Source organism: Globicephala melas, chromosome 15, assembly GCF_963455315.2.
Source record: "Globicephala melas chromosome 15, mGloMel1.2, whole genome shotgun sequence".
Taxonomy (NCBI): Eukaryota; Metazoa; Chordata; class Mammalia; order Artiodactyla; family Delphinidae; genus Globicephala; species Globicephala melas.
In genome coordinates this window covers 14,619,285-15,116,354 of record NC_083328.1, presented here as the reverse complement: position 1 = coordinate 15,116,354, position 497,070 = coordinate 14,619,285, and the positions used below count along the sequence as shown (strand labels likewise).

At 42.3% G+C, this 497,070-nt stretch overlaps 15 protein-coding genes, 2 non-coding genes and 4 pseudogenes across 51 annotated transcripts in view; 11 read left to right on the top strand and 10 right to left on the bottom strand.

The window, feature by feature from the left end:
- Window positions 1-8,737: 8,737 nt before the first annotated feature.
- LOC115861252 (olfactory receptor 7A5-like) lies at window positions 8,738-9,626 on the bottom strand (annotated as a pseudogene).
- A 5,552-nt stretch (window positions 9,627-15,178) lies between these two features.
- On the bottom strand, window positions 15,179-95,906 carry SEPTIN14 (septin 14). Of its 4 annotated transcripts, none has more exons than XM_060284055.1 (14): window positions 95,731-95,906; window positions 93,668-93,867; window positions 93,194-93,332; window positions 53,956-54,090; window positions 51,705-51,849; window positions 50,741-50,809; window positions 41,709-41,829; window positions 41,138-41,333; window positions 36,146-36,332; window positions 32,500-32,661; window positions 26,316-26,412; window positions 24,864-25,032; window positions 22,124-22,256; window positions 15,179-16,283 (listed from the first exon to the last, which is right to left on the bottom strand). In XM_060284055.1, the coding sequence occupies exons 6-14, from the start codon at window positions 50,792-50,794 to the stop codon at window positions 16,104-16,106; spliced, it is 1,299 nt and encodes a 432-aa protein (XP_060140038.1). In that variant the 5' UTR covers window positions 50,795-50,809; window positions 51,705-51,849; window positions 53,956-54,090; window positions 93,194-93,332; window positions 93,668-93,867; window positions 95,731-95,906; the 3' UTR covers window positions 15,179-16,103. The 4 variants fall into 4 exon arrangements, with proteins under 4 accessions (XP_060140038.1, XP_030727731.1, XP_060140039.1 ...); XM_030871871.2 differs by having other exon boundaries at window positions 51,705-51,799; XM_060284056.1 differs by lacking the exon at window positions 95,731-95,906 and having other exon boundaries at window positions 93,668-93,942.
- Window positions 55,842-91,205, top strand: ZNF713 (zinc finger protein 713). 3 transcript variants are annotated; one of them, XM_060284054.2, is made up of 7 exons: window positions 55,843-56,566; window positions 66,200-66,627; window positions 67,212-67,297; window positions 74,989-75,284; window positions 78,899-79,025; window positions 79,353-79,445; window positions 83,218-91,205. In XM_060284054.2, the coding sequence occupies exons 5-7, from the start codon at window positions 78,992-78,994 to the stop codon at window positions 84,258-84,260; spliced, it is 1,170 nt and encodes a 389-aa protein (XP_060140037.1). In that variant the 5' UTR covers window positions 55,843-56,566; window positions 66,200-66,627; window positions 67,212-67,297; window positions 74,989-75,284; window positions 78,899-78,991; the 3' UTR covers window positions 84,261-91,205. The 3 variants fall into 3 exon arrangements, with proteins under 3 accessions (XP_060140036.1, XP_060140037.1, XP_060140035.1); XM_060284053.2 differs by lacking the exon at window positions 74,989-75,284 and having other exon boundaries at window positions 55,842-56,566; window positions 83,335-91,205; XM_060284052.2 differs by lacking the exon at window positions 74,989-75,284 and having other exon boundaries at window positions 55,848-56,566.
- Window positions 95,826-99,557, top strand: MRPS17 (mitochondrial ribosomal protein S17). Of its 3 annotated transcripts, none has more exons than XM_030871875.3 (3): window positions 95,826-96,184; window positions 96,748-96,887; window positions 98,917-99,557. In XM_030871875.3, the coding sequence occupies exons 2-3, from the start codon at window positions 96,765-96,767 to the stop codon at window positions 99,184-99,186; spliced, it is 393 nt and encodes a 130-aa protein (XP_030727735.1). In that variant the 5' UTR covers window positions 95,826-96,184; window positions 96,748-96,764; the 3' UTR covers window positions 99,187-99,557. The 3 variants fall into 3 exon arrangements, with proteins under 3 accessions (XP_030727735.1, XP_030727734.1, XP_060140041.1); XM_030871874.3 differs by lacking the exon at window positions 95,826-96,184 and adding an exon at window positions 96,195-96,491; XM_060284058.2 differs by lacking the exon at window positions 95,826-96,184 and adding an exon at window positions 96,199-96,375.
- Window positions 99,558-102,851: 3,294 nt separating this feature from the next.
- On the top strand, window positions 102,852-129,879 carry NIPSNAP2 (nipsnap homolog 2). Of its 2 annotated transcripts, XM_030871872.3 has the most exons (10): window positions 102,860-103,016; window positions 112,860-112,999; window positions 113,082-113,127; window positions 115,961-116,055; window positions 116,391-116,461; window positions 117,386-117,526; window positions 118,386-118,417; window positions 123,251-123,345; window positions 127,492-127,575; window positions 128,726-129,879. In XM_030871872.3, exons 1-10 carry the CDS (start codon window positions 102,925-102,927, stop codon window positions 128,788-128,790), a joined length of 861 nt encoding a protein of 286 aa, XP_030727732.1. In that variant the 5' UTR covers window positions 102,860-102,924; the 3' UTR covers window positions 128,791-129,879. The 2 variants fall into 2 exon arrangements, with proteins under 2 accessions (XP_030727733.1, XP_030727732.1); XM_030871873.3 differs by lacking the exons at window positions 113,082-113,127; window positions 116,391-116,461 and having other exon boundaries at window positions 102,852-103,016.
- Window positions 129,880-137,124: 7,245 nt separating this feature from the next.
- PSPH (phosphoserine phosphatase) lies at window positions 137,125-186,984 on the bottom strand. 3 transcript variants are annotated; one of them, XM_060285468.2, is made up of 10 exons: window positions 186,350-186,984; window positions 178,495-178,609; window positions 164,406-164,431; window positions 161,973-162,099; window positions 157,037-157,091; window positions 142,549-142,707; window positions 141,534-141,668; window positions 140,926-141,071; window positions 139,768-139,916; window positions 137,125-137,640 (listed from the first exon to the last, which is right to left on the bottom strand). In XM_060285468.2, the coding sequence occupies exons 6-10, from the start codon at window positions 142,686-142,688 to the stop codon at window positions 137,533-137,535; spliced, it is 678 nt and encodes a 225-aa protein (XP_060141451.1). In that variant the 5' UTR covers window positions 142,689-142,707; window positions 157,037-157,091; window positions 161,973-162,099; window positions 164,406-164,431; window positions 178,495-178,609; window positions 186,350-186,984; the 3' UTR covers window positions 137,125-137,532. The 3 variants fall into 3 exon arrangements, with proteins under 3 accessions (XP_060141451.1, XP_030727748.1, XP_030727746.1); XM_030871888.3 differs by lacking the exon at window positions 164,406-164,431 and having other exon boundaries at window positions 178,477-178,609; XM_030871886.3 differs by lacking the exon at window positions 164,406-164,431.
- Window positions 186,985-187,115: 131 nt separating this feature from the next.
- CCT6A (chaperonin containing TCP1 subunit 6A) lies at window positions 187,116-196,930 on the top strand. Its single transcript, XM_030871876.3, has 14 exons — window positions 187,116-187,355; window positions 187,803-187,866; window positions 189,286-189,420; window positions 190,281-190,454; window positions 191,227-191,330; window positions 191,941-192,051; window positions 192,283-192,442; window positions 192,527-192,609; window positions 193,271-193,367; window positions 193,680-193,827; window positions 194,251-194,384; window positions 194,991-195,093; window positions 196,275-196,347; window positions 196,607-196,930. The coding sequence occupies exons 1-14, from the start codon at window positions 187,219-187,221 to the stop codon at window positions 196,677-196,679; spliced, it is 1,596 nt and encodes a 531-aa protein (XP_030727736.1). The 5' UTR covers window positions 187,116-187,218; the 3' UTR covers window positions 196,680-196,930.
- On the top strand, window positions 190,015-190,148 carry LOC115861392 (small nucleolar RNA SNORA22). The gene has a single exon (XR_004042776.1). It is a non-coding gene; the product is annotated as a small nucleolar RNA SNORA22 (small nucleolar RNA).
- Window positions 193,876-194,015, top strand: LOC115861390 (small nucleolar RNA SNORA15). Its single transcript, XR_004042774.1, has one exon. It is a non-coding gene; the product is annotated as a small nucleolar RNA SNORA15 (small nucleolar RNA).
- Window positions 196,931-197,133: 203 nt separating the features above from the next.
- Window positions 197,134-210,757, top strand: SUMF2 (sulfatase modifying factor 2). 3 transcript variants are annotated; one of them, XM_030871881.3, is made up of 9 exons: window positions 197,134-198,207; window positions 201,028-201,184; window positions 204,354-204,468; window positions 204,902-204,946; window positions 205,312-205,462; window positions 206,679-206,734; window positions 208,891-208,975; window positions 209,143-209,287; window positions 210,535-210,757. In XM_030871881.3, exons 1-9 carry the CDS (start codon window positions 198,063-198,065, stop codon window positions 210,617-210,619), a joined length of 984 nt encoding a protein of 327 aa, XP_030727741.2. In that variant the 5' UTR covers window positions 197,134-198,062; the 3' UTR covers window positions 210,620-210,757. The 3 variants fall into 3 exon arrangements, with proteins under 3 accessions (XP_030727741.2, XP_060141195.1, XP_060141196.1); XM_060285212.2 differs by having other exon boundaries at window positions 205,189-205,462; XM_060285213.2 differs by lacking the exon at window positions 209,143-209,287 and having other exon boundaries at window positions 205,189-205,462; window positions 210,535-210,710.
- A 485-nt stretch (window positions 210,758-211,242) lies between these two features.
- Window positions 211,243-222,141, bottom strand: PHKG1 (phosphorylase kinase catalytic subunit gamma 1). Of its 3 annotated transcripts, none has more exons than XM_060285211.1 (10): window positions 219,597-222,141; window positions 217,512-217,603; window positions 216,813-216,991; window positions 216,324-216,378; window positions 213,836-213,901; window positions 213,394-213,557; window positions 212,921-213,011; window positions 212,631-212,784; window positions 212,357-212,482; window positions 211,243-211,974 (listed from the first exon to the last, which is right to left on the bottom strand). In XM_060285211.1, the coding sequence occupies exons 1-10, from the start codon at window positions 219,660-219,662 to the stop codon at window positions 211,729-211,731; spliced, it is 1,239 nt and encodes a 412-aa protein (XP_060141194.1). In that variant the 5' UTR covers window positions 219,663-222,141; the 3' UTR covers window positions 211,243-211,728. The 3 variants fall into 3 exon arrangements, with proteins under 3 accessions (XP_060141194.1, XP_030727739.1, XP_030727738.1); XM_030871879.2 differs by having other exon boundaries at window positions 219,807-222,141; XM_030871878.2 differs by lacking the exons at window positions 216,324-216,378; window positions 216,813-216,991; window positions 217,512-217,603; window positions 219,597-222,141 and having other exon boundaries at window positions 213,836-216,297.
- A 149-nt stretch (window positions 222,142-222,290) lies between these two features.
- Window positions 222,291-227,747, bottom strand: CHCHD2 (coiled-coil-helix-coiled-coil-helix domain containing 2). The gene is made up of 4 exons (XM_030871892.2): window positions 227,588-227,747; window positions 225,251-225,500; window positions 223,800-223,950; window positions 222,291-222,587 (listed from the first exon to the last, which is right to left on the bottom strand). Exons 1-4 carry the CDS (start codon window positions 227,635-227,637, stop codon window positions 222,577-222,579), a joined length of 462 nt encoding a protein of 153 aa, XP_030727752.1. The 5' UTR covers window positions 227,638-227,747; the 3' UTR covers window positions 222,291-222,576.
- A 4,710-nt stretch (window positions 227,748-232,457) lies between these two features.
- Window positions 232,458-233,767, bottom strand: NUPR2 (nuclear protein 2, transcriptional regulator). Of its 2 annotated transcripts, none has more exons than XM_030871894.2 (2): window positions 233,393-233,767; window positions 232,458-233,118 (listed from the first exon to the last, which is right to left on the bottom strand). In XM_030871894.2, the coding sequence occupies exon 1, from the start codon at window positions 233,721-233,723 to the stop codon at window positions 233,427-233,429; it is 297 nt and encodes a 98-aa protein (XP_030727754.1). In that variant the 5' UTR covers window positions 233,724-233,767; the 3' UTR covers window positions 232,458-233,118; window positions 233,393-233,426. The 2 variants fall into 2 exon arrangements, with proteins under 2 accessions (XP_030727754.1, XP_030727753.1); XM_030871893.2 differs by having other exon boundaries at window positions 233,421-233,767.
- Window positions 233,768-251,712: 17,945 nt separating this feature from the next.
- Window positions 251,713-251,786, bottom strand: LOC115861395 (small nucleolar RNA U3; annotated as a pseudogene).
- A 38,751-nt stretch (window positions 251,787-290,537) lies between these two features.
- On the top strand, window positions 290,538-351,761 carry VKORC1L1 (vitamin K epoxide reductase complex subunit 1 like 1). 2 transcript variants are annotated; one of them, XM_070043784.1, is made up of 4 exons: window positions 290,538-290,796; window positions 343,808-343,917; window positions 345,593-345,623; window positions 347,695-351,761. In XM_070043784.1, exons 1-4 carry the CDS (start codon window positions 290,603-290,605, stop codon window positions 347,882-347,884), a joined length of 525 nt encoding a protein of 174 aa, XP_069899885.1. In that variant the 5' UTR covers window positions 290,538-290,602; the 3' UTR covers window positions 347,885-351,761. The 2 variants fall into 2 exon arrangements, with proteins under 2 accessions (XP_069899885.1, XP_030727769.1); XM_030871909.2 differs by lacking the exon at window positions 345,593-345,623.
- On the bottom strand, window positions 350,515-368,081 carry GUSB (glucuronidase beta). Of its 4 annotated transcripts, none has more exons than XM_070043780.1 (12): window positions 367,830-368,081; window positions 366,192-366,377; window positions 365,716-365,897; window positions 365,414-365,556; window positions 364,806-364,993; window positions 363,956-364,108; window positions 363,531-363,709; window positions 363,302-363,448; window positions 361,024-361,108; window positions 358,836-359,012; window positions 355,579-355,762; window positions 350,515-353,798 (listed from the first exon to the last, which is right to left on the bottom strand). In XM_070043780.1, the coding sequence occupies exons 1-12, from the start codon at window positions 368,040-368,042 to the stop codon at window positions 353,629-353,631; spliced, it is 2,007 nt and encodes a 668-aa protein (XP_069899881.1). In that variant the 5' UTR covers window positions 368,043-368,081; the 3' UTR covers window positions 350,515-353,628. The 4 variants fall into 4 exon arrangements, with proteins under 4 accessions (XP_069899881.1, XP_030727756.1, XP_060141736.1 ...); XM_030871896.3 differs by having other exon boundaries at window positions 350,522-353,798; window positions 355,627-355,762; XM_060285753.1 differs by lacking the exons at window positions 350,515-353,798; window positions 355,579-355,762 and adding an exon at window positions 362,116-362,269 and having other exon boundaries at window positions 358,875-359,012.
- A 266-nt stretch (window positions 368,082-368,347) lies between these two features.
- Window positions 368,348-451,439, top strand: CRCP (CGRP receptor component). 9 transcript variants are annotated; one of them, XM_030871915.3, is made up of 7 exons: window positions 389,829-389,965; window positions 394,959-395,193; window positions 416,836-416,872; window positions 422,005-422,103; window positions 424,646-424,740; window positions 440,095-440,152; window positions 445,188-451,439. In XM_030871915.3, the coding sequence occupies exons 4-7, from the start codon at window positions 422,026-422,028 to the stop codon at window positions 445,335-445,337; spliced, it is 381 nt and encodes a 126-aa protein (XP_030727775.1). In that variant the 5' UTR covers window positions 389,829-389,965; window positions 394,959-395,193; window positions 416,836-416,872; window positions 422,005-422,025; the 3' UTR covers window positions 445,338-451,439. The 9 variants fall into 9 exon arrangements, with proteins under 9 accessions (XP_060141741.1, XP_069899884.1, XP_030727775.1 ...); XM_060285758.1 differs by lacking the exons at window positions 389,829-389,965; window positions 394,959-395,193 and adding an exon at window positions 368,348-368,501; XM_030871910.2 differs by lacking the exons at window positions 389,829-389,965; window positions 394,959-395,193 and adding an exon at window positions 408,354-408,478.
- Window positions 374,657-375,190, bottom strand: LOC115861269 (large ribosomal subunit protein uL6 pseudogene; annotated as a pseudogene).
- Window positions 386,966-398,053, bottom strand: ASL (argininosuccinate lyase). Of its 2 annotated transcripts, none has more exons than XM_070043781.1 (17): window positions 397,953-398,012; window positions 397,688-397,840; window positions 394,355-394,549; window positions 393,956-394,039; window positions 393,691-393,747; window positions 393,447-393,544; window positions 391,933-392,010; window positions 391,768-391,845; window positions 391,318-391,370; window positions 390,888-390,950; window positions 390,583-390,697; window positions 390,357-390,441; window positions 390,185-390,244; window positions 389,861-389,944; window positions 388,986-389,066; window positions 388,717-388,823; window positions 386,966-388,644 (listed from the first exon to the last, which is right to left on the bottom strand). In XM_070043781.1, the coding sequence occupies exons 2-17, from the start codon at window positions 397,697-397,699 to the stop codon at window positions 388,500-388,502; spliced, it is 1,395 nt and encodes a 464-aa protein (XP_069899882.1). In that variant the 5' UTR covers window positions 397,700-397,840; window positions 397,953-398,012; the 3' UTR covers window positions 386,966-388,499. The 2 variants fall into 2 exon arrangements, with proteins under 2 accessions (XP_069899882.1, XP_030727759.1); XM_030871899.3 differs by having other exon boundaries at window positions 386,967-388,644; window positions 397,688-397,742; window positions 397,953-398,053.
- Window positions 434,591-436,067, top strand: LOC115861042 (DAZ-associated protein 2-like; annotated as a pseudogene).
- A 38,518-nt stretch (window positions 451,440-489,957) lies between the features above and the next one.
- TPST1 (tyrosylprotein sulfotransferase 1) overlaps window positions 489,958-497,070 on the top strand; it is a 121,386-nt gene continuing 114,273 nt past the window's right edge. For 5 of the 7 annotated variants that reach the window (XR_009559092.1, XR_009559093.1, XR_009559097.1 and 2 more), the window contains exon 1: window positions 495,050-495,280. The gene's annotated coding sequence lies outside the window, so the exon portion shown is untranslated. Of the gene's footprint in view, window positions 490,108-495,049; window positions 495,281-497,070 lie in introns of those variants that run through there. The other 2 variants (XR_009559095.1, XR_009559094.1) reach the window with 1 other exon arrangement.

Below are 497,070 nucleotides of genomic sequence, written 5' to 3'. Positions count from 1 at the left end.
GGGAAAACCCTGGGCTCTATCACCCCTCAGCCCCAGATCCCAGGCTTGGGAAACGAAGATTCCTGCCAGCCGTCCCTGCCGCCCCAACTTTCTCCTGTCACTCCCCGGACTAGACCCCCTTTCACTACGACCTCCAGACCCTAGGCCTCCTTATTTTAGGGCTTTAGGGTGGAACAGGGCCGGTCCAGGCTCTCGAGCTTTTAAAAAGTGAAGTGAAAGTGTTAGGGGGAATGAGGAAGGGTCCGCTGTCTAGAAGACCCTTACCTAAAACCTCGGGGCGCGGAGGGAGGGGCGCGGGGCAGGAGGGGCGGGGCTCGGGGACAGGGCACACCAATCAGATGCTGTGCTCGGCGTGCGCCGGGGGAGGGAATGGGGAGTTCTCCTGGTGACTCTGTCTACCGCGTTGGAGAGAGGATAGAGAAGGGGTGTTTTCTCATTCCAACCTACAGCGAGGCTTCATTTCGGATCTGTGCACTCCCACCTCCAACTTCTGGGTTTTGGGGCCTCTGTAGTCCAGTTCAAGGTCCAAAGGGAATGAGCTAGGTAACCCCAGCCATCCTTTCAAACTTGGGGTATGTGGAGGCCCCAGACCTTGCAAGAGAGTAGCGGCCTCCAGGTAACTAGGTAGCGAGCACCTCTACGGTGTGACTGGTGGCCCAGGCTGAGGCCAAGGCTTTCCCACTGCGCCCATCAGAAAGTCTCAGCCCTCAGTTAACGGGGACCCAGGGCCTGCTCAGGGGGGGATAGTAGTCAACAGCGTCACCTGTGCAAAAAGACCCGTACTGCTGCGCGTGGGTAGAGAGAGAGACAGAGGTACCACATGAAAAAAATATTAGATTAACCCCATTGCTGTTGGAAGCATAGCTGAAAAGTATGGTCAGAAGCCACTTCTTTCCGGTCTTTTTTTTTTCAATGATTTTTTGTGTGTGTGTGTGTGTGTGTGTTAGTTTCTGCTTTATAACAAAGTGAATCAGTTATACATATACATATGTTCCCATATCTCTTCCCTCTTGCGTCTCCCTCTCCTGTCTTTTTTATCCCCTGCTGCCCCCAAAAGCAAAGATTAATTTAAAGGCAAAGATGGAGTCCCTGTAAACTCACTTGTCCTCATTTACACCTTCCTTTTCTTTTGCAATGCAGCAATTAAAAGTAAGTATAAAGCATGGTGATTTGGAGTTGCTTTGTGTGTGTCGGAATCACTGGTAAATTGTTGGCTGAGAGCAGTTCCTCCCCTTGCACTGTGAAAACACACTGAGTGCTTAAAGAGATTAGACCGAGAAATAATTTAGTATCTTTTCTCTTAAAAAAAAAAAAAAAAGAAGAGAAGAAGAAGAAGCCATTTTGGCTCTATTAATGAAGGTAAACTTTCTATAAATTTGGAACTATCTAGCCTTGAAGCTGTAAGCCAACCGTTTCTCAACGTCTAAATTCCATTCCGACTATTTCATTAACTGTGTGAAATTGAGAAGTTGCAAAACATTTTTTAGGCCAGAAATCTGTTAAATTGCACTGCATGTTCTTGAATTCCTACCATCCAAGCATCTGGCAGTAAATCTACAAAGAAGTAAAATGTGGAATATTTTGATTTTTCAGAGTTAGTGGCATGAATTATCTGGATCTGATGGTCCATAATAATACAATTAAAATTACTGGGCCAGTGAGTACCCCAAATCCATTACTGTTCCCACAGAAAAATTAACCAGAATCAGCAGGAAGAATAATGCTCCTTTTACTTTGACAGCAGTACTTGAATTAATACTAGAAATAAGATTGTAAACAAAAGGTGAAATATTACAGCCATAACCCTGCCCTTATCCTCACCCTGACATTGACTCTGCCCCTAGAGTTGTGAACTTGAACCTCACCTTTAATCTCACCCTGACTCTGACGCTTATCCGCTCTCACTTGACCTTGATTCTGACCATGACAAACACCCTTACCCTCCCACTGTCCCTGACCTTCACACTGACATTATCTCTCATTCTCTCACACTGATCCTGATGCTGAACTAGACCCTGAACTTTATCTGACCCTACTTTTCACCCTGACCCCGATTCTGACTTCTACTCTGACCCTGACTGACAGACATATCCTGTCCTAGACACTGACTCTGAAGTTGACTTTGACCCTGATACACATAAGTACCCTGCTCCTAAACCTGACTCTGACCCTCATGTCTGACTTATATTCTGACCCTTAACCTCACATAGTACATAACTCTGAGCCTCACCCTGACCCTGAAAGTTATAAGGACTCTCACCCTGACCCTCACCCTGAGTCTGCCCTTGATGCGCTAATCCTGACTGATTCTTAACCTCGCCCTGACCCTGAACTGCTTATTCACACAGATCCTGACTATTACACTGGCATGACCCTCAACCTGACACTGACCCCAATTGTGACTTCATTATGGCCCTGCCCTACTCTGACGTTGATCCTACCCTGACCCTCACCACATCCCCAATTTTCACATTGCCATTGAATCTCTGTCACCCTGACCCTTACTTGACATTCACACTGAACTTGACTGTCACACTCATCCTCACCTGACCCTGACCTTGACCCTCAGTTTGACCTAAACACTGATTATAACCATCACTCTGACCCTGAAGTGTATACTCACTCTCACCTTGACTCTGACTCTCTCATTCTGACACCACCTTTATTCAATACCTGAATCTCACCTTTGTTACTCACTCTTACCTTGTGTCTGACTGTGACACTCACCCTGACTTTGATCCTGATACTCATTTAAACACTCTGTCTCATTCTCACCCTGACTCTGATTCTGTACCTGACCCTGACTCTCACTCTCACCTTTACCTTCAATTTCATCTTTACCCTGCCCCTGCCCCTAACATTGATGCTAATCCTACACCAGCACTGAACTTGACCCTCACCCTGGCCCTGAATCTCAGCCTCACCACGACTCTCATCATGACCATAAACTTGACCCTTAACTGACCCTGACCCTGACTCTGACTCTTGTACTCACTCTACATTTACCCTGACTTGACCATTACCTTCTCCCTGAGCCTGACCTCACTCTGACTCTTCAATGGCCCTTACACATACCTTCACTATGCCCTTGACACTGCCTTGAATCTGAAACTTATGCTTAACCTGAACCAGACTATCACCCTGACACTACCCTTCCCTCACCCTGGCCCGGGTTGGCACCGCACCCTCACCCTGACCCTGATCCCGGTGCTGAAACTGACCTTGACCTCTTCCTGATCATGACTCTGAACATTTGCCTCACACCCCTGACTGTTCTTCCTGACTCTGACACTAACCCCCCTTCTGACCCTCACAATGATGCTCAATCTGACCTTGAGCGTGGCCCTTACCTTCATCGAGACCCAGAAATTAGCATTGGCCTCACCCTGAACCTGACACTGATCTTTACCTTTAAATTTACCTGATTCTGACCTCTCTCCCTTTGCCTCCTGACCAACTGTGGTGCTTCTCCATGTGGCCTGTGTGGCATGACATGCCCCTCCTCTTGGGAGCTGTCACAAACTATCTTTTCAATGATAACTGTCTACTGATCTGTTGGCCTCCCCATATTTAAATAATAAGAAAACCTACATTTAAAAACATGCTCATCCTCACCCTCTACATGACCATCTCCCCAAATAGATTCTGATGTCCTTGTTCCCCTGAGCCTTACCTGAAATTGACCCTTAAGCTGACTTTGACCTTACCCTGAGCCTGACCCTGGTGATCTTCCCACACCTTAATCCTGATTCTGAAGCTGACCCTGCCCCAGACACTATTGTCGTATTAACTCTGAACTTTTACTGACCCTCACTCTGACCCTGACCCTGAACCTAGCCTTTACTTTTACCATAAGCCTGATGCTCACTCCATACTTATCCGGACCCTGGTCCTCACCCTGCCCTCAGCCTTGTCTATTCCTTGATATGACCCTCACTCTGAGGCTGACCCTGAACTTAACACTTATCTTGCCGTTGACCCTGACATTGACCCTTGCCATAACCCTCATCTTGACCCTCACCCTGACCATAAATTTGATTTACTTACCCTCATGCTGAATCTGAACCTAGGGTGACTTTTGACTTAGATTCTCACCCTGACACCAAACGTGATACAGAGCTAATTCTGTCCCTGACACCGAGCATGACCTTCACCCTGAAGCTTACCCTAACTCTGACACTGATGCAATGTGGTCACCAATTTTGCTTATCATCATCACCCTAACCTGGAACCTGTCCCTCATGCTGACCTTGATCATCACTCAACCTGACTCTGATATCAACCTCACCTTGACCTAAAACCTATCCTAATGCTAATCCCTCACTCTGACCCTTGCCCTCACTTCATTGCTAACCTTCACACTGACATTTAACCTGACTCTGACCTCATCCCAAAGTTCTCCTGAACCATGACCCTGACCCTGAACCTCATTCTCACACCCATCTTGACCCTAATTCTCACCTTGACTCTCACCCTGACACTATAACTGATGCTGAACCTCATCCTCATTCTGACCTTTACTTGATCCTCACACTCAGCTTACCATGATCCTGATCATGACTCTCAACCTTAATCTAACTCTGACCATCACCCTGACTTTGACCTTACCTCACCCTGTCCCTGTGACTCTCACTTTAACTCCCATCCTGACTCTGACCTTCAAGCTGACCCTGACCCTTGCACAGACTATGACTCTGAACCTAACATTGACGATGACTGGGATCCTGGTGCTCAGTCTGACTCTGGCCCTGGTGCTCACACAAATACGGATTCTGATTTTCACCCTCAAAATGACTCTGAACTGGTCCCACACACTGTCTCTGACCCTGATCATGACCATCACACTGACCCAGGCCCTTATGATGTTGACAATCAACCTGACCCTGACTGTGACCCTGACCCTGATCCTGAACCAAACCCTCACTCTACAATGAATCTCATCGTTATCTTGACCTTCACTTAATGCTTACCCTGACCCTGAGACTCACAGCCACCCTAATCTTGACCATGACCCTTACCCTTAGCTCTGTTCTAACACTACCCAGACCCTGATAATCATCAAGACCAAGATATCCCTCAGCAGGTGAATGGATAAATAAACTATTATATCCATACAACGGAATATTGTTTGGTGGTTTAAAGAAAATGAGCTGTCAAACCATGAAAATACATGGCAGAACCGTAAATATGTATTGCTAAGTGAAAGAAGCCAATCTGAAAAGGCTACATACTGCAAGAGTCTAATTATGTGACATTCTGGGAAAGGTAAAACTATAGAGACAGTAGAAAGGTCCGTGGAAGGAAATGAGAGTCGAAGAGGGTTAACTAGATGAAGCACAGGGGATATTTTTTTAGGGTGATAAACCTATTCTGTATGCTACTGTTATGATGAAGACATTATACATATTTTGAAAATTCATAGAACTTTACAGCATGAAGAGTGAAACTTAAGTATGCAAATTTAAAGAAAAATAATTTGGCTATGTTTGAAGGATCCCAGGAGGGAATGCAGAATGTGACATGAGAGTCAAACTATTACAAATGTACGAGACAACCTCACTGTAGGGATGGGGGAATGAATTGTACTAACCTAAGTGACTTTGGAAATGATGGAATTGATAAGGCTGAGCCAGAAGTAACTGCACACAAACACTGTGCTCTAGCTGATAAAGTTATTTCTCACAGATGTACTAGTTAATAATTCTGATACTGCTGTACATACACGTTAGAATTGAACAATGAAGTAAATAGACTGTGGATGATGGGAGCTGGGTTTCTCAATGTTGGAGTGGGAATTTAGGGATAAGCAAGGGGGAAAGTTAGAATAATCTATGTAGTTGCTTAGAGTTAGAAATATCAGCAGGGATAGACTTGTAGGAGTGATATCAGCATATGGCCAGTGGGGTAAGTTGCTCCTCTTTTCCCTCCCACTTTTTAAACAACTAATTAGACATCCATAACTGAACAAAAGCGCCTCTGCACATTACATCAAGGAAGCCAGGAGGTTTCTAGCCCACCTGCGTACCTGAAAATAAACAAACAGGACCTCAGTAAGGGCTGTAGGTCCAAGGGAGTCAGCAAACCTGCTCCACCCCCACTAGTCACAGCGGGGCAGGGGATGGAGAGGAGGAGAGCCTGGAGATTGCCAAACTGGGAAGAGACCAAGAGACCCTCTAGAGAGAGAGAATTTGTGGAAGTCCAGCCTGCCTGAGGGGGATTTTAGCATGCCATTGGAACAAGGTGAGGATGAGTTTGGAGGGGAGAGGGAGAAACTCGCCAAGGTGGCCCATCTCCCCAGGGTGACACTAACAAGGGACTGAGCTTTTGGCAGCAGTGGTGGTGACTCCTCCAACAGAGGAGGTGGAAAGCCATGACCCCTCCCATGGAGCTGGTGGAAAGCGGAAGTGATGAGTGACTGGCCTACTATCCCAGTTATGCGAATTGCAACTGGAGAAACCCATTTCTCTCCAGCAGCAACCGGATTCCTGAGGAGGGACCTCCGTGACTGAGGGGAGAGAGGAAGAAGGGAAGGAAAGAGATAAGAATATCAAGGGGCATTAAAGGTTCGTTTCCTGCTATCTGCTTCAGGACTTCAGCAGGAAGTCTGCCCACAAACCTGCTGGAGAACCTTACTCGAGGAGACACCCACCAACTGTGGGTACTCCAAGAACCCCAAGTGCTAAACCCATACCTCCTTCTACTCTGCTATCGCCTCCCAAGTGCATCTGCCAGAGTGAGCCCTAGTTGACACAGAGGGTGCTCAGATAACAGGTCAAGGTTTGGGGGGAGGGGGGGAGTGCAAGGGAGAAAATACAAACTTGAGCTATAGCACCACCTTCTGGAGTACAAAAGAAAGGATTCTAATAGCCGGCCTGGTGAATTGTAAGAGCCAAAGAAGACATAAAAGCTTACTTAGTTAAGGTTTCTGCTACTTCTAATGTGAAAGCAGAAGTGTGTACCTATAAACACTATTTTAAAATCAAAAAAGGGCTCCTCTGGTGGCGCAGTGGTTGAGAGTCCGCCTGCCGATGCAGGGGACACGGGTTCGTGCCCTGGTCTGGGAAGATACCACATGCCAAGGAGCGGCTGGGCCCATGAGCCATGGCCGCTGAGCCTGCGCGTCCGGAGCCTGTGCTCCGCAGTGGGAGAGGCCACAACAGTGAGAGGCCCGCGTCCCGAAAAAAAAAAAAAAAAAAATCAAAGAAATATGATGGACCTAGAGATTATCATACTAAGTGAAGTAAGTCAGACAGAGAAAGACAAGTATTATGATATCACTTATATGTGGAATCTAAAAAATAGTACAAGTGAACTTATTTACAAAACAGAAACAGACTCACAGACATAGAAAACAAACTTACGGTTACCCAAGGGGATGCAGGGGGAGGGATAAATTGGGAGTATGGGATTAACAGATGCACACTACCATATATAAAATAGATAAACAACAGGGCTTCCCTGGTGGCGCAGTGGTTGAGAGTCCGCCTGCCAGTGCGGGGGACACGGGTTCGTGCCCCGGCCCGGGAAGATCCCACATGCCGCGGAGCGGCTGGGCCCGTGAGCCATGGCCGCTGAGCCTGAGCGTCCGGAGCCTGTGCCCTGCAAGGGGTGAGGCCACAGCAGTGAGAGGCCCGTGTACCGCAAAAAAAAAAAAAGATAAACAACGAAGTTTTACTGCATAGCACATACAGTATATTGAACTATATTCAATATCTTGTAACAACCTATAATGGAAAAGAATTTTAAAAGAATATAGATATCTACATATGTATAACCAAATCAATTTGCTATATACCTGAAACTAACAAAAATCAAGGAAATAGGCCATCATAAAAAGAAAGTGATAATTTTCCAGCAGCTGAACACAAAGGCATGGAATATTGCAATCTAACGGATCAAGAATCCAAAATCTCTGTTACGAAGACATTCAATGAGCGACAAGAAAACTCAGAAGGACAATTCAATGAACACAGGAATAAAATTAATGAACAGAAAGAGTTCTTTACAAAAGAAATTGAAATTATTAAAAACTTGGATAAATGTATTTGATAATCATTATGCCAGTGAATCTGGTAGACAGTGTGGACATGGGCTTGAATACGAGAATAGAATCTTAACCAGGAAAATCAAACCCTATGACCATGAGACACTAGCATTTCAAAGTCTATGTTTTCAGGGAGAACAAATAAGTCAGTGATATACAATGAATACTGGGCATAAAAGTGAAAAAGTGTAGTCTCAGATTTTTCTGTGTTATAAAATTATATAAATTGTCTTGGTTGCCAAGTTTAGTTTCTCCATAGGAGTTGTGTAACTCATGGCTATTCTTTTAGTAAAATCAAACAAAAATTAGTGTGATCTACATCACTTGAGAATAAATTATTTTTAAGAAATCTAAGTAGTCCCATGAAATAAATGAGAATTGCCAAATATTTTAAGTCCAAGGTTGGGAATAAATTTGAGAGAATATGAGAATGACAAAGAGGAAATAACCCTGTTCATTGTCAGGGCAGGAAGCTTAATAAAGTGAGCTGTATAAATTGTAGAGAGAAGTTGAAATCAAAGAAATAGAAACTCTAGCAATAAAAAAGTAGCAAGTCCCACTTCCACACTCTGATAAAATAATTGGAAATTCTGGCTCACAGGCTTTGATCCTTGCAATCATGCGTACTTCTTCAGCCCTAGGACAACTGGTCTTTTATAGTTTCCTTCCCAAAGAGTCTTTTCAAAGCTGTTTTTATATGTCTTTGTTCTTCAAACTGTAGATGAAGGGGTTCAGCATGGACATGACCACAGTTTACATCACCAAGGCTGTTGCACTTGAATGTGAGCTGTGTGGAGAAGCAGAGCTTAAGTACATTCATAGACACATACAGTAAAAAAAGGAGACAACTGAGAGGTAAGATGGACAGATGGACAAGGCTTTATGCTTTCCCTGAAATGATGAGATTCCGTGTATGGAGGAAACTCTTTTAGAATATAAGTAAAGAACCTCAGCCACGGGAACACCGCCCAGCAGTGCAGCTGCAAAATGTATCATCACGTTATTAAGAAAGCTGACAGAACAAGCAAGTTGACCACTTGACTGAGCTACAGAAAAAGTGGGGATATCCAAGTCTGCATAGAAGGACAGCCCTAACATTACCAAGCTCTGTAGCAAGGAATTCATGGCACTCATGACCCAGGACACAAGAACCATCAGTCCCCAGAGCTGGAGGTTCATGGTGATGGTGTAGCGTAGCGGGTGAGAGATGGTTACAAAGTGCTCATAGGCCACCACAACCAGGAGAAAGTTGTCCAATCCTGCAAACAGTGGGAAACAATATATCTTCCTGCTGCAGATTTCAAGGGTTATAACTTTGCTGTGTGTCTGGATGTTCTGCATCATCTTTGGGATCCTGGTGGAGGTGAAACAGAAATGTGCAAAGGACACGTTGAAGAAGGACAGGTTGGTTGGGTGTATGGAGGTGGAAGTCTAAGCTGATGGCCAGGATGATGAGCAGGTTTTCAGACACAGTGATCATGTACATGGAGAGGAAAAGCCAAAATGTGAGGGGCTGGAATTCTGGTTACTCTAAAAATCATAGAAGAAATTCTACAATTCCTGTAAGGTTCCCTGGTTCCATGTAGTGTAAGTGACTACGAGAAGTGAGAAAAACATCAGTAACATGTTTAATTTTCACCTACATTTACATTTTGCAGTCAAGAAATTGATTAATTTCAACAAATTGTCTACGGATCTTGTCCCCTCTCTAGGATTCCTTGTACCATCTCTGTTTATGAATTTTTGTCCTACTTTCAGCTTTTTCCCAAGATGTTAGGTGTCTTACAATTTTTATGTGAAATTCTTTCATGCATTTCATGCATTTGAGGAATATTAATTGAGTGATAACTCAATTTTCCAATAACTATCTAAGCCATGGATATAGGGCACTGAAAAACAAAACTCTCTACAATCCAATGATAGAGAAAGAATATACGAAAATAAAAAATCATGTAACATGTCAAATGGTGAGCAGTGCTGTGATGAAAAATAATCAGTCATAAAGGAGACAGTAGGCAGGGAGTGTGATTTTTTTTACTGAGTGTTTAGGTAACACCGGCAAACAAGGTGACATTTGAACACAGATTGCAAGGAAGACAGGGTTGGACCCAGGAAGTTATCTGAAGTGTGTGCCTAAGTGCAGGAATGGCCAGTGCAATTGCTCCAAGAAACGTGCTTGTTTCAGAAAAATCAAGGCTCCAAAGGAACCAGGTATGTCAGAGAGGTATGAGCAAGAAGGAGCATGATAGAAACAGTGTCAGAAAAATTTGAGGAACCAGGTGGTTTCCCTGCTGCTGCTGAAGCTAAGCTAGACAAGGTCCCTCATCCACTCCATGTTCCTCTTCCACATTATTAATTTTGTTGCAAGGACATCCTCTAAATTGATTGCCTCCTTAGTACCATCTGTTAGTTTATTTCTGGTCTCTGTAATGTAAAAGTCACCTTGAAATTATGAGGCCACGTACCCTGCCTTTAGGAATGTTCTCACTTCACAAGGTACACAAACATCCAAACACACACATACACACTCGCACACAGAGATTGGACCATGGTCTCCTAGGCTGTTGCTACCATACCTTTCCCATTCCCAGCCTCACTGATTAGGCTAGGAGTAAATACAACTCACATCAGCCACAGATATTATCTTGCCTCTAAAGAATGTAGAAATGGTACCCAGAATTCCCAATTTAAAAGCATCTTATGACAAATAAATCTGGGCCTCCATATTAGTATGGCCATTTTCTGTCATGTACTAAAATTACATAACTAAATATATATATAACAGCTTATAGTTATAATGATGGGTATCATTATCATAATTATATCATTATCAATTTGATGTTTCTCGGTGGGGACAGGTGGTAGAAATTCTTTTTTTTTTTTTTTTTTTGCGGTACGCGGGCCTCTCACTGCTGTGGCCTCTCCGGTTGTGGAGCACAGGCTCCGGACGCGCAGGCTCAGCGGCCATGGCTCACGGGCCCAGCCGCTCCGCGGCACGCGGCATCCTCCCAGACCGGGGCATGAACCCGCGTCCCCTGCATCGGCAGGCGGACTCTCAACCACTGCGCCACCAGGGAAGCCCACCATTAATTATTTATGTATTCAAATATTCCACTCTTGCCACATCTATTCAACATAGTATTGGAAGTCCTAGCCAGAGCAGTCAGGCAACAAAAAGTAATAAAAGGCATCCAAATTGCAAAGGAAGAAGTAAAACTGTCACTATTTGCATATGAAATGGTATTATATATAAAAAAACCCTAAAGACTCCACCAAAACCTGTTAAAACTAATAAATGAATTCAGTAAAGTTGTGGGATACAAAATCAATATACAGAAATCTGTTGCTTTTCTATACTCTAATAACATGTGAGAAAGAGAAATTCAGAAAACAATTCTATTTACATTTCATCAAAAAGGTAACATACCTAGAAATAAATTTATTCAAGGAGGTAAAAGGCCTTTACACTAAAAACTTTAAGACATTGATATAGAAATTGAAAAAGATACAAATAAATGGAAAGAAATTCCGTCCTCATGGATTGGAAGACTTAGCATTGTTTAAATGTCCATACTAGCAAAAGCAATCTACAGATTTAATGCAATCTCTATCAAAATTCCAATGGTATTTTTCACAGAAATTGAGCTAAGAATCCTAAAATTTGTATGGAAACACAAAAGATCCCAAATAGTCAAAGCGATCTGAAGTAAGATAAAGAAAGCTGGAGACATCACACTCCCTGATTTCACACTATATTACAAACTATATTACAAAACAGTATGGTACGGGCATAAAAACAGGCACATAGATCAATGAAATGGAATAGAAATCCCTGAAATAAACCCATGCATATATGTCAATTAACTTATGACAAAGGAGCCAAGAATATACAATGGGGAAAGGGCAGTTTCTTCAATAAATCATGTTGGGAAAACTGGACAGCCAGGGACTTCCCCCGTAGTACAGTGGTTAAGAATCTGCCTGCCAATGCAGGGGACACGGGTTCTATCCCTGGTCCGGGAAGATCCCACATGCTGGGGAACAACTAAGCCCGTGTGCCACAACTACTGAGCCTGTGCTCTAGAGCCTGTGAGCCACAACTACTGAGCCCATGTGCCACAACTACTGAAGCACATGCCTAGAGCCTGTGCTCCACAACAAGAGAAGCCACCGCAATGAGAAGCCCACACACCGCAACAAAGAGCAGCCCCCGCTAGCCACAACTAGAGAAAGACCACGCACAGCAACGAAGACCCAACGCAGCCCGAAATATATTAATTAATTAATTAATTTAAAAAATTGGACAGCCATATGCAAAAGAATGAACCTGGACACCTACCTTACACAATACACCAATCCCACTCAAAATGGATAAAGACTTGAATGTAAGACCTGAAACCAAAGAACTCCTAGGAGGAAACAAAGGCAGTAAGCTCTTTGACATCAGTCGTGGTGGTGATTTTTTGGATTTGACACCAAAAGAAACGTAACAAAAGCAAAAATAAACAAGTGGGCCAACATCAAACTAAAAGGCTTCTGCACAGCAAAGGAAACCATCAACAAAATGAAAGACATCCTACTGAATGGATGAAAATATTTGCAAATTGTGTATCTGATAAAGGGCTAATATCCAAAATACATAAAGAACTCATACAACTCCATATTAAAAACAAAAGAAAACAAAAAACCAATCCTATTAAGAAATGGACAGAGAAACTGAATTGACAGTTTTCCAAAGAAAACATACAAATGGCCAACAAGCACATGAAAAAGTGCTCAATATCACTAATCATAAGGGAAATGCAAATCAAAATCACAATGAGATATCACTTCATGCCTGTGAAAATGTCTGTCATCCCAAAGAGAAGAGATAACAAGTGTTAGTGAAGATGGAACTCTTGTGTATTGTTGCTGGGAATGGAGGTTTGTATAGCTACTATGGAGAAAAAAATATGGATGTTTCTCAAAAAATTAAAATTAGAATGACCATGTGACCCAGCAACCATACTTCTGGGTATATATTCCCATGTTAGTTGCAGCATTATTCATGATAGCAAGATATAAATACAACTTCAGGGTATGTCAATTGATGAATGAATAAAGAAGTGTGGAATACTATTCAACCACAAGAAAGAAGGAAATCCTGCCATTTGCAACAATTTGGATGAAACTTGAGGACATTATGCTAAGTGAAATAAGTCAGACAGAAAGGTAAATACTTTACGACATCACTTATATGTGGAATCTAAAAATGCCAAATTCAAGAAACAGAGAATGGTGGTTACCAGAAGCCAGGGTTGGGGAAAATGGGGAATTATCAGTCAAAGGGTACAAACTTTTAACTATAAAGTTAACAAGTTTTGTACAGTAATCTAATGTACAGCATGGTGATTATAGTTGATAATACCATATTATATACTTGAATGTTGCTAAGAAAATAGGTCTTAAATGTTCTCATCACAAAGAAATGGTAACTACCTGACAGTAAGAAGGTGTGTTAGCTAATGCTATGTTGGTAATAATTTTGCAATATATAAATGTATCAAATCAACATATTGTACATCTTAAACTTATACAATGTTCTATGTCAATTATATCTCAATAAAACTGGAAACAAATGACAGATTGAACTGTATCTATTTCTAACATTGAGAATGAGATAATGAAGCCCCCTGTCACCACTTCTACTCAACATTGTACTAAAAGTCATAGTCAATTAAGTAAGGCAAGAAAATAAAAGACATAAAATTTGGAAAAGTAAATGGCTTTCACTCAGATACCAAATAATCATGTAGCTAGGAAATTCAAATAAATCTGCAAAAAAAGATATTACAACTTATTAGTGAATTTAACAAGTTTTAGAAGGGTTACAGAATACAAGATAAATGTATAAAAATCATTGGAATGTGTATTACTAGCCATGATCAAGTAGAAACTGAAATTTAAAAAATACAATTTAGGGCTTCCCTGGTGGCGCAGTGGTTGAGAATCCGCCTGCCGATGCAGGGGACACGGGTTCGTGCTCCGGTCCGGGAAGATCCCACATGCCTTGTTGCGGCTGGGCCCATGAGCCATGGCTGCTGAGCCTGTGCGTCCAGAGCCTGTGCTCTGCAACGGGAGAGGCCACAACAGTGAGAGGCCCGCGTACCGCAAAAAAAAAAAAAAAAAAAATAGAATTTACATTAATATCAAATAAATAATCTAGCAAATAAAAACTCTAAGGAAAAGTAAAGTATACTTATAAGTTTTTAGTAATGCTGACTTATTAAAACTTTCTGTGCTACATAAATCTGGAACCTCTGTTTAACATGAAAGTGGATCTGAAAGAGAAAAATAATTTTATTCATATAGTTAAAAGCTATATAGGAAACAAATACTATTTTATAAAACCATTCTTTAATGAGCAAATGTATGCTTTATAAACTACTAAATCATAACTTGTTTTATACCTTTGGAAAAGAAGTGGAAAGAAAAACCATACCGTTTATTTAGGGTGAATCTTTCCTTTCTCTAAAAGAAACTATGGACTATCACATTATTACCTAAAGGGTCCATTCTCAAATGCAACCAAGTGCATTTTATAAATGCACTTTTACAAGGCTAACATTACAGTTTTTTATATGTGTAACAACATTGGTGACTCAAATTTTAATAACACTGGATTATGTTGAGAGAATGAGAAGATGAAAATCCCTTAGCTGTATAATTCACCAGCATGTGGAAAAGCAATAATGTTATACTAATTGTTTATCTTCTAAAAGTCAATGATCTAAATTAAACTATCCATGCATATAATATAGCTAATGTACTATTATTGTTTTCATTTATTCAATGAACAATTACCGCCAGGCACTGTTCTAGGCCTAGGGATGAATTCATAAGTGAACAAAACAAAGATCCTGGTTCTTGTAGAGGTTCCATTAAAAGTTCACATAGTAGACTTCATTCTTCCCCCAAATGATAAAATCATAAGGTGACTTAATAACATATATAAAAATCATTGTGGATATACCTCCCTTTCCCTGTATTTTTCAAAAAAAAAAAAATTTCAAGAAGTAAAGGTATTATAAATCAGATTATATTTTCTCAAATATTTTGAGGCAAAAATCACAATACCCTGATACCCTGAAAAAAATGCTGCCTTTGAAATGAATGCAGTAATAAAATTACAACAGAAGAAAAATTTATTCTTTTAGGGACATAAGAAAAATTCCATGAACTATGCCAGATGTAGCTGGAGTAAATATATACAGACCCTCAACGGTAGTACTTTCATAGAATGAGTCATGGTGAGTCAGCCACACACACAGGTGAACTGACATTGTAAATGTGGAAAATCAGGATATATAGTCAGAAGGAAAATTTTGAAATGGCAAAAAAAAAAGTCCACTTTATTTGATAACTTTAGTTTTAACATATACCCCAAATATGTAAGGTGTAATATTATCATCCAAATGTTACTCATGGTTTCCCACTGTTTTCTGGCTCTCCCTAACTTTTCAAGATTTATTCCAATATTAGTTTTACAAGGTCTAACATAAAAGCCTAAGAGTTCCAATCAGAAACAATATTTTATTTAATAAAAACTATCAAGAAATTATCAGTAGAATTTGTTAAGGAATATCAGCATAAGAATTAGCCTTTTATAACATAATATTTTATGCCAACAAATCCCCTACTTCTATTTAGATATGAAATAGTATATATACACTTGGTCCCTGGAGCCACAAGTAGGGCTATGGTAAAAGAATTTCAACAGCTAATCACTTTTCACACTGTGCTATATAATTCTTTGATTTTCTTTCATTTTAGCAAATATTTATTGACTGCTAATTCTGTGCTACTCTTGCTCTAAACACTGAGGACAGAACATTTAACAAGATGGTCAAGGTACCTACTCCCAAGGAGTTCACATTCTAGTTGGAGAAAACATACAATAAGCAAACAGATTTTAAAACTTAGTATAATTTCAATCAGAATTAGTGCTATGAGAAAAATCTCACAGGAAGATGGGATTGAGAGTGATAGGGCTCCATGACACACAGATGGTAAGAGAGGATTATTTCTTACGATCTTTGTCCTTCCTTATACTGGTACACTCCTGAGTCTGCAATGTTCCAGAGGCAGCCTTCATTTTATAAAAATCTATTATTTCTTCTTCCAATTGTCTTCTCTCCTCCTCAAGTTTCATTGTCTCCTCTTGTTGGACCCTCTTAAGATGCTCAAACTTGTCCTGTAGCTGTGAAACAAACCTGCAGTTGTGACTCAAAGCACGCTATGGTGGCACATCCCCAAGTACATGTTTCTCTTTTTCTGGTTATCAAACACACCCTAATCATTAGAGTAGCACTTGTTCTTAATAACAGTTTCAAAAATTATCTCTGCTGGAGTCATATTGCTCGTAATTACATTTTCAGACCTGAGAAGTAAATGAGCTTCTAGATACAATGGCAAGAAGAATGATTGCAAAGGCTGGGGATGTGGGAGTGTGGTATTTATAAATGATGGCAAAATCATTGAGAAAACTTTTTACTTAAAGATGGGAGGTTGAAGGTAGAAATCAGAGAAAGCTAAACTTTATCTTAATACATAAACATTTCAAATGTTAACTACTCTGGTGAGAAACTCGAACTTTTCCTGCAAATCAGGTTCAAGGTCAGGATGTCCCCCCTCACTACTCCTTTTCAACATTGTACTGGAAGTCCTTGCTAATGCAATAAAGTAAGAGAAGAAAAATAAAATGTATACAGATTGGGAAGAAAGACATAAAACTGTCATTGTTTGCAGATAACATAATCATCTATGTAGCAAATCCCAAAGAACTGACCAAAAAACTCCTGGAACTAATTAGCGATTATAGCAAGGTTGCAAGATATAAGGTTATTATATAAAGGTTAATTGCTTTCCTATATACCAGCAGTGAGCAAGTGGAATTTGAAGTAAGAAATGCAATAACAATTGCATTAACCCCCCCCCCAATGAAATACTTAGGTATAAATCTAACAAAATACATATAAGATCCATATGAAGAAAACAACAAAACCCTGATGAAAAAAATTAGAGAAGAACAAAATAAATAACTATTTCATGTTTGTGGATAGGAAGACTCAATATTGTCAAGTTGTCAGGTCTTCCCAACTTGACCTACAGATTCATTGCAATCCTAATCAAAATCCCAGCAAATTATTTTATAGATATTGACAAACTGATTCTAAAGGTTTTATAGCAAAACAAAAGACCCAGAATAACCAAAACAATATTGAAGGAGAAGAATAAACTTGAAGAACTGATGCTACCTGACTTCACTGACTATAGTAATCTGACTAAAACTACAGTAATCACGATAGTGTGATATTGGTGAAAAAAATAGATCAATGCAACAAAATAGAGAACCTAGAAATGGATGCAAATATATTTAGCAAATTGGTCTTTGACAAAGGAGCATATGTAGTACGAGGAAAGATACTCTCTTCAACAACTTGTGCTGAAACAACTGAACATTCACATGAAAAAAAAACCCCAAAGAATCTAGATACAAACCTTCACAAAAATTAAACTCAAATGGATCATAAATCTAAATGAGGGGACAGAAAAAATATTCTATGGAAATGAAAAGACAGCTGGTGTAGCAATACTTATATCAGCCAAAATAGGCTTTAAAGCAAAGACGGTAACAAAAGACAAAGAGGGACATTACATAATGATAAAGGGATCAGTTCATCAAGAAGATATAACAATTGTAAATATAGATGCACCCAACATAGGAGCACCCAAATACATAAAGCAACTATTAACAAACTTAAAGGAAGAAATTGACAGTAGCATAATCATACTAAAGGACTTTAACAATGCACTCACATCAATGGACAGATTATCCAGACAGAAAACCAATAAGGAAACGTTGGTCTCAAATCACACACACACACACACACACACACACACACACACACACACACACATATAGAATACTCTGTCCAAGAGCAGCAGAAATATATATTCTTTTCAAGTACACATGGAACTTTCTCTAGGAACTTTCACAGACCACAAAAGAAGTCTCAATAAATTTAGAAGAGTGAAATCATATCAAGCCTCTTTTCTAACCACAGTACTATGAACTAGAAATCGACTATAAGAAAAATACTGCAAAAAACACAAACATGTGGAGGCCAAACAATATGCTGCTAAACAACCAATGGGTCATGGAAGAAACAAAGGGGAAATTTAAAAATACCTGGAGATAAATGAAAGCAGAAACACATTTTTCCAAATTCTATGGGATACAGCGAAAGCAGTGCTGTGAGGGAAGTTTATAGCAATACAAGCCTACCTCAGGAAACAAGAAAAATATCTAGTATAAACAACTTAACATTACACAGAAACAAATTAGGAAAGAAGAACTAACAAAACCCAAAGTTAGCAGAAGAAAATAAATCATAAAGGTTTAAGCAGAAATAAATGAAATAGAGGCTTAAAAAATAGAAAAGATCAATGAAACTAAGAGCTGGTTCTTTCAAAAGATAAACAAAATTGATAAACCTTTAGCTAGACTCATAAGAAAAAAAGAGGGCCCAAGTAAAATCAGAAATGAAAAAAAAGAAGTTACAAATGATACCACAGAAATACAAAGGATCATAAGAGATTAATATGAAAAATTATATGCCAATAAAATGGGCAACCTAGAGGAAATGAATAAATTTCTAGAAATGTACAGTTTCCCAAGACTGAATCAGGAAGAAATTCAAAATATGAACAAATTACCAGTAGTAAAATTGAATCAGTAATTTTAAAACTCCCAACAAACAAAAGTCCAGGACCAGATAATTTGACAGGTGAATTCTACTAAACATTTAAAGAAGAGATAATGCCTATCCTTCTCAAACTATTCCAAAAAGCTGAAGAGGAAGGAATACTTCTGAACTCATTCTACAAGGCCAGCATTACACTGATAACAAAACCAGACAAAGAAACCACACACAAAAAAAATTACAGGCCAATATCACTGATGAACATAGATGCAAAAATCCTCAACAACATATTGGCAAATCAAATTCAACAATACATCAAAAGGATCATATACCATGATCAAGCAGGATTTACCCCAGGGATGCAAGGATAATACAATACTCACAAATCAAACAATGTGATATATACTATATTAACAAAATTGAAGAATAAAATCATATGATCATATCAATAGATGCAGGAAAAGCTTTTGACAAAATTCCACATCAATTTATGATAAAAACTCTCAACAAAGTGGGTATAGATGGAACATAATAACCTCAACATAATAAAGGCCATATATGACAAACCTACAACCAACATGGTACTCAGTTGTGAAAAGCTGAAAGTATTTCCCCTAAGATCAAGAACAAAACAAGGATGTCCACTCTCACCACATCTATTCAACATAGTATTGGAAGTCCTAGCCAGAACAATCAGACAAGAAAAAGAAATAAAAGGCATCTAAATTAGCAAGGAAGAAGTAAAACTGTCACTGTTTGCAGAGGACATGACACTATATATAGAAAATCCTAAAGATGTCACCAAAAAACTGTTAGAACTAGCAAACGAATTCAGTAAAGTTGCAGAATACAAAATTAATATACAGAAATATGCTGCAATTCTATACACTAACAAGGAACTATCAGAAAGAGAAATTAAGAAAACAAACCCATTACAATTGCAAAAAAACAATAAAATACCTAGAAATAAATCTAACCAAGGACATAAAAGACTTGTACTTGGAAAACGATGAAAGAAATTGAAATGACACAAATAAATGGAAAGATATACTGTCATCGTGGATTGAAAAAATTATTGGTATAATAACTACAATACAAAAGACAATCTACAGATCCAATGTTATCCCTATCAAAGTACCAATGGCATTTTTCACTGAACTAGAACAAATAATTCTAAAGTTTGTATGGAAACACAAAAGACCACAAATAGCCAAAACAATCTTGAGAAAGAAGAACAAAGCTGGAGGTCTCTCCATCCCTGATTTCAAAGTATATACTACGTAGCTGCAGCAATCACAACATATGGTACTGGCATCAAAACAGACACACAAACTCATGGAACAGAAAAGAGAGACCAGAAATAAACCCACACTTAATACGGTCAACTAATCTACAACAAAGGAGGCAAGAATGTACATGAGGGAAAGACAGCCTCTTCAATAAATGATGTTGGGAAAACTGGACAGCTACATGCAAAGGAATCAAACTGGACTACTTTCTGATGCCATATACAAAAATAAACTCAAATTGGATTAAAGATATAACTGTAAGATCTGAAACCACAAAACTCTAGAAAAAACATAGGCAGTAAGCTCTTTGACATCGGTCTTAATTTTTTTGGATATGTCTCCTCAGGGACGGGAAACAAATGCAAAAATAAACAAATAGGACTCCATCAAACTGAAAAGCTTTTGCACAGTGAAGGAAGTTATTAACAAAATGAAAAGGCAGCCTATTGAACGGGAGAAGACATTTTTAAACAATATATCTAATAAGGGGTTAATAATCAAAATATATAAAGAATGCATACAACTCAACATAAAAAAACCCCCAAACAACCCAATTACAAAATGAGCAGAGGAACTACACAGACATTTTTCCAAAGAAGATATGGAGATGACCAACAGGTACATGAGAAAATGCTCAACATAACTGATCATCAGGGAAATGCAATTCAAGTTCACAATTAGATATCTCTTCACACCCTTCAAAATGGCTATTATCCAAAAGATAACACTTTGGCAAGGATGTGGAGAAAAGGCAACACTTGTGCAGAATTAGTGGGAATGTAAATTGATACGGTCACTATGGAAAATAGGACGGAGCTTCCTCAAAAAATTAAAAATAGAACAACAGTACGATCCAGTAATTCCATTTCTGGGTATTTTTCTGAAGAAAACAAAAACACTAAGTTGAAAAAATATATGCACCTCTATGTTCATTGCAGCATTATTTACAATAGCCAAGATATGGAAGCAACATAAGTGTCCATCAATAGATGAATGGATAAATAAGATGTGGTATATATATACAATGGAACATTAGCCATAAAAAAGAATGAAATTTTGCCTTTTGTGACAACATGGATGGACCTGGAGGGTATTATGCTAAGTGAAATAAGTCAGATAGAGAAAGATAAATGCCATATGATTTCACTTATACACGGAATCTAAAAAACAATTCAAATGAACAAACATAATAAAACAGAAACAGACTCAGAGATACAGAGAACAAACAGGTGGTTGCCAGAGAAGAGTGGCATTAGAGGATGAGTGAAATAGGTGAAGGAGATTAAGGGATACAAACTTCTAGTTATAAAATAATGTAATGGGCATGTAATGTACAGCATAAGGAATATAGTGAATAATATTGTAAAACCTTGTATGGTGACAGATGGTAACTGGGACATCATGGTGATCATTTTGTAATGTATAAAAATATTCAGGGGCTTCCCTGGTGGCGCAGTGGTTAAGAATCCGCCTGCCAATGCAGGGGACACGGGTTTGAGCCCTGGTCCAGGAAGATCCCACATGCCGCGGAGCAGCTAAGCCCGTACACCACAACTACTGAGCCTGCGTGCCGCAACTACTGAAGCTCATACACCTAGAGCCCGTGCTCCGCAACGAGAAGCCACCACAATGGGAACCCCACGCACCGCAACGAAGAGTAGCCCCCGCTCGCCGCAACTAGAGAAAGCCTGTGTGCAGCAACGAAGACCCAACACAGCCAAAAATAAAAATAATAAAATAAAATAAATAAATTTTAAAAAATCAATCACTGTTGTATACCCAAAACTGATACAATATTGTAAGTCAAATTATACTTCAGTTTAAAAAATAAAAAAAGTAAATTCTCCAAATGCTCTAGAAAAAAATAAGATTACAGATGGCAAAATTTTAAAGGCTGTATCCAAAACCTATATGGTAAATAGCTACTTTTTGAAGAATAGCAAAGTATCCTCCAACAAAATCATCTAAACTCTCGAGATGAAAACCTCCAACTTAATAGGACACCTAAACTTGAATACAAATTATATCAAACTAGCAGGACTTGCCTCTTTTTCAGCTTCTTTAAATGCTGTTTCTTTCTGCTTTACTCTCTGCACAAACTTCTGTTTCAACTTTTCTTCTTCCCTCTGACATTGATCCAAGAAATCCTGCCTTTTGGCTTCATAGATCTCTTGAAAACTGAAAAGAAATTTGTGTTACTTTTATATTAAAATGTTAATATAAATAAACATGTAAACATATATATTGTTTATTAATATAAGTAGCTCATACAACTCAACAACAAAAAAACCAAACAACCCAATCGAAAAATAGGCAGAAGACCTAAATAGTCATTTCTCCAAAAGAAGACCTACAGATGGCCAACAGGCACATGAAAAGATGCTCAGCATCCCTAATTATTAGAGAAATGCAAATCAAAACTGCAATGAGGTACCACCTCACACTGGTCAGAATAGCTATCATTAAAAAAATCTACAAATAACAAAGGCTGGGGAGGGTATGGGGAAAAAGGAACCCTCCTACACTGTTGGTGGGAAAGTAAATTGGTACTATGGAAAACAGTATGGACATGCCTCAAAAAACTGAAAATAGCATTGCTATATGATCCAGCAATCCCACTTCTGAGCATATATCCAGACAAAACTATAATTCAAAAAGATACATGCACCCGTGCATTCATAGCAGCACTATTCACAAGAGCCAAGACATGGAAACAACCTAAATGTTCATCAACAGAAGAATGGATAAAGAAGAGGTAGTACATATATACAATGGAATACTACTCAGCCATAAAAAAGAATGAAATAATGGTATTTGCAGCAACATGGATGGACCTAGAAATTATCATACTAAGTGAAGTAAGTCAAAAAGAGAAAGACAAATACCATATGGTATCACTTATATGTGGAATCTAAAATATGACACAAATGAACTTATCTATGAAATAGAAAGAGACTCCCAGACATAGAGAACAGACTTGTGGTTGTCAAGGGGGAGGGGGGAGGGGAGGGATGGACTGGGAGTTTGGGATTAACAGATGCAAACTATTATATATAGAATGGATAAACAACAAGGTCCTACTCTATAGTACAGGGAACTATATTCAATAACCTGTGATAAACCATAATGGAAAAGAATATATCTATATCTCTATATATATCTGAATCACTTTGCTATACAGCAGAAACTAACACAATATTGTAAATCAACTATACTTCAATAAAATACATATATATATATTGTTATGTCACATATAAGGACATTTACCAATATTCTCTCATGTATAGAAATGAAAATTTCTATATCACGAGATGTAAAAAAGTGAGGGGCCATATTGAATATAAGTATAGAGAGTGTATATATAGTAAGTACTCACATTTTGAAACACTTAAAATATGTTTTGATTCTCCTACCACTTTTTATTATCACACTTCTTCACATCTTTTGACAACAAAATTTGGGGGAACATCTAATTTATGAGGTTCTCAAAATAATTAAAATAAGGCCAGGCGTCTTTCAAAATATGATGCATTTAAGATAGCCAGTTCAATTCTGGTTGCCTTCAAAGTACTGTAACTAATATAACTGGATTGTTCTACACTGTCATCCTTCTGCAGCACAAATCCTATTCCTCCTCAATATAGCTAAGTACACCTGCTCTCAAACTATTTTCACTTGACTTCCGTTGAAACTGAGACCCCCGAAAACCTAGATTCTCTGCCAAGTTTATGATTGAGCTCTCCAATCCAAAATGTTATGCCCTTTCTTGTCCAACACCTGTTCCCCTCAAGATGGAGGAATATCAAAGAAAAGGGAAGATTGAAACCGAGCGGGATGTTGTGGGACCCTCCCAGGCATAAAAGCCTTTCCGTGTACCACCTTTCTTGTTCGTGGGAAAAAGGCTTTCCGCCTCCTAGACCTTCCCTGAGTTCCAAAGGGCAGATTCAAACAGTTACTGGGAGGAAAGTGAGGGAATGCAGAAAGAAACAATAGTGCAGCATGGGGTCCTGGACCTGGTTCCTCCTGGGGCAGGGGTGGGAGTGTGTGTATGACAATCTGATACAGATCTCTTGAGTTCTTCTACAGGAACTAACGTGCCTACCCAGGTGGAGGATGATAATTTCACGCTGAGCACAAGCATGTAGACCCAGACTGGTAGGAACCAGAAGGCTGATGACTGAACATCACCCTGTTACCTCACCATCAACCAATCAGAGGAGGGTTACACACCCTACAGCCCTCCCCCACAGATTTTGCCTATAAAAACTTCTTCCCTGAAACCCATCAGAGAGTTCAGGTCTTTTGAGCATGAGCCACCCATTCTCCTTGCAAGGTCCTTGCGATAAACCTTTCTCTGCTCCAAACTCCAATGTTTCAGTTTGTTTGGCCTCACTGTGTGTCGTGCACGTGAACTTGGATTCGACAACACCATGCCATTACACTGCTGCTTTTCCTCTTTCCTCCATCCAATCCTCAATATCCTTTGCCATCTTCTACCAATTTTTACTAATATTTGCAAATCTCTTTCCTGAGCTTCTGTTCCATATAAAATCTACTTTTCTTTTGGATACACATTTCAGCACATACACATATTGGATGCATATAAACGAGCCCTTGCATTATGTTGCTCCTACTAACTCTCCATCTAAGTCTGAAGATGATGAAAAACCACACAATTTAGGATGTGAGAAGTACAGCTATTCTCATTCCGAAATAATCATATCTCATCGTTGTAGGGGATTTCTAAGTCACCCGTCATCTTGTTTGAGCAAGATCTCCACTCACCTTACTGGCTGGTTGTCTGGATCCACATCAGTAAATCCCATTTTCTGAAGTTTGCTGCACCTATAACGTTCATAGTGCCAAGTGTGGGTTTGTTCTTTCAAGTCTTCCATGTTTGTACAAAAAAGCACATCCCGGAGCTTAACAAAGTCACAGTGATTTTCATTTTCCACTAGGCAGAAAAATAATAAAGCCACAAAGCTTATTATCAATCCCTATCACTTTCTAAGTATTCTTGAGTGAGGCAAGAGATCGTTCAGATTAATAGCTATAATTCTTTTAACCATGTAACTATGGTTATATGGTACATACAAATTATAGGTAGAGTTTATTTATAGACCAGGAAATTTGCTTGAAATTTATTAGCCAAAGAATAAATAGGAAACACTGAAATAACATGTAATATTAGTAGATGGCATAAACTTTCATTAATAATTATGTTAGTATTTTTCAAATGAATATGCTCAAGGTATTTTACAGAGCACTAAAAAAGAATATAATATAATTTCACTAAAGTAAATAATTTTATTAAAGTAAATCCTGCTAACATAAAGGTCTTAACAACTATGCATGATTTAGTTATTAAACTATATTTATACACCATATTTATGAGAATGAATTAGTCAGTTTTCAAAATCACTCAATAAATTCACATGGCTCTCTACTGTGTTTGTCATATCCAAAAGACTGAGCACAATACTTTGTGCATTGTGTATGATATTATAACCAAATGTAATATTCATTAAAATATGTTGTGTTTAAGTACATTTCATAAATTTAAAAATTTGTAATATATTAACTGAAAATAACATTTGGAAACTAGTCCCCAATAATTAGTATCACAAGTATACGAATCAGACAATAAATGACTGCTATTACACTATTCTAACTCATCATGATGCTAGATAACTAATATAAATGTCTAGGTATAATTTAGCCAAAAATGAATTGTATTACTTTATTTTTAAAATGGTTTTCCATCCCTTTTTATAGGGACCACTTTAAAATGCTTTATAAATTAGGTAGCAATTAACTTATATAACATGTTTCAAGTACCAATATTTATGCTTCTGTGTTGTTCAGAGTTCTTTTGTTCAAAGAACTTTCCAACATTCTGAATGTGATGGTTTATGCATAGAGAGATAATCTGCATATAGCAGATGGGGGAAATGAGGAGGTTCTGCCCAGTTTCTGAATTTTTGCCTAAAGCACCATCCAGAAAACTCCCGTGAGAATAGGTTACAATCAAAATAAACATTATCTTAAATGAAACAGAATCTGTGCTCCTTATCAGTAACTATTAATTTGCTGTTTAGCAAGAGTTACCAATATTGACTCAAGTTAAAATATTTTGTTTTACATATTTATAGTTATATGTTATATAATTTTTATAATTATATATATATTTAAGCATAATCATTCCAGAGCAAGCCTGTGCATCTTTGTTACATTTACCTTGTAAAACTCCCCAAGGGTACTGACGGCCTCTGACCATTCTTTTTCCAACTTTCACTTCATCTGTACTTCCTACTACAGCAAAAGGTAAGTGTTCCTAGAAAGTAAGTACAATTTTAATCATGTTTCCTTATACCAATATAACTTACTCTGTTAATCTTATTTCTGTTATGGAAACAACAGAGACAATAATATCATCATAAGTTTATTCGAACAAGTGATTGATCTTGCCTCAGATTTTATGACTTCACATTAAATATGTGCAAATTAATTGCTGCAAGCATTTGTGCGAGATCATGCACACAACTGAAAACTACCTACTGAGTACAGCCTAAAGCAAGGCATTCGGCTGTGGGGAATACAAAGAAAACAGTTTTTGGTAGACATATAATTTTTCTCACATTATCTTTACCCTGAAACACAATAAGCAAATCACTTTTAACTCCAGTATAAAAGCTAAAAGACAAAATTAAGAAAACTCTAATAATTAGTTAATTGAAATATAACATAAAGCATATTAATAAATAATACTATATAGAAAATGGAGAAGAAAATTTTAAAAGGAATGCAAATCAGAAAGGAATTAGTAAAACTATCTGTTCTCAGATGATATTTTTAAAAGTATTTTTTAATTGGGATATAACTGACGTATTATATTAGTTTCTGATGTACAACATAATGATTTGGTATTTGTATATATCATAAAATGACCACCACAGTAAGTCTAGTTAACATCCATCACCACACAGTTACAATTTTTTTTCTTGTGATGAGATCTTTTTGAATCTACTCTCTTAGCAACTTTCAAATATACAATACAGTACTATTAACTACAGTCACTATGTTGTACACCACATCCCCAGGACTTATTTATTTTATAACTGAAAGCTATACGACACAAATGTACATATCTATGAGACAGAAACAGACTCACAGACATAGAGAACAGACTTGTGGTTGCTGGGAGGTGGGGATTGGGGGAGAGAAGGAATGGGAGTTCGGGATTAGCAGATACAAACTAGTATATATAGGATGGATAAACAACAAGATCTTACTGTATAGCACAGGGAACTATATTCAATATCCTGTGATAAACCATAATGGAAAAGAACATGAAAAAGAATATATATATATATATATATACACAACTTAATCACTTTGCTGTGCAGCAGAAATTAACACAACATTGTAGATCAACTATGCTTCAATAAAGTATAAAACAAAGTAAAATAAACTATTTGGGGTTAAAAAAAAAAGAAAGGCAACTGATTTCTGTATGTTAATCTTGTATCCTTCTACCTTGCTGAATTCATTTATCAGTTCTAGTAGTTTTTGTGTGGAGTCTTTAGGGTTTTCTATATATAGTATCATGTCACCTGCATATATGACAATTTTACCTATTCCTTACTGATTTGAATACCTTTTATTTCTTTTTCCTGTCTGATTGCTGTGGCTAGGACATCCAATAATACTATGTTGAATAGAAGTGGTAAGAGTGCGCATCCTTGTCTCGTTCCAGATTTTAGCAGGAAGGCTTTAGCTTCTCACTGTTGAGTAGTATATTGGCTGTGGGTCTGTCATAAATAGCTTTTTTTTTTTGTGGTACATGGGCCTCTCACTGTTGTGGCCTCTCCCTTTGCGGAGCACAGGCTCCGGACGCGCAGGCTCAGCGGCCATGGCTCACAGGCCCAGCCGCTCTGCGGCGTGTGGGATCTTCCCGGACCGGGGCACGAACCCGTGTTCCCTGCATTGGCAGGCGGACTCTCAACCACTGCGCCACCAGGGAAGCCCAAATAGTTTTTATTATGTTGAGATATGTTCCCTCTATACCCACTTTCGTAAGGGTTTTTATCATGAATGGATGTTGAATTTTATCAAATGCTTTTTTCTGCATCTATTGAGATGATCATATGGTTTTGCATGGTGTACATGGTGTATCACATTGATTGATATGCTTATGTTGAACCATCTTTGTGACCCTGGTCATGGAAAGCTTGTTTTTTAAAAAGGTAAACAAAATTGACAAGCCTTTAGCCAGGCTGATTATAAAAAAGAGAGAGAGGGCTTCCCTGGTGGCGCAGTGGTTGAGAGTCCGCCTGCCGATGCAGGGGAAACGGGTTCGTGCCCCGGTCCGGGAAGATCCCACATGCCACGGAGTGGCTGGGCCCGTGAGCCATGGCCGCTGAGCCTGTGCATCCGGAGCCTGTGCTCTGCAACGGGAGAGGCCACAACAGTGAGAGGCCCGCGTACCACAAAAAAAGAAAAAAAAAAAAAAGAGAGAGAGAGAGAGGGCCCAAATAAACAAAATAATAAGTGAAAGAGGAGAAATTACAATGAATATTACAGAAATTAAAAAATCATAAGAGAATACTATGAATAATTATAAGCCAATAAATTGGACAACCTAGAAAAAATGGATAAATTCCTAGAAAAATATAATCTCCCAAAACTGAACCAGGAAGAAATATATAATCTGAACAGACCAATATTTAGTAGTGAAATTGAATCAGTAATCAGAAAACTCCTAGCAAACAAAAATCCAGGACCAGACAGCCTCATATGGGAATTCTACTAAACATATAAAGAAGAGCTAATACCTATCTTTCTCAAGCTACTCCAAAAAATTGAAGAAGAGGGAACACTCCCAAATTCATTTACGACTCTACCATTACCCTGATACTAAAACCAAAGACACAGCAAAAAAAAAAAAAAAGAAAGAAAATGACAGGCCAACATCTTAGGTGTATATAGGTACAAAAATCCTCAACAAAATATTAGGTAACCAAATTCAACAATATATAAGAAGAATCATAAACCATGATCAAGTCTGATTTATTCCAGGGATGCAAGGGTGGCTCAATATCTGCAAATCAATCAGTGTGACACACCATATTAACAAATCAAGGGATAAAATCTCATGATCATCTCAATAACTGTAGAAAAAGCATTTGACAAAATTGAACATTCATTCATGATAAAAGCTCTCATCGATGTTGGTGTAGAGGGAACATATCTCAACATAATAGATGCCATTTATGACAAACCCACAGGTAAAATCATACTTAATGTTGAAAACTGAAAGCTTTTCCTCTAAAATCAATAACAAGACAAGGATGCCCACTATCACCACTTTTATTTAACATAATATTGGAAGTCCTAGCCACAGCAGTCAGAGAAAAAAATGTCATGAAGAACCTAGGGGTAAGACAGAAATAAAGACACAGACCTACTAGAGAATGGACTTGAGGATACGGGGAGGGGGAAGGGTAAGCTGCGACAAAGCGAGAGAGAGGCATGGAGATATATACGCTACCAAACGTAAGGTAGATAGCTAGTGGGAAGCAGCCGCATAGCACAGGGATATCAGCTCGGTGCTTTGTGACCGCCTGGAGGGGTGGGATAGGGAGGGTGGGAGGGAGGGAGACGCAAGAGGGAAGAGATATGGGAACATATGTATATGTATAACTGATTCACTTTGTTATAAAGCAGAAACTAACACACCATTGTAAAGCAATTATACTCCAATAAAGATGTAAATAAATAAATAAATGGCATCCAAATTGGAAGGGAAGAAGTAAAACTGTCAGTATTTGCAGATGACATGATACTATATACAGAAAACTTTTAAGCCTCTACCAAAAAACTACTGGAACTAATAAATGAATTCAATAAAGTTGCATAAAAGTGTTAATATACAGATTTCTGTTCCTTTTCTATACACTAATAATGAACTATCAAAAAGAGAAAGCAAGAAAACAATCCTGTTTAAAATCACATCAAAATGAATAAAATACCTAGAATTGGCTTAAAAGAGGAGGTGAAAGATCTATACTCTGAAAAATATAAGACGTTGGTGAAGGAATATGAAGATGACACCAATTAGTGAAAAAAATATACCACAATCATGGGTTGGAAGAATTAATAATGTTAAAATGTCCATACTACACAAAATAACCTGTAGATTTAATTCAACTCCTATCAAAATACACATGACATTTTCCACAGAACCAGAATAAATAATAATAAAATTGTATGGTTCCACAAAAGTCCTTGAATAGCCAAAGCGATCTTGAGAAAAAAGAACAAAACTGGAGGTATCACACTCCCTGACTTCAGACTATACTATAAAACTACAGTGTCAAAATAGTATGGTACTGACACAAAGACAGACATGTAGATCAATGGAACAAAACAAAGAGCCCAGTTATAAAACTACACAAATATGGCCAATTAATCTATGACAAAGGAGAGAAAAATATACAATGCGGAAAAGACAGTCTCTTCAATAAATGGTGCTGGGATAACTACATGATAACTACACAGCTACATGCAAAGGAATGAAATTAGAACCTTTTGTCATAAGATATACAAAAATAAACAGAAAATTGATTAAAGACCTAAATGTAAGACCAGAAACCATAAAACTCCTAAAAGAGAACATAGAACACTCTTTGACATAAGTGGTCACAATATTTTTTTGGATCTTTCCCCTCAGGCAGAGGATACAAAAGCAAAAAAAATAAACAAATGGGATCTAATTTAATTTAAAACCTTTTGCACATCAGAGGAAACCATCAACAAAATGAAAAGACAACCTACTGAATTAAAAAAATTTGCAAATGATATATCTAATAAGGGGTTAATACCTAAAATATATAAACAGCTCATACAATTCAACATCAAAAAAAAGCAAACAACCCAATTTTTAAAAAGGGCAGAAGACCTCAATAGACATTTTTTCAAAGAAGACATGCAGATGGCCAACAGGCACATGAAAAGATGCTTAACATTACTAATCATCAGGGAAATGCAAATCAAAACCACAATGAGATACCACCTCACATCCATTAATATAAACTATTACTTAAAAAAAAAAACCCAGAAAGTAACAAGTGTTGGTATGAATGTGGATAAATTGGAATCCTTGTACACTTTTGGTGGGAATGTAAAATAGTGCAGCCACTATGGAAAACAGTATGGCGGTTCCTCAAGAAATTAAACGTAGAATTACCATACAATCCAGCAATTCCACTTCTTGGCACTACCCAAGGGAATTGAAAGCAGGGACTCAAATAAATATTTGTACAGGTATAAAAGGGCAAATATTATATATTTCCATCTACTAGAAGTACCTTGAGTAGCCAAATTCATAGGGCTGAGGGAAAGAGTAATGGGGAATTATTGTTTATTACAGAGCTTCAGTTTTTGAAGATGAAAAGAGTTCTATGGATATAGATGGTGGCAATGATAGTAGCACAACACTGTAAAAGTATAATGCCACTCAGCTGTAAGCTTTAAAAAAGTTTAAGGTGGTAAATTTCAGGTTATGTGTATTTTACCACAATTTTAAAACCTCTTAGAAGAAAACTTATAAGTAAATCTTTATTACCTTGGATTTGACAAAACATTCTTAGATATGACATCAAAAGCACAACTAACAATAAAAATAAATAAACTGGACTTCATCAATATTAAAAAGTTTGTGTTTCAAAGCACACCAAAAATAAAATGGAAAGACCAACAGATTGGGAGAAATATTTGCAAATCATGTATCTCATAAGCAACTTGTATCCAGAATATATAAAGAACTCTTACAACCCAATAATAAAAAGACAAAAGCTCAATTAAAAATAGACAAAGGGTCTGAGTAAATTTTTCTCTTGGGAAGACATATTAATAGCCGATAAAATCATGAAAAGACCAAATATTATATAATTCCATTCATATGACATGTCCAGAACAGAGAAATCTGAAGAGAAAGAAGTTGATTAGTGGTTTCCTAGGGTTGGTGGAGAGGAGGGCTGACAGGTAGTAGGTGAGAAAGCTGAAGAGTATGGGATTTCTTTTTGAGAAATAAAAATGTCCTAAATTTCGTTGTGGTGATGGTTGCACACACTGTGAATAAACTAAAACTCACTAAATTGTATATTCTAACAGGTGAGTCACATGGTATGTGAACTATATCTCAATAAAACGCTTTTTAAAAGAATTGATTATCAGCAAACATTTTTCAAAATCAAGAAAGTGAAACATTTTCCCACACTGGCTTTTGGGAAAAAAATATCTTATTTATAGTATCTTTGTCAGATACAAGTGACACTATATTACTAATATTGTTACTTATAAATTATACTTTCATTCCCACCTGTCAAATAGAACTGATATTCAGTAGTTAGAAGCTTACATTCATTGAGGTGTCCACGTCCATGGTAGCTTCATCATCTGTTGGGAACTGGTATATCTGGATGCCATTACTAATCAATTCACTCATTATCTTACACTTAAATTTCTGTAAATCATTTTTAGAAATTGTATCTGCTTTGGCAATCAGTGGTATAATGTTCACCTATTAAGAAAGAAGCAAACAAAATCTCACCATTGAGGATTTGTTATTAATTTGTTATATTTACAGTCAAAGCCTCAATTTCTGACAATAAATTTTCATAACTAGATTATCACTGGCTATCATGACTTCCTCACAGAATTACTTTCCAAAATCATCAGTACTTTTGAAGATTAATCTTTAATCAGAATTCAGGTTTAGAAACCTCAATTTTCTTTCTCAAACTTTCTTACACATCTGGAGTTAGTAAAATGTAAGTAGCAAAATGAAGTATGATCAATTTGATTTCATTATCAATTTGATTTCTTATTAAACTGAGTATTAAACAGTCAGAAGAGACCTTTCATCAAAATTATAGAACAGATCAACTTTGTCCTTCTACCTGTCATTCATTTGCATCATCTTCTCCATAAATCCACCTTAATCACTGTCCCATTTTCTAGGTAGAATCTTGTTCTACCTAGATGACCTTGCAGGTAGATCTGCTTGTGTTTTTCAAAGACCACCTAAAAAGAGTAGACTTTTTTTTACTATACTTTAAAAGCTGAGTGTGTATATATGTGTGTATAGCACCGTGCTAACAAAAAAGTCCATTTGTAATTTGTAAAAAGAAATGATTTCACATTGCATATTTGAACTTGAAATTTTATACATAAAATTTTCTTCCTAGCTCTACAATATGATCATTGCTTCTCAATGAATTTACATCTTAATAATTAAACTTTGTAGAAAATAACAATATAAAATTCCAAAATATGTTTTATTACTGTTAAAATAAATTGTTACTGTTAAATCATAGCTACACAACGTTAAGTTCTGTGATCTAGTAGAAATGCATAAAAGTCAGTTTTAGGTCTATTGCTTTTGTTTTAGGTTCCTCAAAGTACATTTTAAAAAAATCCTTATGAAAATCTAGGGCTTCAATATTATAACGTAGATGTTCAAAATTTTGTCTAATTTTTTTTTTTTTTTTTTTTTTTCTTTGCGGTACGCGGGCCTCTCAATGTCGTGGCCTCTCCCGCTGCGGAGCACAGGCTCCGGACGCGCAGGCTCAGCGGCCATGGCTCATGGGCCCAGCCGCTCCGCGGCATGTGGGATCTTCCTGGACTGGGGCACGAACCCGTGTCCCCTGCATCGGCAGGCGGACTCCCAACCACTGCGCCACCAGGGAAGCCCCAAAACTTTGTCTAATTTTAAAATCTTGAATAATACCTTGCATAGTAAAAAGCAGACAACTGCTATGGTAGATTCAAGACTAACATAAATGTCTTGGGTTGTATTAGTGAGAAAGCTGGGAAAAGATATCCTCCAGTGATAGTAAATCATTAACACATGAGAAATGAAAACGCTTCATGTCAATAATTCCTCAGGTGTTCATATTTAAGGAACAAAAGTCACTTATTGCAAGGAGAGCTGAGAAACCTGTAAGAGAAGACAACAGACAGACACAGCCTTGCCCAACCCTTTATGCAATGGTCTTTGCAAAAATTAGTAACTTCTTGTATCTGGAAATGGCTTGATGATTACAGCTGCCCATAAAATTAAAAATAAAACTGTGTGTCCTTGAGTATTGAATATAGTACTAACCGAGAAATTGAGACAGCTCTTAATTTTAGCTAGAAATCTAACTTCTTTCAACTACTTGGTGACTTAGATTAAGTACAACGTTTCTTTCCAGTTTGAACAATACATAGCAAAGGTCAGGCCTTCTTTGATAAAGGGAACGCAATTTTAGAACTCTTCCTCCCTTCAACTGAATAAAGTTGAAGACAGCATGTTTTACCAGGGCTGAGTGCAGAAAAGAATCTCATGACATAACAAGTTCTTTCATATGTACATTTGCTCTCTGTTGGAAAAAAAAATTATATATATTCTGAATTTTCTCTGACAGAACCAGTAGCCAGGATCATGAAATCTTCATGTGTCACACCATCAGTGGTACCGGGTAAACGTTAATGGCATTATTTTATAGTACTATAGAGTAAATTCTATTTCAAAACTACAGGTAAATGACCATGATCTGAATTATGATTTAATCACAAACCCCTAAATTTAAAAAAAAATTTTTTTAAGTTTTTAAAATTTTTATTTTAGATTGGAGCATAGTTGATTAACAATGTTGTGTTCATTTCTGGTGTACAGAAAAGTGATTCAGTTATACACATACATGTATCTATTCTTTTCCAAATTCTTTTCCCATTTAGGTAATTACAGAATATTGAGCAGAGTTCCCTGTGCTATACAGTTGGTCCTTGTTGGTTGTCTATTTTAAATATAGCAGTGTGTACATGTCAATCCCAGACTCCCAATCTATCCCACACCCCCACCCTTCCCCTCTGGCAACCATAAATTCTGTTCTCTAAGTCTGTTTGTTTCTATTTTGTAAGTTCATTTGTATGAATTTTTTTTTAGATTCTGCATAGAAGTGATATCATATGATATTTGCCTTTCTCTGTCTGACTTACTTCACTTAGCATGATAAATTTTAAATTTTATTAAATTTTTTAAAACCTGTGTCTCATTTTCCTAACTGATACACATTGTAATTAAATTTCTCTGGAAAGGAAGAAAGGTTGAAATGTATCAAATGCTATTATGGGCTGAATATGTCTCCCCCTTCTCTCTCACACATATCTTAAAGCCCTAAACCCCAGTATCTCACAAAGTATTTGGAGATAGAGCCTTTAAAGAGGTGATTAAGTCAAAATAAGGCCATGAAGATAGGCCCTAATCCAATCCCACTGGTGTCCTCATAAAAAGGGGAAACTTGGACAGAGACATCAGCTGTGTGTACAAAGGAAATATCATGTGAGGACGCAGTGAGAAAGTGGCAATCTGCCACCTAAAAAGAGGTTTCAGAAAAAATGAAACTTGGCGACACCTTGGTCTTGAACTTATAGCCTCCAGAATTGTGAGAAAATTAATTTCTGTTGTTTAAACCACTAAGTCTGTGGTATTTTGCAATGGCATCCCTAGGAAACAAACATAAATGCTTTAAAGATTAACAAAAAAGGACTTCCCTCGTGGCGCAGTGGTTAAGAATCCGCCTGCCAATGCAGGGGACACGGGTTCAAGCCCTGGTCCGGGAAGATCCCATATGCTGTGGAGCAACTAAGCCCGCGTGCCACAACTACGGAGCCTGCGCTCTAGAGCCCATGAGACACAACTACTGAGCCTGCGTGCTGCAACTACTGAAGCCCATGTGCCTAGAGCCTGTGTTCTGCAACAAGAGAAGCCACCACAACGAGGAGCCTGCGCACCACAATGAAGAAAGCCCGTGCACAGCAACGAAGACCCAACACAGCCAAAAATTAATTAATTAATTAATTTTTTTAAAAAAAAGATTAACAACAACAAAAAAAGATATATATATATATATATACATATTACAAAATAACAAGTTCTCTGTGTGCAAATGCCTTCAAGATTTGTATTATTTCACAATAAGTATCAAATCTTGATAGGTTGATAGATTTACCGAACGCACCTTACTGTCAATGTTCTTCATGGTTAATAGATCAAGGGGTTTCAGAGAATGTCCTGTAGGTGAAATGAAGTAAAGGCACACGTGGATACGGGAATCATGGTAGTCAACAAAGGAACGCTTAATTTTCAATTCTTCTTGAAGATAGGACTCAAACTGAGCATCTATGTAGTCACCTATTAGCTGGTAGCTGAAAAAATGATTATTTAAACATTTAGCATAACAGATTAATATCATCTGATGTCTGCATTTTTACCATTTAATATCTAGTTAATATGTGTACTCACTAGTTTGCCACAGTGATAAAATGTGCATAATATGTCCTTACAAAGATAACAGCTACAAGCTGTTACAAAGCAACAAAAAGTCCTCTTGTTTATAGAAAAGGAAAAATGATCTATCAGTTCAATGAAGTTCAAATCAGAAAACAAATTTTTTATATGTATACATATGTATAAGTGCAAAGAACCAAGAATGCTCAAGACATACTGAAAAAAAAATGAAGAAGATATATTCTTCATATATCACGTCTTACTATGTATGAAGTAAAATAATTAATACAGGATGGTATCAGCACAAGAATAAAGAGATTAAAGCACAAGAGAATTTTTGGATGTGACAGGACTGTTCTATGTCACAACTAAGATGGTGGGTATAAACTCTATGCATTTTTTAAAACCTACAGAAGTATACACCACAAAAATTGAGTCTTACTGTATGTAAATTTTAAGAGTGCCACCAGTATCATGACAGTGAATACATCTCTCCTTTTGCCCCCCTTTTTAACAGCTAATAATTGGATCCACCCACAAACAAAAGTACCTCTGTGGGAGATGGGACACAGCACCACATGCCAGGGAACCAGGAGGAATCTTGCCCAACTGTATGGCAATAGGGCGACAGATGTCCATACAGGCTGTGGAACCAGCAGGAGCCAGTGAACCTGCCACACCCTCTTGCATACAGTCGTGGAAAAATTGAAGTGTGCTGACTTGGACACATACCCACAGATGGGAGAGACCTGTAGAAGTTCAGCAATCCATATGGCAGATTCCAGCACTTCGTGGAGAATAAAAAAGAATTTGGATGCGCTGGAGAGGGTAAGAGGAATTTCGCCAGTGTCAATGCTCCCCCAAAACAACACAGCACAGGGCTGAAATAGTCATCAGTAACCTCTCCCACAAGAGAATGGGAGGCTGTGAGTGAGTGCCCAGCACCCAGTGCCTGGCTGTGCAGGACATTGTTGGAGAAAACCATTTCTCTCCAGCAGCACCTAGAATACTGAAGCCGGAACTCCATGACTAGGGACAAAAGGACACCAGGAAAGAGGTAGATAAGAATATCAAAGGGCATTAAAGGGACATGCTGACCAAGCTCAGGACTTCAGCAGGAAACTCAGCCATTAGCCTCTGGGAGAACCTCACTTGATGATCTCCCCCATTGGACGCATGCATACTCCCAGTGCCCCATATAAACCCACACCTCCCCACACTCTGCAGCAGGCTGTGTGCACACTCCTGCATGTGATGGCAAGAGTGAGATCTGGTAAATGGAGTGTGCTCAGAAAAATCAGACCAGAATCTGTGAGCAAGAGAAACCACTTTCTGGAAATTTTGAGCTATAGCACCACTTTCTGAAAGGAAAAAAAGAAGTTCCTAGAAGCCAGCCAGGAGAGTTAGTTGTAAGAATCAGAGAAGGCATAAAAGCTTAAGAATTTTGCCACAAGAGGGAGTAAGAACTGTGGAGCTGGGCTGTCCATACAAGATCAGAGAAAGCTCCCAGATATAACAGGACTAATAAACAGTATATCCACCTAAATGCAACTAGTAAAGGATTTGAGGAGCTGTCTGCTACTTCAAGTGCAAAAGCAGCAATGCAAAACTCCAAGGAATGTGAAGAATCAAGAAAACATGTCACCTGCAAAAGATAATAATAATCCTCTAATAACTGAATCACAGGCACAGAATTTTGCAATCTATCTGAAAAAGATTTCAAAATAATTGTTTTAATGAAACTCAATGAGATACAAGAAAACACATAAAGACAATTCAACAAAATCAGAAAAACAATGTATGAGCAAAATTAGAAACTTAAGAAAGGGATAGAAATCTTAAAAAAAAAAAAATCCAAACAGAAATTCTGGGACTGAAAAATTCAATGAATGAAATAGAAAATGCAATAGAGAGCATCTACAGCAGAAGAGACCAAATGGAAAACAGAATCAGTGTGCTAGAGAATAGGAACTTTGAAATAACTCAAGCAGAGGAAAATAAAGACGCAAAGAATGAAAATGAATGAAGAAAGCTTATATGATCTAAGGGACTTCAAAAATATATAAATATTAGAATAGTTGGATTTCCATACTGAGAGGAAAGGAAGAAAAGGGCAGAAAGTTTATTTAAAGAAAGAATAGGGACATCCCTGGTGGCGCAGTGGTTAAGAACCCGCCTGCCAATGCAGGGGACACGGGTTTGAGCCTTGGTTCGGGAAGATCCCACATGCCACAGAGCAACTAAGTCCGTGTGCCACAACTACTGAGCCTGCACCCTAGAGCCTGTGAGCCACAACTACTGAGCCCGCGAGCCACAACTACTGAAGCCCACGCGCCTAGAGCCCATGCTGCGCAACAAGAGAAGCCACAACGATGAGAAGAAGCTCGAGAACTGCAATGAAGAGCAGCCCCCTCTCGCCGCAACTAGAGAAAGCCCGCACACAGCAACAAAGACCCAAAGACAGCCATAAACAAACAAACAAAAAAACAAACAAATAAATAAATAGAAAGAATAGCTGAGTGGTGACCTAAACGGGAAGGAAATCTAAAAAAGAGGGGATATATGTATACATATGACTGATTCATTTTGCTGTACAGCAAGAAAATAACACAACATTATAAAGCAACTATACTCCAGGAAAAATTAACTTAAAAAAAAGAAAGAATAGCTGAGAACTTCACAAATTTTGGGAGACACTTAGCCATCTAAGTTTACAAACCTAATAGATCACCATATATCTCAATGCATAAAGACCTTCTCAAGGCACCATATAATGAGGCTATCAAAAATCAAAGACAGGGGCTTCCCTGGTGGCGCAGTGGTTGAGAGTCTGCCTGCCAATGCAGGGGACACGGGTTCGTGCCCCGGTCTGGGAAGATCCCACATGCCGCGGAGCGGCTGGGCTCGTGAGCCATGGCCGCTGAGCCTGTGCGTCCGGAGCCTGTGCTGAGCAACGGGAGAGGCCACAACAGTGAGAGGCCCGCGTACCGCAAAAAAAAAAAAAAAAAAAAAAAAAAAAATCAAAGACAAATACAGAATCCTAACAGCAGCAAGAGAAAAAAGAAGTGTAACCTATAAAGAAACCCCCATTAGGCTATCAGCAGATTTCTCAGCAAAGACCTACAGGCCAGGAGAGAGAAAAATAACAAAATATAAAAATTGCCAGCCAAGAATACTCTGTTTGGCAAAGTTATTCTTCAGAAATGAAGGAGAAATAAGACTTTCCCAAACAACAACAAAAAAGCTGAGAAAGTTCATTGGTACTAGATCTGCCTTGCAAGAAAATCTTTAAGAAATTCTTCAGACAGAAGCAAAAAGACACTAATTAGAACATGAAGATGTACAAAAGTATATAACACACTGGTAAAGGCAAATATACAGATTTAGAAAAATCTAATCTGTGATAAGATAGCATGTTAACAACTTAACTAGAGTATAATGGTTAAGGACAAAAGTATTAAAAATAACTATAGTACTGTAATTTGTTAAAGAATATATAATATAAAAAGAGGTAAATTTGTGACCTCAAAATATAAAATGGGGAGCAAAAGGGTGAAATTTTCTTATGCGATCAAAGTAAACCACGTATCAGTTTTATCTGTAAGATGTTTTATGTAAGTTTCATGACAACCACAAAGCAAAAACCTAGAGTAGATTCACAAAAGATAAAGAAAGGGAAATCAGAACATACCAGCACAAAAAATCACCAATTTACAAAGACAGAAAGAAACAGAGAAAAAAACTAAATAATGGAACTACGAAACAACCAGAACACAATTAATAAGATGGCAGTAGTAAGTCCTTACATCTCAGTAATTATTCTAAATATAAATGAGTTGAACTCAGTAATCAAAAGGCACAGTTGGCTAGATGGATTAAAAAAATAAAACCCGGGGCTTCCCTGGTGGCGCAGTGGTTGAGAGTCCTCCTGCCGATGTAGGGGACGCGGGTTCGTGCCCCGGTCTGGGAAGATCCCACATGTCGTGGAGCGGCTGGGCCCGTGATCCATGGCCGCTGAGCCTGCGCGTCCGGAGCCTGTGCTCCGCAATGGAAGAGGCCATAACAGTGAGAGGCCCACATACCGCAAAACAAACAAACAAACAAAATAAATAAATAAATAAAACCCAACCATCTGCTGCTGACAAGAGACTCATTCAGCATTAAGGACACACATAGGCCCAAAGTAAAGAAATAGAAAAAGATATACCACGAAAGTGGAAATGAAAATAAAGCAGGGGTGGCTGTAAAAAAGATCCAACTGCATGCCATCTATTACAATAGAGCCATTTTATTATTTTTTAATTGAAATATAGTTGATTTACAATGTTGTGTTAATTTCTGCTGTACAGCAAAGTGACTCAGTTATATATATATGTACATGTATATATACATATATATATATATATTCTAGAAGACTATTACTTTTTTTTTTTTTTTTTTGCGGTACGCGGGCCTCTAGCTGTTGTGGCCTCTCCCGTTGCGGAGCACAGGCTCCGGTCGCGTAGGCTCAGCGGCCATGGCTCACGGGCCCAGCTGCTCTGCGGCATGTGGGATCTTCCCGGACCGGGTCACGAACCCGTGTCCCCTGCATCGGCAGGCAGACTCTCAACCACCGCGCCACCAGGGAAGCCCGTAGAAGACTATTACTTTTTAATACATGGAGAAAGAAAGTAAGTTCCTTGAAATAAGAATAATTTTTAAATTAAAATAAAAAACCACTCACCTGCCTTCCTTGTTTATTTGATCACCATACCCCACTGTTTCCACAACAGTTAAGTTCAACTGAATATTGCTTTCCTGAAGTTCATATGTCTGAATTTTAAGTCCAACATTTGGGCAAAAATGTGAGGATTTTTTGTCTTTCAAGTTAGTATTGAACAGTGTGTCGATCAATGTTGATTTTCCAATCCCAGTTTCCCCTGTATAAACATAGATACATCATAGGGGAATAAGATGTCTGAGAAGAAGTAACACCCTGACCCTCTAGGATGGTTTAAAGGGTCCCAAACACTTTAAAGACTGGAATATCCTTGAAAGTATACATGCTACTCTTGACTCCCTCCATCATTACATAATATAGAAAGATAATATACACAAAGCTATATCAGATTTTGAAAGGCACTGAAACACTTAAAGAAAAAAATGTCTAAGTAACATGACTAAAGATACAAACCAATACAAACATGAAGACATAGTCTTAAATTAACAGCACCAGTGTTATGCTGCTTAAGGTAAGTTGAAATGAGCATTTAGGAAAATCAGGAAATAATTCATGTGAGGGGTTTGGCACTTACCCACACAGAGAATATTAAAAAAGAACCCTTGTTGAACAGATTTGTTCACCAGTTGTTGAGGCAAACAATCAAAACCAAAATGACCAAGCGTAGTTAAACAACGGATATTATCTTCTTTTTGCTTAGAGAAAAAAACAAATAAAAATATATTAATTAGAATAGAAAATGTCATTTGAAAATATGACTATAATAATATGTCAAAGAAATGGAATTGATTATCATTTGATCATCATACCTCAGATAAGATGCAAATGAAGTAAATTTGTGAGAAGAGAAATCTTTATCCAGACACACAGATTTTTGTCATCGTTTTTATAAATAGTGACTCTATCTCTGATCACACTCAGACTATGTTTTTAAATTTAAAAATAGGAAATTACAGAAGTACCACAAGAAAGCCTAGTATGTTACTATACAATAATAAATTATTTTTATAGAAAAAAAGGAAACAACATTCTTTCACTCCGTTTCAGTGTGGTAATATATTCAGGAAATCCAATATATGTTAATATATGTAAGGAAATCAAAGTTAATTTGAATTTTTTAAGAAGCAACTAAAAACTTTGACTTCAGATTTCTTATATGCCCTCTGAGAACTTGTGTTATATCAAATTGTTAAAGGAATCCACTGCTAATAATACCAACCTAGAAAACTAGAAATCCAACAATATTATACATAAATTTACCAACTGATTATTTTTAAAAGGTGGAAAAATAATTCAAAGAATGCTTAACAATCTACACTAATCTCATCCCTAGAAATCTCTCCCAAACAACTAGAAAATTTCACAAATGCTTTATGTATAAAAGTGTTCACTGTAGCTATCTAACATCCAAATGTATGACTCCCTGAAATAGAATATGCAAGTAAATGATAATATATTTTTTCACGCACACACTGGGGCATTCTTAAGTCATTTTTAAAGATGTTTATGAAGAATGCTTTAATAAATTGAAAAATACATGAAAATATTAAGTTAAAAAAGGTGTGAAATTGTGTGTACACTCCTAGCTTTTGGTGATAGAGTAACTTATAGCATTTTACCTTTCCTTACATCAACAATTAGAAACAACTGTTTGGGGAGTTCCCTGGTGGCCTAGTGGTTAGGATTCTGGGCTTTCATGGCCGTGGCCTGGGTTCAATCCCTGGTCGGGAAACTAAGGTCCCTCAAGCCGCATGGTGCGGCCAAAAAAAAAAAAAAAAGGACTGTTTGAAGGCACTGGGAGGGAAAGAAAAGGAGGCAGAAACAAGAATAAATCACGCTGGAAATAAGGTTAGCATAAGAGGTGAAACTAGGTTTATCCATATATTCCCTTGAAGTGACTCCCCAGTAAATGAGAAACTTGGGAAGCAGAGCTCAAGCAGAATGACAATCTTGAGCTGGGAAGTCTAAGGTCAGAAGTTGGGCTGCCAAAATACTGGGATATTGAGAAAGAAATGCTGGAAGAGCAAGCCACAGAGTGGGGAGATCCAAATCTGCAAACTTTAGAACACTTGGCTGAGTCTAACTCTGCACGTGCAGGCATGGCTACAAAGAGCTCAGTGGCAATGGAGAGAAGAGTTGGCATTCCAAAAGTGCTAAGCTGGTATTTCAGCAGTGGTCCTGGGAAGGCCCGAGGAGACAGAGTTTGGAGTTTACATTTCTTCCAAGTTAGACAAGATTGGTCAACACTTTAGATAAACACTTTGGACTTTTTATTTAAATTTGTAAAAGGACTTGCTATAGGATTTAGGATTATGTTCTAAGTCAAAGGGTTACTCCCAAGTCAAAGGGTATAACTAAGATAAACCCATCTTTACAAAGAGTATCATGACTCAACAGTGTCCAAATGACTTGCCAGTAATCTAACTGCCTGCTAAAACAAAATTCAATACTCTTTAGAGAAATATAATAATAGAATTCAGACTTTCTACAATACCATCCACAATGCTCAATGCATAATCAAAATTACTAGGTTTGAAGAAGCAGAAAAAAATCTGTCTCATAGCCAAGGAAAAACACAATCAATAGAAATAACCACATAATGAGGATACTGGAATTGGCAGACAAATACTATAACTGTTATGAACATGTATAAGAATCTACAGAAAAAATGAGTTTAATGGATGAAGTGATAGGTAATTTTAGATACATGAAAGATGATGATATAGGAGTCAAAGCATACCACCAAAAAAAGTCATCAAATCACAAAGGAAGACAGCAAGATAACAAGTAAAGAACAAAGCAATTACAGAACAATCAGAAATAATTAACAAAATGGCAATAGTAAGTCCTTACCTATTGATAATTGTTTTAAAGGTAAGTGAATTAATTCTCCAATAAAAGGTCATAGAAGGTTGAATGGATTTTAAAAAACCAAATGATATGCTGCCTACATGAGAATAACTTTAAGAACACAACAGACTGAGAGTAAGGGGATGGAGAAAGATATTTCAAGCAAATGGTTACCAAAATAAAGCAAAGGCAGCTATACCTATTTCAGACAAGATAGACTAAGTTATAATTATAAAGAGGACAACCTATCAAGAAGATGTATTTATTATAAATATGCACTCAGTACCTAAATATGTAAAGCAAATACTAGCAGAACTGAAAGGAGAAAGAAATAGCAATGCAATAGTAGCTGGGGATTTGAATACCCCACTCTCAACAATGGATACATCATCCAGATGGAGAACCAATAAGGAAACAGCAGATTTGAGCAATGCAATAGACTGAATGGACCTAATAGGCATATACAGAAAGTTCCATCTAACAGCTGCCTACTACACATTCTTCTCAGGTGCACACAAAATATTTTCTAAGGTAGATCATATATTAAGCCACAAGACAAGTCTTGATTAATTCAAAATGATAGAAATAATATCAAGTATCATAATGATATGTAAGACATTTACACTGAAAACTACAAAAGAATGATAAGAGCGATTAAGATTGAACTAAATAAATGGAAATATATATCGTGTTTACACATTGGAAAAACCATTAATATTAAGATGCTCTTTCACCCCATATATATTCAAATGCAATTTTAAAAGCACAGGAGAATCTGTTTAAATGGCACCTACTGGCCAAATGTTGCATAATTGAGCATCAAAATTATTAACTATGAGACTGCTGTTCTTCATATTTCAATTTCATGTTCCTTTCTACATGCCTACCCCTTCCTGAATCACCCTGCTATGGGACTCTTAATTGAGTTCAGTAGTAAGAGTAAAATAGGTTTACTATATCATGTTTTTAGCATAACTATTTTGAATAGTGTGGTCAAAAATATGAAATTATTTAAAAAAAATTTTTAACAAAGAAAACATACAGTTGGTAGTCCTAAATAAGAATATGCTTCAAAGATTTTTTTTAAAAACACTCTTTGCATAGAAATTAAATTATGCTATTTCTTTTTCCATAAGCATTATAATATTATAGACACAATGATATAAGGAAACATTTGTATTAATAGTTTCACTATGATTAGTATTAGAATTCATTTAATCCTCTTATGTTAAAATAAGGGATTAAGATCCAAACAGTTTACATGATTTACCCAAAGACAGAGTTCAATACACTTTGAGCTCTTTGAGATAGAATTTTATTCACTTTATATCATTAACTCCCAGCTCACAGTAGGCTTTCAATAGCTTTTGGTTGAATTAGTGCATGCTAAATGAAGAGTGAATGGTAGAGATAGGAGCCTACCCGGGTCCTATCTGGTCTCAACCAAGAATCCAGGAATCAACCAAGAATTAATTAGTAAAAATTCCATGGGGATTTTATATTTAAAGAGAGTGTATTTACCAATCCTAAACTGAAAATACAATCAAATAAGAAATAATAAAAATTTTCAATTTGTAACTACTTGTGCTCTTAGAAGACAGCGTTTATATATGGTGGTAAATTTTGACTTCTCTACTCAAAAGAGAACATTCTGACCCATATAATCTGAAGATTATATGTAACAATAAAAGATTTGGACACTCTACTGTCCTCTCTGTCCTACACTCCCTTGTGGCAGGCTTCTCTCATTTTAAAAACTGTAGCTTAGGGAGGTACCAGATCAAAGTGCTTTGTGTGTCCATAGAACAAAATATAGCCCATTTTCTTATCAGGAACAGACCAGAAACCTTGGCCTCATGAACACTGAGTTTTCACCCACAGAGCAAATATCGATAGAACAAGCAGGGGTTTCCATAGAATCATCACTATTACTTAACAAATGTCTTCTGATGGGCCAAAAGTTCTTTCTTATAATATTTACTTTTATAAAATTCCAAAATAATCTATGGAGAGAACTTAAATATTTCAGATTCTACTAATTTGGAATTTGTGATCTTTCAAGTCTCGTTCTTGAATTCAACTTTGCATCATCCACAAACAAAGCACAAATAAAGCAAATTAAGAAATAAACAAGGTAGATATATAAAAATATATGAACCTACTATTAAAAGGATTATTTCACATGCATTCACATGAAACTGAAATGCAAATCATACATTATTTTAATCCCTCATGATAGCAAGGACACACAGACTACATCTAGCAAATGGGATACTGTACATAAAGTTATAGTCTGTAAATTTATAAAAGGACTCTACAAGCTCTGGCAAGCCCTGATGTTTACCCTGTATTCACTGAACTTTTTTTCCCAGTGGTATGGGGAAAGGTAGCTGAATAAGAAAAGTCACTAGTCATTGTGAGCCTTTGGGACAGTCACTGGTGCCTGTTTTCTCTTCTGTAAAATGAGAACATTTGATCAGGAGAGCTTAAAATTCTTTCACACTCTGATGTTCTATAAGTCAAAGAGTCTTATTTATGAAGAGCCTACAATTTCAATAGAATAAAAGCCATGAAGAAAAAGTTAAAATATCTATTAATATCATACTAAGTACCAAAATTACAGAAAAGTCAAAAAATAATATAGGAATTTGGAAGAAGGATAGATGACTGTGGCATAGAGTAGTTAAAAATAATTTTAAAAGATGGCAGATTGTCTCTTGAAGACAGGATAAGACTTGTATGAAGGAGGGAGGTATTATGAACAAGAGGTAAAAAAAGGACCCAACAATAGAGAGTTTTAAATATGAGGCTAAGGAATATGGATTTTATCTAAATGGTAATGGGCAGTGGCTAGAGGTTTGAGCCAGAGAATAGTAGAAGGAAGAAGCATTTCAAAAATATGAATAAGGCACTAGCATGACAGTGGCCTGGAGAGGAAACTAGAGCCAGAAGATGAGTTGTGAAGCCCCTTCCCTTATAAAAGTGAGTGTTCTGTTGGTGGGAATGTAAATTGATACAGCCACTATGGAGAACAGTATGGAGGTTCCTTAAAAAAACTAAAAATAGAATGACCATATGATCCAGCAATCCCACTACTGGGCATATACCCAGAGAAAACCATAATTCAAAAAGACACATGCATAATTCAAAAAGACACATGCCCATCGACAGACGAATGGATAAAGAAGATGTGGTACATATATACAATGGAATATTACTCAGCCATAAAAAGGAACGAAATTGGGTCATTTGTAGAGATGTGGATGGATCTAGAGACTGTCATACAGAGTGAAGTAAGCCAGAAAGAGAAAAACAAATATCGTATATTAACGCATATATGTGGAACCTAGAAAAATGGTACAGATGAACTGGTTTGCAGGGCAGAAATTGAGAAACAGATATAGAGAATAAACGTATGGATACTAAGGAGGGAAAGTGGCGGGGTGGGGGTGGTGGTGTGATCAATTGGGAGATTGGGATTGACATGTATACACTAAGATGTATAAAATAGACAACTAATAAGAACCTGCTGTATAAAAGAATTAATAAAATAAAATTCAAAAATAAAAACTAAAAATAGAACTACCATATGACCCAGCAATCCCACTACTGGGCATATACCCTGAGAAAACCATAATTCAAAAAGAGTCATGTACCACAATGTTCATTGCAGCTCTATTTACAATAGCCAGGACATGGAAGCAACCTAAGTGTCCATCAACAGATGAATGGATAAAGAAGATGTGACACATGTATACAATGGAATATTACTCAGCCATAAAAAGAAATGAAATTGAGTTATTTGCAGTGAGGTGGATGGACCTAGAGTATGTCATACAGAGTGAAGTAAGTCAGAAAGAGAAAAATAAATACCGTATGCTAACACATATATATGGAATCTAAAAAAAAAAGGGTTCTGATGAACCTAGGACAGGACAGGAATAAAGACGCAGACGTAGAGAATGGACTTGAGGACAGGGGGAGGGGGAAGGGTAAACTGGGATGAAGTGAGAGAGTGGCATGGACATATATACACTACCAAACGTAAAATAGATAGCTAGTGGGAAGCAGCCACATAGCACAGGGAGATCAGCTTGGTGCTTTGTGACCACCTAGAGGGGTGTGAGAGGGAGGTGCAAGCAGGAGGGGATATGGGGATATATGTATATGTATAACTGATTCACTTTGTCATACAGCAGAAACTAACACAACATTGTAAAGCAATTATACTCCAATAAAGATGTAAAAAAAAAAAGAACAGAGCTATTAAAAAGAATTAGGTTGATCAGTATGGGCTGATATGAAAAGTTGTTCAAAGATTAGATTAGTTATTTCCTGTAAAGAGCTAGGTTGAAAGGCCTGTTATCTCTTTCTTATTGTTTGAAATTTTCTTTTAATAATGTTATTTTTAATTTCAAAAAGGAGAATAAATTAAGTTGCCAGTTGTAAAGGGTTCAAAAAAAGTTTGGAAGACTACTTGCTAAATGGTTTGTAGCAAGCATTTATATATCAGATTAAAGTTCGACTAATTGGCCTTTGGGATCCACCTATTCTAAAATTTTATGATTTTAATGTCATGTAAACAGAGGAGCATTCACCGTGATTTAATGCATCAGAGGGCCCAAAGGTAATATGGGATGGGCATAAGTCAGTGGTTTAGTCACTGAGATAGGACTCTGACAGTAGTTTTGTCACCAGCAAAGCCCACTGGGGTCCCTGGGAAAAATATGATGGAATCTAGGTGATCGGATAAGGTCTAACCTCTTCTTTTGTGCTTAGTCTAATCTCACTTGCCTTAAGGGGGCCAAGCGCAGAGCCCCTACACCTAACGTGTGGGATTAGAGTTCCCAGCTCAGAACCACTGCACTCAGGACTTCCCTGGTGGCACAGTGGTTAAGAATCCACTTACCAATTCAGGGGACATGGGTTCAAGCCCTGGTCTGGGAAGATCCCACATGCCATGGAGCAACTAAGGCCATGTGCCATAACTACTGAGCCTGCGCTCTAGAGCCCACAAGCCACAACTACTGGGCCGACGTGCCAAGAGTAGCCCCCGCTCGATGCAACTTAGAGAAAGCCTGTGCGCAGCAATCAAGACCCAACGCAGCCAAAAATAAATTAATTAATTAACAACAACAAAAAGAACCGCTGCACTCAACACCCCCACTTGGCGCTCCATATGGAGAAGCGCTGTTGCATGACACCTCAATTCAAGATGATGACAGTGAACCGTGTGCAGAGATGCTGCTGCACCCGGCACTGCAGTCGCCCTCCAAGAACGCCGCCCCACTCCGCTGACAAGAACCCTATAAAGCGAGCCCGTAAACAGCTTGTTCAGGAGAGCGAGGACTCTAGAGCGAGAGCTCACACCTCTCCATTCTTTGATCAAAGAATAAACCTTTCCTTTGCTTCTGAACCAAACTGGCTCTCATTCTATTGGCTCCAATAACACCAGGCAGGAGGACTCTTGTTGGACCCCGACTCAAAAGGGTCGGTAACAATAAGATAAGTTGTCAACTTTTCTTTCGCGCTAAGTCTAGTTTCACTTGCCTACAGGGGGCCGTGTGCAGAGGCCTGCACCTAACACCTCGGATTAAAGTTCCCAGCACAGAACCGATGGGCCCAACACCCCAACTTGGCATATCGTGTGGAGAAGCCCTGCGAGCAACACTTCAACTCAAGATAGAGGTGGGGTGCCGTGAGCACCCACGAGAACTCCGCCCCTCCCTCCGCAGACTGGAACCCTACGAAGCAGCCTGCCCACAGCCTGTCCGCAGAGTGTGTACTTTAGAGCTTGAGCTCACACCTCTCCATTCTTTAATCAAAGACTAAACTTTCCTTTGCTTCTGAGCCGCACCCAGTCTCACTCCACTGGCACGAGTGACCCCAGGCAGGAGGACCCCTGTGGGGACCCGACTTGAAAGGGTCAGTAATAGTTTCAGAAAAGCAACGAAGATGAAAGTTGGATCAAATGTGATTTTTAAAGTGTGGCTGATAGAAAAATAAAGGTGGAATAAACCATTCACTTCAGAAAAGTAACTGAGAAAGAGAAGAGAAAAAATATGATCGTTTGATGGTTCAAACAAAGATACAGAAAACCATGCATGATTGGAGGAAAACACCAAAAAGAGAGCCATTAGTTATTAAGTCATAAACAAACACTACTTAACATAGCTCAATATTCATGTATCTGTTCATGTATCTATTTTGGTCAAAAATAGTTCTAAAACTCAGTTTTCACCCATTCAGATATGCTACTCTCTCTTTTAGGGTAAAATTTTATGTGAATTACTATGTTTTCCCTAGTACAGAGACGCGTCTTAACATGGAACTTGGTTCAATCTCCCACTCAGTAAAGTAATAAAAAAGCAGCCACCCAGCCACTTCCTAAAATAACTTCATTTCAAAGTTTTTTATTATCAGTATCTAAAGGTCCACAAACATATACATCAAAGTAGCATTATTCTCCTCACCTACTGGGAGGTTCTGGAATTTTCATTTGTTATTCTTTGGTGTTAAATAGGAATAGTCTTTTGTACTACTAAAAATGTCTGCAGATGCAAGAAACATGCATCAGCTATTTAAACGATCATTGATATTTAACTCCAATCAGTGTAAAAGTTAATTCATGTCCAAACATAACAAACATAAGCCTTTACCATCTAGGTCTATATCAGTTTACTGAGTCAATATTTTGAAGCTACACAATTTTGTTAAGGACAAAAAGGAGAATTCTCTTTGAAAGATATACTCAACTATATCTTCATCATCGGGTATTTGTGTGGACATACGCATTGGTTTTTCTGCCATGTCAGACTGAAGGAGCTGAAAATAAAGAAACAAAAACCTTTAAAAGATTACTTTAAAAGGCTACATTCCTACAATATAATTTAGATCAATAAGGGAGCCTAGTATAGACATTATCCCTGGTTTTGGCTTTCAGTCCACACTGTTAACCTGTTTTCAATTGTGGCTGCTTTGCTAGACAGGCTTCTATATAATAAATAATACTCAACTTATAATGTACAGTAATACATTTAATCATAAACATATAAAAAGCATCTAAAGAAAGGTAAACTCCCTTTTGAAATCAAAAGGACAAAGAGTATTGTTCTTCTTTAAAGAACTCTCTGGGCTTGAGAAACGGAAACAGGGAATTTTGCTTTTCTTTTTAACTTTTTCTTTAGTGAAGTATAGTTGATTTACAATAGTATATTAATTTTAGGTGTACAGCTAATAGTATATTGCTTTCAGTGATTCAATATTTTTATAAATTATACTCCATTTAAAGTTATTACAAAATAATGTCTATATTTCCCTGTGCTGTACAATATATCTCTGCTGCTTATTTATTTTATAGGTAGTTGTTTGTGGCTCTTAATCTTGTACTCCTATATCACCCCCCTTCCTTCTTAAAAAGTGCTAAAAGAACCAGGAAGACACTTATAATTACTTAACTTTCCAGAGTAGCTTATCAGGGGAGGCTGAGGTGTTAGAGTGTACTTATTGAAGGAGAATTGAGAAAGCAGAGCTTCTAAAACTCTAAATGACTCCCTTAGACAAGAAACTAAATTAATGATAGTTGTCATTTATGAAGCATTGTGCTGAGTGCTGATGTGCTCTATCTCCTTTAGTTCTCATAATAGATATGAGATACATATATTTTCATTGCCATATGCTAAAAGAGAAAATTCAGAATCGAAAAAATTAAGTAACTTACTTGCTCGAGATTTCAGCTATGTGGCAGACACAGGTCTGAACTGATTCCAACGCTGGTGTTCTTTCTACTGTCCCCAGTTCTGGACCAAATATTCACTGTGTTTGCAACAGTTTGGAACAAGGGAGGAGAGGTACAAGAGAGCAAGCTGTGCTGATTTCTAAGCAACACTGCCTGAGAAGGACATGCTATCCTACTTTTGAGTATAACACAAAGATACTGAGACTATGAGGCATGTTTTAAAGGGAAATATTATATATAAGCATAGCAAAGAGAAAAGCAAACAGAATTAAAGAACGGCTCTGTACCATGGTCTTTTCACTTGATATATCCTGAGGATTACTCCACTTTAGTATATAGATTTACCTCATTTTTTCCCTAATGGTAAATAGTGTTTTCTACTACAGGTAGTGTTTTGTTCTATGGTATGGTTTACTCTAGTCTAGTATATATGAAGGTTCTATACTATTTAGTAGAACAATAATGGTGGGTATTGCAGTGATTTCCGAGCTTTAATTGCAATCCAACAGTAAACACTGAAACCACTGAAAAAGGGTTATTTCTTAACTTCTTATACTTATCCTACTTCAGAATTTGAAGTAAATTACTATAAATTTAAGAGTCTTGTGTTTCAGTTATGCAGATGAAAAAATTCTAGAGATCTAATGTACAACATGGTGACTATAAGTAACAATACTGTATTTTATACTTGAAATTTGCTAAGAGTAGATCTTAAGCATTCTCCTCCCCCCAACACACAAACACACATGCACACACACGCACACAGTGGTAACTATGCGGGGTGATGGATATGTTAGCTTGATTGTGGTAATCATTTCACAGTGTATATGTATATCAAAACATCACATTATGCACCTTAAATATATACAACTTCTATTTGTCAATTATATCTCAGTAACTCTTGAAAAAAAGAGAGGAATTAAAAAAAATAAGTATCTGCGTAACTGTTGACTTTTTGGCAAGTCTGCAGAAGATGGTTTGAAAACTAAAGATACAAGTTATCTTATTTTTTAAAACCTAATTAATGGTGCCTTAAACAAATAGGGGTTTACTTCTTTCACATAAATCTAGAGAAGAAGTTTACAAAGTATGGTCCCTGGGCCCCTGGGGATCCCTGACTCTCTTTCAGGGGGCCCGTACGGTCAACTTTTTTTTCTAATAATACTAAGGTAATTTGCTTTTTCCACTGTGTTGACATTTGCACTGATGGGTCAAAAGCAATGGTGGTAAAACTGCTGCTACTTTAATCAAGGTAGTGAGTACCATAAAGCATTTATACCGTATACAAGTGCGAAAATAAGTTATGTGATTGTGAGAGATAGTAACTCATTTTATGGAACACCAATTTCAACTGCAAAAACAACTGACAAATACTAGTTTTTTAGACTTGGTTATTTCTAAGACAGTTTCTTGAAAATGAATGAAGTGTGCTTTACAGCATGAAGGAAAATAACTGAAAATATATGTTGTAAATGATAAAATTTGAACTTTAAAGTTTTTGGAGAACTTGTATCCACTATCTTGACAACTTCCTAATACTTACAAACTTTCCCAAAAAGATTAGTGATGATATTAACAAACACAAATTTTTATATTGCATAATGAAATACGTCAGCATTAAATAAACTAGGGTTTTCCAACCTCAGCACTATTGACATTTGGAGCTATATAATCCTTTGTTATGCATTGTTAAAATGTTTAGCAGTATCTCCGGCTTCTACCCAGTAGATGTCAGTAGCAACCCCAGCGTGTGACAACCATTGCCACATATTGCCAAATATTTCTAGACATTGCCAAATATTTCCTAGAGGGTAAAATCATACCCATTTAGGACCCACTGAGTTAGGTAACTCAGTAAACAGATATTTTCCAAATGGCCAGTGTGTGACATTACAAAGTCATACATGAGTTCAAGATCCATTTGGAGAGTGAGACAGACTAACAAGATTGTGGTGTAAAAACCAAAAGTATATGAATATGGTTTCAGATTCTACATTGCAACTAATCTCATCAAGTTTTGGTGGGGTATCAAAGAAGAATATTCACAATTACAAGAGAAGACTTATTAAAGGATTCTTTTTTCCAACTATGTATCTATATGAAGTCAGATTTTCTTCAGAAACATCAACCAAAACAACATATTTCAAAAGATTAAATGTAGAAACAGATATAAGGATCCAGCTGTCTTTTTTCTCTTTTTATGGTATTAAAAAATACATAACATAAAACTTACCATTTGAAGTTCAGTGGCATTCAGTATATTCACTTTGTTGTGCAGCCATCATCTCCAGAAGTCTTTTCATCTTCTCAAATTGACATTTTGTACTCATTAAACAGTAACTAGACATCTCCATTCCACCTTCAGCCCCTGGCAACAATTGTAATGTCTGTCAATGTCCAAATTTAACTACTCTAGGTACCTCATATAAGTGGAATCATACAGTATTTGACCTTTATTTTTTAACTTTTTATTTTATATTGGAGTATAGCTGGTTAACAATGTTGTAATAGTTTCAGGTGCACAGCAAAGGGACTCAACCATACATATGCATGTATCCATTCTCCCCCCAACCCCCCTCCCATCCAGGCTGCCACATAACATTGAGCAGTGTTCCCTGTGCTGTACAGTAGGTCCTCGTTGGTTATCCATCTTAAATATAGCAGTGTGTACATGTTGATCCCAAACTCCCTGACTATCCCTTCCCCCCATCCATCCCCTCTGGTAACCATAAGTTTGTTCTCTAAGTCTGTGAGTCTGTTTCTGTTTTGTAAATATGTTCATTTGTGTCATTTCTTTTTAGATTCCACATATAAGGGATATCATACGATATTTCTCTTTCTCTGTATGATTTACTTCACTCAGTATGACAATCTCTAGGTCCATCCATGTTGCTGTAAATGGCATTATTTCATTCTTTTTAATGGCTGAGTAGCATTTGACCTTTTGTGACTGAATTATATTACACTTCGCATAATGTCTTCAACGTTCATTCATGTTGTAGCATGTTTCAGAATTTCCTTCCTTTTTAAGGCTGAATGATACTCTATAGTATGTATACATATACTACATTTTGCTTATTCATTCATCTGTCAACAAACACTGGGTTTCTTCCACTTTTTGGCTATTGTGAATAATGCTGTAACACACATGGGGATGCAAATATCTCTTTGAGATCCTGCTTTCAAGTCTTTTGGTGTTATCTACCCAGAAATGGAATTGCTGGATCATATTGTAATTCTATGTTTAATTTTTTGAAAAATTGCCAAACTCTTTTCCACAGCAGCTGTACCATTTTACATTCCCACCAGTAACGCACAAGAGTTCCAATTACTCCACATCATTGCCAACACTTGTACTTAACTGTTTTTTGTAGTAGCTGTCCTAGTGGGTGTGACTTGGTATCTCGTGGTTTTGACTTGTATTTCCCTAATGAATAGTGATGCTGAACATCTTTTCATGTGCTTTTTGGTCATTTGCATGCCTTGTTTGAAGAATTGCCTATTCAAGTCCTTTGCTCATTTTAAAATCTGGTTACCTGTTTATTTGTTGTTGACTTAGAGTAGTTTTTTATACATTCTGGATATTAATCCCTTATCAGATATATGATTTGCAAATATTTTCTCCCATTTTGTGGATTGTCATTTCAGTCAATTACTACTGTTCTTTGATGTACAAAAGTGTTAAATATTGAAGTCCAATTTATCCATTTTTTTCTTTTGTTGTCTGTGCTTTTGATGTCATATACAAGAAATAATTGCCAAGAACAACATCATGAAGCTTCTCTCCTATGTTTTCTTCTAAGAGTTTTATAATTTTACTTCTCACGTTTAGGTTTTTTGATCCATTTTGAATTACTTTTTTTTTTTTTTTTTTTTTTGCCGTACGCGGGCCTCTCACTGTTGTGGCCTCTCCCGTTGCGGAGCACAGGCTCCGGTCGTGCAGGCTCAGCGGCCATGGCTCACGGGCCCAGCCGCTCCGCAGCATGTGGGATCTTCCCGGACCGGGCACGAACCCGTGTCCCCTGCATCGGCAGGCGGACTCTCAACCACTGCGCCACCAGGGAAGCCCCTGAATTACTTTTTGTATGTGGTGTGTAAGGCTAGGGTCCAATTTTATTCTTTTGCACGTGCATATCCAGTTGTTCCAACACTATTTGTTGAAGTCTCTCCTTTCCCATTGAATGCTAGCATTAACAGATGAACATTTGCAGCCGATTTTGGTGAAGCCCAATTAAGCAAAATGTTACCCCCTTAAAAGAATTCCATTAGTCTCATCAGTAGACCTGATATATTCAATCATTATTATTGTATTTTTAGTTTCGTCAATATAAAATTCGGGAGGGGGCCGGTATTTCAGGACTGAGGAGAGCGACGGCTTGTGTGGTCACCTAGGGGACCGAGCAGCGACTCACGCGGGAGCTTCTGATTGGCAGGGGCTATGAGGGGTCCTCGGCTCTCTCGGAAGGCGCAGTTCTGCGAGTGCCGGGAGCGGGAGGTCCGGCCCCCCGGGGTCAGCGCGGCCCTGGTGAGAAGCAGGCCCGGGAAAGCGGGTGGGAGTTCCGAGCCCTGCATATGGGAAGCAGTCGGCCCTGGGCGCCGCCGGCGCATGCGTATCGCAGAGCCGAAGCCAGCGCGGCGCGCCCGCCATTGCTTGGAGGCTTTCGTCAGAGCCCGGCTGGCGCCGGCGGCTGGTCCAACCCCAGGGCCTCGTCACTGGGCGTCATTGGCTCAGGCATCAGGGCCCTCATCACCCTCTCCCGCCTGGGTCCGGACGGGCAGCGGCGGCGGCGGTGTCGTCGTCAGGGGGCGGAGCCGGCCTGGGCGCCCTTTGTCTGTGGAGGCGGGTGAGTGCGGCCCCGCGGGCGGCAGGCGAGGGGGCAGGGCGGGCGGCAGCCCCGGGGTCACGGGTCGCGGACGCCGCCCCTCCGGTCGACTCGGAGCCCCCCAGCGGCGCCCTTAGACTTCTTGGATACCCTGTGCCCCTTTGATAGGAAGGCCTCCGCGTTCCAAGATTACAAACCTATTTTCCTCTAATATCTTATGCAATTTATTTTGGAATAGGCGTGGGTGGGTATCATTTTTGGAAAGTTTTCCCCATCTCAAGAGTATTAAAACATTCACCTTTATTTTCTTGTAATACTTTTAAAGGATTTTTTACATAGCTTTTTTTTTTTTTTTTTTACATTTTAACCTACTGGGTATTAATTTTGTGATAACGTGTTAGATAGGAATATGCCTTTTTCCCCGGTGGTCTTGCCATCATCTGTTTTCCCACTGAATCGAAATGACGCTTTTATTCTATTCTACAGGCGTGTGTATACTCGGATCTGTTTCTAGACTGTTTCACGGCCCTCACAGTTTCTGCACTGATACCATTTTGTTTTAATATGTGGCAGAGCAGATTCCCCTAATTGTGTCTTTTAACATAATGAGCTTTCTGTGTCTTTTAGTTATTTTGAATTGTGGGAAATGTAAAAGGTACAAAAGTTACCATTTTCTAAGAGACAGAGTTGACCATGGCACTTAGTAGGTGCTCTTATTAAATGGAGAATTTGTTGAAAGTCACTCTATTGCTGAAAACTTTTATATGCTTCCCTGCTGCCATCAGGATAATGTTTTAGTTTCTTAGCAGTGCCCTCAAAGCCTTTTATGACCTTAATATTGCATACTGCTTGGCCTTCCACCCTTGCACTTTATGCTGTAGCCCTACCAAACCACCCAAACAGGAAACAAAACCCTCTGGGGAAAATTCATTAATTTAATGATATCAAAATTTAAAGTTTTTGTATTTGAAAAGAACAAAGGGCTAAAAATTAGAGATTTGAAGAAAATATTTGCAACGTGTTAGAGAAAGTGTCTATAATATGTAAAGAGACTTGTTGAAAAAAGAAAAGTGGGCAAAGGATATGCACAGGCAATTTATAGAAGATACAGGAAACCAATGAAAAAAGTGCTTAACTTCATAAGTAACCGTAGAATGCAAATGAAGACAGATATTTTTCACCCACTGGACTGGCAAAATATAAAAATATTGGTGATACAAAGTGTTGAGGAAAGTGCAGGGGGGAAGGGCACCGGTTGTACAGTTGAGGAAGTATTTTGGGTGGCAATTTGACTGCATTTACAAAAATGTTAAATGAGCTCACTCTGTGGTTCAGAAATTCTATTCTAAGATCTGTCCTGCAGAAATACTTGCACAGGTGCACAGGGAAGTATGTACAAAGATGTTTATTACAATATTGTTTATAATTTGAGAAATAGGTACAGCTTAAATGTTCACTCTGGATATGGTTAAACATATTGTGATAGACCCATACAGTGGAATATTGTGCTGCTATAAAATAGAATAAGATAGTTTATTATGTAGTTTATTGTGAAGTTAACACACAAAGAAAGATCTCTAAGACATTAGTGAATAAAGGATGTTGCAGAACAATGAATATAGTATGGTGTGCATTATGTTAAGTATGTATGTGGTTATATTATGTATGTTCATAAATACACAGAAAAGGATGCAAACCAAGTGACTGACAATGAGTTACCTCCAGGGAGGGAAGTAGAGTAGAAGAGAAGTTGAAAGGCACACATATTTTACTCTGTGTACACCCATGTTTTGCATACTCATGTTTTTATGTAGAATGTGTAAAAAAAAAAAAAAAACCTTGTTAAAGTGTATAATCTATGTAAGGAAAACAAAACAAAACCCCTCACACGCACTTAGAACCTATACAGAGAGAAAAAAAACCCCAGGTTTTATAAGGTAAAATTTTTAAATATTAGCTCTTTTCAGAAAGCAGCAAAAATTAGAGACAAATGATAAAGTGAAGACTATATTTGTTATCTATGTTATGACAGGGGAGTTGCTGGTTACTATCTGTGTTCAGAGGTCCCCAAACCATACTCAGGTTCAGTGATGTTCTAGAAGTACTTACAGAACTCAGCAAAACTGTTATACTCCCAGTAAGATGAGTATTACAGTGAAAGGATGCAGATTAAAATCAGCAATGAAAAAAAAGCATGTAAGGCAGGGTCCAGGAGAGACCAGGTGCAAGCTTCCAGTTGTCCTCTCTCAATGGACTTGTGCAAGTAGTCCTTAATTCTCTGAGCAATGATGTGTGGCCATATGTATGCAGTACTGCCAACCAGGAAAGCTCATTCAAACCTTGGTGTCCAGAGTATTTACTGGAAGTTGGTCATATAAGCATGGCTGCCCATCCATTTTGCTGACCTCCAGTCTCCAGCTCCTCCAGTGGGCAAGCTGATACCACATGGTCCAAGATTCCCACCATAAATCCCATTGTTAGCATAAACTCTTTGACCTGTCCCAAGGCCTCAGGTAAACAGAGACACTCTTAACAGATGGGATGTTTCAGGGGCTTATAGGTTATCTACCAGGAGCAAGGCCAGAGTCAAACCTTTCCTTGGAATATGCAGAGTTTGGACCATTCAGACCTGCTAATTTAGTCCTTTATTGCAGACTATGTAATAAAGGACTCTTACAAATCAATAAGAAAAAGACAATATGGTAGAAAAGTGGACAATTGACACAAAAGGGTAATTTATAAAAGAAAAAATATAAAAGTTAAAAATCCTACCTTATGGGCTTCCCTGGTGGCACAGTGGTTGAGAGTCCGCCTGCTGATGCAGAGGACATGAGTTTGTGCCCTGGCCCGGGAAGATCCCACATGCCGCAGAGCGGCTAGGCCTGTGAGCCATGGCCGCTGAGCCTGCGCGTCCAGAGCCTGTGCTCCGCAACAGGAGACACCACAACAGTGAGAGGCCGCGTACCGCAAAAAAAAAAAAAAAAAAAAAAAAAATCCTACCTTACATATTATCTAAGAATTGCATATTAAAGCAGCAGTTAAATGCTATTTGTGTATTACATTTAAAAAGAATAATACCTAACATTGGCTCATGGTCACTATCATATATTGCTGAATATGTAAAATGATACACCTTTTGCCTTCCTTTTTACCCAGCAGTTCCTCTGCTAGGAATTTATCCTAAGGAAATAGTCAGGCAAAATTATGCCAAAACTGTATAATGTTTGCTGTTGTCTGTAACCGGAGAGAAAGAAGGAGAGAGAGAGGCCTAAATGTCTATTAATAATAAACTTGTTAAATAAACTTTAGGTATCTCATGCAGTGGAATATACTATGAGCCTATTTTTTTAATGAATATTTAGATTTTTGTTTTCTACCATGAAGTGATGTATACAATATTATCAATTAAAATCCAGGTTTCAAAAAAGAAATAACATGCCATATTATAATGTGCATGAGTGTGTGTGTGTGTTTGTGAAGGAAAAGCCTGCAAGACTATACCCCGAAAAAGTAATTGGTTATCTCTAGGTGATGACATTATAGGTGATTTTTTTTCTGCTTTTCTGTATTTACTAAAATTTTCATTTTAATATTTGTCAGAAAATAAAGTGAAGGCGTTTCCACAGTAGAGAAGGGGTGTGGAGAAAGATCTCTCTGGCTGCAGTGTGAAGAAAATGTTGGACTAAAGTCAAGGACCAGTTAGATGGGTGTGGCAGTAATCAAAGTGAGAGATGATACCTGAATAAAGGTAGTGGAAGTGAAGATGGAACACTCACTACGTGTTTAAGGAGGGAAATTTACCAGGATTTGACGTTTGATTGGGGAATGAGACTAAGGGAAAGAAAGAGAGGTCAGGAATGGCACTCAGGTTTCAGGTTTGGTAGCACTATTCCTTGAGACAGGGAATATGATAGAGTAAGAGTAATATGTAAAATATATAAATACCGCTAACTAAGTGGTAATATGATCTAAATATTTACAAATATTTAAGCCTCACAACAAACCCACGAGGTAGGTGGGGATGTCCAGTAAGAGTGTATGTGGTTATATAGCTCAAAAAAGATGATCAATGAAACCGTAGCAATGGGTGAAGCCACCTGAGAGTAAATAGACTACATTCAGCCCTTTGTATTTTCGGCTTCCACATTTATATATTCAACCAACTGCAGATGGAAAATATTTGGGGAAAAAATTCCAGAAAGTTCCAAATAGCAAAACTTGAATTTGCCGTTTGCAGGCAACTGTTTATGTAGCATTTATACTGTATTAGGTATTATAAGTAATGTCATCTAGAGGTGATTTAAAGTATACAGGAGGATATGTATAGTTTATATATAAATACTACACAGCATATTATATAAAGCATTTGAGCTTCCTCAGATCTTGGTATCTGCAGTGGATTCTGGAACCAGTCCCCCAGGGATACCAGGGGACGGCTGTAAAAATAGAAGAGAATGAATACAAACACTAACAAATAAACGTAACTGTAGTACAAATGAATGACATAACCTCACTGAAGGAAGTGGCAAAGAAAAGAACTGACCTAAGTAACTTTAGGAACCACTATCTTGACTGGATACTCTAAGGTTAAAGACAAAGAGAACTCTACATAAATGCTGTAATCAAGCTAGTAAATGTGTTTCTCACAAGGGTATGAGTTAGTAATTCTGAAACTACTTTGTGTGTATACCAGAATTGAACAAATAAGTAAATATATTGTAGATAATGAGAGCCAACAACTTTTCACTGTTGAAGAAAGAAGTTACCAATGAGAAAAGGAAGAAGACCAAAATGAGCCCTGTGGTATCGGATTGGAACCAGAGGTGTCAGTGTGAACTCATGGTATTTAATATATAGACAAACACAATAGAAGTATGTATATGTGTGGTTGATATGCATACATATATACTTCGTAGCTCAGTCTCCTGGAGGGCCTAGAAGCAATAATACACCAGTAGCAAGCAGCACACCTGGTACCCAGATTTTTGTGTCTAAACACTTTTCCAATAAATGGAACCAGGGCTCTTTGGAGAAGTGGCTGATTCCAGGGATGGTCAGGGAAAATACAAGAGCCTAGAACATCTTATGGTGCCAGGAAGTGTTCAAAATAGCTGAGCTGGTTAGAGTAACACAGGAGCCTCCTAATGGCCAAAGCTGGAACAGTTTGTATAATAAAATAATAATGTTTTGTATTTTAACTCATAGAATAAAACAAATATCCATAAATCCATACAGATATAAATAAATTAGAGCCCAGGAACAGCTTTTCCTTATGGAGAAATTCCAATTAATAATTAGTAGGAAAGAGGGAAGTAGAGAAATCACCATTAAGCAAACACCATATTAATAATTGTTGCAGTGGAGAAACCTGGTAAACACCACCTTAACCAGGTGATAATGGTCAATGTTACCATTCATAAGACATATCTACATCATAAGCCCATTCATATTATGCACTAAGAAAGACACAACATCACTTCTGTGTCATTCTTGCTAAAAATCTTAACTTTATTCCAACCCTGAGAAAACATCAGACAAACCCAAATTGAGGGACATTGTACAAAATAATTCATTAGTACTCTTCAAAAGTATCAAGCTCATGAAAGACAGAAAACCTGGGGAGCTGTTACAGATTGGAGGAGACTCAGGAAAAATAAAAACTAAATGCGACGTGGGATCCTGGATCAGAGAATATTAGTGGAAAAACTGGTGAAATTTGAATAATTTGAATTAATAATATTGTTAAATTCCTGGTATTGATCATTGTACCATGGTTACGTAAAATATTAATATTAGGACAAGTAGGGTAAATGGTATTTAAGAACTGAGTACTACTTTTGCAGCTTAACTGTAAGTCTAAAATTGGTTCAAAATAGAAAGTTAAAAAATAGGGCTTCCCTGATGGCGCAGTGGTTGAGAGTCCGCCTGCCGATGCAGGGGACACGGGTCCGTGCCGCGGAGTGGCTAGGCCTGTGAGCCATGGCCGCTGAGCCTGCGCGTCCTGAGCCTGTGCTCCACAACGGGAGAGGCCACAACAGTGGGAGGCCCGCGTACCGCAAAAAAATAAAAATAAAAATAACTTAAAAAAAATAAAAAATAGAAGAGCAAACACCAGAACCCTTTCATTTACTCAATGAGCAAATATTTGATACATATCTACTATGAATCACATACAGGACCTTGAAATTAGAATAGTTAAGCAAGACAGAACAGATTCATGCCTTCATGGAGGTTAACATCACACAGTAGTGAGGTATAAATAAAGATGGATAACTGTACAATAATTACAACAATAAAAAGTGCTACCTAAAGAAGGAAGGTGTGAACAAGGGGGCCTCACTTCGTCCGTGATGTCAAAATCTTACTTGATTTAAGCTGAGACCTGAAGGAAGCGTAGGTATTGCTAGGGGAGGAGGTGGGGGTGGATCCCACACATGGCACATTTAAACACCTAAAAGCAAGATGCTGTGTATGAACCCTCCAAAGCAAACAGCAGAGTGGCTTGAGAGGGAACAGGAAGCAGGTCGTAGGTTTCTTCATGGCTTTGTACTCCAGCCTAAGGAAGCTGCTGAAGAATTTCAAGTGAGGGACTGATAGAGTCAGGTTCAAATCTTTTAAAGGTCCCTTCACTTCAAGTGTGGAGAGGGCGAGAGTAGATTTTGGAAAATCCTAAGGAACAACAATATGTGAATGGTAGGCAGAGGAAAAGGGATTAGAACATAGCCCACTGAAGTAAAGCAAGACGCAGCTGTCAGCAGTACCAGATACCATCAGAGCTCAAGAAAGCAAGAAGTAATGAGGTCCATTGCATGAACTACAAAAGAGAGTTTGGTATTCTTGACCAGAGCAATTTCAGGGGAGTGCTGATGGCAGAACAGAAGCAAGATTACAGAGAATTGAAAAATAAATGGGTAATGAGGAAGTAGAGACAAGTATCGACAATCCTTTGAAGAGTTGTAGCCTTGAATAAATAAAGAATGGTAGTTGCAAAGGGGTGTAAAAGCCAGTGAAAAATTTTAATGTTGGGAGAGACTTTAAATGATTTTAAATGATGATAGGAAGGAGTCAATAAAAGTGAAAGATAAAGTTGAAGATCTAGGAATGAGAAGATAGGTGCTAGGTTCGTGCCTGTAGGGAGGCTGGAGGGAACGGACTGATTCCAGGGAAGAAATAACTTTGTAATGCAAATTCTTGGGCCAATAATATCTCCAGAGGTGCTATTTCATGAGATCTAGGATAGGACCAGTGAGTCTGCTTTTCAACAAATACCATGATTCAAGTGATCTTCAGACCACACTTTGATAAACACTGCTCTTTTGTCTATTTTCCCTGCATCTATTAAACCACTACTCCTGCCTTCATTTTCTTCCCCATCTAGCCTAGAACCTAGGTCTCCCGATTCACAGTCTAGTGTTGTGTAAGGTAAGAAAGATTTCAGAAGTGGTTCAGCCCTGGAAGTGGGTGACTGAAGTAGAATGATGATGAAAATCATTGGGATTGAGGGTGTGAAGGAAACAAAAGGCTCTGATAGTTGTTCTGAGTTCTTGCTTGCATCAGAATCACTTGTGGAGCATTTAAAAAATATGTGGATGCCAGAATTCTTCTCGACAGATTCTGATTTAGTAGCTCTTGGGTAGAGCCTTGCCATGTGTGTGTGTGTGTATATATATATATATATATATATATATGCATCTGGCCCTATATATATGCATCTGTAGTGTCATTTTAAATCTGGGCTGAGTCCAATGCACAGCCCAGATTGAGAACCATGGCATAGATTTTCTATGGGCAGTGAAGTTACTCAGATTTTTGGAAGAGCTTGGGGTGAAAATGAAAACTGTTAAGCCAGAATCATCCTTCCTCTGAATTGACTATAATTCTAGTATTCTTTAAGCAGTCAAGGGAATTTGTTACTTTCCCAGCCATCATGGTTACTTGTTTGAAAAAGACTGGCAATTCTGCAGTCTCTCTCTCTGGAAAGCTCCACCCGTTTGTTGTATGAGAAATTGCACAGTTTGTGGGTCGGGAGTTGTTCTCTTTTTCTGTTCTTTCCAATATAGGAATTAAAAGGGAAATTATTAAAAGAAAGGGATCAGATTTTTTTTTAAGGAAAAGGGAGAAAACAAGTAGCAAAAAGGACTTTAGCGTATACTAGAAAGAGCCCAGGGCTGAATCAGAAGACCTAAGTGTTCTAGAACCAGCTCTTTCACTTAGCTCGGTGATTAGAGCTTCATTAAGCCAAGAATTCATTAAACTCAGAATCCTTCATTAAACCAAGGAACTGAGAACTAAATCAGCATTTCCAAAGGTGTATTTTAAGGAACCCTAGTCCCATCAGATGCCATAAAAAGTATTCTCAGGGGACTTCCCTGGTGGCACAGTGGTTGAGACTCTGCGCTCCCAATGCAGGGGGCAGGGGTTCAACCCCTGGTCAGGGAACTAGATCACATATGCATGCCGCAACTTAGAGTTCGCATGCCACAACTAAGGAGCCCACGAACTGCAACTAAGGAGCCCACCTGCCACAACTAAGACAGCGCAACCAAATAAATAAGTAAATAAATATTTTTTTAAAAAGTATTCTCGGGCTTCCCTGGTGGCGCAGTGGTTGAGAGTCCGCCTGCCGATGCAGGGGACGCGGGTTCGTGCCCCGGTCCGGGAGGATCCCACATGCCGCGGAGCGGCTGGGCTCAGGAGCCATGGCCGCTGAGCCTGCTCATCCGGAGCCTGTGCTGAGCAACAGGAGAGGCCACAACAGTGAGAGGCCCGCGTACCACAAAAAAAAAAAAAAAAAAAGTATTCTCAAACTAGCTATATTTGTATACAATGTATAATATATTTGAAATGTTCTTCATTGCCTTGGGTTCACACATATAAAGGAGAAACCCTGTCCACTAACATGGTTAGTGCTGTTTTCGTTGTTGTGAATAAATGGTTTTCAGGTGATTGGGTTTGAAACCTCAGGACATCCTTGTAGATTCTATCTGACTCTTCAGACCATAGGACCTTTTTAGAGCTTTTGCTTGGTAAAATAAGGACCTGGTTCTTAAAGTGCTTTAAAATTACTCTTGAAAGGTCTGCGTCTTAGTCAACTGGTTGTAAAATGTTAGAATTGTGCCATGTCTTGGCTTGAATGGCTTCCTTATCTAACAGGGCCACTCCATTGGAACTGCAGTTTTCTCTTTTTCTTCTCAGAAATGACTTCATTCTTCATTTCTATCAATAGTTTTTGAGAAAAGTTTTTCAGGTCAACTTTTGTGAGCAGAGAACAAGTGTATTCTCTCCTGATTATTAGCAGATCAGTACACTTCACTCTGTTGTTGGTATTGGTGAAACACCTGTTTTTTCTTCTTTCTGAGGAGAAAACTCTATCTGAAAGTCTGCCTCTGGGCAAGGACCACATGTTTTCTGTTCTGAGAAGAAGGTGGGAGAGGACTGAGGCTAAGTTTGTTGTAGTTGATGCATCTGTACATCTCTGCTCTTTGTAATCTGAGAAATTTTAAAAATGCTTTTTGCTTGTTTTAAAGAATTCCACATCCTACGGGGCTCTATCTTCATGAATGAATAGTTTGTATGTCTTTATAGACTCCCTAGGTCCCTAGGTGACTGACACTGCTGGATTTCTTCTGCTGACTCTGGTGCATCTCATTACAGTTGCTCAACCTGAAACTGCTCAACCAGGAGGCAGATCTGAATATCATAGTGAAGTCTGTACATGAAGGATTGATGCCTTTAGGGAGAAAAACGAATGTAATAGCCACTTTCAGGAACCTCTGCATCTCAACTCTGCATGAACAAGGCAAGATTCTGAGAGTGGCTGCTCCTGGGAAGCAGAAGTCATTATCATGGATATCCACTGGCTCCTGACCCTCTCATGAGTTGAGGCACCTTTAATGCCTGGGAGTGGCTGTTTCCTATAAGGCACTGGGACAAATCAGCCTTCAGGGACTGACAAGGATACTGAAGCTGCTAGTACTGGTGTATCTCCTGACTGTCATACTAGAAGAGAACAAGGCTTTGGGGACATTACAACTTAAGAACTGCAAAGAGGTGTAGTCATCCTGGTGGAGGACTGAATCCAGGTACTCAAAAAGGAAAGCGAACATTCTGAAAAATGAAAAGAGTGAAATCTCATTTCTGTATTAGAAGGGTCATCCTAAAGAGTCTGGAGTTTGAGGTTAGGGATGAGTTTATCCCCTTAAAGGGTAAGAATAGGCCCTTAACATATGTTCTCTGCATCACCTCATCTCAGTGGTTCTCATTTCCCACTTAGAATCACTTGGAGACTTCAGAATTTAAAATGCTGTTGCCCAGGATCACCCTAGACCATTAAATCCAAATCTCTGGGAATAGGGGCTAAGTGCTGGCATCTTTTAAAAATTCCCCAAGTGTGTAGCTAGGGCTGAAAACCAGTAAGCACCTTTGAGCTTCCCATATGTCACAACAAGTGGAGTTATACTACAGAGGAGAGAAAGTCCTGCATTATGTTCCTCAATGTGATAGAGGAACAAGAATGTCACAGTTAAGTCACCCAGCCTTTAGGCTTATGTCTTAGAGGGCTTCTCTCTAAGCCATTTGCCATCCTAATCCAAAACAAAAGGCCCAAGATTTAGGTTCAGCCTTAATGTCATACGTTGACAAGATTCTTCTTCTCTCTTTTTCCCAGTAATGCCTTCTCAGAATGCTGTACTTTCCCAGGAGGGAAACATGGAGAAGGAAATGAATGTTGGATCACAGATACAGTGGTCTCAGGTAAGTTCAGTTTTACTCTCCTCTGAAATGCTATTATAGTTCTCAGAATGCGGGCACTTTTATTTTTCAATTTTCAGAAGTACTAAGCCCCCAAAATCCAGAGCACTTGAGACTTTTGTGACAGATGCTGATCTCTACGGGATGTTTCCCACTCTCCTTATGTGCCCCTTTATAGCTCTTCTCTCCTTCAGCATTTTTACCAGATCATGGACTCATGTCTGAGCTAGATGTTGTAAAGGTAACACAAGAAGCCATAGACTGTGTTTTAATCACCCTTCCCTTAAATAGCTCACTAGAATTCAAACAACATTTGCCACTCTGTCTGCAAACAATGAATGATGCCCAAGTCACTGTGACTGCTTGAAGGTAACAGGACTGTTAATGTACCTGAGAACATCTGCTGCCACAAGTTAATATTTATCAAGAATCTGTTGTATCTCTTCCAAAACCTGTTTAAACCAGTTGTTACAATTTGATTAAGTATGATGTAAACCTCTATGAGGTATAAGTATGATAAGTTGTTTCTATGAAAACTAGTTGAATGCTTTGGAAAGACTCAGTAAATGCCAGTCACCTTTTAAAATATTGCTGTCAAATTAGGTGTGAGCAAAACTGTAAAACAGTGAAGGAAAATCCTAAAACTCTCAGGGTTCTATACCAGTATTATTTCCTAAGAGTCATTTGCTTGTTTTGATTTAATGAAACAGAAAGTGATACATTTTGGATATGGGCACTCAATCATTAAAATCATTCTCATATCAAAAGATAAGGGAATAAATGTACACTTATGTATTTTAAATTTAAATGTTTAAATCTTTGAGATATTGTTTATGGAACCCCACTTTAACTAGCTGGTACATACCAGATACCAGTCTCGATTGCTTCAGAAAGGAGGATTTCTGTTGTTCCATGTTGTTATGAGATAATCATTATCCACAGGTAGCAAACTGATTGGAGGAGATTTTTTAAAGCCTACATCACACAATTAATATTCAGAAAAGTGTAATGTTAGGTTCTTCTCTGAATGTCAAAGACAACAAATACAGCAGGTGCTCAGAGAGGAGAGAAGTCCAATTAAGACTGGAGTGGCGGGGCCTTCCCTGGTAATCTGAGAGATCCGCCTGCCAGTGCAGGGGACATGGGTTCGAGCCCTGGTCCGGGAAGATCTCACATGCTGCGGAGCAGCTAAGCCCATGCGCCACAACGACTGAGCCTGTGCTCTAGAGCCCACGAGCCACAACTACTGAGCCCACGTGCCACAACTACTGAAGCCCACACGCCTAGAGCCTGTGCTCCCCAACAAGAGAAGCCACTGCAATGAGAAGCCCACACACCGCAACAAAGAGTAGCCCCCGCTCGCCACAACTAGAGAAAGCCCGCGCGCAGCAATGAAGACCCAACGCAGCCATAAATAAATAAATAAGACTGGAGGGGGCCAGGACTTCCCTGGTGGTCCAGTGGTAAAGAATCCGCCTTCCAATGCAGGGGGTCGCAGCTTCAATCCCTGGCCAGGGAACTAAGATACTACATGCCGCAGGGCAGCTAAGCCCACACACCACAATTACTGAGCCCCCGGGTGCCTCAACTAGAGAGCCCGCATACCACAAACTACAGAGCCCCCGCGCCCTGGAGCCCACGTGCCACAACTAGAGGAAGAAAACCTGCACGCCACAACTAGAGAGGAGCCTGCACACTGCAACTAGAGAGAAGCCCGCATGCCGCAATGAAGAGCCTACGCACCACAACTGAGACCTGATGCAGCCAAAAAAATAAAAATAAATTTAAAAAAAAAGAAAGGGCAAAAAAAGAATGGAGGCGCGAGGAAAGACTTCATGAGGAAAGGAGAGTTTGAATTTGTGCTGATATCAGGTAGTATTTGGACGTTAGAGAAGACAGGAAATAGAACTTGAGCAAGAGCAGGGACCATAAGGAGACTGTCTGCCGAGCTTTAGCATTTATTTGGTACATCAGTGCTTTGGGTTGCAAGGAATAGATTCATTCAGTTTACTCTTAATTGTAAGGCTCCCCACAGACAGGGATAGAAAGACATTGAGAACTAAGGTAGCATATCTGTTTCTTGGCATTCTAGCCAGAGGAGTTTGCTTTAATTTTCCAGAACCATTTACTTTGTTCAGAAGAAAGATGATTCATTCATTCAATAAATATTTTTTGAGCAGTTGCTATGTGCCAGAAATTGTGCTTGGCATCAGAACTACATCAGTGAGCAAAACAGACATGGTCCTAAACCCAAGTTGTTTAGCAGAGACAGACATTCAGCAGATATACTAAGGAATTGCAAATTGAGATGTTTATTATACATAATAAGAATAAGGCATTGTGAATATGCATTAGGGAATCAGGGAAGAACTTTCTGGGGAAGCGAAATTTAAGGTGGGATGTGAAGGAGAATATAGGAGTTATAAAAAGTAAGTAGACCATCTCTACAACCTCATAGCAACATCTGTTCACAGGTTGCAAGCCAGTTGAACTGCTGTATATCTGGACACCAGGACACTGGAAAGAATAAGAAATTTGTATCTGCTTATATTTACACGAAGAAACTCTAGAAGAATACATAAAATACTGATAATAGCGATTATCTGTGGGAATGGAGGTGGGGACCAGGTCAATTGTACCAGGAATGTGAGACCTTTTTTGAACCGTATAAATACACCTGTTCAAAAATATTTTAGGGCTTCCCAGGCAGTGCAAGGGTTAAGAATCCGCCTGCCGATGCAGGGGACAGGGCTTTGAGCCCTGGTCCGGGAAGATCCCACATGCCGCAGAGCAGCTAAGCCCTGCGCCACAACTACTGAGCCTGCGCTCTAGAGCCCGCGAGCCACAACTACTGAAGTCCACGCACCTAGAGCCCATGCTCCGCAACGAGAGAAGCCACCACAGTGAGAAGCCCGTGCACCGCAACAAAGAGTAGCCTCTGCTCGTTGCAACTAGAGAAAGACTGCGTGCAGCAACGAAGACCCAACACAGCCATAAATAAATAAATAAATAAAATGAATTTATTTAAAAAAATTTTAAAATTATGAACAGTGTACCAGAGAAAACTGAATTGGATATAATGAAGCTTGATGACAGCTTCTGAGGTCAATAAAAAAGCAGATTTGGAAAAAAAAAAAAAGTAAATGGAAAAGAGCATTTTAGGCATGTGCTAAACATCATGTACAAAAACTATGGGTATATTTGAGAAATCAAAAGAAGGCCACTGTTGTTGGATGGACGGAGAGGGGGACTTGGAATAAGCTTGGAGAAGTATGCAGGGGCTACGTATACAGGGCTTTATGACCATGATAAGAAGTTCAGTTTTTATTCTAAGTGCAGTGGAAAGCCTTTGAGAGAATTTAAGCAAGGTAATAACATAATAAGTAACTGAATTCTACTTTAAACATCACCCTGGTGCATGCTAGATAGTAAGTGCATTTGTGAAAGGCAAGAAAGGAAAGGGGAGAGATCCCTTAGGAAGCTACTGCAGTATTCTAGATGATAGAAAGTAATACCTTAAAATTAGAAGATGGAGAAAAATAGGTGGACTTGAGTGCTTTGCTCTGGGAAACAGCTGAGATTAGTGAGAGGGATAAAGACAAAGGAAGAAAAAAGATGACTTCAAAAAATGTAGCCCACATAGAGAATGGACTTGAGGACACGGGGAGGGGGAAGGGGAAGCTGGGACGAAGTGAGAGAGTGGCATGGACATATACACACTACCAAATGTAAAATAGATAGCTAGTGGGAAGCAGCTGCATAGCATAGGGAGATCAGCTCGGTGCTTTGTGACCACCTAGAGGGGTGGGATAGGGAGGGTGGGAGGGAGATGCAAGAGGGAGGAGACACAGGGATATATGTATGTGTATAGCTGATTCACTTTGTTATAAAGCAGAAACTAACACACCATTGTAAAGCAATTATACTCCAATAAAGATGTTAAAAAAAAAAAAAAGATGTAGCCCAGGAAATAGCAGGATAATGGTAGATCAGACCATGTCACTCCTGTGCTCAAAACGCATGGCTCCCATTTCACTCATAGTAAAAGCCAAAGTCCTTATGATGGCCTAAATAGTCCTACAGAATCCGGACCTGTTACCTCTCTGACTTCATCGTTTACTTCTCCTCCTTGCTCATTCCACTCTATCTACCCTGGCCTCATTCATCTTCCTTGATCATGCCACAAACACTCTTGCCTTTGTACTGTTAACTTTTCAAGTCTTTTCTCCATTGTCACCTCTTCAATTATATCTTTCCTGACCACCTTTATAAAATTGCAACTGCCTCACCTCAACATTCTCAAACACTCTTCCTCTACTCTTCTTTTATCTTCTAACACACTATGTAATTTACCTAGTTATCATGTTTATCTTCTACTTCCTCTGCTAGAGTTTCATAAAGGAAGAGAATTTTAGTCTCTTGTTCACTAGTATATCTCAAGCCCTATAGTTGGCATGTAGGAAGCACTGAATAAATATCTGTTGAACAAATAGGAATTTAGCATATAATATAGGTCACATCTCAAACCAGTGGTGAAAAGATGGTTTATTCAATAATTGATGGTATTTCTGTGGAGCCACCTGGAAAAAGGTAAAGTTGAATCCATACCCCATACTTTACATCAGAATAGTCTTCAAATTGATCAAATATTTAAATGTGAAAAATTAAGCCATAGAAGTTACACAAGAATAAAATGGGAGAATTCCTTTATAGTGTTCACTGAGTAAAGACTTTCTAATTACAACTGAGAATCCAGAAGCCATAAAAGAAAAAATTGATGGGTTCAACTCTTTAAAAATACCCAAAAATCTGTATGAGAAAAGAAAACTGTAAGCAAAGTAAAAAGACATGTCAAATTCGGAAAAATATTTTTGCTACTCAAATTGTAGTGGGGTAATCTTTCTAATAATAATAGTAGTCTTTATAATAATAATAAAACACTCCTCTAAATCAGGTAAGAGATTAGGAGTCCGATTGAAAAACAACATAAAAAGACAATTCACAGGAAAGAAAATTCAAATGCATCTTAAACACAGGAAAAATGTTTATCTGTACTCATAAGAAGAGGAAATTTAAATTAAAACTAGAGAAAGCTTGACATTTTATCACCAAGCTTTGTATTTCCTACGGGGTTGATATTTTCCACAAGCTTGATAACATACTCTCTTGGCAAAGCTTTGGGAAAACAGACACTCTCTTACATTGCTAATGTGAGTGTGCGGCAGATTGCATTTCCAGAAAAATGACCAAATATATCTGCCATCCAAAATGCTTTCTATACAATGACTTTGACATTCATCCCATCAAGAGACATCGATGTCAGTGTTCCCTCCATTGAATCTGTGCAAGCTTGTGACCAGTAGAAGTGAAACTATGTGGCTTTCAAGGCAGGTCATAAGAGGCAGTAAGACTTCCGCTTCATTCTCTCATGATGCTTGGTCTAAATCCAGCCACCTTGCCACACACACACACACAAATCCAAACAGCTCATGGAGAAACCTACATGGAGAGGAACCAAGGCCCACAGACCTGGCGGAGCTCTCAGCTGAGAGCCAGTACCAACTTGCCAGCCATGTGAGTGAGCCATCTTGAAAGTAGACTCTCCAAACTACAGTCACGCCCTCCCAGCTGATGCCATGTAGATCAGAGGCAAGCTGTCCTCACTAAGTTATGCCCAGATTACAGATTTGTGAGCAAAATCAATGACAGTTGCTGTTTTAATCCCCCAAGTTTTGAGATGGTTTATTATGCAGCGATAGATAAATAACTGGTACAGATTTTGTTACCTGGAAGTGGTGTGCTACCAAAACCAACACAGAACATGTGGCATCAGCTTTGCAGCAGAGCCAGTTGAACAAAGGGCAGAAGATGGAAAGGAAAAGATTATTAGTAGAATCATAACAGCCTCAAGGAGAGTTAGTGGAGGCCTATGGGACCTTTCACAAGGCCTAAAGGATAATAAGGAAAATCTTACTATGAGCTGGAGGAAAGGGGAAGCTTGAAGAGGAATTTTGGTCAACACTGTCACCTTCAGTAACAAGGAAAATAGGAAATATACTTAATGGACTCAACGATCTACTTGAGATTTACAGGTAGAAGATTGAAAGTGCCAACTGGCAGCTTCTGGCTGCCTAAAGTAAAATGCTAGAGGAAAAAGAAGATAAAAAAAGAAATATACAGGAACCAGACATGAAAATATGCTCAACATTGCTAATCACCAGTGAAATGCAAATCAAAACCACAATGAGATATCACCTCACACTTGTCAGAATGGCTGCCATCAAAAAGAACACAAATAACAAATTTTGGCAAGGATGTGGAGAAAAGGGAACCCTCATACAGTGTTGGTGGGAATGTAAATTGGTGCAGCCACTGTGGAAAACAGTATGGAGGTCTCTCAAAAAAACTAAAAATAGAACTACCACATGACCCGGCAATCTAAAACACTAATTTGAAAAGATACATGCACCCCAGTGATCAGAGTGGCATTTACAATTGCCAAGATGTGGAAGCAACCTCAGTGTCCATCAACAGATGAATGGATAAAGATGTGGTATATATATACACAACAAAATACTACTCGGTCATAAAAAGGAATGAAATTTTGCCATTTGCAGCAACAGGGATGAACTTGGAGGGCATTATGCTAAATGACATAAGTCAGAGAAAGACAAATACTGTATGATATCACTTACACGTGAAATCTAAAAAACACAACAAACTAGTGAATAAAACAAAAAAAGCTGACTTGCAGATATAGAGAACAAACTATTGGGGAGAGGGAAGCAGAGAGGGGCAATACAATTGGTAGGGGATTAAGAGGTATAAGCTATTATGTATAAAATAAGCTACAAGGATATACAACACAGGGAATATAGCCAGTATTTTATAATAACTATAAATGGAGTATAACCTTTAAATTTGTGAATCACTATACTCTATACCTGTAGCATATAATATTGTACATAAACAATATTTAAATTTTTAAAAAATAAATATAAAGGAACCAGGAATTACTGAGCTTGAAAATAAAACTATTTGTCATTCACATCTCTCAACACGTGCCCAGCTCAGCTACATTTTAGAATTGCTATGAATTGCTGTGTACTTGAATGGGAGTGTCTCTAGTGGTTATTTCTATGCCTTTCCCACCACTTCGAGTTTGTGAAGGGTAGAGGGTGGGGGCCAGATAACTACTTCTTTAGCTCACAGAAGGAAAAATAGGGAGAAAGCTTTCAAGGAACTGTACCTGAGGAACTGTGCTCAAAGATCCTCATCTGCATGTGGACCTGATACAGGTGACAAGATCCTGGACTTCACACTGACGCTCTAACGGGGTGAAACATGGGAGTCTTGAGGAAGATGAGTGTATTTTGCATGTAGGAGGGATGTGAATGTTTACATTCAGAGGGTAGACAGTAGCAGATTGTATTTTCTGAAAATGGCACAATTTCTCCCATTCCATAGGCTCCTCATATACTATGATTTAAATCCTCTTCTATCAAGAGATGTGGGAGTGTGTTACTTCCCCTTGGATCTGGGCAGGCCTGTGACTGTGGTGGAACTGAAGCTATGTGACTCTCTTTTTTTTTTAATTTTTATTGGAGTCTAGTTGATTTACAATGTTGTGTTAGTTTCTGCTGTGCAGCAAAGTGAATCAGTTATACATATACATATATCACCTCTTTTTTTAGTGAAGCTATGTGACTCTTGAGGCTGGATGATGAAAGCTGGTTCTCTTGGGAGTTTTGCATTTGGGGTCCAGCTACCATGCCGTGAGGAAGCCCAAGCAGCCTGTGGAGAGGCCCGTATGGAGAGAACCTGAGGCCCCTGGTTGAGCTCACAGCTGACAGCCAGCACCAACTTGCCAGCCACATGAATGAGCCTCTTAAAAGTGAATCCTACAGCCCAAAGTTGAGCCGCCCCAGCTGAAACAAAATGGAACAAAGATGAGCTAGTCTCACTGAGTCCTGCGCATGTTACAGATTCTGTGAGCAAAATAAATGATTGTTGTTGTTTTGAGCCACTAAATTTGGGGGTGGATTGTTATATAGCAATAGATAATTACAGAACTGATACAACCCCTGTGGAGGTCAGTTTGACAATATATATCAAAATTGCAGATTCATATGCTCTTTTGGATTCTAGAGGTAGACTTACATGCAATTGCAGAATAATATACATAAAAGATAATTCATTACAGCATGATTTGTAGTAGCAAGAGAGTAGAAAGCAGCTAAAATGTCTGTTAATAGACTAGTTAAATAAATTGTGGAACATTCACACTGTCCCATCCCGCTATAAAAAAGAATGAGGAAGATATCTATGAATTGATGTGGAGGGATTTCCAGGATAAGCTGTTCAGTGAAAAAATATCAAAGTGCAAAAGAGTATTTGTAAAATGCTACTTTTGTGTAAGAAAGAAGAGGAAATAAAAATATGCATATAGGGCTTCCCTGGTGGCGCAGTCGTTGAGAGTCTGCCTGCCGATGCAGGGGACACGGGTTCATGCCCCGGTCCGGGAAGATCCCACATGACGTGGAGCGGCTGGGCCTGTGAGCCATGGCCGCTGAGCCTGCGCGTGCGGAGCCTACGCTCCGCAATGGGAGAGGCCACAACAGTGAGAGGCTCGCGTACCGAAAAAAAAAAAATGCATATAGGGACTTCCCTGGTTGTGCACTGGATAAACTCTGCACTCCCAATGCAGGGCGCCCAGGTTTGATCCCTGGTCAGGCAACTCGATCCCACATGTATGCTGCAACTAAGAGTTCACGTGCCACAACTAAGGAGCCCGTGAGCCACAACTAAGGAGCCCACCTGCTGCAACTAAGACCCGGCAAAAACAAATTAATATTTTAAAAATATGCATATAGATCTATTTGCTTGTTTGAGCAAAAAGAGACATTGGAAGGGTAAACTTGAGTCTAATGAGTTTGGTTACTTGTAGGGCTTATATGGGACTGGGGTGAAAAAGGGGGAATGGAGTGGGGTGGTATGGGAGGAGGGCTTAAAATTGAATACAAACAGAAACAATTGAACCAAACTGTACTTCAAGTTACTGATATATCCACACTGAAAAGGAGTTAACTTTTGAACCTAAATAGTTATGTATACTCTATGTCCTCAGGCTAAAAGCAAAACAGTTCTAAACAGTGAACTCTCATTTGTAAGCTTGTTTTGCACTGAGGCACGTGTTAGCAATACTGAAACCACTTTCTTTACATTCTAGGATTGAGCAAATAAGCAAATTCACTGTGCATAATAGGAGCCAGGTTTCTCATGGTCAGAGAAGGGAATTACAGATATGAAAAGAGAGGCGGATGGAATGAACCTTGCCATGTTGGATTAGAATTAGAGGTGTCAGTGTGGACTCATGGGTTTTAATACATATAACTAAATACAGAATTGGGTATGGAGTTGTGTGTGTATACATACATCATTATGTATATTCCTCTCTTTCCCAGGTGCGACCCCTGAGAGGGCCTAGAAGCAGTAATACTCCAGCAGCATTGGACACATCTAGTGCCCAGATATTGGTGTCCAAGTGCCATTCTCCATTAAAAGGAACCAGACATAGCCACTCAATATTTGACCAACAGAGCAGAACATGACAGACTGTGACCCTGTAGATCTTCTAATGGGAAGCAGAGCTGCTCAGTATTTGACCATTAGAAGGAATCAGGGATCCTTTGAGAAATGGCTGATTCCAGGTTTGGAGCAGGAAAAGCACAACATGAGCCTTGAAAGAACATCTTTCTATCCCAAAAAGTAAAGTACTCAAAGAATGATAGGTACATTTCAAAAGAACAAAGAAGCGAGTTTGAAGGGGCTGCTTCTGGCTAAATCTAGGACCATCTGAGCATTTTTAAAATAGTGATAGTAAATGATTATAACTTACAGAATAAAATAAGTAAGTAAATCCACCTCATATAAATTAATGAATAAATAGGAAGGGAAACTTCTTCAGCACAGTAGAAAGCCAACTAATAATGTACAAAGAGTGTTGGCATTAGAAAAGCACCATGAAAATTACAGTTGGTTCAGGCAAGAATTATCAGTGAAAGCCAAAATGAGTGGGTGAAAGTTTGAGGAGGAACAAAGTATCTCCCCCACAAGAAACTTAGTAATTACAGAATTCAATAGTAATCTTCCAAGGGAAATTACTGGTAGGTAACCACCTTAACCAAATTATCAAATTTAACATTGCCAGTAATGGAACTAGTCAACAATGCGTACAATTCACTGAGAAGAACCCAGCATCGCTCCTGAACTATTCCTGCCATAAATGCATAGTGTGAATCTGCTCATGATGAGACATTAGACAAGCCCCAATTGAGGTTTATTCTACAAAATAACTAGCCTGTGTTTTCAAAATGTCAGTGTTAGGAAATACAAAGAAGGGCTGGGGAACTGCTGCAGATTCAAGGAGACAAAAGATACAAGACAATCAAAAATCTTGATTTTTGTTATAAAGGACATTATTAGGACATTTAGTGAAATCGGAATAAGTATATAGCTTAGACAACAGCACTGTATCGATGTTAATTTACTGATTTTGATCATCCTGTTGTTACGTAAGATAATTCCTTGTATTTAGGAAATAAACAAATTTTTTAGGGGTAAAGGGGCATCACCTCTGCAACTTACTCTTTTTTTTAATAAATTTATTTATTTTTATTTATTTATTTTTGGCCGCGTTGGGTCTTTGTTTCTGCTCGCAGGCTTTCTCTAGTTGCCGCGAGCGGGGGCTACTCTTCGTTGCGGTGCGCCAGCTTCTCATTGGGTGGCTTCTCTTGTTGCGGAGCACGGGCTCTAGGAGCACGGGCTTTAGTAGTTGTGGCACGCAGGCTCAGTAGTTGTGGCTCACGGGCTCTAGAGCACAGGCTCAGTTAGTTGTGGCGCACGGGCTTAGTTGCTCCGCAGCATGTGGGATCTTCCCAGACCAGGGCTCAAACCTGTGTCCCCTGCATTGGCAGGCGGATTCTTAACCACTGCGCCACCAGGGAAGTCCCTCTGCAACTTACTCTTAAACAGTCCAGGAAAATTATAGAAAGAGAAAGGGAGAGGATGGGCTTTTTCTTTTACTGATCCCAACATGCATCACGTGCCTTCTACTCTCAACCTATTTGCCCTTGTTGCCTTTTTTTTTTTTTTTTTTAAACACACTGGAATATTCTCTCTCCTCTTCTGTCTAAAGCTTAAAAATCTGTTAAGGTTGTACACATGATCCACCAACTTGATACCTACTTTCACTATTTCAACATATCCTGAATTCTTTCAATTCTGAAATCTTAATAGCATGAATTTTCCATGTAGCTTTTTAATTGTTTAGATGATACGAGAGAGTTTCCTCTGCAGCAGGTTGTAAAAAGCCTAAAAGCAAGCATTATTTCATGCATGTTTTTAAACCTGTCTTGAAAGATGATAGAAGATAGAATTGTTGCTTCCAAAATTTTGACCTGGATTACTCAGAGCCCTGAAGACTTTCAGCACAACTCTTTAGACATCCTAACCTTTGTCTACTGCAGCACCTTTGCCTCTTCCCCTAAGGGCCCCTGTAAAAAAAAGTTTTCTGGCTGAGCAAGGATGTACTTGGTGTTTCAGGAATCACTGACATTCCAGGATGTGGCTGTGGAATTCACCAGAGAGGAGTGGGACCAGCTATACCCTGCTCAGAAGAACCTCTACCGAGACGTGATGCTGGAGAACTATAGCAACCTGGTTGCACTGGGTAAGGATGGCATCCCTGTAAGACTGGAACTCATTCTACATGGGTTTCTTTCCTTTAGTAGTGAAAACCTTCGAAGCTTTTGTGTATATAGTTCAGGCCAGGATGGAAGAATGCTAATCAGTTTTGGAGACAGAGACCTCTGTTTTTTGCTTTCTTCTCAGGTAAAAGGTCCTGATTTTGAGATGGGTAGCTTTAGTTTGCTGCCTCTGAAGCCTCCCCTTTCCAAATCCGGAGGCCCTATAGATTAAACAGGTTGGAAATGAGTTCTGAGAGAGATTTTTGTTCCCAGTATAAAATTCTAAGATACACATTTTTTCCCATGAATAGGGCATGAACTTTATAAGCCAGAGGTGATCACTCAGTTGGAGCAGGAGGAGCAGTGGATGATGGAGAGAGACAGCCCACCAGACACTCATCCAGGTGAGAAGCAAGCATTTGGGTGTTTGCACCTCAGTGAAGGAAAATAGTCGCTTTTGAAATACTTAACTGAGTGTGTTACAAACATCTGCCTCTGGGATTTAAAGAGGCATGCTTCTTAAAAATTCAGTTCATATTTGACATTTTTCCAAAGTGGAAATGACTCTCTTACTTTTTTTCTGATTAAACAGATAATATATACTTATTATTTTAAAAACTTACACAACACAAATTTATTTTGAAGGTGTTAGTTTGGATGTCCATAAATACCTTGATGTTGCAAATCTCCATGACGCATTTTCTTTCTCTCTTTATTCATACATCCTCTCGGTATTCTTTAAATCTTTTTCTTCTCCATATCAAAAATCCTCTGCCATTTTTACCCATTTTTCGTTCTTTTGTTTTTCTTTTTATTATCAAACACGTTAAACTTGTCTAAAACCCATAGCCTCAGTTCTAATTCTCTAGCTCACCTTTGTGATGTGACAAAGGTGTACTACCAGTGTTACTAAAATTGTTTTCTTGGAGATTACCCCTGACTTCCTTCCAGTCAAAGCCAGTGACTAAAAAACCACAGTTATTGTCTCCTATGATTGTGTTGCATTTAACTGTGCTGACTTGACTTTCTTGAAAGTACACTCTGGCTTGTGATACACACCATTCTTGCCTCTTCTGGCCTCTCCCCTGTCTCTCTACCTGCTCCTTTAAATACCCTCTCTCCCTCCTTATTCTTCTAAAGGCATATGTTCTTATGGACTTGGTGTTCACTCTGTAGTATCATGCTTTTAAGTGGCCTTTCTATGTTCATTTTCCCATTTCTACATTTCTAGCCTCAGTATTTCACCCACATTCTCTTCCCAGATTTTAGATTATATTTGTGTTTATGAATGTCATGCTATCATTTTTTTTTTTTTTTGGCTTCATTGGATCTTCGTTGCTGCGCACGGGCTTTCTCTAGTTGCAGCGAGTGGGGGCTACTCTTCGTTGCAGTGCGCGGGCTTCTCATTGCGGTGGCTTCTCTTGTTGTGGAGCACGGGCTCTAGGCACGTGGGCTTCAGTAGTTGAGGTGCACGGGCTCAGTAGTTGTGGCTCGCAGGCTCTAGAGCACAGGCTTCAGTAGTTGTGGTGCATGGGTTTAGTTGCTCCGTGACATGTGGGATCTTCCCGGACCAGGGCTCGAACCTGTGTCCCCTGCATTGGCAGGCGGATTCTTAACCACTGCGCCACCAGGGAAGCCCCTGTATAATGCTTGATGAGGGTGTTCATCCTTAGCATTGCCCACCCTCCTCTTAAGGGCAGTTGCAGTCATGTCTACTAACATAGGGGCTCGGGTTAGGTGAGGAGCTGGAGCAAAGAGACTAGAGTTTGTTTTTCAAAACTGCTTTAAAGCCCAAGATAATCATTGTCTCCATCTGGAGTCTAGACCCTGTCCCCTGGCGTCTTGCTGGGTGGCAACCCTTTGGTTGAATATCTGATGTGCCTTGAGGGTGTCTACCATGGGGGAGCAGTGCCTGTACATTTCATGCACTATCACTCCTCCTGGTATGTTGATCAGGCTGCCCTGTTTCCAGGGATAAATGAAAGTTCTGGAAGATAGGCCTTAGGCAGTGAATGCCCTGAAATCTACTCCTAGGCTGTAGGAGCCTAGAGCACCACACTTACCTGTGGTGCCAGGAGCCAGGTCAGCAGCCTGTGGATTTTGATGCTAAGAGAATAGAAAAGACAGTGTTCTGAGCTCCAGCCAATTATTCCAACCGTTTTAGAGCCAAAGTTCCTGAGCAGACAAAAGCATTTTATCTGAAAATAAAGTGGTCCAGTTGATAATTCGGTTGAAATGATAAACTGGTTTAAAATAAATCCTTTAAATCACATTTTTTCCACCTATAATTTAATTCTTGACCAGAGTAAGTTTATTTTCTGACTTGGACTTTTTTTTCTTTTTAAAATTTCTGTTGCATGTTCAGCCAACTAACTCATCATTTGTGATAAGAATAAGCCCGAAGTAACCTAAATGTGAATTGACTTTGGCACATCCATAAAATTGGATATTTTACAGTCCTTTAAAAATTATGTAGAAATGTATTTGATGACATGGAAGTGTGTTCATGCTATGCAATAATGTAAGAAAGCAAAATAAAAAACAGTATTATGGTATAATTCTATTTTATTTTCCCAGGACAGTTGCTGGCATAATTATTTATTAATGTTGCCTCTTTTGCTGTCAAGTGTCCTTGACCATAAGCATATGTGCCAGCTTCAAGGGGACCACTCGTACAGCTTTGTATATACCTCCCCTGCGGGTAGAAGACCAGGACTAGTGCATGATTCACATCTGAGAAAGCTAAAGCAGTACAAGGCCTGAGAACAGCTGACTCTGACTAAGGAAATGGCTTTGATGGGTGAGCCAGGAGAAGCTGCTGAGTTAGGATCAGTCTGTGCTACCCAAGTTTTGTTGGGACAAGGTATTATGAGTGTTTTCATGAGTCAGCCAACATGATCTCGTCCAATAGGGTTCATTCATGCCCTAAGGCTGGTCCCAAGGGATTACCCAAAATTGAAATATATCTATCCTAGATCACGGAAATGACTGGAGAGAGAGGGGTCTAGCTAGAACCTTCCAAGAGTCATAAAAGTTCCCAAAAGTGAGTCTGTTTTAAACATCCACCAAGCTGAGAATGTGAAGCTACTGTACAAAAACTGGCCTATCTCTTGATCTCTCTTCCCTCCACACAGCTGCTACCCTCCAACTCTTGTTAGAAGGGAATTAAACAAGAGTTAGTGAGTGAAGGAAGAGGTGTATAGGGAAATAGTTAAGGGGAGAAATAAGCAGAGTAGAAGCAGGGAAAAGACTAGCAGGGAAGGAGTAGAGGGGGGGAGGGCCAGGGAGAGAGAAGGAGGAATATTGACTCTGTAACAGCCCAAGGAAGGGGAGAGGGATTAATTTTGAAGTTTTGAATACTATACATGACTGAACACTTTAATTACTGAATAGAGACTGTTTGCAACGTTATGTAAGAGTAGGAGTATCTGTTACCTAATAATTAAAGGAAGAGCATGGGTCCTGCCCAAATCTTCATACAGAAGCAGAGGAAAAATACCCCCACTAAATAAAGTTTAAAGAAGCAGTGGGAGACTGAAATGAAATTTTGTTTTTACCACAATCCATGTGTCATGCTTGTTCAAAATATGGTTACATTTATATTTATGTGAATATAGGAGAAATCTGGCAAGAGAGGCTCCAAACTTAACAATGATTACATTTAGGGGGTGGAATTCTTACTTTGTACATTGGATATGTTACTATAAGCAAGTATTAGTTTTATCATTTTAAACAAAAGATTAAAAATCAGAAGACATACTTTTAAAATAAACCAGTAGTTGGTATTATAATAGAATAATCCACAGGTGAGATTTAGAAGGTCTTGGACTTGGACCTGTCTTCTCTAAGTAGTCGTCTCTGTCTCCCACCTCTGAACACAGACCTTACCCTGATATTTCTTATTCTCCTTTCCATTTCCTTTCGACTATGTATGCTCCTGATTGATCTCTTCTTTTTATGATTACCACACATATTTTAAAATTTCCACCTGCTCACTGCTTCTCGTCATCCTTCTGTAGTCTTTCCCCTGTTACATGGCCATATTTCAAAACTTTTAATGCCACATTTGCCTTGTCTGCATTACTGTCAGTTTCATTTGGTAATTCACTATGCAATAATTTCTTTTACAAAACAGAGAATACTGAAAAGTGTTTATATGTTCTGAATTTCTTTTAGATGGGGAGAATAGTCCAGAAATAAAAAAATCAAACCAGAATATTTCTGATGAAAATAAAACCTGTGACATGCTAATGGAGAGATTAACAGGAGACAGTTTCTGGTATTCCATCTTAGGTGGACTCTGGGATTTTGATTACCGGTTAGAATCTAACCAAGAAAACCAGCAGAGACATTTAGGACAAGTATCTTTCACCCACAAAAAGATCACACAGGAGAGAAGCCTTGAATGTAATAGATTTGGGGAAAACTATAATCTGAACTCAAACCTTGTTATGCATCAGAGAATTCCTTCAATTAAAATACCCGTTAATTCTGACACACAAGGAAATAGCATCAAGCATATTTCAGACTTCACTTACTATCAGGGAAACTATGTAAGAGAGAATCCTTATGAATATAATGAGTGTGGAAAAATCTTCAATCAACATATTCTTCTTACTACTCATATTCATACTGAGGGGAAACCCAGTGAGTGTGGGAAGGCCTTCAGCCAAAACTCATCTCTTACTCAACCTCAGATAGTACTCACAGGAGAGAAGCCTTATAAGTGTGATGAATGTGGGAAAAGATTCAGCCAGAGGATACATCTTATTCAACATCAGAGAATTCACACAGGAGAAAAACCTTTTATATGCAATGAATGTGGGAAAGCCTTCCGTCAACATTCATCCTTTACTCAACATCTGAGAATTCATACTGGAGAGAAGCCCTATAAATGTAATCAGTGTGGTAAAGCCTTTAGCCGTATCACATCCCTTACGGAACATCATAGACTTCATACTGGAGAGAAACCTTATGAATGTAGTTTTTGTGGGAAAGCCTTCAGCCAAAGGACACATCTTAATCAGCATGAGAGAACTCATACAGGAGAGAAACCCTATAAATGTAATGAATGTGAAAAAGCCTTCAGCCAGAGTGCACACCTTAATCAACATAGGAAAATCCATACTCGGAAGAAATTATGTGAATATAATAAATGTGAGAAAACCTTAAGCCACAGTCCTTCACTTACTCCTCAGCACATAACTCAGAATTTTTAGCTTTGTTCTGGCGGGGGTGGGGGTGGGGTAAGGGACTCATATGAATATATAAATGTAGGAAAATTTTGGTCAGACCTTTTCATCCCATGCAATATCATATTATTCATAGTGGGGAGAAAGGTTATAGATAAACTTTTAATGTGTAGAAGCCAAATAAATTTAGACCTTAAACTAGTAGCATATTATGTTCCCAGGACAGGTTATAAGTAGTGAAAGTAATTTATTTTATAAACAAGATTATATGAGGAGTCATGTTTTAAAACTTTTCTTAATGACCAGAAATCCTGTAGGCAATAACCTATGATTATTCCCCTCTGATTTTTATAGCATAAAGTTTTTAAATTATATAAACACTGATTAATCAAGGCAATGATATAGTATAACCAGTCACATACACTTGAAATCAATAGAAAAGAGCAATATTTCTTAAACTTCAGTCATTTGTATGCATCCTTTACAGATTTTACCATATTCAGTGTTTACTTAATATTTTCCTTTAAAGGGACTCAGAATTTTTAGCCTTGTCCTAGGAAATATTATTTATGGAAATTGTGAGTTCTGTATGCTAATTATATTCTAATTTCCATCAAAATAAATATATAACTTTGAAATTGAAAATATCCATTGGTGTACCACCTAAGTCTTCTGACCATTTTTTGAGAAGCCATGTGAGAGGATATGGCAGTATTATGTTATTTTTTAGGAATCCTTGCATTATTTTCATCAAATGGGTCCTAGGATCTTCAAGAAGAGTCTTGGAGGAGACTGAGGGTCATATTGATGAACTTTGAAAAGTGATTCAGAGAAGTCTACTTTTCTATCCTATTATTCTAGTTTTAAAGTTCCCTGTAGCAAACATAGATTTTTGAACTAAAATTGTCATTTCTGTTATTACTGCAGATTTGAATAGAGAGGAGGTTTTATTTTATAATGACAGGGGCTTTATAAGAATTCCTACACCTCCCTGCACCACTGTGGAAGACAGAAGTAGAGTACCATAAAAGAGGATGACTGGTGGTGCCACACTGATGCTAAGAACCAGGGAAGAGCCTTACTGGCTTATATAAACAACTAAGGAAGTGTTACTAATTGGCTTATTAATTCATTTTATTTATTGAAATATATTTATGTACCACCTTTTTCCAAAAAGAATTTAAGGTGTTTTAATTTGATTTTTATGATTACTGCCTTGTTTGACAGAAATCACTTTTTGACATTACAAAGCATAATAAATATAAACTGTCACAAGCCATGAATAGCTGCAACTAGGAGGCTGCTTCTGTTTCTTGGCTTTCTGTTTTTCTCTTGGTCTTCTCAGGCACGGCTGAAGAAGCCATGAGGCTAAGTAAGAATGCAGTCCCCTTGCTTTCTCACCTTCCTTCTAACATATCTCCCAGCTCAAGACTTGCCATTTTTTTTTTCCCTGTGAAGGACTAGATATCATAGGCCTTAAGTGAAAGCTGGAATGATTTAAAATTTTTTTAAACTTAAAACACTAAAAACCAAGAAAGTAATGAAATGAATTCATTTCACCATGGAAGTTAAACTTTTCAAAGTACATTTATGTCCCATGCATCAGTGGATGAAATAGTTAATAAAACCCCAAGTTACTGTAGTCATGGAGGATTTCTAATAATATTTTGTGTTCAAATATCTGTGAAATGGAGATCCATTGTCAAGACAGATAAGTTCTGGAAGTGTCTTTTCACCAAAAGGATCTACACTGAACATTTATTTACCCTAAGGAGGCAGAGTATAAAGCACTCAGGTTTCAGGAAGAGAGAGTGAGCCAAGGCAAAGTCTCAGATAGCAGAGGTATGTATGAAAAGAATTAATGGTTAATTACAATTGGTGAAGCCTTTGATCAAAGTTTAATTTTGCAACCAGAGGGGGGAAAAAAGCTGAATAATCCACAAAGAGTGCTAAGGGCTTCAATACAAGGCAGTGTATCTCAGCACAGGGGAAGAAGGAGAGCAGTGTGGGATTTTTCAGGAGAGGATCAGCAGAATTTGGACAATTTCAGAAAAGAGGAGTCGGGACTGAAGAAGACCAGTTGGCCATGGATTTTCAGCAATTCTTCATAAATAGGAATTATAAAATTAGAAGCCTATTATATATCCTTAGGGTCATAAATGATTATGCTTATGTTAACTGTACAGTAAACTGTGTCATTCTGGTGCGAATTCGTTCTCATGTCCTTTGTTGTCTTCAACATGTTCCAAGTTACGTGAATCCTAAGTATATTTATTACATCAAAATTCAAGGAAGCCATAGGAGTAGTACTCATTCAGAAACCTGTTGGTATGATTTATTTCTGTCTAGGAGGGCAAGATATTACCCTTTTACATATATTAATTCATTTGGTCCATCCAACCAGGTGTTGTTGCCTTTTTTTTTATGAAAAGAGATACTTCAGCTTAGACATAATAATAAGTGATTTATTATTCAGGGTTTCTTGGACTGAAATGTCACTAGAACATGGATCATGTTACTCTAATCCAGTGGATACAAACAGTGCCTGGAACAGTGTTTTATAGCACTCTGAAAACATTTGATAACTATATTAAAATTAATAAAATGAGAGATTGCTGCTCAACACAAAAATTCATATGACTCTTTCTCTGAACCTCAGAGTATAAAAGGATTACCATGTTGATAGATTCTCTTATGTCCAAAGGGCTTATGGGTTGGAGAAAAATACTCATCTGGATTTTGATTAATGTTCAATTTATTAATTTAAGGAAACAACTGACATTCTTTAAGCAGCCAACATTCCTCTAATTATTCATAGATGTGCAAATAATAAAAACTTAAGAATTTCTAAAATTAGATATCCCTACTCTTTTAAACACTGATCAGATTTAAACACATGTAAACATTTCATTAAAATCACAAACCTAGGGCTTCCCTGGTGACACAGTGGTTAAGAATCTGCCTGCCAATGCAGGGGACACGGGTTCGAGCCCTGGTCCGGGAAGATCCCACATGCTGCAGAGCAACTAAGCCTGTGCACCACAACTACTGAGCATGCACTCTAGAGCCCGTGAGCCACAACTACTGAACCTGCGTGCCACAACTACTGAGGCCCACGTGCCTAGAGCCTGTGCTTCATGACAAGAGAAGCCACTGCAATGAGAAGCCTGTGCACCGCAACGAAGAGTAGCCCCTGCTCGCCACAACTAGAGAAAGCCCACGCGCAGCAATGAAGACCCAACATAGCCAAAAATAAATAAATAAAATAAATAAATTTTTTTTTTAATTTCAAATTTTATTAAGTGCCTTAAACACATTAAGAAACAGGTAAGAGGTATCCAGATTATAAAAATAATTATACTGAAACTAGTTATAAAAATGTTAACTCTGGGCTTCCCTGGTGGTGCAGTGGTTAAGAATCCGCCTGCCAGTGCAAGGGACACAGGTTCGAGCCCTGGTCCGGGAAGATCCCACATGCCGCAGAGCAACTAAGCCTGTGCTCCACAACTACTGAGCCTGCACTCTAGAGCCCATGAGCCACAACTACTGAAGCCCGCATGCCACAACTACTGAAGCCCGCGTGCCACAACTACTGAAGCCCACGTGCCTAGAGCCCATGCTCCGCAACAAGAGATGCCACCACAATGAGAAGCCCACGCACCGCAACAAAGAGTAGCCCCCACTCGCCACAACTAGAGAAAGCCCGCGTGCAGCAGTGAAGACCCAACACAGCCAAAAATAATAAATAAGATAAATAAATTTATAAAAAAATAAAGTTAAATCCATGGACTTGATGTTTTTATCCTTATTTGAATATTTTCCCAGGGTTCCAATTTTCATATGTTCCTAGGTTTACGTTTTTCTACCAGGTATTATTTGTCTACCTTCCTCAGATTTTAGTAATCTTATTCAACCCAAAATAAGAATAATACTGTAACAGACAAATTAAGTTGAAATTTATGGGTTAGCAACTGTCTGATCTTTAGTTAGGTCATCCATAAAACCTAGTTGCACAGACCAAATATTCTTTGGTCTCGTTTTATAACAAAATATCACTTGTTATGTCATGGGACATTTTAAGACCCTACTTTTATATAGATTGTAAATTTTTGACACTTGAACTTTCCCATAACCATCTGGCCCATTGGCCTGTCATTATGGTATGGTGATCTCGCTGGCTAGCATTATTTAAAGCTTTTATGTGCATCATTAGGATAATTAATGAGGCTATCCAGCTCCTTCCGGAAGAATGCAAGTTTTGTTGTCAGTTTTCCTCTATAGAACATTTGGCTACTTCATCATTTTGCAACATACTGCAACCAACTTTCTGCTTGTTTACTGTATGTAACTGTTAGAGGTGATTAACTGTTGAACCATCTCTCTACTTGGTCTGAGTGACTGTCTGGTTCTTCCTATTTCTTGATATGGTTCAACATTTTCCAGGATTATCTGGCTTGCCCAACACCCCTTTGTTTCTTCTTAACTGATTAAACAGGAACAAATACATATATACACATACATGCATGTATATATATGTATATATGTACATATGCACATACTTAGCAAGAAATATATATATTACTTTTTAAGATCAGTATTGAATTATACATACCATTTACAATCATCCTTTTATGACTGTTATAACACACTTGACTTGAGCATCATTATGAACACTTGGCCTCTTACATAACAAGCAATTCCAATTAACCATTTTTTTAAATGCTCAAATTGTGAGAACTTGGCCAGTGGAAGCTGCATTAAGCTAGCTTCTTTTAACTCTTAGCACTTTATCTGTTATCTGTAAACACGTTCTCATTTTTGGAGGTAAGGTGGTCCAAACCCATTCCAAAATTTTCACTGCTCCAAGATGTGAGTATACTGTCTTTTTTTTTGGCCGCGCTCAGCATGTGGGATAAAGTTCCCCAATCAAGGATCGAACCTGCACCCCATGCAGTGGAAGTGTGGACTCTTAACCACTAGACTGCTGGGCAACTCCCAAGATGTGAGAATAGATTCCTCCTCCACCTCCTGCCCAAAGAGTTTTAGATTCTTTTAGTACAGAGTAGTAGAAAAGACCAAAATCTGGGCACTAGGGATGTCCGTGACCATTGAGAGTGAGCAAAAGTCCTGCTGCTATACAGCCACTGCTATCAGGACACTTTTTAGACTTTATAGAAAACCTTCAAAACTCCACCAAAAGCTATTAGAACTAATAAATGAATTCAGTAAAGTTGCAGGATACAAGATTAATATACAGAAATCATTGCATTTCTATACACTAATGATCTATCAGAAAGAGAAATCAAGAAAAGAATCCCACTTAAAATCACATCAAAAAGAATAAAATACATAGGGAATAAATTTAACCAAGGATGTTAAATACCTATACTCTGAAAACTATAAGATACTCATGAAGGAAAGTGAAGATGTTACAGATAAATGGAAAGACGCCCTGTGTTCATGAATTGGAAGAATTCATATTGTTAAAACGTCCATACTACCTGCAGAAAACTATAAGAAGACACTGATGAAAGAAATTAAAGTTGATACAAATAGATGGAGAGATATACCATGTTCTTGGATTGGAAGAACCAACATTGTGAAAATGACTATACTACCAAAAGCAATCTACAGATTCAGTGCAATTCCTGTCAAACTACCACTGGCATTTTTCACAGAACTAGAACAAAAAATTTCACAATTTGTATGGAAACACAAAAGACCCTGAATAGCCAAAGCAATCTTGACAAAGAAAAATGGAGCTGGAGTAATCAGGCTCCCTGACTTCAGACAATGCTACAAAGCTACAGTAATCAAGACAGTATGGTACTGGCAGAAACAAAAACAGAAATATAGATCAATGGAACAGGATAGAAAGCCCAGAGATAAACCCATGCACATACGGTTACCTTATTTTTGATAAAGGAGGAAAGAATATACAGTGGAGAAAAGACAGCCTCTTCAATAAGTGGTGCTGGGAAACTGGACAGCTACATGTAAAAGAATGAAATTAGCAGACTCCCTAACACGATACACAAAAATATACTCAAAATGGATTAAAGACCTAAATGTAAGGCCAAACACAATCAAACTCTTAGAGGAAAACATAGGCAGAACACTCTTTGACGTAAATCACAGCAAGATCCTTTTTGACCCACCTCCTAGAGAAATGGAAATAAAAACAAAAATAAACAAATGGGACCTAATGAAACTTAAAAGCTTTTGCACAGCAAAGGAAACCATAAGACGAAAAGACAACCCTCAGAATGGGAGAAAATATTTGCAAATGAAGTAACTGACAAAGGATTAATCTCCAACATATGCAAGCAGCTCATGCAGCTCAATATCAAAAACACAACCAATCCAGAAATGGGCAGAAACAGACATTTCTCCAAAGAAGATATACAGATTGCCAACAAACACATGAAAGAATGCTCAACATCATTAATCATTAGAGAAATGCAAATCAAAACTACAATGAGATATCATCTCACACCAGTCAGAATGGCCATCATCAAAAAATCTACAAACAATAAATGCTGGAGAGGGTGTGGAGAAAAGGGAACTCTCTTGCACTGTTGGTGGGAATGTAAATTGATACAGCTACTATGGAGAACAGTATGGAGGTTCCTTAAAAAACTAAAAATAGAACTACCATACGACCCAGCAATCCCACTACTGGGCATATACCCTGAGAAAACCATATGTACCACAATGTTCATTGCAGCTCTATTTACAATAGCCAGGACATGGAAGCAACCTAAGTGTCCATTGACAGATGAATGGATAAAGAAGATGTGGCACATATATACAATGGAATATTAGCCATAAAAAGAAACAAAATTGAGTTATTTGTAGTGAGGTGGATGGACCTAGAGTCATACAGAGTGAAGTAAGTCAGAAAGAGAAAAACAGATACTGTATGCTAACACATATATATGGAATCTAAAAAAAAAAAAAAATCATGAAGAACCTAGGGGCAGGACAGGAATAAAGATGCAGACCTACTAGATTATGGACTTGAGGACACCGGGAGGGGGAAGGGTAAGCTGGGAGAAAGTGAGAGAGTGGCATGTACATATATACACTACCAAATGTAAAATAGATAGCTAGTGGGAAGCAGCCACATGGCACAGGGAGATCGGCTCAGTGCTTTGTGTCCACCTAGAGGGGTGGGATAGGGAGGGTGGGTGGGAGGGAGTCGCAAGAGGGAAGAGATATGGGGATATATGTATATGTATAGCTGATTCACTTTGTTATAAAGCAGAAACTAGTACACCATTGTAAAGCAATTATACTCCAATAAAGATGTTAATAAATAAATAAATAAAATGTCCATACTACCCAAAGCAATCTACAGATTTAATGCAATTCTTGTCAAAATACCCATGACATTTTTCACAGAACTACAACAAATAATTCTAAAATTTGTAGGGAACCCAAAAGACCCTGAATAGCCAAAGCAATCTTGAGAAAAAAGAACAAACCCAGAGATATCAGTCTCTCTGACTCTAGGCTACAAAGCTACAGTATGAAACAGTATGGTCCTGGCACATAAACAGACATACTGACAAATTGAACAGAATAGAGAGCCCAGAAATAAACCCGCACGGTTATGGTCAATTAATCTATGACAAATGTGGCAAGAATATACAATGGAGAAAAGATGGTTTATTCAAGAAGTGGTGCTGGGAAAACTGGACAGCCACATATAAAAGAATAAAAGTAGATCATTTTCTCACACCATGAAAACAAATAAACTGGAAATTATTAAAGACCTAAATGTAAGACCTGAAACCATAAAACACCTAGAAGGAAATATAGGCAGAACACTCTTTGACATAGGTCTTAGAGATATTTTTTTGGATCTGTCTCTTCAGGTAAGCGAAATGAAAGCAAAAATAAACTATGGGACAGAATCAAACTTAAAAGCTTTTGCACAGCATAGGAAACCATCAGCAAAATGAAAAGGCAAGTGTCCATGGACAGATGAATGGGTAAAGAAGATGTGATATATATATATATATATATACACAATAGAATACTACTCAGCCATAAAAAGAATGAAATATTGCCATTGCAGCAACATGGATGGACCCAGAGATTAACATACTAAGTGAAGTAAGTTAGACAGAGAAAGACAAATGCCATATGATATCACTTATATGTGGAACCTAAAAAAATGATACAAATGAACTTATTTACAAAACAGAAACAGACTCACAGACATAGAAAACAAACCTACAGTTGCTAAAGGGGAAAGAGGGAGAGGAGGGATAAATTAGCACTTTGGGATTAACATATACCCACTAGTATATATAAAATAGGTAATCAACAAGGACCTACTGTATAGCACAGGGAACTCTACTCAATATCTTGTAATAACCTATAATTTAAAAGAATGTGAAAAAGAATCTGAATCACGTTGCTGTACACCAGAAACTAACAGACATTGTAAATCAACTATACTTCAATTTAAAAAATTCGACAACACATTAAAAGGATCAAAAAACATGATCAAGTGAAATTTATCCCTGGGATGCAAGAATGGCTCAACATACACAAATCAATCAATGTTATATACCACATTAATAGAATGAAAGATAAAAATCATATGATCCTCTCAATGGATGCAGAAAAAAACATTTGACAATCCTGTCATGATTTAAAAAAAAAATCAACAAATTGGGTATAAAAGGATATACTAAAGATATCTGCATTCCTATGTTTATTGTAGCATTATTCACAAAAGCCAAGATATGGAAATAACCTTAGTAGTGTCTGATGAATGAATAAGGAAATGTCATATATATATATATATAGAGACACAAAATACTATATATATTTTTACATTATATATATGTGTATATATTATATAAATACAAAATGCCATCTCTATATATGTATATACAAAATACCATAGACTGTGTGACTTATAAAAACAGAAATTAATTGCTTACAGTTCTGGAGGCTGGGAAATCCAAGATCAAGGTGCCAAAACATCTGTGTTTAGTAAGGGCCCACTTCCTGGTTCATAGACAGTGCCTTTTTGCTGTGGCCTCACATGGTGGAAGGGAGCAAGGGAGTTTTCTTGGAGTCCTTTTGTAAAAGAGATTGAATCCCATTAATGAGGGCAAAGCCTAATCACTTCCTCAAAGCCCCATCTCCTAATACCTTCACAGTGGAGGTTAGGATTCAAGATAAGAATTTTGGAAGGACACAACATTCATACCATAGCAGTGACCGTGAGGAGAAATGGATGAGAAGGATGGGTTGGGGGGCAGGGGGTGGAGGGAGAGAGAGAGGGAGATTGAATATGAGAATGAATAATGTGTATATGGGTTATGGGTTAGGGGACTGGATGGCTGACCAAGAAGCTTATCAAATGTGGGGATGTTTTACTCCTTTCCAAAAGCATCTGATTCATGTCTTACACCATGGATGATTGCATGTTGTTTTCCATTTTCTAAGTGCCAACTTCTTTATAGGTTAAATTTTTGTGGGTGCAAGCAGCCGACATTGACTCTGGTTGTATAGTCTCTTCAGGACACCTCCCTCAGGATGCAGTAGCTCCAGGATGCAGTAGCTCCAGTCACCTCCCATCTTCCGATCAGAGCACTCAAGATTCATATTCCTGGAAGGTAATTTGATTGGTTCAGCTTGGGCCTCGTGCTAAACAAAGATGGAGGACCTTGATTGGCAGACCCATTGAAGCTACAGACACAGGAATTCACAAAGGCAAATCAAGGTGTTTTTACCACAGCAGACAGGACACTAAGGGGTGATAGGACTCAATCGGATCCCCCAAAATGGTATAAAGATTCCCTTAAACTGAGGACATTGAAGATACAGCAGATGCAGAAAAAAAGCCTTTTCAGAGTGTCCCTTACCTGACTAAAGGCAGAGCTTTCTTTTTTTTTAAGACAATAGCTATTCTTTTAATATATATTTTTTTAATATTTATTTATTTTGGCTGGGCCGGGTCTTAGTTGAGGCATGTGGACTCCTTAGTTGAAGAAAGTGGGATCTAGTTCCCTGACCAGGGATCGAACCCGGGCCCTCTGCACTGGGAGCAAGGAGTCTTACCCACCGGACCACCAGGGAAGTCCCTAAAGGCAGAGCTTTCTAAGAGTGAAGCTGCCGTAAATCCCCTCTCAGGGGAGATTCCAGCTAGGAAGGAGACCAACAAACCACTGGCACCAGGATGAGAAATTGTACAAACAAACATTATCACAAACTGTTATACTTTCCATTGTTCTCATAAAAGCCCATTTGCCTTTCCTAAAAGTCCACTTGTTTTCCCAGAGGCCCTTTCTCCCTCCTTCCTTCCCCCTATTAAGTTGGTATATAATCTCCTATTTCTAGTTGTCCAGGAGTCTCTTCATCTGCTCCTGCATGCATGTGTAAATAAACCTTGTCTTTTCCCCTGGTAATCTATTATCACTTCATTCACAGCCCCACCATCGACACTCAAACCTGTTAGTAGAGGGAAAGTTTTCCTCCCAGTGAGGGTTGGAAAAAATCAGCAGATGTTTTTTCTACCTTCGATGGTGTGAAATGATTTGATTTGCATTTAAAAAAATCATTCTGGGGGGACTTCCCTTGTGGTCCAGTGGTAAAGAGTCCACCTTACAATGCAGGGGACACAAGTTCAATACCTGGTCAGGGAATTAAGATCCCACATGCCATGGGGCAACTAAGCCCACACACCACAACTACTGAGCTCGCGCACCTCAACTACAGCCCACCTACCTGAAACTACAGAGCCTGTGTGCACTGGAGCCTGCGTGCCACAACTAGAGAGGAGAAAACCCACACACCACAACTAGAGAGATGCCCGCGCTGCAATGGAAGATCCCGCATGCCTCAGTGAAGATCCAGCGTGCCGCAACTAAGCCCCGACACAGCCAAAAATAAATAAATAAATAATAAATCTTAAAAAAAAATCACTCTGGGTATGTCATTGGTTTTATTAACAAGAGAAGTTGTAAGTTTGCTTGTAAAAGAAAGGAATTTAAGTTCATAGCTAGAGGGAAATATGATATCCCAGAAAAGTTTTTGTTCATATGAAATAATGCATATAAAGTTATTACCACTTTCATTGAAAATTAGCTCCCATTTCTGAAATTTCAAACATCTCACACTCTCCCCACCACCATCTCTCCTTTTAAATTCACTTACTAAGCGTGCCCTTGGCCTTAATTCTTTATCTGAATGCACACTTCAATCTAATGACACCACTTTTTTTTTTTAACCCTCCATTAGCTCCCTCCTAGTCTAGCAATTCCCTAACAAGAGCCTAATACGTTCCCAGCCTTCCTTCTAACTGAGAAGGCGTCAGCAGCAGCCCACATGTATATGTACCCACACCAGACTTCTCTCCATCTCACAGATATTGAAAATTAACACCTAAAGTCATACTAGACATAAAAATCTCCCGAACTTTATCTTAAATACAACTGCTGGGGGTGGAAACGCTTAAACATTTCAGTCTCACCATTTGGCAGCGTCCAATGTTTCAACGTTTGATGAATGAATTAAGTTCCTTTGATTTGGAAGGCCTTGTCCAATGCCTGGGAGCTCAACAGAAAAAGAGGGAAACTAAGTGGAACGGATAAAGGAAAGGCCGAATCCCAGCGCTCCAGCCGCCGTGCAGGTATGGAAAGCAGAGGTCAAAATCTCCAGTTAAGCCGCAGCCCGCGGCTCCTTTTAAGGGGGAGTGGGCGGAGCCCTGACTTTAACCCCGCCCAGGACTGAGGGGACTCGCGGCCAATGAGAGGGCGGTCCGGGGTGGAGCGACCTGCGAGCGACGTGACGCCATCACGCTCCGGTCGGCGCTCCGCAGGGCGTGCGCCGGAACAGTGGACTCTGTAGGTGACCGACGCCGCGCTTCGCAATAGAAGTGGGGTGGATTTTGGAGACCGAAGCACCGCGTCGTGGGAGCCCTCCAGGCGAGTCGAGTCGAGTCACCCGACCTCGGGGTTTTAGGGGCGAAGGGATCAATCATCCCCAACCTTCCTCAGGCTGGGCGGCATGGACTCACTATTAATTGATCTCGAAAGCAATGCCAAGTCAAGGTCTCCGGTGGAGAGGACACCACGGCCTCGCCGCGTCGGCCTTTCGTGCCCCAAGTAGCCAGGCTGTGAGCGTCTGGGGAGAGGCAGCCCAGCGGGATGGAAAGCAGTAGGGACGCCAGTAAAGGCCAGTGTTTATTAGCGCTGTCGGGCACCTTACAGGTTAAATCTTCAAACCACTCCTGTGAGTGAGCCCTGTTGTTATTCCCATTTTGCAGAGGGGGAAACTGAGGCTTAGAGAGGTTAAAATTACAGCTTTGTAAACAGTATAAAGATGGGAAGTTGAGTAGTTAAGGAAATAATGAAATGTTTAAGCAACTCTAAAGCGGTGATTCCAGAGGGCCAACAAAAGCTGTTTCTGAACTGGGGCAGTTCTAGTGACAAAATTCATTTGGTGAGTCACAACCATCAGAATATTTAACTTTGGAATTTGTTTACAGGTGACCAAAGCCACACAATGTCAATAGCTCGTTCATCTGTCCATGCCAAATGGGTCGTGGGGAAGGTGATTGGGACAGCAATGCAAAAAACTGCTAAAGTGAGAGTGACCAGACTTGTTCTGGATCCCTATTTATTAAAGGTAAGGAACATCTCTATTTTCAGGTGGCATTGATAAATCACCAACATGTTCTGGGTTCTGAGCAGAAAAACACTCCTCTGTCAGTAAAGGTGCATTGAGCATCTGCTGCACACCAGACATTGTGCTGGTCTGTGGGTGTAACAAATGGTTCACACTCACACTTTAGAGACACATAGAGTTGATTTCAATTCAGTCTGTTAACTGCTGTAGTCATTCTATGTGCAACGTACTGTGGGAGCAGAAGACTCCTCATTCTTCCTTCCCAGGTTGCTGAGGAGAGCATTCTTGATTATATAAGACATATGAGCTGAAGCTTCAAAAGGATTTTATCCAGAGGACCAGTTGGGGGGCAGGAGGAGTTGGGGGAGTCATTCCATGATGAATAGTTTGTGGAAGTTCTTTTAGCCATGTATTTACCTAAAACAAATAGACTGCTAGTTATTTCGGCAGCAAAAATGGGTTTATTCGGGATCAGCAGAGAATTGCAATTCAGGGTCTGCAACATGGTGAGCCACATGCGAGTCTCCCACAAAAGTGGTGCGGTGACCGGGGAGGAGAGTGCTTTTACAGAGGGGAAAGGAAGTTGGGAGGGGATGGTAAACAAAGAGTCCATGACTCTTGACTGGCTGAGTTGTTGCCGGGAAAGAAGAGCATGTCTTTCTTCCTGTTGAGCTCTGCTATCATCACAGGGTGTGAGAGCTTCCCCTTCTGGTCTCCTGACTCTGTTTAATTGAGGTTTCTGTTTATTAATTCCTTACACATGAAAGGGCATGACATTCTAACTGGAGCAGCAAGTGGTTCGGCAATGTTGAGCCCAGAGCTTGGCATTAAGTAGATGCTGTTGTTGAATGAACGTGAGAAGGATTGGAGCTGGAGTATGAAGGGTCTTTTATGTTGTGTTTTGGATTTCATCCTATAAGCAGAGGAGACAGAGATAGTGATGAGGAGTGGAGGTAAGGAAATGGGTAAGGAGGTTATTGCAGATGTCTAGGATGGAAATAGTAAAGAACTGAACAGTCCTGGGAGCAGTGAGGATGGAGTGGAAAAAGATTTCAGGAAAGAAGGGACAGCGTCCTTGATTTGGTAGATGTGCAAGGGAGGGAGGGGGAAGTGCCAAGGCTGTTTCTGCATTCAAGGTTGCGCACACTGGTGGGCACAAATGCTGTTTGTTATCTAGGATCAAAAACACAGGAGCCTTTTCAGGGTCTTGTGATGCTGGGGAGATCCCAGCCGGAAGAAGGACGTTGGATCTCATTGTCCTCCTAGCCCTTCGACTCTCCCTCAAAGCCTCTCAATGAAATGGCTTGATCCCAAAGCAAAAACAAAAACAAGACCACAGGAGCAAGTTGAAGAGTGATGGCATGATCATTGGCCTTAGAATCAGAGGGCCTTAGTTTGAGTACTGGCTGTTGGTTACTAGCCGTGCACATTACTTCACCTCCTTGAGCTTGTTTTTCTCATCTGTTAAATGGGACTACATGCTGTGGCAGGGTTGTCTTGAGGAATAGGTGATGCTAGTTCTCATCTGTGGCTTGTTTGTAATACTTTGAGTGAGGCATGAAGCTAAGTGCTTTATGAACATTATAATGTTTCATTCTCTTGATAACTTTAGAGGCGCAGGCATTGGAGCCTCATTTTATGGTGGGGGAAAAAAACCTGAGCTTGGAGTAGTTAAGTGACTTGTCCCAAATCACACAGCTAGTGGTGAGATAGTGTGTTTTTAGGCTGGAGAGAAGGCTCTACTGGGAAGGAAGAGTTTAAATATTGTAGAAGAGGATGATAATTGATAGAGCAAGGGTACTGCAGGAAATAAGCAGGAGAGCTCCAGACAAGATCAGTTCTAGAAAAGTCATTGCCGTTTTCCAGAAATTAAGCAGCTAATTTTTGTATTGGAAGTCTCCATAAGTATGTTATCTATTTTTTCCCCCAAGTTCCAGCTTGTTTTCTGCGCATTCCTTTTTCAGATTTTGTACTGCATTGCCAGGTCATGGATGGGAACTACTGATTTGTTTCCTCCTTCTCTCAACAGTATTTTAATAAGCGAAAAACCTACTTTGCCCATGATGCTCTCCAGCAGTGCACCGTTGGAGACATTGTGCTTCTCAAAGCTCTACCTGTCCCGAAAACAAAGCACGTGAAGCATGAACTGGCTGAGATAATTTTCAAAGTTGGACAAGTCATAGATCCAGTGACCGGAAAGCGCTGTGCGGGAACCACCTACCTGGAGAGTCCAGTCAGTCTGGAAACCACCCACCTAAGCAAAAACCTGGAAAAACTCGATCTCTCTTCAACACAGTGAAGGAGGATTGGAAAACGGAGCCAAAAGGGAAGGATTTCTAAGTTTGCTTTATGGAAAAATTTTTATAAGTTTCCTCACAAACCGTCCAGTTTCTCTTCTGGTATTTATGAACTAGCTAAAAGTAAATGAAGTAAAGGCCTTGTTATAATTTTTCATAAAGTTTTACAGTCATGTTTCAAATTTCCTTCTCAGCGAACATACTTTCCTGTTACACTAAGTGTGCCTAGCAGTGCGCTATATTGTTTGTAAGCTCACTGTTTTAGAAGGTGTTTTTTTGTTTTTGTTTTCATTCAAAGGAATCTGGAATTTATCTTAGAACTTTTATTTTGGGAGAAGAAAACCTTTTGGTATCATAAACAGATAAGACCACATCAAGTGCATATTTATTTTTGATACTATATATTTGAAACTAAGTTTTTCTCTGATTTAGCCAATTCCAAATGGAAACAATTAACATGCTGGGGTCAGATTTTATCAGATTAAAGTCTGTATTAATAAGCATGTTGACACGCAGAAAATAAAACTAAAATTCTGTCACTTTTCTCCTGTATCCTAGGCTAGATTAAATAGGAATGAGTTCTTAAAATCTGATACATTGATGAAGTGGTAGAATTTCTCACATGCATTTGAGTTGGAGAGTTTCAGAGTTTTATTGCTGTTCATTGATAAACTGTGATAACTTAGGTTTTGACCTGATGAAACACTGAGCTATATATTTCAGTTTTCTGGCTCCCAGAAGGGACTTGGAGTATATTTCAACCTCAACAAATATGTCAGTAGTTGAGTAATAACCACAGGCACTGCCCCCTCCTCAGGGCTTATAATCTCCTGGGCAGGTATGCACAAGTATCTTCATGACAAACACAGAAACACATGGGTGGGGGAGAAATTGGGGTAACTTTCCAGAAAAAAATTAGAGAATGCTAGAACTGAATCTTAAAGGAAGAGTCTCCAGGTTAGTGCATGAGGCATTTGGAAAGGGCATTCCAGGCAGAGGAAGGGGGTGTAAAGTCCTCGAAGGATGAGAGAAAGGACTGTAACCAAGGGGTTTTGGAAGCGGTGAGCACTGCTGGGACATTGAACAAGCGTGGAACTCAAGTAGAGCAATAGGCAGGAATTGTAAGTGGTGGTGGGTTGTTTAATGTTTTAAAGAGTGATATAACTAGATTCACATTTCTGTAAAGTAATAGCATCTGTGTCAGGAATAGACTGGAATGGGAAGGATTGGAGGTAGGGAGACAGTGACCTGTTCAAAGATTGGTCCTAAGACATAAACTGAGTTGGGCAGGGAAGATGAAAAGAAGATAGATGATGTTCCGAAGTAGAACTCTCAGAGAGGATGAACCGAAGGGAGGCATCTTAGACTGTCTGCCAAGGGGGTGGCTATGCGGTACTGGTTATCCTGGAGGGGAGAGGACACCTGTCCAAGCTATCTCTAAAAGCTCAAATATTTTAAAGGCTTACCTATACTCTAATGTATCATTTTTATCTTAACATAGATACTTTTCCTGAAAATCTTGGTGTAAAAATTATCCTCCAGGAAGATGCCCCATGTTTATCCTATGACACTGTAACCTAAGCCACACACCTGTGAAATAAGAGTATCTCCTTCCCCCCAGTAAAAAGCACTGGGTTAATGGAACTTCAGAGCAAAATGATAGTGGAGAAAAAAGTGCAGAATGAGTGGCCTAATACTAAACACAAAAGCCAGGTCAGCAAAGAAATGCCTTCCAAGTTAACATTTCAGGAAAATAGACTTGAAAGCATTTGTCTCCTGAAATAGAGCTGAGAAATTGGGGAATATGTAAGAAAGTCACACCGACACCCCTGGCTTGAAGAGGCCCTGCCTCCCACAGTGCAGGATGGCAGACATGTCCTTTCCGCCCTGGTGAGAACTCCAGCCTCCCTTTTGCGTCTCTGCAGCCTCTATGGCCTCACGAAGCGTAAGCCAGTTGAGATCAGGAGCTGGCCTGATCAACAGCCTCTGGCCTCCTGTCCCTGTGTGCCTGGCCTCCTTTCCACCAGATGCCTCTCCCTGGTCTGGGGCAGATCCTTGTTTCCCTTCCTCCATCCACAGGATCCACTTCTGTTCTCCCTGGTGGCTCCTTGCCATATTAACATGTTCAAACATTGCCCCAGTCAGAGAAAATCCTGCACCCCTGGAGCCCCCTCCCCCTTCCTTCGCCTCCAAAGATTACCAGCTTCAGAGAACCCCTCAGTCCGCAAGCCCAGTTCCTGCCCCCAGCCCTCCTAGCAGAGACCTCCCAGCTCCCCAGTCCAGAGTGTCGTGGTCTGAACGCGGGTTGGAAAAGAATTTCCAGACACGAGGCAGAATGTAAAGAAGACAATTTATTAGAGGGAAGGGTTGCTGCCAGAACAGCGGGCCGACTTCCTAGTATGGGAGAGCCGAGCAGGAACATGTGCTATTGATCAGTTTTTATAGCAGAAAAACAAAGGACTGGTCCGAGGTGAAAATTTCGTTTACCAATTGGTCGGGGCACATATACCTTCCTTCTCTAGGGTGGGAGTGGGACAGGCCAGATGCCTTTCCTTATTTGGGACAGGTCCTGTTGCCCAGATGGGCGTCGCCCAGGTGGGCTCAGGAATTTTGTAACCATCGCAACATGGTGGGGAGGGCGAGTAAGAGTCCGGTAAGGGGTGCTAAGGGGTGTAACGCTGACACTTTTTCAGGCAGGGTCGTACTTTGCCCTTGAAGCACCTTTGTCCTTGGAGCACCACACAGGATTCGCACTGGCCTTGAAAAGCTCCCTTTGGTGGCTGGGGAGCTCCTCCCTGTTTCTCTCCCTTTTCTAACTGTCCAGCTCACTTTCTGCGGGCCTTGTCTTGGTTGCGGTTTCATGAGAACATTTGTGGCTCTTTTATCTTGCCACAGGATACATTTCCCCCCAACAGTGCCATCCTGACCCACGCCCTTCTTTAGGCTGTTTCCTTGGCCAGGCGGAGTTGTCCTCCCTCCTTCCACGAGTCAACTCTTTCCCTTGGGACTGCGCTATTGTGCCAGCTCCCCAGGGTCTATCCTCCACTTCCCAGGCACCACCGGTTACATGCTCTCCCGTCCGTGTTCCCTCCCTTCTCTCCATTTCAACACTTGACACTCCAGTCATTTCACATCCAGCCCCACCAGACTGGGACGGCTCGAGGGCGAGGATGGGGCCCAGCCCACCGGTGCTGAAATCAACGGGAACAATGGAGTCTGGAGACCACGAGAGAACCTGAGTGTGCGTCCATCCAGAATGCTTCTATTACAGCGTAATAGGCAATATATTTACACGGAGCAAAATCCAAAAGGGTATTCGGGGAGAAGCCCGCCCCCCCCCCCAGCTTCGCACCCCAGCTCCTTGATTCCCCTAGGAACCGTGTTACTCTCCCCTTGTGGATCTCTCCACGTGGGTTCAAGCCTTGCCCTTGTTCCTTTGGCGCACCCCGTGTTACGCACCGAGCTCCTTTCGCTGGAGCTTAAAGTCTCAAAATAGGTTTTTCTCCGGGTTCCCTTTCTCGCGGCTCGCAGCTGCGGGGCCTCAGCGCCGGCACGCACTGCGGACGCGACCGCCGCGGGCCCCGCTCCCCCTGGCGGCCGCGCCCCGCACTGCAGCGGTATCGCGCCCGCCCCGCCCTGCCCCGCCCCCGCCTCGGCTGGCCCGGCCGGGGGAGGGGTCGCGGCGGCGGCGGCGGCGTCAGCGGCGGCCCGGGCGGTGGGAGCCGAGGCGCCGGAGCAAGATGGCGGCGCGAGTACTGCGCGCCGGCGGAGCGGCCTCGGCCGGCAGCTTTCTGCGGCGGGCCGGCCCCTGCAACCTCCAGCCCGGGCTCTGGTGAGCAGCGCCGCCCTTTCCGGGAGCGGCCGGGGAGGGGCCGCCGCGGGGCGGAGGGCACGGGTCCCCGGCACGAGTCTACGACCCGGCCCGGCCGCGCTCCCACTGGGCAGGGCCTCCCGGACTGCGGGGCGGCGGGACCGAGGCTTCGGTCGGCGCGGCTGGGCGAGTCGGAGCCTCGGCGAGGTCGGAGTGCCTGCCTGCCGGGCCGGCCGGGCTCAAGGTCACGGTGGGAACGACGCTCGGCGCCGAAGCCACGTCCGCGCGCCGAGCCTGCCCGGCCTGCGGGACCCTGACCCGGCGCGACCCGGAGCGGTGGCAGGGCGGCGGGCGCATGCCTGAGGCCGCAGGCCCTGAAGTTGCGGCCGCCTGAGAACACTGCTCGCCCGCGCAAAGCCTCAGTGCTTGATTCCGCAAATGGCAGTAGAGATAACCCTCACCTCCTGGGTTGTTGTGAGGAAGAAATAAAATACCGTATCGTCCCCGGTGAGCCCTCAAGTGGAGGTCGGGGAAGTAGTGAAGAGGTGTCAGCCCTAAGAACAGTCGTTGACTTGCATTTAAAAGTAGATAGCGAATCAAAAAGTATGTACAGTTATCAGCACTAAGGGGACGTTGGCTTCGTGTTTAAACTCTTTTTCTAACCTCATTGGATTAAATATTTGGTCAGAATCCATCCCTGAGATAGCCATGTCCCATTTTCCAAATCGAAAAACCAAATCCCATACTAACTTACACATCGATTTGCTTCTTCGGTTTCTTTACGTTGGGTAACTTAAATTTTCTCTTTTTGTTTGTGTTTAATTAAATAGTGAGCCTATAGAAAATACAGTTGGCACTTAAAAATGGAAGCGGGAGGGAGCTACCTGTTAAACTCCTAATACGGGCCAGCTTTATACTGATACGGCTTATTTAATGTAATCCTAGTAGCACTCTTAAGAAGTAATAGGATGTGCATTTTAGAGATGAGAAGGAACCTAAAGGGCTTGAGACACGTGGCTGGAAAAGGCATTTGAACCCAAGTTTGTGAGGCTTGAGGCCCAGTGCCCTTCCTAGGACTCATGCTCAACTTGTGTTTCAAAATTTGATATTTATGTTTCCAAGATGGTTAACAAATCACCCTCCTTTTATTTTTATTCTGTTATTAAGTATCTACTGTTGCTTTATTTTTTCACACAGATGATAAAAGCCCATGAAATTGATATTTTCTTTTTTTCACAAAAGACAGCTGAGACTGAAGGTGTTCCCCTAAAGTGCCCAAGGTCACTTGAAGCTAATAAACTGGAGATTTGGACCCGGGTGTGCCCGGTACCCCCACTTCCTGCTGGGGCCAAGCGCTCTTGACACTGGCGTCCTTGTCTCTATACAAGGTGCCCTGTACCTTCTGACTACTCAACTCCTTCCCGGGCTCTAGTCTGCTTTAACTGTAGGTGTTCTTTAGGACTCAGTCTGGACCCAGCTAACTCATTGATTGTATCAGATATTGAATGTATATGATGTCGATGAAGCCCCATGAACCTGAGCATAATAGCCATGGTCACTCTCCCCAGGAAGCCATGGCAGAGGTGGAATCCCACGTAGACTTACAGATTGAGGTAGGTGGCATGGGAGAATCAGGGAACCTCCCTGCATGAGGTCATGGAAGGCCTCTCCGAGAAGGTGGCATTAAGCTGAGACCTGAAGGGTCAGTGGGCATGAAAGCCGTGAACGAGAGGAGTCAGGCATACTGGGAAACCCGAGAAAAATCTAAGAGCAGGAGTAAAGGGAAGATGGAGAACAGGTGGCGAGCAGCAGGGGCCCGATAATTCCAGGCCGCACAAGCCATTGAGAGAGCTTGGATTTTACTCTGGAAGACGTTTAAAGGTATACACTTTAGTGTGACATGATCTGATCTACGTTTTTAAAAGATCAGGCTGACTTTGAAAAGGGGACAGTCAGGATGATGGCCAACTAGGCAGATGCTGGTGCCATTTACGGAGACTCGTTTGTTCCAAAGGTGAGAGTGCCCACCACGTGCCAGGTGCTGTTGGGAAGCATCAGTGAATAAGGCACGCAGGGTGCTTGCTAGTCATTCAGAGAAGGAGGAACAGGTGCAGGGTGGGGAGGGGGCGGATCCAGGGCAGTTTTGAACCCGGTGAAATTGGAGATGTCTGTGGGCTACTCGAATAGAAAGACCCAGTAGGCAGTTGGCTTATTGTACCTATATGACTCCTCCAAGGAGATGTCTGGACAGCATTTGAGAATTGTCAGCATATAGGAATGCAAAATGTTAATAGATCCATGGGTTTCAGTATACTATATTGTATTTGATTGAAATTTTTCATAATAAAATGCTTTTTTAAACTATAGGAATGGATGAGATTTGCTTGAGGAGTGTGGATAGAGAAAGAGCTGAGAAGCAGGCCCTGGGCTGTATGGATATTTACAGGCTGGATATAGGAAGGAGAGGCAGCAAGGGAGCTGGAAGGGGCAGCTGTGAGGTCATTATTGGTCAGTGCCCGGGGGCGGTATTTCAAAGAGGGAGTGGTTCAGCTGTGCCAGATGCTGCCAGAAGGTTAAGATGGCGGAAGAAAACCACTTACCGACAGGGGTGGTTGTGAGTGACTTTGCGAGAGTGGTTCCGGAGGGATGGAGGACGCGTTCCCAGGAGGCCGATTTGCCAAGTACATCTTCGCTCTGCTCAGTGCCAGGCCCTCTGCTCAGCTGTTTACTGAGCACTGCATCAGTGTCCCCCAGGTGCTGGAAACGACCATGTACCCAGAATTTAACTCATCTTCCTCCTGCAAAGCCTGCTTGCTCCTCCTGGGTTCTCTCTCCCCAGCCGTGGAACATCTTGCATTTAGTGGTGCAGGCCAGAAACCAGGTCTTCCCCAAGCCCTTCCCTGCCTGCTCCCGCCCGTCTAGTCAGTTGCCAGATCTGTTAGTTCTGCCTCCAGCATGTCTTGACTGTGCCTCTGCATCACCACTCGGCTGGATTCCTATCAAGAGTGTAGACTTGAAGCCATTGGTGAGGGGGACAGCTAGAGAATTCCCCAGAACAAATGAGCAGGACATTTTCCTACTAGAAAGATCTCTGACATGAACCCTGACTAGATCCTAATCCCTCTTCCTTTCCACCCCACCTCCACCAAGAAAAAATCTATAAAAAACATTTTAGGGACAATTGGGGACATTTTAAGATGGAGTGGATATTAGATATTATAGAATTATTATTTTCCTTAGATGTGATATTTATTATTAGTGACATGGTTTGTCCTTGATCTTAGGAGATGTGTGCTGAAGTATTTAGGGATGGTGTATCATGATGTCTGCACTCTGGTTTCATATGGTTTGGTAAAAATGAAAAAGCAAAATATATATAAACAGTAAAAATTATAAAATGTTCATTTTTCATCTAGATACAGGGCATAGCGGTCTTCGTTATACTGTTCTTTCATCTCTGTGTCTGAAGTTTTTCAAAATTAAAGGTTGGGGAACGGCTGTCTCTAGCAGCAGTGGCGAAGACAAATTTACTGGGCTTGGCGGTGGGGCGGGGGAGGGGAGTCCCGTGGCTCCTGCTTTAAGGCAAGACTCTTCTTCGGGTGGGCCCTTCGGCCTCCGCCCCTCCCTCTCCCCTCTGCTGTATTCACATTCCCCTGGCTTTGGCAGCTAGAGTTCTCCTTCGGAGAAAGTCCTTCCTCCCGTGGGCAGCAACCTGACAAACTGTTCCTCATCTTCCAGGCCCTCAGCTCAACAGGTGCCTCTTCAGAGGGCTGGTCCACGTCTCCCTCAGGCTGACCTAGACCCCACTCCCTCTGCCCCAGCCCGCCACGCCCACCACCTGTGTCTCCACGGAGGGGCCCTTCTTCCCCTGGACTGTGATCACGTTTGTCCGTCTGCTTCCACCAGCAAACCAAGCTCTGTGAAGTCAGGGCCAGGCTTATTCCTCTTCGTAGCCTCAGCCTGGCCCAGTGCCTGGCACATGCAGGGCACAGTCCGTGCATATTTGGTGATCAGACGACCAAAGCCCCTTGCCTCATCCTGTGGTCTCTGTGTTAAATGTATTTCCCTTCTGTAATTTGCCCCGACTAAACCAAAACACCATCTTCCACACCTAATCAGTATCCGTGTCTTCTCCTCTTCACCTCAGGAGTATCTTTTGATTGTAATACATCCCCTTCATCCCTCCTGCCATCATCTTAACCCAGGACCATCCTTTGGTCCATCCAGTGAGTATCAGATGCCTTCGGTGTGCCGGTACTGCTGGACTGGGCAGCCCGCCAGGAGCCATGCTCCCTGCCTTTCTTGCTTAGTCCACCACCACACCACCGCCGGGCTGCTTTTTACGCCTGGATCTTTTCTGAAAACTTGCTAGCGTTGCCCCGTCTACAGGATAAGGTCCAGCTGATAGGCTTGGTGCACGGGAGCCCAGCCCCCCTGGCCTGCTTACCCTCCCGTGGTTCCTCTCACTGTCCTCCCACACCCTGTTCTCTTGCCTTCCTGAATGCTTTGCTGTTCCAGAAACATGCCACACAGCTTCACGACTCCATGCCCCAGGACACGTTGTTCCCTTTGACTGGGATTATCACTAGCTTTGTCCCTGTCTTGCTTGTCCTCCAAGACAGAGCTGCAATGTCTCCACTGGAGTCCCTCTCGCTCCTTGCTGGCCAAGGCCAAGGCGGTTCATTCCCTCCAGTTCCCACAGTGCATGTGAGTCCACAGTGTCTGTGACCACTGTGGCTGTTTACTGATAGGTTTTTCCCATGACAGTGGGCAGGCTAGGCATCTGTTCATTGTATCCATTGAGCCAGGCACATAATGCTTTTTCTATTTAGAATCTAGTGTTTTGTAGGATGTGCTGCCCCCTACCTCACCCGCTGTAAAGTGCCACCCAACACATATATGATGTTATAAAGACAGCTGATTGCAGTGTTTGTCACTCCTGGTAAAGCACCCTGGCCCAGCCCAGGTCTTATCACCCTGACAGCTGTTAGCATGGCTGCTTCTATCCCTTTCCGTGATTCAGCTTGGACTGGGCACATGAAGCAGTTTTGGTCACCTGCCAGCTGAAAGATTTCAGAGTTCAACAGTCAGTTGGGGCTATGCTGCGCCACACTGTTCTTCATTTGTCAAGACAGTTGCTACCCAACTTTGACAAGTAAGCAGCACTCAGGCTCTTGTGTGTGTCCTGTGATGTTGACTACTTCTTAGGTCAATCTTTAGCTTACAAAGTGGTGTCATATCCCTTACCTCATCTTACCCATCCTAAAGTAAATCCCTTTGGTATTAAAATCTGGAACGAATGCTCACTTGGGGAGGTTTGTGTGGAGGAGGCATCCCTTATTAGTGAAAATATTTTGAACTTTACAGTTAGATCTGGGTTCATATTTTTATCTTGCTGCTTCTTAGCTCAGGTTGTGTAATAACATCTGTGAGCTAGTCCTTAAAATGCAATAATACCTACCTTGCTAGATTGTTGCGGGGATTAAATGAGAAGACAGGAAACAAACTGCCTAGTCCAGTGCCTAGCAGGAAGTGTGTGCTTATTAGCTTGTAATCCCCTTAAATTCTAAGGAGGAAGGGAAGAATTACTTTGGAATTTTTTTTCCCTTCCAGATTTAGTCCATCAATAATTCTTTATTATAAAGTATTAAATGCCATAGGAATTAAATATCAATATGAGTGCACATGGTATACGCTTGTCTGTGCACTTCTGGAAGGATTCATTAAGAACTATTAGTAGTGGTTGCTTTGGTGAGTATTTCTTAATGAAATTCCTTAGTGCTGATATTCTTAGAAACTTCCATTGTACCCCTTTCATAAGGGGTACAATGTTCATAATTGTTATTACTAAAAAAAAAAAAAAAAAAAAGAGCTATGCAAAGTCCCGTTAAAAAAATCTTAAAACTGGGCTTCCCTGGTGGCGCAGTGGTTGAGAGTTCGCTTGCTGATGCAGGGGACGCGGGTTCGTGCCCCAGTCCGGGAAGATCCCACATGCCGCGGAGCGGCTGGGCCTGTGAGCCATGGCCGCTGAGCCTGCACGTCCGGAGCCTGTGCTCCGCAACGGGAGAGGCCACACAACAGTGAGAGGCCCGCGTACCGCAAAAAAAAAAATCTTAAAACTTTCTACTTTGCATATCACTAATTTTATATGCTTGCCCTTTTGCTTCATGATATTATTTAAGCAAATATCCCAAAACATGGTGTGTTTAAGATACTTTAAACACGGGAATTCCCTGGTGGTCCAATGGTTAGGACTTGGTACTTTCACTGGCGAGGGCCTGGGGTTCAATCCCTGGTCAGGGAACTAAGATCCCACAAGCCACGTGGCACAGCCAAAAAAAAATAAAATGAAATACTTTAAACGAATTGACAAAAATGTTTTTATTTTTATTGAAGTAAATTTTACCATGATTCATTTGGAGAATTGCCTTCTCTTCAGAATTAGTTTATTTATATAATCAAAGAGTGGGGACTTCCCTGGTGGCGCAGTGGTTAAGAATCTACCTGCCAATGCAGGGGACACAGGTTCGAGGCCTGGTCTGGGAAGATCCCACATGCCGCGGAGCAAATAAGCCCGTGCGCCGCAACTACTGAGCCTGTGCTCTGAAGCCCGCGTGCCTAGAGCCCGTGCTCTGCAACAAGAGAAGCCGCTGCAATGAGAAGCCTGCGCACCACAACGAAGAGTAGCCTCCGCTCACCACAACTAGAGAAGGCCTGCGTGCAGAAACAAAGACCGAATGCAGCCAAAAATAAATTTGGAAAGAAAAAAAAAAAAAGTGAATTGAAACCAGACAAATACCATATGATTTTGGTTTCTGCTAAAGAGCTAATAGTTTTTATATATAATTTCTTTTAATTTTAAAAGTTTTTTTAAAGTAGTTTTAAAAACAGTTATAAAATCTCACCATTAATCAGGTGCTGTCCTAAGTGCTTTAAGTGTATTTACTAGGGGTTAAACATGTACTTAAAAAAATAAAAGAGTAAAATAAAAAACATAGTCAATACAGATATTATATGGGGAACGATGTGTGTCTCCTCTATTTTAACTCTCCAGCCTCCCTTCAGGGATACCACCATTAACACTTTTCTTAATTCTAAGGCATTTTAACATATAATAAAAGCAAAATGGAAGAATTTCCAACTTCTTTTTACAAATGCCGCTTAGGACTATATATTTCTGTCCTATGCACTAATAAGAAAAATTGCATGTACTGGAATTGTTATTTTGCTTATTTAATATGAGCTTGCTGCTTTTTAATCTTAAAAGATTTGAAAAAATGCTTTTCTGTTTCTTGATCATTACTGTATTTATAGAAAACATTTTATTGTTAATTTTATATTTGTATATTTTGTTTATATATTTGTAAGCTCCATCGGTCCAAAAAAAATCTTTTTATCTGGTTTCTAGCTATTTGTGATAATATCCTATGAATTGGTTTTTAAATTCAAAACAGTCATATGGAGTGAAAAGTGTTCTGTAATGTTTGTTCATTAAAGCAGCAAGTCAATTTTTTTTAAGCAAAAAAAGAAAAAGGCTGCCAATGTAACCCGTGAAATTTAGAGTTCTGTTTTTTCTAAAGCACCATAGTTGAATAAGAATAGGAATTTGTATTAATGTGGAATCCACTTGTTCATCTCATGAGGCATTGGGGAATTTGCACGTCATGCAAGTTTTTCTTGCCTCTTGTTTAAACTCCCCTTAACACCTGGGGTTACTCTCTCTTTACCTCTCTCTTTACCTCTTATATTTGGTATCTGTGCCCTTAAACAGGTCTGCTAAACAGATTGAAAATGGTCTGTAGGAAGTCATCTAGTGTTTCCAAGAGATCCCCCCAGAAAAGGCTCACACTGGCCTGTGAGTAGCCAGACCTTGTTTTGAAGCACTGGTTAAGATCTGAGTGTTTGTATTGGTCATTTGGAATCCCAGCACGTTACTGCCCTTGGCATGATCTAGCAAAGGGCAGAAAAGATCATTTATGTGTACGTGAATTAGAGATCAAAACAATAAAGAGTACGCCGTGATAGCCCTGGCCAGAGAGGATGGTCATCCGCATAAAGGCGATCGTGCAGAAAGAATGGGCACAGACTCAAACGACTACATTCTGTATGATTCCATATATGAGACATTCTGCAAAAGGCAAACTGTAGAGACATAGAACAGATCAGTGGTTGCTAGGAGTTGGGAGAAGGGTTGATTACAAAAGGAGGAATTTTAGGGAGTGAAGGAACTGTTCCCTATCTTACTGTGGTGGTGGTTACATGGCTTTATGCATTTATCAAAACTCACAGAACTGTAAGTCCCAAAAAGAGTAATTTTACTGTGCATGAATTAAAGTGGAGAAGATGAAGGGACGCGATTTGTCATTTGATTATGGTTGTGTGAAGTTAGGAAGAGGGTGAGTCTCAGCCAGGCTTTCATTTTTAAAATCTTGTTCTCAGGTTATGTATACCTATATACCTTACCCATAAAGGAGTTTCTAAACATGCACTTTAGATATTTTAGCTAATTTTAGGTATAAAAATAATATATGTATATGGAAAATTCTCAAAGAGTCCAGAAGGTTATACAGCGAAAAGGAAAACTCGCCCCTCCCATCCCAAGCCCACTCACAGTCCCCAGATGTCCTCACTATTAGCAGTTCACTTTGTGTGTGTATTTGTGGTACTGTTCTGGGCCTGCTTTTCCATGTAACTCATCTCAGCGATACCAACATATCAGTGCGTGTAGATCTGCCTCATTCCTTGTATTGATTGCATTCTATTCTGATTTTGGCTCTACCTTGATTTATTTGACCAGTCCCCATTAATGGGTTCCAAATTGCCTGTACCAGGAACAAACTGGAAACAAGGTAGTAAGGAATGCTTGCACGCATTCAGCTGTGTGCACTTGTCTAAATATAGCTGCCTGTGGGACATACCACAAGTGCAACTCTTAGGCCGACAGGCCTACGCAGTTTTAATTTTGCTATAGATAATGTCACACTGCCCTCTAGGGAGGTCACACAAATTTGTGATCCCACCAGCAAGCATATGGGAATTAAACATGCACTTAAAATTTCACAGGTAAAGTGTAATTTGTTACTTAAGTCAAATCTATCCTCACTTTCTGACAGCATGGATAGTAGGAGTTCAGTTATAAGATGAAAATAAGCAAATTATTTATATGTTAATGAAGTCTGTATTCTTAGGTTTTTGTGAGTTAAAAATCTTGATTCTAAGGTTAATTTAGTTTAGGGGTAAAATAGTTTTTTTAACGAAAGAATTCACTTTCTCTGTATATTCCTTTTCACATTCTTTTGTTGTGGTAAAGTACATATAACATAAAATTTGCCATTTTTAAGTACAGTTCAGTGGCGTTAAGTATGTTCACATTGTTGTACAACTGTCACCACCATCCCTCTCCAGAACCTTTTCATCTTCCCCAACTGAAGCTCTGTACCCATTAAGTAGTAACTCCCCATTCTCCCCTCCCCTCTGCCCCCGGCAACCACCATTCTACTTTCTTTCTCTGTGAATTTGACTATTCTAGGTTTCCTTGTATGGTTTTTCTATGTTGAAAATTTCCTTGGAGGAAGGAAGGACACACGGTGGAACTCACAGAGATACACGTGAGAACTCTCCTAGGAGTGCCGAAGTTACTTCTCTCACACTCCGCTCCTGCGTTCAGAGTGCACGCTGGTGGCATGAAAAGTGGACATACGGTATCCCAGGTTCTAGAATAGTGCCTAGACGGCGTGCTCAAGGCGTATTTGCTGAATGGATTGATGAATTTATGAAAACAATGTACTACACGACACAACCTAAAGACCCTGGGATCTTTGTACCTCTGATTAAACTCAAATTTTTGCATTTGTTATTCCATAGGAAATTGGCGTCTTCCATTATCAGACCTCGAGAGGACAGCTGGTTAAAATCCTTATTTGTCCGGAAAGTTGATCCAAGGAAAGATGCTCACTCTAATCTCCTAGCCAAAAGGGAAACAAGCAGTCTGTACAAATTACAGTGTGAGTCATAGGTTTGCTATCTTCATAGTTGACTTTTTTCCCTTTGTTCATAAGTTTATCGTTGAATTTTCTTTTGTTTCAGTTCACAATGTTAAACCGGAATGCCTAGAAGCATACAACAAAATTTGGTGTGTATACCAAACTATCCTTTACTTGGGGAAAAATAATGATTTTAATATTTGTCAGTTGCACTAACCCTTGATAGCAGAGTGAGATCTTTCACGCCTCTTCTTAAAGCTGAACGTGGAGAGGCTCTTAAGTTGAGCTCTGTTGGGCATTACCAAGGATGTTTTGATTTTAAGCGCTTGTTCAGCTAACTCCTCACATAGGCTATCAGACTTTGGAATGTTACTAGACTCTTTCAGGTTGGAAGGGACCTTGCAAGGTGGTCTAGCCCAGCTACTCATCCAGTGCTTGAGTCCTTTCTGCAGCCCTTCCTGACGCTATGCTTAAATACATTTCATATGCTCCATTTCTGGACAGCTCTGAGTGTTAGGAGTTAGAATTCACATCCCTGGGACCTCCACTGTGTCCAGTTTTACTCCTAAGTAATATTGCCACGTGAGAGCCCTGTATGGATTTCAGCAGAGCTGCCATTTCTTCCCGGGTCTTCCATCCGCCAGGATTCAAGTCCCTTCAGCAGATTCTCATATGACATGAAACCCATATATTCTTATCGAATTTGTAAACTTGAAGACCAAAGAGAATTAAGTGCGTTAGTTATTAACAGAAATAGCATTTTAATGATCAGTTGTCCACAAATATAATTTAAAAGCTTTTTTTTAACCTTTCATATCTGCTGCTTTCATGAGAAAGCAAATGATTTTGTTACCAGAATCAGCGTAACTTTCAGAAGCAAAACATCTTTTGTTGTTTTATTTTTGGAGGTGGTTCGTGAAATATAACATTAGCGTTGAGTTTCTTGCTCACCTCAGCACAGTTCTCTTTATTTTAGAAGTGCCCTAAAAATAAAACAAATGCTTTTTTCTAATTCTCTTCTCATAAAGTGGAATTTTTCTGTATGCTGATGTTTCCCTGGATTATCTTTCCTGTCCTTTTTTTCACTTCATCTCCTGTCTCAGATTCCTGGCTGTCTATTCATGTTCTCACTTCAAACTCAATGTGCAGAATTACGCTGCTCTTCCAGTTTCTCCATGTGTGACACTCACCATGGTTTTATTTGACTCTTGCCTTAGTTTTATGTGATTAGCTGGTCACTAAGGGCTGTGTATTCTTCATTTGACGTGTATTTTGCTTCTCTTTGCTTGTTTCCCTCTGCAGGCCTGTTGAGGCCCATTTCCAAGTAGCCCTTTCTGACTGCCTTCCTGGGTTTGAAGCTGCACCTGTACCTTCGCCCCACCCTGCAGTCCATTACCCAGAAGTTTGTCAAATTGATCTGCTTGAGTTCTGTTTTCTCCTTCATCATGTTTGTTTATCTTTTCTCTGAAACTTTCAGCAGCTGCCTGTTTCCAGCCTGGTTTTTAGGGGCCCAGATAATGAGGTTCTTCCCAACTCATCAAGTTCTGAGTACAAGTACTACCTACCTTACAGCCTCCATTCACCTGGGTCATCTGTGCAGGCTTCCGTCTTCCACACTAGCTCCAGTGCTGAGTTGTTTACTTCCTGATCATGTCATGTGGCAAAAAGAAAACCCAATTCCATTTCCCTGACATAATCTGTCTTTCTCCACCCCTAATTTCCATCAATCCCATGTGATTTCTGAACTTTCACAGGTCATACATCAGATACATTTAATATCTGATCTTAATTTTAAAAGTAAATGCTACCCTTCAAAAAATTACGTGGTTTGGTCATTGTACTGGGTCTTAAAGTCATTTGAGTTTTCAGTTAGACATAAGACCATTCAGAGCTTTTCTCTGTTAACTAGTCATATCCACCCAGTCCTAGTGCTTCAACATCGGGTGGTGATCACTAGCTTAATATCACTTGACATCAGCAAATAATGAGAACAGGTTCCATTTCTGGCCCTTGATATCTTTTGCATCCATTGTTGGATCTATATGGCACTTTTTCGTCGTAATTTTTCTATTCAAAAAGTGTGCAAATTTTAGCTTTTCTCTTGGTATGATGCAGTTATGGGTCTTCCCTTTACCTTTCCCTGTCCATTAGAATCTGTAATGCGGGAAGGTCTCCGTGGAACCAGGCTCTGACACCTCTGTTAAATTAATACACTGCCAGGACCATGCGCAATCAATAGCGACAAACAGGGCGGTGTGTCCGGCGTGGGATTAGGTGCGATACCTTTCAAATCCCCTCAGCTGGTTGAATTGAGTAGAAACTAATTTATGCCTCATGTCGTCTCTTTCATTTGGATTCTCCTGCCCCTTTGATGCCCTTCGGGATTGTTGGGGTCGGGGTTGCTTCCAGACTGTGTTGTGTCCTGGCTCCGTCGTCTTCCTTAAAGCCCAGTCGTTCTCTGCTGCTGCTTCCTGTGCCTCCTGGGCCGCTCCTGTCATCTGCCCCATCCTCCACATGACTTTCTTCCCTTTCTTTTCCCGCGTTCTTTTTCTACTATTCACATTTCTCTCATCCTTCCCATCTTTGGAACCAGCAAAAGTTAGCTTTCATACACATCACCATTCCTAAGTATATACTTCTTTTTTTTTTTTTTTCTGAAACAGCAAATAATAGACTCATAGTTCCTGGAATTTTTGGACCTTTGGCTCTTCTTTATCATTTTTATCAATATACTTGAGTTACTTACCACTGTTCTAGATAGCTGGGGTATCAGTCACCTAAGCTTCTGATAATTGGGACATGAGAGCACAGCAGAGTTCAGCCAAAAGGCTAATTCTGCACGTCTTTTTTATCATAAACGTATTCTGAGGTCAGTTGTCAGAACACAGAGTAGATGACCTTTTCCTGTTACTGATCATGTGTTGTCCACCTGGTGTAATTTCGGTGGTTGTTTAATTAGTGTTGCTCTTTCTTCTCTTTAAGTCAAGAGGTGTTGCCAAAGATTCACGAAGATAAACATTACCCTTGTACTTTGGTGGGGACTTGGAACACGTGGTATGGCGAGCAGGATCAAGCTGGTAGGAAGCAGAAGTCTTTGGAATAAACCCTTGTTCCTTAAGCCTTTACTGTCATTACTTAAATGATTTTTAACATAATGCTTGTTTTTATAAGCAAAGCTTTCCAAGTCTCAGTCCAGTTTTATGGTTAAAGTAGTTTCTCCAGTAAATCACTGCAGAAACTCCTTTTTGATTGTTTTTCATGTTTGAATCTATTATTGAAACTTTATGGTGTAACTTGAGCCAACACACATTACAGTTTTGTACTGTATTAGCACCATGCGTATCTAGAATATTTTCAAGGTAAGAGTATCATGAAACTCTAAATGTATGTTATCGTTTAAAATATATTTCAGTTCACCTCTGGAGGTATGAAGGAGGTTATCCAGTCCTCACGGAGGTCATGAATAAACTCAAAGAAAATCAGGTAATGATTTTTGAAAAAGACTAATGATATAGTAGATGTTAGTACAGAATTAAGTGATTCTTTTCTGCCATCGTTTTTGTTAGTAAACTGTTAGTTTTCTGTAGTAAAAATTTTATTATTTGGACTCTTGAGGTTGTATTTAAACATAGAGTAACCAGTTGTAATACTATTAAAATGATAGTTCTTATTGTAAAAGTCAATTGTACTTTGATAAGCTGGAACTTTGAAACCGGTAAGTCAGTCTGGGTTACCTAACACATATCTGCTTCAGGAACTGACAACCACATATTCTTCATCTTGGGCCGACTTGCTATCCTCCCCCTCCCTTCACGAAGAGGCGTGTGTTAATGGAGAATATTCTACCAGCCATACATTATTAGGAAAGAAAACCTTTTGTGTAGACTCCCCGTCCATATATAAATGACTTTTTTTTTTTTTTTGCCTTGCTGTGAGGCTTGTGGGATCTTATTTCCCGATCAGGGATTGAACCCGTGCCCTCAGCAGTGAAAGCACGGAGTCCTAACCACTGGACTGCCAGGGAATTCCCAATATAAATGGCTGTTTGATTTTCTGATGTTTTGAGGTGTCCATGTCACCTGTCTCAATATGCTGTCAAACAGTTAGAAGAACCTAAAATCATAGGAAATTAAATTAGTTTACTTTGTCATTTAAATAATTAGGATGACTATGTAGTTTGATATCTAAACTTGGACACTTTTGAGAGTGAAAGGGAATACTAGTAGTCATTATGCTGGTTCAACAAGATGTAAACTGGGACTGTCTCAGGCCAGCTGGACCCTGTTTATAATAGTATTCTATTGTGGGAGGAACATAAATGTTGCTAAAGTGGGTTTATATATAAATCTTCTAATATTTATGATATAAATATTAGAAGATTTCATGAGCACCTTTGTTCACTCAAAGGAATTTGCGGAATTCCGTAAGGCAAGAAGCAACATGCTTCTCTCGAGGAAGAATCAGCTGCTATTGGAGTTCAGTTTCTGGAATGAACCTGTCCCACGGTCAGGACCGAATATATATGAACTCAGATCTTACCAGCTCCGAGTAAGTACTGAAATAGGAGTTAATTGTCCCCTTGTTCTTCTGTGCAGAAGGACACGCACCCCTGATGCTGAGTGAACAGCAGACACTGAGCGAATGTTCTGTGATGTGTGTTTGGCTCCTTTTCTCCCCTGTCCAGTTCTTCTCCTCTTATTTCCTTTCTTTAAACCTTCCTTCTTTCTCCTCCTTTCTCTTTGCTAAGCTCATTTGTTTTTTATAGTCTTACGCATAAGGGAAAAGATGTAACATACAGGATCAGCTACATTATTTAGCATCTATTGCCATTGAACTAGAGCAGCTAATAAGCATGTGACTATTGACATTATACAGCACTGTAAGACAAAAGGGGAATAATATTTGTATGACTTTCTAGATATTTCCCTACTTAGGTGACCACTAAAAAGAAAGGCCCAGGTGGCAACATAGTTAAAGTGAAAAAGTATCAGTAGATCTTGGTGGTCTAATGCTCAGTATTATACTGGAAAAAAAACAAGTGATGTCCTTGTTAGGTTTACTTAAATTGAATTATTTAAAAATTTCACAATAAAGTCTGAATAGGTACCAACAATTTAATCATCGTGGGCCTAACTATGGTTTTTATGACTATAATTGGATGACTTAATTAACTCTCACTTTGTGTGTATGTTGTCTTCTTAGATGAAGCCACAGAATATTACTTCCACTGTGGGATAGGTATGAACACAGTGAATAATACTATTTTGTTACATTTTTTTTATCTGTTAGATTTCACATTATTAAAAGTTAATTTTTAAGTTAGTCTTGTCATTTGATGTTTTTTATACTGTTAGTTCCATATTTCTTCACAGAAGAACTAACAAACCGAATCCAAATCTCTTTTCAGCCAGGAACTATGATTGAATGGGGCAACTACTGGTGAGTATTTTACCAAGTGATGAGGTTGTTAAGTCTTATAAAGAGATTCTTTTAGGCCATAGTGTTACTTCTAGAAATAAAATCTGGGGTTAGTGCCATGATTTGATACTAGACTGTTGTTTTGTTTGATATATTTGTATTATGAAATTTTTCAAACATATACAAAGCTAGAGAGAAAAATACCACAGGTCTCCCTTCCATACCCATTACTTAGCTTCAGTAATTATCAACACGTGGCCAGTCTTGCTTAGGTCTAAATCCCCCAACCCAGAGTATTTGGAAGTAAATCTCAGACAACATAAAATTTCATCTATAAATATTTTAGTATATATCTCCAAGAGATAAGCACTTTTTATTAAAAAAAAACAAAACCCCCCAAGTGTCACATGAAGTTATTTCATATTCTTCTTGGATGTTATCTTTTCTGAAATGTTGCTTTTGTCACATAAACAGAGCACCACAATGATACAGTTGCTTCTTTTTTTTTCTTCTTAGTTTAGCAAAATATGAATTTTTCTCCAAACTGATCTATAGATTCAACAGAATCCCAGTCAAAATCCCAGCAGGCTTTAGAAATGCAAGGGACCCAAAATAGCTAAAACAACCTTGAAAAAGAGGAACAACGTTGTAGGACTCACAGTCCTCAATTTCAAAACTGACTGCAAAGCTAGAATAATCAAGACAGTATGGTACTGGCATACGGACAGGCATATAGATCAGATCAATGGGATAGAATTGAAAGACAAGAAATAAATTCTCACGCATGTGAGCAAATTGGTTTTTGACAAATGTACCAAAGCAATTCAGTGGGGACAGATAATCTTTTCATCACAGGGTCCTCAGACAACTAGGTATCCTTGCAAAAAGATGAATTTAGACCCCTGCCTCACACTGTATACAAAAACTAACCGAAAATGAATTGTAGACCTAGACGTAAGAGCTAAATTACAACACTTTCAGAAGAAGACATAAGAGAAAATCTTCGTGACCTAGGGTTAGGCAAAGAGTTCTTACATAAGCACCAAAATCACAATCCACAAAAGAAAAGAAATGGTAAATTATAATTCATCAAAATTAAAAGCTTTTGTAATTCAAAGGATACAGTTTTAAAAATTAAAAGACGGGTCACAGACTGGGAGAAAATTTTGCAAATCACATATCTGATAAAGGACTTGTATCCTGAATATATGAAGAAATCATACAACTCAATCACGAGAAGATAAATAACTCAATTAAAAAATGGGCAAAGGACTTGAATAGACAGTTCTCCAAAGATACACAAATAGCCAAAAAACATATGAAAAGATGGTCAGCATCACTAATCATAAGATAAATGCAAATCAAAACCACAATTATTTTCCATTCATCTCACTCCCTTTAAGAAGGCCATTATCAAAAGAACAGAAAATAACAAGTGTTGGCAAGATACAGAGAAATTGGAACCCTTGTGTACTGTAGGTAGGAATATAAAATGGGGCAGTCATCGTGGAAAACAGTAGAGTTCTTCAAAACATTGAAAATAGCATTACTCTCTGACCCAGCAACCCTACTTCTGGGTATATATTCAAAAGAATTCAAAGCAGCATCTCAAAGAGATGTTTGCACACCCATGTTCATCACAGCATTATTCACAGTAGGTAAGAGGTGGAAGCAACCCAAATACCCATCAACAGATGAATGGATAAAAATGTGGCATATATATATAATGGAATATTAATGCAGCCTTTAAAAAGAAGGAAGTCCTGCCACATGCAGGGTGAACCTTGAGAACATTATGCTAAGCAAAATAAGCCAGTCAGAAAGGGACAGATACTGTATGATTCCACTAATAGAAAGTTTCTAAAGTAGTAAAAACCATAGACACAGAAAATGAAAAAGTGGTTGCCAGGGGCTGGGTGCAGGGGAGTTGGTGTTTAGTGGGTATAATTTCAATTTTGCAAGATGAAAATGTTCTGGCGATCTGTTGCACAACAGTGTGAATAGACTTGGCCCTACTGGCCTGCACAGTTGAAAATGGTTGAGATAAATTTAATGTTAGGTGCTTTTTACCACAATAAAAAATAAAATCATAAGATAAATTTGGGGAAAAAAATTTAATGGGCAAAGAATTTGAGTAGACATTTCTTCAGAGGAGCTCTATGAATGCCTAAAAAGGACGTGAAAAGCTGCTTAACATCCTTAGTCAGTATGGAAATGCAAAGTAAAACCACAGCGAGATAGTACTTCATACCCACTAGGATGGCTATAATTAAAAAGACAGAATAACGTGTTGATGAGGTTGTCAATGAATTGGTACCTTTACACATTTCTGGTGAGTGTAAAATGGTTCAACCACTTTGGAAAAGGAAAACCATGACTTTTTACTTACTTTCAATTTATATATTCTCTTTTTTTCAGTTATAAAATTTCTTGCTTTGGGCTAGATAATTTCTAAGATCTACCTCCAAAAAACAGTTCTGGGATCTTTTTTTCTAATGAATCTTCTCTTCTTAGGTCATCAAAGGCTAAATAATGCAAGGTAGAATTCCTTTTCATTTGAAAACTAAGAAATACATATTTGATTGTATACTATTATTGTAGACATCATTTTATTAAGGAATTCGGGGGTAGGGTTGATGCTATAAGTGTAGTAATTTAGTTGCCCACAGAATAGGATCACCCAGTTCTATGTTTCTGTATTACTCATTGAGACTTGCCCACCGTGGAATCCACAGGAAGGAACTGAGGTTATTCTTCAGTTATTTTAAAAATTATTTATAAAGCCAGTTCAGCATTCAGTTTGTATTTTGGCACATAGGTAACTAAGGTGGTGATCTCCTCTTCACTTCATGCTTCTGATTATTTCCAGGCTAAGGCAAGGTATGTTTTCTTTGCCTACTGAGAAAGTGAATGAGAAAAATTCAAAATGAAATGAACTGTCCTGAATATTTATCACTATCAATGAAACTAAGGGTTTTCCCCCTTAGGGTTACAATGCACATTAAAGTGATTTGCTTAATTTCAATAATTTACAAATCAGATTTGTAATTTTTGTGAAGATTATGATCACTTAACAGTACATGTAAGGTTAAAGAAATTAACATTGCTTGGAGGTAGCCCATGGGGGCAATAGCAAGAGATCCCTCCTTTTCCCCTAAAGAACCTGAAAGCATGGGTCACCTTTGTGGAGTTGAGCACGTGGTGAATGAGAGCCAAGATGTACAAAGTGACCTTGAGGAGACTGGCTTCCTCACTCCCACCACAGGCTGCCCTTGCTCTGATTCCACACCCCACTTTGAGATGTTCTAATTCAGTTACTATGAAGTTTGCCTCTAAGAAGAGAATGCGCTGGTCAAGCCGACTCACTTATCTCGTCTCTCACTGTGGATATTAGTGGATTGAATCCTTGTTCATAGTCTCCAGCTCTTTTTTTTTTTTTTTTTTTTTTTGCGGTATGCGGGCCTCTCACTGTTGTGGCCTCTCCCGTTGCGGAGCACAGGCTCTGGACACGCAGGCCCAGCGGCCATGGCTCACGGGCCCAGCCGCTCCGCGGCACATGGGATCCTCCCGGACCGGGGCACGAACCCGTGTCCCCTGCATCGGCAGGTGGACTCTCAACCAGTGCGCCACCAGGGAAGCCCTCCAGCTCTTTTAAATGAATTAGAATGAATCCATCTTCCCAAGTCCTGTCCACTCTGGGACCCTAATATGACTGAGACATCAGGCCAAGCCTGGGCAGTGTTGATATAAATTGACTGGGTAACTGGGGTGTGGAGTCTCTTGAGAGACTACCTGTGACCTTCCTACATCACTTGAAACTGCTTCCTTCATTTTCAACTTTGGTTCTAGAAAACTGCTTTAAGAAAACATATACATTTTAAAAACTTGTTTAGGATTTCAAGTGCATCACTAAATATAAAAATAAAGTACTGGTGCAGACACAAAAGAAGGTGTTTAAAAATCTGATACCTTTTGCAGCAGGGAATCTTAAAAAGCAAAGTTCAGGGCTTCCCTGGTGGCACAGTGGTTGGGAGTCCACCTGCCAATGTGGAGGACGCGGGTTCGTGCCCCGGTTTGTGCCCCGGTTGCCAGTTGACAGTTTGAACCGCCAGGAAGCTCATGTCCATGGTTCTTCCATATGCTGTCCGAGGAGTCGCAGAATTCGACACCCGCCCTCAGCTGTAGATGACAGAGCTTGCGGGTTTCTCAGAGTTCATGGTGTGCAGCTGCTTTGTAGGTGCGGTGCACTTTCTTCCTCTCTGTTTTAAGCCCTGTTCTCGAGGCAGGGTCCCTGTCTCCCTTGGAGTACAGTGCCTGTGGCACCGTGGGGTTCTCAGATCGAGAATTCCCTCACTTTCTCACAGTGTGTTCTTGGAAAGCAGCTTTTTTTAAGTTGACAGGTCCTAGCCTACCCTCTGCCAGTTTTCTAGACTTTACGTTAAGAATCAGCAGTGCAACCACATATCCTCACGTTGTTGTTATTTTTTATTTATTTATTTATTTTGGCTGTGCCGGGTCTTCGTTGCGGCATGTGGACTCTTAGTTGCAGCATGCATGCGGGATCTAGTTCCCCAACCAGGGATCGAACCTGGGCCCCCTGCATTGGGAACGCAGAGTCTTACCTACTGGACCACCAGGGAAGTCCCATGTTGTTTTTATTTTAATAGTTATGAATTACTGTCCATTTTTCACAAAAATGACTGCTGTAGCTATAGAAAGGTACATTTACATCTTATGTACATTAAAACAACTTTCGAATGCATTCTGAACAACTTGCGCTGAGGATGGAGGGAACTTACTGATACTTTTTAACATACCTGATTCAATATCTGAACGTTGTTTTTTTTCTTACAGGGCTCGTGCAATTCGCTTCAGACAGGACAGTAATGAAGCAGTTGGAGGATTCTTCTCCCAGATTGGGCAGCTATATATGGTGCATCATCTTTGGGGTATGTTTTTTTCCCTTCATTTTTGTATTCCTGGGATTTCAGAGTTCATTACTAATGAACTTGTCCTAGGCAGTAAATCGTATCTGAGGTCAGGAACCTTAAACACTGCAGCTGAGCCAAATGTCCCAGATGGAACGTAGGTGCTGGGCTACCCAGAACAAGAGGTCAATAGTGCAGGGTCCACAGATGTGCGGCACGTCAGTGCGCTGGTGAAAGTGAGAGTGGGGCGAGAGAGGTGAGGCAGCAGCCCCGGGTGAGGGGAGATGATAGAGCTGCCCCCGGCTCCCTCAGGGACGGTCCTGCATTCCATGCAGAGGAGGTGCCCACACGCGTGCCCACCCCTTGCCTTGGGTCTGACTCTACTGTCCCAGAAGCCCTTCTCTCGCCTTTTCCATCCCTGCCCACTTTGGTTTGGCACCATCTTTGGTGTCTTTCAGGGCCTGACTCAAATGTTCCCCTTTGTCCCCAAGGGAATGTCGCTGTCCCCTGAGCCCCCAGAGCCCAATACTGTGTGTGTGTGGTCACAGTCATGGCTGTTTATGTCTGTCTACCTGCTGAACAGGAACCGGGTCTCAGCAGTAGCTTGGTTCATTCTGGGCACATTTGTAAATGGTTATTAAAGAGATGAAAAGCATGACTTTTTCCAAACCTTATTAATTTGCTGAGGTGTTGGTTTGCCCTGTTTGGTCCACCGAGTGCTGTGGAGTCACGTGCCTCCTGGGTTAGCAGGAGGCTCAGAGACGGGTGACAGGTCTGCTGAGCGGGAAAGCAAACCTGAGGGACAGGCCACCAGGCCATGCGCGGTGAGTGACGCAGGGAGTTCCAGTTGGGGCCCTCCGCGTTAGGAGTGTATATCGGGATATAAAGGGATACAAAGCTATGAATTGGGGGAAAACCAGTGAAAGGTGGAATACGAGCTAGACTTCAGCATCTAGATGGGACTGACAGTAGAGGTGGGAAGGAGGGGCTGGAACAGCCATGGAGATACAGGAAATTATAAAAAGTGCTCAGGAAACTACAGATAGTGCCGACGGGCTAAACGGTAAGATACCTGCCGGGGACCCGGGTCTAAATGGGTGAGTTGAGGCAAGAAAAGTCATTTTCACATTGTGCCCCTGGAACCTTTCCCTGAAACCCTCCGTGTCTGGGGAGGAGACCCCACTCCAAGCCCCCGCCAGCCACTGCTCACCTCAGCCACACACACTGGGCTTCCCCGGCATTTAAGAGATTGAAACCTGCACCAAATGATTAGAGGCCACCAGTAACCCTCAGCTCCCAGAATGTCAGGGGCAGTGGTGTTCCTGGGAGCTGTTTTCTAGCCAGCTGAGATTTGACCTCCTAAGGATCAGAGTTTTCAAATGGAGTGGATTTGCGAACAGATCTTTAAAAGATGTGTTCTGTGTCCCTGCCTTTTGATTATACTAACTGTAATTTAACCTTTATGGGTTCAAGGTGGGAGTGAAGTCATTTTTATCATTATTTTTTAGTGCATGATCTGTCCAGAGGATATAAACTGAAAAGACAGACCCCTCCCCTTCCCCAGCCTGGAGGGGCCTCTGAGGGCGGCCTCTGTAGTGAGCGAGTGCGGAGACGGATGGGTCAGGACCCATGTGCTTTGGCGCACAGGCAGAGGTCAGGCACATGTCTACTCTGAGGCCCTGCCCTTCTCCACCTTCCTTTTTGTCTCGAGTCTGTGTCCCCAATGTCCACTGCCCACTTCCTACTTTATAGGAAAAAGTCTTGAGATGTGCAGAGATGAATTCTCAGTTGTCTGCCCCCAAAACTTAGCCTCACTTTTCCATTTTTTTTGGAGAAAGAGAACCAACATTTATCAAGCACCACCAGTGTGTTGGTTATTTATGCACCACTCCCTTTAATCCTTACAGCCACACCACAAATGAGATACCTGTGGCTCACAGGTGGTAAATAAATCACCCAGGACCCACAGCTGTTCAGGAGCTGAGCCAGGCTCAGACGTCGGCAAGTCTGGCTTCAAAGCAGGTCTTCCCCCCAGCACAGCCCCCCTTCCTGTTACCCTTGCACGTGATGCCATCCCGCCCCCACCTCCTCAAGGCCTCGCTGCAGCCACGGCTCCTCCACCACCCCATCTGTGGCCTCCTTCCCTTAGTGTATGAATGGGCTCAGTGCCTCCCATCTTTAAAAGCCTCCCAAACCCAGAGGTGCATTGACAGATGAACAAAATGTGGTCTGTTCAAATTTATAGAAGCAGAATGTAGAGTGAAGTGTATCGGGTTGGGAGAAGAGGGGAGTGGGAAGGTACTGCTCAATGGATAATGGTGGCACAACGCGAGTGTACTTAATGCCACTGAACTACACGTTTAAAAATAGTTAAAGTAGTAAATTTTGTTATGTATATTTTACCCCCTCCCAATTTTTTTTTTTAATTAAGAAAATTTGTAAAAGAACACAGGCCTCCAAACTGTGTTCCCTGTGGGGGGTGGGGCAGGGGGTGGCGAGGGGTCACCACATGGTACCCTAGGTGTGCATCCGACCCCGGTGAGGACACTGCCGCTTGTCACATGAATGTTAACTGTTTTCCTCCGGGTGGTGAGAGGTAAAAGATTTTGTTTTCCTTCTATTTTTCAGCATCTTCAATATTTTATGTAATAAATTTATACTCCATTACTAGTGGAGGGAGCTTTTGTCTTTAGATGGTCAGAGGCCATCTAAGACCAGGCCTGCAAGGTTAGGTCTTCTCATAGGGAGAAGGAAGCCCCAAAACAGAAATTAGAACTGAGGAGGGAGCCCTGGGTGATCTCTTAGTCACGACTGACACCGTGTCCAGATGCCTAGGAGGCATTTCCCTGGTCACTGGTTGGAAGGATCTTGCCCGGGTTGGGAATCAGAGACCAAGGCACCTGGGTGAGATATCCGAATTGTACCCCAAGGACTCTGACCCTTGGCCCGTGCTCTTCCCTCCACCTGGAGTGCCTTTCCCTCCCGTTCCTGCGTGTCGATGATAAAATGGCCTTTTCAACCTGAAGACCCACTTGGTCAGATCACAGCTTCCAGGCAGCTCTCCCTGGTCAGCTGTGTTCTCCCTGTTGGGTCTCTTTGTTCTCCACTGACTTGAATACAGTCTCACCCAGATCACTGTAGTGCTTTATAAATGCTAAGAAAAATGGAGTCTAATATTGCTTATCCGTAGTCTGACAGTCTGTGGTTACAGATTTAACGTGTATTGAGGAAGTTCACTTGGTTTGTAAAGGCACGTCTTGAATCTGCAAGACTGTGAGTCTTGAGGGCGGGTGGTTTTGCGTCTCCCACGAGGGCTAACAGTTGCTCAAAATAGCCAGCTCACCGTCATTCCAGCTTAGTACTGAGTTCCCAAAGTATAGGCGGTCCCTGACTTACGACGGCTCAACTGAGAATTTTCCAACTTTACGATGGTGCAAAAGTGATCCACATTTAGTAGAAACTCTACTTCACATTTTGAATTTTGCTCTTTTCCTGGGCTTTCAATACATTCTCTCGTGATGCTGGGAAGTGGCAGCCGCAGCTCCCAGTCAGCTACACAGTCACGAGGGTGAACAACCAATACACTTAAAACTATTCTGTTTCTTACTTTTAGTGCAGTATTCAGTAAGTTACATGAGACATTCAACACTTTATTATGAAATAGGCCCTGCGTCAGATGATTTTGCCCAACTGTAGGCTAATGTGAGTGTTCTGAGCACGTTTAAGCTAAGCTAGGCTAAGCTCGTCTCTTCCAGTAGGTTAGGTGTATTGAATGCATTTTCGACTTAACAATATTTTTGGCTTACAGTGGGTTTATTGGGATGTAACCCCATCATAAGTTGAGGAAGGTCTGTAGGCTCTTTGAGAAAATGAGGAGTGCAGCAGAATCAACACTTAATGGATACACAGTTGACCCTTGAACAACACAGGTTTGAACTGCTGGGGTCCACTTATATGCAGATCTTTTTCAGTAAGTACACACAGTACTATATGACCTATAGTTGGTCAAATCCAAGGGTACAGAACCATGGATACAGAAGGCCGGCTATGGGATTTGAGCACCTGCGGATTTTGGTATTCACAGCGGATCCTGGAACCAGTCTCCCACTGTACTAGTGGAATTATGTTTGGTTTAAGTCTTAATTCTTCTGTGTGGCTATTTTTAAGCTTACAAAGATCTTCAGACCAGGGAAGATATACGGAATGCAGCATGGCATAAACACGGCTGGGAAGAACTGGTATATTATACAGGTAATATCTTAATAGGCATAAAACATTTCATTCTTCTCATCTCATTGTTTTAATGTTCTTTCACCCTGAAGCTAATATGTATTTAAAAAAAAAAATAGTACGTTGCTCTAGGATCGTGAATTGTAAGGTTGAGGGAATGGAGAAATAGTCATATTTTTCTTCGACAGTTATAGGACATTTTTTCAATAGAGAATATTCACTCTTTCAAGTATATATGTCGTCTGGTACAGTTCTCAGATCTTCATGTGTTGTAAATTTTACATCATTACCCTTTTTGTGCATTTCTGTATTCTCTGAAAATTTATTATACAAATAAATTTTTTTCTAAGCTTTTCCTTTCTCATCAAAATTGTCCATTCCCCAAAGCATTACAATTTAATACAGCAATTAAAAAGTAATTTTGAAAATTAATTTGGTATTTAGACTTTCCATATGTACATGTGTATGCATGTGTACATATGTGTACACCTATACATGTATGTATACCTACACACACACACACACACACACACACACACACACACACACACACACACTATGAAATCCTAGTTGCTTGATTTTTAGAAGAAAACAACCAGGCTGAATGGTACCACCTATGTTGCACGTCAGGTACATTTAAGCCCATATTCTACCAGGAAGATCAAAGAGTAATTTGTTCTGGAAAATAACTATTATCTTGTCTTTTAATTCAAAAAAATCATATAACTATATATGGCTTTGCTGTTTATTCTTACATTTCCATAAGTTCCCAAAGATGTGTTTTACTTAGCACTGACAGTTCTACAAGTACAGTGTATTTGTTCCTTTATACAGGATACAGTCAAATTATTTGATGTTATATAAATTTTAATTCAGTTGAAAGAACCTTCTGAGAAAGCACCATTTTTCTCACAATATGGACTTTCCTAATTTCCTACAAATGAAACACATTTCCGACAGAATGTTTTAATATCATCTTATAGGGTGTCAGCTGATGTGTCATTAGCTTGTGTATTTCTTCCCCTGAGATCAATCCTAAATATTCCAGTACTCTATTCTGATTTCAAGCAGCATGTCTTCTGAATATGCTTAGCAACCTATTTGTTAATGTATATTTACTGCAGTCTGTTTAGAAAAGAACGAGCCTAGTAATCTTGATCTTTGTTTTCAGTCCCACTTATTCAGGAAATGGAATCCAGAATCATGATCCCACAGAAGACTTCACCCCTCCAGTAAAGCTACAGAATTTTGATGTGCCTACATAAATTTATGTGACAAGTACTTGTCATAAATTAATTTGAACTGTATATCAAGTGAAAAAGAAACACTGAAGTGTAAACTGCTGTATATAGCTTGTAAGAGACCTCTTTTCTTTAAAATTTACAAAATCACAAGAAAGTGAACTATTACAGTTTGGCTGATTGTAGCAGTGCTCTGTAGTCCTCTGAAACATCCCTGTATTTGTCGAATATACCTTACAATACCGGGCCACCTCTCCCCACCCTCCAGGAAAAGAGGGCCCAAATTAAAATTGGAATCGTCTCCAAATAAGAATCCAACCATGGAAAAAAGTTAGCCATTTCTTTATAAAAAGCAAATCTGTTTTATAATTACAGATTTTTAGACAAATTTCTTGTATCAGGAAGAAATATAAATTTTGTCATGTTTCTGTAGCATTTTTCTGAGTCTCAGACTAGGAACAAATTATAAGTGTACCCAATACCTGCAAATGTTTTACTTCACTCTTATTTTTAATGTCAGCATAATAAACAGTGTATCATTACTGAGTTGGAAGTGGTTGATCGGTAATTCAGTCTCCACATTGTGTGTCATGATATCTTTATATGAGAGGAAAAAATGGCTTGAACCTCTGTATCATATGTGACTTTGAAATGAACACCTTGAATAGCACTAATTTTTATTTGTAATATTTTTCTATAACAAAACGAGTAGCACTAGGAAAAGAGGTTTTATTTTGTAAACAATCATCTGTGACCTCAGACATTCTCTGGTTAATATTTTAGTAAGCTCACAGACGATTTTTCCAAGATCATGTATGAGGGGTGGTGCATGTTGAGATTTAAATTGGCATAAAGCTGCATACTTTGTCTAGCTCTGATTTAGTTTTTTAATATAGTGTGCCAATTTTGTGACTGTAATCATGTGAAAGTCCTGTTGAAATGAAAAATTATGTCTGACCCCCAGATCAAAGAATTTATGTTAAAGTGTGAATAAAAATCTCATACCAAATGTCAAGCTTTTACATGCGAATGGTTTTCTCCAAGAACATATAAAATTCAATAAAATCCTCTTAATTTTCACATATTACATGTTTGCAATCTTTTTTTAATGACTGGTGCTGAGAATGACTCTGTCACTCTTGAAAGGTAGCTTGTCCCAGTTCAATGGGTATATGTGCATCTACAGAGTAAAATATTAAATAGGCTCATCGGCCGCTCCTTATGGCCACTTGGTAGGTGTTATGAGGAATGGGTGTTTGGGTACCAGCGCATGATGGCCTGATGTTTGGGGGCTGGGGCTGCCAGTGGAAGAACAGGCTGTGCTCCTTGAGGGGGTACTTACCCTCCTGGGTGTTGAGTTCCTTAACCTATAAAATGGGGAGGTTGAATCCAATAGCCTTTAAGGTCCCTTCAGCTCTGAATTTCTGTAACTGGCTCTTCATGGTGGCACAGGAAGCAGTGGGAGAGAGAGGGTATAGCAAGCTCTGGCACAGAAAACCTGCAGTTTAGCACCAGCTACTCTACTGATTAGATGCTCTGAGCATGTCTGTAGCATGTGAATGAAAACTATATGAAACTGCTTTCTAAACTACTTAAAGAAAAATGGTAGAATTACTATTACTAGTAAAGGTAATCTAGCTATTCAGAACTGAAAAAAATTGCTGGGGACAGGGAATTTTCACTTACAAAATTGCGTGGACTTGTAAATGAAACAAGCCCTGCAGAGGTCAGGAATCTTCTATCATACACTGGTGTATTCGGGTCCAGAGAAACAGAACCAATAGGATATCTAGATATAGATATATTTGGGGGGGTGAGGAAGGAAGGACTGGGAGTTTGGGATTAGCAGAGGCAAACTATTATATATAGGATGGATAAACAACCAGGACCTATTGTGTAGCACAGGGAACTATATTCAACATCCTGTGACAAAACATAATGAAAAGAATATGAAAATATATATATGTATAACTGAGTCACTCTGCTGTACAGAAGAAATTACAACATTGTAAATCAACTACACTTCAATAAATTTTTTTTAAAGATATATTTAAGAGGAGATTTATTATAGGAATTGGCTCATGCCATTCTGGAAGCCAAGAAGTCCCATAGTCTGTTGTCTGCCAGCTGGAGAACCAAGAAACCCAATGGTAAGATTCTGTCCAAGTCCAAAGGCCTGAGAATCAGGGGGAACTGATGGTGTAACTCCCAGCCCGAGGTCAAAGGCCCAAGAACCAGAAGCTCCAGTATCAGAGCAAAAGGTGGGCATCCTACCTCAAAAAGAGAGTGAATTTGCCCTTCCTTCACCTTTTTGTTCCATTCATGTCCCTGACGGATGGGGTGATGTCCACCCACATTGGGGAGGGTAATGCGCTTTACCCAGTCTATTGAATCACATGCTAATCTCTTCCAGGAAAACCCTCACAGACACACCCAGAAATAAGGTTTTACCATCTGAGCATCCCTTAGGCCAGTCAAGTTGACACATAAAATTAACCATCACACTGGGCTCAAGAGCTTCCCCAAACTGCCTCATCCACCTGACTCCCTGTCCATGGGCCATTCAATATCTGGTGAGGACCAGAGCGTCCAGGTGCCAAACAGAATATGAAAGGATGATCTTTTCTTTTAGAAATAGTTCACTCCTCTCTTTCTGTCTTGCTTTCTGTTCAGAAAAGCATAGAGGGGACTTCCCTGGTGGTCCAGTGGTAGAGAATCCACCTTCCGATGCAGGGGATGGGGGTTCGATCCCTGGTCAGGGAACTAAGATCCCACATGCTGCAGGGCAACTAAGGTCACGTGCCTCAACTAGAGAGCCCGCGTGCCACAACTAAGACCCGACGCAGCCAAAAATAAAAATAAATAAATTAAATAAATATTTTTTTAAAAAAAGAAAAGCGTAGAGCAATAAACCGACTCTAAAACAGAGTTCGGCACTCCCCTGGTGGCGCAGCGGGTGAGAATCTGCCTGGCAATGAGGGGGACACGGGTTCGATCCCTGGTCTGGGAGGATCCCACATGCCTCGGAGCAGCTAAGTCGGTGCGCCACAACTACTGAGGCTGCGCTCTAGAGTCCGCGAACCACAACTATTGAGCCCATGCGCCACAACTACTGAAGCCCGCGTGCCTAGAGCCTGTGCTCTGCAACAGAAGCCACCGCAATGAGAAGCCCGTGCACTGCAACGAAGAGTAGCCCCCACTCGCCACAACTAGAGAAAGCCTGCACGCAGCAACAAAGACCCAATGCAGCCAAAAATAAATACATAAAATAAATAAATTTTAAAAAATAAAATATAAAATCAGCTCATATAGTGAAAAAATAAAATAGTTCTTTCAGAATACACCCTCCTCTAGAGTCCTGAGGAATTTCTGTCCTAATTAAGTCACTGGGTTTCACAAGGCAGCAAAAAAGCCCCACACTGGGCTTTAGTCTTCATTCAACTCAACAAACGTTGAGCTTCTGTTATGTGCCAAGCACCAGGCACTTGGAATAATATGAACAAAACATGACTCCTGCCCTTGAGAAGCTTACAGTCCAGTGAGAGGAGACTGGCAATTAAAATAAAAAACCCTGTAACTTACATGGTATGGTAGAAGTTGATAATTGCTGTAGTGGAAGAAGGTAGAATGGGTAATGGAGATCAGGAATCTGAGGGGGGGTTGGGAGGGGCAGTACGTAATATTATATACATTTGATTAGAGTTGGCCTTGCTGAAAAGCTGAGATTTAAAATTGAAGGAGCTGGGCCTCCCTAGTGGCGCAGTGGTTGGGAGTCCACCTGCCAATGCAGGAGACACAGGTTCGTGCTCTGGTCCGGGAGGATCCCACATGCCGCGGAGCAACTAAGCCCGTGTGCCACAACTACTGAACCTGCGCTCTAGAGCCTGCGAGCCACAACCACTGAAGCCCACAGGCCTAGAGCCCGTGCTCTGCAACAAGAGAAGCCACTGCAATGGGAAGCCCACGCACCGCAACGAAGAGTAGCCCCCGCTCTCTGCAACTAGAGAAAAGCCCGCGTGCAGCAACAAAGACCCAACGCAGCCAAAAATAAAAATAAACAAATTTTTAAAAAATAAAAATAAAGTCAGTGGGAAGTGAATGTAGACAGAGAAGAGGAGACCAAGGTGAGGATGAACCAGGAAGGGAGAGTGAGACACCACCAGGGAAACAGGAAGAAACTCAAGGAAGTGGGATATTATGAAAGCCAAGTGAAGAAAGTCCATCAAGGATGAGATCACTTGTGTCGAATGCTACTGCGAGGCTGGGTTGGATGAAGGCTGACAACGGATCATTAATTTAGCAACACAGTGGTCACTTGGTGACTTTTGACAGGAACATTCTATTAATAAGCTAATTTATCAAATTAACACTTTATTTTAGCAATTCCTGCCCAATTTGTCAAATTCTTTTATTAAACCCCCAGAATAGAACAAATTATATTAATTTGTCCAACTATTAATTTTCCCTGGCAATATTCAAAACTTCCAAACTCACTTTCCATTCATTGGGTATAAGTCTGGTGATTATTACTTATATAAGCCAACTAATTTTTAATTATAGTTCATGCGATATCATCCCTACTACTTTTTTAAAAAATTTATTTATTTTATATTTGGCTGTGTTGGGTCTTCATTGCTGTGCACGGGCTTTCTCTAGTTGTGGTAAGCAGGCTTCTCATTGCGGTGGCTTCTCTTGTTGTGGAGCACAGGCTCTAGGTGCACAGGCTTCAGTAGTTGTGGCTCACGGGTTCTAGAGCGCAGGCTCACTAGTTGTGGCGCACGGGCTTAGATGCTCCACGACATGTGGGATCTTCCAGGACCAGGGCTGGAACCCGTGTCCCCTGCATTGGCAGGTGGATTCTCAACCACTGCACCACTAGAGAAACCGATCCCTACTACTTTTTAAAAGCCCTCTTGGAACCACACTTTGCTCTCCTCCCAACTAGCACTTGACAGAATCTGCTTCTTTTCCCTTATTCTCACAGCTGCCTGTGAAATATCCTTTTCTTCAGTTCTACATTAAACTTTTAAATTTCTTATTAAATTTATACTCTCAGTTTCTGGCTGAGACATGGTAGATGTTCAGTAATATGCTTGATGAGTCGACAGAAGGAAGAGAGGGAGAAAGGGAAGGAAGGGAAAAGGAAAGTATAGAGACTGTCAGTTCTGGGAATTCCCTGGTGGTCCAGTGGTTAAGACTCCAAGCTTCCACTGCAGGGGGCGCGGGTTCGATACCTGGTCGGGGAAACTAAGATCCCAGATGCTGTTTGGCAAAAAAGAAAAAAAAAAAATCTTTATAGAGACTGTCAGTTCTAATTGGAAGATACATGGGACTCTCAGAAAGCAGATACTGCCGTGCCTTTATTCCTACTATTTTCATATTCTAGAAATCCTTAGAAATACACTCTGCCTAGATAAGCTCCATAAAAACAATTTAAAAGGAAGACAATAAACATATACAGAAATATGCTCAGAGTTGGAAACTGTGATAAGCAAAGTACTGAAGAGTCCTCTGTTAACTAGTACTAAAACTAGTACTTTTTCCAGAGTTCAGTTAACCGTTAAAAATGAAACCACTGGGGCTTCCCTGGTGGCGCAGTGGTTGAGAATCTGCCTGCCAGTGCAGGGAACACAGGTTCGAGCCTTCGTCAGGGAAGATCCCACATGCCATGGAGCAACTAAGCCTGTGCGCCACAACTACTGAGCCTGTGCTCTAGAGCCCGTGAGCCACAACTACTGAGCCCACGTGCCACAACTACTGAAGCCTGCATGCCTAGAGCCTGTGCTCCGCAACAAGAAAAGCCACCACAATGAGAAGCCCATGCACCGCAACAAAGAGTAGCCCCTACTCACCGCAACTAGAGAAAGCCCATGCACAGCAACCAAGACCCAATGCAGCCGAAAATAAATAGATAAATAAATTTTTTAAAAAATGAAACCACTTGTATTTTTTGCAAAACAGGTCTTCCATCGCAGGAAGTAAAATTTTATCTACTGTATTAATATATGTTAACACTTGTGATCACAGTTCAGGGTGGATTCTCTCAGCCCCAGTAAATTGTTAACACTCTAGTAATGCATAAGATCAGGAATGCTGTGGAAATCACTGGCCTGGGTTCCAGCTCTGAATGTGACCTTGTAGCAGTCATTAACTTCTCTGAGCTTGCTTCCTGTCTGTTAAAAATAGGGCAGTGATATCTGACCTCAGGGCTATGAGAATCACATGAGGACCATGTGAAAACACCTTGGAAAATGTGAAAATAAGCAGTGTGACTTATGGTCAGATCACTCCCCAAGTTTTCTGAACCTGATCATAAAGATTCTGAGGGTCATAGAGGCAAAAGCCACCATGCCGTGCCATCACTTACTGAGGCCGACTACTTCAATCTCTGGAATCTCTTGCTACACTCCTGCCCCAGGTCTAGAATGCTGTCCCCTGCTCTGGGGAATGGCAGCCAGGTGGGCCTCCCTAGATGTCATGGAGAAACACTTGTCTCCACTGGAAGAGAGAGCGAGAACCCAATTCTCAATTTTTTTCTTTTTACATAACCCAATGCTCATAATCAGAATGAAAAATGGTGGGTGTCACAAGGGTAGGAAGCCACATAACACTGCCACTGGTTTCTGAATCCTGTCCTGGTGTCACCATATACATAACTCCTGGGAGAGCCTTTCGGTCGCTGTTTCCAGTGAGCCCAGAATTAGAAAAGCATGCAAGAGGTTAGCACAGTTCTTGGGACATTTCAAACTCGCCCTCTGACACAACAAAGAACGGACTGTGCCTGCTGCTTCTGTGCAGCTTGTGAAGCTGGGCAGCCTGGGGGCCAGAGGAGGGGCTGTATAATCGGTATAAAAGGTTCTCTGTGGGTATCATGATTCCTCAGCAGATCAGACTCCTCTGAGCCAAATTCAGCACGCACCCGCCCTGTTCAGGCTGCTGCCCAGTGGAGGGCAGGCTCTGAAGGCCTGGCAGTTAGAACGGACGGCACAGCATGGTGGCTTTTGCCTCTATGACCCTCAGAATCTTTATGATCAGGTTCAGAAAACTTGGGGAGTGATCTGACCACAAGTCACACTGCCTATTTTCACATTTTCCAAGATGTTTTCACACGTTCCTCATGTGATTCTCATAGCCCTGAGGTCAGATATCACTGCCCTATTTTTAACAGACAGGAAACAAGCTCAGAGAAGTTAACCTGCCCACCCGGCTTGCTCCAGCTTATGCACAGGGTGGTAGCAGAGGCTGAAGCACCCTTCACAGGCCTGGCAGGCCTGGCCCTGCCCCTGCCCCCTTGCACCTCTGAGAGTGCCAACACCGCAAACAGCTTCGAAGAGAGCTGCCAGCGAGCACTCACAATTATGAAACAACTGCCTTGCTGTCTGGGGCCTCGGTTAAAGGTTGCCAAACTCATTTCACGGCTCTCCTACAGAAACTGGTCTGGAAGGAAGCTTGATTCATCTGATTTGATTATCTGGCTAAATAATTATCTGACAATTTGGCCAAATTTGATTATTTGGTTAAATTATAAATTTTTCAAATAACTCCCAATGTTAAACCCTTCCGGCCTTTTCTACTTAATTATCCAATAGTATCCACTCATGGCCTGCCTCTTCCTAAACCTGTGTCTCTGTCTTCCGCCCTGCTTTCCCACCAGGGAGAGAATATAATCTCCTACTTTCAAAGCATGTTCTGAAATGTCCCTTTCAAGGCGCTACTCAGAATAAACATGAACCTGGGCTTTCAGGTCCTCCCAAGACCTCTGTAAGAAAGAAATGGTTCATATATGTTCTGAGGAGTTATTTCTTAATCCATTTAAGGGCAAACACTGATCTTCATTTGGGATGAGTAAAACTTGTTTTCAGTTCTCCTAGTTCATGTGATTATCAAATATCCATTTTTTAAGGTCCGTACTTTTGTTTAAGGCGCCATGGTTATCTTTCTAAAAAAATCTTTGCAACGTTCCCTATATGACAAATACCAAGAGGTAGTAAAAGCACTTCCATCCCTCTGGCCCAGCGTTTCCCTCAGTGGCGGGGGCTGAGTGGTGGATTCACTGTGACAAGCACTCTGCCCTGTGCTCAGGAGGGTCTCGACTCCTTGGTTCCTTGCCCGGAGGTCGTTTCTACTCAAACACTTAAATACTTGAATTACTGGATACTGAAATACATGATAGGCAGAATTAAAAATTCTACAAATCGGGAATTTTCTGGCAGTCCAGTGGGTTAGGACTCAGTGCTTTCACTGCTGAGTACCTGAGTTCAATCCCTGGTCGGGGAACTAAGATCCCACAAGCTGCGTGGTGTGGCTCAAAAGAAAAAAAAAAAAAATTCTACAAATCTGTTCTGATATGCGGATAAACTTTTATTTATATATAAAGGGAAAACCAATTTCACTTAAAGCTGCCTAATCCATATTTCCAATAATGAAGGTGTTTAATTTACTATCCACCTTCAAAAGCCTTCAAATAAAATATAGCTAGGAAAATACATAAAGAATTCAAATTATAAAACTCTCCAGGTAATTAAATGGTCATAATAATACCGGAACTACAGTTAAAAAAAAAAAAAAAAGAACCACAATGTTCTATGAGCCCTAACTATAGTTTACTTGGAAGTACAGATAATCAGTACTAAATTTATATATTAAGTCCTAATATTCAATTGGAAGCAAACAGTATCAAACTGTATAACTTTTAAAAATTAACCTGAAGTTGTTATGAACTGTATAAAAACTGATCTTATTCTTCCAGTTCTCCCAAAAGCTCTACAAAATCAGTGATGTACCATTCCGAGTTGTCCTTTACTTGTTGCCTGATCACATTTCCTCCAAATCCAATGAAAACATCCTAAGAAGAGAACAAAAGAGAAATAGTTTAAAAGAGAGAGACAAAGATACAGCAGCAGCCTAGGGCAGTAAGTGTTGTTTAAAAGAATAAACTCTGTGCAAAGAGAGGTGAGCCCAGCCTCACCTGGGGCACCTCCCTCCCCAGCTCCCCGGGAGCCTCCCCTCCTCCTGCCCTGAGAATGAATGAGTCTGACCACCACTGCTGCAGATGCATTCAGCTGGACATTGTGGGCTTCAGGAGAACTGAAGCCCTCTTAAAACCAAGACAATTGCTTACAAAACTAAAACCACACCAGGTGGTAAACATCTGAGTTCTAAACTAGGTGGCAATCACGTCCAGGCCAGACAATTTCAGAGAAAGAAGATCAAAGAGAAGCCTGTGGTGCCGTGGAAATGCCCGAGGCCTGGAATCAGGACCAGAGCAGGTATCTCCCGGCTGGCATCCTGGGTGAAACTGAGGGACCTCCCTCCCAGGAGGGCATGTTATTCTGGGCTGAAGGAGATGACAACCCCAGAGTGTGTTAGCAGCATTCCACTTTTCACTGGTAGAATTATTTAAAGTTACATTGTTTCATTAATTTCTGCTCAGTGATACCTTCTTTTAGTCAATGATCTTTTTAAATGGTATTTTCTCTTTTTCTGCCAGGCTACAGACACAATATACACTAATTTAGAAGTACAAAATTCTTACTTGACCTTTGTCTTCATTTTTATTTTCATACCATACAAGGGCGGGCGGGGGGGCAGGGAATAACTAGATACTTCCCTTCTAGTTAAATTTAGCCTCCTCCTAACTGAGCTCCCTGCCTCTGCTGCAGCCCTTTCTGCATGCCAGCACCAGCTCAGCTGTCCTAACACACTGACTTGTTCCTTCTCGGTCCAGAAGCCTTCCAGGGCTTCCCAGGACCCAAAGGTAACACCAGAGTGCCTGGTATGTGGGGTCTTCTTCTCTTGCTGAAGAGAAAGCTCACTTGTGCCTAGGACCATGCTAGTACATCCTTACTGTGCTCTGCTGCTTCCCCTCCCTCTAGAAATTCCACACACACACACACCCCGCCAAGTCCTGCCAGGCCTCCACATGGAGGCTGCTAACCGTCCTTTAGGGCACAGATTCCTCTGACCACCTTCCAGGGCTACACACCTGCATGCACACCACTTTCTCTTGGTTCAGTCAGGCTATATCATTTTCTGACTGGTAGGTCATCTGGAATTTGTAATTTTGCTCTTTCTGGACACCGGGATCGGGGGCCCCCTGAGAGAACCCTGCATTTTATGCCTTGCTATTCAACTAGCCCGGCGTTCACTACTTAGTCGACCCCAACATCGGCTATAAATCATCTAAGAACGTGTTATCTCGAACTGACTCAAGTAGTGTTAGAAGGATCCCAAAAGATTCTTTAACCACGAATGCTTAATCATTGACAGAGAAAGATGCTATTTTTAGATCTCAGGAAACTAGGTAGTAAAACGTTCACCACTATATTTTTGGTTCAGTTTTTCTTAAGTTAGAACAAGACAATATAGTCAAAGTCCTACATGAAAGGGACATGTGATAAATTAAGATATTGGCTTAACTTAAGATATGGGCTATATAGCATTTGTTTCCTGCTAGTCTCAGAAAACAATGTTAATTCAGAGGAATAAAATGCCTTAATATGGGTGTGGTCTCAAACCTCCCTGAGCCTCAGTTCTCTGATCAGTAAAAAGGAGAAGATAATACTCTTACCTCACAGGGCTGTTATGAGGATTAAATGAGATAACGTATGAGGAAATAGTTTATCAAATATAAAACATTACAATTTCGGTTATAGTAATAAGAGCTGCATTATTTGTGGAAATGAAGCCAAACCTTGTTGAGCACATACTCGGGCTAAGAGGTGGCAGCCATCCTGCAGGGACAGGGGTCTTTGAAAGTTTTAAAAGGTTTTTAAGTTCCTTATTTGCAACCCTCCTTGGGTTTGCAAAAAGTCAATTAATATATTGAGATTGAATTTGTTTTATTTATCTTGGTTTTTTATTTCAGGCTGATACAGGTTTTTGTTTAACTCTCACAAATTGTACTGAGTTCTAAGTCAGCTGTCAACAGTAAAAATACAAACGCAAAACAATTAGTACACTTAATACATACAGCAGGAGGACAGGCTTCCATGTCTGTGGCTCCATCTCCAATCATGACTACTTTCTTAAAATGAAATTTTTCCTTTAAAAGTTTAATAACTTTTCCTTTCCCACCAGATTCGGCTGTTGGCTGCATCTCATCAAAACCTGCATATTCACCTTAAAAGAGCCATTAAAACAGTGTTAAAGATCCACAGGATTGTATCAGTAGGGCCAGCCTTTTGCACAGATGATAGCCTCACCTTCCTATCACTCACAAAGCTAAAAACAGCCTTCAGTAAAGTGACACAGCCTGGACTTTCACACTTATTCCTCAGAATGAACAAGTTTTGCTTTTAAATTACAAACACCTCTTGTCAAGGTTACTCCTTTAGATGATAAACATCTTGGGGTAAATTAACTTTATCCTCTAAGCTTTCAGTGTCATAATTGTCAAAACTTGTTGAGGTGGCAGAACACCATGAAATAGTAATATATTAATTTAAAACATGTTGATATACAATTTCATCTAAGAGGAGATTCCTATTTATATTTGATGGATTATTTCTATTCTTACAGTAATTACCACACTTATTCTCTACTTCTTTTTTTTAATGATTTCTATCTATAGACCCTTAAAAAGTATTCTATTAACACATGTAATTTATTTTTAATTAATATTATTTGGTGTTAAGAATGTCAGCCACCCCTTGACATAACTGGAGACATCTTGAGAGGACAGAAAACTACAGCTGTGGTTCTGTGATGGTCCAGAGAGGGGCCAGGAGGTGCCTCCAAAGGCAGCTAAAGTGCAGCGACTTGCTCACAAATTAACTCTCCTTCCTGAGTCTAAATTGATTCAGATACATGAGAGCTTTCATAGAACTGAACTATGATGCATAACAAAATAAGTCACGAGGGTTACATAAGAACTAACATTTTACTCAGTACAGACATTTATATACAGATAGATGATTATATCGATACTGAAGGTAGGAGAGATGATGACCTAAGTCTATTTTGCAGGGCAAACGATACCAAGGTGCAAAAGACATCAGTAAAGAGAATCCTTTACCTCAACATTTAACTCTGATTCCACCTTGCTTGAGTTGCATTCCAACAGACATTACCTAGGATGTTGAATACTAAAACTGATAAGAAGGAGAAAATGTTACTATTAAAGACTTACCATTAAAGTAGAATTTCAGCCTGTTGGCAAATACATTGGTTGATGGGATGTTGAGCTTTGAAGCAACATGCTCCACAATGCTCCTAAAGCCTCCAGATATTAGAAAAACCTGAACATTTCGCTCTTGTAGGCGACTTACTAGCTCCCTGAAAGAATAAAAACAAAAAAACATATAAAATACCAAATGCTGATTAATATAAAAGAGAAAACATGAAAAGGAAACTCAAATATATTTTTTCTCCAAATGCATTTGCCCAAGGTACACCAGACAAGGTATACCGCCTAATGAATTAATGTTTTATATATGTTTTTCTAAAAGCACTTAGAAATTAGTGGGTGGGGCTTAACTGCTTTAGGAAACCATTCCACAACTCTATTCTGCCCATGGACCCAGAAACACAAGAAGAAGAGGAGGCTTAGGCTCTCCGTGGGGAGAGAGGGAGGGCAGACGTGGGCAGGAACAACTAGCAGACAAGACCATATACAAGTACCGAAGGAACCACAAAGAAGGGAGCTCTAAAGTAATGGTGAGATACCCTCAGGAGGACATGCCCCCAAATGCAGGTGCTGATAGGGAGACAGTGTACCCAGACTGGGGAGCCCCTTACCTTATGCCGGGGGTCAGGTGTGGTGGGTGCTCTGCTATAAGCCTTTGCACCTGTTCCCTAGAGGGCTGGATCAGAGCTAAGCGCTCTGTGAGGGCAGCCTTGAAAGGCACTGCCCCGCCCATGGCTCGCCGTGTCCTAGGAGGAAGACCCAAAAATCAGGCCAGCTAAGTGCTGTCTTCGAAGTTTACACGCCTACCCTCCCCCACTCCTCACAAGGTCCACGCATGAGGAAGGTGCCCCACCATACAACAGACGTGGTGCATGGCCATGGGAGTGAGTGAGGCCTGGGATAAACCACTGAAGGTTTGCTTGAGAATCACATTAATATTTTGAAGCCAAAATAGCCTAAGTCTATTTTGCAGAGCAAATTAGACCAAGGCACAAAAGACATCAGTAAAGAGAATCCTTTATCCTTTGGATCCACAAATACACCATCCAGTGAGCTAAGAAAACCACATATACTATCCACAGGTACCTGCCTTGGAAGCTGTGAGTGTTTGTAAACCAAGAAAGAAACCAAAGGCCCTGTACTCGTGCATCAAAGGAAGCTGAACGTGAAATGGTCCATGAGCTAGTGACTGCAGGTGACACAGGGAGGGCAGGAGGGAGGGAGGGACTCTCACCCAGGCATCCATGGAGAAACTCTGAACTGTAACTAGCTTTCTAACAAACCACTAAGGCCACACAGCACTGGACCCCTGGAGACCCCCCAGGTCATCTTCTTTGGTTACTTATCGTCATCAGTCCCCTGACCAAGCTAAGAGTATGTCATCCATATTTGTTTGTCAGAGGCAACCATATATTTTTTTTGCCATAAATATTTGTATAAAGGGATGGTTGGATGATGTACACTACCAAATTCAGCTCTCAGTGATGGAGCAAAAAGCCTAGTGCCCATGTTTCATAGGCAGGGACTGAGATCAGGCTCTGGGCTCTGGTCCTGCATGTCATCCAAAAGTCACTCTTCCTTTGCAATTCTTTATCATTTCGTAAGGTGAATAAATACTGTTCCTACATTTCTGACACAGCATCCTCAACTCCACAGAATTTGGCCAGCTCATCAATTCCTTCTTCTCTGATGACTGTGCTGTCAACATCAAAGCACACTGCATCAGCTGAACAGAAAAGTTTCCTCAACTCTGAATGGGAGACCATCCTGGGAAGAATTTTCCTTCTACAACAGAAAAAGATAAATATAGTTAAAGACATAAAATATAGTCATAAAAAGGTCTAATTTTGCCTACGACTGTCAATATATTTTAATTTGTATCAAAGTCAGTGTAGCCCATATAAGCATGTCCTCATGGAATCATTCTTTTTTTTTTTTTTTTTTTAAACACAAATTAAGTATCTTCTAAATGGCAGGCTCTGGGGTTACAAAGATTAGCGGGACCCAAACTCTGCTCCCAAGCATTGTCTAGTGAATGTACCAACTTATAAATGTATTTGATGTTCAACCAATATTCAAGGACTTTTGACCTAACAGAGCAATAAAGGCAAGGGCTACAATGGAAATGTGCTTAAGATACCGTGAGAACACAGAGGAAACGTTGAACCTTGTCTATGAAACAGGGCTTCCAAGAAGTACAGGCATTAAGCTGAATGTTGCAGAGTAAGTGGCCCTCTGAGTGGGTTCTCAAAGGGCAGGGTATCAATTTGGGGTGTGCTGGGAATTAGCAGGGAGGGAGACGGCAGCAAGGAGAGAGGGTAATGTTGGCAGAGGGAAGAGCAAGGGCAAAGACGATGCAGCAGAAGGATGGATGACGTGCTGGAAGCTGCCCAACAGCCCAGTCCAGTTGCCAGGCAGTGCACGGAGAGTTAGTGTGGGCTGGGCTCAGGAGTTTGGATTTTAACTTCTAGCTAATGGGAAACCTTGCTTTCCACCTCAGAAGTCAGAGCTACATACACACGTGTTAGTCTCTGGTGCAGAGGTGGTAACTAAAGTCACACAGCCTGATGGAAGTCACCACGGAGAGTGGAAAAAGGGAGAAAGAAGAGGCCTGAGGACAGAGCGCAGGAACGGGACATTCAAGTCAGGAGCCTGAGAAGGAAAATGAGAGGGAAAGGTCAAGGGAAGAAACTCTGGGAGACCACAGTGCTGCAGAAGCTATGGAGGATAGTTTCAAAAGAATTTTGAGTATTTCTTTCTTTCTCTTTTTTTTTTTTAAGAAAATCACTGGACTAGAATCATGGACGTGAACTAGATCCTAGAGGTCACCCAGACCACTCACCCATCAAAGAGACTAATATGTCATGTACAACGCCACACGGACAATGCAAATCAGCATAAACAGTGGCTGAAAATAGACTCAAAAGAGTCTGGCTAACCCACTTTGTAACTGATTTCAAACCAGTGCATTTGGGGCTTCCCTGGTGGCACAGTGGTTAAGAATCTGCCTGTCAATGCAAGGGACATGGGTTCGAGCCCTGGCCTGGGAAGATCCCACATGCCGCAGAGCAACTAAGCCCATGTGCCACAACTACTGAGCCTGAGCTCTAGAGCCCGCAAGCCACAACTACTGAGCCCACGTGCCACAACTACTGAAGCCCGCACTCCTAGAGCCCATGCTCTGCAACAAGAGAAGCCACGACAATGAGAAGCCCACGCACTGCAACAAAGAGTAGCCCCTGCTCACCACAACTAGAGAAAGCCCACGCACAGCAACGAAGACCCAACACAGCCACAAATAAATAAATAAATCAAAAAAAAAAAATTGCATTTGGCAGAATGATCTGGTTCAAAGTGGACCTGGAAAAAAAAAAATCTTTTAAGCCAGAGGTCAGCAAACTACAGCCAGTAGGCCAAATCCAGCCTGCCACTTATCTTTGTACAGCCTACAAAGAATGACTTTTTTACCTTTTAAGTAGCGGGAAAAAATAGAAGAATATTTTGTGAAACATGAAAATTACATAAAATTCAAAATTCAGTGTCCGAAATCAAGCGTTATTGGAACACAGCCATGTTCATCGTTTATGTGCCTGTAGCAGCTTCCCCACTACAACAGACAAGTTGAGTAGCTGCATCAGAGACTGTACAGCCTGCAAAGCCTGAGATATTTACTATCTGGCCCTTTACCAAAAAAAATTGTTGATCCTTGTTTGACCCCTTACAAGAGAGTACTCCAAACAGGAAATGTGAGTTTCATTAGAGACCCAATAAAAATAGGCAAGGGAGGGTAAATTAATGAATCCAGTTAGATAATGGAATCTTAAACTCTGCACTAACATTATCAACCTAAATGTGAATAAGCCTCCATTCAACAGAAAACTATTCTTAAAAAACATGAATACTAAACACATCTGCTCCTGGTTATCAACAATCTGTTTTTTCCCCCAGCATCACGCTCTTGTTCAAGCTCACCCCTCAACTTAGAGGACTGACTTCCCAGGTTCACAGATCATCGGCTCTTTGAGGCTAAAAGCTCCTTTGCTGGTTGGTTCTCTTCCGTTCTCTTAATGTTGAAATGGCCCATGGTCCGTCCCTGGTCTTCTCTACCTATACTCACTCCCTAGATGAATTAATTCATCCAGGCTCATGGCTTTAAATGCTGTCTCTATGACAGTAACTCCCAAATGTACACCTGCAGCTCAGTTTTCTCTCCCAAACTCTAAACTCCAACTACCTACCTGACTTCCACTCAGATGTTTGGTAAACATCCCAAACTTAACATGTCCAAAACTGAACTGCCGCTCTTCCCTCCCCCCAGAAAACTGTCATTCTTGCAGCCTTCCTTCTCTCCCTTGAGGGCAACTCCATTCTTTAGTCACCCTTGACATTTCTCTTTCTCTCAAATCCCACATCCAATCTTTCAGGTAATGCTGTTGGTTCTGCCTTTAAGCTCTAACTAAAATATGACCACTTCTCATCACATCCACTGCTATCGTTCTAGCTTGAGTCACCAATGTTTCTTGGCAAGATTATACCAAAAGCCTCCTAAAAGGTCCCCACCCCAGTATTTGCTCTCGACATAACAGCCAGAGAATCACTGTAAGCTATAAGCAAATCATGCTACACTTCTGGCTCAAAATCCTTCACTGGCTCCTCATTTTACTAAAAGTAAAAACCAAAGTTCTTATGATTACCTAGAAGGTCTGCCCCCCAACTCTGGTACCACCACCACCATGCCCTCCCCGTTACTTCTCTGACCTCATTTTCAACTCGTCTCCCCCTCCTTCACTCTGCTCCAGCCTCGCTGGTCCTCTTGCTGCTCTGCAAATACACCAGGCAGACTCCCCACTTAGGGCCTTTGCTCCAGCTGTGCCCTCGGAGGGAAGGCTCTTCACGCGAATATCCACTTGGCCAATTCCCTTGGCAAGAGTTTGCCCAAATGTCAACCTGACCACCCTGTTTACCATTGTAACCCCCCTCCCAACCTTACCCCCAACATTACTAACCTCCCTCACGATGCCCTACTTCTTTTTTCTGTAACATCTCTCATCTTCTAACACACGATAAAACTTATGTTTGTTACGTGTTGTCTATCTGTTCCCATTAGGATGTAAATTTCACAAGAGTAGGATCTTTGTCAGCTTTGTTCACTGCTGGATCCTTAAGACTGAGAACAGTATTCGGCATACAGTAGGACTCAATAATATCTGTTGAATTAAGTGGATGAATAAAGCTCAAATGCCATCTTCAGTATCAAGTCTTCCCTGATTCCCCTGAGCTGCAAAAAAATCTCTCCCCAGAACTTCCACAGTACTTTATGTAGATCTGTTTTTTTAAGATATGGAATTAATAATATTCCAACTTACCTTAAATTGAGTTATGTGCATAACACCTCCACTCTTGGATTGCAAGCTCTTTATACTAAGATCCAAAATTTTCCAAAACACCTATTGTTTTGAACCTCTTTTGAGTAGATGCTCAATTAATTCTGAAGGTTGAATGAATGAATAAATGATAACATTTTGAATTACATACCCACAACTAACCATTTTTTTAACTTTTTATTGTGGCAAATTTCAAATGCATACAAAAATAGAAAGTACAAATACATGAACTCCATGTATTTATCATCCTGCTTCAACAATCATAGCAAATCTTGCTTCATCCACCCCACTATAAAAGGTTCTGCACCCCAATTCCAACATTGAGGGGATAGGGCTCCCACACTACCAAGCAATTCTCAGACACCAGCAGGGTATCCTACATTTCAACTCAATTCCGACACTATCTACCCATAGGAAAAGCATCAGATTCCACAGGTTAAGGGTTCAGTCCCACAAGACTGACCCCACTCCACCCCCAACACACATACACACACACGCGCACACACACACACACACACACACAATTTCAGATGTCAGTCACAAGTCCAGATTATCACCTGTGCTTCTGACTGACCGGCTATAGACTGGAGGTTCCAACAACCCCCTCCTTGGGTTTGATTAATTTGTTAGAGTGACTCACAGAACTTTACTAGATTTATTCTAAAAGGATATAACTCAGGAACAGCAGATGAAAGAAATGTACAGGGCAAGGTATGTGGAAAGGGGCATGGAGCTTCCACGCCCTCTCCAGGCATGCTGTTCTCCCCAAAGTTCCATGTGTTCACCAACCTAGAAGTTCTTCGAACCCCGTCCTTTTTGGTTTTTATGGAGGACTCATTACAAGGGCATAATTGATTAAATCATTGGTCATTGGTGACTAAGCTCAGCCTCCAGCCTCTCTTCCCTCCCTAGAGGTCAGGGCAGTGGGACCAAAAGTTCCAACCCTCTAATCACATGGTTGGCTCTCATGGCAAACAGCCCCCATCCTTAGGTGGGTCCAAAAGTCACCTCATTAACATAAGAGACATCTTTATCCCTCTCATCACAGGAAATTCCAAGGGTTTTAGGAGCTCTGTGCCAGAAATGGGACAGGACCAAATATATGTTTATTACAAATCGCAATCTCACACCCACACACTTCCACTTCTGAGATAAATCTGATTTATCTCAAAGCAAATCACATCGTTTCATACAAAAATATTTCAGTATGTATTTTTTAAAGGTAAAGACTTCTTTTTTAACATAGTCATTTGCACTTAAATTTTAACTATACTGCTATGTCTGCCTGTGTTCAGGTTTGGCTGCTGAGGATTGAAGAATCAAATCAGGTTAATCACATCAGACCTCCTGATGCCCTTGCTCATCCATTCCTCATCATTAGCATATAAATTAACAAAATGTCTCTGTTATTCATTTATGCCCTTCATGATTTGAATCCTATTTCACCAATCTATTCCCCATTGCTCTTCTCCCCCCACATACACTCACATACACACACCCACACCTTATGCTCAAGGAATACAGAGGACTTCTTGTTCCTTAAACATGTCATGATTTTTTAGTTCTCTGTACCTTTGCAGATGCTGTTCCCTCCGCCTGAAATCACCTAATTACTCATGTCTAATGGGAAAATCCCTATTTATTCTTTAAGGTTCAGATTAAATTATTTTCCCTGTACTAGCTCCTTCATAACCCCCTCAGAGAATTAATTAATCACTCCCATTCCCTTCCTAGAATGTGAGTTCCTTCAGGGTACAGACCTTGACTGAATTATTTTTCTGTTTCCAGCACAGTGGGTGCTAAAATTAAATGTTTCATGAATTAGAGTTGAATCTAAGCAGTTCCTGAGAACAGAGAATCGAGTAGATTACTATTCTCAATAAAACAATTCCAATTTAGTGTGCTATTACCCTAAAATTAAAATCGTTAACAAGCAATGATGACTATAACAGAGAAACAGAATCAATATCATATATTCTGAAGTTGGAAGGAAACTCAAAGCCATTATCTGGGGCTAGTCCCATGCCTTTCTGCAGGAACAATATTAATACATCCATTTCACAGATTAACTAATAGAGGTATAAGGAAGTTAAATGCTTTACCCAAGGTCATACAGCTCCTAAATGATGGCCAAAGAACTGAAACTTGGGTCTCAAATGCACAGAGACAATATAAAAGAGGTGGATAAATTAAGCAGAATTAAATAAGGTTAGACATTGTTAAGAACGTAACGTGGGGACTCCCCTGGTGGCGCAGTGGTTAAGAATCTGGCTGCCAATGCAGGGGACACGGGTTTGACCCCCGGTCCGGGAAGATGCCACATGCCACGGAAGCAACTAAGCCTGTGTGCCACAACTACTGAGCCCACATGCCTAGAACTCATGCTCCACAACAAGAGAAGCCACCACAATGAGAAGCCCACACACTGCAATTATGCAACTAGAGAAACCCCGTGCGCATCAATGAAAACCCAACACAGTGAAAGAAAGAAAGAAAGGGAGGGAGGGAGGGAGGGAGGGAGGAAGGAAGGAAGGAAGGAAGGAAGGAAGGAAGGAAGGAAGGAAGGAAGGAAGGAAGAAAGTAAGTAACATGGACCCAGGAAATGTCAAAGACTTTCAGCAAGAATTCAGACTGTCCCCTAAGAAGACATACATATGGCCAACAGGCACGTGAAAAGATTCTCAACATCACTAATTATTAGAGAAATAGTGAAAGAAGAAAGTCTGCCCATTCTTTGGAAGACCAGCAGATAGAAACAGGTTTCATAAATTGTCAAATTCCCACCAAGCCAGTGAACCCCAAGGAGCTCCATATCCCACTCTCTGTGCCTCAGAAACACCCATCTGGCTCTGGTCCAGAGGGAATTAACCTAATATTACATGGCTAAGCAGGCTCACTATAAAAGCCTAGAAGACAGAAGTCTATCAGCAGAGAAGCAGTGCTTAATGCAGCACAGTTCCACTGAGCATGCAGAATGAGCCATTTGTAAATGGAGAGAAAGCCAGCAACAGACAAACAAATGATGTTAGAAGACCTAAAATGAGACAAATGGAATAGGCTAAAGAACCTTATAAGAATGTACAGGAGGCGACATTCACAGAGAGACAAGATGAAAAGGCAGAGGGCTATGTACCAGATGAAGGATCAAGATAAAACCCCAGAAAAACAACTAAATGAAGTGGAGATAGAAAACCTTCCAGAAAAAGAATTCAGAATAATGATAGTGAAGATGATCCAGGACCTTGGAAAAAGAATGGAGGCAAAGATCGAGAAGATGCAAGAAATGTTTAACAAAGACCTAGAAGAATTAAAGAACAGACAAACAGAGATGAACAATAAGTAAAACGAAAACTACACTAGAAGGAATCAATAGCAGAATAACTGAGGCAGAAGAACGGATAAGTGACCTGGAAGACAGAATGGTGGAATTCACTGCTGTGGAACAGAATAAAGAAAAAAGAATGAAAAGAAAGGAAGACAGCCTAAGAGACCTCTGGGACAACATTAAACACAACAACATTCACATTATAGGGGTCCCAGAAGGAGAAGAGAAAGGACCCAAGAAAATACTTGAAGAGATTATAGTCAAAAACTTCCCTAACATGGGAAAGGAAATAGCCACCCAAGTCCAGGAAGTGCAGCAAGTTCCATACAGTATAAACTGAAGGAGAAACACGCCAAGACACATAGTAATCAAATTGGCAAAAATTAAAGACAAAGGAAAATTATTGAAAGCAGCAAGGGAAAAACAACAAATAACATACAAGGGAACTCCCATAAGGTTAACAGCTGATTTCTCCCCAGAAACTCTACAAGCCAGAAGGGAGTGGCATGATACACTTAAAGTGATGAAAGGGAAGAAACTACAACCAAGATCACTCTACCCGGCAAGGATCTCATTCAGATTCGATGGAGAAATCAAAAGCTTTACAGACAAGCAAAAGCTAAGAGAATTCAGCACCACCAAAACAGCTCTACAACAAATGCTAAAGGAACTTCTCTAAGTGGGAAACACAAAAGAAGAAAAGGACCTACAAAAACAAAACAATTAAGAAAATGGTCATAGGAACATACATATCAATAATTACCTTAGACGTGAATGGATTAAATGCTCCAACCAAAAGACACAGGCTTGCTGAATGGATACAAAAACAAGACCCATATATATGCGGTATACAAGAGACCCACTTCAGACCTAGGGACACATACAGACTGAAACTGAGGAGATGGAAAAAGATATTCCATGCAAATGGAAATCAAAAGAAAGCTGCAGTAGCAATACTCATATCAGATAAAACAGACTTTAAAATAAAGAATGTTAAAAGAGACAAGGAAGGATACTACATAATGATCAAGGGATCAATCCAAGAAGAAGATATAACAATTATAAATACATATGCACCCAACATAGGAGCACCTCAATCCATAAGGCAACTGCTAACAGCTATAAAAGAGGAAATCAACAGTAACACAATAATAGTGGGGAAATTTAACACCTCACTTACACCAATGGACAGATCATCCAAAATGAAAATAAATAAGGAAACAGAAGCTTTAAATGACACAATAGACCAGATAGATTTCATTGATATTTATAGGACACTCCATCCAAAAACAGCAGATTACACTTTCTTCTCAAGTGTACATGGAACATTCTCCAGGATAGATCACATCTTGGGTCACAAATTAAGCCTCAGAAAATTTAAGAAAATTGAAATCATATCAAGCATCTTTTCTGACCACAACGCTATGAGATTAGAAATGAATTACAGGGAAAAAAACGTAAAAAACACAAACACATGGAGGCTAAACAATACGTTACTAAATAACCAAGAGATCACTGAAGAAATCAAAGAGGAAATCAAAAAATACCTAGAGACAAATGACAATGAAAAAACGATGATCCAAAACATATGGGATGTGGCAAAAGCAGTTCTAAGAGGGAAGTTTATAGCTATACAAGCCTACCTCAAGAAACAAGAAAAATCTCAAATAAACAATCTAACCTTACACCTAAAGGAACTAGAGAAAGAAGAACAAACAAAATGCAAAGTGAGCAGAATGAAAGAAATCATAAAGATCAGAGCAGAAATAAATGAAATAGAAACAAAGAAAACAATAGCAAAGATCAATAAAACTAAAAGCTGGTTCTTTGAGAAGATAAACAAGATTGATAAATCATTAGCCAGACTCATCAAGAAAAATAGGGAGAGGACTCAAATCAATAAAATTACAAATGAAAAAGGAGAAGTTACAACAGACACTGCAGAAATACAAAGCATCCTAAGAGACTACTACAAGCAACTCTATGCCACTAAAATGGACAACCTGGAAGAAATGGATGAATTCTTAGAAAGGTATAACCTTCCAAGACTGAACCAGGAAGAAATAGAAAATATGAACAGACCAATCACAAGTAATACAACTAAACTGTGATTAAAAATCTTTCAACAAACAAAAGTGCAGGACCAGATGGCTTCACAGGTGAATTCTATCAAACATTTAGAGAAGAGCTAACACCCATCCTTCTCAAACTCTTCCAAAAAATTGCAGAGGAAGGAACACTCCCAAACTCATTCTATGAGGCCACCATCACCCTGATACCAAAACCAGACAAAGATACTACAAAAAAAGAAAATTAGGGCTTCCCTGGTGGCACAGTGGTTGAGAGTTCACCTGCTGATGCAGGGGACGTGGGTTCGTGCCCCAGTCCGGGAGGATCCCACATGCCGCAGAGCGGCTGAGCCCGTGAGCCATGGCCATTGAGCCTGCGCGTCCGGAGCCTGTGCTCCGGAACGGGAGAGGCCACAACAGTGAGAGGCCCGCATACCGCAAAAAGAAAAAAAAAAAAAAGAAAGAAAATTACAGACCAGTATCACTGATGAATATAGATGCAAAAATCCTCAACAAAATACTAGCAAACTGAATCCAACAACACGTTAAACAGATCATACACCATGATCAAGTGGGATTTATCCCAGGAATGCAAGGATTCTTCAATATACGCAAATCAATCAATGTGATACACAATATTAACAAATTGAAGAATAAAAATCATATGATCAACTCAATAGATGCAGAAAAAACCTTTGACAAAATTCAACATCCATTTATGATAAAAACTCTCCAGAAAGTGGGCACAGAGGGAACCTACCTCAACATAATAAAGGTCATATACGACAAACCGACAGGAAACATCATTCTCAATGGTGAAAAACTGAAAGAATTTCCTCTAAGATCAGGAACAAGTCAAGGATGTCCACTCTCGCCACTATCATTCAACATAGTTTTGGAAGTCCTAGTCACGGCAATCAGAGAAGAAAAAGAAATAAAAGGAATACAAATTGGAAAAGAAGAAGTAAAACTGTCACTGTTTGCAGATGACATGATACTATACATAGAGAATCCTAAAAATGCCACCAGAAAACTACTAGAGCTAATCAATGAATTTGGTAAAGTTGCAGGATACAAAATTAATGCAAGAAATCTCTTGCATTCCTATACACTAATGATGAAAAATCTGAAAGAGAAATTAAGGAAATACTCCCATTTACCATTGCAACAAAAAGAATAAAATACCTAGGAATAAACCTACCTAGGAAGACAAAAGACCTGTATGCAGAAAACTATAAGACACTGATGAAAGAAATTAAAGATGATACCAACAGATGGAGAGATATACCATGTTCTTGGATTGGAAGAATCAATATTGTGAAAATGACTATACTACCCAAAGCAATCTACAGATTCAATGCAATCCCTATCAAATTACCAATGACATTTTTTACGGAACTAGAACAAAAAATCTTAAAATTTGTATGGAAACACAAAAGACCCCAAATAGCCAAAGCAGTCTTGAGGGAAAAAAACGGAGCTGGAGGAATCAGACTCCCTGACTTCAGACTATACTACAAAGCTACAGTAATCAAGACATTTTGGTACTGGCACAAAAACAGAAACATAGATCAATGGAACAAGATAGAAAGCCCAGAGATAAATCCACACACCTATGGTCAACTAATCTATGACAAAGGAGGCAAGGATATACAATGGAGAAAAGACAGTCTCTTCAATAAGTGGTGCTGGGAAAACTGGAGAGCTACATGTAAAAGAAGGAAATTAGAACACTCCCTAACACCATACACAAAAATAAACTCAAAATGGATTAGAGACCTAAATGTAAGACCGGACACTAAAACTCTGAGAGGAAAACATAGGAAAGACACTCTTTGACATAAATCACAGCAAGATCTTTTGTGATCCACCTCTTAGAGTAATGGAAATAAAAACAAAAATAAACAAATGGGACCTAATGAAACTTAAAAGCTTTTGCATAGCAAAGGAAACCATAAACAAGACGAAAAGATAACCCTCAGAATGGGAGAAAATATTTGCAAACAAATCAATGGACAAAGGATTAATCTCCAAAATATATAAACACCTCATGCAGCTCAATATTAAAGAAACAAACAACCCAATCCAAATATGGGCAGAAGACCTAAATAGACATGTCTCCAAAGAGAACATACAGATGGCCAAAAAGCACATGAAAAGCTGCTCAACATCACTAATTATTAGAGAAATGTAAATCAAAACTACAGTGTGGTATCACCTCACACTAGTTAGAATGGGCATCATCAGAAAATCTACAAAAAACAAATGCTGGAGACTGTGTGGAGAAAAGGGAACCCTCTTGCACTGTTGGTGGGAATGTAAATTGATACAGCCACTATGGAGAACAGTATGGAGGTTCCTTAAAAAACTAAAAATAGAACTACCATATGATCCAGCAATCCTACTACTGGGCATATACCCAGAGAAAACCAGAATTCAAAAAGACACATGCACCCCAATATTCACCACAGCACTATTTACAATAGCCAGGTCATGGAAGTAACCTAAATGCCCATCGACAGATGAATGGATAAAAAGATGTGGTACGTATATACAATGGAATATTACTCAGCCATAAAAAGGAATGAAATTGGGTCATTTGTTGAGATGTGACAGTCTAGAGACTGTCATACAGAGTGAAGTAAGTCAGAAAGAGAAAAACAAATATCGTATATTAATGCATGTATGTGGAACCTAGAAAAATGGTACAGATGAACCAGTTTGCAGGGCAGAAACTGAGACACAGATGTAGAGAACAAACGTATGGACACCAAGAGGGGAAAGCGTGGGGGGATGGGGATGGTGGTGTGATGAACTGGGTGATTGGGATTGACATGTATACAGTGATGTGTATAAAATTGATGACTGGGGCTTCCCTGGTGGTGCAGTGGTTGAGAGTCCGCCTGCCGATGCAGGGGACACGGGTTCGTGTCCCAGTCTGGGAGGATCCCACATGCCACGGAGTGGCTGGGCCCTTGAGCCATGGCCGCTGGGCCTGCGCGTCCGGAGCCTGTGCTCCGCAACGGGAGAGGCCACAGCAGTGAGATGCCTGCGTACCGCAAAAAAAAAAAAAAAAAAATTGATGACTAATAAGAACCTGCTGTATAAAAAATTAAATTAAATTTAAAAATTTTAAAAAAAGAATGTACAGGAGGCAACACAAATAACAGAGAACGGGCAAGACTCCTGAGAATGACTGACAGGCTCCCGAAGCCTCAAAGATGTAAGAAGATGAAGCCAATCTACAGTGCCTCTCTGTGCCTAGCACAAGTCCTGGGCAATGCAGAATGCGCACCATCTTCAAGAGGTTCCCAGTCTTGTTGGGATGATCAGACAAATCATTATTGCTCACATTTGAAAAGTCAGCACCTTTAGCCTCTTTCCAACCACTGATATCAGCAATAGCTTCAACCAGACCATGAGCCTCAAATATGAAAGGAAATGTACATTTCCTCAAATAAAGTGAGGACTGATTTTCACAGACCCAGATGAACATTAGTCCTGATTTACGACTCAGAATTGCTGACACCTGCATCCTGGGTTGCACTGTGGTTCCAAAGAAAGATTTTGGTTCCAAAGACAGGATTTTTGAGACAAACTATTGGAGGACAGAGGGAATGAAAAGTGCCCACCAAACTGAGAAGGCATCTTGAGACCGAAAAATGAGGCAGGCAGCTCTGTATAATCAATGGATCAGTTTATCATAGGTAACTTACTCAGAGGGTGGGATCTGGATTGGGTGGATAACAATCCAGAAGCATTCGCAGCTGCACTTCCCACCACCAAGGGGCCATTGGGACAATTTTATAGTGCTTGGGAGTAGGTGCTTGGAAAGAGGGCGTGCACTCCCAAGCCAAGATTTATGAATGGGTAAGTAGTCTCGTGGGTGCCGGGAATACAGCAGGGGAGGGTTTTCATCATTGTTTGGGGACTAACAGAGCATAGAGGCTACCTGGTCCTAATGATTATTAAACAATGTCTATTAACTACAAAGCCCTTGATGACAGAGAAGTGACAGTACAAAAGGGACAGTACAGTCCTGGGTAGGGTCAGCGGAAGGACAGGAGAAACTGTGAGGGTCCATGATGGTGCCAGTTATGCTAACAGCCATACACAAACATTACATTGCAGTTACATGGAAGACTGATTCTTTCTTCATGCCCTCCCTAGCAGATGGAGCTGGATTATATGACCTTAACTTTGCCCACTAAATGCTCGTGCCAGGGGATATGCCCTCCACCCCTCAGCTTACATGGGTTTCAATCCCCTGCTTAGACTGCAGAACAAATTCAGCTTCCTTTAGCGCTTCCCAACCCGCACTGTAAAATGCTCTGCCTCCTTATTCACTTTTGGTTCCCTCTTTTTTTCATTGTCTCCACCAGGAGTGACTCATGATTCATACAAAGTCAAAATTCTCATAGCTCCGGGGGACAGAGGGGAAATCTGCTGAGTAAGTTCAGTTGCTTCAAAGTGAATTGTGTACATTAGAAAAATCGTTGCTGGAGAATGGACTCTGGATCCCTCACATCTGGCCCTTGCAAGGAAGGGGGACAGGACGGGGGTGGAAGAAATCCTGGTGGAAAGGTCTGTGCTTAGACATGGCAGCTCCCAGGGCTGGTCCCGACCACTGGACCACTGCCTTCTGTGTCTCAGGACAGGACTCCTGCCCACCCGACCTCAAGCAGGTCCATCTTGGGGAAGCAGAGGGCCAATTGGTAAAGAAGCCACAGCTGACAACCCCTTCTCACCCCCAGCTCCAAAAGTATAAAAACAAGTTTTCCTTCATGGCCAAACTTAGGAGGTCTGGTTTTAGATAAAAGGAGAAAAACTTGCTCATCCAAACTCTCTTCCAACTTCTCCATCTAAGTATCTTGCAAGAGGCATCTAAGATCACCTTCACCAACTTCTCCTTTTGCTGGGATTGACCTCTTACCTTCACCTGTGTAAGAACAAATATAAGCTGGTACAGAGGTTGAGGAAGCCGACAGAGCAAAGCTTCCTGGGCTTAGATGGGCGTCACCTGGGGTGGCTTTGGTCTTAGGGGTGAGTCTGTTTGGGGCCCTCCAAGCAGTGAAACAATGCCCAATGGAGTCTGAGAGTTTCTGAATCAGAGGAGAGTCAAAGAGCATTCCTGTAACTAGGACTATGGTTTCTGGTCAATGCATTATAGTATATTTTATGATAAAAAAGAACAGCTATTCCTCGGGGAACCTGAGATTTTTAAGCATGCCACATAGGTTACAGCAGAAAATTTTTTTTTTATTCAGTGAATATTAAACTGTTAACTGATAAATATACAACAATGACAATGAAAACAGAAGATAAATTGGACTCACGTTTCTCCAGGGCTGGATTCCTAGGAGACAATACTCTTCTCTTTCTGCTTCTTTCCTGAATAAAAACACAGCATAAAGTTCTGACTACAAATTTCTTTAAGAGAGATTTTGTGAGTTCTGCAAGAGCAAGAGCCTAGAAAAAAATGGGGACATGAACATCAAGGTCCAGACACAGGAGAAGAAAGAGGAGACTGTCTAGCTTCACTGTCCCTCCTAGCAGGACCGGTACAAAGGAGGGTCAGCTGCAAAGTCTCCTAAGACTGCTTCCCCTGGGAAGCCCTTCACTTCTGTCTCCTTGAAGCACGCAGAGGAGGAAACACTCTTCTGTGGCTTTAATTCTGCAAAAGCTTCGAGTCTGATAGGAAATCACCTACACCTGATTAGCAAGGCTCAAAGGCAAGGGAAGGAGAGAGAAAGGGAAAGAGGATCTACTGGGAAAACATAATACAAATACAGAGAAGCCAACACAGGTCCATTACAGGCTCTACAAAACGGTCCCTGCTGTCTTCAAAATGAGGAAAGTCAACAACATTCCAAGAATAGTCAGAGGGGAATCCTGCTGCCCAGTAACGAGGGAACGAAGCCAACAACTTCAAATTATAATCCTCATCATTTAAACTGTAAATAGAAGTGGATAGGGACTTCCCTGGTGGCGCAGTGGTTAAGAATCCACCTGCCAATGCAGGGGACATGGGTTCGAGCCCTGGTCCGGGAAGACCTCACATGCCGCAGAGCAACTAAGGCCATGCGCCACTACTACTGAGCCTGCACTCTAGAGCCCAGGTGCCGCAACTACTGAAGCATACATGCCTAGAGCCCATGCTCCACAACAAGCCACTGCAATGAGAAGCCCGAGCACCGCAACGAAGAGCAGCCCCCATTTGCCACAACTAGAGAAAGCCTGCACGCAGCAACGAAAACCCAAAGCAGCAAAAAAAAAAAAAAAAGTGGATAAAGGTGCTAAATCTCAGAAGAAAAAAAGAGATAAAAAGAAATAGTTAAGAACAAGCGGCAAGAAAAAGCAAAGTAGAGGTTGACAAAGGAAGGAAGCCAGAATGGAAATAAATCATTTGGAAGGTTCGAATACGGTCCTCACTGAACTCAGAAAGGGTTCGGTGTACCCTTCTCTCAGCGGAGTCACACAGGATAATACTCCTGTGAAGGAGGAAGATTACAAAGTGTACTCAAAGCCTCGTACCTGAGCATGCAAGTCTAGCGTTTCTTTCCCACTCTGCTGAGCACGACTGGCTTCTGCAGGTGTTCTGAATCCCACTCCCCTGCAGGCCAGCGAGAGCTGCACCCTAGCAAACCTCCCCAGAAGCTGCTCTCTTAAGGAGAACCCACTGCCCGGAATGGCATGACAAGAAAAGGAATATTTCCAATTTGCTTCTTTAATAGAGTTTATTCTTGATCCATTGGTTTAATTATAAAGGCCCGCTCTATTTCTCTAATTTAGAATTCATACTTTGTTACTGGCCTTTTTTTTTTTTTTAAATTGGGCATGTATTAGATCATGTGAAAATTTAAGACATCCCTTGTTTCACCAGCATGAAAATGACAAGACTCTGATCGTTATTATATTGGAATCTTACCTGGTAGTTTTAATAAAATATAGAAATCTAATGTATATTCTTCCCCAACTTGTAGTCCAATGCCAAAAATTAACTCCAAATGAATCAAGACCTAAACACAAAAGCCAAAACTATAAGACTTCTAAAACACAGGAGGAAAATTGCACACCTGTGGTAGGCAGCCTCTAAAATGGCCCCTAGTGGGAATTCCCTGGTGGTCCAGTGTTTAGGACTCTGTGCTTCCACTGCAGGGGGGCCTGGGTTCCATTTCTGGTCAGGGAACTAAGATCCCACAAGCCACACAGTGAGGCCAAAAAACAAAAATTCCAAAAAACCTAGTGAACCGACTTCCTGCTATCCCAACCCATCTGTAACCCCCTACCCTTGAGAGTGAGCTGGGTATAGTGACTCTCTTCCAGTGAATAGAGTGAGGCAGAGGTGATAGGATATCACTTGCAAAATTAGACTGACACAAATGAGTGTGTGTATAACTGTGAGGTCTGAACGAGCTCTATGGATTGTGCCAATGTCAGTTCCTTGAGATGTTGTCTTCGGGGGAAGGGACATGGAGGAAGGAGGAATGCATGAGATTTCCCTGTATATTTCTTTGCAGCCTTCTGTGAATCCATAATTATTTCTAATTTAAAAATATTATAAAAGTGGTTTTTTTTATAGTGAGTTAATCTCAGGGAATTCCCTGGCAGTCCAGTGGTTAGGACTCGGCACTTTCACTGCTGGGGCCTGGGTTCAATCCCTGGTCGGGGAACTAAGATCCTACATGCCACACAGTGAGGCCAAAAAATAAAATAAAATAATAAAAAAGTGAGTTAATCTCAAAAAAGGAAAAAAAAAGGAATGTGGCTTCCATCTTGCCCCAGCACCCCCACTCCTTGCTCTGGGGTAAGGCAGCTACCATGTTGGTAGCTGCCCAATGAGAGGCCCATGTGGCAGAACTGAGGGGACGTCCAGCAAACAGCCAGTGAGGAACTAAGGACCTCAGTCTAACAGCCCTCAGGGAATTGAATCCTGCCAATAACCAGGTGAGTGCTCTAGGAAGCAGATCCTCCCCCAATAAAGTGTTCAGATAAGTTGACCTTGGCCAACTGCAACCTCTTAAGAGACCCTAAACCAGAACCACCCAGCTAAGCTGCTCCCAGATTTCTGACCCACAGAAAGTGAGAAAATAAACGTTTGTCATTTTAAGCTGCTGAGTTTTGGGATAATTTATTATGCAGCAATAGATACTAATAGAACAACCTTAAGGTAGGCAAAATTTTCTCAAATAAAACCCAAATAGCATGAATAATAAAAGGAAAAAAGTGATAAATTGGCCTTCATCAAAATTAAAAACTTCTGCTTTTCAAAAGACACCATTATGGCGGCGGGGGGGGGGGAGAAAGAAAGAGAAAAAAAGGCAAGTCGCAGAATGGGAGAAAGTATTCACAATACATATATTTGATAGAGGAGTTGTATCTAGAATAAAGAACACTTACAACTCAATAAAACAAACAACCCATTAAAATATAAACAATAGATATTTCAAAAAAGATGTGCAAATAAACTCAAAAGAATAACAAAAATAAAAAAGACTGACAATACCATGTATTGGTGAGGATATGGAACAACTGGAACTCTTATACGTTGCTGGTGGGGATGTAAAATGGTACAACCACTATGGAAAACAGTTTGGCAGTTCCTTACGAAATTAAACATTTACCTACCGTAAGAGTCAGCAATCCCACTCCTGGAGATTTATTCAAGTGAAATGAAAACATATTCAGGGACTTCCCTGGTGGCGCAGTGGTTAAGAATCCGCCTGCCAATGCAGGGGACATGGATTCGAGCCCTGGTCTGGGAAGATCCCACATGCCGGGGAGCAACTAAGCCCGTGAACCACAACTACCGAAGCCCGAGTGCCTAGAGCCCTGTGCTCCTCAACAAGAGAAGCCACCTCAATGAGAAGCCTGCACACTGCAACAAAGAGTAGCCCCCACTCGCTGCAACTAGAGAAAGTCCGCGAGCAGCAAGGAAGACCCAACATAGGCAAAAATTAATTAATTAATTAAAAATATATATTTAAAAAAAAGAAGCAGCTAAGGGATGGGACTTCCTTGGTGGTCCAGTGGTGAAGATTCCACACTTCCAATGCAGGGGGAATGGGTGTGATCCATGTTTGGGGAACTAAGATACCATGTGCCATGTGGTGTGGCCAATAAATAAATAAATAGATGTATGTAAAAAAACAAAAAACATATTCAAAGCAGCTTTATTCATGATAGTCCAAAACTAGAATGACCACCAACAGATAAATGGATAAACACAGTGTGTTACATCCCTAGAATAGAACACTACTCAGCAATAAAAAGATACGAATTACTAATGATGCTGTAACATGAATAAATATAGAAAACATTATATTGACCAGAAGAAGCCAGACACAAAAGAGTACGTACAATATGATTCTGTTTATATGAAACCCTAGAAAATACAAACAAATGCTATTATGACAAAAATCAGGCCAGTAGGGCTAGGAGTGGGGGTGTCTGACTGCAAAGAGGCCCTAGGAAACTTAAGGGTGATGGAAGTGTTTTATTGTGATGGTGATTATAAGTGTGTACAACACTGTCAAAATTCATCAAAATGTACACCTAAAATGGGTACATATTATTGCATTAAATTATACATCAATAAAACGTTAGCTTAAAAAGTTATTAGGCATGTATCAAATAAACTGAAAACTTAAAACGTCCTGACTACTTTGTTTCCCAACATGAAAGTGACAGGACTATCTATAATCATTATATTGAAAACACACCAGGCAGTTGTAATAACATATAGAAATCCTGGATTTAATTTTTCTTCCCTGATCCTCATTCAAATACCGGTCAGTCAAATATTTAAAGAGTAAACACAACGTGCAAGTCACATATAAAGAAAACATAGTACATAAGTTTAATGAATAGAAGAATTAGTTATTTAATTCCCAGCTTGAAGCTCTACCTTTACAACAATGTATCTGGTAAGTACATATTTAAAATTCTAATTCTAATGGTAAAGAAGTTGATGAAGTCAGACACTGCAACTCTAAATTCTGGAGATTTTCCTACTCTTGTACTGATGACTCCCCCTATGTAGGATTGCATCATTCATTCATGCTGTTTGGTAACAGGCAGCACTGGGATAAAACAAGTGAAAACCATTCAAAAGTAAACGGATAAAAAAAAGCCTTGGAATCCCATGAAATATTTTATCTATCCCGATTAAGGAAAATAAATGTAGAATCACAGAGGCCCTGGGTGTAGGACAGGCAGACCGGTAATCAGAAAGTTGGGCACACGGAGAGATAAACACATGCCCAGACTTACCCGGGCGCTGCTGCTAGTTCCTGGGCCGCTGCCACCGCCTCCAGGTCTCCCGCGGCTGTAACCGTCCGACTGCGGGGGGCCGAGGGCTGGCTCCGACGTGGAGTCGCGGAGTTCCGAGGGAGGTGACCTGTGTAGACCCGCAGAGCCTTTACCAAACAATCATGAGATCTGCTGATAAGTGCGGTGGCTTCTGGCCGGGTTTGCATGCGCTTTACTAAACTGGAGCCCGTAGACCTCCGCTCTGCAGGGCCGGGCAGCCCTTGGCCCCGCCCCCGAAGGAGGGACTCCCTGAGCCCGCCCCCTCCTCCCTCCGGGGGCTCAGCGCTGGCGGATCTAGACTTGAACTCCGCGGGGGACGCTATCCCGCAAAGCCTCGGGCCACACCACCTCTACTTTGCGGAGGAGGAACAAAAGAGCTTGCGTGCTACTCAAGCGCTCCCCACCGCCACCACCACTTGGGATAAGAGTACGTGAGAGGAGCGAGGGACCTCTGCACTGATTTTGCACTTAACGAAAGCCCCTTAGGGACCTTTTTTGAAATCCACGTTTGGCTTTATGCTGTTGTAGGAATGTAAGTCCCAAGAGAACTTCAAAAACTACTTACATTCGCAAATGCAAAAAACCGTGAGTAACGAAATGAGTCTTTGCACATTTTTTTTTGTCATCTTATTTTCTTCTAGGTGTCACCTGCCCAGCTACTTTTATGTTCACTACAATAAATAAGTGATTGCCCCCAAACATTTACTTTTGGGTACAGCTGGCTGGAGCTGGGCAGTGAGGTCCTACCCTAAAACACAACCTGAAACCTCAGATACTGACAGTCATGTCTGCAGGCTCCTTCCAAAACTGGTCATTCAGGCAGAGAGGATGCAATTGCTGGAGCAAGACTCACTCGGTCACAGCATCCCTGCCCTTTGCTACAGGACCCCTCAAAAAACACAATTCTATCCAGAAACAAAAGTCCTGATGCTCCGTGGTCACATGTGCCTTTGAAGTTCAATGTTCTCAGATTTCATTAGTAAGAAAATGTTTGCAGGTTTGGGGCACACCCGGTTTAATTTCTCCCCAGATCTGCCAGAGATGGTTTTGATGAAGGATGGAAAGGAGGAATTTTGATGTTTTGAAATATGAGGTAAAAGATTATACAACTAGTAGGGAAGGGCAAAATAAAGGGGTCTAAAATAACAGTCTAGTCAAGAACTTGTTTATATTTTATGATAAGTAATTTAAAAATAAGTATAATAAAAGAAACAAGATGTTAAACACCAAATATTTACTTGTATATAAGTATAAAATGGTAACTGAGAATTTATTTCAAGAGGAAAAGAAACCCAAGTACAATAAATGTGAAGCAGTAAAAGTTCATTTTTGCTATTATTCATATTTCATAGATGTTTAATATTAAATAGATTTCAGATAAAATATACCAAATAAAATCTGTCAGCTATTTACGGTCCCTGTACCCACCTCACATTTACACCTGTATTAACACTTGTGGGTGTGAGGTGGCAGTGTTGTAGGCACTGTTTAGATAGAACACATACCATTAAAAAAAAAAACAATGTTATCCAGAGGAAGCTAATGGGTGGTCACAGATACATATAACAATCAGGAAGTAATACATGTAACAATCAGACAAGGCATAACTATATAAACAGATTTTAATATGCTTATTGTTGTTCCTCTGGAATATGTTAAATAGCACACCTAAACCAAATACAATGTAGTATAATGAAGCCATAATCAAAACATTAGCAAGTTATTTTGCGAAGTTTTAATCATAACTGGCTATTAAAAAGTAATACAAGTAATACTAGTGTTCCTGAAAGGTTTTCTATAGATCACATTTTTATAAGCTAACAAATTTTCTAATGATTAACTATGTTAGAATCAAGTACTATTTTTTTAAAAAAGTAATTCAGTGCTAATAAAATAGCCTTCTAAAATAGAGAATGTTGGAACAGTCACTCTAGAAAACAATATAGTATTATTGAGCAATATTGAACCTGCACATTTTCTATGACCCAGCAATTCCACCTCAAGAATGCACTCAGGGGGCTTCCCTGGTGGCACAGTGGTTGAGAGTCCACCTGCCGATGCAGGGGGCGCAGGCTCGTGACCCCGTCTGGGAAGATCCCACATGCCGCGGAGCGGCTGGGCCTGTGAGCCATGGCCGCTGAGCCTGCGCGTCCGGAGCCTGTGCTCCGCAACGGGAGAGGCCACAAGAGGCCCGCGTACCGCAAAAAAAAAAAAAAAAAAAAAAGAATGCACTCAGAAGAAACTCTCATACATGAGTACTGAGAGTCACATGGGAGAATATTCACAGCAGTACTGTATATATATAAATAGTCATTGACTGGAAACTTTAAAAAGATAATATCACTTAATATCGTAAATGATAACTCATAACATAAAATTCAGAATGGTACTTACCTCTAGGGACAGAAAAGGAAATAAGACTGGAAAGAGAGTATAAATAGACTTAGTTCTTTAATGGTATTGACAGTGTTCCTTTATTTTAAGGGCAGTGCATATACAGGACTTTTTTTGTATCTGTGTATATATAAAAGATTTTATAATACATGTAATATTTTATATCAGTACATTAAATACCAATATATTAAAACATCATAAACATTTTAAAAGAATATACTTAAAGAAAAAATACAATTTAATGTAAACATTGACATTCAAAATGTCACACCCTGAAAATATGTCCATGATATGTCATGTAAATAAAGCAGGTTGTAGAACATTATATATAGCTTAATTCCTTTTTTTTTTTTTTTTTTGTTGCAGTATGCGGGCGTCTCACTGTTGTGGCCTCTCCCGTTGCGGAGCACAGGCTCCGGACGCGCAGGCTCAGCGGCCATGGCTCACGGGCCCAGCCGCTTTGCGGCATGTGGGATCTTCCCGGACCGGGGCATGAACCCGTATCCCCTGCAACGGCAGGCGGACTCTCAACCACTGCGCCACCAGGGAAGCCCTTAATTCCCATTTTTGAACAAAGAAAACTCTGTGTATGTGTATAAACATGTGCGGTATATGATTATATGTCTATGTCTGCATATAGTTGTTAATTCTGGGGAGTAGTTAATCCTGGGGAGTAAAAGGAATGAAGAATTTACCTTTCTACTTTATTTGGTTTCGCAGATATAGAGAACAGACTTGTAGTTGCCAAGGGGGGGGGAGGAAAGGATTGGGAGTTTGGGATTAGCAGATGCAAACTATTATATATAGGATGGATAAACAACAAGGTTCTACTGTGTAGCACAGAGAACTATATTCAATAACCTGTGATAAATCATAATGGAAAAGAATATGAAAAAGAATATATATACGTATAACTGAATCGTGTTGCTGTACAGCAGAAATTAACACAACATTGTATATCAACTATACTTCAATAAAATTTTTAAATATATTTAAAGTAACTTCTCTTAGGTCATAATAGTTGCTTGGAAGAATAAATTCTGATCATTTAAAAAATGGTGTAAATCTATATCTATTGACAAAGAAGAATTTTGGGACATATTATTGAATAAACATGCAGAATACAAAACAGCATATATAGTATGAGCTTATTCTTATAAATCTGTGTATAACTGAGAGATGTTTGGAATGTTTACCAAAATGTTTAGTTGCCTCTCAATGATTTTCATTCTTCCTTGTACTCTTTTGTATGACTTGAACTTTCTACATGATTATGCATTATGTATTATCTTTGGCATTAGGGAAAATATACAGCTATCTTTATAATGTAGAAAAATGGGGAAATTTTACATTACAAAGTGAAATGATTATGATATAGGTACTGCAGTTATGTATGACTGAATGTCATATGACTGAGACTCTTGGAGTGTTTAAGGGAAACAGCCAGCAGCAGATCCCAGAAAACACCAGCAAAAACAGACTCCCAGAGGATGAGAAAATAGATTCACTGAGGATGAGAAGTTCATGTGAAAGTGAAAATGTTTGTTGTTCTAAACAATCAGAGCAGAAGTAGAGATAAAAAGAACTGAGGTTGGGTTAAAGCTATAGGGAACATAGTAGAAAGAGGAGGTACAGAATGTCCAAAAGAATGTCTGGGAAACTCAGATATGAAAATCTCAGAAAGTAGATAAAGAGCTCACCTAAAATCCAGGGGCTATGTTTCCTGTGTGCAATGACTAGTGATGATGCCAGAGAGCACAGGTCTGGGGCAAAAGCCCTGTTTAGAATAGAGAAGCAAAGAAAGCAGGGCTACACAAAAACTACAAAAAGGGCCACATAGAATGAGACAGTCTGATCGTGGCACCTGAAAACCTTTGCACTGTGAAATCTGGAAAACTACCTTGGTCTCTCTTGCTCTTCCTTCACAGAAGACACTTGAAAATGGTTGGAAAACACAATTCATTTAATAATGGATTAAAAAACGAAAGAAGAAAGGTAAGCTGGGACGAAGTGAGAGAGTGGCATGGACATATATACACTACCAAATGTAAAATAGATAGCTAGTGGGAAGCAGCCGCGTAGCACAGGGAGATCAGCTCGGTGCTTTGTGACCACCTAGAGGGGTGGGATAGGGAGAGTGGGAGGGAGACGCAAGAGGGAGGGGATATGGGGATATATGATTACGTATAGCTGATTCACTTTGTGATACAGCAGAAAATAACACACCATTGTAAAGCGATTATACTCCAACAAAGATGTTAAAAAAAAAAAGAAAGAAGAAAGTGACAAACACCTTTGTTATGAGATGAACTGTGTACCCCAGAAGTTTGTATGCTGAAGTTCTAACGCCTAGTACCTCAGAATGTGACTCTATTTGGAGATAAGGTCTTTAAAGAAATGATTAATTTAAAATGAGTTCTTTAGATTGAGCCCTAAACTAATTTGACTGGGGTCCTAATAAAAAGAGAAAATTTGGATGCCAGAAATGCAAGTGTGCACAGAACAAAAACTATGTGAGGCCACAGTGAGAAGGCAGCCATCTGCAAGCCAAGGAGAGTGGCCTCAGAAGAAACCAAACCTGCCGACACCTTGATCTTGGACTTCTAGGCTGCAGAGCTTTGAGGGAAAAAAATTTTATTTTTTAAGCCACCCAGTCTGTGGTATTTTGTTATGCAGTCTAATGCAATCTTTCATACAAAATTACTATTAAAATGGTAGAAAAGAGCAGATAATCTTACCCATAGACAAAAAATACACACTAGAAAACTAGAAAACTGTTGGCCACAGAAGAAATGAAAGCTGTGACTGAGTATACATTCTGCCTTGATATTTAAAAACACAATGGGACTTCCCTGGTGGCACAGCAACGAAGACCTATGCAGCCAAAAATTTATTTATTTATTTATTTTTTAAAAAAGACAAATCATGAAGTGAGAAAAAAATATTTGCAGAACTAATTTCCCTAATATAAAAAGAAGTTCTAGAAAAAAGAACAAGACCAATAATCCATAGAAAAATGAGAGAAGATGTACAGTCAGTGCTCAGATAAAGAAAAACAAATGGCTTTAAAACATAGGAAAGAAGCTCAATTTCACTTACATGAAATGCAAATTAAAACTATACTGAATGGGGCTTCCCTGGTGGTGCAGTGGTTGAGAGTCCGCCTGCCGATGCAGGGGACACGGGTTCGTGCCCCGGTCCGGGAAGATCCCACATGCCGCAGAGTGGCTGGGACCGTGAGCCATGGCCACTGAGCCTGCGCGTCCGGAGCCTGTGCTCCGCAACGGGAGAGGCCACAACAGTGAGAGGCCCATGTACCGCAAAAAACAAAACAAAACAAAACAAAAACTATACTGAATGATTTCTCACTGTTGTATAAAGAAGTTACAAATAAGGAAAGCAGAAGCACTAGAATGAACCTTGTGGTATTGGATTAGAATTGAAAGTATGAGTATAAATGGATGGTTTTTGTATATATGCAGACAGATATAGACGTGTATGTGTTCATACAAATATTCTGCTGAGAGGGTCTAGTGGCAATGACACCCTAGTAGCAGTAAGCATACCTAGCATCCAGATATTACTTTCCAAATACGATTAACCAATAAGAAGTCCAGAGCTCTTTGGAGAAATGGCTGGTTTCATGGCTGGGGCTAAGAAAATACAAGATGCGTTTGGAACATTTTATACTGTGCTTCCAGAAAGTAAAGTGCTCAGAAAATGATGGGGACAAGTCAAAAAACAAAAGAGCCAACTTGAAGAGCTCCTAATTTGAGGATCAAAATAAAGACTATAACTGACTACAATCTAAGAATAAAACAAGAATCCTTGAGAGAAGGGGAGAAGGGAAAGATCTTCCTTACAGTAGAATTCCAATTAACATAAATATATAAAGAATGATCAAAATATGATAAAGGAGGCAAGAATATACAATGGAGAAAAGACAGCCTCTTCAATAAGTGGTGCTGGGAAAACTGGACAGCTACATGTAAAAGAGTGAAATTAGAACACTCCCTAACACCATACACAAAAATAAACTCAAAATGGATTAAACACCTAAATGTAAGGCCAGACACCATCAAACTCTTAGAGGAAAACATAGGCAGAACACTCTATGACATAAATCACAGCAAGATCCGTTTTGACCCACCTCCTAGAGAAATGGAAATAAAAACAAAAATAAACAAATGGGACCTAATGAAACTTAAAAGCTTTTGCACAGCAAAGGAAACCATAAACAAGACCAAAAGACAACCCTCAGAATGGGAGAAAATATTTGCAAACGAAGCAACTGACAAAGGATTAATCTCCAAAATATACAAGCAGCTCATGCAGCTCCATATCAAAAAAACAAACAACCCAATCCAAAAATGGGCAGAAGACCTAAATAGACATTGCTCCAAAGAAGATATACAGATTGCCAACAAACACATGAAAGGATGCTCAACATCATTAATCATTAGAGAAATGCAAATCAAAACCACAATAAGGCCCAGGACCAGACGGCTTCACAGGCGAATTCTATCAAACATTTTTTTTTTTTTTTTTTTGCGGTACGCGGGCCTCTCACTGTTGTGGCCTCTCCCATTGCAGAGCACAGGCTCCGGACGCGCAGGCTCAGCGGCCATGGCTCACGGGACCAGCCGCTCCGCAGCACGTGGGATCTTCCCCGACCGGGGCACGAACCCGTGTCCCCTGCATTAGCAGGCAGACTCTCAACCACTGCGCCACCAGGGAAGCCCTATCAAACATTTAGAGAAGAGCTAACACCTATCCTCCTCAAACTCTTCCAAAATATAGCAGAGGGAGGAACACTCCCAAACTCATTCTACGAGGCCAACATCACCTTGATACCAAAACCAGACAAGGATGTCACAAAGAAAGAAAACTACAGGCCAATATCACTGATGAACATATATGCAAAACTCCTCAACAAAATACTAGCAAACAGAATCCAACAGCACATTAAAAGGATCATACACCATGATCAAGTGGGGTTTATTCCAGGAATGCAAGGATTCTTCAATATATGCAAATCAATCAACGTGATACACCATATTAACAAATTGAAGGAGAAAAACCATATGATCATCTCAATAGATGCAGAGGAAGCTTTCGACATAATTCAACACCCATTTATGATAAAAACCCTGCAGAAAGTAGACATAGAGGGAACTTTCCTCAACATAATAAAGGCCATATATGACAAACCCACAGCCAACATCGTCCTGAATGGTGAAAAACTGAAAGCATTTCCACTAAGATCAGGAACAAGACAAGGTTGCCCACTCTCACCACTCTTATTCAACATAGTTTTGGAAGTTTTAGCCACAGCAATCAGAGAAGGAAAGGAAATAAAAGGAATCCAAATCGGAAAAGAAGAAGGAAAGCTGTCACTGTTTGCAGATGACATGATACTATACATAGAGAATCCTAAAAATGCCACCAGAAAACTACTAGAGCTAATCAATGAATTTGGTAAAGTAGCAGGATTAATGCACAGAAATCTCTGGCATTCCTATACACTAATGATGAAAAATCTGAAAGTGAAATCAAGAAAACACTCCCATTTAGCATTGCAACAAAAAGAATAAAATATCTAGGAACAAACCTACCTAAGGAGACAAAAGACCTGTATGCAGAAAATTATAAGACACTGATGAAAGAAATTAAAGATGATACAAATAGATGGAGAGATATACCATGTTCTTGGATTGGAAGAATCAACACTGTGAAAATGACTCTACTACCCAAAGCAATCTACAGATTCAATGCAATCCCTATCAAACTACCACTGGCATTTTTCACAGAACTAGAACAAAAAATTTCACAATTTGTATGGAAACACAAAAGACCCTGAATAGCCAAAGCAATCTTGAGAACGAAAAATGGAGCTGGAGGAATCAGGCTCCCTGACTTCAGACTATACTACAAAGCTACAGTAATCAAGACAGTATGGTAGTGGCACCAAAACAGAAATATAGATCAATGGAACAGGATAGAAAGCCCAGAGATAAACCCACACACAAATGGTCACCTTATCTTTGATAAAGGAGGCAGGAATGTACAGTGGAGAAAGGACAGCCTCTTCAATAAGTGGTGCTGGGAAAACTGGACAGCTACATGTAAAAGTATGAGATTAGATCACTCCCTAACACCATACACAAAAATAAGCTCAAAATGGATTAAAGACCTAAATGTAAGGCCAGAAACTGTAAAACTCTTAGAGGAAAACATAGGCAGAACACTCTATGACATAAATCACAGCAAGATCCTTTTTGACCCACCTCCTAGAGAAATGGAAATAAAAACAAAAATAAACAAATGGGACCTAATGAAACTTCCAAGCTTTTGCACAGCAAAGGAAACCATAAACAAGACCAAAAGACAACCCTCAGAATGGGAGAAAATATTTGCAAATGAAGCAACTGACAAAGGATTAATCTCCAAAATTTATTAGCAGCTCATGCAGCTCAATAATAAAAAACAAAACAACCCAATCCAAAAATGGGCAGAAGACCTATGTAGACATTTCTCCAAAGAAGATATACAGACTGCCAACAAACACATGAAAGAATGCTCAACATCATTAATCATTAGAGAAATGCAAATCAAAACTACAATGAGATATCATCTCACACGTCAGAATGGCCATCATCAAAAAATCTACAAACAATAAATGCTGGAGAGGGTGTGGAGAAAAGGGAACCCTCTTGCACTATTGGTGGGAATGTAAATTGATACAGCCACTATGGAGACCAGTATGGAGGTTCCTTAAAAAACTAAAAATAGAACTACCATACGACCCAGCAATCCCACTACTGGGCATATACCCTGAGAAAACCATAATTCAAAAAGAGTCATGTACCAAAATGTTCATTGCAGTTCTATTTACAATAGCCCGGAGATGGAAACAACCTAAGTGTCCATCATCGGATGAATGGATAAAGAAGATGTGGCACATATATACAATGGAATATTACTCAGCCATAAAAAGAAACAAAATTGAACTATTTGTAATGAGGTGGATAAACCTGGAGTCTGCCATACAGAGTGAAGTAAGTCAGAAAGAGAAAGACAAATACCGTATGCTAACACATATATATGGAATTTAAGAAAAATAAATGTCATGAAGAACCTAGGGGTAAGACAGGAATAAAGACAGAGACCTACTAGAGAATGGACTTGAGGATATGGGGAGGGGGAAGGGTAAGCTGTGACAAAGCGAGAGAGTGGCATGGACATATATACATTATCAAATGTAAAATAGATAGCTAGTGGGAAGCAGCCGCATAGCACAGGGAGATCGGCTTGGTGCTTTGTGACCACCTAGAGGGGTGGGATAGGGAGAGTGGGAGGGAGGGAGACCCAAGAGGGAAGAGATAGGGGGACATACGTATATGTATAACTGATTCACTTTGTAATAAAGCAGAAACTAACACACCATTGTAAAGCAATTGTACTCCAATAAAGATGTAAAAAAAAAAAAAAAAAACCACAATAAGGCATCACCTCACACCAGTCAGAATGGCCATCATCAAAAAATCTACAAACAACAAATGCTGGAGAGGGTGTGGAGAAAAGGGAACCCTCTTGCACTGTCAGTGGGAATGTAAATTGATACAGCCACTATGGAGAACAGTATGGAGGTTTCTTAAAAACTAAAAATAGAACTACCATATGACCCAGCAATCCCACTACTGGGCATATACCCTTAGAAAAGCATAATTCAAAAAGAGTCATGTACCACAATGTTCACTGCAGCTCTGTTTACAATAGCCAGGACATGGAAGCAACCTAAGTATCCATCAACAGATGAATGGATAAAGAAGATGTGGCACAAATATACAATGGAATATTACTCAGCCATAAAAAGAAACGAAATTGAGTTATTTGTAGTGAGGTGGATGGACCTAGAGACTGTCATACAGAGTGAAGTAAGTCAGAAAGAGAAAAACAAATACCATATGCTAACACATATATATGGAATCTAAAAAAAAAAAAATGGTTCTGAAGAACCTAGGGACAGGACAGGAATAAAGATGCAGATGTAGAGAATGGACTTGAGGACACGGAGAGGGGGAAGGTAAGCTGGAACGAAGTGAGAGAGTGGCATGGACATATATACACTACCAAATGTAAAACAGATAGCTAGTGGGAAGCAGCCACGTAGCACAGGGAGATCAGCTCAGTGCTTTGTGTCCACCTAGAGGGGTGGGATAGGGAGGGTGGGAGGGAGATGCAAGAGGGAGGAGATATGGGGATATATGTACATGTATACCTGATTCATTTTGTTATACAACAGAAACTAACACACCACTGTAAAGTAATTATACTCCAATAAAGATGTTAAAAAAAAAAGAATGATCAAAATAGAAAATTACCATTTGGCAAACTGTCAGGTCTGAGAGTTAATTTTATCCTACTTACAAACTAATAAGTTAGCCTGATACCACTTCATAGATGGTGGCCAAAAACAGACTCCTGGATCAAAGACAAAGGACTTTATCACTTACAGCATAGCAAACAGCATAAGCACTATTTTATTTCCGTCAGTTCTCCTTGTTCTCGAGTTCCATGGGGGCAACATAATACAGCAACATAATACAGCCCTCATGAAAAGGATTAGTGCTCTTATAAAAGAGATACCACAGAGACCCCCAGCCCCTTCCACTATATGAAGACACAGAAAAAAGGCACTGGCTGTGAACCAGGAAGAAGACCCTCACCTGACCAGGCCTGCACCTTGATCTTGCACTTTCCTGCCTCCAGAACAGGAGTATGGCAAGGATGCCCACTTTCACCACTTCTGTTCAACATAGTACTGAAAGTTCTAGCCAGAACAATTAGGCAGGAAAAGAAATAAAAGGCATCCAGATTGGCAAGGAAGAAGTAAAATTATCTCTGTTTGCAGATGATATGATCTCATATGTAGAAAACCCTAAAGACTCCATAAAAAAGCTTTAGAACTAATAAATGAATTTGGCAAAGTAGCAGATTAAAAAGTTAACACGAGGGCTTCTCTGGTGGCGCAGTGGTTGAGAGTCTGCCTGCCAATGCAGGGGATATGGGTTCGTGCCCCGGTCCGGGAAGATCCCACATGCCGCGGAGCGGCTGGGCCTGAGAGCCATGGCCGCTGAGCCTGCGCGTCCGGAGCCTGTGCTCCGCAACAGGAGAGGCCACAACAGTGAGAGGCCCACATACCGCAAAAAAAAAAAGTTAACACGAAAAAATCAGTTGCATTTCTATACACCAATAATAAACAATCTGACAAGAAATTTAAAATAATTCCATTTACAATAGCACCAAAAAACTTAGGAATTAATTTAACCAAGGAGGTGAGAGACTCATACAATGAAAAGTACAAAATATTGCTAAAGGAAATTAAAAAGGATATAAATAAATGGAACACATCCCATATTCATGGATTAGAAGACTTAATATTGTTAAAATGGCAATACTACCCAAAGCAATCTGTAGATTCAATGCAATCTCTAACAAAATTCCAATGATATTTTTTGCAGAAATAGAAAAACCTATCCTAAAATTCATATGTAGTCTCAAGGGACCCTGTATATGTCCTAAAACAACCTTGAAGAAGAACAAAACTGGAAGACTCACACTTCCTAATTTCAAAACTTACTACAAATCTATGGTAATCAAAACAGTATGAAAAACAAACAAAAAAACAGTATGGTATTGGCATAAAGACAGACATATTGACCAATGGAATAGAATAGGGAGCTCAGAAATAAACATGTATGGTTAAATGATTTTTGACAAGGGTGCCAAGACCATTCAATGGGGGGAACAATCTTTCCAACATATAGTGCTGGGAAAACTGGATATTCACATGAAAAAGAATGAAGCTGGACCCTGACCTAACATCTTATACAAATATTAATTCAAAATAGGTCAAGGACCTATATGTAAGACCTAAAACAATAAAACTCTTAGAATAAAAAGGACAAAAGCTGCAAAACATTTGATTTGGCAATGATTTCTTGGATATGACACCAACGGCACACATAACAAAATAAAAAACAGACAAATTGGATTTCGTGAAAATTTTAAAATGTTGTTCATCAAGAAACAGTATCCACAGAGTAAAAAGGTAACCCACAGAATGAGAGAAAATATTTTCAAATCATATATCTGATAAGGGATTAATATTCAGAATATACAGAGAACTCCTAAAATTCAACAACAAAAAAACCCAATTCAAAAACGGTCAAAGGACTTGAATAGATATTTCTCCAAAGAAGATATACAAATAGCAAATAAGCACATGAAAGGAGTTCAACATCACTAATCCTAAGGGAAATGCAAATCAAAATTACAATGAGATACCCACCTCATACCCATTAGGATGGCTACTAGCAGAAAACAACAACTGTTGATGAGGATGTTGAGAAATTAGAACACTTGTGCACTGTTGGTGGGGATGTAAAATGGTACAGCTACTGTGGAAAACAGTATGATGGGTCCTCAAAAAATTAAAATTGGAATTACTATATGACCCAGAAATTCCACTTCTGGGTATATACCCAAAAGAATTGAAAGTAGGGTCTCGAAGAGATATTTGTACACCCGTTTCACGGCAGCATTATTCACAATAGCTAAAACATGGATACAGCCCAAGTATTCATCAATGGATGCATGGATAAGCATAATGTGGTATATACCATCAATGGAATGTTGTCCAGCGTTAAAAAGGAAGGAAATTCTGCAATATGCTATAACACGAATGAAACTTGAGGACGTCTGCTAAGTGGAATAATTCAGTCACAAAAAGACAAATACTGTATGATTTTTGTTATGTATATATATATATATCTTTACATATATAGGGATGTGTGTGTGTGTGTGTGTGTACAGGCATACCTTGGAGATACTGCAGACCACTCCAATAAAGTGACTATCACAACAAAGCAAGTCACACAAATGTTCTGGCTTCCCAGTGCATATAAAAGTTATGTTTACACTGTAATGTAGTCTACTAAGTGTGTGATAGCATTATTTGTTAAAAAAAAAATACACACCTTAATCTAAAAATACTGCTAAAAACTGCTATCATTTGAGTCTTCAGTGAGTTGTAATCTTTTTGCTGGTGGAGCGTATTGCTGATATCTGATGACTGATCAGGTTGCTGAAGGCTGGGGTGGCTGTCACAATTTTTTAAAAATAAGGCAGTGATGAAGTTTGCTGCATCAATTGAGTATTCCCATCGTGAACGATTTCTCTGTAGCGGCAATGCTGTTTTATAGCATGTTACCCACAGTAGAACTTCTTTCAAAACTGGAAACAGTCCTCTTAAATCCTGCTGCTGCTTTATCAACTGAGTTTATGTAATATTCTAAATCCTTTGTTATTTTAACAATCTTCACAGCATCTTCACCATGCATAGGTTCCATTTCAAGAAACCACTTTCTTGGGAGTTCCCTGGTGGTCCAGTGGTTAAGACTCCCTGCTCTCAATGCAGGGGGCCCAAGTTTGATCCCTGGTCAGGAAACTAGATGCCGCATGCCACAACTAAGAGCCCACATGCCACAACTAAGTGCCCACATGCCGTAACTAAAAAAAGAGCCCACATGACCCAGTGCAGCCAAAATAAATGAATAAATATTTTTTAAAAAGTAAAGAAGAAAAAAGAAACCATCTTCTTTCCTCAACCATAAGAAGCAACTCCTCATCCATTAAAGTTGTATCTGGACGTTACAGCAATGCAGTCACATCTTCAGACTCCCACTTCTAATTCTAGCTCTCTTGTTTCCACCACGTCTGCAGTTACATCCTCCACTGAAGTCTTGAACCCCTCAAAGTCATCCATGAGGGTTGAAATCAACTTCTTCCAAACTCCTATTAGTGTTGATGTTTTGACCTCTTCCCATAAAGTACAAATATTTTCTTAACGTTCTTAATAGCATCTAGAATGGTGAATCCTTTCCAGAAGGTTTTCTTCTCTTTTTTTTAAAAAAATATATATTTATTTATTTTTAGCTGTGTTGGGTCTTTGCTGCTGTGCATGGGCTTTCTCTAGTTGTGGCGAGAGGGGGCTACTCTTCGTTGCAGTGCGTGGGCTTCTTATTGCGGTGGCTTCTCTTGTTGCAGAGCACAGGCTCTAGGCACACGGGCTTCAGTAGTTTTGGCACGTGGGCTCAGTAGTTGTGGCTCACAGGCTTTAAAGCACAGGCTCAGCACTTGTGGCACACAGGCTTAGTTGCTCCGCAGCATGTGGGATCTTCTTGCACCAGGGCTTGAACCCATGTCCCCTGCAATGGCAGGTGGATTCTTAACCACTGCACCACCAGGGAAGTCCCCAGAAGATTTTCAATTGACTTTGCCCAAATCCATCAGAGGAATCACTGTCTATGGCAGCTATAGCCTTATGAAATGTATTTCTTAAGTCATAAGACTTGAAAGTCAAAATTTCTCCTTGTGCAGAATGGATGTTGTGTTAGCAGACATGAAAATGTTAATCTCATTGTACATTCCATCAGAGCTCTTGGGTGACCAGGTATATTGTCAGTGAGTAGTAATATTTGGAAAGGAATCTTTTTCTGAGCAGTAGGTCTCAGTGGGCTTTAATTACTCAATAAACTATATTATAAACAGATGTTCTATCATCCAGGCTTTGCTGTTCCATTTATAAACCGTAGGCAGAATAGATTTAGCATAATTCTTAAGGGTCCTAGGATTTTCAGAATGGTAAATGAGCACTAGTTTCAAATTAAAGTCACCAGCTGCATCAGCCCCTAACAAAAGAGTCTGCCTGTCCTTTGAAGCTTTGAAGCCAGGCATTGACTTCTCCTCTCTAGGTATAAGAGTCCTAGACAGCATCTTCTTCCAATATAAGGCTGTTTAATCTACATTGAAAATCTGTTATTTAGTGTAGCCAGCTTCATTAATTATCTTCACTAGATCTTCTGGATAATTTGCTGCAGCTTCTGCATCAGCACTTGTGGCTTCACCTTGCACTTTTACATTAGAGATGGCTTCTTTCCTTAGACCTGGTGAACCAACCTCAGCTAGCTTCAAACTTTTACTCTGCAGTTTCCTTACCTCTCTCAGCCTTCATAGAATTGAAGAGAGTTAGGGCCTTCCTGTGGACTAGGCTTTGATTTAAGGGAACGTTGTGGCTGGTTTAATCTTCTAACCAGGCCACTAAAACTTTCTCCATATCAGCAATAAGGCCATTTTGCTTTTTTATTTGTGTGTTCACTGGAGTAGCACTTGTAATTTCCTTCAAAAACTTTTCCTTTGCATTCACAACTTGGCTAACTGGCACAGGAGGCCTAGCTTTCAGCCTGTCTCAAACTTCGACATGCCTTCCTCACAAAGCTTAATTATTTCTAGCTTTTAACATGAGAGACATGCGACCCTTTCTTTCACTTGAACACTCAGAGGCCACTGTAGAATTATTAATCGGCCCTGTTTCAAAATTTTTGTGTCTCAGACACCAAGGGGGGAAAGTGGGGGGGGGGGCGTTATGAATTGGGAGATTGGGAATGACATGTATACACTAATATGTATAAAATGGATAACTAATAAGAACCTGCTGTATAAAAAATAAATAAAATAAAATTCAAAAAAAATAAAATATGAAATATAAAAAAAAAAATTTGTGTGTCTCAGAAAATAAGGAGGCCCAAGGAGAGGGAGAGAGATGGGGAAATGGCTGGTAGACGGAGCAGTCAGAATGCCCACATTTACTAAGCTCACCATCTCATGCGGGCAGGTTTCATGGTGCCCCCAAATAATTACAACAGTAACATCAAAGATCACTGATCGCAGGTCACCATAACAAAGATAATAATAATGAAAAAATTTGAAATATTGCAAGAATTAGTAAAATGTGACACAGAGACATGAAATAAGCAAATGGTGCTAGAAAAATGGTGCCAGTAGACTTTCCTCAATGCAGGGTTGTCACAAACCTTCTATTTGTAAAAAGCGGAATATTTGTGAAATGCAATAAAATGAAGTGCAATAAAACAAGGTATACCTGTACTATACACACACATACACACACACCACAGAGAGACAGAGAAAGAGAGAGAGAGAGAGGTACTTTAAGGGATTGGCTCACGTGACCGTGGAAGCTTGGTGAGTTCAAAATCTGCAGGATAGGGCAGCAGACTGGAGACCCAGGGAAGAGCTGCAGTTCAAGTCCAAAGGCAGTCAGCTGGCAGAACTCTGTCTTGCTAGGGGGAGGTAAGGTTTTTGTTCTATTAAGGTCTTCAACTGATTGAATGAGGCCCACACATGTTATATAGCATAATCTGCTTTACTCAAAGTCCACTGAGTTAAATGTTAATCGTATCCAAAACACACCTTCACAGAAACATCCAGAATAATGTTTGTCCATATATCTGTGTACTGTGGCCCAGTCAGGTTAACACATAACCATCACAAGTCCACCCCTTGTCTAGTTGGCACTCGTATGTATCTCCTCAAATTTAATAATTGAATAAAGACAGTAACGAGGTCATAAGTTTGCCTAACATGATACAACTCTCCTGCATAGACAACTGAAAACACCCTAACCCTTTCCCCAGAAGAGAATGCAAAGTCCTTGGGTGATGTTTATTCTTCTTCCTGATACCCCATAACTTAAAAACTATGCTATAAAGTTAACAATAAATACTATGACATAAAGTCAATAATGTTACATGACTATGTTACATGATAAAGGAATAAGAGAGAGAAGAAAACAAAGATATTTGCTCAAGACACACGCACACGTATTAATAATAACATAAGGAAAAAATACTCGACAAATACAGTCCTCGTTTCTGTAACTGGTCGTGTGGTTGCTGATGGTATTTAGAACTACCTTCTTCTACTCCCATACAGTGTTCCTGTTGCCCTCAGCAAGCACTTCAGCAAGTCACAGTTCTTTATTTGTTGGAGTGGCCCAAATCTTCATGCCTGAAGGGTCCTGGGCCATTAATAATCCTGCCTGAATTGAGTTGTTATAGTTTTCCACTGACTTTAATCACAGGCATGGTAATACTAAGAGACACCTTGTGGGATCTCTTGTATCCCAGACTATCTGTATTGTGGAGGAGTAGTCCAGTTTCCCTTTGTTTTTTTTGGTTTGTTTTGTTGTTGTTGTTGCTGTTTTTGTCTGCACCGTGCAGTTTGCAGCATCCCAGTTCCCTGACCAGGGATCGAACATGGGGCCCTGCAGTGAAAACGCTGAGTCTTAACCACTGGGTGCCAGGCAATTCCTCAATTTCCCTTTGGTAGTCAGGATCAATCACCCCAGTCAACCCAGTAAAACTCTTCTTTCCCTGTTGACCCAGAGGCATGAGGAGCTCAAAGTGGCTGAGTGGCAGTATTAATTTCCAGTTCCATGGAATTATTATTGTGTCTCCTAGTAGAAGCATTTCTCCCTTTGGAACTAAGACCTGTAGGCTAGTAGAACATAAGGTCATGAGGACAGGTAGCGAAAATTTTACTAGTGGGTCACTAGGGGTGCCACTCTCATTTCTACTCCTAGATACCTGTGAATCCTGGCTGTGAGAGAAACAGCACTGTATATTGGACATTGATTCAGAGCATATAAGCCTCCTGGAGAACTTTTTCCCAGCCCTGCAAGGGACTGCCACCTAGCTAGCCCAATAACTGAGTCTTTGAAAAGCCATTCTGCCATTCTATCAAGCTGCTTCAGGAGGGTGGGGAACATGGTAACATCAGTGAATTCCATGAGCATGGGCCCATTGCTGCACTTCCTTTGCTATCAAATGAGTTCTTTGAATAGAAGCAATGCTGTGTGGAATACCATGATGGTGGATAAGGCATTCTCTAAGTCCACGGATGGTAGTTTTGGCAGAAGCATTGTATGCAGGGAAAGCAAATCCATATCCAGAGTGTCTATTCCAATAACAAAACGTTGCCCCTTCCATGACAGACGTATGGTGCAGTGTAATCAACCTACCACCACGTAGCTGGCTGATCACCCCAGAGAATGGTGTCATATCAGGGATTGAGTGTCATATCACTCAATCTCAGTGCTCAGATTGAGCACTCAGCAGTGGGGGTAGTCAAGTTAGCCTTGGTGAATGGAAGCCCATGTTGCTGATCCCATGCATAATCTCCATCCCTGCCCCCAGGGCCACTTTTTTCATAACTTCACTGGGCAATGACAGGGATGGCTAGGAAAGGAGGCCAACTGGTATCCACAGAATAAATTATTCTAGCCACTTACGAAAATCTTCCTCTGCTGAGGTCACCCTTTGGTGAGCATTCACATGGGACACAAATATCTTCATGTTGTTCACCCATTCAGAGAGGTCAATCCATGTATCTCTTTCCAAGACTTCCTTGTCACCAATTTTCTAATCATGTTTCTTCCAAGTCCATGACCATCCAGCCGAAGTACTGGCCATAGCCCATGAACTGGCATATAATCACTCATCAGGCCTTTTCTCTTTCTAAGCAAAATGAAAAACCAGTTGCATTGCTTGAAGTTCTGCCCACTGGGAGGATTTCCTTTTACCATTATCCTTCAGGAATGTCCCAGAAAGGAGCTATAGTACTACAGCTGTCCACTTTTAGGTGGAGCCTGCATGTCCTGAAGAACCATCAGTAAACCAGGCCCAAGTTTTCTCATCCTCTGTCAACTGATCACAGGGAACTTCCTATGAGGCCATAGGTGCAGGCTGAGAGAGAGAAGGTAAGATAGCATGAGTTGGGATCATGGATATTTAGGCCACTTCTTCATGTAACTTACTTGTGCCTCCAGGGCCTACTGAGACTTTAGTCTAGTTACAGCTTCAGAAGCAAAAAGGGGTGAGTCCTGAAGAGAATCACCAGTATTTTGCAAGGCAACTGCCTCAGGGGAGGCCATTACAGTTTCACAGAGCAACGTAGCGTAAATCTCCACAGACAGGGTTAGAGAGGCTGCTTCTACTGGCAAAGAAGATTCAACAGTATGTAGGCACTCAATGTCCCCAGCTTCATCAGGGTATTCTCACACGTCCCACTCCAAATTTCAGATCCCATTCCTTCCTCATAATGCCCTCACTTTTCAATTTGCATTGTAATTCAGCCACTCACATGATAAGATTTCAGCAATCTCAGCCCTGTGGCTATAGGAGCTAAAAGACTCTTTCAGGATAGACATAGAAGATTTCAGGTGATTTATATATTGCTTAAGCTGGGAATTTGAATCCCTGATCTCATCCTTTTCTTCCCCGACTTTGTCCAGTGACATTAGAAGCAACCAGCCAACCTCATTATATGCATTAGTTTGTCAAAAATGTTCGAAGGTATCATATATATGGTTACCCAGGTCCTTGCCCCTTGTGTTTGATTAGGAGCATCCAATTGGGATATTTTGCATATTTCTATTTTCATAACATGCCATGAACTATACCACTACTACTACTCTCTTTATTATTAGAAACAGAATCATTAGTCTTTAAATCTAATATTAGAGAGCCAATTCCAAAAACCCCAGAACCAATTCAGAAAATTCATCCTTAAGATTCTGCTCCTTTAGAAGCCTTATCAGCACCATAATCTGTATTAGTCAAGATTCTCCTGAGAAACAGAACCAACGGAATGTGTATCTAGATATCTATCTATACATATCAATCTAGATATATAGATATACAGCCTCACAGCGTATCTACTGTTAAAGTGAAGACATGTAGGGCATCATCCACGTTAAAATGAGAGATTGATTGATTTACTTTAAGGAACTGCCTCACATGATCATAGAGGGTTGGTAACCCAAAGGCTGTCTGCTAGCAGAATTTATTCTTGCTAGGGGGAGATATGTCTTTGCTCTATTAAGGCCTTCGGCTGATTGGAGGAGGCCCACCCGTTATTGTAGGATACTCTGCTTTACAATAGAGTAAATTTAATGTTTAAATTTTAAATCCACCAATTTAAATGTTAATCTTATCCAAAAAAAAAACACCTTCACAGAAATGTCCAGAGTAATGTTTGACCTAATATCTGGGCACCATGGCCCAGCCACATTGACACATAAAATTAACCATCACAAATGGTCACCTCTGAGCAATGAGATTATGAATTTATTTTAAATTTATTTGCTTCTGCTACTTTTTCTATAATGATTATGTATTATTTTTGTAATAAGAAAATCAAATATATTTTTTCAATAGTTAAGAAAAAGATTTGCTTTAGGAAGTCTTCTCTAAATAGCATGCACTGAGATTATACATACCACAACAGGTCTTTAGTATATTGTATATATTATGTATGTTATTGTGTGTTTGTCTCTCTACACTGGGAAGTCTTTGAAGGGGCCTTCTCTTTTCATGTGTATATTTACTCCAAGCACAGTACTCGGCAACACAGTAGACACTCAGAGAATGAATGGCCAACAACAGAAGAAACATTACCTAAAATCAATATTGTTACCCCACCTCCCCATACAAAACCTGCCCCTTCTCTGGAATTTCCTTGACCTCTTCAGACTCCTAGACTAGAAATGGTAACTATGTAGCACATGTTTCGAAATTCAGTCAATTTTATATCAGAAATGCCTCTAGCCCCTGGTCTTTTGCTATCTCCACTTCCATTGCATGAATTTGAATATTCCACCTGTTAAAACATGTATTTTACTTAAAAAGTAATAAAAAAAGATTTTAAAAAACTAGATTAATTCTATTATTTATTTAAAAAGAAAAACAAACATGCAAAATAGCCAGAAATTTTCTGAAAAAAGACTGATGAAGAGGATCTGGCCCTACCAAATTTTGAAACATACTGTAAAACTATAGTAAATAAAACAATATGGTGTTGAAACTTACAACAGTATGGAACTGAATATAGTCCAAAGTAGATCCAGATACATCTGGGGATGTAGCATATGCTAATAATTATATTACACATTAATGGTAGAAAACATTAATTATTCTGGAAGAAAAATTAAATTGGATTCTGTGTTTTTCCCAAGCACCAATTCTCAGAAACCAACTATCTGATTCTCCACCACCAACTGGGCATCCAGCAACTCAATCCTGACACTATCTGGAGTTAGGGCAACCCCCACAGTTAAGGGTTCAGACCCACAGGACTGCCTCCACTCAGACACTAGTTGCAAGTCCCAGGTCCCTAAGCTACCCACACTTCTGTCCAACTTGGCTACAGATTCGGGGGTTCCCACAAAATCCCCTCCTTAGGGGAAACTGAAAATTTTTGAGACTGACCCACAACTCAGGAAATCACTTGACTTAGGTTTAGTAGCTTATTAGAAAGGATACAACTCAGGCACACCCAGATGGAAGAGGTGCACAGGACAAGGTACTGGGGGAGTGATGCAGAGCTAGCATGCCCTCTGGGTGTACCACCCTGCCAGGACATCAATGGGTTCACTCACACTGATTGTTCAAGCATTTTTATAACCCATCTCCAGCCCCACTCCACTCTCCAGAGGTTGGAGGCACGGGGCTGAGACTTCCCATCCTCTAATCACATGTTTGGTCTTCCTAGTGACCAGCCCCCACCCTGAGGCTATCTAGGGTCCCTACCTTGACTCACCTCAATAGCACAGACTCAGGTATATTCTAAAGGGGACTGTAATGGATAACAAAAGACACTCCTATCTCTCAGAAAACAAATGGTTTAGTTCTGTTCCAGGAACCACAGACAAAGACCAAATATATATTTTTATTATATCACAGATTATCTCATTCCTTACCAAAATAAAATAAATTCCAAATGACTCAAAGATTAAAATGAAACACAAAACCTTAAAAATACAAAAGAAAACATGGGAGAAATTTAAAAATATTTTTTGGGTGTAAAGCTTGTTTTACACAGTATAGCACAAAATTCAAACACACATAAAAGAAAAAAGATACAACTGACTACCTGAAAAAAATACAACTGACTACCTGAAAAAAATTTTAACGTTTAATTGGAAAAAAAGGCATAAATACTAAATATAAATAACACTGGGACAAATTAATTGCAACACAGAAAACACAGAGAGCTCCTGCAAATGCATAAGAAACCAAATAGGAAAACAGAAGATGTAAATAGACAGTTCACAGAAAAAAACCTACAAACAAATCTTACATATAAGATGTATGCTCAGCCTCACCCTCAACAAACAAAACTATAAGGGAGTTCCCTGGTGGACCAGTTGTTAGGAATCCACGCTTTCACTGGTGGGGGAACTAAGATCCTGCAAGCTGCACGGTGCAGCCAAAAAAAACCCCCAAAACTTTCAGATACCATTTTTCACCTATAAAATTGGCAAAGGTAGAAACAAAATGTTCAACATTTTGAGGATATCCTTCCTGTCCTTTATATATATAAATATTTAATATACATATGTATTTTTTTGGCAGTGTCACATGGGATCTTAGTTCCCCGATCAGGGATCGAACCCGTGCCCCCTGCAATGGAAGCGCAGTCTTCACCACTGGACCACAAGGGAAGTACCCTAAATATTTAATATTTTTATGAAATCATATGTGTATATACATGATTTCATAAAAATAAGACACTGGGTATACTTTGTATATTTCATATGTTCATGTATATAATTCTGCATCCCGCTTTTATAGATACATAAATTGGGGGGGCTGCAAAAATGAAAACATTATAAATTTTTTTAATATAGTCAATGTTAGTATCTTTTTAAATTTTTATTTGGCTGCGCCGGGTCTTAGTTGAACACACAGGATCTTTTAGCTGCAGCACGTTGGATCTAGTTTCCTGACCAGGAATGGAACTCGGGCCCCCTGAACTGGGAGTGCGGAGCCTTAGCCACCGGACCACCAGGGAAGTCCCCAATGTTAATATTTTGATGCATATCCTCTGTCCTTTTTTGTATAGATGCATGGGGAATGGTTTAAAAACTGAGAACATATTATACATGCTATTTAAAACATGATTTTCCCCCTTATTTATGTTATTAAAAATGTTTCATCACCTTCTGCATGGACTTTTCAACCCCTTTCTTTCTGATTGCCCTATCCTCAGTCTTCTCCCTTAGTTCATCCTCCATTCCACCTCCAGTGTTACCTTCATCACTAGTTCTTTGGGTGGATTCTCACCAAAGAATCCAGCTGGCAGGCTTAGGCCCAGACTTCTTAACTAGCAAACCAGGCCCTAACAGTCAGGACAAGCTACTTCACCAGATTTGTCTCTTGCAAATCTTATCCACCCACCTTCCGCTGGGCATGCCAGGCCCTTCCACTGTCGCTCTCTGTCTGATATCACTCTCCTAAGCCCTCTTCTCCTGCAAAGTATCTATGTATCATTCAAAACTTACCTCCTCCAAGAAGCCTTCCCTGACTCTGAGTTAATACGTTTGTGCTCAGAGCACTGCATTCATCCCTTAAATAAAACATCCTATACTTTACTGTCATTTTTTTACAAGTTTATCTCCCTAACTAGGCTACCTGCTTCTTGAGGATTAAGGATCTCCAGAACTAATCATGCATCTCCTTCTACTATGTAACTCAAACTTAGATGCTTTCGCGATTCTCAAATACACAAAACCACTTAAAAGCATTATATACCAAGGCAGTCGCTAGGAGAAGACTGGGAACAATCTAAATGTTAACCAGTAGGTGACTGGCTAATCAGGTCATTCTTACAAAGAATATCATGCAGCTGTTAATAAGAATGAGGAAGACGTATTTGTATTGATATGTAACAATCTCCAAGATACTTTAAGTGTAACACACCCAATAGTGCATATTATAAATTGCCATTTTGTGTGGGGGAAATTTCTTATATTTATATACGTATTTATTTAGAAATTCAGAGAGCATCTGGGGAATTCACACTATCTAAAGGAAACTTATGTAGCTAAAGGTACCTGCCAGGAGGAAGTTGAACTAGAGGAGGTAGGAAGACCTTTCACCATATACCCTTTGGCACCTTCTGAATTCTGAACAGTTTTAGTCATTACCTATAAAAATAAAATACAAAACATCAGTGAATACCTGGTATCTAGGCAGGGGGCGAGAACTGGATACGAGAAAACAGTTGTGGACATCTTTCAGAATAAAGGAGTCCTCTCAAAGGCCGGACACCACTGCTCAACAAAGTTTGAGTTTTCAAAATTGCCTTGAGGGCCTGCAGCCTCAGCACTGTGTCGTGTGCCCGAAGGGTGGACTGACTCTTGCTTTTCCTCAATTGCCATCGCACCAATCACGTAGCTTTCTAAAGGCTTCTAGCACTTTCCACCTCACATTATATCTCTTCGTCTTCCCTACGCCTAAAACACCTACGATACTGGTCGAGGGTCCTTATCAGATCCACTCTGTTACCCCCCCGCCCACAGCACCTAAAACACCGTCCAGCACACATTACACAGTCAAGAAAACTATTGACCGGGATGAAAGCAGCAAGGCGATAAAAAGGGCAAACGGCGCGAGTGGGGGAGGGAGGAGGCCCACCCTACACCCTGCGGCCGGAGACCTCCGGGAAAGAGCAGCCGCCTCTCCCCTCACGCCCTGACGCACGCGGCCAACAAGCCCGCTCCGCCTACGCCCTCTGGTCCGGGGTCAGCAAAACCCGGCGCTAGGGAGCGCACGGGGCACCCTGCGAGCCCTGGTTGCCAGGGGGAAACGCTCCTCCCGAGCTCAATGGCGCCGCGGCCAACGAGAGGGGCGGGGCTACGTGCGGCCGCGACCCAATGAGTGGCACCGGCCGACCCAAGGCCCAATGGCGGCGGCGCGCGGGCACGCTGGAGGCGGGCCCGGCGCGCCCGACTTTTCCAGAAGACCCGGATAGCGCTTCACAGCCACGCTGAACCGGCTCTGAGCTCTCCGGATACCGGGTTCCCTCATTTTCTTCTGCTGGGTCAGCTATGGCGGCCGTGAAGACCCTGAATCCCAAGGCTGAGGTGGCCCGAGCCCAGGCGGCGTTGGCGGTCAACATCAGCGCGGCCCGGGGGCTGCAGGACGTGCTGAGGACCAACTTGGGGCCTAAGGGCACCATGAAGATGTAAGGCGGGGCTGGCGGGGAGGGCTGGGCTGGCATCGCGCACCTCGCGCTGTCGCGGGCCTGCGCCGGGGACTGAGGCCTAGAGCCCGCCGCCTCCGGGCCTCTGCGCTCGCCGCGGCGGCCTTTCTTCCCCGCATTGTCCCGGGTCGGTCCTATTTCTTGCCCTGGCCGTTTCCTTTGGTGGTCGATGCCGCCTCCGCCGAGAACAAAGCTGCCCGCGTGCGCTGCGCGGCCCTCGCCGCCCCGCGCGCTTGGGACCTAAGAGACCCTGAGGACTGTTTCCCAGACGGGAGGGGTGGGCATTGCACCATTCCTGTTACCGGAATTAGAGAACCAACCCTTGGCCTCAGCTCCTGAGGATCTGGGTAAAGCCCGATTTTTATGGGCCTCTTAATTTAGTCTCTATTGAAAAAGTCACACTGTGATTCATTTCTGCCCATTGAACAGGCTTGTTTCTGGTGCTGGAGACATCAAGCTCACTAAAGATGGAAATGTGCTGCTTCATGAAATGGTGAGAGGCTGCTAGACTAGGTCCAAAATGTCTTGGTTTTCCGTAGTACATTTGATTTGTAGGAAGACTTTTACTGTTTTACAAAGTAGGAGAAAATCATATTCATTCTTCTCAACAGGTAGTTTTCCAGACAACAGAAGAAGTAGAAAAAATGTAATCAGTACTGTTGTTGACAGTAGGATACAGTGAGAGCCCTGGAATCTAATAAACTTCCTTTTGAATCCCCTGCCCTTGCCATTTAAAGCCTTCGTTAAAGGGTTTTAATTACTAAAATTCTAATAAAAACTGAGAGCAATTGACATAATCAGGGAAGCAAAATGTGACAGGATGGTTATACTTTTTCAAACAGCATTTCTTTTGTTATATCACACTTCTCCACCACCAACTGGAGGAGAAATAAAACTACCATTTTTAAAGTCCCAGTGATTAAGAATCTGAGGTTAACTGAGAAGAGCAGTCATTTTACTCATCCCTAAGTTTCCAAAACCTAACAGTTCAAATCCTAGAAAAGGAAATGACTTGCCTATGTTTTGAGTTTAGAGTAAAATTTAGAGTTTTGATAATAGCATATCATGCCTTCAACATTCCAGGTGTTTGTAAATATCTTCAGTAAGGAATAGCTAACCTAGAAGGTGTAGTTTTTGTTCCGTGGCTTAAGTGGTGGCCTGTGCTAGCAGAGAACAGTAGGAGCCATAGTTAGTTTAAACTTGATGTCAGAAAAGCCGTCTCTACATGACTTTTAAATTTTCCCTAATTGAATGATAGTCTGCTTAGATTCTTAAAACTGTGAGTGTCCCCAAAGACATAAAAGACTGGACAACTGTACAGGATTAAAGGAGTATAAGAAGACAAAAGCAGTGCAGGAGCCATGTTGGAGCCTTTGTAATTAAGAATCTGTGGGTGACAAACAATGAATATTCTGTTTTTCCAAAACCTTTCCAGAGTTACTTAGCATCCACTGATGATCTTTGCTAAAGAGGCTAAGTTTTTCTTTTCTTTTCTTTTTAAATTTTAATTATTTGTTCAGTGCCAAGTAAACTGGGCAGCCAGGCTTTCATTTGAAAGGCACTTGGTTTATTCTCACAAGAATCTTAAAATTGTCATAAAGAGGCATGCATGGAACATGGATTTGAAAGTATTGTTCTTGTTAGTTCTATCCCCTTGAGTTAACCTTAACTGGGTCTCACATTTCCTCATTAGTAAAGTGGAGATAATCTAAGAAGGAAACAAATTTATATAGGAAGGTGTTTCTGTCATCATAAACTGATAGCTAATGATGAGTTTTTAATCAGAGTAATATGTAGCTGTACACTTGGGCATTTTGTGCAGATAGATTAGCCTTTCACACATTTTAAGGTATATTTGGGCTGTTTTCATTTTTAAGTTGTTCCACGAATTTTTTTCTTTCTCTACCTGCAGCAAATTCAACACCCAACAGCCTCCTTAATAGCCAAAGTAGCAACAGCCCAGGATGACATAACTGGTGATGGTACCACTTCCAATGTCCTAATTATTGGAGAGCTCCTGAAGCAGGCGGATCTCTACATTTCTGAAGTATACATGATTCTCGTGTTTCTGTGATATTTTATTGTGTATAGGAAATAATCTTACTTTTACTTATAAAAACTGATGTGCTAGTGGTAACTGAGGCCATATAATAGAATGTAAAGAGCATGGGGTTAAATATGGGAACAAGGGTCTGTATCCTACTCTGACACAAACTTACTATGATCCTGGATGAGTTGAAGAATCTTCCTTGGCCTGAAATGTGTTTTTTATCAAGTTGCATTGCATATACAGTTTTTATATGCCTATAACAGATTAATAATTGTGATGTAGAAATGGAATATTCAGGATTAGGCATATTTTTAAGGAAAAAGCTAACAAAAACCTTGAATTTAAATAAGAATACTACAACTTTTTTAGCCCTCAGTAGTTCCAAGGTTAAAGCAAACCTCAGTGAGTACTAATCTGATGTTAGGAAGAATTCCTGGGAAGAGAGAGAAAGCAGACTCTTAGTCTCCCTGTTTATTTTATTAGTAAATGGTGTGAATTAATTTCATATCACCTATAGGAAAGATATAATGGTCCTATTGACTGCCAGTTGTTATGACACAGTATTGAGTTTTGGGTGTTATCCCTTGTGGTTTGCACAGTGAACACCCAAGTGTGCTTTATAGTTCCCTTGGGTTTGACTCTGTGCTAGAGCAATGTCTGTTCTTTTCCTCTGCATTGAAAGGACTATTTATCCTTTTAAATGTATTCAGAAAGTCAGCACATTATATTAATTGTGTTTAAGGGTATGAATGATCCAGAATATCCCTTCATAAATTTGCTTTATCGTGAGCTATAGTTGCATCTAACTGAAGGTCTCTGTTGTTAGTGGCGGTTTTGTAATTGTGTGTTTATTATAGGGTCTTCATCCCAGAATAATTACGGAAGGATTTGAAGCTGCAAAGGAAAAGGCACTTCAGTTTTTGGAACAAGTCAAAGTAAGCAAAGAGATGGACAGAGAAACACTTATAGATGTGGCCAGAACATCTCTACGTACTAAAGTTCATGCTGAACTTGCTGATGTCTTAACAGAGGTATGTGTTAAATTTGATATGTGTCTGGTACATTACATCTATACTGAAAACCCCTGGCAACTGGAAACATCAGTATTCTTACTAATTCCAGTTATAGAGTGCCATCTGAAGTCTTCACAGTACCATCCTGTGTGGAGTAAGTAGGTTCATTTTTGTGGCAGTGATAACCTGATCTGTGGCCCTAAAAATAGAAAAAATAAGTAAAGTGAGAAAATCGTAATAACATACCTGGCCAGGTTATGAAGGTATAATCAGAGCTTTCAGTAAAAGAGGTTTCTAAAATGGAGATTTCCTTATTAAAAAGCCACTAGTAGTAGAGATGTCAGTGATTCTTTAGGTAATTACACATTGAGGTTTCAGAAATGTAGATGACTTCAGCCCTTTACAAATAATGCATTCTATTAGTGTGTAAAAAAAAGACTTGGGGGGCTTCCCTGGTGGCGCAGTGGTTGAGAGTCCGCCTGCCGATGCAGGGGACACAGGTTCGTGCCCCAGTCCGGGAAGATCCCACATGCCGCGGAGCGGCTGGGCCCGTGAGCCATGGCCGCTGAGCCTGCCCGTCCGGAGCCTGGGCTTCGCAACGGGAGAGGCCACAACAGTGAGAGGCCCACGTACCGCAAAAAAAAAAAAAAAAAAAAAAGACTTAGATCAGTACAGACATTTTTAAAGACGAGAAGCTGTCTGCTTTAAACTTTTCTGAAGATTAAACAAACAACATAAGTGTCTCAACTTCTGCTAGTCAAATTCATTGAATGGTTATACTCTGTTGCAGGCTGTAGTGGACTCCATTTTAGCCATTAAAAAACAAGATGAACCTATTGACCTCTTCATGGTTGAGATCATGGAGATGAAACATAAATCTGAAACCGATACAAGGTAGGTGGTAGAATGCTATGAAATAAAGAGTGTTTACAAACTCGAAGGAGTTTATACAATACATATATTTTGCCTGTTTTTTTTTTTTGTCTTTGAATTAACGTATATTGCCTAGATGAGTATTTCATTTACTCAGTAGTATCTGTTTCCTCTTGAAATGAAGTTAATGGTATGTATTTTTACATAGAATGATTCTGGATAGTCAACTACATCAGTCATTTGGCATTTATTGAACAAAGCATATGGGAGACTTCAGGGAATTTTAAAGAAAATTATTTAAAAGACCTAGTTTGGAAGCGTTTTTTAAATGAGGTGATCACAGTTTAATAGCCTACCAAACTTGTGACTATTTCTCTGCAGAATCTTCTGCACAAGACGGGGTTGTTACTTTCATTTGAATGGCTTGTTTTTGTCATGTTCTGGAATTCTGCTTTTTCACAATTGAACCTTGCTACGTATTACCCAAAAGTCCTGTTCAAATAGCTCAAGAAATAAAGCTGATTGTGTGAAAATTATCAATACAGTCTCAATTCATTGTTTTAGTTTTGTTAGCATATGTTACACCCCATCTGGAAATCAATAAGAATATAATTTTTATGTGTTGTAACAGCTTGATCAGAGGTCTTGTTTTGGACCATGGGGCACGGCATCCTGATATGAAAAAGAGAGTAGAAGATGTGTACATCCTCACATGCAACGTGTCATTAGAATATGAAAAAACGTGAGTTTATATATATCTCCTTAAAAATGGAAGAGAGGTGGAAGAGGTTGATATTTGGGGTAAGTCACTTTTTTGTGAGAATCAGTTTCCCGGCTGTACGGACAATAATGCCTCGATGGGGTTTCGGAAAATTACAGGAAATAGTCTCTGAAAACGTACCAGGGGTAGAATTGGAGCTCGGTGACTATTTGCTAAATATTTCCTCCCCTTTCTGTAACTTCCTTTTTTTAGAGAAGTGAATTCTGGCTTTTTTTACAAGAGTGCAGAGGAGAGAGAGAAACTAGTGAAAGCTGAAAGAAAATTCATTGAAGACAGAGTTAAAAAAATAATAGACCTGAAAAAGAAAGTCTGTGGTGATTCAGATAAAGGATTTGTTGTTATTAATCAAAAGGTGAGAAATTTTGTTTCATAAACTAGTGTGTATCTTTTTATTTTAAAGGTAAAATATTGAAACATTTTTTGTTGTTGTTAACAGGGAATTGACCCCTTTTCCTTAGATGCTCTTGCAAAAGAAGGCATAGTAGCTCTGCGCAGAGCTAAAAGGAGAAATATGGAAAGGTACGGATACAGATTATCTGTGATGTGAATTTAACTTATTTTGCAAGTTAACTTAAATTATTCCTTTTTTTCCTCTTATTTTTGTGATTTTTCTTATTTTTTATTGCGATAAATATACATAATATAAAATTTATCACATTACCTGTGTTTTCCAGGATCACATTTCTTTTTAAAGATAATATTCCACTGTATGGGTATATACCACATTTAGTTTCGTTTATTCCTTTATCTGTCAGTGGACATTTATTTGGGTTTCTGCCTTGGCTGTTGTGAATAGTGCTGCTATGATTGTTGATATACTTGTTTTATTTTTAAATGATGACCTATACCGTACATATTTTTCCATGTCAAGAGACAGCATCAAGGGTTTCAGAGGAATACTTTCTTCCAAAGAGCTCACCATGATGAAGAGCTCTGTGCACCTTTAGATTTCATATCAGAGGAGTATTTGCTGACTTAAGAGTGGCTTAAATGGAGAGTTAGGAGAAAAGACCAGTTTTCAGCTAGTTGGTGGTGAATGGAAAGGATTAAGCTAAAATATATTTTAGAATATAATTTTCGCATGTAATTCTGATAAAGATTGCTTTCTAAAAATATTAATCTCTAAACATAACTAATAAAATCCCTTCTGCATCTCCCTTAAAACACTTGAATATTTCAGGCTGACTCTTGCTTGTGGTGGGGTAGCCCTAAATTCTCTTGAAGACCTAAATCCTGATTGTTTGGGACATGCAGGACTTGTCTATGAATATACATTGGTAAGTGTATTTTCTTTACAAAATAATACTACTTTTTGACTCATGAATTCTTCAGTAGTTAAAAATTCATTCAAACTTCGGATGATATTTTTGCTTTGTTAATATACATTTTGATGATTTATATGTAGTAATAAGCCATTGATGGGAAAATCACATTTCTTTTATGTGACTTTTTAAAAGAAGTTATTTGCTTTAATGTGATCAGTGCTGTGCCCTATTAATATGCTACTTATTCCTTCATAAGGCCCTCTCATTTGGTCATTCTTTGCACAACCGTATCCTGGTTTTTGAAAATACTGTCTCTTCACACAGGGAGAAGAGAAGTTCACCTTTATTGAGAACTGTAACAATCCTCGATCCGTCACATTATTGATCAAAGGACCAAATAAGCACACACTTACTCAAATCAAAGATGCAATAAGAGATGGCTTGAGGGCTGTTAAAAATGCTATTGATGATGGTAAGATCGTCACTGTATTTAAATTATATTCTTTTGCTAGTCTAAAAGGCATGGCTGAATACTGTGTTCTTTTTATCAGTAGTTTACACAGCCAGACACCATGCAAAAGTAAAGTTTTACCTTTAAAATGGCTATGATGGTATGCTAAGTTTTTTCATGGCATGCTGTTGTTAAAAGAAGGTACAAATAAATGAACTAATACTAAGAGCTTTCAGGATTTTCCATGTGCTAGTTAAATCATTCTGCTGTTTGATAATGTTGCCTGTATTGCTTTCAAATGTAATACTAAAATTGCTGTGGTTATACTGAATTCTCAAATTAATGGATTTCCTGTGTGTTTTAATTTATATATTTTCTTACAATTGCCCATACAGTTTTATTTTCTTTGTAGCTTAGCATTTCTCTCTTCCTCCCACCCAACAGGCTGTGTAGTTCCAGGTGCTGGTGCAGTGGAAGTGGCAATGGCAGAAGCCCTGATTAAATACAAGCCCAGTGTAAAGGGCAGGGCCCAACTTGGAGTTCAAGCATTTGCTGATGCATTGCTCATTATTCCCAAGGTGTGACTGCTTTAACTGTTTTCTAAACTACACCAAAATGATTCATCTGATGAAAACTTTTTGCTAATGTGGGTTTTTTCATAATGTGGATTTTGAATAAAAAGGGTTCATCAGTTTTCACCCTAACACTAGAACAGGTATTTCTTATTATCTGAACGTATTGGTTCCTCTGGAGGGGAGGCTTGAATATCTCATGTTTCAGATGGCAAGAGATAGCTGTTTTAAGAGGGTTTGCAGTGTGCGGGTACAAACTTGAGATGGCAAGAGATAGCTGTTTTAAGAGGGTTTGCAGTGCGGGGGTACAAACTTGCTTTTTGTTTTTGTTTTAAACTAAGGTTAATACTGTGATTTTTCTATTGTATGCTTACTTGAGGGTACAGTTTATGACCAGTGTATTGCCGGGCTTGGGGTGGATTAGTGAGTTGGTTGGTAATGTATATCTAGTCATTCTCTAAAGTGAACATAAATACCGGTCTGTTTTCACTTATTAAAGGTTTGGTTTTTTGTTTTGTTTTGTTAACTATTAATTGGAAATACTGTTCATTTGTTACAGACTTGACTATCTGTTATTAGGTCCTGTCTTTTAAATAAATTTGTTTCCTTTAGGTTCTTGCTCAGAACTCTGGTTTTGACCTTCAGGAAACACTAGTTAAAGTTAAAGCAGAGCATTCAGAATCAGGTCAACTTGTGGGTGTAGACTTGAACACAGGTAAGGAGGATGTGACTATTTGTAGGGGGTGAACTAGATACTATAGGTGAGGTAAGACCAGGAAGGACAAAAAAAAATGGGAGAGAGAAGAATCTTGGAGTTGCTTTTGCTCTTTGACACCAGTGCTATCCGGGATCTCTGGGTTCTAAAGTATGACACAAAAATGTAATGACTAGATACAGAAATAAAGGGAATTGAGGAGACATTTGAATAATTTAGAAGAGTACAGATTTGTTGATATTGCTGAGTTGTGGTAGGTGGTTTGGGTTAATGTTGAAGGGTTTCATGTTGAGCTTGCTTTACTGTTTTTTATCAGGGACTTTGATTAAAATGATACATTTCATGATCATACTCATGGGTGAAAAAAGGCTGAGGATAGCAAAAAATGCAGGAAGAGGGAACCAAATCTAATAAAATGAGTGAAACCCTGATCTTAGGCCAGTGTAATCCAAATTATACAAGTACAAAGTGGAAGAGAGATAACTGAGATACATCTGTGCAGTATGTGTAAGACCTATTGTGAACAGCATCATTCACATTCAAGTTAATATAAAAGGTTTCTTTTTTTTAAATTAACTTTTATTGTAGTATAGTTGATTTACAATGTTGTGTTAGTTTCGGCTGTATGGCAAAGTGAATCAGTTATACATATACATATATCCACTCTTAGATTCTGTTCCCATGTAGGTCATTACAGAGTATTGCGTAGAGTTCCCTGTGCTATACAGTAGGTTACTATCTATTTTATATATATATATAGTAGTGTGTATATGTCAGTCCCAGTCTCCCAATTAATTTAAAAGATTTCTGGAATGAGGGTAATGATAAGCCTGTTTTGCCAGATTATAGTTCAGGTGCTGTACTTTAATATGGATAAATAGGAACGTCTCCAGAAAAACAGATGTTCAAAAATTTGATAACCAAATAGAGCATTCCTATCACTGGAAGCATTCTAAGTAGAGGTCAGTTGCTCATCAAAGCTGCTGTGCACAGGAGTCATGGTCTGGAGTACAACATTGGGCTAAATTGAGGAACTTTGGGTTCTCATAGATAATACTGGAGGAAATGAGTGACCATTGATGAGTGAAGCAGCACAAAATACTCTTATTAGTTCTTTCAGACAGTATTCTGATCATATGACCTGCTCTATATGATTTTAAGAATACTGGGTTACTTTTCAGGTGAGCCAATGGTAGCAGCAGAAGTAGGCGTATGGGATAACTATTGTGTAAAGAAACAGCTTCTTCATTCCTGGTAAGTTTGGGAAAGCCAAAATTATAACATTTGGGGAATATTCATACTCTTTAAAATTGGTATGTTTAATTTTCTTTCCATAAGAAAAGGTAATCAGTCAAAGGCAGCAACTAAGTGAGCCTTCTGTGTATGGAAAGCAAAGGGGAAACCTGACTGGATATAATTTGTGCAATTTAGTTGGAGATTGAGTTGAATTGTGAGTTGAATTAGAGTTCATACCTCAAACCTGAGTAGTCTGATTTTTTTCCCCCCTTTTCAGCACTGTGATTGCCACCAACATTCTCCTGGTTGATGAGATCATGAGAGCTGGAATGTCTTCTCTAAAAGGTTGAATTGAAGCTTCCCTTGTATCATCTGAATCATGAAGATTCTACAGAGTGATCCTAAGAATATAGCTATGGAAGTTTGGTCCAAGCTTCAAATGATTTTCAAAGGATTTTCTTTTCCCATATAAAAAAAGGAGAGAACACTGGCATCTGTTCAGATTCTGAAGTTCTGAAATTATAATTACAATATTTTTTAAATTGCACTGTAGTGTACACATACAGGCCATACTTACCAATAAACAGGATGTTTTGCTTTAGCTTCAGTGATATAAAAATACATGTTACATAAGCATATATTATCTATCGTATTAAATATTCCTTGAAAAACATTTTAATGGTTTAATCTTCTAATGAATGTATTTTAATTTATCTCCAATAGTTCCCCGTCATTAAGCATTTAAGTTTTCAATTTTTATGCTAGTTATAAGTAAGACTTAAGTAACTTAAGGTTTTGAAAGCATTCCTGCTTCCTTAGTATAAATCCTTTTGAGCAGGGGTACCCCCAGCCCCTGGGCAGAGGACCAGTACTGTTCAGCGGCCTGTTAGGAACCAGGCCGCACAACAGGTGAGCAGGGAGCAAGCAAGCAAAGCTTCATTTGCTGCTCCCCATCGCTTGCATGACTTCCTGAACCATCCCCGCCCCCCTCGAAAAACTCTTCTGCGAAACCAGTCCTGGTGCCAAAAACGTTGGGGACAGCTGCTTTTGAGTAATAAACACTATTGGATAAATTGGACTTTTCATGCTTTTGAAGTAGCTTTGCTAAACTGCTTCCCAGAAATGTTACGTTGTAGTGAGTAGAAAGATGGAAATAGAGTCAAGGGAGTTGAAAGAGCTGCAAGTCTAAAGTGGCAAAATAGGAAAGGCAGAGGTTAAATACATGGCTGAAGGCGTAGTGACTGAGGACCAGGTGAGGTAAGAGATTTTCAGGCAAGACGGTATTTTTGCACATCGGAACCTTGCTTAGGCTGATATCCCTCCCAAACCCTCTAGTGTCCTATTTTTCTCACCCAAATTACTGTTCTACATGTTGCTACAAAATACAGTAGGTATATTTGAAGACCTTGAAAGGGATGTTGTGTTGCTAAGCTTTGCGTTAGGACTTCGCAGTTGCCTACAGTGAGCGTACAATAAATTGGAAGTTGAAGCCTTTTCTGTGATCTTGCGGTGGTACTCCAGGGCACAAAAGGGAAGGAAATCAGTCCGTCCAAATGTTCACAAGCTAAAGAAGGGGCTTCTGGAATGGCAGGGTCTCTCGACCCCAACGCCGAGAAAATTGACTTAATTACCTGGCCCGGCAACACTGGAGCTTCGGCCCCAGGACTAATTTCTAGGTGGGGCCGCGTAGAGGAGTAGTGCGCACGCGCGCGCAGGGCACGGCCGCCGACGTGATGCGCGCGGAGCGCGTGCGCGGAGGACCCGCACGGTGGCGCGTCTCCTCGTGGGGCTCCAGGGGTCGTGCTCTCGGCATGGGCACCTCGCTGTCGCCGCTGCTGACTCTGCTGTCCCTCCTCTCCGGCCCGTGGCTCGAACTAGGTCAGTGTGCTGGCCTGCCCAACTGCCCCTGGCGCCTTTCGTCCGTGGAGGCAGGAGAAAAAGGGTGGGGCGCTCGGCCCCTGCGGGGAAAGAGACGATGGCCGGTCTGCCAGCGTCCTGCGCTATCTTGCAGCGGCCGGAGGTGCCTCCCAGAGGCGGCCAACTTGGCGAGGTGTATCTCACTTCTTCTATAGTTTTAACTTACTCTGGAATCTTTTGAGCATAAAAAAAGAATAAAACGATCCTCTCCCGTCCACCACGTACCCGTTGCCTAGTTTAAACGGTTGCCAATTTATGGCTTTAACCTTGCTTCTTTGGGACCCTTCCCACTTTCTCCTTCCCCTGGGAAATTCATTTTGGAGTGAATCGAGGCACGATACAATTTTATTCCTCAATATTTAACTTGAATAGCCAAAAAGACAAGAAGTCACGGGAAAAAAAAGTATCACTCACTTTCCCACCTAAAACATTAACCGTACTCCTTAACACCATTAAACATCCAGTTAGTGTTCAAGTTCACCTACTGTAAATGGTTTAAAATTATAGTTTACTAGTTGAATTAGTGTCTGAATAAAATTAATATATTGTTAGTGTGTGTGTGTGTGTTTTGTTTTGTTTTGGCTGTGTTGGGTCTTCATTGCTGCGCGTGGGCTTTAGTTGCCGCGAGCGTGTGTCCCGGCTTTTCATTGCGGTGGCTTCTCTTGTTGTGGAGCACGGGCTCTAGGCTCATGGCCTTCAGTAGTTGTGGCACGCAGGCTTACTGGCTGTGGCTCAAGGACTGTAGAGCACAGGTTTAGTAGTTGTGGCGCACATGCTTAGTTACTATGCGGCATGTGAGATCTTCCTAGATCAGGGATCGAACCTGTCGCGCTGCATTGGCAGGCAGATTCTTAACCATTGCGCCACTAGGGAAGTCTCTGTGTGTTGTTTCTTAACTCCCTTTTAATCTGAGAATTTCCTGCTTTCTTTATTCCAACGCTCATCCCCCTTAAAGTGGACGAAATCATGTGTGAGTGTGTCAGAATGAGAATGAGAAAAGGGGCAAAGATGGGATACTGGGGAACATGAAAAGATGAGGACTCTGCCTTTAGAGAAATTATAGTACTTAGACACTGTTAGGTAGAAACATAACAAAATAGTATGTCAAGCCAGAGAAGTGTGACCTTTTGAAAATAGCACTGACCTGGAAGTAAGGAGACCCGGGTTTCTCCTGTAAAATAGCTCTTTAAGTCATTTCCCTTTTGGGTTTTGGTTTTCCCCTGTCATATGAGGGGGTTGAAATAAAGATCCTTTTAATTCTATGATTTTTGGAGGTATCCAAACAGGAAGTGTAAAGCAGTTCATTCAGTCATTTGATGATAATTATTGTGCACTTGTGCTAGGTGCCAGGGATACACTGGCAACAGATGTAGTTCTTTTCTTTCTGGAGCATATGATATAATGGTGAAAATCATTACGAATTGATAAGAGTTCAAACGAGTGAAAAGGAAGAGTCAGAGAAACATGCGCAGTAGTATGGGTAGAAAGTTGATAGATGTGTTTCAGAGTATAGTGTCTAGATTTATCTCGCTGGGACAAAAGGTTGTCGTGCAGAAGAATAGAGAGGTAAGGAAAGGAACTAAACATTTGTTGAAAACCTACTGGGACTTACCTGGTGGTCCAGTGGTTAAGACTCTGGGCTCCTGATGACTTCCCTGGTGGCGCAGTGGTTAAGAATCCGCCTGCCAATGCAGGAAACACAGGTTCGAGCCCTGGTCTGGGAAGATCCCACATGCCACGGAGCAACTAAGCCCATGTGCCATAACTACTGAGCCTGCGCTCTGGAGCCTGTGAGCCACAACTACTGAGCCTGTGTGCTGCAACTACTGAAGCCCATGCACCTAGGGCCCGTGCTCTGCAACAAGAGAAGCCACCGCAATAAGAAGCCTGCGCACCACAACAAAGAGTAACCCCCGCTGACCGCAACTAGAGAAAACCCGTGCACAGCAACGAAGACCCAACGCAGCCAAAAATAATAAATAAATAAAATTTAAAAAAAAAAAAAAGACTGTGCTCCCAATTCAGGGGGCCTGGGTTTGATCCTTGGTAAGGGAACTAGATCCCACATGTATGCCACAACTAAGAGTTTGCATGCCGCAACTAAGACCCGGGGCAAACAAAATTAATTTTTTAAAAAAAGAAAGAAAACCTACCATGTGCTAAACATTTCACACATTATTTTAATACAGCCATGCATTTGAGTTAGATATTATCCCCATTTTGTAGATGAAGAAATTGAAATCCAGACTAAGTAATTTGCCCAAGGTCACCCAGCAAATTAAGTGACAGAACAAGAATTTAAAGCCAAAATTTTTTTAAAAAATAAATTTATTTATTTAATTTTGGCTGCGTTGGGTCTTCGTTGCTGCACGCGGTCTTTCTGTAGTTGCAGCAAGCGCGGGCTACTCTTCATTGTGGTGTGTGGGCTTCTCATTGCGGTGGCTTCTCTTGTTGGGGAGCACGGGCTCTAGGCGTGTGGGCTTCAGTAGTTGTGGCACAAGGGTTCAGTAGTTGTGGCTTGCGGGCTCTAGAGCGCAGGCTCAGTAGTTGTGGCACACAGGCTTAGTTGCTCTGCGGCATGTGGGATCTTCCCAGACCAGGGCTCGAACCCATGTTCCCTGCAATGGCAGGCAGATTCTTAACCACTTTGCCACCAGGGAAGTCCTAAAGCCAAATTTTTTAAGCTTCCATTGTTTTTTTCATTATAGCATTATGAGTTTTACATATGATCCAAATATTGCCACTTCTTTTATATATATTAAACTCTTTTTTTCTCTGCAGGGAATGGGCAGATGACCAACATGGTCCAGCTACCAGGTGGGAGATTCCAGATGGGAACGAATTCACCAGATGGCAGAGATGGTGAAGGACCTGTCCGGGAGGTGATGGTAAAACCCTTTGCCATCGACATATTTCCTGTCACCAACAAAGACTTCAGGTACATCCAGTGTTCTTCCAGGAGAAGTAAAGGCTATTCTAATCTTCATAATATTTAAAAGGAGATTAGCTTGTTCACTACCACATATCATCTTTGCAATGGTACAGTGAGATAAGTGTTATCTACGTTTTTAAGATGAAGAATCTGAAGTCCAGGGACTTCCCTAGTGGCACAGTGGTTAAGAATCTGCCTGCCAATGCAGGGGACACGGGTTCGATCCCTGGTCTGGGAAGATCCCACATGCCGCAGAGCAACTAAGCCCGTGCGTCACAACTTCTGAGCCTGTGCTCTAGAGCCCACGAGCCACAACTACTTAAGCCCTCACACCGAGAGCCCATGCTCCGCAACAAAGAGAAGCCACTGCAATGAGAAGCCCGTGCACCACAACGAAGAGTAGCCCCTGCTCATCGCAACTAGAGAAAGCCCGCGTGCAGCAACGAAGACCCAACGCAGCCAAAATTAAAAAAAAAATATATATATATATATATATATATATCTGAAGTCCAGATATTAGTGGCAGAGCTGGGCCTGGAACTGAGATCCTCAGACTCTTGAGCCAGTGGATTGTCCAGCGCACTGGGCATAGCACTGAGAAATATGAGCAGAAGTCAGACACTCAACAGAAACCTCTGCAACAGGGGAGAAGGAATTGGGAGAAGGGTCATAGTAGCTGAGAGTCCCTTAAATTCCCTTTACATTTACTTAGGGAAATGGCATTTTTTCCAGAATCAAACATTTTGGTTCCAGCTTAATCTAAGAAGCCATGTTGAGCTGCGTCAGTGTCCCCAAGGTGATGTTTTGGGCAGGTTAAAGTAGAAAATGATCCAGGACATACCTATAACTACCTTCAAATGGTAGAGGAGGGAGTATATAGGGAGGAGAGGGAAAGGAAGAGGAGGGGATGGGAAGACAATAAAGCAAATGTGAGAAATGACTTTAATGTTACATTTGTGGACTTAAAACTTTTCAGGATAAAAAGTTTTGGGGAAAATTTGATTCAGGAGACACAGGCTGAAATAAGCATAAGGATTGTCAGTATACTCCTCAGGCCTTTTGACTCATTGCTTCCACCTCTAGGGATTTGTCTTGAAGAATTAAAAGTTGCCCAAAAACATTTAGCTAAAAAACGTTTAGCTATTGATACAACGCTAATACATTTACAATGTCATCTTGTAAACAAATGTTAACAACTTATCACTTACTTAAACCTATTGTATCAATATAACAGACTACTTAGCAGCCCTTAAAAATCCTGTTGTCAAAAAGAGATAGTTCTGAAGTGTTAAGTGAAGAAAGTAGGTTACAAAATACTAAATAGGGTATGATCCCATTTTTTAAAACTATATGTATAGAATGTATATGCATTAAGAAAGACCTGGAAGATGCAACGTGGCATTAGGTGACGGATTCTGCTCATGTTTTTGTAACTTCCAAAGGAAAATGATTACAGGAAGCACCTTCTGAAAGCTATTTAAAAATCCTTGGCTGTGGGGTGAAGGGGGAGAGAATATGGACAGGTATATCTTAGTTGGTATGATAATGGATGATTTTAGTTTTTTTCTTTTTACCTACCTCTGTTTCCTTGTTTTTCTATAATATGATGTTACATATGCTTTAAAAAAATATTTTTAAACAGGAAAGTTATTAAAATCAAAGGAGAAATCACTTCTGATGAGGCTTGCACCGCATCATGACAACCAGAAATAGCTAGCTAGGTAGATGCATTCTTTTTTTTTTAATTTAATTTTATTTATTTATTTTTGACTGTGTTGGGTCTTCGTTGCTGCGTGTAGACTTTCTCTAGTTGTGGCCAGCGGGAGCTACTCTTCATTGCGTAGGCTTCTCATTGCGGTGGCTTTTCTTGTTGCGGAGCACAGGCTCTAGGCACGCGGGCTTCAGTAGTTGTGGCTTGCGGGCTTTAGAGCGCAGGCTCAGTAGTTGTGGCACACGGCCTTAGTTGCTCCGCAGCATGTGGGATCTTCCCGGAGCAGGGCTCGAACCCGTGTTCCCTGCATTGGCAGGCGGATTCTTAACCACTGTGCCACCAGGGAAGCCCTAGATGCATTCTTTCATATTTTAAATTGACCTTTTATATTATGGAAATATAATGTCACCTCCAGGAAGCCCGTAAACTTTGCTTAGAACCCATAATCTGTCTTCGCCTCTCTGGTAAAAGAGTCTCAAACCGTTCAGGTGGCAGAGGTTGGTAAATAGCTGTTGCTACCAAATCTCATCTCCTCCTCCATTCTCAATGTCCCTTTGATGGGTGAACGATGTCTTCTCATATCAGAGGTCTAGCACAGATGGAGTACACTTAGCCCAGTGAAAACAATCCATCTTACCCTGGAAATCTGCTTGCTGAAATTTGCTCAGCCATACCCAACTATATGAAAATCCATTCTAAAATCTCGGCAAGTCATTTTTGTTTGACTCAATCTCCCTCATCTGTTAGAGGGAGATAATAACCCCTGTTCTGCCTCCCTCCTGTGATTGTTGTGACATTAGGTATGTGACGAAGACCTTTCCGAAGAGAGACCCATTCCCACCCTTGAATCTTCTCAGCAGCTTTATTATCTCCAAAAACTGGAGGTAACCCAGATGACCTGCAACTGGTGAATGGATAAACAAAATATGGCCTATACATCCAATGAAATACTACTCAGCAATGAAAGGCAACAAACTGCAAAAAAAAAAAAAAAAAAAGGAACAGGGATGAATCTTGGAAGCAGTATGCTAAGTGAAAGAAGCCAGACCGCCCCCCACTACATACTACTGTATTATTCAATTTATGTGAATGTATATTCTGGGAAAGGCCAAACTATAGAGACAAACAACAGATCCGTGGTTGCAGAGGCACAGGGGAATTTTGGGGGGTGGTTGATGGAACTGCTGCTCTGTATCTTGATTGTGATAGTGACTACGTGCTTTGTCACAACTCACAAAACTATACACCAAAAAGAGTGAATTCTCCTGTTTGTGAACTGCACACACAGCAACAGATTTTAAAAGAAAATCTGCTCAGGCTCTCAGGTGAATTCCTTGTAGTTCATGAAAATTCTGTGATGTGTGACTAATAGGATAAGGGTGTATGAGGTTTTCTGGAACAGGAGAGGGTGAGGGTGGAGCACAGAACCCTATTAACTAAACCGTATGAAACATCTCTTTTCAGGGAGTTTGTCAGGGAGAAAAAGTACCAGACAGAGGCTGAGGTGTTTGGGTGGAGCTTTGTCTTCGAGGACCTTGTCTCTGATGAGCTTAGAAACAAAGCAACCCAGAAAATGCAGGTAAGAGAACCTAGGTTTGCAGCTGAGGGGATGGGAGTGGGACCTAGACAGAGAATCCTGTGGGATCTGGGGTCCCCTGGGCCACAGTAGAGAATCAAACCTGAGAACCAGAGGCAGGGAGGAAGCAAGAGAGACCCACGCTGGAAGAGTCAGATGAACACACACTCCCAGGAAGTTCACCCTGTGCTGGTTTCTGTATAGAGAGACTCTGTAAAGATGCAGACATACACAGCGTTCAGTATACTCCCTGGACCAGCAAGAGAACCTCTTGAGAAGCCTCCCTCCAATACGGGTGGTGAGATTTTGGACACAGCCTCACTTGGACCACCTGAGTCTCAGCCTGAAGTCTCTGCTTTGCCTACTGGGTGTCAGTCAGGAAGGTGCCCTCGCTGGGTCAGAGCATCTTTTTAGTCATGTTCCTTCCTTTTTGCAGTCTCTCCTCTGGTGGCTTCCAGTGGAAAGGGCATTCTGGAGGCAGGTAAGGGTTGGTTCCTCTACTTTGTTTTCTCCCCCTGTTGACTCTTGGGAGGCCTGGCTTCCCTAGACCCTTGCCCATCTAGAAATACTGAGTTTAAAAGGATGACAGAGAAATTTTAGGGAAGCAGCCAAGCCACCCTGTTTTCTCTGCCCTAATCCTTTTACCCCTGGCCCATCCCATTTCTCCCTTTCGTCTCATGTTTAGTCCTTCTTTCTGACTCTGGACCTCTCCTCACTCACCAGGCTCTCTCTTCCCACTTCCTTGCTCCATCTGTGGTAAAAGTTGAACTCAGGCACCCTAAGCCTAGCCTTCCTCAGACTTCCACGAGCTCCCAGAAGCTTGTCTCACTTCATCCTGGCTATCAGCCTGCAGGTCCTGGCTCTGGCATCCGAGAGAAACTGGAGCTCCCAGTGGTACACGTGAGCTGGAATGATGCCCGTGCCTACTGTGCTTGGCGGGGGAAACGGCTGCCCATTGAAGAAGAGTGGGAGTTTGCTGCCCGAGGGGGCTTGAAGGGTATAGAGATGCCAAGCGATTTCCCTTTATTCTTTCTCCCCATCCTACCTTGCATGGGGGGCTTTAAAGGGTGGGATAGGTTTGTGCTCCCTAGAGCAGTGCTTCTTTTTTAAATTTTATTTTATTTATTTATTTTTGGCTGCATTGGGTCTTTGTTGCTGTGCACAGGTTTTCTCTAGTTGCAGTGAGTGGGGGCTACTCTTCGTTGCGGTGCGTGGGTTTCTCATTACGGTGGCTTCTCTTGTTGCGGAGCATGGGCTCCAGGCGCACGGGCTTTGGTAGTTGCAGCACACGGGCTCAGTAGTTCTGGCTCACAGGCTCTAGAGTAAAGGCTCAGTCTTTGTGGCGCACGGGCTTAGTTGCTCCGTGGCATGTGGGATCTTCCCGGACCAGGGCTCGAACCCATGTCCCCTGCATTGGCAGGCGGATTCTTAACCACTGCACCACCAGGGAAGCCCCGAGCAGTGCTTCTTACACTGTGTAGTGATGGACCAGTTGTTGGTGTTATTTCTAATCCATCTCAGACCAATACTTCCATAAAATAGCGTAAAAATTAGTAACTGGAAAATGAAATGAAAAAAACAGACATATTTTTTTAATTATTGGAGAGTCTACAGACAAGTTCCATTTCAATAAGTATAATCAGAACAACATAGCATAGGGAAAAAGAAAAGGATTACCTATACTGTATACCTTTTCCATAGCTGTATAGGGATTAATATAACATTGCTATTTGTTTATAACTTTGTTAGTTTGCAATCCTAGCTAAACAGAAAGTTAGAGTGAAATAGCAATTTCCCATATTCAACACCTCTACACAGTCTTTGAATGAACACTGGCTATTCCAATAGTCAAAGTTATTAATGTGATAAATGAGGTTGCTTGTTCATTTATCCAGTCTTAGTCTAAAGAACAAGTTTCTCCATGCTTACTCTCAATTTCTGTACTTATCCCAGCGTGAGCTGGTAACAAATAGTTTGCAGAATGACATTGGTCAGAACCACACCTAGAATTGTCCTGTCGTGGAGCAAATCAGAAGCCAGGGCCTCCGAGTGCAATACTGTGAGTGGAAGGGAGGGGCGTGGGAAGTAAAAGTAAGTAATCTTATTCTTCTGTTCTCATCACTTCCTTTCGGTTGCCTCGCTCTTTCTACCTTTCCCTTCTTCCCCAACTCCTCACCTCTCCCTCCTCCGCTGTCTCCTTGCCCTCCTGGCAGGTCAGGTTTACCCCTGGGGAAACGAGTTCCAGCCAAACCGCACCAACCTGTGGCAGGTAAGACACACGTTCCTCACTCCTGTCCCTTCTCAGAGTGTTGATTGAGACCTGCTGTGGGCTAGACACTGTGTTAGGCTGTGGGACTCAGAGGCCTTCGTGTTGTAATGGAACTGAAAGCTGGTAAAGGGGTAAAGCAGAAGACAACGTGGTGGGGCTATATAGTGAAGATGTGCAGCGTGTGCTGGGGGGTGTGCTGGGAGTGTGCTCTCTTGTGCTGCAAGAGCAGGGCGTGACTTCACAGTGAACATGCCATTTGAGCTGACTGAACCGGAGTTTGCCATGAGAAAAGTGGAGGAAACAACATGCATGTCAGCAGTGGATAAGGAAAGGGTGCTGTGTGTTCAGAGACATGCCAGACTCGGAGAGGCTAGCACACAGGGAAACAGGAGGTATAGGAGATGAAGTAGGCAGTGGATTGGAGGCAGATTATGAAGGACCAGGGGTGCCAAGATGTGGTTTTAGATTTTACCCTCCAGGCAGTGGGGAGCCGACAGAGGTCTTGAAACAGGGGAGCGACAACATCATTTTGATTTGAGGGATGCTGATTGTTGAAAATTTGTGTGGGATCAAATGAAGTAGAGCTGCAGGAGGTCTCTGAATCCGAGGCTGCAGCCATGGCCCAGGGATGTGAACACTTGCATGAAGTGGAAGTGAAATCGAGAGGAAGCCAGGTGGGAGACGCCTGCCTGAGAGGAGAGACAGGGTTTGGTACTTCGCCAAACATGGAGGAGTGGAAGAGAGAAGGACTCAAGCATGAATCCAAGCTTGGGCAAGAGGGTGCTGGTGTGACCATTATCCAGAATAGATAATATGCGTGTTGGGGGTCAGAGGGATAGAACTTGGTCAGTTTAGGATCAGCCTAGCTTAAGCTGCCTTTGGGTCATGGATATGCTCAGTAAGAGGTTGAAAGTATGAGTTTGGAGCTTAGGACAGAGGTCTGGGTCAGAGCAACTGGTTTGGAGTCAACAGCGTACACTGTAGGCAGGAATGACATCCCCCAAGGGGACTCTGCAGCATGAGGGGAGCCCAGCACCAGCATTTTAGGGTGAAGCCTTGAAAAGGGCCTCAGGGGTAGACTGACCTTTTAGATGATCTTGGGATCAGAGCTTTGCAAAAAGTCTTATCTGACTTATTCACCATGGGATCTTTGTTAAATTAACTGTTTTGAGTCTCAGTTGCTAGCTTTTTTTTGGCTGCATTGGGTCATCGTTGCGGTGCGCGGGCTCCTCATTGCAGTGGCTTCTCTTGTTGTGGTGCATGGGCTCTAGGAGTGCAGGCTTCAGTAGTTGTGGCACATGGGCTCAGTAGTTGTGGCTTGTGGGCTCTAGAGTGCAGACTCAGTAGTTGTGGCACACAGGCTTAGCTGCACCGTAGCATGTGAGATCTTCCCGGATCAGGGCTCAAACCCGTGTCCCCTGCATTGGCAGGTGGATTCTTAACCACTACACCGCCAGGGAAGTCCCAGTGGCTAGCTTTTTAAAGGGAGAAAATACTTGCCTCACAACCTGGTCAGGATTAAAAACATAGATGTAGCAGCCCTAGCACATAGTTGGCGATGAGTAAATTGTAGCCCCTTCATCTTCCCTTTCATAAGATCAGCCCCCATAGAGCAGGGGCAGCTGAACTCCAATTTCAATGAGAAACAGAAAGAACAAGTTGAACAAAATGCGTCAGCAAATACAGGTTACTTTTCCAGAATGTTGGCGGTAAAAAGCAGGAGGTGAGGAAGGCAGGGTCAGAGCAGATGAGGGAGAGTTAAGCCTGCTGGTGATAGAAGGGAAAGTGATGGTACAGGGGAGCACAGGATGAGCGTCTCGTTCCTGAGGAGACGGGTGCCGGTCATGGAGGAGGGGAGGCAGAGCCTTTCTTCTCAAGGCACATGGGGAGGAAGTCGAGAAAGTGGGAGTGGGGCAGGCTGGTGTGGACACAGGGGAAACGACACATTTCCTAATCCAGCCAGGAGATCATAGTAGAGGACACGAGGCAGCTAGTTAGGGAGCTCAGGGTGGGAACCTAGGGTCACTGCCCGTGCCCTTTCCCTACCGCAGAGGATACCGCAAGATGGCCTTGGTTTAAGCTCCTCTGGGCAGGTGGGAGCAGCTGCCTTGGGACGGGATGGTAAATCTTTGAGGCTAAATTTCTCCCTCCCTCAGGGAAAGTTCCCCAAGGGCGACAAGGCTGAGGATGGCTTCCACGGAGTCTCCCCGGTGAACGCTTTCCCCCCACAGAACAACTACGGTAAGATTGCTCGTCGGGTTGCTGTCATGTCAGCGTTCACAGCTCGGCTGGTGGGATGGTCCTGCCTGAAAAGTGAGGTGGAGAGAAGCAGCACAGGGAAGCATTAGCTCCCCAGGGCCATCGGGTGGCGCTCCCCAGCCTGGGCCAGACCCGCCGCTGTGCTTCAGGGCTCTTTGACCTCGTGGGCAACGTGTGGGAGTGGACAGCGTCACCATACCAGCCTGCCGACCAGGACATGCGTGTCCTCCGGGGGGCGTCCTGGATCGACACGGCCGATGGCTCTGCCAATCACCGGGCCCGGGTCACCACCAGGTGAGGGGCTCGGTAGCTGGGGGCTGAGGGTCTGGGTCCTGGTCTCCCAGAGCACAGGTGGCACCAGATCTGGCATGGCCGCCGCTGCCGTGCCTCCCCCTCCACTGGGGGCTGTGGGTACAGAAGAGAAAGCAAGCCACACTTGCCATAGAAAGCCAAGAGCCCGGGACTGCTGGTGCCTTTTCCTGCCAGCTGTCAGCCCCAAGGCAGACTCTGTGTCCAGCATCTTAATTATGTGGTTTCCCCTCTTGTCCTCCGAGCTAGGCTTGCAGAGAGAGGGAAGTGGAATGGCCACATCGATAGGTCATGGCCAGGGGTCATGGAAACATTGACTCTTCCAACGAGTGTGCACATGAAAAGTCATTTTCTACAACCGTTTTGTCTTACAATCAAGAAAAACTAGGCTCAGGGAGGTCCTGGAGCCTGCTCATTTCACACAGATGGCTAGTGGTGGCACCTGAATGGTGGAGTCCCCGGCTCCCGAGTCCCCTTCTAGGACCCTCCACCTTGTTCATCTGTGGATTTATTTTGGTTAATCTCCCTGCAACTCCTCCTGCTCCTGGGTTCCGGAAGGACTGTCGAGAAGCCACTGTTCCTGTGGCCTCAGGGTGTCAGGTTTGCAGGCGTTTCTTTGATACACTGAGCCCCTGGATTTTCCTCACCTTTTTCTTTAGGACAAAGTAGTGGAGAAAGTATTGGCCTGGGGACCAGGAAACTGGGTTTGCCACTGATTCTGTTGTGCCACTAAAGCAGTGGTTGGCCTTGGGCAAGACATTTAAATCTTTCTAGTGTCTGACTCTGGGTCTGTGAGATGGTGAACAAAACACACCTTCCAAAGCAGTAAGGGAAATGGCAAATGAAGGAATACGTGTGAAACTTCTCTGGAAAGTGTGAGGTACCGATTGGTGCTATGATAGTCTCACTTCTTGCCGACAGGCTTTTTTTGGCTGAGTTATTCTAAACTACTGACAGTCGAAGTTATTACTTGTGGCCTTTCCTTCCTTCCAGTTCAGTCTCTCAGGACCACCCTCACTTCCTCCACCCAAGGTCCCTTCTTACCCCCTTCCCCCAGGAATGGCACACCCTCAGGCCCTACCCTCACACACCAGACTGTGTATGCCCCCCCCACCAGTCCCCAGGCGCCCCAGACCACAGCAGGCCCTGGGAGCTGGAGCAGGAGAGTTGGGTAAGGCCCTGGGTCCCTTTCTCAACAAATGTCCATTCTCTCTCCCCTTCTCTGGTGGCAGAATGGGCAATACTCCAGATTCAGCCTCAGACAACCTAGGCTTCCGCTGTGCTTCCAGTGCAGGCCGACCACCTGGGGAGCTGTGAGCAGCCACACAGAGATGAGGAGAGTCCCCCGTGGCACCCGTGGCACTCCCTGGCCACATGCCAAACACAGCCAAACTCGGGACTGCGTCCATCCCCTCCCCCCTCCCTGTGGCAGACACCTCTCCCCCGGGCAGGAAAGGACCCTGACCTCCACGGAGGGGCACCACTGTCTCCTGGAGAAGGGGCCCAACTTACTGATTGTGTCCAGGAGCCGGACGTTTCTCTTAGAGGTCAAATACTGACCGTATGGGGGCCACATACTCAAAACATTTGGGGCGCAGTGCTCTGAAAGGCGGTTTGTGAAAATATTTTAAATCTGCTCCCTCCAACTTTCTCACTGTCTGACCCGGGGACCTGACATTGTTTGCTCAAGGCAGAATTTCCCCAGGTCTCCTTGTTTTCCCAGCAAGTTGCTGTAGAAGGAAAATGATTCCTTCATTTGCCTTATTTGTGGGGTTTCATGCACCTCCGAGGGAACCTAGTTTCCACCGTATGTGAAATGCAGTTCTGTGGGCTCTTTAAAGCACACTGTCAGTCTTAAAAGGGTCTAGGAGAACGACGGATTTACCAGGCGCAACTGTGTATCACGGGAGGCACAGAGTGAATAATACTCCACAAAGACGAACAGCAGAAGCTTTCCTTTCTATTATTAATTATGTAAGGGCTGCCCTGTGCCTCTAAAAACATGGCCCCAGAGAAGAACCTGCTCCCGTGCTGTCACTGGACTTTGTGAGGTCAGTAAAATCTCCTGTGATTGCGATTCTCAGACTGTTCTCTTTCATCCTCACCCTGGGACCCTAAAGGCGGTGCACCGAGGGTCAGTAACTGTGGGCCTCCCGTGAGGACAAGCGGACATGGTGGTATAGCTGGGCTGTGGAGAGGCAGGGTGCTTCTGGTTCTGGACCACAGTGGGTTCTGGACCACCCACTCCGTGGGCCTGGCTCCAACTGCACTGACCACCGCGTGACGCCTCCAAGAGGGGAGAGTGGCTGGGGCCAAGTGCCCCCTCTGGACAGAGGCCTGCACCCGCTCTCACTCCTGTGCCCTCCATATCGGTGGCTTCTCCTCCCGGCCTGACCCCCGTCCCACCTGGCCTGCCGGCCTGCCCGTCAGTAGACCTCCTCAGCCAGGGAGAGGAGCACAGCCTTGGGTGTGTTCTCGAAGAGCGCTGCCCGGTTCTGCTGCTGCCCCTTCTTTACCCAGTGGCCATAGAGCCGGAAAGCGTAGGCGTCGATGAGTCGCCGCAGGGGCCGGAGGGCATAGGGGTCTCGGATCACGATCTCCCGGGTCACGGGCTTCACCCGGCGGTACTGGTAGTAGATCCGCACGGAAGCCAGCACCGTCAGGGCGATCACCTGCGGAGGGCCTGGCCTGAGAGCTGGACCCGCCCCGCGGCCTGTTTCCTTGCCGGTCCGGTCCGTGACGGCAGGCCCTGAGCTTGTTTGCCACGAAGGCTTGTGTGGTTTCCGCTGGGCCTGTCCTAGCGTTCCCGCCTGCCCTCCCCCCGCCCCCGTTACCCCCATTCCCACCCGAACAGCAGGCGCAGGGCTTAAGGCTGTCGGAGCCAGAAGCCAGAAGTTGAGCTGCAACCATCACAGGGCTGGGCGGGAGGAGAAGGGCGGGTGCTCTGGAAACCCCGTGGGCGTAAGGAGTCCCCAAGAAGAGCACCTGGAGCTTCGACTTCAGGGGCCTGTGGCACCTACCCCGGGGCCCTGAGTGGCAGGCGAGCTTAAGTACCTTGAACTTCCCCCGGGGGCTGAAGTGACGCACTTCCTCCACCTTGTACTGCTGGAAGAAGGGATGCGCTAAGGCCTCTTCTGCCGAACAGCGGCCTTTGGGACTCACCACCAAGAAGCGGGAGACCTGAGAGAACGAGACAGAACGGAAGATGTCTATGGGGGGGGTCCCTCCTGGCAGGGCCTCCAACCCCGTGGCATGCACGGTACACTCCCCTCTCCCCACTGTACGTGCCCCTCGCCTGAACCCCGAGCCAGGAGGCCTTTCCTCTCACCAAGTCCTTCACAGTGTCTGAGTAATCATCCCATTCTGGTGAGCCAAACTGGTAGCTGCCACTCATGATCATCCTCAACATCAGCATCTGCTTGCGGTGCCAGAAGGGTGGGGAGCCGGCCAGCAGCGTGTACATGATGACCCCCGTGCTCCACCTGGCAGCGGGCAGCGGGGAGGAAGGCAGGCGGGCCAGCTGTAGCTCCCACCGTGCCCTCCTCCCCAGCCAGGGGCTCCCAGCCATGGGGGCATCCCTGTCCCTACAGGTCACCTCCCTCCCCCCAACACACTCACATGTCCACCTCCTTCCCATAGCCAGGGTGGGCATCATCCATGGAGCACTCGATGATCTCAGGGGCCAGGTAACTGGGGGTCCCGCAGACCTCTGCAGGGACAGTTTCCATCGGAAGAGGTCAGCAGAGGCACTTGGAAGAGGAAAGCCCAAAGAGACAATGGAGAAGGAACTGAAGTGGTGGCTGGGCTGGGACTCTCTGAACACGGGCCTGGCCCAGGGCCAAGGGCAGGGCCAGGGTGCTGGGTCCTGTGGCCACCCGATGGGGCACCGTCAGTGGCCTGGTCACTTCTAGCTATCCTGGCCTGGAATGCAGGCAGTGGGAACCTGGCTCAGCCCAGTCCGGGGAAGAAACACCCAGCCCTGAAATGGTAGGATTTTTACTTTGTGGGGGAAACCCAGGCAACCTCTGTTCCTAGGAGAGCTGAGGAGAGAGCCTGAGCCCCTGACATGGGCCAAGGCCATGTTACCGGACCTCGCAGCTTCTCTCCTGGCTTCAGCTGGCAGGAAAAGCCAAAGTCTGTGAGCTTGATATTCATGTCATCATCCAGGAGGATGTTCTCAGGTTTCAGATCCCGATGCACGATGTTGAGTTTGTGCAAGGTGAAGATCACCTCCAGCAGGGTTCTCATGATCTTTCTGGGGTGGGACAGGAACAGGTTACTTTCATCTGCTACTCTGCAGGGTCAGGTAACAGGCAGGGACACCAAAGCCCGTAAGCCAGCTGGACTGCGAGTGAGGGAGGACTCAAGACAGGCCAGGCCTACCCTGGCTGAGTCAAGGAGGAAAGGAGGCCACCAAAGCCAGCGGAGCACACTGCCGACCCAGACGGGTGCATGCCACGCCTCCTCCAAGACCTCAGTGCCTAAGCCAGGGACTCAGGCCAGAAGTAGGGAGAGGGGCAAGTGGACCCTCACCTGGTTTCCTTCTCACTCAGGGTGACCTTCTCAGTGAGGTAATCAAAGAGCTCCCCTCTCTTCATCCTGTGGGGACAGAGGGTTTGTAGCTGGATGTGCCCCAAGGCTACCCCCTCCTTACCCTGCTCCCAGAAAACTGTTACCCACCCTAACACCTCCAGGGGCAAAGTGGGCTGCTCCCCACAAAGGACCAAGGTCTGTGGGGAGGAGCTAGGGAAGTGAGTGGAGAGGCTGTCTCGGAAGGTTGAAAGAAGAACAAGGGAGACTGGGGGCTGGGGGATGGCACCCGTGCGAAGGTCCCCCCATGTGTGGGAGTGACAGCATGGACTGGGATCCAACAGGGTCAAAATCAGGGTTGGGAGGGGGGAGGGAACTTGAGCCACTGGCACAAGGCCCCAGACCCAGATCAGAAGGACAGGAGTATCCTGATTTTTCCCAGGAACAAAGAGAAGCAACAGTAGTGATGGAAGAGCAGTTTTACCTATTTTAGGATTTCTCAGGATTAAGAATTGCGGTTCCATTTTCTCACTTGGGATGATCTAGAAAGAGGTTTCTGCTAGAATCATCTAGTTATACCCTGAAGGGCAATTTGGGGCAGCATTAAAAATAGCTTCCCCAAGCAACTTCTTCAAAGGTTAGAGACATTTGAGCTGCCCCCAAGGGCTCTACGGGACAGTGCCACCGAACCGAGTTGAGACAGCTAGAGCTGGGCGAGTCTGGAGGGGTCCTAGGAAAGTCTCCTTTGGTTAAATAGGAAAGGTGCATCCTGCCTGCCCCTCCAGGAAAAGCAGGGCCCAAGGGAAGAATTCTGGCCAGTATCTGAGGGAGGCAAGAAAATCCTTGAACTTAACTGGTGGGGCGGGGAGTTGAGTTCTGTTTGAGGAGCAACCCAGAAATTACAGAAGTGAGCCTTGTTTCATACACGATTGGTACTGTGTCCCCAAAAGGCAGTGTGTGCCTCCAGTTTTGATCACTTTAATTCCATTTTAAACACGCTAGGAGAACTAACTAATAGCAGCAGCAGCAAAAAGATTTACCAGTCAACACTGGGACCCCGGCAAGGTCCATCAGCAGGCTCCTGCCTTCCTGGAGCTGGTGGTTGAACTGTACACACAGGCCAAGTTAAATTGTGTCTCCAAGAAAAACTTAACACTGCACGTGTTCGGTATGGCTACAAAATGAAGTGTTCCAGCAACACAAAATCTCCTTGAATAATTTTCTCAAAGCTAGTCCCTAAATTAGCAGTTATGTATGGAGAGGTCAAGACAGCTCTCCAACAATGATTCGTGCAACAGAGGTGTGTGTTCTTTAGTGAGGACTCCAATGGAGCGGGGGCATGGGAGCTGGAGAGTTCCCTTCCTTGGGAACCTTTTCCAGTAACAATGGTAAGAAGTCTGAGTGCACGGTTCACAGAGCACTTTGTGTTGTTCGAATTTGATGCTTGGAGCCTGGTGAGATGGACAGTATCGTTTTTCCTTTCCTGGGAAAACAGAAGCTCTCCCAGCTAAAAGGCCCACTGGTCCCTGGGGGCAGAGGGCCCTGTGACAAGGAGCTCATCTCAATAGCCCTGTTGGTGCACAAGCAGGGGAATAGTGACACGTTGCCGCTGATGCTCCTGCTGATGACAACGACGATGATGTCAATCTTTGAACCACATCCCAAATACAATCTCTACCACCTGTCTCCCTGGTGGGCCTCTTGCCCCCATATCGCTGGCTTCCTCCTTTCCACCCTTGCCCCTTACAGTCAGTGGGATCCTTTATAAAAGTCAGTCAGATCACATCACCCTCCTGCTCTCAGCCCTCCAAAATTCTTACCTCCCAAATGCCTGCATAATCTGCTTTTTGGTACTGACCGAGCTTGCATCCTGCCATCGCCACAGGCTTGCTCCCCCCCATCCTGACTTGCTTGCCAAGCCTCAAACATGCCAAGCCCACCCAGCACGGCCCCTGCTCTGGCTGTTCCCTCTGCTAGAGGTCTCCTTCATCCAGGTCTCTGCTCAGGTCACCTCCTGGAGAGCATTCCCTGCCCACTCCCTCTGACCCCCGCTCAGCTTTACATATATGTGTATATGTATAACTCTGTGTGTGTTTTATGACTTGATTGCTTTCTGTTCACGCCCTGTGAAAATTAGTGCATGAAGTAGGATTGCGTATCCTCAAGGTCTAGAATAAGTATTGGATGACCACCATGGTCATCATCATGGTAGTTCATATTTATTAACATTTACATTGTGCCAGTCACTGTGCCATTATTACTCCTGCAATACCGATGGGAAAGCTGATACTGACAGAAATCATCCAGCCCATAAGTGACGGACCCAGGATTTAAAACCTGGCAGCCTGACTCCAGGGGCTGGTCTGCCTAAAGCGTCTCTGACCTTATTTGGCATCCACAGTGTAAGGGGCTGGCTGCTCGTCTCCAGGAAGCCCTGGGTGGGGGACTACAATAGAAGCCTCTCCAATAGGCCCCAGGCCTGGGTACTTACAGATCAAACACCAAGAAGAAGAAAGTGTTGGTCTCATAAGTGTCCTTCAGCTGTACTGAAATGGAAATGGCTCGCTCGTCTCAGGCAACAGAGGAACCCAGGCGGGGGCAGTGGAGGGCGGGGGCAAGGGAACTAAGGCCGCTGTGGCCGGACTCAGAAGCTGGAAGGGGTATCGCGATGGTGTTCAAAGGAGGCGCACCAGGGGAGGGGGCACCCAGGGACTTCACACTCCCATTCCCGCACCTGCACCCGGCCCTGCCTGTCACCCCTTCTGTGGGGCTGGAAGAGGGGGCTTAGAGCTGACTCCCGAGAGCAGTGAGGGTGGAGCCGGGAGCCTCAAGCCTCTGGGCACTAGGCTTTCAGGGCCTCGGGGTGCAGGAGACACTCTGGTGCTTCTGGCTCCCTGCACTGGGGCCACACTCCCCGGCTTGGGTTATCAGAGCACACCCATGGCAGGGCATCGCGCCGCGGCTCGGGGCCATCACTCACTGATGTTGGGGTGTCCTGAGACCTTGCGCAGGATGTCCACCTCCTTCTGCGTGGCCTCTCGCAGCTCCTGCACCTCCTCGGGGCTAAAGCTACCCCCACCCGTGACGTCGATGATCTTCACAGCGTACTCCTGGCATGTGGGCTTGTGGATGCAGCGCCTGACAACGCTGCTCACTCCCCTGGGGGTGCAGAGGACAGATCATCCCCGGGGCCCCTCACCCCAGGGGGAGGCCCAGATCCAGGCTGCAGCAGATATGTCCTGCCTTGTCCCCCAACTCCCTGTGAGCTTTGGGGGATGGTAAGATGAAGAAGGCACAGAGAGGGCGATTTGCCTGGAGCCCAAGAGGAAGAAGCCTGCTCTGGGGCCTCCTAGCTCCTAGTTCAGTGCTCTTTCTCGGCACGGAGGAAGAAGCTGTACCCTCTCAGGGCCATACGCTTCTCTCTGACACCTGATTCCTGACCCTGGCCCCAAGCTGGGGGAGCTCTTGGCTGGGAGAGGTCTCTAATCTGGGTGCTCTTATACCCGCTTCCTCCATCCTGCTGCAGGAGGGCAGGACCCCGAACTGAGAGTTTCTCCAAGTGGACAGTGCTTTCAGGATGGAAATGGGGTCAGTGCTCAGGGTCAAGCAGAGATTGATCCCGCCCGCAGTGCCGGCCGGAGCCCAGGACAGAACTTCATGGGGAAGGTCTGGGCTTTACCTGCCCAGGATCTCCTTGGTCTCGTAGTTCTCATAGAAGCTCTGTGCGGAACGGGAGTCTGGCAGTGTCTTGTACTGGGTCATGTTCAGCTCCTTAAAGAGGGGAACAGAAAGAAGCAGTCAGCCTTCCTGACCTGGGGGGTGTGCTCTTTGAGGGCTGAAACCATTTCTCCCTTTTTTTTTTTTTTGGCTGCACTGCACAGCATGTGGGATCTTAGTTCCTTCCTCTGGTAACCAGGCACCCAGCAGAACCAGGGATCGAACCCGTGCCCCCTGCACTGGAAGTGCGGAGTCTTAACCGCTGGACTGCCAGGGAAGTCCCTCTCCCTCGTCTGTGTATTTCCTGGCATCGGTCTGGCCTCTTGTGAATATTCAAAATAAATATTTATGAATTTTTAAAAAAGCTTTGCAAAGAGCCCAACTTGCTTCTCCCCACTGGCTGTAAGCTCCCGTGACCCCAGGTGACCATGTGGCTCCCCGCATGTTCTCGTTGTTAGTTGTTGCTCCCCGGTAGGAGCAACAGATGGGCAGCCAGGCCCAAGCCCAGGCTCGAGGCAGGAATCGGGCCACCAGGCTGCAAGGTTAGTTCTGACAGGGCCAGCACACGCTTGAGTTTAGAAAGCACCACCGAGAAACTCTGCAAAGGACAAATTAAAGTGCTCTTTCCTTTCCTCTTTGAGGCGACGTGGCTGGTCCTGCTTTTCCTCGGCCTGCTCTCTGCACTTCTGGAAAAGGTGAGAAGCTTCATGGTTTCATTTTCAAATATGCTGCTCCCATAACCTCTCCTTATCTCTCCCACTTGTAACTGTCCTACCCAGAAAACACCCCTCCTTCTGCGACAGCCTTGCTGTGCTTCCCATTGCTGCTTCTTCACCCATTCTGCCCTTAGTTTTTGTGATCACTGTCCCTCCTTCACCCTTCCTTCCTTCCGTCCTCCCTCCCTCCCTCCCTCCTTCCTTCCTCCTTCCTTTCTTCCTTTCATACTCTGAGAAGTACTGTGCCAGGTGCTCTGAGGGAGGCAGAGTTTGATGAGTGAGTCCTGGTCCCAGCCTCTGGTATCACTTGTTCTCTCATCTCTTTCCCACCGTGATCATCTCTAGATCATCCCAACCATCCCTCCCCACTGTGCCCAGTGCAGGTGTGTCACAGGTGCTGCTCCGTAGATATAAGTCAATGGCTGGAGGTGTCCCTTTGGTCCAGGTTCCTGCCAGCAGGATGGCCATGTCCTCAGAATGCCCTGTGTCCTACCTAACGATGGCCAATGAGCCCTGGGTGGTCCTGCTGCAGTGTGGGGCAGAACGGAGCCAGGACACTCAGGCCTAGACCCAGAGGAGCTGGCCGGCTTTACTTCAGGAACACAGAGGCCACTGGGTACGAACTCCTACCTCACACGGAGGATTTGAGGAATGGAGAAAATGCTGTACCAACAGGAAGAGGGACAGATAGAAAATGGGCACGAGCTGCCTCTCAGCAGGGCCAAAGATGCCTCTGGTCCCACTTCCACCGCCCTTTCTGGGTCCAAGAAGGTCTGGCCTGTCAAAGAGGCCCATTTGCTGACCAGCCAAGCAGCAGCCCTGGCTGCCTCAGGACAGGCTGGCTGTTCCAGGAAGGCTGGTGTCCCCACTGCTGGGTGCCTGGTTACCAGAGGAAGGATTAGAATAACAAGTCTCCTCTGCCAGCAGCAGGCTCTGGAGCTGTCTCTGCTCCACCCCCATCAGCAACCCCAGCTGAGCACTGGAGTGTCTGTTCCCCATAAAAACGAGCCCAATTCCTGGTAAGCTGCTTAAAGTTCCCACGAGGGGCATCTGTTCTCCCTCCTCCCCCCACCTCCCAAAGCTGGGTAAGGAAAGGTCTCTCCCTTCCTGCAGCCCTCCCCGCGCAGATGGTGTATGTGGACCCAGCCCGGGATGCCGTCCCGTCGGGGCCCGTTCCCTGGCACAACCGGCCCCACTGAGCCCCAGCAACACTCCCTCTCCTGGGGTGGGTGGCGGAGGTCTATCTTGCCTCATCCCCTTACTCTAGGCCTAACCTGGGGCCAACTTCACGCCTCTGTCCACTGCCCCTGCCTGCATTCCCCATGCCTTACCAAGATGCCTTTGGAAAGGGTCCCCAAACAGCAGTAGGTAGCCTGGTCCTTTTTGGAACATGACATCCCTCCCTGAAACTTAGAGAATCAGTGCTGCCATGCTTCTGGGGCCACGTACCTTCAGAAGCAGGGAGAGGTGGGTCTAAGGGATGTGGGGGGTTCTGTCTTCCCTATGCCACAGCCTCTCCCGCTCCCCACACAGCTACTCACCTCTATGTCCTCGCAGGCCCTGGAATAAACGTGACAGGAATCCCAAAGGTCCAGGAGCCCCCTGGGGACAGGGGACAACAGAGGGCTGAAGCGTGTCCCTAGCCGACGCTTGTGGCCAGAACAGGATATCTTGCTGCTCTTCCTTCAGGCTTTGCTACTTGAGGACGGAAGGCTGATGTGCCAAAAATAAACCCCAGCTGCAAAGCTCGGGTGCAGGCCAAGGCCCAGCGTGACAGTGCACGCGTCGGGGCCGAGGCTCCGCAGGGGTGACCTCTGGTGGAGGGTGAGGGAAGCTCCGGTGGCCTGGGAGCGGGCAGGACAGCACAAGGTGACCCATCTTCCCTGTGGAGCTCACTCAGCCTCCAGGCTTAGAGGAGATAAAGCCAGCTTGCTGGGAACACGCTGGCTTCTCTGGGAGCCATTCCTGTGTGTGCTGAGAGCAGAGCCCTGGAGACACCCCAGCACACTGGTGTGCCCACCCTGCAGCCCTGGCTGCTACAGGGACCCGCTCAGCTACAGTTTGCGTGGCTGCCTGACCCAATGCAGACCTCAAAGGCTAGGGAGACTCCATCTCTGATCTGCCTCCATTTCATCCTTAACTTCAGCCTGCAGTCTCTAATGAATGAGAGGAGTTCCATGTGCCCGGAAAAGCACATGGGCTCTAACCGTGTGTGGCTTTAGGCTGTTTGGGTGAGGGTCCTCATCAGTGTGAGTCTAGCTTAAGAGGCTGACAGAGCTGGAAATAATGTATGCAACATGCTGGCACACAAGCAGACACTTTTTAAATGCTCACCCTCATTCTAAAGCTACCTGTTCTTCAAACCCCTGGTTCTTCTAATATACCAAACGAAGAAAGGGGTAATACACTGCTTCATACAGGTGCTGAGCCCACAAAAACCCATTTAACGAGCATTTTACAATGCACTTCATATGCACTTTCATTGGGCCCCCAAAACTCTGGTATTAAGCCAACTTTAGAGAGAATGTGACTTGCTCGATGAGGTGAGTAGGAGGGCCTAGGTGAACCTCAGATGTAGGCTCACGTACTCTTTCCATTGTATCACACTCGCCATCTCTTCCGCTCTGGGGAAATACTTTGCTGAACTGTTATATAGGAGTTGGTAAATGACTTTGTCCCTATACTTACAGGCCTCCAGCTTATCGAGATGCAACATCTGGTTCCAAAGATGAAAACACTGAATTCTCCTTTTACTTACTGTCAATAAGCCTTTTTCCCCGATTCTAAGCTGCAGACGCCTGCTGGCTTACACTTTCAATACATGACAAAAATCCCTTCTGACTTTAGGGCAAAAGGCCAATACACCTGGTGGATTATTCCCTGTGACCTTCTCTGTGTAGCCATGGCTCCCACCAGAGGCAGGCCAGGTCAGCCAGACTCTTGCATTTTATTGTCAGTGGTTCATTTTCCTTTGATTCAGTGATTCAACCGTATTTCGGTACCCACCATAGAGCATCACGCCTTGTACATAAGGGGCGTTAACACTATGAACTCAGCCTTTAGGAAAATGGGCAAGAGCCCAATGATGAACCCAGGAGGGAATATGCTGGGGGACTGGCCAGTAGTGAATTGTCTGTGGTCATTTAGGTCCTTGAGCAAGGTAGTCTTGGCCTCTTTCAGGAAGTGAATGATTAGGTACAGAATGGAGCACTCTAAGAACACCGCTGAGGACGAGGTAACAACTGAATAATTCACTTACTCAACAGCACTTCACTTACCTTGCAGTAACAGAGAGGAAAAAAAAAATCAGATAATGGAAACTCTGAAAGGTATATTTGAAAGTAGGAAAACTGCAGAGCATAATGGAGACTGGAGGTCAACTTCCAGAAGTAAATGAAATTTTGAGCTCTTTGTGAGGGATGGAGCTGGGTTCATTTAAAAAAAAAAAATGATGCCCCCCAAATTGAGTCCAACATGGACTTAAGACAGCTTGGAGAGGGCAACTTGAGTCTTTCAGGAAGAGAAAGCTACAATGCCTTAAGTAGAATAAAAACATCTGCAGGGAAACTGCCTATATTAAGAGAATGAATTTTCATCTCCAACCAATAAATTGGATAATCTAGGTTAACAATGACGTGTAGTGCTGACCTGGCCACAGGGAGCCCACACATGTAATGGGTCTGCTCCCACATTTCCTGTATCATTCACCTGATTACAACAGTTAGTATTTTAGTTTCATTACTGCTCAGTTTACTGCACATTGGCTCCAAAGGCCTGTAGCACCTGGAATCTTTTTAATGAGCAGCACGCTTGCTAGGGAGCTACTCCTTACATAACTATTTCTCTACCAAAGCTCCTCAGGAAGCTCTGCCAGATCCTCCAGGCGGCCATTACTTTAATATCCAGAGACTACAGACTAGATACACATAAAGACATGTAGAGACAACTGTGTTCTTCTGCAAAATGCATTCTATTCACCATGTGTATACCATGTGTGATTTATAACCTTATACTTAAGAGACACATTTGGAAATAAAATCACTTTATTCTAATTAATTCACAAACAAAAGCATGTTTAAGAGGCCACACAAACATTCGCCTAGCCCCAAACTCAATATCATCTCAGGGAGCTTCTATATGGTGAGAATACCCTCTTCCACTGCAATCCTGAAGCACAAAAGCTACTAATGATTGAGGAGCGGTTAACTGGTGGCTTCACACTTTATATCTTCACTATCAATTATATTTTTAATGCTAAATCAACCTGGTCATGAGAGATGATTTTTCATGCCTTCAACTGGAACTTCTTGATTAAGCTAACCCTGCAAACAGAAAAGGTTTGTTAGAAGAGCACTAGCTACATATTCTCAACAAAACCAAAGTCCTCCAAATTATGAAAGCAGGGGTGAAGCCCAAGGTTATTAGTTTCTTTCATAAGCTGTTTAAGGCTGCAACCAATAAAACTTCAACTCTACACTTTGAAGCAGAAATATAGTTACTTTGGTATTAGACATAGTTTCATCAAAGACTTCTGATAAACTTGGCCATGCAATGTCTTAATTCCACAGTTCGACCACCTATAAGGATTAACTTCTCCCCGTCCCTATTTCCTACATAAATGAAGGTGGGGAATTTTGAGAACCACTAGCCCAGACCAGGGTTTTAAAACGTTTTTCTGTAAACAATCAGGTAAATACTTTTCGCTTTGTGGGCCATATAGTCTCTGTCACAACTGCTCAACTCTTCCTTTGCCATGGAAAGCAACCATACACAACACCTAAATGAATAGGAGACGGCTGTGTTTCAATAAAATTACTTACAGAAACAGGTGTCAGGATGGCTTTGGTAAAGGGACCATAGGTGGTCAACCTCTGGCCTAAACCAATTCAGTATAAGCAGCCTGAAAAATGACTCTGTGACTCCATGAGAATCAACTATAGATTTATCCACAAAAACCCTTTCTAAGTTTCTAAATAAAATCTGCAGAACTATAAATAAATAAATAAATAAAAATGCAGGCGGGAAAATGAAAATAATCATTTTTAATAGGTGGTGAACTCTTAGATTGATAGGAGGAAATCACACAAAAACAAGTTGACTGCCAACATTCCAGAGAACCTATATCTCTAAGTCCCACCGAGGGATTTAATAAACTTGTCTCTCTCAAACGAGGTGTGCAGAATGACAATGCTCTATCAGATCTTGTGCTCATTCCTGGCCTTTGGTGAAATCAGCACTAAGGCTATGCAATAACCACAATAAGATCTTGGCACACTAATCTATACCCGCCTAAGAAAGAATCAGATTCAGAACGTAACTGAATCTGATTCTTCCTTAAGCAGGTAAAAGCCTAAGATAATGACTAGAAAACTTTGGACCAGCTCCTTGTTAGATTATTTTAGAGTAATTTAAACAAAATCTCCTCTAATTTGTCAGTTTAATTTATTAAACACAGTTTTATAAGGTCCAGGGGTACCATTCAGTGAATTAAGCAGATGCAAGTTCAACCATGGATTGATGTATCTATCACCTACCGTTCGCCAGTCTGCACTGTTTCAGCACCTCACTGAAACCTTCACAAAGCTTAAGGTCACCCTGGTTCTGGGCACACTCCAAAAACTGTTTCACCTCAAAAAGGCATGGGCCATTCTGCTGCTGCTGTGCCAGCTGGGTTCCCTGAGGCTCCTGCAAAGGCATAACATTCAGGACTGTTAAGAAAGGAAATCAGGGACTTCCCTGGTGGCGCAGCGGTTAAGAATCTGCCTGCCAATGCAGGGTACATGGGTTTGAGCCCTGGTCTGGGAAGATCCCACATGCCGCGGAGCAACTAAGCCTGTGAGCCACAACTACTGAGCCTGCACTCTAGGGCCCGTGAGCCACAACTACTGAGCCCGCGTGCCTAGAGCCCGTGCTCTGCAACAAGAAGCCACTGTAATGAGCAGCAGAGCAGCCCCCTCCCAAAGCCTGCGCACAATGAAGAGGAGCCCCCACTCGCCGCAACTAGAGAAAGCCCACGCGCAGCAACGAAGACCCAACGCAGCCAAAAATAAATGAATGAATGAATGAATGGAAATCAGACTTATACCCGAACAAAGAGCAATAACCACTCTTTGAGGTTAATTGGGGGAACAGAACTAGAACCAGATGCAAATTAAAGTTTCTATCTAATAACGTGGACAGTGAAAAAAATTAAAGGCAGAAAGAAATGAGCTTTAACAAAAATCCCAGTTGTCATCAGAAAGATTCATGAACAAAGATGCAAATTAAGTGGTTATCTAGGCATCTAAACACCAGTGGTTCAATGATGTTTCATGGAGGGAAAAATGGGCCTACTACAGAAAAATAGATGGATGAGAGTTTTAAGTACATTAGAAATACAGTAGAGTATACACCCATGCTCCTTAGAGGAGAAAATTCACACATCTCAGAAAGAAGGGCAGTGGCAAATATCAGGTAAGAGACGAGAGAGCACAGAGTCATCAAAAAGATTTCTGAACACTTAACAAAGATTGAGGCTGAATTAGTTAAGTGTGACCATGACAAACACAACATATATATGTGTATATATATATGTATATATTTATATTCATTCATTCACTCACTCATTCATTTATTTATGCCAGGCCACACGGCTTCTGGGGTCTTAGTTCCCCAACCAGCGATTGAATCCCGGGCCCACGACAGTGAAAGCGGCAAGTCTTAACCACTGGACCACCCGGGAATCCCCCAAAATATTTAAAATGAGGGGTAGGTGGCTGTTTGACAGTCCATCAGGTTGAACTGCCACAATTCTACTCCTTGAGAAGAAATATCATTTGTCCAGGACTATCTGACGCTGGCCTAAGTAAGGTACTAACTCAACTGCTGCCAAATATGGATAAACCATTCTCCACAGGTGCAGACAGTCCCAATACATAAGGCACTTACAACTAACTAGGTTTTCTCATAAATACACCACCGAAGACAATGCTGCCCCAAATCTTACCTGGTAAGTGATGTCAGGCCTTGAGGGCTCAGCATTACTTCCTCCACTGAAGCCACCAGTGATGGCATGACCCAGAGTGTGGCCGACGGCAGAACCCACAGCCACGCCGGCTGCAGTGGTTGCCATCTGGGCCATCAGACCTGGTTGCCGAGGAGCAGCAGCAGGTGAGCCAACAGCAGATGGTGGAGCCACTGCTGGTGGCTGAGCTGCGGGCGCTGGCCTGGGTGCAGTTCTCATCTGAGGCGCCCGGCTGTGAAAGAAAGGAACAGAAAGTATAAAGTTCCCACTCCCAACCAAGTTTGGAAATTGTCAACTTTTTTTTTTTTAATAAATCCAACAGGATATTAAGTCGATGCTATATTCTTTTTTTTTTAAATAATATTTATTTATTTGGCTGTACGGGTCTTAGTTGCTGCACGCGGGATCTTCGTTGCAGCATGTGGAATCTTCAGTTACGGCATGAGGGATCTAGTTCCCTGACCAGGGACTGAACCCAGGCCCCCTGCATTGGGAGCGAGGAATCTTAACCACTGGACCATCAGGAAAGTCCCAGGAAATTGTCAACTTAAATAAACAAACAAACAAACGAAACCCCCTTGTATATTAAAATAACCTCAGGATTTCATTTTAAATTATTAAATGCAAATACTACATACATACAAGAAAACCTTACAGAACACAATTCCCTGAACTATTTACATCATTTTCTCTTTAACCTTTTACGGTTGTAATCACCAAGTATAAATGTTTTTTTCCCTGCTTTTTTTCAACCATTTCCATGTATTCACAAAGTCTATAGTATCTTTAGAGAACAGTTATTCCAACGTCATAAAAATCAATATAACTGTTAATGAGACAAAAGCCTCTACCTTCGTGGAGCTGACATCCTATTGAGGGATCAAATAAATGTTAAGAAAAAAATATTGAGAGCGAGGGCAGCATGTTGTGGCATACTGCAATTTTAAGACAGTCAAGGGAGGTCTCGCTAAGCTGGTAACAATTGAATGAACACGGAAAGATAGCTATCTGGGGAAATAAACTAATCCAATTCCTTCATTTTACGGATTAGAAAACTGAAGCCCAGTAAGTGGAAGTGACTTGCCTGAACTGTTATACCTAAACTGATTTCAACTATTTCCCATCTGTAGAACATTTGGATGCCTTCAAAATTTCACTAATATGTCCAATGTTGTTCCAAAAATCTTTCACACAGAAGATTTCTGCATTTTTAGATTGTGGTTTCCCTTCCTTTGGATAGCAGCGTCTTTCCATTACGTGAACTCCTTCCCTACGCTCCTAGCACGCAGTTTGAACACAATTCACCTTAGTCTAGAGAAGCAACGTGGTCCTCTGCTAAATGTCCTGAATTTGTCACCGGATAACTCAGGTCTAAGACCTGGCTTCTCTACTTATTGGTGGCATGACCTTGGACAAGTCACTTATTCTGAGTCTCCAGTTTCCTTATTCCTGTAAAACATGAAAATATCTACCTCTGAGGCTATCAGGAGGTGCAACTGGCAGTACATTTTACAAGTATTTTATCAACTAGAAAACGTCATGTACATGTGAGGCCTTAGTGACTGTGTCCCCTACTGGGCCGAGCCCTTAGAATGCTCACTGCTCCTGGAAGATGCTCAAAGATTATTTACTTAATTGAAATACTATCGTTTCTCCTGATTATACTACCTTGCACTTTTTTTCTTGCTATTTTTTAAAAAATTTATTTATTTAATTTACTTATTTTTGGCTGTATTGGGTCTCCGTTGCTGCGCGTGGGCTTTCTCTAGTTGCCGCGAGGGGGGGCTACTCTGCATTGTGGTGCGCGGGCTTCTCATTGCGATGGCTTCTCTTGTTGTTGAGCATGGGCTCTAGGCACAAGGGCTTCAGTGGTTGTGGTGTGCGGGCTTCAGAAGTTGTGGCGCACAGGCCCAGCACCTCCGCGGCACATGGGATCCTCCCGGACCAGGGCTCGAACCCACGTCCCCAGCACTAGCAAGCGGATTCTTAACCACTGCGCCACCAGGGAAGCTCTTCTTGCTATTTTAGACGTTTCAGCCAGATTACACTTACGAATGTCCATTTCCTTCTAGAAGTGGCCTGTTTTAACTTAAAATGGACTCTAAGTATTTTAAGTAATAATTCATGGACATTCCAAATTAACAAGTTTGCCACTAACGGGAAAACTAGCCAAACCAGCTTACGGCGACCGGATGCGGGCCCACGCCGCCCCAACCTTCGGACGCCCCAGTCCCCCGCCGCCCAGCCGCCCCGAGGCCCAGCGCAACCTCCCTCTGCGTCACGGCGCCGGCAGGGCCCCAAACCTCGCGGTAGCCTCACCTGGCCGGAGGGGCGACGCGGGAAGTGCGGCTTCGGCTTCCACGAGGCATCTTAAACGCGGGACGAAGCAGGGTCTACAAACGCAACACTCGCAGGAAACCCTGGCTGCTTCTGCGACGCGCGAGAGCGGAAGTTGGAAGGCGGGGCTGGACTCAGCGCGCGGCCAATCAGAGCACAGGCAGAGGCCTTCCTTTCGCCGACGTCTCCGCGGGTCTGAAGGTCACAGGAAGAGCAGGACGTCATGGCGACGCCTTGTCGTGCACGGTTTACGTCAGGAGCTCGGCGCCAGGACTGTTTAGAAAACCGGAAGTGGCCGTGGTTGTCGTGCAGACCTTGTCCTCCGAGCCTAGCGCGAGTCACAACCGCTAGCTGTTTGCTTCCTAGGGCACAAGGACCGTCGCTACTACCTTCAAACGTTTGCCTTATTAACATGGTAGGTCAGCTCCAATCTTGAGTGAGTGAGTCAGAGCTCTGGCGTGATTGTCGCTGGACCTTGGGCCAGTTACTTAACCGTTCTCACCATTAAGTTACTCATTTGGGTAAATATTTTTTGAGGCACAATGTGGGCACATAATAAGACGGAAAACTTTAGGGATCGACAGAGCTGAGTTGGTTCTACTTGTATTTTGTCCGTGGATCCAGTCAACAAAAGTTAAATTCAGACAGTAATAATGCCTTACATTTATGTATTTCATACATTTTCAAACCCCTTTCATATATTATAGAATTTGTGCCCGTAATTGATATGGTATTCGTTCACTGATAATTAAGTGAGATGTTCTGAATGATCTCCAAGTGCTAGCTAGGTTCTGGAAATAGAGCAGGAAATAAGACTACCTCCAAGGGGTTTAAATTCGGGGAGGCAAGAGACAAACACCTACATAAATTAGATGGTGGTGATATGAAGCGAAAGCAGGGTAAGGGTGGTAGGGAGTTAGGGGTTGGAGAGGGCATGAGTCTTTGAAGAGGAAGTATTTGAATGGAGTCCTTGAGGAAGTGCGGAAGCAAGCCTCGTGTTTATCAAGGGTACGAGCATTCCTGGCAAAGGGAATGGCAACTGCAAAGGCCCCAAGGATCTGTGCTTCAGTGATACTTGGTGTGAAATGCTTTTAACAGTACATTTTAGCGCCTCTGCAGTAGGGGACAAGTTAACTAGTGGCATTTCATGGGGGGCTTCATGGGGCCGTCCTTGGGGGTGGGGTGGGATTTATGGAGGAGAGAAAGCAGAGGTAGAACCTCCATTTATGCTTGGATGCCAATCAGAAATTTCCCCCTTCCACCAGAGGTAGCAGAGTTTAACACAGCCTTTCCAGCAACAGCAGAATGTTTGTGGAACTGAGGGGTAAATAATGCAAAAAACTTTTGTGAAAAACAAAGTTTTATTTTCACAGAACTTTTTAAAGAAATGAAAGGTTTACAAATGATAAGCCTTTGTATTCGCCTTTGGATAATTCATAAAAAGAGATGGGAGAAAGGAACTTTATTTATAAAGAACATTCTGGCACCAGAAGAGCTTAGAGTGAGCAGAGCTTTGGACAGACAGGCATGCAGACCAGAACAGAGACAATTTTAATCATACTTAGCTAAGTCACTAATTCCTAAATTGAAGAGAGAAAATTAGATGTTTGTACAAGGTTATTTTGTGATAGTAAAAGATTAAACAATCTAAATTCCTGTCAGCAGAATATAGGTAAAAAAAAATTATGGCACATTCACACAATATGCAGCTATAAAAAAGAAAGAAGTTTTTCTGTGTATTGATATGAAATGATTTCCAAGGTAAATTGTCAAGAGAAAAAAAGCAAGGGGCAGAATTGAGTATAGGGTGCTGTTTGTGAAATGGAGAGAAAAGCCCATAGTGTCCATGCATAAAATATCTTTAGCTGATAACACTGGTTGCCTTCAGGCAGTGGCACAGGGGTGAGACTTTTACTGATAACATTTTCTGTCTCTTGGATTTTGAAACAGTTAATGTATTACCTCTATTCAAAAAAAAAGAACATGTAAAAAGTTAAAATGAATAGCAAAAAAGTGGGAATTGAAAATAAATAGAATTCTGCTACCTATCATTTGCAGTTTGGTGGGTTAGGTGTGCCGAAGTTCACACTTTAGTAAAATTTATATACCAACTTATTCTGTAGTGATCACAGTCATCCTCAACAAATGCAATTACAGTGATGAAAATTTGTACAACGAACTCTTGCAGGCATTGTTACAGATATTTGATACAGATATTTGGCTGAGTGGACTTTTGATGATTGCAATAAAAATTCTACTGAAATTAGGTGGTAAATATCAGAAGTTTTAAAACTGTGCAAACTCTGTTCCAGAAATTCCATGTCTAAGAATTTGAGAAAGTCATGAATGTGAAAGAAATTAGCCATAAGGATGTTGATTTAACAAAATGTATAAAATAGGGAAAACGTGAAATAACCTAAGTGTCCTGCAATATACAATTAGTTAAATAAGTTGTAATACATACATACAATGAAATGCTATGCAGCCATTTAAAATGTGAAAGAATATGTGAAGTGAGAATTATCTTCACAAAACACCAAGTGAAAGAGCAGGTTACAAAGTAGTACACATAGTATGTTTGTATTTTGAGAAAGTTCTATTATATTTTAAAGGCTGTAATTATATACATCCCAGTAGTGATGTTATTCATTGGATAGTGATTTCTTTCTTCCTTCCTTTTTTTTTTTTTTTGGCTTGTCTGTATTTTCCAATTTGTCTACAGTGAACACACAATAATTAAACCTACATTGGTGGTTTAAAATATGTCCTCAAATTCCTTGACACTCCCTTCAAAAGGTGGAGCCTAATTCCTCTCCAGCCTCCTGAAAGACCCTGAGTTAGAATCATCCAGCTAAGCCACTCCCAAATTGTTGACCCACAGAAACTGAGATAGTAATTTGTTACACAGCAATAGGTAACTAATACACATAACTTCTACAGTGAGCATATTTAAATTTTAAAAGCTCTAGTATCTAAAATGAGCAAAATCTAGTTAGAACATCTTACAGTGTTGCTTTAACATAGCTCATGTCTGGGTATGCTGTACTTCACAGCAGGAATTGTGTAGGAACTGAGATGTTTAAGACATTAAGGTCCATACACTGTAAATGCAGTTTTTTCTTTGGATAACTAAGACATCGTTATATGAATATAGTGCCTTGCACATATCAGACAAAAAAGAATGAATGAATGAATTAAACTGTTGATCTGAAAGTACAGAATACTATAAAACAAATGGTTAAGTGGTGTTTATATGAAGTTCTAAAGGATTTTAAAGGAATGGACATTCAGTGTGGATGAATGCTTCTGGGAGAAAGTGGCACTTGGTGCCACTTTCAGTTAGGTGAAATTAGTTTTAGAAAAATTAAAATTGTAAAGCACAGCACAGATTCAAAGGAAGAAGCAGAATTGAATATGGTGAAGTTAGAGGACAGAAGACATGTGTCACGAACCAGTGTGTTTTTGGAAGTTATGAGAAACAAACCTAAGAAAATCCAATAGATGGGGACTTGCCTGGTGGTCCAGTGCCTTTCAGTGCAGGGGACGCGAGTTCCATCCCTGTTCGGGGAACTAAGATCCCACATGCTGCGAGGCAACTAAGCCTGCGTGGCACAACTAGAGAGAGAAAACCCACATGCCACAACTAGAGAGAAGCCTACGCGCTGCAAGGAAAGATCCCATGTGCCGCAATGAAGATCCCATGTACCACAGCTAAGACGCGATGCAGCCAAAAAAAAAAACAGAAATGCAATAGATGATTTGCAGCACAATATAAGGCATCTAAGCTTTTTGGCCTGCAAGGTTAGAGCAGCACTGAGGATCTTTATATTATTAAAATGGTCTTCTGAAGATTAATCTGGACATGTCTGAGATATAGCAGAGGGAGACTAGGGGTAAGGAAAAAAATCCTGAAGGCTAAGACAGTGGTGATGTGGACATTATTACTAATTATTTGAGTGCCTATTGTATACCAGGCACTGAGAGCTTTACGTGCGTTATTTCATTTATGCCTCACAAGAACTCTTGAAATAGGTACTGTATCATCCCTATTTTATAGGTAAGGAAACAGATGCTTAGAGTTTAAGCAACTTTCCCAAGTCCATACAGGTGTTTGACTCCAAAGTGAAGACTCCTACCATACCACACTGCCTGAATGTTGGAGACATTTTAAAATAATGAAGTGAGTGAAAGAATTTAAGACTTCCTTGGCAGTCCAGTGGTTAAGACTCCGCACTCCCAATGCAGGGGGCAAGGGTTCCATCCCTGGTTGGGATACTAAGATCTTGCATGCCGCATGGTGCGGCCAAAAAAAAAAAAAAAAAGGACTTCGTGACTAGAGAGGAAGGAGAAGAGGGATCACGTTCTGTAAACTTAAAAATAATTACCATTGGGGCTTCCCTGGTGGCGCAGTGGTTGAGAGTCCGCCTGCCAATGCAGGGGACGCGGGTTCGTGCCCCGGTCCGGGAAGATCCCACATGCCACGGAGCGGCTGGGCCCGTGAGCCATGGCCGCTGAGCCTGCGTGTCCGGAGCCTGTGCTCCGCAACGGGAGAGGCCACAACAGTGAGAGGCCCGCGTACCGCAAAAAAAAAAAAATAATAATTACTATTTATTGAGCACCGGTTATGTGCCAAGCCCTTAAGGGTGTCACATTTTATTTATTTTATCTATAATCCTGTTTGGCGAGGTAACCCAATATTATTCCCATTTTACAAATGCAAAACCTGAAGCATGGTGGAACTTGAAAGTAGCTTCCACTCAGAAGTTTGCTGAATGCCAGATTGATGAACACCCATAGCTAGGATTAAAATTCAAGTTGCTCCTTCCAGAACACCACCCTTCTCCCCCAACAAAGGACTCACCGCTGGGCGCAGAGACCTGACTGAATGCAGAGTGAAGAGAAAGAAGAGGGACCCTGCCATACTCTGCATAATTTTTAAACTATAACCCTAGTTCTTGGACATGGAGTTTGTGGGTGGTTCTGAACCACAGAAGGATGTCTACAGTTGAGGAAAACTGTGATGCTGGGAAGAGTGAATGTTTTTGAGTATCTGTTATGCCAGGTTTTCTAATTAGCTGTATGACCTCTGGAAAGTTACTTGAGTTCTGTGCCTCAGAATCCCGTCCGTAAAATGGAGCTAGCATTCGCTTCAAAGGATTGCTGTGGGGTCAAAGCGCAGAGAATTCCTATCTTTGTTCTGCCCACATTCGTCTTTGTGACGTCTTCTTTGCAGATAAGAACTCAAATATTTGTGTACTTGAAACAAGTTACCACAGCAACTTAAAAAAAACACCAGCAGAGTTAAAATGCCATTCTTGCTGCTCTTTTAATTAAAAACCCTAAACAGGCATACCCACTTGGATGTTACTTAACAATTAGTGAGGAAAAGATACTGAACTTAAGCGATGTCGAAAAGAAGTTCTGTTGACCAACATGGACTGTTCCCCTTAGGACCGGAGTTATAGCTGGAGTCAGAGAAAATACTTTTATCAGGTCCTTTGGGTATGGGTATCCTGTTGAAAACCAGACAAAAACAAAAATCAATTCTCTTTAGTCCGTGCATAAACACTGGAAGTAAATCCCTTACTTGTATTTTTAGAAAGATGTTTTCTGCGTTTCCTAGCCCCTTCTACCCAACTAAAAAATTCCAAAAGGTAGAATTTTAACTGCCGCCGGGAGACAGTCTGGGAATTTAGGGAGCCCAGCTAATGACTCGCTACGCGGGGCAGCCTCAGGAGGGGGCGACTGTGCCCCGTTCGAGTCGCAGGGGGCGGACCGGAGCGTTACCAGGGCGCTCGCGCGGGCCCGCACGCACCAGCACTCAGGCGAGACGGGTGCGCGGCCGGGGCTGCAGCTGGCGCTGGCGACGCTTGCGCTGGCCGTTGAGGAGCTTCTGCGCGATCTTGCGCTCGTGGCCGCCGGGCACCCGCCAGTTGGTGCGCAGTTCCCGCTCGCGCCGCGTCCGGCCCTTGCTGCGCCCGGCCCCGCAGGCCGGGAAGTCGCGCAGGTAGTAGTAATCCAGACAGTCATAGAGCTCCTCCTTGGAGCCAACCAGCGGCCACGCTTCGGGTGGCGGCAGCTGGGCCTGACCCTGGACACCAGGAAACGCCAAGTCCATCGCGCCTAGCCTCAGGGTCTGCCGCTCGCGCGCCCGTGCGCGCAAGTTTGTGGAGGCCCCCCCCCCAGCGCTTCGATTGGCTCCGCCGAAGGGGGCGGGGCCTAGGGCTGACGTCACAGGACCGGGAAGGTACTCAGCGCTAGGCCTCTGCGATCTGGCACCTGGAACCATGATCCTTTCCTCCATCCCGGCCTGTGCGCCGCCTGAGCGAGAAGGGTATTTGGCAAAATTAGACCAAACACTTGTTTATGTCGGTCAAAAATGGGAAATTATCCAAGTATCAAGTGTCAGGGAGCTGTGCATTACTCCGGCGGACTTTTATCAGCATTGAACATTTTGTTAGGCTATTTGATGACAGGAGTAAGTGCTCAATAAATGATGCAAAGTGAAAAATGAGCTTCTGAAGTAATATCTCTGGTATCCCAGTAATATATATTTAAAACATGTCCGGAGTGAAAGGAAATGCGGTGGAATGCTAAAAGTATTTCTGGCTGGTAGGGACATACACACATTAGTTCTTTTTTCCTTTCCACAGTCCACGTGTTTGATAAGGGGTACGAATTAACTGTATTAAGCGAGCGAGCGATTAAGAAGGGAAAGTCACCCTGCCTGGTGCAAGGCCGGGAACCGCGTGCAATTTCGGATTATCAGCAGGTGCCCAAGCCCTGCGGCCAGGGGACGCTAAAATTGTGGTAGCTTGATGCGCCGGCAGTTTTGGGGTGAGGGCCGAGAGTTGGGAGCGGCCGCGCGGGGGAACCAGCGCGAGCCCAGCGTCCCACCCGCCAGCCCCGGGTGCGCCCAGCCCCGCGGGCGTTGGGGGAAGGATGCTCCCCGAGAGCTGCAAAGGCGAGAGGAATCAGGCCGAGTGGCCTACGCTCAGAAAAGTCCAGACCTACCTCCTCGCCGAGGGCAGCTGCACAGCTGAGCAGGAGTCATTAACACCCTGCGGCACCCGAGGCTCTGCGGTGACTACCCGGTCTAATTACCTAATTACTGTCTCCGTAAACGCTGCTCTCAGGGAGTTATTGCGAAGAATGCCTTTGTTTTGGTTTGGTTTAACTAGCGCAGATAATTCTCTTCCCAGGAAAATTGCATCTATCCCCTCGGGGATTTTCTTTTTAATAGATCGAAAATAATTCAATACTTTAAAAAAAAGTCCTTTTCAGGTATTTGATCTTGCTGAGTTTCTGTCTGTGACCAAGTTGCCAATTTGAGTTTTTTTTCTGCTCTCTGAAGTATCCCTGGTGGGGCGTGGCCTACATACCACGCTCTGAGGGCAATTTTGTTAGTTCCTTAAATGAGCAAATCCCAAGAGAGAGTTTTTAATAAAACGCAGAGAGGATTTTCTCTTCCACCCACGTGTCTTACACCTGCTACTGGGAAAGAGAAGCTAATATTTATCCCTCTACCACCCTCCCACACATCATCTCTTTTAAAAACTCTCTTTAGAATTTGTTATGAAAATATTCAGACCTTCTCAGAAGTGAAAATAGAACAAAGAACTCCCGTATCCCATCACATGGATTCAACAATTATCAAGATCCTGTCAGGTTTGCTTTACCCCTTTCTGTTTTGCTCTGCTGCAGACCTTATGTCATTTTACTCCTGTATATCTCAATATACAGCTCTAAAAAACTAGACTTTTTTCCATAACCTCAATGCCATTTGCATACTTGACAAAGTCAACTTGGCCCTGTTATCATCTAAAACCCAGTCCAGAATCAAATTTCTCTGATTGTCTGAAAGACAATAGAAAACATACAACTCAGAATACATACAGAATCTACACATGAAATTTTCTTGTATGGTGTTTAAGTCTCTTATAATCTAGGGTGGGCCCCTGCCCTTTTCATTTTTTCCTGTCATGACTTGCTGCAAAAACTGGGTCAGTTGTCCTGTAAAATGCCCCACTTTGTGGATTTTTCTGTTTCCTTGTCGTGTCATTTAACTTCTTCCTCTCTCTCCCATATTGTGTAAATGGAGGTTGGCTCTAGAGGCTAGGAGGTGATGTGTGTTGGTATCACACCAGGAGACCCGCAATAGCTCATGGTCCCAGTTTCAGTGGTCAGTAGGCTCAGGTGGTGACAGCCTGCCCCTGCAATTGTATAGTTCCACATTAAGCTTTTATCTAATAGTTTCAACCATAGTTCATTGCTTTATTTGCTGTTTTGTTCATCTGCTATTATCTCATTAGGGGCTGTGAAATGGTAATTTTCTAATTCAATCCTTTCTTCCACACTTATTAGCTAGAATTCTTTCCCTCATGAATTTAGACTCTTTGGTTACCCTGATATATCTTTTTTCTTCCAGTTTTATTGGTATATAGTTGATGTACAGCACTGTATAAGGTGTACAGTGAAATGATTTGACTTAATACTTCATGAAATGAGGACCACAGTAAATTTAGTGAACATCCATCATCTCATATAGATACAAAATTGAATAGAAAAACATTTTTTTCCTTGTGATGAGAACTCAGGATTTCCTCTGTTAACTTTTGTATATCATATACAGCAGTGTTAATTATATTTATCATGTTGTATGTTACATCTCTAGTACTTATTTGTCTTATAGCTGGATGTTTGTATCTTTTGACTACCTTCATCCGATTCCCCCTCCCCCCCATACCACTCTCCCACACATTACCACTAGACCTGTCCTACAAGAAATGCTACAGGGATTCCTTCAGGTTGAAATGAAAGGACACGAGACAGTAACTTGTAGCCAGATATAGACATAAAGATCCCTGTTAAAGGTAAATACATGGGCACATATAAAAACCTATTGTTGGGGCTTCCCTGGTGGCGCAGTTGTTGAGAATCCACCTGACAATACAGGACACACGGGTTCGATCCCTGGTCCGGGAAGATCCCACATGCTGCGGAGCAACTAAGCTCATGCACCACAACTACTGAGCCTGTGCTCTCGAGCCCGTGAGCCACAACTACTGAGCCCACGTGCTGCAACTAGTGAAGCCCGCGCGCCTAGAGCCCGTGCTCCACAACGAGAGAAGCCACCACAATGAGAAATCTGCGCACTGCAACGAAGAGCAGCCCCCACTCGCCGCAACTGGAGAAAGCCCGCACGCAGCAAGGAAGACCCAACACAGCCCAAAATAAATAAATAAATAAAACCTATTGTTATAAATTTTTTTGTAACCCCACTTTTAATTTTTCACAGGATTTAAGAGACAAATGCTACAGTAATCAAAACATGTAGTACTGGAATAAGGCAGACATATACACCAATGAATCAGAATAGAGAACCCAGAAGTAAGCTCTTGCATATATGATCAAATGCTTTTCAACATTTGGTTCTGGGTAAACTGGATATCCATATGCAAAAGAATGAAATTGGACCTTTACCTTACATCCAATACAAAAATTAACTCAAAATGAATCAAAGACCTAAACATAAGCTCTAAATCTATAAAACTCTTAGAAGCAAACATAGTGGAAAAGCCTTATGACATTGGATTTGGCAATGATTTCTTGGATATGACACCAAAAGCACAGACAACAAAAGAAAAAATAGATAAATTAGACCTCATCAAACTTGAAAACTTTTGTGCATCAAAGAACACTATGAAGAGAGTGAGAAAGCAACTTATGGAATGAAAGAAAGTATTTGTAAATCATTTATCTGATAAGGGTTTAATATCCAGAATATATGAAGAACTCCTACAACTCAACAACAACCAAAAAACAACCCAGTTTAAAAGTAGGCAACAGACTTGAATATACATTTCTCCTTTCCTAACCTTCGTTGCCATATTGATTTCTAGCCCCCTGTGGTACTCCAGCAGCTGTGATAAACAATATGGGGTCTGTGCCAGTTACCAATTTATTGCCTTTTGGCTCCAAATTCACCCTTCATTGCTTGCTGTGCAAAAATTGGTGCTGGACCATTTAAGTATTTTTTTCTTTACCAGTTGGCACAATGTTAGTCTTTGTGAGGTGAGGGCTCCGGAGAGTAATTGCAGGAGGAAGGGGTTTCCTTTCTCATTCTAATGTCCTCTTTCAGCAGGCTCCTGCAGCATGCATGGGTTCCTTAATGCTCAGCTCCTGCAGTGCAGATGGCTTCCCCAGCACCAGGGTTCTGCAGCTCATGTAGCTCTTCCAGAGCCCCGCTCCTGCAGTGACAGTGGCCAGCACCACCCAGCCAGTAGTTTTCCCCTGAATCCTCCCATCCTTGGTTGCCTTTGTGTCAGGGTGCCTCCATTGAGACACCTGTCCAAGAATGACTTTCCTTGACACCCTAGAAGGTAGGTTTCTGGCAAGTTCTGGAGGGCAAATTTCCAGCAACTACCATTGCTGTGTAAAGCTCAGCTTCTCTGTACACCGGTCCCAAATCTCAGACACAGAGTTTTGGGTAAAGTAGAAAAGGATAGCTTTATTACTTTGCCAGGCAAAGGGGGACTCCTGCCTGGAAAAACTATGTGTCCCAACCTGGGAGGATTTGATGAGGGGTTTTACAACGATGGTTCAAAGGTGGGGTCTCTGACAAGATTAGGGTGAGTGCGCCCGCTTGCACTCCCTTAATCTCGTCTCAGATGGTGGGTCTCCTAATCTGGATGAACTTCTCTGGTTCCTTTCATCTGACCTCAGCTGGTTTCTTGCCTGCTCCTCCCTTGATGAGCAACTGTTCGAATCTGCCCTTTGGAATTCCAGGAGGGTCATGGAGACTGGAGTCTTGCCTATAAGAAACAGGGGACAAAAGGGCCTCTATACCTGGGAGCCTCACAGGGCCTCTCTCGGTTTCACCACTGGCCCAGCATTGAGCGACTTCTGTGCCATCCAGTTACCCGCAGCTGTGTAACTCTCCACAAGGTCTGGATCTCAGCCCCGGTCCTCTACCTTAGCTTAGGGGGTGATGGGTGCACCTTACATATGCCAATCCTGTATCCTTTAGAGTTCTCTTTACTTTTTGGCTAGCAGCCAATCCCACTTTACTCAAATGCCCTATTATAGTTAACACTTACATGTATTAAAATTTCGCTGTTCAAATTGCTGTGTGGCTTCCATCTCCCAATTTGACCCTGAGTGATACAGGGTCTCTGCCCAACACAACAAGGAAGAAGGACACCCAGTCTCTCACCATTATACAATATGGTGTGCTACTCCAGTAGTGGGACAGAGTATTGGAGGTAGTGGGTAAGAAGATGCCTAGAGGGTCCATGAAGACTGAGAGAATTAAGCTGAAAGGATGAGGAGGGGATCAGGGCACTCCAAGTTCATCATTAACACCTCCTCTTGTCTTTCTTCCCACCATCACTAAATCTCTGAGTTATATCAATTCTATCTCCCAAGTCTGGTCCATGCTTTCCACCCCACTGCCGCATCTCATGCCAGGCCATCATCGTCTCTGCCTGGTTTATCGTGAGGGCCCTCTAATTATCGTCTTTGCTTCCACCCCTTGTTCAACCTGTTCTCCACAATGAAGCCAGAGAGATTTTTCTAAAAGACAAATGTGAGTCCTTGATTAAAAACTGTTGGTCTCGCCCATTCCCCCAAGGACAAAATCTGACTCATTTGGTCACAAGGTTTGGAAAGATCTGGCCTCTGCTCACCTTTTCAGTTTCATCTTGTGCCACCCCTCCCTGTATTCTTACTCTCCAGCCACATGGAATGTTCGTTTCCTTAGGAACCTTTATTAGTACTGTTCGCTCTTCCAGGAAACCCTCTCCCTACCACCACCTTCACCCTTTCACTCTCATCTTTGCTTCCTTAGCTCATCCTTAGCCACGGCTAAGATATCTACTCGGAGGAGGAGACTTCCCAAACCTATCTTTCTCTGATCTGGCTAGGCGCCCCTTGTGTATATTTCAGTCAAACCCGGTACTTTTCTCATAATGCTTATCACAGTCTGGTAACTGTTAACATGTATGTCCCCTCACTACTATGACATGAAATTCATACTTCGTGGCAAGAAAAGAAAAATTTAAACGTAAAAACTTTTCTCTGCCTTTTGGCCTCCTCTCTCCCCTCTAGTGTGCATTGTGTATCTGCATTATGCATCGACCAAACCTCCCCACAGGCAGAAATACCTGCTCAGCCATAAAGAGCAACATTCTCCTAGCACCAACAAGACAACTCCTTAAAAGATAACATTCCTTCCTGATTTTGTAAGGGGTCACCCACTACTGTGCACTCACAGATCTGGATTGTGTAAACTGTCAATAATACATCACTTAATGTACAGCCCCTTCTCTCAAAAAACTTACATAACTGCTTTGACTTCTAATGGGTGGAACAGTTCTTGGAGCTTTCTGAGAGGCTGTTCTCAGGTTATAATCCTCAATTTGGCTTGAATAAAATTTTCCACTTCTTAGATGGACTGATTAATTTTTTGTCGACACTACACTACAAGCTCCATGAGGACTGAAATTCTCGTTCACCCTTGTTTCCTAAGCATCTATTAATATTATAGTGCATGGTACATATTAGGTGCTCAATAAAAGTTGGGGGGAAAAGAATGAACCAGCAAAGATAACAGGGAGAATGTGTGAAAGTATGTCATATAAACAGAGTGTAGGGACGTGGGTAAGAGTGGCTGGACCTGAAGGGCCCTGTAATTTATACTGAGCAATTTGTACTATAAAATATGAATCAAACACCCCACATTGGCTGCTGGTGATTGAACTGGGCTTCCTGTTCATACATTTGGTTTGACCAGCACAGTTTTAAGAACCTTTGAATGTGTATGCCTTTCAGTTTGCCACAATTCCCACTGGTCCCCACATTACATGGGCCTCCTTTCCTCATTGAAGCTGGCTGCCTGCCTCACTGAGATCTGTGTTTGCTATCCCTGCAGATGGATGGGTAATTTAAAGAGGGAGAGGATTTAAAGAGGGGGATTTAAGATATGAGTTCTAGAAAGATAAATCCACCCTCAGTGGCGGTGTGCTTTGAGGATTCCTCGGGAGAAGTGAATTTGTTTCATTCAAAGAGCCCTGGGAATAAAGGTAGACTCAGAAAATCAGAGGCATCAACCACATTTTGAACAGCTCACGTCTTCAGACTGCTAAATTGGCTGTTGCCGGGCTGGGTCCATCCTCTCCTGTTTGCTTTCAGAAACACAAACTGCCCTGATGAAATCTGAAGTCAGAGCTGCAACATTGACTCAGCAGCCTGCCATATTGCAAGGCCTCGTGCCAGGAGCTGTGGGGGGATATAAAATGTAAGGGGAGGCTGGAATATAGCATCTCCTAGGGTATATGGCAGCCGTGGCCACACAGTGCCCCACAGAGATGGGGGTTGGTGCTGTTAGGGAAAACTGGACTTGCCTCTTGGCAGGTGTGGAGCCAAAAGTCACAATCAAGCCACAGAGCGGGAGGAGGACTTATTACTTGCAGCAAGTAAAGAGAACACTGGAGATCTTTCCCAAAGCAGTGTGTCTCCCCAAAGAGCAAAATTGGGGAGGTTTTAAGCTAAGGGTGTATACATATTCATGAAGGGGCTTGGGCTGTCCACAGAGTCCAAGCTTTAGTTGATTGAAGTATCAAGGGTCAGAAAAGGTCAACATCATCATCCCTTAGGTTTCAGCTGATCTGGTAGTTGAGTCCCTAGGGGGGTTTAAATTCTACAAAACACCTCAAGAAAGTGCTTCAGGCTAGCCTTTACCATTGAAACAGAACTTAGAGTCTTTACAACTGATTTGTTAACTTTGCTATTGTTTCTTCTCCTGGTTGATAACAGTTTATCCTTTTGTTCCCCTTCTCCTACAGTTTCCCTACATTTACATCTTGAAATATTGTGTTACGCTTGTTATAACTGATGAACCATATTGATACATTATTATTAACTAAAGTCCAATATTTTATATTAGGGGTCACTTTTTGTGTAGTACATTGTATGTGTTTTGAAAATTTGTCCCATCATTACTGTATCATAGAGAATAGTTTCGTTGCCTTAAAAATCCTCTGTATTCCACTCTTTGTCCTTCGCTCCCTTTCCCCAACCTCTGACAAAACTAAAACTCCCGGAAAATAACATAGGTGAAAAATCTTGGTAACTTTGGGCTTGGTGATGACTTTTCAGTTACAACACCAAAAGCATGATTCATGAAAGAAAAAATTGATAAGTTGGACTTTATTAAAATTAAAAACTTAGGGACTTCTATAGTGATCCAGTGGTTAAGATTCCATGCTCCTGGGACTTCCCTGCTGGTCCAGTGGTAAAGAATTTGTCCTGCAATGCAGGGGATGTGGGTTCGATCCCTGGTCAGGGAATAAGATCCCACATGCCGCAGGGCAACTAAACTTGCGCGCCACAACTACTGAGCCTGCGTGCCTCAACTAGAGAGCCCGTGTGCTGCAAACTACAGAGCCCACGTGCTCTGAAGCCTGCATGCCATAACTAGAGAAGAGAAACCCCGCACGCCACAACTAGAGAGAAGCCTACGTGCCACAGCGAAGAGCCTGTGTGCGGCAACAAAGATCCCGTGTGCCACAACTAAGACCCGACACAGCCAAAAAGAAAAATAAATAAGTAAATAAAAGATAAATTTAAAAAAAAAGGCTCTGTGCTCCCAATGCGGGGGCCTGTGTTCGATCCCTGGTCAGGGAACTAGATCCTGCATGCATGCCGCCACTAAAAGATCCCGTGTACAGGGAACTCTACTCAGTGCTCTGTGGTGACCTAAATAAGAAGGAAACCCAAAAAAGAGGGGATATATATATACACATAGCTGATTCACTTTGCTGTACAGTATAAAATAACACAATATTGTAAAGCAGCTATAGTCCACTAACAATTTTTTTTTTTTTTTTTTTTGCGGTACGAGGGCCTCTCACTGTTGTGGCCTCTCCCGTTGCGGAGTACAGGCTCCGGACACGCAGGCTCAGCGGCCATGGCTCATGGGCCCAGCTGCTCCACGGCATGTAGGATCTTTCCAGACTGGGGCACGAACCCGCGTCCCCTGCATCGGCAGGTGGACTCTCAACCACTGCGCCACCAGGGAAGCCCCAATAACAATTTAAAAAACAAAAATAAAAGATCCTGCGTGCTGCAACTAAGACCCAGTGCAGCCAGACGAACAAACAAATAAATAAAACATTTAAAAAAATGAAATGAAATGAAATGAAAAACTTGGACTTCCCTGGTGGTCCAGTGGTAAGACTCCGTGCTCCCAATGCAGAGGGCCTAGGTTCAATCCCTGGTCGGGGAACTAGACACCGCATGCACGCTGCAACTAAGAGTTTGTGTGCCGCAGCTAAGACCCGGTGCAGCCAAAATAAATAAATAAATAAGTAAATAAAATAAAATAACTTTAAAAAACCATGCATTAAAAAAATAATATAAATTAAAAACTTAAGCTCTGTGAAAGACACAATTAACAGAATGAAAAAACAAGTCACAGACTGGGAGAAAATCTTTGCAAAACACATATTTGATAAAGGAGTGGTATCAAAAATATATTTTAAAAAATCTCTTTTAAACTCAACAATAAGAAAACTAACTTCCTGACTAAAAGTAGGCAAAAGATCTGAACAAACGCCTCACCGAAGAAGATATACAGATGGCAAATATGCATATGAAAATATGCTCAACATCATATGTCATTAGGGGATTGCAAATTAAAACAGTGAGTTACCACTACACACCTATTAGAATGGCTGAATTTCAAAGCACTGACAACACCAAACATTGGTGAGGATGTGGAGCAACAGGAACTGTCATTCGTTGCTGCTGGGAATGTAAAAGTGTACAGTCATTTTGAAAGAGAGTATGGCAGTTTCCTACAAAACTAATTGTAATTTTTAAGTTGGAAATCAAATATATAACTTGTTTGAGGTAAATAGTACCACAAGCAGATTTTCTTTAAGAGCCAAACAAATCTTTAAAAGCAAGTATCAATATAAGACAAAGCTTCTGGTATAGGATCAGTAGTAAAAAATAATGATGTATGAGTACTTGGATAATGAACCCACTTTGCAATAGCACAACTTTAGGTATATACTGTGGATTCTCTATAGTTCAGAATTCTGAAATGTACAACAGGCTGATTGTCCCTAAAGAAAACTATTTTTAAAAAGGTGTAACTTAGGTGTTCTTGTATTTGACCAACTCCATCTAAGTTTAGATGTGTTGAAGGATGTAGGTTAGTGGTTTTCAAAGTGTGAGCAAAGGGGACCCATGAGGTAAAAACCATTTTAACAACAATATTAAAGACATTATCTGCCTCTCACTCTTGTTCTCTCATTAGTGTAGAGTGGAATTTTCCAGAGGCTACATGAAGTGTGATATCACAACAGATTGAATGTTGATATGAGAATCCAGCTGTCTTTTATTAGTCCAGACGTTAAGGAGATATGCAAAAATGTAAAATGAGTCCACTTTTCTCACTAGTGTGTTTTTTTTGTTTTGGAAAGTATAATTATTTTAAAAATACTTATGTCAACCTGTAATGGTTTTGTTATTATTTTGTAATGAACAAATATTTTAAAATTCTGTCTTGGGCTTCCCTGGTGGCGCAGTGGTTGAGAGTCCGCCTGCCGATGCAGGGGACACGGGTTCATGCCCTGTTCCGGGAAGATCCCACATGCCGCGGAGCGGCTGGGCCAGTGAGCCATGGCCGCTGAGCCTGCGCGTCCGGAGCCCGTGCTCCGCAACGGGAGAGGCCACAGCAGTGAGAGGCCGGCGTACCGCAACAACAACAAAAAAATTCTGTCTTAATTTCTAATATGGAAACTTTTAATATATATAACTCATACAAACAAAAAGTCTTAGAGATCTTCATAAAATTTTAAAATGTAAAGGGATGCTGAACGTCCAAAATTTGAGAACCAGTAATTTAGCAAGCCATGTGCAACTTGCTACTTGATGTATTTAAAAAAAATAAGGTATAGGATAGTGATAGTGAGATAAAGAAGAAAAACATAGGGCTCCCCTGGTGGCGCAGTGGTTAAGAATCCGCCTGCTAATGCAGGGGACACAGGTTCGAGCCCTGGTCCGGGAAGATCCCACATGCCGTGGAGCAACTAAGCCCACAGTACCACGATTACTGAGTCTGCGCTCTAGGGCCCGCGAGCTACAACTACTGAGCCCGCATGCCACAACTACTGAACCCTGCGCTCCTAGAGCCCGTGCTCTGCAACAAGAGAAGCCACCAAAATAAGAAGTCCACGCACCACAATGAAGAGTAGCCCCTGCTCGCCACAACTAGAGAAAGCCCGCGCACAGCAACGAAGACCAAATGCAGCCAAAAATTAAAATTAAAAGAAAAAAAAAAAAAAAAGAAAAACACAGAGAAGTAAGTCCTAATGACTACTCATGTATATTCTTTTGACAACAAGAAAAAAAAAGGCAAATAATTTTGCACAGGAACTTTAACACATTCTGTACAGTGGTCTCACTTTGCTGACATCATTTATACAAATTCTTCAGTTTTTTCTTGACTATTATTATCAATATCTGCTTCCATGATCATTTAATCAATCTTCTCATGTGTTAACTTTTCTTGAAGGTGTTTTATCATGTGATGTACTTATGTCGCACCAACACGGACAGTGTCATCCTTATAAAACACAAGGAATGTTTCTCTAATTTCTTTTTTATGTTTTTCATTTTTCTTGTCATCATTGTCAGAAAGTCCAGAAAGTCAATTGTACTATTTCCATCACCATTTGTTTCATTAATTTATCCTGAAATTTTGCTTCTAGGGAATTTTGCCCAAGAGGCCTCATTACAGTCTCCAATTTTTTGATGTTTGTCACCATCCTTGTCAAATAGTGGAAAGCTTCTCTCAATTCTGCACTCTGCTTTCCCTTCAGCTGGTCAACCATGCTGCCAGTGCCATTTGTCTTCAAGTGACAGTCACACAAACGTTCAGTTCGTTATCTCCACTCAGACTCTCTGAAATACTATTACTTCTTAATGTTTATATGTTTATATTTATACATATTTTGAGTAAAACTTACATGGAAAAAGCTTCATTCGCTATTTTTTAAAATTTATTTATTTATTTTAATTGACGTATAGTTGATTTACAATGTTGTGTTAGTTTCTGGTGTACCTCAAAGCGATTCCCTCCCCCACCTCATCCTCTTTCTTGGCAACCACAAGTCCATTTTCTATGTCTATGAATCTGTTTCTGTTTCATAAATAAGTTCATTTGTATCATTTTTTTAGATTCCACATATAAGTGGTATCATATGGTATTTATCTTTCTCTTTTTGTTGTTTTTTAAAAAAATATTTTATTTTATTTATTTTCTTTTACTTTTTTGGCTGCATCGGGTCTTCGTTGAGGCGTGCGGGCTTCTTTCTAGGTGGTGCATGGGCTCCAGGGCGCGTGGGCTCTGTAGTTTTTGGCACGCGAGCTCTCTTGTTGAGGTGCGGAAGCTCAGTAGTTGTGGCTCACGGGCTTAGCTGCCCTGTGGCACGTGGGATCTTAATTCCCCCATCAGGGATTGAACCTGGGTACCCTGCATTGGAAGGCGATTCTTTACCACTGGACCACCAGGGAAGTCCCTTTCTCTCTTTTTTTTTTTTTATTTTATTTTGCGGTACGCGGGCCTCTCACTGTTGTGGCCTCTCCCGTTGCGGAGCACAGGCTCCAGATGCGCAGGCTCAGTGGCCATGGCTCACGGGCCTAGCCGCTCCGCGGCACGTGGGATCTTCCCGGACCGGGGCACAAACCCGTGTCCCCTGCATCGGCAGGTGGACTCTCAACCACTGCGCCACCAGGGAAGCCCCCCTTTCTCTTTTTGACTTACTTCACTTAGTATGATAATCTCTGGGTCCATCCATGTTGCTGCAAATGTCAATATTTCATTCTTTTTTATGGCTGAGTTCTATTCCAATGTGTGTGTGTGTGTATGTGTGTGTGTGTGTATCACATCTTCTTTATCCATTCATCTGTCAATGGACATTTAGATTGCTTCCACGTCTTGGGACTTCCCTGGTGGTCCAGTGCGTAAGACCCCGGGCTTCTAATGCAGGGGGCCCAGATTCGATCCCTGGTTGGGGAACTAGATCCCGCATGCATGCCGCTACTAAGACCCGGGGCAGCCAAAATTAAAAAAATAAATAAGTAAATAGATTGCTTCCATGTCTTGGCTATCATAAATAGTGCTGCTATGAACATAAGGGTGCATGTATCTTTTTGAATTATAGTTTTGTTGGAATATATTCCCAGGAGTGGGATTGCTGGATCATATAGCAACTCTATTTTTAGTTTTTTGAGGAACCTCCGTACTGTTTTCCATAGTGGTTGCACCAATTTACATTCCCGCCAATAGTGTAAGAGGGTTCACATTCACTGGGTTTTGCAAATTCATTGGTTTATTTGATAAATGCATGTGTCCATTGGTAACCAACCAATGAGAAAGAAAATGTCATTTGTTACAGTCAGGAGCTGGTTTTGCACTATCAGGCTTTGGCATTCTCTTGTTTTTTATTGCTGAGTACAAGTCTGCTGTATGAATATACCATACTTGGCTTTTCCATTCACCTGTTTGTAGTCATTGGGTTGTTTCCAATCTTTAGCTGTTAAGAATAAAAATGGTATGAATAAAAAGACTTTGTACATGTATATTTTGTGAACATATATTTTCATTACTCTTCTAGAAAATATCTAGGTGTGAAATTGCTGGGTCATATGGTAGGTGACATTTAGCTTTATGACTAGCTGTCAGATTTTCTAAAGTGTTTTACCATCTTACATTTTCCAACAATGTGTGAACGTTTCAGTTGCTCTTCTTCCTTGCCAACCAGGGTAGGCGTTGTCATTGTTTTCAATGTTAGCCATTCTAGTGGGTAGAAAATAGTACCTTGTGGGTTTAATTTGAATTTCCTTTTCAGAAAACATCATCCATCATATTAACTGAATGTTGTTCATTTGAATTTTACTGTTTCTTTAATATACTTTATATTACTGTACAATTACATTTAATTTTCTAACTTGCTTTGGTTTTATCCTTGTACAAGGAGCTATAAGAATAAGGCATTTATTTTATTTTTTAGAATAAGGCATTTATATCTACTTTTCTGTTTGTACATATTTAAGTAACATCATAATAAAAATAATATAGGTCAACATTTGAGGCTCATAATTTTTCCTTTACAAGATATAAGTGCATTGCTCAAGTCTGAACCGCTAACCCAGCCCACACATTTCTGCCATTCAAGTCTTTGTCCACTTTTCTTTCTTTAAAAATGTATTTTATTTTATTATTATTTTTTTAGAAGTCAGTTTTTTTTTAATTTAAATTTTTATTTTTTAAATTTATTTTTGGCTGTGTTGGGTCTTCGTTGCTGTGTGCGGGCTTTCTCTACTTGCGGCGATTGGGGGCTACTCTTCCTTGCAGTGCGCGGGATTCTCTTTGCAGTGGCTTCTCTTGTTGCGGATCAGGGGCTCTAGGTGTAAGGGCTTCAGTAGTTGCAGCACGTGGGCTCAGTAGTTGTGGCTCGTGGCCCCTAAAGCGCAGGCTCAGCAATTGTGGCGCACGGGCTTAGGTGCTCCGCGGCATGTGGGATCTTCCTGGACCAGGGCTCGAACCTGTGTCCCCTGCATTGGCAGGCGGATTCTTAACCACTGTGCCACCAGGGAAGTCCCAATACTTATTTTTATTTTTATTTTTTTGCGGTACGCGGGCCTCTCACTGTTGTGGCCTCTCCCGTTGTGGAGCACAGGCTCCGGATGCGCAGGCTCAGTGGCCATGGCTCACTGGCCCAGCCGCTCCACGGCATGTGAGATCTTCCCGGACCGGGGCATGAACCTGTGTCCCCTGCATCGGCAGGCGGGCTCTCAACCACTGTGCCACCAGGGAAGCCCCCAATACTTATTTTTAAATAAAGATGTGAGAATTGTCCTCTACTCCTTAGCTGCATGCTCTTATTTTAAAAGATTATTACTGTTAACAATTTGGGGGCTTCCCTGGTGGCGCAGTGGTTAAGAATCCGCCTGCCAACGCAGGGGACATGGGTTTAAGCCCTGGTCCAGGAAGATCCCACATGCTGCAGAGCAACTAAACCCGTGTGCCACAACTACTGAAGCCCACGCGCCTAGAGCCAGTGCTCTGCCGCAAGAGAAGACACTGCAATGGGAAGCCTGCGACCTCAACGAAGAGTAGCCCCCGCTCACCGCAACTAGAGAAAGCCCACCTGCAGCAATGAAAACCCAACGCAGCCAAAAGTAAATAAATAAAATTTTTTAAAAAAGAGGCACATTAAAAAAAAGTTTTGGGGGGTGGTGGGAGGGAGGTCACTTCATACTTTCCACTTTAATATATCATGGACACCTATACTTATATCTACTGATCTACCTTAATCTTTCTCGTGGTCACGTCGTGTTTCATTATATGGGTGGATTACAGTTTTCTAACCAGTTCCTGTAGGCTTTTAGATTCCTTCTCACATTTGCTATGAGCTCTTTACATCATTAAAAAAATGAAAATATCTCACATTTCCTGGTAACATTTTCCTCTCTAAATTTTCCCCATAAACCTTTGAATGTTGTTAACTTTTCACACACCATTTAAAACTTTTAAGAACTTATAGTGTCTGTGTGTTCCTTCTTTTTCTTCATGGTGTCTTCTGCTCTACTCTGGGCTTCACCATCTAGGAAGAAAGACTGAGGAGGCAACATGGCTCCTGTGTGCTGGGCGTGGGAGGGACACCCCCTCAGCTCTAACATCTCCTCCAGTGCCCACCCTAGGAAGGTGATATTCAGTGTTCTGGAATCAGTTCCCCCACCCCTTTATTTATTTTTTGCTTTATTATCCCCTGACATAACTTCAACTGCTCCCTCCCTATCTGCTTCAAAATCTGTCTCTTTAGCACCAAACTCTTCCCCAGATGCCTTCTACTCCTATCCAGATAGATGCCTTGTATTTCCAAGACAACAGCTCTCCAGCCAGACTCATTATACGCACCCACAAAAACTGATTCCCTTTTTCTCAAGACCTCCTAGTCTTTCACCATCCATATCAAACCAGTCATCACAAACCTTATTGATTCTACCTTCTAAGAATCTCTGGATGCTTTCTCTTCAAGCCCGCTGTTACCGTCTGGGTTATGGCAACTGAAATTGTCAAGTCCTGTGTATGACAATTATTTAAATCTTAGTACAACAACAACAAAACCCCCAAAACAAAACATAACAGAAAAATCTTAGTACAGTTGACCCTTGAACAACATGGGTTTGAACTGCACAAGTCCACTTATATGTGGATTTTTTTCCCACTGCATAAATATATACAGTAGTACAGGATGAGCAATTGGTTGAATCCAGATGCAGAACCACAGAGGGCCAAGGGCTGACTATAAAGTTATTGGAGGATTTTTCACTGGGCAGTTGGGTGCCCCTAACCCCAGTGTTGTTCAAGGGTCAACTGTAAATAGAAATGATCTAATTTCCTCCCTTCCTCTCTGTTCCTGTCCCTCCCTCCTTTCTTCTTCTTTGTCTCCCCATCCAATCCATCATCCATGCTGCCCCCCAAAGTTCTCTCTCCAAAAGGCAGATTTGGTTGTTACTCCAAAACTGTAAGATAATAAACTTGTGTTGTTTCAAGTCACTAAGTTTATGGTAATTTGTTACAGCAGCAACTGGAAATTAATAGTGGGGGTGGGCATAGACAGCAGTATTAAGTAGAGTGGTCAGGGTTGGCCTCATTAAAGTAAAAATTGAGCAAAATCTTGAAGGAAGTGAAGGAGCTGGCTAATGGTCTGCCTGGGGGAAGAGCATTTCAGGTAAAAGGAACAGAATGAAGGCCCTAAGAGGGAACTGTCTGGTGTGTCTGAGGCTTAGGAAGGAGGCCAGTGGAGCAGAGAGAGTGAGGGAGGGAGAAGTGGGGGAAGAGGCCAGAGAGTTGACAAGCTGGGGTCCATGCAGATCATGTGAGCCCTTGGAGGTCATTGCCAGGATTTGGCTTTTACTCTGACTGATATGGAAATCAGGAAAGAGTTCTGAGCAGAGAGGTGAGACAATCTGTCTCCTGATTTAAAAGGACCCTCTGGCTGCTCTGAGTTGAGAAGACTCCAGGAAGATTTGGGTAGAAGCAGGGAGACCAAGCTATAGCAACATGTGGGTGGGAGATGACAGTGGCTCTGACCAGGGTCATAGCAGTGGTGACAAGTGGTCAGATCCTGAATACGTTTTGATCATCAACGGGATTTCCTGACAGACTGGATATGGGGTGTCAAGGTTGAGTTTTATTTTTGTGGAATCCTTTTTTTTAAAATAACTTCAATATTCTCCTTTTATTAAAATGAGAATATTTTATTTTTATTATCAGAATACCTTAGATAGCTATAATTAATGTACTACACTGTAGTTCATTCTAACTTCTTTATATACATAGAACAGTGAGACTCTTACCCAAGGTTGTAGCTCACCTCTACTTCCTCACAGACTTTTTTTTTTTTAAACATCTTTATTGGAGTATAATTGCTTTACAATGGTGTGTTAGTTTCTGCTTTATAACAATCTGAATAAGTTATACATATACATATATCCCCATATCTCTTCCCTCTTGCATCTCCCTCCCTCCCACCCTCCCTATCCCACCCCTCTAGGTGGTCACAAAACACCAAGCTGATCTCCCTGTGCTATGCGGCTGCTTCCCACTAGCTATCTATTTTACATTTGGTAGTGTATATATGTCCCTGCCACTCTCTCACTTTGTCCCAGCTTACCCTTCCCCCTCCCCATGTCCTCAAGTCCACTCTCTAGTGGACAGGTCTTTATTCCTGTCTTGCCCCTAGGTTCTTCATGACCATTTTTTTTTTTTTTTTAGATTCCATATATATGTGTTAGCATACGGTATTTGTTTTTCTCTCTCTGACTTACTTCACTCTGTAGGACAGACTCTAGGTCCATCCACCTCACTACAAATAATTCTATTTCATTTCTTTTCATGGCTGAGTAATATTCCATTGTATATATGTGCCACATCTTCTTTATCCATTCATCTGTCAATGGACACTTAGGTTGCTTCCATGTCCTGGCTATTGTAAACAGAGCTGCAATGAACATTGTGGTACATGACTCTTTTTGAGTTATGGTTTCTGAAACTTCTCTAGTAACAAACTATAGAAATGATCCCTGAAAGTATAGTCTTTATTTTTGTGGAATTCTTAAATGATTTTTAAAAATAATGCTGCCTTTCCCAATCCTACCAAGAATGGGAAGCTAGATTAAAGAAATCTCAAGTCAGACCAGTCCCTCTTTGACTATACAGCCCTTATAACACCCCAACCATACAATCAGGTTTTTGTTACTAAGAATTAGGAGGGACCCCTGCAGTTGGTGCCTGTTGTTGTTGTTTTTCATCTATTAATCAAACTTACTTTATCATTCTTTAAAAAATTTTTATTTTATTGAAGTATAGTTGATATACAACATTGTTAATTTCTGCTGTACAACAAAGTGATTTGGTTATACATATATATATACATTCTTTTTCATATTCTTTTCCATTATGCTTTATCACAGGATAATGAGTATAGTTCCCTGTGCTATACAGTAGGACCTTGTTGTTTATCCATTCTCTATGTAATAGTTTGCTTCTGCTTATCCCAAACTCCTACTCCATCCTTCCCCCACTCCCACACCCCCTTGGCAACTACAGTCTGTTTTCTATTTCTGGGAGTCTGTTTCTGTTTCGCAGATAAGTTCATGTGTGTCATATTTTAGATTCCACATCTTTATCATTCTTGATAGTCTTGTATACATGCAGTTTTGGGAATTCTTTGAACAGCTTGTAACATCTTATTGGTTCCCTCATTAATTAATTTTTCCCTAATCAGTTTTGATAAATGAGGAAATAAAATTATGTTGTTTGCATACTTTATCCAAGATTGGAGTCATATTGGCGACATCAAATCAATGCTTGAGCAAATGTGAAATTAGAGCTTTTTTAGCCTGCAACATTCTGGGTGTTGTTATTAAAGAAGATTCCGTTTTATTTATTTATTTGTTTATTTATTTTTTCAAACAGTGAAGAGAGTTAACCGAATTTTGGCTGCATTTATTGATACATAGTGTTTATTTTTATTTATTTTTAAAATATTTATTTATTTATTTTTGCCTGCGTTGGACTTCGTTGCTGTGCGCAGGCTTTCTCTAGTTGCGGTGAACAGGGCTACTCTTCCTTGCGGTGTGCGGGCTTCTCATTGCGGTGGCTTCTCTTGTTGAGAACACAGGCTCTAGGCACGCAGGCTTCAGTAGTTGTGGCACGTGGGCTCAGCAGTTGTGGCACATGGGCTTAGTTGCTCTGCGGCATGTGGAATCTTCCCTGACCAGGGCTGGAACCTGTGTCCACTGCATTGGCAGGCGGATTCATAAGCACTGCGCCACTAGGGAAGTCCCTTACCGTACTTCTATCAAAGAACTTTATTTAAGTCTCTCCTCTTCTGAACATCCATAGATTTTACTCTCACAGACCATATCTATTGTGACATCAGGCAGAGAGGTCACAAAATCCCTGTAACATCAATTTCATTGTCCAAAACCCAGAAAAATACATACTATTTGAGCATCATGGGAATATCACAGTACAGTCCCAAGATGATTTCAGCACACATTTATATATATATATATATATATATATATATATATATATGTATATATATTTATTTATTTATTTTGGCTGCACCAGGTGTTAGTTGCGGCACGTGAGATCTTCGTTGCCACGTGCAGGATCTTCGTTGTGGCATGCGAACTCTTAGCTGCGGCATGTGAGATCTAGTTCCTTGACCAGCGATCGAACCCAGGCCCCCTGTATTGGGAGCACGGAGTCTTAGCCGCTGGACCACGAGGGAAGTCCCTCAGCCCACTTTTTTAAAGCATGTTTAGTACAATATTTTAGTAGAACTGAGATGTTTGGAGGGTCCCTTGGAGGTTTGTAATAAGAGAATGTGACCCATATCTCTCAGGTTATTCAACCTAATTACTAAATGATTAATGATTCAAGTTCTTTCTCTACCTCTGGGTATATAGGTGATTTTGAACATGGCAGATCCTTAGGGTAGAGGGTGAAGAGTGGAGACTGAAACTTTTGTCTTTGCCGTAAACGAGCCTGCCAGACAGATGACCTGGGGAAGGCCATTTAGTCTCTTTGAGCTACAGTTTCTCATTTGGGATCAGAGTTAAATATCACTAAGGGGCTTCCCTGGTGGCGTAGTGTTTAAGAATCTTCCTGCCAACGCAGGGGACACAGGTTCGAGCCCTGGTCTGGGAAGATCCCACATGCTGCGGAGCAACTAGGCCCGTGCGCCACAGCTACTGAGCCTGCGCTCTAGAGCCCGCGAGCCACAACTACTGAAGCCCGCATGCCATAACTACCGAAGCCTAGGTTTGTAGAGCCTGTGCTCCACAACAAGAGAAGCCATCGAACTGAGAAGCCCTCGCACTGCAACGAAGAGCAGTCCCCGCTCGCCGTGACTAGAGAAAGCCTGTGCACAGCAAGGAAGACCCAACGCAGCCAATAAATAAATATAAATAAATAAATATCACTAAGGTTCTTTCCAACGTAGAGAGAGTAGTATTTTCTACCCAAAGACCTGGATTTTAGTTTTTAGGCTTTGCCATTTATTAGCTGTGTGATCTTGGGCAAATTACAAAACATCTTTGAACCTCTGACTTCTCACCTGAAAAATGGGGATAATCATAATTTGCAAGTTGTTCCAAGCACCAAATAAACTGATATATGGGGTAATACTGTCTAATAAACCATAAAGGAACACTAATGCAGAGGTATCAATTTTTATTTTTAAGAGTAGCTGGTCATAAAGGAAAACAAAATAAAACACAGTTTTGAGTTGTGTTCTTGGTTTCTTCAGAATTTGCAAAAACAGAAAAATTGTAAATGTGCTTACTGGGCCTTTATAGCAACAAGCTCTTAGTTTGAAATACAGTATTAATGGCTTATAATATATAGACCGGTGCCCTCTGGGTGCCCTCTGGGAATGCTTGGTCGTGGTGAAGAGAGCCTATCAGCTCTGATATGGAGGTGCATGGAGCCCAGCATCAGGGAGCGGCTGGATTATAGATCTCCAGCAGAACACAAAACACAGCACATCAGGTGGCCATGAAACACTTTGATTCTTGGGACCTTTTTTTTTTTAAAATTTATTTATTTAATTTGTTTTTGGCTGCATTGGGTCTTCGTTGCTGCACGGGCTTTCTCTATTGGCGACGAGCGGGGGCTACTCTTCGTTGCGGTGCGTGGGCTTCTAATTGCGGTGGCTTGTTGCGGAGCACGGGCTCTAGGCACGCGGGCTTCATTAGTTGTGGCACGTGGGCTCAGTAGTTGTGGTGTGCGGGCTCTAGAGCACAGGGTCAGTAGTTGTGGCACACGGGCTTAGTTGCTTCCACAGCATGTGGGATCTTCCCGGACCAGGGCTCGAACCCATGTCCCCTGCATTGGCAGGCGGATCCTTAACCAGAGTGCCACCAGGGTAGTCCATGTGGCCTATCTTTAAAGCCAGCAATGGTGGTCGAGTTTTTCTCCTGATGCCATCCCTCTGGTTCTGCCTCTCTCTTCTGCATTTAAAGGATCCTTGTAATCACACCTGGCCCACCTAGATAAGATTTTCCACCAAAGTAATCTTCTTTTAAGGTCAGCTGATTAGCAACCTTAATTCCATCTGCACCCTTAATTCGCCCTTCCTGTGTAACATAACATAGTTACATGGGGACTAGGACATGGATGTCTTGGGTGGGGGGCATTATTTTGCCTCCCACAGTGATGATTTTGTCATTGTGCTAACAAGACCAAGTGCTGAGCTCAGCACTGGGAAATTAAGCATGAATAACTCGTGCTCCCTAATCTCCATTCATTCATGGGGAGAACACCTCACCTAGGTTTGGCAAATCAGAGTGGGCTTCCAGGAGGAGGTGATGTCAAAGCTGACAAGCGTCAGATGAGCAGGAGCAGAAGCAAGGCCAGTTGAGAGTAGGGGTTTAAGCAGAATGTTCCGAGCAGAGGGGAATAACACACTCCAGAAGCTCCCTGAAGAGAGAGCATGGGGGATTTGGGGGGCAGAAGAGATTCAGGAGGGCTAGACAGCAGGTAAAATGGAGAGGGGAAAACAGTGATGTTGCGAGGTAGGACAGAGCAAGGACCGTTAAGGAGTCTGGACTTTATCCCAAAGGCAAGGTATTTAAATGGGGGAGCAACACGATCAGATTCATGGGGTAGAGGCATCACTCGGGCTGCTGTGTAGAGAAGGCACTGACAGGAGCGGACAGCTCAGTGGGAGAACTGGAGAGGCCCAGGGGAAAGGCCGCAGAAATGGAGAGGAAGGATGGATGGATGTAGGAGACGCTGAGGGGACAGAATCATCAGGGGTGGTGAATGGAGTTAAAGGGAATGCCTGGGTTTCTGTTTGGGCAACAGGTGCTTCTGTTTGTGCTTTTCACAGAGACAGAAATGCAGAAATAGGGTCACATTGCGGCGGCGGGGGTGGGGGTGGGGGTGGGGCGGTGGTTGTAATAAGATGCTTTTAGGAAGCGTTAAATTTGGGATGCTTGTGGCCATCCTAATGTGGATTCTAGTAGGCACATCAGTATGGAAGTCAGAGACCCAGAAGAGTCTAGGATGAAGATGCCTATTTTGGTGTGATCATCAACTAGATGAAAGCCATGGGAGGGGATGGTTTCACCCAGGAAGAGGGTGCAGAGTGAAAGTCAAGAAGTCACAGGATAAGGAGCACAAACATTGGAGGGGCTGGAAGGGCAGACTCAGCCTCCTATAACTGGAGGGGCCAGCTTCCTTTCCCTTCCTTCCTTCTCCTTTTCTTCCCTTGTTTGCTTTCTTCCTCACTCCCTTCTTTGCTTCCTTCCCCTTCCTCCTTTTCATTATTCCATTCTAATTCAGTCCAAAATTAGGCTTGACGAGCCCAAATGAGGTGGTCATGGTGGCCTGTGTGAGGACAGCAAAGAAATGGGGTGGCAGGGACAGCCCACCGGGGTCAACTAATTGGCGACATAGAGAGGATCGAGCACATGGAGACGGATTCTGAATATATATTGAGATACTGGGAGCCAAGTTGCTCACTGTTGGAGAAGAGAGGAAGAAATATGGTGGAAAGGGGAAACGAGAATGGGCCCTGTGTTGCTGGCTTGGGATTGCAACTGTTGGTATAAATTCATGCTTTATAATGTAGAAAGATATACCTATAAAGAGAGATATAAAAGTGTATGTGGGGGGGTATACATATATTTATTTCCTGTTCCATCCACTGAAAGAACCTGGGAGCTGTGACTCCTGATAGCACATGAAACCAAGGCTCCTTGAAAAATGACTAATTTCAGTCAAGGCTTGGGAATGTATAAGATGGACCTGGAAAATTTTGCTGTGGAAGAAGTGTTCAAATAATGATGGGAACGTGTCAAAAGACACAGAAGGTGATTTGAAGGCTCTCACTTGCCAAATCTGAGATAATTGGACCACAAAAGTAAATAAGGGTAATAATTGATTAAAACCAATTGAAAAAATACAGAAATTCATGAGTCTACACGGATCTAAAAAAATGAACAAATAAATGGGGAAGGGAAACTCTTCTTCATATAGTAGAATGTAAATCAACAAATGCAGAAAGAAACCAAGAGGGCCTAGAGATAGGAGAGAATTGAAGAAACATAATGGAAACCAGAAGAATGACATGTATGGAGGAGGGTGTGGTCAACAGTGGTGATTATTACTGAGGGGAAGAGCAAGGTAAATTCTAGAAAAGGTCTTATGGCTTTGGGCCCATGGAGGTTGTTGGTGAGAATCTATTGAGTGGGTTGAGGAGGGAATGGGGAGGGAGAAAGTGGACACACTGAGCACAGACAATTCCCTGAAGAAATTTCGCTATGAAGTGGAAGAAATAGAGGGGTAGCCGCAGGGAAACACACTGAGTTTAGGGAGGGCTTTTCGAAATGGAAGAAACTTGAGTAGTTTAAATGCTAATGAGAAGGAGCTAAAAAAAAAGGGACAGGTTAAAGATACAGGAAAGTGGGAAGAAAATTGGTGTGAGGTTCCAGAGAAGGCAGGAAGAGAGGAAACCCCCCAGATGGGGGATTAGCACTTTCTTTATAACATGAGGGAAGGAGGAAAGGCAGAATACAGGATAATATGTAGGTTTAGGGGCAAAAAGTTGAGAGAGTTTCTGTCTGATGGCTTCCAAGTTTTTGTGAAATAGGAGATGGGGTCACTGACGGCAAGTGAGGGGCAGATGAAGAGCATAGAGAAGCATCTGGAAAACATGGGAGATAAAAAGCTGGCACACATGCAAACAACTCCTTGGAAGTATCAGGGGTCCAGTGGAGGGTGGCAGTCATCAAGTTACAGTGGCCCCAACCTATGTGGTTATGGGGTCTTTGTCCTGTCCTTCTCAGACTGGCTCTGCAAACCTGAAAGGGCCGGCTTTCTTTTCCTTCCTTCCACCCTCCCTTTCTTCTTTCCTCCCTTCTTTCTTTGGCAGGTGGAAATGATGTATCATGTACCAGTTACCAATTGATGCCTCTTAGCTCCAAATCCACCCTTCATGGTCTGCTTTGCAAACGTGGAGATGCGTCCTTTTAAGCGTTTCCTTGTGAGCTGATGCAATATTAAGTATTGTCAGTAGAGGGCAATAGAGATCCATTGCAGGGACACAGGGCTTTTCTCTCTAGTTCAGGTGTACTATTCCCAGGCACCTGCGGTGCGCGTTGGTTAGCAGCACCTAACGGCCAGCAGCTTTCCGCAGCACACACCTTGGGTGATTTTATAATGGACTGCCTCCAGTGAGACATGTCTTCATTAACCGCTTAATCTAGCACCCCGAAAAGTAGATTTCCAGCAAGTTCCAGGAGGCGGATTTCTAGCACACCCCACCCACAACTCTACCATCCAATTACTCAGGACTGTGCCCGTCCCGCCTCCCCACCAATGTGGTCTGGATCTCAGCCCTGAGGGGCGGGGGGATCCTTCCTTAGGGATCATAGCTACTCTTTACATCTGCTATTCTTATATTCTTTAGAGTTCTCTTTACTTCTTGTTAGCCAGTCCTTAGTTCTTCTGATCCTGTGTTACAATAATTCTTTATTTGCTTAATTTTTGTGTGGTTTATGTCTCCTGATTGGATCCTGACAGATACAGGATTGGTACAAGCAGTGGTACCAGGTTTGGTCATGGCTTTGGCTTTGAGTACAGTGCTGAGCTCCTTGTCATTGGAAAATGGGATGCTGGTAATTTATCACATGAAGTGAGGTTGCAATTAATCAAACTATTGTTTATTGTGATGAAATGCCAACTGAAGCACATACCTTGGAGACTAAGTGGCTGCTGCACTTGACAGTTACAACAGTAATGATGACTTTGAAGACTGTGGTATGAGACGGATTCTTGTGAGTGTACTTAAGCACTTACAGAGAGAAGAACCACAAGCTCAAGTCTTTAACTCTCAGCTTAAGTCATGGTTTAAGAACCTGAGATTGCCATGATAGCCCTCTTATTCTTATACAAGCATCTCTTATTTCTTGTATCAACAGGGCTAATATTGTTGAAAATCAAACACAAATTTAAGTATGTGGGTTGTTGAATTACAGCAAGAGTTGAGCTCACAGTCTCACCACGTTTCTCATGTGAAAGTTAGGGCATAAATTGGTAAAGAATGGGATTCTAAAACTTGGAATGGGAACGTATGTTTGGATCCAGATGAAAGTGACGATTTCTCACGGAAGCTGAGAAGCCAAAGGGGTGGATTATCCAGTTATTAATTTATTGCTTCTCAGATCCAAGTCCATCCTTCATTGCCTGCTCTGCAAAAATAAAGATGGGTCCTTTAAATATGTTTTCTATGCCAGCTAGTATGATGTCCAGCTTTGTCAGCAGAGGTACTGAGGAGACATTGCAAGAGGAAGAAGTTTTCCTTCCTGCTTCTGATGTGCTCCTGTTGGCAGACTCCTGTGATGTGAGCAGCTTCTCCAGTACCCAGCTCTTGCTTCACAGGTAGCTTCCTTATCCTGGATGCTGTTTCCACTCAGTGATTCAGTTGACCCGAGAGTCAGTTGACATTTCAGTTTCCCCTGCTGTCCCATATGTTGACTACCAGGTCAAGTGGATTCTGTCTGCTAAATATTTCTCATCCCTCCTTCCCTCTGCCCCCCACCCCTACCCCCTCTCCATGCCCACTCCCACTGCTTCTGTTCAAGCCTTGCTTGCAGGGTTTGAGTAGCTCCTAGCCTACAGCCTCTGCCTGTATTTTCACCTCTATTAATTCACTCTCCACACTTCAGACAGAGTGATTTTACTAAAATAAGATCGGATCCTGTTGTTCCCTAGCTTAAGTTCTTCAGATGGGTTCCTGGTGCTTATAACAGTTGTCTCCAAACTTTGTTCCTACATCGCATCAGTGAAACGTTTTTGAGCATGCAACCACAGTCTGTGTACATTAAGTTATATATATATGTTCTGCTCTACTTAAAATTATGAATATGGGGGGAAGGATAAATTGGGAATTTGGGATTAACAGATAGACACTACTATATATGAAATAGATAAACAACAAGGACCTATTGTAGAGCACAGGGAACTGTATTCAATATCTTGGAATAACCTGTAATGGAAAGGAATCCAAAAGAGAGTATATATATATATATATATATATATATATATACACACACACACGGTTTTATATATATGTATATATATGACTAAATCGCTTTGCTATACACCTGAAACATTGTAAATCAACTATAATTCAATAAAAAATTTAAAAATACATTCCAGTGGGTAAAAATTATGAATATAATAAAATATATACAAAAAAGGAATGAAAATGTACAAAGTAAAAATAAATATGAATAGAAGTTCTGGTATTTTCTTTCCACACTCAATAGTTATTTTTGGAATCTCCTGGGGGAGTATTTGCCCATTTTGAATACCACTTATTAATTGGACAAATGAACTGCTTAGCTTGGCATACGAAGCCTACATGATATCTTTTATTTGACAATAAAACTTGGCTTAGGGACTTTCCTGGTGGTCCAGTGGTTAAGACTTCGCCTTCCAATTCAGCGGGTGTGGGTTCAATCCCTGGTCGGGGAGCTAAGAGCCCACATGCCTCAGGGCCAAAAAAACAAAACATAAAACAGAGGCAATATTGTAACAAATTCAGTAAAGACTTTAAAAATGGTCCACATCAAAACAAACAAAAACTTGGCTTAAAAACTGCCTCTCTAGGGGATATATGTATACGTATAGCTGATTCCCTTTGCTGTACAGTATGAACCAACACAATATTGTGAAGCAACTATATTCCAATAAAATTTTTTTAAAAAACCACCTCTCACCTGTGCTACCTTCTCTTACTTTTCCAGCTGAAGTTGGAGACTTCTGCCCAAGATCCTGTGGCCCCTTTTTTCATATTTTTACCATAGCATTTTCATTAGTGGCAACTCCAGAATCTCCACCTCAGAAGACATAGAGGCAGAAATCTGGTTGGGGTAGTTGGGTTTGGAGGGAGCTTCAGCTACCTGATTTGTCTTACTACTAAACACACACTTTTTGCTTAGACTGTAGGGACTTTTTGGCTGTGCCACCCAGGCCCACGGCAGTGAGAGTGCCAAGTCCTAACCACTGGACCACCAGGGAGCTCCCATTTAGGGACTTCTTTAGCGTGACTTTAGTGGAGGTGTTGAAGGTGATGAGGCTACTGAAGGACCCTGGCACCCAGCCCTTGGCACACCTGAGTTTGGTGCGAGGCTGTCAGGGTCTGTTTATAGGGGACTCAACAGGAGAAAAGAGCACCAAGGCACACATGTCTGGTTCAAGAGTGATGGGCCAGGATCAAGGGAAAGTGGTTCTGAGTTGCCTTCTCAGTCTGTTCCTCTCATCATCTTCCAGCCCACAGCCCAGAGAGAAATGCTGTTAGAGAGGCAGATGGGGCCAGAAGCTGCAGGGTCTCCCAGGCCATGGTGAGCCATTCAGGGTGTGTGGTGGGACCCCACTGTAGGATTTGGAGCCAGGGAATTATATGGCTTGATTCATGTTTTACATCCACTACTCTCTGTCTTGTGGAAACAAGATTGTAGAGGGACACGTGGAAGTAGGGTCAGATTTGTGTGGGTCCTGTGGCAGCGATGTGACCTCAAGTGGACCATGGCCCTGGTAGTCATTGCTACATGGGGCTCTCACGATGCTGGGAGACATGATTACGAGCATGCCACATCAGAGGAAGATCCAGTGGGGTAGCCTAGAACACGTGTCATACACACCCTGGGCAACTCAAGATTTTATGAGTAGGAGTTTCCAGAGAGCAAGCTGGGTAGGACCAAAACCATGACATTCTCTTACAACTATGATGGTGGACTCATTTTTCACCTCCAGGCTCGTGTTAGCATGGCCTGGGAAACGTGGGTGACACTTTTATTGCCATTTGCTTTTCATCTATCATTAAGAATTTTTGATCCATATAGTGTGACTATATATAAATGTTCATTACGAAAGAGATATTTGAATACCCAGAAATTGATAAGTTTCCTCAGCTTTTGAAACAACCCTTGTAACAAACACTAAAGAAGTACAAAGTATCATTGCTGATGAAAGTGGACAGAGGTGACGAGTCAATAGTACTTTGTACTTCAACCACCTTCCAGCAGAGCATCTCAAAGGGCTGGATATATATCTGAACATCACACCCTTTCACAGAGGTCAGGAGGCTCTGTGACGATGACTTCTCTTAAGACCTAAGTATGACCCTTGTCAGGGTGAAGTCACCAGTATTTCCCCAATCATAGAGTTATTGAATAACAGCTTTGTTCAGGATATGAGTATTGCATTTGGCTTGTCATAACAGTTTCCTGGCTTGGGCAGGTGGAGTATTGCAGAAGTGTGTGTGTGCGAACACTCACGTGCACACGGTGGGGGTGGAGGTGGTGGTTGAACTTGATAAAACCAGGAGGAGGCAACCTGCTAAGCGGAACATCGGCTTTGGCTTTGGGAAAAGTTCTGACTCTGCCCTTCCTAGCTGTGTGACTCAAGAAAATTAACAAATACCTGTGGGCCTCAGTTTCCTCTTTCGGAAAATGAAGATGATAATTCCTCCCTTGATGAGTTAGTTATATGTGGATTAGATGATACAATATGTGCAAAATATCTAATACATAACAGGGGTTGACTAAATATTTCCTGTAGCACATTCTTAATGACTGCTTAATTTAAGAATTTTTAGAACAACTATTGTTTTTGTAAAAATAATTTGAGATTATGTAAAATTCAAGTCATATACAAAAGCACGAAGAAGAAAGTAACAAATCATAAAATTTCCTACCACCAGGAAATATCTTTTTAACACTAGGTGATAATCATTTCATACCTCTTTCTGTGGTATGAAATAGGTAGTTTAATAGGTAGTTGGATACATGAATGGATGAAAAATAACTTTACATATTATGTATGTATTTTAGTTGAAATACAAATGTGAACTTTAATTTTCCTTGGGAGCTAATGAAAATAAGATGAAAGATTTTCTGAACTTCAGAGAAATGCTTATGTACAAGTGATATTTGTTTCTTTGAGATTCATTAAGGTTGTGAAAAAAGGATCATAAAAAATATATATATATTTTAAAGGGACACAGCACATTTATTTTATTTTTTTATTTATTTATTTTTGTTGCGATACGCGGGCTTCTCACTGTTGTGGCCTCTCCCGTTGCGGAGCACAGGCTCCGGACGCTCAGGCTCAGTGGCCATGGCTCACGGGCCCAGCCGCTCCGCGGCATATGGGATCTTCCCGGACCGGGACACGAACCCGCGTCCCCTGCGTTGGCAGGCGGACTCTCAACCACTGTGCCACCAGGGAAGCCCATGATGATTCTTTTTAAACTGCAGTGTCCGTTTTAGCTCATATTTATTTCCCAAATTGGTACATGTTTGAGAGTTTCTGCTTAAAGCTTTTATACTTGGGATGACATCATTTTGGATGGAATATTGTTGATTCATTTTTTTTTTCCAGCCCTTCCTTTGAGCTGGTAGAGGCTATGGAAAGTTCTGAGGTTAGCTGAAGTTTCTTCTCAGATGTAGGTCATGCTTTCCTGCCCGAAGTCCTGTGGAATCCTTTCTCTTTCCTTGAAGTTCAATAGCTTAGCCAGGATTTTCTCTGGGCCAGTCACTCTATTAATTTTTCAAGGTATTTGATGAGCCCTTCGACTGCTGATTACCTCCTTCTATATCTCTGCATACTTTTCCTGTTTCCTTTTTTAGATTCTCTGCCTCTGAGTCATCAATTACAACCAAGTGTTGGATTGTCTCTTTCTAATTTCCACAATTATGATTTTTTCCAGGTGCTTTTATCTATTTCTTTTCTCCTGTGAATTCACTATGATTATCTCAACCACATCCTTCGTTAATCTGATTTTTGATCATTTTGGTTCTCTTCCTTGTGTCTAATTGATTAGATTTTCATGGTGGTGTTTTGGTCCTCTCTTTGCTTCCTTTTTTTTTTTTTTTTTTTTTTTTGCCACTTGTGGGATCTTAGTTCCCCGACCAGGGGTCGAACCTGAGCCCTTGGCAGTGAGAGTGCAGAGTCCCAGCCACTGGACCACCAGGGAATTCCCTCTCTTTGCTTCCGTAGTTCTATAATTTCCCTTTTCATTTCATACTGGGGTGCTATTTTCTTGTCCTTGTGCTCTTATTTCCTGATTCATCTATAGTGCAAAGCACTTGTAGGGGCATTTTCTTCCAAACAGCGTTCTAAATCCTGCAGCATCTCTAGGACTGGTCCTTTTCCCTTCTCTGCCTACATCCTCTGGCTAGGTGATCTCTTCTATCCTATGATTGAATGCCATGTAGATGCTTATGACTGACAAAGTTATACCTTTAGCCCACACCTATCTCTTGAACTCAAATTAAAATTCAGCTGATTTCTTGACATCTCCACTTGCAAAGCTAACATGCATCTCAAAATCCAAATGTCCTATACGAATGTCTTGGTTTTCTTCTCCCACCTCCCAGTCACTCTTCCTCCCTCAATCATCTCCATTAGAGTAAATGGCACCAATATTCACCCTGTTCCTCAAGCAAAAGGCCTCACAGACATCCTTCTCCTCACACCCTATGTCCAGTCCCCGACCAAGCCCTATTATGTCTACCTCCCAAGTGTGCCCTAGCATTCTGCACCTCTTTCATCTCCACCCCATCGTTATTTCCTGCTTGGATATTCCACTGACTCCTAACTGGTCTCCCTTCTTCCACCGTTGCACCCCTATAATTTATTCTCCACTTAGGAACCAGGATGTGGTGGTTTAAAACGTGTTTGCAAATTCTTTGACGCATCTGTCATCAAGATGTGGAATCCAGTTCTCCTTCCCTTGAATATAGACTTAGTCACATGCTTCTAAGAGTAGAATACCCATGCCTTCAAGGCTAGATCGTAAAAGACGATATGGTTTCCACCTGCCGCTCTCTCCTGTGATGGTTGCTCTTGGGACCTGTTCCCCATTCCTTAATGGGGAAGAGGCCTAGGCCACGTGGAGAGGTTGCCTGTGGATGTTGCACTGGACAGCCCCAGCAGAGGTCCCAGCCAACAGCCCACTTTAACCACCAGATATCTGAGCAAGGAAACCCTGAGATGACTCCAGCCCAGCTGTTGTTTAAAGGCAACCACATAAGAGACCTTGATCAAGAACCACCTAGTTGAGTTTAGTCAGGCCCCAGAACTGTGAGAATGATAGTGAGTGTTGTGATTGTGATTTTACATCACTAAGCTTGGGGTGGTTTGTTACACAGCAATAGATAACTGATACACTGAGTGGCTTTCAAATATAAATGATATTATGTGACTCCCCTACTTGACAGCATTGAATGTTTTAGAATTGAGTTTATTTTTTTATTTTTTTGGCCACACCACACAGCTTGCAGGATCTTAGTTCCCGACCAGGGATTGAACCCAAGCCCTCAGCAGTGAAAGCGCAGAGTCCTAACCATTGGACTGCCAGGGAATTCCCTCGAATTGAGTTTAAAGTAAAATCAAAACAAAATCCTAGCATGATCTGGCCCCACCTTCCATCTATCTCTTCCCTCTTGCTCATTGTGCTCCAGCCCGGTAAGCACCAAGTGTTTCCTCATCTCAGGACCTTTGCACATGCTCTTCCCTGCATGAAATGGACTTCCCATACCTCTCACCATGGCTGGATCTTTCTCATCTTTCAGGCCTCAGCTCAAGCATCACCTCTGCAGAGGATTTCTCTCTCATTCTGTCTAAAGGAGGAACTCATCCTCCTTCTGGTCACACCACCCTGCTTAGTTCCCTCAGCGCAGATACCACACTCAAAAATTAGCTCATTATTTGTTTATTTAAAAAAATTGTATGTCCTTCCCCCCAAATTAGAACATAAGCTCCACATGGCAGGAGTCTCATCTTGTTCATTCTCAGAACCTAGTAATTGACACATAGGAGGCACACAATAAATGTCTTTAGAATGAACGCGTATCAAGGGAGGGAGATTTTGTGATTTACCTCCTTTATATGGAAATCCTAGCAAGCGTTGAAATTTTCCATTTGATGACATTTCCTAGTATTGAATCTGGACTAATTAAAAGAGAATAACCTTTTGTTGGTTGTCCTCACTTTTTTCTTTTACTCATTCATTCGTTCATTCACCAAGCACAAGATTCCTTCTCCCAGAAGGTGGAGGTAAACAAACAATAAGTATTAAAGGTACAATGTAATATCAGGATGTGATACATATATGAAGAAGAATGAAGCAGGGCAAGGGGATAGAGTGTGAGTATTTTAGGGGGACTGTTTTAGATGGAAAGACCTGTCTGAGGAGGTGACTGGAGCAAAGACCCAAATGAAGTGAGAAATGGAGCCGCAGGAAGATCTGAGAGTCCTCCTGCAAAGAGATGGATCAGCAGGTGCCACGACCCTGAGAAGGGTGTGTGCCTGGTGTGTTTGAGGAATAGCTGGGATGCCAGTATGGCCAAAGCAGGACAGAAGGGCAGGAGATGAGGTCACAGGGGTCACAGGGGCCAGTCAGGAAGGGTTTCTGAGACCCTAGTAAGATCTTTGGGCATTACTCTAAGAACTATGGGAGGCTGTTTGAAGGTTGTGAGCTTCAAAGTAACTGATCTTTGTTTAAAAGAACATTCCAGAAACTGGACAAGGAGGGGAGAGGGAGGAGGATAACTGGTGAGGAGCTCCTTTTCACTCCAGGCCAAGTTTTCAGCAGGGCCTCGGAGAAAACATGGCCCAGCCCCAGGTCCCCTCACCTTCAACCTCAGTGTCCGGGGAGGCCCAGTGGGTCCAGACTGTGGAGGCTTCTCGGGAAACTGCAGGCTCCTTGAAATCAACATGTTAATTCATTCCTTCGATACTGGTGACAATGGTCTGTCTCTCCTCAGACACCTGCTCCATCCAATTGCAAACAGAGTGGAGTGTCTCTTAGCTCAAGAGCATGTGTTGCTCAAACAGAAATCATTGTTACAGGCTGCCTCCCAGTTGGTGTGGCTTAGTTATGAGTCAAAACAGCCTTTCGGCAGCAGTGGGCTTCTAAAGAACAAAAGTTCCCCAATAGCTCTTTTCCCAAGTTTGAAAATGACACCCACACTTTGAGAGGGACAAAGACATAGGGAAGAGATTGGCCAAGAAACCAACCAGGCTTGCCTGGATCAACACAGTGTCCTTTAAAATTGGTTTTACTTCCACTATTGTCTCTGAACTTTTTTTTCAGTTTCTCTGAATTTAAAATTTCCCAAATGGTTTTTGAGTTGTTTTCCTTCTCAGTGAATTCGAACCTTGAGTATCCATTTTGTCATTGAACAAAGGTGATACTTTACACTTGGGAAACTGTTTTTAAATGAGTGGATTATAGAAAGGAATGGACAAACTGGCAGCCAGGTGGAGGAGGTGTCACCGTGGCTTGTGTCCCTCTGCCCCTTGCACACCTCCTCCATCCCCTGTTCTCCCAGCATGCTTGTTAAGTGGCACAGGGTGCAGAAGGAGGGATTACCAAATGGAACACCACCCAAAAGGCATAATTCTTGGCTTCATGGAGTTCATTTACTTTTATCTAATTTTTTTACTTATAAGATTCATTAAATGTGCACTGTCTGAGGACTTCTGAATATCTACACCAAATGTTAAACGCAATGATGTTATTGGGTTCTTAAAACAAGCTTCATTTTGTAACCGTGAAGACAGGCAGTCAGGGCGGGTGAGATGTCTGTCATGGGGCTGGAGACACGCGGCCCTCTGCAGGCTCTTGGTCAGAGTGTATTGATGGCTGAGTGATGGTATGTATTCTCCCAGCTTTATCTGCCAGCTCAGTGACTGTCACTGCCATGTGTCATAACAGGCCATCTCACCCGGGCACCTGGGAGCCTTCTTGAGTTCTCCCTTCACCCATGCCACCAGATCCACTTGCTCTCCAGGTCCCATTTGGTTGTATCTCTGGACCATCTCTCTTGTCTGCCTCTTCCTCTCCGTCATCCCCACCATCATACTTTCAATCTAGCGATAATCATTTCTGGCCCAGAGCAGTGCAATAGTTCCTAGTTGGAGTCTTTTAAACTCCCTCTTTTAATCAGTGATAGAACTCTCTACAAAACAGCTAAATGTAGACACTTCCTAGTATAACGACACATTGCCTTTTAAATGATCCAGGTACCATGTCTGTGTGTCTAAAATGTTTAAGCATTCTAATTACCATATGATCCAAAAGAGGGTACAGTTGTACCCCCCAAACACATCAAGTTGTATGCGTTAAATATGTACAGCTTTCTATATGTCAGTCGTACCTCAATAAAGTGGTGGGGGGAATACAACTTTAAAGAAATGAAATATGTAGGCACTTTTCTCAAACTTTAATCGTTAACTTACTTCGACTGTGATCTCACTAGGCCAGAATGAAAATGATCCTTTGTAACTCATTGGATTTTCTTAGACCCAAAATCTCTTGCTAATGTGTTTTACTCTCTCTCCAAGTGGAAAGTCATTTTCCATTTCCACTTTAAGTTGCTCCATGGCATATTTAGTTAAGCTTCATTCTGGTTCACCAGAACAAAGGCATCCCTGGCTGCCCTGGAGTGAATGCTTCCATTGTCTGAGTTTATTGTGTCCAATTTCCACGGGGAAAATTCCAGAGGTGGTAGGGGAGCAGATTGTACTAGCTCACAGCTTTCCTCCCTAACTAAATACTTGAGGAACAAGCATGGATTGAGAAATAGGAGAGAGAAGTCAAAATCGGGCTTGGAATCCTTTCTGGAGGTAAATACAGAATTGGAGGGGAGAGTAGTGAAGCAAGGGCTTAGACCTGCCTCGAATTTTCTGGGGATTTCCCCACTTCTCCTTCAAACTCTCCTTCTCTTTCTAACTTCCTCCCCTGTCTTTCTCTCCCCTTTTTTTTTGGTATTCTGGGAACCTTAGGGAATAAATATTAATCTTATTTCCATGGGCTATATATATATATATATTTTTCTTTGCGGTATGCGGGCATCTCACTGTTGTGGCCTCTCCCATTGTGGATCACAGGCTCCGGATGCGCAGGCTCAGCGACCATGGCTCACGGGCCCAGCAGCTCCACGGCATGTGGGATCTTCCCGGACCAGGGCACGAACCCGTGTCCCCTGCATCGGCAGGTGGACTCTCAACCAGTGTGCCACCAGGGAAGCCCTCCATGGGCAATATTTTAATGGAGGAGAGTCCAGTAAACACTATGTCTGATAAAAAATAAACCACTCAACTCTTGAAATGTCCCCCTCTTCACCCTCCATTTTCTCCTTTCCTGATCTCTTAGCATCAGATTTCACTGAACACCTCTGGATACAACCGTCTTCCTTCCACTCTTTGGTCTTTTCAACGTGTTGTCTTGCATTCCGTGTTTTTTCAATCTTGTATCTAGAGCTAAAAGTTAGGTTTCATTTGGGCTGAGGGAAAACATATAGAAAAGCAGACAAATTATTTCAACCTTCAGTAACATTAGCTTCAAAATTCTTTGAGGGTTTACCCCCTTTCCCTTCTGTTCCCTGTGTGGTGGCCACTGAAGTCTTCTAGAATAGTAACAGTTAATGCTCTCCTCTGGTTGACTATGTTTCTTTTACTTCAAGAGGAAAGTAACTTTAACCCCTCTTTTTTTTTTTTTTTTTTAAGGGAATGAGCTCGTTTCAGAGAGAAGTGCAAGGAAAAGCACAGGGTGACACAATACCCGAAGGAGAGGCCTACAACAGGGTGCATGGGATCTAGCACACGTGAGGAATCACACTCCAAGCAGAGAAAGGACAGGAGGAGAAAAGACCCTGTACTAGGGAGGCGTCTGGCCAGAACCTTGCCTGCTCTTGGCCTTGGCTTCTCCCTGGGGGTTCTTCCAGGCCCACAACTGTCCCCACTGACCCTCAGCCAGATCTGGACCAGCACTGTCCTATTTCACTGCTGTGCACCAGTACCGTGTGTGCCTGGGGCTGACCTTGACTTCACCCTGGAGTTGGGGGGCACCCTGGAGGCCCCCTAGGGATGTCACTTGGCATGGCCACCCAGCTCAGAGCACTCAGTTAGGACTGGCAGGTGCCTCCTGGGTTGGACCCCCAGGGACCTGCTGGCTGTGGTGCTGGGCAGTCATTCTGGATGGCCCAGTCCTCACTGCCCTCTCCAGCCATCAGAGGGATCAGGACAGGACCTCACAATCCCTGAGGCTTGTCTGGCCACTTCTACCCCTCCTCGATGGGCCTAGTCTCTACTCACCTAACTAAGAACAACAAATGTGTTTTCAGGCCTCTGTGGAGAGAGTTGGGAGCGGGCCGGACCGTCGCAGCCTTTGCCCTCCATTGCAGAGTGGAGAGCCTCTTGGTGCAGCAGCTGGCGCTGCTCAAGGGTTTGCACAAACACAAGGTTGAGAAATCCTGCTTGCTGGAGGGTGTGTGAGAGGCAAAGGGAACTGGTTGTCCCTGTAGGAGGAGACACTACTGTGTTGGCTTCAGCTGTTCCTCGTTGGACCCCTTGTGGGAATGGTTGACCTAAGTGTCCCTCTTCTCTGTCTACTTGGTGAGTAATTTAGCCTCTGTGGAACCTGATTTCCTCATCTTTGAAATTAAGGATAAGACCACATGTTCCTCAAGATCCTTTTCATCTTGGCCATTCTATGAGTTAATTAGTTGATTGGTTTTCCAATAAGCACACCCCCCAAAACAGTGCTGTGGTCGTGAAGGTAGGTATTAATGTATTCCTATAATCTTGGATTCATCCAAAATGAGGGGGAAGTACTTGAAGGAAGGGACCTTCCACCCCTCCTTCCTCCTTTCCTTCCTTTTTTCCTTCCTTCTTGGCTTCGTTGCTTTTTGATAACCTTAATTACCTTCTACAATCTTATGTCTTTTGACACTAAAGTTGACGTTTATGAACAGCCGTTTGAGCTAGGTCTTGTGGATAAGTGAGGGTCAAACATGATGCCATAACTTTGGCTACGACAGTTTCCCAGAGAGCGTGCTGTAAACTCTGAAATGCTGTCTGCCAGTCACTGAGTCACAGTTCAGACATCTTTGCCAAATTCAGAATTACACATGAAAAATATCCTGCGTGTGAAAGGGGTAAAGCACAAGGGCCTTCCCTTTCTTTTGATCCATTTATTTTCTTGGTTCTGGAATTTTTAACTGCTGATTTTGATGACTGGTTTGGTTGTACTAGACACTCCCACTGCTGCTTTCTTTAACACTTGCTGATTTGTCCAGCTCCTTTGAGAGATCTTTGGTGTTTTATATGTCAAAATACGTGGTCTAATAATTGCAGAAACATTCTACATATTCCAGGTTACTTTAAAAATTAGACCAAATCTTTATTTGTAATTTACCTTTCAGCTTTTGCGAAAGCAGCTAGCCATCATTTAAAGAGAATAGAATCTTCTGACCTTTCCACCATTTTCGCAGGTTGTAAGGTGCCTGCACGGGCATGGGTGAACATCATAGGCAGATGGTTTCTCGTCCAGTATGACCAGGAGACCATTTCTAACCATGTCATTGTGCAGATGTAGAACGAGAAGCCGCTTGTCAGGGAGCTATATTGGGAATTCAGGCATCACGTGGGTGGCGGGATTTACAGGGCCTTTTCTTCTCAACCAGAAAATTCTGCATTTCCATGATTCTAGCCCCTTCCCTACCTTCTATACACCATCTGTAGGCAGCTTCTGACATGACTCCCAATAATCCTGCCTCTTGGTATTCATTCCCTTGTGTAATAGCTTCCTCTTAAGTGTGGGTTGGACCTGATTCCTGGATTCTAAGGAATAGAATACACAAAGGTGATCGGATGTCACTTCCATGATTAGGTTACTTGCAAAAGACTGGGACTTCCATCTCACTACCACTTTCTTTTAGCTGGCACTCCCTCTTGCTCTCTCTGCTTGCTTGCCCTGATGAAGCAAGTTGCTACCTGGGGAGGCTCAGATAGTAAGGAACTGAGATTGATCTCTGGGCAACAGTCATCAAGGAACTAAGGCTCCCAGTCCAACAACCAGTGAGGAACTGAATCTTGCCAAAACCATGTGAGGAAGCTTTGAGGCAGCCCCTTCTCCAGTCAAACCTTCAGATAAGACTGCAGCCTTGGCTGAAAGCTTGACACAGCCTTGTGAGAAACCCTGAGACAGAGGACACAGCTAAGCTGTGGACTCCTGGGAACCTAGATTCCTGACTGAGAGAAACTGTGAGATAATGACTATTGTTGTTTTATTTTTATTTATTTATTTGGCTGCACCACGAGGCATGTGGGATCTTAGTTCTCCAACAAAGGATCGAACCCATGCCCTCTGCAGTGGAAGCACAGAGTCTTAACCACTGGACTGCCAGGGAAGTTCCAATAACTATTGTTGTTTTAAGCCACTAAAGGTTTAAGGTTTGGGGGTAATTTGTTATGCAGCAGTAAATAACCAATACATCATTCAAGACTGTCAAAAACCATCACTCTCTTAACATTGTTTTATTGACCAGAACTTTTAGTGTATCAAGTGTTTTGCTTTTAGATTGAATTTGACTGAAATTTGCTATCAAAGGGGTTGGACTCAGTCATCTAGAAAGTTCCTTTCGGCTGTAATTTTCAGAGACACATTCTTTGCTCCAAAAAACAAGCATTCATTTTTTCATCCTCATGAAATAAGAAGGCTTAAGTGGCCACAGTTGCTGGTACAGGATTAACTGGCCAGCTGTGCAGAGGGCTGCTCGTGTGAGCGGATTCAGGGGCAGGGAGTGCAGTTGTGACCCCTACAAGCTCCTTTGCAGTAGCTCCTTTACAGAACAAACTGTACTTTAGCAGTTCTGTTCCTGAACTGAACTGTCACGTAGCATTTTTTTTAATTAATTAATTAATTAATTAATTTTTGGCTGCGTTGGGTCTTTGTTGCTGCGTGCAGGCTGTCTCTAGTTGCGGCGAGCGGGGGCTACTCTTCATTGCAGTGTGTGGGCTTCTCACTGTGGTGGGTTCTCTTTGTTGTGGAGCACGGGCTCTAGGCACACAGGCTTCAGTAATTGTAGCTCATGGGCTCAGTAGTTGTGGTGCACGGACTTAGTTGCTCCAGGCACGTGGGATCTTCTCGGACCAGGGCTTGAACCCATGTCCTCTGCATTGGCAGGCGGATTCTTATCCACTGCACCACGAGGGAAGTCCCGTAGCCTTGTTAAAGATACTCCTGTGACTCCTTTTTTCTTTCTTCTTCGAGAACAGGTGCCTGAGTCCTCACTTGTCTTGTTCCTTTGAGGACATTGAGGCAAAGAGAGGTTAAGTGACCCACTCCTGGACAGATCCTGGACTCCTCCCTCCCTATGGCTGGGCATCCCAACCTTGAAGTATCTTCATTGAGAAATGAACTCTAGGCTTCCCTGAGGATGGTGATGATGCTACCAGCACACCCTGAATCATCTGACTTGGACATTTCATGCTGCTACCTAAATTCTCTAGAGTTGTATGAAAGTGATATCGTCAGCTTTAACCTATTTTCCCTCTCTCTTTTTCTATTTTCCCTATTTTCTGCCCCTTTCTCCCTCTCTTTATACCACCTTCCTGTGTCATCTGCTACGGGTAAAGACAAACAAACATTGTTTGTTTTAAAAAAACCTAAGTTGATACATATATATATATATATATAAGTTAAAAATTTAGGGACTTCCCTGGTGGCGCAGTGGTTAAGAATCCGCCTACTAATGCAGAGGACACAAGTTCGAGCCCTGGTCTGGGAAGATCCCACATACCATGGAGCAACTAAGCCCTTGAGCCACAACTACTGAGCCCATGTGTCACAACTACTGAAGTCCACACGCCTAGAGCCCGTGCTCTGCAACAAGAGAAGTCACCGCAATGAGAAGCCTGCACACTGCAATGAAGAGTAGCCCCAGCTCGACTCAACTAGAGAATGCCCGCATGCAGCAACAAAGACCCAACGCAGCCAAAAATAAATAAATAATTTTTAAAAAATGTAAACAAACAACGAATTTCAGAATTCTTTCCTTCTCAACCCCAGACATTCTAACAAGCCTTGATGGCCCCTATTTTGAGGTTACGTACTGTGGCCAGGACCTGGGCAACAGGCCTCCTGGTGGCTCGTGGAGGTTGTTGTGGACTAACAGGTTTCCTAGGGCCTGTCTCAGCCTGTGGGTAAATAGAAGGTCACGTCAATAGTTGTGAACATCCCAAATGCCTCTGGGTCTTAGCCTCACCTGCTGTCACAGGATCTTCCTCCTGCCTCCTCCTGCCCTTGGAGGGAGTCTTCTAGTGTGTCTTATTGGTACTCCTGAGAACTGGCAGGTTTGTTACCCCAGGGCATCACCATGTCCATTCCCCCTGCTCTGGCCTCCTTGGTTAATGCCCACAGCCCCTTGGCAGGCCTTACGTCTTCTGAGCCAGGGCATTCTCATAGCGCTGGTGTCCCTGCTGAGGGCACTGTGCTCTGAAGCTTCTGAAGTTAAAAAATGCTAAAAGTTCCAGTACTGGTCGAGGCACTATGGGCAAGCATCACAATCAACTCTGACTAATTTAAAAAGAACAGAAATTTATTAAAAAGATATTGGACAGTTTGCAAAATTGCTGGATGGTCAGGGAAAACATGATGGGAAGCTCTATAGGCAGCAAGAAGGGCCCAGGTCCTGTCTGAGGGCTGCTCTGGTGAAGACACCCCTCCCTGATGCCCTAGCTGGACACCTGGCCTGCCCCACCACTGGCACCAGAGCCCTGTCACTGTCACCTCCAGAAACTAATGCTGCCGTTGCATCTACCGTCCCTGACACAAGGCCTGTGGGTCTCCCCACACCCTCCTCTGTGGAAGTATTGGGCTACCTGCCAGAGTTTGGGATTGTGGCAATAATTACACTGAGGCAGTGACAGCAGTGGATTGCAGCCAGTCCTGTGCGGTCCACTCATTGGCATCTCTGAGAAGTTATGGGAACCAGTGGCTGCAGGGTCTTGGCCCAGCCAGCAGGGACACTAGCCATGGTGGAAGATTTACAGAGAGTGACAGTGATTAGGGAAATAGAGGCCAGAGGCAGTGGTGTACTTGAACGCAGGCACTTCTGAGGACCTAGGAGGGCCATGACTGCATAGTCCTGGTTCAGTGAGCAATGGAAATATTGATGATAGTACCGGTGATAATAATAGCTAGTGTTTATGCAGCATGCCAGATACTATTCTAAGTGCTTTCCATGTATTTATTCACTTAGTCCTCACTACAACACTATAAGGTAGATACTACTATTATCCTTCTTTCACAGATGAGAAAGTTAGGCTTGGATAGAGGTTGTTATGTTGCAGATTGAGATTTCCAAAGATTTCCAAAGCTGCCACAGTATTGCCTAACCCACATGTTATTCTGCAATGTGCCCTTGATCCTCCTACCTGGGCGATGATCCACCATCCTGAGCTATGGTGTTTATTCCCCTCTGCTTGAATCTGGGAAGGCTTCTGACTCTCCTGTAACCTACAGAATGCAGCAGAAATGGGGTAGTGTGACTTCCAAGGCTAGGTCAGAAAAGGAGATGCCCTTTTCAACTTGTTTACTGGAACACTTATCCTGAAGCCCTGAGCTGCCATGGAAGGAGTGGCCTGAGGAAGCCATGCTGTGAGGAAGCTCAAACTAACCCACTTGGTATGACCACATAGAGAGGTCCTGAAACTACATGAAGAGGGAGAGTGAGAGATACCCAGCCAGCCCTTGCTTCTCCTTCCCCCTACTGCCCCAGTTCTAACCCCTGTCTGATTTCAACCATATGGGGAGATGCTGCACCAACCAAGCCCTTCTTAAACTCCCAACCCACAGAAACCTTGAGAAATAACAAAACGGTTGTTGCTGTTTTAAGCCACTAAGTTTTGGGATAATTCGTGAGGCAGCAATAGATAAACAACAGTAACTTGCCCCCCTTGTTAAGTAATGGAGCTGAGATTTGAACCGTCAGTGTGGCAAATAAAAAGACAACACACGCATACCCGAAGACACTTCTTTTGAGATCTCCAGATAAACCTGGGAGGAGAACTGATTATTGCACAATCATCTGGTGTTCAAAATTCACAAACCTCAGTTACAATTTTTATGTAATCTTGTTTATTTGCACACAGTGATGAGGTCTGGGAAATTCAAATTACACAGCAACGTCAGACTTTTTCTTTTAAAAAATATGTCTGGCTTCTCTCTAGCGTGTGAATGACCAGTGTTGAAAGTGCTTCTCAAAGACTCGCCGTGGAGGGGAGGGGCTGGTTGAAAAATGTAGATTGTTGAGTGCCCCCCAGATCTCTGAATCAGAATCTCTTGGTGGTAGGACCAGGAATCTGAATTTTTAACAACTCTTTTGGTGATTTTTGAGCACATTAGAATTTGAGAACAGCCGCTCTAGGGCCAACATCATGTAACCTGGAGAATATTCAAGGTAGGGGTACTAATTAGCCTCCCCAGGAAAGCCATGCGCTCATTAACCCTCCAATCAATATTACTGCCAGAATTTGTCTGATTGTAAGGATCACTTAGAGGATTTGACAAAAGTACACATTCCCAGGTCTCTCCTCTGCTGGGAATCAGGGAAGAAGCAAAGCCCAGGAATGTGCACTTTAAATTAGTTGTTAAGGGAATTCCCTGGCTGTCCAGTGTTTAGAACTCTGTGATTTCGCTCCTGAGGGTGCGGGTTCAATCCCTGGTGGGGGAACTAAGATCCCATAAGCCGTGCAGTGTGGCCAAAAAAAAAAAAAAAAAAAAAAAGTTAAATGTTCTTCTAAGTAACTACACAAATTTATGTGTTTCATGGAGTTATTGAAATACAGATCAGTTAAATTTTGGATAGCATTTACCCAATATGATAATTTTAGTTTTCAAATAGCAGTTTAGCCCATCACCTAGTCTATTATTTTTATTTTACCTTTCTTGTACTTCTCTTTCTTTTTCATGGAGTCAATAATTGTCTTTTTTAAGCCATCACTTCTGGAAGAATTAAATTTCACTGAATGCTTCATTTTTCTTTTACCCATAGAGACAAGGATTAAGATTACGATAATTAGCATTTATTGGGCACTTACTGTGTGCCAGCCACCATGCATTTAATCCTCCTCAGACACTTTGAGACAGGTACTATTGCTATCTCCTTGGCCAAAAGATTGCTAGAAGAAGCCTTGTTCCTAACACACAAGCCTTCTAAAAAATATTTTCTATACCAGCAAGAAAGGATTGCCAACTAAATTATGAGAGAAGGTAAAGCCTTTTGTTAACGATTTTTGAATAATTTATTCTTGGGCTTCCTCTGAATTGTTGTGGAGTTCACAGAGTATCTTGGAAAGCTTCTAATTAGGAAGTTTTAAAATAAACAAAGGATAAACATTCATAGGAGTTATATTTGAAGGCTTTTTGTGGTTTTTTTTTTTTTTTGGTGTGTTAGTTTCTGCTTTATAACAAAGTGAATCAATTATACATATACATGTTTTTAACACCTGATCCTGAAACCGAGCAAAGGGCTTATGTGCCTGCGGTGCAGAAAGCCAAACTGCCAGCAGAAGTTAGCAGCAAAGTACGGAATTACTGCAATTACAGGGCACCAAGCAAGGGAGTGGGAGACAAGCCTCAGATCCACTCCATCCTGGGCTTTGATTTGGGGATTTTTTAAAGGGGAAGAACAAAAAGGCTGAGATTAATCATCATCTTGTGACATTTCTGTGACATTTTAAAAATTGAAGTACGTATATTTGATTGACAATATTGTGTTAGTTTTAGGTGTACAGCAAAGCGATTCAGTTATATATATATATTTTTCATATTATTTTCTGTTATAGGTTATTACAAGATATTGAATATAGTTCCCTGTGCTATACAGTAAATCCTTGTTACTTATCTATTTTATATATAGTAGTTTATATCTCTTAATCCCATACTCCTAATTTATCCCTCCCTCCCTCCCTTTCCCCTTTGGAAACCATACGTTTGTTTTCTATTTCTGTGAGTCTGTTTCTTTTTGTATATAGATTCATTTGTATTATTTTTTAGATTCCACATAGAAGTGATATCATGTAATATTTGTCTTTGTCTGACTTACTTCACTTAGTATGACATTCTCTGTCTATCACATTGCTGCAAATGGCAGTGTTTCATTATTTTTATGCCTGAATAATATTCCTGTGTGTGTGTGTGTGTGTGTATCACATCTTAAACCAATCATCTGTTGATGGGCACTTGGGTTGTTTCCATGTCTTGGCTGTAGTAAATAGTGCTGCTATGAACATTGGTGTGCATGTATCTTTTCGAATTAGAGTTTTCATTGTTTCTGGATATATGCCCGGGAGTGGGATTGCTGGATCATATGGTAACTCTATTTTTAGTTTTTTAAGGAAACTCCATGCTGTTTTCCTTAGTGGCTACTCCAATTTTCTGTGACATTTCTCCCTTTTTCTTTCTTTCTTTCTTTCTTTCTCTCTCTCTCTCTCTCTCTCTCTTTCTTTCTCTTTTAAGAGAAGTAAGCCTTTATTTCCTTGTTTCACAAATAAACCTAGCTGAGTTGGTTGCTTTCTGTGACATTTCTTAATCATAGTTTTGGGAGTCAGGATGTATCTTGTGTATGATTCGCTGGCCAGGTGGTCCATGGTTTGGGGCCTGTTAGCTCATCTTGCTGTGGAGAAACAACCTGGGTTTGTACATTAAGATGATATCTATAATAACAATTTTAGCACATTAACGATGTTACTGACAATAGCCATTCTTGTCATCTGACTCTGATGAGTGTTCAGTTAGCAGAGGATTGAGGTCAGAGGGGACAAGAAAGGGAATAAAGTTTTGGAGAGAGATTAATCATAGACTCCATAAGGGAACTCACTTTTAGGGGGGTTGGGTTTCACTCCCACTAGGAATTCAGCAACTTGGCAGGGGTTATTTATTGTCTTCCTTTAAACAGAAAGCACGCACATCGGTTAGCTCAAAAGTGTTCTCATCCTCATATAGTGTAAAAATATATGCAAGAAGAGATAGTGTGCTGTGCAGGGAGGGCCAGGTGCAGCTTGTATGTGGCTTCACTGCTGGCTGGAGTGTGGACCATGGACAAATTAACTCATCTCTTTATGGGTGGCATATGACCCTCTTCGGAGAATCTCAGAAATTCTTAGGGAGGGAACCCTGCAAAGTCAGGGCTTGCTACCGTCACGTAGATTGAGTATTTAAGGTGATAGACTGCGGGAGAAAAGAGAGAGAGACATTTAGGTTAACCAAGCAGGATGAAAAATGGTCTTGAAATAGCCATAAAGATCAGGGAGATGTCCCAACCTGTCTCCTGCTGGGACAATGGAGAAAACGTTGATTAGGACACAGCAGGTCTCTAGGGAGAGAGTAGAAGGAAAGAAGGGTATTTCAATTACTCTTACTTCATAATGTATAAACCCAAAACTTTAGAGGCTTAAAACAATAATCTTTTTTTTTCACGGTTCTGGGAGTTGACTGGGTTCCTCTAGGTGGTCTGCACTTGGGTCTCTGATACTGTTGCTGTGGCTGAGTCTGGAGTTATCTTAAAGGCTTCTTTAGTCCCATGTCTGGCGATTGATGTTGGCTGTCAGTTAAGACCTGCAGCTGTTGGCTCAGAGACCTAAGTGCAGCCTCTCCATGTGTCCTGGGGCTCCTCACAGCATGGTGGCTGGCTTCAACAAGCAAGCACCCCAAGAAGACCATGGAGGAATGGTTTATGATCTGACCTCAAAAGGCACAGAGCATCATTTCTGCCACAGTCAGACTCTCAGATTTAAGGGGAAGGAACATAGCCCCAAACTCTGGACGGGAGCAGGGCCAATATCACAGTGAAGAAGAGCACATAGGATGGGAGATCTTATTGCTGCCATCTTGGAAAACGCAATCTGCTATAATACGGAAGAAAAAAGAGCAGAGTATAGGTGTTTAAGATTTCAGAAATCTGGCCATTCAAAAGGATCACAAGGACAACTCCTGTGGGCAGCTGAAGTAGAATGGAAGCAAAGGTCATCAGAGTTGAGGAAGATATGGGACAATGAGTCAGGAGAGTGGCATGGCCATTCACAAGGACACGGACATCCTCAGGAAAGCAGAGGACTTGAGAGAGGTGTGCTGAAGGCGGAGAGGTCAAATTCTATTATAAAGGCTTTCTTGAGTTTTTGCCTTTTGTTACTGGGTGGTGAAAAAAGTAGTCTCTGGGGGGAGAATTTCTCTTTTATTTGGAAAAAGATATTTGCTGTGGGCTTATTATTTGTGCAAAGATACTGATAGCTAACATTTTTTCAGTGCTCATTCATTCATTCATTTAAAATGTACTTACTGGGTACCTACTCTGTGGTCAGGTCCTATTCTAGATGCTGATACAGTAGCTAACAAAGCAGACAAAGATCTCTGCCTTTGGGGGGCTTACGTTCTAGTGGGAGAGACAGACATAAAAGAGATTTTTAAAAAATTAATATATATTATGTTATATGGTGGTAAATGCTAAGGAAAAAGAAATCTAAATTCTCTGTGTGTATTAGCTCATAGCACAGAAGCTAAGAGCATAGATCAGGAAGCCAGCCTGCTGGAGCTTGAATCCCAGTTCTACAACTTATTAGCTGTGTGATTTTTGGCAGTTTACTTAGCCTCTCTGAGCCTCAGTTTCCTTATCTGTAAAACACAGAAGACAATAATTCCTACATCAAAGGTTGTTGTCGGAATTAAATACAGGTAAAGATCTTGAGAACAGGATGGCAGGGGTGAGGGCCTGGTGGGGAACGTCACCAGCTTCAGGGTTCCTACTGGAGCTCTGGGACCAAGTTTAGGCTGGGTGGTCAGGGTGGCCATGCTGAGATTCATGGATCTTGGGAGGAAATGATCTCAGTGGAGCCTCAGGCTGCCCCAGCGTGGTATCTGGGATGGCAGTGAGCAGATGGAATTTCAGCAGACGTCAGCATTTAACCCTGGGTCCAGCCTACCACAGACCACAGGGATATATTGGTTTTTACATTGAGACAGGAACAGGGAAAGACCTTGGAACTTGGTTACATGCATAGAGTAGAATGGAAGGGGAGGGTTGGTGAAGAATCCATTCATACATCTGGGAACAAACAGAGCATCCATGTCAAATTGAGAGATGCCTTCTCAGAGAGAAGCCACACAGGCTGGTGGAAAGATGGGGAACACAAACCAGATTGGCCTGGGTACTAATTGAAGCTCTACCTCTTACAGTAATTGGTCCAGGTACTTAGCCCTCTGAGACTTACTTTTCTCCCATGGAAACTGGAGATAATGACACCTACCTTGTACAGAGCTTATGAAATTTAAATATGACATATCAGAAGCCAACACAGTGCCTGGTATGTAGATGTGTGCTCAGTGGACGGCCTCTTCATCTGGTGGGTCGGGAGGTCATCTATGTACATAGGATGTTTACTAGTCCACTCCTCCTCCAGTATTATAAAAAGAGCATTTCATCTGTGCTGACAATAATGAAATGATATCAGAATCCATTATCGCTTGAAAGCAAAAATGACACATCCATCCCCTTTCAATAGGATATTCACTTTGAGTGGGATTTTCCCGAAGGACACTGGGAGGCTTGGGATGTCACAGACTCTGTTATAAAAAGATTTTTAGGGAATTCCCTGGCGGTCCAGTGGTTAGGACTCTGGGCTTTCACTGCTGAGGGTGCGGATTGGATCCCAGGTCGAGGAACTAAGATCCCACAAGTTGCGTAGTGTGGCCAAAAAAAAGAGATTTCTAGCCAGCAACTGCCACACCTACAGCGTCCTGCTGTATCCTTGCTGTGACCTTTCTTAAAACTTGGACAGAAAATATACAGTGTTCTAACCCAGCAAAGCAAGTTTGGGGTCATGAACAAGCTTATAGAAGCCTCTTGGGATTTCTGGTTCTGGTATGATGGATTGAGTCAACACAGAAACTACAGAAATACAAATACAGAAATACGAGATAAAACCTTCTAAGAAAAAAAGCTTAGGGGATTCCCTGATGGTCCACTGGTTAGGACTCTGCCGAGGGCCTGGGTTGGATTCCTGGTTGGGGAACTAAAATCCCATAAGCCGTGTGGCAAGGCCAAAAATTAAAAATAAATAAATAAATAGGAGATCTTAAAAAAAAAGAAAGAAGAAAAGCTTAAACACACAGCTGAGCTCAGTAGGAAGAAAGGCACATCTCCAGGTGTTGATGAAAGGGACCCTAAAACCAGCCCCAGGAATGAAGTGCTGCAGCTGCAGTGGCCCGAGGGGATGTGGCCAGGGAGCTGGCCCCAGAAGTTAGGGTGATAAACGGGAGTGGAGACTCCTCCCAGCCTGAGTCTGTCCTTCCAGTGAGAGAATGGTGGTGGGGGGGTGCTCTTCGGGAGCACAGGGGGAGGAGTTTCCTGAATGAGGTGGCATTTAAGCTGGTATCATTCATTCAGTCATCCATTCACCAAATAATTCTCAAGCGCATGTTAATGTGCCAGGCACTACCCCAACTGCTGAGAATACAAAAGACCCAGCCACCGGCCTCACGGAATTTGCAATTGGCAGAGACAGACATTAAGTGAGCAATTACAACACGGAAGCTCTATGTACACATTTTAAAAAATAACAGTTTTTTTTTTGTTTTTGTTTTTTTGTTTTTTTGGCTGCGAGGCATGTGGGATCTAAGCTCTCTGACCAGGGACTGAACCCGCACCCCCTGCATTGGAAGGCGAAGTCTTAACCAGTGGATTGCCAGGGAAGTCCCTAAAAAATAAGTTTTATTGAGGTGTAATTCACATACCATAAAATTCACCCTTTTAGAGTGGTTTTAGCATATTCATAGAGTTGTGCTTCCACCACCACTGTCTAGATCCAGAATGTTAGATTACCCCAAAAGGAAACCCCATACCCGTTAGCAATCACTCCACATTTTCCATCACCCCAGCTCCTGGCTACCAGTAATCTAGTTTCTCTCTCTAGGGACTTGCCTACTCTAGACATTTCATTTAAAAGGTGTGTTACATACATAAGCTTCAAGGATAGATTGCACAACAGGGGGAATATAGCCAATATTTTATAATAACTATAAATGGAGTATAACCTTTAAAAATTGTGAATCACTATGTTGCACACCTGTAACTTATTTAATATTGTACAGCAACTATACTTCAATTAAAAAATAAATTAAAGTAATGACATAATACGTAGCCTTTTATGTTTGGGTCTGTCTTCTTTCATTTAGCATAATGTTTTCAAGATTCATCCATGTTATAGCATATATCAGTATTTCCTTGCTTTTTTTTTTTGCCACGCTGTGTGGCTTGTGGTATCTCAGTTCCCCAACCAGGGATTGAACCGGGGCCATGGCAGTGAAAGCCCAGAATCCTAATCACTAGGCCACCAGGGAACTCCCCACTTCATTCCTTTTTATGGCTGAATAATAATACTCCATTGTATGCATATACTACACTTTGTTTATCCATTTATCAGTTGATGGGCATTTTTGACTATTATGAATAATGCTATGATGAACACTCATGTACAAGTTTTTGTGTGTACGCATGTTTTCAGTGCTCTTGGGAATATAGCCAGGAGTGGAATTGCTGGGCCATAGAGTAACTATGTTTAACATTTTGAGAAATTGCCAACCTGTTTTCTGAGGGGCTGCACCATTTTACATTACTACCAGCAATGTATGAAGTTTCCATCTATGTACAAGTTTTTTTGTTTGGTTTGGCCGCCCTGCGCGGCTTGCGGGATTTCAGTTCCCCGACCAGGGATGGAATCAGGGCCCTTGGCAGTGAAAGCTCAGAGTCCTAACCACTGGACTTCCAGGGAATTCCCTATGTACAAGTTTTGAAGTTCACATTCTTGGATTGGCACAAAGTGACCTCCCAGAGTTGTGCCCACCAAGCACAGAAGGCCTCAGCTGCCTCTTGGCACTACAGAAAGGTTGATAAACCGCTTTACGGAGCAGAAGAGCTTCTTCTGGCCAGAGACAAGGGCTGTTCCCTGTGAGCCCCCAACAGTGACAACCTCCCCCAGCATCCTCCCACAGCAGCTTCCTCCTGCTGGGTCTGCCCACCTACCCCTTCCTGCTTCTGGGAACAGCACTTTCTTGTTTTTAGGAGAACTGGTTTTGCATAGACTCTCTTGTAGGTCTGGGGGGCGGCTGCCGTCTCCAGCACTCTTTCTTTTCTAGCTACAGGGCTCATGAGTGACCTGAGTCTGGTCGAGCTGTCTGAATTCTTCATCAGGATTTTAAAAATTGGATTTAAGGGAGGAGAGGCAGTCCCTTACAGGCAGGAGAAAACAAAGATGCAAATGGAGGAACTATGGGAACCACTTTTCCTTCTATAGGCAAAAAACTGGCCTGAGAGAACAAAATTGACACAGAGGTAGGAAGTGGACAGAGACAGTCTTGAGGGGGTTTGAATCCCTGGCCTAGTGAGCCCGATTAGTACAATAGAAGTGGGAAAGCCTTCAAGGAGAAAGAGGTATCTGAAATGTGGGTAGGTAGGAGTTTGAAAGCTCCAAGGTGAAGGTAGTAGAATGTGTATGAGGAATTCAAAGAAGTCTCTTCAGTTGTTCAGCAAAAAACACCATTAAGAAGGAGAAAGGGCACTTTTTCCGGTAAGCGGCCTGAGGTGACCTCTAAAAATGGTGTGCTATTCACTTGACCCAGAAAACCCCACAGAATCATGCAAACTAAGAAGTTCAGATCTTTGTGTTCACTTTAAGAACATTCATGAAACTGCCCAGGCCATTAAGGGTATGCATATCCAAAAAGCCACCAAGTATCTGAAGGATGTCATTTTAAAGAAGCAACGTGTGCCATTCCATCGTTACAGTGGTGGAGTTGGTTGGTGTGCCCGGGCCAAACAGTGGGGCTGGATGCAGGGTCGGTGACCCAAAAAGAGTGCCGAATTTTTACTGCACATGCTCTAAAATGCAGAGACTAATGCTGAACTCAAGGGCTTAGATGTAGATTCTCTGGTCATTGAGAACATCCAGCTGAACAAAACCCCCAAGATGGGACATAGAACTTACAGAGTTCACGGTCGGATCAAACCATATATGAGCTCTCCCTGCCACATTGAGATGATCTTTACTAAAAAAAACCAGATTGTTCCTAAACCAGAAGAGGACGTTGCACAGAAGAAAAAGATATCCCAGAAGAAACAGAAGATACAGAAACTTATGGCCCAGGAATAAATGTCGCAAAAAAATAAAAGCAAATAAAAGTTAAAAAAAAAAAGGGGGGAAACAGCAAGCCAAAGTATAGGAGAAGGTGGGACTTCCCTGGTGGACCAGTGGGAAGACTGCGCTCCCAATGCAGGGGGCCCAGGTTTGATCCCTGGTTAGGGAACTAGATCCTGTATGCTCCCTGGTTGGGGGACTAGATCCTGCATGCATGCCACAACTAAGAGTTTGCATACTGCAACTAAAGAGTCCACATGCTTCAACTAAGTCTGCATGCCGCAACGAAGATCCTGCCTGCCACAGCTAGGACCCGGCGCAGCCTAAATAAATATTTTTTTAAAAAAAGCATAGAAGATATCTGCAATACACATACTGACAAAGATTTGTATGCAGACTATATAAAGACTTTGTTTCTACAAACCAATAAGAAAAAGACGACCCATTTTTTAAAGTGCGAAAAAGGCTTAAGTAGGCACTTCACAAAAGAGAACATCTAAGTAGTCAAAAAGCATATGAAAGGAGTTTCGTTGGTCTTCAGGGAAAGGCAATTTTAAAACCACCACGATCCCTCTAGAGAGCCACCAAATTTTCTAAAACGGAAAGCACTGACCTTGCCAAGGATTGGTGAGGATGTGGGGTACCCAGAACTCTCATACTTTGCTAATGGGAGCTTAAATTGGTACAACCCCTTTGGAAGACTGTTTGGTAGTGTGGTGGCCCTGGTAGTACACCAGTCAGTCTCCCTTCAAGAGAGTCTGCTGCAAAGAAGCTAGCTGGCCAGCAGCCTCCAGTGGCCGGCTACACCTCTGGATGGATCACAACATTCATGCTGAGGCCATGCTCTCCCCAGGCTGCTCCCAGCCCATGACTGTGCCTGGCAGGGCTACTAGATAGGGGGTTACTCCTGCCTTGCTCCCTGTCAGCCTGGCTGAGACTGCAGCGCTTTCACAGTGGTCAGACCTGCTTTGTGATCTGGAGGCTTTCTATGCCTGTTCTTGCTCCCTGTCTCCTTTATCCTTCACAGGAATTGCCCCCTGTCAATCTCTTACACATCTGATTTCACTTTGGCATCTTCTCCTTGGAGGACCTAAATTGACTGAGGCAGTATAACTAATACTGTCTGACTCTAGTTCCGCCCCTGGATTGTTCCCAGTAGACATGACTGCATACAGCCACCAAAAGATGTTTACAGAATGTTCACAGCAGCTTTATTCAAAATAGCTAACAACTGGCCAAATGTCCATAAACGCTGGACAGACTGGATAAATAAAATTGTGGTTAGTTATATAGTGGACTATTACACAGCTGTGTACAATAACATAGATAAACCCTCACAGACATAATGATGAGTAAAAGAAGTCAGATAATCAATAGATCTTATCAAGTCAGTAAAGGAATCCAGAAGGAGGGGGCTCCAGGAGAATGAGTCCACTCAGAAGTATGAAAACCACCAGAGCGTTAGAGAGTCGATCTTTTTGAGGACAGTGGTAGACAGGCTTTAATATGATCCCAATGAGGGCTTCCCTGGTGGTGCAGTGGTTAAGAATCCACCTGCCAATGCAGGGGACACGCAATCCCTGGTCCAGGAATATCCTACATGCTGCGGAGCAACTAAGCCCGTGCGCCACAACTACTGAGCCTGTGCTCTAGAGCCCACAAGCCACAACTACTGAAGCCCATGCCCTCTAGGGCCCGCGTGCCGCAATTACTGAGCCCGCATGCTGCAACTATTGAAGCCCACGTGCCTAGAACCTGTGCTCCACAGCAAGAGAAGCCACTGCAATAAGCCCGAGCCCTGCAACGAAGAGTAGCCCCTGCTGTCACATCTAGGAATGAAGACCCAACGCAACCATAAAAAAAAAAAAAATTCTTAAAAAAAAAAAGATGATCCCAGTGATTCCCCTTCTGGTATCCATGCCTTTGTGTAATCCCCTCCCTTTCAGTGTAGACTGGACCTAAGGACTAGCTTTTTTTTCTCCTCCAGTTTTATTGAGATATAATTGACATATAACATTGTGAAAGTTTAAGATGTACAACATGATTTGGTATACATATGTAGTGAAATGATTACCACAATAAGATCAGTTAACACACCCATCACCTCACATAATTACCGTTTTTTATTTTTCGCCTGGAGGGAGGGAATGAGAACATGTAAGATTTAGCAACTCTCTTAGCAACTTTCACATATACAATATTATTAACTACAGATACCATAGGGTACATTAGATTTCCAGAATTTATTTATCTTATAATTGGAAGTTTGTGCCCTTTGACCAACATCTCTCCGTTTCCCCCACCTGCCAGCCCCTGCCAACCACCAAACAATTCTGTTTCTATGATTTCAGCGTTTTTAGATTCCACATGTGAGATTGTATAGTACACTTGACCCTTGAACAACACAGGCTTGAACTGCACAGGTCCACTTATATGTGGATTTTTTTCAATACACACATAGGACAGTAATACACGATCCTTGGTTGAATCTGTGGCTGTGAAACCTCGGATATGGAGGGCTGACTGTAAAGTTATATTTGGATTTTCGACTCCACAGGGGGCTGGTGCCCCTAACCCCTGCCTTGTTCAACGGTCAACAGTATTTGTCTTTCTCTGTCTGATTTATTTCATTTATCATAATGCCCTCAAGGTTTGTCCTTGTTGTCTCAAATGATAGGATTTCCTTCTTTTTTTGTGGCTGAATAATATTCCATTGTGGGTACATACCACATTTTCTTTATCCATTCATCCATGGACACATCCATGGACTAGCTCTAAGTAACAGAATATGTAATATGGGCTGTTTCTTCTGAGATTAGGTTACTAAAAAGACTGTGACTTCCATTTCCCTCACTCTCTCTTATCCCTTGCTTTAAGGGAAGGTAGCAGCTTCTTATGGAGAGGTACAAGTGGCCAGGAACTGATGGATCCAGCCAACAGCCAGAGAGGACGTGAGGCCTGCCAACTGCCCTGTGAGTGAGCTTGAAAGAGGATTCTCTAGCCTTGAGATGCCTGCAGCCCCAGCCAACATCTTGACTGCATCCTGTGAGAGACCCTGATCCAGGGGACACAGCTAAATAACACCCAGATTCCTGACCCACAGAAACTATGAGAAAATAAGAGATTTTTGTTGTTGTTGTTTTAAGCTGCAAGTTTGGGGTAATTTGTTACCCAACAATACATAAATAATAGGACATCAATTACTCAAAATCACTATATAAAACTGAAATCTCTTGGCCAGCGGCAACCAGGAAAAATCTAGCAATCTCCAAGAACAGTGTGTTTCTTCTTAGAGACAGTGAGAATAACATACATGTATTTTTCTTTTAGTTTTGGCCACCAGGAAGCTCAGAGCCAAATTTATGGCTCGGTTTTAATAATTATGTGATACTCTATGGGCTGCTTGTCTGTGTTCTTTTTTTTAAAATTAATTAATTATTTTTCACTGCTGTCGGGTCTTAGTTGCAGCACGCGGGATCTTTTGCAGTGGAGGGTGGGCTCTTCGCTTCATTGCAGTGCGTGCGCAGGCTTCTCTCTAGTTGTGGCATGCGGGCTTCTCTGGTTGTGGTGTGTGGGCTCCAGAGCGCTTGGGCTCTGTAGTTGAGGAGCGCGGGCTCAGTAGTTGTGGTGTGTGGGCTTAGTTGCCCCACTGCATGTGGGATCTTAGTTCCCCCACTGGGATGAACCAAAGTCCCCTGCATTGCAAGAAGGATTCTTTATTTGCAAGACGGATTCTTTTTCTTTTTTTAATTGGTCTGAGCCATTAATGCATTTTATTTATTTATTTATTCATTCATTCATTCATTTTTGGCTGCGTTGGGTCTTCGTTGCTGCACGTGGGCTTTCTCTAGTTGCAGTGAGTGGAGGCTACTCTTCGTTGCGGTGTGCAGGCTTCTCACTGCTGTGGCTTCCCTTGTTGTGGAGCACCGGCTCTAGGCACGCAGACTTCAATAGTTGTGGCTCGCCTGCTCTAGAGCACAGGCTCAATAGTTGTGGAGCATGGGCTTAGTTGCTCTGCTGCATGTGGGATCTTCCCAGACTAGGGATCGAACCCGTGTCCCCTGCAGTGGCAGGCAGATTCTTAACCACTGTGCCACCAGCAAAGTCCCTTGTCTGTGTTCTTACTCCTGGTCTTTTATTTATTTATTATAAATTTATTCATTTATACTTTTTGCTGTGTTGGGTCTTCTTTGCGGCGCGCGGGCTTTCTCTAGTTGCGGCGGGCTACTCTGTTGCGGTGTGCGGGCTTCTGATTGGGGTGGCTTCTCGTTGCGGAGCATGGGCTCTAGGCATGCGGGCTTCAGTAGTTGTGGCACGTGGGCTCAGTAGTTGTGGCTCGCGGGTTCTAGAGCGCAGGGTCAGTAGTTGTGGCGCACGGGCTTAGTTGCTCCGCAACATGTGGAATCTTCGCAGACTAGGACTCGAACCCATGTCCCCTGCGTTAGCAGGCGGATTTCCAACCACTGCGCCACCTGGGAAGCCCCTGGTCTTTTATTTTGATTTGTCTTTTTCTTAGTCCTGATTTTTTAGTTCATTTTTATACTTTACTATATTACACGAATTATGTTAAGCCATCTCAAATTCAGCTTACAGGGAAGCAAGGCATTCAGAAATAATGTTTTAAAAATAGTTAAGTTTGCACTTGTTGAACACGAAGTGAGTGGAGGTGATGCTGGGGAATATCAGGTAATGTAAACGTGGCTCTGGAGCTTGGCTCTGGAGCTCTGGGAAATGGCCAAGGCTAATTTGGATTGGGTCAGAAAATATCAAGTGATAATGACAAAAAAAGAGGCAGAAAGTATGGCAATTGATTACCACCCGCAGGAGGTGGGGCCAAGGGCTTATCCAGTCACACACGGTGGTATCTTTGAAATTTATTCCTTTCACCGGGTACCCTAGGGCCCGCCCGCGCCACCGCTCCGCTCCCCTCCCCTCCCCTCCCCTCCCCTCCCAGAGCCCCGCCCTTCCCTTCCCATGGCCCCGCCCCTCCTTCGGCCCCGCCCGCTGCGCGCGCCGCACTGCCTCCGGCTCCGCCCCCCGGCCGGCCTCCCGGCCGGTTGCGCACTCCGTTCCCCACTCCGCGCCCGCGCGCGCCTTCCCCGCCCCGCCAGGATCTCTCCTTTTGGGGCGGTTGGGCCGCGCGCCTGTGGGGGCGGGGCCCGGAGGAGGCGGTCGAGCCAATGGGGCGCGGCGGCGGCGGCGGCGGCGGTGGCGGCGGCGGCGGAGGCGGTAACGGTAGCGGCGGCGGCTGGGTCGGGCCCCGACGGGCGGCGGCGGCTGAGGTGGAGGCGGAGGGAGGCGGCGGCGGCGGCGGCGAAGGAGGCGGCGGCGGCGGCGGAGGGGGGAAGATGGCGGCGCCCGTCCTGCTGAGAGTGTCGGTGCCGCGTTGGGAGCGGGTGGCCCGGTATGCAGTGTGCGCCGCCGGGATCCTGCTCTCCATCTACGCCTACCACGTGGAGCGGGAGAAGGAGCGGGACCCCGAGCACCGGGCCCTCTGCGACCTGGGGCCCTGGGTGAAGTGCTCTGCCGCCCTTGCCTCCAGGTAGCCCGGCTAGGGGGAGCGGGCCGGGAGCGGCCGAGCGGGGCGAGGGCGGAGGCTGGGGGTGGGGAGCGCGCGGCGGGAGCTCGGGCCTGGGGGGCGGCGGGGATCGGGCCGCGAAGGGACCGACGGCGCCGTGAGCCTGGCCGGGAGCCTTGGCCGGGGCCGGGGGGCGGCGGCCGGGGTGGGGCGGCCCGAGTGCAGGCCGCCGAGGCTGAGGTGGCGGGGCCGCGAGACCGGCAAGGAGGGATGAGGTGGCAGAGTGCAGCCGCGAGGCCGGAGCGGACCGGGGGCAGTTGGGCAGGCTGGGGCCGGGCTCGGAGGGAGCAAGCGGGGTTCGCGGAGGGTGGGTCCCGGCCGGCTTGACAGATTTAGTGGTTCTCGCCCGGGAAGGCGAGTCGGGGGTGTGGGAGCCTGCCCGAGGGAGCCATGAGGTCAGTGTCCACCCCTCGTCTGGGGTCGCTGCTGCTGCCCAAGGCTGTACGGCCGGCGTGGGCTCGGGGTTTGCATTTCCCACTGTCTTCCCGGTGTTAGGACAGGTGTTTCCGTGGTCAGGCCTCTTTGTACTCTGTAGCGCTAATGAGAATTTGCAGACTTCTTGAGACAGTGACATTTGCGGGCAAACAAGAATTTGACCCTACTCTGGAAGGAGATACCTGCACTTAACATATCTGATTTCTTGGATTCCCCCTCGTATATTTCAGTGTGCCCGCGAGGGGGGAATGGCCTGAGTTTGGATCTGGTCTAAGCATAATTTGAGTAAAATACGAGTATGTCATGTGTAATGATGATGTTTGGGGCGTTAGGGTGCCATTTAAACGTTGTTGGTTATTATAATGGTATACCCACCGAAGCTTAAAAATACACGCATTGCTAAACTGGAGGGATTGGTTTGTTTTACTGATACTTTTAGGTTTTTAAAAATGTTGTAGTCGATTTATCTGTTACACTTTATTTTCTGCATTAGATTTTTCTGGGTAAGTTACTTTGAAAAAAAGAGGAATTTACATCTTAAAAGTGGCTGCTCTTTTTTTTTTAATTGAGGAGCGTTCATTTTTTAAAAGTAGAAATAGTGAAAGAAATTATTTCACAATTGATAAGTTATAATTTTAATAGAGACATTACTATGCCTAATATTTTGAGTTTGTTAACAGTAGTCACATTTGAGCAGTTTCTTCCTCTCACATTGTTCTGTAAATTACTACGTAGACAGTAATGTATAGCTCACTAGTTTATTTTGACCTACATATTGGTGATTACATGAACGACCTAGCAGTGGAGTTTGTCTTGTTACTATTTACAAATTTCAGACTGCTGATCTTTTCCACTTTGACAGCCTTCTTGGTGAGCCACGTACTCTTCCTCATTTGCTCTTAAACCAAAATCCTGTAGCTTTTTAGTGGAAAAATAGGCATCATTATTGCTACATTAGACATAATGTGTTTAAAATGTAGATACCAGTTAACAGTTAAAATATGTCAATGTGACAAAACCTCACATTTGTTGTTGGGTATTTTGAACCAAGTTAATAGACCTAATAGACTCTCAGATATCCTTTGAGAATCACTGAGTGTATTTTATACAAACATTTTTATATTATTTTCACTATCCATTGGAAAGGACTTTTATTTTTAAAGTACCTTGCACCCAAAGTTAGCTAACTAAATATATAATGAAAAGACTAAGCAGCAGTGTATTTCAGGTATTTGAAAAAAGGAATAAAAATAACTTTTGATATTAGATTAATATGGAATTTAAGCAGAATTATTACCAATTTTAGCTTTTGGAAACACTATAGTCTATCATAACTTTAACTAGACCTTTTAACATTTGGACTTGGAAAGAGTGCTTTATGTTATCCAGACTGTATGTTTAAGTTCTTAATATTGGCTTTCCTTTAAAAAAGCGTGTTTTTGAACCATGTAATAAGTATAGATTATAAATATTTTCAGTTATGTATCCTGCAAGGTCCAGGTTTTTGTGTTCTGATGTCTGTTTAATAAAGCACCATAAGATAATATAAATAACATCAAGTGAGATTATATATAAAGTATATGTGTAAGACTAAAAATATCTGGATCTCTTTATAGTTTTAAGTGTGAATTTAATATGTTGTGACTGACACTAATGTTTAATTGTGTAGCTGTGTACATAGAATATTTTAAATTTGATGCTCACTAAAGGAAGATAGGTAAGAAATAAGACATGCTAATAAGAGGAATAAATAGCTTATTTGCTGTGTACACAATAAAATTCAAGAAATTTAGACAGTTTGACCAACCTGTTTATAAACTGCTTGCAAAACCATATATATCAATACATATATACATTATATATATATAAACTATATATATTATATATATATGATGGAGATACAGAAATTTGGAAATTAAAGTGGCTTGAGTCTAATTTATAGATCAATTTTCTTTTGGAAGTAGGTAGACTAAACATAATTAAAAGTTTTTATTTTGTCAAAGTGAAAAAGGCTTTAAATAAAAGCAGATTATTGGAGACCTCAAGTTGTAGTTCTTTTTATTTGACTTAAGTATTGATTGCCAGTTAGCAGTAGTAGTAAAAAATGTGACTATTTTATTTATTTAAAAAATTTTATTATTATTATTTTTGGCCATGCCACAGGGGCATGTGAGATCTTAGTTTCCTGACCAGGGATCGAACCCACGCCCCCTGCATTGGAAGCGTGGAGTCTCTTTTTTTTTTTTTTGCGGTAAGCGGGCCTCTCACTGTTGTGGCCTCTCCCGTTGCGGAGCACAGGCTCCGGACGCGCAGGCTCAGCGGCCATGGCTCACGGGCTCAGCGGCCATGGCTCACGGGCTCAGCCGCTCCGTGGCATGTGGGATCTTCCAGGACCAGGGCACGAACCCATGTCCCCTGCATTGGCAAGCGGACTGTCAACCACTGCGCCACCAGGGAAGCCCGAAGCGTGGAGTGTTAACCACTGGACCGCCAGGAAAGTCCCAAAGTGTGACTATTTTAGGAACAGAAAGTTTGAGCCCAGGTTTGAGTAGAATTAAAGATAAAGCATGAGAAAAATTAACCAATGAAATCCTGAGGAAGGTTCTCTGCCAGAATCCAGCGTTAACTCATGTGATTTTGGATTGCTGAAACTCACTTTATTCTCATTTCTTAATCCTTAAGAGTTCTAATCCAAATAAAGTAGAGATTAATGAGAGAATCTTGAGCGCTATATGTGTGTGTGTGTGTAAGTCCTCTATTATTTTGGGAGGCATCATTGTCTAAGGAAGTAGTTCTCAGATTTTTGGATTTCAAAAGAAGTATTCCCCCCCCAAATTGGGAGGCTGCAATAGAGGTGCCAGTTTGTTCTGCTGGCTGGCTATAGTCAGTAAAAACAGCAACAGTAACCCATACCACTATCTGCTGTCACTGTCATTTCATTGTAAGTAAGGATATTTTAACTCAAATAATTAGAAAGAACTGAATCTCAGTATGAAAGATCTTTAAATTGAATCACTTAGGTTTATTAAAAAGTTTACTTTCTTCTCATTTTTCCTCATTTTTATTTAAATTACTAAAAGCTTGTTGCAAGTCTGCACCAGCCTGCCTGCTAATCCCTGTCCAGTGCACTAAGTTCAGATCCAAAGGTTCTGGGTGGACTCCTAGCTCGTCCACTTGTTAGACTGTGGCCTCAAGCTAGTCACTCATCTTCATGGAGCTACAGTTGCTTCTTGGTTAAATGGGGATATTAAAACCTACTTTGCCAGATTAATGGGTAGGATTAAGGAGGATACATGGAATAAATAAATGGATGATACTTGAAATAAAGTATGTACTCGATTAGTTACAGCTGTTATTGACTGGAGGTGGTATGATTATTTTTTTGCAATGTCTGATCATAAACGCCTTTAAATAGTACAAGTTACTTGTCTTAGGTGTAGTCATTTATGTATTTTAAATGTAAATTGTTTTAGAGTACTTTATTGCTCACTCCATGGCATAGTATAAAGACTTAAAATCCATTTAAAACAACTCCAAAAGTGTGGGAAGAGACACAAAATAATGTGTAGAATATTCTTTATAGGTATTTCCTATACGTTGCATTAGACCCCTTCTAAGAAGAGCTTTTATGTAAGAAAAAAATGATTTTGAAAGATGAAGAGGCTTGACAATTCAGGTCCTCAAAAAGTTGCCTTATTTCGCAAAATGTTGGACTAGTACCCCTCTCATGTCTTAAAAATAGTACCATCTGTTTACTACCCCCCTCTTTGAGACACATTTTTAGAATTAGAATAGAACCTAGGAATCTGTGCTGCCCTTTGCTTAGTTCAGCTAGACTCAGAGGTTAAATGACTTGTGCAAGGTAACACAGTTAGTGGCAGATTGGGACTAGAAGCCTGGCTTCCAGAGTACTTGTTTAGAGGGACCACCACCCCACCCTCCTCCATTTTTAAAATTAAATTCTTATATAGGTAATATATTCACTGCTTCAAGTTTGAAAGATACTAAAGCATATATAGTGAACCGTCCCCTTCAGAACCCTGCCCCCAGACTTGTAGTTCTCCCTTTCCTTAAGCAGACATGAAACTTTACAGAGCCATTTTATGCATATACAAGCATAAATATGACCATATTAGTCTCCCCATTTTTTACACATAAAACTACCATATTCTATGTTCTGATCTGTACTTTACTCTTTGCTAGCATTCTTTCCATCACCACCATACTTTTAAGTGCTTACATTCATATTTGGTGAATGTTAATAACTGCTACCACTATGTTAAAAACAATTTGTTCTACTGGTTAGTTTTGACCAAGATGAATTTAATAAATAAAATACAGGTTCTTACGTGACCATTGTTTCTTGGTATGGAAATTTCAGAAGCAGTATGGACTTCAAAGAATGTAAGGGGAATAGAGGGATATCACAAAGAGGTGAACTTGGATTGCCATGCATTAGAGATAGTTGTTAATACTTGGATAATGTTTACTATGTACTAGGCAGTGTTCTAAATGCAGTTTATTTAATTCTCACAGCTGTCCTGTGAGGCACTTTTATCACCATTTTACAGATGAGAAAATTGAAGCACACAGAATGTAAATGAAACTTGATTTAGATAGTACAGTGGCAGAGGCCACATTTTAACCCAGGCATTCTGGCTCTTTACCACTACTTTAAATTCCATTTGATCTGATTTTGAAATAGTGATACCCATATCAGCCAAATTTTTAAAAATATGCAAACATCTATGCTTTTTTTTTTGCATCTGTATGTTTGTGTTTTAGCTTTTACTTATTGGGAGCAATCTTTTTGGAAAAGCAAGAACATTACTCTGAAGGCACGGTATTCAAGAAGTAAATCCCTGGAGTGTTTGCCTTCTAAGCCTAAACTTGTGAAGATAAGGCATTTGTCACACCTAGTGAGTGAACAGGTATACAGTGGGGTGAGCTATCAGGAAGACCTAACAGAATAGCCGAGAGAAGAAAGATAAAGTGGATCTACGTACCTGGAGGTGTAGAGGGGAGGGGAAAATGTTAGTATGAATTTGTACTGGGGTGGGGTAGTCCTTCCTGAGAGAGGTGTTGAGTCATAAGGACCTACTGCATAGAGAAACAGAAGAATTGGGCCTGGGGTGTGGTGGGGTTAAGTCACCAGAACCAGGAATTTAAGAGGAATTCATTTCCTTGATGATTTGGAAGGATTCTAGGAAACAACATGAGGAAAGGCAGAAAACGGTGACCATTTTGAGGGGAATAGCAAATGGTCATATTTGAATGTAATGTAGATTTACCTGGGTTGGAAGAGGACTGGAATCTAGATCTTGGCCAGAAGAATGCAAAACCAGGCATTCTTGTAAGCCACGTGTTCTTGTAAACATAGATAAAACTTAACAAGCACTGTGCCTTGGGTTTCTCTTCTGTACAGTGTTTGTACTAGATTGCACTAGACTTGTATTAGATTATCAATTTTTAAAATTCATCCCCCAGAATCCTAGTTCTGTGGTGGTACAACAGGGATTTCATAAGCATTTGAGTCACATTTTTAACATTGTAAACTTTAAAACATTATAAACATTTATATACACTCAGATGTATCTCATGCTAAATTTTACATTAGAGACCGCTGATTTGTACTGCCGGGTTATCTAGGTAAAAAAAATATTCAATCATAAAAGGTTGCAGTCTATATGATTGCATTATATAACATTATTGAAATAACAAAATTATAGAGATGGAGAATAGCTTAGCTGTTGCTGGGAGTTAGGAATGGGGGAAGGGGTGGTTAAGGAGGCAGCACGAGAGAGCTTTGTGGGGAGGGAACAGTTCTGTATCTCAGCTGTGGTTACTCAAAGCTACAAATGTGATAAAATTGCATAGAACACACACACAACACACACACACACACACACACACACACACACACACGAATGTAGAAGTGGTGAAATATGAGTAAACTCTGTACCAAGGTCAGTTTCCTGGTTATGATCTTACACTAGAGCTATGTAGGATATTACCATTGAAGGAAGTTAGGTGAAGGGTCCTCAGGACCTTCCTGTACATTTTTTTGAAAATTCCTGTGATTTATAACTATTTTAAAAATAAAAGTAAAAAAGAAAAAAAAAGTAGCGTATTTAGGGTGTTTGAGGGGAAATAAGCAAAAAGAAAAAATGAAAATTATCCATAACGCCAACAGCCAGATAACAATCCTTATAATAGTGTTTCTTGCTTTCTTTGTGCCTATACTTGAATTTTTAAAATTTTTATTGATTGGAAAGATTGTAGCTTTACACTGGTCTTTTAAAAATTCAGATCAGTCCTTATTTGCTTTTGTAAAATTATATGAGCAAGTTTGCTCCTATAGACAACTCTCATTGCATTGTGCAATAACATGTGACTGCCTTATGTATAATGCCTTGATGTCATGATTAGTATATATTTTAAGATTTTTATTTTTTACCAAAATATTTGTGGTTACCAAGTATTCTCATTCCTAATATTATTAGAGGTTTAACTTAGAAATGTTCTACTTGGACTTCCGGACAGGTGTAATAAAATCCTCAGATAGCATTTATGTGCTGTTTTTTAAAGAATCACAAAAACTCTTATTTGCAATTGCTACTCTCTGTGAATCAGGTTTTTCTTGATACTGGGCAATCAAACAAAACAAATTCGACTGCCCTAATCATCCATAATTTGAAGTTTGTATTCACCAGAAGAGCTTCATTGTAAATGTTATAAATTTGAGCTTTTCAGATACACTAATACAATGCAATACTGCTTTAATCTGTTTCTCATATCATAGATCCATTTAAATTTTCATTTACAAAAAAGTTCTTTTGCTAAACAACATTTTTAAATACCCTGGATTATGATCTATAAAGTTTCTTTTGTTGTTAGCACCTGTAACTTAGGGGCATTTCAAGGATGCTGTTGTCACTGTTGTGTGATTATTGACCTCTTAAAGACCATCATTGTGTTTGAGAAGTAAAATGGAAAATCCATGACAAAATAGGAATTAAGTGGAGTATATTCAACATCACTTTGTCTTAGGAGTTTGATTTATTTCCTCCTCTGCTTTGTGCTAATAGTTACTATCACAGACTCTAGAGCAAGTGTAACTGGGTTGAAACCTTGGTTCCATAACTTGATCTCGTCGCAGTTTCCTCCTCCGTAAAATGAGGATAATAATAGCGTCTAACTCAGGATTATTGTATGAAGTGCACCAATGCACCAATACCTGTAAATGGTCTTAGCACAGTGCCAGGCACAGAAGTAAGTGCTCATAAAACTTAGCTCTTATTTTAAAATACGGTTGAGATCATACTGTACGTACTTTATATCTTTTCTCCTCATCTAACATGTCACAACTATTTTCTTATGTCATTAAAAATTCCACCAGTAATGTAAGAGAATGTCAAGTGCGCTGTACCCCTGCCATATTGGGCATTCTCATTTTTTAGACCTTTATCAGTTTCATGTATGAAAAATGAAACTCTCATTGTTTTGACTTGCATTTCCCCCCAAGGTATAAGTAAGGTTTAATGTTTTTCACATTTTATTAACTGTTTGCCTTTCTTCTCCAGTCTTGCCTGTATAGATCTTAGAATTTTTATATTGATTTAGACAAATGCTTTATATACTTAAAGGATATGAATATTTTACTATATTTGTTAATATTTTTGCCAGTTTAGTTCAATTTCATTAATTTTTGCAGTACTATGGGTTTTTTTTAAAATTTATTTATTTTTATATTTTTTTTTTTTGGCTGTGTTGGGTCTTCATTTCTGCGTGAGGGCTTTCTCTAGTTGCGGCAAGCAGGGGCCACTCTTCATCGCGGTGTGCAGGCCTCTCACTATCGCGGCCTCTCTTGTTGCGGAGCACAGGCTCCAGACGCGTAGGCTCAGTAGTTGTGGCTCACGGGCCTAGTTGCTCCGCGGCATGTAGGATCTTCCCAGACCAGGGCTCGAACCCGTGTGCCCTGCATTGGCAGGCAGATTCTCAACCACTGCGCCACCAAGGAAGCCGGGTTTTTTTTTAAGTATATAAAATTTAATTATTTTTCTTTTTAATTTTTTCTTATAGGTTTTAAGTTTAGAAGGGCATTTCTCATTCTGATATCTGATGAATTTATAATTTGTCTTAGTTTTGAAAAAATTAATTTCTTAATCATCTAGTATGTAGCTTATCAGGTGTTAGATGAGTCTGTAACCTAATTTTTGTACAGACATATGTTTAACGGGCATTCATATTCCTTCTGGATATTGCCTGTTCATGCCTTTGCCCAGTTTTTCCCTGCAGTGTTGTCGTTTTTTCTTATTGGTTTGCAGGAATTCTTTAGATATCAAAGTAGTTAATCCTTTGTTATATGTATTACAGATATTTTCTCCTAGTTTCTCACTTGTCTTTTAATTTCATTTATGGTATTATTATTTTTTTTTCTTTTGCGGTACACGGGCCTGTCACTGCTGTGGCCTCTCCCGTTGTGGAGCACAGGCTCCGGGCGTGCAGACTCAGCGGCCATGGCTCACGGGCCTAGCTGCTCCGCGGCATGTGGGATCTTCCCGGACCGGGGCACGAACCCATGTACCCTGCATTGGCAGGCGGACTCCCAACCACTGCACCACCAGGGAAACCCATTTATGGTATTTTTATTCATACAGAAGTTTAAACTTTTTATGTGGTCCCATCTTCGACTTCTTTGTAGCTTTTGAGTTTTTTTGCTTTTTCTTTAATCTTGTTTATCAAAATCTCTACGATCCCAAGTTTTTTTTTTTTTTAAGATTTTTTTTTTGTGATGTGGACCATTTTTAAAGTCTTATTGAATTTGTTACTATATTTCTTCTGTTTTATGTTTTGGGTTTTTTGGCTGCAAGGCATGCAGGATCCCAGCTCCCTGACCAGGGATCAAACCCTCCTGCATTGTTTTTTGTTTGTTTGTTTGTTTGTTTTTTTTGCAGTACGCGGGCCTCTCACTGTTGTGGCCTCTCCCGTTGCGGAGCACAAGCTCCAGATGCGCAGGCTCAGCAGCCATGGCTCACAGGCCCAGCCGCTCCGCGGCACATGGGATCTTCCCGGACCGGGGCACAAACCCGTGTCCCCTGCATTGGCAGGCGGACTCTCAACCACTGCGCCACCAGGGAAGCCCCTGCATTGTTTTTGTTTTTTTTGTTTTTTTTTGTTTTTTTTTTGTTTTTTTTTTTGCGGTACGCAGGCCTCTCACTGTTGTGGCCTCTCCCGTTGTGGCCTCTCCCGTTGCAGAGCGCAGGCTCTGGACGCGCAGGCTCAGCAGCCATGGCTCACGGGCCAAGCCGCTCCGCGGCATGTGGGATCTTCCCGGACTGGGGCACGAACCCGTGTGCCCTGCATCGGCAGGCGGACTCTCAACCACTGCGCCACTAGGGAAGCCCAAACCCTCCTGCAGTGGAAGGCGAAGTCCCAACCACTGGACTGCCAGGGAAGTCCCAAGATTTTCTTTCTTATAAATTTATTTATTTATTTATGGCTGTGTTGGGTCTTCTTTGCTGCACGCGGGCTTTCTCTAGTTGTGGCGAGCGGGGGCTGCTCTTCGTTGCGGTGTGCGGGCTTCTCATTGTGGTGGCTTCTCTTGTTGCGGAGCACGGGCTCTAGGCACGTGGGCTTCAGTAGTTGTGGCTCGCGGGCTCTAGAGCACAGGCTCAGTAGTTGTGGTGCACGGGCTTAGTTGCTCTGCAGCATGTGGGAACTTCCCGGACCAGGGCTTGAACCCTGTGTCCCCTGCACTGGCAGGCAGATTCTTAACCACTGTGCCACCAGGGAAGTCCCCCAAAGATTTTTTTTAAACTCTTGTATGTTATATTTGAAATTTGTTTTTTCATATTTAACTCTTCTAGTTTGTGTGGAATTTACTTTTTTGTCGGATGTGAGGTAGGGATCTAACGTACTTTTTTTTTAATTGATAAGCTTTTGCCTAATTCCACTTATTGACTTGTCCACATTTGAAATGGTGCAAGAATTTCCTTATATACATAGGGCCTCTTTCTGGACTCTCAGTTCAGTTCCAGTGATTTGTTTGTGTATGTTTCTGCAGAATTCCATTACCACAGCCCCCCTTTCCCCTGTAGCTTTATATAATACAGTTTGATACCTGATAGAGCAAATATGCTCATTTTCAAATTTTTCTTGGCTGTTCTCATGCATGTATTGTTTCAGGTGAATTTTAGAATTTACTTTGATAAGCTCTAAAAAAAATCCCATTGACATTTTGATTAGAATTGTACTGAATTTATAGGTGATTTGGGAAGGAGACAACCTTCACTAAAATCTTTGTATCAAGGAACAAACATATTGCGACTTTCTACTTGTTCTGGAGTTGCTAATCTGATGCCATTTTAACCAAATGCCCATTGTGGTTTTGTTTTGTTTTGTATGTGATTTATGTGGTGCTAGAAATTGAGAAATTTTATGATGGCATTCCGGTGGGATCCAGGAATACTAGAATTCCCTCCAGTCCACAGCCATTATTTTCAGGTCTATAGGGTCCCCAAGAGAGAGGTTTATATTTGTACCGGCAATGAAAAACCAAAATAGTTTGCATCTTGAGTAGGACTTGGGCATCAAACTCTAAGACAGAAGACTGGAATGAATCCAGCTGCTTCATGTGGAGATGCTGTTTTTCTCAATTTAGTTAAGCTTCATTTGTTTCAAACTGAAACAGGCCATGGGATGGACACCCTCCATCTCCCCAGTTTTCAAACGTGGCTAGATCTTTCCCTTACGATGTGGGCAAAGCTGCTCTAACTCATTCCTATCAGTGCTCAGGGCCTTGTAACCAGAGAGAGCCCATTTGCCCTGGCTGACTGCTGATCTGGTCTTGGCCACCTGCCTCTGGCCTTTTCTGCCCAAGTAGTAGGTTTGGCCCTGGCTGTCACTTGGAATAGAGGAAGTCCTCTCTTGAAGGCGTCTCATACCACTTCAGTCACATGGAAGAAGCAGAAAAATGAGCCCGCATGTGTGTACTGACCTTTTCATGGTGATTCTACCCAGTAGCACACAGACCTATCAGTGCTCCCAAATCTGTCTTCTTCCTTCCTGAGAGTCAGGGAGAAGAGTGAGAGGGGCCTTAATTCCTCACTTCTAAAGATAACACAAAAACTTGCAACCATTCTCAGAAGCATTGGTTTTCTCTCTGGGTGTTGCTTCTCTCAAATCAGCCAGAGAGAGGTGGAGTAAAAACTGGCTTACTGAGTATTGCACATAACCCATATGTTTTCTTAACTATGCATCAACCTGCAGTGAATGACTAATTACTCATGAGATGTTCTCTTCCTTTGCTTAATGGTTCATGACACGTTCTTGATTGTCCTCCCGCCGCTCGATTCCTTCTCAGTTTTCTTTACCGGTTTATCATCCTCTACCTGCCCATTAAATGCTGACATACCAGGAATCAGCCGTACACCCTCTCGTCAGTCTTCTTTCCCTAAACAATCACATCCCTGCCCATGATTTCACTTACAGATGAATCCAAAATTTATATTTCTAGCCTGGACCTCTCCTTTGAGCTCAAGTTCTGCATATGTAATTGCCTGTTGGACATCTCTGCTTGGATGTCTCAAAGGAACTATTAAATTCACCATGTCCAAAGTTTAATTCATATTCTTCCCCTGAAATGCTGTTTCCTGTCTCAGTGAAAGGCATCCCACCCAAACAGTTGTGCAAGTCAGCAACCCGGGCGTTTTCCTTGGTTGCCTTTACTAACCCCCACCCCAACCCAATCAGTCACCAGGTCCAGTTGACTTTTTTAAACCTTTTTTCTGATTTGTAACCTTTTTGGTTTTGTTCTGTTACATACAGAAAAGTCATTGATCTGTGCATCTTGTTTTGATGTGGTGGTTATAAAGCATAAGCCTTGTAACCAACATTCAGGTCATTAAACAGACAATTTTCAGCACTGCAGAAAGCCCTCCTTATGAAGTATACTTCTCCTTCACTAGAATAAGCTCTGCCCTGACTTTTATGATAATCACTTTCTTTTCTACCTAAGGTTGCACCTGAACTTGGTAGCTTAGTTTTGCCTGCTTTTTCAACCTTATATAAATGAACCATTCATTTTGTATTCTTTACTCTGGCTGCTTTCATTCAACATTATTTTGTGAGATTCATCTGTGTGTGATGGAGCTGTAGTTTGTCACTGCGGTACGCGGTATTTTTTTTTGCGGTACGCGGGCCTCTCACTGCTGTGGCCTCTCCTGCTGCGGAGCACAGGCTCCGGACGCGCAGGCTCAGTGGCCATGGCTCACGGACCCAGCCGCTCCGCGGCATGTGGGATCCTCCGGGACCGGGGCACGAACCCGCGTCCCCTGCATCGGCAGGCGGACTCTCAACCACTGCGCCACCAGGGAAGCCCAGCGGAATGTTCTTTTATACAAATATATCACGGTTGATTGTTTTGCTCTTTTTTTGGATGGGTATTTAAATTGTTCTTACTTTGCAGCAATTATGAATAATACTGCTGTGAACACTTCTGTGATTCTTCAGTTTTAGTTGGTAATGCCAGACTATTTTTCAAAGTCATTGCACTAGTTTAGATTCCTACCAGCAGTGTATGAGAATTCCTGTTATTCCACCTCTTTGCCAAGCCTTGGAATTGTCAATCTGTTAAAGTAACCATTCTGGTTTATATGTAATGGATTTTTTTGTGTAATTTGAGGTATATGTCATATCCAATAAGTTGCAAAAATCTTAAATGTACAGCTTGAAGAATATTTTACATATGCATGTACCATATCCATATGAAGATATAGAACATTTCCATCACTCCAGAAAGTTCTCTCATACTCCTTTCCAGTCAGAAGCTATTATTCTGACAAAACTGTTTTGCCTTCTACCACTATAAATTTGTTTTGCCTGTTCTTGAACTTCATGTAAATGGGTTTGTAACAGTATGAACTCTTTTGTGTCAGGCTTCTTCTGCCCAGCATAATAATGTTTTTTGCAATTCATCCAAGTTGTTGGTTTTATTAGTTATTCTTTTTTTACTGCTTAGTCCCATTTTATGATTATCATTTTCTTATTGATTATTGTTTCTAAGTTTGGCTATTGTGAATTAAGCTGCTATGAATATTCTCATGCACATCTTTCTATATATACATACTCATTTCTCTTGACTATATATCGAGGAGTGGATTTTGGGGCATCAGGTAGGCGTTTAATTTTATTAGAAACTACAGAACAGTTTCCCAAAGTGGTTGTACTACTTAACACTCCTCTTTGGTTTTAATTTGCATTCCCCTGATTACCAGTAGGGTTGAACAGCCTTTCGTGTGTTTATTGACCATCGTCTTTTCGAAAGGCTGATTAAAGGCTTATTAAAGTCATTTGCCCATTTTTCTATCTGGTGTTCTATCTTTGTCTTATTTGTGTGTGTGTGTGTGTGTGTGTGTGTGTGTATTCAGATACTCATATTGCAGATATCTATCCTCTTCCACTCTTTGGCTTGCCTTACCTTTTCATTTTCTTAAAGGTATATTTGGATTAACAGAAATTCTTAATTTTAATGTAGTTAAGTATGTCAGTCTTTTCCTTTATAATTAGAACTTTTTGTATCCTGGTGATGAAGATATATTCTATATTATTTTCTGTTAGGTTTTGCCTTTCACATTTAGATCAACAATCTATGTGGAATTTTTTTAATGGTGTGAGATAGGGGTCAGTTTAATTCTTTTCCTGTATGACTGTCCAGTTACTGTTATTGTGGCACCACTTTTTAAAATGTCCATTCTCCCCTGCTCTGTAGAGTCACTTTTGTCATAAATCAGCTGATTGTATGTACGAGGATTTGTCTGGGCTCTCTTCTTCCATTTTTCTATTTTGTCTGTCCTTATGCCAAAGTGCCATTGTCTTAAATAGTCTATTTCAGTAGTTCTCCTGGGACCATTTAGGGTCCCTGAGACCCTTTAAGGGGGTCTCTGAGGTCAAAACTATTTTCGTAGTAATAGTAAGATGTTATTTGCCTTATTCACTCTCATTCTCTCATGAGTCTACAATAGGTTTTCCAGAGGATGCATGACATGTGATATTGAAATAGATTGAATAAAGGAGCAGATTTGAGAATCCAGCTGTCTCCTATTAAGCCAGATATTAAAGAGATTTACAGAAATGTAAAGCAGTGCCACTCTTCCTGCTAAATATTTTTGTTTTGGAAAACAGTTATTTTTCATAAAGTTATTTCTGTTAGCATGTAATGGGTTTCTTACTATTTTTAAATGAATAAATAAATATTTCAGAATTTTCTGCTTCAGTTTCAAATGTGAAAAAAAATAAACTCACATAAACTAAAGCTCTTTAGAGTTTCAATAACTTGTAGGAGTATAAGACCAAAAAGTATGAGAATTACTAGTTTTATAAATCTTGATATGCAGTAGATAATTCTTGGTTATTTTGAGCCCCTTGCATTTGCATATACATTTTAGAATCAGCTTGTGAGGTTCCACAATGATGAGTTTAGTGGTAATCGAAATCTTTATACCGATGAGTCTTCCAATTCATGAGTATTTTCTCTCCATGTGTTTTGGTCTTCTTTAATTTTTTTCTCAATAATGTTTTATAGATTTCTAAAAAGAGGTTTTGCATATCTTCCTAACAGAATTTTTGAAGAGAAAAAGGTAATTTAACAATAGGCATAAAATAAAAATCCTCAGCATTATGTCATAGCTGGGCAATGTCTTATTTTTTAGTGCTACATAAAAATAATTGTAAATCTTACATCGAAGGTATCTTTTTTTAAAAGTTTTTATTGGAGTATAGTTGATTTACAGTGTTATGTTAGTTTCACATCGAAGGTATCTTGAAGTTTATAAAATATAATCTGTAAACTCAGTGTAATAACAATATCTCAAACAGGGTTTTCAAAACTTGATTCTAAAGTTCATATGAAAGGACATATGTGGAATTTTAAGAATTATGAAAACCAGTGTTCATGAAGGAGGTATTAATGCTATTAAAGTCTGTGTTAAAGCTAAAGTAATTAAGAATATCAGAGTAGACAAGTTATCACTGGACAGAGTTGAGAGTACTTAAGTGGCCTCATTTATAGAAATGTTATATATGATAAGGATGAAAACAATTCTTCAGTAAATAGTATGGGGTCAACTGAGTAGCTATTTGGGAAAAAAAGCTAGCTTGCTATCTCACTTTAAAAAAGAAAACCTTTGGGCTTCCCTGGTGGCGCAGTGGTTGAGAGTCCGCCTGCTGATGCAGGGGACACGGGTTCGTACCCCGGTCCGGGAAGATCCCACATGCCGCGGAGCGGCTGGGCCCGTGAGCCATGGCCGCTGAGCCTGCGCGTCCGGAGCCTGTGCTCTGCAACGGCAGAGGCCACAACGGTGAGAGGCCTGCGTACAGCAAAAAAAGAAAAACTTTTATTGAGATACAATTCACAGGAAAGTATGCATACTTTAAGGGACCAACTCAACAAATTTTTATGTATGTATACACAAAGTACTCACCGCCTCAATCAAGATATAGACTATCTCCAGCATCTCAGAATTCTCCGTTATGCTCTTCCCAGTCAATACCGCCTCCACCAGTGATAAGCACTATTCAGACCTCTATCCATAGATTAGTTTTGCCTGGTTTTGATGTTCAAATAAAGCGAATCATATAGTATGTCTTCTTTTGTGTCTAGCTTCTTTTGCTTAACATTATGTCTGTGAGATTTATTTATGTTGCATGTAGCAGTTCTTTTTTTACTCGTGTCGTATTATGTTGTGTTAATATGCCACCCTTTATTCTGTTGATAGAAATTTTGGTTGTTCATATTTTTGTGGGTAAAATGAATAAAACTGCTGAGAACATTCTTGTACATGTTTGTGGGGGGAGCACAAGTGCTCATTTTCTGTTGGAATTGAGTGGAAATGCTGGGTCATAGGATATGTGTATGTTTAATTTTAGTATATATTGCCAAACAGTTTTCCAGAGTGATTGTACCAGCTTATACCCATCAGCAACGTATGACAGTTCCAGTTGCCCTAAGTGTTGCAGAACCCCAGAAACCATAAGGAAGAAAAAGTTGATGAATTCACATAAAGACAGATAAAACCTATGTGTGGCAAAGACTAGCATAAAACAAAGTTGGAACTCCAAAGATAAACTGGGAAAAAAATTTGCCATGCATCATATATAAGGAGCTAATTTTCTTGAAAAAGAAAAATCAGAAAATTCGGGAGTCCTTTTAAATCAATTCAGAAAAGACCAACAACTCAGTAGACAAGTGGGACAGGACATTCAAAGACAGTTGAAAGTAAAAACAAATAATTTTAAACAGGAAATGATCCCCAGTTTCAATCATAATAAGAGAAAAGCAAATTGAAAGTATATTGAAAGCATTTTTAATATATATGATTGGCAAAGAAAAAAGTTTGATTAATGTAGCTAAGACGTAGAGAAATAGCTACTTCCATTTAGTAATGATAGGATTCTAAACTATGTAGAGCAGACGATATCCATTAAAATTAACAATGCATGTACCTCAAGAGTAATATGGATAAATTGTGATGTATTACACAATGGAATATTACAGAGAGAAAGAATGAATGAATTACAGGACTTCCCTGGCTGTCCAGTGGTTAAGATTCCGTGCTTCCAGTGCAGGGGGCGCGGGTTTGATCCCTGGTCGGGGAACTAAAATCCCACATGTCCTGTGACGCAGCAGGAAAAAAAAAGAATGAATGACAGTTCATACACCATATGGATGATTCTCACAAACGTAATATTGAGTGGAAGAGCCAAACACCTAAGTTCAAAACCAGATAAGGGGCTTCCCTGGTGGCACAGTGGTTGAGAGTCCGCCTGCCGATGCAGGGGACACGGGTTCGTGCCCCGGTCTGGGAAGATCCCATATGCCGCGGAGCGGCTGGGCCCATGAACCATGGCCGCTGAGCCTGCGCATCCGGAGCCTTTGCTCCGCAACGGGAGAGGCCGCAACAGAGAGAGGCCTGCGTACCGCAAAAAAAAAAAAAAAAAAAAAAAAAACAGACAAAATTAATCTATGGTGTTAGAAGTCAGGGTAGTGTTACCCTTGATGGAGCTCACTGAAAGGGAACACAAGAAGGGCTTTGAGGGGCTTGTAATGTCCTGTATCTTGATGTGGGTGCTGGTTACACGGTTGTGTTTACATTGGGAAAATTCATGAAGTTATAAACCTAGGATTTGTGAATGTATGCCATACTTCAATATTAAAATAAAAAGTGTATATACATAGTCATAAAGCACATACCTTTGTTTTAGCAATTCCCTTCTATGCTTGTAAGCACACACATACATAAACATACACATTTGTATATATGGAGGTTAAATAATATGAGCATATTAACTGCTGTGTTTGTAATAGTAAAATTTTGGACAAAACCTATTTATCCATCCGTGGGGAACTGGTAAAATAACTAATGGTATAGTCATACAGTGAATTAGTAGTAGCTCTTAAAAGGAGTAAGGCAGTTCTTTATGAACTCCTTTAGAAATATCTCTAAGATATACTAAATGAAAAGACCAATGTGCATGAACACTATATGTAGTATGCTACCATTTCCATTTGGGTATTTTCTTTTAAGGCATGTACATACAAGCATATATAAATAGAATATCTCTAGAAGGATAGAAAGACATACTAATGCTGGCTTTCTCTGAGGAGAAGTGGATGGCTGGGGGCAAAGTGGTATCTCTAGAAGGATAGAAAGACATACTAATGCTGGCTTTCTCTGAGGAGAAGTGGATGGCTGGGGGCAAAGTGGGAGACACTTGCTCTGCATACTGTTTTGTGACTTTTAAATTAAAAAAAATTTTAATTGTGGCAAAATCCACATAACATAAAATTTACCATCTTAGCCATTTTAAGTGTGCAGTTAAGTATATTCACATCTTTGTGCAAGCAGTCTCCAGAACCTTTTCATACCCATTAAATAACTCATTTCCTCCTCACCTTGACCCCTAGCAATCACCATTCTACTTTTGTTGATTATATGACTTGGACTACTCTAGATACCTCATCAATGGAGAGTCACACAGTACTTGTCTTTTTGTGACTGGCTTATTTCACTTAGCATAATGTCCTCAAAGTTCATTTAACCAATTTGTGACCTTTGAGTTCTGTACCTTGTCCATTTATTACTTATTTTTAAAAGATCATTAAAATAAAAAGTTATGACCTTATTATTCAGAGCTGGCTAATTATGTGGTAAAAAGTTGATAATGTGTATTATTCACCTTAACCAAAAATGCCAGTTTGGGCAGCAAAACAACTTTATGCCAACGTGCCATTTGAAGCTTTATTTCATCTGTAGGTGCCAACCAAAATGCAAGCTTATCCAGTCCTCAGTGTCTTGAACCTCAGTCTGCTCCTTTTTCTCCTTTTTCTTCTTTTTTCATCTGTTTCTCCTTTTTTCATCTGTAGGTGCCAACCAAAATGCAGGCTTATCCAGTCCCCAGTCTCTTGACCCTCAGTCTGCTCAGTAGTTTTTACCCTGGGTTTATTGTCCAACTTTGATCTCAAAATCTAGTTCTTTACCCCAGGCACAGCCTGGTTCTCTGCCAAGGGCATTGCTTCCTCTTTGCAGGTTTCTCCTCTATCTCTGATCTGTTTAAGAGGGTTTCTCGTTCTGCTAGCTGTTCAGTACTGCTTGCGATCATTAGTCTAGAGCCTTCTGCAGTAATCTTGTTTCCTGTGAATTGAAACTCATTGTTTCATTGGAATTGTTGACTGTGGGGATTGATGTGGAGACAAAGGAACAAGTTGAAATGGCTTTGGAGTTTATGGGAGGACTTTGTACCATTAAATAGAACAGAAAGAGACAGGCAGGCTCTAGGTGGAAGGTATGTGACTGGTTTTTGAAAATTTTGGTTTGAGATGCTGGCCTGTGAAATAGCAGGAGCTGTGAGCTAGACATGGGGATTTAGAAAATAAACTTCTCATTATAAATTTGTTGTTTATGTGTGTATGTGGGTATAGAAAATACAGAAAAGTATATAGAATAAAAAGTATTCATAAAACAGATAATCATTCTTAACATTTAATTGAATTAACTCGTGGGTTTTTTTATGGTTACATACATATAAATGTATATAAATAAACTCACATTTTAAGATGTAGTTGAGATTTTGCATTTTGTATTCTGCCTTTTTTTTCTTTGTGTTCTATTCATGAATGAAGAAGTCCAAGGCCAGTTACATATGGTGCTTCTGTTGTGTTAAGAGTCAGCAGCAAAAGAGGTCATAAAGGAAACTGTGGGGCTTGTTGAAATTACACATGGTGAGATCCTGCACAGATGGAGAACAAAATATGGCAAGGACAGAACTTTGGAAACTTGCCTGTATTTGAGGATTCAAGAATAAGTCATAATCAGAGAAGTAGAATTAAAAGAGTTTAGTGTCAAACTGAGAGTGGAGCAGATTCTAAGAAAAAAAAGGAGTAGTTAGCATTGTTAGATATATTTTTTAAAAGAAGTAGAGCTGAATGAACTAAGAAAAAGGCTTTAGATAGGAAATTGTAAAATAGTTAGTTGATTTACAAAACTTATTCTGTCCAGCAATGAGGGAATAACAATGACTGAATTTACCTTGCTACCTTAAGCAACTAGAAAACTAGGCAATGTAAGAAATAACAGTTAAGAGACATTGGACAACAGGCAGCACAGGAACTGTGATCACTGAAAGAAGAGAAGCAAACCTTCTGAGCTCTATGGTTGCCTCAGTTTATTATCTGCAGGTGGTTTTCAGGCTGCAGAGCAGGAATGGGGAGCCCAGTGGTCTCACTGAGTTGAGAAGACAGAGACAGGAGTTTGAAGGCAGCTATAATTTGTGGGGCAGACAAGAGAGGAGAGAGTTGCACAGAGAACTCCAGAGATATGCAGAGGTGTCCCCTTGAGTCTGGCTGAGTACTGATCTGCACATGCATGAGAGGAAACCCCCTGAGGCCAGAGAAAGAACTTCACTGGAAAATGGTAGGTGGGAGCTCACACAGGTTGGGAAGAGTCTAAGTTCTCACTTGCCAGAGCATGCACAGGGCATCAGAAAGGTATTGTCTCGGTAATAGGGCTAAATTAGCCCTAAATTAAAGACTGCTCTGGACTCAGTCTCAAAAAGCACAAAAGCAAGCCTTGGAGGATCCAACTGATTCCAAGAAACTTAACTGTACACCAGAACAAAGTCAGGCACTATTTAAAGGAATATAGCAAAATCCAGCACCCAAAGAATAAAATTCACAAGCCAATCAAAAATTACCAGGCATGCAAAGAACCAGGAAAATATGACCTATAATCAGAAAAATCAATCAGTAGAAATAGACCCAGAGATGATGGAATTAACAAACAAGGATGTTAAAGCAGCTGTTATAAATATGTTCGACACATCACTGTAAAGCAATTATACTCCAATAAAGTTGTTAAAATATATATATATATATATATATGTTCTGTATGTTCAGATAGGTAGAGAAAATGATTAATATAATGGGGAGAGAAATGGAAGATATAAAAAAGACCTAAATATAGCTTTTAGAGATGGAAATTGAATGAAAAAATAACACTGATGGGACTGACAACAATGAGGCACAGCAGATCAGTGAACTTATGTAACAATAGAGAAAGTGTCTGAAACGAGAAAAAGAGAAAAATGTTGGGAAAATTAATAGATCACCAATGACTATAACAGACAGAAGTCAGGAACAAAAAACAGTCTAATGTACATATATTTGAGCCCTTTTTGGAGAGGGAAAGGGGAGGACAAAAAATACTTTTAAAAATAATGACTGGAAATTTCCAAATTTAATGAAAACTGCAAACCCACAGACCGAAGAAACTCAATAAATTTACAAGGAAAATAAATATAAAGGAAACCACACCAAGGAACATCATAGTCAAATTGCTGACAACCAGTGATAACGAGAAAAATCCTGAAAGCAGGTAGCAAAAAAAACCCCACACACATTATGTACAGAGTAACAAACATAAGAATGTCAGCAGATTTTTCATCAGAAATTTAGCAGATCAGAAGATGGTGAAGAGGGACTTCGCCGGTGGCACAGTGGTTAAGAATCCGCCTGCCAATGCAGGGGACATGGGTTCGATCCCTGGTCCAGGAAGATCCTGCATGCTGCAGAGCAGCTAAGCCGGTGCTCCACAACTACTGAGCCTGCGCTCTAGAGCCCGAGAGCCACAACTACTGAGCTGGCGTGCCACAACTACTGAAGCGCGCACACCTAGAGCCTGTGCTCCACAACAAGAGAAGCCACTGCAATGAGAAGCCTGCGCACCGCAACCAAGAGTAGCCCCCGCTGGCCACAACTAGAGAAAGCCCATGCACAGCAATGAAGACCCAATGCAGCCAAAAATAAAATTTAAAAAAAATAAAAAAAGAAGAAGATGGTGAAGAGACATCTTTAAAGTGCTTAAAAAAACAACAACCCACAAAACTGACAGCCTAGTATTCCTTACCTAGGAAAATGCCTTTCAAAAATGGGAGCAAAATACTTTTTGAATAATCTAATAATGCCAAAATCATTTGTTGCCAGCAGACCCACACAAGAAATGTTAAAGGAAGTTTTCCAGGCAGAAGGAAAATTATTTAAGATGGACATCTGAATCTTTGCAAAGGATTAAAAAGTACCGGAAGTGGTAAATGTGGGGGCAGATATACAGAAATTTATTCTTATTTTTTAATCCTTTTAAAAGATGATTGAACTGAGAGTGACTGCCAACAGGTATAGGGTTTCTTCTGGGGTGATGGAAATGTTTTGGAATTAGTAACTAAAAAAAGATGCTCTGTTTTTAAAGCAAAAATAATGACATAGGTTTTACAACATGTAGAACATTTGACAACAGCACAAAAGTTGGGAGGAAGGTAAATGGAAGCATACAGTTGTAAAGTTCTTACATTATACATGAAGAGGTATACCATAGGAGAGTAGAATGAGAAGTTAAATATGTATAATGTAAAGCTTAGAGCAACCACTAGAAAAATTAAACAAGTGATAGCTAGTTAACTAATTGGGGAGATATAACAGAATCCTAAAAAATACTCGGTTAATCCGAAAGAAGGCAGGAATTGAGGAGAAAAGGAACAAAGCACAAATGGGACAAATAGAAAACAGCAAGATGGTAGACTTAAACCCAGCCATATTGGTCTGTCATTACATTGAGTGTAAATGGTCTTGAAAATTTTATTCTGGTTTTTTAAAAATTTGCAAAGTAAAGGAGATAAATATTATCTCCAGTGTCACCACGATTAACATTTTTAGTGCACTTCCTTCCAGTTGATTTTTGTCTATGCATATGTATGTGTATACATATATACATGTATATATGTATATTCATACAAATGTTTATGTATACACATAAATATGTGCTTTTTTTAAGAAACAAAGTTGAGACTGTGCTCTTTGTTTTCATTTAATTTTGCATTGTAAGCATTTTGACATGTAATAAAATATTTGAAAATAGCTTTTGATATCTGCATAGTATTCCACTGAATGGCCAAAATGTGATTTGTTTCATCCTAGATTGTTTGCCATGTAGTTTTTTTTTGGCTGTGGTGCACGGCATGTGGGATCTTAGTTCCCCAACCAGAGAGCGAACCTGCGCCCACTGCATTGGAAGTGCAAATCTTAACTACTTGGACTGCCAGGGAAGTCCTAGGTTGTTTTTTAATTGGCCATTTTAAATAATGCTGTGATGAGCACTCTCGTACATGTTTATCTAAATGTTTACCTCCTTGGTTATTTTCTAGGCTATATTCCTGGAAGTGGAATTGTCAAATTTATCTCTAGAAAATTTTACCAATTTATGTTCCCTCTATAGCATATAGGAGTGCCAATTTAACCTCATCCTTGTCCACATGTAATATTAGTTAAACATTGCCGATCAGATTTTTTTTAATTGTAGGTAACTTGACTTCCACTCTGAATGGTTATAGGATACTTTATCTTTGAAGTTTGAAATTCTCCCAGAATGTCTTTGTATTAAATTTAGCTAGAAGACAAAATGTGGACATTTTTCCTTCTCCTTCCCTCCTTCCTTCTTTTCTTCCTTTCTCTCTTCTTCAGCAGTAGAGTTTTCATTTCTTTTGTTATTGCTTCAGCCTCATTTGTTCTAGAATGTGAACTTTTCCATGTCTATCTTGTTCACTGTTGTCTCCTCAGTGCCTGGCTATAGTATACTAAATGCTCAATAAATTTGTAGAAGAATATACTGTTTTTCTTTCTAAAACTCTTATTATTGGAAGATTGATCTGTATAATTCTGACTTTTTTTCTTTCATTTTATTGATCTATTTTGTCTTTTTGATTAGAGTTGTGGGACAATTTATCCATTTATTTTATTATGTCACTGATTTTCATTTGGTAATATTTCACCTGCCATTCACTGCTTCTATTGTTATTTCAAATTTGGCAAATCGTGTTTTTCATCTTGGAAGATCTTTACATCTCTGTTAAATCTTTCCTCATCTTAGATTATTCCCACTTTGTGATGATTTACATAGGCAGAATTCTCTCATTCTTTTAATTAATTAATTTATTTATTTTTGGCTGCGTTGGGTCTTGTTGCTGCGCACGGGCTTTCTCTAGTTGCGTTGAGTGGGGGCTACTCTTCATTGTGTGCGGGCTTTTCATTGCGGTGGCTTCTCTTGTTGTGGGGCACGGGCTGTAGGCACGCAGGCTCAGTAGTTGTGGCTCACGGGCTCTAGAGCGCAGGCTCAGTAGTAGTGGCATGTGGGCTTAGGTGCTCCGTGGCATGTGGGATTTTCCCCGACCAGGGCTCAAACCCGTGTCCCCTGCATTGGCAGGTGGATTCTTAACCACTACGCCACCAGGGAAGCCCCTCAAATTCTTTTAAAACATTAAGTACTCTGCATTTTATTATTTTCTCCTCAATTTATACCAGCTTTTTGAGACTCAGTTTTTTATATCTTTTTGTCAGCTCTAGGGAATTTAAACTTCAGTGGGAAATAAAAGAAAATGGAGTGTCCATTTGTTGATTAGTTTTGTCATTTTCCTTTACTTCAACCACCTCAGCACAATTTAAATGTGGTATCACAAGATTTTTAGTAGTAGAAATTTAGGCTCAAGAGTTCTTATTTGCAAATATTCCCATGTGGGAGTGTTCTAGAAAACACCTACTTTTTGAGCTATTTTTTGAGACCTCCAAAGGTAGAGAACTGGATCAAAGAAGCAAGTAATCAAAGAAAGTTTGAATACAAACTATCTATTTTTGAGAAGACCACATATTCAGAACTTGAAAGAGTTGGAGTTATTCCTTTTTTTAATTACATACACTTTGGAATTTGACCCTGGGGACCCCGAGGTGAATAAGAGTTCTTTTCAATTCTGTTCTCAAGGAGTCCATCACCTTTGTCTGGCATTAGACAGAAGGGTGGTGGTGGTGGTGGTGATGGTGGTGTACCAGATGGTGAGGCAAATCCGTAATTCTTGGTTTCCATTTTCTACTGAGAGAGGCCAGGAGAGGTTTATGCAGAGTGAAGGAGCTTTGAGATTGCATTTTGGAGTAATAGACTTGGACCTGGGATGAGTAAAAAAATGACAAATTAATGCTTAAGGGTTTTTTTCTAGTAGTGTGAGTCTTCATGTAGGGGTAGAAACTGACAGTAATGTGTTGATTCGATAAGGTGATTTGAAGGAAAATGGGACTGAGCAACAAAGTGCTTGACAATCAAACTCAGTTTTGTGCATATAACTGCTAGAATCCTCATTACTTTTCATATTTAATGTGAAATTAATTACCAAAACCTCAAGTTAAAATGGAAGTTTAAAATGTTTTTCCTCATACCTGAAAACTATTCATGGTAGCAGTATTTCTGATGGCCTCTGGCATCCTCTTTCCCAACACTGATTACTGTCTTGAAAGAATGGCTTAGATTTGCTTGTACATTACAGAATGACCCACAGAAGACCTCCTAGTGTTCAGTTTTGGTGACTGGCAGATATGCCCCTGTGAATACTACTGGTTTTGTTTTGTATTTTAATTGTGGTGGAAAGGTCTAATATTCTCATCAATACTAGCTGGCTAATGATCTGCAGATCTCCGAACCAGGTGTTTAATTGGTTTTCAAGTTGAAATATACTTAAACTTCAGGGAGTCTGACATTAAAATCAGAACACTTTGATATTTCCAAAGACAATTTTCTTCAGTTTGTTGAACTCTAAACTAGATAAGTTTTGTTCTTAAGGGAATATTCCTTGCTTTTTTGTTTTTTCCTATCAGAGACAACAGTTTCAATGGATAGGACACTGGATTAAATATGAAAATGTGCTCTAGTCTGAGCTTTCATTATTTACTGTGAAAACAAGCAAGCAATATGTGAAGCCTGCTAACTCCTCCGCTACCTGGGGGCCATGAGTACTCTGCATATAAATACCAACAACTGGTTAAGATGTTTTCCTAGACCCGTCAAATTTCTAGATACTTAAAAATTTAGGTTTACTTCACAAAATCTCAATAAAGATGTGTTCAGGATTTACATGAATTTACTCTGTTGACACAAACTCAGGATACAAGTTTGGATTCACTGTTTGAGGCTAGCCCAGTGTTTCTCAAACTGTGATGAAGGAAGAGTGAAATTTCCAGTCCATTATGGACGGGTATATTTACAAAATGAATTATTAACAAATAGGTGAAAACAACAGACATGCTAAATACGAGCTCAAGTAGTTTAGACATCTCACAAAATTACATTTTACTGATTAATATAATCAGTAAAATAACAGTAGAACACAAAGAGTTACAAAAACTGTAAAAAAAAAAACCCAAAACACTATGTATGTATAGTCAATTACTAGGGTGAATTTCTCTGCTATATTTTTTTTTTTTTTTTTTTTGCGGTACGCGGGCCTCTCACCGCTGTGGCCTCTCCCGTTATGGAGCACAGGCTCCGGACGCCCAGGCTCAGCGGCCATGGCTCACAGGCCCAGCCGCTCCACGGCATGTGGGATCCTCCCAGACCGGGGCACGAACCCGCGTCCCCTGCATCGGCAGGCGGACTCTCAACCACTGCGCCACCAGGGAAGCCCTCTGCTATATTCTTAATGTAATTTTGTGATTGTAACTAAATAAAGTTATGCAATAGCAATTAGGTGTTCTAAACACCTAACATACACTTGAATAAACACTGTTTTATCACTATTTAAAGTTTTGATGTGACAGGCTCACTTCTTGCTTGTTAACTTCTCTAGGTTGGATGGAAGACAGCACTACTTTCAGGTAATAACATAGCTAAACTGTTGCTGTGCTTTGATTTAGTAATACTCAAGTAGAGAAACTATCTTTACTGAGTTATGCTGATGGGATTGGAAGAAGAGATACTAAAGGCAGTTTCCTCAAGCTCAGTATATTCATTTAGAATTTTATTCAAAAAAAGTGGTGCTGTAGTCTCAAATGTATCCTTTACCATTGAACAGTAGCCAATTACAACAGTTTATGTGGTGAATAGTTATATTATCTTTAAATGAAAGAAATGGGTTTAGTTCTATTACATTTACTGTCTGTGAATCTCATTTGGTTGGAAAATTAAATTTCAAAATGTTCTATGACATTAATGAGGTGTATGGTGGTAATCTGTAGAAACTGTTCTTTCAAGTTTCCAATTTTTGTTTTTCCCTTTAATCTTACCCGTCACTGAAAAGCATCCGTCATTTCTTCCTTGTGAGAAAGTCTTAAGATTGTTAAAAGTACTGAAGATATTAGACAAATTGGTTATCCAATTTACATCTTTTAAAGTTGGAAGCAACCTGTTTTTTGTCTTGTAGAAACACTGAGAGTGTGTTCTGTAATTCCAGTTTACCCCCTTAAAACCATTGTTTTAACATTGACATTGTTTTAACGTTTAGTTCGTTAGCAGTCGTTTATAAGATACTTCTTTATTATTATATAATAATGAGAATGATCTCTAACTTAATGCTTTAGCATTAACATTTTGATGATTTTTATTGTGACACTAAACATGCTGTTTAGTTCAGCTGACTTTTTTTGTACCAAGACTTTGTCAACAAAAGAAGCACTGTGTTGATTTATTTTCTGGTGCTTCTTCTTAATCTGGGGAATTTCTCCAGAATGTTTTCTTGTCTTTGCAGCTGTGCCATCAGAACATTCTTCTCTACAAAACTCCAGACAACCTTTGTTGATGATGTAATTCTTTAGTTTTCCAGAGCGGATTGTGTTTGTTGGCTATAAAACTGAGAACAAGAGTTCTTCCTCCGTATCACCATTATGTTCAAAGAGCAATATCTGTGCACTTGTCAAGGGGCAATGAAAAATACTTTGCAAGTTGGTCTTCCATGTCATTAGTTTCTAAATGTGGTGAGCTGTGCTATCATTGGAAAGTGCAGATTGACCCAGTATTTCCAAGCAAATATCTTTGATGTACTTGTTCACTTGTCTCTTAACAATTGTATTTAGCACTTTAGTCTTGCAACCCGAAGTGCAAGGATAGGAAGCCTGTAAAACGAACATTTATCCATGAAATACTGAATATCTGCTTCCGTTAGCCTTCTTAATTCAGTGCTTTTTCTTTCAAAAAATTCTTTTGTCTGTGAGCTTATTTTTGTGTATATTTTGTAAGTGAATGCTCCTTAAATTTTGATGTTTTTGTTGCTCCATTAACTAGTATATCTCTGCAGTTAACACACTGATGTTAGCACTTCACCATCAATTATGGCTACAAAACTGAACTCAGTATGTAAGGGGTCATACTCCTGAATGAAAGAAGGCCTCTTTGGTCTTCATCTGTTTGGAATCACTTCCTTTACCCTTATTTGGTTTACTACTGCTGGTGCATTCAGAAAAGGTGTGTCTTTTCCACTAAAAGAACGCTGAAAAATCTACTGAAGCTTGTTTGTCCCCATGTAAATTTGGTTAAAAATAATATAAATTTCACTTCTCTCATTTAGCTAATGATATTAAATTATAAATTAAAAAGCAGGCATGATTAAGATTAAAATGTTTGTAAAATTAACTAGTTATTAAAAATGAGTAAACCTGTGGCTTTTTTTGTTTTTTATAGATGTGTGTGTGTTTTTTTAAAAATAAATTTATTTATTTATTTATTTATGGCTGTGTTGGGTGTTTGTTGCTGCGTGTGGTTTTCTCCAGTTGTGGCGAGCAGGGGCTACTCTTCGTTCCGGTGCAGGGGCTTCTCATTGCGGTGGCTTCTCTTGTTGCGGAACACGGGCTCTAGGCGTGCGGGCTTCAGTAGTTGTGTCACATGGGCTCAGTAGTTGTGGCTCGCGGGCTCTAGAGTGCAGGCTCAGTAGTTGTGGCGCACGGGCTTAGTTGCTTCGCGGCATGTGGGATCTTCCCAGCCCAGGGCTCGAACCCGTGTCCCCTGCATTGGCAGGTGGATTCTTAACCGCAGCGCCACCGGGGAAGCTCCAAACCTGTGTTTTTTCTCAGATTTTTATACACCTTTAGGTAGTTGACAAAATAACCTTAAAATAATACATGTAACTTTGTTCTACTGTGCCTCATTAGCACATCATGCCAGGTGCAATTCACTATTGAATTGATAAGTTTGATAACACTTGGATCTATCTGTATGCTGTTCAAGAAGACAAATCCACTAATCATGTGCTTTGATGTCATGGCAATGTCAAATGTCTGTAAAAGCTTCCAAGTGTTTAGTTTCAGTTTCTGAACTGATCTCATCACGGATCTATAACAAATAGTTCATAGACCATCACTAGTGTGTGAGCCATGCTTTCAATGGCAGTGGACTACCAATAGAGTAGTGCTTTATGTGCACTGGTACTTAAATCTATAGGAAATAATCAGTTTCACTGCATCTTTTTTTTTTTTTTTTTTTTTTTTTTTGTGGTATGCGGGCCTCTCACGTTGCAGAGCACAGGCTCCGGACGCGCAGGCTCAGCAGCCATGGCTCACGGGCCTAGCCGCTCCACGGCATGTGGGATCCTCCCGGACCGGGGCACGAACCCGTGTCCCCTGCATCGGCAGGCGGACTCTCAACCACTGCGCCACCAGGGAAGCCTCACTGCATCTTTCAAAAGGATTTATTTGATACCTATTACATGACACAACAGAACAAATTACACACTATTAAGATGTAATTCCATAATAAGATAATATTAAGGTAAAAGAATATCTTATTAGAAACAATAAGAAATACCATAATTGTATTTAGTCATTATTATACTTTAATTTTCAAATATTTGACAGTGCTTTTGTGAAAAAATGTGCAGGCATCTACTGTTTTAACTGGAATTTCAGAACATTTAAAGTAGATGTGAGCTGTTCTTAAATGTTTGTGAGATGTGAATTTGCAAATGTAACTTATTAGTGATGGTGCAGCTGTACAGTATTGTTTCTTTCCCAAGAAGCCATCAAGAAAAGAACCACTGTGTGGTGTTACTTGTGGCTCTTTCCAAGATCACAGTGCTTACAGCTGACAGTTTTTTTTTTTTTTTTTTCGTGGTACACGGGCCTCTCACTGTTGTGGCGGAGCACAGGCTCCGGACGCGCAGGCCCAGCGGCCATGGCTCACGGGCCCAGCCGCTCTGCGACATGTGGGATCTTCCCGGACCGGGGGACGAACCCGTGTCCCCTGCATCGGAAGGCGGGACTCTCAACCACTGCGCCACCAGGGAAGCCCACAGCTGTTACTTTTCAGTGCATACTTACCCCCACGTTTGTGAACTAGCACCACTGGGTATCTTCTGATTTATTTAATGGATGAGAATGTGTGATGAAATGTGTAAGAGTGACCCAACATTTTGTCATGAAAATTTTCAAGCATAGAGAAAAGTTTAAAGAATTTTATAGAGTGCCTGTATACCCACCACGTAGATTCTGCCTTTAACATTTTACTATACTTGCATTATTACATGCCTATACAAGTATCTATACCTCTATCCAGCTATCACTAAAAACTTTCTCCTAAAAATGTCAACATACATGTCATTAACTAGAGTTTATTGTTTGTTTACAGTCTGTTTTCTTTTGAGCTAAAATACACATACAATGCAATACACAGATTACAAGTGTATGTTCTCTGAGTTTTACCAAATCATGCACCTGTGTAAGCCAAAACTCTGTCAAGATATAGGGCGATTGTATTCATTTAGGGGCAGTTTTGCCTCCAAGGGGACATTTGACAATGTCTGGAGCTATTTTTCGTTGTCCAAGCTGGGCAGGGCAAGGATGGGGTAGTGCTGACATCTAGTGGGTAGAGTCTAGTTACAGTTCTTTGTCTGTAGTGCCACTTTTGAGAAATCTTGATGTAGAGCATTACCATAACCCTGGGTAGTTTCATCATTTCTCTGGCCAGTCAATTCCCCCCTTACCCCTTAACATTCCAGAGATAACCATTGGTGTGGGGTTTTTTTCCTACTATAGTTTTGCTTGTTCTAGAATATCATATAAATGGGATCATTATATACATTATATACACATTACATACTTTATATACACATTATATACTTCATGGCAGTCTTGTCTAAAAAAACCAAAACAAAACATTGCCTATAACTCATCAGGGGAGGCAGTTTTTTCCCTATTAACTATAAAAGAAATGTCTTGCAGGTTTCACATAAAGGACACAGACATGTAGACAATGTTTTCAGCAGCATTCCTATAGGAAACAAAGTACAGGTATTCCCTTGGTATCCACAGGGGATTGGCTCCAGGACCTGCTGTGGATACTAAAATCCACAGATGCTCAAGGCCCACAGTTGGCTCTCTCTGTATTCATGGTTCCACATCCTCGGATTCAACCAATCTCAGATCATGTAGTACTATATGTATTTATTGAAAAAAATCCGCATATAAGTGGACCTATGTAGTTCAAACCTGTGTTATTCAAGGGTCAATTGTAAAGGAGTTCATTCATATGACTGTTTCCTTTAGGAATCACCAAGACATAATGCCAACATGAAACTCAGTGCAAGCAACTTTACATAGAGACAGTATTGTCCAAAAGCATAGATTTCTGATGGTCCAAGTTGATTACAAATTAAAATCCATAGATGAATGTTTGGGATGATCTTCAGACATTCCCCACAAAGGGTACTTTTTGCAGCCAGGATTTGATAAGACATGTACAGCATCCATTTCAAGGTATATACAGAGTGCAGATAACATGGTGCCAGTTAAGGGGAAATCTACTAACTTTGGAGAACAAATAAGAAGAAACTTGCCTTGCCTTAATGTTGGCTATGCAGTTTTTTCCTTGAAGGTGGTATTTGAGACTATCTGAAGGCAAAGAAAGATTCTTTAAAAACCAAAACAAATAGCATAGTTTTTTTCACTCCAGCAGAAGCTCAGGTTCCCAAGTTAACCACCACTTTTCACCCTTGACAGCTCTGATGACTAATAGTCATGTTTATTAGTCATTGATTGATGAATTGATTCACTTATATCAAAAGTTACTTGGTGATATCATTTCAGTCTCATGACTTTGAATACCACTTATATGCTGACAACTCCCAAATTTCTTAAACTATAAACTCATAAATCCAATTGCCTACCTGACCTCTCTACTTGGATATATGAAAAGCAATTCAAACTTGATGTTTCTAGAACTGGATTCTCTCTCTTGTCATTTCCCTAAAGTCTTCTTTCACATCTCAAAAGAGCCAGATTTCTAGCGGCTCAAATCAAAATCCTCGTATCATCTTAGACCATTTTCATTGTCTCACACTGCACAACCAGTCTGTGAGCAAGTCCTGGTGGCTATATCTTCAAAATTTATCCTGGGAATAACCGTTTTTCGCCGTCATCTCCACTGCCGTCATCTGCCTCCATAATCTCTTTCTGGGATTATTGCAGTAATCTCATAAGTGGACTTCTTATTTCCAGCTTTCTCCCTCATAGACTGTTTTAAATACAGCAGTCAGAGTGATCCTTTAAAAATATAAACAGTGGCTAAACCCGCAAATTAGCTTCCTGTTTCATTCAGAGTAAGAGTCAAAGTCATAATAATGGCCTAAACACCCTACAGGATCTTCTGTGACCCTTGCCCTGGTTTTTTCTTTTTTTTTCCTTTATCTCCTATTACCTTCTTTCATTTGCTCACTCTGTTCCATCCATACTTCCTGACTGTTCTTCAAACCTGCCAGGTGGGCATGGTTTGCTTTTTCACCTCAGGGAGGCTTTCCCTGACCGCCCCCCCCGCCCCCCCCGACTTCACAATTTAAAGGTAAAGTTTAAATTGCAGTTCTTTCAGCCCTAAACTCATCTCGACTTTGTTTCTGTTTATCCCCATCCGGCATAGTATATATTTTACTTGTTTGCTTGTCTCTCCTCCCATGAGAATGTAAACTCCATGAGGACATAGAATTTTGTCTATTTTGCTTATTGTATTCTGGGCAGCTAAAACAGTACCAAGCACATGGTGGGCATTCAGTATTTGTGGAAATGAGTGTTGAGTGCCTACTCTATGGCATGCTGTACACTGTGCTAGACATTGGGTAGTCAGTAGTGAGTGGTTCCTCTCCTCATGGAGTATGGAGCATAGACTAGTACAGCAACACAGTAATTAGCACATAAATGTATGTACAGAATCTGAGATAAAAGCTCTCCCGGAAAGGAGCTTGGTTGTATGAGAGTATAAAACCTAGGAAGCTGACAAGAGGGGTGGGGAGGCGCTTCCCTGGTCAAGTGTCAAAAGCTGGGATCTGAAAGATGAAAGTTAAGTAGTTTCTATAAGTGGCTTACCCTTTCTCATTCCTGAAACTGTTTTCCTCTTTTTTTAATTAAAGATGGGCCTTTATAGGCATTGATCCCTTTTATTAATCTTTGGTTTGTGCCATTATACTTGCTTCCTATTTCACTGACTACTTATCTTACATTTATTAGTTTCCTCCACTTTGGGGAGGTTTAATTTGCTGTTATTTTTCTAACTTTCTGAGATTAATAATTATATCACTAATGCATGCAGTTATGGTTGTAAATTCCCTTTAAACAGTGTTAGCTAAAACCCACAACTGTTGGTAGTGATATTCTTAGTAGGTATTTTAACAGACTTTTTACGTGGTCAGTTTAATTACTGATATATTTGGATTTAAAAATAACATCTAACAATTTCTGTTTCTCCCACCAGTTGTGTTTATTTTTCTTTCTTGTCTTCTCTTGGATTAATCAAACATTTTTATTATTCCATTTCCCCACTGTGTTATCTTATTCATATACATTCATTAATATCCTTTTAGTCACTACCCTACAGATTATACCATGCATCCTTGGATTATTGAGGTCTAGTATGAATTAATAGTTTTATCACTTCTCTGTCAGTGCATGGACCTTGGAATATTTATGCTTCATCTACCACAATCCTACCTTTTATGTTGTTATTGTCATTTAATTCTACGTATCTGTGACCCCACAAGATATTAACATTGTTCTGTATAGTCCGTATTCATTTAGCTCTTCCCTCATATTTCTCCTTTTTGTCTTCATTCTTCCAGTTTGCAGTGCTTCTTTCTGGGGTCATATTTCTTTTGCCTGAAGAACTGTTTTTAGTGTGGATCTTCTAGTGAACACATTCAGTTTTTACTCGTATGAGAAAGTATTTTCCCTTCATTTTCAAATGATATTTAGACTTGATATAGAATTGTAGGTTGGCAGTTCATTGTCTTTTGGCTTCCCTTTCTGTTGGTGTTAGCTGTCAGCCTTATTGTTGCTGATTTAAGAGCAATGTGTCCTTTTATGCCCCCCAGCCCCACCCGGGCTGCTTTTTTTTTTTTTTTTTTTTTTTTGCGGTACGCGGGCCTCTCACTGTTGTGGCCTCTCCCGTTGCGGAGCACAGGCTCCGGACGCGCAGGCTCAGCGGCCATGGCTCACAGGCCCAGCCGCTCCGCGGCATGTGGGATCTTCCCAGACCGGGGCACAAACCCGCGTCCCCTGCATCGGCAGGCGGACTCTCAACCACTGCGCCACCAGGGAATCCCCTGGCTGCTTTTTAAGATGTCTGATTTTCTTTTGTTTTCTGGAGTTTTACTATGATATTTCTGTGTGTGTTTTTCTTTAGATGTGCTGCTTGGGATTCAGCACCTCTTGAATCTATGGCTTGGTATTTGTCTTCAGTTTTGGAAAATTCTTAACCATTATCTATTTCTTCAAATATTGTTTCTGTCCTGTTTTCTCCTCTGTTTCTGGTGATAACAAAGTGGAAGGTTTGATCATGGGAATGGATGACTGACTTGGAGTTACTAAGTGGGTAATTGATGTGGTTGGCTGGTTCATCTGTGTGATGTTGAAATCTCTCAAAAAGATTATGGGAGCTGGGGAGGAGAGAAAGCCTATGAACCAGGAGCCAAAGGCTTCCTTGAATATAAGAATGTTGACAGTATGACTGTCAATGGGATTACAAGGTTGGTAGGTGGCAACAGTGAGAGTGGTGGCTGAGCTTGTATATTGAAACACAACTGCAAGGAGCAGGGAGTTTTGCAAGAGGGAAAGAGAGGTAAAGACTTGAAAGCAAAAATTAGAAGGAAGGAGCATATTTTCCTTCCTGGCTCTGACAAATGCGTATGAGACAAAAACATGTCAGCATGTGAATGGGCTGTAAAGGAATTCATGTTGTCAGAGAGCTAAAGAAGGCAGAAGAGGGTTTTTTTAAAGTGAAGAGCTGACGGGTCAGTGAACAGGATTTCAGAAGATATAACTGAGAGGTTTGGGGGGTAGGGGAGAAGAATGAGATACTAGATTTTAATGGGAAGTACAGAGCAGTGTGAGATTCATGTGATGATGCCTGATTTAGGAAGTCTGACCTTCTGACAGTGACAGGTAAAAGGGATGATGTGAGGCATAATGAGAAGGGTCCTGATAGTTTCTGAGATAAAGATGGCCTACCAGATTTCCTCTCATGATTATGAAGTCTTCCCCTTCAGGTATGGGGAAATGAGGTGGTGCCTTCCTAGAGCTTTAATGTATTGGTTCTTATGAGCTTATTGGATAGGGTGACTTAGCGAGGGCAGGCTTCGCAGTGGAGACTCAATGGTCTAATATCTTCATTCATGGCTTACTGAGTCTGGAAATAGCTTCTCAAGGCTTTTCAGGGTTTTGAGATTTGAAACCCAAAGTGAGGCCCTTGACCATGACCAATGCACCAAGCTAAATAGCAGTTTGTGAGACCTCTGATGGCCTCACAATTGGTAGTTTTCTTTTCTTTTTTTTTGGTTAGTTTTTACCCTCTGTTAGTCTGGACAGTCTATCTTTACATTCTGTAACTGCATAGTCTTTATCAATAGTGACATTATTCTGGTCAAATACAAAGATTGGCTGACTTTTTCTTTTTTTTTTTAACAGTAGGTCCTTGTTGGTTATCTGTTTTAAATATAGCAGTGTGAACATGTCAGTCCCAAGCTCTCAATCTATCCCTTCCCCCCAACCTTCCCCACTGGTAACCATACGTTCATTCTCTAAGTCTGTGAGTCTATTTCTGTTTTGTAAATAAGTTCATTTGTATTATTTTTTTTTTAGATTATGATATTTGTATTTCTCTGTGGCTGACTTTTTCTTTAGAGGGCCAGATAGCAATTATTTGAGGTTTTGTGGGCCACATGATCTGTCCCAATTAACTTGACTCCCTGAGCCATCTTAATTGTGGCTGTAGTTTTTAGAACCGCACTTCTAAATCCACATTTTAGACCGATTTATAATCCTTCAGATTTTTCTTTTTGGCTGCTTATTAAACACAATTATGTGTGTGGCTCAGAGACATGAAAGCTCAAAATGTCAAAACTCAACTCCATCCTCCATCGTTCTTCCTCCTTTGTTTGTCTCATGATTGTCCTCACCGTCTACCCAGTCATCCTGGAAACTTGGGAGTCAGTCATCCTTCCTCCATAATTCAGTACATTATCAAATCCTCAATTTTACTTCCTAATGATCTTTTGGATCCATCTTTAGTACTCTTACTTCTAGTTCAGACCTTCATATTTCCCCTAAATTATTACAGTAGTTTACAAATTGGTCTCACTGTTTCGAATTCTGACCCCTTGGATCAATCTGTGCTATATACCAGTGCCACAATCCCTTGTTAACCCTCTCAGGCAGAATTAAACCTTCTTCACTTAGGAACATAGGTACTTTACAGTGTTTATTAGTTTGCATTATGTTTCTGGATGTCATTTTTCTCTCTGTTCTTTAAGACAAAGCTTCTTGAGGGTATGGACTGTGCTTCATGCATTTATATGTCCAACTTCACAGCCTTACTGCTTCAAACATCTACTGCTTTGATAAATTTGATAAAATTTGAATAAGTGAATTTTAGATTTCTGGATAAACATAATGGATTTTATGCATGTGTTTATCTCTACACCCTCAGGAAATTCCGAGGAAATGAGAGTAAAGGAATAAAAGAAATTGTATAAAACCACAAAGACAAAAAGAATGGGAAAGTAGACACAGCTCTAAGAAGACTAGCAGCCAGGCATCTTCAGCCATATCCCTATCCCTAACAGTAGGAGACTGGTGGGGTTTTTTTTCCCTAGAGAAACATTTATTTTCCAAAAAAAGAAGAAGTACAGATACTGACATTCAGGGACCTTTAATGATATGATTAGCTCTCTACCTAATAACCCACCTATAGTAACATCTAATGTTGACAAGACCATAAAAATTCCATTCTGCTTTTAAAATCTAAATTACTTTAAAAATTAATTTAAATTTACATAAAGGAAATTGGCTATTTGGCTTCCAGTTTGTTGAATTTAGACAGATGCAGTCAGGTAGCCACCAGTACCATCAACATCAGAACAGTTCCCCTTTTTAGTCAGCCCCTCTTCCATCCCTAACCCCTGGGAAACATTGATCTATTCTCTGTCCTTATAAGTTTTGCCTTTTCCAAAATATCATTTGAATGGAATTTTACAGTATCTAGCTTTGAGTTTGACTTTGTTAACTTAGCATAATGTGTTTGTAGTTGATCCATGTTGTTGCATGTATCAGTAGTCATTTCCTTTTATGACTGAGTGATAGTCCGTGATATGTACTAGTTTGTTCATCCATTTACCTATTGAAGGACAATTGGGTTGTTTCCAATTTTTGGCCATTATGAAGTTATTATAAACTTTTACAATCAGATTTTTGTGTGAGCATAAGTTTTCATTTCTTCTGGGTAAACAACCAGTGGGAGTGCTGGGTCATATGATAAGTGTATGTTTAACTTCATAAGAAACTGCCAGTTTGTTTTCCAAATGACTATACCATTTTGCATGACAACCAACAAAGTATGAGAGTCCCATTTGCTTTGAATCCTTATGAGCACTTCAGTGTGTATGTTTTGTTTTATTGTGTTTATTTACCATTCTGGTAGGTGTGTAGTGGTATGCCATTGGAATTTTAATTTGCATTTTTCTTAATGACTGAAGATGTTGAGCATCTTTCCCTGTACTTATATGTCATCTCTCTCTATATGGTGATGTGCTTATTGAAATCGTTTGCTTTTTTTTTTTTTAACCTAAGTTGGGTTTTTTTTTATGGTTGAGGTTTTAGAGATCTTTATGTATTCTGGATAAAAGTCCTTTGTTTTATATGTAATGTCCAGGTATTTTCTCTCAGTCTCTGGCTTATCGTTTCATTTTCTTAACAGTACCTTTCACAAAGCAAATGTTTTTAAGTTTCAAAGTCCACCTTCTAACCTTCTCTATTGAGAATAGTGCTTGAGGTTTCTTTCTCCATTAAGTTGTCTTTGCACTTTTGTTAAAATCACCAATTGTATCTACTTCTGAGCTCTATATTCTGCTCTGTGATCTCTGAGTCTGTCCTTTTTCCAGTAGCACACTATCTTGATTACTATAGCTTTACAATATCTTGAAATTAGTGTTTTCTCCAGCTGTATTCTTTTTCAAAAATGTTTTGACTTTTCTAGTTCCTTTACCTTTTTTTGGGGGGGTGGGGAGTGGCGAGCCACGTGGTTTGCAGGATCTTAGTTCCCTGACCAGGGATCAAACCTGCATCTTTGGCAGTGAAAGTGCGGAGTCCTAACCACTGGACTGCAAGGGAATTCCCTTCTCTACCTTTCTATGTAAATATTTGTCACTGTCTACCAAAAATCCCACTGGTATTTTGATCAGAATTGCATTGAATCTGCATTGCAGTCTGAGCAGAGTTAGTATCCTAACAATATTGAGTCTTCCAGTCTTTCTCCATCTATGTAGGTCTTCTTTATTTTATCAATGTTTTCTAATTTTCAGCATACAGAAACTACACATATGTTGTTAGATTCGTACCTACGTATTTTATTTGTGTTTATGTACTATTGTAAATTATAATTTTGAATGTTTTATTTCCAATAATTCATTTCTAATATATAGAAATACAGTTGATTTTTGTATACTGACCTTGTGTTGTATAACCTTATAAACTCACTCACCTGTTAATTCTAGGAGCTTTTTAGTAGATTCATGGTATGGAAATAAATGAAGACCACCCAAATAAGAACAAGTAGGGCACCAGCCACCATTACTTGCATTTGGCACAGACTCAAAAGGAAATCTAAAAGGAGATTAGAATGGAAAAAAGGGAAAGCTTCAGGTTGTCTTAATTGGAAGTTGTTGGCCATGGGGAAGCTGGAAGCAGGCCTAACTAGAAGTCGGGCATCCTGTGTGGTTGGTTAGGGGAGCATATTTGGCTTTCTCTGGTTGGTCCTAAATTGGAAGTGGGGGCAAAAATTAGGGAAGCTGGCAGTTATTGATCAAGGCCTGGCTGTTTGGATCTGATTGCTACAGAAGTTGTGGTTTGGCTTCCTGGACTGGTTGCTGCAGAGGCTGTGGGTCAGAGTTGTTTTTGGATGTGGTCTGGCTATTGTCCGTTTGTATATTCAGTCTCTCACTTGGGAAATTCTATGTAGACAATCCTGTGGTCTTGCAAATAGAGTTTTATTTCTTCCTTTCTAATTGGTATGCCTTTATTTTCTTCCCTAACTGTACTGGCTAGGACTTTCAGTACAGTGTTGAATAGGAGTGGTGAGAGCAGACATCTTTAATTTAGTTTCTGATCTTAGGGAAAAAAAGATTTAGTCTTTCCCTATTGAATGTGATGTTAGCTGTAGGTTTTTTGTAGATGACCTTTATCAGATCAAAGAAAACCCCTTCTCTTCCTAGTTTGTTAAGCATTTAAAAAATCATGAATGGATGTTGCATTTTGTCAAATGCATTATCTGTATCTACTGAGATCATCATGTGGTTTTTTTTCTTTAGTTTGTTAATATGATGAATCACACTGATAGATTTTTGAATGTTGAACCAGCTTTGCATTCTCACAATTAATCCCCCTTGGTCATGATGTATTATCCTATATGCATATTGCTGGATTTGAGTTACAATATTTTGGTGAGGATTTTTGTGTCTATTTTCATGAGTGAGATGTTCTGTAATTTTTTTTGTTTTTGTTTGCTTCTTGTAATGTTTTTGTCTGGTTTTGATGTCAACGTAATGCTCGCCTCATAAATTGAGTTGAGAAGTATTGCATCCTCTTCTGTTTTCTGAAGAGATTATTTTCTGGAAGAGATTGTGTAGAATTGGTATTATTTCTTCCATATATATATTAGAATTTGCCAGTGCAACCATCTAGACCTAGAGAGTTTTTGTTTTCTTGAAAGATTCTAAACTATTAATAGTGCTATTGAGATTCTCTTTTTCTTCTTCAGTGAGTTCTGGTATTTGTGAATTTCAAAGTATTTGTCCATTTCATCTAAGTTGTCAAACTTGTGGGCATAGAATTGTTTGTAGTATTCCCTTATTATCCTTTTAATGTCTGTACTTGTCTGTAATGATATCCCCTCTTTCATTTCTGATATTGATACCTTTTGTCTTCTCTGTCTCTTTTTCTTTTTCTCTTTGTCAAGCGTAGCTAGAGATTTATCAATTTTTATTGATCATTTCAAAGAACGAGCTTTTTATTTCATTTACTTTATTGTTTTTCTGTTTCAACTTCATTGATTTCTGCTCTAATCTTATTTTCCCTCCTTCCTTCTTTTAATACTATAAATTTCCCTCTAAGCACCGCTTTAGCTGCATACCACCACTTTTGATATGTTATATTTTTATTCAATTCAAAATATTTTCTAATTTCCTTGAGACTTTGTCTTTGACCTGTGGATTTTTTTTAAGAAGTGTGTTGTTTAATTTCCAAATAATTGGTGGCATTTTTAAGATACGTTTCTGTTACTGGTTTCTAGTTTAATTTTCATTATGGTCAGAGGGTATACTTTGTATGATTTCAATTATTTAAATTTGTTAAGGTTTGTATATAATATGTTTGTGTTTTGTTTATAGTGTGGTTTATCTTGATGTGTATTTGAGAAGAATATATATTCTGCTATTGTTGGGTGGAATGTTCTACAAATGTCAGATCAGGTTGGTCTGGGTATGATGTTCTTTGAGTTTATCAACACTTTTATTTTCACTGAGTTTTTTTTAAATTTAAATTTTAATGTTTTTAATATTTCTTTTTTAATTAAAAAAAATTAATTTTGTCTGTGTTGAGTCTTCGTTATTGTGCGTGGGCTTTCTCTAGTTGTGGCGAGCAGGGGCCACTCTTTGTTGCAGTGCGTGGGCTTCTCATTGTGGTGGCTTCTCTTGTTGCAGAGCACGGGCTCTAGGCACATGGGCTTCAGTATTATGGCACTCGGGTTCAGTAGTTGTGGCATGTGGGCTCTAGAGCGCAGGCTCAGTAGTTGTGGCACATGGGCTTAGCTGCTCTGCGGCATGTGGGATCTTCCTGGAGCAGGGATTGAACCCATGTCCCCTGCATTGGCAGGTGAATTCTTAACCACTGTGCCACCGGGGAGGTCCCTGAGTTTTTTGTTTTTAATCCATAATGTTTGTATTTTGCTAAATTTGAGGAGTTTTAGGCCACTATTTCTTAAAAAACTTTTGTGCCTCTATCTCTTTTTCTGTCCCCTTCTGGGAATCCAGTAACATAAATGTTAAACTGTTTGGTATTGTCCTAGAAGTTCCTAAGTGCCTGTTCATTTTTTTTTTCTTTTTCTCTGTTCTTCAGGTTGGATAATTTCTATTGATCAATCTTTCAGCTCACTGAATCTTCCCCTTTGCCATCTTCATTCTGCTTTTGACTTCATCTAGTGAATTTTTAATTTCAGATCTTTCATTGTTATGTAATTTCCATTTGGTTCCTGTTTTATAGTTATTCTTTCTCTTCTGAGAACTTCCATCTTTCCAGTCATTTTTCATTACCTTCACCTTGTGGAACATAGATACAACTGTTTTAAATCTTTTTCTGATAACTCCAATATCTATGTCATTTTAGGATTGACACCTTTTTTTTCCCCTGAGAATTGGTCACTTTTTCTTTTTTCGGTTCGTTGTACGTCATATAATTTTGGAATATATCCTCAACTCATTTGGAATGTATCTTGAATATTTTGGCTTCTGTTAAAATCTTGAGAATATTGATTTTTGTTTTAACACGCAATCAAACCAGTTAGATTAAGACTACAAGTTCTACCTCCTCTGTGGGTGATAGTTTCAATGTCACTTCCATTTTCAAAGCCTTTGCCCTCACATGCCCCACTCAATAGTCAGTCTTCATCTTGAGTGGTGTTTAGTTCTCAAAGACTTTGGTGGGCTTCTTTGGTTCTGTTCCATGATTTTGCAGCTCAGGGGTGAGACTGGGACTTGTGTTAGTTGCTACACAAAATTAGGAGATCCTTTCTTTGGCTTCCTCCTTGCTGGGATTTTCTTCCTAACCTCTGGTTCCCAGCGGCCCCTTTTCCAGTTTCTCTAGCTAGAAAGACAGGTTTCTCACAGAGCATTTTACTCCCCTTGCTGTCACATAGTTCCACATGACAGATTTCACCCTCAGGGTAAAGCAGTGAGAGAAAAGAGAACAAAAATGACAGGATTCCCCTTACTTGCTTAAGACCACAGGGGGGCCCCTTTTCTCATTTCTTCCAGGCAGAGACAGGTTTTCTCTCAATTTGAGATACCTGGACTGTCATCCCTGAGCTGCAGTTTCAGAACCCTTGCTCACCTTTAAGCAACGCCAGGAGGGAAAAAATAATATGAACACAAACTGTGGTTGCCCCCCTCACACTACTCAGCTCACATGGGTCCCTTTTCTTCATCTTCTAGCCAGAAAGAGGAGCTTTTTTTGGCTGTCTGCTACCCTTGGGCAATTCTGAAACTTGAGCTACTCTTGCTTCGAAGGCAGAAGGTAGAAGAGGGGAAAACCCCCAGAAAACTCCACAGTACTTGTTGTTCAAGTTTCAACTTCTCTCCCCTGTTCACTTACTGTTTTTACTTTTTAGAGTTCTCAGGTGGTTGGTTTTCATATTCTTTCCAATTTTCAGTTGTAATCAGTGAGAGAGAGAGGCTATGGTGGGCGTAATCTATTTTGTCCAGCACTGGAATTGGCATTCATTTTTTTAATTATAAATTTATGTATTTATTTTTGGCTGCATTGGGTCTTCGTTGCTGCGTGCAGGCTTTCTCTAGTTGCAGCGAGTGGGGGGGCTACTCTTCGTTGTGGTGCACGTGCTTCTCATTGCGGTGGCTTCTCTTGTTGTGGAGCACAGGCTCTAGGCATGAGGGCTTCAGTAGTTGTGGCTCATGGGCTCTAGAGCACAGGCTCAGTAGTTGTGGTGCACGGGCTCAGTTGCTCTGCAGCATGTGGGATCTTCCCAGACCAGGGCTCGAACCTGTGTCCCCTGCATTGGCAGACAGATTCTTAACCACTGCACCACTAGGGAAGTCCCAGCATTCATATTTTTAATGCCTTGGTCTACAGATGACTTGACAGTTAAGGGTCCTCAGACATTTGAGAAAAGTCTTCAGTGTGAGAGACAGATACACATAGACACACACCAAGGAACTCAGAGGAAACAGAAAATGAAGCTGCCTGAAGTAAACTTAAAATAAACATAAATGGTTTTATCTCATTAAATCTGAGAAAAAAAAGTGGTTACCCAGAAACAAAGCAAGATGCTATTTATGTAAAAGGAACCATCAGAGAATAAGAATCCAGTGTATGGTAGCAGTAAGTTTAATAAATGAATTAAGATTACTTGGAAGATTACATCATGTTAATCTCCTAGAAAATGGGACCAAAGGAAAGAGAGATGGAAAAGTAAAAGAAAATTAGAGGTTCTGTTTTAGAAGTCTAGCAGTTGCCTAAATCAAATGTGAAAATTGTCTGTACTGAAGAACACAAATTTCTATACTGAAAGAGCCTACTAAGGGCCCTTCACAATGAATGAATGAAGACCCACAACAAGGCACATCCTTTGTGAAATTTTATATCACTAGAATTAACATGCAGTTTCTTAAAGCTTCATGGAGGGACAAAAACAGGTCATATTCAAAGGTCAGAGTGGCATCAGATTTTTCAAGGACCAACTCTGGAAGTAGGTTAGTGGAACAATGTCTTTAAAAATTCTGAAGGAAAATTATTTTAAATTTGTAATTATATACCCAAACAAAATGTCAGTCCAGTGTGATGGTAGAAGAAATATATATATATATATATATATATATATTCTTTGACTGTGCCACATGGCTTGCTGGATCTCAGTTCCCCAGCCAGGGATTGAACCCGGGCCACGGCAGTGAAAGCCCTGAATCCTAACCACTAGGCCACCAGGGAACTCCCTAGAAAGATATTTTTAGACTTTCAACATCTCAGAAATTTTACCTCTAGTATGTGTTTTCTCAAGGAAGCTATTAGAAGATTGTTTCACCAAAACAGATGCTTAAACTCAGGGGGAAGGGAGCATGCCAAACCTAAGAAATGAAAGATTCAGTGTAGGGAAGAGATTGGAAGTCTTAGGATGACAGCTGTGCAGCAAGCCCAGAGAGCAGCCAGCCCAAATCAAGTCCTCTGGAGTGGATCAGGAAGGTCAAGGGTTACAGGGAAGGTGTCTCCAGGGGAAAAAGTGCAATTCATAGATTTTTTAAAAAATTATTTATTTATTTATTTATGGCTGCGTTGGGTCTTTTTTGCTGTGTGCGGGCTTTCTCTAGTTGCGGTGAGTGGGGGCTACTCTTCGTTGTGGTGCGCGGGCTTCTCATTGCGGTGGCTTCTCGTTACCGAGCACGGGCTCTAGGCTCGCAGGCTTCAGTAGTTGTGGTGCACGGGCTCAGTAGTTGTGGCTTGTGGGCTCTAGAGCGCAGGCTCAGTAGTTGTGGGGCACAGGCTTAGTTGCTCCATGGCACGTGATATCTTCCCGGACCAGGGCTCAAACCCGTGTCCCTTGCGTTGGCAGGCGGATTCTTAACCACTGCGCCACCAGGGAAGTCCTTACATATATTTATAAGTGAAAATAATTTTTTTTTTTTTAAATTTTGGCCATGCCGCACGGCATGTAGGATTGGGATCTTAGTTCCCCAACCAGGAGAGAATATTTTTAAGTGGTATGTGTAAGCAAGCATCTCAACAAATTCTTCCTCAGAGTAAGGAAAATACCAGAGGAACTCCTTTTTTTTTTTTGCGGTACGCGGGCCTCTCACTGTTGTGGCCTCTCCCGTTGCGGAGCGCAGGCTCCGGACGCGCAGGCTCAGCGGCCATGGCTCACGGGCCCAGCCGCTCCGCGGCATGTGGGATCTTCCTGGACCGGGGCACGAACCCGTGTCCCCTGCATCGGCAGGCGGACTCTCAACCACTGCTCCACCAGGGAAGCCTTCCTGAATGTTTTAATCATGATATTAGAGCCTTGGTAGATTTTCCATGATGAAAGATTGTTTGCAGTAAAATTTATCAAATGCTTTTTGTCTGTTGAGATTATTATATGGTTTTTTCTTTCATTCTATTAATGTGATGACACATTGATTTGCATATATTGAATCATCCTTGCATCCCGAATGTAAATTCCTCTTGTTCATGGTGAACGGTCCTTTTAATATGCTGCTGAATTTGATTTGCTAGTAATACTTTTTAAAATAAATTTATTTATTTATTTATTTATTTAGGCTGCACTGGGTCTTCGTTGCTGCACGCAGGCTTTCTCTGGTTGCGGCGAGCGGGGCTACTCTTCATTGCAGTGTGCGGGCTTCTCATTGTGGTGGCTTCTCTTGTTGCGGAGCATAGGCTCTAGGCGCGCGGGCTTCAGTAGTTGCAGTACATGGGCTCAGTAGTTGTGGCTTGTGGGCTCTAGAGCGCAGGCTCAGTAGTTGTGCACGGGCTTAGTTGCTCCGCGGTATGTGAGATCTTCCCGGACCAGGGCTTGAAACTGTGTCCCCTGAATTGGCAGGCGGATTCTTAACCACTGTGCCACCAGGGAAGTCCCTGCTAGTAATATTTTATTGACAGTTTTTGCATCTATATTAATCTGGGTATTGGCCTGTAATTTTCTTTTCTGGTAGTATCCTTTTTTGGCTTTGGTATCAGGATTATGCTGGCCTCATAAGATGAGTTTGGCCTCTTCAAATTTTTTGGAAGACTTCGAGAAAGATTGGCACAAAATTAACCATTTTAGAGGGTACAGTGACATTTAGTATACTTGCAGTGTTGTGCAATCATCATCTCTATCCATTTCCAAAACATTTTGGTTACCCCCAAAGGAGATACTGTACCAATTAAGCAATCACTTCTCACTGCCCCCTCTCCCAGCCCCTGGCAACCACAAACCTACTTTCTGTCTCTATGGATCTGTCTGTTCTGGAACTCTCATATAAATGTGATCTTTTGTGTCTGGCATTTTTCACTTAGCATAATGTATTCAAGGTTCATCCATGTTGTAGCATGTATCAGTACTTCATTCCTTTTTATGGCTGAATAATATTCCATTGTATGGATATACTGTGTTTTGTGTATCCATTCATCAGTTAATGGGCATTGAGTTGTTTCCATCTTTTGGCTATTGTGAATAGTGCTGCTGTGAACAAGTACTTGTACTTTCTTGAATACCTGTTTTCAAATATTTGGGGTATATACCTAGGAGTGGAATTGCTGAGTCATATGGTAATTCCATGTTTAACTTTTTGAGGAACCAAAAAATTGTTTTCCTCAGCAGCTGCTCCATTTTACCCACCAGCAGTATACAAGGGTTCCAGTATCTCCATATCCTCGCCAACATTTGTTATTTTCTTTTTTTAAAAAAAGTTATAGCCATGGAATCTGTAAAAATATAATTTATTAAAAGGTATATTATTTATTTTATTGAGGTATAATTGACATATCATTTTAGGTGTACAATGCATTGATTTGATACTTGTATATATTGCAAAATGATCACCATAATAAGTCCAGTTAACATCGATCACCATACATAGGTATACAAAATTTTTCTTTTCTTTTTTTTTGTTTTTTTTGCGGTACGTGGGCCTCTCACCATTGTGGCCTCTCCCGTTGCGGAGCACAGGCTCCGGACGCGCAGGCTTAGCGGCCATGGCTCACGGGCCCAGCCGCTCCGCGGCATGTGGGATCTTCCTGGACTGGGGCACGAACCTGTGTCCCCTGCATTGGCAGGCGGACTCTCAACCACTGCGCCACCAGGGAAGCCCCAAAATTTCTTTCTTGTGATGAGAACTTTCAAGATCCACTTACCTAGCTACTTGCAAATATACAATACAGTAGTCTTAACTGTAGTCACCATACTATACATTATATCCCCAGGGCTTATTCATTTTGTAACTGGAAATTTGTACCTTTTGACTCTCTTTACCAGTTTTGCCCACTCCCTCCCTGAGGCAACCACCAATCTGTTCTCTATATCCATGAGCTCAATTTTTTTGTTCATTTGTTATTTGTTGTTTTTTTAGGTCCCACATATAAGTGAGATCATACAGTATTTTTCTTTTTCTGTGTGACTTATTTCATTTAGCATAATGCCCTCAAGGTCCATCCATGTTGTTGCAAATGGCAAGCTTTCATTCTTTTTTATGGCTGCATAATATTCTATTATATATATATTATCACACACACACACACACACACACACACACACACACACACAGCCAGCACATTTCCTTTATCCATTCATCCATTGATGGACATTTAGGTTGTTTCCATGCCTTGGCTATTGTAAATAATGTTACAGTGAACATAATACACATCTTTTCCAGTTAGTGTTTTTGTTTTCTTTGGATAAATACCCAGTAGTGGAATTGCTGGATCATGTGGTAGCTCTATTTTTAGTTGTTTGAGGAACCTCCATACTGTTTGCCATAGTGGCTGCACCAATTAACATTCCCACCAACAATGTACAAGGGTTCTCTTTTCTCCACATCCTCACCAACGCTTATTTCTTGTCTTTTTGATAGTAGCCACTCTAACAGGTATGAGGTGTTATCTCATTGTGGTTTTGATTTATATTTCCCTGATGACTAGTGATGTTGAATATCTTTTCATGTACTTGTTAGCCATCTGTCTTCTTTGGAAAAATGTCTATTTAGTTTCTCTGCCCATTTAAAAAGTCAGATTGTTTGGTTTTTTGCTATTGGGTTGTGTGAGTTCTTTATATATTTTGGGTATTAACCCCTTATCAGATATATGATTTGCAAATATTTTCTCCCATTCAGTAGGTTGCCTTTTCATTTTGTTGATGGTTCCTTTTGCCCTGCAGCAGCTTTTTAGTTTGATGTAATCCTACTTGTTTATTTTTGTTGCCTTTGCTTTTGGTGTTAAATCCAAAAAATCATTGCCTAGACTAATGTCGAGGAGCTTACTGCCTATGTTTTCTTCTAGGAGTATTATGGTTTCAGTTCTTACATTCAGGTCTTTAATCCATTTTGAGCTAATTTTTGTGTATGGTGTATATAGTGGTCTAGTTTCATTATTTTGATATGGCTGTCCAGTTTTCCTAGCACCATTTATTGAAGACATTATCCTTCCCCATTTTATATTCTTGGCTCCTTTATCATAAATTAATTTACCATATATATGTGGGTTTATTTCTGAGCTCTCTATTCTGTTCCTTTGATCTATGTGTCTCTTTTTTATGCCACTGCCATACTGATTTGAATGCTGTACCTTTGTAGTATAGTTGAAAATCAGAGACTGTGATGTCTCCAGCTTTGTTCTTCTTTCTCGACATTGCTTTGGCTCTTCAGGGTCTTTTGTGATTTCACAAAAACTTTAGGATTCTTGTTCTATTTCTACTTTATCTCACCCCAGCTTTTAAAATTTTGTCTGATCTGTGATTTGTTTTTTGTTGGGGTGGGGAGAATTGGTCAAAAGCAGTGATTTTTCAAACTTTTTGATGTCAGAACCCCTTTATATCTTTAATAATTATTGAATACCCCTAAAAGGTTTTGTTTGTGTGAGTTATATCTTTGTGGGGTTTATTTATTTAAATATTTATTTTTTAAATTTTTGGCTGTGTTGGGTCTTCGTTGCTGTGCGCGGGCTTTCTCTAGTTGTGGTGAGCGGGGGCTACTCTTCGTTGCGGTGTGTGGGCTTCTCATTGTGGTGGCTTCTCTTTGTTGCAGAGCACGGGCTTCAGTAGTTGTGGTACATGGGCTCAGTAGTTGTGGCTCACGGGCTCTAGAGCGCAGGCTTAGCAGTTGTGGAAAGATCCCACATCCACTGCATGTGGGATCTTTCTGGTCCAGGGATCGAACCCATGTCCCCTGCGTTGGCAGGCAGATTCTTAACCACTGCGCCACCAGGGAAGCCCCTATATCTTTGGTATTTACTGTATTAGAAGTTACAAACTGAGAAATTATTTAAATATGTATTCACTCATTGAAACGTAATAAACCCATTACATGTTAACAAAATATTTTCATGAATAATAACTTTTTCCAAACACACACACACAAAATAGTGGAAAGACTGCCTAGTTTCTCTTATTGCAAATCTCTTTAAAGCCTGCCATAAGATAAGACTGTTGGATTCTCATATCAGCTCCTATATTCAGTCTATTGCATTATCACATGTGTTGCATGTAGCCTTTGGAAAACCCCCCTATACACTTATGAGAGAATGATAATGAAGGAGGCAAAGAATGTCTTAGATTTATCCTCAGGGACCTAGGATACCCAAGTTGGAGAGCAATTGGTTTTAAGATTTGTTGTTTCTGGCAAAATTAGGAGTGTTTAGAAACCTTTCAACAATTTCTCATAATACCTAGGGAAGAGGTATGGGTTGTTTATGCACCCAAATACAGAATATCCAAGGAAGTTACTATTTGGGTCAAAGATGATCCTTTTTTTAGAGTCAGAGATTAAAGAGAAGTTCTCATTTGCATAATCACTTCATTGATTTTATTCAATAGTATACTGAAGCAAAATGAACATCTGTATAAGTGGTACTTTAAGAAAACATTTCTTTTTGCTCCGTTGATTAATATCCCATCTTGTTCCATAAAGTACTTGGGGCATATAATTAGTATAATAGAGTTTTGAATATAGATGGGACAAGAAGAAAAAGGTTAGAAACTAAGATAAAGCCAAGCATAAAGTTAGCACATAAAATTTATTTCATACACTTTTGTATAGCTTTTAGAAGTGGGAGAAAACTACAGTATTTTCAAATGTTCCAACTTGAAAAAAAGATTCACTAAGTGTTTTTAATTACTCACACCATCCTTAGCAATTGTGAAGTATAGTGTCATTTATGAAAATCTGCTCTTATTCACCTTTCCTAGGAAAATAATCTTATGTAATGCCAGTCTACTTTGCTAGTGATTTCACTTGCTAACAGTTATTCCCTCAGCCTTATCAAAGTTTATTAAGCGTTATTCAACTTTATTAATTGTATTTATCAAGGAATTAAGCTATTATTCTGTTTGGTTGAAAATGCTGGAATGGTAACTGCATTTTATAACTTAATGCAACATGAGAGAAAGAGCACAACACTGCGATCCAAGAGACCAGAGATCTAATTTTGGTTCCGAGACTGGATTCCTACAAGCCTAGGCAGCCACGTGCATTTTGCTCATGGGTGGAGAGGAGTGTGGATTGCTGGAAAGCGACTAACAATTTAATTTGGGAGATGGAAGCACTCTGTAGAATGTTGAGGTGTTTTTTTGTTTTGTTTTTTTTATGAACGGTACTTACATTCTCACTTCACACTCCTGGAATTACTTCACACTCCAGAATTACTGTACCAGGACTAGTATACCAGGATTACAATTTGTATACCAGGGTTACTCAGGTGTATGTATTTGTCAAAATTATACAGTTAAGATTTGTGCATTAAATATATGTACATTTTACCTTAAAAAATCTAAAAATAATCATCAGGTGGTTGGGGGTAGAGGTGGAGATAAAACAAGAAAGGCACAATTTTCGAAACTGAGTGATAGGGACCTAAGGTTATTACACTGTTCTTTTCACTTTATGTATATACATTTGAAGCTTTCCATGTCAAAATGTTTGTATTTTTTTTAAAGCAACATTTTGGTCTACCATATTAGAAGGTCAAAAGATAGCATTTAAAACTGATAAATCAAGAAATAGCAGTGTAAGCGTATTATTTAGAAACGTGGAAGTAAATAGAAGGGAAAAACAGTTAAAAGGTATCAAAGTGGTTGCCTATGGGGATCAGAGCTGAGTGTGGAGAGGCCTGGAGTAGGAAATATCTCTATTTTGTTTTATAAGGCTTTTAGTGTTACTTGATTTTTAAACCTTATGCATGTATTACTTTGATAAAATGATGCATTCATTCTATGGATTACTGCTTTGCTTTCAAGGAAAATATCCACAGGATCATATGTGAATAATTAGGCATAGACCAATGCTTAGAATATAAAAATTCTGTTTATGTATGATAATTCTGGCACTATGCCCAGTTATTTCCATTGCCAAAGTTGGTGATTTACATTTGAATTCCTACTTCAGATGAGTAGGGCTTCAAAGTGTGATTGCATAGTTTGTCCCTGCCCTCCTGCAGTTTGGTCTTTACACAATAGTCAAGAGCGATCATAAATAAGCTTATATTACTCTCCTGTTTAAAAGCCACTGACTGCCTTCCCATTGCAGTTAGAATAGAATTCAAACTCTTCATCATGGCCTACAAACAAGGCTATAAATTATATAAATGATGGAACGGTGCCTCATTCTCTTGCCACTCTCCCTCATCAGTGTCAGCCTTGATGGTCTTCTTTTACACACTCATAGCTCTTTCCAGGCCTTTGTACTTGGCATTCCTCATGAGATTGACTGCTTCAGGATTTCTTCAGGATTTAATTCCTGCAAAAGGCCTTCCCTGACCATCTAGCTGGAGTAGCTCCTTCCACCCCTTCTCCGTCTAGAGCAGTGGTGCGGAGTGTGGTCCTCAGACCAGAAGCATGAGCATCACATGGGAGCATTTTGTTTTGTTTTGTTTTGTTTGGAAATGCAGTCCTACACCCCACCACAGACCAGCTGCAGTAAAATCTGCATTTTAACAAAACTCCAAGGTGATTGCATGCTGTTTAAAATTTTCAAAAGCTCTGATGTAGAATAACCAACCTTCTCAACTTTCCTGTGTATCTGTTAATAGTGCATCCATTGCTGAAGATAAATTAGTCATTTACTTGTCTATTACTTTTCCCTAAATGGAATATGAGCCCCACAAGGGCACCACTTTGACTTGTTCACTCGGGACAAGTCAGCACCTGACCCACTGTCTGCACCTGGAACACACTCAATGAGTGTTTGATGTGTAAAAGAATAAACACATATGATCGAGATTATTTTGCATTCCTTGACGCATATAATTGTATAATAACAATCTTCATGGTTCTCACTTACTTGTAAAACTAGGGTTATCTCCCAACATCATCATTATGAAGAGATTTCACTCTCTTTCTTAGACACTAAAGTCGTGTGACTAGTAAGGAATCACTTATTTATCCTTATTTTCAGGTAGTTTGTCTTCAGAACCCAAGTTTAGATTTTATTGAGTAATTTGCTACAGACTGAAAACATTTTCTTTTTGGTATTTTAAAAAGCACTTTCATTCAGAGTTAAAGTTATTATCAAAGGTTTTTATCCAAAGTAAATGTTAGTTTGATATTTGTATCAAATTTTATTAAATCAGAATTTAATTTTTAATAAGAAAATAAGAATTCTGAAAATGTAAAGTCAAATGCAACATTTTCAGTTAAACTGCAAATAAAAACTAATGGGGCAAATAATGTATCAACTTTTTACTCTTGAGATAAGATTCTAGGGAAAGACTTTAAGTTTCTGATATTCTATCGTACATTTAAAGGTATGTTCCCAGGATATGTTTCCTCATGCATGTCCCGGTCAGGAAGCAACATTATGGTCTATGTTAGGAGAGCTTACATCAGTGACTTTTAACTGGTGGTGATTTTGCCCCCAGGGGACATTTGGCAATGGCTGACGACATTTTGGGAGGCACAGCTGGCAGGCGGGTGGAGGCCACGGATACTGCTGAACATCTTGTAAGGCACTGAATAGCCCTCCACCACAAAGAAGCGTTTAGTCCAGCATGTCAGTGGTGCTGCTGCTAAGAGACCCTGGCTTACATCGAAAGAGCCCTTCCTCTGCAAATACTAATGCTGTCAGGAAAAGAGACTATATAGAAATGGGCAATTTAGAGATTCAGATGGGTATGTGGGCATGATATGCTCAGATAATTCTACATTTTTTAAAATAGGAAAACTCAAGTATAGGGTTACTGGTTTTCTTTATTTTACAGATGGGGTCGAGGATTTGGTCTTTTGGGTTCCATTTTTGGAAAGGATGGTGTATTAAACCAGCCAAACAGTGTCTTTGGACTTATATTTTATATACTACAGTTATTACTTGGTAAGTATTTTACAGCAAAATACAAAAATAAGTTCGTTATATTTCATTTAGTACTTTGTGTCTTTGCCCTGATGTGTCTTTATATTAAATAAAAGCATATGTTAGTGATAGAACAACTGGTTTGTAACACATTTTGGTGTTGTGAAAACTTGGTTCACTAAGATTTTGACAAAGCTCATGCTGAACGTGGTATCTGTTGGTGTTTAATCAGGGATAGCAGCATCCCATAATGCCTAGAAAAACAAGTCCCATTCAGGGAAATTATTACTCCAAACAGTTTGCCCTGGAAACCTTTTCCCTTGTTATTTTGTATACTCTGTAGCTATTTTAAAATATTATGCATTGAGAAAACATTAATGGTATATGATATTCAGTCATAATTCCATCACCTTTACATAGCCACTATTGCCATTGTAGTCTACTTTTTTCGCTTAATTTTATGTGAACTCTCTTATATTGTCTGTCCTCTTAAGTGTTTTATTATTGTGAACATCAAGGCTTCAGATTTTTTAATATCCTAAATAACACTGCACTGATCAACTTTGTTTAAAGTCCCCTTCTCATACCCCCTTCCCTCTTTGAATTATTTCTGCAAAATAAATATCTAACTGTAGGATGAAAGAATCAACAAAGTTTTTTTTTGGTATGGATTTTAATAGGTATAAACAAACTCCTTTTCCCTCAGTTGTCAGGTTTCCCCAAAGCTTCATCTATCCTCATTTTTTAAAGTTTTTTCTGTAAAATTTCTAATTCAGCAGTTACATATTAGTAGCCATTATTTTAATTTTACTGTACTTTAATTTACTTTTATTGCCAATTTAGTTATTGGGATCCTGATAATAGTACACTTCATATTTGTTACAGACATTTTACCCATTCTTTAGCCTTTTTAATGTCAGTTTCGTGAGTTCTGATTGTACAAGAGTTTTCATACTTTTAGAGTTAAATCTGTCCTTTTTTGTCCTTGCATTTCAGTTGTTAATATTTTATCCTGTTATCTGCCAGGTCTTCTGTCTAGGTGCAGTAGATTTATTACAAGGCAAATTGTGTATCAATTTTTCTCAATACTCCCATCATGTTTGCCCAATTCCATATCTGTATATCCTGCAGAAATATGAAAATACGCACAAGAATATTCACAGCAGTACAGTTTAAAATAGCAAAAAACTGGAAGTAGCTTAGCAAAACGTAATGGTTGAATAAATTAGGTTACAAGCATACTAGAAAATACTATGTAGCCATTGAAGGGAAAAGTAGGTGTACAAACCCTGGAAGATATAGACATAGTTTAGTGAAAAAAGCAAGTTGTGGTATAATAGATGTAGAATAAATATATGTTTATATATATGCATGTAAATGCACAGAAAATGGTGTGGTTGGGGGCTGGGGTGGAGACTTTCACTTTTATTCCATTTAATTGTTTTGTTTGGATTTCTGAAGAATATAAAGTATAAGCTCATATTAAAATAACCTAAGAAAAGCTTTGACTGTGTTAATTCTTGGAGATAGGGGTTGAACAAATTTGTTTACAATATTTAATTTGTTAATTTCATTATATACACATTTTAAATCATGTGTATCATATGCATCTTTATAAATTTATTTTTAAATTTATTTTTATTTATTTGTTTTTGGCTGCGTTGGGTCTTCATTGCTGCGCGCGGGCTTTCTCTAGTTGTGGCGAGCGGGGGCCACTCTTCGTTGCGGTGCGTAGACTTCTCATTACGGTGGCTTCTCTTATTGGGGAGCACAGGCTCTCGGCACGCGGGCTTCAGTAGTTGTGGCTTGCGGGCTTTAGAGCGCAGGCTCAGTAGTTGTGGCACACAGGCTTAGTTGCTCCGCGGCATGTGGGATATTCCCAGACCAGGGCTCGAACCCGTGTCCCCTGCAGTGGCAGGTGGATTCTTAACCACTGCACCACCAGGGAAGTCCCCATATGTATCTTTTCTATTCACATTTTATGCATTCACATGCATTTTTAGTGTCAGTGTCTTTACCACTGTGGCACATTTGAACTCCTCAAACATTGTTTTCCAGAGCACATCATCTTCACTTCCTTCTAAGTTGTTCTAGATACAGCCTTTTTTGGTTTTGTTTTGTTTTTGGCCGCGCCTCTCAGCTTGCAGGATCTTAGTTCCCCGACCAGGGATTGAACCCAAGTCACCACAGTGAAGGTGCCGAGTCCTAACCACTGGACTGCCAGGGAATTAGCTCTTTTAATCTGCACAACAGTCTTCGGAGGCAGTCATGATTATCATCACAGTTTTACAGTTAAGGAAAAGAGTTGCAGAGAGAGAGTAAATAACTCGCCCATATCATTTTGAAATGAAATTTCTTAGATAAAATTAAGGTGACAGCACTAATTTTTTCTTTTTTTCTTTTTTTCAGTTTTTGGCCATACAACACGGCATGTGGGACCTTAGTTAGTTCCCCAACCGGCGGTCGAATCCGCACCCCCTGCAGTGGAAGTGCGGAGTCTTAACCACTGGACCGCCAGGGAAGTCCCTGACAGCATTAATTCCTGAGGTTTTAGATGTTAGCACAGATGAGGTCAGCAAACTATGTTTTTTAGTAAAGGGCCAGATAGGAAATAATTTAGGCTTTTCTGACTGTTGCAACTGCTCAACTCTGCCACTCTAGTGCAAAAGCAGCCATGGACATTACATACATGAATAAGCGTGGCTGGGTTACGATAAATCTTTATTTACAAAAGCAGGTGGCATAAGTAATGCAACAGCATCTTAGTCTTAAAGAGCCTTGTTAAAGCATCATGTTCTCTAGTACTGACTGGTGTTGGGGCAAGTCGGCCCCCATGGCCAAGCTGCAGTCCACAGGCAACTTCTCATTCTACTTGCAGCAGGGATTTCAGCTTCTTAATTAACCTCTTCAAACCACTACCACCTATTCTTATTTTTTCCTGTTTCCGTGATCCTTATCCATTACTTGCTGGGTAGGAGGGTATAGGTAGTTTAATATGCTCTGCTGTCTCCTCTGTCCTTGAAAATAAATGCACGTTTTCAATACTGTTGGCTACAGGAAATTACAAAACAATACATGTGAAGATGTCAGGTAGCATCAAGAATTCAGGCAAGCCTTTGTCTTGAGAACCAAGCTTAGCACACATAACTTGATCTGGTTTGACCCACATGTGGCCAACTGGCCAAATGCGGTTTCTGTTATGCCCCAGGGTGAGCCCTTTCTGAAATGTTTATCATGATTTTTTTTTCTTCAGCAGCATGTTGGTGTAATCATCTCTTATTATGTTTTTTTTTTTTTTTTTTTTTGTCTAAACATGGGAAAGCAAATTTTACTTTCCACAGGTGGGGATTCTACCTATAGTGAAAAGGTCAGGGGGAGGGTCTCATCAAATGTGTCCTGCTTGGATGAGAAGCTTGTGGTCCTCGTGTTATTTTATTCATTAGAGGAGGTAGGGCTGTCAGTTTTACAAATCTGCTCATTGCATAATGTGATTGAGAGACTGCATATTTTCTTTGTGTGCCTTAACTGAGGCTGGTTTATGAAATAAGTTAATATTTCATCTAGAATATTGACAAGTCAAAAATATTGCAGCTATAAAACTGGTATCCTATGTGCAGAGTCAACCTGCATAATCTTAACAAAATAGACCTGTAGTTTTTGTCCTCCAATTTCAGAATGTTTTGTTGTTAAGATCAGTATTCCAACACTGCAGCAAATCACAAAATGTTACCTTTTAACTCAGAAACTCTCTCACCAGTGTCAAGGTCTGATTGAGCCAAGTGTCTCTTTCTCTTGCAGGCCTGACAGCAAGTGCAGTTGCAGCTTTAATCCTCATGACATCCTCCATCATGTCTGTAGTGGGGTCTTTGTACCTGGCCTACATCCTGTACTTTGTGCTGAAGGAGTTTTGCATAATCTGCGTCATCACATATGTGCTGAACTTCATTCTTCTTATCATCAACTACAAACGACTAGTTTACTTGAATGAGGCCTGGAAACGGCAACTGCAGCCCAAGCAGGACTAACCACCTGACGAACTCTTAACTGACAGTCTGAAGTCCCTTTTTCCATTAAGTTTATTTTGCAGCAGTTTGGTTGTTGTTGTTTTTTTTTTTTAATTCTTCACAACAGACACTTTCCCTAAGAATCTTAAACTGATTTTTTAAAATCCTGTAAATTAGAAGGAGCTCTAGCTATTTTCTGTGTCAATCTTCATTTTAAATATGGATACAAAAAAAAAAAAAAAAGAGGATACGCCGAGCCAATCAAAGACAAGCTTTAACTTTACTTTGGAGATGTTTCTGAAATAATAAATGTAGCCCTAGCCTCCTTCCCTCAATTGTAAAGTGAGCAACCATTGCTAGTAATTCTCTAATGTGTATAAATTACATTTCAGCTATAACAAATGTGATCATGACATGAAAATATTTTAGAATAGATACTGTATTAAATATTGCCATGTTTACAATATGTAATGTTTTTAGCTGATGGATTTAAACATGTAGATTCAACTAGAATCCATTCATGTGATATTTGTAAATAAAGGTAGAAATATTGGATCCATCCCTGCAGAACTTACTGTACAGTTTAGTTGAAGTGTAGCAATGAAGAAATGTCAGCTCAACGTTGACTGAAGAAATAGTGAAAATAGTAAGTCCATACAGAGCATCTTGTGAAAAGCACTGAGAGCTGTGGGTCTAGCATTGACAGCAAAAATAATAGGGTGATTGGTTCCCTTTCATCTCCTTCCTCTGAAAGGAGGAAACTAAATTTGGACATTCAAGTCAAGCTTGTACCTAGTCATAAAACTGGATCAATTATAACCTTACAGAATGAGTCATGTGACCAGACTTTCAAGTCCAAGGCCTTCAGGATACTAAAGATGGGAAAATGGGTAGATTTCTTTGGAGAAAAGCTGGAAATATTAATATGGCATTTTTAGGTAAAATCTCTTACAACAGTTGAATTTTCATGCAGATAATTTTCCTTAACATTGGTGCCAGTCAACCAAACAGTATTGATTTTGAAATCATCAGTAGAAGCCCAGTCGCTCCAGAGCAGGATTGCTCTTGGGTAGCTCTGTAGTGTTTTCCCTGCTTCTTTCTACACTAATTAACCAGACGTCTAGTTTAATTGTTTTAGAGTCAGATACTGTATTTGTAAACTTTAGGGCTGACATGCTGCTCAGTTTGCTTAACTGGGAGAGGAGTACTAAAGATAGAAATATCTCAAGGTGAAATACAGTACTCTTTCTAATGCAGAGTTTGTGAAAGTGATCTGAATAAACCCAAATGAAATAGTGACAGTATGTTTCTATGGTTAACATCTTATATCAGATTGTTAAAAGTGCCTTCTGTCTTAAATCTCAAACCAAATATTTTGTGTGTTGAACTTGGGCAGAAGTGTCCTTCCTTCCTTTCTTAGCATGAAGTAGAAAACTTGCATTCTATAGAAAGGTTCCGTATGATCATTTTATTCCTTAGATTGAGAAGTAGTAGCCATGTTTTTGCCTCCAATTCCATTCATCATTATGTTAAAAAGAGACCGGGTAACTTTTGAGTGCTTTATTTGCCTTCTTTTGAAGGGAGGGGACAGGCTCTGCTCTGTAAACTGTAACGTGCAGAGTCAGCAACTGTTCAGCAGTTTCCAACTAACTGTCATAATTGATGCAGTGTATTCTGGCCCAAGGCAGGTGTAAAATCTGAGTTGTAATGTACTTTCAACCAGTTTAAACCAGTTTTGTAAAAGATAGCTTAATTCAGATTTCATCAAGGCTTATGTTCTCCCAAGAATGTGAATATTTCAATATTATCTATGTATTGTTCTTGTTTCTATAGTTAAAGAACTCTAGAAAGCATTGATTAGATGTCTGATATTTATGGAGAAACAAGTCCTAATGCTGGAAAACCGTGCAACGAGGTCATCTTGTAGCAGTGCTTCCCGTCTACCCAGCAGTTTACTGCTTCTCTTTTCTCTGCTAGAGTGGAACTGGCTTCACGGTGAAGACTTCGTGGTATATATAACTCTGGTCGTGCTAAACAAGTTCCTCGTGTACCAATTTAAAATTGTTTTTCACCATATTTTGTATCAATCAGTTAGAGTAGAGTTAAAGCTTGTCTTGATGTTGCGTTCTTGCGAACATCTTCAACTCTTACATGAGAGAACGTTAGTGTTCAGCCAGACTCTTCGAGTTTTTCCTTTGCTTTTCTAAGCCTTGGGTAAACCACTGTTTCAGTTGTAGAAAAATTGTTGCCACATTCCTATGACCCCAGAATTAATATCCTCCTTTTCACTGGGTGATGACCATGTGCTGCCTGAAATACCAGCGCGGTGACGCCTGTTTCGCTGTAAGCAAAGGACCCGCCCCCGTCCCCCGCGCCCCCCCCTCCCCCATGCGTGTGATTTGGTATTTTTGCACGGGAAGAATTTAGGCTTCCCTCTACATCCTCAATTACACCCCAGAAGAGGGGGAAAACCCCATGTTATAAAATCTGAGGGCTATTTTGACTTTTTTTTTTTTTTTTTTTTGCGGTACGCAGGCCTCTCACTGCTGTGGCCTCTCCCGTTGCGGAGCACAGGCTCCGGACGCGCAGGCTCAGCGGCCATGGCTCACGGGCCCAGCCGCTCCGCGGCATGTGGGATCTTCCCGAACCGGGGCACGAACCCGCGTCCCCCGCATCGGCAGGCGGACTCTCAACCACTGCGCCACCAGGGAAGCCCCCTATTTTGACTATTTTAGACAGAATATTTAAACACTGCAACATTATTAGCCACCAATGTGGAAGAACAGATTAGGGAAGAAATTGCATTTCTGCTTCTTGGTTTTCAAAATGATTTGTAACAACGAAGCCTCTTATCTATTTGACAGTCCTATCATTTGAAGAAATAAGAGAAGTTGTAGTTAGATGATAAATTCTAGGGAATCTAGGTGGTTTGGAGGATTTGGTATTTTTCATTGCAGCTAGTTGCTATCAGTGAGGGTAAACGTCTGGTGAAATAACTCAGGTTTAACTAGCTGTGTGCCAGGAATTACTTTTACTTGATGTATAGGGCCTCTCCTTAAATCCATTACTTCTAAGGATGTTGAAAGCATTGACTATTTTCTTACAAAGAGACAAAGATCTATCATTTGGTACAAGAGATCTTGGGACCTACTAGGTAGGATACAGGACCAAGACTACAGTGAAATTAAAACTGTTAGTTGGCTTTAGTTTTCTTGTATTTCATTTACTTTTAAGACTATCAGCAAAAGTGCAAAGTTGTCTTCAGCAAAGCTTGACACCAATGAATGCTGACAGATCTTGTCCTGAAAAATCAGTATTGAACAAATGCCAACAAGAAACCCACTATTATTTTTGGTAACCTATTTGGGAAGGAATACCTGATATTCAGTCTTTGTCCTCGTGTATTTCTCCCCAACAGGCAAGCACTGGGGAAACATTTCTATTCAGATATTTTAGGCAGCACTTATGATTCCTAATTTGTGAGAGCTACCCTTCAGTAAATCAAAGGGGGCGGGGGTAGGAGTCCAGGCTACTTGGTTAAACATTTTTTTCGACAAATTAGCCCAGAAAAGGTGAAATGTTTTGTTATAAAACTGTTAAGCATGGCCTAAGTATTAGGTGTATGATCTGTATAGTACGTTCCATCAAAAATATTTATTACTAGTGCTTTAAGCTCCAGAGTAAACATTCATTTAAAATGGAGTTCACTGGGCAGATTTCCCCTTTAATATAGATAGAAATATTCTTTATCAGAGATTTAGGACACAGTTTTGCTAACTGGTAAAAACAAATGTAAATATGTAAGAATGTTTATTTGTTGCACATAACTTTTTGGTATAAAATAAATGTAGAAGTTACCTGTGGAAGTTGTGCTGCCCTCATTCTTATACTGCAGTATTGCATTTCAAAAAAGAAGCAGAAATGAATTCAGTCTTATAAATTATTCTTGAAATTGTTTCTGTAGCTTCATTTCTACGTGTACTGAAATGTATTTCTACAGGTATTTCTACAGGTGTACTGAGTTGATTCTTCTCTTAAATTATATGTAACTTAGAGAAGACACAAGCAGAATTCTCAGATTCTAGTTCTTGGAATTCCTGTTGATTTATGATGTATGTGGTTGTCAAGAATTAATGAAAAAGATGTTACTGCTTACAGTCCTGTAAGCACATAGAATGTATTAATCAGCTGTTTTTCCACTGCTTTACTTTAGCTCATCTCGAACACTCCACTGTTATAATCTAAAAAGTTAACATCTGTAAGAAAGATGATTCCATTTGAAATGCAGTTAGCCATATTTTATTGAATAGAACAAATGTGCCCTGTGTTAGAACCTTAGGACTTAAGAAATGGACCTTACCTCTAATTTGTAAAACATTTAAATGTGTTTGTGATGTTTAATTTTTTTTTTAATGTTTGTCAAGTAAAGAGTTTTATATATTATTCCTTGACATTAAACTGGAACACAAAACTTGATTACTACAAGGGACTTAAGTTTAGTGGTAATGAAAGAAATATGTAACCACTAGAATTCCTAACTTATTATTTGAACTGACTATACTCTCATTTCTTAAAAATGGTCTAAAGACGGCCACTAAAATGAGGTTAAATTATCTGTACTGTTCCTTTCACGGAGCTTGGAAAGGAAGGGTAAAAAAGGGCATGTGCTGAGATGTGAAATCCCCTGCAAGTGAAGTGGATCAAGCTCTGTATTAAGAATTGTATTGTTTCATGGTCTTCTATTTGATTGGACAGTGTTTTTCCAAAGCTTTCAGCTTTAAACCAAGATAGATGAACACTGAACTCTTACAGTGTGCCTTACTTGCCTTAATGGAGCCTGTGGAAGAGGAGGAGGAGGAGGAGGAAGGATTCCATAAGGAAAGACCATCCTCAGGAGCAGAGCGGGTGGCGTCACCCAGAGATACAAAAGCCTGTCCTACTTGTCTGCAGGCCCAGCCCATTTAAAGAGGCCTCATCACATTCACTGCAGTCAGCTGTGATGGCCCAGTGGGCTTCTACGCCCATCTATCCCTCTCAGTCCAGAAAAAACTATGGCTGAGGTTGGAAGAATGTCCCAGAAGAACTGGTAACCTCTCAGCTCCCTTCCAATTCTGACATTCCTCAACTCTTACCTTTCTTATGCTTACGTGTCAGCTTAACTCTGGAAACTGGTACGTCGACCTTGTGCATTATTCCAGCATGATGCTACTTTCTGTGAATGTGCTGGGACTTCGGCTTATCTGTGGAGTTACTAGCACTTGTCTTTTACTGTCACCCACTCAAGTCAAGGCCGGCCTAAAGCACAGGTGGCATCTGAGCACAGGTGGCCCTAAAGCGGCAGGGCTGTTCCTGTGGCAGCACACAGTCTGTAACCAGCGACTCTGACTGTGGCGAGTGCTGAAGCAGAGGTTTCTCAAGACTCCGTGCTCGGTTAAGGCCATGAAAACGGCCTGACACAGAAGAACCATTTCCGATGCTTCAGCAGTACAGATCGTTGAATTTATGGATGGTCGCTTTTAAGCCTACTCTTTACTCTCATACTACAAAAGCCTTTATTTTCACCTCTAACATTCCCTTCTAGCAAATGACCACAAAATCCAGACCAGAAAACTTCCCGGTCTGCCATGCACAGTCCAGGAAGCGCTTGCTCTGTGTCCTGTGGAAGTCGCCCCCCTACTTGGGAAGGAGGGGCTGACAGAGCCCTTGTCAGCAGAGAGGTAGTTCTTGCTTAAAAAGTAAGCGGGCTGTTTCCCACGCACTGTGACTTCACAGCTGACCGGTGGCACTTGGTTTCATTGGCAAGTTTCCAGTATCTCTCTCGCAACAGGAATGCTGCACTTTTCGGTTGTCTCTGACGAGTGAAGATCCCTTTTCTATTCCCTATCGGCCTCTGTGGTGCTAAAAACAAGGCAAAAGGTATTTCAGATGACTTCTGATGGGCCAAATCACAACCAGCCTGGAGCCAAGCTGGGCACTAAACAGAGAGGTCCTCATGGTTTAGAGATGCTTGGTCTGAAGTGGTATCTGATGAAGTGGCTCCTTAACGGGTTAAAGATTTAAATACCACTGCTCCCCAAAAACACTTAGCTCCCTGGTGTGTTAATTTTTCTTCTGTTAGGGAAATAATCCAAAATTATTTATCTTTTACTTGCAAAATAAGGTTTAAGACATTATGGGTACCCACCTGCCTGGTAACTGGAGCAGGGCTGAGACAGAGTTCCCCTTGGAAAGGCTTGCGCCTATCTGAGGAGACAACTGTGCTAGTGGGAGCCAGAGACTTGACCAGTCACAGGCGCCTAAGAGGGAGCTACTCGTAGATTTTAAAGTCCCGCTGGGCAGACTTTCAGCTGGGTCCCCACCCCTGGTGGCAAGTCCGCCAGAGCTGGAGCTGGGAAAGGAGCAGCTACACTCCCAGCGAACCCCTCCATCTCCTAGAGAAACCACCGCTTCTGTTAAATGGAAAGCAGGTCTTTCCCACTGAAAAGCTCAAGACAACAATAATTTCTTCCACGAAAAGCAAACACCAGGCACTGTGCCAAGCGCTTCGTCAAATGGAATCCCTGTGTCAACCTGCAAGGTGGTAGGCGTTAGCCCCACTTTACAGGCTTGTGAAAAGGTAGGTACCTTGTACAAGGTCACACAGCTAATTCCTTACTACGCGAAGCAGTGCACCTAGTCACAAAACTAGACTTCCATCCAAGCTTATTTCCAGGAGCTGTTAATCTCGTTTGCCAAAAGCAGAGTGGAGGCTCATGCTGTCTCTTTTTTTCTTCACCTCTCCCATTCGGATTTTTAATTAAACCTTAATCTTCTAGGGACTTCCCTCGTGGCACAGTGGTTAAGACTCCGTGCTCCCAATGCAGGGGGCCCGGGTTTGATGCCGGGTCAGGGAACTAGATCCCACATGCATGCTGCAACTAAGAGTTCGCATGCTACAACTAAGGAGCCAGCGAGCTGCAACAAAGGAGCCTGCCTGCCACAACTGAGACCCAGTGCAACCAAATAAATAAATAAAAATATATCAAAACAAAACAAAACTTTAACCTTCTAAAAACCTGTCTTTCCCCCTAAGTAATGTAATGTAATTCCCAGTACTACCAAATCCTTCCCTTCTTCCCCAGATTGCTATCCTAAGTTTATGGTATATCAAGAAGCTAGTTACCTAGAGGGGTAGAAAGAAATGGGAAACTCATTTGGAACTTTTGTGAAGTAGCCCTCATTATCCCCACGTGAGAAAGTACAGGTCGTATTCACCTTGAAGGCTTTTAAACACTCCCACACTCAAAACCTTTTGACACTTAACCTGTATTTGGCAAACTTGCCTTTTATAAGTGAAAAATATAAAACAGACTGAAATATCTGAAGTTCCTCGGGCTTTGTACCTTATTCTGGAATAATGAGTATATCCCACAAATAAATCCAGTACGAGGTCCACTTTTTCCTCATACTGTGGTGAAACACAGAGGTAAGCTAGCCACCTCTGCCTTGAGACGGTAGCCTCTCCCATTTGCTTGTTTACCTTAAAATGATTTAGGCAGCCAGCAGGTGATGGCTGCTTGCTAAAAGCAACTTACTTCTCCTAGGGAATCCTCTATGTAGCCTGCATTGATTACATCAGCTTTCCCCCTTCTCGTTTCCAGGGTTCTTACAACCAAACGTCCTGAACTAAAATGCCAACCTGAAAAAAGGAGAAGCGGTACATTCCATTCACCGAACTGCCACTTACACTGGTCAGTCATAAAATCAGCAAAATTCCAGATGAGCTCTCCAACCACATATTCTTTTCGTTTTTGATCCAGAACCACGTGATACTGCTCAAGCAGGCCTTTCTGGTACTCTTCACTGAACATCAGAGGTGGGTCCTGGAAGTCAAGGCAAAGAGAATTTAGGACTCAGAACAAGCAGGACTGTAAATGTTAGATAAAAATAAAGATCCACGTGATGACCAAAATATCTGTCCTCATGGTGGGCTATAGTGACTGCAGGACTTGCTGCTGCTGGTGTAGGGACACAGCCAGGGTATGACACAGCCCAGGGTAAAAAAAAAAAAAAAAAAAAACCTTAATTAGTAACTGGGTTTTTTTGGCCACACTGCGTGGCACGCAGGATCTTAGTTCCCTGACCAGGGATTGAACTGGGGCCCTCGGCAGTGAAAGTGCCAAGTCCTAACCACTGGACCACCAGGGAATTCCCATAAACAGAATTTAATATTTGCTTTATCTTTAACATCTCTATTCCCCAGTGCAGTCTTAAAGCTGAACTACACTAGGAGAAAAAGTATGTCTCTGGATAATAAGTTTAAAACCCAAGTTTGAAGTAGCTGCCAGTGCATAACTTGAGAACTAGAGTGACTCAGATTTAACTCGCCTCAGATTCTTCTGTATCTCTTCTGGGTAAGTAGCTGCTGTTTAGCCCATTCATCCATTCAACAAATAATTATTTAGTATCTGCTTATATGGCAGGCATTGGAGACAAAGTGACAAACTAGAAAGATAGGGTCAGGGAACTAGATCCCGTATGCCACAACTAAAGATCCTGTGTGCCGCAGCGAGGATCCCGAGTGCCACAACTAGGACCTGGCGCAGCCAAAATAAATAAATAAATAAATATAAATGCTATTATAGGAAAAAAATGCTATTACAGGGACTTCCCTGGCAGTCCAGTGGTTAAGATGCTGTGCTTCCACTGCACCACTGCAGGGGGCACAGGTTCGATCCCTGGTCGGGCAACTAAGATACTGTATGCCTCGCGGCACAGCCAAAAAAAAAAAGATACAGAACGACAACAGTGAAAGCTAATATACACCGAAGATACGACTGTGCCACTGAGCCCTGTTTTGTTGCAGTTCCAAATCAGAATTTGAGGGCAGGGCAAGATGTCGAGTTCCTTCTGTGTTTTAATGGAAATGACCCTGCCTTGTCTAACGCTAGCCACAAGAGGTTATTTAAATATAAAACTACTTTAAACTACATCAATCACGCTAGTCACGTTCCAAGTCCTCAAAAGTCACACGTGGCAGTGGCTCCCGTTCTGGACGGTGCAGGTCTAGAACATTTCCATCACCACAAAGGCACGTTCAGAGAGTGCTGACCCAGACTCTTTCAGAATTTACTTTTTTTTAAAAAAATCTTTATTGAATTTGTTACAATATTGCTTCCGTTTTATGTTTTGGTTTCTTGGCCGGGAGGCATGTGGGATCTTAGCTCCCGGACCAGGGATCGAACCCACACCCCCTACATTGGAAGGGGAAGTCTTAACCACTGGACCACCAGGGAAGTCCTTTTCAGAATTTGTTAAAAATTCAGAGTTGGTCACCTTTTCAAAGAGGGAGGACAAATGTATGTACTTTGTCTTCATAAGATACTTCCCCCTACATTAGTCTGTCCAAGTGGCACTCTGTGTAGGCAAGATGAATTTAAGGGTGTGAACAGAATAAGGGAGTCCATTTGGGTTACTGTTCAACCTACTGAGGATCAGCAAATGAAGAAATGTGTCAACAAGGAACCCCAGCCGTTGTGACAGGTGTCGGCTGGCTGGGGTTCAAGAATCCACATGAAAACAATCCCCACAAAACAGCCTATCTTTGGTGAGGAAATGGACAAAACAAGGAGAAAAAGCTAGTGATTAAACCTTGCTCCAACAACTTCCCTGGTGGTCCAGTGGTTAAGACTCCACGCTTCCAATGCAGGGGGTGTGGGTTCAATCCCTGGTCGAGGAACTAAGATTCTGCATGCCGTGCAACACAGCCAAAAAAAAAAAACTCCCCAAAAAACCAAAATCTTGCTCCAAGATCTCACTCATTTCTCTTAACAAGTATCATTTAGCACCTGCTGTGTGCCGGACCCTGCTGAGTGCTTGGGAAGCAACGACAAATAGGATTTAGTCTCCCTCCTGGAGCCCTCGGTCTGGTCAAGGAGAGAGCCAAAGAGATCATGACAGTGCACAGTGAGAAATGCTGAGACAGAGACGGAGCAGGGGGAAGAGTTTCCTCTGCCCGGGCAGGTGGAGTAAACCTCACCAAAGAGGGGCCACCCAAGCTGAGGCTCGAATGCTGAGTAAGAATCCATTAGTTGGGCTTCCCTGGTGGTGCAGTGGTTAGGAATCTGCCTGCCAATGCAGGAGACACGGGTTCGAGCCCTGGTCCGGGAAGATCCCACATGCTGCGGAGCAACTGAGCCCGTGCGCCAAAACTACTGAGCCTGTGCTCTAGAGCCCACAAGCCACAACTATTGAGCCCACACGCCACAACTACTGAGCCTGCGTGCCTAGAGCCCGTGCCCCACAACAAGAGAAGCCATCACAATGAGAAGCCCGTGCACTGCAACAGAGTAGCCCCCGCTTGCCACAACTAGAGAAAGCCCGCGGCGCAACGAAGACCCAATGCAGCCAAAAATAAATAAATACATACATACATAAATACACAAATAAATAAATAATCCCTTAAAAAAAACAAAACAGAATCCATTAGTTGATGATTATGGTGCTAAGAAGGGCATTCTAGGTAGAAGGAACAGGCCAAGCCAGAGCAGAAGCCAGTGAGCACAGTGAAAACAGGCCAGGGTCCAGAACTGAAGGCAGAGGAGGATGAAGACCTGGGAGATGGCACAGGGCAAAGGATGCTGACAGCCCTGACCACAGATTAGGGCTTCGTCCTGTGGGCCAGGAGAAGCCGGTGACGGGACTCCCAAGGTTTGGATTTGTTCCAAAGACCATTTGGCCAGCTAGTGGGAGGCTGTCTGAGGACCACTCAAGTGAGGCAGAGGCTGAGTCCAGGGCAGCCATGTGGAGGGGTAGGTTAAGGTGAGCCTGGTGAGCTATAGGAGGTCATCAGGACAAGTGAGGGACCGGGAAGGAGGCACCTTTCTAGCCTGGGGCAGTGAATGACATCACTGTCCAAGACAGTGAAAAAATAACTCAAATGTCTACACTACTTACCTCGTGAAACCCTGTGATGGTTTCTGCTCCGTACTCGCTCTGAATAATTGGCTTCTGGTAGGTCTTATACCAGCTCTCAAACTGGGTTGCCAGCTGCAGCTGAATCACTTCCATGTGCCCGTAGTCATGATACCAGGAGTAGTAACTGTTCACACAGATGACGTCCACATAAGGCACCTGGAAGAGTGTTAAAACGTGTTCACGAACCAGGAGAGTGTAGGATAGCGTCGGACTTACACTTGGGCGGTGGGGCGGCACTTCTGGCACAGGAGGTAAGAAGGGGACACAGAAATGAGTTAGGGGACTTCCCTGGTGGCACAGTGGCTAAGAATCCGCCTGCCAATGCAGGGTACACTGGTTCGAGCCCTGGTCTGGGAAGATCCCACATGCTGTGGAGTAACTAAGCGCGTGTGCCACAACTACTGAGCCTGCGCTCTAGAGCCCACGAGCCACAACTACTGAGCCCACGTGCCACAACCACTGAAGCCCATGAGCCTAGAGCCCATGCTCCGCAACAAGAGAAGCCACTGCGATGGGAAGCCTGCGCACCGCAACGAAGAGTAGCCCCCGCTCGCTGCAACTAGAGAAAGCCCGTGTGCAGCAATGAAGACCCAACACAGCCAAAAATAAAATTAATTTTAAAAAAGAAATGAGTTGGATGCTCACACGTATAGGACGTGGGGTTAGAAAAGACCTGAATGGAACAAGTCTCTTAACTCTGGGCTGGTGCCCCCGACCTGGCTGCAGCTGGGCTCAGGGGAGGGTGCCCAGCGCACTGGCCCCAGTGGGAGCCCAGGGCCCATCCCAACCCGACTGTGTTCCTCTTTAGGTTGTGCTCCTGTCACTGGCTGTCCCCCTGGCCCTGGAGAAGTATTCCCAACTAAGGGACAAAAGCAGTTTTTCTCCTCACAAAGGCTCTTGATTCACCTTCCTGAGCTAGTACTGTGGGCCATAAAGTGGCTGGAAAATTCCCTCCTAGGAGGGTAGCCCAGATGATGGGGCGGGACTGCCTCGAATCTGAACAGTGTGGTGCTCAGTGGGCAGCAAAGCTCACCTGAACCCACACTCACCTCCAAAGTCTGCACTGTGACTGTCGTGGTCCGTCTTTCCCAAGTGACCTCGGCACCTTTCCGAACTGGTGGTGGAAAGATGCAAGTGGAAAGTGGTGCCTCTGGGTGGGCACGTGACCATGACCATGGCTCACACACCCCACCAGGTGAGCCTGGCAACCTTCTGGGGGGACCGGCAGAGGCTCCCCTGCCCACTAGAATGGGAAGGGACACCACTTAGGCTCTGAGAAAGTCCAGGTCTGCCTGTGTCACACTGGTATTTGACCACAGTCTTCGCACTCCTTCAAGGGGGTGTTGTCGAGGGATGGCACAGGAACACCAGGGCTACAAACTGTCCCATCCATGTCAAAATGACAGTGTTCACAATTTATACTTGTGCATAGGTTTTCTCATCCATTCTTTCTCCTTTACATGATTTCTCTCTCTGGGGCACTTTTAAGTACCGGCCTCAGTTCTCTAGCGGAGGAGCATCTTCTCGCTCCCATGTTTTACAGCTTCCGTGCAACTCAACACGGCTTCTGAGGGGCTGCTGCGCCCAGGGACCGCGAGGGTGGCTGTGGGGTCTGGCCGGCTGTGTGAGCCTGTTCCTTTGATTCTCAATCCCAGGGTCTGGATCTAGTCTAGTCTAGTCCGGTTCCCAAAGCTGGGTTGATGACTGGAATCACTGAGGAGTTTTTTAAAAACTCAGATTCCCACCCTGGACTTTACTAAATCAGAATCTCAGAATCCAGATATCTACACTTTCAGAAAGCTTCCCTTAGTGGTTCTGACGATCAGCCAGGTTTGAGAAACGGGACGATGATGACTTTAGGCTCCCTTAAACCTCTACCCTTTTCTGAGCCTATTAAACTGAGGGGCATAAAATTAAACTGAGGTGCATAAAAACGGATGAGTCTGAACTGAGAATGAACTCGACCTCCCTGTGCCCAGCCTCCTTAGATTCAAGAAGCCACACTGCCTGGCAAGTCAACGGGCAGTCCTCTTTAACCTAAAGACCATCCATGGAAATGGGTGGACTGGCTGCTGTGGTCCCTCCCAGCGGCTCATGTCAGCAAGCATCTGGGCAGGATGAGAGGACAGGCAGAGGGGAGACGTGGCATGGAGACCCCCAGGCTCACCCCCAGGTCTGCTTCATAGTTGGAGTTGGTCACAAAGGTCACGGGCCGGGAGGGGTCCAAGGCTTTGGTGTGGGCAATCAGCGTCCTGTCCACGGAGGGCAGAAGACACAGCACCGTCAGTCAGACCAGGGAGGACTCTCATTCCACATCCTCTCCTTCTCATCTTCCCAGCCAAAAAGACCCCCAAGACACCGCTCTCCTCCCTGCCTTCCAGTGTATTTCAGGTAAGCAGACACGTTCTTCTAGGCATCACGTTCCCTGACATCATTCTTTCCTCCTTCCTCCCTCCCCAGTTCCTAGTCCCCCACCCCTCCCAGAGGAGAGGCCATCCTCCAGGGGCGGGAGACACAGAGCAGAGGTCCTTGGGCTGGGCACTGCCAAAAGCTGGGCTCTGCATCTCTGGCGAAGCTCTTGAAAATAGGACGGGGTGTGGATTAGGATGGATATTAACTTAGCATGTAAGTCGGGGGCTGGGAGGCAGGCAGTGCGCTGGGCACTCACTAGAAACTTAAACAGCCGTGAAGCTCCATGGAGCGAAGCCATACGGGCGAATGTAACAAATTACAAGCGCTGGCGGGAATGATGAAGGGGAAGCACGGGGTTCTATGAGACCGTAAGGCGGCACATCCCCGACACCAGACCGTCAGCACAGCCTCTCTGAAGACACGGCATTTACACTGAGTCCTGCTAACCAAGGAGGGGTGGCGAGAGGATGCTTCCCAACAGAGGGGCTGGTCTGTGGTCAGGGCTCAGCTTCCCCAGCGCAGGTCACCCTCACTCACTGTTTAAGCCTATTTTCCTCTTCTATTTCCTCACAGCTGGTTTTCTTTTCCTTGACACCCCCCCCCCCCCATTATAACTCTTCTCACTCGAAGGCTGTGGTTTCCACAGGCCAGAACAGTGCCCTGCGACCTGCAAGTCCCTAACCCACTGTCCGAAAGAGCCTGTCTGTCACCTGGGGAGCTTCAAAGCCCAGCCGAGCGCCTCCGGCCCAGGCAGCCCTACTTACATCCTGCCCCATCCCCACTGCTCCCAAATCAAGCCTCTTCTTCTCCACACCTCCCAGAAAGGTTCACAGGAAGCCTCAGGCACCTGCTCCTGGAAGCTTATCATCCTTTCACGTTCACAGAAAAAATTCCGTCCACCAGCCTGGCTCAACATCCCTGTGCCACGTGCTCTGGGGCTGTGTGTCCGGAGCTCAGCTTCACCCGGGTGGGTCCATTCCTCAGAGCCTCCATCTGGGACACTGGGATGCAGGCAGTGTCTGCCTCAGGGAGTATTTCCATGGCCTCTGCTGCCTCCACAGGAAGTGAAATAATTCCCCTCTCCAGGCTACACTACAACTGCATGATCGTTAAGAGAGAGAAGGAACCAAGGAACACCCCGAGGGGAGCCAGCCCAGGGCGGGGAGATGACCCCTAAGTGGGATTTCTGTCCACAGCAATGCCTGGGGGGTGGGGGGAGCTACTGGCATTCAGTGAACGGACCATGAACTTTAGATGGCCTGGTCCCGTCCAACAATGTAACTTAGAATGGTTAGAATACGCACGTCATTTCAAACCTGTTTATAATTACATGCCTAGGTAAGCCGGCTTTATAAAGCTTAATTCCCCTTTACAGATGAACCCGAAGCGTCACGAAGCGGTTTTGTGCGGTTTTAACACGCACTAAATTCCCCAGGAACGGAGATACCGTAAAAATCGAGGGAAGACTATACTTGGTTTTGGTTGCAACTTTACCTGGGGTGGCTCAGTGTTTTAGAAGAGGGCAGCACTGAAGAAAACGCTGCTCACGGTATCAGAGTCACCAGCTGTGCTTTCCAGCCCCCGTCATCAGCTTTTGCAGCTGTGCTTTCAGGGAGATGCCACATCTAGATGCAAGCTCCTGACCCCTTCACTGCATCTTCCGGGGAGTCAGGCCCATGCACTCATGGATTATTTTACAAATGACTCCCTTATACTACGGTTAGGCCACGTCACTACTTTTTTTTCTTTCTTAATTAGAAGTTATGTGTGTAAGTGGGTTGGGTTAACTCTGGATTTCATTTCAGGTGTGTCAAGGAGACACTGGGTTGAAATCACAATCTGGGTGGGTGGGTACTTGGTCCCCTGAACCGACCACGTATGGATGCACCTGGGCTGGGAGCAGGTGCTGACCCTCTCACAGCCCATGCCCACCCCAGGGCCCACTGCAGCTCTTCCGCAGCTACCAGCCGAGGCTGAGCTGGGCCAGCGGGCTGAGGTCTCACCCCTGACCCGGGGAAGGCAGGGGCACTCACTTAAAGTAGTAACCAGCTGGTTTCAGGAAGGAAGCGGGCTCGTTGGCCACAGACCACATCACAACAGACGGGTGATTCTTGTCCCTGCGGACCATCTCCTCCATCACCTCCAGGTGGTGCTGCAGAGACACGTTGCTGTAGCTCTGGCTGCGGGGCCGGGGGAGGAAAGGGAGCGGGTCACAGGGTGCCAAGCTGCGCGGGCTGGGCTGTGCGGCTGGCGGGCACTCACGCCAGCACGATGCCCACTCCGGGACTCTCGTCGATGACCACGATCCCATAGCGGTCGCAGAGCTGCATCACCTCCTCTGCGTAGGGGTAGTGGCTGGTGCGGAAGGCATTGGCGCCCAGCCAGCGAAGCAGGTTGAAGTCCTTCACCAGCAGCGGCCAGTCAAAGCCCTTCCCTCGGATCTAGGGGACAGCACAGCAGAGTGAGCCCCTGCCCCCTGTCCCCGTTGAAGATGCCCTTCCTATTAGAGCTGGGCCCCTCAGAGTCACCCTGTTAGCCCGCTATCCAGGCCAAGCACAGGTCCCATCGGGCAGTGGTTTTGAGCGGTTTGCTTAACTGCTCTGAGCTGCCCTCAACCACTTCAAGGGACGCGGAGGAAGGGATGGCGAGAAATGGCCCCCCACAGGGACTCAGGAGCCCCAACTCACGTCTGCATCCTCATGCTTGTTGACCCCGTGGAAATAGAAAGGCTTCCCGTTGATGAGGAACTGGCTCTGTGTGACAGCCACGGTGCGGATCCCCACGGGCAGGGTGTAGAAGTCAGACACAAACCCAGCAGCCGTCTGTGCGGTCAGCTTCACCTGCAAAAGCCAAGCACTGGGCATGAGGCATCCTGGACGGCCTGAACACAACGCAGCCCGCACTTCGGCAGGATGGCCCCTTTGCAAACCACGGCAGCCCACCTCTGGAACAGCAGGTAGAGAGATGCAGGAAGTACAGGCATCCGCCATGAACAAGAAGGAACTTTTATGCAGACCTACTAGAGCATGGACTTGAGAATACGGGGAGGCGGAAGGGTGAGCTGTGACAAAGTGAGAGAGTGGCATGGACATATACACACTACCAAATGTAAAACAGATAGCTAGTGGGAAGCAGCCGCATAGCACTGGGAGATCAGCTCGGTGCTTTGTGACCACCTAGAGGGGTGGGATAGGGAAGGTAGGGAGGGAGAGGCAAGAGGGAGGGGATATGGGGACATATGTATGTGTACAACTGATTCACTTTGTTATAAAGCTGAAACTGACACACCATTGTAAAGCAATTATACTCCAATAAATATGTAAAAAAATAAAAAATTTAAAAAAGAAGGAACTTTTGCCCACCCTGCCCCTGGGGCCTGCTCTTCAAACTGGGCCTCCCCACCAAGGGCTGGAAAAAAGCAGGCTGGGGACTCTTCAATCCAACTTACTGGGAAGATCAGAGGACCATGCCTGCTGAAGCCAGAGCTGCTGGATGGGGGGAAAAGGCCTCCCACAGCCCAGTCCTCACCACCATTACCTCCAACGAGTACAGGTAGGCAGGGTGCTCGTGCATCAGGTACGGCCACCAGAGGTGGGCACTGGGCACCTGCAGCTGGCCCCGGCCCCCGGTCCCCTTGGCCACGACCGTGCCTTCCTCATCCAGAAGACACACTTCCAGCTGGAAGTGCTCACTGCCCTGGACAACGATCTGGTAATTCACCAGCCCTGCAGGAGACAAGACAGATCAGACAAGAGAGAAAAGGAAGGGATGTGACCTGGGGTCACACAGATGAGAGTGCCCTGAGGTCACCTTTCTGAGGAGCCCCTAGCTGACAGCCGTTAATTTTTTGAGCTTAATCTGCAGCGAGGGGAGATAAAGTGAGGGCGGTACAGTGGGAAAGGGACATGGGGTTCTCCTGCATCCTGGGCTGTTATTCACCACGAGCTATGATTTGAGGCAAGCCCCGCTTCCTCCCAAAGTGAAGTCAGAGCAGATGGGTGATTTCCGCTGCCCCTGCCAGCTCGGACAGGCTGGATTCCAGCTGCTGAGGTGGGTGGGACAGTCTTTCTCCTAGGGGATCTTTCCAAACAGGGAACAAAGCCGCTGGGGGTCTGGCTGACGGCAGACCCTGCCAGGAGCCTCACCAGTGTCTTGGTCCACGTCGGTGGCGACGGTGATGTCATCGATGTAGGCGGTAGGCGTGGTGTAGAGGAGCACAGTCCGATGCAGTCCCGCGTAATTGAAGAAGTCAAAGTTTGTGTTCTGGACAAAGTAACCCTTGGGGTACCTAGGATGGGAGGACAGTGGCCTTGCCCTGGGTCCTTCGACCTCAGCTCACACGTCTCCCTGGCCTCCCGGAGCCAGGGCCTCACCTCTGTTAAGGCCACCCTGCCCCTGACGGGAAGACCACTGGGCAGAGCGGGGAGGGGGGCGAGGTGCTGCTCACTTGGAGGTGTCCGTCTTGTAGAGGATGGTCCCTGGCGGCAGGGTATTGGGGGAGAGCGTGTTGTTGATGGCGATGGTGATGCGGCAGGAGGACAGGGGCCCACTCTGGACCAGCCTGCTGATGTCAGCCTCGAAGGGGAGATGGCCCCCCTCGTGCTCTGCCACATGGACCCCATTCACCCACTGCAGACACAGGGATATATGAGGAGGGGGCCCTGCCACCTCAGGCGCTCCCTCACGTAGAAGTGCAGTATGGGGGGAGCGGGTGGGACGGGCTGCCAGCTGCCACCCGCCTCAGAGGTGGAGGGAGGGAGCTCTGGGGGAATAGATGAGGCCACCCTCCCCACCCAGGGCACAAACCCCAGTGCGGGGCATGAGTGTGCCCCCCACCCCGCGGGCACCGCAGGAGGCAGGCTGCCGGGTGACGGCTGGGAGCCAGGCACCCTATTCGCTCCGCCTGCCGCTCGCTGCACTGACCACGATGGCGTAGTAGTGGGCGCTGCCGACCCTCAGCACCACTCGTGTGCCTAGGTCCTCGGTCCATCGCTGGGGCAGGGCGGCCTCCCGTTCATACCACACCCAGCCGACGAAGCTCCTCAGCCGCCCATCCTGGCCCACGTCGTTGAAGCTGGAGGGAACCGGCATGTCCAGGCTGGGGCCCGACTGAGGGGACAAGGACCAGAATCAGGTCCAGATCACCTGGGAAGCTAAGGGGCCCTCCCCAGCAGCCCCACTTACAGGAAGAAGCTGGACGAGATGACTTCTCCCAGACCCTCCCGGATTCCAGGCCACCCCACCAGCAACCGACCAATGTCTTTTACGGACTCAGTTAATTTTCGCGACTCCATGAAGCAGACCCAGTCACGCACTCACGCACGCACTCACTCAGTGGTGCACAGTGAACACCTACATGCTGTTTTAGGCGCTGGCAATGAAAGAGTGAACAAGGCCTCTGCTGCCAGGTGAGCAGCTCTACGAAGAGAGCGTGCAGCATGGCAGGGGACTATCTTAGGGGCCAGGGCCCCTGAGATACGACCTCTGGACGTCCCGGCAGAACCAGGTGAATCTGAGCCCCGCAGGGAATCCCCTGAACCTCCGCACCCTTGAACACCTCAGGGAGAAGGCAAGGCAGGAGTGGGGCAGAGAACTCAGTGAGTCTGGAAGCAGCCTGGGGAAGAGCTTCCTGAAGACACACGTGACCTCCAAGGAAGCAGGGATTTCCTGTCCCTCACAGCTGTCTGCCCAGCTTCTGGCACAAGCCCTGCCACATAGTCAGGACTCAACAAATATTGGATGAATGGATGGATAACTTGCTGATGAGAGACCAACTGCTAGGATGCTTTGTGTCCAAGGTCTGGTGAGGCCGTAAGTTCTTTCTCAGGGTAGCGGGCAGCAGGCACCAGGGTCTCCATGGAATGGGGTGAGCCTATGGCCACAACCAGGCTAGGGCAAGAAGGATCTGCAAAGTCAATCTAGACCCTGACTAAGAGGAAGATGACCAACTGACTGCCCCAGGGAGGGAGGAAGGCTGGCCGGGGCGCACGGGCCGCTTTGCTGAGGAAACTCTGAGTTGCGCAAGAAGTGCCTGGCACCAGTCCCCGCCCGCCCCTTTCTTCCTCCGCTGATGAGGGCTGGGCGGCAAAGACTTTAAAAAGAGGATCTAAGTGAGGTGAGTGTCGGATGGGCACACAGGCCTGCCCCTGCTCCTGTTCTCAGCCCACACGATCCAAGTCAGAGGGGAGGCCTAGAGGGGGATCCTCGGCTGGATGCCAAGCCCCGTCCTCTACCTGAACCTTGGAACCCAAGGTCCTTCCTGCCAGGGCAGAGCTGGCCCCAAGACGTCCAAAGCCTCCCCTCCTGCCCCTGCGCGGCCACCCGCCCCCAGGTCGGTGCCGGGACACTGTTCCGGCTCCGCCTCCCACACCGACATCGGGCCCGCCCATTTGCTCGTTCCCGGTCACTCTCCGGGTGGGTCGACCCCACGCCCCCACAGGCCCGTCCATCTTTAACCTCCTCCTGGCCGGCAGTTCCGAGGGCTCAGGGGAAGGCTCCCCACACCCCCGACCCGGCTTCCAGGAGCTTCCCTGCCCTGGTCCCCGTCCCCAGAGCCCGCACCTCCCGCAGCGGCGTCCGGTACCACTGCTGCTCGAAGCCCTGGCGCCGGTTCTGGGAGAAGTCGGCGCGGAACCTCCAGAGGCCGTCCAGCTCCTTGCGCTCCCGCGACCGGCTCTCCTGGGGGTAGAGCATCCCGCCCTGCAGCAGCGCCAGCCCACAGCCCCAGAGCAGCGCGCCGAGCACGGCCCAGGTGCCCGCCAACCCCCGGAGCATGGTTCCCGCGGGCCGCTAGCTGCCAGCATCCCCCGCCCGGTGCCGTGAGCGCGGGAGGCGGGGCCGGGGTGGAGCCTGAAGTCACGTGTCCCGCCCCCGCGCCATCTTCGTTGAAAGCGATTGCGCGGCTCGGAGGCACCCCGTGAGGCCCGCGCCCACAAGGCCGTTCCAGGCCCGCCTTCGTGACGGAGGGCGGCGGCGGGGGAGGGCCCGCGGGGAGCCCGAGATCCACCCCGGGCCCCGAAGGGCGGAGGTCGCAGGCTCTGCGCCCGCGAGGTCACTGCCGTCCTCCGCCCTCCCCCGCCCTCCCTCGCCCTCCCACACTCGGCTGCTCGCGCCCAGGGCGGCTGGTCCAGGGCCGCGGGCCGCAGCGAAAACCGGGAGACGGCTGGGGTACCACTGATGCTTCGAGGAGGCCGACCTGGGACACCTCCACTCGCTTATGCTTGCGGGACACCGGTGAGCTCAGACGAAGCCTCAACATCCTAGTGCCTTTCGCGCAGGCCCACCTGGCTTATAGCCTTGACCCTGGGCTTCCACCTGCGGTCCCCTGGGCCCCGAACCCCTACCCAGGGGCCCGGCGCACCCTCTTGGCGTTACGGATACACACATAAAGATGCAAGGAGCGGGGGTCTATGGTACAGGTAACCTGGCCTGGATGCAATTGTTCGTACAATTACTTTATTTTTAATTTATTAATTTTTGCTCTGATTTCATGTTCACCAAAGCAACCTTCTGGTAATGGACCTTGACGCCGTAAAAAAAGTAGTTCCCAGGGTGGTAAAAATAAATATATTATAAGAAATGACAAGGCCTACAGGTTTTTCTTTTCCCCAAATGCTTACCATATAAACATAAGAGAAAGTAAGATGCAAAAGTATATATAGTATGATCCCAATAGTGCTAAAATTATATCTACACAGATCTAGATAGTTGTAAAGTGTTATTATGGGTGTTATAGATGATTTTCATTTTGTTCTTTGTATTTTCTCATTTTTTGAAAATTACTATCATGAACATGCATTATTTTTATAATCAGAATCAAACCAATGAGCCTTTTAAAACTAGCAAATGGGCAAAAATAAGTAAAGGTCGATCTGCTTCTATAAATTAATAAATTGATTTTCCATTTGCGAGTCAACGTATATATATTTAGTTAGTACAAGTTGATTTTCCTCTTTTTTTTGAATTTTAATTTTTTATTTTTGGCTGCGTTGGGTTTTCCTTGCTGCACGCAGGCTTTCTCTAGTTGCCAAGAGCAGGGGCTACTCTTCGTTGCGGTGCGCGGGCTTCTTATTGCGGTGGCTTCTCTTGTTGCGGAGCACAGGCTCTAGGCGCGCGGGCTTCAGTAGTTGCGGTGCATGGGCTCAGTAGTTGCGATCGCAGTGCGCAGGCTCTAGGGCAAGCAGCTTCAATAGTTGTGGCACGCGGGCTCTAGAGCGCAGGCTCAGTAGTTGTGGCACACAGGCTTAGTTGCTCTGCAACATAACTTGGTTTCTGAACGTTTGAACCTGACGACCAGATCCTGATGGGTAAAGCCCATTGGCCAGTTTCCTTCCCCACTAATTTTGCAGCCTGGTACAAACATATGGATCTGGAGATGAAAATTTGGGAATTGTTCAGCAGTGAGAATGGATAAGGTCACCAAAGAAATGAGTGCGGGTGGAGAACAGATTCACACATTAGCCCCAAGACACCCCACATTATGAGTACAGGGGATGAAGCATGGAGCAAGGGGCTCAAACCAGTGACCTCTGCGTTGGCAGGCGGATTCTTAACCACTGTGCCACCAGGGAAGCCCCTCAGAAGCTGTTTCTTTGCTAGAATATATCAACACAGCCTCTGGCACTTGATATGTGGCTAATGATGTGGTAAACGTGTTCTTTTCAATCCTCAGCAACGAGACAGGATCAAAAGCAGGTCGTAATTACATGGGGCAGTGGTAGACATTCACTGTCTAGCCTGAGGCCTATGCTCTCTTTATCCTCTGTCAGTATAGTCTACAGGGACCGTGGGTTCCACACAACATCATACTGGCCCAGACCAGTATGGTCCACACCACAGGCATCTCTCACCTGGATTGTAGCCTCTTCACTGATTTCCCTTCCTCCACACGTGCCCATCCCACCAGAGCAAGCAGAGTGAGTGGTCTTTATAAAAATTATACCATGTTATCTGGTTAAACAGTGGCTTCCCAGTACACTTTGGAGTAAAATTCAGACTCCTTACTGTGGCCTTCAAGGGCCTGTGTGACCCAGCCCTACCAGCTCTCACTCTCATTCACCATTTTGCAAACACTTGAGCCATTTTCCTGTTCCTCAAATGCTTCAGGCCCATGCCTGCTTTAGGGACTTTGCACACAATGCTCTCCTAGTTTCCCCTTTTTTGTGATTCAGGCATTGGCTTAAATGTCACCTCCTCATTGCGTTCTCCTCTTCTGCCTACTTTAAAATTCAATTGTAATAGTTAACCATGGGACTTCACTGGTGGTCCAGTGGTTGGGACTTCGCTGGTGGTCCAGTGTTTAGGACTCCACACTTCCACTGGTTGGCGGAACTAAGATCCCACATGTCACAAGGTGCAGCCAAAAAAAAAAAGTTAACCATGGTAGTCGTTAGTGCTTTTCACCAAACATTTTCTGGTCCTCCGCCTTTCTAGACACATGGTCTTTGCCCCTTTGAAGTTAGGTATGACCACGTGGCTGTTTTTGCCATATGAGATTTTGACAGCAGAAATTTAAAAGCCAGCTCTGAGCTGCCACATCCCTTTTCCCTGCCTTGGCGATCATGGAAGCATGTGTCCAAATTGAGCTTCCATCAGCCTGAATTCCTGAGGGACTGAGGGTGATCAGTGCTTCCCTTCCAACCTGTGATGGATGTGTGGCATGAGTGAGAAATAAACCTTTATTATTTCTACCACAAGGCATTACCTTATTCATCCTCATAACATTCTCTTTTAAGAAAGGCAGTGTCAAGGATCATGACCACAGTTTTACAGATGGGAACAGGAAGACAAATGGAGCTAGTGACTTGCCAAGATCAGAGAAAAACCTGTAGCAAAATTCGGGATAGAACTTGTGCTTTTATAAATTCAAAATCCTTTCCTATTTCTTCTCAATGATATGTCTCAAATTTGTCTTAACTTTAAGCATTACTTTATCTATAAATTAGCATGTTTAGAATCATGCTAATGATTATAATCTAATTTTATTTGAGAAGTGTTCATCATGAATCTGGCAATTTCTAATCAAATAAATTATAAAATGGTAAAAAAAATTAAAAACACCTTTATTGTTTCAAACAACTAAGATTGTGGGGTTGTTTGCTATTACAGCATAGCTAGCCTATCCAGACTTATACCCTATAGAGCCAGGTACTTATCTGGGTGTTTTACATGTATTAACTCATTCACGTCTCACAACATTAAGTAGGTACTATTATTATTCCCATGTTACTAATACAGTGACTGAGAAAAGTTAAGTAAAGGGCAGAGGTAGAGTTTGAACCTGGTTAGAGATTTATGCTCTTGGTCATTCTGCTATACGGTCTCTAAAAGACGTTCAAACTCATGTTTGAACAAGGGATTGACAGAGTCATGGGTTTTATTACATATTCATACATATATAGAGAAAAGGGAACTGCCAGTTTTCATCCTTAGAGAGAATGTGAGAGTGTGTGTGTGTGTGTGTGTGTGTGTGTGTGTGTGTGTGTGTGTGTATCTTTTAGGAATACAAGGACGTCACTTGATATATTGATTGCTATTTTAATATCAATACCAGGACAACAGTTATCAAGTGTAACAACCAATTAGAATAACAAATTTGTTTTCTTTTTTTAAAATTTTTGGCCGTGCCACGTGGCTTGCAGGATCTTAATTCCCCGACCAGGGATGGAACTCAGGCCCACAGCAGTGAAAGCACGGCGTCCTAACCACTGGACTGCCAGGGAATTCCCTAGAATAACAAATATTTTAGAAGTTAAAGGTTATTTTTACAAGATCTGAAAATAAGTCTGAGTGTCTTAAATAAAAGACCCCCCCCACCTTGTAGAAATACTTCCAAGGACTTTTTTTTTAATTATTTAAAACAAACTCTCTTAACGTATAGTTTACAAATAATGAAGTGCACGCGCATTCTAACTGTACAGTTTGATAAGGCTTGACAGATGTCTACACCTGAGTGCCTACCAGCACTATCAAAATACAGAACAGTTCCATTACTCCAGGCAGCTCCCTCCTGACCCTGTCCAGTCTGTGCTGCCTCCACCCCTGACCCCAGGCAACTACTGACCGACATTGTGTCACCATAGAGTAGACTGGGCTTTTCTAGAGCTCCACATAAACAGAATGATACAGGGTGCTTTTCTGTGTCTGGTTTCTTTCATTCAGTATAGTGTTTTTGAGATTCTCCATGTTATTGCACATGTCAATATGTCATTCCCAAGGACAGTTTTTAGTAACAGAAAATAGAACAAGTTTCGGTTCTGGGCAGAACTTTCATAACTATTCCCAATTCCATACGTTATTCAGATAAGAGTCTTTGAACCAATTTTATGACTTGGAATGGTGTCTACCCTCTGCTGCTTGGAAACAGGAAATTCCTGAAATTCCTTTTCTCTTGCAACATTTTCAAAACTCAATACCAGCTTTCCATTAGCACCTAGAGAAGAGAAAGTTCAGGGGAGCTCCATACCCGCCCAATGGAAAGGAAAAAGGCAAAAGAGAATTCTAAGCCAGAGGAATAAGGGGTATGTAACGTTCTTCTCTGATACACCTGGTAGGGAATTCCCTGGCGGTCCAGTGATTAGGACTCCCCACTTTCACTGCTGAGGGGGCAGGTTCAATCCCTGGTCGGGGGAACTAAGATCCCACAAGCCGGCAGCACAGCCAAAAAAAAAAGAAAAAGATACACCTGATAGAAGTTAGCACCTCTCCCATCACCTTCTCACCTCTCCCTGATCTACCCCTGACACTTCTCACGATCTGAAACGACTGTGCCCATTTCCTTTCCAGAATGCCGGACACGTGCTTTGGCCAGCTCTAGCCGTGCTAGCAAATGTAGCTCAGGCCCATCCATTTTAATGGCTGGAGAGTATTACATTGTGTGAATACACCACCACTGATTTCACCCGTTCTGTTGAGGATTTAGGTTGTTGCCCTTTTTCACTTTCCATCAACACATTCCTCAGGTACCTCCTGACCTTGTGCTCACACGTGAGACTTTCCCCAGGTGTTTCCTAGGGGTGTTGCTGCTAGGCTGGAGGCTCTGTTCATCTTCCCCTTTACTACGGCTGAGCACTCTCCGCGGGGGCTGTGCACACCAGTGCTTTTCCTCCCAGCTACCCCATGGAAGCTGAAGAAAAACACCCAGCCACCAGCCCCTCACTGGACCCAGCGCAGGCCCTTGTGTCCCCCCTTTCACCACTTCTGCTTGTGTCTGGTTCACAAAGAGGTCTTCCTTATTTTTATCTTGACTAGATTTTATCTTGACTAGATTTTATTCGTCTTTATTATATGTCTGAAGCATGGAGTCATGATGCTATTTGACCGTAAGTCTGTCCTAAGTGACTTTTCTATGCATCTCCCCCATCCCTGGGTGCCCTTCTACTGGTACACTTGCTCCTTGGCCCCAGAGATACCTTCCCAGGCTTGTCTTGAAGGCGGCATAGTTCTTTCTCGTCTTCTCTGGGTCATTTTTCTAAGCTTGGCTCACATGCCAGCTCTTTTGTTTCCTGATGGGGACAGGACTTGCTCCTAGGATAAGCAGCTGTCACTGCATTTGTAGTCAGGGTCCTGAACTGGAGTCCTGGCTGCCTGTCCTGAGCCAAACTGTGACTCTCTGGCAACTGACCCTCCTTTCGTAACCACAGTGATGTGGGCCTCGTGCCATAGGCGGGAGCATACAGAGTATCACTTGGGTAAAGGTGACCTGGGGCCTATAGGGTGTCCACTGGACTCCAACCGCTTGATAACAGTAGTATCAGCAGCCCCCCGCCCATCCCCCGCCAGCAGACACTCTGCTAAGAGATTCTTACAGCTCTGAAAGACTGTCAAATGGAGTTATTCTTTCTCTGCTGCAGATGAGGAAATTGAGGCTGAATTGAGAGGAGAGCTGAAATGACTTGCTCAAGGAAACACACCCAAAATATATTGTTTTTTTTTTTTTTTTTTTTGGGCACAGCTTGCAGGATCTTAGTTCCCAGACCAGGGATTGAACCCGGGCCCTGGCAGTGAAAGCGCCAAGTCCTAACCACTGGGCCGCCAGGGAATTCCCTACATTTACCATTGTTGCTGGCACATTCACTCCTCTCCTTCCCCCAAATTACCCTGCGTCCAGAAGACTTTCTAATGTCTAGGACAGAAGATAATATTGATAGAATAAGCTCCCCCTGGTGGTGAGGTGCATCAACACAAAATGTCCGTGAAAAGATGTGAGGGTTCCAGCCTTGAGTATAACAAGCAAGTCACAGGACACTCAGCTGATCAGAGCACAAGTGTGAGACTTCCCTTTTTTTTTTTCCAATAGATAAGTTTCACTGCATTTTAAAGATATCACAAAGACGTCCTGGGAATCATTTGGTAGCTTCTTGTTTCCATAGCAAGACAACTCTTAGATCTTATTCATCAGCCTGATGATTTGTTCCTTTTTCAGAGACATAGATAACATCCAAAATGTTCTGATACCCTTATTTTTAACTGTGTGGCTTGCTGAATTTGATGCAAAGTCAGTGCAAATCACTTCCTGGGCTTGAGATACTGAATAAGCAATGCCTGGCCTCATATGAGCCCTGCAGATTTTTCATCTAAGAAATTTCCAGTATCAACAAGAGACCTGCTCTCCTGAATAAAGACGTGGGTGGGGAAGTGAGCATACACAGACATACTCTTGTAATGGAAGCCCAGTGGAACACCCTTGATCATGTGTTGTATTGGACTTGGGACTGCATGAACTGGAGCCGGTTCCTTTCTCTTCTCCACTGTTTGTCAACCTGGAGTCCCTTCCTATTCTTTCCAAGGAGGCTGAGTTCTATACTGATGTAGTCCCTCTGCAGGATTCCTCTGGGGCCCTTCACAATAATTGTGTGTCCTTCTACAGTGATGTTGACATTTTCTGGAATGTCGACAGTCTGGTTGCTGAAAATAGGCTTCATTCTCATGGTGGATTCAGCAAAGAGAGCATCTTAAGGTATTTTTTTGTTTTTGTTTTTTTAAATGAATGAATGAATGAATGAATGAATGAATTTATTTATCTTGGCTGCACCAGGTCTTAGTTGCGGCATGCAGACTCTTTAGTTGCTGCACTCGGGATCTTTAGTTGTGGCATGTGGACTCTTTAGTTGTGGCATGCAGACTCTTAGTTGCAGCGTGCATGCAGGATCTAGTTCCCCGACCAGGGATCGAACCTCCCGGCCCCCTGCATTGGGAGTGCAGAGTCTTACCCACTGGGCCACCAGGGAAGTCCCCTTAAGGTTTATTTTTTAAACAGATTAAAAAAACTTTTTCTTGGAGTATAGTTGATTTACAATGTTGTGTTTAAATGGTTTTATTGAGATATAATTCACATATCATATAATTTATCCATTTAAATTGTACAATTGAATGATTTTTAGTATATTCATGTATATGTATGACCATCATTATGATCAATTTCAGAATATTTTCATCACCTTAAAAAGAAACCCTGTGCCTTTTAGTTATCTATCCTTCTATCCCACCCAGCCCTAAGCCACCACTAATCTATTTTTTGTCTCCACAGAGTTGGCTAGTCTGGATGTTTTATGTAAATTATGTAATATGTGATCTTTTGCCTCTTAATGTTTTTAAATTAAATGTGTTTACACTGTAATTCTGCTTTATACCAGAATTCATCAGAAACAGTGCTTTTAGCTCTGTGATTGTACACGTTTCTCAAGATTAGCAGAACATTACAGCAAACCCATAAGTTATATTTTCTCCTCCCTTCTCTGAAGGAAAGCCCAGAGACTCTTTCTTTAAGAGATCATTCTAGGGGAAACAAAATGAAAAGAAGGACAAATGACAACCCAGGGAATTTGGGACATTTTGAATTTTTATTGAGGTTCTCACCATCCAGACCCCTGATCTCCAGGCCCTGCCTGCTGTGGGGTCTGAGCCCGCCTTCGTGGTGCAAAGGCTGGAAGGTGGGTCAGGGCTGCCTGTCCTCCCCCATGTGCAGACTGCAGAGCTGCCTGCCAGAGGAAGAGTGCCCAAGGACACCTTAGAGGCGGACATGCAGAGAGGCAAGAGTGGAGAAGAGGTAAAAGTCCCATTGCCCGGAGGAGGGAGCATTATCAGAGCAAGAGCTGAAGACGAGGCAGTTGCCAACAGGCCCAGCCAGCTCTCAAGACTGCCTAGGGGGCCCCAGCGTACTGCAGAGGGTGGGGTACCCTTCAAGGTCAGCCACAGGACGGACATCTCTTAAGGTGGTACGTGGAAGCTCTGCTTGGGTGCCGACCCTCAGGAGGGAACTCGTCAAACTGACCCTCTCCTTCTGACTTCACCTTTAGGGAAGGTCAACCAAGTCCCTGCTTCCACCATAGTCCCTTTACCCAGCGAAAATGACAATCCTTTGTCTCAAATATTGGGCAGGAATCGTATGGCTCTAGGACAAGACCTGAAAGTGAGCACCTGTGGACTTCCCTGGCGGTCCAGTGGTCAGGACTATGAGCTTCCACTGCAGGGGGCGTGGGTTCGATCCCTGGTTGGGGAACTAAGATCCTGAAGAAAAGAAAGTGAGCACCTGTTGCAGTGCCAACTCGCGGTGTGAAATAGATACTCTAAGAAGGAGGATGGCTCGGGAGACCTCAAAATCCAGATTCTACTTGGACAATCTCAAGTGAGCCGGGGTGGGGGGAAGGAATTGTTCTGGCTGAGCTGGAGTAGAGGGATGACAGAAACAAAGGTCCAGTGCCAAATGGAGACCTGGCTTATAGTGAGAGCGTGAGACGGGGCACAACACACACACAACAAGAGATAAAACGTTAACAAGCAGATTCAGAACCGCTGATACGGAGGGCCAACTATAAAGTTATACGTGTGGGTTTCTGACGGGTCAGACGGTTGGTGTCCCTAACCTCCACATTGCTCAAGGGTCAACTGTATTTGCTCTGGCTAGAACCTTCAGTACAGTGTCGAACAGCAGCAGTGAAAGCAGGCATCCTTGTCATGTTCCTGATCTTAAGGGGAGAGCTTTCAGTCTTTCAATATGATGTTAGCTGTGGGTTTTTCATAAATAGCCTTAATCATGTTGAGAATTATGCCCTTTATTCCTACTTTTCTGAGAGTTTTTATCATAGAAAGATGTTGGATTTGTGAAATGCCTCTTCTACACCGTTTGAGAGAGTCATGCAGTTTTGTTTCCTTCATTCTGCTAATGTGATATGTCACATTGATTGAATTTCCTTTTTCTTTCTTTTTTTTTCTTGCCTGCGCTGCGCAGATTGTGGGATTTTAGTTCCCTGACCAGAGATTGAACCCGGGCCTTTGGCAGTGAGAGCAGAGTCCTAACCAATGGACTGCCAGGGAATTTCCATATTTTCTTATATTTAACCACGCTGGAATCCCTGGGACAAATCCTACTTGGTCAAGGTGAATAATTCTTTAAATATGTCATTGGATTCAATTTGCTAATATCTTATGGAGGATTTTTGCATCTGTATTCATGTGGGAAATTGGTCTGTAATCTTATTTTCTTGTGATGTCATTATCTGGCTTTGGCATTAGGGTAATGCTGGCCTCATAGGACGAGCTGGGGACTGCTCCTTCTTCGGTTTTTTGGAAGAGTTTAAGAACAATTAATGTTAACTCTTCTTTAAATGTTTGGTAGAATTCACCTGTGAAGCCATCTGGTCCAGGACTTTTCTTTGTTGGGAGGTTTTTGATTACTGATTCAATCTCTTGTTATAGGCCTGTTGGGATTTTCTGTTTCTTCTTGAGTTGGTTTAGGTAATTTGTGTGTTTCAAGGAATTCGTCCATTTCTTCTAGGTTATCTAATTTGTTGGTGTGCTATTGTTCAGAATATTCTCTTATAAACCCTTTTTATCTCAAAAAGCTCAGTAATAATGTCCCCATTTTCACTTTTTTTTTATGACTATGTTCTTAGCTGTATTTTATTTATTTATTTATTTATTTAGTTTTGTCTGCGTTGGGTCTTCATTGCTGTGCACAGACTTTTCTCTAGTTGTGGTGACTGGGTGCTACTCTTCATTGTGGTGCGCAGGCTTCTTATTGCGGTGGCTTCTCTTGTTGTGGAGCATGGGCTCTAGGTGCCTGGGCTTCAGTAGTTGTGGCACGTGGGCTTCAGTAGTTGTGGCTCGTGGGCTCTAGAGCGCAGACTCAGTAGTTGTGGTGCACGGGCTTAGTTGCTCTGCGACATGTGGGATCTTCCTGGACCACGGCTCGAACCCGTGTCCCCTGCAGTGGCAGGCGGATACTCAACCACTGTGCCACCAGGGAAGCCCCCCATTTTCACTTCTGATTTCAGTTATTTGCAGCTTTCTCTTTTTCCTTTCTAAGTATGTGCTATATTCTGAATGTTATGTCCACTCAAAACTCGTCTATTAAATCCTAATGCTGAATGTGATGGTATTAGGGGTTGGGGGCCTTTGGGAGGTGATTAAGTCATAAGGGCAAAGCCCTCACTAATGGGATATGTGCCCTTATAAAAGAGGCTCCAGAGAAATCCCTGGCTCCTTACACATGAGATAATGAGAGTCTGCGACCTAGAGGAGGCCCCTCACCTAATCACCGTGGCACTTTGATCTTGGACTTCCAGTCTCTAAAACTGTGAGAAATAAGTTTCCGTTGTTTATAAGCTACCCAGTTTGTGGTATTTTGTTATAGCAGCCTGACCAGACTAAGAAAGTCTAGCTAAAACTTTGTTAACATTGTTGAGCTTTTCAAAGAACCAACTTTTTTTTTTTTTTTTGGCTGCGTTGGGTCTTGGTTGCTGCACGCGGGCTTTCTCTAGTTGCGGCGAGTGGGGGCTACTCTTCGTTGCAGTGTGTGGGCTTCTCATTGTGGTGGCTTCTCTTGTTGCGGAGGACGGGCTCTAGGTGCACGGGCTTCAGTAGTTGTGGCTCACGGGCTCGGTAGTTGTGGCTTGCAGGCTCTAGAGCGCAGGCTCAGTAGTTGTGGTGCACAGGCTTAGTTGCTCTGCGACATGTGGGATCTTCCCCGACCAGTGCTCGAACCCGTGTCCCCTGCATTGGCAGGTAGATTCTTAACCACTGCACTACCAGGGAAGCCTGACTAGTGTCCTTATATCTTCCCACCAGCAGTGTACAAGGGCTCCAATTTCTCCACATCCTTGCCAACACTTGCTGTTTTCTGTTTTTTGATAGTAGCCATCCTAATGGGTGTGATGTGGTATCTCACTGTAGTTTTGATTTACATTTCTCTATTGATTAGTGATGGTGAGCATCTTTTCATGTGCTTATTGGCAATCTGTATGTCTTTGTAAAAATATCTATTCAACTCCTTTGCCCATTTTTTGTTTAATGTATTTTAGCTTTTTTTTTTTTTTTTTTGGCTGTGTCAGGTCTTTGTTGTGGTGCGTGGGCTCTACATCGCATGCAGGCTTCTCTCTAGTTGTGGCGTGAGGGCTTAGTTGCCCTGTGGCACGTGGGATCTTAGTTCCCCAACCAGGGATCAAACCCGCATCCCCTGCATTGGAAGGCAGATTCTTAACCACTGGACCATCAGGGAAGTCCCCTTTGCCCATTTTTGAATCAGGTTGTTTGTTTGTTTTAACTGTGGTTGAGTTGTAGGAGTTCTTTATATATTCTGGATATTAACTCATCAGATATATGATTTGCAAATATTTTCTCCCATATTTTCTCTGTGGGTTGCCTTTTTACTCTGTTGCTATGCCTGTTGATGCACAAAATTCTTAAAATTTCATCAAGTGCAATCTATTTTTTCCTTTGTTGCCTGTGCCTTTGGTGTCATATCCAAGAAATCATTGCTAAATCCAACATAATGCAGTTTTTCCCCTACGTTTTCTTCTAAGAGTTTTATAGTTTTAGATTTTACATTTAGGTCATGGATCAATTTTAGTTCATTTTTGTATAAAGTGTTAGGTAAGGGTCCAACTTCATTCTTTTGCATATGGATATCCAGTTTTCCCAGCACTGTTTATTGAAGACTGTCTTTCGCCCATTGAATGGTCTTGACACCCTTGTTGAAAGTCACTGGACTATATCTGCAAGTGTTTATTTCTGGACTCTATTGATTGTCCATATGTCTGTCTTTATGCCAGTGACCTTTCAACACACTCTTTTGATTACTGTAGATTTGTAGTAAGTTTTGAAATCAAAAGGCTTGAGACCTCCAATGTTGTTCATCTTTTTCAGGATTGCTTGGCTATTCAGGGTCCCGTGGGATTCCATTATGAATTTTACGATGGGATTTTCTATTTCTGTTAACTACGTGATTGGGATTTTGAGAAAGATTGCATCAAACCTATAGATCACTTAGAGTTCACAAACATGGGATGTCTTTTTATTTATTTATATCTTAATTTCTTTCAGCAATGTTCAGTAGTTTTAATGGTATAAATCTTTTGCCTCTGGTTAATTCTTAAATATTTTATTCTCTTTGGTGCTATTATAAATGGAATTATTTTTTTAATTTCTTTTTTGGATTGTTCATTGTTAGTGTACAGAAATGCAACGGAATTTTTGTGTGTTGCTTTGTAGGTTGCTACTTTGCTGAATTTGTTTATAAGGTTTAACAGATTTTTTGTGGAATCTTTAGTGTTTTCCCATATTAGATCATAACATCTGTGAACAGAGATAATTTTATTTCTTCTTTTCCAATTTGAATGACTTTTCTTTCTTTTTCTTGCCTGATTGCTCTGGTTAGGACTTCCAGTACTATGTTGAATAAAAGTGGCAAGAGTGAGCCGTCCTTATCTTGTTCTTTATCTTAGAGGAAAAACTTTCTTTCACCATTGAGTATGATGTTTGCTGTGTATATGTTTTCATATACGGCTTTTATTATATTGAGTTAGTTTCCTTCTATGCCTAGTCTGTTGAGTATTTTTATCATGAAAGGGTGTTGAATTTTGACAAATGCTTTTCCTGCATCAATTGAGATATTCATGTGGTTTTCTTTCCCCTTCATTCTGTTAATGTGGTATAGTACACTGATTGATTTTTGTATGTTCAACCATTCTTGCATTCTAAGGGAAAGTACCACTCGGTCATGATATATAATCCTTTTAATGTTATTTTTAAAACTGTGGCATATTGCACTTTTTTTTTTTTTTAAAGAAATGATTTCTTGAAGGAATGGTCAGCAGTGTCAGGAACCTCAGAGAGGTCAAGTAGGGGAAGGACTGAAGGGGATTTTGTTATTAAGAGGTTTTTTGTTAAACTTGTACTTGAATGTTCTTAGCAGCACTATTCATAATAGCCAAAACGTATAAACAATTCAAATTTCCATCAACTCATGAATGTGGTATATCCACGCAATGGAGTATTATTCAGCCATAAAGAGGAATGAAGTTCTGATACATGCTACAACATGGATGAATGAAGTGAAAGAAGCCAGGCATGAAAGGCCATATACTATGTGATTCCATTTATATGAAAGTCAAATAGACAAGTCCACAGAGACAGGAAGTAGATTAGTAGTTTCCGGGGGTTTGGGGAAGATGTTTGGATCAGGTTGGGAGCTTGAAGAAGGTGTGAAATCTTTGGATTAGCTTCCCTCAGAAGAGGGCAGGAAGAGTTGAGCAAGAATAAGTGAAAAACTAAATGTTTGGCTGAGCTTATAAACCCAACCTTGTACATTCAGATGGCCGCAGGAGCTGGTAAGAGATCAGGGTAACTGAGAACAAGCTGATGACTTTGCAGAATTACCGTGGGCAATGTGGTAGCTGCTGGTGAGCCATGGTAGGCTGGAAGGACCGTTACGTTTTCAAGAATGGGAAGAAGGTGAATCCCACAAATATTTTAATAGACTAGTGTGCCTTCAGCACAGCATCTGGCGCATGTAGAAAACACTTATTTGTTAAAAATAAAAGAATAATCAATTTTGGGGGAGGGTATCAACTTTACTGAGGTATATAATTCACGTACCATACAATTCACTTATATTGGTCAGTTGATTTTTTTTTTTTTTTTTTTTTGTCCGTGCCACATAGGTTTTGGGATCTTAGAACCCCGACCAGGGATCAAACCCGGCCCTGGCAGTGAAAGTGCCCAGTCCTAATCACTGGACCGCCAGGGAATTCCTGGTCAGTTGATTTTTGACAGGGGTGCTAATACAATTCAATTGGATACAAAGAGTCATCTCAACAAATGGTGATGAGACAAATGCATTTCCACATGGAGAAGAAATGAAGTTGGGACCTTTCCTCACACTATATACAAAAATTAACTCACATCCTAGTGGGTATAAAGTAATTTCTCATTTGGGCTTTGCTTTGCTGTTCTCTAGTGATTAATGATATTGAACATATTTTCATGTGCTTATTGGCCATTTATATATCTCTTTTGGAGAAATGCCTATTGAGATATTTTGTCCATTTTTAATTGGGTTATTTGTCTTTTCTATTATTGAGTTTTAAAGGTTCTTTTTATATTCTGCATACGAGACCCATATCAGGTATATGATTTACACATACCTGTTCTGTGTTTCTTTGCGCTTCCTTTGAAGGGCAAGTTTCTTGTGGGCTGCTTTTTTTTTTTTTTGCGGTACGCGGGCCTCTCACTGCTGTGGCCTCTCCTGCTGCGGAGCACAGGCTCCAGACGTGCAGGCTCAGCGGCCATGGCTTACAGGCCTAGCTGCTCCGCGACATGTGGGATCCTCGCGGACCGGGGCACGAACCCGCGTCCCCTGCATCGGCAGGCAGACCCTCAACCACTGTGCCACCACGGAAGCCCGGGCTTCTTTTTAGCATGATGAAATGTTCTCAAATTGATTGTGGTGATGATTACACAACTCTGTGAACATACTAAAAACCATTAAACTGAACACTTTAAAATGTTGTGTTTTATGGCATGTGAATTATGGCTCAATAGAGCTGTTATAAAATAACAAATGCTGGAAAGGGTATGAGAAAAGGGAACCCTCCTACACTGTTGGTGGGAATGTAAGTTGGTGCACCCACTACCGAAAACAGTGTGGAGTTTCCTCAGAAAACTAAAAATAGAATTACCATATGATCCAGCAATCCCACGCCTGGGCATATACCCAGACAACACTATAGTTCAAAAAGATATTTCGCAGTGGTTAAGAATCCGCCTGCCGATGCAGGGGACACGGGTTCGATCCCTGGTCCGGGAAGATCCCACAGGCCGCGGAGCAAATAAGCCCGTGTGCCACAACTACTGAGCCTGTGCTCTACAGCCCGTGAGCCGCAACTACTGAAGCCCGTGCGCCTAGAGCCCGTGCTCGGCAACAAGAGAAGCCACTGCAGTGAGAAGCCCCGTGCACCGCAATGAAGAGTAGCCACCGCTCACCACAACTAGAGAAAGCCTGTGTGCAGCAACGAAGACCCAATGCAGCCAAAAATTTTCAAATAAAATAAATAAATAAATTTATTATTTTTTAAATCACGAGTTTAAAAAAAAAGTTTGGCGGCAAGGGAGCTGCTCTGCTACGTACAAAACCCCGGCTCAGAAGCAGGTCGTCTACGAATGATCTAGCACAGGTTCCCCACAAACGTGTGATACGTGATGGGCAAGGGGGTGGCTGCCTTTCCAGCCGTGCCCTTTGTCCCTGTATGAAGGGCTCTCCACACCGGACCCCGGTCCTGTGAAGTCTACTAACTTTGTGATTGCCAAACATGTCAGTGCAATCTTGGTGCTTCAACAGGACAGTAATCACCCACTCTGGACTCCATTGGCTGCTCAATGAACAGTCATTTCTCCTCTCCCTTCTTCCTTAGTTATGGACCCTAATATTGTTCAGAAGACAACAGGAGCAGTGAAGTGGGCCCTGCCCCAACCCCCAAGGGATGTTTAAAGTTTAGTATAAGAACCAATGAGACAACCTCATTCCCTTTTGCCAGGTACTTGCTTCCTCAGCATCCCTTGCAGCTTTGAGTATAAAATGCAAGAATAAAGACATAAATTGAGGTAAGAACTGGTAAGCAAGAAGAAACCAGGACTTGATGATTTGGGAAATTCTCAGCCTATCTAGATTGCAAAAGATGCTAAAATTAGGAGACTCACTGTTAGGAAAACATGCTTTAGAGAGAAAGCCTAGGGTGTGGTTGGACAAACTTGCTACTGCCTGGAAAGGATCAGAAGGCCAGAGTATCCTGTTAAGAGTGCTCTTTAAGAGATTTGGCACATGACTCATGGATCCCTCCAGATATTTCAGCAGAAGCCAGGAACAGAGATGGGATTATCTAGGAAAGAGGACTCTCTTGTCCAGTGAAGTGTCCTGTGACATACACAGGAGACCCACAAAGTTCTTGAGGATGTTATATCAGCAAAAACTCTGCCGGCAAGGACTAAAAGGAACAAGAGAGGGGGAAATTAAAGAAAGCTCTAAAAGTTCTCTCAAAATATTAGGAAATATGCTAATATGCTTCTATGTTACTCAGCTACAAACATGTGCTACCCTTCAAGAAAAAGGAGTGGTGACTGTGAGGACGGAGGTGCAGGTCCAGAGGGTAGAGCTGAGAGCCCTGGAGGATTATTTCCAGGCCTTGAAACCTAATGGAGTTTGCTAGGCTGGATTTCAAAATTGCTTGGAACCAGTGACTCCTTTTCTCTTTCTATTTTCTTCCTTTTTTTTTTTTTAATTGAAGTATAGTTGATTTACAATATTGTGTTATCCATTTTCTTCCTTCTATTTATTTATATTTTTTGGCCACGCCACACAACTTGTGGGACCTTAGTTCCCCAACCAGGGATCAAAACCAGGTCCATGGTAGTGAAAGTGCTGAGTCTTCACCACTGGACCGCCAGGGAATTCCCATTTTCTTCCTTTTTAAATTGAAATGTCTATAACTGTTATACTATACCTAAACCAGCATCTTACTTTAGAAAGTGAGTAGATAATTTATTTCTTGAATTTTTGTGTGTGAACTCATTTAATCCTCAGCACAATCACAGGTTCATGGATGGAGAGGAATTTTGCCCCGGGATGAATCATACCCAGAATCTCAGTCATACCCTTTTAGATGATGAGATATGGGACTTTTGAGCTGATGAGATTTAGATGAAATTTTGAACTTGAGTTGATGCTGTAATGTGTTGAGACTTTGGGGGGCCTTGGGATCAAGTGAATGTATGTTGCATGTGGGATGGACATAAATCTTTGAGAGCCAGACAGAATGTAGTAAGCTGAATAATAATCCTTGGAACTTGTAACTATGTTACTTTAACATGATAAATAGGGACTTTGCAGATGTGATTAAGTTAAGGATATTGAGACGAGATTATCTTGGTTTATGCAGGTGGATCCAATGCAATCACAAGGGTCCTTATAGGGAGGCAGAAAGGTCAGTCAGAAGATGTGACAACGCAAATGAACCTATCTATGAAACAGAAATAGAATCAGGGACATAGAGAACAGACTGGTGGTTGCCAAGGGGGCAGGGGGTGGGAGAGGGTTGGACTGGGAGTTTGGGATTAGCAGATGCAAACTGGTATAAACGGAATGGATAAACAAAAAGGCCCTACTGTATAGCACAGGGAACTCTATCCAATATCCTGTGATAAACCATAATGGAAAAGAGAAAGAATGTATATATATGTATAACTGAGTCACTTTGCTGTACAGTAGTAATTAACACAACATTGTAATTCAACTACACATCGATAAAAAATAAATTAAAAAAATAAAAGATGTGACAGTGGAAGCAGAGGGTCAAAGAGAGATTTGACAATTTTACATTGCTGGCCTTGAAAATGGAGGAAGGGTCGTAAGTCAAGGAATGCACGTGGCCTCTAGAAACTGGAACAGACAAGGAAACAGATTTTTCTCTAGTCTCTGGAAGAGGCATGGCCCTGCTGAGGTTTGATTTTGTCTCAATAAAACCCACTTTAGGGACTTCCCCGGTGGCACAGTGGTTAAGAATCCGCCTGCCAGTGCAGGGGACATGGGTTTGAGCCCTGGTCCAGGAAGATCCCACATGCCGCGAAGCAACTAAGCCCGTGCGCCACAACTACTGAGTCTGCGCTCTAGAGCCCTCGAGCCACAACTACTGAGCCCATGTGCTGCAGCTACTGAAGCCTGCGCGCCTAGAGCCCATGCTCCGCAACAAGAGAAGCCCCCGCAATGAGAAGCCCACACGCCGCAACTAGAGAAGGCCTGCACGCAACAACGACCCAACGCAGCCAAAAATAAATTTAAAAAATTTAAAAACCCACTTCAGACTTCTGACTTCAAGAATTATAAAATAGTGTTTATGTTATTTTAAGTCATGAAGTTTGTGGTACTTTGTTACAGCAATAGGAAATCAATACAAGGTCACACTGAGCTTTGGTGTAAACAGCTTCTGAGATTAAAAACACAGTAGACAAGAGGAAAGTATGTAGCCAGTCTGTAGCAGAACAGAAAGAGGCAGATAAGTGGAGTAGCTCAGTCATGTATGGACAGAGTCTGGGAGAAAAGCTGCACAAACTCTTGCCCTTCCTGAGCTAGGACAGGCCATTCCTTCTGGTCAGGCCAGGCTCCTGAGTGGGAAGCCCAGCGAGGCTGACTGCAATTCAGTTAAGGAGGAACTTTTAACAGGATTGTCTGGAAAGAGTCCCCATTTAGACTGGGGTGTGCCCCCTCAGTGGAGGCGATAGAGATGGAGGGAGGCATCGCAGCAACTTCCTGCCTCCCTCTATTCCAATTCTCCGTGTGCTAAATGTATTAGTTATTTTAATCCTGTCCGCTGTTGGATGGGTGAGGCCCTCCTTCATTTCAGAGACTAGATTTTAGGCATTCTCTGGATTAGCACTTTTTTTTTTTTTTACTCCTACAATTTTGTTTCTGTTTGACCCCTTTGGGTTTCTTTAATTTTTTATTTTTAAAAATTGAAGTATAGTTGATCTACAATATTGTGTTAGTTTCAGGTGTACAGCAAAGTGATTCAGTTATATATATATGTATATATATATATATATTTTTTTTCCCAGTCTTTTCCATTATAGGATATTACAAGTTACTGCATATAGTTCCCTGTGCTATACAATAAGTCCTTGTTGCATATCTACAGATCAGCACTTCTGACTGTAAATGTGCACACGAATAACCTGGCGAGTTTGTTAAGCTGCAGATTCTGAATCCGTAGGTTAGGGTGGGGGCCAGGGAGGCTGATGCTGCTCGTCTGCAGCAACTTTGTGTAACAAGGTTCTAAAGATCAGTGACTCTCAAACCTGAGCACACGTCAGCATCACCTGAAGGACTTGTTAACACAGGCTGCTGGGCCCACCCAGAATGTGGTTCAGTAGGTCTCGGTGGGGACTGAACATTTTCCTTTTAACAAGTTTGAAGAAGATGACGATAATAATCAGGAACCACACTTTGAGAACCACCACTCTAGAAGATTCTATGTGTGACCCACAGCTTTCACCCTTTTGGGAACTTGGTGTAGTGTCCCCACTGCTGGAGTTCTGGTTCTTTAGCTTACAAAGTCTTCTCATTGCTCCCAGAGTCGCTCAGGAGGAGTTACTCATTCTTCTTTGTGTTTAGCTTGCTTACCTCCGTTGTTAAGAAACGTCTGAAATTTGTGTTTTATTAGCAGGATTTTGGTGAGATTTGTATAGACGAGGCCTCTGCATCTCTGCTGGCTCTGGGGACCACCGTTATGGAATCCTTACCATGTCCTAGGCCTGGCCTCGGGCTCTTTGCAGACTCAGTGAGACCATCCCTCCCTTGACCGCAGCACGGGCAGGCCCCTCTGGCACCACCTGTCCGTGGCCCTCACCTCACGGTTAGTGTCTGGGAATTTGTACGTTACTCTTCAGGGTGGAGGAAGCGTCTTCTTTACCTGTGTATGCAGCTCACCTAGTGCCTGGCATCACATGCTAGCCGGATGACCGACTTTACCACCAGATACACCATTCCCCTCAGAGGGTACAGGACCCTGATGGTCTAGGGAAGGGTGGGTTAAGCAAGGGGACAACGTGAGCAGGGCAGCCTAGGAAGGACACTGGAAGGAAGGGGGACGGACGGGGCTGTCTGGGTTAACCCAGCCCGTCAGCTCCCACCAGGGCTCCAAGGAAGCCAGTCCCGCCAAGACACCCAAGGCAGGAAGTCACTGTGAGGCCCACGGTGAAGGGGGTGGGGCCTGCGCAGGGTGGAGGCTCTGATGCGCATCCCCTCCACCCTTCCCCATCCCTGACTCTAGCCATGCTTGTCCAGTTCCTCCACTTCCTCTATGGCCCCTAACTGCATCCCCACCGACCGAGGCAGACAGGTTGGGCAGGAAACACACACAGCCTCCTCTTGGGCCCACTTTATTTGGGAGAGGCATGGGGAGGGCTCTAGGCCTGCTGTGCCCCTAGGAGAGCTCGCACCTGCCCAATCTGCCAGTCGACACTGGAGCGCGCGGTGCCCCCCAGGGCTGCGTACTGCTCCACGCTGTGTCCGTAGTCCCACACGTGGCTCACGTCTCCCGAGAACAGGGGGCTGGGGGGAAAGGAGGAGGTGGGCCTGGGCTGGCCTCGAGGAAGGCAGCAGAGGGAGGGGAGGGGAGCACACCTGATGGTCTGTAGCTCCTGCAGCGACAGCTGGTTGAGGGCGACCCCTTTGGTCTCGGCCATGAACACGGCTTTCCCGGAGGCCTCGTGGGCCTGGCGGAATGGCATCTGGGGGCGCGGGGGGCGGGAGAGTGGTGCTGACGCAGGCTTCCTGAGCTCCCTGTTCTGCTGGGGGTGCCGGCCCTCCCCCTGCGCCATGACCACCGCCACCCCCAGCCTGAGGAACATCCCTGTCCCCTTGCCCCTCCACCCTGGCTGCCCCACACTTACCCCTTTGCGGACCAGGTAGTAGGCGAGGTCAGTTGCCAGCATGTCAGGACTAAGAGCCCGTGCCATATTCTCACGGTGAATCTGGGGACAGCAGGCCAGGCGAGTGTGAATCTGGGGGGCCCTTGGTCCTGGAGCTGCCAGCCTAAGGCCTACCCCCCCCTCAGCCAGGAAGTCCCCTGCCTTGGGCAGATCCCCTCTTACCCACCCTCTTCTGCTTTCTCTGCTTGAACCATCATTTCATAATTATTGATAATTATTAGCTGTGCTACTGGGGTTGCCTCCTTATCTTTAGCATCAGAATCACCTGGAGGATTTATAATGAATACAGATCTCCGTGGCCTAACCCAGAGTCTCTGATTCAGCAGGTCTGGAGGGGGCCCTAGGATTGCAGGTCTGTCAAGTTCTCAGGTGATACTGCTGCTGCTGATCTCGGGACAACCACTGCTTTAGAGACACATCCTGAACTATTTAGGAATGAAATGATGAGGGGGATTTGCTTAAAAACAACGGTGGAGGGGGTAGTGGGTAAAGACAGCTGAAGCAAGAATGGCCATGGGTTGATTGTTGTTTAAGCCGAGTGTTGGTACATAAGGGTTCATGATACACAGCCTCTCAACTGTTTATACTGAAATTTCCCATAGTAAATGGTTAAAGAAGAAATCTGGCCAGGCCAGCTGATGGGGCTCCTTGAGTCTAACCCACTTCCATTCTACTGCAATATGTCTCTTCGCTCTTCCCAGGGCAGGAACAAGCACATGGCCCCTCCCTCTGCCCCACGGCCTCTGGACCCACCCACGCTTGCCTCCTCTCAAGATCGCCCTCCTGGCATCCCAGCCCTGAGCTTAGGGACCTCGGGGAGAAGAGACGTGTCTTGCCTGCAGTGTAGAGATGACGCCAGTGGCCACCTGGATGACGGCGCTCATGGTGTTGGACACTTCAAACACGGCTTCCTTGTCCTCCTGGGAGGCACATGGCAGGAGGTAAGGGCCCAGTAGCCTGGTGCCCAGTGAGGCCTTCCCACTGCCTTCCACTGGGAACACTCAGCACCTCGTACACCCCGCACCAAAGGAGAGGAGAGCACTCCCAGGGCTGGGTGCGCAGGACAGGAGGTGGCAATTCTGTGGGGCCCCTGCCCAGATGAGCCAGGACCCCAAGAATTGGTATGCGGTGTGTGTGCAACTGGGTCCCCAGCCTCGCACCTGTAAGTCCTTGTTGTAGGTGCTCGGAAGTCCCTTGAGGGTCATCAGGAGCCCAGCACACTGAGGGGACAGGGAGGATCAGGGGGCTGGACCTCGGAGCCTGTCCTGGACGTTCCCTCAGGACCCTCCGGGTCAGCGCAGAGGCCTCGCCCCAACTCCCTGCCCTGCTTACCCGCCCAAACACTCGCCCCGCCTTGCTCCGGATCAGCTCCAGGCTGTCTGGGTTTTTCTTCTGGGGCATCAGGCTGCTTCCAGTGCTGGAGACAGAGATGCCGGGGCTGAAGGGGCTCCGGTGCCCCTTGGCTGGTCTGCTGGGCAGCTCTGCCCGGGGGTTGGGGTGAGGAGGAAAGAAGCCATGCTGCTGGGCGCAGAGCTGGGCAGGGCAGGCGCAGCCTTACCTGTAGGCGTCTGAGAGCTGCACCAAGTTGAATTCTTTGGTGCCATAGAGGATGAGATCCTCGGCCATCCTGCTGAGGTGGGTCATACACAGCGAAGCCCAGAACAGGAACTCAGCTTGTGGGAGGAGAGGGAGAGCAGGCTGTCTGGTCACCAGGCCTCGCCCCTCACCCAGCCTGGAGAAGGTCCGGTGGGCCATACGGGGGTGGTAGGAAGCTGGAGAGGAGGCAGGGCGGGGGGGACAAAGGCAGCAGGCACTGCAGGGGACTGGCCCTGGAGGGCGGGCGGGCTAGCGCCCAGGACTCACCCACAAAGTCTCGCTCACTGGTGGCATCCATGCTGTTGAGAGTGATGGCCCCAAATTTCAGTTCTGGCCGATTCGGGAAGGGGAAGGCAATAGGGTTGGGCTGGAGGGTGAGGAGGGGCCTTCTCCCCACCCCCACCCCCCAACCAGGCTGCCCAGCACCCCCCCATGACCCCCTCTCAGGGAGGAGGAGTAGGGAGGGGCAGGAGGTTGGGAAGGTCTTTGGTACAGGTCCCAGGAGGGAGGCGGGAGCCCTGAGTCTCCCCGGCACCACGCACCTCTCCCATGGCCTCCCCTTGCCTCTCTAGCCTCACTGGCCATAGATAATAGACCAGGGTTTTACCCGGACCCCTGCCCTCTCTAAGTGTGTGTCTGCGAGACCTGGCAGGTGCTGAGGGTGGTCTCCTGGGAAAGGAGGGGCAGGGTGCCTCACCTGCTCGGAGCAGCTCCCGGTCCACACCCAGAGGGTTGCCTGCGATGGCCCCGCTGCAGAGATGGGAGGGGTTCTGAGTGACCGGGGCTCCCGGCAGGCAGGCCCTGGCATGTACTTGCACGCACACCTGTGCTGAGCTCTGGTTGCCAGGGCTGCAGCCTGGTCGGCTTGGGTGCCAGACAGTTGTCCCCACGCGGGGGAAACGGCACAATGTGAGCAGCTGGCTGGCTCTCTGGAGAGCTCTGGCGTGGCTGTGACACACTCATCGCCCCCCTCTTAGAGAGAGCTGAGGGTCCATTTGTGGTCTCCCTCCCACCGTGGCTGGGGAGGCTGACTGCCTGGCTTCTGTCCCCCTCTGCCCTTCCTGGCCCCTCCTCTTCTCTTGAAGCCCAAGGAACATGCTAAGTATGTGGCAGCAGCCCCATCCTTGGAGCACTGGGCCTCACTCACCTCCCCAGGGGCAGGACGTTGATCCGCTTCTGCACCTCCAGCAGCCTCTCAGAGTCTCTGGTCAGTGCCACAGCATGGCTGTGGGAAGCCAGGAGGCAGGAGGGTCAGGGCAGCCTGGGCTGGGCCCCTCCCCTCCACCACGCCCCTCCCTCACTGCCCGCTCACCTCAGGATCCAGTGGCTCCAGCGGATGGGCTGAGCCCTCTGCAGGTGTGTGTACCCTGGGAAGAGGATGTCACGTTCCCTGTGGGGGAAAAGTAGGGGCAGGGAGCCTGAGGGGCTCAGGAGGTTCAGGCGAGGCCTGCCTGGGACCCTGGGACCCTGCAGGCCTGGGCCCCTGTAGGGAAGAGCAGGGCAGGCTCACCAAGGATCTGCCTGCACAAGGGACCAAGTGATCTGGGGACAAACATGGTGTAAGGGAAGGGTCGGGAGGTGGGGCATTGTGACTGGGCCATGGCTGGGGGGCGTCCAGAGGGTGAGCGTAGGACGAAGTAGAGATCACCCCTTCAGCTGGGGCCTCTGCACCTTGGCAGCAGATCTGGGTAGGGGCCAGGGCAGGAGGGGAGGTGCATGGCAGGTACCACCTGGCAGTGAGAGGAACTCCAGAGGAGCCCAGAATAGCTGGGGGCACTTTAAAGTAGGCAGGGCAGTGGCACAGGTGCTGTGAGTGACGGTTCTAATTTTTTTAAATAAACAGCTTTATTGAGATATAATTCACATACAAATCACCCATTTAAAGTGTACATTTAGTGTACAACCATCACCCCAAGAGAGAAACCCTGGGACCTCCCTGATGGTGCAGTGGTTAAGAATCCGCCTGCCAATGCAGGGGACATGGGTTCGATCCCTGGTCTGGGAAGATCCCACATGTCGCAGAGCAACTAAGCCCGTGCACCACAACTACTGAGCCCACGTGCTGCAACTACTGAAGCCTGCGCGCCTAGAGTCCGTGCTCCGCAACAAGCGAAGCCACAGCAGTGAGAAGCCCGCTCACTGCGTGCGCCAATGAAGACCCAACACAGACAAAAAAAAAGGAAAGAAACCCTGTACTCATTAGCAGTCAGTCCCTAATCCTCCCAACACCCACCCTGCCCCGAGGATGACAGTTTGGGGGCCCTTGTTTTCCCCCAGTGAAGTCAGTGAAACAGGGGTCACAGGGAGCTGGGGAAGAGGAGGGGTCAACCCTGTCTCTGACACCAAATAGAGACTTCTCAGAAGTCATGTCACAGAAGCCAAAGCTTGGGATGAGGCCAGCGGGAGGCAGCCCTCAGCTCTGTCCTTTGCCCGCCATGCTGTGTGGGGACAGGGGACATGGGGCACAGGCAGGCCAAGGAGTGACTCTCTGGTTGCCCCGGGCAAGCCGGCCCCTTTCCGCGGGCTTCGGGCCATCTGCCTAGTGCCTTAGCCTCTGGCCTGTGAACCCTCAAAGGGTGAGCTCCCCCTGCCTGCTAAGCTGGGCTGGCTGGGGGTCAGGGATGCTGCAAGAAATCCTCACTCCTGGCTGTTCTGCCTCACTCAGTCCAGGAGTTCTGGACTGTACCCCTGTACCCCAGAGCCTGGCCCCCCTACCCTCATCACCCCTGCCACCTAGGTCTGGCATTCAGGCTGCCTGTCTCGGGGGAGTGGAGACCCTGGATGCCCTCATGCCCCTCTCTGCCACCTGGTGTTGCATGCACTCACGCCTCTGCCCGATCCACCATGGTTCTGATGAGCTCCCGGAGGAGGGCAGAGAGCGTGGAGCAGTTCTGCCGCATCCACAGCCTGAGGTCTGTGACCACCTGTTGGGAGGAGGATGTGGCACTCAGGGACCACAGATGTGTTGCCTCCCTGGGGAGCCAGGACCGCTGCTGAGCCCCAGCTCTGCTGTCTGGACCCCCCGAGGTTGGGAAGGCCCAGGGCGGGGAGCCGGGCAGGCTGGCGGCACCTGGTCGTTCCGACTTCGTCCTGTGTGCAGCTTCCCTGCGGTTTCACCGATGAGCTCCTGGGGGTGGAGGGAGGCACGCAGTCGGGGTCTGCCTGCTTGTGGCCCTCCCTCCCTGCCCCGGGGTGCCCTAGTTCTGCCCGATCTCTGCTAAGGCCTCCTGCTCTGAGGTCCCAGTGATGAAGGGAACAGAATGATGGTGCTTATGCTCAAAGTGGCCCAGAGAGGGGAGGGGCAGGGGTGGGGGGTGAGGTGGGGGTGGCCTCACCTTCAGACGCCGCTCATTGGCCGTGTGGATGTCCTCATCATTGGGGTTTAGTTTGAAGGTGCCCTGGGCCCACTCCTCAGCTACCTGTAGCAGATAGCAGCAACACGGGGGTCAGGAGGGTGGCATCAGCAGTTGAATCCTGGCAGCGCTCCACCCCCGAGGAGAATCACAGACCAAGAGCACGTTTGCTCAGGAGCCATAGGACCACAGGAGCATTAAGGGATGAAGAGACAGTCAGCACAGCATGTGGTTAAAGGGCACCTCTCTAGGCATATGATCACTACGAGGGGAGATGACAGGCTTGGGATGATACCGCAGCCTGCGCTCGCTCGGGGATTTGGTGAAAGCCTGGGACCACAGGAAGGGACGCTGGGTTGGGCCTGGGAGTGTGGAGAGTACCTTGTCCAGGCCCTGGAGTATCTGGTCCATCTCGGTCTTGGTGAGGATCCCCGCCTTCTGCAGGCCCCGGCTGTAGGCCTTGCTGCCCTGCACGTCCACCTCCCAGAGGTGCTGGTCATAGGTGATGGACGAGTTGAACTTCTCCATGATGGGGTCCACTGCGCCCACAAACCGGCCACCCCACAGCTTTCCGCTCTGGCCAGGAGGGCATGATCAATTAGTCTCCTCCCCCCTTGAGAACAGGACCTCCCACAAAGGGCCCTCAGGAGAGTTATCAGATCTGACGGCAGTGGGAGCCAGCGGGCAGGGTTATTCTCACTGGACAGATAAGGAAACTGAGGCTCAGAGAGGGTTAGGAACTTGCCCAGAGTCACTCAGGGAGTGAATGTGGGAAATTGGCTGGACACTGAAGTTAGGTTCTTTCCCACCATGGGGCGCTGCTCCAGGGAGATGGTGGCAGGCACCCCTGAGACCACAGCAGAACTTCTGGGACCCTTCCTGCCACTGACCAAAGTGAGAAGTTACTCTGGAATCCAGCTCTGATGTACCAGGGATAATGACAATAATGCTGGCTAACATACGTCGCATTCTCACTGTCTGCCAGGCACCATTATTTGCTCGTCACGCAGACGGCAACGCTGTGAACTGGGTACCAATACTATCCTGCTACAGAGAGGAAAAACTGGGGCACAGAGCAGATCTTTACCTTGCCCTTGCTGAGAGCGGCAGAGCCCGGACTGCACCTCGGCAGCCGGAATTCGAAGCCCTGCTCTAAACCCCACATGCCACCAGGACCTCTCTGCTGGCTCTGCTGTTCTGAACATTTGCTGCAGGAACAGGTGAGGAGGCACTTGAGGGGCCCCATCAGTCTCAAATTACCTGCATCTCCCTCCCCCAGCTTGGGGTGGGGCCTAAGGTCCCAACCCCCCACTCCTCTGGAGAGCACCCCAGACACACCCATTATCATTGGCCTTCTAGGAGGTCACTAGCTGACCCTCTGCCCCCCAGGAGCCAAGGGCAGAGGGATGGGACAGAGACACCTCTGTTTTGAAAGAGGGCATAGGTCAGGGCATGGGACAGATGGGGGAGGGAGCGCAGAACCCCTGAGGGGCAGTCCTAGTGCCCAGTGAGCCAAGGACAGGAGGAGAGTGGTCCGGGGTGGAGATGAGAATGTTACTTCGCTGGCATCTTTTCTGTGGAAGGGGTCTACAGTGGCCACTGGGGACATATGTTCTCCTCTGTCTCCCTGCAATGTCGTAGACCTCAGTTAGCCACCTGACCATAGGAGTGTTATATTACCTCTCTAACCTTCAGGGTTGTCCCTCTATAAAATAGGAATAATAATAGCATCTATCTGATGGAATTGTTAGATTAAGCCATTAGATTAAGTTAACTGCATACATAGCACAGTGCCTGGTACTCAGTAAGTTCTAGATATTGCTAAGGGAGGGGCCGAGGGCTGCCAGGGTCAGGGTGTGCCTTAGCTCCACTCGTCACTCCTGTGTGCACCCCCAGGACCTGGCCCCAGGGTGCTCTGGCCCCAGGGGGTGCTCTGGCCCCAGGCTGTGAGCTGACCCCTCAGTGCCCAGCAGCCTTGGCTGCCAGAGGACTCTGCCCTGCAGATGTAGCCTCTGCCCCCACTCAGCCTTTTGAGCTGGACCTGCCCCTTACCCCCTGCTGCCCCGCCAGGCCTAGATCTCCAGCAAAGCACCACGTGGGGCCCTGGTCCTGACCACTGGGACCAGAGGGCCAGGGCCAGCCAGTCAGGATGGGGAGGCAGGCTGCCCTTCAGCCAGGGGCCTGGCATCACCTCCCCCAGCAGGCCCCTGGACTCGCTTCGTGGGTTGTTAGTAATAACAACTATTTAACAAGTGGGGCCGCAGCCAAACCAATTAGTGCCAACCCACAGGACGGCCTGGGGAAAGCAGAGGTCGCCTGGCACCCTGGTTTCCTGAAGGCAGCCCACTCCGCATTGGGGCCAAGCTCCTACCCTGCTGGCAGTCTTAAAAGGACCCCAGGAGGATGTTAGAGTGACGTGCCACCACCTGGGCACTGAGAGAGGGGCGAGATGGTGGGAGAGGGCACTGCTGTGAGCCAGGGTACATCTGGGCCAGAAGGATCCCTTTGGGGCAAGGGGACAGGGACACTGGTTCAGGCTGGGATGAAAGAGCAGCAGCCAATTTAGAACACATGGGAAATACCGGCGTTGTCCCTCTTAGTGTCATGAGCCATGATTTATTGAGCACCTACTATTGCTTCGCCCTGTGCCAGGCATTCTCCACATGCTCTTACACCCTCCTATGAGGTTACCCCTATTTTACAAATGAGGAAAGACATTCAGAGAGGTCGAGTGACTGCTTCAGAAGCCAAGTTTGTTTGGCCCCAAAGTCCAGGCCCTGCCACGGGCCCTCCACCATGACCCAGAAGCTAGTAGGGCAGACAGTCTTAACCCATTTATTCAAAAAAAAACTGAGGCCCAGAGAGGAAGTGACTTGCCAGCTAATGGGGGCCAGGAGGGACTGGAACCCACACCTCCTGCTTCCCAGGCCCAGGGTTCCCTTCTCTGGCATCAAGCAAACAGCCCCTTTTACTTGAAGGGTTCAAAGCAATGACCTCATGATCCAGTACCTTACAGAGAAGGCAGACAGCTAATATTATCCCCATCTGCCGGGTAAATCAACTGAGGCCCAGGGGAAGGAACCTGTGCCTCGGACTCCTGCCACTAAGTCAGAAAGAGAACCCAGGAGTCCTCTGGCTCTGAGGGAGAGAGGCCAATGAGACAGGAAGCCACCAGGTCCTGGGGCCACACGGCACGGTCCCCTACATCCTGGCTCTTAGCACACGCAAGAGTCCTGTGGACTCTGCTACACAGGGACAACTGCTATGGTAGGAGAGGGGCACAGGATGGGGACTGCCAGGAGGACGGGGGGTGGGGGGCGGGAAGGAAGGAATGAAGAGGTGAGGGTGCTGAATGAGTGGGCCGCACCTTTCCCGCCCGGCCTAGATCACGGTCAGGTCAGGGCCACCTTCCCCAGCAGTGTGGGTTGGTGCGTTTGCCACAAAGGCTGCCTAGGGAGGGGTGAGGGACCGGGGAGAGCAGATGGTGGTGGGGATACCGGGAAGTCGGGGCAAAGCTCTCTTTAGGGCTCTGGCAGGTGCGCCGGGGCGTACCCACTGCCTGGAGCCAGCGAGGACAATTACCAGGAGGGTGGAGGGCGACAGGTCTGGCTCGGGGAGATCGCGTGCGCAGGTCACTGTCCCGGCTGGCGCCCAGGGCGCCCCTCCCCCTCGTTTGGAGGCCTGGAGGACCGGCGTCCTCGAGATCCCACTCACCTCCGATGCCATGTTGGGCGGTTCCTTGCCGTCCGGGAGCCTAGGTCCTCCGGGTCTGGAAGACAGGGCAGAACTGACGACCTCGTCGGCCACCGGGCGGTGTCCCCCGGGCGGGGCCGGCTCCGGGTTGGGGCACTGCCTTTGGAGCGCAGCCTGTGGCGGAGGCGGACGTGGGCAGCGCCCAGCCAGCGCTCGCGCGGGTCCTCTGCGTCCTCCCCTCCCGTCAGTCCCGCCCGTCCAGCCCGTTCGGCCGCCGAGCACTTACCACCGCTTGGCCGCGCGGTGAGTCTCTCCACAGCCGCGGGGCTGGACTTTTCCGGCCGGGAGAGCGTCAACAGCAGCCCAGCGCTGTCCCCGCCTCCTATCGGCGGCCGCACCAATCCCAGGCAGCCCGGCCCCGTGGGCGTTGCCTCCGCCCTCCAACGCCGGCTGTGGGCGGAGCCGTCTCCGGAGCGGCTTTGGGCTGAGCAGCACTAGGGAGGCGGTAGGCGACTGTGAGGGTCCCCAAGCCCCAGGGCGGCAGTGCTCAAGGCTGCAGACTGCTCCGGGCACTGGAGGGAGACCCGGGCTAGGGATAGAGGTAAAGACACTGGAGCAGGCCTGGCGGGCTCACAGGAGACACAAGGTGAAAAGCCACGCCCGATCATTCGTTCATTCAGCAAACACGTACCCGCACCTCCTATGTGGTAGGTACAGAGTTAGACACTGAAGGAAAGGAAATGAGCATAAGAAATGATGCTTGCCTCAAGAAGCTCTAACAAAGCGTGGATAAGGTGTGCAGGGGGCACAGAGGGCAGCGCAGAGTGGGGCGTCCATCTTGGGGTACTCAGGGAAGGGTTCCCTGACACGATTAATTAACTAATTATTCAACAAAATAGACAGCCTGGGTTCTGGCCTTAGGGGCCCTAGAACTTCTGCCCTGGAAGTTCCACATTCTGGGGGAGATGTCCCCTGAGTTGAGTCTTGGAAATAAAAGGGAGTTAGCTCAGCAAAAAAGGGGATTAGAACATTCCCTGCGCCGGGGTGGGGCGTGGGGGGGGTCAGCCTGGGCAAAGTCCGGGAGGCCAGAGGCCAGAAAGTGAATGGCCTGCTTGTAGAACAGGAAACCAAGAGTGGCTATAACAAAGGGTCAGGGGCTTTAGAATGGAGGTGGGGAGGAGAGGTGGGAAGTAGGTTGGGGTAAGATTGTAAAGGGCCTTGAATGTCAAACGAGAGGGTTTGGTCTTGATAGGACCTATGATCCTCCCATAGGTCATAGGGAGCCAACAGATGTTAAAAATTGAGGGAGCCAAAATTTTTTTAGAAAGATACTTCTGGCAACAGTACTGAGGATGGAATGGAGGGGAGAAGGGACCAGTAGCTGGGATACCTCATGGGTTGATGGTTTTTAGCCCTCACTCAAGAGTGGAATTACTTGGAGTTCCTAGAATGCATCAGGCTGTTGCAAGGTTTCCTAAATGCTCCTCCCTGTGCCTGGAATGCCTTCCCTCACTGTCTGTCTTGCTACTCCCATTCATCTGTCAGCATTTGAGCGAAGCATCATCAACGTTGGGAAGACTCCCTGCTGATCCAGGTATCCAGCTCTGGGCTCCCATGCGATCCTGGAGAAGCATCTAGCAGTCTTTCCCTGAATTGGGAGCACTGTAGTTGTGGTTTCTGGGTCTTCTCCCCCACCCAATTGTAGGCTCCTTGGAAGCAAGGCCTCATCCTCTTTATCTCTGTGACCCCCTAACCTCTCCTGTCTTCTCCCACAAAAGCCCCAGAACAGGGCTGCAGCAGGCCCCTAGGTGGGCAGGGAAGCCCTTGAGACCAGCTGTGAGCCATGTGGTCCTGACAACTGAGAGAGTGCTGTGGCAAACCCCTGGGATCTACCTGCTAGTGTCTTGAGGCCTGACATCCCCTCCTGGGAGGTCAAGTGTCAAAGCCAGAGGTACTTTGCAAATATGAGGTCACACTCCTGAATACCCAGCAACATACAGGGATCAAACCCTTTGGCAAATGAATTGAGGCTGGAAAGGGTGTTGGGGAAGTGTTAAAAAATGCTCAGTCTCACTGTTAAAAGCCTCATGAATCTGGATATGTATGGATGTGTGTGTGTGTGTACATATATGTACATATAGACGATGGATGTATCAGCTTTATTGAGATTTAATTGATACACAATAATATACAAATATTTAAGTGTACAATTTGGTATGTTTTGACATATGTACACCCATGAAAATACACCATAATCAAAATAGTGAATGTACCCATCATACCCAAAATTGTCCTTTTCGCCCTCTTCATAATCTCCTCCTGCCTCTCCCCATCCATCCCCAAGAAAACACTGCTGCGCTTGTAACAATAGATTAGCTTACATCTTCTCTATATATATACATGGAATTATTATATATATGAAATTATTATATTTTTTTCATTTGTCTTTTCTCACTCAGCATAATTATTTGGAAATTTATCAATGTTAGTACATGTGTCAATAGTTCATTCCTTTTTATTGATAAATAATATTCCATTCTATGGATATACCACAATTTATTTATCCAGCTGCCTGTTGATGGACATTTGATTTGCTTCCAGTTTGTGGTTGCTACAAATAAAACTTGCATGTGCAAGTCTTTCTGTGGATGTATGCTTTCACTTCCCTTGCGTAAACACCTGGTTCTCAGGCCTTTGAACTTGGACTGAATTACACCACTGGCTTTCCTGGTCCTCCAGCTTGCAGATGAGATTTGGGGACTTTTTGGCCTCCATATCAGCATGAGCCAATTTCTCTAGATTATAGTTATAATAACTTTTAACGTCCTTCTCTGATTTATTAATCCTTCTCCTCATTACGGTTCACATTTTCTTGTCTTTTTACATACCTAGAAATTTTTGGATGCTAGACACGAGGTCTTTATCTTGTTAGGCGTTGGATATTTTTGTCTTCCTATAAATCTTTTCGAGCTTTTCTCTGAGATGCAGTTAAGTTACTTGGAAACAGTTTGATTCTTTTGGGTTTTGCTTTTCATTATCTCTTAGGTCAGAAGCAAGGCACAGTCTAGAGCTAATTATTCCCCACTAGTAAGGAAAGACCTTCTTGAATACTCTACCCAGTGAATTATGAGTTTTCCCAGTCTGGCTGGTAGGAATAGGCACTATTCTTTTTAATCCTTTTGGATGGTTCTTTCCCCAAACTCAGATAGTTTCCTCACATGCGTGCACTAATCAGTAATGCACTGAATACTCGCAGGGAACCCTCGGTAGACCTTCACAGTTCTCTTCTCCCTGTTACTCTTTTTGATGAACTCTAAAGTCCTCTGTCTCTCTAGGCTCCACTTTTTTTTCTCAACTCAGGGGGTCTGCCAGACTCTGCCTCGGTTCTTCCTCCCTGCATCATGTCCTTGGAACTTTATCAAAATAGTAAGCTGGATTACTATAGGGCTCACCTCTTTTGTTTCCTGTCTCCCAGGAATCACTGTCTTTCATTGAAAAACTTTGTTTCATGTATTTTGCCTTTTTAAAAATTTTTATTATTTATTTAAGCTGTGCTGGGTCTTAGTTACAGCATGTGGGCTTCTTAGTTGTGACATGCGGACTCCTAGTTGTGGCATGTGGACTCTTTAGTTGTGGCATGCATGCGGGATCTAGGTCCCTGACCAGGGATCGAACCTGGGCCCCCTGCATTGGGAGTGTAGAGTCTTACCCACTGGACCACCAGGGAAGTCCCTATTTTGCCTTTTTAATTTTGCTTTTTGGTTGTTTCACGTGTGATGGTAAATCAGATCCCAACTGACTCTATCTTGGCCAGGAGCAAAAGTCTGGTGGCAGATACTTAACACAAAAGGTAAGGGTGGCAGAGTCAAACTTACCTTGGCTTAAATTCCAACTCTGTCACTTACTGTAAAATGGGGGCAGGGCAGTCTTTTATATCCAAATGGCTATTTGATCTTTTTCCTCAGACGTTTAAAAGACATCTAAAAGTCAACATGTTCAAAACTGAACCCCTGATCTCCGCACTCCTGACTGTGATTGTCATTTTGTGTTTCCCATGACAATAAATGCCAACACCAACCATCTATTTGCTCAGACCAAAACCCTTGGACTCCCGTTTTTCCTCACACCCGAATCTGATCAGTCATGTAATCCTGTTGGATCTATTTCAAACTATATCCAGAATCTGTTTCTCTCACTTCCACTGCTTCTTCCTGGACTGAGCCACCATCATCTTTTCCCTTGACTCTTAGTTACAACAGTCTTTCCTCTGGTGTCCCTGCTTCTACCCTTGCCCTTGGAAGGTCCCTTCTTAACACAGGAGCAGAGGATCCTTTTAAAATCTAAGTTAGGTCACGGTACTTCTCTGTTCAAAACACTCCTTTGGCTCCCCATTCTGTTCAGAGTGAAAGCCAACATCCTTCCAGTGGCCTAGAACTCAGTGACCTGCCCCGCTTCCTCCTTCCTTACGTCTCTGTCCTCTCCTGCTGTGACTTTTCACTCTCTACTCCAGCCACACTGGCTCGGTGTGGTCCTCAAACATCCAGGCCTGGGGACTTCCCTGGCGGTCCAGTGGTTAAGACTCCATGCTTCCACTGCAGGGGGCACAGGTTCGATCCCTGGTCAGGAACTAAGATCCTGCAGGCCATGCGGTGAGGCAAAAAAAAAAAAAAAAAAAAACAAAACAAACAGGTGTTTCTGCCATGTTTTTTTTTTTGTTTGCTTGTTGTTTTGTAAAAATATTTATTTATTTGGCTGCGCCGGGTCTTAGATGTGGCACTCGGGATCTTCATTGAGGCATGCGGATCTTTTCAGTTGAATTTTTTGTTGCACCATGCACGTGGGATCTAGTTCCCCGACCAGGGATCAAACCCGGGCCCCCTGCATTGGGAGCACAGAGTTTGGACCACCAGGGAGTTTCCTGCCATGGGGTCTTTGTACTTCTTGCTGTTCGGTGTGTGTCACTCCCTCACCTTCTTCACGTCTCTGCTCACATGTCACCTTCTCAGAAAGTGAGGACTTTCCTTGACTACCTTGTTTAAAGGAGCAGTTTGCTGCTGCTTCTCTCTCGCCTCCTCACCTTTATTTTTCTCCACAGCACCATCACTCTCTGACATACTGTATTTGTCATCTATTTGTTTATTTGCACTTGTCCCTGCACACTAGAATGTGAGTGATTTCTGTTTTATTTTTTAATGTACTCCAGGTACCTAGAACATTGAAGGAACACAATAAGTATTTGTTAAATGAAAAAAAAATAGAATGAATAAATGAGTAAAAATACCTAGCTTGTATGATTTGTTGTGAGAATCTGAGTTAATAATATATGTAAAATCTCAACACGAGGTCTGGCAGGTATACAGTCGGGGCTCAATAAATGTGCTTTCATTGCTATTATTATTATTTTTAATTTTTGGCGGCACGCGGGCTTTCTCTAGTTGCTCTAGGCGCACGGGCTTCAGTAGTTGTGGCACGTGGGCTCAGCAGTTGTGGCTCGCGGGCTCTAGAGTGCAGGCTCAGTAGTTTTGGTGCACAGGCTTAGTTGCTCTGCGGCATGTGGGATCTTCCCGGACCAGTGCTCGAACCCGTGTCCCCTGCATTGGCAGGCGGATTCTTAACCACTGCGCTACCTGGGAAGTCCCTCATTGCTATTATTGATAATAATAACTGTGCTCCCAGGAGAAGAGGGAGTCAGGGAGGAAAGGGAGAGGTTCTTACCTTATTACATCTCCTGAGCATCATCCTCAGAAATCCAAAGCTCTGACTCCTGCCAGAGGGAAAAAAAAGGAAGAAATTTAGAGGCAGCCTGAGGCATTTCCTATATATAAATAAAACAAGAAACAAACCAACAACGATAGCTGGTATTTGTTGAGCTCTGTGTGCCAGGCACTATGCTAAACACATTATAGGGCTTCCCTGGTGGCGCAGTGGTTGAGAGTCCACCTGCCGATGCAGGGGACATTGGTTCGTGCTCCGGTCCGGGAAGATCCCACATGCTGCGGAGAGGCTGGACCCGTGAGCCATGGCCGTTGAGGCTGCGAGTCCGGAGCCTGTGCTCCGCAACGGGAGAGGTCACAACAGTGAGAGGCCCGCGGTACTGCCAAAAAAAAAAAACATATTATATAGTGATTATGTACTTAGATCCTCACAACCACCCTTTGTGGTCAATGCTATAATTACTCCCATTCTGCTGATGGGAATACTGAGTCTGGGAGAGATTAAGTGACTTGCCCCAAAACACCCAGCTAGGAAGTGGCAGAGCTGAGAATGACTACCAGTAGTCTGGGCACGAAGCCTGTGTTCTGTGCAAGCAGCAATAACATCCGTCTGAGGAGCCTTGACCATAGGGAAACCTTCTGTGTCCATTCTCGTTGCCAGCTTGGGGGTCCATGACTGTTCAGACAATGGACCACACCCATTTTCAGCTGAGGGCTGAGTGCTGTACGGAATTTACCTGCCTTGGAAGAATGAAAACCTTGCCCAGCCTCTCTCCCCTAAAATTTCCACCTTGGTACAGCAAAAGAGTCTTGGAAGGGTCTAGTGCAGAACAGGGAGGAATCCCTAATGTTGACAGGAGAGGTGAGGTTGGAGTTGGCCAGAGAACAGTGAGAACCCTGGCTCTGACACTTCCTGACTCCTCTCTGAACTTCACTTTCCTCTCTGTGAAATGGGCTGATTATAGTGCTTAACTCTGAGGACTCCCGAGAGAAGTGAATGAGACCCCGCTAACGCCATGCCTGGCATGCATCCCCATAGGGATTTTGTGAGGATTAGATGAGTATACACATGTGAAGAGCTTAGATCAACTCTCTGGCAGCTGGTAAGCATGCAAGTCTTACTATTCTAGACTCTCCCTGGGTAACTTCACTTTAAAGGCTTCAATTTCTACTTATACTTTCAAAAGCTCTATCTGCTTATTTTCTTCTGAGCTCTAAACCTAAAAGCTTCAGTGTTCAACAGGACATTTCCACTTGGGGGGCACACGGGCTTTGCTCATTCTCTAGCCCTTTGTATGTATTTAATACCTCTGCCTAAAAAGCCAGCTGTTAAGGAAAACAAAGTCATTTTCTAGGGTGGTGTGATTTGGGTGGCAAAGAACAGAGACTCGTTAGGCAGCCTCAAGTTAGGAAAGTTTCAGGGAGGCCCTGAGTGGGGAAACGCCAGGCAGGAATTTCAGCTATGGACCGGCCCAGCTTTGTTCCCTGGGTTACCTGTTGCGCAGGCTCCTTCTGGGCAGCCTTCCCTTGGGGGAGGGCCTCTCTCCTGACTACTTGGCTGCCTCCATGCCATAGGTTGGGTGGCTGCATATGGCCCCCAAAGTCTTAGGGTAGCATCCCTTGGAGAACCTGGAGCTTAGCCATTTTATCATGGAGTCCTCAAAGGCACTAGCTTCTCTTCTGTGGAAGCCCATCCCTGAAGCCTTGGCCTTGTGTGTTCCTTCCTGCACCCCACTCAAACACCCCTGGCTTTGGGATGTCTCTCCACCTCATTAGTCATTTCCTCCTCTGTTCCATAGCGTCTAAACACAGCACATCGTAGTTATTGATGTCCAGAGCTCGTTCCCAACTAGGCTGTCAGGTAGGCAGGGTAGGAGGTGTGTATTATTCATATTGGTATCATCACCACCGAATGGGCCGTCAGTACATGTTTGCTGAGTGAATAACACAATGGAGACTCTCCACATGAATTAGGCCAGCTGGGTCTGGGTTGGCATTTTATTTACTTGTTGATTTTTAAAGTAAATTAGTTGTTTTAAAAATATTTTTGTAGGGAGTTCCCTGGCAGTCCAGTGATGAGGACTTGGCTGCCGTGGCCCTGGGTTCACTGTTCACTGGGTTCAATTCCTGGTCAGGGAACTAAGATCCCACAGTCTGTGAGGCGTGGCCAAAAAAAATTTTTTTTCTTTTGTATTGATAGTTTAAAAATAACATGTATATCGAAAACTATTTTTAGGGCTTCCCTGGTGGCGCAGTGTTTGAGAGTCCGCCTGCCGATGCAGGGGACATGGGGTTTGTGCCCCGGTCCGGGAAGATCCCATGTGCCGCGGAGCGGCTGGGCCCGTGAGCCATGGCCGCTGAGCCTGCGCGTCCAGAGCCTGTGCTCCGCAGCGGGAGGGGCCACAACAGTGAGAGGCCCGCGTACCGCAAAAAAAAAAAAAAAAAAAAAAAAAAAAAAAAAATTTTTTAAATTCCGAATGTGTAAAATTAAATGTTAAAAATTCCCCTCACTTCTCTTCCAAGCAATCCCCACAGGCAAATACCAGTAAAAAACATTTTAATGGCTTTATTGATATATAATTTGGATACCATACAATTCACCCATTTAAAGTGTACAACTCAGTGTTATTTAGTGTATTCACAGGGATGTGCAACCACTACCACAATCTAATTTTAGGATATTTCTGTTTCCCTCCAAAGAAAGTATCCATCAGCTTTCCATCACCACCCTAGCCCCTCTCCCAGCCCTAAGCAACCACTAATCCACTTCCTGTCTCTAGATTTTTTTGCCTATTCTTGGACATTTCATATATATGGAATCATACAATATGTGTGTCTGGCTTCTTTCACTTAGCATGTTTTTGAGGGTCATCCATGTTGTAGCATGTATTAGTACTCTATTCCTTTTTATTGCCAAATAGTATTCCATTGTATTAATATTGCATATTTCATTTATCCAGTCATGGCACAATTTTTTAAAAAAGTAAATGTATTTATTTATTTTTGGCTGCGTTGGGTCTTTGTTGCTGTGCTCAGGCTTTCTCTAGTGGCGAGCAGGGGCTACTCTTCGTTGCAGTATGGGCTTCTCATTGCGGTGGCTTCTCTTGTTGCGGAGCATGGGCTCTAGGTGCCCAGGCTTCAGTGGTTGTAGCTTGCGGGCTCTAGAGCGCAGGCTCAGTAGTTGTGGCACACGAGCCTAGCTGCTTTGCAGCATGTGGGATCTTCCCAGACCAGGGCTCGAACCCGTGTTCCCTGCACTGGCAGGCAGATTTCCAACCACTGTGCCACCAGGGAAGTCCCAGTCATTAGTCACTATTAACAATTTAATACACCTCCTGTATTTGTTCAGATTGTCTGGGTTTGAATCTCTACTGGACAACTTCCTAGAGGAATGACTTTCGGTAAATTATAATCTCTCCAAGCTTGGCTCAGTTTCCTCAGTAGTAAAATTTGAATAACAAAGGAATCTACCTCATAGAGTATCATGGTTGTACTGTCACGGTAATTATTATTTGTTGAGCACTAAGTATGTGCCAGGCATTTTAGGTATCTAACAGATAGATCTATGATTTACAAATTAGGGAACTGAGGTTAGGAGAAGTTAGGTAATCTCCCAGGGTTAAACATCCCCTAAGAAATTGATGGAGGTAAATAGAATCACAGGCTGCCTGCAAAGCCTGCACTATTACTGTTAATATCACGGAATAGCAAAGCACTTATCAAGGGCCTTGCAAAGAGAATGTGTTTAGTAAATGATCTGATATAACTATTAAAAAGTGAGGAAAAAAGACATCTGCCATTGTTAATTTTTGGCATATTTCCTTCCAGTCTTTAGGAAATATTTCAAACCATACCAAAATTCCAGAAAATAATAGACATCAACCTTTCACCTTTTTTTTTTTTAAGAACACAAAATTTAGTAGATTAGGTGGCTCTATCTCCCATACCCTTAGGTATTTTTTTCCCTATGCTTATTTTTCCTTAGGTTATTAGAGTCACACCACATCATTTTCCATCTTTTAAATCCTATCTTGAGCATTTCCCTAGCATATCAAATTATGCTACATGGTTTCTCATGGTCACATATATTGATATTATACTGTATGGTTCAAACATGATTTATCAATTTCTCATTGTTGGGTATTTAGGCTGTCTCCCAGCAAAATTATCATTACACATCGATCTTTCTTCAAGCATCTGATAATTCCCTTTCGACAAATTCCTAGGAAGGCTGGAAGGTCACAGACTGCTTGTCATTCAAGCTCTTTGTACTTTCCTGCCAAATAGCTCTGAAGAATGGGAAATGGGAGAAGGGAGGCGGAGATTTTTTCCCCCCACTTTTTAGAACGTTTTATTCAATTATAACACACATAGAGAAAAATGCACATAAGCGTGCAGCTCACTGACTTTTTAGAAACAGAACACACCGCGTGCTCAGCACCCAGGTCCTGAAATAGAGCATTTCCAGCGGCCCCGGGCCGTCTCACCCCTTGCCATTATTACTATTCCCGGTTTTTTTTTTTTTTTTTTTTTGCGGTACGCGGGCCTCTCACTGTTGTGGCCTCTCCCGTTGCGAAGCACAGGCTCCGGACGCGCAGGCTCAGCGGCCATGGCCCCCGGGCCCAGCCGCTCCGCGGCACGTGGGATCCTCCCGGACCGGGGCACGAACCCGTGTCCCCTGCATCGGCAGGCGGACTCTCAACCACTGCGCCACCAGGGAAGCCCCCGGGGTGGGGTTTTAATGCCGCAAAGGCCTACTAATCCGATTACGTCTTTGGAAATTTACCTTATTCATACTACTTAGATATAACTTAGACCACGAAAACGTGAGCTAAATCCTGTCTGCAAACGCTTAACAGTCTGAAGTCGAGCTGGGCGTAGAGGACAGAGCTCGGATGGCTAGAGAGACATGCAGGGCTCGCGGCCCCGCCGGGTCCTCCAGGCTCCCGGTGTGCAGCGCGGCGATCCCGGCGTGCACCGCGGCGCGCGGAGCCGGCCCCAGGGAGCTCGGCGTGGACGCCCGGTGCGGCGGCGGGGCTGTGTGGAGCTTCGCGGGTGCTGTCGGCCGGAGGCGAAGAGGCGGGGTCGACATGGAAGTGTAAGCAGCTCGGGGCGCGTCGCTGGGTTTGGGCCGACGCCCACAGCTGGCGACCGCTAGACCCTGGGAGCCGGGAGACATGGGCCTGGGGCGACCCCTCGTCACGGTGGGGAGGGCGACGGATCGGGAGGCGAGGGAGGAAGGGGCTCTCGCTCTGTCTCTCCGAACCTTCGCCCCCACGCCCACCGCGTGCCCAGCACGCGGGGCCGAGTGCCACTTGTCTCGGCTGCCTTTCAGGGTGCCTGTTCCCTCCCTCATCCACTCACTAGCGTTGCAGGCGTCACGGTGGGGAGCCTGGCCCAGTGTTGGAGCGGGAACTTCGAAGGTACAAAGCCCTGAGTCCGGCCTGGAAGTACTTGGAGGAGAGATGGGTAAATGCTGGGGTAGAGCTTTGCTTAGGGGCAGTGGGCTCCTTTGGAACCCTAACTCTGAACAGGTGCTGTCCAAGTTTGATGAGAAGCATTTAGCTATTTGTGTGTGTGTGTAGGGAGGGAGTAAAAGCCATTCTAACAGTTTTAACTCCACATGGTCTTTTCCGTGTCTGCTCATTGTACCGGGTGCAAATGGAAGTTTTTGTAGCTACTCTGTATGTGGATTTTTGCACGGTTGACGTTAACTTGTAGGCATACTGTATTGTGTTCTCTTTGCCACCGATTATTTAATATTGATACTTTCTTTTATGTTCTTTAGCCTGTTTAATGTCTACATGTACTACTGTTTTTCAGACTTTTAAAAAAACACTGTATGTATATGTAACTGAAACGAAAGCTTCATGAGACAATGCAGTGTGCAGTACACTCCGATAGCCTCTTTTATTAAAATAGGGTGTAGACCCACTAAACTGATTTTGCAATCCACTAATGGGGTTTAATCTGCAATTTGAAAAACATGCATAATATTACTCTAGCCCAAGACGTCATTATCAATTTTTCCCTCTTTATTAAGCATTTTCTGTCAGCATACAGACCAGCTTTAATTTATCTATCTTAAAAGAAAAATCCCTTGTCTATCCCTACATCCATGTCCACCTGTTGCTCCCTCTCTGCTTCCTGTCACCAGAAAACTTCTTAGAAATGTTGTTTATCCCCTCATTCTCTCAATCATTCTTTTGGGCTTTCATCCTCACCAGTCTACAGAAATGGGTCTTAGGTAGGTTACCTGAGCCTTCCATCTTGTCAAATTCAGAAGTTGATTTTCTGGCCTCAACTTCCTTGATCCCTTAGCAGCAATTGATACAGAAACTCAAGACACTCTCTTGGCTTTGCGACGTGCTCTCTTGGATTTCCTCCTACATCAAGGACTACTTCTCAGTCTTCTTTCCTAGCCCTGCCTTCCTTCCTTGCTTGGGCTTCTAAATGTTGAAGTATTTTAGGGCTCAGTCCTGGGACCTTTTCTCTCCACATTCCCTTGGTCATTTTACCCATCTGTATGCAAATGATTCCCCAGAATATATTTCTAGCCCTTTTCTCTTATCCATCCAGTTGCTTAAACCAGAAATCTAGCCCTCTTTCCTCACCGCTAAATCAAGTCCATCAGCCAGTCCTGTCATCTCCACGTTCAGAATGTATTTTGAATGGAGCACCATCCCCACTGCTAATTTTGTAGTTCATCATCTCTGGTCCAGATTAAGCAATAGCCTTTGGTTTCCACTCTTGCCCCGCCCCCTCCATTCTGTTTTCTGCACAGCAGCCAAAGTGAATTAAAAAATATTAATTGGATCAAATCACCCCCTGTGTAAAAACCCTTCATTGCTTTTCTGTGTGCTTAGAGGATATCTGCATTTCTTAGTAGGACTACAAGACCCTATGTAACCTCACCCACTCACCAACCTTGTCTCTTGCCACTGTCCCCTCCCGCAAAGAGACACACTTTCCACTGGCAGTCAAGTAATTTTGGTAACTCTCCAAGCCCTTGCATTGCTGTTCCCTCTACCTGGTAGACTTTTCCCCCTGTCCTGCCCACTTCTTATCTTTTTGACAGCTCAGGTTGAGTGTCCTTTTTCAATGTTGTTTTTCCTCTTTGGTAAATCCAAAATAAGTCCTGCTTTTTGTCTCTCATAGAACCTTTGTTTACTTTTCCCTTAAATAATTACAAGTTCTGATAATAGATGTATGTTTACATGTCTAGTGTATTGTCTCCCTCTTGAGAGTGTAAGTATCATGAAGGCAGGGACCAGTGTCTGTTCCCCTAGTGCTTAGCAGCGCATCTGGCACACAGTAGCCCTTTGGCAAACACAGTTGGCCTTCTGTATTTGCTGGTTTAAACCCCCAGTCGTGGGTTTCACATCCACAGACACAGAGGGCTGACTGTACTTGTGGAGTGAAGTAATATAACAATACTTCATTAATTTAATAAATTAAATTAATATAAATTAATATAAATTATTTAGCTGGTTTCCTGATTGCTGAGCATATAGATTTTCTGATTTTCCTAAGTGAAATGGTTTCAATCAAGAGTTTTTTCTCCTATATAGTAACCTGTCAACTTCTCCCAAGGAGTCAGTGACTCATCAAGAATTTTGTGGCTAGAGTTTGTGGGAAAATGAGGTTTTCTGAGGTAGGCATGTGGTTTGGGGGTGGAGGGGGCCCCTGGAATGAGACTGTCTGGAGACCTAATTCTGTGTTTTTTTGGCCCCAGCATGCGGCATGTGGGATCTTAGTTCCCCGATCAGGGATTGCACCCGTGCTCCCTGCCTCAGAAGGGCGGAGGCCTAACCGCTGGACCGCCAGGGAAGTCCCTGGAGGCCTAATTCTAGTTCTTGCCTGGCCTCCAGTATGAGGTGTGACCTCTGGGAGTGTGGTCCTTAGGATCTTCAGGAGACCCCTAGGTCTCTGAGAGGGCAAACACATTGTACCTTTGTTAGGCATTCCCAGGACCTGCAGTGAGGAGGCATGGATGGAAAACTCCCCTGAGTTTTTACTACTTTTTTTTCTTCAATCACTGAGTAACTACCTACTGTGTGAGTGATACATATCGATAGACACACACTAGAAGTTTTTTAAAGGTAAGGAATATTTATGCTTTATTTGGTTGAACGATAGACTTTAAAAATAAAAACTTTTTTTTTTTTGCGGTACGTGGGCCTCTCACTGCTGTGGCCTCTCCCGTTGCAGGGCACAGGCTCCGGACGCGCAGGCTCAGCGGCCATGGCTCACGGGCCCAGCCGCTCTTTAGCATGTGGGATCCTCCTGGACTGGGGCACGAACCCACGTCCCCTGCATCGGCAGGTGGACTCTCAACCACTGCGCCACCAGGGAAGCCCTAAAAATAAAAACTTTTTGACCATCACATCGGATAAAAGGATATAAAATATTCATAGCAAAATTAAGTATTTGTATACTAAGGTATTTGCTGTTTGGCTAACTTTCTCTAATGCCTCGGGACTATTTATATGCCTGGAAAATTTTGTGTTCATCCTTTTATTCTTAAACTTAGTATACATAGTTACAGAAAATGGAGTTTCTTCCACATCATCTTTTTGAGATAGTGTCAGAATTTCCTTCTTTTTACAGCTGGAAATACTGAGGTTTAGAGAAGTTAGCTAATAGGTCTTATAGCAATTCAGTAACAGGACTGGAAAGAGGATAATTTGCTAGCTCCCAAGTGAATGCTACAGTTTAAATTGTTCATTGACTTTGAAGCTGCTCAGTTTTCTTGGACCAGAGTTTAGCTTTTCAGAACAGGACTTGAGTCAGTAACATAGGTTAAACATAGGAGAATTTGAGCAATTCTGTTTGTCATTGTGTTTGTAAGAGTTAACTCTGTGGCAGTTAATAGGCACTGTTTGCTTGGACTTTTTTGTGCATGTGTGAGTCTCTAAGGAAAGTCTGTCAGTAGATCATTTTGTTCTGTTTATTCAGAATTTGATTTTCTGAAGTAGTTGTTTGTGTCCATTAAATTGACTCAGCAAGTTAAGCAGATTTTACAGGTTAAATTTCAAATAGTACATCAGCTTCAGTCAGCTAATTCATGACTTAAGGAAATTAAGTGACTGCCTTCCTGTAAGTATAGATTCAGACAGTCTTTAAAATTCACTTGGAATATTTGCTTTAAACATCTGTAAGTAAAATCAGTACCATTCTAAGTCCTACAGGAGAGTATGAAGTAAAAAAACATTGGAGGAGAATGTCCTCAATTACAAGTTATACTAATGTATTTTTTTTTTAACTTCATGGAATTCTTTAGTTTTACATCTCCATTTTTCTCAACTTTTTACCTTGAAAAATTTCAAACCCATGGAACAGTTGCAAAAAGAGCATCTCAAGTTCCTTTATATCCTTTACCTGGGGTCACCATTTGTTAACATTTTTGATATATCTGCCTTCTCTTTGTTACACATGCCTACATTCTCTCTCCACACACACTCTTTACTGAACCAGTTCAGAGTTGTAGAGATGTCATTTTATCAGTCTTAAAAAGACATTCTCCTGTGTAACTGCAATACCATCATCACACCCAGGGAATTTAGTGCTGATATTACCACTATTATTAAAATGCAACCTATATTAAAATTTCTCCAATTGTCCTAATAATGTTTTATCTGGATTTTTTTAAAAAATTGATTCAGGATCCAATCCAGAATCACACATTGCATTTAGTTGTCAAGGTTCTTTAATCTCCTTTACTCTGAGAACAGTTTCTTAGCCTCTTTTTGTGACATTGACATCGTGACAAATGATAGTGATATTTGAAGAATCTAGGCCAGTTGATTTGAAGAAGGTTTCTTAGGTTGGGTTTGTCTGATTATATTCTCATAACTACATTTTCTGACAGGATTGCTATAAGGGATGTTTCCTTCTCAGTGCATCACCTCATCATTATTGGTGCTGTTAAATTGGATAACTTGATTAAGTTGATGTCTGTCAAATCTCGCCATATCCTGTTCTCAACAACCTGCCACTTCGTGGTGGTTACAGTAACTTCTTCAGGATAAAAACTGCCTTCAAAAAAAATTTCCCAATACACACAGTTCATTTAGGACTCAAGGAAAGGCAGATACTGTACTCGTTGACATTTAACTGAATAAAGGAATGCCTAGCATATTTTGGCATTTACTCCATTAGTATTTAGCTGGGTAAAAAAATTATTTATCTTCCTAATAAAAGAATCAATGAATAAATCAGCTTCTGCCCACCAGAGTGCAAGACGCTGTACTTTTTAAACATCCATTGTTCTCCTGGCTCCAAAACACAGGTTCATGAAAATATACATAAAAGAGAGTTCCTTTCCTTCTTTGTGTATTGGCTCTAGAAAAGGCAGAAGATGTTCTTTGGATTCTTGCAATTAACAATATTGACTTGGGCAGTGGGGCAGTAATTTGGAAGAGACAAGGACAGATTTCCCAGGCCATGGAATAATCTACATGACAGAGGGGGGCTGTGATTTGGAAATGAAGTTGTCACCGTGGCACCTGGGATGGATCCACTGGCCTTGAGGAAAGATAACATGTAATTTTTGTCACCCTGTTCCAGGAAGGGATGTTTTAGTTCCCCTGAATGTTAGGGCATGAAGGGAGTTGTAATTCAGTTTCAAGCAAAGATAGGAGGAGGCCTTGTGGGGTGACTTACTGATTAAGTAGGCAAAGATGACATGTGGTTTGATTAGTCATTTTCAATTTTATTTATTTATTTATGGCTGTGTTGGGTCTTCATTGCTGTGCGCAGGCTTTCTGTAGTTGAGGTGAGCGGGGGCTACTCTTTGTTGCAGTGCATTAGCTTCTCATTGTGGTGGCTTCTCTTGTTGCGGAGCACGGGCTCTAGGTTTGCGGGCTTCAGTAGTTGTGGCGCACGGGCTTACTTGCTCTGTGGCATGTGGGATCTTCCTGGACCAGGGCTTGAACCTGTGTCCCCTGCATTGGCAGGCGGATTCTTAACCCCTGTGCCACCAGGGAAGTCCTGTCATTTTCAGCTTTAAATGAGCCATATCACATACTCTAATTATGCATTATCCTTCCTGTGTTAGGTTCCATTTATTTATTTATTTAAAAATTTTAATTTATTTATTTCTGACCGCGTTGGGTCTTTGTTGCTGCACGCAGGCTTTCTCTAGTTGCGGCGAGTGGTGGCTACTCTTTATTGCAGTGCGTGGGCTTCTCATTGCGGTGGCTTCCCTTGCTGCGGAGCACGGGCTCTAGATGCGCAGCCTTCAGTAGTTGTGGCACTCTGGCTCAGTAGTTGTGGCTCACCGGCCGTAGAACGCAGGCTTAGTAGTTGTGGTGCACAGGCTTAGTTGCTCTGTGGCATGTGGGATCTTCCCAGACCAGGGCTTGAACCTGTGTCCCCTGAATTGGCAGGCAGATTCTTAACCACTGCGACACCAGGGAAGTCTCCTAGGTTCCTTTTAAGTATGGTGTTCTTTGTGACCTGAGTTCCATTGTGGTCATTTGGGCAAAGCAGCACTTTTGTGAAATCCTGGCTGTTTGTTGAATGACCAGTAGCATTTGGAAAGCTTCATGGGCTGATTTGATTAAGTGCTGACATTACTGTGCTGATGACCTAAGGCCTTGGTTGAAGCCTGCGTTAACCACCTGCTTGTTTTGCTTTATTTATTGACTGGGGAAACCACCCATCTATTTGGCTCATGTTTTTGAAATTTTGTGTCCTCAATTTCATCATATAGCCCCATTCCTAGTTTAAGAACAAACAGTAATCTTTGTTGTACATTATGTCAAGTCCATACTCCTTCCTGAAGTTTTAGGATTCTGCATTACTGGTTTCCATTTGTTCAATCCTGTTTTATTTTTCACAATCCCATAGTTATTGTCCACTTCAGTTAGGCTTTCTACTGTGTGCCCTTGAGCAAGTTTTTAAATCTCTGAGCCTCAGTTTCATCATCCAGAAAGAAGGAATCATAATAGCTCCTACATCACAGGGTTTTTAATGAGAATTTAAGTGAGGTGATATCTTTTAACAGTAATAGCCTTCGTTCAGGAGAACCTAATAAGTACCAAGAACTGTGTTACACTTTTAAAATATGTTTTCCTTTCATCCTCAGAACGGCTTTATGAAGTAGGAAGAAGCGGTGGTTGTGGTGGTGGTAGCCCAGGCAGTAGTGACAATAGATGGTATTTATTGAGCACATACTGTGTTCCAGGTACTTTACATGTTTCAACTCAATCCTGTAACAATGTTACAAGGTTGATACTACAGTTGCCATTTTATAGATGAGAAAATTTAAGCATAGAGAGGTTAAATAACTTGCCCAAATTCACATAGCTACTGGTTGGTGGAGCTGGGTTTAGAATCCAGGCTACATTTCTAGGTACTAGTTATGTGCATTTTTTGTTTTATATGGGGATGCTTAACGGGGGTTAATTAACTCACTGAAACTCACATACCTTGTAAGTGGCAGAGCTGGAATATGAACCTAGATTTGTCTGATTTCAAAACTGTATTCTTTTAAAATTGAAGTATAGTTGATTTACAGTGTTTCAGGTATACAGCAAAGTGATTGAGCTATACATATATATATTATGTATATATGTATTCTTTTTCAGGTTCTTTTCCATTATAGAGTATTACAAGATATTGACTGTAGTTCCCTGTGCTGTACACTATACAGTAGGTCAAAACTATGTTCTTAATTATTATACTGTACTGTCTCCAGACTGTTAAAAACAATAAGTGCTTTCTGATGTGATACTGTAGAATGGATCAGTTGTAATTTAATTCACGTCACATTGCTGTCCTCATTCATACATGAAAGATGACGTTTTGCCTTGATGGACCATTGCCAGTGCTCAACACCTGAACTCTAGTGGTTGAGTTGATAGAAAAGATGAACACCTTGGGAGTTTTGTGGGTATCTGGCAGGATTCCAGATGTTGCTGGAATTTCCAGTAGTGATGTTAGTGTTAAGGATCCCATTTCTGGTGATTCAACAGGAGGACTTGGCTGCCCAAAATGTCAATAGCCGATGGAAGGCAGATGGTACTGTAGAGAGGACATGGCTGTGGGATGAGGTGGCACTCTGTTTCTCCAGTTAATTCTAGCACCCTCTGTTTATTGACATCCCCCTACTCCTGTGGTTTTGCCCCCATGTTCTTCCTGTAACTATCTTCCCCTAGATATCTGACTTCTCAACTTTTGCCTGCTTGGACCAGGGATAAGTATAGTATTTTAATCACCTACTTGGTGTTGGATGTGTGATATACTGTGCCTGTTAAAAGGAGAATTTGCTCTGAATTTGTCCATCGCCAGCTAAACCAGTAAGACTTAGGACGTTTCTCAATTTTAGGTTGTAGTCCCCAAATTTCTGAACTGTGCTACTGAATCTTGACAGAGGGATTATTTTGTAGATATTTAATTCCCACAGAGGGGTGTGAGCCCAGACTGACGATAATTTACTTTATTTTGCAGGAAGGATGCCAGCGCTGCGCTGCTCAGTAACTATGAGGTAAATAGCTTTGGACTATTGTGTTTTCCTCTCTGATCGGTTGCCCTTTGCTTCTGAAGATTATTCAGTTCGTTTTGGTTAGAAATGACTGAATTCCTTTAGATTTGCCACTTTAAAATAGGAGAGATGGCACCATCTGGTGGACCTTGGAATAGTCTTAGCTTGGTAAATTATATACAGTAATTCAGGGAAGCTGGGAAGCCTTTAGTTTACTGTAGGCAATCTTCTCCAAATCCCAAAGATTTTAGATCTTCATTTGGGATGCCTTCCTGTGATGGAAACATCAGTTTTGGAACTGTTTCTGTTTGCAGAAGTTTTCCATTAAAATGCTTAACGCCTTTTCCTAATTACCACTCTTTAGCTGTAAAATGCTTTTGTAAGTTATTATTTTGATCCTCATAATAGTCTCATAAGTATTAACACCTTCATTTTGGAAGTGAGAGTTTAGTGACTCACCATTACGAATAACTTAGTAGGAAGTAACAGGTTTGGAATTTGGGGGCTTGAGGATTGGGTTGCTGGGGAAAGAAAGGAAAGAAGTTGGTGAGAGGGAGGAGAGAACATTAGTTTTGCCTACCTTCTATTTTGCCTGGGTGTTGTTTGGTACTAGCAAAACTATCTGATAGGTTGACTCCAGGTATAGAAAAAACCATTCATATATTCACTGTCCATTTTTCTTATGCCAGAGTCTAAACTCAGGAAGACTTATAGGAGATTTGAGTCTCCATTTTGTGATATATGTAGAAGGTAGTAGATTTAACACAGTGGGCCATATTCTTTTCTTCCTAAAGGTTCATCTTAAATGGTTGCTGCTCATAATAGGAAGGAAATGGTTGTTGGTCAAGCCGTTGGCTTTTTTTTGTGTGTGTGTGGTATGCGGGCCTCTCACTGTTGTGGCCTCTCCCGTTGCGGAGCACAGGCTCCGGATGCGCAGGCTCAGCGGCCATGGCTCACGGGCCCAGCCGCTCCGCAGCATGTGGGATCTTCCCGGACCGGGGCAGGAACCCGTGTCCCCTGCATTGGCAGGCGGACTCTCAACCACTGCGCCACCAGGGAAGCCCCAAGCCATTGGCTTTTAGGAACCTCCTTCTCCAGCTTAGACTCTGGACAAGGTGTGTAGTGTTTTATCCATTGGGGAAACATTGCATTAATTGGGTCTCATGCCCCTATTTCTGAAAGGAATGACAGGCAGGGGATGGGTTGCGTTTTATCTAGTCGTTACTGTGTTTATGATCCTATGCTTCTCTCAGTTCTCTGGTATAATCTCTAAAACAGGAGAGAGATTTCCTCCCCTGACCCTTCTTAGCACTAATACACATGTGTTTCTACCTTGTAGAGAAAATTTACTTCTAAAGTTATATAGCAGTTTTTCTTTCTTTCTTTTTTTTTTTTTTTTTTTTGTAAACTACTTTTATCGCTTGCTTCATAATTTTTCTTTTCTGGAAATAAAATAGATTTTCATGTTAGAGAAGCAAGTCTTTTTTAAAAATAATTGATTAATTTATTTATTTTTGGCTGTGTTGGGTCTTCATTGCTGCACACGGGCTTTCTCTAGTTGCAGTAAGCGGGGGCTACTCTTTGTTGCAGTGCGTGGGCTTCTTACTGCAGTGGCTTCTCTTGTTGTGGAGCACAGGCTCTAGGCACTCAGGTTTCAGTAGTTGTGGCACACGGGCTCAGTAGTACTGGCTCGTGGGCTCTAGAGCGCAGGTTCAGTAGTTGTGATGCACGGGCTTAGTTGCTCCGCGACGTGTGGGATCTTCCCGGACCAGGGCTCGAACCTGTGTCCCCTACATTGGCAGGCGGATTCTTAACCACTGCTCCACCAGCGAAGCCCGAGAAGCAAGATCTTTAAAAAAAAAAATATATATATATATATATATGTGTATATATATATTTTAGGAAAATTTTTTAAAATTCAGGTACAGTCAGCATACAACATTATATTAGTTTCAAGTATACAACATAATGTTTTGATATTTGTATATATTGCAAAATGATTACCACAATAAGTCTACTTAACATCACTCACCATATATAGTTACATAATTCTTTTCTTCTTGTGTTGAGAACTTTTTAAGATTTACTCTTTTAGCAACTTTCAAATATGCAATACAGTATTATTAACTGACGTTGCCATGCTGTACATTATATCCCCATGACTTACTTAGTTTATAACTGGAAGTTTGTAACTTCTGACCACCTTCATCCAGTTTGCTTACTCCCCCCGCTGTCTCTGGCAACCATTTGTTCTCTGTATCTATGAGCTTGGTTTCTGGTTTCGGTTTTGTTTTTGGTTTTGTTTTAATTTTTGGCCATGCTGCGTGGCATGCGGGGACTTAGCTCCCTGACCGGGGATCGAACCCATGCCCCCTACAGTGGAAGCATGGAGTCTTAACCACTGGACTGCCAGGGAAGTCCCTTTTTTTTTTTCCTTTTCTTTTTTAGATTCCACGTATAAGTGATACCATACAGTATTTGTCTTTCTCTGACTTCTTTCACTTAGCATAATGCCCTCAAGTTCCATTCATGTTGTCACAGATGGCAAGATTTCATTCTTTTTTATGGCTGAATAATATTCCTTTGTATATATATGCCACAATTTCTTTATCCATTCATCTGTAAATGGACACTTTAGTTTATTTCCTTACCTTGACTATTGTAAATAATGCTGCAGTGAACATGGGGGTGCATATATCCTTTCAAATTACTGTTTTTGTTTTCTTTGGATAGTTACCCAGAAGTGGAATGCCTGAATCATATCGTACTTCTATTTTCAATTTTTTGATGATCCTTCATACTGTTTCCCATAGTGGCTGCACCAATTAACATTCCCACCTATAGTACACAGTGATTTCCTTTTCTCCACATCCTCCTCAATATTTATTTCTTGACTTTTTAATAATAGCCATTCTAACAGGTGTGAGGTGGTAATCTCATTGTGGTTTTTATTTGCATTTCCCTGATGATTAGTGATGTTGAGCATCTTTTATGTACTTGTTGGCCATCTGTATGTATTCTTCGGAAAAATGCCCATTTTTAAATTAGATTGTTTGTTTGTTTTGCTCTGGAGTTGTATGAATTTATATATTTTGGATATTAACCCCTTATCAGCTACATGATTTGCAGATACTTTCTCCCATTCAGTAGGTTGCATTTTGTTGATGATTTTCTTTGCTGCACAGCAGCTTTTTAGTTTGATGTAGTCCCACTTGTTTATTTTTGCCTTTGTTGTCTTAGCTTTTGGTGCTAAATCCAAAAAGTCATTGCCAAGACCAATGTCAAGGAGCTTACTGCCTGTGTTTTCTTCTAGGAATTTTATGGTTTCAGGTCTTACATCATCAAGTCTTTAATCCATTTTGAGTTAATTTTTGTGTATGGTGTATATAGTGGTCTAGTTTCATTCTTTTGCATGTGGCTGTCCAGTTTTCCCAACACCATTTATTGAGGAGACTGTTCTTTCCCATTGTGTATTCTTGGCTCCTTTATCATAAATTAATTGACCATATATGTGTGGATTTATATCTGGGCTCTCTATTTCTGTTCCATTGATCTCTGCATCTGTTTTAGGCCAATACCATACTGTTTTGATTACTATAGCTTTGTAATGTAGTTTGAAACCAGGGAGTGTGATGCCTCCAACTTTGTTCTTCTTTCTCAAGATTGCTTTGACTATTCTGGATCTTTTGTGATTCCATACAAATTTTGGGATTGTTCTATTTCTGTGAAATATGCAGTTGGAATTTTGATGAGAATTGCATTGAACCTGTAGTTTGCTTTGGGTAGTATGGACATTTTAGCAATATTAATTCTTCCAATGCATGAACATTTATGTGTGTCTTCTTCAGTTTCTTTCATGAGTGTCTTATAGTTTCCACTGTACAGGTCTTTTGCCTCCTTGGTTAAATTTATTCCTAATTTTATCTTTTTTGTTGCAATTATAATAAATAGGATTGTTTTCTTAATTTGTCTTTTAATAGTTTGTTATTAGTGTATAGAAACATAACAGATTCCTATTTGTTGATTTTGTATCCTGCAACTTTACTGAATTCATTTATTCTAACAGTTTTTTGGTGGAGTCTTCAGGGATTTCTATAAATAATACCATGTCATCTGCAAATAGTGACAGTTTTACTTTTTCCTTTCCCATTTGGATGGCTAAATTTTATTCCTTTTCTTGCCTAATTGCCCTGGCTAGGACTTCCAATACTATGTTGAATAAAAGAGGCAAGAGTGGGCACCGTTGTCTTATTCCTGATCTTAGAGAAGCTTTTAGTTTTTCACTGTGGAGTATGATGTTAGCTCTGGGCTTATCATGTATGGCCTTTATTATGTTGAGGTATGTTTCCTCTATACCCACTTTGTTTAGAGTTTTGATCATAGATGTTGAATTTTGTCAATTGCTTTTTTTTGCATCTATTGAGATGATCATATTATAGGAAAATTTACTTTCAAATACTCAGAATATTATTTTTGAGAGCCAAGGAGATCAGTTATATGGTGTGTATTGGTAGGAAACACTTGAAATAGTTTATGTAAACAAATGAATTTGCAGTATTTGACTTAGATAAAAGAGCATTTTTATTTTATTTTATTTTTTTAAAATTTACTTTAATTAATTAATTTATTTGGGCTGCCTTGGGTCTTTGTTGCTTGCTGTGTGCGGGCTTTCTCTAGTTGTGGTGAGTGGGAGCTACTCTTCATTGCGGTGCACTGGCTTCTCATTGTGGTGGCTTCTCTTGTTGCGGAGCACGGACTCTAGGCACACGGGCTTCAGTAGGTGTGGCACGTGGGCTCAGTAGTTGTGGCTTGTGGGCTCTAGAGCACAGGCTCAGTAGTTGTGGCGCAGAGGCTTAGTTGCTCCATGGCATGTGGGATCTTACCGAACCAGGGCTCGAACCTGTGTCCCCTGAATTGGCAGGCAGATTCTTAACCACTGTGCCACCTGGGAAGCCCAAGAGCATTTTTAACAAGTCACATGCTTCTCGGACTTATTTGCTCTAATGCAAGTGTTTCGGGGAGGGTTTATGAGAAGAAAAGAGATGTTATTCTCTTTATCCTTTAAAATCATTGACCTTGGAATAGATACATTTCTCAAATTTATTTATGGAAATCGTTTGTATATCTCTTCCTAGGTGTTCCAGTTACTAACTGATATGAAAGAGCAGCGTAAAGAAAGTGGAAAGAATAAACACAGTTCTGGGCAACAGAACTTGAATACTATCACGTATGAAGTAAGTCTAGGTTTTTGGAAGGTCTACCCAAACTGCCATTGTAGGGGGTTGGTTTATCTTGCTGATGACTGGCCACTGAATCATGACTACCTATTATCTGATTTGAGTAGGTTTACTGTAACCCAGTTTTTATCCTGTTTATAGAAGTGGAAAGAGTTTGGCCAATTGCGAATGTTAACCAATTGCAAAGTCAGAGGAGGGAATAATTAAAAGTCTGCCATCACTTCTAATACCAATTGCAAGTCGGGGAGCCCCACGACCACCCTCAGGTTCAATAATTCACTGGAAGTACTCACGGAACTTGCTAAAAGCTATTATGTTCACTGGTACAGGTTATTACAAGGAAAAGATACAGATTAAATTTGGCCAAGGGAAGAAGCAAATGGGGCAGGTGCCAGGAGAAATACCAAATGCAGAGCTTCCACTGTTCTCTAATGTGGAGTCAGAGCACATTTCTCTTGAAATCAGTGTGTGTTAATACACACAGAATATTGCCAGCCAAGGAAGCTCGGCCAAGCTTTGGTGTCCAGAGTTTTTATTGGGGCTCCATTACCTAGGCATGATTGAATGATTGATTGCCTGTGTAGTTCATGTTAGCCTCCAGGTCTACTGATCCTGCATGACCCAAAGCCCCTACTCTAAGTCTCATTGTTAAGACCATCCAGTAGGACATAAGGCCCTCAGACAAAGATACTCCTATTAGATATAATGTTCCAGGAGCATGGAGATTACCTCCCAAAAGCTGAGGGCAAAGTCCAGACTCTCCGTTTTAGTGAAGCCAAATTCTTTATTACAGAGAAAGTGATACTTTTTATGGTAGAAAACTTAGAAAGTACAAAAAAGCATAAAGAAGAAATCAAAAGTAATTCATAATCTTAATATCTAGTTGATAGTTTGTTGCATTCTCTCCCAATCTTATGCTTAAGCTGTTGTATTTGTTATATAATGTTTGATTTCTATATCTGTCATTTTGTTTTTTCTTGTTATTTGCTTTCAATTTTGATTTTGTCTTTAAAGAGGTTTGGATTTAACTCTTTTAATTTTTCTTTTCAAAGACATTTTTAAACTTGCATTAATGTATCATAATCTCTTTTAAGGAAAATAAAGAATTTAACACTTTCGTCACCATTGCTTCCCATCTGATTTTTTTCATTTAATTGTGTGTTTAGAACCCTACAGTTCATTTATTCATTCGTGTTCTTTCACATTATATAGTTCATCTCTTTCAAAGAAGGAAATAAAGATTGTTGGTAATTAGTTTTATACACCTTTCAAACTATCAAGCACCCTTAACTACACAGTTAATTAGTTTATGCTCACTATCACTCTATTAATTTTTTTAAAATTTTAATTAATTAATTTATTTTTGGCTGCATTGGGTCTTTGTTGCTGCACGTGGGCTTTCTCTAGTTGCAGCGAGCGGCGGCTACTCTTCGTTGTGGTGCATGGGCCTCTCATTGCAGTGGCTTCTCCTGTTGTGGAGCATGGGCTCTAGGCACGCAAGCTTCAGTAGTTGTGGAGCACAGGCTCTAGAGCACAGGCTCAGTAGTTGTGGACCACAGGCTTAGTTGCTCCGTGGCACGTGGGATCTTCCCTGACCAGGGATGGAACCCATGTCCCCTGCACTGGCAGGCAGATTCTTAACTACTGTGCCACCAGGGAAGTCCCCACTCTATTAATTCTTAAGTTCTTGCTTTTAATTTTTGGTGCCTTAAGGAAAGTTACTTTGGTAATAAATGTGCCCTTCTCATTTCGTGATACAGAGTACATGGTATCAGTGTCTTATTACTGATGCTGTTAACTTTGATAACTTGGTTAAGGTGGTGTCTGCCTGGTTTCTCCCCTGTAAAGTTACTGTTTTTCCATTTCCATATTCTGTTAATTAGCAAAGCGTCACCTAGTCCAGCCCACATACAAGGGGAAGGGGAATAGGCTTCATCTCTTAAGGGAGGGATATTAAAGAATTTGAGGACACACATTAAAACTACCACAGTAATTAATAAATATTTTGGGGAAACTGCTTTGAGACTATGCAAATATCCTACTTCTTAAGCTTTTGCCCATTAATTTTAGTATTCATTGGTGGATCCTTCCTGCATTAATTATTCCTATGGTGCGATTGCCCAATGGTGATTTATTTCCCTCATTCTATGTTTAATTGTTAGAATTCTTTGTAAGAAAGAGTTGTTCCTTCTAATCCATTTATTGGGTCATTTATATATGGACTTAAGGCTATTTATTTTATTCTTCGGGTTCCCTGTCTATAAAAAATTGATACATGATAACACAGTTGTCAGACTGAGTTTTTTCTTTAAGATCAGAAAAGCTTTATTCTAAAATTTCAGTAATCTTTTTGTTCTAGCTACTGGTTTTATTTTTGAGGAATTCCTATTATATGAAGATTGAGTCTCCTGAAGGCATTTGTTTTACAAAAGATTTTTGAAGCAAAATTTTAGAATACTAAATTATAGCCATTGGCTTCTCTTTTTGTCATTTGGGGTTGTTTGTCTTATGCTTGCCTTTCCCTTTTTTTTTTTTGTAGACACTAAAATACATATCAAAAACACCATGCAGGCACCAGAGTCCTGAGATTGTGAGAGAATTTCTCACAGCAGTGAAAAGCCACAAGTTAACCAAGTAAGTAAAAATAATCTTAAGTGGGAAAAGACTGACACATAATGAAAATGATAGCTTATAAAAGTCATCCTCAGCAACTGTGTATTTATATTAGGTTGGGTTTTGAATTGTAATCGGTACACAGGGCGTAGGGTCATGGTATTGTATAAATTTATTTATTGATTTATTGATTGATTGATTGATTGCTGCTTTGGGTCTTTGTTGCTGTGCGCGGGCTTCTCATTGTGGTGGCTTCTCTTGTTGTGGAGCACGGGCTCTAGGCTCGCGGGCTGTAGAGCACAGCCTCAGTAGTTGTGGTGCACAGGCTTAGCTGCTCCGCGACATGTGGGATATTCCTGGATCGGGGATCGAACCTGTGTCCCCTGCATTGGCAGGCGGATTCTCACTGAGCCACCAGGGAAGTCCCAGGGTCATGGTACTGTAGATGAGACAACTGAGACTTAGACACTGGGATCCTTCTAGAGCCAGAAACAGAATATAGTGGGCTTTTTAATCTCAAAAATGTTTCCCAAAAATCTTCCCATAACCCCTTCCCAGCATTCAGACTAAATTGCTTGAAAAACGGGATTCACAAATTGAAGGGCTTTTTATAAAGTTGATGAATTAAGTCATTTGACATTTGTGTTTGGGGCAAAAATGGCTTGATAATATTCTGTCTGCTCTTCTACTGCCCATTTACTTTCTTGGTGACTTTCTTGAATAAGTTAAGTTTGTAGGAATTAAAAACATTAAGAATTAGATCAAAAGTTTCCATGAGAAGAAAACTAGCCATAGTCTTTAGAATTGATACTAGAGCTGATAAATCCAAAAAGCTTTTGTCATTCATTGAGAATAACAATAATTTTCTTTTGGAGGAAACAGTTGGTGTTAGTTCAGGCGCACAGTTGATACACTATCAGTAAACTAAGTGCCCTTCTCCCCTTGCCTCTCTTCTCTAAATGAACTCTGAAGACAAACATCTTTCAAATGTGTGCATATGTGTGCTTGTGTGTATGTTTACAGTTTGTTTTATTTTTGTGAGAAAATACACGTAACATAAAATTTACCATCTTAACCATTTTTTAAAAAATTTATTTATTTTTTTGGCTGCATTGGGTCTTTGTTGCGGTGCGCGGGCTTCTCATTGCAGTGGCTTCTCTTGTTGCGGAGCACAGGCTCTAGGCGCACGGACTTCAGTAGTTCTGGCACATGGGCTCAATAGTTGTGGCTTGCAGGCTCTAGAGCATAGGCTTAGTAGTTGTGGTGCACGGGCTTAGTTGCTCTGTGGCATGTGGGATCTTCCTGGACCAGGGCTCGAACCTGTAGTCTCCTGCATTGGCAGGCGGATTCTTAACCACTGCGCCACCAGGGAAGCCCTACCATCTTAACCACTTTTTTTTTTTTCATCTTAACCACTTTTAAGCCTTCAGTTCATCTATATTAAGTATAGTGTTCACATTGTGTGTAACCAATACCCAGAATTTTTTTTTTTTTAATTTATTTGGTTGTACTGGGTCTTTGTTGCAGCAGGCAGGCTCCTTCGTTGCAGCTCATGGGCTCCTTAGTTGCGGCTTACTGGCTCCTTCGTTGTGGCTCACAGGCTCCTTAGTTGCAGCATGCGAACTCTTAGTTGAGGCACACATGTGGGATCTAGTTCCGTGAACCTGGGCCCCCTGCATTGGGAGAGTGGAGTCTTCACCACTGTGCCACCAGGGAAGTCCCCAGAACTTTTAAAATGTTACAAAACAATCTGTATACCAATTACACAACTCCCCATTTCCTGCTCTCCCCAGCCCCTGACACCACCACTCTGTTTTCTGTTTCTGTGGATTTGACTATTCTATATACCTCATGTAATTAGAATCGTATAGTATTTGTCTTAAAAAAAAAGTCTGAATATTATTTAATATTGTTGTCTTTTTATTTTAACCATTTTTAAGTGTGTGATTCAGTAGCATTAGATATATTTAATTGTTGTACATCTCTGCCATCCATCCACAGGACAGTTTTTCATCATGCAAAACTAAAACTCTATAGCCATTAAACAATGACTCCCCATATTCCGCATCCTCTAGCCCTGGTAACCACCAATTTGCTTTATGTCTCATGAATTTGGCTACTTTAAGTACCTCATATGAGAATCATACAGTATTTTTTCTTTTGTGACTGGCTTATTTCATTTATTATGTCTTCAGGGTTCATTGATATTATAGTATGTGTCAGATTTTCCTTCCTTTTGAAGTCTGCATAGTATTACATTTCATGTATATATGACATTTTGTTTATTCATTTATCAACTGATGTGTACCTGGGTTGTTTCCACCTTTCGGCTGTTGCACATAATTATGCTGCTATGAACATGAATGTACAAATATCTCTTTGAGACCCAGCATTCAGTTCTTTTGAGTATATACCCAGAAGCCACGTTTGCTGGATCTTATGATAATTCTATTTTAAAATTTTTGAGGAACTGCCATACTGTTTTCCATAGTGTCTGCTCCATTTTACATTCCCACAAACAGTGCACAAGGGTTCTAATTTCTCCACATCCTCATCAACACTTCTTATTTTATCTTCTCCCTTTTGTTACCGTTGTCATATTTATTACATCTATATATGTTGAAAATAGTGTTTAGCAGTGTTTTATTACTTACGCTCTATACTTCTACATATTTTAAAGAACATAAGAGGACAAAAACAGTCTTTTATATTTACCCAGAATTTTGCTATTTCTTTTGCTCTTCATTCATTCCTGTTCCATGTTTACTTTTTATCATTCAGCCTGAAGAACTTCCTCTATCGTTCTTTTAGAACAGGGCTGCTGGCTACAGTTTTCTTTCAAATGAGAATGTTATTATTTTCTTTCATTCCTGAAGGATAGTTTCACAGGGTTGAATGAGCTTTTCTTTCAGCACGTTAAAGATGTTAGTTCAGTGTCTTCTGATTGCCATGGTTTCTGATGAGAAATCTGTGGTCATGCCAATATGTAATGTATTATTTTCCTCTGACTGTTTTCAATACTTTTCTTTATGTTTGGTCTTTGAAGATTTGATTATTATATATATATATATATTTTTTAGTTTATCTTTGCTGAGCTTCTTGATTATGTAAATTTTTGTGTCTTACCCAATTTGTGAAGTTTTGGGTCATTGTTTCTTTAAATATTTTTTTCTGCCCCAGTGTCTTCCTCCTTTCTTTTCAGAACTCCAAAGACACAACTGTTAGAACTCTGATAATTGTTCTGCAGTCCCCAAGCCTCTGTTTTTTATGTTGTTGTTTAAAGACAAGGAAACTTTTTAATTGAAGTATGGTTGATTTACAATGTTGTGTTAGTTTCAGGTATACAGTATAGTGATTCAGTTATACATACATATATATATATATATATATCCTTTTGCAGAACTATTTTCCATTATAGGTTATTACAGGGTATTGAATATAGTTCCCTGTGCTATATAGTGGGTCCTTGTTGTTTATCTGTTTTATATATGCTAGTGTGTCTGTTAATCCTAAATCCCTAATTTATCCCTCCACACCTTTTCCCTCCTTTCCCCTTTGGTAACCACAAGTTTGTCTTCTATGTCTGTGAGTCTTTTTCTGTTTTGTAAAAATGTTCATTTGTATCTTTTTTTTTTTTAGATTCCACATATAAGTGATATAATATGATATTTGTCTTTCTCTGTCTACTTCACTTAGTATGATAATCTATTGGTCCATCCATGTTGCTGCAAATGGTATTATTTCATTCTTTTTTATGGCTGAGTAATATTCCACTGACACACACACACACACACACACACACACACACACACACACACACACACACACACACACACACACACACACACACACACACACACACACACACACATCTTCTTTAACCATTCATCTCTTGATGGACACTTAGTCCCTTCCGGGACTCCCAAACTGTATATGTTGGTCCACTTCTTGATGCTCCAGAGACCTCTTAGGCTTTCTCCACTTTTCTTTAATCTTTTTTTCTGTTCAAGTTCATCGATTCTTTGTTCTGCCTGTTCATATTTGCCTTCAAATCCCTTTAGTGTTTTTCATTTCAGTCATTGTACTTTCCAGCTCTGGAATTTGTTTTGTTTGTTTGTTTGGGTCTCTTATTGATATTTCCATTTTGTTTATACATTGTTTTCTTTACTTTCTCCACATCTTCCTTTAATTCTAGGAGCATCTTTTTTTTTAATTAAAAAAAATTAATTAGCTAATTAATTTTTGGCTGCATTGGGTCTGTTGCTGTGTGCGGCTTTCTTTAGTTGTGGTGAGCGGGGGCTACTCTTTGTTGTGGTACACGGGCTTCTAATTGCATTGGCTTCTCTTGTTGTGGAGCACGGGCTCTAGGCACACAGGCTTCAGTAATTGTGTCTTGTGGGCTCTAGATCACAGGCTCAGTAGTTGTGGTGCACTGGCTTAGTTGCTCCGCAGCATGTGGGATCTTCCCGGACCAGGGCTCAAACCTGTGTCCCCTGCCTTGGCAGGCGGATTCTTAACCACTGTGCCACCAGGGAAGCCCCTCATTCTTGGAGCCTCTTTAAGACGGTTGATCTAATAATGTTGTAACTCTGGAAATCAGATTTTCTTCCTTCCCCTAGGCTTGCTGATTTTTGTTTATTGTTTGCTATTTTTGTCCTGTAGGCTGTTTCTGTGCTACAGATCAGCTTGAGGTATAAACCCAAGGTCTTCTCAGGTCTTTTCTGAGTGTGCCTCTTTCCCTAGGCATGCACAGTCACTCTGATTTTTTCCCATATATGCAGTTATTTTTGTGTCTTTAGTGTCTGAACTTTAGGGAGAAAAAAAAAAAAAGAAGGGTTGGGGGGGAAAAAAGGACACCAGCCCTTTAAATTCTAAAAGTCACTTCAGCTGGAGGGGGAGGCGCAACAACAATGGCTGCTGCCCCTTTGCTTGCACCTCTGTGATCAGAAGCTATAGTCAGTGATTAGAGCACAGATCCCTGATATTTGGAGGACAGGGTACTTTTTGCCCTCTCTAGCTTCCACAAGCTGTGTACAAGCTGCTCCAGGAACGTGGGCACAGCTGCCTGCCCCTGGAGTTGGGGATGGGTGCTGCTACTGTGCTAAGATCTAAAATTGACCAAAATTAACTGCTTTTTACCTTCCAGAACTTCCCCTGGAAGTTGCAAGCCTTCAGTAGACTTTAGAGTTTCAAAATAGTTAATATCAGACAGATTCCAGGAGTACAGTTGTTTTCTAGGCGGGGAGACAGATTTCTGGTACTTCCTACTCTGGCACCTTTGCAGAATTTTTTTTTTTTAAAGACTTCATGTTTTTAGATCAGTTTTAGGTTTATAGCAACATAAGGGGAAGGTGCAGAGATTTCCCATATGTTCCATCCCCCTCACATCCATAGCATCCCTCATTATCAACATCCCCCATCAGAGTGGTAAATTTGTTATAATCAGTGAACCTACATTGACACGTCATTAACACCAAAAGTTCATAGTTTATATTAGGGTTTACTTGTGGTGGTGAACAGTTCTTTGAATTTGGACAAATCTGTAATGACGTGTATCCACTGTTATGGTATCATACAGATTATTTTCTCTGTAAATCCTTGATGCTTATCTATTTTATGTATAGTAATTTGTATGTGTTAATCCCATACCCATAATTTGTCCCCTCTCCTTCCCCCTCTCTTTCGGTAACCACAAGTTTGTTTTATATATCTGTGAGCCTGTTTTGCATATGTATTCATTTGTATTATTTTTTTATGTTTAATTAAAAATTTTTTTTGGCCATTCCGTGCAGCATGCAGGATCTTAGTTCCCCAACCAAGGATCGAACCCATGCCCCCTACATGCAGTGGAAGCATGGAGTCTTAACCACTGGACCGCCAGGGAAGTCCCTGTATTATTTTTTTAGGTTCTGCATATAAGCGATATTGTATAGTATTTGTCTTTCTCTGTCTGACTTATTTCACTACACATAATATTCTCTAGGTCCATCCACGTTGCTGCAAATAGCAGTGTTTCATTCATTTTTTTTAGCTAATACTCCATTGTGTGTATATGTGTGTGTGTGTGTATATATATATATATATACACACACACACACACACATAAATACATATACACACACACACACATATACACTCACACATTTTAATCCGGTCATCTGTTGATGGGGCACTTGGGTTGCTTCCATGTCCTGGCTATTGTAAGTAGTTCTTTTGCCCATTTTAAAAATTGGGTTATTTATTTGTTTGTTTTGCGGTACGTGGGCCTCTCACTGTTGTGGCCTCTCCCGTTGCGGAGCACAGGCTCCGGACGCGCAGGCTCAGCGTCCGTGGCTCACGGGCCTAGCTGCTCCGCGGCATGTGGGATCTTCCCGGACCGGGGCACGAACCCGTATCCCCTGCCTCGGCAGGCGTACTCTCAACCACTGCGCCACCAGGGAAAGCCCTGGTTGTTTGTTTTTTTATTGCTGAGTTTTAAGAATTCTTTCTGTGTTTTGGATAACCGTCCTTTATCACGTGTCTTTTGGAAATATTTTCTCTCAGTCTGTGGTTTATCTTGTTTTCTTGACTTTGTGTTTCATAGAGCAAATATTTTTAATTTTAACGAAGTCCAATTTATCAATTATTTCTTTTGTGGATTGTGTCTTTGGTGTTATATCTAAAAAGTCATTACCATATGCAAGGTCATCTAGGTTTTCTCCTGTGTTATCTCCTGGGAGTTTTATAGTTTTGCATTTTACATTTAGGTCTAGTTGTCTAGATGGTTGTTGTCTAGGTGGTGGGGAGGCAGATTCCTGGTTCTTCCTACTCTGCCATCTTTCCTGAATCCTCTCTGTTCATTTTTTTCCCTCTTTGTTGTTCAAATGGGGTAATTTCTACTGAACTGTCTATATGTTCGCAGACTCTTTTCTTCTGTCAACTCTATTTTGTTATTAAGCCTACATAGTGAATTATAAAATTTCCTATATTTTTCAGTTCTAAAATTTTCATTTGTTTACTACTTATAATTTCTGTCTCTTTCCTGAGAACTTTTATTATTCCATTCATTTCAAGAATGTTTAAAAAAAAAGAATTTGTGTATATCTCATGTTGTAATAATAGCTACTTTAAAGTTTTTGTCTGATAATTCCAACATCTGGGTCATGATAGATTTGGTATCTGTTGATGAACTTTTCCCTTGAGAATTAGTGATAGTTCCCTCATTGAGATAATTTTAGATTGTATCCTGAACATTTTGAATATTATATTGTTTAGAACTCTGGATCCTGTGAAATGCCTCTGGTTAATGTTGCTTTTTTTGGTTTCTTTTAGCAGGTGGTCGTCCAGTTATGTTCACACCTCAAGTCTCTTGGCTTACATGGCAAGGATTTCAATATCAGTTTAGATTTTAAACTGTTTGTTCTGCTGCTTTGGATCTTTTTTGCATATGAGACTGGAGTTATGTTTTAACTTGTTCACTTCTCAGTGTGTTTGCTGTGCTGGGTCTCTGCTCTTTGTTGTTTGGGGCTGTTCTACACATGAATAGCTTGGGCTAAACCTAAGATTTGTGCTGATTGGTACTCAAATTTAGGGAAATCCTCTCTCTTGCTCTTCTCTCTGGGATTGCCCCCAGACTCTCAGGCGCACATGTGCCCCCTTTTTTAGGCCTCTGCCACAAGTACTAGATTTCTGTCATCATTTTAGCTGCCTTTGTTTTCATTTGTTACTGGTGCCACCCTTGGGGCAAAGAAGGTAGGAAAAAAGAGGAGAGGGGAAAAAAAGATATTCCTTGGCACTCTGGACCACAGTGGCTCCCTTCCTGGATATACCCACTGCTAGGGCTCCCTGAGGAACTGCCCTCGAGTTGTGGGCTTTACCTAGATCTCCAGATCTCTGGGGCCCCTTTTCCCAATCTTCTGGCCAGAAAGATGGAATTTCTCTTGGAGTTTCAGCTCCATGTGAAACTACTGCTGTAGGGCAGTACTGCTAAGGGCAGTCCTGAGGATCAGGGCTTATGAGAGAAAGGAGGAAAAGAAAGAAACTCACATCCATCCCCCACACCAATTAGTTCTTTTCTCTTTTTTAAAAAAATATTTATTTTAGGGCTTCCCTGCTGGCACAGTGGTTGGGAGTCTGCCTGCCGATGCAGGGGACGCGGGTTCGTGCCCCAGTCCGGGGGGATCCTGCGTGCCACGGAGCGGCTGGGCCCATGGGCCGTGGCCGCTGGGCCTGTGCGTCCGAAGCCTGTGCTCCACGGCGGGAGAGGCAGTGAGAGGCCCGTGTACGGCAAAAAAAAATTATTTTCTTTATTTATCTTTGAACGCATCGGGTCTTAGTTGCAGCACAGAATCTTCGTTGCAGCGTGCAGGCACTTTGTTGCGGCATGCGGGTTTTTCTCTAGTTGTGGCATGTGGGCTTCAGAGTGCAAGGTTCTTCGCTGCGGCACGTGGGCTCTCTAGTTGAGGCGTGCGGGCTCAGTAGTTGAGGTGCGCGGGCTTAGTTGCCTGGCAACATGTGGGATCTTAGTTCCCCAACCAGGGATTGAACCCGTGTCCCCTGCATTGGAAGGCGGATTCTTAACCACTGGACTACCAGGGAAGTCCCACCAACTAGTTCTAGCTTTCTTCAAGTTTTGTTTCCCTTTCCAGTCCACCTACTTTTGTTTTCAGAGTCCAGGTTTTTGCTTTTTGTGTTTTGTCCTGCGTTTGTTGTTGTTGTAAACAACAGAAAGAGGCTTTAGTGGGTTTACTGCATCTTGTCTACAACAGAAGTCCTAATGGTCGATTTTTAAGACCTCTTGTCAGCTGTTTGCCTGGTGTTTTGCTTCGCAATCCCTACATCTTTTCTGCTATAAATATGCACCTGGCTACTATTCAGTTGCCTTGCAAGCTGATTCATGATTGGCCATAATCTATATATATTTCAAGTAGACTGTAATATTCAGGGGAGGATTTATTTCTGTTCTCTTTTTCCATTTGTGATCCTAAATTTGAAGATTTGTAAAGTCCTTTTTGACCCTTTAATGTTTACTTTTCATTAAATGGTTGATTCCTGGGACAGATGAACATGCCAGGGTTCTTATTGACACACAGGTTATCTATGACTGTAGGAAGCAAAAGCTGCAGGCAGTGTTGTTCTGAAAACAACAGTAGAGGGGGCCGGCAGGCTTCGTTCACTGTCCCTGGGCCCGGCTCCTCTGGGAGGGAGCCAACTACTGCAGCCCACTGGAATTCATTTGGCCTCAGTGCCTGGTGACTCAGGGGGCTGCTTGCCATATGCTATCAAGACCTGGATCATTTTGTGCTAGCCAGTACAGTTTAAGACAGGAATCACATTTATAACAGAAACTGCTGTGAAGTGCTCTTTAATTCTTATTTCTGATTATCCCGATAGAGTTTTTCTCTACCATTCTCTCAGGAAGAAGAGGTTCAAGATAATAGCTCTTAAGTGGTCTGGTTCTAGTAGTACAAACTGGAGCTGCATTAATTTCCTTAAAAGCCTCCATTGCTAGAGTTCTTGAAGGTTTGGGAGGAACCATGTTTTATTTGACTTTATAGCTTTATTCAGCAAAATGGTAGTTTTGAGACTCAGCTTAAAATCACTTTGACACTAAGTCCTATGTCATCTTTTCCTGTAGCATGTTAATTCCCCAAGGCATTGGTTCTCTAATCATTTAAATTTTTTTGCTTGAGGTACTTTGTTCTTAAGAAGTGCAGCCTGGCTTGCAGCCCCAGGTCTCATCCTGAGATCTCCTTAGGATGTACAGCCATGTCTGCCAGGAGTAGAAGGACTTGCCTTTGAGACCCAGGTCTGTAAATAACCCATGTGCAGCAATGAAGACCCAATGCAGCCAAAACTAAGTAAATTAATTAAAAAAAAAAAAGTGGTCAGCATGGAGCTCCCTGCACCCTTTAATGAGAACAGTTTTGGTGACCAGTTGTGGGGGGAGCTAAAGTGCAGTGAATTAAGTGAAGGAGAGAAAGTAGAGATGATAAAAATAAGCCTGATTATGAAGTCGGGGGGCATGTTTGTAACCACCGCCCCCAGAACTGGCACCTGCAGTATGTGTGGTTCTGGGACTTGACTTCAGCAGGGCTTAGCTCCTGGGGGTGCAGAGCAGAGAACTTGACTGGTTGGTTTGACTCCAGGTTGGGGTTTTTCAGGGAGTAGCTGTAATGATTTTGTCGGTAGAAGACTTATCCTTTTTGCAACTGTAGGAACATTTCCAGCATTTCAGAGCCTGGCAGGATAATGACTGTTCAATAAACTGAGTTCTGTTGCTTTGATTGATTTGTAGCTGAGATGTTCATTTATTCAGCCATGTCTTTTCCTACTCTTTATTCTTTATTCATGCTGTTAGATGATGGTGGTTAAAATAAATAATTTTGTTTTGAGTGAGGATTCATATTTTCCAACTCAGCTGGTCCTTCAAAGCTGCTTGCTTATTCCTAGTCTTATTCCTCGTCTCCTCCTTACTCGATTCTCTGCAGCTTTTAGTCCTGTTAACCCTCTTCACGTCCAGACCTCTCAGATGGTGACCTCACTTTTGCTTCACTGAGAAAACTATCCAAAATGAACTCATTTCCCTTCACATCTCCTAAAATTTGCTTTTTCTTTCCCCATTGCTGTGATCTCAGTGAAACATGAGCCTTTTCATGGAAACTTTGAACTTTTGTTTTTTTTGAGGGTCTTTTCTTTTCTCTCCTGTTATTTCAGCCTCTCCACCTGCTTGTGTTCTTAGCCGACAAACGTGCTTCAGTTTCCCTTCAGAACCTGCCCTCCTCAGGCCATAATTGCTTTTTTACTTCTATCCTGTCAAGAGCTCATTTCTGTCCATTACACTGAGCTGAACCAGACCCACAGCCTCCGTGAACGGCAAGGGTCAGTATCCACCACAGCCAGCCTACCCTGCGCAGCCTCCTGGGAATCCGGTGTACTCTCAGACCTTGCATCTTCCTCAGGTTCCACCCTGTACTGATGCTTCACCTGCCTGCTCAGAGGTCTGCCATCCGAGCTTTGTGCACTCGGGGGCTGCCACAGTCCCCACCGTGTCAGCTGCTTTTCCTGGCACCTCACGGTATCTTCCCACGGCCTAGTCTGTGGCCGTTGGCCTTTTAGGTTGCAGAGTCCCCATGGCTTAGTATCTGGTTGGTCCCATCTCCAGGTGGCTCAACAGTGCCGGTGGGAGGAGGGTGTGATGAAGGTTCCAGATTTGGAGCTGAGGCTACTGCTGGCACGGTTCCTCCTACAGCACCGGGTATCCTCCCACTGCGCAGCTTGCAGTCATGCAGGGAGCCCATGTCCTTGTAACTCAGTGGAAGAGAAACTTCTCCATGGGTGGCTCAGATGGTGACTACACCATCTGGTGAGGAACCAAGGCCACCTCTGTGCCAGGAAAGACATCACATAGCTTCTCACAATATAACTGCTTTAGTCACATTAACCTGAAGTTGCGGTTTAGACACATGTTGTTGAGGTGTCTTTCTGGTGCCCAAACTTTCAATCACTTTTCAAACTTACTAAGAAACCATATATATAGTAGTAGCATTACCGCCCTGAAGCATTTTGATGTAGGGGGGTGTATCCATTCATAAAATGAATGTGAGTGAAGCAGCCCTAGGGACCTTCCTTTAGTTTCTCTGGAGTAATACTGTACCATACTGGTCTTTGCTTTTAGTAATAAAACATGAAATTAGGTTTGGAGAGAACTTTGATCTTCTGATTAAAGTTGCCAGATTATTCTGATTGGTCTTTAATCTCCTGTAATTCTTTGATTTTTATTACTTGTTATAAATGAAACACATTGGTTGTCTGCCTTTTCCTTTCCACCCTTTGCTCTAATCCCACCCTTTACCCTAGTCTTCCATCCCTCCCACCAGTCTCCATTGAATCAGTGGTGCAGGACGGAAAGCAGTCAGACCCATTTCCTTCTCTCCTTGCACTTCTCCCACTTGTCGTGTATATATATATATATATATATATATTTTTTTTTTTTTTTTTTTTTTTTTTTGCGGTACACGGGCCTTTCACTGCTGTGGCCTCTCCCGCTGCGGAGCATAGGCTCCGGACGCGCAGGCCCAGCAGCCATGGCTCACGGGCCCAGCCGCTCCGCGGCACGTGGGACCTTCCCGGAACCGGGCACGAACCCGTGTCCCCTGCATCGGCAGGCGGACTCTCAACCACTGCGCCACCAGGGAAGCCCCCACTTGTCATCTTTTAACTAGTCTTTTACAAGGATCCTCTGAGACTCCCTCTGTGCCCTAAGCACAGACCCCTTTATTTCCACTTTGGATCTCCTTAGGCAGAAGTAGAGAGTGCCTTTGGACCCGCCTTAAAGATCATCTCTTTATACATGAACCAAACCCAAATTTGCTTTGTTGCCAGAAAAACAACTTTTCCTGATATCAAAGCATATCAATACAAACTGTACTGAAACAGTTTAAAATAAGAGGGGCAACAAGGAGGATGCCTTTGAAAAGCCTGATGACTTTAGAGCCAAATTAAGGGGAGTTTTCAGATCACAAATTGGTTACAATTTATTGTCAGAGTGCCTGATGTGGCCACTCATGGCTCCCAAGAATTCCTAAGCTGGGTTAATGGGGTCATATTGTGAATGTCTCACTCCAAAATGACTTGAGTCCAGTGAAATCTCACTAGGGCTAAGAATATTTCGGGATCCTTAATCTTTTGATTTTTGTTTTCTGAAATTGGATTTTATTTTATCTTATAATTTCATTTCACCTAAATTTTGTGTTCTCTACATGTTATGTTCGTTGTGGAAGTTCAGTGTTGTATGTCTTTAGCTGCACTGTGGTGCATCTGTCTTATGGGTTTTTTATACTAAAAGTGTAGAATAAAGACTGTTTTGAAGATTTGAATAAAGTGATGATAATTGAAGTACAAAGAAAAAAAAGAGGTATTTCCTCCACAGTTATTCCCCAGTCCCCACACTCCAGTTGTCACCGTAACTGTTATTCCACTGAACTACTTACCCAGGCCACCAGTGCCCTCCTTTTTGGCAAATCCAGTGACTTCTGTACCATCAACCTACTTTCCTCTCTTCAGCATTTGACATTGTTGATAATACCCTCTGTCCTGAACTTTTCCTCTCTTGGTTTCCATCACACCACTCTCCTAAGTTTTCTTTTTCTCTTTTCACTCCTTGCTCCTTTGCTGATTTCTCTCCCAGCCCCTTGAATGGAGGTGTTTTATGGTGTTCTGTCTGGGTCTTCATTTACTCAGCAGCTGGTCTCTGGACTACGATTTCCACTCTCTTGGTTTCACATAACTCCTTGATAATAAAGCCAGCTCTGATCTTTTCCTTTAGTTCTAGACCAAACTAGAACTAAAACTAGACAGGCTGTTCAACTGAGACCTCTTCATTGTGGTTTCAAAAGTACCACAAACTCAAATTCAAATTTTCAATTAATACATTTTTTCCAAACAGGCTAAACATCTGACAGTAAGCCTTAACTCTCGCATTTCCTTCACCCCACCCCCCGACCCAACCTAGGCAGTTGTCTGGTCCTGTTGACTGTACCTGAAGGTGACCAGGAGCATTTCACAGGTCCAGACTCTCATTTCCTTTCCTGCTGCTGCTGCTACTGCTGCCCAGGTTCACAACTTTTGAGTATTACAGTGTCTCTGCCTCCATTTTCTCAGGTGTTCTAGAACCAGCAAGTCACTCCTTCCTTCAGTTGCTCTTCAGTGTCTACAGAGTAACATCTGGCCTGTTGGTAGTCAGGCCTTTGTGACCTTGTCCCAGATGGCTCTTTCAACCTGTGTCCCACAGCCTCTCTAGCAGCCATTTCCTGAAACTCCATGAATTTTTGTTCTTCTGGGTGTTTACTTGTACTCTTCCTTCCCTGACCGCCCATTCCTCTTTTCCTTTTTGCCTAGAAAATCCTTAAGGGTGCGCAGTGCAAGAGTCATCTCCTTTCTGAAGTCTAGAGTGAATGTTTGGGGGACTGTGAGGAGTGGAGTTTAACTACAGCCGCCTTTTTACTGTGACTACCGTTTATGGGGAAATTACTGTGTGGGTCGTCATTATGAACACTATGAATGGTTATGGACATGGGCTTTCATCGCAGAGTCCCAGCTCTGCCATTTACTAGCTGTGTAACCTTGGACAAAGTATTTCTTTACCGTCTCAATGTCAAGTTTGAGGGTTAAATGTGCTTGCTATATGGAAGGTATGCAGTAAATGGTAGCTGCTCCTGCTATAAATGGTAAGATTTTCATCCCTCATAATCTCCTTATGAGATCAGTAAGTATTGTTGTCATTCCTGTTTGACAGGTGGTGAAACCAAGGCTTAGGGAGAACTGAGTATCTGGTACTGCTTCCCCAAACACCTGGCTGTGGAAATTGTGGCTTATTCATCACTTTATTCCAGAATTGTTTATTGAATTGAAAGATGAAGTTGGAGGGACTTCCCTGGTGGTGCAGTGGGTAAGACTCTGTGCTCCCAGTGCAGGGGGCCTGGGTTTGTTCCATGGTCAGGGAACTAGATCGCACATGAGTACCGCAACTAAGAGTTCACATGCCACAACTAAGGAGCCTGCCTGCTGCAGCTAAGACCTGGTGCAAACAAACAAACAAATAAATAAATAAATTTTTAAAAAAAGAAAGAAAGAAAGATGAAGCTGGAGCTCCAGGGTCAGATTGAGAGAGAAATGTAGAAATTGTCACCTGCACAAGGGTGGTAATTGAAGCCACTTTCTTTCAAGTCCTGTCATCTTTGAGAGTCCACACATTTCAACCACCCCTTCAGCAAGGAGCTGTAAATTGTGACAGATGATAACGAGTATCTTCACTGTTACTTAAACCTTTTGTTGAAATTTCCTTGTATTTGTCTTCTTTCCCCAACTGGATTGTAAGCTCTTTGAGGGCAGAAGACTGTGTCTTATACTACTGTGTATTAACTCCTGTCCCCTTAGAGTCCTTGTTTTTGTTTACTAAGATAACAAGCCAAGTCTGAATAACATTTAATCTTAATCTCAAAAAGGAATTCTCAACCATTTCTAAGTGATGACCAACCAAGATGATTTTGTCAATCTTTTACTTTCTATAATTTGGACTAAGAAAGCATTATTCACATTTTCCAAATAAAATTTATTAAAACTACACCTGTGCTATCTGCTATCGAGGCATTTCTTGTAATCCAAGCCTCTGTACCATTAGGATTCTAATACACATTTGTGCCCTTGAGTAAGAGTCACTGATATAGGACTCTCTTACTCCCATTCTTTTGTTTTACAGTTGAAGAAACTGAGGGCCATGTTCCAAGTTGTTCTTCCATTTGTTATCTGACAAAGTGTTCTCTAAACAGCTTGGTCAAGACTCAAAATCCTTAGGGGTATGAGAGTTTTAAATGCTCTGTACTTTTCTTTTGACAGAGCTGAAAAGCTTCAGCTGTTGAATCACAGGCCAGTGACTGCTGTTGAGATCCAGCTGGTGAGTGAAGGAGGCTTGAATTTGGGCGGGTTAGTTTCTGGGTCTGAGATGTAGAAAGGGTCCTAAAGGCTGAGCTCAGACAAGCCAGGAACTGCCATTACTTGAAAAGACTGCCAGACCACCCATTCTGTAAGTGAAAAGAAACTTCACCAGTTTGATGCTAGTTAGTATGGACTTCGGGAAAGGGAAAGACTGGAGAAAATTCAATTCCTTCTGTCGGGTCTGGGGCTATGACTTGGCAGCTCTCTGTCTCCCCGATGTCCTACACTATTCTGGCCATTGCTTCCCTGTAGAGGTTATTGCCAACCAGGTAAAAACATTAGATTTGACATGACTCTGGTGTTTATCTCCCCCCACTCCCACCCTTTAACCTCCTTTTCCTGTATCTTCTCTTGGTTAATGGAGTGCATGTGCACTTTCCCGCATGCTCGCTCTCTCTTACCCTCCTGGTCCAGTGTCCCAAGCTAGAAGCCCAGAAGTCATTCCCTTCCCTTTATCTCCTAGTTAGTGAGTCAGTCCCAGGTTCTCTTGCTTCTCCCTCCTCTTGTTCTTTCTTCTCTCCATACTGCACTGCATTAATTCCTGTAATTGTTTCTCAGCTCGGCTCTTGCACCTGTCCTCTCACCGTTCTCCCTGCCTCCAGTCCAGCCCCCTCCTGTCCATCTTCTACACCACGATCAGAGTTCACTTTCTAAAGCCACACATTTGATCATCTTGTTTCCCCGCATGAAACCATTCAGTGGAACCTCAACACGTGCAAACAGCATAAAGCTTTAGAATTGGGGAAGCCAGAGTAAAAGGTGGAGATGATATAAGGAGAGTGTGAAGATGAGGCCCAGTGGTGCAGACCCAGTGGTTGCTGTACTGGCATGTGCCGCACTTTCCTTCTGTGTACAGGGCAGAGAGCACTGTTAAGCTCCAAATATTAGGCAGGCCATTCAACTGCGAGTAAAAGAAAAGTTTGGCTGAAGAATTAATAAAATGAGAATAAAGCAGTTTTCAAAGTCAGTTTTAGAAGTATTTAGCTCTTTGTCAAGTTTCCTTCAGAAAAATGTAGAAGAAAATGGCCAAAAATACCTCTGATATTTAGAGTTGCTTAAAAACAAAACAAAACAAAACCTTTTTTAAAAAGGATTGTGGGGTATTTAATTTTTGACTAAAACTTTTACTGTCTTCTCAGCATTTTGTTTCTCCCCTTCAGAATGCACCCAAAATTAAATTAGAAGAATTCCTTCTATAAAGAGTACCTTTCTGGGGGAACTGGGCTTCAGGCTAAGCAGAGATCCTTTTTTTTTTTTAATATCCTCATTATTCTGATGCTTTCGACTATGTTGGAGATTCAGCTTAGAAAAGAGAAAAAACAAAACAGCAAGAAACTAATCCCTGTCCTTCTGGTTTAAGGATCACATGTCATGTCTCCTCCAACTTTAATCAGCAACATATGTTATTCATGGCTTAATGACAGATGGAGAGAAGAGATGAGGAGGATTAGCATGACCTCATCCCAGAGGCTGTAGAAAGCTCTCATTACCTGATAAGATTAGCTGCTATTAAGATTGCCTGCTCTATGCCAGACGTGGTGCCAGGGGCTTTGTATATGTCACCTTTAATGCCCTCACCATAGTCTTGGTTAGTGAGTGGCTGAGTGGGTCTGATTCAGAAACCTTACTCTGTTCCTCCAAGCCATGTGCTTCTACATGGTGAGGAGAAAGGTGTGTGTGTGGCATCCCCTCCTTTCCACAGGTAGGTAGGCCTTGTTAAAAACTGGGTGTGTTATTTCCCAGCAGTGGGACTGTTTTTTGGCTAGATTTTTCCTAGCCTGGGATTTGGCTACAAAGGGTTAGCAAATCATTTACCAAGATTTGTAGCAGTGTCTCTTCTCACCAGAAAGGGATAATAAATGAGGTTTTCCCTAGAGTGGAAAGTGCAGAGGACTTGAGAATTTCCCTGTGTTAACCTTACAGCCACTTATTCTCCCTGGGTCCAGAAGTAATCCCAATATTCAGCATTTGTCAGGATTCACTTTTGGAGACTGGAGCTTCTTTTTTTCATTTCAACTTCAGCCATGATTTGTTGTGATCCTCAGATCCACAGCCAGCTGCCTGCTGTGTGTGAGGAAATGAGGAAGCCACCAGCTCTGTGACCTCTGCCATGCCCTGCTATATATTCATTTGGGACCATTTGTGAGTCCTCTGGCCTAAAGACAGGACCGTGAACCCCCTGACCTCACAGGCCACTGTCCTGAACGGCACTACCATCTGTGCCTATTGTAGTTTAGTGATTGTAAAAAGGCTTGAATTACATAGTTCCATGGCTTAAATTATGTTCTCCTTTGGTCCTTACTGTAGGCGTTACTTTTGTTTTACTTTAGAAAAACTCAAACTATATAGAGGTTAAGTGAACCGTTGTGGGTCACATAGCTAGAAGTGTCTGCTGTTGTTAGACTTTGCGTTGTTTTGAGGAAAGTAGGAGGTTAGGCCTGGCAGCTTAGAGTGAGAAGCAACCATTTTTGGAATGCAGCAGCCCAGTCTGACAGCCTGATAACCAAGTGTGGTCTTCATCTGTGATAAAAAATTTATCATTTATGTTGACCTGCCTACAAAAACTTTTATTTTTACATTTCATTTGCCCGTACATTCAGAACAACTTGAACCCTTTAATGTTTGGGAATGTTGAGACGGTGCTTTGCATTTCTTTATTTGGGCTCTGTTTCTTCTGTGTTGGAAAGAAAAGCTGAGGAATAATATAGTTATTATTTACTCTAGCGATCCAAGAGGGGTTAGTAAGTTTTTGGTTTCTGCAAGTTTCTTTTTTGTGTATATTTCATTCTGCTTAGTACAGCTCAGGTTTTCTTCCTGTGACTGGGAAAGAAAATTTCCCGACTCTAATTATCCCTGAGGGTTGTTTGCTGATAAAAGCTTCTGCTCTCGGCAACTTTGGCAAAATTAGTAAAGCTTGTCAGCCCTGTTGCTAAGAACACACCTAGCTGAAACTGGATCTGTCAGACCCAGAGATTGGGATGCAAGAAGGTGGCCTGTCAAAATCCTCTCTGTTTGGTTTTCTAAAAGAGCCCTCAGAGGTCATACAACCAAACTTTCAAACCAGTGGACTCTGGTGTGCCATACAATGTCTCTAAGAGAGGAAATGATAGAAACCTCTTACTTGAGGCTGTGGTATTCTAGAAGGAGCTGGGACTCAAAGTCTCAAAAGACCTTGCACTGCTTGCTGTGAGATACAGATCACGTTTTCCTTGTGATGCGGAGCCTCCATGTGCTTGTCTGTAAATTGTCCTCATTTTATGTACAGCATCATTGAGAAGAGAAGCTCTGGTGGCAGTGATTGTAGGAAAACCCCTGGTCCACTGTGGAGCACAGATAATGGAGGGAGGTTGTCACTGGTCTAACAACAGTCTAAGTCTCCTTCACCCTCTTCCCCTGAGGAAACAGTTCATCATCAACTGTGTGTGCCAGTTATTCATAAACTTGGAGACACTTTTCTCCCAAATAGAGATCATTTTTTCCTCAAGATTAAGTTATCAAGTCAGATATATCCCTCCTTCCTCCTCCTTCATTCTTTGGAGGCGGTGTATGTTAGAGTATTTCCTTTTACAGACCGTAATTTTACATGGCTGATGCTAAAAGTGGGCTTTTGAGGATTGTTTCTTGTTCAGTAGAGAAGTTACATGGAACCTTTGAATCTTTAGAATATGGTCATTTTATTTCACAGTATGATGGGAAGAAGCCCCATTGGTTCACCTGGATCTTTACTCTAGAGCACCCAGGATTATTCTCTAGTTGTGGAAACATTTTTGGACTGAGGTGAATGAAGAGACCAGTGGTTTGCCAGGACTTTGATCTTGGGCATGTCACCTGGCTTCTTTAGATTCTGTACTGTTGTTTGTGAAGCTAGGCAGTCAGACTGAAGTCCTTTAGAGGATTGTGAGCCAAGCTTGTCATCATGCTTTACTCAAATCTGCCAGGATTTCTTTCTGAAACTCCTTTTGGTCTTAGTTGCCAGATTTCAGGGATTGTTATGCCACAGGGTAGGACCCTGGACACCTTTAACTGAGAAAGCTATTTGTGATAGATGGCTAACGCCACCAAGTGAGCGTGGTTAAGTAACTTGACCGCCTGCATACTGCTTTTACAGAGGTGGTTGATGACATCATGTTTGTATTAATTAACATATTGAGAATTAGAGGTGAGGCTACAAATTGTGGATATCATCTGTGTGTTCAGATATCCAGGACCATGTCAGAAACTGGGCTCTAAGTGGACCTTTGATGGGGTGGTGGGAGATTTTTTCCCAGCCGTCACTCATCAGACTCCTGCATTCCCAGGAGATGACCAAGGCCACGGTGTGTGTGTTAGATTGTAGGTGTTAGAGATGGGCACGTCTGGCTTGGGATTGTAGTTCTGCCCTTTGCTGGACTTGCTGTGAGGTTTAAAAGAAATAATGGGTGTGAAGTGCAAGGCGCAGTGCCAGGCACAAGAGCTCCCTGACGGGTCTTGTCAGTGTTGGTAGTAGTGAGGAATAGAAAAATACACAGGCCATTTGGCACATAGCGGGCAGTCATCAAATGAGTTGTTGATACTATTCATAAGTTACAGATGGGCTTGTTGTTATATACAAAAGTATATAAAATGCCATTTCTCTCCCCAGAGGTGAGTTTTCTTTGCATAAACAGCGTATTCGTGTGTGTGTGTGTGTGTGTGTGTGTGTGTGCGCGCGCGCGCGTGTGTGTATGAGTGAGTAGAGAACTGTTAGGCTTTGCTTTTTAAGGAAAAATGCTAACCTGCAACTCGCTTTTTTCACTGACCCGTTTGGAGCGGCCACATCGGCTTACCCTGGAATTTGAGCTGGCTTCTCTCGCCCGTAGGGCCAAGATGGAAAGGACCTAGAGGCCCCAGGCAGCTCAGGAGCTAGGCCCTGAGCTCTGTGCTGAGGGGCTGGGCCGGGACCAGGAACAACATGGGCAGGGCCCTGTCTGTGAGGCCCCATTGTAACTCCTGGAGGGTTTTCTTTCCTTCTGCAGATGGTGGAGGAGAGTGAAGAACGGCTGACAGAGGAGCAGATAGAAGCTCTGCTCCACACCGTCACAAGCATCCTCCCTGCGGGGCCAGAGGCTGAGCAGAAGCAAAATACCAACGATGACGTGACAATGGACGAAGAGGACCCAGCATAGAAGAGCACAACTGGCCCAAGTGTCTCGTGAAGTTGAAAGGCCCAGCAGCCATTTCCCAGACATTCAGAGGATTATTTATTTGGTTTTACCTTCTATCCCAACAGGCCTGATTTCCTGGTTAGTTGGGTAAACCACAAAAATAAGCCTTTCTCAAAAACAAGCTAAAAAGAAATCCTTGTGCCTCTGAAAGAAGAAACATGGTGGATAGGCTGAGGTTGTCAGGGCAGAGAGCTAAAGAGAGGAAGAGTGAGTCCAAGAGGACAATACTGTGGAACTCTCTGTGGTAAAAATATTTCTTCTGTGGCCTTTGCCATGGTTGTGGGAAGGTCCCTGTACACAGCTGGTAAAATACTTGGCACTGGCTTTGATGGGCCATATCCTAATTAATTTCATCTGCTTCCCCAGGAGCTTCCCAAGCAGGCATGCAGAGCATTGCTAGGATGAGAGCTGAGTTACGAGAATCCTGTTAGATGGCTAAAAACTCCCGAAGCAGCAAATAGTTGCTCTAAGTTAAAATGAGCCACTGAACTGGGCTCACCTTAGAGGAATCTTTTCCTTGAGAACAGCAGAGATAAGAGAACGCCTGGACAACTCTTCATTAGGTCTAAAGGCCCCTTTCCTCTGCTGGCCTGGGCTTTGTTTACAGCTCACTAATTAGTCTTAAATGGTAGGGCACCAGCTCACTCCAGTTGAAAAGAGGCACTCCAGACTGAATGACCGTGTCACCTGCCTTTCTGAATACCTTCAGTTTCCTGCCCTGTGACAGGCTCTGCCTGTTGAAGCCAGGTGAGCTTCATTTGCACAATGGGCAAATTGTTTGCATCTTTTAAAAAGGGCAATTCCCTGGGGTTCCAGTGGTTAGGACTCTGCACTTTCGCTGCTGAGGGCATGGGATCAATCCCTGGTTGAGGAACTAAGATCCCACAAGGTGCAAATTGTGGCTCGAAACAAAAAAAAACCCCAAAATGAAGAGGGTACAGTTATGTAGCTCTTTTTGTGGATGGAATATGAAGAGCTAGAGGTTAATTAATAAGAATTTGAATTTGTTGACTGTTGCATCAGTTTTTGAATTTAAAATATTAGGATAATTACCATGTGAAGAACTTGTTAATATTCAGGCTTTGGAGAGTTTAGTAGCCCCAGACATGTAGTTGCCTTAGATCCTAGGAATATTGTTAAAAATTAATTTCCCATATTCACTCTGCTCCCTATTTGGGGAAGAAAATGCCCATAGACATTAATTTTTCAAATTGGTACTCATGTTGTAAGATCACATTTTCAGTGCTTCTGTTAATTGGATTACTTCCCACCCCTTGGAATTCCCAGGTTATTTCAGCCTCCCCACCACCCCTGCCAATAGGCAGTTATGTTCATCTTAACCTTATCATCTAAAGATCAGTTGAGATCTGCTTACAGGCAACATTGAAATTAACAGGGCATTTATTTTTTATTTTATATTTTTTAAATTAATTTTTATTGGAGTATGTTTGCTTTACAATGTTGTGTTAGCCTCCACTGCACAACAAAATGAATCAGCCATACACGTACAGGGCATTTATATTTTTATTTTTATTTTTCATTGCAGAAAGAATTCAGTGAGAGACAAAGTGATAGGTAAGAAGTGGATTTATTTAGAGAGAAACACACTCCACAGACAGAGTATGGGTCATCTCAGAAGGTGATAAAGGCCCAGGGCATTTATTTTTAAATCTCTCTTTTGAGTATCAGGAATTTTACCAGGAGCTGTTGATTTGTCAAAGCATGCATGTGCTTGTATTATTTTTGTTGCATTTTGACCTTGAGTGTGTTAGGTGCTTTTTCCTCATGGATTCAGGGCTTAATTAGTTAATAATAAATTGTTTGCAGGTGACTGCCAACTTGTGCTATTTTTATAAATCTTTGAAGAGTTTGTTTTGCCATGGATAGGAAGAAATGAAATGAAATCTGACTTAAAAGCTAACATATATATGTATTTTTTTAATTTTAATTTTTTTCTTAAGTTGAATCTATTTAGATCTAAATTTTGTGTTGGATTTCAAGAAAATTTTAAGTTTCTTTATTTGGGACCTGAATTTAGCCTCTGATTAAGTTTCTGATTAAGTCAGACAGGCTCTAGGAGACTTAACCTTTATAAGAAATATGGTCTTTGTAATATTCCCATAGCATTAGTAATCAACATTTCAGAAATAAAAGGTTGTAATTTACACAGAAACTTAACCAGGATCATATCTGGAAAGGAGAGCTGGGAGTCTATGAGACTTGCTTTTCATTTTATGTCCTTCTGTATGGCTTCAGTTTTTGACCAGGTGACTGTTTTATTCTTTAAAAAGAAAAAAAAATCTTTATTTCCATGTTGTCCTTGGCCTCTGCAAAAGTTATTAAATGTATAGTGGATAGTTAAGTTATGTCCCAAACACGGAGACTGACACCCAGTCCAGTCACTCTGGGAGACGCAGCACTGAGGGGATTGATCTTTCAAGAAGGTACTGCTGAACTCTTAAAAGATGAAGTTGACTCTCAGAGGTTTATCCAAATAATTTCCTTGCCTCTTTTTGCTTAAAAGTTACTGTATGACCCACTACCACCTCAGAGGACTTGCCACTTATTCAAGGCTTGTTCATAAAATAATGGGTACTGTTTTCCTAATCAGTCATTGTGTAAGCATACCAGCTCTCAAGAGCTTATACCCTAATGAGAGATGAGAGGATCAATCCTCCCGTATATTCTTTGCTAAATCATTTTCTCCCCTGAAATCAATTTATTACTGCTTGTGTAAATGGATCATTTCTCAGTAAACTATAAAACAGACCACATACCCTGAAAAGGATCGTCAATCTTATTTAATTACACAATGAACTAAGGGCATAAAAGGAAGCAAAACTGCCCAGAACTGGCCAGAAATCCTTTTACATATTTTAAAAATAAAGGTATAATTCACAGGGACTTCCTTGGCAGTCCAGTGGAAGCTGCACTTAGCCTTCCAGTGCGGGGGGTGTGGGTTTGTTCCCTGGTCAGGGAGCTGGGGTCCCACGTGCCTCGTGGCCAAGGGGCCAAAACATAAAACAGAAGCAATGTTGTAACAAGTTTAATAAAGACTTATAAAAGAGAAAAATGTTCCACATCAAAAAAATCTTAAAAAAAAAGATATAATTCATGTACCATAAAATTTATCATTTTAAAATATACCACTCAGTGGTTTTGAGTATAATCACAAGATTATACAATCATCACTACTACCTAATTCCAGAATGGTTGCATCACCCCTAAAAGAAGCCCCATATCCGTTAGCAGTCATTCCCAATTACCCATAGTCCCTGGCAACCAGTAATCTACTTTCTACTTTCTGTCTGTCTGTATTTGCCTATTTTGGACATTTCATGTAAATTGAATCATACAGTATATGGCCTCTTGTATCTGACTTCTTTCATTTAGCATAATTTTTTCAAGGCTCAAATGTGTTGTACCATTCCTTTTTATGGCTGAATAATACTTCATTGAATGGATATACCACATTTTGTTTATCAGTTCATCAGTTGATAGACATTTGGGTTGTGTCTACTCTTCGGCTGTTATGAATATGCTGCTGTGAACATTCATATATAAATCTTTTGTGACTGTTTACCTTTCTTGAATATACGTGCCTAGGAGTGGAATTGTTGGGTCGTATGGTAACTCTGTGTTTAACATTTTTTTTTTTTAATTAATTTTTTGGCCATGCCTTGTGGCATGCGGAATCTTAGTTCCCCAACCAGGGTTCAAACCCATGCCCCCTGCAGTGGAAGCACAGAATCTTAACCACTGGACCACCAGGGAAGTCCCTGTGTTTAACTTTTTGATGAACTACCAAACTGTTTTCCATAGTACATGTACCATTTCATGTTTCCACCAACAACCCAAGATGGAATCCAGGGAATTCCCTGGCAGTCCAGTGGTTAGGACTCGGCGCTTTCACTGCCATGGCCAGGGTTCAATCCCTGGTCAGGGAACTAAGGTCCCACAAGCCACGCAGCATGGCCAAAAATGATGGAATCCAATCTTTTGCTTGTTATTGTCCCTCTTGTTGATTATAGCCAGCCTAGTGTTTGTGAAGTGCTATCTCGTGGTTTTTATTTGTATTTCCCTAGTAGCTCCTAAGGTTGAGCATCTTTTCATGTGCTTATTGGCCACTTGTATATCTTATTTGGAAAAATGCCTATTGAAATGCTTTGCACCTTAAAAAATTAATAGATTTTGTTTTTTCAAGGAGTTTTAGGTTTACAGAGAAATTGAGCAGAAAGTACAGAGAGTTCCTGTATAGTCCCTTGTCCCCACCCCTCCCAACACAGTTTCCCCTATTAACATCTTGCATTAGTGTGGTGCATTTGTTACAGTTGATGAGCCAGTATTGGTACATCGTTACTAAAAGTCCATAGTTTACATTAGGTTCATTCTTTGTGAACCTAATGTAAGTGCAGAAAGTGCAGTAATGCATACCTAGAATGGGTTTTGACAAATATGTAATATATATATAATGTTATATGTGACATCATTACAGTGTCATCAGAATACTTTCAATGCCCTAAAAATACCGTTTGTTCCACCTATTCATCCCTCCCTCCCTTCCTCTAAATTGTTGGCAACCACTGATCTTTTCACTGTCTTCATAGTTTTGCCTTTTTCAGAATGTCGTATAGTTGGAATCATACAGTATGTAACCTTTTCAGGTTGGATTTTTCACTTAGGTTACTCCATGTCATTTCATAGCATGACAGTTCATTTCTTTTTAGTATTGAATAATATTCCATTGTCTGCATCTACCAGATTGTTTCTCCATTCACCTGTTGAAGGAAATCTTGGTTACCGTCAAGTTTTGGCAATTATCAAAAATAGCTGCTATAAACATTTGTGTGCAGGTTTATGTGGACAGAAGTTTTTAACTCATTTGTGTAAATACCAAGGAGTGTGATAGTTGGATCATATGGTAAGAGGATGTTTAGCTTTATAAGAAACTGCCAAATTGTCTTCCAAAGTGGCTGCACCAGTTTGCATCACCACCAGCATGAATGAGAGTTTCTTTTGTTCCACATCCTCACCAGAATTTGTTGGTGTCATTGTTCTGGATTTTGGTCACTCTAATAGGTGTGCGATATTGTCACATTGTTGTTTTAATTTGCAGTTCCCTAAAGACGTATGTTCAGCATCTTTTCATATGTTTATCTGCCATCTCTCTGTCTTTTTTGATGAAGTGTCCCGATCTCTTGCTCATTTTTTCGTTAGGTTTTTGAGATTTAAGAGGTTTTTAAAATATATTTTGGAAACTAGTTCTTTATCAAATATTGTGTTTTACAAATATTTTTCTCCCAGTCTCTGTGGCTTCTCTTTTCATTCTCTTAACAGTATCTTTCACAGGGCAGAAGTTTTAATTTTAATGAAGTCCATCCTATCCAGTTTTTCTTTCATGGTTCATGGGTTTTTTGTTTTGTTTTGTTTTTTTTTGGCCTCACTGCGTGGCATGTGGGATCTTAGTTCTCTGACCAAGGATCAAACCCGCTCCCCCTGCACTGGAAGCGCTGGACCGCCAGGGAATTCCCTCATGGATCATGCTTTTGATATTGTACCTAAAATGTCATCATGAAGCCCAAGGTCACCTAGATTTTCTTCTGTGTTATCTTTTGGAGTTTTATAATTTTGCATTTTACATTTAAGTCTATGATCCATTTTGAGTTAATTTTTGTAAAAAGTCTAAGACCTTTGTCTACATTCTTTTTTTGGGGGCGGGGGGAGGGTGCTGTGCCTTGTGGCATGTGGGATCTTAGTTCCTCTACCAGGGATCAAACCTGCTCTCCCTGCAGTGGTTGCGTGGAGTCTTAACCACTGGACTGCCAGGGAAGTCGTTACATTCATTTTTGCATGTGAATATTCAGTTGCTCCAGCACCATTTGTGGAAAAGACTATCCTTTCTCCATTCAGTTGCTTTTGTTCCTTTGGCAAAGATCAGTTGATTGTCTTTGTGTGGGTCTGTTTCTAGGCTCTATTTTGTTCTATTGGTCTGTTTTCTATTCTTTCACCAATGTCACATTGCCTTGATTATTGTAGCTTTGTATTAAATCTTAAAGTCATGTAGCATCAGACTCCTAGCTTTGTTCTTCTTCTTTGCCCATTTTTAATTGGGTTGTTTGTCTTTATTGTTGAATTGTAAGATTTCTTTATATAATCTAGATACTAGGCCCTTGACAGATATATGATATACAACTATTTTCTCCCATTTTTGGGTTGTCTTTTCACTTTCTTTATGATGTCCTTTGGAGCACCTAAGTTTTTAATTTAGATAAAATCCAGTATATCTCTTTTTGGTTGTTTTTGCTTCTAATTTTGGCCTCATATCTAAGAATCCATTGCCTAAACCAATGTCATAAATATTTGCTACTGTGTAACTTCTAAAACTTTTATACATTTAGGCCTTCAATCCATTTGAGGTTATTTTTGTATATGGTGTGAGGAGGGAGTCCAGCTTCATTCTTCTGCATATCCATTTATCCTAGCACCATTTGTTGAAACCTGTCCCTGTTCCCCGCCGCCCCCCCGCAAAGTATTCTCTCCCTGAAAAGAAAGTGACTAAGTTTCATCGGTTGGTTCCTGTGGACTACTGAGTTATCTGTCATTTTAGGCCCTCATTAAATGCTATGTAATCCACAGCAGCCTCTAGCCCCTTTAGACTTCACTCTACTGTTTAGAACAGGGATCAGCAAGCTTCATCTGTAAAGGGCCAGATAGTATTTTAGCCTTTGCAGGTCATAAATTACCATCACAACTACATAATTCTGTGGTTACAGCATGAAAGCAGCCATGGACAATATATAGATGAGTGGGACTGTGTTCCAGTACAACTACTTACAGAATTGGGCAGTAATCTGTAATTTGTTGATCCTTGTTTAGATGGTTCCAGAGTGGGGAGGAGAAGGTTCCCTCTCCACCGATAATCTTCCTCATGAGGTCCTCATTGTGTTCTGTAGGACATCTGCACTCTTCCCATGGATGCTTCAAGAGCTGGCATGCTGAATCCTGGTGTAGATTCTACCCACTAGCATGATGCCAGAAGTCTTAAAGTGTGTTTAGTCTTGACTGTCTTACCTGCCACACACTATGGGGCTGGCTTGAGGATTCTGTGTTCAGTCACATAAGCTCTAATTTTAGGTTCAACAAAGGTTTGTTGAGCACATAGTATGTGCCAGGTTCAGTGCTATATCCTTGGGCCATAGAGTCAAACCTCAAGTTGCATATGGCTTGCAAGATAAGACAGGTTAATTAATGCTTCCACTGTTTTCTCTTGATCCATTGTGTACCCTGTCTGTACTTAATATACCTAAAATAGTCTTTCTTTACATCATACCCTCAGCTCAAAAACTGAAAGTCTTCCTATGACATTGAGAATAAAAAATCTATATGACATGAGCAAAATGGAGAGCTAGGAAGCTCCAACCTCTTGTTCCACAACAGAGACATTAAAAACAACCAAAAGCTAGCTAAAGTGAGCTTGTGCGCGCTCTGGAAAACAGTCAGAGGCCTACAGTAACCAAGAATGGCCAATCAAGAAAAAGCTACATTCAAAATGGTAGAAAATTTTGTGGAATTTTTGCTCACCCTTGTCCCCTCACCTCTGGGCAATCTTGCTCTGGAGGAGGCAGAAGCCCGTTTCTCAGTTCCCTCCTTCAAACTGAAGGGAGCAGAGCAAACCTTATTTGCAATATTCTAACTTGTCTGGGAGCTGCCTGAAGAACTAGTTTCTGTTTCCCCTAATTGGATCTCTGCAGGGGAACTCAATAGAAAGTGACAATAATTGCTTATAAAATCAGTAGAATTAGACTCACAAGACACCTAAGACAAGATATTGTGGGTGGAGACATACAATAGACTATCTAGGGCCCCAAGGAGAAATGAGTAAGACTCTGTGTAAGACATATAAAAGCAATTTGTATAGAGAGAAATCACAAAAGGTACACAGATCCAGGTGAGATGTATGCTAAGAACACATCTGAAGACTTAGCTTTCTACTTTGGCTGATCCTAAGGCTCACAACATATCCTAATCAGTAAACGATTTTGCTGGCATAGACCCAGTTTGCCAAGGCTAGGAGAGGTGGTTGTTTTTTCAAATGCCCAATTTTCAACAACAAAAAAATTGCAAGGAACAGGATAGCCTGGCCTATTCAAAGGAAGAAAATGAAGTGCAGGAACCTTCCCTGAAGAAACATAGGTATCAGACTTACTAAATAAAGACTTTAAAACAACTGTCTGAAATAAGCTTAAAGAGTTAAAGGAAGACATACAAAGAACTATAGGAAATCAGGAAAATGATATATGAATAAAATGAGAATAGTAACAAATTATAAAAAAGGAAACATTCTGAAGCTGAAAAATACAATAACTTAATTGAAAATTTCACTGAGGGTTCAACAACAGATTTGAGAAGGCAGAAGAAAGAATCAGCACAAGAGCAAAAAAGGAAAACAAACAGATCCTTAGGGACTTAACAGCACATCAACAAGAGGACCAATATATGTATATGCAAGTACCAGAAGAAGAGAGAAAGAGGAAGAGATTATTTGAAGAAATATTGGCCAAAAACTACCCAAATTTGTGAAGACATGCATCTACAAATCAAAGAAGTTTAAAATCCAAGTAGGATAAATCCAGAAAGACCCACACCAAGACACATTGTAATCAAACTATAGAAAAATAAGGACAATGTTGAAAGCAGCAAGAGAAAGGTGACTCGTCACGTGCAAGGGATCATCAATAAGATTATCAGTTAATTTCTCAGCAAAAACTTTGGAGGCCAGAAGGGAACAGGATGATGTATTTAAAGTGCTGAAAGAAAAAAAAAAAAGACTTTGAACTGAGAGTTCTCTACCTGGCAAAACTATCCCTCAAAAATGAGAGAGAATCACCTCACACCCATTAGAATAGCTACTATAAAACAAAACAAAATAACAAGTGTTGGGGAGGATGTAGAGATTGGAACCCTTATGTACTGTTGATGGTAATGTAAAATGGTGTAACATACAGAAAACAGTATAGCAGGACCTCAAAAAAATAAGCATAGAATTATTGTATAATCCAGCAATTCCACTTCTGGGTATATACCCAAAGAATTGAAAGCAGGATCTAAAAGACGTATTTGTACACCCATGTTCATAGGAGCATTATTGTCACTATCCAAAAGGTGGCAGCAAAATGAAGTGTCCATTGACAGATTAATGGATAAACAAAATGTGATCTATACATATACTGGAATATAATTCAGCCATTAAGGAAAACCTGACACATGCTACAGCATGGATGAAACTTGGGGATATTATGCTAAGTGAAATAAACCAGTCACAAAAGGACAGATACTTTATGGTTCCACTTATATGAGATATAGTCAAAATCATAAACACAAACATAGAATGGTGGTTTCCATGGACCAGGGGGAGGAGATAATCGGTTGTTGTTTAATGGTTATAGATTTCAGTTTTGCTTGCAAGTTGAAAAGAGTTCTGGAAATTCATTGCACAACAATGTAAATGTATTTAGCGCTAATGAACTGTACACTTAAAAATGGTTGAGATAGTAAATTTTTTACTTTTCCACACACAAAAAATACTTGTTTTAAATAATTTTATTTATATTTGGCTGTGTTGGCTCTTCATTGCTGCACACGGGCTTTCTCTAGTTGCAGTGAGCAGGGTCTACTCTTCATTGTGGTGCAAGTGCTTCTCATTGCAGTGGTTTCTCTTGTTGCAGAGCATGGACTCTAGGTGTGTGGGCTTCAGTAGTTGTGGCACACAGGCTCAGTACTTGTGGCTTGCGGGCTCTAGGGTGCAGGCTCAGTAGTTGTGGTGCACGGGCTTAGTTGCTCCACGGCATGTGGGATCTTCCTGGACCAGGGATCAAACCCTTGTCCTCTGCAGTGGCAGGCGGATTCTTAACCACTGCGCCACCTGGGAAGTCCAAAAAAATACTTTTATTGAGGGAGAAATTATGAGTTTCCTAGCTGAACAAAAGCTGAGGGCGTTCATTACCACTAGACCTGCCTTAAAAGAAATGCTCAAGGGAGTCCTTCAGGTTGAAATGAAAGGACTCTGAATAGTAACTCGAAGTCATGTGAAGATATAAAGATCTTCAGTAAAGGTAAATACATGGACAGATATAAAAACCAGTATTATAATTTTTTTCATAACTTCATTTTTTATTCTTTCACAGGATTTAAAAGAGAAAAGCATAAAAAATTATCAATCTATGTTAAATGGTACCCATTATATAAAGATGTAATTTGTGACATCAGTAACATAAAGGGGGAGGGCAGAGCTGTAAAAGAGAGTGTTTTTATATGTGATTTAAGATGTTTGTATCAATAAAAAATAGATTGTTATAACTTTAGGATTTTATATATAATCACCAAGATAAGCATAAAGAAAACATCCAGAATATACACAAAAGGAAATGAGAAGGGAATTCAAACATGTCACAAAAAATCAACAAAACAAAAAGGAAGACAGTAATGGAAGAAATGAGAGACAAAAAGGGTATTAAACATATAGAAAGCAAATAACAAAATGGCAAAAGTTGTATTTCCCTATCAGTAATTACTTTAAATGGATTAAACTTCCCAATCAAAAATCATAGATGGGGCTTCCCTGGTCGCACAGTGGTTGAGAATCTGCCTGCCAATGCAGGGGACACAGGTTCGAGCCCTGGTCTGGGAAGATCCCACGTGCCGCGGAGCAGCTAGGCCCATGAGCCACAACTACTGAGCCTGCGCATCTGGAGCCTGTGCCCCGCAACGAGAGGCCGCGATAGTGAAAGGTCTGCGGCACCGCGATGAAGAGTGGTCCCTGCACCGCGATAAAGAGTGGCCCCCCACTTGCCGCAACTAGAGAAAGCCCTCGCACGAAACGAAGACCCAACACAGCCAAAAATAAATAAATAAAAATTCTTTAAAAAAAAAATCATAGATGGGCAAAATATATTTGAAAAACATGACCCAACTATATGCTCTCTACAAGAGACTCACTTAAGATCTAAGGACATAAATAGGTTGGAAATGAAAGGATCGAAAAAGATATTTCATGCAAATAGTAACCAAAAAAGAGTGGGAGTGAATATACTAATAAGACAAAATAGACTTTAAAAAGATTATGAGACAAAGATATTATAAAAAGTTTAATACAGCAAGAAAATATAATAGTTTAAAACATTTATGTATGTAATAAGACCACCAAAATATTTGAAATAAAAATTGACAATTGAAGGGAGAAATAGATAGCTCCACAATAATAGTAGGAAATTTCAGTACCTCTTTCAATAATGCAAGAACAACCAGGCAGAATCAATAAGGAAATAAAGGACCTGAACAATACTATTACCACCTGGAACTAACAGACTTACAGACACTCTACCCAACAACAGCAGAATACACTTTTCTCAAGTGCACATGGAACATTCTCCAGAACAGACCATACATTAGGCCACAAAACAAGTCAATACATTCAAAGCTGCTGAAATTACAGTTGGCCTTGAACAACATGAGTTTGAACTGTGTGGGTCCACTTATATGTAGATTTTTTTTCAATAAACACGTTGGAAAATGTTTTTGAGATTTGCAACAATTTGAAAAAACTTGTGGATGAACTGCAAAGCCTGGAAATATTGAAAATTTTAAGAAAAAAGTATGTCATAGACATTTCTCCAAAGGAGATATACAAATGTTCCATAAGTTTGTAAAAAGATGCTGGACATTTCTAGTCGTTAGGGAAATGCAAATCAGAACCACTAAGAGATCCACATCAGTTAGGGTGGCTATTATAAAATAAAACAAAATAACAAGTGTTGGTGAAGATATGGAGGAATTAGACTCTTTGTGCATTGTTTGTGGGAATGTAAAACGGTTCATTCACTGTGGAAGACAGTATGGTAGTTCCTCAAAACGTTAAACGTGGAGTTATCATATGATCCAGCAATTCCACTTCTGGGTACATACCCCAGAGAATTGAAAGCAGGAACTTGAACAAATATTTGTATACCCATGTTCATAGCAGTATTATTTTCAATAACCAAAAATAGAAAGAACCCCAATGTCTGTTGATGTGATAAGTGGATAAACAACATGTGAATATATATAAAAATCTAAGCATTTAACACTAGCATTCTAGGTCCTTCCCAATCTGGTTCCCAATAAAATTTCCAACTTTATTAGTCTCCTGTACAACCCTCTGTTCCAGCTGAATGGATCCACTCATTCATTTACTGAACACGTTTTTGAGTGTCTACCATGCAAGGCAGTGAAGGTACGATGTGACTCTGTCATCCAGAGCCCCTGCCTTCAGAAAGCTTTATGTTCTAGGGGAAGAGATGCTAACTGATCAGTTTCATAATTCATTATTTCATTATAACTACAGTTGGAATTAGAAGTGAGAATGAGCTAAGAGAGCCTATAACAGAGAACCTGACCTAGTCTGGTAGAATCAGGAAAGGTTCTCTGAGAAAGGAATGTTTGGACTTGAAGGATGAGTAAAAGTTAGTGAAAGAAAGAACATTCCTTGAAAATATTCTTTGTTTTCCTATCCCTATGTTTTTGTGAATACTGTGCCATCTGCTTATACTACATTACTTCTTCAGGTATCCAAGTTGTAACTCAAGATTTGGCTCATACCCGCCATTCTCCAGAAAACCCCTCCTGAGCTCTTGCATGTTGATAATAGTATGTGCTCTTTATATCTGAAAGTCAATTTTCCTGGATACAAAGTCCTTGAGTCACATTTTCTTTTCCTTGAATTTAAAATATTCAGTTACTCTATTTTCTTCTGGCATCAAGCACTTACGTTAAAAAGTCTGACAGTATCCTCATTTTGTTTCTTGTATAAGCCACTTGCTTTTCTTCTTTTTTCTTTTTTTTTTTTGCCTAGACGCTCAAAGGATTTTTTTTTTCTCCTGAGAGTCTGGTGAATTTACTAGAATATGTCTTGGCAGTGGTTGTTTGAGTCAAGTATTCTTAGATGCGTATGGTGTATATATAGTTTCAGATATTTTTTTCTTCAATTTGGGAACATTTCTGGAATTTTTTTACATACTTTCTTGATTTTATACATATTTTATACCAAGATATATATACCTTGATTTTTTATCTATTTTCTTGATTTTTGCCCCCCCCCTTTTTTTTTTTTTTTTTTTTTGCGGTACGCGGGCCTCTCACTGCCGTGGCCTCTCCCGTTGTGGAGCACAGGCTCCGGACGCTCAGGCTCAGCGGCCATGGCTCACGGGCCCAGCCGCTCCGCGGCATGTGGGATCTTCCCGGACCGGGGCACGAACCTGTGTCCCCTGCATCGGCAGGTGGACTCTCAACCACTGTGCCACCAGGGAAGCCCTATTTTCTTGATTTTTATATTTATTCTGTTCATTTGCTTCACTTCTCTGCTTCAGAGACTTCTATATTCTGTATTAGTTCTTCGCCTATCTTCCATATTTGTCATTTTCATTCAGATCATTTTGCTCTCTTCTATGATTTCTTTTTTTAAAAAAATAAATTTGTTTATTTTATTTTTGACCGCACTGGGTCTTCATTGCTGCACGTGGGCTTTCTCTAGTGTGGGGAGCGGGCTCTACTCTTCGTTGTGGTGTGCAGGCTTCTCATTGTGGTGGCTTCTCTTGTTGCAGAGCATGGGCTCTAGGCATGTGGGCTTCAGTAGTTGTGGCACATGGACTTAGTAGTTGTGGCGCGCAGGCTGTAGAGTACAGGCTCAGTAGTTGTGGTGCACGGGCTTAGTTGCTCCACGGCATGTGGGATCTTCCCAAAGCTGGGCTCAAACCCGTGTCCCCTGCATTGGCAGTTCTTAACCACTGTACCACCAGTGAAGCCCTCTTCTATGATTTCTTTAAAAAATTTCCTCCTATTTTCCTTAAGACATTTTTTTTTAATTGCATTTATTTGGTCTTATGTTTCTTCTAATTTAGTCTTCATTTTTTCCCCTTCTAATTTTTACTCTGAGTAAAGTAAAACTCTTATTTATGAGTTTTTGTAACTTTATTTACTGTGGTTCATTCATGTCATGTAGCATTTCTTATTAATTTTTAGCTGGTTTTAAAATAGTAGGTTGCAATTTGAGCTGTTTCGTGTGCATGTATTTCTGGTGTGCTCATTAGCTTATAGAAATGTTATACTCTTTTTTTTTTTTAATAATAACCTTGTATGAAATTTGACCCCAATAATTTTCTGCTGTTTATTTTTATATGAAATTACTTTTCTGGAACTTTTAGAAGGAGTTGTGTGGTTCAGGATGGTTTTACAAACTTCACAAACGTCCCTCTTTTGTTGTTTTCATATAATATTTAAAAATATGGTGGCTTGCTGACTCTGTTCCCCTCCCACTCTTTTTTTTAGACCAAGGATTGGCAAAGGCCACCTGTTTTTTTGTAAATAAGGTTTTATTAGACCACAGCCCTGCTCATTCATTTACATATGTTTATGGCTGCTCTCAGGCCAAATCTGCAAAATTGAGGAGTTGCAACATGGACCGTGTAGCCTACAAGCCAAAAATATTATGGTCTAGCCCTTTAAGGCCCTGATTTAGACCTCTTCTGTCTTTGTCTCTCTATTGTCCCTGTTTTGCTCAATTTTGACTTTCTTTGTCTCTCTATTGTCCCTGTATTGCTCAATTTTGACTTTATCCCTCACAGTGTCTTCTCACTGTGAGGCACTGTCAAGGAAGCCAGTCAGTTTAGAGAGTTCAAAGGGACCCACACTGCTTCAGACCTTAGTACCCCTTACATTTAAAAAATTGTGGTAAAATATACATATAACATAAAATTTATCATTTTAACCATTTTTAGTTTAACAATTCAGTATATTCACAGTGTTGTGCAATCATCACCACTGTATATTTTCAGAACTTTTTTATCACCCCAAACTAAAACTCTGTACCCATTAAACAGTAATTCCCCATTCCCCCTCTTTCTCTAGCCCCTGGTAACCTCTATTCTACTTTCTGTCTCTATGAATTTGCCTATTCTAAGCACTTAATGTCCTTCAGTGTCTGCTTTATTCTACTAAGCATAATGTTTTCAAGATCATCCATGTTGTAGTAGGTATCAGAATTTTGTTCCTTTTTATGACTGAATAATATTCCATTGTATGTATATATCACATTTTGTTGATCCATTCATTTATTGATGGACACTTCAGTTGTTTCTGCCTTTGAACATTGGTGTACAAATATCTGTCTGAGTCCCTGCTTTCAATTCTTTTGAGTATATATCTAGAAGTGGAATTGCTGGATTATTCAGTAATTCTATTTTAACTTTTTTTGTTGTTTGTGTGTGTGTGTCTTTTTTTTTTTTTTTTTTTTTTTGGTTGCACTGTGCTTGCAGAATCTCAGTCCCCCGACCAGGGATTGAACCCGGGCCATGGCAGGGAAAGCCTGGAATCCTAACCATTAGGCCACCCGAGAACTCCCTGTTTTTAACTTTTTGAAGAACTGTCACAGTGGCTTTCCATTTTTCCACAGTGGCAGCACCATTTTATATTCCCACCAGCAGTGCACTTGGATTCCAGTTTCTCTACATCCTTGGCCAACATTTGTGTTTTTCAGTTCTGCTTTTGTTTTAGTAACAGCCATCCTCAGGAGTATTAAGCGTCATCTCATTGTGGTTTTGATTTGCATTTCCCTAATGATTAGTGATGTTGAGTATCTTTTCATGTGCTTATTGAGCACTTGTGTTTCTTCTTTGGATATATGTCTATTTGAGTCCTTTGAATTGTATTTGTTGTTGAGTTGCAGAAGTTCAGTTCTTTATGTATTTTGGGTATTAATTCCTTATCAGATATATGATTTGCAAATATTTACTCCCATTTGTGTGTTATCTTTTCACTCTCTTGATAGTGTCCTTTGATTGTTTTCCCTTTTAGAATTAATAAATAATTTATGGAGAGATATTTTAAGATTATGTAAATATCCTCTTCCTCATCAGACTTTCACTCACTAATTCAAGCATCTATCAGTGATTTTTTCCTGAATCAATGGCTACTATTTTTGCACACCAACCATGTTCCAGATACTGCGCTAGGTGCCTACCATGCATTATCCCTATGTCATAGATGAGGAAACTGAAGCTGAATAGGTGAAATAACAGTGTAAGGACTCCTAGCAAGCAGTAGAAATGGGAGTAGACTCAGGACTGTCTGCTCCAGAGCTAGAGCTCATGTGCTAGAGCTTGGGAAGCAAGCGTTAGCTGGAAACTTGGGGCTCCAAGCATCACGTCTATTGAGCTAGCCTGTTTTTGATGCTCCTTCCTTGTGTTTCCCAAACACCCGCGACCTTGAGAGGGGGAAGGACAGGCAGACTTCAGGGCTATGGGCTGTGACGTGCTGGGTGTGTTCTGCAGTCAGGAACCAATCCCCTGATAGAGTACCAGCTACCCAGACTGATCTGCTTACAGTTTATTGGGTCACTGTGTATCTGCAGTGTTCTGCAGGTATGGTTGAGTCAGTAGCTGGGCTCACAGAACCAGAAGTCCCAAGTTGTCCTTTCAATGATAGGGGTGGGGGAGGTGGTCTTAGTAACCTGGCAGGTTCTGGGTTAAACACTCCCCCTCTTTCCTCCTCTGGGGCCTTAGCTGGGAGGAACAGAACATAGGCAGGGTGGAGTCCTGGGGCAGGGAGCCAGAGCCCTGAGTCATAGGGAAACCAAGGAGTCAGGGTGAGGGCACCCTGTTGAGCCAGAAAACCTAGAGGAAAGCCATGATCTGACTGCTGGGAGGAGGGAGAAGTCAGCACATGCAGGTGAGGTCACAGGAGGGATCACAGTCAGAAATGGAGCCAAGAACAAGCTCCACTGGGTCAGGATCACATGAGGTTGGTATAGGAGATGCTGAACCTGTGTCTGGAGATCTCCACTGTGGGAGGCTTATTCTCCAGGGCTGACAGTGGCCTAAGCCACACAAGGCCAGGTGTGTGCATTAGTCACAGGTGCCTTATTGGATCAGGCTTCGTGGTGGACATTCACCTCTCCAGCTACAATTGGGCATCTCCAATAGGCCCATACCCACCTCCACTGCCTGGGATTCAGCCTCTGTATCCTATCAGCTGGGGTCACCTAGCTCAGCTCCTCATCTGCTGTGATTACTCAGTCAGACCCCAACCCTCTCTTGGATGAAAACTGCATTCTTCATGAGCTTGACTCTCAGACACTTCCCGTGTACTGGCATTTTTTTGTTTTGTTTGTTTTTGTTTTTTTAACCATCCAGAAATAATTCCAAGCTTACAAAAAGTTGCAAAAATAAAAGCAGCACAATATAAAAATATGCATTTTTCCCCCAAACCATCTTAAAGTGAGTTAAATACATCATGACTCTTGACACCTAAATACTATATAATTAATTATTGCTAGTGTTTTCTCCCTTACAATGAATAAGCAGTGCTGGGAGACCATGCAAATTTTCCTTAACAAAATTGCCCCCTAGATTGAGCATCCCCTGATTCTTCCCTAATCCAGTCTTTACCGCAATGGTTAAAAAACGGGTTTGCTGACTCCAGCACTTCCTCCACATCTTCCATTCTGCCCTCAAAACCCCATTTTTTCAAAAGTGCTGCCTTACTTCCTGGGTGGGGTTCCAAGCCTATCTTGTACCAGGCCTGGACTCAGTCATTTCAGCGAGGAGCATGACTCCTTGTAGTGGTGAAGGTATCAGCGATCAAGTTCAGAGAACTGGGTGTCCTCTGCTACTGGAGTGCCTTTGCTTCCTGGCTCTTTCAATGGACAGAGCTAGGAAATATATGCTTGTGTATGCACATGTACATACATACACATATTTGCATATTCATACATATGTATAATATCAACATGCATATACGTATTTTAGAAATCATGAATTTACACTGATACCTCCTCACAGAGTTATTTCTTGCTTTGCCCACTCTGTATTTATATGTCCCTCCCTCAGTAAGAATCCTGGCTCCCAACCGTATCAACATATTTGCTCAATCCTATATTACATCTAAAGTGGTTTATTACATCCAAGATGGTTTCTGAATTGCTTTGCACACACCATTACAAACAGCAGACCTACCAAAAGGAGTTCAGGATTTGTTTCCAATTCTTCCCCCTCCCGCCACACCCCTGCCCCCAGTTGAGGGTATGTAGTCAAATACTGTGTTAAGTTACTTGAGTTGATTCTTCTTTTTAGTGTGGTTATGGTGCTTATTTGATTATTTCCATTGTTTCAGTTTGCTTTCAGTTTTAACTTACCTCCTTTCCATTCTTATTGATTTAATTTTATTTTTGAATGTGTGACATATTACCATACTTTCAAAAGTCAAATCTATAAAAAAAGGTATGCTCAGAGGACTATCACTTCCACCTATTCTCCTCCGCCCCTTGTAGGTAACCAATGACATTGTTTCCTGATTTATCCTTCCTGTGTTTTATTTCGTAATGATAATCAGTTATACGTATATTTTTCTTATTTTCCCTTCGCTCTCGAGCAAAAGTTAGCATACTATATATGTGTGATATAATAAGAAATATATTTGGTCTTTGTTCCCAGTTCCTTGCACAGAGCTCCCGAGACCCTTGAGATTTCCTGAGTGATGGGATTATCTTTAGTTACTCATAAGGAGCCCATTTTTTTGAGCACACCTGAGTTTATGCTAATGAGATGATATAGTGTGGAGCCCCTAGATAGCTTCAGGATGGGGCTGGTCACCAGAAAGACCAAGTGATTAGAAGGCTGGAACTTTCAGCCATGCCCACCAACCAGCCCTCCTTCTAGCAGTTGTTCTGGCCAGAGCCCACCTGGATCACACATGAGCCAGGATAAGAGGCCTGAACAGTTTGGGACTCTAACTCAGCCTCTGGTTACCAGGAATGGGAGAGAACCTTACAGTCCATCAGGAACTTTCTTGGCACTGACAGTGTGGGAACAGCGGTGAAGGCTATAAACAATGTCTTGGAGAATGAGGGTTGGGGCAGCCCCATGAGGTATCTTGAGTAAAGGACAACTACGATTGGGCTGTTCTGAGTGGCTGAATCCTGTCTATACTTTTGTGCAAGAACATACACCTCACATGCCCTTTAATACTCTCTCTAGTTTTCAGCCTCCTTTGAGTGACCTGGCCCTTGCTCTTGGAAGCCATGCTGGTGAGTGCCTAGCAGGAGTACAAGCCCTAGGCCAGATGAATCCAGGTTCTGCTGTTTACTTGTTGCAGGACCTTGAAATTACTTAACTTCCTTATCTTTCCATCTATGAAATGTGAATAATCAGAGTAACTACCTCCTGGGATATTAGCGGGGGTGTTATCAAATGAAATCGTGTTCACAGAGGGCTAATGCATTCCTGGCAGAGTCAGTGTCCAGCAAATATTAGCTTTCTGAGTTTATGTCTTGGTTCATTTCTGGCTTTGTGCCCCAAGTTCTTCTTGGCTTTCCTGTGGTCCTTAGTGTTAGCCTCATCCTTGGTGTCAGCATCCTTGAGTCCAAATGGGAATGGGGAGCAGTCAGTCTCTCAATCTGTCCTGTCCTCTGGGTCAAGGCTTTAAAAAAATTTTTTTTAACTAAAACTCACAGCAAAATATACAGTTAATATCAGCATATGGACATATATACATATATATGTAACTGAAACCAAAGTTTTATGAAACAGTCCTTATCTTTACTATGTACAATGTTCTCTTATAATTTTCTCTTCTATTGTATTCTAGTCTGTCCTTTTAAACAAATATGTTGATTATGCCTCCATGCAATCTCATGACTCACTAATGGGTTAGCACCCATAGTTTGAAAAGCATTGCTGAGAACTCTTCTGTCTCTGTCTTCAAATAGGGAATTAAAAAATGAGAAGAAAGGCTTCCCTGGTGGCACAGTGGTTGAGAGTCCACCTGCCGATGCCGGGGACACGGGTTCGTGCCCCGGTCCGGGAAGATCCCACAAGCTGTGGAGCGACTAGGCCCGTGAGCCATGGCTGCTGAGCCTGCACATCCGGAGCCTGTGCTCCGCAACAGGAGAGGCCACAGCAGTGAGAGAGGCCCGCGTACCGCAAAAAAAAAAGAAAAAGAAAAAAAGTCAATAGAAAAAATATATATAAGAACAAAAAATATATATTTCCTCCAAGTAGATTTAATTAATTCAACAGACCTATAGTAGGATATATAATTGTTTCACCATTACTCCTTCCCTTCCCTGCAAGGTGATTATATATACCTTCTTGCTAAGTGGTCCATTGTGAGGTTTGGCCATGTTACTTCTTATGGCTTTTGGCAAGTGAGCAGGAATGACTCATATAATGTCTGAGCAGAAACTTTAAAAGCAAAAAATTGCATAGTTTGGCTTGGTCTCTAGTGATTTTGCCCTCTGCTATGAGAAAAGTGTGTTTCAGATAGGTCTGTTCCTTTGGGCTGGGTCCCAGAGTGAGAAAGTACACAGATCCAAAGTGCAGCCTATCCTCAGCCCTCATGTAACATGAAAAACAAATATTTGTTGTTATAAGCCACTGAGATTTGGGGTTGTTTGTTACTGCAGCAAAAGCTGACTATTCCAAGAAGCAACTTAATGAAAAAAAAAAAAAGAGAAAAAACCCAAAGCATTCTTTTGAACATTTAAACAATACAAAAATATATAAAGTAAAACATAAAGTTCCCTTTCACCAACTCCCTGCTCCTTCAGGAGTCATCATTGGTAACATTTTGGTGCATGTCCTTTCAGAGAAGGAAATTTTTGAAATGGTTGTTTTCTAATCTTAATGAGATAAAATTAGTACACGATTTCCCATATCGTGTTTTATCGCCTGTTTATTTACATATGGCTGCTTTCACACTAAAATAGCAGAGTTGAGTATTGCAACAGAGACGGTAATGCCTAACATATTTACTGTCTGGCCCTTCACAGAAGAAATGTGCTCACCCTTGACCTAAGTTTACCAAATGTTGACATTTGGCATTTTGTAACTTTTGTTTTTATTTCTCTCTCTTTTATATATGGATTTTTCCCCTAAACTATTTAAAATAAAGTGTAGATATCATGACACTTTATATATTTCAGTATGTATTTCCTAAGAATAAGTGTACTCTTATACATAACCTGTCAACTCTAATTTAAATATAATAGCCAGTTATTTTACTAGCAAAAGTGAGTTTATTTGGGAATAGCAGAGGAATTGAAATTTGGGATATGTGAACCATGGTGGACAACAGGCAAGTCCAGAGAATAAGGAAGGGAGACTTGCTTTTATAGGGAAAAGCAGGGAATTGTGAAGGGCTTGTGATAACCAAAGAGTCCATTGGAGGAAGCTGGTAGGTCAAAGTATGGAGCGTTCTCACAGGTTGGGCTACTACAGTCTCTAATTGCCTGGGTTGTCATGGGTGGAGAGAAGTTTTCTTCTTGTGCTGGATAGTAAAGTAGAGGCATCTTCCTGTCAGAGATGTAGGTATATATCTCTTCCTGTTTGGAGCAGTCAATGATGCGTGGTGGGGCATGAGAGCTTCCCCTACAGGCCTGTCCCAACTCCAGTTTTAGCTGAGGTTTCTTTAATTGTTTCCACATTTCCCCCTTTTGATCAAAATCTTTCCTGGAAAGCATTGCTGATCAAGAGTCAGGATCTCTGCACGTAGTGGTTTGTCCCTCGGTGCCAGGAAGGATCTTCCCTGGTTGTTATGTCCCATGTGGGAGGGAAGTACACAAATCAGAAACCTCTTGAGTCTCTATTTGAGTAACAAGGAAAGGTGGTAGGAAGAACTCTCAGGCATTTCTTGTTTAAAGTCCATATTTAGTCAAGGTTGTAAGTGCTAGAAATTACCTCAAAGTGCTGAACTAGCTCATCTTATTAGGCATGTCATTTTTGCAAAGGTTCAACAAGCAATAGGTACAGAACTTAACAAACAGGACCACAGATCATTATAAAATGATACTTAATTATCTTTTTGATCAAAGTAACAAAGATTTCAAAGACAAATAGAAAATGTTACATAGTTGTAAGGGAGACTTAGCTCTTTTAATATTGAGAAGATTTCTTAACTAATCAGAGACTTGACTAAGACAACATGAAGCACAGGAAATAATTTTGGTAAAATAGAAATCTCTGTTTTCTAAGCCGATTACTTAAAGGTAAGGAAAAACCTTTCACAATTTTTTGTCAGGAGTAGATCAATATTCCAAGAAAATCTTGTTCTTTTAGCAAATGAAAGAAAATTGTTTTAGTTTTATATAAGTACACCACTGATTTTAAAGCTTAGTCTCAAAGCCTTTATAATCTTCACCAGCTTGACCACACATAAAGTTTCTTTTTTCAAAGATTCTTTTTCCACAAATCTTCTACAACTTACTATTTCCATTTAGCTTTGTCCTGTCTTTCCTCTTTCCTATTCTGAAACAATCAGCCTTATTTTAGGACAAAATTACTTTCTTTCCCTCAACAAAATTTCCATTCCTCATACCTTTTAATGCCAAAAGCACATATTCTTCTTTCCTTGCATACAGAGTTATTTTCCCTTATTATTCCTAGTAACTTCACTAGAACGGTCTGTTATTGACAAATTTCTGCATACATTTCATAATTCCTAAAAGCATGTTTTCCCCACAGTAAAATTTCCAAAATATGGCATGCTTACCAATAGATCCAACTATCTTTAATTCCTTTGTAAAGGAAGCCCAAAGTGAATGAACCCATTTTTAGTAATGTTTCAGTATTTTATCTTACTTGGGAATGATGTAGATATTTAATGATTACCCATCATTTAACATAGCAAAACTGTAAGATTCCAAGTTACCAAAAAGATTTGGGGAAGCTACCTAAAAGCATTACTTATAAACCTTTATCTCATTCACATCCAATTTACTTGTTTTCAACAGTCATGTTTAGATCACTCACAAAACTTTTTATCATACCAAGTTATTTTTCTTGCTGACAAATTTTGTAACAAAGATAACATGAACTTATCTGACCAGTAAGCTCAGGTAGAATAAAAATGGTATGCCTGCATTATTTTCAGTGTTGATAACTCCAAAGATATGCCTATTTTAATTAAATCCCAAACTAGCTTTCATTCATCAACATTAATCTCAGATCATGTAAACCTGAAAAGCACCTGGTCCAGTCTCTGTTATATTTTAACTCATATAAGTGCTTGTTTGTTTTTAAACCAATTAAATAGAGCTCTTTTATAAATTAATTTTAGCAATACCATCCACAGGTAGAAAAGGAAAAAACAAAACCCACACATCTATAACACATATATACACATAGACACAAATGAAAATACAGACAGATGCAAACAGGGACCTTCTAGGTTTGTTTTAAATTTTAGCCATGTCTCAGATACAAACTCAAAAGAATAGTTAGATCCAAATTGTGTCTCTGGCATGCTGTAAGAATGCTTTTAGAGCTGTTTATGGGTGGAGTCAATTTGTCTTTTAGAAGCTTCTGCATACCAATCAAAGAATGCATTTTATTGTCTCCCTAAGAGTTTGGAGTTCTCTCTTTTAAGGGTGCTCCGTAAGTTGGACTTTTTTTTTTTTTTTTTTTTTTTGCGGTACGCGGGCCTCTCACTGTTGTGGCCTCTCCCGTTGTGGAGCACAGGCTCCGGACGCGCAGGCTCAGCGGCCATGGCTCATGGGCCTAGCCGCTCTGCGGCATGTGGGATCTTCCCAGACCGGGGCACGAACCCGTGTCCCCTGCATCGGCAGGCGGACTCTCAACCACTGCGCCACCAGTGAAGCCCTGGACTTATTTAAAACAAGGTGCCCCCTTTTGAACAGGGTGGGGTGACTTACCAAAAAGCTTCAACAGACAGACAAACAGAAAGCAACTTTTCTCCTATTATCAAAAATCTAGGGCAGTTGATATTTAAATCCTTCCTTCTAGTTGTTTATTTGCTCCAGATAACTTAGAAACAGTAACTAGGGGTTTAGCATTTGGATCCTCAGAGGGTTCGATTTTAAAGGGGTTGGTTTTCCCAGAGGAAAGAGGAAGGTGGCATTGGGGGTGGGGCCAGAGCACAAGGTGGAGTCTGAGACAAAGGAGGCAGAGAAGACACACAAGATGGCCCCTGAGACAAAGAACCTGGGGGAGGGGAACACAAGAAGTATGAGGTTTCAGAAGTCATTTTGTTCTTTTCTCTCTCTTTTTTTTTTTTTTTTTTTTGGGGGGGGCCATACTGTGCAGCATGTGGGATGTGGGATCTTAGCTCCCCAACCAGTCACCAAACCCACACCCCCCGCATTGGAAGCCCGGAGTCTTAACCACTGGAACAGCAAGGAAGTCCTAGTCATTTTGTTCTTTTCTACTTTTTTGGTTGTTTCTGCCAATTTAGAAACGGTATCTTGCAAAGAGGTAATTTTAGAGTTTTGTGTGTATTTGGAAGCTTCCAGGTACCAATAAAAATAAATATACCATTTGTTTTGTTTAATTTTAAAACCATGGACCTCCAATTTAGTCTTATTAAAAAAAATGAGTTTGGGAAGACTGAAAACTACCCATAATGGCCACTGTAATTCTGAATTACCTTTAGTTTTCTCAGCCCACTTAGTTAAAAATGTGCATGTGGGGAGCCCATAGTTTTTAAACATGAAACCAGCTGGAGTTCCCAAAGGAGGGCTGCCCTCAGAGCGTTTAGATGGCCAGGGTCTCATTTTCTTAAGTTCTCCTGGAAACCCAAGAAAGTTGCTAGAGTCCTAACCCAGATTCCAAAAGGACTAAAACAAAATCTTATATCCCAGTTAGCTTGGTCCCCAAAAGAGGACCTCACTGCCATGCTCCAGAAAGCAACTGAGTACTCACCCAGGATGAAGCCTTGAGCCAGAAAGAACAAAACCTCTCCAGATCCCAAATGAAGTCCGAGAGCTCAAAATGCAAAAAGAGTGGAGCTTGGAAACCAAGATGAGACTCCAAACTGAAAGCAGGTGGTGACCCACGGAAGCAATGAGCATAAAGGGCTTGGTTCAGGTACCTCATTCAGTTCTGGGAGCCATCATCTCTCAGGTCCACCTCCTTTGGACCCCACTTCTGACACCAAATATGTCAACTTTAATAATATAATAGCCAGCTATTTTACCAGCAAAAGTGAGTTTATTTAGGGATAGCAGAGGAATTCCAATTTGGAACGTGTGAACTACAGCACACCATAGGCAAATCCAGAGAACAAGGAAGGGGAACTTGCTTTTATGGGGAAAAGTGGGGAGTTGAGAGGGTCTGTGATAACCAAAGAATCCATTGGAGGAAGCTGGGAGTCCAAAGTATGGTGGCTTCTCATTGGTTGGGCTGCTAGTCTTTGATTAGCTGGGCTGTCATGGGGCAGAAAGAGTCTTCTTCTCCCTGCTGGATAGCAGTGTAGAGGCACCTTCTGGTGGGAGGTGTAGGTGAGGTCTCTTCCTGTTTGGAGCAATTGATGATGCATGGCGGTCATGAGAGCTCCCCCTACAGGCCTGTCCCAACTCCAATTTTAGCTGAGTTTAAAAAAATTAATTTCACAAACCACATTATAATTATCACACCTGGAGCATTTAACATTGATACAATTCTACTAATATTCAGATTTCCCCAAAATTGTCCTGAAAATGTGCTTTATAGCCTTTTCCCCCTCAAGTCAGTATGTAATTAGAGATTATACAGTGCATTTAGTTATCATGTCTCTTTAGTTGCCTTTAATCTAGAACAGTTCTCAGTCTTTTTAGACTCCCGTGAAACTTTTTGACAAGGTTCCATTGCGGAGCACAGGCTCCGGACGCGCAGGCTCAGTGGCCATGGCTCACGGGCCCAGCCGCTCCACGGCATGTGGGATCTTCCCAGACCGGGGCATGAACCCGTGACCCCTGCATCGGCAGGTGGACTCTTAACCACTGCGCCACCAGGGAAGCCCTTTGACGAGTTTTTGAAGAGTCTGAGCAGCTGTTCTTCAGATTGTCAATTTGGATTTGTCTGTTTTTTGCCACCGCAGTATGAGATTCAGGTTAATCATTTTTTGGCAGAAATTCTACATAGGTGATATCGTGTTCTTATCAGGAGGCTTATGCTGTCACTTTGACTAATTATTTGTGATGTTAAGTTGTGTCACTTGTTTGCCTATTGTCTGCCAGATTTCTCTGCCGTAAAGGTCATTTTTCCCCCTTTATAACTAGTAAGTCATCTGTGGGGAAATTCTTTGAGCTGTGTGGGAAAACCTATTCCCCAACAACATTTTGCCCCGTGGTTTTGGCTCCACTGATGACTCTTTCCTGAATCAATTGTTGTCATGTAGGATGTAAATGGACATCAATGTTTAAAATGGTACCCAAGTGATTTTAAAGTGCAGCAGCATTGGGAATTGCTAGACCGGTGCTTCTCAATCTGTGTTTACGAATCCCCTGGGGATCTTGTTATAATGAAAATTTGGATTCAGCAAGACTGAAGTAGAGATAAGATTAAGTATTTCTAACAAATTCCCAGGTGCTGCTGGTGCTACTGGTCCACATGGACCACACGTTAAATATCAAGGTCCTCTAGACTCCAGACAATACATACAATTCATTCTGGATACATCTCTTCCCTAATTTAGTTTTTCCCAGTGTGTCATTCAAGATTCTCAGTTACATCAGAACACACTCTAGCTTGTCTGCACAGAAAAGGTATTTATCAGTCAGCATTGGGGAACTCTCAGAACTCCTTGGCACTGAGCGCCGAGGAACAGTGCCCAGACACGTTGCAGAACTGACCTAATGAGGGAACCAGTCTTCCCACTGCTGGGCACTGAGCCCATCGGCACTGATGCTAGGGATGTAAACCAACTGTGACCACTACTGCACCAGCACCAATGCCACATTGATGCCGCATGGCACGGCCAAAAAAAAAAAAAAACACCTGTAATAATGTGTGATCCCAGATGAGAATAAATATTTGGGGTATACTTGTCATATATATATATATGTATATATGTAATATGTATATATATATTTGTATTTATATATAGGGAAAAAAGGACTTAGATCCAGGCCTTTACATCAACGTTAGCCAGAGCCAGTCAGGATGACCAAGCCCAGAGTCAGTGTGGGAGGGCATCAGACAAGGGCTTGGATAGAGGGAATCCTTTGCTGCAAGAGTCTACCTCAAATATGTTCTCATCTTTTTTTTTTTTTTTTTTTTTCTGGCCGTGCCATGCGGCATGCGGGATCCCAACCAGAGATCGAAACTGCGGCCCCTGCAGTGGAAGTGCAGAGTCTTAACCACTGGACTGCCAGGGAAGTCCCTCATCTATGATTTTTTTTTTTTTTTTTTCCGGTACGCGGGCCTCTCACTGTTGTGGCCTCTCCCGTTGTGGAGCACAGGCTCCGGACGCGCAGGCTCAGCGGCCATGTCTCACGGGCCCAGCCGCTCCGCAGCACGTGGGATCCTCCCGGACCGGGGCACGAACCCGTGTCCCCTGCATCGGCAGGCAGACTCTCAACCACTGCACCACCAGGGAAGCCCCCCTCATCTATGATTTTTAAGAACTGTATGTTAATAAGGCCAGAAGGAGCTGTCAGAATGTTACTAGTGATTATCTCTGATTGGTAGTTGTCTTTCCATTTTAGTACTTTGTTGTGCGTTCCAAGGTGTTTGTAATAAGTATTTTTTTTTTATCTTTGGAAAAAATTGTTTGAAGAATGGAAAGAAAGAGAGAGAGAGAAAGAAAGAAAAAGAAAGAATGAGAAGGAAGGAAAGGTGTGAGGGAGGAAGAGAGAAAGAAAGAGAAAGGGAGAGGAAGTGAGGGAGGAAAGGAAGAAATAACTGAAATTGATTTACAGCTAGAAGGCTGGTTGCTTTCCTGGGGCTGAATTTTCCAGAAGAGCAACCTGAGAAGTGCAATACAATCTGAGTGGCGTGTTTCTCTCTTCCTCCTCACCCACTCCTGTGTTGCTGGATCTGCAGAGCACCACAAATAGCATCTAGTCCGGTTCTTGTGTTCAGCATCCCCTTGAACAGACTTCTGCTCTAAGCGTCTATGTATTGTGACTTTTGGCTTCGCCCAGAGCTTTGGATGAACTATTCCAATCCAAGCTGTGAGACTGGAGAACTATGCTGATGGGGGATTCCTTTGATGTGGAGCAGGATGGAGTGAGAGAAGGGGTAGCCAGGATCTCCTGATGTTTCTGTTAGAGCCTGAGCTCCTTCTTTTTTTCTTTTTTATAAATTTATTTGTTTATTTATTTTTTATTTTTGGCGGCATTGGGTCTTCGTTGCTGTCCGCAGGCTTTCTCTAGTTGCGGCGAGCAGGGGCTACTCTTCGTTGTGGTGCACAGGCTTCTCATTGCAGTGGCTTCTCTTGTGGAGCACGGGCTCTAGGCACACAGGCTTCAGTAGCTGTGGCACGTGGGCTCAGTAGTTGTGGCTCGCAGGCTCTAGAGCGCAGGCTCAGTAGTTGTGGCACACGGGCTTAGTTGCTCCGTGGCATGTGGGATCTTCCTGTACCAGGGATTGAACCCGTGTCCCTGCATTGGCAGGCGGATTCTTAACCTCGGCACCACCAGAGAAGCCCCGAGCCTGAGCTGCTTCTAGCTGAGGCTGGGACAAACCTTCAGAGCTGGTTTGAAGTGGGAGGTGGAGTGAGAGGGCCTGACTGTTATCCTCTGATGTCAGTCAGTCCTTAGATGAGGGCTGCCTGAGGTGAGGATGTGACCTTGGGTAAGGTGGCTCTCCTCAGCTGAGGCTACTATTCTTGAAGGTGGCTGAGGCTTATCCATGGGGGTCGCTCTGAGGTAGTTTGTGCTTCATTCCTGAAAGGGGATCTTCGTTTCTGAAGGGGGATCACAGTGACCCCCATGAATTCACAGAACAGTGTATTGATATGAAACTAGGGAAGAATAGGATGAGAAGACATAAGAGGAAGCAGTGGGAAAGGAGGCAGGAAATGGTGTCTTGTTTAAGTGGGGACTCTTTTACCCACCAGAGTACAGGCCCCAGGCCAGGCTCACTCACCTAGGAGACAACCTGGCTTCACCCTTGACGCTGGTTCTGTCTGTCTGTCTTCTTCCGTCTTCACCCACAATCCAGGCCTGCAGGTTTCTCAAACATTCTGCTCCAAGGGACCTGTGCTCAAGGGTCTTTGGTACGTTTGGGACTCCAGGTCTGTTTAGCATCTGGCCTCCCTGGGCCACTCGGAGCTACTCCCTTGGGTACACTGCTTCATCCCAGGAATACCACCAGGGCACATTACAGACACTCTTGGCTTGCAGGACCCAGGCTGAGGACTCTGTTTTTATCTGAAGAAACACTGCCTCTCCTCATCTTGCTTCTGAAAAAAAGAAAAAGAAAAGAGAAAGAAAATATATTTTATGGGATTATCCTTTTAGAAACAAAAGGCGCTGGGAGCCATGGAGATGTGATAGTTGGATCTCCCTCAAGAAAGAACGTGTCCTTCAGCTGCCAGGTGTGCAGGTAGCTGACAGCCTCCAGCTGTCTGCATCTCACGATCTGCCTCAGCTTTCACACTGAGGCCAGGGTCTTACTGGGCAGCCCCAGACCATGATACGTATGACAGGGACACTAGGACCTGGATATTTTTGCCCAACATATGATTCCTCTATGGACTATCTTTGCTCCCTATCAAGAAAATGAAAAGATAACCCACAGAATGGAAGAAAATATTTGCAAATCTTATGTCTGATAAGTGACTTGTCTGCAGAATATATAAAGAATTCTTACAGTGCAATGATAATAAAAACAAACAAACAAACAAATAATCCAATTAAAATATAGGCAAAAAAGGATCTGAATAGACTTTTCTCCAAGGAAGAAATACAAATGGCCCAAGGGCACGTGAAAAGATGTTCAACATCATTAGCCACCAAGGAAATGCAAATCAAAACCACAGTGAGATACCACTTCATATGACCAAGATGGCTAATCAGAAAAACACATGAGTGTTGATGAGGATGTGGAGAAAGTGGAAACCTCAGACACTGCGGGTGGCAGTGTGAAATGGTGCAGCTACGTGGAAAACAGTCTGGCAGGTCCTGAAATGACTGAACATAGGGTTACCATATGACCCAGCAATTCCACTCCTACATACATCCCCATGAGAAATGAAGACATATGTCCACACAAAAACTTGTACACAAATGTCACAGCAGCATTATTCACAATAGCTAAAAGGTGGAAACAACCCAAATGTCCATCAAGTGAGGAATGGATAAACAAAATGTAGCATACCCATACAATGAAATGTTATTTGGCCATAAAAAGGAATGCAGTGCTGATACGTGCTACAACATGGATAAACCTTGAAAACATTATGCTAAGTGAAAGGAGCCAGTTACAAAAGACCATATATTATATTATTCCATTTGTATGAAATGTCTATAATAGGGAAATTTATAGAGACAGAGAGTAGATTAATGTATGCTTAGGACTAGAGGGAGATGGAGGATGAGGGGTAATAATTAAAGGTACAGGATTTAGTTTTTGGAGGTGCTGAAGTTGTTCTAAAATCGACTATGGTGATGGTTGCGCATATATCTGAATATACTAAAAACCATTGAATGGTATGCTTTAAATGGGTGAATTGTATGGAATGTGAATTACATCTCTATAAAGCTGTTTTTTTTTTTTAAAGAATACAATGCGAAGAGAACTGTGGTCACAGGGGCATACATAGAGTGCTGTGACAGCATCTAGAAAAAACAGAAAAAAAAAAGCCAGACCACCCCAGGCTAGGATGGTCAAGGAAAGTGTTTCAGTGAGGCCCCGAAAACCTGGTGGGACTTAAGAAGAGGTGAGAGGATTCTCAGGGTGAAGCCTGTAATCTGGGACCCAGGTGGGAAGCCTGAAGTGGGGAATGGAGTCCGAGTAGTTAACTTTTGAGTAGCTAGCTTGGACATGGAATACAAAAAAGGGAAGAGAGAAAAGGGAAACGGGAAAGTTCTTATTTGAGCACTACTGCTGTGAGTTGGTTTCGGATTTGTGGAATGTTTAAAGCCAGATCTTTGAGGCTTGGGTACTTGGGTGAGTTCTCCGAGGAATCCTTTTCTTCAGTCACTAGATGTGAAGCAAACACACCTCTCCTTCCAGAAAATTCTCTCCCCAAATTTTCCTCCTTAAATCCAGTTGCCAACCTTTTCAGACCTTTGACGGGGCAAAGAGTTAAGACTAAAGTAACTACTTTTCAGAAACCTTATAAGTTCTGTATTTGGTTTTAGCCCAGGGTTCCTCAGCCTCAGAGCCACAGACAATTTGGTTGGATAATTCTTTGCTGTGGGCACTGTCCATGCACTGTAGGATGTTTAGCAGTGTCCCTGGCCTCTACCAGCTAGGTGGTTAACACCCTCCACTTCCAGTTGACAAGCAAAAACATATCCAGACATTTCTCACTGCCAGATGTCCCCTGGGGGTGTTGATGACAAAATCGCCCCAGGTTAAGAACCACTGACCCAGCCCCCTTGCTACTCAAAGTGTGGACCATGGACCAGTACCATAAGCATCACCTGGGAACTTGTTAGAAATGTAAATTGTCAGGCCCCCACCCTAGACCTGCTGAATCAGAATCTGCACTTGAACAAGATGTGTGATTTGTATGCTCATTAAAATGGGAAGCCTGGTCTAGTACACGGCGGCATGCGGGATCTTAGTTCCCTGACCAGGGATCAAATCCGTGCCTCCTGCAGTGGAAGTGTGGAGTCTTAACCACTGGACCGCCAGGGAAGTCCCAAAACTGACATTTTTAACATAAAAAGAAAAAAAAAATATCAAGGCCATGGCCTGGCCTTACTGGCACAGTATTCTCTTGCACTGGCCCTTAACTCGGGGCTTGCATTAGAATCTCCACAACCTTCCCCAAACTACATGGGTCTAGGCCCCAGATTTCTGATTCAGTGGGTTCAGGGCCTATGACTTTTGAGACGTCTCTCCAGGTGATGTGTTCTCAGTTAAGGTCCCCTGGGCTAACTTTACTGGGTACTTAGCTGCTTCCTTCCAAATCAACTATCCAAGTTGCAGAATCTCTTGAAAGAGAATAATTGGCTACCAAATGATCCCTGGCCATGTTTCAGAAGCACAGGGGAAATAGGGTCATACTTGAATTCTGGAGTGGAATCTTCTCAGGCCTCCAAACCTGGGGAACTGTTGTCTCTGGGAGTCGCCAGTTGCCGAATCCCCTTCTCTTGCCTGGAGGACCCAGGGAGTTGCTCTTTCTGTTATCACTTCCTGCATTGCACACACCCCTGCTGAAACTCTGGCCACCAAGCTCAGGCATAGCATTCCTTCCAAGAATACCCAGGCTCTCTTAATTTCCTCTGTGTCCTCGGACAAGAGTGGCTGGAAAAAGTGACAGGGCGGGCTTTCTTGGAAAGCAATCTGGCCTGCATCAGCATTAATGAGTAAAATGTGTTCTCATGTGGCTATTCCCCAACAGACAGCACATTCCCAAGCTATTTTAACTCATCGGTTCAGAAATTCTAGAGTCCCCATCCTCAGTCCTTGAGGTCTGGATCCTTTTTCTCCCAGAGAATCAGACCCAGACATCATTGATTAAAGGTTCTATAAGTCTCAGAGAATAGTTCCCTATCTATCATCTATCTGTGTATCCGTCATCTCTCTATCATCATCTAGATATAGATTGACAGTTGCAGAGATATTTATGTTACAGGGTGTTAAGAAATTCAACTGAGGAAATGTTAAAGATCTTATTGGCTTTATTCAATGATTCCTGAATCGGGCAGCATCCCATCTAGCAGATAGAAAGGAGCTCCCAGGAGCTGTACAGAATAAAAGACTTACTGGCAGAAGGAAGGGGGTAAGGAAGTTAAACTAGCAAAAAGTGGATTGGTTTCAGCAAGGTCACCTTTCTTTAGGGGAGAGAAGGGGTCTATCAGGCAGATTACCTCACTGACCAGGTAATTCCTCATTGACTGATTTAAGATTTGATTTCCAGGAGACGCCAAAACTATAATTATTATTATTTTCTAATAAGTTTATAATTTGTTTATTTATTTTTGGCTGTGTTGGGTCTTCATTGCGGTGCACAGGCTTCTCATTGCGGTGGCTTCTCTTGTTGCAGAACATGGGCTCTAGGTGCGCAGGCTTCAGTAGTTGCAGCACGCGGGCTCAGTAGTTGTGGCATGCGGGCCCTAGAGCACGTGGGCTTCAGTAGTTGTGGTGCGTGGGCTCAGTAGTTTTGGTTCGCGGGCTCTAGAGCACAAGCTCAGTAGTTGTGGCACACAGGCTTAGTTGCTCCACAGCATGTGGGATCTTCCGGGACCAGGGCTCGAACCCGTGTCCCCTGCATTGGCAGGTGGATTCTTAACCACTGCACCACCAGGGAAGTCCCCAAAACTATAATTATTAAGTCTCACTTAGGTGTCATGGGGCTTAGTATAAGTGACTACATTTTGGGCCTGTTGTCTTGTTTTTAACAAAAATAATATAATCTTGATTTAGAAAGTTTGGAACGTGATACAATTTTTACAACCCTGTTAAAGTTTAGTGACCAGAACCTTCTTGGAGCTGTCAAAGTAACTTAGAAAATGCCAACGATAGGCTGCCTTTTAGAATCATAGAAAACTGGACTATCTTTATTATGCTTCCCAAGGCCGTGGAAGCAGGCCATACACCATTTCAGGCCCTGTCCAAAAGAATGCATTTTCCCAGTCTACTTGGTCTTTTATTGTCCTACAAAAGTTAATTTTTTTTTCCTTCACAAATAAACATGCAATTGACCAGTTTCAGTGTGGTAAACACCTGACTTGAAGCTAAAGAGTCACCAATTTTAGTTCAGCTCATCATTCCCACTTCTGTCTCAACTGGGTTAAGTTCATGAGACCTTTGTTTCTTATCACTGACCAGCACTGTCATTTGTATAGTATTTTTCTCTTCAATTAGATATTTAAATAACGACATCAGTTGCTGTCCTGAGAATGATGACCACTGGTGATGCTGAAATGGGACTCTTGGCAGCCACGCAGCACCCCCAGGACTGAAATCATCCAGAGTCAGATGAGAGATAAAAGTGCAAATTCGGGCTCTGAAAAGTGCGTTAGGTCTGTCCGTGTATAGTGTATGAAATGTATGAATGTGTAGACTGTTTAAGTCTTGAATTTAGCAAAGTCGAGGACTGTCTGTATATATAGGACAAACCCTTTCCCTGCAGCACCGTATCTCCAAAATTCTTCCCTCCAATCTCCTGAAAACTCAGAGGCTGACTCTCCTGTCACTATAACAACCCCTGCCTCATGGTGCATAGGGTCATTATCAAGAGTGGCAGAAGTGGTGGAGACTTTTAGTATTTCTCCTGAAGTCCCATCTGGAGCTTGCATCTTATTTTGGGGGCCTCTTGATATCTTGACCCATGGGACACTTGCCAGTTGGGCCTATAACAGCCCTCAAGTGATCATCTGGGTGATCATAGTGACAAATATGGTAATTAAATTCTAACCAAAGTTTGCCATCCACACATAAAAATAAGACAAGTGCTTAGAATAGATAAATCCTGTGTAAAAAGGAGGATAAGGGCGATCATCTCTGATTAATTATCCCGAGAGAGGCAGCAGAATTCCTGCAGAGGAAGGGAACAGAGTGCTGGCCTGTGCTACAGAAGGTTCTCTCTAAGGGCACCAGACTGCAGTCCAAATTGTGAGCCTGTTAAGGCCAGGTGCCGAGGCTCACTTACCTGGAATCTGTTTGAGAATACCTGTTTTCAGTCTACCCAACTGCATTAGGTAGGACTCTTGGTTGTGAGTGGTAGAAACTCAAAATAGCTTAAGCCTGAAGATGAATTTATCTTTAAGGAACACTGGACCCTTGGAACCAATGGGTCTCTTGGAACATGGGTGTCTTGGAACCCAGGAGCAAGAATGCAGCTGGGCCTCAGAAACTATATGGAGTCGGAGACTCAAACACCACCAGCCTCTCTGTCTTGTTTCTATGCCTCTCTGAGCTTCACTCTTTTTTCTCAGCAATGCATCTGCCTCCAATCCTTCAGTCCAGATCATCTGAAACATGATTGTAGAGAGCTCCTAAATTTTATATTTTTACAACCTCAGACACCAACAAGAGCCTGTTTCAATTCTCTATCAGTCTCTGGTTCAAAAAATCTGGGAGAAGGCATTCATTGGATCAGCTTGAGGCAGGTGCCTTCCCTTGAGCCAATCAGCTGTGGGCAGCGGACAAGGTCACATGAAAACCTGGCAGCCTGGAAGCAGGAAGCAAGGAGCAAGGGCAGCAACTAAAAGGCGAGCAGTGCCAGCCAGTCATTCCTGTGGGGTGTCCACTGAGCCAACAATCCCACCATTTTGATATCTTCTTTTGTATTCGTTGATCTATGTCTGAGGCTAGAGAAATATGCCATGTTCATAGATTGGAAAACAATATTTTAAGGATCAGTTCTCCCCAAATTGATTTCTAGATTATACATATCCTTATCAAAATCTCAACATGTTTTTTTTTCTTTTTTTGGTATTTGTTTCATTTTTAAATTATGATTTTTATTTATTTTGTAAAATTTATTTATGTATTTATTTATAATTTTTAAATGATTATATTCTATTTATTTAGGTCTTTAATTTCTCTTTTTTTTTCAAAACAGACAACTTTTTATTCAAGTATAGTTGATTTACAATGTGTTAGTTTCAGGTTTACAGCAAAGTGATTCAGTTACACATACGTGTGTGTGTGTGTATATATATATATACACACACACACACATATATATATTCTTTTTCCAACTCTTTTCCATTATAGATTATTACAAGATACTGAATATAATTCCCTGTGCTATACAGTAGGTCCTTGTTGGTTATCTATTTTATATACAGTAGTGTATATCTGTTAATCCCAAACTCCTAATTTATCCCTCCCCCTCCCCATTTCCCCTTTGGTAACCATAAGTTTGTTTTCTATGTTTGTGAGTCTGTTTCTCAACATGTTTTTTAATAGAACTTGACAAGCTAATTCTAAATTTATATGAAAATACAAAGGGCCAAGAAGAGCCAAGATAGTGGTCTGTTCTGAAGCTCTGGTCTAGAAATGATCCACTTCTTACTCACTCAAGATGTGACATTTTAAAAAAATGTCAGAAAGAAAGAAAAACTAGCAGCATACTACTCACAGTTTTCACTAAATAAAGGAAGGGAAGGTCAAAAGCAGGCTAGAGCTCCAAAGGCACAGCCAGAAGCTTGTTCACAGGCACACAGGAAGGAAGATCCAGGGGGAAAAGATGAACAATTAAGTGAATAACGGGGAGAAACTGTGTGCTATACAGTAGGTGCTGCCTTCCTTCCATCCTCTGACTCTCATGAGAGAGCATCGCTGGTAGCCCACCCTAACTGGAACATACTGGAAAGGGAATTTTGGAGTCTGTAGATCAGCCTAGCCAGCTTGCCACTTCACACGTCCCCTGCACTAATGTGAGTGCCGGTTTTGATAGATAATGCCAGGATATAGTCATCAGTCTCACCTTATCCTGCACATCATTGCCAACGGCTGACCCCCAGCTTCTGGCTGTGTCTCTTGTGGTCAGGCTCTTTCCCCTCCAAGTGGCCCTGTCCACCTTGTCCTTTGAGCCCACCTCAAATCCAGCATGTGCGTGTGTTCAGGCCTCTCTGGCTGTTCAAGGCCCAGCTGGTCCCTTTGCTCAGACTCCTCCACCTCACACCCCAGAACTCCGAGCCCCTCCACAGCAGTGCAGAGATTTGCTCTTTGGGGAATGGGGTTCACCCCTGCCCACAAATGTTTCACTTAATCAAGGATTTGTTGTTTTAAAAATGACTTTGCTGGTGACTTTATTTGCATTAAGGGCCTTCATATTCCCCTGCTGCCTGTGGCCTAGAATTGCTGACTTCAGCCCTTCTGGGAGCCGTGGGCATGGAAAAGCCCTGCAGATTCTGCATCCATATTATGCTCTTTGTGTGTGTGTGTGTGTGTAAATATTTTACCAGAATGTAAACAAGGTGTGGGCTTGCTGCCTTGTTCACTGCTATGTTTCCAGTGCCTGCACAGGGCCTGGCACATGGTGGGCACTCAATAAACATGTGTCAAATGAATGAATACAGCATACATGCAGATTTCTGTACAAGGACCTGGGTACAATGTGTAAACATCTCTGTGTAGATATGTTATTTTGTGCATGTGCGTGTGTGTGTGTGTATATGTGTGGCAGGGGGAGGACAGAAATATTTGGGTAGGCCCCAAATAGCCATCAGGGACTATTTTAATTACTCCTAATCATCAATATAGAATTTGTTAGAGAAATATGTGGGAAACTAACGTATACACAAGAGCATACATGAATTCCTTCCATGGCAAGTTGACTGGTGGCCCCCAAAAGATATGTACTAACTCCCAGAAACTGTGAATGTGACCTTATGTGGAAAAAGGCTCTTTGCTGATGTAAATAAGTTAAGGATCTCACTATGAGATCATCTGGGATTGTCTAGATGTCCCTAGGATCCTGCCTCAAATCCAATGACAAGTTTCCTTATAAGAGAGGGGAAGAGGAGGCCATGTGACCACAGTGGCAGAAACTGGAGGATACGGCCAAGGAAGCCAAGGATTGCCAGCAGCCACTAGAAGCTGGAAGACACGAGGAAAGATTCTCCCCTGGAGCCTGCAGAAAGAGCCCGGCCCTGCTGACGCCTCGATTTCAGACTTCTGACCTTCAGAACGGTAAGAGAATAAATTCCTTTTGTGTTAAGTCCCCCATTTGTGGTCATTTGTTACGGCAGCCACAGAAAATGAATACACCTTCTGTCCAGCACACAAGAACTCGTGGCCAGTTTGTCCCAGGTTGTGTGTGTCCTGTGGGTGTGCACCCCTTACTTTCCACCGTGACTGCCAGCCCAGGGTTGTGTACAACAGCAGAGCAGATATTTGTAAGGAGTGGAGCAAACAGGCAGGGGGCTGTGAGGGAGCCTGGCTGGGAAGGCCAGGCCAGGCCCAGAGGTCTGGAACCCTTCAGATTCGCTGGGAGCCCCCTGGAAATATTCTGGAAATAATGCTTCTAAGGCATTCCCCCCTCCGCCCCACTGAGCACTAGGGGCCACCAGGGAATAAGGAGGAAAGGATGGTCTTCCTGCTTCCTGCAAACTGGTCCCTCTCCAGGTCATGATTCTGGTGAAGGGGCCAGTACCCTTGAGGCTGCCCTGAGGTGCCTGGTGTGGTGTGACTGCCACCCACACCTCAGTGAGCTGCAGCTCAGCTCCCAGCATTAGCACTCAGACTGCCTGCCCTGCTGTCCACACAGTTTCCTGTCCCCAGTGCTTTTCCTTCTCTGCCCATCCCAGTTCTGTGATGTCCAGAGCCTCAGCTCCGGGCCGCCGACCAACTCCACTTTCCTTGAATGATTGGCAGGCACATCAGAGCCAGGCAAGAATCATCATCAGACAGGGAGCAGGATATTTTCACAGTCTCTGAAATGCTAAGTCATTTCAGCAGATTGCTTATAATTACAAAAGGAAAAACTGTAACTTCTCAGTGGAGAAACCCAGCAGATACCTTAACCAGATCATCAAAGCCAACATCACCAATAATGGGACAAACTGACCTCGTGTGTGCCTCCTGCTGCTGTGTGCTGTGAAAGGCACAGCCTCACTCTCGGGGCCTTCCTGCCCCCCCAAATGCATAACCTGAGACAGCAAAGTCAAGTCAAAGGCTATTTTACAAATAACTAATATGCCTTAAGAATGAAAGAGGGAGAAACTGTTCAATATTGTAAGAGACTAAAGTGATACAACTAAATGCAACACATAGATGATGTGAATCAAAAATGTCACCTGCCCTATCAGTAAACAAAGGATGCTGCAGCCATCAAGCCATCACATTACAGGCACCCCCGAGGGTGAGCCCTGTGGGAACTCAGGATGGGAAAGAACTGGATACTGGCCCTGGATAGCTAAGGTGCCTATCAAAGGAATGATTTCAGTGAGCCCAGACTCTTGCATCTTCCCGTATATAGAAAAGCACCAAAGTCATTACCTTCAGATGTCTGGTTGTTTTCTTTAATTAACAGGTTTTTTTTTTTTTTTTGAGTGTAGAAAGCGAGATTTATTAAGTACGCTGCAAGGGAACAGCCGGCAAGACCAGGAGGGTCTGCCAACAGTAATCTTTTGATATGCCAGCTACCAGGTCTTTGTTGCTAAACGCCTGTATACCCTGGATCCTCCCTGACCTCTTTGGAGCTGTCCCTCAGAGCCATCTGCGAGGCTACTCCCGGGCTTGAGTGCTCAGAAAGTCCTCTGAGGGACTTTCCTGGCGGTCCAGTAGCTAAGACTCCGCACTCCCAATGCAGGGGGCCTGGCTTCAATCCCTGGTCAGGGAACTAGATCCCACAGGCCGCAACTAAAAGATCCTGCATGCTGCAATGAAGACCCAGCACAGCCAAATAAATAAATAAATATTAAAAAAAAGAAAGTCCTCCAAATAAAACATAATTCTCAACGTTTAGGTTGTACATTTTTTTCAGTAGACAATGAGAATGAAAAAAATGATTGTGAAGGACATAATTGGGACAATTGGGGAAATTTGAATAGGGAATGTATATGTAGATAGTAAATAGCATCATATCAATGTTAAATTTCCTTCATTGGATCATGGTACAAGAGAATGTCCTTATATTTAGGAGGTACCAATGAAGTATTTAGGGGTAAAGCGACACAAGACACAATGTCTGTAATTTATTCTCAAATGGTTCAATAACTAAAAATAATGATAATTATAGCTAGCTAGCTAGATGGATAGAGAGAGATATTAAAACAATTGTAGCAAATATTATCAATTGATGAATCAACAGTCACTTGGTAAGGGTACGTATATTGGAGTTAATTGTACTATTCTCACCAATTTTTTTCTAGTTTAAAAAATTTCAAAAAAAAAATCAAAATAAAGTAAAAAAAAAAACAGCTTTATGAACTATAGAGTTGTAGAACAAAGTGAACTGTTGATTCTTCAGGGAGATGCTGTCCCATCATTCAATTTAATCCATCTCAGCAAACATTCCAAGGCCTCTTATGGGCCCATAAACAGTGTTGGGTGTTGCAGGGAAAATTCCATCCCCCATCTAAGCAGCTTCCTATCTGATGGGGGTGAGGGGCGAGAACCAGACAAATACACAAAGAACAAGAATACAAAGTAGAACGGGAGAAAGGCCTTAAGAAAGGTGTAAATTGGGACACAGGTCACGAGAGTCACAGAGATGAGACCCTTGCGAGTGGAGTTGGCATTTCAGTGTAATGTAAGGTTGGCTGAATTTGCACTGGTAGAGTTGCACTGAGTTTTCACTGGCTGGGTTGAGGAGTACAACACAAGTAGAAGGCTATGCATGAGCACAGGACCAGAGCAGAGACAGGGGCACGCTGAGTGGTGAGCAAGTCTTTGTTGCCTTGAGTGCCTTTGTTAAGTATGTGTAGGAAAGGCAGTGCTTGTCTTCTGCTCTTCTTAGGTTCAGTGGCTGTAGCCTGAGAATTAAACTGACAAACAGCACATTACAGGCATACCCTGTTTTTTTGTGCTTCGCTTTGTTGTGCTTCACAGATACTGTGTATTTTTTACGAATCGAAGGTTTGTGGCAACCCTGCAAGGAGCAAGTTTATTGGCACAATTTTTCCAACAGCATTTGCTCACTTCATGTCTCTGTGTCACATTTTGCTAATTCTTGTAATATTTCAAACTTTTTCATTATTATGTTCGTTATGGTGATCTGCGATCTTTGATGTTACTGGTTGCTTTTTTAAAATTTGGCTGCGTTGGGTGTTCATTGCTGCGTGCGGGCTTTTCTCTAGTTGCGGCGAGCGGGGGCTACTCTTTGTTGCCGTGCACAGGCTTCTCATTGCAGTGGCTTCTCTTGTTGTGGAGTACAGGCTCTAAGCGCGGGGGCTCCAGTAGTTGCGGCACGTGGGCTCAGTAGTTGTGGCTCGCGGGCTCTAGAGTGCAGGCTCAGTAGTTGTGGCGCACAGGCTTAGTTGCTCCATGGCACGTGGGATCTTCCCGGCCCAGGGCTCGAACCCGTGTCCCCTGCATTGGCAGGCGGATTCTTAACCACTGTGCTACCAGGGAAGTCCTGATGTTACTATTATAATTGTTTTGGGAGCCATGAACTGTACCCATATATGATGGCAAACTTAATAAATGTATGTGTTCTGACTGTTTCACCAACCAGCCATTCCCCCATCTCTCTCCCTCTTCTCAAGACTCCCTATTCCCTAAGACACAGCAATATAGAAATTAGGCCAATTTATAACCCTACCATGACCTCTTAGTGTTCAAGGGAAAGGGAGAGTTGCATGTCTCTCACTTTACATCAAAAACCAGAAGTGGATAAGCTTAGTGAGGAAGGCATGTTGAAGGCCAAGACAGGCCACAAGATAAACCTCTTGAGCCATACAGTTAGCCAAGTTGTGAATGCAAAGGAAAAGTTCTTGAAAGAAATTAAAATTGCTATTCCAGTGAACACACAAATGATGAGAAAGCAAAACAGCCTTTTTGCTGATATGGAAGTTCTTTATTTTTAAACATCTTTATTGGAGTGTAATTGCTTTACAATGGTGTGTTAGTTTCTGTATATAACTACCAAAGTGAAACAGCTGTATAACAAAGCTGTATAACAAAGTGAAACAGCTATACATATACATATATCCCCATATCCCCTCCCTCTTGCGTCTCCCTCCCACCATCCCTATCCCACCCCTCTAGGTGGTCACAGAGCACCAAGCTGATCTCCCTGTGCTATGCGACTGCTTTATAGAAGAAGTTTTACTGGTTTGGTTAGAAAATCAAATTAGCCACAACATTCCCTTAAGCCAAAGCCTAATGCAGAGCAAGGCCCTAACTCTCTTCAGTTCTGTCAAGGCTGAGAGAGGTAAGGAAGCTGCAGAAGAAAAATTTAAAGCTAGCAGAGGTTGGTTCATGAGGTTTAAGGAAAGAAGCCATCTCCATAGTATAAAAGTGCAAAGTGAAGAGCAAGTGCTGATGTAGAAGCTGCAGCAAGTTATCAAGAAGATCTAGCAAAGATCATAAACGAAGGTGGCTACACTAAACAACAGATTTTTCAATGTAGACAAAACAGCCTTCTATTGGAAGAAGATGCCATCTGAGACTTTCATAGCTAGAGAGGAGAAGTCAACACCTGGCTTCAAACTTCAAAGGATAGGCTGATTCTCTTGTAAGGGGCTAATGCAGCTGGTGACTTGAAGTTGAAGCCAATGCTCATTTACCATTCTGAAAATCCTAGGGCCCTTGAGAATTATGCTAAATTGACTCTGCCTCTGCTCTATAAATGGAACAACAAAGCCTGGAATGACAGCACATTTGTTTACAAATACTGACTACTTTAAGTCCACTGTCGAGACCTACTGCTCAGAAAAAAAGAATTCCTTTCTAAATATTACTGCTTATTGACAATGCACCTGGTCACCCAAGAGCTCTGGTGGAAATGGACAATGAGATTGATGTTGTTTTCATGCCTGCTAACACAACATTCATTCTGCAGCCCATGGATCAAGGAATAATTTTGACTTTCAAGTCTTATGATTTATGAAATACAGCCATAGCTGCCATAGATAGTGATTCCTCTGATGGATCTGGGCAAAGGAAATTGAAAACCTTCTGGAAAGGATTCACCATTCTAGATGCCATTAAGAACATTAAAAATATTTGTGATTCATGGCAAAAGGTCAAAATATCAACATTAACAGGAGTTTAGAAGAAGTTGATTCCAACCCTCATGGATAACTGTGAGGGGTTCAAAACTTCAGTGGAGGAAGTTACAGCAGATGTGGTGGAAATGGCAAGAGAACTAGAATTAGAAATAGAGCTCGAAGATGTGACTGAATTGCTACAATCTCATGATAAAACTTTAATGCTTGAAGAAGTGCTTCTGTATGAGCAAAAATGTAGTTTCTTGAGATGGAATCTCCTCCTGATGAAGATGCTGTGAAGACTGTTGCAACGACAACAAATGATTTAGAATATTATATAAACTTAGTTGATAAAGCAGTGGAAGGGTTTGAGAGGACTGACTTCAATTTTGGAGGAAGTTCTACTGTGTGTAACATGCTATCAAACAGTATTGCACGGCTACAGAGAAATCATTCATGAAAGGAAGAGTCAGTCAGTGCAGCAGACTTCATCGTTGTCTTATTCTTAAAAATTGTGCATTTTGAGACGCTTCACATTCTGTCTATGGAATATGTATCTCTCTAAATAAACTTACTGTCACTTAACTATGGCTCGCTCTTAAATTCTTTCCTGTGCAAAGCCAAGGACCCTCCCTTGGCGGTCCCAGGGACTCATCCGAGACCTGGGATATGACCATTCTCTCATCCCTATTCTCCTGCAACAGTTGCATGTCCCAAATTGCAGTTCTTTGTGGCTCCTTGATAAACTCATTTTGCTGATAAAAATAACTGGCTCTTTCATTGTTTTAGGTTAACAAATATAAGCCGAATAAAGTCAGCTGGGACTGACTTGTTCACTGCTGTGTCCTCAGCACCTAGAACAGTGCCTGGTGCAGGACATTGATAAATCCCAAGTGCTGGAGTCCCCCAGATCCTGCTGGGAGTAGCACGCTCTTCGAAGAAGCTGCTTGACCTAGGAAAGGGACCTGGGAGGGTGGCAAGAAGCTGGTAGCCTCTGCAGCCTCTTTAACCAGGGAGGGAAAACCAAAGCCACAGGAGAAAATGGCCCTCTTGAATTAGACCACAGGAGGTCTGAGCAAGCTCTGTCCAAGAGGCAGGGCCCAGGAAAAGTCTGCACTGGTGTCTTGGGTCGGCATCCACGGGCAGAGAAGGTTTGCCTGCTCCCTGGAGCACCTCCCATCCGGGCTCCTCCCCTCCCTGGAGCTTTTCTCCTCTGAGGGTCAGAGACTTGCCTCAGATGGAGGCAGACCCTGTAGCTACTCTAGCCAATACTCAAAAGCACCCAGCATCTCTCTTTTGCGTAACCTAAACCCCTCATCCTGAACTTCCAACTCAGTGGTTCTGACACCTGGTAGGGGAGCAGAATTTACCTGGGAGCTTTTTTTTTTTTTTTTAATGTAGTGTAACAAACATACAGAATAGTGCTCATGTGTGTATAGTTTGATGAATTTTCACAAAGTGACCAAACCAGGTAGTTCCCAAGTCAGGAAACAGGATGTCATCAACTAGCCTCTCTGAAGTTCCCCAAGTGCCACCTCCTAGTCGCTACCCCCATCTCTTTCCCTTGGGAGTCGGGGGGATCCTTCTCCCAGAGTGTCTGCTTCATAAAACTGACCTGATGCCCCGTGTCTATTTTACAAAGCTGCACAGGTGGTTTACTTGCATAGCTAGGTTTGGCAACTCCTCCTGGAAGTCATATAATCTTCTTTGTTGTAAGTGGAACCAGAGGCAGCTTCGCTCCCAGCGTTCGGCTCAGCACCAGTAGCTGTCTAGCTAGGTTTACCCGTGAAGCAGCGGGCATTTCCTGCATCTGGGGTCTGCAGAGCCCGGGGGGGCAACTTCTGGACTCAGGAAGCCCAATTGGTTGGTTCCAGCCTGGGCATGTGGCCCTCCCTCCCCGGCGGGAGTTGCATGAAGAGGTATTTTTGGAAGGTGCAGGAATTCTGTAACCATTTGGAAAATGCCTGCTCATAGGCTGGGCTGGATTCTCATTTTAAAATGATGATGTGGCTGAGCGGCCTGACCTGGCCAGTTTTCCTGGATCTAGGGGTGGGGAAAGTAAAGAGGCATGCTCATTTTTTCCTCTTTTTCTTTAAATTGTATCACCATTTTCTTTTTGTCTCGAATTCCTCTAACCCACAAGCTTCAAGAGAATTGTGAGGCGTCTCCTGCAGTTCATGGGCTCTTTGATGCTGCTCGCAGGTAAGTGTTTCATCGTGTCTCAAGTCAGCCAGGGCTCTGGGGTCACTTCAAGTCGAGTGCAAGTTTAACCCTCAATTCCCCATCAAGGATCTTTGGCTCTGGAGGCCTCACCTGGAGTCTCCCTGCCCTTCCAGGCAGGACCCTGAGTGCCCTCCTACTCTCTTCCCTGTGTCTCTCTCTGCTTTGCCCTGCTGCCTTCATCTTTATCGAGAGCAGCAGCTTTTGTTTTTTTTAATTAAGTATAGTTAATTTACAACGTTGAGCTAATTTCTGCTGTACAGCAAAGTGATTCAGTTACACATATATATACATTCTTTTTTATATTCTTTTCCATTATGGTTTATCACAGGATATTGACTATAGTTCCCTGTGCTGTACAGTAGGACCTTGTTGTTTATCCATTCTCTATATAATAGTTTGCATCTGCTAACCCCCAACTCCCACTCCATTCCATCCCTCCCCTTCCCCCCTTCCCCTTGGCAACCACAAGTCTGTTCTCTATGTCTGTGCATCCCTTTCTGTTTCGTAGGTAAGTTCATTTGTGTCATAGTTTAGATTCCACATATAAGTGATATCATATGATATTTGTCTTTCTCTTTCTGACTTACTTCACTTTGTATGATAGGTCCATCCATGTTGCTGCAAATGGCATTATTTCATTCTTTTTTATGGCTGCGTAGTATTCCATTGTATATATGTACCACATCTTCTTTATCCATTCATCTGTTGATGGATATTTTGGTTGCTTCCATGTCTTGGCTATTGTGAATAGTGCTGCTATGAACACAGGGATGCATGTTTCTTTTTGAATTGTAATTTTGCCTGGATATATGCCCAGAAGTGGGATTGCTGGATCATAAGGCAACTCTATTTTTAGTTTTCTGAGGAACCTCCATATTGTTTTCCATAATGGCTGCACCAACTTACATTCCCACCAACAGTGTAGGAGTGTTCCCTTTTCTCCACACCCTCTCCAGCATTTGTTATTTGTAGACTTTTTAATGATGGCCATTCTGACCGGTGTGAGGTGGTACCTTACTGTAGTCTTGATTTGCATTTCTCTAATAATTAGCGATGTTGAGAATCTTTTCATGTGTCTGTTGGCCATCTATATGTCTTCTTTGGAGAAATGTCTATTTAGCTCTGCAGTTTTTGCTAATCATCCATTCACTCACCCATCCATTCATTCAACCAGGGCCAGGCCCTGTGCTGGGGACAGCATGGAGGGTCAGGCTGACCAACCATCTTCTGTCATCACCATTTCTGCCCTTACCCTTGACAACTCTTTGTCCCCACTTCTCCACTTCCTCCCAAGGCCATGTCCATGCTCTCTGAAGGACCTCTGTTCCTTCCCTTGCATGGCAAAGGTAGCCTGCCCTCTCCATTATCTGCGTCCAAACCCCTTGCTCCCGACCCTGATTTCCAGCTCCCTTGGGCTGAGACAGAGAATACAAAAGTAGAACGTGGCATGATTCTCTTCCCCAATTTTCCATTTCTGAGATCCTCCCCATCCCATCCACCTTCCACCTCCACCACTATCCTCTCTCCATGCCAGATCCTGGAATGGAAGTGCCATGAGTGGGGAGCTGCTGTACTTTTGTCTTTCCAGGGAATTCCCTGGCAGTCCAGTGATTAGGACTCTACGCTCTCACTGCCAGGGCCCCAGGTTTGATCCCTGGTCGGGGAACTAAGATCCTGCAAGCCATTCGGCATAACCAAAAAAAAAAAAAAGAAACCAAAGCAAAGCCAACAACCTCCCAAAATAAAAGTGCTGGAGGGCTGGGCTACCTCTTCAGTTCTCCTCAAAGCCTGAACATTCTTAGGTGTGTTGCACGGAGACTCTCCTTCCAGGAGGTGAGATGACTGTAGGAAGGTGTCCTCACTTACTCTCAGCCAGGCCTTCTTGCTGGGAGATGACTCCCTGAAGTAGAAGCCGGGCAAAGTTTGAACTAGAAGACGACAGTGGCTTCCGGGTACTCACTGGGGTGTCTTCCTCTCTTTCCTTGGGCCTACCAGCCTGTTTGGAAGAAACAATCTCTGAGCCTTTGAACTGTCTATCAGCCAGGGGATGAAGCTGTCTAGCCCTCAGGTGAGGTTCTCTGAGTCTGAGCTGATCACCTGCAAGAGGTAAAGCTGGGGAGAGAGAAAATAGATCCAGAGTGTTCAGAGTATGTGTACTCAGTATGAGACTTACTAAATGACACAGAGCAATACATATGTCACATAAACCAGATATTCATATAGGCTTGATCAGTGAGTTTTCCAGAAAAGAGTTCTTTTCTTAAAAAAAATTATGTATTTATTCATTTTAAATAGGTAATCCAAGCACAGGGCACAACATTTTAAAAAGTGCCAAAGAGTATATACATAGTGAAAAATAAATGTCTTTCCCTCTCCTGTACCCAAGTTTTTCAGTTTCCCTCCCAGAAACAACCACTGTTGCCAGTTTACTGTGCATCCTTTTGGAGATTGTCTCTGAAATTTACAAGGTGTGTGTGTGTGTGTGTGTGTGTGTGTGTGTGTGTGTGTGTGTATGTACTTGAAAAAAATACAAATGGACATATTATATATACTGTTTTTAACATTGTTCTTTTCACTTAAGAGTATATTTTGGAGACTTTTTTCTTAACATATATGGGTTGGGGGTAGATTTGGAAAGCAGAAAAACTTGTTCCCATATGACCCTGAGCTTTGCTTCAGATCAAGCAGCTCCTTGTTTGGGGCTGTTTTTTTTACAGACAGTGTGGTTCCTGGGCCACCTGAAGCTGTCTTGCTCAGGGAGACATCCTGCCACAGAACGGGCAGGGAGTCAACCTCCCTGCCAGACTTCACTGGGATTCATGTCCCTGCTTCTTACTGAATTCCTCACGTTTGGAATTTGTTCTCAGAGTTTATATGTGAGATACCAGCAGCAGGCCCCCACCTGGCTGCTCAAATTTTTGTTTTCAGGTCTTGTAGGTAGGTGAAGTATTTTCTGGGTATTGTGGAGGTCATCTCAGAGCTGCATTTCTGGCTTGTGGAGAGACGATGGCAGGGGCTGTGTTTAAGGGATTAACACTCCATGGTGCTGGCCATGGCTTCAAGATTACGCAGGTCAGGGTGAGCTGTTTCCCTGAAAGGGTCTGGAATGCAGGGAGTGGAATGGGACACAGCTCTTACTTGAAGTTAAAAGACTTGTTAAACAAACGACTTTTGGTGCAGATGTATCTAGAATCACCTTGTAGAATGCTGTGTCCTTTCCCTTTCCTCTTGCTTTCTGCCTGCCGACGTTGTTCATTTTCTTTTGGTGAGCTTTGTAATCCTAGTGGATCATTTCTGACGCACCAAAGCAGCTTGGGTCAAATCGGATCATCTTCTTCATTTGATTTAAATGTTCCATAGAAAAATATTGTGGTGGGTATTTCTTTAAATTTCCTCAGGTCAAACTGCTTACAAGGTTTTGCCAATTGAATAAAGAGAAAACAGTTAGATATACTGAGCCCTGGTTCTTAGAGCGGCATCACAGCCTGGGGCTTTCAGAGGTTTGTTACCTTATTTGCTCTTTTTAAAAAATAACAGCTTATTGAGATATAATTCACATACCATACAATTCACCTACTTTAAGTACACAATTCAATTTTTTTGGATATTCACAGAATTGCACAATCATCACCACAATCAATTTTAGATGATTTTCATCAATCACTCCCCCCACAAAAGCCCCATAGCCATTAGCAATCACTTTCCATTTCCCCCCAATCTCCTCAGCCCAAGGCATCCACTAATGTACTTGCTTTTTCTATGGATTTGCCTATTCCGGACATTTCATATAAAGGGCCTCATATAATATGTGGTCTTTTGTGACTGGCTTCTTTCACCTAGCACGATATTTTCAAGATTCATCCTGTTGTAGCATGTATCGGAACTTCACTTCTTTTTATGGCCCAATAATATTCCATTGTGTGGATTTGCCATATTTTACTTATCCATTAATCAGTTGATGGACATCTGGGTTATTTCCACTTTATTGGCTACTATGAATAACGGTGCTATGAACATTCGTGTACAGATTTTTGTGTGGACTTCACTTGATCTTTACAGCAACTCTCTGAGGTACATATTCTACAGACCTCTTTCTATAGATAACAAAACTCATTCCAAGACGGTAGATAGGCATCGTGAATAAAGCTGTTATATTCCTGAGCCTATGCTTTTTCCAATGTATGTTCATAGAGTTGAAATAATTGCTTTGACAGAACCTCGTGTGGATATACCTGTAGGTATTGTGAACACGAACGGGTATTTTTCAGTTGTGAAATTTCAGCCCTCTCCCCAATGTCCCCCATCTCTTTGCCCTTTTCTCCTTTCCTAGTTTTCACTTCTTTCTTTCAAGTATCAGTTCCCCGCCCCTGTGGTGGGGACAGAATCTATCACTCACTTTGGTGTGTAATGAAATGTGTGAATTTGATATTTATATTTTTGAGTCACCTCAATGAGATGAAAGCTCCTCTGCCAGCAACAGCACAGAGGTGGTTTCTGAAGCAAGGACAAGCAGAGAGAGGATTTCTTGGAAAAGCTCATTCTCCTGTCCTGTCCCAGGGTTTCAAGGCTGAAAGGCACCCACGCTGGAGGTTGGGGCTACGGTGGACAGCCACCTGCCCCCGTCTCGCCTCCAGCTAGGTCGCGCGCACCGTTGCTCGGCAACAACCCGCTCACACAGGTGGCGGCCCCAGAACCCCGCGGGGAGCGCGCACACGCAGGGACGCAGGGACGCCCGGGCGGCCCCGACGTCAGACCCACCCCGCCCCTCAGCGCCTGTCAGACCGGGAGGGAGGCCGAGCCCCGCCCCCCTCGGGGGGGAAGGCAGCCAGCGGAGCCCACGAATCAGAGAGTCCGACATATCCCCCGGCCGGGCGCCGGGCAACCAATCGCCGCACGTGTGTGATCCCGCGCCGGTCCGGGAGGGCGGCTGCAGGCGCTAAGGCGGCGACTGGGGGAGTCGCTGCTGAGGCGGCCGCGGGCCCGGGTCGCGTCGGCGTAGCTCCGCGCGGCCGAGCCGGGCTGGCAGCAGCTGGCGCCTGGCGGTGAGAGCGGGCTCCCGGATGGGTGGAATGGCCCTCACCTAGGGCGGTGGGAGAAGCAGCTGAGCCGAGGATGCTGGGGAGGCGGCGCGGCGGCTCCTCACTCATCCCAGGTAAGGGGGACGCCGCGCTCGCTGCGGCTCGTCGGAGCGTCGCCCCGGCCCCGCTGTGCTCCCTCCGCCGCTCACCTAGCTCCGAGTCCTGGCCGCCTCTGTCCTGGCATCCCTCGGCCCCAGTCGCCGCCGGCCGCTGCATCTCCCCTCTGCCCTCGGGCGGTTGTCCAGCTCCGCCCCCTCAGCGCAGAGCCCGGCGGCCCGGCGCCCACCCCTTCCCCCAGCGCCGGCGTTTCCCTCTCTCGGGCTTCCTTTTAGCCCGGCTCGCCTCCGCCGTGGTCGGCCTCCCGCCCTCTCCCGCCCCCTCCGCGCTTTTCCCTCTCTCTCGCGGGGCTGGCATCGTTTCCCAGACCCCGCGGTCCTTCGGGGCGCCTGCCGGGGATGAGACGCCCTGGCCCCCCCGGATTGGACTTTTGCCCTCACCTATACCCGGGCTTCCCTTCCTCAGTCTCACCCTATCCTTGCCTCCCATACGGTGTCCTCTGGACATTTCACTCGCGCCCCCCCACCCCCATGCCAAGTATTCCTGGGTTTTGCCCTTTTGCTCCCAGTTGCCTTTCTTTCCCAACTCGCCCCTTCTCCCTTCGCTTCCATCAACCACCGTCGCTAGCACTTCTTTTCCTTTACACTGAAACCTTCACACACTGCGACTCTCCTGAATGCCCGGTCTGTAGTTTTAACACCGTAGTTCGTCTTTCAGTGAGCTGCACCCATGACGTGTCAAGTGTATTGCCCAGAGTCTGGCACACAGTAGGCCTGGTACATGGTAGGTGCTCACACGTCTTACCATCTTCCTCCTTCCAGGCCTTTGTACTCTCCACATGGTGGTAGCAAGAGGTCCAGCATCCAAAGGGAATTGATGCGCTACCTGAAGAGTGGTATAGGAGGTGGCGGGATGAATTAGTGAACTCCAAGTGTGATAGAGATTACATTGTCAGTTACTTACTGCAGTCATCCCGAAGAACTGAATTCTGCTCTCTTTGTGCCATGTGTTGTTTTATAATAATTGGCTTTGTAAAGTATTCTTAACAATGTTTGCAATGTAATTGCCCCCTTAAACCCCCCCCCCAATCTGGTGTTTGCTGAACCTTTATTTTTTAGGGAAGAAATAGCCCCTAACTCCTAGTTGAAATAGCATTGTGTGTAAGAAGTATTTCACATGTGTATCTCCCAGCTGGATAGTCCAGTCTGCAGTGAATTTTCATCCTTTAAGAGTCTGCCGGGAGGAATCAGGTTCAGATTTCTTGGAATCAACTATTGAAGGGACCAAAATGCTTAGGAGTGGAAGTTCTGACAAGTTCTCTAAGAGTGAAAGAGAAACTAGCCACCCCCGTCCCCCTTTCTGGCTCTCAGAGGAAATGACTATAGTCGATTTTTAAAAAGAATAAAATAAGTTTGACTTTTTAAAATTATAAAAGCAGTGTTACTGGCCTCAAGCCATTCTTGCCACATTTGCTCTGATGGTTTCCAAGCCTGGATGAATCAAACAGTCGGCTTTTTCTGCTCCTTGGGTCTCCAGAGCAGGCTGGAGGAAAGTGTGTAACAGCCGCTGGTGCTGTTCTGGACTTCTGGATCCCAACTTCACTTGCACTGTCTGGAGATGCTTTGACTTACTCCTCAGCTTCCTTTTATGTACCCACACCTAATTGCTGTCTGTAGGTTTCTACCGTTCTCCTTTCCTTGTCCTACTCTTGACTTCTCTACATTGCTCATCTTGTCTCCTACTTCACAGAAGAAATTGGTGGGCATCAGCCCTGAACTCTTAAGTGTGTGTCATTTTTCTGTGTGCT

Excerpts from the sequence above, each read along its gene's own strand:
- ASL (XM_030871899.3), bottom strand. Across the intron at positions 393,748-393,955 it reads CCAATGAGCGGCGTCTGAAG|GAGCTCATCGGTGAAACCGC; the intron begins GTGAGGCCACCC and ends CTCCACCCCCAG. Across the intron at positions 393,545-393,690 it reads GACGAAGTCGGAACGACCAG|GTGGTCACAGACCTCAGGCT; the intron begins GTGCCGCCAGCC and ends TCCTCCCAACAG.
- PSPH (XM_030871888.3), bottom strand. The coding sequence starts at position 142,688 with ATGGTCTCCCATTCAGAGTTGAGGAAACTTTTCTGTTCAGCTGATGCA. Across the intron at positions 141,669-142,548 it reads GAGGATGCTGTGTCAGAAAT|GACACGGCGAGCCATGGGCG; the intron begins GTAGGAACAGTA and ends TCTTCCTCCTAG. Across the intron at positions 137,641-139,767 it reads TGGAAGCCTGTCCTCCTGCT|GATGTTTTCATTGGATTTGG; the intron begins GTATGTATTAAG and ends TTCTCTTCTTAG.
- NUPR2 (XM_030871894.2), bottom strand. The coding sequence starts at position 233,723 with ATGGACTTGGCGTTTCCTGGTGTCCAGGGTCAGGCCCAGCTGCCGCCA.
- GUSB (XM_070043780.1), bottom strand. The coding sequence starts at position 368,042 with ATGCTCCGGGGGTTGGCGGGCACCTGGGCCGTGCTCGGCGCGCTGCTC. Across the intron at positions 364,994-365,413 it reads CGACGTGGACCAAGACACTG|GGCTGGTGAATTACCAGATC; the intron begins GTGAGGCTCCTG and ends TGTCTCCTGCAG. Across the intron at positions 363,449-363,530 it reads GGAGTGGGCATCGTGCTGGC|CCAGAGCTACAGCAACGTGT; the intron begins GTGAGTGCCCGC and ends CCGGCCCCGCAG.
- CHCHD2 (XM_030871892.2), bottom strand. The coding sequence starts at position 227,637 with ATGCCTCGTGGAAGCCGAAGCCGCACTTCCCGCGTCGCCCCTCCGGCC. Across the intron at positions 225,501-227,587 it reads CGCGTCGCCCCTCCGGCCAG|CCGGGCGCCTCAGATGAGAA; the intron begins GTGAGGCTACCG and ends TTTCTTTCACAG. Across the intron at positions 223,951-225,250 it reads GGCCTGACATCACTTACCAG|GAGCCTCAGGGAACCCAGCT; the intron begins GTAAGATTTGGG and ends ATGCCTTTGCAG.
- PHKG1 (XM_030871878.2), bottom strand. The coding sequence starts at position 214,356 with ATGGAACCGCAATTCTTAATCCTGAGAAATCCTAAAATAGGTAAAACT. Across the intron at positions 212,483-212,630 it reads CAGACACTGTGAAGGACTTG|GTCTCCCGCTTCTTGGTGGT; the intron begins GTGAGAGGAAAG and ends TCGTTCTCTCAG. Across the intron at positions 211,975-212,356 it reads GCCCCCGGGGGAAGTTCAAG|GTGATCGCCCTGACGGTGCT; the intron begins GTACTTAAGCTC and ends GGCCCTCCGCAG.
- CRCP (XM_030871911.2), top strand. The coding sequence starts at position 408,290 with ATGCAGGGCTCGCGGCCCCGCCGGGTCCTCCAGGCTCCCGGTGTGCAG. Across the intron at positions 424,741-440,094 it reads AAAAGCCACAAGTTAACCAA|AGCTGAAAAGCTTCAGCTGT; the intron begins GTAAGTAAAAAT and ends TTCTTTTGACAG. Across the intron at positions 440,153-445,187 it reads CTGCTGTTGAGATCCAGCTG|ATGGTGGAGGAGAGTGAAGA; the intron begins GTGAGTGAAGGA and ends TTCCTTCTGCAG.
- SUMF2 (XM_060285212.2), top strand. The coding sequence starts at position 198,063 with ATGCGCGCGGAGCGCGTGCGCGGAGGACCCGCACGGTGGCGCGTCTCC. Across the intron at positions 204,469-204,901 it reads AAGCAACCCAGAAAATGCAG|TCTCTCCTCTGGTGGCTTCC; the intron begins GTAAGAGAACCT and ends TCCTTTTTGCAG. Across the intron at positions 204,947-205,188 it reads AAAGGGCATTCTGGAGGCAG|GCTCTCTCTTCCCACTTCCT; the intron begins GTAAGGGTTGGT and ends CTCACTCACCAG.
- CCT6A (XM_030871876.3), top strand. The coding sequence starts at position 187,219 with ATGGCGGCCGTGAAGACCCTGAATCCCAAGGCTGAGGTGGCCCGAGCC. Across the intron at positions 193,828-194,250 it reads TAAAAATGCTATTGATGATG|GCTGTGTAGTTCCAGGTGCT; the intron begins GTAAGATCGTCA and ends CCCACCCAACAG. Across the intron at positions 194,385-194,990 it reads CATTGCTCATTATTCCCAAG|GTTCTTGCTCAGAACTCTGG; the intron begins GTGTGACTGCTT and ends TGTTTCCTTTAG.
- SEPTIN14 (XM_060284055.1), bottom strand. The coding sequence starts at position 50,794 with ATGGCAGAAAAACCAATGCGTATGTCCACACAAATACCCGATGATGAA. Across the intron at positions 41,830-50,740 it reads TACCCGATGATGAAGATATA|CAAAAAGAAGATAATATCCG; the intron begins GTTGAGTATATC and ends TTTTTCTCTAAG. Across the intron at positions 32,662-36,145 it reads TGAAGAACATTGACAGTAAG|GTGAACATTATACCACTGAT; the intron begins GTGCGTTCGGTA and ends CTTTCTTAATAG.
- ZNF713 (XM_060284052.2), top strand. The coding sequence starts at position 67,214 with ATGCCTTCTCAGAATGCTGTACTTTCCCAGGAGGGAAACATGGAGAAG. Across the intron at positions 67,298-78,898 it reads CACAGATACAGTGGTCTCAG|GAATCACTGACATTCCAGGA; the intron begins GTAAGTTCAGTT and ends TTGGTGTTTCAG. Across the intron at positions 79,026-79,352 it reads TAGCAACCTGGTTGCACTGG|GGCATGAACTTTATAAGCCA; the intron begins GTAAGGATGGCA and ends TCCCATGAATAG.
- MRPS17 (XM_030871874.3), top strand. The coding sequence starts at position 96,407 with ATGGAAAGCAGTAGGGACGCCAGTAAAGGCCAGTGTTTATTAGCGCTG. Across the intron at positions 96,492-96,747 it reads TAAATCTTCAAACCACTCCT|GTGACCAAAGCCACACAATG; the intron begins GTGAGTGAGCCC and ends ATTTGTTTACAG. Across the intron at positions 96,888-98,916 it reads TGGATCCCTATTTATTAAAG|TATTTTAATAAGCGAAAAAC; the intron begins GTAAGGAACATC and ends TTCTCTCAACAG.
- NIPSNAP2 (XM_030871872.3), top strand. The coding sequence starts at position 102,925 with ATGGCGGCGCGAGTACTGCGCGCCGGCGGAGCGGCCTCGGCCGGCAGC. Across the intron at positions 116,462-117,385 it reads ATAAACTCAAAGAAAATCAG|GAATTTGCGGAATTCCGTAA; the intron begins GTAATGATTTTT and ends GTTCACTCAAAG. Across the intron at positions 118,418-123,250 it reads ATTGAATGGGGCAACTACTG|GGCTCGTGCAATTCGCTTCA; the intron begins GTGAGTATTTTA and ends TTTTTCTTACAG.
- VKORC1L1 (XM_030871909.2), top strand. The coding sequence starts at position 290,603 with ATGGCGGCGCCCGTCCTGCTGAGAGTGTCGGTGCCGCGTTGGGAGCGG. Across the intron at positions 290,797-343,807 it reads TCTGCCGCCCTTGCCTCCAG|ATGGGGTCGAGGATTTGGTC; the intron begins GTAGCCCGGCTA and ends TTTATTTTACAG. Across the intron at positions 343,918-347,694 it reads TATACTACAGTTATTACTTG|GCCTGACAGCAAGTGCAGTT; the intron begins GTAAGTATTTTA and ends TTTCTCTTGCAG.